This window comes from Microcaecilia unicolor, chromosome 2 (genome assembly GCF_901765095.1).
Source record: "Microcaecilia unicolor chromosome 2, aMicUni1.1, whole genome shotgun sequence".
NCBI classification, from domain to species: domain Eukaryota; kingdom Metazoa; phylum Chordata; class Amphibia; order Gymnophiona; family Siphonopidae; genus Microcaecilia; species Microcaecilia unicolor.
The window spans coordinates 364929990-365506705 of record NC_044032.1 but is presented as its reverse complement, the minus strand read 5'-3'; the positions used below and the strand labels follow the sequence as shown (position 1 = coordinate 365506705).

General features: G+C 44.2%; 2 protein-coding genes and 1 long non-coding RNA gene across 4 annotated transcripts; 2 read left to right on the top strand and 1 right to left on the bottom strand.

Annotated features, from left to right (window-relative positions):
* Nucleotides 1-17780: 17780 nt before the first annotated feature.
* On the top strand, nucleotides 17781-23230 carry LOC115462473. Its single transcript, XR_003940868.1, has 3 exons — nucleotides 17781-17860; nucleotides 22611-22637; nucleotides 23055-23230. It is a non-coding gene; the product is annotated as an uncharacterized LOC115462473 (long non-coding RNA).
* A 105040-nt stretch (nucleotides 23231-128270) lies between these two features.
* LOC115463769 (low-density lipoprotein receptor-related protein 1-like) lies at nucleotides 128271-410694 on the top strand. Of its 2 annotated transcripts, XM_030194532.1 has the most exons (34): nucleotides 128271-128377; nucleotides 145398-145508; nucleotides 156033-156152; nucleotides 165841-166068; nucleotides 178332-178442; nucleotides 181087-181206; nucleotides 195918-196040; nucleotides 198450-198659; nucleotides 237722-237887; nucleotides 253638-253806; nucleotides 266648-266870; nucleotides 271675-271797; nucleotides 289304-289522; nucleotides 294911-295219; nucleotides 296091-296312; nucleotides 303178-303300; nucleotides 311015-311188; nucleotides 322567-322779; nucleotides 326042-326280; nucleotides 329019-329148; nucleotides 332256-332437; nucleotides 335350-335533; nucleotides 336369-336581; nucleotides 338142-338325; nucleotides 350930-351131; nucleotides 351222-351386; nucleotides 358294-358494; nucleotides 358763-359303; nucleotides 382461-382583; nucleotides 384716-384820; nucleotides 385594-385830; nucleotides 402707-403157; nucleotides 405253-405391; nucleotides 410608-410694. In XM_030194532.1, the coding sequence occupies exons 1-34, from the start codon at nucleotides 128302-128304 to the stop codon at nucleotides 410635-410637; spliced, it is 6366 nt and encodes a 2121-aa protein (XP_030050392.1). In that variant the 5' UTR covers nucleotides 128271-128301; the 3' UTR covers nucleotides 410638-410694. The 2 variants fall into 2 exon arrangements, with proteins under 2 accessions (XP_030050392.1, XP_030050393.1); XM_030194533.1 differs by lacking the exon at nucleotides 289304-289522.
* An 8284-nt stretch (nucleotides 410695-418978) lies between these two features.
* Nucleotides 418979-420387, bottom strand: CLDN23 (claudin 23). Its single transcript, XM_030192468.1, has one exon. The coding sequence runs from the start codon at nucleotides 420156-420158 to the stop codon at nucleotides 419247-419249; it is 912 nt and encodes a 303-aa protein (XP_030048328.1). The 5' UTR covers nucleotides 420159-420387; the 3' UTR covers nucleotides 418979-419246.
* Between the last annotated feature and the right edge of the window lie 156329 nt (nucleotides 420388-576716).

The following is a 576716-nucleotide window of genomic DNA, read 5'->3' as shown; positions in this document are numbered from 1 at the left end:
TCTTGTGTGGAAGTTTGGCAGCTAGCCTCACCCGTAGCTGCCTTGTGATTTGTTACAGCTGAGCTCAGCTGTGCTGAGCTTATTAGCCACCTGGGAACTTGCTGACTTTGCCTTTGCAACGTTTGCTTTAGGTCCAGGTTAGTGTTGGTGCAGTGTGCACTTTTGACCTATGTGTTTAGCTTCCCTGCTTTTTCCTTGTGGCTCCCCTGCTTTCCCTTTTGGTGCTGTTAGAAACACTTCTGTTTTGCTGTTAGAAGTATTTCTGCTTTTGGAGCTGTTAGAATCTCTTCTGTTTTGCTGTTAGAAGTACTTCTGATTTTGGTGCTGTTAGAAGCACTTCTGTTAGTGGAGTGCTTAGGAGCACTCCTGATTAGTTTAGTGCTTAGGAGCACTGTTGTTGGTGGAGTGCTTAGGTGCACCTTTGTTAGTTTAGTGCTGTGGAGCACTGCTGTAGCTTGGTGCTTAGGAGCACCTTTGTTAGTTTGTGTTTAGCTTTCCTACTTTCTCTCCTTGTAGCTCACCTGCTTCTCCTTTGTTAGTTTAGTGCGGTGGAGCGCTGCTGTAGCTTGGTGCTTAGGAGCACCTTGTTAGTTTATGTGTTTATCTTTCCTTCTTTCTCCTTGTGGCTCACCCTCTTCTCCTTTGTTAGTTTAGTGCTGTGGAGCACTGCTGTAGCTTGGTGCTTAGGAGCACCCCTGTTAGTTTAGTGCTTAGGCATTCTTCTGTTAGTGTAGTGCTTAGGAGCACTTCCGTTGGTTTAGTGCTTAGGAGCACTTCCGTTGGTTTAGTGCTTAGGAGCACTTCAGTCTGGTTACGCTATAGGAACACTTCTGTATTGCTGGGTTTCCCTGCTTTCCCCTGTGGGCTTATCTGCCTTTCCCTTTGGTACTTTGGAGCACTTCTGGTACTGTCAAGCTTGTTCTAGTATCCCAGTCCCTGTGTTATCCTGTATCCAGTAAGCCCTGCCGGCCGCTTGAACCCAGGGGCTCAACTCCTGGGGGACAGTGGCTAAGTGCAGGTGAAGCAGTGCGGACCAGTCTGGGGTACTCCAGTCCGGTGTGTTGCTGTCCAGTGCAGACCAGTCCGGTGTGTTGCTTTCCAGTGTGGACCAGTCCAGTGGGTTGCAGTCTAGTGTGTTCCAGTCTGGTGTGTTGCTGTCCAGTGGGTTGCAGTCCAGTGGGTTCCGGTCCAGTGTGTTCCATTCCAGTGAGGACCAGTCCGGTTTACTCCAGTCCGTGTGTTCTGGCTCGCTGGGCGGCTCCTGCAGTCCTTGCCTGTGCCGGTGTGCTAGCCCAGTGTTGGTTTGTGGGTTTTGCCTGCTGCTGTCGCTCCTCGTCAGCAGCCCAAGGGCTCACGTTTGCCCCAGAGCCTGTCCCCACGGGCTCTGAACCTGAGAACCTGACAGTCAGTTATCACTGTCACTGGGTGCGCTGCTCCCTCCAGTAAGTAGCGCCACTCCTCAAAGGCTAGTTTGAGCGCCAGAAGTTCCCGATCCCCCTCCATATAGTTCCGCTCCGTGGGGGTGAACTTCCGGGAGAAGAAGCAGGGATGTTTTTTCCCGGATGCCGACGTCTGGGACAGTACTGCCCCTGCTCCCAGGGATGAGGCGTCCACCTCCACCAGGAAAGGCTGGGTAGGGTCTGGACTGCAGAGTACCGGAGCAGAAATGAAAGCCATCTTCGGGGCGGCGAACGCGGTGAAGGCCTCCGACGTCCAGTTCTTCACGTCGGTGCCCTTCCTCGTGAGGGCCGTCAGGGGAGCCGTGATGAGGGAGTAATTCTGGATGAACTGCCGGTAGTAATTGGCGAACCCCAGGAACCGCTGCAAGGCCCGCGGACCCTGGGGAGCCGGCCAGTCACGGATCGCTGTCGATTTACCGGGATCCATCTGCAACCCGGTGGAGGAAACGATATACCCCAGGAAAGGCAGACTCTGTTGGTGGAACGAACACTTCTCCAACTTGGCGTACAGCCGATGCTCCCGGAGGCGCTGGAGCACTCTGCGGACATGGGTGACATGTTGTTGCAGAGAAGCGGAAAAGATCAAGATGTCATCCAGATAGACGATCACTGAGGTGTAGAGCAGGTCCTGGAATATGAAATTTACAAAGTTCTGAAATACTGCAGGGGCATTGCAGAGGCTGAACGGCATCACCCGGTATTCAAAGTGTCCATGGGTGTTAAATGCCGTCTTCCTCTCATCTCCCTCCCGGATCCGCACCAGGTTGTAGGCCCCGCGTAAGTCCAACTTAGTGAAGATCTTGGCCCCGTGCAGGCGGTCGAACAACTCCGGGATGAGTGGAAGCGGATACTGGTTCTTGACGGTGATTTTATTCAAACCCCGGTAGTCAATGCAAGGGCGAAGCGACCCGTCTTTCTTTGAAACAAAGAAGAATCCGGCCCCTGCAGGGGAAGTAGAAGCTCAGATGAACCCCTTTAGGAGATTCTCCTGGATGTAGACCCTCATGGCCTGGGACAAAGTGTAAAGACGCCCTCTGGGTGGGTTGGTTCCCGGCAGTAGATCAATAGCACAGTCGAAAGACCGATGGGGAGGAAGCGTATCCGCCGCCAGAGCACTGAACACATCCTGGAAATCTTGATAGTCCTTATGCAGCCCGGGCAACCCTTCCTGCGGGTTCTGAACTTGGACTAAGCAGAGAGGTATAGGGGCCTTGACCGGCTGGAGACAGTGCTGAAAACACCAGGAACCCCATTGCCCGATCTCCCTGGTGGACCACTGATAACCGGGGCGTGCAGTCGGAGCCAGGGTAGTCCAAGCATCACCGGGTGAATGACTCGGGGAAGTACCAGGAACTGGATCTCCTCCTGATGCATTGCCCCCACCTGCAGACACAGAGGCGAGGTAATCCGGGTGATAGTCCGGGGAAGACTGTCCCCCTGGATGGAGGTGACCCTGAGAACCGGTTGGCAGGGCACCGTGGAACCACCCAACTGCAACAGGAACTTGGCATCAATGAAGTTGCCGCCGGCCCCAGAGTCCAGCAAGGCCCGCGTCTGGATCTGGACCCCTTCTCCACGGAGCAGGACGGGAACAGAGAGCAGCTTGTCGGGAAGGGATGACAGCCGACCCAGAGCGTTTCCCGATGCCCCAAGCTTATTTGGGCAGGTGCTCGAGAAATGGCCGGCCTGCCCACAGCACAGGCATAACCGATTCCTGAGACGATGGGCCCTCTCCTGCTTGGGCAAGCGATGCCGCCCCACTACCATGGGTTCCTCTTCGGCTCCTTCTGAACCCTCTTTTGAGGAACCTGGGCGTCTCTGGGCGACGGAAGCGGCTCCTGGTTCTCTGCACCGCTGGCTACATAGCCCTCTCCTGGACTCGCTCCTGGAACCGGATATCAACCCTGGTGCAGAGTGCAATGAGGGCGTCCAAGGTGGCGGGAATCTCTCTACCAGCCAATTCGTCCTTTATTTGGCAGTTCAACCCCTGCCAGAAAATGGCCAGGAGGGCTTTCTGGTTCCACCGGAGTTCTGCGGCCAAGGTACGGAACCAGACAGCATACGCCCCGACCTAGAGCCCTGCTGGATCCGCAGTAGCTCCCTGGAGGCAGAAGAAGGCCGGCCAGGCACGTTGAATACCATCCGGAACTGCCGCAGAAACTCATCAAGGTCCACCAGGACCGGACTCTGCTGCTCCCGTAGCGGGGGCGCCCAGGCCAGGGTGGCACCTGAAAGCAGGGAGATGATGTAGGTCACCTTTACTTTATCGGATGGGAAAGCTTCTGGTTGCAGCTCGAACAGGATCTGGCACTGGTTGAGAAAACCCCGGCATGCTGAGGGGGGTGCCACCGAACCGGGGAGGTTCTGGAAGCCGCAACTGTGCGGTGGAAGCCTCCGCCCTAGGGCCCGGAGGAGCCACGGCAACCTGTTGCTGGAGCGCCGGTAACTGGTTGCAGACGTCCTGCAGAACGTTGAACAAGGTTAGCTGAGCCTGCTGCTGATGTAGAACCTGAGCCAGGTTGGACAGCTCGGACTTGTCTGGCGAGCTCATGCCTTCGGCTTACTGTTATGTCTGGGAATGTGAGCTCTTGTGCCCCGACTGAGCACGGCGAAGATGGAGTGACACCGCGCTCGGTCTGGCAGCCAGACAACCCCTAGCTTCACATGGGAAGCGACTGCCGTTCCCCGGGAGTTGAGCCCCCAGGTGCAGGCGGCCACCAGGACTTCCGGAACCGGTGGGGTTGCACGGCCACTGACCCGACAAGCAGGGAGAGCGCACACCGTCCAGGAGCAAAGGAATCAGCAGCGCAGCGAATAGTCAGAGAAACAGTCCGAGGTCTAGGCAGGCAGCAACACAGCGCGTTGTCAGGCAACAATCCAAGGTCTGGTACACAGGAACAAAGATAGCCAGCTATAGAACACAGACGTAGACCACGACCTCTAAGCACTAGAAGCCGAAGCAAGGAAGGACTGGAGGCAGGGCTTTAAATAGTGTAGGAATTAGGTTCAAACATGTGCAGCTGATCCAAGATGGCTGCCTCCATCAGAAGAGATGTCCTACTTCCACATATGGGCTTCGTTCCTGAAGCTGCCCAACTCCAAGATGGCTGCCACAACCTGGGACGCCCATCTCCAAGTTGGCCGTCCTATCCTGGAGATACCACATCCAAGATGGCAACCACAGCCTCGAATGCCCATACCCTGCGCAAGCAGGCTGCACCTCTGGAGGAGTGGAACAGAGTGTAACAGTACTCTCATCAGATGTAACGAACAATAACTCAGTCTTGTCAACATTCAAAGAGCTGATTATCTTTCATCCAAGTAGATACAGTGTCCAAAATAGTCTGCAACCGGAGTACTGCAGTGGAAAAGTCAGCTGTCAGTGGAAGAAAAAACTGGATGTCATCTGCATATACACAGTATGATACCTCAAAAGAACACAATAGGCAATGTAAAGGAAAAGATACAAATTAAACAACAAAGCTGACAGCAATGAACCCTGCAGCAGTCCGGTTCACAGCGATCGGGCCCTCGAGGTTTTAGCCCCCACATGTACCGCCTGGGTACAACCAATTAATAAAGACACAAACCATTTCAGAACGGTTCCTGCAAGGCCATAACTACATAGATGATGCAACAGTATCCCATGATCCAAAGTATGAAATGCAGCAGAAATATCTAGTTATTTTATATAATTACTTTTTAGTGACAACCATTTGATTTTTTTTTTTTTTTTTTGCGTCACTAGGTCCATTCTTCCTTTTGCGTGAAATTGTTTGAGCATGCAGTATAAAATGATAACAAAGATGGCTGGGTCATTGGCATTTAAGAACTCTGTGTCAAATTTTTTTATTTAGTAAGCAAAAAAGTTATTTATGTTAGGTGCAAGTTGTGTCTGGTAGGAGTAATGAAGTGGCGTCAGTGCCAGCAAAGAAACAAAATCTTGTTCAATCAACTGTTGACTTTAACCGTGACAGTGTTGCAGACTCAAGTGGATGACCTCATCATTTAGCGTTGGAGAATAGCCAGCTTTCATTAAGCTCATCACTGGGTTGCAACCAAGGAGATTGGTTAGGAGTTGGAAAACTCTGGGTTGATGTCTTGAGGTTAAATTTGCAAAATGAAAGAAACACCGACAGCTCATTTGAGCAAACTACTACTACTACTACTATTTAACATTTCTAAAGCGCTACAAGGGTTACGCAGCGCTGTACAATTTAACAAAGAAGGACAGTCCCTGCTCAAAGGAGCTTACAATCTAAAGGACAAAAAGTGCAGTCAATCAAATTGGGGGCAGTCTAGATTTCCTGGATAGAGGTACAATGGTTAGGTGCCGAAAGCGACATTGAAGAGGTGGGCTTTGAGCAAGGATTTGAAGATGGGCAGGGAGGGGGCTTGGCATATGGGCTCAGGGAGTTTATTCCAAGCATAGGGAGAGGCGAGGCATAAAGGGCGGAGCCTGGAGTTGGCGGTGGTGGAGAAGGGTACTGAGAGGAGGGATTTGTCCTGTGAGCAGAGGTTACGGGTAGGAGCGTTAAGGGGAGATGAGGGTAGAGAGGTAATGAGGGGCTGCAGATTGAGTGCATTTGTAGGTTAGTAGGAGAAGCTTGAACTGTATGCGGTTCCTGATTGGAAGCCAGTGAAGTGACTTGAGGAGAGGGGTGATATGAGCATATCGATCTAGGCCGAAGATAAGACGGGCAGCAGAGTTCTGAACGGATTGAAGGGGAGATAGATGGTTAAGTGGGACCCCAGTGAGGAGTAGGTTGCAGGAGTCAAGGTGAGAGGTGATGAGAGATGGTGTGCTCGGAGAGGAAGGGGTGAATTTTGCTGATGTTATAGAGAAAGAAGCGACAGGTCTTGGCTGTCTGCTGGATATGAGCAGAGAAGGAGAGGGAGGAGTCGAAGATGACTCTGAGGTTGCGGGCAGATGAGACGGGGAGGATGAGGGTGTTGTCGACTGAAATAGAGAGTGGAGGGAGAGGAGAAGTGGGTTTGGGTGGAAAGACAATGAGCTCGGTCTTGGCCATGTTCAGTGTGGGAGAAAAGATAGCCTCCATGGCACAGGGCCGCGACTGAGGCAGAGTCGTCGGGGGTGAGCCAGGTTTCAGTTACGGCGAGCAGTTGAAGGGAACGGGAGATGAAGAGATCATGGGTGAAGGAAAGTTTGTTGCAGACCGAGCGGGCATTCCACAGGGCACACGAGAAGGGGAGGGAAGAGGGGGGGAGGAGGGGAATAGAGATGAGATTGGAGACATCTCGGAATCGTTTGCATGGATAGGACGAGGACAGGTGTGGGTGACCTGGATTGGGATTGATGTCTCCCGCGGATAGCAGGAGAAGGAGTAAGAGAGTGCGGAGGAGGGTGGGGGAGGTAGGGCGACGAAGGCAACAAAGACGGGATGCGCTTAGGAGGAATGGGGATGGGTTAATGGCAGGAAGGAAGTGATGAAGGTTGAGAGCTAGGAAGGAGGAGGGGGATAGGAGAGGTGTTAAGCAACAGATAGAGCAGGAAAGTAGGACTGGAGGCTTAAAACTGGAACCAGCAGGCAACGCTTGGAATAGAAGGGCTGGCGGGTAGGCAGGTGGTTTGACAGGCAGATTGGCTGGTGGGGAGGTAGGTAGAAGGGCTGGCAGGCAGGTAGGTAGGTTGATGGGTGGGCAAGCAGGCAGGTAGGTTGATGGGTTGGGAGGCAGGCAGATAAGTAAGTTGGTGGGCTGACAAGCCGGCAGGCGGGGAGGCAGATAGGTAGTTGTGCAGGCTTGAAGGCAGGCAGGTGGTTGATGGGCTGACAAGCAGGCAAGCAGGTTGAAGGGTAAGCTGGCAGGCAAGTAAGTTGACGGGCTGGCAAGCCGGCGGGTGGGGAGGCAGGTAGGTAGTTGTGCAGGCTTGAAGGCAGGTAGTTGATGGGCTGACAAGCAGGCAAGTTGATGGGCTGACAAGCAGGCAGGTTGGTTGATGGGCTAGCAGGCAGGTAGGCTGGGGCTGATGCGATGTGACTGGAACAAGCTGAAGCAGAGGAGAGCTGAGCAGTGGAGAGCTCAGCGGCAGGACTGGAACAAGCTGGAATAATTTGGAGCAGAAGAGAGCGGAGCAGCAGGACTGGGACAAGCTGGAACAGACGGATTGGGACAAGCTGGATCAGGCGGACTGGAACAAGCTGGAGCAGAGGAGTGCTGAGCGGCAGGACTGGAACAAGCTGGAGCAGGTGGATTGGAACAGGCTGGAGCAAAGGAGAGTTGAGCAGCAGGACTGGAGCAAGCTGGAACAAGCTGGAGCAGATGGATTGGAACAGGCTAGAGCAGCGGAGAGCTGAGCAGCAGGACTGGAGCAAGCTGGAACAAGCTGGAGCAGATGGACTGGAACAAGCTGGAGCAGAGGAGAGCTGAGCAGCAGGGCTGGAACAAGCTGGATCAGGCGGACTAGAACGAGCTGGAGCAGATGGACTGGAACAAGCTGGAGCAGAGGAGAGTCGAGCAGTAGGACCGGAACAAGCTGGAAATCGGACTGGGACAGGCTGGAGCCGAAGAGAGCAGAGCAGCCAGACTGGAATACGCTGGGCAAGACGGACTGGAACAAGCTGGAGCAGGAGAGAACGGAGCAGCAGGACTGGACACGCTGGAGCAGATGGATTAGAACAGGCAGACGGAGGGGCAGACGGGGCGGTGGCGGAAGGACCGGCAGATGGGCAGGGCGGCAGGGCCACAGGCGAGGACCAGAGCCAGCACCAGCACCTCTCTCCAGGCTCCGACAGCCGGCCTTAACTAGCAGGCCGCGCAGACAACCACTCGTCTGCTGACAAGATAGCGGCGGCGGACCCAAGTGCTCCAACGGCGCTGGACAGGAGCAGCATCCGCAAGCCACAGCGGGTGATGACAGCGGCGCTGTCGCAGCCCCCAAAGGACGCAATTGCCATGCTAGAGCCCGGGGCAAACGGCGCACTCTCGCTGGAGGAGTCGGTCTGCCCCATCGGCCTGGAGATCCCGCTAGAGCCGGCGACCATGTCACGCTGGCACTCGCTATGCCTGTTCATGTACAGCGCCATAAGTCATAATCGCAGTTTCTTCGGTGTGATTGTTCATTGATTGGATGAAACTTCTCTATAGAATCACTCTGCTGCTCCTACATGTCAGTGTATCAAGGGAGGGGGGGTAGCACATGATCTGATAATGTCAACTCTTGATCTGGCAGCTAAGGTGACAATGACCATCACAGACAATGGCTCTAACTTGGTCAAAGCCTTCCATTTGTTTTCGGAAAACTCACCTGATCACGGCTTGTCTCCACAGTCCTCAAGAATCTGAATCAGAAGAGACTGACTTTACTAATATCAGTGAGGTCTTTGCTGATGGTTGTGATACAACAGAAGAGCAGTATGCTTTGCCACCGCACCAACAATGCGCTGTACACCCACCGCTGGGTCTCCCCATAAAAGTGGATCCAAAACATTCCGAGGAGGGGGTACTATCCACCTCCCTCTTGCAAGGACACCCACATAAGACTATAAATTAGTGCTGACTTGTGTATAGATCTGGCATTACCAAGTCCAGATTTCTATAATTCAAATGATTCAGAACTCAGCCGCTACGTTAATATTCCAGAAAACTTGGCTGGACAATTTAAATCCTTTATTAGGAGTACTGCATTGGTTGCCTGTGATGTCTTTGGTCATCTTTAAGGCACTTTGTTAAGTGTTTAAGTTCTTGGATAGTTTCTGCCCTGAAAATGGATCTCAGTTGGTGAATGTGTTGAAATCCAGGATGGCTTCTAGAAGATGTAATTTGGTTATTGCGACCTTGTCCTTCAACTGAAAATATATGGTTTAAGGCCGTTTTTGTTCATGTTTTCACTGGCTATTCGTGATTGTATAATAAGGAATGATTTTTTGTTCATAAAGCTTTGAAAACCTTTTTACTAGATTGGAGGAGGGGGGGGGGTGCTAATTGTCTTGCTGCATGTAATGATTTGGTGTTTATTTTCTGCATTTGTGTTAATTCCTGATATTCTTCTGTCAGTCTCTTATTTATTGCTTGTAACTCACCTTGAATCTAAATTTAGACAGTTGGTGAGAGATAATCCCTAATAACATAACATAAAAAGAAACATTTTGGGACAGATTTGGATTCAATAGAATCAGGTTGCAAGTCAGGGGCAGAACGCAATGGCCTGAAATAGACCTGAAAGGCAAGCAACCATACCATCCCTGACCTACAATAACATCTATGGAGAACACACTTCAATCAATTGCATAAGACCCAAGAGGAACAAACCAACATTAAGTGGAAAAAGGGAGGCAAAATTGTCCAGACCCCACAGGCTGCTAAAAGGAGTACCCTAATGAGCTCCTCTGTTGTACTACTTCATCTGTGCAGCGAGGAGACGTAGCACCCCCAGCATGAACTGTCTGCAGAAATGCCCATGTGTCCTAATAATGTCACCAGGGGTGGGGTTAGTAATTGTCCTGGCAGTTGGAGTCAGCACTACTACTACTACTACTATTTAGCATTTCTATAGTGCTACAAGGCGTACGCAGCGCTGCACAAACATAGAAGAAAGACAGTCCCTGCTCAAAAAGCTTACAATCTAATAGACAAAAAATAAATAAAGTAAGCAAATCAAATCAATTAATGTGTACAGGAAGGAGGAGAGGAGGGTAGGTGGAGACGAGTGGTTACGAGTCAAAAGCAATGTTAAAGAGGGGGGCTTTCAGTCTAGATTTAAAGGTGGCCAAGGATGGGGCAAGACGTAGGGGCTCAGGAAGTTTATTCCAGGCATAGGGTGCAGCGAGACAGAAGGCGTGAAGTCTGGAGTTGGCAGTAGTGGAGAAGGGAACAGATAAGAAGGATTTATCCATGGAGCGGAGTGCACGGGAAGGACGAGTGTGGAGAGATACTGGGGAGCAGCAGAGCGAGTACATTCATAGGTTAGTAGAAGAAGTTTGAACAGGATGCGAAAACGGATAGGGAGCCAGTGAAGCGACTTGAGGAGAGAGGTAGTATGAGTAAAGCGACCCTGGCGGAAGACAAGACGGGCAGCAGAGATTTGAACCGATTGGAGAGGGGAGAGGTGACTAAGTGGGAGGCCAGCAAGAAGCAGATTGCAGTAGTCTAAACGAGAGGTGACAAGGGTGTGGATGAGGGTTTTGGTAGAGTGCTCGGAAAGAAAGGGGCAGATTTTACGGATGTTGTAAAGAAAGAAACGACAGGTCTTGGTGATCTGCTGGATATGAGCAGAGAAGGAGAGAGAAGAGTCAAAGATGACCCCAAAGTTTCGAGCTGAGGAGACAGGGAGAATGAGAGAGTCATCAACAGAAATAGAAAATGGGGGGAGTGGGGAGGTAGGTTTGGGGGGAAAAATGAGAAGCTCGGTTTTGGTCATATTTAATTTCAGGTGGCGTTGAGACATCCAGACAGCAATGTCAGACAAGCACGCTGAAACTTTGCTTTGGATGCAAGGTGAGCTATCAGGGGTAGAAAGGTAGATTTGGGAGTCATCAGCATAGAGATGGTAGGAAATGCCATGGGATGAGATTAATGAACCAAGGGAAGAAGTGTAGATAGAAAAGAGGAGGGAACCAAGAACAGAACCCTGAGGTATGCCGACAGGCAGAGGGATAGAAGTAGAAGAGGATCCACCAGAGTGAACACTAAAGGTGCGGAGGGAGAGGTAGGAAGAGAACCATGAAAGGACAGAGCCCTGGAATCCAAGTGAGGACAGGGTATCGAGAAGTATGCTGTGATCGACAGTGTCAAAAGCAGCGGAAAGATCAAGAAAAATGAGGATAGAATATTGACCTCTGGATTTAGCCAGTAATAGGTCATTGGAGACTTTAGTAAGCGCAGTTTCGGTTGAGTGGAGAGGGCGAAAACCAGATTGTTGTGGGTCAAGAATGGCATGTGAGGAGAGAAAATCAAGGCAGCGGTGGTGAACAGCACGCTCAAGTAATTTGGAGAGAAAAGGGAGGAGGGAGATGGGTCGGTAATTAGAGGGACAAGTAGGGTCAAGTGAAGGCTTCTTAAGGAGAGGTGTGACCACAGCATGTTTAAAGGCAGTAGGGACAGTTGCAGTGGAAAGTGAGAGGTTGAGAATGTGACAGATAAAAGGAATAAGAGTAGGTGAGATGGCATTAAGAAGGTGGGTGGTAATGGGATCAGAGGAACAGGTGGTACATTTTGAGGAAGAAAGGAGAAGTGTAGTTTCCTCTATAGTAACTTCAGGAAAGGAGGAAAAGGAATGAGGGGAAGGAGAAAGAGGGTAACGGACTAGTGGAGGTAGAGAATTCAAGGTTTATCTTTTGAACCTTGTCGTGAAAGAATTCAGCAAGGGTCTGAGGCGATAATGAAGGGGAAGTTGGGGGAGGGGGCACCTTGAGGAGAGAGTTCAATATGGTGAAGAGAAATCGAGGGTTAGAGCCAAGAGAGTTGGTCAGTTGGATATAATAATCCTGTTTGGCGCGTAAAAGAGCAGATTGGAAGGAGGTCAGCATGAACTTAAAGTGTAAGAAATCAGCAAGGGCCCGAGATTTCCGCCAGAGGCGTTCGGCGGAGTGGGTACAGGAACGTAGGTAGCGGATATTAGAAGCCAGCCAAGGTGGGGGTTTTGTACGCCTTATAGGGCGGGTCATCAAAGGTGCAAGAGAGTCTAAGGCAGAGGATAGAGTATTGTTGTAAGAAGAAACAGCCTCGTTGACAGACGTGGATAGTGCCACAGTAGAGAGGAGGTTTGAAACATGGGAGGATAGAGATGAAGGGTCAATATCGTGAAGATTCCTAGATAAATTAGATAAGATAGGACGGGACTGGGAGGGAGGAGATTTAAGTGTGAAAGTTATAAGATGGTGATCAGAGAGGGGAAGATCAGAGGCAAGGAAACTAGAGGGTGAACAGTTGGAGGAGAAGATGAGATCAAGACAGTGACCATTTTCATGAGTGGGGGAGGTGGAGCATAGTTGGAGATTAAAGGAGGATGTTAAAGCGAGTAACTTGGAAATATAAGAGTTGGAAGGATCATTAGCAGGAATATTAAAGTCACCAAGGATGAGAGAAGGGGAGGAAGGATCATGGAAGAAGGCAAGCCAGGCATCAAAGTCACTGAGAAAGGATGAAAGGGACTTACCAGGGGGATGATAAATGACCGCTATTCGAAGAGGCAGAGGAGAGAAAAGGCGGATAGAGTGAACTTCAAAGGAGAAAAAACAGTGAGATTGAGGTGGAAGAAGGGGTTGAAATCTGGAGGAGGGAGAGAGAAGTAGTCCAACACCACCCCCGCGACCAGCAGGGCAAGGAGTATGTGAAAAAAGATAACCGTCATGGCAGAGGGTTGCAACTGAAGCAGAGTCATCAGGGCAGAGCCAGGTTTCTGTTATGGCGAGCAGATGGAGGTGACACGAGATAAAGAGGTCCTGGATATAAGGGAGTTTGTTACAGATAGAGCGGGCATTCCATAGGGCGGGCAGAGAAGAGGAGGGGAGTAGAGGAATAGAGATGGAGTTAGAGAGGTCGCGGTGAGATCTGTAGAGTTGGGATAATAGTTGGTGAGGAGGGCCAGGATTGGGACAAGTAGAGCAATGTCAAGATGTTACAGACAGTGTGCCAGGTGGCCCTGGGAGGTAAAAACAAGTCAGGCAGGCTCACACAAAAACAGGGAACACAACAGACATAATTGTTGTCACTGGGAAAGTTCAGTTTCTCTACTTCTGTCTGCTGGTAGGAAAGGAACACAATTCAATGGTCTGGTCTAGTGGGATGAAAAGGAAATACAATTAGAGTTTATTCTTTAAGGTATAAATGTAACTTTTTTTTTTTAAGGTTACAATACATCCTTCAGAAATGAAGACGAGTTTGTGAACTGGTAAGTTTATTACTTATTATTTAAAAAAAACATTTCCATGTGCAAATAGTGGTATTTATACATGTATATCATGTACATGTGTAAATACTGATTTCAGAAAGCCCTTATTTACAGTGGTTTATGAGTAGGTGTGGCTTGGGTGGGACTAGAATCTACACATGTATCCCTGTTTTACAACAGAAATACAAGTGGTTTTACACCAGTTCATGCATAGGTTTTAAAAATGTGTTCATCTTGGCCCCTTGAGCGATTAAGGGAGTCATTCTTAATCCCATGCAGTTTATTTCCTCCTCCAAAATGAAACCAAATTAAAACTGTGGCCTCATCTTTGTCTCTCTTTTTACCTTTCAGGAATGCGACGATGAAATTAAGGTAAAGTGCAAATAACTAGTTTCTTTATTTCTTTGCATTTGCTATATCACCTTTGCTATTTCGCAGATCAAAGCGTACTACATCAATTTTCCAAAGAGTGGGGACCTGGCTGGAAGTTTAGCTATTGTTAAGAAGTGGTAGTAGTTTGGATAGGAGATCTGTTTCTGGGACCTTTGATGAAGGAAAAGGGTCAAGGGAGCAGACAGTAGTCCTCATGGTTGCAAGAGTTTGAGTAAGAAAAATCAATTTCTCTAATGAGGACCAGGAAGCAAAGCGAGACAGGGAGAAGTGTTTTCAGTTGTGGAGTTGGTAGAATAGCTGAGAGTGCTTTCAGTGTTTGTTGAGGGAATAGGTGAAGACTGGTGAGTAGATGCCAATATAGACAGTAGATGAAATTTTCATGGAAAAGTACAATGAGTGTATCTTCCGAAGGACTCAGTGAAGGTATAGAAGAACATGATTAAAGCTACAGAAACTAGAATTCAAGCTCTTTACTTGGATTTGGGGCATTTAGTATTCTTGTTGACTTTATTGTATTCATTATGTAATATATCTTTTATTGTAAACCGCACTGAAATAGTTTATTGGGTTGTTGCAGTATATTTCAGTATATAAGAGAGGGAGGGAAGGAAGAGTGAGGAGTGATGTTGGAGGTGGAGAGGAGGGATGGAAGATGCTGAACCTGGGGGGAATATAGGAAGATTGAAGGCAGATATTGGATATGGATGGGGGAGGTGAATCAAAGGTGAAGGTCAAATGTAGGGGGGTGTTCTATGGGTACATGAGGAAATAGGGAGGTGGAGGGAAGATGTTGAATGAGGAGAGTAAATGGGGAGAAGTTGGATGTGAGGGGAGATGGGAAGAGTGCAGATGCTGGATATGGGGAGAGATCAGGAGAGTGCAAATGGACATGTGGGAGGTGGATATTGGGAAATGGGAGATTCTGAACATTGGATGATATAGGGAGATGGAAGGAAGATACTGAACATGGGGAGGGGTATATGAAGATGGAGGGGAAATGCTGAAGGCTCTTGGTGCTTTCTTTTTGGTAGTTGGACTTTGTCTTGTGCTTTGTACCTTCTCTCTGTTATGTTGTGACCATCCGCCAGCAGGTGGAGATAGAGCACACTAATGAGTTGCACCTTATAAGGTCCTTTGCACAGCAACTCAGCCAGTATTCTGTACCTCCAGTAGGTGGGATTACAGTTCCTGTGCAGTGTGGTGACTTCTGTGTGGCCTCCTGTCCTGCTAAGCAGGTTCAGTAGAGTTTGGGGTTGAGATGAGAGTTGCTCAGGGACAGAAATCCAACCTGTGCCCACCCGTCCCCACTGGAATCCAACCCATCCCCATTCGTCCCTGTAGGGAATCTAACCCATCCCCGCCCATCCCCACAGTGAATCTAACCCATCCCCGCAAGAATTAACCTGTCCTCACCCAGTCCCGCAAGAATTTAATGGTACATTTAAAAAAATTGCTGTCTGCTCTCTCAGTCTCTCTCTGGGTTTGAGCCGCAGTAGGCAAGGCAAGGAAGGAACGGAAGTTGGAACACTCTGGTGTTCACATGTAAGACTTCTCCGATTCACTGGCACTGTGTGCCAAGAGATTGCCACATGCACACGGCAGTAGGTCAGGTGACATCTGATGTTCGTGCCTATGTCAGGACTAAGGTCTGTGCATCAGCCCGGGAGCAGAGAGGATTAATAGTAACATAGTAAATGACAGCAGATAAAAAACGGATCGGTCCATCCAGTCTGCCCAATAGTCACAATCGTTATCAATTCATGCTTAAATCAACAATGAATGTGATATTATATACTTGATTATGGTCTTTCCGTGGCGTTTCTGGGACATAGACCATAGAAGTTCGCTTGGCCCTATCCCTTATTTTCCAACTGCTGGAGTTGCCCTCGAAGCCCACTCCAGCCTATTCATCTTCTCATTTGCGGGACACAGACTGTAAAAGTCTGTCCAGCACTGGCCTCATGTTCCAGCCACTGAAGTTGCTGTCTAAACCCTTTCTAGCCCATCCTAAACCAGATTACCATATATGAGGCACAGACCGTACAGGTCTCCTGGCATCAGCCCTAGTTTATCACAGCAAGAGTCGCCATCTAAGTATCACTCGACACATCCACGCACATTCAGCCATTTAAGTTTAGTTTTTTTTTATAACTGCCATTTTCTAATTAGAGATCCTCTATGTTTATCCCATGCCTTTTTGAATTTCATCACCATTTGTATCTCTACCACCTCCTTAATGGAGACTTTCCGCATCTGTGCAGGAGGAGCGAGGAGGAGGAGACAGCACTCAAAGAACTTGGTACTCGGTAGGTGAGAGGCTGGCGCAAGTGCAGCATACACTTCCATGAGAACCCCACAGGAACTGCTTCTGTCCACACGGGAACCCCACAGGAACTTCTTCCGTCCCCACGGGAATCCCACAGGAACTGCTTCCATCCCCACGGGATCCCTGCAAAACTGCTTCTGTCCGCGCGGGTTCCGCAGGATTCCCACAAACCCCATTCCCGTTCAGGTCTCTAGTTAAGAATGTCCTGTGCTTCAGGTGTAAACCTAGTGGTCTAGGTCTTTCCCTGCTCCCCCATTGCCACTTTCTGCCTCTCTTTCTGTCTTCCGTTTTTCTCCTGCCTCTATTTAAAAAAAGTCTTGGCTCTCAATTCGCTCAAAGTTCATGTGGCAGTGTTGGAGGGCTATAGAGGTAGAATACAGAATGTCTTATTGGCTGCTCCCCCTGATATTGTGTGGTTCCTTAGAGGAGTCACTTATCTGTGTTCTGTTCTGATATGGATGGTTCCATTTTTTTTTGCCGAAGATTGGATCTCCTTTTCTGTAAACCAGACTGTGTTTCTTCCTGCTTTTTCCAGGGAGTTCTATTCTGCAGAATAAACTTCCCTGTGGCTGTTAGATGTTAAGCAAGTCCTTATGTGCTAGCTTTCTTCTACCAATGATTTCAGGCATTCTGATCAGGTTTTTGTCCTCTTTTTGGGACCCCAGAAAGGTCTTCCAGCCTCCAAAGCAACAGTGGCCCGATGGCTTAAGGAGGCTATTTCTTTTGCTTCCATTCTGATGGGTAAATCTGCTCCCATACATGTTACGGCTCATTCTACCAGGTCTTTTAGCAGAGTCCAAGGCGATTTCGTTGGCAGCGATCTGTAGGTCGGCAACGTGGTCTTCTTATTCATTTGTTAAGCATTACCAACTAGATGTGTTTGCTCGAGCAGGTGCTTCTTTCGGGGCCACTGTTCTGGCTGCAGGGAATATCACGGTCCCTCCCCTCTTAAGGGTTGCTTTTGTACATCCCATTTGTCTGGACTGATCCTTGGGACTTAATAGAAGGAAAAATTAGTTAATTACCTGACAGTTGTCTTTCCTTTAGTCTCAAAGGATCAGTCCAGAGCTTACCCTTCTATGATAGTTTAGATTTGTCAGCATTTTATTAAAATTCATGTGTTTATAGTGTTTCTGGTTCCATTATTTCTAGGCTTTACATTTCATGGTTATTCTTCTTTATAGAGGCTGGAGTTTTTTTCTATAAGTCACTCTCTTTTACCACTTTGTTATCGAATAGTGGCTAAGTTGTTACGCACAGGACCTTATAAGGCACAACTCATGTGTTCTCTATTTTCCATTCTCCTGTCTAGGGAGACCCTCTATAATCAGTCCTCTGTAAGCAACTTCATTGTCACTACAGGTGCTTACATAATTGACCAGGCAAGTTAGATTGCAGTAATACAGTAACACAGTAAGTGATGGCAGATAAATACCCGCACGGTCTATCCAGTCTGCTCAACAAAGGCTTAGCTGCACCCACCAATCTGTGTAGGTTATAGTCATTCATGCTTTAGCTGTCCAGTTAGATATGTGTATGGCACTGCATATTGTTCAAACTCACATAACTTCCAGGTGCCCAGACATGGCCTGGCACAGAATATGTGGGTGTAAATTACCCAGTGGCGGTCAGTGTTTAAAAAAAGCAACTGTACTATAACAACGTAACTCCTCTAAAACTAATAATTGTAAGCCACATTGAACCAAAACCCTGTTTTTGGATAATTGTGGGATATAAGAATGAACAAATAAAATAAATAATGCCTTTTAATTTCTAATCTAATCTCTCTGTTTTTCCATTCAGGAATACCATCACATATGAAAGCGAAAGGTATAAAATCTCTTTTTTTTTTTTAAACATATACCAGATGATATTTAAAACTTTTTAACTGGCCAGGAATGGCACTTCACTGGCTATCTACTACTACTACTTAACATTTCTATAGCGCTACTAGGGTTACGCAGCGCTGTACAGTTTAACAAAGAAGGACAGTCCCTGCTCAAAGGAGCTTACAATCTAATGGACAAAATGTGCAGACAATCAAATTGGGGCAGTCTAGATTGAAGAGGTGGGCTTTGAACAAGGATTTGAAGATGGGCAGGGAGGGGGCTTGGCGTATGGGCTCAGGAAGTTTATTCCACGCATAGGGAGAGGCGAGGCAGAAAGGGCGGAGCCTGGAATTGGCGGTGGTGGAGAAGGGTACAGAGAGGAGGGATTTGTCCTGTGAGCAGAGGTTTCGGGTAGGAGCGTAAGGGGAGATAAAGGTAGAGAGGTAATGAGGGGCTGCAGATTGAGTGCATTTGTAGGTTAGTAGGAGAAGCTTGAACTGTATGCGGTACCTGATCGGATGCCAGTGAAGTGACTTGAGGAGAGGGGTGATATGAGCATATTGGTCCAGGCGGAAGATAAGACGTGCAGCAGAGTTCTGAACGGATTGAAGGGGAGATAGATGGCTAAGTGGGAGGCCAGTGAGGAGTAGGTTGCAGTAGTCAAGGCGAGAGGTAATGAGAGAGTGGACGAGAGTTCGGGTGGAGTGCTCAGAGAGGAAAAGGCAAATTTTGCTGATGTTATAGAGAAAGAAGCGACAGGTCTTGGCTATCTGCTGGATATGCGCAGAGGAGAGGGAGGAGTCGAAGATGACTCCGAGGTTACGGGCAGATAAGACGGGGAGGATGAGGGTGCCATCGACTGAGATAGAGAGTGGAGGGAGAGGAGAAGTGGGTTTGGGTGGAAAGACAATAAGCTCTGTCTTGGCCATGTTCAGTTTCAGGTGGCGGTTGGACATCCAGGCAGCAACGTCAGATAAGCAGGCCGATACTTTGGCCTGGGTTTCTGCCATGATGTCTGGTGTGGAGAGATAAAGCTGGGAGTCGTCAGCATAGAGTTGATATTGGAAACCATGAGATAAGATCAGCGAACCCAGGGAAGAGGTGTAGATTGAAAAAAGAAGGGGGTCCAAGGACAGATCCCTGAGGAACTCCAACAGAGAGCAATGATGGGGATGGAGGAAGATTCATGAGAATGTACTCTGAAGGTATGGTGGGAGAGATAAGAGGAGAACCAGGAGAGGACAGAGCCCTGGAACCAAAATGAGGACAATGCTGCAATAAGTAAATTATGATTGACAGTGTCAAAAGCGGCGGATAGGTCAAGGAGGATGAGGATGGAGTAGTGACCTTTGGATTTGGCAAGGAACAGGTCATTACAGACTTTAGTGAGTGCAGTTTCTGTCGAGTGTAGAGGGCGAAAACCGGATTGAAGCGGATCGAGGATGGCATGAGAGGAGAGAAAAGGCAGCGGCTGTGAACGTTCAAGTATCTTGGAGAGGAAGGGTAGGAGGGAGATGGGGCGGTAGTTGGAGGGACAGGTAGGGTCTAGTGATGGTTTTTTGAGGAGTGGTGTGACTACAGCATGCTTGAAGGTGTCAGGGACAGTTGCAATGGAGAGAGAGAGGTTGAGGATATGACAGATGGAGGGGGTGACAGTAGGAGAGATGGTGTTAAGTAAGTTGGTGGGGATGGGGTCAGAGGAACAGGTGGTGCATTTCGAGGAAGAAAGAAGGTGGGCGGTTTCCTCTTCGGTGATATTAGGAAAGAGGAGAAGGAGGCCTGGGTTGATTGGTTGAGGGAGTGGGTTAAAGGGTGAGGAGGAGGAGGTGGTTTTGTAGTGAATTTGAGGTTGATCTTCTGTACCTTATCGCGGAAGTAGCCAGTGATTGAGGAGTGAGTGAGGGGGGGGGTGGGAGCGGAGGGCACTTTGAGGAGTGAGGTAAGGGTGGCAAAGAGACGACGAGGGTTGGAGCTGAGGGAATTAGTTAATTGGGTTTAATAGTCCTGTTTGGCAAGGAATAGGGAGGGCTGGAAGGAGGATAGCATGAATTTATAATGAATGAAGTCGGTATGGGTGCGAGATTTCCTCCAGAGGCGTTCAGCAGATCGGGCTCAGGAGCGAAGGTATCAGATGCAAGGGGTCAGTCAGGGCTGGGGATTAGTACGCCTTGTGGAACGGGAGATGGATGGTGCAAGGGTGTCCAGGGCAGATGAGAGAGTGGCATTTGTAAGATGAGACAGCCTTGTCGACAGACTCAGAGGACATGATGGAGGGGAGGAGATTAGAGATACTAGAGGATAAGGTGGGAGGGTTGACGGCCTGGAGATTCCTGAAAGTAGTGGTTAGTGTAGGGCGGGACTGAGGGGGAGGGTGATGAAGTGTGAAGGTGATCAGGTGATGATCTGAGAGAGGAAGAGCTGTGGCGCAGAAGTTTGAGGGTGAGCAGGTAGAGGAGAGGACAAGGTCAAGACAATGGCCAGTTTGGTAAGTAGGGGTAGTGGAGCTCAGTGGTCCTAGAGACATTATAAAAAGCCAGGAGCATGCTCCTCTAGAGACACTTCACTTTGCTCTGCTCTTCTTTTCCCCACCCCCACCACTGGCTGCAGTAAGGATCTCTGGACCTGCCTCATGTTCTGTAACAAAGATTTGTAAGTTAATTTATGATTCAACCTGTTATCTTGTTTAAGCAAATTTCTCCTGTACCAAGATCCTTCTGAAAGATACCTCTCACTTGTAACATGATTACATTACCTGTATTGTAAATAAACCCCTTTGAAGCTAAAATATATGGTCTTTTCTGTTCTGAGCACATGCTTTTAAATCTTGCAGTGCAGGTTAATGTAATTCAACAGAGATAATATTTAATTCCCCCATATTCTTGTAATTGTAAATCTTATTACCTTATAGGTAATTGGTGGAGAATAAAATACAGAATCAAAAATATAATTTTCCCATATTTATTAAATACAGCACATGCTGCGACCACATGATTTGAGTAATTTCCCTATTCTTAAATATCATATTAGAACTACTACTACTACTATTAAACATTTCTATAGCGCTACTAGATTTACGCAGCGCTGGTCAAATTAACATGAAAAGACAGTCCCTGCTCAACAGAGCTTACAATCTAAATTGGACAGACGAACAGACAGCTAGGGGTGGGGAAATTGAAGTGGTAGGGGTGATAAGTGCGGGTGTTGAGTAAGAGAGTCATGGTTAGGAGTCGAAAGCAGTAGCGAAGAGGTGGGCTTTAAGCCTAGACTTGAAGACAGACAGAGACTGAGCCTGACATACTGGCTCAGGGAGTCTATTCCAGGCATAGGGAGCAGCGAGATAGAAGGAACGGAGCCGGGAGTTAGCAGTGGGGGAGAAGGGGGACGACAGGAGACATTTACCCAGCGAACGGAGTTCACGGGGAGGAGTGTAGGGAGAGATGAGAGCGGAAAGGTACTGAGGAGCTGCGGAGTGGATGCACTTGTAGGTCAAAAGGAGAAGTTTGAACCGTATGCGGAAGCGGATAGGGAGCCAGTGAAGCGACTTGAGGAGAGGGCTAACGTGAGTATAGCAACTCTGGCTATAATTAAACTTTTAATTAAAAAGTTATAATTAACTTTTAATTAAAATGTTACAGTTAAAAGTTATTTTGTTGAAATATATTTAAGAATAGAGGGAATTGCTCAGAGCATGTGGTCGCAATATATGCTGTATTTATAAGTTTTAAGATATATATATATATATATATATATATATATATATTGAATTTATTCTCCACCAGTTACCTATACGGTAATAAGATTTACAATTGCAAGAATAAAGGGGAATTAAATATTATCTCTGTTGAATTACATTAACCTGCACTGCAAGATTTAAAAGCATGTGCTCAGAACAGAGAAGACCATATATTTTAGCTTCAAAAGGGTTTATTTACAATGCAGGTAATGTAATCATGTTACAAGTGAGAGGTATCTTTTAGAAGGTTCTTGGTACAGGAGAAATTTGCTTAAAAAAGATAACAGGTTGAATCATAAATTAACTTACAAATCTTTGTTGCAGAAGATCACAGGAGTGCAGGAATTCTTACAGCAGCCATTGGTGGAGGAGGGGAAGAGAAGAGCAGAGCGAAGTGTAGTGTCTCTAGAGGATCATGCTCCTGGCTTTTTATAATGTCTCTAGGAGCACTGAGTCCTGAGTGATTTGCAGAGTGATATTCAGAGGGAGATATCGCCAGTTAGTGCTTAGCAGATAGCTGGTTATATGGCACGATATAACCGTCTCTCCACTGATATTCAGCACTTTGCCGGCTAAGTTTGGTAGACAAATTAGGCCATCAAAATAGCGGCCAGTTTCAATTTAACCAGCCAGTGCTGAATATAGGCTTGGCCAGTTAAATTTAAACTGTCAAAAAACACCTGGGTATTCAATTCTGATCACCATAAACAGCTTGACATTGATATCCAGGCTGACCGCTGACCACTGGAGGCAGCCTGGCTACCTCCCCCAGTCTGAATATCGGGCCCTTATGCTAAAGCTGATACTCAGTAGCTCATATCTGGACAAGATGAAGACACAGTCCAGGAACGCATGTTTCCACACCACCCATAGGCATAAAACAGGATGCACAGCATTCAGTGCACACCATGCTTTAGTAAAAGGGCCCCCAAATTATAATAATAAAATGTTTTTTAGTAATATCATTTTTGACAAGCCTCTGTGATTGATTAACCAGTTTTCTCTCTTGTCTATCTAGAAAAGTGGAGCAAAAGAGAGGCAATAGGTATGTGTTTTTTATGTTCTATTTTTAATAAAATGTTCCAAATTATACACCCCAACCCTAGTAGTACTGGGCAGTTTGAACTCTAGATATAATCTTTATTTATGTTTATTTTACAAAAAAACAAAAAGGCACACAACTGCTTACAAAACAGTAGATAAAAAACAACAAAGCAGTGGAATCAAATGCATTTATTGGAACAATAAATTAGCTAATGCATATCAGTTCAGTTGGAAGTAGCAGATAAATGGAACTAGATTTTTGGAACTACTAGTGTGTATGATATATTTACATACACTTTTGATAGTTTATACCCCTGACGCAGCCTGAGGGCGAAACGTGGCCACGTCGGGTATTGTTCCAATAAATGCATTTGATTCCACTGCTTTGTTGTTTTTTATTTATGTTTCTTTTATACAGAATATGGAGAACGATCAAAAAAATTTTCTGCTGCAGATAAAGTTCTGACACCCACAACAGACAAGTCCTCTGGGAAGGCGCAGAGCAGAGGTGAGGTGGACAAGATAGAAGACATCTTATATAATAATTTGCACCTCCGTCTGGATGCCTGGGTTCCTAACACAGTTCCCATTGGTCCACCCTGGGGCTGACATCACGGGTTGGACCAATGGGAAATGAGAGGGAAGGGAGCCCAGCAGCAGCCATCGGGGGTGAGTAAACAATCGCCCCCCCCCCTCTGAGTTCCTTGACCCCCTACCTCCCACTCCTGTCCATCAGAGTTCCAAGGGCCCACTCCAGTCCAACGGCCCCACTCCCTTTACGAGGAGGGAGGAGGAGGTGGGGGGAGGAGGAGGAGGTAGGTGGGGGGAGGAGGAGGAGGGGGGAGGGAAGGAGGAAGGGGAGGAGGAGGAAGGAAGTAGGGGAGGAGGATGAGGAAGGAGGGAGGGAGAGGAGGAGAAGGAGGAGGAAGGAAGGAGGGAGGGGAGGAGGAGGAAGGAGGGGGGAGGAGGAAGGAGGGAGGAGGAGGGGCAGAGGGGCAGAGGAGGAGGTAGGAGGAGGGGCAGGTCCTGGAACTCGAAGGGGAGGGGTGCCTGGAACTAGGAGAAGAGGGAGGGAGGCAGTTAGGGGCATGGAACTCGGAGGGGAGGGGAGGGGGCCTGGAACTCAGAGGACAGACGGAGGGAGGGAGGGAGGGGGCCCTGGAACCTTGTTAGAGATCTGATGCGCTATCCTCCGAGGCAAATTTTGAAGAAGTTATTAAAAAAAAAAAAAAGCTCACGACACTGCAGAATTGCAGCAACGAGACATCTCTTGAAGAACACCAACTGTCTATAGACCTGTTTCCTGCTTCACTGAATCGCAACAGAGATATCTTTTGTAAAAGACCAACTGCCATCACATCTGTTCACTGCTGTTTCCTGCTTCACTGAAACTTGGAAAAGAGACATTTGTAAAATACCAACTGCAATCACATCTGTTCGCTGTTATTTCCTGCTTCATTGAATCGCAACAAAGAAATATCTTTTGTAAAAGACCAACTACCATCACATCTGTTCACTGCTGTTTCCTGCTTCACTTAATCGCAGCAAAGACTCATCTTTTGTAGAAGACCAACTGCCTCCACACCTGTTCACTACTGTTTCCCGCTTCACTGAATCGCAGCAGAGATACCTTTTGCAAAAGACCAACTGCCTCCACACCTGTTCACTACTGTTTCCCGCTTCACTGAATCGCAGCAGAGATACCTTTTGCAAAAGACCAACTGCCATCACATCTGTTCACTGCTGTTTCCTGCTTTACTGAATCTTAGCAAAGAGACATCTTTTGTAAAAGACCAACTGCCATCACATCTGTTTGCTGTTGTTTCCTGCTTCACTGAATCTTAGCAAAGAGACATCTTTTGTAAAAGACCAACTGCCATCACATCTGTTCACTGCGGTTTGCTGCCTCACTGAAGCTCAAGTCATCATCTCTGGGACAGTGGCCAATTTACTATTTCAGAGACTACAATTGTTTAATCTGCTTACCTCAAAGATACATCTTTTGATAGAAAATATTAAAATAAAATAACCTTCACAGAGCTGCTGAATCACATTTTGTATATTATACAGGTAGAAAATTAACAGGCATTTTCTGTAGTCTGTAGAAGGGGGTGAGGGAAAACAGATTAAACATACCGAATTGTTGACACATCAGATGCTGGATTCATATTGGAGGTTCTGAGTACATACAGTGTTCAACCAGTGGTACACTGAATGGTAAGCTCTGGTATAAAAAGGAGGTACTTTGCTGAAGGGATGAGAGGTCAGTTGGGCTGCTCACAGGAACCGGATGCAGCCTTCTGTTTCTTTTGTCTTGGAAGCACATGATGCAAGAGGAGACAACAGTTACTCAGCAGGCAAATAGGCCTCAATCTGAACCAAGAGGAAAGGCCCTTAGTCAGTGGTGGCAGGGAGCATGTGCCCAGAGGGGCCAAGGAGTAGATGTACATAGTGCATTAGACTAAAGCTTAATATGTAAACAAAATAATATGAACGTGTGTAAAATGGGGGCAAAACACAAGCAAAACATAAAATATGTCCCATAACTTGTTAAAATTCAAGACAAAACTGTTCTGCTCTCTCAACAGGGTGATTGGCATGCAGTTTAAACCAGAGTATAGAACATCACTATAAGAAGACTCTGAACTCTTGAAAGAAATCTTTGATAATGCAGTAATCAAATAAAAAAATATATAACTTACAGTTTAGATGTGGTGGACAAGAATTTTTCTGTTGCAAACAGAGAGTCTGTTATCAACCAGCTGTCTCTCCATTGATGACAGCTGGGAAGAATTCAGCTACTAATAGTAATGCTGTTTAAACTTTTACACTACTGAAATCTTGATGGAGTTATAAAGGCTCGTAGAGCTCATGTCATAGATACACATTAGCAGTTAAAACGATCACAGGAAAAGCATGCTGTGGACTAGCACTACAGATCAATGGAAAGGGAAATGTGTGTGTGTGTGTGGGGGGGGGGGGGGGTGCTACTAGCCCAGCATGTTTAGAGAACAAGGCAAGACAATAGAAAGAGTTCCCTAACACATAGGGATCTAGGACATGTACTCTCGAACAGCCTATTACAGAAAACTACAGGATTACAGGGATTTGTAGTCTTATCTATTTTAAAGGTACAGGCACTGTAATCTGTTACAGACAATGCTCAGCATATTCACATAAACAACAAATAGTCTGCCTCCATGCAAATGGGTAGAACACTATTGGGCTCATTTTCAAAAGAGAAAAATGTCCAAAAACTGGCATAAGTCTGTATTTGGATGTTTTTTCTCATAAAAACATCCAAATAGGTATTTTCAAAACAAATTTTTAGACGTTTTTCTATGAAGTCTGTCAGAAGTGCGTTCAAATCACAAGGGGACATGTCAGGGGTGTGTTAAGGATAGGATTTGGGCATTCCTCAACATTGTACGTTGCTTGGACGTTTTTTAGCCATAATGGAACAGAACAAAACTGTCCAAGACTAACACTAAGACGTTTTGAGCTAAACCTGTTTTTGTAACGAATAAGGCACAAAAATGTGCCCTAAATGACCAGTGTGTATTTCCATTCCTTAGCCCCCCAGGGAGGGAAAACACAGATAAGGAAGAGAACTTAGACTCCATTAGGCGCAGCCAGTAAATTACCTTTTATTAGCATCTCACAGAGCCAATAAAAATACAAACAAAAGTCCTCTCCCTGAAGCAGGTTGTCAGTCAGCAAATGCGCATCCTGACAGACAAGGACTGCTCTGGTCACACATGTGACTTTTTGTGTGTGTGTGTGTGTGTGTGTGTGTGTGTGTGTATGTGTCACAGAGTTATTTTGTGTGTGTGAGGGTGCGGTGTGTGTGCAGGTTGTTGATGTGTGTCTTTTTTTGTTTTGTTTTTTGCTTGGGGGTTGTGGGATGTGCTGTGCTGGCAAAGTGGGTTGGATTGGTGTGTGGCTTTGGGGGTGTGTTTCTGTTGTATTGTGTGTGTGTGTGGTTTTGTCTGTTGTGGAGGGGGGTCTTTCTGTTGGTGAAATGTAAATGTGGTTGTCAGCCTTTGCTGAGTGGTGGTTTTTTTTTCCCAGGTTTTTTTTTTTGTGTTGTGCTGAGGCAGCAGTGTTGTTTTAGATGGGCGGAAGGTAGAGGAGCACGTTCTTTGTCTGTTGGTAATTTTTGGCCATTTCAGGGCTGCTGTAGGGGAATGCTGGAAGAGAAATGTGCTGTTGGAAGCAGCGCCATCTTTTTCCATTGGGCTGGGGTTCTGGGCATCCTGGAGGTGGGTGACGGCTTGCCTGAGGACGGGGATGGTTGTTTTAAGTTGGCGGAAGGGAGAAGAGCACGGTCTCGGGCCGTCTGGGGGTGATAGCTTGCCTGAGGCTGGGGATTGGCCGCTTCGGCAAAAGGGGAAGAGGAAGGGGTGGGGAGTTACCTGCAGCTGCCTGAGAAACCATGTATTCTTTGTTTGTTTTGTATTATTAGTTTGCATTTCTGTTGAAGAAAGAGTGGATGCCTTTCGAATGATGGAGGTGGTGCGTCGGTGTGCGGTTGTTTCGTTAGTTTGGCAGCCAGTCTCCAGCGATTCCTAGGCAGGGAAGGAGTACTCCTCCCCCTTCCTTGGTCGCTGTTTGCTGCTGGCTGGGACGCGGGTAATCCTTCCAGCTGGGCCGTAGCTTGTCCTGTTCGCCCACGTCCCAGATGGTGACGGGCACGTTGTTTTCCGGCTCTTCTGACTCCATGTCAAGCGATCCCAAATATAGTCTTTGCTACAGGCCCTCTGGCACTCTTCAGTACTGGCATTAGGCATTTAAAAATTTCTTCCCCCCCCCCGGTCTAGTTTTGCACATACCCACAGAAGGAATATCCTTCTCTCGTTCCAGCAGTGGTTCTGTGCTCTCCGTGCTGCACAGATAATGAGCCATTCTGCTGTGGAATTCTCCTCCCTTATTGTCACGTAGTTTCCTCTGATTGGTCCGTCATGCGAGGGCGGGGCAGAGAGACACTGACGTGTTGTGGCTTCACCACCATGAATCCATGAACCCTTCAGGGAGTGGCTGAGTGACTTCAGAACGTTGTCTTCAGAACGTTGAGGGTGAGCTTTATTATAGTAGATATGGATTGCTTCTGTATTCTATCAGTCTCTCCTGATGTGTTTGCACGTGAACAGTCTGTGGCCATTGGTTAGTCAGTTATCAGTATAGCGTGCAGTTAGTCACAGAGCAAAAAATTACATAGAGAAGGGACACAAGGGTATTGTTCTATCTCCCTTAGCCCTCACACTGTGTCCTCAGCCTGTTAGCAACTGCCAAGGTTACCTTATATGAAAGGCATGATCTCAGCTCCCAGCTCCTGAGAAAAGCACTGTATGTTGCAAAGATAACTTGTTAGGCCATCTTGTGAGAACCAAACTGACAGGCCCCAGTAGTAGGCCTGGCCCTTAGCAAGAGGCGTAATATAGGAAGGAATATACATTTCCCTCTTGAAAGGCTGAATAGTGAGGAGCATGAAGCCTTTCACACACTCGGAGCATACACAGAGGTGGTAAATAGGACTGGGTTCTTTAGAGCCAGTGTCACAGTGAGAAAAAGGTCACAAGGGATGATTGAAGTAAAAAAAAACTAATGTTTAAAACAAAAATAGAATTTAAGGACAAAAATGGGGTACAGGAGAGAATGATATGTATAAGGGGAAACATAAAGCAATGGCATGGTATCATGAGTAAAATTAGGCCAGGAACAATTAAAAGTATGGTGGCATATTTCTTACACAAGGACAGAAACCTGAAAAACAATCAACAGAAAAAAAAACACAGGATGAGCAGATATACACTAAATTATAAATTGCAACATGTAATATCAAAATTTCTAAGGCCACTTAGCATAAGTAGCGGCCTGCAAACTAGGAGTGACAAAGAAATGCAGCAAGATCAGTGTTAGAAAGTAAACAAAATGTCAACAGAAATAGAAAATCAAGCAGGCATAGAAAATCAAGTGGGCAAGCGTTCAGATATCAGAAATAGTCCCAGGAACATATAAGTATATGGAACAGTGCCAGAAAAGATCCATAAAAGGAAAAAAAACAGGACAAATGGAATTAAAACAAATAGTTAACATGCATAGCAGCAGCAGAAACCATATGAAACCAAGCAGACAGATTAAGAAGAGAAACAAAGGGTGGGGAGTGAGCAACAAGAATAGAACAAAGAGTTGGAAGAATAAAAAAAAAAAAACAAAGTCATCATTATGGTAAATACTTCATTATGGTAAAAGTCCTGAATGCAAAGTCCAAAATTAACAAATCCTTCTCAAGTTCCAAACAAACCAGTAGGTGAAGGGTGAAGATCAGATAGATGGTTCCAGGAAGAATCTCCTCCAAGGAAAGATGATGTTGTGGTAAGAGTCCAAATGCAAAAGTGTCCTGTTTAGACAAGAGCAGTGTCATGTGGATTAGACCCTAAATGCTCGCTTGGGTTATTCTTTTCTTCACTGGTTTGAGACGAGGGTTCCTATTGAAGCACCTCCCCTGTGCAGCCGGGCTTACCCTGGCGAGAAGTTGGTCAAATCTGGTTGCTTAATGTCAGCACCTGGGTCTGCTACCTTCTTGTTGTGCGATTTACAGCTGTGGGGGTACTCAGGAGTACTTGGTATGGACCTTGCCAGCGAGGTGAAGCCCAATTTTCCCTCTTGATGACCTTGATAAGGACCTAGCCGAGCTCAATAGGTTCAGGATCTGTGAACACCAGTGACCAACAACAGAAAATGAAAAACAGTTAGGATGGAGGCAGTAAAGGGATGGCCCCCCAGTGGGTTTGTGTAGGGACAATTTCAAACAGCTCAAATCAATCTCCCCATTTGCCTAAAAAAAAAAAAAAACAAGGGCGCGAATCTCTATCTAGTATCTGATATGAGATCAGCCAAAAGTATACTAATTCTCCCATATTAGGTCTAGGTCAAGTTTAAGTACGACAATCCCATAGAGGTCAATAGTTTCTAAAATATCAGTATCATCAGGATCAGGGTCCTAACTCAAAGGAGACATGAGAGAGTTAAAAGGGTAAAGCAGTTCTTGCACAAATGTTGGAGTAATTTTGCAGCTTTACAGCAGTGGCTGACAAGGCCTCAATTTGCTTCCAAGTTATGTCTGTAAACTGATCTGGAATGACATTAGACAGAGAAGTATTGGGAAAACTGGTATGCTGTGAATATTCTTGTTACCATCCCTCTTGTGGAGTGCCTGATCCAGGAAGGGTACTTCTTTATCTATCTCTAAAAGACTGTCTTGTAAAGGGACAGTTAGCGTATCTATTCTGGGCTGCAGACTCAAAAATGGCTAATCTGCCCAGAAGAAAGACAGCAGCCAGTGGGTGAATGATAAGAGGACATATACAGAAAAATAGAAGCAAAAACATGTGGAAACATACGAGTGTACAGCTAGTAAGCAGACAGAAAGCATTATAACTAAAAATGGAACAGAAATTACATAAAAGCAAAAATCCTGCAATCAGAGCAATAGTGTAATCACTGAGGTAGAGTTCAACAGTTCATCCAGTAAATGGAGCAGGTCTTTAATCACACAAATTAGTCCAAAAATTCTCATTCCAGTAATACAGCTGTAGGTGTCGCTGTAGATGTCACTGTTTTCAGACTAGTCTTGCAGCATGCTTCAAAAGGATTGCAAATGTAGTTGAAGTTAATTTGGAATAAAAAAAATACAAGAGTATACCATATACATTTCCGTGTATAAACAGTACAACATATGTCTTGTTTTAATTTAGGGTTCAGAGACCCCTAGGTTTTGTCTGGTACTGGAGCTCAGCTGTCCAGTGACAGAGAGAGCCCCCCCAAGAAGGCTGGAGTGACCTTAAATCTGACTCCATCTCTAAAAAGCACTAGTACTGAGGTAATCAAGAAGTTGTGAAGTTCTAAATGGAATTGCCACTGAGAGAGACGTTAGTCCTCCTCTCAGCACTGGCAAGGGAAAGATACCAGCCTTATGACAAACTGGATTTAGGCTACAGGTTATACAATGCAGCGAGAGAGAGCTTGATAGAGCAGAAGCATCTATACTTACAGCCTTTGATCATTAAGTGAAGTCCACAGAACATCATTTGGGATGAGGAGTTTATTTGCCAAGATACAAGTCAAATCAGTGATTGACAACAGGCACGTACAATCAATTAATTATAGGAATATAATAATCCAGCTGCAAACAGGTGTTAATTAGTTCCTAATCTTTTATCATTTCTTTTACCAATTAAAGGTTTTACAAGGGAAAGCAATTAGGTAATTTGTCAACTCTGCTGGTCACATTGGTTTCCCTTGGAGAGAGAGAGTGGCAACCCTTCTCTCTAGCTTAAACCAGGAAATACTCTGATTTTTATAGGTGCCCTCAGGATATGGATAATATGATAGTAGATATACCTGATTGGATCTATGCTAATGTCATGGTTACAACTGATTGGCTCATGCCAATGAGTAGCTTTTATCTTGCTAACATGGTTTTGTCTTTAGCTCGCTTGACCACAAATCTTAAGCAAGACCATGGCTGACCACAATGTCACTCTATCCTTTGGACCCCCACCTTTGTGTTTCCTGTTGTTCTTTGCAGTGCTCCAACACTGGGAGTTCAAGCAAGAGCCACACAGGCCTGTAAGCTTTTCCCTCATTTTAGAGCCTGAACCAAAGTCTAGGCAGGGGACCAAGGCTCATAGCTGTAGCATTTTTATACATCTCCCCCCTTTGAAGGCCTTTAGGAAAGGGCTTCAACAATATATGGTTTGACAACTTATAGTAGGCCAATTCACTCATTTAGGCCTTATGTTCACACCTCAGAACAATAAGACTAGTACCCTGATCGAAGGCTGTCTTAGGTTGGGATACTTCATCCTCCTTACCCGTCATGGCCAAACGATCTTTCTGAGCACCAGGGAGGTGGACAGTAAGTATAAGAGACATTATTAAGGAGAGTCTTTGTGTTCAAGATCGCCAATGATGTAGCTAAGAATAGGCTAAGGGCAATAGTTAGGGCTTCTATCACAGAGTAACATGGTAGCAACATTTTCTATAGGTATATGAATCTTGAAAGGAAGAAATTGGGATTTGTAATACCTAAGTACTTAACAAGTTTGGAAGCATGCTAGCGCCCTTGGGCAAATTTGAAAGTGGAAAATTTCCATTATTGCTATCATTCCAGAGTAGCTCAATCACTCCTATGGTACCATAGCAAGCATGTTGAATTAAAAAAAATCCAAAAAGAATCTTTTGTATTTACCACATGGGGAACAATGAGAGAAAGGTGTATGCTAACATATAGGATACCTATATTTAGTAGGATAGGTCGCATATATGCATACATGGTATAATTAATCCAGCCAATAGATCATTGTGGATTTAAAGTCAGCTGCAACCTAATTGAGCATTTTAAAATCATCTGGCATCCCCCCTAGGAACTCTAATAGAGTTTCTCCTTGGAGAGGGCTAGAGGTGATGGGAATAACTACTTAGACTAAGGCAAACTGGCCTTGTCAGTATGAAGGCAGGGTTGGATACCACATGTGACAGTACAGACTGTTGTGAGCTTAGAACTAACCTAAAGGTGCATTGGGTAGGTAGGTGTTAAAGTACATGTCAAAGGTTAATTATGCCAAAATGGAAGTACACAGAAAATTAAATCTAAAAACAATACGAGTTGACTTACAAATGTCCTTCTACAATGGAAACTGTGTCACTAGCAACATAAATTAGCCTAAAGGGAGTAATAGGAAAATAAAACAGAACCTTTTTCAATAGACTAAATGCTAGACTAAAAATAAATCAAAATATGAGTCCATAATGTCCATAAATAGCAACTATGAATCTCAAATTAATTATCTCGTGATTGGCTTGGCTGTATTATACAGGAGGTCCTGGTTCTGAGATGTCTCCCGTTGTGATTCTAAAGTCCTGGACTTTACTGAAATCAAGATGTATAATTCTCAGGCTTGGCTGCAGTAGAGGTCACAGCTTCAATTCTATCTGGGTATACTTTCTATGGGCTAAGTCTCTTGCAAAATCATCAGCACCCAGATCTTTGTTTTTATCATATATCCCCCCTTCTGGCTTGTGAAGTCTGATAAACAAGACAGAAATGCAATTACTGATGATTAATGGGTCGAGACCTGTGGGGATAAGAGAGCTTAGGAAAAAGTCATAGCCAAAGCAGAAGACTGATGTGCAGAAACTCATAACTAGTATGCGAAAAGGTCCAGGTGATGAAAGTATCTTCAGAAATCATGGCCGCTGTCTGTTGTAATAGAGAGTTCATATGTGAAGTGCCATGCAGGTTCTGGAAAAAATGAGCCTGCAAAAATATTTAATACAATAGAATATTTAAGAGCATAACCAAGAGGGCCTAAATTATTGACATCATTTGGACGAAAAATTTTCATTGGAGGAGTTGGCGCTGCTTTCTCTCGCCGGAGGGAGGTCGGTTGTAGCAGAGGTACCAGACTGGAATGGAGGTGGTAGATCAGGAATGGGATCAGCAGTTTTCAGTCAAGCTACAGGACTTAATAAATAGAGCTGATATACAAGTAATGCTTGGTAGTCAAATCTTAGCACAGGATCAGTAGAAATAAAAGTCAATGAATGCATTGTTAGTTCCTTGGGGCACCAGTAGATGGAGCTTAGTTTCAATATATAAAATCACAAATTACAAGTAGAAAACAAGATGAAAAAACGATATATTTATATGAGGCCTCCTCACGTGACCTTTACAAGCTTTAAATAGGTCAGATGAGAAAGACAATAACCTATAGTCCTCTGTAATAGTTCAGAGCCAATTTGGAAAATGAAAATTATATTAAATTGTCTGATGCTTGCATAATTCGGGCCCTGAATCATGGGAGCATATCAGGATTCAGAGGGATAGCCAAAAATAAGCTTATATATCCCCAGAAATCTAATTATAATTTGGAGTATATTTTAAATACAGAGGAGGAGCCGCTTTATAAGCAGGAGACAAGCAGGAGCATTTCTTAAAACATTATAGTAAAATTCAAAAATCAAGAATATAATCACAAATCTTATTAAGTCAATAAATGCACACAATTGACCATTAGGATATGTTCATATAGACCAGCATGGTAAATGGAACAGCCTGTAAGCCTACATTGTAAATTGAATTCTAAACAAAGAGTAGCAAGGATAACACAGAATCATAGAAAACCCCATATAGTTATTAAAAATCTGAAGCACGTAATCAATTCCTGTATCATGTAAAGTCTACTGAGTTTAAAGCTTATGTAAAAATGAACTTCAGGGAAAATAAGAACTACAAGGGTTAATCCCTGTCATTCGTTCCTGAGGAAATCACGAAATAACAGTGCTTCCTGTGCTTAATGTGAGTTTACTGCTCACCGCAAGCATTGGACAGTATGGTGACTGAAAATAAGACTATACATCAACTAAAAACTGTAAGTTCAAGTTTTTGTATTAAAACTTAATGCTGGTGTAATTAGTCTTCATAGAATTAATACTTCAGGAGAGAAAAAGAGGAGAAGAAGGTTATTACTTTATCTGTTTCCAGAGGTACGGTTCCCAATAAAGAGGAAGTCGGCAATTGTGCGTAGCTAGTACTGCAGCTTCTGTAATGCAAAAAGTCTCATCTTAACTTTGCTCTGAAATAACAGCAACCTGAATTTCTTTAGTTCTGGTGTATCACTTAGCTATGTTATGAAAGGGTTAATCTCTATTTGCCAGACCGGAGGGCCCTGGTCGCTTTAACTTAACACATTCAAAATCTAAACCCTATTGCAGAAGTAATAAGGCAGGCACTGTAGTATTATGGAATCCGGAAATGAAATTTAACTGCGCCATTTGGGATTGAGAACAAAAAATGTTGGAATTCCATACAATAATATATCTTAAAAACCCCTATAATCAGGAGATTACAGACACAGGCAAGTCAAATATAGTTTAAAACTGAAGGAAGAAAAAAGAAAAATTAAACTCATTTCCTGTTAGCAGAGACTAGTACAAATTTCTATCTTAGATAGCATCTGTTTCCTGTAGATTAATAAAAGGTCTCACTAAGCCACTTAGAAACAAGCAAAGGCGGAGGGATCAGTTCTATAAAGTTATAAGGCACACGCAGTGTTGTATACCATACACAAAAAAACAGTTCCTGTCCAAAGAGCTTACAATCTTAGCTAAAAGTAGCTCACGTCTATTATCTACAGTGGCAAAGTCAGGGAGAGAGAGAGAGAGTTGCAACTTGCAAGGCATGGATGGGCATTTCAAACTCTGACCACATCGGCACAACAATAGGCAGTTCAAAAGCAACAATCTTGTTTGACCTTCAGACAGGGATTAAGTAACGTGTGCAGCAATTTCCAAAACCAAACCAAGAAGTAAACATCAGCTCTAGTTATTTTAAACAACGTCACAAATAAACAGTGTTTTAGATGGCATATAATATAGAACCTTTCAGCTCAATCTACTACACAGACATTTAAGTACTTTCGCAATGCATTGCCTGAAGGAAATGAGACAGTTAGTCCAGAAAAACTGTACAAACCACACACATTGTAAGGGAATGCCTTCGTAGTAAATATCTGGAATGATTATGCAATTTTCAAAGAACACATATACGGACGCAGACCTATAAAATTAAAACTGTAAGTGGATCTCCTTAACTAAGAAGTCTGTCATATGATAGCTGAATAAGAATGACAAGTATGTCCGGTATATCTGTCTCATCCAGATTTAGAATCCGGATGTGAGCACCGGAGTCAACAAAGATAAATTATCGAAAACCTTTAATCTATTTATAGCTACTAGAACTAAAAAGTGCTTGGATTTCTAGTGAAAGCAATTTACCGGAAGTCAAAATCAAGCAGGTATTTAACATTACGTCGCAAATCAAACAAACATTGCTTAAATGAAATAATATACAAACCTGGAAAAAAAAAATAAAATAAACACTCCTTTGAGATTTACTACCACTGCAGTTGATAGGCAATCTCGCGGGGTAACCTTAGAGCACTAATTTAAAACTAAAGAAATGATTCCTTAATAACTGGCTGGTTTAGTTTATGCCATTTACCACAGGACACACAGGAACATATAGACATAAAATTAAAACAGTAACTTAATCCTGATAAGTAGAAAAGTTAGATTTGTGGGTTTAGAAGTGGAAGCAACATATTTCCAAATGTAGTTCAAAACCAATCATTGGAATTGTGCACGGTTAAGGAATTCATTAGGGTTTCAGAATAAAAGACCCCAAAATAAATAATCCAGTAGCCAATAAGTCACAGCACACAGACAGAATAGAAAAGGAAAACCACACTCATACACATACACAGTAATTGTCCCACATACAGAGGTGTCCCTGTGTGTTTGTACAGCGCTGCGTACACTTTGTAGCGCTCTAGAAATGTTAAATAGTAGTAGTAGTAGTAGTATTGAGGACAAAATCTTAATCCTAAATTTGGTAAAATAAAACATTTAAATTAGAGCTCATCTAACAGGCCATGAAAGTATACAACGGCAAGCTCAATAGTATCACATGTAGTAAATAAATATATACTCACGATTCGTGCAATTTAATCTCCAGCGCAGAAAGTCAATTGAGAAAGAGGACTATTTTTTTCTATGTGGCATGGTATGGAGAGTTGCTGAGGAAGGACAAAGCTGGGATTTGGAGAAAGCGAACAGCGATGGTGCTGTGTCTAAGGGAAAGTGCACTCTCTCCTTGCTAATTTGTATGAATGTGAGGGGCATAATGAGAGAAATTTCCCTTGGTGCTGGCTCATTTCAGTTAAAAAAAAATACATACTTCATTGCTTTGATATACTGGCTTTATATTCAGTGATTTAGTCTGTGGTGTGTGTTTTTTGAAGAACAATAATGAATATGTATGCAAATGAATATGCTAATAAGCCAAGCCACATTCTTTGCCTCCCCCCCCCCCCCCCCCCCCCCCCCAAATATGAAATGACTAAACTATGTAGCTGGTAGAAACAGCAATTATGAACTCTGCAGTTTGCGCTCATTTTTCTTCACTGTTCTATACAATACAGATGGTCAGATTTCAGTGAGACTGTATATAAAGGCACCGTTGTGTTGTATCTAGTCGGAGGGCTGAGATGATCAACTGAGTGACTCTTCATCACAGAGGTCTCCCTCTCTCCCTCTCTTAACAAACTGCTGTTGCCTGATTTCTTTACTATTTGTTACCTGACTGATTGCTTTGTTGTTACACTGATTACTTTGTCTGATTACTCTAATTACTTCACCTGATTATTTTGCCTAATTGCTTTATTGCCCTGTTATCTAATATAATAATTTGCTCTTGCAAGGTTCCAATGTCTCTGGCTGTGTTTGTAACCACCAGCTGAGGTCACTCTCCCACATTGGAATGTGGCAAGAGCAAATTAGCCCTCGATCACCACTCACAGCCTGTTTCCGATTCACCCCTCTTTTAATTACCCCCATGTGGAGGGGCATAATCGAACGGAAACGCCTATCTCCATGGGTGTTTATCTCCGAGAACGGGTCCGTGAAGGGGCGGGCCGAACCATATTTTTCGAAAAAATGGACATTTTTGAGCTGGGCGTTTGTTATTTTTAGCGATAATGGAAACTAAAAACGCCCAGCTCAAAAACGTCCTAATCCAAGCCATTTGGTCATGGGAGGGGCCAGGATTGGTAGTACACTGGCCCCCCTGATATGCCAGGACACCAACTGGGCACCCTAGGTCAGTGCGGTGGACTTCAGAAAAAGCTCCCACATGCATAGCTCCCTTACCACGGGTGCTGAGCTCCCAACCCCTCCCCCAAAACCCACTACCCACAAATGTACAACACTACCATAGCTCTTAGGGGTGAAGGGGGCACCTACATGTGGGTACAGTGGGTTTTGGAGGCCTCCCATTTACCAGCACAAGTGTTACAGGTGGGGGGGATGGGCCTGGGTCCACCTGGCTGAAGTGCACTGCGGTACCCACTAAAAGTGCTCCAGGGACCTGCATACACGCAGGCCTCTAGGACTTGTTACTGCTGTATAACATTGGCACACCAGTTTACACCTGAAGACTAATCTCTCCGAAAATGTCCTTTATTGGAATAAGCACGCTTACTCACAGTTAACTGCAGATCAGAGGTTATGCCCCACCACTTGCAACGAGTCTCCCTGGTAGTGAGATTAGCAGGTCAGAGCTGGCAGAATGTTGTACAATGCCCCCTTTCAGCCACATTCAAGGTAAGTTCTCTAACGTGGCTAACACATGGAAGGGATCTAAAACTGGCTTACAAAAATGGCCACTACCTCATGGACTACCGGAAACACAACAGGGCACACTCTGACCCAGTAGGCAGGGGGAAAAGCACCATGGGAGACGATCCTACCAACTACCAACATCGTGAGACTGTAACAGAAGCTAATGAAATCACGGAGCCCAATACCCTACACCCACCACAATGCAAAGCTGATGTGACCCTGTAGTGCACCCGAGAGCCACATCTGACCCAGGGAAAGGCTGTGACAGGATCGAACATATTCTGCTGTCATGGAGGTGGGTACGCCATTTGAGGCTGGCATAGAGGCTAGAAAAAAAGTTTTTAAAGTGGGGTTTTTTTTTGGTGGGAGGGGGTTAGTGACCACTGGGGGAGTCCGGGGAGGTCATCCTCGATTCCCTCCAGTGGTCATCTGGGCAGTTGGGGCTCTTTTTTGGGACTTGTTCGTGAAAAAAAAGGGTCTAAAAAAAGTGACCCAAAATTGCAGTCAAAACGCCTTTTGTTTTTCGATTATCAGCTAAAGACGCCCATCTCTCCTGGGCTGATAACCACGCCCCAGTCCCACCTCCACCACGCCTCCGACACGCCCCCATCAACTTTATTCGTTTCCGCGACGGAGTGCAGTTGGAAACGCCCAAAATTGGCTTTCGATTATACCGATTTGGGCGCCTTTGCAAAAAAAACGCCCATCTCCCGATTTGGGTCGAAATATAGGCGTTTTTCTCTTTCGATTATAAGCTGGATAGTGTTTTTAGTGGCGTCTGTTGGGGCCCCCTCTGATAACCTAGTTTCAGAGAGGGCTGTAATTATGTGGGAATTATTTCTCTGATATTTCTACCTACCCTAAGAAATATACCATTTGGACAGGTGAGGCAACAAGGGTTTCTATCTCCTTACATCCACCCTAAAATATCGTGGACCAACCACCCCCCAGGATCTGGGGTGACAGTGAGGACAGAGACCATGTTCCTTAGAAGGAGAAAGTCTTTATTACTTACCAATTGAGTCTCCACACAAGTGTTTGTAAGGGTACAATGGCAGTGTTTTTGTGAAGTTGTTAAAGTGGAGTTTTTTTTGAAGATGCGTGATTGAAGTGGTTTCCTCACTATATGAAAGGTGTGTCCTTTAAAAATGAGGAGGTTTCGATGTTTCTGAGGTCTTCTTTTTTTCTCCACTTTTTTCATTACCACCAGCCATTGTGACCCACAAACACGTTGATTATAGGGTAGAATTGCATGATAATTTTGGATATATATTCTACTCACTCCGGAAATTTGCAGGGTAATTAAAATCACCCATTATTATTGCGTTGCCTATTTTATTTGCCTCACTAATTTCCTATAACATGACTGCATCCGTCTGCTCATCCTGGTCGGGCGGTCGGTAGTACACCCCTATAACTGTCCTTTTCCCCTTAACACTTGGAATCTCGATCCACAATGATTCGAAGAGATCTTTACTTTCCCGCAGAATTTCCAATCCATTTGACCCAAGGCTCTCGTTAACATACAGTGCTACTCCTCCCCCAATCCGGTCCACCCTATCACTACGAAATAATTTGTACCCCAGTATGACAGTGTCCCACTGGTTATCCTCCTTCCACCAGGTCTCAGATGCCTATTATGTCTAACTAGTAAAAAAGGCCCGTTTCTGACACAAATGAAATGGGCGCTAGCAAGGTTTTCCTCGGAGTGTGTATGTTTGAGAAAGTGTGTGTGAGAGAGAGAGAATGAATGTGCGAGTGTGTCTGTGAGAGAGAGAGTGTATGTGTGAGAATGAGAGTGTGTGCCATGGGCCCCCCTCCCTCCGAGTTCCAGGGTCGTCCGTCCCTCCCTCCCTCCCTCCGTGTTCCAGGGTCATCTGTCCCCTCCCTCGCTCCCTCTGAGTTCCAAGATCCCCCCTCCCTCCCAGTTCCAGGGTTGTGCTCCCTCCCTTCCTCCGAAGTTTAGAAGTCATCTTCACTTACCAAATCGGGGTTACAGCGTCCGTCAGCAGTGGTAAAAGGCGTGCAGGCTCGGCCCTTCTCTCTCAGCTCTGGCTGTTATGATTGGGGTCTGAACCCCTCTCAAACTTACCTCTTTCCTGGGGGTCAGCTTCTTAGCTGGCTTCTGTTTCTTTTCTCTGTCCTTTCTGAGCTGGCTCTGTCTCTCTGTGCTGGCAGCTTCCAGCAGCATGGCTCTAATTGTTTCACTATACTGCACCTGTGTGTGGGTTGCCTGAGTTGCTCTACCTCTCTTTGGGTGTACTGGCTTCAAGTGTTTCACGGTTTTGCATTGGTGTGGGTTGGGCCTCTCTGGGTCAGTGTGCTTTTGCCTAGGTCTAGGGAGGGCCTTGATAAGGAAGTGGTGTTGTTTCCTTCAGGGCCTTTGCAACAGTGGTGTTTGCTTTAGGTAGGGTGGTGCAGTGTGTACTTCTGACGTTGTGTCTAGTTTCCCTGCTTGCTTTTGCTAAGGTCCAGGTTAGTGTTAGTGCAGTGTGCACTGGTGACTGTGTGTTTAGCTTTCCTGCTTTTCCCTTATGGTTCCCCTGCTTTTCCCTCTTGGTTTTGGAAGCATTGCTATGTGTAGGGCTTTGGAAGCTCTGTTGCTGATAGAAGTACTTCAGGGTTTGGTGTTGTTAGGAACACTGCAGAGTTTGCTGTTAGAAGTACTTCTGGTGTTTGTGCTATTGGAAGCATTGCTATGTGTAGGGCTTTGGAAGCTCTGTTGCTGATAGAAGTACTTCAGGGTTTGGTGTTGTTAGGAACACTGCAGAGTTTGCTGTTAGAAGTACTTCTGGTGTTTGTGCTATTGGGAGCATTGCAGTCTTTGCTGTTGGTGTTTGGTGATTTAGAATCACTTTTGCCTTATGTGTTAGCTTCCCTTCTTTTTCCTTGTGGCTCCCCTGTCTTCCAGGGTTGCCAGGTGGAAAATTGTTTTCCAGCCCAATCCAGCCCAAAAAACAGCCCAAAACCCGCCCAAACACAAACCCCGCCCCTGACACCCCCACCCCCGCGTCATCACCCCCGCCGTCATCAACCCCGCCCCCGCCGTCACCGGCCCCGCCTCCCCGTCATCGGCTCCGCCTCCCACGTCACCGGCCCCGCCTCCCCATAATCGGCCCCGCCTCCTCGTCATCGGCCCCGCCTCCTACGTCATCGGCCCCGCCTCCCACGTCACTAACCCCGCCCAAAATGTCACTAACCCCGCCCAGAAACGTCACTAACCCCGCCCCCCCCGCGGCCGAAAAAACCGCCCTGAAGCCCAAAAACAGCCCAAAAAACCGCAACCCGCCGCGGGCAAAAATTTCCCGCGGCGGGTCGCGGAAAACCGCCCAATTGGGCGGTAAAACCGCCCACCTGGCAACACTGCTGTCTTCCCTTTTAGTGCTAGGAGCTCTTCTGGTTGCTTGCCAGAGTAGTGCTTGGGAAGCACCTTGTTAGTTGTATCTAGCTTGCTAGAGCAGTGCTTAGGTAGCTTGTTAGTTTTGTGTTTAGCTTATTAGTGTAGAGCTCTGCTTGTAGCTTGGTGCTTAGTAGCACCTGTGTTAGCTTTGTGTTTAGTTCCCTGCTCTGTTAGTTTAGGGCTTAGGAAGTCCCTTTCTTGAGCAGGGCTTAGGAGCTCCTGTTTAGTATAGGGCTTAGGAAGTCCGTTTTGTCAGTTTACTGTTAGGAACACTCCTGCTGGTTTAGGGCTTGGGAGCACGTAGATCAGTTTAGGGTTAGGAACACTCCTGTTTCCAGTCCTGGTCCCTATGTCATCCGGTATCCAGTAAGTCCTGTCGGCTACTCGAACCCAGGAGCTCAACTCCTGGGGGGCTTAGTAGCTAAGTGCAGGTGAAGCCAGTGTTCCAGTCCTGTGTCCTCCTGTTCAGGGGATTCCAGTCCATGTGTTCCGGCTCGCTGGGCGGTGCCTGCAGTCCCTGCCGGTGCCGGTGTGCTTGCCCAGCGTTGGTTGGTGGGTTTTGCCTGCTGCTGTCGCTCCTCGTCAGCAGCCCAAGGGCTCACGTTTGCTGCAGAGCCCGGCCCCGCGGGCTCTGAACCTGAGAACCTGACACTGGCAAGGGCAGGACAAGAGCTGAGAGAGAAAGAAGGGCCGAGCCTGTACGCCTTTTACCGCCGCTGCTGCTGGCCGCCGTAAACCCGACTTGGTAAGTGAAGATGACTTTTAAATTTTGGAGGGAGGGGGCCTGGAACTGGAAGGGAAGGACGATGACACCCTCATGCGTGTGACGTCGCGTTCCGTTGCCTGGCAACTCTGCAGTGTTCCCTTCCAGTGATTGGTCACTGCTGCTGATGATCAACCAGGAAGCACGCAAACGTCAGGACAGGACATGGATACAGCAGGAGCACAAACCCTTCAAGGCTTCACTGCCACAGAGTCAGCTTCAGAACGTTGGAGATGCTTTTTATTATATAGGATTCTTCATTCAGTGCAATATATTCCAATTCTCCCATCTTATAGTTAGCTGTATAGTTCCTGAGTGATTTTTGTATTACAGGTACTTCACAATATGCTTGGTGCTGGATAGGGTTTATGTTTTCTTTGAGATAACACCAAAATCGGAACTTTTTTTAAATATGGTGAGTTCCTGGGAAAATGCTCTTTTTCTGCTTTGCATCCATTCTTAGGGAAAGGGCTATGGGGGTTTCTGTGGATGCAAAACATATGTTTTATTTTATAAAGGACAAAACATACCAATGAAAGCAATCAGTAACAAAGTACAAACAATAGCTTCAATATCTCACAGTATAAAACATTTTGTTTTACAGAGAAAAGTAAATATGAAAATGTTCCAGAAAGGTGAGATATTGATACATTTATTTATTTAAACAATATCCAAAAATCTACAGCGTACTGAGAGTGGTCTGGGCCCCTTGCCTGGCCACTGCCCTTCTACCGCCGCAGCCGACGCCCTCATCATCCCGGTTCTTTCCTGTCCTCTGCGCTACTGCTAGTCCCTCGCCCGTAGATGCAAATTTCAAAAACTGACATATTTCAATCACTATACTATAGGTTAACAAATACAAGTAAAACAAAAAATGGAAAATATGAAGATACCATTTTATTGGGCAGTAACACAGTAAGTGATGACAGTTAAATACCCGCACGGTCTATCCAGTCTGCCCAACAAAGACATAGCTGCACCCACCAATCTGTGTAGGTTATAGTCATTCATGCTTTAGCTGTCTGGTTAGCTATATGTGTATGGCACTGCATATTGTTCAAACTCACATAACTTCCAGGTGCCCAGACATGGCCTGGCACTGAATATGTGGGTGTAAATTACCCAGTGGCGGTCAGTATTTAAAAAAAGCAACTGTGCTATAAAAACGTAACTCCTCCAAAACTAATAATTGTAAGCCGCATTGAAACAAAACCTTGTTTTTGGATAATTGTGAGATATAAGAATAAACAAATAAATAATGCCTCTTAATTTCTTTTTTTTAAAATTCTTTATTTAAGCTTTTACCAAACATAATATTTATGAGTGATAATACACAAAATGAAATAATAAAACATTCAATACAGAGAAATAATGTACATTATAAAAGTATTCCTTACTATCGACCACAATAATTATAGAAATCAAATAGGTAGCTACATTCCCAGGTGAGTTACTCAAAGCCTGCTATACAGCGTTGCATAAGTGACTAGACTTGTACATTGACCTCTTCTCTGCTTTTAAGGAAATCTTCCAATTGTTTTGGGTCAAAAAACTGGTATTATTTAGACTGCAAAATTAATCTACAAATAATGCCTTTTAATTTCTAATCTAATCTCTCTGTTTTTCCATTCAGGAATACCATCAGTTACGAAAGCGAAAGGTATAAAATCTCTCTTTTTTTTAAACATATACCAGCTGATGTTTAAAACTTTTTAACTGGCCAAGAACGGCACTTCAGATATTCAGAGGGAGATATCGAGGCATATTTTCAAAGCACTTTGGGAGGCTAAGTTCCATAGGTTTCTATGGAACTTTGGGAGGCTAAGTGCTTTGAAAATAAGCCTCATCGTCAGTTAGTGTTTAGCAGATAGCTGGTTATATTGCACGATATAACCGGCTCTCCATTGATATTCAGCACTTCACCGGCTAAGTTTGGTAGCCAAATTAGGCCATCGAAATAACTGGCCTATTTTTGGCCAGTTTCAATTTAACCAGCCAGTGCTGAATATTGGCTTGGCCAGTTAAATTTAAACTGTCAAAAACCACCTGGATATTCAATGCTGATCACCGTAAACAGCTTGACATTGAATATCCAGGCTGACCGTGGGAGGCAGCCCGGCTACCTCCCCCAGTCTGAATATCGGGCCCTTATACTAAAGCTGATATTCAGTAGCTCATATCTGGACAAGATGAAGACACAATCCAGGAACGCATGTTTCTACACCACCCATAGGAATAAAACAGGATGCACAGCATTCAGTGCACACCATGCTTTAGTAAAAGGGCCCCCAAATTATAATAATAAAATGTAGTAATATCATTCTTGACAAGCCTATGTGATTAACCAGTTTCCTCTCTTGTCTATCTAGAAAAGTGGAGCAAAAAAAGACAGGCAACAGGTATGTGTTTTTTATGTTGTATTTTTAATAAAATGTTTCAAATTATACCCCCCACCCCTAGTAGTACTTGGCAGTTTGATCTCTAGCTGTAACCTCTATTTATGTTTATTTTATACAGAATATGGAGACTACTAAGAAGAATTTTCTGCTGCAGATAAAGTCTTGGGAAAGCACAGAGGCGAAGCAGACAAGATACAAGACAACCTACATAATAACTAGCCTTTGAGCCCGTAAAAACGGGCTATTATAGGAAGGGGGGGGGGTTGAAAGGCCCCCCCCCCCGCCGAGTTCGCCGCTGCCCCTCCCCCTCTGAATTCGCCTCTCCCCCCCCCCCCCCCGGAGCCATCGCCACCCACCCACCCTCCACCCGGTCGGGCCCTCGCTCCGCTACTGAAACTGCGAGGGTCCGGGAACGCAGCACTGAGCTCTGCTGAGCAGCCGACGTCGGCCTTCCAAGTTCCTTCTTCTTCTCTGCCTGTCCCGCCCTCGTGTGACGTAACGTCGTCGAGGGCGGGGCACAGGCAGAGAAGAAGAAGGAACTTGGAAGGCCGACATCGACTGCTCAGCAGAGCTCAGTGCTGCGTTCCCGGACCCTCGCTGTTTCAGTAGCGGAGCGAGGGCCCGACCTGGTGGAGGGTGGGTGGCGACGGCGACTCCGGGTGGGGGGAGCGTTAGCAACGGCAGTGTCCCTCCCTCGCAAATTGCAGTACAGACCCTCTCTGTTTCACCCCCGTCATAATGTATTGACGTGGGGGCGGGGCAGAGAAGGTCTCTACTGCGCATTTGCGAGTGAGTACGACACTCGCCTTTTATATATATTGATTTGCACCTCCATCTGGATGCCTGGGTTCGTAGCACAGTTCCCATTGGTCCGCCCTAGGGATGACGTCACAGGGCAGACCAATGGGAAGTGAGAGGGGAACCCAGCAGCAGCCATCGGGGGTGAGTAAACAATTGCCCCCCCCAGAGTTCCATGACCCCGTAGCCTCCCCGGAGGAGGAGCTAAGCTAAGTCATCATCCCACTGGAACATTGATCAGTTTCCTCTTTCATGTACTACAGTACAACTTCCTATTTCACTTACAACAATTGTTAGATATCTGATCTGCTATCCTCCGAGAGCCAAATTTAATGGAAGATATTTAAAAAAAAAAAAGACTTCACACCAGTGCTGCTAACCTCCGAGAGCCAAATTTAATGGAAGATATTAAAAAAAAAAAAACAAAAAAAAAAAAGACTTCACACCACTGCTGAATCACAGCAGCGATATCTTTTCTACAAGACCTAATGCCTTTATATCTGTTCACTCCTGTTTCCTCCTTCACTAAAGATCAGTTATCATCCCACTGGGACATTGATCATGTATTACAGTTGTTAGAGATTTGATCTATCCTCCAAGAGACAAATTTTGATGAATGATATTAAAAAAGAAAAAAGCTCCTCCATGACACTACAGAATTGCAACAAAGAGGCATCTTTTGTAGAAGATCAACTGTCTATAGACCTGTTCACTGCTGTTTCCTCCTTCACTAAAGCTGAGTCATCATCCCAAGGAGACGTTGGTCAATTTCCAATTTCAGATACTACAGTTGTTAGAGATTTGATCTGCTATTCTCAGAGAGAGACATTTTGATAGAAGTTATAATAAAAAAAAAAAGCTCCTCACGACACTGCAGAATTGCAGCAAAGAGGCATCTTTTGTAGAAGACCAACTATCTATAGACCTGTTCACTGCTGTTTCCTCCTTCACTAAAGCACAATCATGCTACTGAGACATTAACTTCCTATTTCATGTACTACAATTGTTAGATATCTGATCTGCTATTCTCCGAGAGCTAAATTTAATGGAAAATATTAAAAAAAAAAAAAAAAAGACTTCACACCAGTACTGAATCACAGCAGAGATATCTTTTCTAGAAGACCTAATGACATCTGTTCGGTCCTCTTTCCTCCTTCACTAAAGATCAGTCATCATCCCACTGGGACATTGATCATGTATTACAGCTGTTAGAGATTTGATCTATCCTCCAAGAGACAAATTTTGATGAACGATATTAAAAAAAAGAAAAGAAAAAAAAGAAGCTCCTGCATGACACTACAGAATTGCTGCAGAGAGACACCTTTGTAGAAGATCAACTGTCTTTACACCTGTTCACTGCTGTTTCCTCCTTCGCTAAAGCTCAGTCATTATCCTACTGAGACAATGGTCAATTTGCAAGTTTAGATACAATATTTGTTAGAGATCTGATCTGCTATCCTCAGAGAGACAAATTTTGATAGAAGTTATTAAAAAAAAAAGCTCCTCACAACACTGCAGAATTGCAGCAGAGACATATTTTGTAGAAGGCTGTCTATAGACCTGTTCACTGCTGTTTCCTCCTTCACTAAAGCTCAGTCATACTCCTACTGAGACATTGATCAATTTCCTAATTCATGTACTACAGTTGTTAGTGTAAAGGGTTGGAAAAAAATAAAAAAGTTAGCTGACTTGAAAGAACAACTAGTGAGTTTGGAAAAGAAGATGGAAGAAAGGGAAATGGGAATAAAAGAAGAACAAGAGCAGGTAAAAGAAAAGTGAAAGGAGGAAGATAGGATACAAGGCTCTTCAGTTGTAGAGGACTCAAGCTCTGGAAAAGTGGAAGAGGACCTTATTGATGAGGAAACTAAAAAAGAGTGTTGTGTACTGGAATTCCCTGAGATGGATGTGGAAAAAGAAGCTTGTCCGGTGGTTGAGCAAATTCTTGATGGCCTTTCTGGTGAACTCATACTACCAGAGGGAAGTGCAAAACTGCCAATAGAGATTCCACCAGTACAAGAAGACACTCCCTTGGCCCTGATCAGCATTGAAGTGGGAAAATTTGCTGCCGAGGTTGAGGAGGAAATAATGGAATGTTTTCCTGAAGGGACAAATAAAGTATATGAAGAACCAACTGCACTCAAGGTGGAAAAAAAAACAAATTATGGAGACTCTGACTGTTAAAGGGAAAAGAAAGGAAAGGAAGAACCAGAGCAAACCACAGGAAAATTTTGTGGTTAAAGAAGCAATGAAAGAAATGCCTATAAAACAAAAGAAATTCTTCAATAGTCAAAGTTCAGTTCTTGAACATTGGAGTGTTCCAGTGAGAAGGCCGTTTAAGCCCATCTGGTTTAGTAGGAGAGTTGGGACTAAGAACGAAACCTCACATGTGTTCAGAATTCTCCAACGGCTGATAATGTTTATTTGCATGAGTGCAGTTCTTCTTATAGAAATGTTCCGAGGAAGACACCCGATTCATTTCCTTTCATATGAATTCTCCGGGAGCGGAGAGAGAAAGAAGAAGGAAAAGTTAAAGATGAAGGACTTTGGAATCACAGAGAGACTGGGAGAGGATCAGACTTTACAGAATTCTAGTCAAAGAATAAAATACGATTATAAGAAGAGGAAAAAACTTGATTGAGAGAAAAAGAAATCCAATTATTTCTGTCAACAAGGACACGGCGGAAAAGTCCAGGAAAGTTAAAAAATGGCTTTGATAGAATATGAATTGTTCCTTTTAAGAGAGAGAGTTATTTTTGAAGAATTGAAGAAGATGAGGAAAAATTAGAAATTAAGTTGATGAAGTACAGGAGTACAAGAGCCAGACTGGGGAGGCTCAGATTTCGGATTGGATTTGATGTTGCCTAGGGATGGCAATGTGGGAAAAGTTGTTGTGAGGCAAGTGAAAATTGGATGTTCAAAACCTGGACCTTAAAAGGAAGACGTATTGTATAACTTGTTATTGCAGATGATGACAAATGTCGGGACGACATTTTATGTCGGGACGGAGATGTGTAAAGGGTTGGAAAAAATAAAAAATAAGAGTATGTCCCCTTTAAAGGGGGTTTTACCTGGGTTTAGAGTGTTGGAGGCTTGTGCTGGTGGCTTGAGCTGGGAAGTGGGTTCTAAACCTTGCAGTTGGGAGGTAGGTGTGAAGCTGACAGGACCTGAGGAAGTGGTCTCTGGTCAGCTGGGAGTAAAATCCTGTGTTAACGAGGCTTATAGAGTGTGGAAGTGCTTAGAGCACATTTGGATGAGTGACTGAGTTAGAGAATTAACTTTAAAGCCTCTCGCGTTGTTTATTGGCTTTTAGAGGGAGACTGGTGCTGGGGCTTTAATGAAGCTTTAACATACAGCAGTTGTAATAGTTCATTCTACAGTAAAGCCCGTTAAGCTGTGTGTGTAACAGGCTCATAGTGTGGTGACAGGTGGGGCTGACAGCTGGATGCCAAAGCTGGAAATTGAGAGCACAGCTCTGGAAGGGAACCCATCTCTGTAAATGGTTTGAGGTGGTGATTAAACTTATACTGTTGCTCAAGCTATGTCTGGATGTTTCCTTTTTTAAAATGGGACTCGAGTAATTCCTTTTGAGCCTCCTCTGTGGGCGGTGTATACGGTTGACCTCATTAATTTCTGTGTTTGAAAATTTTGATGTTGAGAATATAAAATATTCTTAAATATTAAGTTTTCCTGATGAATTATCCTGTGGGAGGGTTAGCATAGGGACCAACAATTATTCATTTTTTTTAATATTTGGGGAGGTTAGTGGTGAAAGTGCTAAGATTAGGGATAAACTAAATTTTAAGAGGGTTGCATTAGGTACAAGGTAGGGTTTTCCTTCTTTTCATTTGTTAAAGCATAGAGTTGTAGGTGTTCAAGTTCCGGGATCCTGCCCTCTGGCAGAATCTAACCGAAGTGCTGAGGCGGCTGATCATCTCAGGAGGAGCAGCATCAGATCTTCAAGTGCACCGTCGTCAAGAAAGACCAAAGGTTTGGCATTCAAGAGAGTTCAACAGGAAAAGCTAAGTACAAGCATCACGGTCTGCAGCATTTCAGGACACCTCATTAATAATTCTAAATAACAATAAAGTTAAGCCGCAGTTATACTTAACTGATTGGGTTTGATGAAGGCTGGGATAAATGGGAATTCGTAGCTGGTAGCACACAAGTTTGTCTGGAATTTAAAAGGGGAAGAAATGCAGTTTACGTCTGTTTATTGTTAAAACATATTTTAAACTGTTTGCATTTAGAATTTGTATTTACGTAGAATATTTATTGCAAGTAATTTATGAAACCGTCTGATGCAATAAATTATGTTAATTTAATCCCCTATTTAGTGTGTATTGTTATCATATTTAAAAAAAAACTGGAACAACAAAGGAAACTCCTCTGTCATCCTGAAATGCACACTACTTAACCTTTATAACATAGAGTTTCCTTATTTTCTCTGTAAAACATCTCAATGGTGAGTGTGGGCGAGGGGAACCCCTGAACCGTGATCAATCACCCCATTTGCACCTCATCATTTGAAGAAGTTCTACATTAGAGATCTGATCTGCTATCCTCCGAGAGAGAAATTTTTATGGAAGATATTTAAAAAAAAATGAAAGGACTTCACATCACTGCTGAATCACAGCAGAGACATCTTTTCTAGAAGACCAAATGTCTTTACATCTGATCACTCCTCTTTCCTCCTTCACTAAAGATCAGTCATTATCCTACTGAGACACTGGTCAATTTCCTATTTCATACACTACAGTTGTTAGAGATTTGATCTATCCTCCGAGAGACAAATTTTGATGGAAGATATAATAAAAAAAGCTCCTGCACGACACTGCAGAATTGCAGCAAAGAGTCATCTCTTGTAGAAGACCAACTGTCTTTAGACCTGTTCACTGCTGTTTTCTCCTTCACTAAAGCTCAGTCATCATCCCACTGAGACATTGGGTCAATTTCCAATTTCAGATATTACAGTTGTTAGAGATTTGATCTGCTATCCTCAGAGACAAATTTTGATGGAAGATTTTTTTTTTTAAATGACTTCACACCACTTCTGAATCACAGCAGAGGCACCTTTTCTAGAAGACCAGCTGCTGCTACACCTGTTCACTGCTGTTTCCTCCTTCACTGAAGCTCTGAGAGACAATGTTGATAGAAGATATATGTTTTATAGAGAGCCTTCACACTGCTGCTGAATCACAGCAGAGACATCTTTTTTAGAAGTCCAATTGCCTTCTCACCTGTTCCCTGCTATTTCTTGCTTCAGTTGAAGCTTAGTCATCATTTCATTGGGAAAGTGGTCAATTTGTTATTTCAGATACTACAGTTGTTAGAGATCTGATCTGCTTGCCTCAAAGAGACAACTTTTGATAGAAGATATTTAAAATATGTATCTTTCACACTACTGCAGGATTGCAGCATACATCTTTTGTAGAATACAAACTGCCTTCACAGCTGATTTGCAGCAAAGAAACATCTTTTATAGAAAACCAACTGCCTTCTCAAATGTTCACTGGTGTTTCAAGCTTCACTGAAGCTCAGTCATCATCCGAGGGAGACACTGGTCAATTTGCTATTTCAGATACTACAGTTGGGCAGCAATGAGAACGGGAAAGTGTCTCTTTAAGTGAGTAAACTAAGGAGCAGATATAAGAGTCAAGGCAGGATGAATACATACAGTTCCCAAAAATTACTTTCATGTAAAGCACATATTTCCTTCAAATAGGCTCTCTCTTTCTTTTAAATTTCACAAGCTTAGTAATAATTCTAGCAATACATATGAAACAATGCTTAATGCTGAAGGGAATAAACTTCTGATGCAAAAATAAGAGTAGGTAGCAAGCTAGGAAAAGTGCTTAGTATAAGAATAAACACACTAAAAAGCATTAACGTTTTTAACACACGTTAATGGTTGATGCACCTTAAACGCTAATGCGCCTATAGGAATGTATTGGCACATCAGCATTTAAGGCGCCTTAACTTTAAAAAGCACGTTAAAAACGCTAATGCACCTTAGTAAACATAACCCTATATATATAGTTTATATATATAGGGTTATGTTATATATATAAATGTAGAACAGCAACACTGACAAAAAAACCCTACTGTACCCTTCATCTCTTACATATATAAAACTTGAAACAAAAGTACAGGTTATCAGGCAAGTTAGAGGTTAAGTCCAACACTATGCCATTCCACATTTTCAGGCAAAAGACTGAATCCCACTCCCCTTTCTCTTCTTCCCACTACAGTTGGAGAGCAAGGGGGGGTGGTGGGAAGGAAAGCCAGGATAGTTATAATACTTATATTAAATTAATTCTGCAACAAACACTATTACAATTGTCTACCCTCAAAATATTCCAGTAACCTTTTTTAGGGTATGACAAAGATCAAAGAACTACCTTAAATCTGCTACTAAAGGCAAGATCGGTCTGTGGGAGACAAATAAAGTAAAACTCACAACACAGACAAAGTAGATTTAAAACCGGGAATAGGTTGACAGTATTGTAACAAATAAAAATGCATAACACGGGTAGTAAAGGCAACTACCTTTCCCAGAAGTATACAGAGCTGAAACAGAAAAAAAAAAAAAAACTTAAATCCCATAGCACATTCCTTTGACAAGCAGATTCAATTAAAAGTACACATAAAATACAAATCACAAGTTAGACAAAAAGATATTACAGCTCTCATAAACCAGATAGCTTTATGGCCTTTCAATGTATTAGAACCAACACTGATTTCTAAATGCAGTTTGTATCTTTAAACATTTTCTTTTTTCCCTCAGTTTGCATAGCTGGATTTATCTGCAAAGCACAGGAACACAGTGGGGACAAAAATCATAGCATCTTACCTCCAGATAAATTCTATGTGGGAGAGAAGTACTTAGGGACAATTTAGAAAATATATTAGCATTAGTATTCATTCTGTTTGCTATAAGAATCGGCTATATAAAGTTCTAAACATTTAAACATGGCACAGACTAGTCAGAAAGATACTGTATATATTAAAACTGACAAAATGGAGTCACAAATATAAAATGGACTCCAGAAGTGCAGCTGGAATAGCTGACACTGAAAATCTGACATTATAATAACCTTTATCAAGAATGTGCTGAGAGTCCTGAGAAAGAAGGGGGTAGAGGAACAGGATGTCTACAGCATGACCATGAGATGAAAGTAAGAACAAAGGTTGGCAAGACATGTGAAACTTGTGTCTGATAGTACTGCATGAGGGAAAAAAAGGGGAGAGAAAGTTAGACGCCAGATGGCTTGAGATAAATTAGTAAAGAGCTAAATAACATGTAAGGGATGTATGATGATGCCAGAATTATGTGTATATAAGAAAGGAGACATTTGTATTAGTAAGCAACTTCATCTCTGTACTGAATGAGATTGTACCTATACTTGCTTCCTATGTAGATGTTCTCTACATAGCTCTGTCATGGCATTGGCAGTTGAATAAAAAGAAAAAATTCTACAATTTTTGTTTCTCTAATTTTTGTTTCTCTGTATATACATTTATTGGGACTTATAACTTTATTGGGATATGTTGAAAGAATTCAACAATTGGTGCCCCGTGTGAGGAGTCAGCGGCAGTTGGGATATGTTGAAAGAATTCAACAATTGGTGCCCCGTGTGAGGAGTCAGCGGCAGGACTGCTGACAAGTTATCTGTTTTTGGTTGATTGATCAACGGTGCATCGGTCTTACGATACTGATCAGCTCGTGAGAGGTGCTCTGCAATCTTCTGATTAGTAGACGGGGACTGCTTGGTTTTTGTGAGTATTAGTTTTTTCTTTTGACGTCATTCTCTCTTCTGTATTATATTTCATTACGCTGCTTGCAATCCTTCTTTTTTATATTTTATTTTTTCTTGCACTTTTTGTTCTTTGCTATTATTTGCAATACTATTGTACTATATGTAAAATGGCTAATATTAATATTGATATTGAGGTTCTTGTCTCTTCTACAGCAGACGGTGCAAGCTTTGTATATGCAACACCAGGATTTCGTTGCTGGGGATAATGTTGTTTATCTTTCTTGAATCTGGTTGTTAAAAAGGGTATGACAATTCATGCTTTTCTTTAAGTCTTATGGGTATAGTATTACGGAGGTTAAATATAAAGCCTCCCTTCAGGAATGCAGCCTTGATTTTCCTCCAGCTGTTTTTGTCACGCTATGTTAACTTTCAACTTTGTGATTTACTGAAAGGTGCATGACGGCATTTTCTGAGGTTTAAAATAAATAAATAAATAAATAGGAATTATTTAGCTGAGTTTTGGATTGTGTAGTTATTACAAATTTTATATACCTTGTATACCAGGATTTTGTGCTATCCCAGTGCCCTTTTAGGCAACTGCCTGGGTTGCCTCACTTTGTTTCTCTTTTATTACATTAGATTTAATATTTGTATTCTTATAGCTCCATGCTGCACTTGGGTTCAAAGCACGGTGCATCTGTTGTAATTTACTGTGAGATTTATGGTATCGTGTTCATTTACTGACCATAGTCCCTAAAGAATGTAAAGAAAACCACAGAAGGTATCCCACACCCCAAAAGCTAAAACATTGGATTTTAAAACTCAGCTGCCTGTAGCCATGATTCATTTGCCTTTTATGCAAACCTTATGAGTCTCGTAGGCAGTGCAAATCACAGCTGCTTAATTGTATTGCACTAAATTTGTTTTCCTCCACTGCAGGGGAGGGATGCAAATTCCTAAGTTATTCATGAGATTTGCAAACTATTTCTTGCCTATTCTCTGTACCTACCTCAGTAGGATTTGTACAATAAATGTCTAGTGAAATATCCCACGTGTATGTATGTTCTGTACGGTAATTGAGATTTCAGAGAGATAAGTTTTAGGTTTCATGTGGATTTTCTTGTTTCAGTGTTCAGTTGTTTACTTATGATGTCACTCTTCTTTCTTTTATTGATGACTTGTTCCCTCTGCTGATCTTTGTGTGTATTACATGCACAAGTTGCTTTGGGAAAGAAAAAAAGAAAGAAAAAAAGAGACAGTCCCTGCCCAAAGGAGCTTGCGGTCTAAACTAGGGCAGACAGACAAGACTCACAATTACAGACTTTTGTTTTAATAATGTGATTTATGCAAGGAACCGTTTGTCTACTAAACTACTTAATGTGTTTAATTCATCATGCTTGTGATACATATATATCTGTGTTACTTTACCTTGGGCAATTGGGACTCCAGAGATATTGCCCCCTCCAGGGTAAAGGAATTTAGCTGAATGCTCAGATTAAGAAGTTGTTAATGTACCTTGAATGAGAATGCTTTGTGCTGCTATAGAACATTTCTAGGCACCTGCCTACTTTGCTGACATCATCCTTGTTCTAACTTTTTTCCATAAATCATATGTCTCATGATTTTAGCTGGACGCTTAAACCTGGTTGTCCAGAGAGGTGAGGTGTACCATGATAAAGATCAAAATGTAAGTTTTAAATCATAGGGAATCACATTGTGAAGAAGATGGAAGCAAGTTCCCATTCATTGAAAGGTTACTGAGATGTTTGAAGCTTGTAAAAGATATACTGCCAATGTGCAAGTTGTGTGAATAGTGTGAATAGCCACATGGCAGGAGTACATGATTATGTGCTACGAAAGTACACTTGTAAGTTAGATAGAAGGGTTGTGGAAGTGGATATATGTGGAAGTGTTTCATTGAGTATAGAATTAAGCTAATGGCATTTTGTTAAGGGTTTGACCAGATATTGAGTGAATTATTATCATTTATGCCCTGAGGCCTACATAGAGGCCCTGTTCTGATTAATTGATTTAAAATGGATGCAGGAAAAACTAAATGGATACACCCGAGTGGAAAGATATGCATTTCTACTTCTGAATTGATAAATAATTTTTATAATTGGCATGTGACATTACATTTACCAGCCTCTGACATGAGTAAAGCTATGGAAGTCTCGTTTTGGCATCCAAATATGTTTTCTTATGCCACACGAATTGTATTAAACTGTTTAGTTTGTTCCAAAAATATAGTACATCGAGGACCAGTTATTTCTTCTGGATCCATTCCTATTCCAACAGGACCTGGAGTAGAATGGCATGTGGATTTCACGGATATGGTAATACCGGTAAAAGGTAAAAGGTATCTCTTAGTGTGGGTCGACGTATTTACAAAATGGGTGGAAGCATTTCCGTGTTCAAAGGAAACTGCTCAGGTAGTAATAGACACTTTTCTGAAGTACATACTACCTGCACATGGGTGCCCACAGAAATTGGTGACAGATAATGGAAGTCATTTTGTTAATTCCTTGGTTAAGGATATGACTGACCTGTGTGGAATACTGCATAGACGGGTGGCAGTCTATCGCCCTACTTCTAATGGCCTAGTGGAACGCTATAATGGCCTATTAAAAACAAGACTTAGAGTCTTACTAGCCTCATTAAATCAAGGCTCAGAAAAGAAATATACCTGGTTGGACTTATTGCCCATGGCTGTGCTACAGTTAAGGTGTCATCCAAGTACAAAATTACAGATCTCACCTTTTCAATTACATACAGGACGAGACCCTAGAGGGGTACCTGTAAAGGAAATTGATACTGGCAATGATGGCATAACGAATTATTGGAAACAAATAAATCCAATAATAAATTTGACCAGAGATATGGCAATTTGTAAATCAAAAGAAGTGCCTAATATGACTTTTTGTTCTCATTTTGAAATAGGTCAGAAAGTACTTCGGAAGAATTTCACACACAAAACCTGGAAAGATCCTGTCTACGTAGGACCATTTGAGATCAAGGAATTAACTCATACAGCAGCAAAATTGTCAGACCATACCACCTGGATACATCTATCTGATTTACGTAAGGCTCATGATCTAGGACTACCCGAAGAAATAGAAACCACTATTGCACCTCCAGAGAGCAGAGAACATTGATTAACAACATTACCAGTGAAAAAAGGATTATGAAGGCTTTTGTAATCTGTTTGTTGGTAGGACTTACTTATGGACTCAATACATATGTTGAGAGAATTCAACATGCCTCAAAGACTCTTAATCTGACTAACTGTATTGTTTGCACTCCACTTGTCACTTCTGTGACTACCATTCCAGCACATGTTCATCCTTATTCTATGATTAAGTTGCAAGGTATTCATGCCTGTTTCAGTAATGGGTCCTGCTATTTGGGCCTGGATCATGAACACAGACAATATTGGACCAATGTTACTACTCAACGTCTACCTTCTTTGTTTGCTCATACTATTCCTGCACTAAACTATTGGTGTCTGATAAACTCTAGTTCACTTCAGGGTAAGATGCCTAATGTTTTATGTAATTATACTTATGACGTACAATCCCAAAATTGGACTGTGTTACAGGGATCCTATGTTATAAATCAGACTGCAACAACTATAGCCTGTGTTAACAAAAGAACTTGTAATCGGACACTGACAACCTCTTATGTGACCTCTGCTAACCTTACTCTTACAAATTTGACTTTCTTCTTTTCATTATGTCAATTTAATGCCTCTTCTATACAAGCCATTGCTGCTATGCCTACTGCGTGTTCTTCACTTAAGGCACTAAACAATCCTATTTTTCCTTTTTCTCAAACCTATGCTTTATATCATAACCTAACTTCTCTACAGTCTTTACGGTTGGGAGATTATTTGTTATGTGATAATATCCTGTACACCTATCTTCCATCATGTTATAAGTTCTGCACTCTTGTTCAACTAAATCTATTTGATTTGATCATTCCATTAGATGGCACATCACATAGTTCTAATAGTCAGAGACAACGAAAAAGACATGTTTCCAGTACCTCCTTTAGTGCTTTAACAGGAGATGATCAAGCTTTACAATTAGCATTAGATTATATTAACAGTACCTATCCTATGACTAAGACACGTTTAGATGCCTTGTCAGCCACTGGATGGCTTCCATTTGCAGGATCTGCCATTGCAGCTGAAATGGGTATGTCAATCAGACGCTTACAATCACTATTACATGTTGTAACACATGAACTAGATATAGCTATAACAGCACTTCAAGAGGAAATTGATGATACAGCGAGATATGCAATGCACACCCGCATAGCGGTTGATTTTATGTTAGCCCAATCTGGAGGAGTGTGCGGCATAGTGAATGATACCTCCTGTTGTTCAGTTATTAGAAATAAATCAATAATTGTAAAAAATGCAATGAAGCGTATTGTTGACTTGGTAAAATTATCAAGTCAAGATTATGAAGGTATACTGGATACCTCATGGTGGGAATCAGTAAAAGGATGGTTTGGAGGACTGGGCCCATGGTTAAAAGGTCTTGTAACATTTGCAATTGTTTTTATAATAGTTTTATTGCTACTGGCTTGTCTGATTCCTTGCTGTATGAAAATATGTGGAAATATGCTGACAAAAGTAACAGCCACAACTATGATCTCTCAAAAACAAAATGTAAATATAACCCAGATCAATCAGGAATTGGAAATACACAATTTGTATGCTAGAGTATCTGCAATGAAAAAACAGCACTTGACAGAAACTGTATGCTAGCTATGACGGCCTCTAGAAAGGGAGTAATGAGAAATACTACATCCCTATAGAGCTCAAACATGCTAGACATACTATAGTGTTTGCCTAAATGTGTGAACACTGTACACAGTGTTCAAGGGAGGATTGTATATATTAAAACTGACAAAATGGAGTCACAAATATAAAATGGACTCCAGAAGTGCAGCTGGAATAGCTGACACTGAAAATCTGACATTATAATAACCTTTATCAAGAATGTGCTGAGAGTCCTGAGAAAGAAGGGGGTAGAGGAACAGGATGTCTACAGCATGACCATGAGATGAAAGTAAGAACAAAGGTTGGCAAGACATGTGAAACTTGTGTCTGATAGTACTGCATGAGGGAAAAAAAGGGGAGAGAAAGTTAGACGCCAGATGGCTTGAGATAAATTAGTAAAGAGCTAAATAACACGTAAGGGATGTATGATGATGCCAGAATTATGTGTATATAAGAAAGGAGACATTTGTATTAGTAAGCAACTTCATCTCTGTACTGAATGAGATTGTACCTATACTTGCTTCCTATGTAGATGTTCTCTACATAGCTCTGTCATGGCATTGGCAGTTGAATAAAAAGAAAAAATTCTACAATTTTTGTTTCTCTAATTTTTGTTTCTCTGTATATACATTTATTGGGACTTATAACTTTATTGGGATATGTTGAAAGAATTCAACAATACACAGGCTGTCCCTCCGCTAAGGAATATTTATGACTTCCTTATATGTCCTGCTCCCATAATTACTTTTAAATCTAGCAGCACATCTACACACCAGAAAATGCTTTAACTGTTTCTTTCTATTAGATCTACTTATGCTCAGGAGAGCTGATGAAAGGCTCTGCTTTATGCCAGAAGTTTTCACTATTTGTTTAGCTATAAAAAAAAAAGAATGCCCTTATTACTAGAGAGCCCTATTATGACTCCCCAGGAAGGGGTATAATGTAGCATTAGCTTGTTCCATTATTCATCTTTAAAATAATCACATGGCGGAGCATTTTCAATATGAAGTCTAAATCTAACTTTGGACGTTTTGCTACAAATATCTAAAAATTCAATTGGGGAATATAGCCATTTTCAAAACAGAAAAATGTCTTTTTTTTTTGAAAATGGCTATTTGTTAGATGTTTTTGTGCTCTGTACATTTATATTTTTGGTCCATTTTTGAAAAAAAAAAAAGTCCAAGTGAAAAACAGACAAAATCAAGCCATTGCAATGCAAGAGCATTCTTATTAGAGTAGCCACATAGACATCCCAGGAGAGCAATGGGGCACTCTAGGGGACACTGCAGTGGATTTCAAGTAAATGCTCCCAGGTACAGATCTTACTGTTGCTCCCTTGTCTGCTGACCCCCCCCCCCCCAAACCCACTACTCCCAACTGTACACCACTACAATAGCCCTTATGAGTGAATGGGGCACCTATATATGGGTACAGTGGGTTTCTGGTGAGTTTTGGAGGGCTCTTAGTTTTCAACACAAGTGTAACAGGTAGGGGGAGGTATGGACTTGGGTCCACCTGTCTGCAGTGCACTGCACCCACCACTAGACTACTCCAGGGACGTGCATACTGCTCTGATGGGCCTGAGTATAACATCTGAGGTTGGCATAGAGGCTGGTAAGTAAAGTTTTTAATCACATTTTGGGAGGGTGGGAGGGTGTTAGTGACCACTGCGGGAGTAAGAGGAGGTCATCCCTGATTCCCTCCAGTGGTCATTTAGGGCTCTTTTTTGTGGCTTATTCATTAATAAAACAGTTCTAGAACAAAACATCCAACGTATAGCCCTGAATGTTTTTGTTTTGTTCCACTATGGCAGAAAACTGTCCAAACGTTAGGACGCCCAGATTCCGCCCTTAACACACGCCCCCTTATGATTTGAATACACTTCTGATGGACTTTATAGAAAAACATCTAAAAATTGGTTTGGAAAATACCAATTTGGATATTTTTGTGATAAACACATCCAAATGTAGATTATGCCACTTTTTGGACATTTTCCTCTTTTGAAAATGAGCCCCACAACATACTAATCTCTAACACGTGGATGACAAAATCCATTTGCAAAGACAGAAAAAAAAGTCCTAATAATGTGGGAGTTTTGTGTTATGAATCTCCCCCCTCCTCCTTTTACCTCAGATGTTGCATACTGACATAAAGAGGAAACACTGAGAAAAAAGCAAGGCATCTGGAAACAGCATGAAATGCCATCAGGATACAGTTGCATCCAGTCTGTCTCCAAGGGAAAATTAGGTTCTTACCTTGGTAATTTTCTTTCCTTTAGTCACAGCAGATGAATCCATTAACTGATGGGTTGTATCTGCCTACCAGCAGGTGGAGATAGAGAACACTGAAAAGCCGTGGAGGGGCATAATCAAAGGCGAACACCTATCTCCATGGGCGTTTATCTCCGAGAACGGGTCTGTGAAGGGGCGGGCCAAACCGTATTTTCGAAAAAATGGACGTTTTTGAGCTGGGCATTTTTAGTTTCCATTATCGCTAAAAAAAACAAATGCCCAGCTCAAAAACGTCCTAATCCGAGCCATTTGGTCATGGGAGGGGCCAGGATTGGTAGTACACTGGCCCTCCTGATATGCCAGGACACTAACTGGGCACCCTAGGTCAGTGCGGTGGACTTCAGAAAAAGCTCCCACATGCATAGCTCCCTTACCACGGGTGCTGAGCTCCCAACCCCCCTCCCCCAAAACCCACTACCCACAAATGTACAACACTACCATAGCTCTTAGGGGTGAAGGGGGCACCTACACGTGGGTACAGTGGGTTTTGGAGGCCTCCCATTTACCAGCACAAGTGTTGCAGGTGGGGGGGGGATGGGCCTGGGTCCACCTGCCTGAAGTGCACTGCGGTACCCACTAAAAGTGATCCAGGGACCTGCATACACGCAGGCCTCTAGGACTTGTTGCTGCTGTATAACATTGGCACACCAGTTGACACCTGAAGACTAATCTCTCCGAAAACGTCCTTTATTGGAATAAGCACGTTTACTCACAGTTAACTGCAGAGGTTGTGCCCCACTGGCAACGAGTCTCCCTGGTACTGAGATTAGCAGTAGGTCAGAGCTGGCAGAATGCTGTACAATGCCCTCTTTCAGCCACATTCAAGGTAAGAACTAAGTTCTCTAACATGGCTAACACAGGAAAGGGAACTAAAACTGGCTTACAAAAATGGCCACTACCACATGGACTACAACAGGAAACACAACAGGGCACACTCTGACCCAGTAGGCAGGGGGAAAAGCACCATGGGAGAAGAGCCTACCAACTACCAACATTGTGAGACTGTAACACAAGCTAATGAAATCACGGAGCCCAATACCCTACACCCACCACAATGCAATGCTGATATGACCCTGTAGTGCACCCGAGAGCCACATCTGACCCAGGGAAAGGCTGTGAAAGGATCGAACACATTCTGCTGTCATGGAGGTGGGTACGGCATTTGAGGCTGGCATACAGGCTGGGAAAAAAGTTTTTAAAGTGGGTTTTTCTTTGGTGGGAGGGGGTTAGTGACCACTGGGGGAGTCCGGGGAGGTCATCCCCGATTCCCTCCAGTGGTCATCTGGGCAGTTGGGGCACTTTTTTGGGACTTGTTCGTGAAAAAAAAGGGTCCAAAAAAGTGACCCAAAATCGCAGTAAAAACGCTTTTTTTTTTTTTTCGATTATCAGCTACAGACGCCCATCTCTCCTCGGCTGATAACCACGCCCTAGACCCACCTCCGACACGCCCCATCAACTTTATTCGTTTCCGTGACGGAGTGCAGTTGGAAACGCCCAATATCGGCTTTCGATTATACCGGTTTGGGCGCCTTTGCAAGAAAAATGCCCATCTCCCAATTTGGGTCAAAATATAGGCGTTTTTCTCTTTCGATTATCAGCTGGATAGTGTCCCTTGGACGGCTAGCTCCACCTGCCTTCAGTATTTGAAACTTCCAAAGCAGAGTGAATCCTCAAAGTAGAATAACATGAACTTTCCTCACAGCGAACGAATGCCCCAGAACAGGAGCAATAACCACACAAAGGAGGGACGATCTCAACCTCCTGTAATAGAACAGTATATAGAAATTCTGAAAACTGGTTTTCAACTCCTCCCGATGAGGCAACATATCTGCATGAGAAAACTGAACAAAAACAGAGTCAGACAGGGAGGGATCATGGATTCATCTGCTGTGACGAAAGGAAAGAAAATTACCAAGGTAAGAACCTAATTTTCCCTTCCTTGTCATCAGCAACAGCTGAATCCATTAACTGATGGGATGTACAAAAGCACTCCCTAGTTAGGGTGGGAACAGGCCACTCCGCGAGCAAGCACTTGTGCTCCAAAATGCGCGTCTCGCTTCGCTGCAACATGCAGCCTGTAATGCCGGACAAAGGAGAGCTGAGAGGCCCAAGTAGCTGTTTCAGCCCACGAGGAGGAAACCGCTCTCGTGGAATGCGCCTTAAACACGTCAGGCGGAAACCACCCTGACAGCAGATATGCAGAAAAAATTACTTCCTTGAGCCAATGGGCTATAGTGGCCTTAGACGCCGGAGACCCTCTTTGAGGGCCTGACAACAACACAAAAAGGTGATTAGAAGTCCTGAAGTCATTTGACATCTGCAGATACTGCAACAGAGCCCTACGAACATCCAACAGATGCAACTGCCCAAAAGATTCCGGAAACTCCTCCCTAGAAAAGGAGGACAGATAAATGGGCTGGTTCAGGTGAAACGCCGAAACCACCTTAGGCAGGAAGGAAGGTACAGTACGCACCGTTACTCCGGACTCTAAGAATTGCAGAAAGGGGTCTCAACAGGACAGCGCCTGGAGCTCAGACACACGTCTAGCAGATGTCATGGCCACCAAAATGACTATCTTTAGAGTCACATCCTTTTCTGAAGCTCGCCTCAGTGGCTCGAAGGGCGAACACTGGAGAGCCTACAACACTAGCCCCAGGTTCCAAGCCGAACATGGCAGCCGCACCAGCGGGCGGAGCCAGAATGCCCCTCTTAGAAATCGGGCAATGTCCGATGAGCGACCAGGGAAAAGCCGGAGACCTTCCCTTCAGGGTCGTGTCTAGGGTCTCTTGTGCCCCCCTGCAGACTATCAGTTGGCACCCCCTGCCCCCCCCCCCCCCCCCCGTGGCACAAGATGCAAAGGAAATAAGAGCTGAAAGATGGAGTGCATCTTTGTGGGATTGCTGAACAAATAGAGGGTTTACAACCACTTAGCTTTTCGTGCTTTCATGTTCACGAAATTAGTAATTAAATCTTTGATATCTAACTGGGCACATATATCATTCTCAACTCTATTTGCGTTGGAATACAGCCACCACCACCATGACCTTGGAGAAGGTATGAGGCGCCGTGGCTAGGCCAAATGGGAGGGCCTGAAACTGGAAATGGTCCCTGAGAACCGCGAAGTGCAAAAACTTGCGGTGCAGAGGCCAAATGGGAATGTGAAGGTAAACCTCCTTGAGATCCAAGGCCACGAGGAACTCTTCTGGCTACATCGCTGTTAGAACGGACCGCAGAGTCTCCGTGTGAAAATGTCACACCTGCAAGAATCGGTTGACCTACTTGAGGTTGAAAACCAGCCGGTAGGCATCCTTCATCTGCCTGGACACCACAAAATAAATGGAGTAACAGCCTAAACGCAGTTCATCCAGGGGCACCGGCACCACAGCCTTCTGCTTCCGCAAATTTTGCAGCATGGAGCTCTGCTAGTGCCACTGGATAGTCTGACCATAGCCTTTGCTACCCACAAGGGAGTGGCGGACATCTCCCACTGCGTCACAGTTATTTCCTGCATGGCCTCATGCATAGGGAAAGCCCAAGGTGGCCACCTAGTGCTTGCCATTTTTGGATTCATGGAGCCCACTGCAGGAAAATCTGGAGTGGAAATATCAAGAGCCTGCAGAGCCTTAGTAATAAATGAAGTGAGCTCTTCCTTGTGAAAAACATGGACCATCTTGGGCTCGTACGCTTCCTCTGGCCAAAGCTCCCCCTTCTCAACATCCAGCTAAGCCTGAGTAGAAAGAGGGCCTAAGAGCCCTGCCCTCAGAGAACTGTGGAGACAGATGCACAATGCTGCCACTTCTACACTGGATCCCCCGAAGACTGCACTAAAGAAAGTGGGGAGAAAGCCCCCTGTGTCCCCAAAATGGATGGACTGGATCCTTGGCCTGATTGTCTCAAGAGATAGGACTTGTGTAGCAGCAAAATAAAGTCGGGAGAGAAGGGCTCCACGGTACGGCCCCCACCAGCTGTTCTAGATGGGTCAGCTAACGACCAGAGCTACATGGGAGGAAAATCCAAAGAGGATGTATCTGCCAGCGCAGTGCCTGACTCGCGCTGCAAGATGGCCGTCGAACTAGAAATATCCTTCAGCTGTGCGGGAAGCTGCGGCCTGATAAACAGCAATAGCGTCCTCCATTCCTGGGCTCCTGAGTCCTGACATAGCCTTCCTGACACAGCACGACGCTGCTGTCCAGTTAGCACAGCAGGAGTAGCGTTTGACCAGCTCTGCAGCCATGCAAGTGCTACTGGTTTGACCCTCAGAAAGGCAGTATATCAAGTCCCATTTCCCTTTCCTCTGCCACTGGGAATCAGCTTCTGATTCCCACAGTGGCAGAGAAAGATGACCAGCTTTATGTGCAGCCACTGTTCTATCCTGGTACAGAGGATCTAACCAGCGTGAGAGCGCAGAAGCACATGAACTGCTGCTGCTTGTACAGAATTCTTTACAGGACAGAAGACTGCACAAATTTTGCATTGTGTAGGCTGAATTCCTCAGAAGTACATTATGCAACCTGTGAGCACATACCAATTTAGTATTTGTACTTACACAACTTGCTGCCATACTGGGAACTTGATTTTTTTCCTTGGCTGCTGCTTTAGAGAAACGCCTAAGGAGGTAGCGAAAGTTTGTGCAAGAGAGAAGGAAGAGAAAGTAGACAGAGGAAGGGAAGTTGCAGATTTAGGGGCCTGGCTCCCAAGCATCCCACATCCGGCAGAGGCTTACTGCTCTCTGGTTGGAAAACTCGGCAGGTCTGCAGCCTCCCGCTTCACTCTGAGCCCTGGTCATGTTACACAGGAGCGTAGCTATGGGGCGGTGCCAGAGTCGAGCGCTGCGCGCGGGAAGGCAGCAGCAGCGCATGCACATAGGCGCCGACATGCCAAGGTTTTATTTTTTTTTTTATTTTTGTGCCGCGGCTGGCGCGGCGCCCTTGAAGGCAGGCGCCCCCCTGCGGTGCTTACCCCGCTTACTGGGTTGGCACAGCCCTGCTTCCCTTGAAAGCATGTCAATGCTGCCACTTGCACACGCAGGGAATTGTAGGCCAGACATTTTTGTAAGCCATCCTGCAAAAAGTCTAGTATCAGCGAGACTGTAGCCTGCGTGGGTGTGATCACCTTTGAAACACACCACGCCTCAAACTGACGCCAGATCCGAGCACAAGCAATGGAAGTGGACCGCTTGCGGGCCTGCAAGAGAGTGGAGATGACTTTGTTAGAATAACCCTTGTCTCTCTTTTTTTTTTTTTTTTGAAAATTTCTTTATTGCAACATGAAGACATATACAAACATCTGCTGCCACCTGCAGCTCAACGTCACTCTGTACATTACAACAAAAACATTGCAGATTATGCACCCACAAACGTATGCTTTGGTCCTCATGTGTTTTTCTCCCCCTTATTAACCCCTTCCCTTATAAATGGAACTCCCTCCCTCCCTCTATCCCCCTACCCCGTTTACCCTCCCTCCTCCTCCCCTATCTGGCTATCCATTACTTTGCAAATCAGGGTCTGGTGCCAAGAGCAGGTCCCGCGCTCTCCCCCATATATCTTTATACTGGCGATTGCTGAGCACTGTTGTAAATTTTAGTGTCATATGCACCCATTGGGCCATTTCCTTCATATAAGCCTTCCACCGATCCAAAGATGGGGGCGAAATATCAACCCAAGCTTGTGAAATGCATTTCTTCACTAATAATGCAGCCAACAGAACAAACTTACATTGAGCTGCACCCAGTCCTTGCTGTCTAAGAGATTCCCCACAGCCCATCAGAATAGCTGAATACTTCCACTCCATTTCACGCTGCAACGTCTTTTCAATTACTTCCAGCGCACCTACCCATAGCTTATGCAGGCTCGGGCACTCCATAAATGAGTGCAAAAAGGCTCCCACACTCTTGCCACATTTATTGCAAGCATCATCCTCCCACATCCCCATGATCTTGCCTCTCTCTTTAGTAATGTGTACCCTATATAAAATCCTATATTGTATGTCCTGTAGGGCTGCATTTGGGGTAATCTTGCCTAATCCCCCAAAGACTGCGCCCAGTCGTTTCACGGATATCTCTTCGCCTGTGTCCCTACTCCAAATCTCTGCTAACTGCTGGATATGTTGCGCATCCTGGGATTCCCGGATTAATTGGCACCATTGTGACAGTCTATTGAGTTTTGGCGGAATTTGCAAAAACGTTTTGTCTAACTGCGTGAAATACACCCGTTCCCGACTCCTGCGTTCCACACTCAGCACATAATCTCTAATTTGAAGGTATGCAAAAAATTGCGAGCCAGGTAGTTGTAATTCATCCCTAATTTTGGCAAACGTTGGGAAAGCCTCCTCTCCCGATTTCCTAAATTGCCCTATGAATCTACAGCCCTTTTCGCGCCATTCACTAAATACTGATACTCCTTGACCCGCCGGGAAGGCCATGTTGCCCGTTAGTGGCAGGAATGGGCTAGCTCCTCGTACTGTACCACCATGCCCTCTCCACCATCTCCAGGCCAACTGCAGCGCTGCCACATATGGGTTGTTCACTATCTTTTTGGCTCCTTTCACTGCCCACAACTCTAATACTGTGAACGGATCATTCTGACCACACCAACTCTCCCAGAAACCCATAGTGGCATAGAAACCCTCTCCCGACTGCAGTTCATGAATCCACCGCAGTAGCGCTGCCACATTATATGTCCTTAAATCTGGTAACTTTAGACCTCCCTGTTTGCGAGTGTGAGTGAGTTTCACAAAGGAGATCCGTACCCATAGAAGAAGCATTTGTAAGGGGTATATTAATTTAGGCAGCATTACCATCTTAACCAAAGCAATCCGGCCCATAAAATTTATAGGCAAGTCTTTCCACTTGCCGCAAAGTAGTTTTACTTCCTCCACTCGATCCGTCACATTCTTCTTATATATCCATCTCTGATCCGCGCTTAAGAACACTCCTAAATATTTAATGCCCTTTTGGGCCCACATCAGAGGGAACGCCACGTGTGTCCTACATGTACAGGGATCGCTGATGGGCAACGCTTCTGATTTCCCAAAATTAATACTAAGCCCTGCAAATTCCCCATATTCCTTAATAATATCCATCACCAGAGGTAGCGTCTGAGACGCCTTATCCAACATCAAAAGCATGTCGTTGGCAAACAAATTTATTCTATGTTCTGCACCCCCTACTCGTAATCCTGTTAATCTAGGTTCTTGCCGTATTCTAGCCACCAGGGGTTCCAGTGTCAGGATAAAAAGTAACGGCGACAACAGGCACCCCTGCCGGGTACCACCCTGTAAGGGGAAAGCATCCGTAAGGGAGTCATTTATGATAATTTGCGCGGTTGGATTGCTATATAAAGCTCTGATCCATTGCAAGAACTCTCCCTGAATACCAAAGCGCCTCAGGACCCAAAATAAATACTCCCACACTACTTTGTCGAATGCTTTCTCAGCATCCAGGCTGGCCAGTATAGCATCTCCTGCTCTCCCCCTACCTTCAAGTAACACTCGACTTACTTTCAAGATATTGGCCGACGCGTATCTTCCCTTAACAAAACCCACCTGGTCGGGGTGAACTAGACAGGGAACCACTTGACTCAGTCGATCCGCCAGCAACTTGAGATCTTGGTTAAGTAGCGAAATGGGTCTATAAGACCCAACCTGCTCCCTATCTTTCCCTGGCTTAGGGATAACGGTGATATGGGCATGGTTCAGTACAGGTCCCATATCGCCCGTTTCCTTCACCTCGTTACACATTTGAATAAGGGGTTCGATAAGCAGATCCTGCAGAATCTTATAAAATTCTGTCCCTAGGCCATCTGGCCCTGGGGCTTTGGCCAGCTGCAAGCGCTTAATTACGCGTTGCATCTCTTTCGCTTGTAGTGGTGCGTCCAGCATCTCTTTCTGACTTTCAGTTAGTGAGGGCAGGTTCACATTCCTAAGGAACTCTGTACACTTTTCCTCTGAAAAAGGGCCCGCTTTATAAAGTGCTGTGTAATAGCGCACAAATTCCCTTTCTGCTGCCATTTGGTCTGTTACCTGTCCCCCCATTCCTCGAATCTTACCTATATATTGCTTCCTTGATCTCTGCCTCACCAAAGCCGCTAGGAGCTTGCCTGTTTTATTCCCCCATTGGTGCAGCTTATACTTGTATAACTTAATATTGTATAACGCTCCTGCATCCAATATATCTTGCATTGCCTTCCTACACTCTGCATATGTCTGTCTATTATGTTCTGTGGGAGAGACGATGAGAGCTCTGCGGGCGTCCTGCAACCTCCCGGACACTTCTGTAATTTGAGAGCTCCGCCGCTTATTCTGCGAGGCAACATAAGAAATCATTTTGCCTCGGAGTACAGCCTTCGCAGCCTCCCAGTAAATTCTCGGGTCTACCGACTGGGCATCATTCTCAGCGACGTAATCCATCCAGCTCTGCCTCAGGTAGGTTTTAAATTCTCTACTCTGGTACAGAGCCGGATTCATGCGCCATCTTGCCGGTCTCTTCCTCTCCCCCCACCACATTTCAGCCCACACTGGGGCGTGGTCAGAAACATCGGGCTCTCCAATTCCAGTCTGTTCTACTATCGAGCTGACTGAGTGGGACACAAGCAGGTAGTCAAGACGCGAGTGGACTCCATGCGGGTGTGAAAAAAAAAGTATAATCATGCTTTTCTAAGTGTTGGAGGCGCCAAATATCCACCATCCCCAGCTCATTCATAAGTAAATTCACCCCTCTTTCTTCATGCCCCCGCCCCACCTTCTTTGGGGGTTTACAGTCTATAGAGGGGTCACTTGTGACGTTAAAGTCCCCTCCTACAATAAGGTGATATTCATCAGAGGCTACCAATTTAGCTATCAAAGCGGTGAAGAACTTATGAGAATAAACATTTGGTGCGTAAACACTACACAGTCCCACTTTGATACCTTGCAAGGATCCTGTCACTATTACAAAGCGCCCTTCCGGGTCTTGATACAACATATGCATACTAAATGCAATTGTTTTCCGTATTAGTATGGCTACTCCCCTTTGCCTACCATTGTATGCTGCAAAAAATAAGTCTCCCACCCAATCTCTCTTCATCTTAAGATGCTCCACTTTACTTAAGTGGGTTTCCTGTATCAGTGCCACATCGGCCTTTTGCCTCTTGAGTGCCTGCAGTACTTTTGCCCTCTTTATTGGTGAGTGCACCCCATCTACATTTAATGACATGACTTTTAAATTAGCCATTCAGCCCACCTGTTGATAATATCTAAACTCACCAATACTCTGTATATCTCTGTCCGGAGGCCCCCCAGCTAGGCCTCCAGTCCAGACTTGTTGTTTAACATCTATTTGTAAAGTTATGGAGCCTCCACCCCTGTCAGTCACGGCCTTCCAGTCCCCTAATATGCTGTTACGTGTGAAATTAATAGCCAGAACCTTCCCCTCTCCCCCATCCCTGTCGCTATCCTCCCCTTTACTCCCTCCCTTCCCACCCTCCCTTCCCTCATCAACCATTGCATTCCAACTTCCCAACACACACACTCCCATCCATACAATCCTTAACCAATACATCCCTTCCCCCTACCACTAACTCCCCCGCACTCACAACCCCCATTTCCCCTAATAGATTGCGCTCTCCCGTTCTTTATACCTATCGCCCCTTCCCTTCAGCCCTAGTCTCCCCTTCCCCTGCAACATCTTAAACCACAAAAACAGGAACAGTAAGGAGTGCCAACATTTTGCTGACACCCACCAACAAATATGCCCCAAAGATAACCTTCAAACCCACTTCAACTTTATACCAAGTCCCACAGGAAAAACTTATCTTCCAGCAACATCTGGCTCTCTCGCTCTGGAACCACTGTATTCAAATTGTCCTCTTCTGCTAGATCTGTTGGTCACTACCAGTGCTTCTTCAACTTGGTATTGGTCTCCTCCTTCCATCTTCCGTGGACTATCACCTCACTGGTGCTCCCATGACCTGGTCAGTTTCCCCAATTATAGGAACAACAACGTAGACACCAACCACTGGTCGTTTATTCCCACTGGTCTGGTTAATCCAACGATTCGGGCCCTCACAATCCTAATGTCACAGTTTGAGCGGTCCTTAATACCCACAATTTCTCATGAATATCTCTGCAATATTCTGGGCCAGTCGTAAGCTTCTTTTCCCACGCACTGTCCTTATAATCCAACAGATCGCATTGTCGCAAGTAAGGTATCATAACTGGTCTATTTTGTAAAAATCTGCTGCAAATTCCTTATATGCGTTCCACATATGCTGCAAGCTCTTTGGGGTCAGTAAAAAACAGTACCTTATTGTCAGCCATGATCCGCACTTTAGCCGGGAAAAGTAGAGCAAATTTCACCCCTTTCTCAAACAGTCGCTTGCAGTGCTGTCCCATTTTCCTCCTCTGTTCTGAAACCACAGCAGAGTAGTCTTGGATCAGCAAGATTTTACTTCCATTATATTCCAGCGCTGCTTTCTTCCTGTATGCCATCAATATTTTCTCTTTATCGGCATAGTTTAAAAGTTTTGCTATAACTGTCCTGGGGCGGCTCTCCCCCTCTCTACGCGCCCCGATACGGTGAACTCTTTCAACCTGCAAGGGCTTCACGGGGCACTGTAATCCCAGCTGTTCTGGGAGCCATTCCTCCATGATCCTCCACAAGTCTTTATCCTGCACCGACTCAGGAAGCCCCACTATTCGGACGTTATTTCTTCGACTCCGATTCTCCAGGTCGTCAATCTGCTGCTCCAGGCGCTCACACTTTCGCTCCAGCCCGTCTAATCTGGGGTCTGCTACCTCCGCTCTGTCCTCTTGCCTGGAAATCCTCTCTTCCGCCTGCTGGAGTCTGGCGCTTTGTCTTTCTACTGCCTCCCGAATTTGCTCCACTGAGGTCTGGAACTTGGAGAGCTTATCTTCTAATATAGCCGTCACCTGGTGTATAAGTTCCTGAAATATTCTGTGGGCTGACTCGCTTCCCCTGCGACTTCTTTAACCGCCGCCATGTTAGCTTTCACGTTGGGCACGCGGGATTTCTTAGGCCTCTGAGACTTCGCGGGCATTCCCCACTCTCTCTGCCGTGTTCTCCTCCTCACAGCCTCGTATACCGGGCGCAGATCGTCCACCGTTCCCCCGCCTAACTTGTAGGTATTGAGACGGGAGTTTAGCTGATTAATTTCAAAGATAAAGGGAATCGGGAGCGGAGCCGGGTTATCGGACGTCCGCTCAGCTCCCTTGCATCACGTGACCAATCAACCCTTGTCTCTCAATTGCGCCCTCTCAAGAGGCATGCCATAAGACCAAAGCTGCAGGGATCCTCCATGGTCACCGGTCCCTGCATCAACAGGTTCGGCAGCAGAGGCAAAGGGAGTGGGGCCTCCATCAGCATCCACCGGAGGTCCGCGTACCACGGACGCCTGGGCCAATCCGGGACAATGAGAATCACCAATCCTATGTGTAGCCGAATTCTCAGGAGGATTCACCCTATCAAGGGTCAAGGAGGGAACACATACAGGAGGCCCGAGGGCCAGGGTTGAGCCAGAGCATCCAACCTCGCCAAGCAAGGATCTCTTCGTCTGCTGAAAAAGCACGGGACTTTGGCGTTTGCGCTTGATGCCATTAGATCCGCCTTGGGCGTTCCCCATTTGGCACAAATCTGAAGAAACACTTTGTCTGCCAGTTCCCACTCCGCAGGGTCGATTTGATGCCTGCTTAGAAAATCGGCTTGCACGTTGCTCTGACCTGCTATATATGATCTGCAGAAAGAAGCCGCAGGTGTAGCTCGGCCCAGTGGCAAATCTGAGCGGCCTCCGCGGCCAGGGCCCTGCACTGAATGCCGCCCTGACGATGTATATAGGCCACTGCTGTCATGTTGTCTGACAGAACTCTGGCAGCCAGCCCCTCCAGAGTCTTGTGAAAGGCCAGAAGAGCCTGGAATATCGCTCTCAGTTCCAAGCGATTGATGGGACCACCCCGTTTCCACGGGTGTCCACAGACCCTGGACATAGCCTCCCTGGCAATGTGCTCCCCAGCCCACCAAGCTGGCATCCGTTATCACCAGGCACCAAGAGGGAAGCGCTAGCGGCATTCCTCGCCACAGCATACTGTCGGAGAGCCACCAATCCATACTGAGCCGGGCCACAGGGAGCCACGTTAGTTTGTGTTGATATTTCTGGGACATCGGAGACCATCATTTAAGCAGGGCAATCTGCAGTGGCCTCATGTGCGCTCTCGCCCATGGCACTACCTCCAAGGTGGCCGTCATCGACCCCAGCAGCTGGACAAAGTCCCAAGCTCGCGGGCGAGGCATCCGCAGGAAAAGACGGACCTGATTCTGAAGCTTGCACCGCCTTTGGTCAGGGAGAAAGACAAACCCCGAGGCCGTGTCGAACCGGACTCCCAAATATTCGAGAGACTGAGAGGGGGTCAGGTAACTTTTGGGTATATTGACCACCCAGCCCAGAGTCTGCAGTACTGTGACCACTCTGGCTGCGGCAAGATGACTTTCGTCTGCTGAATCCGCTCTGATGAGCCAGTCGTCGAGGTACGGGTGAACCCTGACACCCTCTCGCCTGAGAAAGGCAGCTACTACCACCATTACCTTGGAAAAGGTTCGGGGAGCTGTGGTGAGGCCAAAAGGCAAAGGCCCAAAATTGGAAATGTTTTCCCAACACTGCAAACTGGAGAAACCGTTGATGCGGAGGCCAAATAGGAATGTGCAAGTAAGCTTCTTTTAGGTCCAGAGACGTGAGAAACTCTCCTGGCTGTACCGCCGCAGTGACAGAGCGCAGGGTTTCCATGCAAAATGCCGCACTCTTAGTGCCTCATTGACGCTCCTTAAGTCGAGGATCGTTTGGAAGGACCTGCCTTTTCGAGGCACCACAAAATAAATGGAGTAGCGACCGCAGCCGCGTTTGGTGGGAGGCACAGGGATCACCGCTCCAAGGTGCAACAAGACTTGTAAGGTCTCCTCTACCGCCACCCGTTTGACGGCAGTTTCGCATCAGGACTCCAAAAACACGTCTCTCACTGAGGCACCGAATTCCAATTGGTAACCTTCTCTGATCAGGTCCAGGACCCACTGATCTGAGGTAATCTTGGTCCATTCCTCGAGAAAGAGGGAAAGGCGTCCTACTGCAGGAATCGAGGAATGGACCGGCGCCCCATCATTGAGGGGGCCGTCCCTGAACTCCAGGCCTTGAACCGGCTGCTGCGGAATGCTTGTCCGAGCAAAAGGAGTTCCTCTGCTGAAAACGGGCACATTGAGAAAACCCAGCAGAGCGCCCCGGGCGATACCTGCGAGCTTCAAGGAAGCAAGGTCTGGAAGAGGAGGGCCACACAAAACCCTTGGAAGAAGGCCTCGGCCTATCCTCGGGTAACCGCTGGGGCTTAGAGTCTTCCAGGTTTTTAACAATTTTCTCCAGCTCCTCTCCAAATAACAGGAGGCCCCGAAAGGGTAACCTCACCAGCCTGTGCTTAGAGGCCATGTCAGCCGCCCAATGTCGGAGCCAAAGAAGGCGGCGGGCAGCAACCGCCACAGACATCTGTTTAGCCGAAGCTCTGACCAGATCATAGAGGGCGTCAGCCAAAAATGACAGGGCCGACTCTATCCGCGGTGCAACCTCAGCGAGGGACTCCGCACCATTTGCGGGCTGCTCCACTGCCTGCTGCAACCAGGAAAGGCAGGCCCGGGCTGCACAGGAACTGCAAATAGACGCCCTTAAGGTGAGGCCTGATATTTCAAAGGACCATTTCAGAGCGGATTCAAGCCACCGGTCCTGCATGTCTTTCAGGGCGACCCTTCCCTCTACGGGAAGGGTGGTCTTTTTAGTCACCACCGTGACCAATGCGTTCACTTTAGGCATCCCCAAAGCGGCCAAATGCTCCTCACTCAGAGGGTAAAGCTGACCCATAGACCTGGCCACTTTCAAAGGCCCATCGGGGTCAGCCATTGAGCTGAAATAAGCTCTTGGATGGAGTCATGCACAGGAAAGGCTCGAGCGGGGTTTTTAGTACTCGCCATCCTAGGATTACCAGAGGAGGCCCTCACCCTTGGCAGGATCATCAATCGAGAGGGCCTGCAAGGCGTCAGAAATGAGCGCTGGCAGCTCGTCGCGGTGGAAAATCCGAACCGCATTGGGATCATCCAGATCCAGTGGCAAACCGGCACCTTCCTCTGGCTCATCAGACTCCCCACAGCCTGACCACGGGGGGGGGGGGGGGGGGGGGGGGGGGGAGTGCGCCACTCTCTGACGGGGAATTTACCCATCTATGTTTAGCGTCCTTCCAACACTCAGGGGAAGGAATGGCTCCTGTAGCCAACCCCGGGTCATTATCACCAGGGGGGAAACCAGGTAGCAACGCAGTGACAGGCACCTGCGGCAGAGCTCTTTTCAGCATGAAGGCTTTATGCATTAAAAGCACAAACTCAGGAGAGAAAAACTCCTCCTGACCCTCCGTCTCCGAATTAGGAGTAACGGGAACAGGAGCTCCTCTGGTAGTCTCTGACCGAGGCGTCCTCCTGCACTCAGACTCCTCCGCAACAGCGAGGGTCGAGACATGCGGTGCTTCCAAAATGGCGCCCGCTGCCAGCTCCATCGAGCGGGAAGAATCATCACTCGCCATGTTCGTACTAGCTCTAGCGTCTAAAGAGCACATCTTACAGAGCCCCGCTGCTAATCTGCATTTACCACAATGGGAACAGCGTTTAACTCCCTCAGCAGCCATCGCCCAACCGGACGGAATTATATAAGTAAAATGGCGGCTTCGCACCAAAACTTACCCCGCTCGGAACGGCGTCCACGGGACCTCCCCGGAGGAGCTGGGCACCACTCTCACCTCAGAAGACCGAGTCAACAAGCTCCGGTCAAGCTGCACAGAATAAATGCATACTCCTTTTTTTTTTTTTTTTTTAACGCTGTCAGGAAAGTTGAAGGCAGGCAGCAACAGAGGGACTCTGGGAGGTGGGGGGAATGGGTAAGGCAGGGAAAGGGCGAACCTAAATGCCTTCAAAGTGGGTACCACCAGCCACAACACCCCTGCTCAACTGGCAAAGCACAGGAGCCACCCCAGGCAGAAGTTTTTCCAGGAGCTGATCAAGCTACGTCCACACCTGCTGGGAGATAGAGAAATACTGAAGGCAGATGGCGCTAGCCGTCCAAGGGACACTATAGTTTTTCAATGTTCTCTATCTCTACCTGCTGGTAGGCGGATACCACCCATCAGTTAATGGATTCATGTGCTGCTGATGACAAGGAAATCCAATTTCCAATTAGAATGCCTACTCCTGGGAGCTTAGGAGACTTTCTGGAGGGCCAACAATAGAGACAGCAACACTAAAGAATGTGGAATGCAGTATAAATGTTACACTAAGGCAGGCCTTTAGCTGCTCAAACAGAATAAGGAGTTACACTGGCTAATAATTCAAACTCTCATAGCAATACAATTGTCAGCAGGGGTAAAAGCAGAAAAACGTAATACATGAGATATCAAATATAGAAGTCTATCAGGAAGTTGTCTCTGTTCTTTTCCAGGCACATAGCAAATAGCAAATGTTTTTATTATTACTGCGCTTTCCCACTCATGGCAGGCTCAATGAGGCTTACATGGGGCAATGGAGGGTTAAGTGACTTGCCCAGAGTCACAAGGAGCTGCCTGTGCCTGAAGTGGGAATCGAACTCAGTTCTTCAGTTCCCCAGGACCAAAGTCCACCACCCTAACCACTAGGCCACTCCTCCGCTAAGAAGTCCTTTAACTTAACTAAACACTAATTACAATATTTGCAGACTTGAATCAAACATACATGTATGAATCCAGTCTACTCAAAGGTAAAATCATTCCTGTGTCCCTGAAGGCTGAGTAATTAAAACCCATAAATTAATAGAAACACAGTACAAATGGATCTAATTGACTTAGTTACATTCTGTTGTACAGCATACACCAAGGATTTCACTATGAAATTGTCAGTTGCCTTCTTTATGGCAAGAATTCCACTAAACTGAGTCATAAGACCTCATTAATTGTGTATTTGTCCTTTTTGTTCTTACACAGCTAAAGTTTTGCTCAGCTAGTTTTTTTTTTTTTTTGGGGGGGGGGGGGGGTTCTGACACATTCAGTTTGTGATTTTTTTTAAGTACGTGCCAAAGGTCAGCTGACAGTTCATCAAACATATAAACGGCAAGTGACCGACTCACCTGCAAATGCGCACAGTAGAGTCGGAACACAGAGTGTAGAAGTCCAAGCCCCGCCTCCACCAGCAGTACAGCCCAATAGGGAGGAAGGCTTGGACATGGGCGTGGAAATCGGAGGAGGAGGGAGCAGGGAGGGAAGGAGGGGGCGGAGCGGAACTGAGGGAAACAGACGCTGGGGGGAGGGCAGGGGAGAGAGCAGGGTTGGTGGACGGGGGGAGGCCATAGGAAAACAAAAAACTAGCCCGTTGTTACAGGCTTAACGACTAGTCAACAAATATTGTCACAATTCAAGTCATGTACCCTCTAGAAACAGCTTCAGAGAAGTGAAATAAATCTTTTCTCCACTTCTATTTACCCACAGTTCATGCCGTGGAGGTACTTAAAAGCTCCTGTAAGAGATTTTCATGAACTCAGACTGTTCCTTGCTATAGAATTTAGGAAAATTGTCAAATAATATATAGCCAATTCACCTTTCCTAATTACCAAATTAGGAAATTCAAATCATGTTCTAAAAGGGAAAATGCCTCTTCCCTCCTGAGAGAACCTAAGTAGTCCACCTATGTACATATAAAAATATTATCAAAAATAAGCTTCTAGTATACAAGGTTGGTCCCTGGTGTCCTCTAACAATAAACTTTACTTTGGTTCTTTAACAGGTCTTTAAACACAAAATCATTTATACCGTTCAATTACCAATATGCTATCTTTCTGCTTCTTTTATTAATCATAGCTATTTGGTGAGGTCTCTTTAAAAAAAATTCACAATCATCAATCTCAATATTGAACACACTTAACACAAACATTAAACTTTCTGCATAACACCAAATATCTAAATTTGGCTCTTCAATGTATTATTAGAAAAGAACTTTGAATAAAGAAATACCACATACTCAAAATCAAGATTTCCATTATTCGTTGTGCAACCTTTTGTTTGCCCAAAACTTTTCTCACAAATACTTTCAAGCCAAAAGGACCTTTCTAATGGGAAACACATAGTGGAATTATATCTAAGAAAATAACTCTACTCATCCAACTATGTATATAATGCAACACTACAATTAGTGCTTATGTGAACCACGGGCCCTGAAAGTGAGGTAGGAAAAAGCAGTGAACAGGTGTGAAGGCAGTTGGTCTTCTACAAAAGATATCTCTTTGCTGCTGTGAAACTAAGAAAAGTAGAGTTAACATTTATGTCTTAAAAATGTTAGCAATTGTCTTAAGAAATATTAGCTTAGCTGACCTTAGAGTGATGGTAAGTAAATACAAATAGAAATGTTTCCTACAGACCTCTTTATTTGTATTGATGAAGAAAGGCCTTCAGATAAGAAAGGTTAAAGAAGGTCTGAAACTGATCAGTATTTGAAATAGATGTCTGCTTTTAGAAAAATAAAGCATATTCTGTGTTTAACTAAAGAGAACAGGTTATAAATGTTAGTCTATTACTAAATCTAGTTGAGAACTACTGTGTAAAAGGCTTTTCCATTGTAATATACCCTTATACTTTAGACTTTTAGCAAATTTGTTTAGATTAAGTGCAGTATTCTAAAAGTATGTCTTGCAATGCTATGGAATTCTATGTAGATGGATTAATTACCTCATATGTGTTTAAGGGTATAAATGTAAGCATTTGGATTGTCAAACTTCAGGGGAGACTTGGAAGGAGAGAGATTTCTCTCCCAGTCTTCTCTCATCATTGCAATAAGAGATATTATGCAGCTGTAATAAAAGACTAGTTTTACTGATCCTATGTGGGACAATAGATTTTATTTTCTTAAGTTATGTAACTTCTACAAATTTCTGCCCCAGTGTGTGAGGAAAACCTTTTGGCTTGTAGATATTTTTCAAAGAACTAAAATTAATTACCACAGGAAATGGTCAGTTGAATTGTTTTCTAAAATTGTATAATGTAAGGAATTCCAAAGGGATTTTGTGTGTGTGTGTGTTTGATTCAGGTCTGCAAATAATGTGGGGGGTGGGGTGAATAGGGACACAGAAGAGTTATATACTGGACAAGGCAAGAATAGACAGTGGCGTGCCAAGGGGGGGGGCGGTCCACCCCGGGTGCACGCCGCTGGGAGGGGGGGTGCAGCGCACCTGTCTGCTTGGCTCGTTCCGTGCTCCCTCTACCCCGGAACAGGTTACTTTTGGGGGGGGGGGGCTGGGTGCCGTCCGCTGCCCTGGCCACCGAAGAGGTCATTCCTGCCCTCTTCCTGGGCTTTTAACCCCCTTTGGGTGGCCCCTCCTATTCCCAGCGGGGAGCCATGAGCGTCGAGATTCTGCCCCTTCCCCCGCCTCGGAGCGCATGCCCGTCGGGGCACGGCGCCATGTTATTTTTGGCTCCGTGCACCCTGCGGGGCACTGCGCCTTGCTTTAACATAGGCAACCGAGACCCCTCAGGCCCACCATTTATCTCTTTACCATCATAACCCCCAATAAAGACTTCACACACAGTATTTCTTTAAGTGGCACAACTGGGCCGCAGCTTTATTTTAAATATACAAACATATCATAACCCTGGGCATACCCAAGCCGGTTCAGCCTCTGGCTCAATAACCCCCAAGTCAAGTCCGCTGCACTAGCAAGACTGGCTAAGCTTGTACAGAGCCCCCCGCCGCACAGCAAGGGGGCCGTACCGTAATCGCAGCTGCCAGCTGCCTATTTAACACCCTCCGGCTTGGGTACCCCGCCACCAGGCTGGGGTAGCCCGGCTTGCCCTGGCCCACCCCCACAAACAGCTGCGGCCTGTTGTGCCAAAATCACATACTCTAGCACATTCAACATATCATTGTTAAATAAGTCATTTCCTATGTCGGAGAGGTGTGTGCCATCCTTCCAGAAGAGTCCTTTGCACATATCATCTGCCCACTCGTGTGTGATGTGCCATCCACCCCTGCTCATGGAACGAGCGAAGCCGACTGGCGTGCAGCACCCCCCCAGCACAAAAATGCACCCGGGGGGTCCTTTCGCTGGGGGTGGGGGGGTCACGCATCGGCGATCCGCCCCGAGTGTCAGCCACCCTAGGAACGCCACTGAGAATAGAGACACAAAGATGGGAGATGATCAACGTAGCGTGAAGACTGGGGTGATGCTGGGTCAGATAGGAAATAGAGACCTGCACAGGAATGGGGTTTGCGGGGTTCCTGTGGGGATGGAAGCAGTTCCTGCGTCAGCCTCTCATGTACCGAGTACCAAGTTCTTTGAGTGCTGTCTCCTCCACCTCCTCGCTTTCACAGTACAAATGCAGAAAGTCTTCCATTAAGGAGGTGGTAGAGACAGAAATGATGACAGAATTAAAAAAAAACGTGGGATGAACACAGAGGATCTCTAATTAGAAAATGGAAGTTATAAAAAACCTAACCTTAAATGGCTGCATGTGCGGATGTGTCGAGTGATGCTTAGATGGCGACTCTGGCTGTGATGAACTAGGGCCGATACTGGGCAGACTTATATGGTGTGTGTCTCATATATGGCAATCTGGTTTAGGACAGGCTGGACAGGGCTTAGCAACTTCAGTGGCTGGACAGACTTTCACGGTCTGTGTCCCACAAATGAGAACACGAATAGACTGGAGTGGACTTCGACGGCAACTTCAGCAGTTGGAACATAAGGATAGTGCCAGATAGACTTCTATGGTCTATGTCACAGAAACACCAAAGAAAGACCATAATCAAGTATATAATATCACACTCATTGATTTAATCATGAATTGATAATGAGTGTGACTATTGGGCAGACTGGATGGACTGTTCAGGTCTTTATTTGCCGTCAATTACTATGTTACTATTAATCCTTTTTGCTCCCAGGCTGATGTGTAGACATCCGCTCGGACACGGGCATGAGCATCAGATGTCACCTGACCTACTAGCGCGTGAATGTGGCAATCTCTCAGTACACAGTGCCAGTGAATCAGAGACAAATCTTACATGTGCGCACCAGAGTGTTCCAAGTTCCAACATCCATTCCTTCCCTGCCTCCAGTGCTGTGGCTCAAATCCAGAGAGAGGCCAAGAGAGCTGACCGGAATTTTATGTACCAGTAAATTCTTGCGGGAACGGGTGGGGATTTGTAAGATTTCTGTCCTCGTGCAACTCTCTAATAGGAAAGCAGAGAGAAGATGGATGGTGGACACTGTAACCTCGTGGGCGCTGTGCAGGCCAAAACAGAAGAAGAATGGACTAGATAATAGGGCAAAACAATAAAACACAGACTGGGAGTCAGCAGAATGTTTAACAGTGCAGTCTTTTGTAGTGCAGGGAAACGGGGTGAGTCTGCCCTTTCTATGGATGTAGGGAAAATTAACCCTTTGCAACCTTCTTTTCTTTCTAACCTTCCCCAACCCTCCTTTCTTGATCCTGTCTTGAGGTTTCAACGCTTGGGGTTCAGCATTTTTATTTATCTCCCATTTCTTTTTGACTTTTCCTAGACCCCTTCGCCTAATTTCTAGTCCTATTTTCCTGGCTCTACTCTTCCTATTTTGTTCCAGTAGGGTTTGTTTCTCTCCTGCTTCCCACCATATCTATTTCTGTGCAGTGGCGTAGCCACAGGTGGGCCTGGGTGGGCCAGGGCCCACCCACTTAGGGCTCAGGCCCACCCAACAGTAGCACATGTTTAGCGGTAGCTGGTGGAGATCCCAAGTTCTGTCAGCTGAAGACTTTCCCTTGATAGTAACAAAATTCTACTCTCCACAATACTGGCACCTGCACATGCTGTTTTCAGCGCATGCCTGCTGCAGACTGCCAAGGTGGAAAGAAGCATTTTCCTGCCAGCTGAGATATTTTTTTTTGGGGGGGGGGGGGGGGGGGGGAGAACATTTGGTGCTCACCCACTTCTTACCTAGGCCCACCCAAAATCTGTTGTCTGGCTACGCCTCTGTTTCTGTGGTTAAGATATGTGGCTTTAAGTCTACTAATATCCTGCCAGAACTTACTCAAGCTTTTCAACCAAAAGATTGGCTGTTTTCTTTTCCCTTTTGGGGAACTCCTCCCTTTACTGAGGAACCCCTTCCTTAGGGTTTCATGGTTATGGGCTAAATCTTGACCAGCCTTCCTTCCTAGGGCTGCTCTACCACATAGACCTCTCTTTTTCTTATATAGCCAAGCCTACTTCACTTACTTCCACTTGTAGGCTTGGGATTTATACCTAATTATTATAAGATAGCCTTTTCCTGTAATATCCCCCTTTTTATATCTGGGGTCTCCCTATTCCCTTTCTGGTACCCTCCCGGGCTGAGCTAGACCCTTCTTCACAGATCTTTAGGGTCTGCCTGGTCCCAAGTATCTGTCTCAGTTTCCTCTGTCTTACTTGCCCCATGACCCTTGACGCCTTTTGTTTTGGGCATCCAATTCTTATGCTTCACCTATGGCCGTGCTTTTGCCCTTTCTGCCTCTCAGCTGGGTAGGGGCTTCAGTACCTCACCCTTCTCCCATCATCATGTTCTGCTCCGTCAGCTCATGTAGTTGAATTTTAGTCATTTTCAACTCTTCCTTCAGTTGAGCGTCCTCCAAGCCTTGAGACCTGGCTTGCATTAACTGGCAATCCTTTCTAACCTCTTAACCTCTTCCTCTAGGAGTTTATCCTGGAGGACTTGAATAGTGGAGTTAGCTTGTTAAGCTCCTGTAATCTATGTTGCACATCCTGGAAGAGTACGTCAACAGCTAGGGTCAACACCCGGCATTTCTCCTCTAGGGCTAGCTTAACCCCCGTTAAATCTTCCATGTCATCCTACAGCTTAACCAATTTGGCCTTTAATCCCTGCATAGCCTGGGCATGCTCCCCACTCAGCTCTTGAAGCTGAGTCATATGCACCCTCTTGGATTCTTCTAGGGCATCCTTCCAATGAACTACCTCCCGCTCCCAGAGTTCATGCTCCTGCCCTAGTTCCCGTTTTAAATCCTTTATGGCACTGTCATCACCTTTAAATGGAGTTCCTGGTTTCTCCCCTCCTAGGAAAGCTCCCTTACCCTATTATTCAGGGTATTGCCTTGTTCCTCCAAAATTTTATTGGCTTTTTCCAAGCTTTCTGCCTTCGTCTGGGCCTGCTCTAGCTTCTCTTTCAATTGTGCCACTAAGAGAGCATGCTTTCGCTGGCCTTCCTGCAACTGGGTCGCTACCTCTTGCTTCTTTAGCACAAAGTTCGCTTGAAGCTCAGAGCACTGTGCTTCCTTATCAGCTCTCCGCCTTTCTTCCTCAGCTAATTTAGCTTTCATAACCAACAGAAGATTATTGCTCCCTCCTTACCCCTAGTGGCTCTCGTACGCTCTGTGTCTAACTCCTGGACCAGGGCTTTTATAGCTTCCTCACTTTGCTTCTCTCCATTTAACTCTCTAGTGTGTGCCTCCTGAAGTACCTCTCCCATTAGCTTCAAATCCTTATCTGACTGCTCACAGTACCCAGCTGTTATAACTAAGGCCTGAATCCAGGTTTTATTTTCCCCCAATACTGTCAGTAACCTCTACTTCATTGTCTCCTTCTTTGGATTACTCTTCTTTAGGGCTTCTATCTCTAAATCTAAAAGGGTTATTTTTCTCCCTAGCTCAGTCTGGCCAACCCAATCTCCCATACTTAGGCCTTTCCAGGAAGCACTACTCCTCCCCCCCCACTGTCATAGGAGTAGTTCACCTCTTCCTGATTCTCCAGCCAACCCTTCTCATAACCAGCCCCCCCAACATTCAGAACATCCCTCAGCTTTGGGGTCCTCCACCCCCGAACCAGGACAATCTTTTTTTAAAAATTTATTTTCAAATTTTAATAATTACAATATTCAATAAATCTTGAATAAAATACATGAAATATGCAACATTGTCATAGGGAAACAATAATATAAAGAGAAATAGAAAAAAAAACTCTTATCGACCACAATTTAGGAATTGATCCAAGAAAAAGAAATTAAATTATAAGCTAATATAACAAAGCCTATTCTCTAATTGTTAAACCAAAGACTGCACCATGCTCTGTTGACTTAATCCAAACTACTATACAGTAGTTTTCACAATTACACTCTCTTTGCTTAATAAAAAATCCTCTAACTGCTTAGGTTCAAAAAATTGATATTGCTTTGTTTGATACAGTATCCTACAAACACAAGAGTGGACTAACACGGCTACCACATCTCTCTACAAACACAAGGAAATTTCAATTGAAAATTTGCTCCTAAAGCTACTACCCTAGGACGCTGTAAAAGAAATGTTTCTTCTCTTTTGGGTTTCCCTGGATAAATCCGGGAAAACCCTTACTTTTGAACCTAAAAATAAAGAATTCAAATGTCTCAAGGACAGTCTGAGTACAGCATCTCTATCTAATTCTAATGCAAATGTCACTAACAAAGTAGCTCTTTGTGTGACAACCTCCAGAGATGATTCCAGGAACTCAGTCAAGTTCATTACACCTGGAGGGTTTAAATTGTCTGGGGTTTTCCCAGTAATTTGCAAATAGTATGCCCTTGTAATAGGTGGTAAAGAATTTTCAGGTAGTCCCAGGATTTCTACTAAATATTTCTTAACCATTTGTACTGGTGACACAAGTGGAGATTTAGGAAAGTTAATAATTCTTAGGTTAAGTCTCTTTGATTGATTCTCCAAATATTCCAAGCGTTTAGAGGCAAAATTCCTTTCTTTAATCAAAGACTGCTCCACGATTTCCATTTTTTCAAGTTTGCCAGAGAGGGTTTTTACCTCTGCTGCTTGGAGATCATTAATTTGTAATTGTTTCAATGTAGACCCAGCCAAAACCTTGATAGTTTCAGAATTCTTTACTATCATAGTTTGTAAAGCAGAGAGAGTTGTGAAATTTAAATCCCAAAGTGACTCTAATGTCACTACAGCAGGTCTTTCCAACTTCCCCTCAAAAACCAGTGGAGGTGCTTTAACAACTTGTTCCAGGATACTCACAGTCACAGCAGGAGTAGAGCTTTCCTCTGGAATATTCAAGCTTACAGCGTTTGTTCCAGCTTCGAGCAAGTTCCCTCCCTGAATGCTCCTTTCACATGACAGGATTGAAGCAACAGGACTCGCCACAAAGCTCTCTCTTCCTGGTTGGGGTGGTGCTGTATGTGGGACAGGGCTCAAAGAAGCCCCATCGACACTGTCGGTCGGCTCCGAGGGGCGGACTGCAGCAGCAGGAGTAGAGGTCATAACTGAGCCAGATGCAATTCCAAAGTGTTTGAGCGTTGGCTGTTGGAGCGGGGAGGGGGGTTATTGCCTGGGGCAGAGGGAATCTCCCTGACTTTCCCTCGTCTCTTACCCATCTGAAACAGCAGGTAAGAGGCTCTTTCCAGAGTCAGCTTGAGCACTATTCAGAACATGTCTGTCAGTGCAAGTCACACCGTCGCCATCTTGGATCTGTCCCAGGACAATCTTTTAACATTCCATTGGAGCATGGCAACCTCTGGACCTATCTTTCCAGTCTCATGCAGGGGATTTCCAGTTTTATTATCCTCTCTCCCCATTGGACTGTTTCTGTTTTCCAAATTGGGGCTAACCTTAGCTCCTGTGATCCTTCACCCTGTATTGAACTCCCCAAACTCCAGGTCTTTCTTGCCAGTGAGGTTCTTGGTGTTATTCTGGCAGCAGGCAACCCCTGCCTCTCATTGCTACTTGCACCACCCTCCTTTCTGGGCTCCTGACCTCTCCCGAGTTTCCTGTGCCTCCCAGGTAGCAATCCCTCCTGAACTCCCTTGACATTTGGCTCTATTCTTTCCCGCCATTTCCTAAACCGTGCCCCTCCAGACCTGTCATTATCTCTAAAACTCTCATGGGGACATCGGGCCTTTCAACACAAGTTTGCCCTAATACTACTTTACAGGGTGGTTGGACTTGAACCCTAATACTACTTTATAGGGCGGTTGGACTTGAACCCAGACTGGACATTCCTTAGGAACTTTTCCACTCTGCTATACTAGAAACCTTTTTAGCAATAATTTCAGCAAAGGATTCCACCAAAGTGGATCTTACCACAAGTCCAATCAGTCTGTGTTTCCCAAACTGGTTTCGTAGGTCCCTCCTGCACTGTGGCTTGTAGACAAATCCTGCTGTAGATTCCTTCACTGGCTCTGGATACGATTGCAGGGGTTTCCTCGGCCAATGGAAGGTCTCCTGCACCTCCAACGCCTCCCAGGAACTGCTGCAACACAAACAGAAAAAAAATCCCCCAAGTATGGTTCCCTTTTAAAAGGTTTCCCAGATCCCCTTGAACTCTGACACTCAGCCCCCTTCCGCTACCCTGTAACCCTTGTCCAGAATCCTCCATCTGTACCTCAAGGTACCCTTACCTGCTGTACAGATGGGTCTGCGCCTTACAATGGTCCGGTCCAGGTTACTCCTAGGCATCCGCCTGTACACGCTTCACCTCTCCACCGAATCACTGGAGCGACTGTGGGTCGGCTGCCTTGCCCCCTCCAGGGCCTCTGGGTATCATCTTTAGCTTGTGATTCCGTCACTGCAGCAGCAACCAAAGACAGCTGGAGTTCAGAGATGATGCGGTTCTGTCTGGGCGTGTCACTCACAAAGATCCCACCTCTAACACCAATTTTGTAACACTGCGGGCATTGTGCAGGCCAAAACAGAAGAGGAATGGACCAGATAATAGGGCAAAACTCCAATAAAACACAAAATGGGAGTCAGCAAAATGTTTAACAGTGCAGTCTTTTGTAGTGCACACTTTATTTGTTCAGGCCCTCAGAACCCACACAAGATATAAGCAGGCATCTTCAAGTTAACCAGGTGTGCCAAATGAGAAAGTCTTTTCCCTAAAATAGTTCCAGGGGTTCCAGTCTAGGAAGTACTCTACCCACTTTGGCTATCTGGATAATTTCTTCAGCCAAAGCTCCAAAAGGGAATGGGCAGCGCAAGCAGAGCTTTTACAGTAAATGAAGGAAAATAAGTCCAGCACAGCTCTGCAGCTAACATTATAACTTTTCTCAGAATGTAACTCCAAACAAAATACAAGGTTCCATCAATTCATAGCATGTCATTTCAAACTTCAGGCAAATAGTTTGAGATAGTGAAAGTTCCAGCATGCTTCACAGGGTTTAACAAACAACTGTGTGGAACAGGAGCCCCCACACCCCTTTCTTTCTCTCCCACTTTCCTGTAGAAACAGTAATGGAGAAATCTACCCCAAGGGTGTATAAAGCTCCATAAATCCTTCCAAACCCAAGCATTTCCTCCCTCTGGGTTATCCTCCACTCCACAGAAACCCTTTAGCTGGCTTTCTCAGGAGCCATACATTCCTTCCCCTTAAAGTTACCTTCCCCAGTCCACAGGAAGCCTTTTGGCTGGCTGCTTTCTCAGTAGTCAGACATTTATTCCATGTCTGAGTTACCTTCCCAATTCACAGGAAGCCCTTCAGCTGGCTGCCTGTCCATCTGCCCCTCTTTCCCCACTGCTGGCTGGCTGGCTCCTTTCTAGTTCCAAGCTGTGTGGAGGTCAGAGACCTTTGGAAGCTTTGGGGCGGAGCATGTACTGACTGTCATTCCAGAAAAGTGGCTGGGACTTCCCTCCCCTGTGATTCTAAGAGATCCGCCCCAGCTCTTTGGAACAACCCACTTTGAGAATCGAGACTGGACTTCCACTTTCCCCTCTGGTCAGGGTGGGTAACCTTTCTATGCAGCACAGGGAAAAGAGGAGATATCCTTTTTAAAGGTAAATACATGATGCAAGTGGGCGTCTGCCAGGGACAGCTTCCCTCTTCCCACTCGGCTCTTAAGGGCTGACGTGTTCCCCCTCAGGACTGCTGCAGCCTAAGGAAAAATCCCTTCCCAATCCAGGGGCTCCTCGGCTCTAGGTATTCCTCCCCTTCCTTGAGCTCAAAACCCCTCCTGCAGCTCCTGTACGAATCCGGCTGTAAGAAGGGTAATGTAAACACGGGGACAGTGCCTTAATCATCACAACACGGAGAGAAAATAAGAGCCAAATGAATGAGGAGACTATTGCAAGACAGTTAATAGAAGAAAGAGGAAAGCAGAAACCAGAGATTAGGCCCAACATAATAAGAAAAATGAAATGACTAGACAACAGAGGTAGTAAAAAGAATTGTATTTTCTATTTATTGATTGGAATATGCCAGTTTTTGGAATGTGAATCTGCCAGAACTAGTTTTAGGCATGGATGAGGCCCATGAGGAAAACCTCACTCATTGGCCTTCAATCTCCAGCATTGTGGTGGTAAGTCTCCAGCATTGGGATGGGGCACCCTTGGCGTCTCTGCAGGAGGTACTTTGCTGAAGGAAGGAGAGATCAGTTGGGCTGCTTCCAGGGACTGGCCGCAGCCTTCTGCTTCTTTCTTCTGTCTTGGAAGCAAATGATGCAAGAAGAGACAGGAGTTACTCAGCAGGCAAATAGGCCTCATTGCGAGCCAATACGAAAGGTCGTTAAGTCAGTGGAGGCAGGGAACATGTGCCCAGAGGGGCCAATAACAGCAGAACTATAAAACTTCAGGAGTAGATGTCCACAGTGCACTAGAGCTTAATATGCAAACAACACAATATACAATATGCTCACACATAAATGGGGGCACTATATGCTGGCTGTAAAGAGCTTATCATCAAGAAACTTCAGACAGCCCAGAACACCGCAGCTAGATTCATATTTGGAAAGACAAAATACGAAAGTGCTAAACCCCTAAGAGAAAGGCTACACTGGCTTCCAGTTACAGAACGTACTGTGTTCAAGGTTTGCACGCTGGTTCATAAAACCATTCATGGAGATGCACCGGCCTACATGTCAGACCTTACTGACTTGCCACTTAGGAATCTAAAAGATCTGCACGCACTTTCCTGAATCTTCACTTCCCAAGCTGTAAAGGTCTAAAATACAGACTAATACATGCGTCCAGCTTTTCCTATATAAAGCACGCAGCTGTGGAATGCATTGCCACTTAAACTGAAAACTATTCACGACTTAATCAATTTTTGAAAATCATTAAAGACTTATCTTTTCAACAAGGCATACCATAATGATCAATAATAGGAACTCTATCGCATCACAACTTGCCTGTTATTCTAGACTGTTTTCTAATATACTGAATAGCTTAATTCTATTACATTATACTTGCTCTTTATGTAATACCAATTGTTTCTTTACTCTTAAATGGCGACTGCCATGATGGAATATTGTAAGCCACATTGATCCCGCAAATGGGTGGGAAAATGTGGGATACAAATGCAACAAATAAATAAATAAAACAATTAAAATATAAAATGTGTCCTATAAATTGTTAAAATTCAATACAAAACTGTTCTGCTGTCTCACCAGGGTGATTGACATGCATTTTAAACCAGAGTATAAAACATCACTATGAGAAAGCTCAGAACTCTTGAACCAAAATCTTCTTTAATTCAGTAATCAAAGAAAAGTATAACTTACAGATGTACTGGACAGGAGCTTTTGCCTTACAAACTGGGAGTCTGTTATTAACCAGCTCTCTCTCTCCATTCATGAGAGCTGGGAAGAATTTAGCACTGAGCTGATATTAATGCTGTTTATAATTTTATGGTACAATCGTTTTTATTTTTAAATCACCTCATCCTCGCACGCCAGTTTTTTACACAGTGCCCAAGATTCACAAGGACCTCTCCAATCCACCAGGACGCCCTATAGTGTCGTTGTCAGGCACAATTTTGGAGCCTTTATCCAAATTTTTGGACTACTTTCTACAGCCTTATGTAAAAAAATCCAAATCATACATACAAGACACGGCTCATTTTTTCAGATGCCTTATGGATATTGAGAATATAACTACTGAAGTGATTCTTAGAATATAAAGATTCAATGTCCAATGTTACAACATCCCCCAAGAGGTAGCCCTGTCTATTGTGGAACACACTTTGAGTACAAGACCGGAGGGTGAAAGAATCCCTACCACTGTATTGTTATCCTTGGCTCAACTAGTTCTAAAAAACAATTACTTCATGTTTGATCAACAGTTTTACCTTCAGACTAGGGGTGTAGCGATGGGTACTACAGCAGCCCCCAGTGTAGTGAATTTGTACGTTAGCCATTTTGAGGAGTGCCACTTATATAACAACGATTGGTTTAATAAGATCTCACATTGGTATCGCTTTATTGATAATATTTTTTTCATGTGGCACTCCACAGAACAGCAATTGGATTTGTTCTTCAGATGGCTAAACGATATTGATATCAATCTGAAATTTACCATGAACAAAAGCAACACGAGAATCTCTTTTTTGGATACATGGGTGTGCAAGGCACAAGGACAGTTACTAGGTACAGTTTATCATAAGCCTGCAAACCGTAACACATTATTGTCTTTCAGCAGTCACCATTCACACAGATTAAAATGGTCCTTTCCAGTGGGGCAGTTTCTGCGTCTGTGCAGAATATGCACAACAGATGAAGCATTTAAATTCCAGGCAACGTTTTTAACATCTAAATTGAAAGAAAGAGGCTACTCTGAAGTTTGTATATGTCAAGCATTTAGAAGAGTGTGATATGCGCAACACCTTACTTTTATTAGACAAATCTAAAGAAGAAATGGAAAGAATGGTATGTGTTCTTAGCTTCTCTACTTTGGCTCCAAAAATAGCCAGAGCGCTTCATAAACATTGGCAAGTAATGTCTTTTCATCCATTTCTCAACATCCGTGTATAGCATACACTCGGGGCCGTAATCTGAAAGACAAGTTGGTTCATACCACTCTTGATCAGAATGATGGACAAATTATACAGGGTAGACATGAACCATGTGGCAAGTGTCAATTTTGTCCTCAGACGAGGACTATACACCAATGGACACACATTGGCACTCAGCAAACCTTCAATTTGGACCATTTAACAACATGTCAATCTTTGTTTGTTGCTTATATAATCTAACTAGTAATGAAGGCCCGTTTCAGGGAGAAATGAAACGGGCGCTATCAAGGTCCTCCCCCCCCCCAACATAGGCCCCGGCCATCCCCGGTACGTGCACGTTGGCCCCCCCCTGCAAAATCGGCAACCCCCCTCTACTACCCTCCCCTCCTGTTACCGGAGTACCAGCCGTAGAAGTGAAGGGCAAGGTACTTCAGAGATTGTGGTGCCTTAATCCGTTGTGTTCGCTATGAGCTGTGTGCCCTGATTGGCTGGTCCCGCCCTTGTAGCGATGGGTACTACAGCAGCCCCCAGTGTAGCGAATTTGTACGTTAGCCATTTTGAGGAGTGCCACTTATATAACAACGATTGGTTTAATAAGATCTCACATTGGTATTGCTTTATTGACGATATTTTTTTCATGTGGCACTCCACAGAACAGCAATTGGATTTGTTCTTCAGATGGCTAAACGATATTGATATCAATCTGAAATTTACCATGAACAAAAGCAACACGAGTATCTCTTTTTTGGATACATGGGTGTGCAAGGCACAAGGACAGTTACTAGGTACAGTTTATCATAAGCCTGCAGACCGTAACACATTATTGTCTTTCAGATTGGGTGGCAGAGCCAGCCGGTGGTGGGAGGCGAGGATAGTGCTGGGCAGACTTATACGTTCTGTGCCAGAGCCAGTGGTGGGAGGCGGGGCTGGTGGTTGGGAGGCGGGGATAGTGCTGGACAGACTTATACGGTCTGTGCCCTGAAGAGGACAGGTACAAATCAAAGTAGGGTATACACAAAAAGTAGCACATATGAGTTTGTCTTGTTGGGCAGACTGGATGGACCATGCAGGTCTTTTTCTGCCGTCATTTACTATGTTACTATGTAACACAACGGATTAAGGCACCACAATCTCTGAAGTACCTTGCCCTTCAGTGCTGCGGCTGGGACTCCAGTAAGAGGAGGGGAGGGTAGTAGAGGGGGGTTGGCGATTTTGGAGGGGGGGCCGAAGTGCACGTATTGGGGATGGGCGGAGTGTATGTCGGGGAGCGGAGGGGCGTTGGGCGGGTGGAGACATGGGAGTGGTTTGGCATTTTTGGGGGGGGGGCGACGCGTGCCTCGTTTAAACACAGTTGAAGCAATGGGGTTCAGTAGGTTAGTGTGGTTGTGTTCATTATGATCCTCCCCCGATGTCATAACGTTTTGACGTGAGGGCGGGGCAGAGTTAGATGGTTTGTAAAAGTGGTTACAGAGCTTCGAACTTACGAACTCTGAAGCCACAAAGTTTAGAACGTTGAGGTTGCTTTTTATGTGCAGATGGGGCGTGGCTAAGGGCGGGTCTATTAGTGAGGGTGAGTGGTCCACATAGCCTAGCCTACACAGAGTACAGGAGTTCAGTACTTCACTGCCACGGAGTGAGCTTCAGAACGTTTGAGGGGGGATTTTATTTATATAGATGTCCGTGTTCATTGTATTATGTGGGTCGTACTATTAGACAAATGAAGACCCGCTTAGTGGAACACAAGAGTCATTTGAACACAAAACATCTGACAGCACCACTTGTTTCCCACTGCTTACAATTCAATCATGTGTTCACTGAATTACAATGGTTTATTATTGACCAGGTACCAGTGACGTTGGCAAGAGGAGATCGAGTTTCTATTTTGACCCGTCGAGAACAACAATGGATAAACAGGTTACAGACTATTAGCCCTCAAGGACTTAATGAAAATATAGAGTGGAACACTGTTTTGAGATCATGAGACTCACAAGAACGGTTAAAAATAACCCTTGGTCAACATTAATCATCTTTGAAGCTTATCAGGACTGTGTGTGTTTCTCAATCATCATGAGTAGCTTTACAAGTAAATTAGGTCTGTGGTTGTACTATTATTATTACCTTGCAGGTTATTCTAATTAACAAGTTATTCTCAATCTTGCAGTGACGTCTATTGAGTTAACGTGAGCCATGAGCCACGTTAAGGGCACCTTTATAAATTGTGACAGTGCATCCAATAATGAGAGAATGGCTGCAATTCAAGCGTTTCACAGCTTTAACCCGAGTCCCTGAGGAAAGATTCTTCAAACCCGTGGAGTTGGGCGTTTCCAGGGGAAACCATTTATCCAGTCTGAAAAAGAGTGACTGAGTTGAACAACATAAATTTGAAAAACGTTTTAAGATAAGTATACATTTTATTTGATATAGCACAATGTTTTGTTATAGCACTACCGATTGAGGTAATAGCACATATTTATGCACAAGAGTGGCCCAATGAAACAGGTGCTCTGCCACTTTGGCAAAAGAAATGATATTGCCTTAGAATGAGTGGTTGTTTCTGAGGGCACTCTTTCACTATTAAGCATCAACCAAAAATAAATATAATACAATAAAAAGTATTTTTTCAGTATTGCTGTTAGCCTCAGTGTATGTTTACCGATAAGAGTCCTGGTTCTATATAGCATATTTTGTCAATTTTTACCTTGGACTGTGGGATTTGCTTTAGCATTAGCATCTAGTCAGTATGTGCTGCAAAGCCCCGCTGCTGATCTGCTTTTCCCACAGTGGGAGCAGCGCTTAACCCTTTCAGCAGCCATCAAATACAGAAAACAAAATGGCGCCGTCGCACCAAAATTTACCCCACACCGAGCGCTGTCAGCGGGAACCTCCCCGGAGGAGCTGGGCACCACTCTCACCTCAGGAGACCGAGTCAAACGAGCTTCGGTCAAGCTGCACTGTACCAGCAGCTCTGTAGAAAGCCTCAGAAATCGCCACACTGTGAAAGCGAGCCCCTCTCTCTTTTTTTTTTTACTGCAAGTAAAGTTAGAGGCCGGCAGCCACAGAGGAACTCCGAGAGGAGGGGGAATGGGGTAAGGCAGGAACAGGGAAAACCAAGTATGCCTTTAAAGTGGGCACCACCAGCCACAATACCCCCCCGCTCTACTGGCAAAGCACAGGAGCCACCCCAGGCAGAAATCCAGGAGCTGAGAAAGTGACGTCCACACCTGCAATAAGATAGAGATATATTGAAGGCAGAGGGGGCTGGGCGTCCAGGAAGGGGGATGGCATCCAGGAACACCATGTGCTTTCAGTGTTCTCTATCTCCACCTGCTGGTAGGCGGATACAACCCATCAGTTAATGGATTCATCTACTGTTGATGACAATGAACTTAAAGTGTAGGCAGGTTTGTACAAATGAAAGAATGTGTAACAAATACTGATCATTTTAATACATTTATACCTGTGATTTGGATCTGTTATATGTGAGCAAGGGGTTATAATTGTTATATCCTCCAGTTGCGGTGTTTGCACATCGACAGTTAAAATTTAATGCCAAGAAGTGAAGAGTGATGCACTTGGGGTGCAGAAACCCAAAAGAGAGAGATACCAGATAGGAAGGGAGAGATTAGTAAGCTTGACTCAGGAGAGAGACCTTGGATGTTGGTATCTGAGGATCTGAAGGTGAAGAAACAATTTGACAAAGCGATAGCCATGACCAGAAGGATGCTAGGCTGCATAGAGAGGGGTATAACCAGCAGAAGAAACGAGGTGTTGATTCCCCTCTACAAGTCGTTGGTGAGGCCCCACTTAGAGTACTGTGTTCACTTTTGGAGGCAATATCTTCCTAAAGCTGTAAAAAGACTGGAAGCGGTGCAAAGAAAAGATTAAAAAATGGTATGAGATTTGCATTGCAAACTGTACGAGAAGAGACTTGCTGACATGAACATGTATATCTTGGAGGAAAAGACAAACAGGGGTGACATGATACAGACGTTCAAATATTTGAAAGGTATTATTCTGCAAACAAACCTTTTCCGGAGACGGGAAGGCAGTAGAACTAGAGGATATAAATTGAGGTTGAAGGGGGGCAGACTCGGGAGTAATGTCAAGAAGTATTTTTTCACGGAAAGGGTGGTGGGTACGTGGAATGCCCTCCCACGGGAGATGGTGGAGATGAAAACAGTAATGGAATTCAAACATGCACAGGATAAACACAAAGAAATCTTGTTTAGAAGAAATGGATCCATGGAATCTTAGTGGAGATTGGGTAGCAACACCATTAATTAGGAAGCAAAACCAGTGCGGGGTAGACTTCTACGGTCTACGTCTTGATCATGACTGAATAGATATAGATGGGCTGGAGTGTAAATTTTAAGGGGCTTTGATGTTAGCTTCAGAACTTTGGGTACAAGAACAGTGCTGAGCAGACTTCTATGGTCTGTGCCCTGAGAATGACAAGGACAAATCAAACTTGAGTATACATATAAAGTATCACATTACCATGTAAAATGAGTTTATCTTCTTGGGCAGACTGGATGGACCGTACAGGTCTTTATCTGCTGACATTTACTATGTTACTATCAGGCTCATTTTCAAAAGAGAAAAACATCCAAAAAGTGACATAAATCTGCATTTGGATGTATACTTCACAAAGACGTCCAAATCAGTATTTTCGAAACCTATTTTTAGACGTCTTTCTCTGAAGTCCGTCAGAAGGATGTCTAAATCTCAAGAGGGCATGCCAGGGGTGTGTTCAAGGCAGGACTTGGGCTTCTTTCAGCCATCATGGAACAAGCATTTTTGTTTTACTACTACTGCTATAGAAATGATTTATAGTAGTAGCTGTAAAACAAAAATGCTTAGATGTTGTGAGCTAGACCTGTTTTTATAATGAATAGTTACAGTGGGAATTGAACCCACTTCTGCAGGATTAAGGTTTGCTGCACTGGCCAGTGGGTTACTCCTCTACTCCACACAAGAGGTGCCCCAAGTGATCAGATGACCACTGGAGGGAATCTGGGATCACCTCCCCTTACTCCCTCAGTGGTCACTATCCCCCTCCCACCCCAAAAGAATGTGATTAAAAATATTACTTGCCAGTCTCAGATGATATACTCGGGTCCATTAGAATAGCATGCAGGTCTCTAGAGTAGTCTAGTAGTGGTGCAGTGCACTGCAGACAGGTGGACCCAGGCTTCTACCTCCCCCTACTTGTTACACTCGTGGAGGAAACTGTGAGCCCTCCAAAACCCACCCGAAACCCACTGTACCCACAAATTGGTGTTCCCTTCACCTGTAAGGGCTATGGTAGTTGGAGGTAATGGGCTTTGAGGGGCTCAGCAGACAAGGTAAGGGAGCAATGGTGAGATATGTACCTGGGAGCATTTTATAAAGTCCACTGCAGTGCCCCCAAGGATGCCCTATTGCTTTCATGGGATGTCACTTTTCCACTATTCTACCTGATGCCAAGCTTTCTATTTTTTTTTTTAATAACATCTGAGCCTTGTGTCTATTTGTTTATTATTAGATTTGGCTTTGAATTCAGAACTATAGGTGAAAAGGAGGTCTCATTACATATCTAAATACCAGAGTGCTATTTTTCCATACTTCATAGCAAGTGCACATTCCCTGTCCCAATTGAACTGAAGCTTTTACCTGCTCAGTGCATGTAAATGGTTTCATCCCTGTGTGGATTCTCTGATGCCATGTGAGGCTTTCTTTCCAACCCAAGCTTTTACCACACTCAGGACATGTAAATGTTTTCACTCCTGTGTGTATACTCTGGTGCATTGTGAGGTTTACCTTCTGACCAAAGCTTTTACTAGACTCTATACATGCAAATGGTTTCCCTCCTGTGTGGATTTTCTGATGCACCTTAAGATTTACATTATATCCAAAGCTTTTACCACACTTAGAACATGTGAATGGTTTCATTTTATTGTGGATTTTCTTGTGTATTTTGTACATTTTGCATTTGGATGTTTTTGTTTGAAAATGGAACAAAAAATAAAACATCCAAATTACAAAACATTTTTCCAAACAGCATTTTCAAAAGGAAAAGACAGACTTTTTTTTTTTTTTTTAAATGACCTTTCCTGTTCTGATTTTTTGTAAAACGTCCAAATTCAGACTTAGATGTCATATCCAAAAATGCCCATTGTGCATTTGACTTGCCCAAAGTCACAAGGAGCAGCAGTGGGAATTGAACCCATGTTGCCAGGATCAAAGCCCACTGCACTAACCATTAAGCCACTCCTCCTCTGTTTTGGATGTCTTGCATTTGGACATCTTAAATGGACCAAAAAAAAAAAGGACATCCAAATCACAAGACATCCATAGCATTTTTTAACACCTTTCCTGTTCAGAATTTGGATGTTTTTGTAAAACGTCTAAATTCGTTCTATTGAAAATGCCGCTCTATGTTTACTATGTTAATACTGTTGCCAAGGTAACTAAATAAAATTAATAAATAATTGATTTCCCTATTGAAAATCCTGTCTGACTATTTTTTCCTAACTAAAAGAAACACCTATCTTCTGAGAATTTATTGCAGCATGCAAACAGGCATTCACCACAAACCCACTGAGACTAGTACTTTTTCAAACAACAGACTAGTAAGGAACAGCTTTACTTAAGCTCAGTTTGTGGCAAGCTTTCATCCCAATCAGGCACACTGAGAGTAATGAACATTCTCTGTGACAGGCTAACAAAAGGAGCACCTGCTTCTCTGAACAAGTACAGCCTGGTCTCCACAACCACCATCAGACTTTCAAACAGCTTCTCTAGAGCCCAGACAGACTCAACTGTATTCACAGCTTTCATACTCCTCAGAGAAAACTTTTCTTTTAGCTCACTTCCTCACCAGTACTTGAGGCAGTGTATTCAAACTATGCCATGGTTTTCTCTAGCCTTCCAGAAAATTATTTATCACACCAATTTGCTTTCATACACACAGAGCCCCTGCCACACAGGTCTGGCTCTTCCGTATCTTCAGCTCCTCTGTCACATTCAAGCTAAGTTATAACCAAGTTCTCTCACATATTCACATTTTACTTTTCAATTCACACAAGCAGAGCCCCTGCCACACAGCTCTGCTCTTCTCTGTGTCTTCAGCTCCTCTGGCAGTGGCAATCAATCATCAGTGCAAGTCACTGTTGTCAAGGGTGACAGTGACTCAGAGGCACCAGCTGACCCCCCGGTGGCCAATCAGAACCCATTACAACAAACTTCCAAAAGCATGGAACCTAACTGAAAAGTTTATGGTCTCCATCTTGGACCCATAGTAATTAATGGAAAAATACATATTTTTAAATTTTAATAGTTAAACAAGTACCAAAAGTACCCAAATTTTCCATGCCGCTATAGCACATCAACTTCCACAATCTTCTGTTTTCAGATTTTAAAATCACGCATTTTAAAAGACGTCACACAATTTTCTTAAATAAATCATGTTAAAATTACTCAGATTCCACATTTCACCTTTTAAACAAATAAAGCTAAGTCCCAGTTTCCATCTCCATCGAGGACAATACACAGAAATAATTTTTTTAATTTCTAGATGACCCAAACCATTACTCTTAGATTACCCTGTGATCAGTAGCGTAGCTAGGTGGGGTGCAGGGGGAGCAGTCGCTCCCCCAGATAGATTTGTAGAAAAAAATGGCGCCTATGCGCCTCTTGCCAATATTTTTTTCTGCCCTCTCGCAAGCGAGGCTCCAATCTTTTCCTGCCTCTTCTGCCTGCTCTCCCCATCCGAGTGGTCTGGCCACTTTTACTGTCCGAAGCGCCGTTCTCCCTCCAGCAGCATCGGCGATTCCCATAGTCAGCCTTCTGACAGCGACAGCGTGCATCCTCAGGGCCTCTTCTCAGGCGTGACCCGCTTACTCTGCAACTTCTTGTTTTCCGCAGAGGCGGGACACGCCTGAGGAGAGGCCCCGACGACGCATGCTGTCGCTGTCAGAAGGCTGACTATGAGAATCGCCGGTGCTGCTGGAGGGAGAACGGTGCTTTGGTCAGTAAAAGTGACCAGACCACGTGGATGGGGAGAGCAGGCAGAAGAGAGGGAGAAAGATGCAAAACTCGGGAAGGGATGGAGAAGGGAGAAAGCGCTGCCCAACACCACCAGAGTGGAAGTGAACCTATCTAGTCCACTGTACGCAAGGTAAGGAAGCCAATTTGAAATGTTTCCACTTTCCACCCCCCTCCTTCCCCACTCAAAACAAAGCAAGCAAACTTATGAGGTGCTGAATCCACCTTGTCATTCTTTAATATTGTTCCATCTTAAAAGGTGGAGGAGAAAAGAAATAACAATTGACTATCACTAAAACAGCTTCAAAAATTATTGTAGCTGGTAGATACTGCAATTATAAACTCTATAGTTTGTGCTCATTTTTCTCACTGTTCTTATAAATAGATGTGCAGATTTCAGTGAGGCTATCCTGTTTCCTGATGGGTTAATCTTAACTGTAGTTGTAATGTGCCTTCGGAAACCTGGTGTTATAAAGAAGATGATGGAATATACTGAAATTAAATGGAAGTAGAATTTAACTCTCCTTTCATTGGGGCACATGGAATCACATCATCTGTTTTGTAGACGTTTACCTTTTACATACACAAAGGGATTATTCTGTTTTGAACGTGTTTTGGGAGCAAGTAGTTTTATAAATCAAAATAAATATTTTGTTTCATGCAGCTCTCTTTTATTTAAACATAAATGGGCTATAAGCCCCTAATTCAGTCCACTGGTTTTCTTATATTTTGTTCTTGTGATGACTTATATCATGCCAAAACTGAAAACTCTTATGTCTATCTGGTCGATAATAAAAGGAACACTATCCGCCCTAAAAGGTTGTTTTGTGGCTCTACATGAGCAATTGTGATATTGAATAAATAAGTGTATGTTTGTGCCCCTAGTCATGCATCCTACAATTATATCATCCTTTCAAGAAATCCAGTTAACTGTTTAACATTAGTGGAACATAGCTACAGAGGCATGGTATGGTTGTATTTTTAATATGGTAATACTAGGGCCCAGCTAAGAAACAGGTTATTTTGAGTTAGTCTTCACTGGACCAAACTTGCGTTCCTCGTGCCATCACTATCCAGCAGGATAGACAGTGTGTTAAAATGTGGAGGATAAAGGATTTTGTTTTTTTTTTAACAATAAAGAGTGACAAAGTGGATGCTGCAGCTCATAGCTTTGCTTACTTTGTTTTGAGAGTATAGCAATGACAGCTGCGTGGAGAAGGGGAAAGTGAGATTGGCCTAATTGGTTTCAACATTTTGATGTCACTTGGCCTCCTGTCTATTAAACCTCTTTGGAGCTACCAGAGGATGGACCGTGGGAGCAGGCCAGGGAGATATGTGGCCCCAAGGAGGATGGAGAGCGCTGAAAGAGACTGGGAAGAAGGTTAACATGGAGAGAGAGAAGGGTAAATGCTGGACAGGGAGGGAAAAGGACACAGAGTCAATACTGGACAGGGAGAGGAGAGGGACATTGGAACGCAAAGAGGCAGTGCTGGAAAATTAAGAAATGGGGACACAGGGGCACTACTGAAAAGGGGGGGGGAAGATAGGGGCTCTACTGAAAAGGAGGGGGATAGGGACACAGAGGGGCACTACTGAGAAGGGGAGGAGAAGATAGGGACACAGGGGGGCACTACTGGAAGGAGGAATGGAGATATGGGGACAGTGGTGAAAAAGGGGTGAGATGGGGACAAAGAGGTAATGCTGGAAAAGGGAGAAGATGGTAACACAGGGGTAGTGCCGGAAAAAGGGGGAAGATGGGGACACAGGGCAATGCTAGAAAAAGAGAGATGGGGAGAGATGGGGACACCTGGATGGCAGATGTTAGAAAAGGGAGAGATGAGGAGACCAGGTAGGCTTGTGCTGAAAAGGGGGGGGGGATGGGGGACACAGAAATGGCGGATGCTGAACTTGAGGGTAGGATAGGGACAAGGGACACAGAAGGAAGATGCTGGACAGGACAAATAGTGGTGCAGAGGAAAGAAGGTTGGTGCACTTGGAGACAGAAGAAATCAGATGGGCAAAAGACCCTGTAATAGCAGAAGAAACAGAGAAAAACAGAAAAGAGACAGCGGGACCAAAGCAAATGAGAAAATAAATTGTTCAAACAGTAGTGCATTTTCTTAAGTCATTTTGGATGTACTGAAGCACAGATTTTGATGGGTAGAATCAGGGACTGCAAATCCCATATGAATTTGAGATGTGAGTTCACACTAGCACTGGTTGAAAAATCTATCTTCTGAAACTGGATCACGTGGCAGCTCTATTCACAGCTATTTGATAGTGGGGTTGTAAAATGCAAGATCAGTGCCAAACAGATGTAGAGAAGGAAAGGAAGAAGACACGAGGTGAGAGAAGAAATGGAAAGGCCAGCCTGGAAAAGAATTTGTAAGGCTGACTCATGGAATATGGAAAAAAAAGACTTGGACCAGCCAAATTCCCAGACAACAAAGGTAGAAAATTTTATTTAATACTTTGTAAGGACTGAGATGTACCTGCTTTATAAAATGTACAGGAGAAAATGCATTTCTGTCTCTATTTCAATTCTGTTGTTGGTGGGGGGGGGGGGGGGGGGGGGGGGGGTTGTGGCTCCCTAATCTGTATTAGATTGGTAGAATGGAATGTTGTCACAATTTGGGTTTGTGCTAGGTGCTTGTGACCTGGGTTGGCCACTGTTGGAACAGGATACTGGGCTAGATGGACCATTGGTCTGACCCAGTATGGCTAATCTTATGTTTATATAGATGAGGGTCTGTCCATGTTCTGCATGTGTGACTGAGGTGAAGGATTCTGCTAGCATGTAGTGACTGTGTAGGAATGTGTAACAGTGCAGTTTGTTCCAGTTTTCCAATAGTAGGTATATTGCCAGTCACCACACAAACAAAAGCCCATCTGATTTAAACAAGGTGTCTAGCACTGGAAGGAATGTGTGTGCTATTCCTGAATATTTTTACTTTGTAGTTAAGAAGACAGGTTGCCTGCTCTCCCCCTGAGATCAGAAAGCGCTACACCTCTGCGTGGGGCCGTAGCAGCCTTCAGGCATGCACTGTAGGCTCTGCTGGTCCTGTGCCCTGATGACGTCAAACTTCGAGTTCCGGGAGTAGAGGACCAGCAGAACTGACAGCACAATGTCTGAAAACAATTTAGCCCTGTGCTTGCTTTTTTTCTTGTTATTTTGTCGCCACTGCAGCATTGGGAGAAGAAGCAGCAGTGGCGGTGCTAGTGTGAACTCACATCCCAAATTCATATGGGATTTGCAGTCCCTGATTCTACCCATCAAAATCTGTGCTTCAGTATATCCAAAATGACTTAAGAAAATGCACTGTTGTTTCTCATTTGCTTTGGTCCCGCTGTCTCTTTTCTGTTTTTCTCTGTTTCTTCTGCTATTACAGGGTCTTTTGCCCATCTGATTTCTTCTGTCTCCAAGTGCACCAACCTTCTTTCCTCTGCACCACTATTTGTCCTGTCCAGCATCTTCCTTCTGTGTCCCTTGTCACTATCCTACCCTCAAGTTCAGATTCCGCCATTTCTGTGTCCCCCATCTCCCCCCCTTTTCAGCACAAGCCTACCTGGTCTCCTCATCTCTCCCTTTTCTAACATCTGCCATCCAGGTGTCCCCATCTCTCCGTTTTTCTAGCATTGCCCTGTGTCCCCATCTTCCCCCTTTTTCCGGCACTACCCCTGTGTTACCATCTTCTCCCTTTTCCAGCATTACCTCTTTGTCCCCATCTCACCCCTCTTTCACCACTGTCCCCATATCTCCGTTCCTCCTTCCAGTGGTGCCCCCCTGTGTCCTTATCTTCTCCTCCCCTTCTCAGTAGTGCCCCTCTCTGTCCCTATCCCCCTCCTTTTCAGTAGAGCCCCTATCTTCCCCCCCTTTTCAGTAGTGCCCCTGTGTCCCCATTTCTTAATTTTCCAGCACTGCCTCTTTGCGTTCCAATGTCCCTCTCCTCTCCCTGTCCAATATTGTGTTCAGTTTTGGAGGCCGTATCTTGCTAAGGATGTAAAAAGAATCGAAGCGGTGCAAAGAAAAGCTACGAGAATGGTATGGGATTTGCGTAACAAGACGTATGAGGAGAGACTTGCTGACCTGAACATGTATACCCTGGAGGAAAGGAGAAACAGGGGTGATATGATACAGAAGTTCAAATATTTGAAAGGTATTAATCCGCAAACGAACCTTTTCCGGAGATACGAAGGCGGTAGAACGAGAGGACATGAAATGAGATTGAAGGGGGGCAGACTCAAGAAAAATGTCAGGAAGTATTTCTTCACGGAGAGAGTGGTGGATGCTTGGAATGCCCTCCCGCAGGAGGTGGTGGAGATGAAAACGGTAACGGAATTCAAACATGCGTGGGATAAACATAAAGGAATCCTGTTCAGAAGGAATGGATCCTCAGGAGCTTAACCGAGATTGGACAGCAGAGCCGGTAGTGGGAGGCGGGGCTGGAGGTTGGGAGGTGGGGATAGTGCTGGGCAGACTTATACAGTCTGTGCCAGAGCCAGTGGTGGGAGGCGGGACTGGAGGTTGGGAGGCAGGGATAGTGCTGGGCAGACTTATACAGTCTGTGCCAGAACCGGTGGTAGGAGGCGGGGATAGTGCTGGGCAGATTTATACGGTCTGTGCCAGAGCCAGTGGTGGGAGGTGGGGATAGTGCTGGGCAGACTTATATGGTCTGTGCCCTGAAGAGCATAGGTACAAATCAAAGTAGGGTATACACAAAAAGTAGCACACATGAGTTGTCTTGTTGGGCAGACTGGATGGACCGTGCAGGTCTTTTTCTGCCGTCATCTACTATGTTACTGTGACTCTGTGTCCTTTTCCCTCCCTGTCCAGCATTTACCCTTCTCTCTCCCCATGTTAACCTTCTTCCCTGTCTCTTTCAGCGCTCCCCATCCTCCTTGGGGCCACATATCTCCCTGGCCTGCTCCCACGGTCCATCCTCTGGTAGCTCCAAGGAGGTTTAATAGACAGGAGGCCAAGTGACATCAAAATGTTAAAACCAATTAGGCCAATCTCACTTTCCCCTTCTCCACGCAGCTGTCATTGCTGTACTCTCAAAACAAAGTAAGCAAAGCTATGAGATGCAGCATCCACTTTGTCACTCTTTATTGTTTAAAAAAAAAAATCCTTTATCCTCCACATTTTAACACACTGTCTATCCTGCTGGATAGTGATGGCACGAGGAACGCAAGTTTGGTCCAGTGAAGACTAACTCAAAATAACCTGTTTCTTAGCTGGGCCCTAGTATTACCATATTAAAAATACAACCATACCATGCCTCTGTAGCTATGTTCCACTAATGTTAAACAGTTAACTGGATTTCTTGAAAGGATGATATAATTGTAGGATGCATGACTAGGGGCACAAACATACACTTATTTATTTAATATCACAATTGCTCATGTAGAGCCACAAAACAACCTTTTAGGGCGGATAGTGTTCCTTTTATTATCGACCAGATAGACATAAGAGTTTTCAGTTTTGGCACAATATAAGTCATCATCACAAGAACAAAATATAAGAAAACCATTTATGTTTAAACAAAAAAGAGAGCTGCATGAAACAAAATATTTATTTTGATTTTATAAAACTACTTGCTCCCAAAACACATTCAAAACAGAATAATCCCTTTGTGTATGTAAAAGGTAAACGTCTACAAAACAGATGATGTAATTCCATGTGCCCCAATGAAAGGCGAGTTAAATTCTACTTCCATTTAATTTCAGTATATTCCATCATCTTCTTTATAACACCAGGTTTCCGAAGGCAGATTACAACTACAGTTAAGATTAACCCATCAGGAAACAGGATAGCCTCACTGAAATCTGGACATCTATATATAAGAACAGTGAGAAAAATGAGCACAAACTATAGAGTTTATAATTGCAGTTTCTACCAGCTACAATAATTTTTGAAGCTGTTTTAGTGATAGTCAGTTGTTATTTCTTTTCTCCTCCACCTTTTAAGATGGAACAACATTAAAGAATGACAAGGTGGATGCAGCACCTCATAAGTTTGCTTGCTTTGTTTTGAGTGGGGAAGGAGGGGGGTGGAAAGTGGAAACATTTCAAATTAGCTTCCTTACCTTGCGTACAGTGGACTAGATAGTTTCATTTCCACTCTGGTGTTGTTGGGCAGCGCTTTCTCCCTTCTCCATCCCCTCCCGAGTTTTGCATCTTTCTCCCTCTCTTCTGCCCGCTCTCCCCATCCGCGTGGTCTGGTCACTTTTACTGACCGAAGCACCGTTCTCCCTCCAGCAGCACCGGCGATTCTCATAGTCAGCCTTCTGACAGCGACAGCATGCATCGTCGGGGCCTCTCCTCAGGCGTGTCCTGCCTCTGCGGAAAACAAGAAGTTGCAGAGTAAGCGGGACGCACCTGAGAAGAGGCCCCGACGATGCACGCTGTCGCTGTCAGAAGGCTGATCTGTGGGAATCGCCGGTGCTGCTGGAGGGAGAACGGCGCTTCGGACAGTAAAAGTGACCAGACCACTTGGATGGGGAGAGCGGCAGAAGAGGCAGGAAAAGTTTGGAGCCTCGCTTGCGAGAGGGCAGAAAAAAATATTGGCAAGAGGCGCATAGGCGCCATTTTTTTCTACAAATCTGTTTGGGGGAGCGACCGCTCCCTCTGCGCCCCACCTAGCTATGCTACTGATCCCACATTAAACATGAATTGGGTTGAAACCAGGGAACATTTAAAATCTTTTTTTTTTTCTTATGCAAAAGAAAAAGATGACATTAGATAGAATGGGCAGAGCCAAGGTAGAGTGGGCAAGGCAGTGGCGTGTACTAAAATCTCCCTATCAAAAATCGGGACCCCTTTGCAGAGCTGCCAAGTTACCCATTCCAGGAGGGAGACATTTTGGCCAGTCCTGATTTTAAACTTACATCCCAAAGCAGTGTAGCATTTGTAGTCCATGATTCTATCCATTGAAATCAGTGCTGCAGGTTCCATAATGCACCAATATGAAGTTGACAGAAATCCAGGACCGGTTAAAAAGTCTCCCTTCTGGAATGGGTAACTTGGCAGCTCTGCCATAAAATGCATTTTTGTCCCCAAACCACCCCCTTGGTTTTCCAAAAGAGGTTCTCAGAAATCCATAAAAACAAAAAAATGTACACAAAAAGTTAACCCTTTCAATGGCAGATTCCTGTAACCTACGCAGATCAAAATTAAAAAAAAAAACCAAAATTCTTTAAAATAATTTAATACCAGAACCTGGACCCTAAGGACCCATACACCCCTCGACAATAAAAAAAAAAAATTTTTTTTTTTGTTACATTTGTACCCCACGCTTTCCCACTCATGGCAGGCTCTATGTGGCAGGCAATGGGTTAAGCGACTTGCCCAGAGTCACAAGGAGCTGCCTGTGCTGGGAATCGAACTCAGTTCCTCAAGACCAAAGTCCACCACCCTAACCACTAGGCCACTCCTCCACTCACTGTAAAACTATTCTAGAAAGCCTGACATAAAAACCAAGGGCGTAGCCACGGGTGGGCCTGGACGGGCCCAGGCTCACCCATTTTCCCTCCAGGCCCGCCCATCCTTCGTACGCTGTCGCTGCCCTTTTGTCCAGCGGAGGCAGCGTTCAGCGTTTACTTCCTGTACTGTCTTCTCCCCAGGCTCCGCTGCATCGTCCCAGTGGAATCCTTTTCCTTTTCGGCTGTCGCGCTGCGCTGCCATACACACAGGCAGCTTCGCTCCTCCCCTGCCGCGTTCATCCGGTCCTAACAGGAAGTGCATCAGAGAGGGCCAGAATGGATGCGGCAGGGGAGGAGCGAAGCTGCCTGTGTGTATGGCAGCGCAGCGCGACTGCCAAAAAGGAAAAGGATTCCACTTGCAGGGACGATATAGCGGAGCCTGGGGAGAAGACAGGGCAGGAAGGAAACGCTGAACACTGCCTCCGCGGGACAAAAAGGCAACGACAGCGCGGGAAGGATGTGGATTCGCTGGCCTGGGGGGGAAGTGGCTGAGCTGCTGGGACATGGGAGGGAGAGGAAGAAGGGACTGGAGGGCAGGGAGAGAGCGCGTCTGGGACATGGGAGGGAGAGGAAGAAGGGACTGGAGGGCAGGGAGAGAGCGCGTCTGGGACATGGGAGGGAGAGGAAGAAGGGACTGGAGGGCAGGGAGAAGCTGCTGGGACATGGGAGGGAGAGGAAGAAGGGACTGGAGGGCAGGGAGAAGCTGCTGGGACATGGGAGGGAGAGGAAGAAGGGACTGGAGGGAAGGGAGAAGCTGCTGGGACATGAGAGGGAGAGGAAGAAGGGACTGATGGGAAGGGAGAGAGCTACTGGACATGGGAGGGAGAGGAAGAAGGGACTGGAGAGCTGCTGGACAAGGGAGGAAGAAGGGACTAGAGGGAAGGGAGAGAGCTGCTGGACATGGGAGGGAGAGGAGGAAGGGGCTGGAGAGCTGCTGGTCAAGGAAGGAAGAGGAAGAAGGGACTAGAGGGAAGAGAGCTGCTGGACATGGGAGGATAGGGAGAGAAAGAGGGGAGATGGATGAAAGGATGCAGAGAGAAAGGGGAGAAACTAGAAGGATGTGGAGAGAGGGAGGAGACTGAACAGAAAAGGGTAGAGAGATAGACACTGGATAGAAGGAGAGGGGAGATAGAGACACTAGATGGAAGGATCAGGAGAGAGGGTAGATGAGTGGAAGGATAAGGAGAGAAAGAGGGAAGACACTGGATGGAAGGGTAGGGAGAAAAAGGAGACAATGGATGCAAAAGAAAGAGGGGAAACACTGGAAGGATGGGGAGAGAAAGAGGGGAGCTGCTGGATGGAAAGAGGGAGAGGACAGAGTAGGGAAAGACTGCAGAATAAGAGGAAGGGGCATGTGGCGAACAAGGGTGAGGAAAAGATGAAAAGCCATAGGTGATGAGTGGACAGGAAACCCTGGCAAGAGAAAGACGAAGGAAAGCAGAATCTAGAGACTGGGAGCAACACAATGAGAAAAAGTAAATGGCCATACAACAAAGGTAAAGAAAATAATTTTATTTTTAATTTAGGATAAAGTAATATGGTACCTGTGTTAATAAAGTTTCAGAGACCAATACTTCCTTCCTTAGGTCAGGAGAGGATACCGTAACAGCATTATACTGACCTGAGGCAGGAGGTTTTGGCCTCTGAAAGCTCACTGAAAAGTGTGACTAAATTTTGCTGGGGGAGGGGGGTAGAGAGAAAATTTTGTGCCCACCCACTTTGGGTTCAGGCCCACCCAAAATTGGCAGTCTGGCTACGCCACTGATAAAAACACCCAAAAACATCCAAAATAAAATTAAACCAAATCAAGGTCAGAAGACCTGTAACCTTGGTCCCTAATGTCCAAGGTGGTCCAAAATCTTCTTCAGGGTCCTAGTAGACCCCCAGTGCTCCCCCAGATGCCAGCGGCATAAGGTCACAAATGGCCCAGTTCTCCAACTGGGCAGCTCAAAAATTGAGGCCCTGACTTCGTTCCGGCCTACCACAACCTCCGGAGTCATTCTGAGCGTGTGCAAAAGTTTGCACATGCTCAGAAAGCTTCTGACTCCGATGCAGGCCCAGGCAGGGGATTTTCCTGCCAGTCTGCTACCCACCGGAGCTCATTCAGCAGTCCGGCTGCAACATGAACAGGTGCGTTTTGGCGCCACCGGACCTTGAAAAGCCCTGGCCAGAATTTGGCCAATGGCCACCAATGAAGTCTGGAATAGGTCCAAAATGGCCCAAAGAAAATCAGGAACACCCCCAAAAAACCCCGAACCCTAAAAGGGCCCAACTCAATGAAGGCTGACCCCAGGCAACCCAAAAGTGGCCCAAAAATGGCATGAGCCACAAGAGGACCACTGGCAGCAACCACTGCACCCAGGGCTCAAGTAAGCCCTCTTTTTATGTTTCAATAATTTTTTATTGATGAGGTCACATGGTATACAATTCCATCTCAGTCAATATAAATTGCATAACAGCAAAGTCTAGTACATATTACTAAACCTGAAATGTCCATCATCAATGTTTTCCAAACTTTTCTCCCCTATCCCTTCCTTCTTGTCTTCTCCTATATCTATAATGTGTACATGTATAATTACTGTGCAGTTGCATAACTATTAACAATAAACTTTTATATGAACTCCAATATTTATAACTCGTGTTTTACTCAGTGTATTATCCCAACAATATTTACTGGTGGGTCCTCTTAATGTGCTCCTTCAAAGGATTGTTCTCCTATCTAATAATACACATGTCCCTCTATTATGCATTGAACATTACCCTTCCCACTCCTATACCCCCCTCCCCCCCCCCCTTCTACTCGCTTAAAATATTCTCTAAACATCATGGTTAGTTACCTCTACCTCTGCACATGCTATTCCTACCAGAGTGTAAAATATTGGTCTTGCTTCTTTTGGCACTGTGCTGTAAGCCCTCTTTTTAACATAACAAAAACATTTTATTACTTTTATAACCCATTTACAATACAAAAGTTGGACTGAAGAGAAGGAGAAAAACAGAAGACTTGTTGGTGGATAGACCGCTCTGAGAGGTGCGAGAGCAGTGCTTTTTTTTTTGTGCCGGTACAGCGTACTAGCACCTTTTTTCTGTGGTCTGGCTCACCTGCCTGCTCCCTTCTGTTTGTGCACCTATCCCAAAGTCACGGCGAACCAGCAGTGAAAGCAGCAGGCAGGTAGGCTCGCCTTCTCATTGCTTCCCTTCCCTCTCAGCATCCCTCCGTCCTCTGATGTAATTTCCTTTTTGCGAGGGCAGGACATAAATAACCTTACCCGCTTTCGAATAGTGGATTTCAATACTGCACCGATCCAAACTGTTCACATCAGACTTTGGTCTTTATATCTAACGTTCTCATGTACATATCGATCAGTATCTCTCTGTATGGAATCATTGTGTCATTAGCTAGGGTTGAAATTTTGGGGTACACATCATGCTTAATCCGTCTGTAACATTCTCTATAAGACATCCAACAATATTTGAGCTTTTTTAAATTTAAGATTCAAGGACGGAGATCACGTGATGCACGGCTAGAGAGCGGCTGTCGTCTTGCTGAACTCCCGCCTGCCCCGCGCCTTTTTTCGCCCAAATATCTTACCTTTACCGCTTTGGTGAGCGGAAAGCAAATCGTGGGAGACCTGGCAGATTGGCGAATCACTGGGCAAAGTTGCGGAGCCGGGGTCGCGAGCGATGGCAGCTAAATTGGCAAAGAAAGACAGGACCCGAGGTCGCGCTACTGAAGCCAAAATGGCGGACGGAGAGAGCCCGAAATCAGTGAGTTCTGCGTGGCCGGCGGAGGTCTCAGCGGACACCAAGCTGCAAAAGATTGCGGATCAATTAGTGGGCATCGATAAAAAGTTGGAAAGTATCCACTCAGAGCTTTCCCTTTATAAGCAACGGCTTTCAGATGTGGAGGACCAGGTTCAGAAACAAGAGAAAACGCCAACAATCTTTGAAAAGCAAAGTGGAAAGGTTGGAGAGTAAACTGGAGGACCTGGAGAACTGGGCCAGAAGAAGTAACATCAGAATGGTAGGCCTGCCTGAAAAGATTAAAGACAGAGCTGAGGGACTTTCTGGAAAGTTGGCTACCTAAAATATTAAAGCTGCAGTCGATGGCGGGGCCCTTAAGAGAGGAGCACACTCATAGGTTGGGGCCTGGGAACCTGAAAGACCCGCACCCCAGAGTTGTAATTTCAAAGTACTCAACTTTGCTCACAAGCAAGATATTTTTTGAGCCTTTCGGAAGGCTGGGAATTACAAAATGAAAATGCTACAGTGCGTTGTTTCCAGGACTTTTTGGCTGGAGTATCCATGCAGCGGCGGGCATTTAGAGAAGTTTGTCAGCTGTTATTTGCCAAGAAAATACAATTTGCCTTGTTATATCCGGCCCGCTTAAAGATCTGGCACAATGGGAAGCAGAGCATGTTTTCCTTGGCTGCAGAGGCGATGCAATTTGTGAATCGAGACTTGGCTGCTGAGCGACCAGCGTGAGGTGGCGTATGAAGGACAGATGGCGGAGTGCTGATGGTGACAGTTTCTGGATGCTGCAGTACAGACTAGACACCTAGGATGTTCTAGAAAGGGACCTGTACAATTAATTGCTCGGAGAGGTGTAGCTCCCTAAGGAACCGAGGAGTTGGTGGGAGGTTTATAATTTGAATGTTTGCACTGTTTAAATTGTGTTCTGGGGACATGAGCTTCATTTGCCATTGTTTAGGCCTTTGCTATATATTTTTGTACCCAGGTTGCTGGGGCTGGTTTAAAAGGTAAGGGTGGGGATAATAAAAGGAAAGGTTTGTTGCTATAGTTATTCTAGTGGGGCATTACACTATAATTGCTGTTTTAAACATATGAATGGGGCCATAAGTTGGGCATGTTTTATGTTAGATTTGGCTTTAGGAGGGAGTGCACGGTAATTTGAGGAGGGTGGAGATGGGCGGGGGAGGGGGAGCTTGCGTGATCTTAGACCACGGTAACACTGTGGGGAGCTTCTATGAGGAGGAAGGGGGAGGGGTGGGAAGGAGGTGTCTGAAAGGGTTGAGTCTAAGCGGGCAGAATCTTTGGGGATTACGAGGAGGAGACCTAAGGGCTAGGGGGGTGTCCTCTCTTCTTCTTTGAGTACATAAGCTTTATTTTGCTGAGACTTTTGGTGCTCTGGGGCCACTTAAAATTGTTTCTTGGAATATAGGGGGCGTTTCTTCTCCGATAAAACGGACCAAAGTGATCCAGGCTCTGAAGAGACAAAAAGTAGATATTGCTTTGTTACATGAGACATGTCTCTCTTTGGGGGAACACCTTAAGTTCAAGACAGGATGGGTGGGATCTTTGTTAGAGGCCCCAGCGGTAAGGTGGAAGACTGGGGTGCTAATCCTTTTTAGGATGGTTTACAAATTAAGATAGCATCCACAATAGTGAGCCTGGATGGTCGATATATTTTGGCTTCGATGGAGGTCGAAGGTCAGAGTCTGGTGATCTGTAATGTCTATGCCCCAAATGTGTTTGATAAAGGGTTCTTTCAGGGGTTGATTTCTAAATTGGCTGTGTTCAAGGGGAGGAATATTATTTTGGGAGGGGATTTTAATTTGGTGTTTGACCCTCTGCTTGATAGATCTGGCTCCGGTGCAGGGAGTTCGGGGGGGGGGGGGGGGGTCGTAGGGCTCTGTCATTGCTTTGTGAAGCGTTGGACTTAGTAGATGTGTGGTATATACTGCATTCGTTGGAAAGGGACTTTACCCATCTTTCAAGAGCCCATGCGTCCCAGTCTCGTATAGACTACTTGTTTGTTTCGAGCCCTCTTTTTTCTCAGATGGCTCAGGCAGAGATAGGCCCTTATGCAGTCTTGGACCATGCCCTGGTGTGGCTGATGTTGGTAGGTAAAATAAAGGGGGGTAAAACGCGTTTCTGGAGATATCCTCTGGACTTGGTGGGGGATCAGAAATTTCAGGCATTTTTGGAGGAGAGACTGGCAAATTATGAATTTCATAATGGTATTCACAAACAGCAGCCGGTCCTTTTTTGGGAAGCGGAGAAAGTGGTATTACGAGGTGATATTTCCTATTGTGCTCGATCTCGGAAACTTTGAGATAAGGAGATTTTACGTTTGGAATCGCAGATTAGGAGATATAGGAGGCAATATGGACTCAGTGCTACTTCTGAGAACAGGGCAGTGTTATTGGTAGCGCAAAAAGAACTAAATGAGTTGTTGCATCAGTGAGCGGCCAAGACCCAGTTTTATTATAAGTATAAACTATTCCGTTATGGTAATAAGGCTGGACAGCTGTTGGCGAATATGGTGAGGAAAAGAGGAAGATCTTCTAAAGGCTTTGGATGGGAAGATGTTGAGATTGGATCAGGAAATAGCGAATCGTTTTGGTCAGTATTATGAGGCCTTATACGCCAGGCCAGAAGAGGAGGGGTTGAGTACTGACTTGTTTCTAGATTCTGTAGATTTGCCTAGGCTTTCTCATCGACAACTGAAGATGCTAAATAGCCCAATTATAGAAGGGGATCTTATGTTGGCGCTACAGCAAAGTACTTCTCATAAAACGCCAGGTCCGGACGGCTATCATATAGAATTTCATAAATGGTTCTATGAGCATATTAAGGGGCCGCTTCTGTCCTTGTTTAATTCTATGGTGCTGGAGTAGAGACGATGAAGGTAGCTCAGATTGTAGTAATCCCCAAGGCAGGAAAGAACATGGTGGACCCGGGGTTGTATAGGCCCATCTCTGTTCTTAACGTGGATGCCAAGCTGTACACGAAAATTCTGGCAAATAGGTTGGCTAGGGTGATCCCGGACTTGGTAGAAGAGGCTCAAGTAGGGTTTGTGAGGGGGAGGACAGTGGTTCGGAATGTACGTGCTATATTGACATCCTTAGAGACTGTGAAATATAAGCGTTTATCTTCTCTGTTAATTAGTTTTGATGCAGAGAAAGCTTTTGACCTGGTACGATGGCCTTATTTGACACTCTGCAGCAATATGGTTTTCAAGGGTTTTTTCTTGATGCACTTCGGGTGCTGTATTTGGAACCTTTGGCGTATGTTTGGGTAAATGGGTTATGCTCCCATTCATTTAATATCTTTAGAGGCACAAGACAGGGTTGCCCACTTTCTCCTTTATTGTTTGTGTTGTCTCTGGACCCCCTGGTTCGAGCGATACAATCCCATCCAGAGATCAGGGGGGTGCTAATAGGTGTTTCACAGTTTTTGTTGTTGGCCTTTGCGGATGCCCTGTTGGTGCATCTGATGCAACCCTTCCAGTGTCTTCCTGCTTTGTTGGAGCTCTTTCGAGTATTTGGAGATTTCGCGGGGTTTAAGCTTAATTACACTAAATTTTTTAGCACTGGCCTCAGGAGAAGAACAGAGAGGTGAATGGGGAGAGACCTTTCCACTTAGATGGGCACAGGGTTCTTTTCGTTATTTGGGGATTTGGTTGTCCATGAATTTATCCAACATATATCATTTAAATGTTCACAGATTATTGAATGCTACGGAGGCAAGGTTGCGTAGTTGAATGACCTTGCTCCTCACATTCTATGGGCGTATACAGCTGTTTCATATGGTGGAATTTCCCAAATGGCTTTATTGTTTGCGGTTATTACCTGTTCTCATATGTCAACAAGATCTTAAATTATTATATCGTTTAATCAGACATTATTGTTGGGGGGGGGGGGGGGGAAGGCTAAGCTTCCATTACCCTTGTGGGTGGGCCATTGGAAAGGAGGAGGACGGGGATTGCCAGATTTGAAACGCTATAATAGGGCATGTCTGTTGCGGCATTTCGGAGACTGGTTCTTTGATCGAGAAGATTACATACCTAGGAGGTTAGAGGGTCAATTCTTTGCCCCTTGTCATTTTTTATTTTATGATACAGGCACCTAGAGTTAGCATCCTGGAACATCTGCGGAATAGTTTACTGTTATCCTCTTTGCGGACTCTTTGGAGAGATTTGATGGGTATCTGGGGCTTGACACTTGGTACGTCAGATTTGTTACCAATATGTGGGAACTTGTCTTTTAAGCCTGGGATGGATAGTGGGATATTTTGAATATGGTGGCGGATGGGTATTAGTCGGTTGGAACATCTTTTGAGTGAGCAAGGGGTACTGTTAAATCTGGGAGCTTTGGGTATTGGTTATGAGATGAACAATATTTTTGCCTATAATCAGATAGCACACTATGTGAGGTCTTTAGATGTGGAGGCTTTGAGATCTAGGCATTGTCATCGGGTGAGACAATTTTTGGAGTGGGGGAGGGAGAGGATCGGCTTTCGGTCTCAAGACTGTATAAAATGCTGGGGAAGTTGCCACTTATGAAAGATAGAGAATTGATAAAAGAGCGTTGGGCTCGGGATTTAGCCAGACTGGGCCTGTCTTTGGACTTTGTTCTTTTGACTTCTCGGATTCCAGAGGTGACTGGGAATGCAGGTCTTCGGGAATGTCAATTCCGAATTCTACACAGAGCATACCTCACAAAGGCTCAGACCTTTCAGATGGGCGGGGTTGAGAGTCCTCTGTGCGAGAAATGTGGGAAGTTACCGGGGTCTTTGTTTCATTGTTTATGGGAATGTTATCAGGTGCAGCGCTTTTGGACCGCTGTCTTGCACTATTTGTCCTTTTTGTTGGGCTCTAAAATTGTACGCTCCCCGGTTGGGATACTGTTGGATAAATATGAGAGCTTTGTCTTGCAGGGCAAATCAGATAAGCATTTGGTTCGTAAGGCTTGTCTGGTTGGTAAAAGGTTACTTCTCAGTCAGTGGGTGGGCAGCTCTCCCCCGGATTTCTGGCACTGGAGAAATAGACTTCACGAGCTGATGCTCGTTGAGCGAAGGGCGGTACGAGGATCCCCCAAGAGGAGGAGGGCTTTTCTAGACATTTGGGGCCCATATATTCAGTCGCTGCATACAAAGGGTAGAAGTATGGTACTTAATTCCCTTTGATTTGGGGTAGGATAGGTGTAGATTACATGTAGGTAAAGACTCTGGAAGGCACCTCCGTCGGGGATGGGGACTGTGTAATTTAGTAATATCAGATGTGCTTCTACTGATTTGCCACCAATAAAAAATGATGAACCATAAGTAAGGGGGGGAGGGAAGTAGATTAGGACAGCGTAATAGTAAGCAATGTCTAAAGAGTTATCATTTGAATTTAATATTTTATTTGGAAGTTAATTTAACAGCACAGATATAAACATTTTGTTCACAGTAACAAAGGCTTGAGGGGAGGGGGGAATGGGGGAAAAATCTGGATAGCAGAAATTAATGATCTATGCATATAAATATGTTATGTTATTCACACAATTATATATCACAATGTATGTCCATGTGTAACATGCTGAACCATTAATAAAAAATTGCTGAAACATAAATTTAAGATTCAAATGTAATATGACTATTGCCCAAATACATTGAACAACACATTTTTTTTCTGAGACCGCCAACCTCTCCTTCTCCCTTTTCTTACTTATCCCTCTTTATATTATTAGGTAAAACACCCTGATTGCTTGGTTCATTTCAACACTTTGTGATTATATCCATAAGAACACTTTGGTAAAATCAATTTATTTATATATAGTATCTGTCAATACATGAATTACTGTATAATTATTTCATATGGTGGCTTTTTCCTTCTGAATCATATGCTTTTCTCTTAAATATTTTGGTCCTCAATTACCGAAAGATTCTTTTCTATCGCCTATAAAAATGTTTATGCTGTATATAGTTTTAAATAATTTCTTACATGTAATATCTTGTTTTTTACTGATTTATGATTTTTTATGTTTATATGTTTTTAATTTAGACCCCTGAGGTAGGCGCTCTTGCACCAAAACATGGCTCGTGTCCAGTCATTTCTCAAATAAAAGAACTGTATTTATCTCCAACCTGAAACCCCAGTGCTGCTTTTCTTGTTTCTGTTCATGCTTGTATACTGTTTTACCCTCTCTTCTGTTACCTTCTATCATAGGGGTGGAGCCATATGTGGTGACCCCACCCATAATGAGTACCGGCACCCTTTTTTCTACAAAAAAGCACTATTTTCATTTTGGCATTGTCGTTTCATTGGTAGCCAGCCTGGCAGGAATCTAAGGGCCAAATAAGAGGTACTGACATATTCCTTTGAAAATGAGTCCAGAATAATTGCTATTGTGTGATTATCTGATATAGAGGTACCTACAGCACTTGGGCACTTCATTTCAGGTTGCTGTGGAGCTGACTTCTTGCAGTATGAGTTATGACACCAGGCTCTTTTCACAAGAATTTGGCTGCATAGTTTTACTGGCTACCCAGTCACAAGGTGCGGCAGTGAAGACCAGGATCAGGAGACAGCATGGCAGCAGCAATGCTAGAGGTAAACGCACCACCAAATGCCTCAGATATTGTTCCAAAATTAAACCTCTATTGGTTCAGCAGCAGATGGCTCCTATCAGTGGGCGGTCCTGAGCTTTTTGCAAGGCTCACTCAATGGTAGCTATGCCCTTGTGGAAGACCGCATCTTCTCCAGCCAATCCAATTATCAGCACAGAGGTTCAGTACCTACCAGCTGAATCCTATGACAGGCAGTCACATGAGATGTTCCCCCAATTATGTTGAAACTTTTTGACAGTCAATGCCTCTCTTCTCTCAAATCCCATGGCCGATAGTGCTAGCAATAGCTCAGTAGGAAAAAGAAATGAAACAGTGGAGCACCATTTAGAGAGAAGGTGATTGCAAACAGCTGCTTCACAAATCTTTACTGAAGTGCACAAGCTGTAAAAAAAAAAAAATAGAAAAATCATTCAAAGATCAAGATAAGGTTTTGAGAGACAGACAGAGAACACTGTATCTGTCTCAGAGACAAAGAGAAGTGAATGTTTTAAAAACCTCTCAGATTCTCTGGCTCCAGAGCCAAGAGAGATTGCAAAGAGAAAAGAAACCCAAAGAGAATGGAGACAGCTCTGGAGTGGAGAAGCAGACTAGTGGTTGGAGTAGCAGGTTATGAATAAGAGAAGGCAGGGTTCAAATCTTATTGATACTCCTTGTGATTTGGCAAAATTGTTCATCTGCTGTTGTTTCAAGTACAAGAACTTTGACTATAAACCCTCCAAGGCCAAGAAGAAATGCCCACTGTCCTTGAATATAGCTCAATTTCAGTTACCAATGAAAAAAACAATTTAAATTTAACAAGAAAATGTGGATCCAGCTTCTCCTCATGCTTGCTTTTTCTTCTTTGTTTTATCTACAGTTTCATTTCCTGTGGCAGTACAAGTGTAGATTCTGTAGCAAAAGGTAAATGGGATACGGGAGATGACTGGAGAATGGGGAACGAGAGAGAAAAGAGGAAAGTGGAGAAGAGATCTTGGCAAAGGGATTGGAGAGAGGAGATGGAAAGGGAATAAAGGATGGTGGAGGAACAGAGATTGAGGAGGGAGAGAAAAGAAAGAGGAATCCTGGAACACGTGGAGGGGTATTTTTGATTTGACATCTAAATCGAACTTTGGATGTTTTGCACTAAACATCCCAAATCTGAAAAAGAAATGGTAAAATTATGTATAATCATACCTGATAATTTTCTTTCCATTAATCATAGCTGATCAATCCATAGACTGGTGGGTTGTGTCCATCTACCAGCAGGTGGAGATAGAGAGCAAACTTTTGCCTCCCTATATGTGGTCATGTGCTGCCGGAAACTCCTCAGTATGTCGATATCAAAGCTCCATCCGCAGGACTCAGCACTTAGAGAATTACACCCACGAAGGGACACTCTGCCCAGCTCACCACCGCCGAAACGGGGGAGGGGAATTAACCCAGCTCATCCCCACACAAGTGGGGGAGGGGAATCCGTCCAGCTCATCCCCGCGGAGCGGGGGAGGGACACCACACCCGCCGATGCGGGGGGATCTGGCTTATCCTGCAACCGCAACCGCGGGAGGAGCTGACTGACCCTAACACCGCCGAAGCGGGAGGGGTACAAAGCTGCCCTACAGCCGCACGAAGCGGGAGGGAGTGCCGGCAGAATTTATGTCTCAATCCAGCCCCGTAAAACGGAGGGGAGAGGAATGCAGCAGCTCACTGTAACACAAACTCGTCTCAACTCTTGAAGAATCCAAGTGAAAGAAGAACTTGAACACGAAGTCCTCCTGAAGTAACTGAAGGCTAAACTTGAACCTAAAATTCAACCAGAATATAAACAGTACAGATATCTGGGAGGGGCTATGGATTGATCAGCTATGATTAATGGAAAGAAAATTATCAGGTATGATTATACATAATTTTACCTTCCATATCATCAAGCTGATCAATCCATAGACTGGTGGGATGTACCGAAGCAGTACTCACCCAGGGCGGGACATAGAAATCCCTGACCTCAACACTGAAGCTCCAAACCGGGCCTCCGCCCGTGCAGCCACAGTCAAATGGTAATGCTTGGAGAATGTATGAGCCGAAGCCCACGTTGCCGCCTTGCATATCTCTTCCAAGGAGACGGATCCGGCCTCTGCCATCGAGGCCGCCTGAGCTCTCGTGGAGTGAGCCTTCAGCTGGATAGGCGGCACCTTCCCCGCGGCCACATAAGCCGCTGCAATGGCTTCCCTGACCCATCTTGCCACTGTAGGCTTAGCAGCCTGCAGACCCTCACGAGGACCCGCAAACAGGACAAACAGATGATCCGATTTCCGGAAATCATTGGTCACTTCCAAGTATCTGATGATGACTCGTCTCACATCCAGATATTCAAGAGCGGAGTACTCCTCTGGGTAGTCCTCCCTACGAAAGGAAGGGAGACAGAGCTGCTGATTCACATGGAAGCGAGAACCAATCTTGGGCAGGAAGGCAGGCACTGTGCGAATAGTCACTCCTGCCTCAGTGAACTGCAGAAAAGGCTCTCGACATGAGAGCGCCTGGAGCTCGGAAACTCTTCTGGCTGAAGTGATAGCCACCAAAAAGACTGCTCTCAACGTCAGGTCTTTCAGAGATGCCCTCGACAAGGGTTCCAAAGGCGGCTTCTGCAATGCTCTTAGCACCAGGTTGAGATTCCACGCAGGCACCACTGAGTGCAGAGGAGGGCGCAGGTGATTAACTCCCTTGAGAAAGCGCACCACATCTGGCTGCGAAGCCAGGGAAGCACCCTTCAGGCGGCCCCTGAAGCAAGCCAGAGCCGCTACCTGGACTCTAAGGGAACTGAGCGACAGGCCTTTCTCCAGACCTTCTTGCAGGAACGCCAACACTGAAGAAATTGGAGCAGTGAAGGGAGAAAGTGAGCCTGCTTCACACCATGCTGCAAAGATACGCCAAACCCTGGCGTAAGCAGTAGAAGTAGAGCGCCTCCTCGCTCTCAGCACAGTGGCGATGACCTTGTCTGAGAAGCCCTTCTTCCTCAGACGCTGCCGCTCAATAGCCAGGCCGTAAGACCAAAGGGAGAGGGATACTCCATCACCACGGGACCCTGATGTAACAGGCCCTGCTCCACTGACAGCCGCAGAGGATCGTCGACTGAGAGCCTGAACAAGTCCGCATACCAGGGACGTCTGGGCCAATCCGGACCCACCAGGATTACCCTGCCGGGATGCTTTGCCACCCGGTCTAGCACCCTGCCCAACATGGGCCAGGGCGGGAACACATAGAGGAGCTCTTGTGTCGGCCACTGTTGGAGAAGAGCATCTACTCCCAGGGATCGAGGGTCCCGTCCTCTGCTGAAAAAGCGCGGCACTTGGCCATTGGCCGATGACGCCATCAGATCTAGGCTCGGCTGGCCCCAGCGCTTCGTGATGTCCAAGAACGCCTGAGCAGATAGTTGCCACTCTCCGGGCTCCAAGGTATGGCGACTGAGAAAGTCCGCCTTGACATTCATGACTCCGGCAATGTGGGCCGCTGAAAGCTGCTCCAGGTTCGCTTCCGCCCACTGGCAAAGACTCATAGCCTCCTGGCTAGAGGGGCGCTCTTGGTACCTCCCTGGCGGTTGATATAGGCCACAGCCGTGGCATTGTCCGACAGGACCCGTACAGGCTTCAACACCAGTACCGGGATGAACTCCAATAACACCAACCGAATGGCTCTGAGTTCCAGGAGGTTGATAGACCACTTGCCTCTGCAGGAGACTAGAGCCCCTGCGCTGTCCTTCCCAAGCAGTGGGCTCCCCAGCCCATCAAAGAGGCGTCTGTCGTGACGACAATCCACTCCGGGGTCACCAGAGGCAATCCTGCAGACAACTTGTCTGTCTGCGTCCACCAGCTCAGCGCCTTGCGCACTGCTGGGTCCACGGGAAGGCGCACAGCATAATCCTCCGACATCGGAGTCCAGCGCAGCAGCAGAGATAGCTGTAGTGGTCTCATATGAGCCCTGGCCCAGGGCACTACTTCCATCGTGGCCGTCATAGAGCCCAACAGCTGCACGTAGTCCCAAGCCCGAATAGGAGAGGCTACTAGGAACTAGTCCACCTGAGCCTGAAGCTTGACAATCCGATTGTCTGGCAGGAACACTCTGCCCACTTGGGTGTCGAATCGAACTCCCAGATACACCAGGGACTGAGTCGGGCGCAGCTGGCTCTTCTTCCAGTTGATGATCCATCCCAGGGAGCTCAAAAGAGCAACTACCCGGTCCATAGCTTTGCCGCACTCTGCATAAGAGGGGGCTCGGATCAACCAGTCGTCCAGATAAGGATGGACTTGTACTCCTTCCTTTAGCAGGAAGGCCGCTATGACCCCCATTACTTTGGAAAAGGTCCGCGGAGCAGTAGCCAACCCGAAAGGGAGGGCTCTGAACTGGAAGTGTCGTCTCAGGACTGTAAAACGCAGAAAGCGTTGGAGAGGAGGCCAGATGGGAATATGCAGGTACGCTTCCTTGATGTCCAAGGAAGCCAAGAACTCTCCTGCCTTCACTGCCGCTATAACAGAGCGGAGAGTCTCCATGCGAAAGTGCCTCACTTTCCAGGCCCGATTGACCCCTTTGAGGTCGAGGATAGGCCGGACAGAACCTCCTTTCTTTGGAACCACAAAGTAAATGGAGTAACGTCCCTTGCCAAACTGATTTTTTTTGCACCGGAACGACCGCACCCAGGCGGATCAGGTTGTCCAAGGTCTGCTGCACTACCACAGCTTGACCGGAGACTTGCAGGGAGAGAGTACAAACCCGTCTCTTAAGGGTTGGCAGAACTCTAGCTTGTAGCCGTCTCTGATGACTTCCAGCACCCACGCGTCTGAAGTTATAGTGGTCCACTCGCCCAGAAACGAGGACAGCCGTCCTCCAATCTGCACTGGGGCGTGGACCAAGGCCCCGTCATTGGGTACGAGACCCTGGGGGAGGACCGGAGGGAGCACCTCCGGGACGGCGGTCTCTGCGAAAGGAATGCTGCTTGGGGGAGAAATTCCTCTTGAAGGAAGAGGGGGCAGAGGAACCCGACTTGCCCGGGCGGTACCGATGGGCTTCCTGCAACCGTCCTCTGGAGGTATCGGGACGAGTACTAACCCGAGCCCTGACCTCTGGTAATTTCTTGCCCTTAGACGTGCCGAGATCGGACACGATTTTGTCCAGCTCGACCCCAAAGAGCAGCTTGCCTTTAAAAGGCAATCTAGCCAGGCGGGATTTAGAGGCGTGGTCAGCAGACCAATGTTTCAGCCAAAGCCACCGCCGCGCAGAGACTGTCTGAGCCATGCCTTTAGCTGAGGCTCTCCAGACATCATACAGCAAGTCTGCCAAATAGGCTAAGCCCGATTCCAGGGCCGGCCAATCAGCCCTCAAGGAATGATCCGAGGGGGAAGCCCGCTGCACCATAGTCCGGCACGCCCTGGCCACATAGGAGCCGCAAACTGAGGCCTGCAAACTTAAAGCAGCTGCCTCAAAGGACGACCTTAAGGCCGCCTCCAATCTTCTGTCTTGGGCGTCCTTTAGGGCCGTGCCACCTTCCACCGGCAACGCCGTTTTCTTAGTCACCGCAGTGATTAAAGAATCCACGGTAGGCCAAAGATAGGCCTCACGTTCACTCACAGCCAAAGGATAGAGGCGGGACATAGCCCTAGCCACTTTAAGGCTCGTTTCCGGGACATCCCATTGAGCCGCAATTAAGGTGTGCATGGCATCATGCACGTGGAAGGTTCTAGGCGGGCGCTTCGTCCCCAGCATAATGGCAGAGCCAACAGGGGCTGAGGGAGAGACGTCCTCCGGAGAGGAAATCTTCAAAGTGTCCATGGCCTGTAACAACAGGTTGGGCAAATCCTCTGGGCTAAAAAGCCGCGCTGCAGAGGGGTCATCCGCTCCATCCAAGCGGGGATCTATCTCCTCCAAGGAATCCGCAAAGGATCGTTGGGAGACCTCAGACACGCTGCCCTCATCTACATCGGAGGAGACAAAAGTCCTCCAAGGCCTGGAAATCAACCCGAGGGCGTTTACCTCTGGGAACCTCAACCTCTTTATCCGAAGAGGGAGCAGGGGCAGCGTTTTGCATGAGGAAAGCCTGATGCAGCAGCAAAACAAACTCGGGGGAGAAACCCCCCAGACTGTGCACTTCCGCAGCCTGGGCAACAGCCCTAGACGCACTCTCAACCGGCGCTCGCAATAGCGGGGGAGAGACATGCTGCGCATCCAAAATGGCGTCCGGCGCGAAACTCCGTGAAGGAGCCGCGCGGGAAGAACGGCGCTTAACTTTAGCCGCTTTTGTGCCGTCGCCCAAATTAAGGGCGTTCATGGCATTAATGTCTCCAACCTCAAGGGCGGCCACGAAGAAGCCGTCCGAGCCGCGTGGCCGGCCAAGATGGCGGAGGCGAGGAGCGGGGGATGGGCGTTTATGGCGGGAAAAAACCGCCACGCCAGAGGAACGACCGGGACATTCATCGGTCACTAAACTATCACCCATCAAGGGCGAATCAGGTTGTAAAACCCCCGCATCCCCTCTAGAAGCGCTCCAGCGATCCGGGGAGCGACCCTTTGCGCCCTCGCCCTCCGACGCCATTGCCACGAGGAGAAGAATCGGGGAACCCCCTGCCCGCTATAAAAAGGTAAAATTACCTGCTTGCCGCTCCGAGCTGTAACGAACTGGTGTCCCAGTGAGTAGCTGCAATGAACGTTTAAAGAAACGTCGAATTAAACGCCTTTAAAGACGTTTAAAAATTTTTTTTTTTTTTTTTTATAAACGGAGCCAGCGGGAGGGGGGAGAAAGGGAGGGACCTGGCACCACCAGGTTTGCACTTGCTCAAAAGAGCCCTCAACCCCAGGCCTCAACAAAACCTAAGGATTAGGCTTGGAGGCCTAGCCAGAGCTGCTGCTGTGTGTGACCACCACCTGCTGAGATAGAGAACATACTGGGGAGTTTCCGGCAGCACATGACCACATATAGGGAGGCAAAAGTTTGCTCTCTATCTCCACCTGCTGGTAGATGGACACAACCCACCAGTCTATGGATTGATCAGCTTGATGATATGGAAACAGCCATTTTCAAAACAGCAAGGGCCACATGCTAGATGTTTTTATGCTTTGTGCATTTATCTTTTTGGTCCATTTTCGGGAAAAAAAAACATCCAAGTGAAACATGCACAAAATCAAGCCATTGGGATGTAGGAAGAGCCAGCATTCTTAGTAGACTGGCCACACAGACATCCCAGCATAGCAATGGGGCACCATAGGGGGCACTGCTTTGGGCTTCATATAAAAGCTCCTAGGTGAGCCCACCAAAACCCCACCACCCCAACTGTATAGCACTACAATAACCCTCATGGGTGAAGGGGTCACCTATCAGGTGAATTTTCGAAAGAGAAGGGCGCCCATCTTTCAACACAAATCGCAAGATGGGCGTCCTTCTCACAGGGGTGCCCAAATCGGCATAATCGAAAGCCGATTTTGGGCGTCCTCAACTGCTTTCCGTCGTGGGGACGACCAAAGTTCATGAGGGCGTGTCAGCAGTGTAGCGAAGGTGGGACTGGGGCGTGATTAGGATATGGGCGTCCTCGGACGATAATGGAAAAAAGAAGGGCGTCCCTGACAAGCACTTGGACAACTTTACTTGGTCCATGTTTGTTCACGACCAAGCATCAAAAAGGTGCTCGAATTGACCAGATGACCACCGGAGGGAATCGGGGATCACCTCCCCTTACTCCCCCAGTGGTCACTAACCCCCTCCCACCATAAAAAAAAAGAAGTTGAAAAATACTTTTTGCCAGCCTCTATGCCAGCCTCAAATGCCATACTCAGGTCCATCGCAGAACTATACAGGTAACTGGAGCAGTTGTAGTGGGTGCAGTGTATTTCAGGCAGGTGGACCCAGGCCCATCCCCCCCTACCTGTTACACTTGTGGTGGGAAACGTGAGCCCTCCAAAACCCACCACAAACCCACTGTACCCACATCTAGATGCCCTCCTTCATCCCTAAGGGTTATGGTAGTGGTGTGCAGTTGTGGGGAGTGGGTTGGGGGGGTTGGGGGGCTCAGCACACAAGGTAAGGGAGCTATGCACCTGGGAGCAATTTTTGAAGTCCACTGCAGTGCCCCCTAGGGTGCCCGGTTGGTGTCCTGGCATGTGAGGGGGGACCAGTGCACTACGAATGCTGGCTCCTCCCATGACCAAATGGCTTGGATTTGGTCATTTTTGAAATGGGCGTCCTCGGTTTCCATTATCGCTGAAAACCGGGGACGACCATCTCAAAAATGACCTAAGGACAACCATCTCTAAGGTCAACCTAAATTTCATGATTTGGGCGTCCCTGACCATATTATTGAAACGAAAGATGGGACATCCATCTTGTTTCGATAATACAGGTTGCCCCGCCCCTTTATGGGGGCCGTCCTGCGAGTGCACCCTCATGAAAATTTGAGCGCCTCGTTCGATTATGCCCCTCCACATTTGGGTACAGTAGGTTTCTAGTGAGTGTGGGAGGGCTTAATTTTCCACCACAAGTGTAACAGGTAGAGTGGGATATGGGGCTGAGTCCTCCTCTCTACAATGCACTGCACCAACCACTAGACTACTCCAGGGACCAGCATGCTGCTTTACTAGACCTGGCTATAAAATCTGAAGCTGGCATACAGGCTGGTATGTACTGTTTTTATTCACAACTTTGGGGGGGGGGTAGGGGGGGGGTAGGAGGGGGTCAGTGAGCACTGGGGGAGTAAGGGGTGGGGTCATCCCTTATTCCCTCCAGTGGTCATTTAGGACACCTTTTTGTGCCTTATTTGTTCTAAAAACAGGTCCACACCAAAACACTGAAGTTGTAGCCCAAGATATTTTTGTTTTGTTCCACTATGGCTGTAAAACCTTCAAGTGTTAGGAATGCCCTTAGCCTGCCCTTATCCCGCCCTGACACGCACCTTGTGATCTGAACACACTGTAGATCAATTGCATAGATAAATGTCTGCAACATAGGTTTTGAAAATACTGATTTGGATCTTTTGAGAAGAAATTCATCCAAATGCTGCTTTATGACACTTTTTGAACGTTTTTCTATTTCTAAAATGAGCCCCAAAGTGACATTCAGGATCAGGAGAGGAAAGAAGGGTGGATCCACTCTCACACCTCTCCCTACTGTTGATTTATTCTCTCATGCATTCACATACAGCATCCCCCCCTCCAGTTTCCTCATTCAGTCTCACCCTCACACAGGGCCATAGTTAGTTCCGAGTAGCCAGTGTAGCCGCACAGGGTACAAGATAAGCTTATGCCCCATCCATTGGCCTCTCCTGCTGGTGTGATGCAAGTAGGTGAGATGGGAGTGCTTGGGGGTATGCCATATAGGGCGTGTTTCCAGCCTGCAATACTCCTGCTCACATGTTCCCCACCACATGCTCCCTGATCCCCTGACTCACTCATCACACATACTCCCTAAACCTCCTCAAGTTACTTTACTCACCCTGTACACACTCCCCTTACACTTCGTTTAACTTGTTTCTTACTCACACACACCCTGATCTTTCCACATACCCCACATCTCTTCCAATTTCCTGACTCATGTAAATTATAGACACCCCTCTGATTGCCTCACTTATAGGTGCACACCCCTACACTCTCTGATCTCATTAGTCACTCATACATCCCACACCCTCTGTTACTCCACTCAACCCCCTCTTCTATCATTCAGTCCCCACAGCCCCTCAAATCTCCAATTCACTCACTCTTCTCACTCTCACGGATCCCATGCTCTCTCCAGTTCCATCAGTCTCACACTCACCAACACCCCCCTCTGACTTGCTCTACACCCCCCCCCCTATACCCGTCTGATCCTCTCAATCATTTAAATACTCACTCATCCTACATGGATTCTCATAGGGCCCGATATTCAGACCAGCTACCTCACATGGTCTGCACTGAGCCTGGATATTCAATGCCAGGCCGTTTCTCTTGACCAGCATTGAATATCCAGTTTACTTTTGGCCAGTTTCAACTTAACCAGCCATGCTGATATTCAGCGCTGGCCAGTTAAGTTGGAACCAATCAAAAATATTCCACCTACTGACATGGCCAAATATGGCTGCCAAACTTAGCCAGTGATGCGCTGAAAATTGGTGGATAGCCAGTTAGATCACACAATATAACCAGACGCTAGACGCTAACTGGTGAAATTCAGTGGAAGACAGCCAGCTATCTCCCACTGAATATCACTGGATAGCTGGCTAAGTCCCACTTAACCAGCCAGGTGCCATTCCTGGCTGGTTAAATGATTTTGAATATCGGAGGGGGGGGGGATTACTCACCCTCGCCAAACTTTGCACTCACCCCATTCCCTTTCTAATGTCTTCACTCACTTACACATTCATTTGCCACACATTTACAGCCCCATAACTGGTTTTGATCCCCTCACTCACTCACTCCACACAAACATTCCATACCCTCTCCAAACCCCTAACTCACACAATGATCCCACACCCCTCTGGTGCCCTCACTCATGTACACACCCTCACTGCCCCCTCAAACCCCTCACTCACTTATACCAAAATCCATCTGATCTCCTTGTGCACACACCCCACCCTCTCATTTCAAAGGCAATTTTATAAACTAGGCAACCACACATAAATGCCACTTGCACTCGTAAACAAAGAACTAGCACTTATAATCACAAGTGTACAATTATCTGTGAAAATGCCAGCATGGTGCCTAAGTACTATGTGTGCCTAATTTAAAATGCAAGAGGGCATATACATGGGTGAAGCATGGGCAGGACGTTAGGGGGGGGGGGGCTCCCCATAACATGCATAAGTTACAGAATAGTGTAAATAAGGCTGCCAACTGGATCCAAATTCACAGGACAGGGCTAATCTAGTCCTTGGTTTACTCATTGCATGTAGGGACTTGTAGTTCTCATTTCCCTATGGCACTCTTTAAGAAAGGCGAGACTACAAGTGCCAGCATGCACTGGAGTAAACTCAAGACTGGGTCAACCCTGCCCTGCAAATCAGGATCCAGTTGGCAGCCTACACTGTAAGGTACACTTGTTCTGGCTGCATTTAGGTGCCCGCAATCATGCCAGGACCATGGCAGGTGTAAATACCGGTATTAGGTGTACCAATACAAGTTATGCTAGTATTCTATAATTAACGCTGGATACCCAGATGCCATTTATAGAGTAAGTTCCCAGCTCTCATCCTCAGGGCACCTAAATGGAAGTACCCAGTTGTTGAACTGTCCCCATTTTGTTTATGACATCTCAGCCACTTTTACTACTAAGTAGGTTCTTGAAAATATCAGCTTGCATACTCTTTGGGTTTTGTTGTACTGTCAATCTTATCATTATACTCATCAGTTCTTTACACTCCATCATACCATGTTATTGTACTCAAAGCAAAACACAGCTAGAAAAATTACACAATGACAAACACGCCAACCAAAAAAAAAAATCCAAAGTTAAGAAATTCAATAAATGCAAAATTATTCCCAGAGCTCATTTATGTTGTGATATATTTTAATTTTGGTGTGCTATTTTAGAATTAAAGATGTGCATCTCTTATTATTGTGTATATATCTTTTCAGCTGTTCATACACTTTCATGGAATTCTGATGAAGCGCAGCACTGCAGCACCCCTATTTACTTCTATTCAGAAAGGCAACAGAGGAAAACCAGTAAAAACATACAAAAGTTTAAAATATTAACATCTTCAAAGCACTGTAATAAAGATTAGACCAAAAAGGAAAACTCCGTGCTGTTCAATTGCCAGAATGTATCATTCGTTTTCTAATACAACGGCACAACGGTTTCTACAGATTCTCAAGTAATTTGTAAAGAAAGAATCTCTGACCCAATCCAGATGGTGTCCCTTATTAATCAAGAATCACCAGATTACATGGTACTTACGGTTTTGCATAAGGTGCACAACATTCTTGCCGTATTTCAGTAGAAAGCAGCTATATCTCCACAGTTTCCCCTGCTCCCCCCCCCCCCCCTCCGTTCCAAGGCTAATGATTCAAGTAACTGAAAAAGGCACGTGGACATCCCAGGACGTATTCATTTGTGCAAGCATTAGACAGGTGCTCATCAATCAGATCTGCAACGTACTCATTAAGCTGCTGCATTTTTTCCCCAAATCTGAGAAATGTGCTGCATGATAAAGGTTCTTTCTCTTTCACTGATTGAGCTGACAGTTGTGTTGCAAACATTTGCTTGAGTGCGTGAACGTTGATAAATATTAGAAATAAAATGGTATTTAAAGTGACAGGGTGGAGGAAACAGAAAATCATTATCAAATAACTCAGTGCACTGAAAGATTAGATTTCAGATGGATTAAGTACATTGGCAAAAAAAAAAGACGCGGGCATTATGTAAAACTACAAATACATACTGATTTATGCAGTGCACACACCTGTGCAAAATTGTCTGTAATCAAGCAAGCCAATCCGATGGCTGCACTTTCTCCTTCCTGCTTCCCTTGTGCCCCCTGCCTCAATCAGAGGTGAGAAGTGAGCCTCATCCAATGGTAAAACGCCAAATTGGTCCTCCCACTAACGGGTATCCCCAGCATGATTTGCCATGTCTCTATTTAAATCCAGTCTTGAGGAGAGTTAGCTTTTATGTATTTGTTGATTTTTCTCCTCGGACAATGGGGTGGTGGTGTAAAAAATGGATTATTTTAGGTATTTTGTTATACTTAGGAGCTTTGGGCAGAGTTTTAGCAGGTGAGTGGTGCGTTGAGACTCTACTGCTAGTTTATTCAGTGGCTGTAAGTTAACGATGGTGCTGGAAGGCTAGTTAGGTGTGTATGTTAAATCTGGTTTCAGATAGGGGAGCTTGTTTGCTTTTACATAATTAGTATTTCTTTAATATTTTCTGACATACTTTGTTCTTTCAATGCTATTTTCCTGTTGTGAATGTAAATCATTGTCTTGCTTAATTTAAGGTTATTGTATTTTGTAAGTTATGGCAGTATTTTAATTTCTGTTCTGTGTTTCTTTTTGACGAGTTAAAGAATAAAGTCTATAGTCTGTTATTGTGATTAGCAGTGGCTTTCCCCAGAGGGATCAGTAGCATAAATCTTTCTTGCTACTGTTTGGGTTTCTGCCAGGTACTTGTGACCTGGATTAGCCACTGCTGGAAGCAGGATACTGAGCTAGATGGACTATTGGCCTGACCTAGTATGGCTATTGTGTTTTAACTACTCTTAATCTTTTAATTCAAGATAAGAAATACTACCTTATCTAGCTCCCTAGTAGGGGCACTAAATTTAGACATTCATAAAGTCTGTTTTAATCTTTACACAAGTTTATTCCAGGTTTGTAGGTCTTGATAGCTATGGAGCTTTAGACAAGAGAACCTGGGCCTGGAGGCACCCCAGCCAGTCAAGTTTTCAGCATATTCACAATGAATATTCATGTGAGATTTGCATGCATTGCCTCCACTATATTTAAATCTCTCATGAATATACTGAAAACTGGCTGGGGTGCCTCCAGGACCAGGTTTGGGAACCACTGCCTGCTGGGTTCAGACTTACTACTACTACTACTTAACATTTCTAGAGCGCTACTAGGGTTACGCAGCGCTGTACAATTTAACAAAGAGAGACAGTCCCTGCTCAAAGAGCTTACAATCTAATAATTGTTGAGATGAGATCAATGTTAGGTGCCTGCCTTTCTGCACAGAACAAATGACAAACCTGTAACTTGGCAGCCCCTTAGTATGGGCTACTCACTAAAAAATAACTACACCAGGTTAGAGGTAGTAGTTATGGGGTTCGGGACTGGTAATGTAGGAAGATATCTTGCTGTGAATGGACGTTTTGTTCTGATCACTACAAATTTTTGCAAGGAGTTTAGCAAAGCTTATACATGAGAAGTATATGCTTATATTTCTTGTTTATGTAAGAACATCTTTCTGTCATTGTACATAAAGGAAATAAGATAACATATAGTGTGGCCAATATGTAACTATATATGCTTAATACATCATGTTGAGAGTTTTTAATTCTACTGAAATTTATATTGAGGTTTTTACTGTATTATTCCTCAGTTTGGAATTGATAGACATAGTTGACATCTTAGCAATGCGAAGTTGTCCTTAATAGATGTTTTTCTTTCTTACACTTATCTGATCTAGTGTGCTGCATTTAAAAATGAAAGTTAGATTTTCTAAGACTGGGAACATGTATTGGTTTGCACGTTTGAATTACCCAGCTCTAGAGGGAGACTCTTGGTCATTCCGGACTCTAACCTTAAGAGCAATATAGTATCTATAGTCCGATTTCACTTATTGAAATAGTGCTAGGTCTAATGCACAAGGATAAGTCCACTAACAATCTAGAATGTGCCTAAACATCCTTTCTGGAGCTGCCTAACATGAGAAACTCTGGATATAGAGGCTGTTGTAGAAAGGGCTCTTCAAGTAATGGGACGAGCAGAGGAGGCTTATCTGGTACCTGAAAGATGTGCTTGAGTTTTGTGTAGTTTTAAAGAAAGATATATGGGGTTATTAAAACTTAAGTAGGAACTTTCTGGAATCTGTCCCCATATTGTAACTTACGTTTTTCTTTTCAGAGAGTGAGTCCAGGTATCTTAATGTAAAATAAAAATTGAGAACCAGAATAGTAAGCCTAACTTTACAAGTAACTAGAATTTGTTCAAAGGAATGGAAGCTAAATTTATAAATACCCCCCCTCAAAGCTATTCTAAGTTAAGGTTTAGAAAATAATCTTTCTACTTTGCTTTTTTCCCCCCCTACCTTACATATATTTCAGGAAGAAGTCCTAAAACTTTATAAAATAAAACAAAAATCCGCACCTGGTATTTCCTAAACTTTCTCAAAACAAAGCACTCGGATACATGTTCTCCATAAAATATGGGAGGGAAATAGACTTCTATGAACAAACTCCAGTTCTTCACAAATGTGTAGTTTCAGAACTATAAATGTAAAGTAGTTCTATTCAAGGAAATAAGTCAAGACAAAAATCAGCAATGTCTCGGTTATTGATAAGGGAAGTCTATCAGTTAAACTAGTTTAAACAAACGGGAGAAAAGTTTGCAATGCTATTTTTTTGATTAGAGATAACCTTATATTTAGGTTGGGGTCTCTCCAGTGTAGGCTTACACACTAAGTAGGGGCCCTTTTCCTGATCTCTGGTGAGAACTGCTGAAGCTTACATATTCTCCAATTCACTCAAGGCAATTTTCATTACATTTAAGACAAATGTTAAGCCTAATTTTGTTTTTCATGATCACACTGCATCCCTGTATCCACAGCATAAAATGCATGCTCTTGTGTTCATTTTGGGAGGTGAAGGAATAAAGGTGGTATAGTCTGTAACAGTGAGACCTAGCTGGAGTTAACTGCTTCTGGCAAAATCTCCCCCTTCAGCATAATTCACCTGTGGTATAGAGCATTATTTTGGAATGTGGACAAATGTGTAAAATGTCACGAGTAGCTTTTATTACTTGGAAGCAGTTGGAGCCTCTCCTTCTACTAGGAAATGAGGTATAACTTGATAATCCTAATAAAGGCAACTGGCCCCATCTGTTAGCTCATTGCTGCTCACCCCCTCTACCAACTAAGTTTATAAAAAAAAAACACTACCTTCAATGTATGCAAACTCATGGAAGTTGTCACCAAAAGGCCTTCAGGTCACTGTAGTGGAAAGAGGCCATAGCTGAAGCTATAATTTTCCTTGCAGAGTAGACCTAGGAAGTCCAGCTGACTGAGTTTTGGATCCTTTCATTTATTAGGAAATAAAGGCAGCTGGCCCCATCTGTCAGTGCTGCTCACCCCCTCCACCAGTTACGTTTTCAGGATAGCCACAAAAAAGTGTGATATGCACACTCATGAAGTTCTTTTCAAAAGAAGGCCTTGAGGTAATTTGTAGTGGAATGTGGCCATAGCTGAAGCTGTAATTCTCCTTGCGGAGTAGACTTACGAAGTTCCAGCTGGCTGTTTTAGACAAAAGGTTTTTGTGCCCCCTTTAGAGAATGATTGCTATGATTTGCACTTCAATTCCAGATATTGCTGTATTTTGTATTAATGTTGTTTTACTAGACTATTGTACGCCACTTTGCGCCTGCCCATGGGTGGGAATAATGTGGGATATAAATGCCATAAATTTTGTTTGGGGAGATGAGAAAAAAAGGTATAGGATGTCTGATCATGAGTAGATAGGGGACTGAATTGGACCAATCAATGGGGGCTAGGTTTAGAGCAGTATAAGGTTAGAGGTGAAAACACTGGTCAATATGGAAGCTAACTACTTGCAGTGAAGATAAGATTTCCTTCCTCAATCCTAAAACTTCAGGCATTGAGCCTTATCCATATTGCTGCTCACTAATCACCAGCTTTCTAGGTACACATACACAAATAAGGCAGAGGTGGTCTAGTAGTCGCTAAAGCTGGGTTTCACTATCTGCAATCCACCCTTTTCCTTAAGTGTTTGAAGGTACATACAGTAAAATTTCTTGATGCTTATCCCAGGAATAAGCAGTGGGTTTTCCAAATTAAGGGTTTACCTTAATGGCTTCAGGAACTTCTAACTTTTTTTTTGTTTAAACCCTGCTAAGCTAACTGCTCTTACCACATTCTCTGGCAACAAATTTCAAAATTATGTTGCATGAAGAAATACTTTTAGAACCAATTGTAGGAACTTCATTGTCTACCTAGTCATTTTACTTCCAAAAAGAATAAGCAAGTGATTAACTTCAACCTCTATCATGTCTCACCTCAGCCATCTCTTCTCCGAGCTGAAGAGCCCTAGCCTCTTTAGCTTTTCTTTATAGGTGTTATTCCATCCCCATCATTTTTGGTTGTTCTCTCTAATTTTTTTCTAAACTATTTTCATTTTCTTTTTGCGTATGACGTGTAGCCATACCATAGAGCAATATAAAGGCGTAATCCATTTTATTCTTCATTCCTTACCTAAATTCCTAACATTTCTATTTGCTTTCATACAGTCTGTGGAGGTTTTCAACATTGGATCATGACTCCTAATGTGGAACCTTGTATCTTGTAGCTATTGCTTGGGTTCCTCTTATGCGCATACATTTAAAACAATTGTAAAGTAAATCTATTTGGATGGCCTGTCACCCAGTTGAGTTGTTCAAAGGGACATCAGCAAAAGTGTCATTCCTGTTTTTCCAGATTAAATGTTAAAAAACACTAGTTAGTATAGACCTGAATTTTTTTTCTTGTTACCTTCTCCATTGCCAATACAACCTACTCCTTTTATTGATTATGAACAGATTAAACAAGTGTCCTATCATGACTTAATTTCCTCAAGCTTTTTTCATGAGGTGCTTTGTATCTGGACTTTCAGAAGGCATTTGACGATCAACTGGATCACCTTTATCCACCTGTTCCTCAAAATTGAGGCAAGATTTATCTTGGCTAAATACATGTGGGCTTTGTCCCATTAATCAATGCCTCTGTATGTTCAGTAATTCTGCTCTGTAACAAGGTCAGGCTTACTGGTCTATTGGGGGGGGGGGGGGGAGAGGAGAGATGCATGACTTAGATTTTAGTATGGGAACTTCCCTGTTAGGATATGGCTGATAGCTTAGGTGCTTTTGCTCTTGATATGCCACCTGGAGAAAAACTTTGAGGGGCAGTACTTAAAGTGGCTACTTTGGGATGGAAGCTACATAGGTATCTAAAAAGCATCTAACATATGGCTTACCTTTTTGGCAGCTGTGACTTCAGTTTTTTAACTTTGTGTAAAACACTCCTTAACATCCTAGGCCTTCCCCCCCCCCCCCCCCCCCGAGGATAGAATACTCCTGGCTACCAAGTGACACCTAATCATGCCAGTCACCTCAGGACACATGTAGAACTATTCAAGTTTTATTTTCCAATTCACAGGTAGAACATTACTTTGTACTTGTACAAGTCCAGCAGCCACTGCAGCATCTATACAAGTCTTTAGGAGGCAAGCACCTTTTAGATGAAGTGTTGTAGGAAACTCAGTGGAAGACTAAGGGCCCTACGAAGTTGGAGGCGATTTGTCCCCAAACGGTACCTCTTACCGTGATATCACTGCTGCTAGGACATAAGCCCTGCTGCTTAGCTGCTCTTCCCAGGCTTCCTTGAGCAATTTTCCTCTCCACCAATAGTGGCGAAAATGTGCCCAGATAGTCTCTAATATAACTGGATAGTCTGTCCTTCTCCCTTCAACTTTGGTCACAGGAGCACTGATCTGAGGTCTCTACTTCACTCTTCCCTATGGGCATCACCTTTCTTATCAGTTCCAGAGAAGAATTTATTTTACCCTCGCCCCACCCTACACTGGTAACCTTGTCATCTACTGGCAGAAAGAGGTACTTCACCTAATAACACCTATGTTTACTAAGCGGCGCTAGGGGCGCATTAGCATCTTTAACGTGCATAAATGGTTTGTGTTAAATACTAACACGCCCATGAAAGTGCAGAGGCATGTTAGCGTGTAACGTGCCTTAAATTTAGTTGTGTTAAAAATGCTAACAGAACCTTTGTAAACATGCCCTCTTGAACTACAGCTAACTAAAAACCCAGTTACTCTGTTTTCAGTTAACAGCTCAAAGGCTGTTTAAATCTAGATTGATTCTCAATATATGCTTAGGCAAGTTAGTGTTTTGGGCATTAGCTCATACAAGTTGAGGTGACTCTAGCAAAAACACATGCATAGTTATCAGGCTAGTACATTGTCAAGGTCTTCCGTTTCAGTTACATAGTAGATGACGGCAGAAAAAAGACCTGCACGGTCCATCCAGTCTGCCCAGCAAGACAACTCGTGTGCTACTTTTTGTGTATACCTTACTTTGATTTGTACCTGTGCTCTTCAGGGCACAGACCGTATAAGTCTGCCCCGCCTCCCACTACTGGCTCTGCTATCCAATCTCAGTTAAGCTCCTGAGGGTCCATTCCTTCTGAACAGGATTCCTTTGTTTATCCCATGCATGTTTGAATTCTGTTACCGTTTTCATCTCCACCACCTCCCGGGGGGAGGGCAGTTTGAAAAGAGTGCAACTTCTGCAGAACATAGCTATCTTTTTGAATAGGAAAATTAGCTCAACTTGATTAAAGCGCAAAACGTGAGTTAGTGCTGCTGCTCTAATGGTTTCATAAAGAAGCCCTATGGTATTTGGGAGTTAAATACAGTGCCAGTTGCTAGTATATTCTCCAGACACTGGTTAGTCTAATGGCTAAGCAACATAAGTTGCTTTACTTCCTTGCAGATGCTGTTCCCTAAGGCCTAAGCTCCATAAAGTTTACCATCAGCTTTTACTTCTACCTGGAGGATGTTGGGCAATTTCATAATTGCCCATCTACCCAGATAAATAGCTTTAGGAAACTACCCAATTGGGGACAAATTTTACAAGGAACTTGAGGTGTACTAATGCTATTCTACACCTTCCAAGTGCTAAAACTGCCTAGTTAAATGCATAAATATGGTGCCCTGATGTTAAGTACCTGGTTGTCCTCATGCAAGAGGACAACTTGTATAATGCCCTGTATCTATTTTCAGGATTCCTTGAAAGGGATGCTGTTGACTTTAGCAATCCCAGGGGCAAAGGCCTGAAAACTAGGGGGGAGAGGGTATGCAACAGTAAGGGAAAATATATTGTACTAGTAAAAAAGGCCCGTTTCCGACACAAATGAAACGGACGCTAGCAAGGTTTTCCTCAGAGTGTGTGACAGAGTGAGACTGGGTGCGAGTGTGTGTGTGTGCCAGGGTCGTTCCCCCCCCCCCCCCCTTCCAGTTCCAGGCCCCCTCTCTACGAATTTTAAGTCATCTTCCCTTACCTCGTTGGGGTTACGGCGGTCGGCAGCAGTAAAAGGCGTGCAGGCTTGGCCCTTTCTCTCTCAGCTCTGGTCCCACCCTCATTTCCTGTTTCCGCAAGGGCAGGACCAGAGCTGAGAGAGAAGGGCTGAGCCTGCACGCCTTTTACCGCTGCTGCCGGCCGCCGTAACTCCAACGAGGTAAGGGAAGATGACTTAAAATTTGTAGGAGGGGGGGACGACGACCCTGGAACAGGGAGGGAGGGACGCGAGTGTGTGTGTGATTGAGTGTGCGAGAATGTTAAAGGGGGGGGGGGCTGGTGAACTGGGAGGATGTGGCGGGATCTTGCATCAGTGTATGTGTGTGTGACAGGGTTGATGGTTCTGTACTGGGAGGGGCTGTCGGGGTTTGAAGGGGGGTCAGCACCTGTGGTTGGTCCCTTCTCTGACGTCGCGTTTCTTTCCCTGGCAACTATACAGAGTTCCCTTGAGGGTGGGGCAGTGATCCGGAGTGCGATTACGAACACTACACGGCTTCACTGCCACGGAGTCAGTTTCAGTACGTTGGAGGTGCGAATTATTATATTAGATATGGTTGTATCTTTTCTCCTTTGTTACTAATAGTATTTAGTTATGGCTGGCAGCCTTCTTTGTCAGCCCATAAGAGCAGTGCCTTTTTTTTCCCTAGCTGTAGACTTGTCTGCACCCCCACACATATACACACATTGTGCTTCCAGTATCTGCCCAAGGTACTGAGATCTGCTAGGGGGTTAGAGCAGTTTCTGGAAAGGAAGCCTGGAAGCAGGGTATGAGTTGGACTTACTGAACATGTTGCTAGTAGTAATATGCACCCAAAGATTTAAATGGACTTGCTGCCAAACCTGTCCTTGGAACCTCTCACCATTAACAATTGACCATACCTGTTGAGTGAGCCCCATTGCTGCCAATGCCTACAGCTGGTCCCAATGAGAGAATCAGTCTATATGCAACAAGTTAGTGAGCAGTTTGCAAGTAAAAAAAAAAAAGCCATCTTCTTTGGTTACTGTACTAAAGACTTTGGCTCACAAGTTCTGAGTGCTCTTTTATGTTCTATACACTGGCAGGGCTGCCGAGAGGGGGGGCAAGGGAACAAAATGGCCTGGGCCTCCAAGGGCGGCCCACCACCACCACAGTCCCCACTCTCACCCGCCCTCGGCTCTGTCGACCGTCTGCCACCTGGCTGGGCCCCCCCACATTGAAATAATCACAGCGCCTCACCTGTCACCTCCATGACGGAAAGTGAAACAGTGGCAGATTGGATTCACCTCCCTTTGGGCCTTCCCTTCCTGTGTTCCGCCCTCGTGGAAGTTACATCAGACGGCGGGACACAGGGAGGGAAGGCCCGAAGGGAGGTGAATCCGATCTGCGCTTTGTCACGGAGGTGACAGGTGAGGCGCTGTGGTGATTACAATGCAGGGGGCCCAGCCCAGTGGAGGACAGAGGGGGGTGGGTGGGGACTGTGGCGTGGTGGGCTGGGGGTGGGGCCCAGCCCAGTCTCAGCAGCCTTGTACACTGGCTTAAACTGCATGCCAGTTGCCCAGTGAGGACAGAACAGGGGGGCCTACATAGATGAGGCTGAAAAGGTCACATAGGGCAGTGTTTTTCCAAACTGCCACAGCACCCCAGTGTGCCTCGGCAAATGTACAGGGGTGCCACAGGGGAGATGGGAATTCCTTGCCCAGACAGCTCCTTGCTTTCCAATTAGGATCACTTTTAGGCACCAGACAGGCTCTGTGACCAATCACAGCTCAGTAGCTTGCTTTAGCCACATAGAAAACCAAGGAGGTTTAATAAACAGGAGTGGAAGTGGCCTATCTAGTCTATTGTAAACAATGAAGCCACTTAGGACAATCTGACTTTTTCCTTTCCAGCACAGCTGTCATCCACGTTTACATAAAACAAAGCAAGCAAACCTATGAGCTGCTGCATTCACATTGCTGTTTTTGTAAAATGTTAGGTCTATCTGTAACAAGTCTAAAACTGTTTTCAGTTGGATAGGCAGTGACTTAAAAGGTGGACAAGGGTTTTTTGTAACTGATTGGACAGCGTTTTAATTAGAAAGCTTCCCATATGTATATCATGAAATAACAATTGAATATCACTAAAACAGCTTAAATTATTACAGCTGCTAGAAACGGCAATTTTAAACAATATTTTCTGTCAAATAGACCTCTTGTTTGTTGAAACATAACTATGGGTATAAGCCCCTAATACAGTCCATTGGTTTTCATATATTTTTTTTGTTGATATGGTTTATACTGTGCCAAAACTGGAAAGTGAGACAGAATAGAATTCAGTAACATCCAAAACTTGTTTTGCTTTTAATAAAGATTACAACAAAAAAAAATGTTGGTTGATAAGCTTCATACAGAACAAGAAAAAAAAAAAAAAAACCCAGTAAACCATCCAACATGGCACAATAACTTTTACAGAGAACATACCCCAAGAGCCCCTCCCTCCCTTTAAGCCCACCTGTTTCCACCCACCAAAATAACACGATGTACAGATCAGTTGGATTCAAAAGCATTTCATAAAGCCATAAACAGTTTATACCAAATTGTTTAACCACACTTTGGTTTTGCCTTCGGGTTTAATAAGCAATACCATGTGCATATAAGGTCTAGATAAATCTAAACATTCTGTTTAAGGCATATGCCCTAATGTCTATAATTTTTAGCTAATGTGTAAAACCTTGTTGGGCAGACTGGATGGACCATACAGGTCTATCTGCCGTCACTTACTATGTTAGTATGTTCAGGTATGCTGCACTATTTCCCATCCCCCATCTTTCTTTACTATCAGTCTCATGAAGGAATTTCTGGCTGGTCAGACTCTGATGATGCCTCCTGTTGCTAGGGCAACTCAGCTACCTGGTATAACTTGTTACAAATGTAATTTACTGAGAAGAGGTGTGGCAAGGACACCAATTGCAAGCCTCCAGCACATATGAAAAGACCCAATTACAAGTCTTCAGCCCATATGCAGCACCTATGATTGGTCCAGGGTAGAGGAGAGGTGGGTGCTCACCACAGCCTATAAAATCACACTGCAGACAAACTCTGGAAAAACTAGCCTCTCATGGTCTATTTTTTCCCAAAGGGGGTGCCCTCCCCCCTTCCTAGAAACTAATTTTCTATAGCTAAGAGAATTTCATTCATTCTTCCTTTCTTTCTCTCTGTTCTGTGACCTTTGTATGAGGAATAAACTTTTCTTCCTTTATATAATTAGTCTGATTACCAGAGGTACTGATGTTAGATTTTGTAAGTTTGTTACAACTTGCAACTGATATCTGATGCTGTGCTGGTGGGTGAGTACATTTTTTTTGTTTTGTTCCCCCCGTCTAATTCCTGTCCAATAAATATGTAATACTTGGTAGCAATAATTAAACAGTGATGGAATATTCACATAGCAGGCAGCCAACAGATTTATTGTCCACTTGAAATCAACTTTATATAAACTTGGCAACTAATACTGTGCTGCTTGCTATTTTGTATTTGCCTGCATAATCGCACTTGCAAATATTTTTCTGACACGGCTTTAACAAAAGCTACCTTAAGAGACAGACATGGTTGCATAATTAACACAATTTTATTTTGTATTTTGGTAATGACTGAGAAAAATACTATTAAATTATATAACAAAGCATGAAGTTGACATTGGTTAACTTCTGCTGTATATCAACCAGTAATAAATAATAAGTGCATTTTTATAATATACTAATGCATTCTTCAAAATAGGAGCAAGTTCCCACAAACCCTCTAGTCACAGGTTAAAAAAAAAAAAGCTTTCAAATGCTTCCAGTTTTCAACCTAATGCATGTTAAATGTGGGATATAACTTGTCATAAGTAAATAGAAACTCTGAATGTTAAGCACCTGATTATCATAACATGTCTGTTTTAGTGGCCCATTTCCTGGAGAAGAAAAATCTCTGCGCGAATATAACACATGCTAGGGTGTCTCTGTAACCAGCCCCTCCAACTGACCACTGATTAAGATTCATAACTTTTCATAGGTAGAGCAGTAATTTGTTATCCTGTTTTATGTTTTCTCTGTGTAAATCCGTATGCTGCACAAGCTGGCATGTTGAAAATATAAGTGAGATTAAATAATGCTGCCAACAATAAAGAACGACAAGGTGGATGCAGCAGCTCATAGGTTTGCTTTGTTTTTAGTATATGGGGATGATGGCTCCATGGGTAAGGGAAAACTCGGACCTAATTGGTTTCAGCGTTTTGATGTCACTTCATCTCCTGTCAGACCTCCATAGAGAACAGTGGTGGGTGAGCCCAGACGAAAGATGCCTATTACCATAGGAGCCGACTCGGGTGCTTGAGCACCCGCAATATTAAGAAAATCCCTTGTATGTGTCCAGGGAGGGGTTATTTCCAATGGGCTTAGCACCCCCATTAATTTTGAAAAGTTGGCTCCTATGCCTATTACTGGTGCAGCTAGGAAAACAGTGGTCTTCGGAGCAGTTTTGTAGTACAGTTAAATGCACTGTCCAGGCAGCAGGCTACAACAGCAGCGCTGCAGCTTTTAGGCCTGCCCCTGCAGCCTGTGTATAGTGTGAACCCCAGCTCATTACTCGGAGAAGCAACCAGTACCCACCCACCAATAAGCTGCTGGAGCCTAGAGGACTACCTGGCCCCTTTCTAAGACCAGCAGAGCTCTTCTATAGCCTGGCCTAGCCAGGTGAAAACAAGAACCAAATTTTTGAAATTTTTTTGTTGGGTGTTTTTTGTTGGAATATACATTTTAGAATGTGAAAAACAAAAAAAGGTAGTGGGAAGACCAAATGTTTTATATAATTTTTTTTTTTTTTTTTTAAATGCAGACTTGACATAGCTCTGCATTTTGATGCCTACAGTGACTGCTTCAGGCGTCATCAAATATTCTCTGTAGAGAACAAACATAAATATTTTTTTTTACTTGGGGACTACTTAGCTGTTATGTTTGCTTCAGGCATTTTATATAGGTTCTTCATTCAAATATAGGCATTTTATTGATATTTTGTGTATGTTGTACAATTTACCACACTTGGATGCTGTGAATCACAACTTTCATGGCTATATTTAAGTTGCGGTGACATAGGATTTTTTTTTAACTATCTCCTATTTGATTATATAGGGCCTTGGTTTGTTTAATAGACATCCGTGTCACTAGACTGATGTGACAAAATTCAATTGTGGTGATTCTTTACAGTGCTACTTTATCTTTTTTTTTTTTTTTTTAGCGACATAGTTCAACTATGCACACTCCTGCCTTGTCTTCAGTGTTTTTAATACTCTCAACAGTGGTAATGTTCTAGGTTTTTTTTTTTTTGTTTTTTTTACTCGTGCTTATATCTTTTTGTGGGTTATATCAGTAGTTAATATTGTAGTCTAATTTGACCTTGTTCTTACCACTCTGCTTTATGATGCTGTATTCTTATTCATGCATCATTCTATTTTTGATGCTGTACCTTTTTTGACATTTAGCCAATTTGTCATGTTTTTTGCTCATCACCTTTGAACTTTTACTCTTTAATATTGATCTTATAGCTATGTTTAATTTACTGTGACTGCATTTATTGCTGTATATGTTCATAAGATTTATTTTTGTCCATTCTGTAATGGTATGTATTCAGTATTTTTGTCCACATCAGTTAATATATATTCTCTACGGAAATTAATGCCTAGCAGCAGGCATTTAGTTGTTTTTGGTCTTGGGAACATTCCAGCATTGGTGTTGTAGCTAGGTGTTTTTTGCCTTCAGGAAGACCTATGCATGCAACCTTTGCAGGATTTCAGTATTCACTGGAAACAGGCATATGCCTTATTAGTGTGTTTTGAATGTTGGGTATTTACAGAATTGTAGACCTAGGGGGTCTACTGTTTAGAACAGGAGTATTTCTAAACTTGGAACTTGAAGAGGGGATGGTAACACATGGTTCTAAAATAGGCCAGATTGGAATAGTGGGTCAAGAGGGGTCCTTCTCTCCCACCCCTGCCCACCAACAATCTCCCAATTCAGTATTTCCTAACTATAAGAACACTCATCTAATATGGTTAGGAACTGCTTTTAAACTGGCCCTGGCCCTCTTCCCTTCCAATCAGAGGGAGAGGAGCAGCTTAAATTCTATTGGGTATGCTTGATAGTCTTTTCCACAGTACACACTACTTGCAAATGCCTCTTATTCCTGTTGGGTTGGCTCTTGATTCAGATATCTATTTTATAATTTTCTTGCTGTTGAGAGAAAAAAAAATGTTCCCTAGTTTTCATAGTAATCAAGTTGCAAATATACAAAGTCATTTAGTGACTACACTGTAGAGCATCTGTTGCCTTGACAGTGGCATCCTGTAGTTAGTGTAAAGTAAAAATTCATCTTCTGAAGTTGAATGACTTAACAAATCACACATTTTAATTATACAAATCAATGGAATATTGAGCTACAGCTACCCATGCAGACTATGCAGAAACACTTTACATGCAGTCTTCCATCAGTCTTCAGTGTAGCTAGATATCTTTAGGGCACTCCCTGAAACTCAATTTATCTAACAATTCTAGTTGAGGCTATTTACTTTTTATCCCTCTAATGCAAAATTAACATGGCATACCATGTTCCTATTGAACTTCAAACTGCTAGATGAGTAAATTGAAAATATCAAAGCATACTGTTCTCACTGTAAACACAATGCCCATTAATAGGATAGATGTTGAAATATTATTTTTGATTTGTGGTACCTTGGATACATCCATTAATCTGTCAATGGTCCACTTAAAATATGATGCCCTTTTTATGGAAGCTGCAGATTACACAAAGTAACTTGTCATTGTATACAAAAATGTTGTTTAGAGTTGAACACACAAATCTGAGTGAATAGGGGCTCCTTTTCAAAGCACGAGCCCCTAGATGTAATGCTACACCAGGGTTCTGCATAAATCTTTGGTGCTAGTCAATGACGCATAATGCTGAATCCTTAATGCCTTCAAAGAAATATATACTACCTTTCATTTAATGAAAATAGAGAGACTGGATTGTTGGAATCCACTAAAATAATTCAAGAGGATGTGGAGTCAAATCAATCAAAAAATGACCCACTAATTTTAAAAATATGTATAAACGACAAGTATGCATTAAAGGAAAGAGCCTCAAAGAGCTCCAGATCAACCCTATAGAGCTAAAAGACAATCGCAATGATCATTGGCTTAAAAAAATCTTAATGTTTAAAGAATTACTGTGTGAATTAAATCACTGTGTGCATAGCATCACAGTGACACACACTGCTTATATTTGCTAATGTCTGAATCCAACACTGCACAAAATTCAGAAACGTCAGAGTTGGTACTTGGCTAAAAAAACAGGTCTACTCCTGCATTATCCAGACCAATATTGGCAGCGTTTCACTTTGCTCAAATTTGCTCTGCTACTTCAGGCTCTTGAAAGTTGGGGCTGTAAAATTAGTAAATCTACCAGCATATCAATACCATCATGCACAAACCCATCACATTTCTTACTAAAAATAGACGGCATCTTGACGCGTAACTGCTGTCGGACGACTCTCTAGCACATCAACAAATGGCGAACTTATACTGTTTACACTTCAGATGCCAAAGGAAACACAGCCAAAGAAATGCATAGTTAGAAAATGACACCATTCAATCTGGAAATTTAACCCCTCTGGTTCCAGGTATTGTAACAAAAAAAAAAAAAATCCATTTCTGATCCTTTTGCAACAGCAGTCTGAATGTCACCACCCCTAATCAAAGGTTGCACTTGTTGAAGGACCATGCACTGGAGTTCATTAAATGTGTTTAAACAAGGTGCAATGCACTGCTAAAGGCAGGTTAGTTTTCTCCGTCTGAATAGCGCTCCTATGCTCAATTAAACGAACATAGTTCTTGAAGTCTAAGACATAGGTTTTATTGCAGGGACTGTTCTGTCCTTAGTTATAGTAGGTTCCTGAAATGTGTTTAATGTGTTACTGCAGATCTGTCTCTAAGTTAGAGGAGCAATGCATTATGTATATAGTTCACAGCTAGTGCAGACACAATTGTCTGTTTAAAAACTGTTATCCTTGATGTAATGTTGCCTGAACCTTTTCTCAGCCTAGCTTGACTGCCTTGCTACCTGATCCTCCATCTCATTGGTCTTTATGCTCTTATGCTTTGGGCTTGGGAGTCCCCCCTGCTTTTCCCCTTGTTCTAGCTTTGAAACTTTCGCCATCTTGTTTTCTGTTAGTATTTGGGCCTGATAACTCCCTGAAGAGAACTTGGTTTTTTACCTTGTAAAATATTTCTTGTCAATAAGATATAGCATGTTCCGGGCATCTGAGCTGTCTCTGCCTATTCATCTGTTTTCCACCTAAGCAGTAGAATTGTTTTTTCTCAGACTTTGACCTCCAAGCATTGTTTCAGCCCATAATAACTGTCTCTGTGCTATGAAGCACCCCTTCTAACTGTGAGTACATGTGTTTATGCAATAAAGAAAATATCGGGGGAAAAAAGAGGCTTCAGGATATTAAGATTTGTTTTCAAGTCTTAAGAACTGAATAGGGACATCACAAACAATAGATCACCAAACTGGATTTACAAGAGATCGTCTCTTAGGAAATCTCTTCCCAGTCACCGGATTAATAAATCACATGGTTGCTGTTTTACACACTGCAGTTCCCATATTTCATATGTCTGCCACATCTCCACAAATCAGACATGCCCCCCTCCCCATTGGAGGAAGGGCTGAAGGACACTTCTTTTAAAAATGTTTCCCCCTGCTGTAAGGGAATTTTAAATCCTGAAACAAAGGGATAGACTTCACCACTTCCCAATGTTCATACACAGCACGAGCTACTCAAAGAACTCATTTTGATGTATGTCAATCTCATCTCATCAGCTGTGCATACTCTGGGTGCCAGAAGTAGGTCATTGTTGTTAAATCGTGCCCTGCGATAACACTTGCTGCACCACTGGGATAGGATAACTTCTTGTCATTAGTCTTAGAGCTTGAGCTTGACTACAGAATTCATATCAGTGGAACAAACCCTCTGATACCTAAGAAATTGGAGGGAGTAAAGGAGGCTGTTTATCAATGGAGGATGACAACTGTAATACAAAAGTGTTGTGTCCTTACGGAATATAGTGTGGTTTTTTTCACCGAAACATCATCCAAAAATCTTCATAGCATGAAAATGCATCACAAACTGTACTCTAGTATGACAATTACTTAGGTAGGTATCACACAAACTGTTGTGTTAAAAAAAAATCCAGCCCCTTCCCGTAAAAGAAAAAGGTCATCAGTGAAACGGACCCATAGACGTGCATGCTTTAAAGAAACCCACTTTGTACACCTTTTTTTTCAAAGGCACTCTGCCACTAAGGAAGTCGTCATTGCTCCCATAGCTACTCTGGCAATCTGGTTGGTAAATCTTCCCTTCAAACTGAGAACTTTTCATTGCCAAACTTGCCAATTTTATAATAAATGATGTAGACACTCTTGGTGCCATTCTAACTTCAAGACTGGTTCTCAAACCCAGTGATAAAGAACAGATCATTGTGATCGTCGTTTAGCTCTAGATTATCTGGAGCTTTTTGAGGCTTTTTCCTTCCTTTAATGTACACTCTTGTCATTTTGAAATTAGTGGGTCTCTATTTTATATTTTTTGGTTGATTGGCTGTTGGACAGAGGTCTCTTAGGGCAGAGAAAACTGTTCAGCAAATGTGGTCCCCCAGTGTGGGATAATTTGCCACATCACACTTATCTGAACTTCTAACATGAAGTACTTAAGGGGTTTTTTTTTTTGGGGGGGGGAGCAGGGTGACTTTGTAGTCATTTAAAAAAATGTGGTTTAAAAAATATTTTGACTGTCTCAAGGTAACTAGTTGAAAGCTTACAAGCTAGTAAACTTAGTACTAATGCACAATAGATATCTTTAAAAGATGCAAATCCTGTTTTGCAGATGGGTTTTGTAATGCTACTCAACAAGCTGCATGTGGAGAAAAATGCATTCCCTTTGCTTGGCTGTGTAATGGTGAACAAGATTGCCCTGGTGGAATTGATGAACAATGTGGTAAGCTACCAGCAGAATGCTTATGCTCATTCAAGTTGCCGCCATATGGACTTTTTTTTTTGGTGGGGGAGGGGGGCATAGCTGGAACTGTAGGTATAAACTATGCCTAAACTTCCTATCTGCAAGCCTGACACAGATGTCTTAAATACCATCACTAGAATGGAATCTGCATTGTGTACACAGGTGCTGCAAAATAGTACATGTAAAGCATAGCCTGCGTAAGTCTAGGCTTTTCTGTCTTCCATAGTTTCTGTATGTCTACATTTTAGAAAAACTGAGCTAATTAAGACCCAAATTAGGTAATGCAGCTAAACTCAGGCCTCAAACTTATCAAAAGTGCCAATTTGCTGAGTGTCCATGCTAAGGACACTTAATTTAGGAGCCATTGAATACGTCTTTTTAATAGTCTTCTGTAATGTTTCTCAAACTTGAGGTAACATACCACAGTATACATAATTATCAAACATATAAATGGCAAGTGACCAACTCACCTGAAAATGCGCAGTAGAATCACTCAGAACGCTAAGAGTGTAGAAGTCCAAGCCCCGCCTCCACCAGCAGTACAGCCCAATAGGGAGGAGGGCTTGGGCATGGAAATCGGAGGAGGAGGAGGGAGCAGGGAGGGAAGGAGGGGGCGTAACTGAGGGAAACAAGGTGAGGAGAGAGCAGGGTTGGTGGACCCGGGGGGGGGGGGGGCATAGGAAAACAAAAAAAAAAAACAAGCCCATAACAATGGGCTAAACGGCTAGTTCTCTATAGTTGGAGCAAGTGGTGAGAAGCCAAAAGATAGGGGAGGGTAAGGAGGCTAACAGGGGACAGATGGCAACCATAATTCATAAAGAGATGACTTATGTTGTAGGTATGATTTGTGATGGCACTTTCTAAGGTGTCAGTGTATGCAGAATTACTGGGGAAAGGATTGTCTGCCTGATCCACAATCTTTTTCCACCCCTGGGGGTTGGGACTACCACCACCTTTGCTCATACCATCTCTTAAGGGGGGGCACAACACTCTTGGTTCTTCCCCACCTAACCTAACTTCTGGTCAATATCAGACAATGTTGGTTCTCGCTCCTCCTTTACTTGTCTACAGTGAAGGCGAAGTCTGTGGTATCAGTTCATTCCATTGCCTCCTTCAATAGCAACAGAACTACTGACTTGAACATAAAGTACATATCACAGGGAAAGAGGAGCCATGAAATGGCACCTGCTTTTCTGTAGTCTCTATGCTGTTATTTCCTGTGGCTTGAAAAATCAGCTCTGCTTGAATTCTCTTATAGCAGGTGTACTCCTAGGGTTAAGCTGTTTTTTTAAACTTTTTTTTTTGTTTTTGGTTATATACTTTCTGGCTAAACCAGTGGTTCCCAACCTAGTCCTGGAGGCACCCCATCCAGTCAGGTTTTCAGGATACCCACAATGAATATTCAAGAGATTTGCATGCATTGCCACCACTGCATGCAAATCTCATATTAATTGTGGATATACTGAAAATTGGCTGGGGTGCCTCTAGGACCAAGTTTTGGAACCACTGGACTACATAGACAGTGAAGCCTAATCAAACCCTGTTCTGTATCCTATACCCTCTAGGCCTTCTATGCTAGAATCCACTAGGGGCTGTGCATCTTATTGCACTTCACCGTTATGGCATACCCTTCCTTCCAATGTTCAGCTTAAGTAGAGAGGTGTGGTAGCCGTGTTAGTCCACTCTTAAAGGATTCCCCTTGTAGTAACATACAACCCAGAGCTGGAGAAACTGAGGAAAATCATAAGAGACCTACAGCCGCTACTCCAGGAAGATGAATTACTGAAAGATATTCCCATCCCCACTGGTGCTGGCCTTCCGACAGCCACCAAACTTAAAACGCAAGCTGATCAGAAGTAAACTTCCAACACAGACCGAAAAAGAAAAGGGCAAGTTTCCCTGTAACACAGCCAGCTGCAAACTATGCCAAAACATTTCACAAGACCCCACAGTCATTCACAAGGGAAAAATATTAAACATAAAGGACTATTTTACATGCTCATCTTCCAATGTGGTATATATCATTCAGTGTAAAAAATGTAACGAAGGATGCTATATTGGAGAAACAGGCCAGATGCTTAAGACAAGATTCAATCTGCACAGACATCACATGAAAATAGCCGGTGCCAGTCAAGCCCCCACCCCTGTGGGCCAACACTTTACAAGACCAGATCACTGCACCAGTGATTTCACAGTAAGAATACTGAAAGGTAATTTTAAAACAATACAGGAACGTAAGACCTTTGAAATAAGAATGATTGAATATTTTGACACCCAACAAAAGGACTGGATCTGGGTTTTCTAACCCATTATAAACCATAAAGCTGTAGTTCTCTGTTTATTTATGTTACCCTCCTCTCACCTACCAACACCCATCCTGTTAGAATATCAATGAAATGCTTTGTCCCCATGCATACCCCCACCCTCCCACTCTGTCAGACTGTCAAAGTAATGCTTTGATGTTTCTCTTATACTATCTGCTAACACGTTTGCTTATTTCCGATGTGATGAAGGGCAACCTTCGAAAGCTAATCAAGAAATGCATTAAGTTATGGCCAATGAAAAAGGTATCATCTTATATTCTTTTCCATGTTTTATTTTGTTTGATTTCTATTGATGTTCAGCTTGAACTTTTCATATCATAAATTTCAGATTGCCTCTGACACTTTCTGAAAGCATTCAGAGTTGCAGTGGCAAACAGCAACACCATGTTGTGGATTCACAGACGTGATTGAATTAATTTGACTGCATTCTTGTATGTCATGAAAGGTTGATTCATTTTAACTATGGTGTTCTCTTCTTTTGTTTTATAAACTGCCTTCTGATGGACTGAAAGGATAGTATTGACATCTTTTAATAAATCCTTGATGCAGGATGGTACAAATCTCCTTTTTGTCAGTGGAAATTGGTCCCACATGCAGTGGTGTGGGCTTGGGTGGGCCCAGGTCCACCCAGTAGCAGCACACCTATGATGTGGCTGGCAGAGATCACCAAGCCCCACCAATCGAAAACTCCCAACAACTGTCTCTCCTGCATACCTTGTAAATAGCAGATCTTTGCCTGCAGTGAGCAGCAACTGATACATACTGCTCGCATCGGCCCCACAGTCTTCCCTCTGATGCATTCCCACCTATGCGTAAACAGGAAGTTGCATCAGAGGGAAAGCTGTGGGACCAACATGAGCAGTGTGTATTAGTTGCTGCTTGCTGCCAGTGAAAATCTGGTATTTAAGTGGGTATGCGAGAGAGGGGGGATATTTGAGACCATATGGCATGCCAGCAAGAGAGGGAGAGACCAAATCACTTGGACAAGATGGAGGTCTTCTGCCCATCCATCTTGGGCCCAGACCCACCCAAAATTTGGTGTCTGGCTACGCCCCTGCCCACATGGTTGTACACAGAACTCTTCCTCTCGGTATCCAAGGCCTCACTTTTGGTTTTTCTTATGATGTGCCTATGCTTCCACTACTTTCTCTGAATTTCCTGCCACAACCAAAGACCTCCACCTTCCCTTATCAAGTTAGTAACTGAGGGTGAGAAATATATCTATATCTATATTTCTCATCCTCAGATACTAACTTGATATAGATATAACATTCAAAACAAAGCAAGCAAACCTATGAGCTGCTACATCCTTGTTGTCATTCTTTATTGTTGGTAGCATTTTTATTTAATCTCGCGTATTTTCAAACATGCTGGCTTGTGCAGCATATGGATGTACACAGAGGAAGTATTGGTTTCATCAATTAAGAGTACTAATTTGTTCTAGATTTTAAATCCGTGTCACTTGGAGGGGCTGGCTATAGGGACACCCCTTGTATTCATGCAGAGATGTTAGTAAAGGGCCACCAAGTGACCAAAACAGACATCAGATGCAGATGTGATTCCATGTGCCCCAATGGAAAGAGTTTACGTCTACTTCCATTTAATTTCAATATATCCCATCTTTGTAACACTAGGCTTCCCAAAGGCAGATTACAGAAACAAGATGAACAGTTAAGATCAAGAAACAGGATATTCTTACTGAAATTTCTACATCTGTATTGTATAGAATGCAGAAAAATGAGCACAAAATAGAGAACTGCTTGTTTCTACCAGCTTCCCATATCTAGATTTAAGTATCATGAAATAAAAATGGAACATCACTAAAAGCTGTTTTAGTGGTGGTCAATTTTTATTTCATGGTATTTAAATCTAGATATGGGAGGCTTTCAAATACATTAAAAAGCTGTCAATTTTTTTTGTCCTACATCTTTGAAGGCACTGCCTAATGCTTATTCAACTGGCATAGCTGAGCTCACATCAACCTCACACAGCCAAACAGTTGGGCTGCAGCAGTGCAGCCTGCCCTGCATCGACTATACACCGGGTGACTAGATAGGACCATGCACTGAAGAGGACCCTGGCCTGGGCCCCGCATTCCTCCACATTGCTGCCTGCCTGCACTGCTTGAAGCCAGGAGCAGAAGAATGTTGTTGAGACAGCTGACAACAGCCGCTCCAGCTGAGCAGCTCTCTGGACGACTTTCTCCTTCTGGCTTCAAGCACTTCTGCAGGCAGCACAGTGTGGGGACGGGGAGTGTGCAGACACTGGACAGCTCAAGCAGCGCAGGTGACCACAATCCTGTTCCTGCATGCAAGCGGGAAGGTGAGACGCTGGTTTGCATAAGCGCCGTTTAAACAAAATCTATTTAGGGGAGCAACCGCTCCCCCTGCACCACACCTAGCTACGCCACTGGGTGTACACCCCCAGGGTAATGAAAACTCGCATATTGATCTGCTGTTAGTGATAAATCATTGAAATCATCCATAGTACCCTGAAGATTGGAAGGTGGCCATTGTAAATCAAATTATTAAAGGGTTCTAGGGATGACCTGATTGATTGTCTTGTAAAGTGAATAGTTTTCTCTTTTGTGCTGCTTGAAAAGACCAGGGGATACAATGAAATTATATCGCAATTTAAAACAATAGGGTTTTTTCTACTTGGAGAGAAGCTTGGTACCAGAGGATGTAGCAAGAGCAGCTAGTATCTGGCTTTAAAAACCTTTTTGGACAGGTTCCTGGAGGGAGAGTCTACTCTGAGAAGGACATTGGAAAGTTAATGCTTACTCTGGGATTGGTAGCATGGAATGTTGCTACTATTTGGATTTCTGCCAAGTACTTGTGACCTGGATTGGCCACTGTTTGTAAGCAGGACACTGGGCTAGATGGACCACTGGTCTGACCCAAGTGACACCACACGCCAGTAGCAGTTGTGATACAAAAAATCACTCATGCGCCTATAAGCTCCGCTTAGTGACGTGTGTCTTACACTCCCTGGATGCACGTCTGATGCATGACATGCGTACAACAGCCACGGTGATATCGTGTGTTTAGCGAATGACTATTGTGCGCTTGCGGGGATTACACTAGATTAACGATACTTTCATGCATCCGACTTTTGAATACCACGCCGAACATGTGCGACTTGTTTTTTTTTTTAGTGCATCCATCGTTTTCTCTAAAACGGTAAGTTACATGACTTTTACGTCTTCAGTTCTTTTACGTTTTGTTGATGCATCTACCCCCCCCCCCCCAGTATGGCTATTATATTCTTGTTTATAGTTTAGATGTTCACAATTTCTAGCACGTTCATGGCTATTGTTAAAGCTTAGAGGTTCACAAAATTAAACTTCTAGCACGTTCACAGCCCATCACTCCTACCATAGTCAGTAACTGTTGCAATATCTTAACACATTCTGATGGGGGGGGGGGGGTGGAAGCAGTGTTTGTTGCTTCTGGAATGACCTGAATTTCACTTGGTAGCTTATTCAGTCACTCAGATACTGCTCCAGAAAGCTCTTTCCCATTTCACTAACAGCATCACATGTTAGCTAAACCTAGAAAATGACTATTAAAGAGCATGTGGCCTACCCACAGCAACTAATCTTTACTATACTGTCACTTTGTCTTAGATCTCTGCTTTCTTGAACTTCTTCACCATAGAACAGCCTTGGATTCTTCACAAATCTTTATTTAAGATACTGCTGACCACCTATTGAACATGCTAGGTTTAAACCCTATTCTCGTATCAGTAACATCCAAATCTGCCAAAAGGCTGCACTGTTTACGACTAGTTGCAAAGAGCACATCTACATGACAAATCTGTAAAGTAGATTGCAAGAAATGCCAAGTACTATCCCCTGCATAACTGGGAGATTACACTTGTGAGCAAGAGACTGTAACAGTCACAAACAGGTGTGTGGACACCTTGGGAAAATGTTGCCCTACTCTCTCAACTTAACCAAAGATGAAGTCCCTACAGAATGACCCATTTTATCAATCATTGGAATAATTCTGATGAATCCAGCTACCAGAACAAAGGTTTTCTGAGCATTAATGGAACACCTTGCTTGCCTTAAACTGGTCATATTAAGCAGTTATTAAATTTCAGTTCAATTTTCTTCCTCCCCCCCCCCCCCCCCCAAAAAAAAAAAAAAAAATTAGACCTTCTTGGAAGTCCTTGTACTGCAACTTACATCTATTCAGCTAACTACGGGTTCAGCCATGTTTCCTAAGTCTACAGGAGTTTGCCTGTTAGTATAGCTCTGGGTGAGCTAGTTTGAACGCTCAAATTTTATGGTGGCTGTCGCTGACTAACTGTCCACTGATAACTTTTGAACACAATGTCAACATTCCTTGGCATCCCTCTGAACCAGCCCAGAATGTGACTGAAGTTGTGTACTCCTTACAGCAGATGGAGATTGAGAATTCTGACTCTGAGAGCCAATAAGAGCCCTGGTTAGCTAGTGAGGTTCAGTATTCAGTCTCTAGCAGGTGGAAGTAGGTGAGTCCTTCAGTTTTGTTTTGTTTTTCTTTCCCTCTTGGCTTAAAAAAAAGTCCAGCCTGTGCTCCAGTGTTTCTCAAGTTGTAGGCCATTACCCAGTCGGTGGTTGTTTCTCTTACCGATACGGGAACTCGTATAGCATCTTCAGTTTCAGCAGGAAATTTAAAACTGTTGTAGAGAAACAACCAAGGTAGAGGTCAGCTTCTCTTTAGGACTTAAGGGTTTCTTCTCAGCTTTCTCATCAGCAGGAATTTCCTACTTTTTTGCTAATGTACAAAGCTTTTTTTTTTTTTTTTTTTTTACATAAGGCTGCTCCACTTCCTTCTACTTCTGCTACAGAGAGGATTTTAACTTCTCAGGGCTTCCTGGGATCTGGTGGATGATCCAGTGTCTGATACAGATCCTGGAATATGCCCCTTCTAGAAGATACTGGGTTGGATGTCTTGTTTTCCAGAGCACGCTGAATCCATGATTCTAGTTGAGGATGCACTTCTACCTAGAGAAGATTTACAGGAACTTGTATCTTTGGTTTCTTCTGCTTTAAAATTTTGAGGCAGAAGCCACGGTGGTACAGCAGTGCAAGGTTGACCTTTTTAGTTAAGGGCATCAGGAAGACGGGTAAAGTGTTTCCCATGCATCAAGATATCTGATCATTTTAAGCACAGTGGGATGTGCCGTTTACTATCAAGATCCATGATGTATATCTATCCAGAACCCTGAAGAGGATAAATCTCCTTAAGCCTTAAGTGGTAGAAGCAGTTGTTTCCAAGAGGAATACTGTACCTATAGATGGCAGTATGGCTCTTAAGGATGTTCAGGATAGGCGGATGGAGTCAAGTGCAGCTTTGTTGTCTCTTCTCTGGCGGTACAGGCTGCTGTTTGTGGGTCCTTGGTGACCAGGGCTTGTTTTCACTGGTCTGAAAGATAAGGACTTCTGATGGGGTTTTTTTGTCTTTAATAGATGAAGAAACAGCGATGATTGAGATGGGTTCTGCCTTTAGCTGATATCTTTGTATGATTTGCTGAGCTTTTTATGGCAGTGTTGCCACACACTGGTCCCTGTGTCTTCATGGTTGGGTGGTCTGCTGATGCAGCTTCTAAATCTAAGCTTAGTAAGCTTCCTTTTTTTTTAGGGTCTTTCTTTTTGGTGAAGAGCTTGATAAGTTGGTCAAAGTCTAGGAGACGCCTTCCTGAGGATCGTCTGAAGTCAGTTGGTTGCAGTTTCCTTTCTATTTGGGGTTGTGGTAGAGATTTTTGTCCAGATGTGACAGCCCAGAGATCTCGGGGGGGGGGGGGGAAGAGGGGGTTCCCAAAGATGTCTTTTCATGGTCCCCGGCTTATCCTTCCTAATGAAGGTCTCCAGGCCCAGCCTGTAATTCTAGTAGGAGCTTGCTTGGCTCAGATTTATTGGAGGTGAGACCAGATTACCTCCCATCAGGTTGTTCACGAAGGGTACACCTTGGAGTTTGCACGGCAGCTGCCAGATGCCTTCCTAGAGTTTCTCTGTTGGTCACGTCTCAAAGCAGGAGCCGTTAGGGGTACTTTACAGAGGCTTCTCAAACTTTAAGCTGATTGCCCAGTGCCTCCGGCAAAGATCAGTACAAGACACTACAATATTTACTTTGTCATAACAAATAAAAATTGAGCACTCAAGATCTCCACTTTTCATACGGAAACTTTTTCATCAGTCACAGTGCACTCAGGAGTTTCTCTGCTCTGGACTTGAGGCCTATCTACACATTCATCCATTTCATCAGCATTTCTTCGCTTTGCGATCTTGGACAAACATTATCAGTTTGGTGTTGCTACAGCTGCTCAGACATTCATGAAGAATATGGTGGTAGCTGCAGCTCTCAAGAAAGAAGGTATTCTAGTTCACCCTTAACCTGGACTATTGGTTGAGCAGAGTCTGCAAGTTACAACTAGAGTGGTCAAAGTTTCTTCAATCCCTTGGTTGGGTAGTAAACACTCTCAAGAGGAATATAGAGCCCTCTTAGAGCCTTGCTTATCTGGGAGTTGCCTTCAATTCTCTTCAGGGCTGAGTTTATTCTGTAGGACAGGATTGTTGAGCTTCAAGGCCAGTTGCATCATCTCCTGTGCAAACCGCTATCTTCAGATTTTAGGTTCCATGACGATAGAGGTAGTGCCTTTGGCCAGAGCACAAATTAGACATACAGATGTCCCTCTTGTCATGCTGGTCTCTGCAAATGGATCCGCTGACTGTCAAACTGACATCTTTTGAAAGAGGGAGTCTCCGTTGATGGCTTTGGACTCCAAATCTGAGCAAGGGTGTATTCTTTGGATCCACCTTGGTGGACAATGGTAATAACTTGATGCCAGTCTCGGGGGCTGAGGAGCTCACTTTATGGGGCATCTTGCTCAGTGTCTGTGGTCCCCCAACAGAAGCACACTGTTCGCTGTGATCTATTGGAAATGCAGGCAATTCGTTTTGCTCTGCAGTTGTCTACTGGAATTCAAATCTGTGCAGGTGCTCAACACTATGGCAACCTATGTCAAGTCATCAAGGGGGGGGGGACTAAGTCGACCTTTACAACAGGAAGCGGCTCTTCTCATGGATTGTGCAGAACAGCATCTTTCAGAACTGTTGGCATCTCATGTAGCAGGGACAACAAATGGTGAAGCAGATTTTCTCAGTCAGTCTAGACCAGGAGAGTGGTCTCTCAGAGCAGATGAGAATCAAGCAGTTATCCATCATTGGGGTCTCCCTATCATGGCAACAAATCAATTGCAAGTCCAAGTCTCAGGAAGGATCACAAAGCGGAAGGCATAGATGCTCTTCAGAGTTGGCTGTCGGACCTTCTTTATGCATTTTCTCTGCGGTCTCTAGGCAGATTCATTCAAAGGATTGAGATCCACAACGGACTCATCTTGTCAGCACAGAAAACCTGACTGGCTGGGTGTCCTGAGGGCTGGGTTGAGAACACCCTGATCATTCAAGATCTTACACTTAGTTGGCAAGTTTGTGTGGAAGTGAGTTCCAGTCAGGATCTTATTTTTATGAGCTGCATAAGATATGAACTAATAATTGTAAGTCAAGTTGTACTTTAGAATAATGTAAACATTTAAATCTGTATGAATCCCTACTCTAATCCCAAACCCCAATGACTATAGCTGTTTTCAGATTGCTGGCTAATGGTGATATTTTGTAATCTTTCACAAATGGCCCTAACTTTTCAATGCTCCTATATTAATGGGTGTACAGATAGGAATATCCTGCTTACCAAAGCTAACTTTCTGTACTTAAGTCTTGCTCTGTAACCATGCTTCCTTCCCCCCCCCCCCCCCCAAGCTTTTCATATCTTAAATACCATTTCTCCAGTGTAGCAACCGAAAGCTGCTTCAGAAACCAGATCTCAAAGATGAATAGACATCTAAACTTTCTTCAAAACACTCCCCAAATTCTTTTATCAGCTTTTTTTTTTTGGGGGGGGGGGGGGGGGGAAATAGAAATGTGTGCCAGCAGGGTTAGGAACGGTTTATCTTAAGTATCTTTACACTCGTTTCACTAGAATACTTAGGTTTCTTGAGGTCACAATTTTAAGCAAAAGCAATTGTATCAATCTAAGTGACAAAATAGCAGTGCAGTGTTCTTAATTTTGTCTTGTTAGATCAGTTTAAAGTGATTGTTTTAAACCCTTTTTCCTTGTTTTTCCACCAGATGAAATATGTCATGGTGACACAAGTGCTTGGCAGTGTGATAATGGGAATTGCATTTTTGGTAGCTGGAGGTGTGATGGCCTCAGTGACTGCATGGATGGCTCTGATGAGAGGGACTGTGGTATGTACACATGTTATCTCAAACACGTTTAGTATACTTGCAGCCCAATATTCAGTACTAACCAGCCAGGAACAGTTCCTGGCTGGTGAAATAGCACTTCACCGGCTAAGGGCTAATATTCAGCACAGATGGCTGGTTATCTTAGCTGATTATTGGTGCTTAAAATATTAATGTGCTGGCCAGCTAAATTTAGCAGGCAAATCAGACTGAATAACTAGCAGTCCTTTGTCCACTTAAGTTAGCCAGCGCTGAATATTGACAAAGCAGGTTTAAGCTATAGCCAAGCAAAAAAAAAAAAAAAAAAAAAAAATCAGTGAATGCCAGTCACCAGAAATAGCCACTATTGATATCCAGGGTCAGCACCAGCAGAGGCAGCTAAGCACACTTCTGGCTGAATATTGTGGTGGTTTTTTTTGTGTGTGGGGGGGTGACACTCTTCAAAGCTAGGCACCTATGCCAATGGGGTGGGGGGACGTAACACCAAAAAATTCATGAACTATTGGTTAATTTCATTATGATACTAGCCACTTCTCCAATCTACTCCTGAAGCAATGTAACCCCCCCCCCCACCCCTTTCCAAGTTTACACTTGGGAGTATCCATTTGTTCATAATATTTGCATGACACTAAAATTGATTTTACTAACTTGCCTTCCTGAGAGTTTTAAGCTCTCATGCACTCCAATTGAAAAGACCTGCTGCTGTATCAGATGAGCAAGCACTGGAATTTGTTTGCTTTCAGCACTTAACAAATCACAAGACATGATTCTGTTATATAAACAATTAAAATCCATAATCCATAACTTAACATGAAATGGTTCATATTCAGGGGCTTAACAGATGAAATGACAAAACCTAACAACCAAAATGTCAGATTTGGTTGGAGTATTTTCTGCATGCTTTTCAAGCTGTCTAGAAATGTTGGAATACCTATATACTAGAAGTTGCATTCTTTTCCAAAGTCCTTTAAGGATGACCAGTTCTAGGGTCACCTGTTAAGATTGGTCATATCAGAAGATGACATGAGTGCCCAAGTGGATCAATTGGGGGGGGGGGGGAAGAGGTGAATTTTTGGGAGGGAGGGGACAGCAGCCTAAACATGCTTCTTACATAAACATGCACTGTAGTGTGAACACTAGTCCTAGCGTGTGGTGACTACTAGCATTTCTGTAGATTCAGAATGACTACTATAGATGCCATGTAACACTTTTGAAGGCTCCTACTCAGCTTTAGTCAGTGCACTGATCCTGGTCACTCATACATAGTAACATAGTAGATGACGGCAGAAAAAGACCTGCATGGTCCATCTAGTCTGCCCAAGATAAACTCGTGTGTATACCTTACCTTGAATTTGTACCTGTCTTTTTCAGGGCACAGACTGTATGTCTGCCCAGCAGTATTTCCCGCCTCCCCTTACCGGCTCTGGTACAGACCGTATGTCTGCCCTCCCCTATCCTAGCCTCCCAACCACCAACCCCTCTTCCCCCCCCCCCCCCCCCCCCCACCCCACCTGCTCCGCCACCCAATTTCAGCTAAGCTTCTGAGGATCCATTCCTTCTGCACAGGATCCCTTTATGCATATCCCACGCATGTTTGAATTCCGTTACCGTTTTCATCTCCACCACCTCCCGCGGGAGGGCATTCCAAGCGTCCACCACCCTCTCTGTGAAAAAATACTTCCTGACATCTTTCCTGAGTCTGCCCCCCTTTCAATCTCATTTCATGTCCTCTCGTTCTACCGCCTTCCCATCTCCGGAAAAGATTAGTTTGCGGATTAATACCTTTCAAATATTTGAACGTCTGTATCATATCACCCCTGTTCCTCCTTTTCTCCAGGGTATACATGTTCAGGTCACTCCTTTCATGAAGTTCCAGTAAACAAAACTGGAGTATTCATTCTGTATACTTCTCTCTCCTTTCTCTGCAATGCTTTTTAGCCACTGAGTGAAGGGAACCTTTTTTAGTCTAGAGAACCATCTTCAAGAATGGCTTGATCACATGGTGTAGCCTTCCAGCAGCTTGTTCTCTATGCCTCCTGAAAGGCTAAACATATTTACATTTAAGTTGTAATTTATACAGAGCTCACTCAGGGCTTCAGCACATAGATTAAGCAGATTTAGGATAATAGGCTTTCCTTGTCATCTATACCAGACCAGTCCAGACTAATGGGTTGTCCATCTATCAGCAGAAGGAGACAGAGAAAATAGTTCCAAGTAAACCGCCCCTTAAGGGTATCGTGCAGCCTGGAATGTTCAGTATTTTCTCTGTCTCCTAGCGGATGGTAGACAGATCATGCAGCTGCTCTGGATTGCTGGCTGGTAGCTCCTGTCCAGATTCTTCTGGTGACAGTAGAGCCAGGGGTGTGCTGGTAGCCGTGTTGGGGCTAGTTTTAGATGATACTCGGTGGTCCTGAGTTCCTCATCTGCCAGCTAGGGTGCTATCCAGTCACCCTGGTTCCCTTCCTCCCCTGGTTGTCTTTCTAGCAGGGTGATGGTTGGTTGTGGCATGGAGTACCTTGTCTCCCCTGTGGTGGTAGGTATATCTGAATTTCTGCATCTGAGGTAAGCCTTTATTAATTTCTGTTACTAGTGAAGAGGGTTGTTTATGGGGAAAAAAAACTGTTTTCCCCTCCTTTTCTCCCTCTGAGGTAAACCTTTTTTCAATTCCTGTCACTAGTGAGGAAGGTTGTTTAAAAAAAACAACCTGTTTTTCCTTCTTTCTCTTGCCTGTTACATGATTTATTTTCCCGCCTTTGGCTATGTATTCTAGGGGGCCGCTTGCGAAGTTTATTTGAATTTTGCTGGCTGGCATCTGATTCTGATCTTGGACCCTTCTGAGCTGGTACCAGTTGCTTTGCTTTTTTTTTTTTTTTTTGTGGGACACGGCTCATGTCTGGATCACAAAACTTTGGGTTTTTTTTTCCTCTTCACGGTCCTAGCTGGCGGCTGGATCTTGTACCTTTTGTGGTTCGGAGGTCTGTCTGCCATTTCCAAAGTGGGAGAAGTCTCTCACTGGCTTTGTTTGGCTGCAGGCTCGGTCTTTAGTCCGGGGCTATTTTTTCATTCCTGTCAGCCTTACACGGCTGTTGGTCATTTATTTTTCAGACCGTCCGGTCTCTGTTGCTTCTGGCATCTTGCTTAAGACGCCCCTGCTGTTTGATTCTTGTTTTGGCAGCAGTTTTTCTTCCCTTCCTTAGGAAGGTTCTGGTTCTCTCATCCCTGTGGATCCCTCCTATCCGCTCTGGTTTGTCCGCAGGGTACTTTCCTTCTGGTGGGGGTCTGAGTTACCCTTGGTGTGCAACTGCCAGCTCAAATCCCTCTTCTGTGTATCCTCGGGAGCGCCATTCTTGCCAGTCTTTTGCTTGGACTCAGTTCAGTGTCTCTTTTACGGGAATGTGCCTTTTTAGGACTAGTTTGCCACAGCTCTTCCTTCCCTTGCTTTCAGGCAGGAGTTTTAGCCTGGCTCAGGTGGATTTTACCTTTTCTAGTTTCAGGCGCCTCTCTCCTGGCACATTTGGCACTCCTTCCATTTTCTGTAAGGGACGCAGTTCTTTCGTGCTGAGCAGATCTATTGCTCTGCATCTGGATTATCGCCTCCTAGCTTTGTGCTTTTTTTTTTTCTACTTTTCTGCAGGGCAGTGGATCGGTTCTAGGTCTGGAGTTTGAGACTCTTCCTTAGCTGGTTTTTCCTCAGTTTGGTGTTAGTGGCCAGCTTCCTCTTTGTTCCTGGCCTGGCAAGAGTTTTCTTCCTCACTGCCTTACGGCTGCATTTTGCTCCCTATGGCCTGAGGATTCCAGATTTGTGATGCTTACCTCCCTCTTCTCTACATTGACTTCTGCTCCATATTGGTTGCCTAGGAGGGCGGTCATTGTGGCTCAGAGACCACTTGAGGGCCGAGAGTGTCTCTTGGGGCATGGTGCTCTCTTGTAGTTTTAGTCCCCTCTGGGCCAGGGGAGTGCAGCGCCAGGACTGCATTTCAAGTTGTGCTCCTTTCCTGTTGGCGTCCTGGCAGCACCTTCTCTGGCTGTTCACCGGGCTCCATCACTGCGTGTTGAGCGTGGCTCCATCGCTGTATCATGGCATGTTGAGTGAAGATCCTTCGCTGCTTATTCTGCAACCTTTCATCTCTGCATGTTGAACGCAGCTCCATTCTCACATGTTGAGTGTAGTTCTTTCTCTTCAGGTCTCAGCATGGGGCGCAGCTCTGTGTCTGCATGTTTAGCATTACTTCTCTACAAATTGGGTGAAGTGGAGCGCAGCTCTGTGACTGCAGGTACCTCTAACATCCAGCTCTTTCAGTGGGGCACTGCTCATCTCTGTTACTCTGCTTGTTCAGTACATTTCTATCTTTGCCAGAGGTGTGCAACTCTTTCTCTGCCCTTGGTGTGTGACTCAGTTTGTGTGCTTTGAGTGCAAATCCGTTTCTTTTCGTTGAGCACGGATCCTACTCTGCCTGATGAATGCAGCTTTTCTGTCCCTTGAGCACAGTTCAGTCTCTGACTGTGGAGCATATTTTCATCTTTGCCTGTTGAACACTGTTTCACCTTGTTGGTCAACCCTAGCTTTTTTTTTCTGCAGGTTGGATACAGTAACTTCTCAGCTGTGGCATACAGCAGTTTAGACTGCTAGACAAGGCTGTCTTGTCTCCTATTAGCTACCATTCCTGTGGCACCTTTTCTTGCCGTAGCCTCTTGGTGACTGGCGAAGCTTCTCCATTGCTGGAGCTTACTCTGCTCCTTTTGTGACCTCTTGGCACCTTGGGGGTCTCTTCTCCACAGTGTGGCTCTTGACTCTTTTTGTCTCTCTTTGTTCTTTCATCCCTAAGTCCAGAGCAAGCTGGTTGAGTACTTTCTACGGTTGTAGCCTGGTATGCTGCTGCCCTTTTCTTCATGGTTCTGGAGAGACTAGCGCTCCAGTTAGTTGCTTCTCTGGAGTCTCTTCTTGTTCTGTGGAGTTTGGTTCTCACTAGGCGTGGGCCTGGGTGGTTCCTGGGCCTTCCTTCTATGAAGTGTGGTGTACTGTTTGGGGTTGTGTACTCCTAGTACTTAAGGTCTCTTCATCCAACCATCTTGCACTCAAGGCAGACTGGCAGGTTTGGGAGTTAGTCTTTGTCCTACCAGGGTTCGGAGAAGTGGATCCTGGTCTAGGAGAGACGGTTTTTCTCCTTGTTGCTCGGATACGACTGTTGCCTTCCATCCAAGGGGGGTCCTTTGACATGATTCTTTTGCTGCTTCTTTTACTACTCTCGGGACAGGGGTATGTAATTTTTTCTTTTGCCCAGGACATTTGTTTTACATCCTAAGGCTTCAGTTCCTTTTCTAGTGTCTACCTCTGTTCCATTTTGGTAGCCTGGTGGTTCGGATATTCAAATCCTTTGCTGCTGGTCAGTTTTTTCCTGTGTAGCTTTGTTGATTCAATCTTCTGCATTTTTTCTTCCCCCCCCCCCCCCCCTCCTGGGAAACTGCTACATCCCGTTAGGCTGGACTGGTCTGGTATAGATGACAAGGAAGGAAAAGTTCTTACCTGATTTTTCTTTTAATCATACCAGTCCAGATGCCCTCCCTGGCTAAAGTCTGTCAGTGTTTTCCTTTTAGGTATTCCTGGCTGTTCCACAATGCTTCAATACAGTGGGATGTCCTACAGCACTGCCTACTTCAATCTTCTCTATTCAGTCTCCTGCCACTTATTGTTGTGCCAGCTCTGTATGACTCCTTTTACTTGGCATCACGGAGTTCTTTCCCCGGATTCAGGGGTAGATCTCTACGTGCTTGAGCAAGCATTCCCTCCTGCTTAATTTACTGTGAGGGGAGGTTGCAGCTGCCTTTGGCCAAGCAGGAACAGTGAGGTTCTGCATATTGGCTCCAAGAGTTTGCCTGTTTGGTATTAACTGTTTTCTTCTAGACTTCAGAGTACAATTGCTTGGCTATTCAAAATACTGAACGTTCCAGGCTGCACGATACCCTTAAGGGGCGGTTTCAGTGGTGTGCTGGAGCAGGCTCTCAGAGGCTCGCAAGAGCCGGTTGTTAAGTTTTTAAGAATTTTGGAGCCGGTTGTTAAAGTAGAGCCCTCCATGGCTACTTTAACAACTGGCTTCCAAAATGTGGGCTTGGGCTCCCTGCTGAATTCTCTTTTACTTTGCTGGTGGGGGTGCTGAGCCCTTACTGCTGCTCCCCACTCCTTGTTTCCAGCTCTGGGCAGCAGGCTGGGACTTCTCCAGCATGTGTGAGAAGTTTCAGCATGCTGCTCAGAGCAAGACATTGGGAATGGTGGCAGTCCATTTATTGGCTGCCAGCAAAGGTATGCCTAGCGTGCCCGCACGAAGGGAGGGAGGAGAGAGAGGCAAGTGTTGCTCCCCCCCCCCCCCCCCCCCCGGCCACCCCTGGCCCTTCCAACTGCAGAGCTGGCTACGTCTGGAGAAAGAGCCTGTTAAAAATTTACCAGCACACCCCTGGGCGGTTTACTTGGAATTATTTTCTGTCTCCTTCCACTGGTGGATGGACACAACCCATTAGTCTGGACTGGTCTGGTATGATTAAAGGAAAGAACATAATTTTTCCTTCTCCCAGCACTGGGAGGCTCTATATCTGGATGAAAGGTGCTGAAGTTGCAGTTTAAGGTCAGCTGCTGCCAATTTATCAGCTTGTGATAAGTTTCCACTTGTCTAAATCTGTACTGAGCTGGGGGTTTAGGGTCTAATTAAGATGCTAAGTGACTCAAAGCCTTTCTAGAGTTAATATTACTTTGCAATTAAAAACAAGTAAACTTATATGCCATAATAAAGTAGGAGCTGCAATTTTGGAGTTTTACTATTTCACGAGCTCCTTAAATTGCACAAGCTATCTTGTTCTGTAAACACATTTGCTAACCTGTAAAGATTAATTTTTCTTCTAAACACAGGAGGCTAGCCATTTCCCTAGCAAAAAAAAAAAAAAATCTGTACATTGCAAACAAAGATGTTCCGGAGCATCAGCTTAGTAAACTCTATACTTAGATCTACACTCAAAACATGTGACCTGGGCAAAGATATCAAGACAAATATGGACATCTTTATCCCTGTTAATAGGGATAATATTTTGCATTAACCCATTAGTGCCCAGTGTTCCCGTATTTGTTCCCACATATGGGAACATTGGGCTCTAGTGGGTTAGTTGTATACAGAACTTGTTATAGCCGTTACATGTCTAATTGTGTTAAGAGCATAAGACCCTCTTCAACAAATGCAAGTTGGCAAAGCAAGCCTGAGTGCAAATCCCTAGGTTCCACCCTGAGGACCCTCTTCCAATTAAATGTACATCCTGATAGCAGGGTTCATAAGCTTCTTAGAAGCAGAAGAATTCACTGAGATCTTCATTAATGCCTCTGATGCAACCTTAGGGCTGTGTGGTGAGCCTCCATGATATTTGTAAGACATGACAGTGACAGACAAATGTCATCTTGCCAGGATGCCATCACTTTGAAGATGACAGGGGTGGGGATTGCTGCTAGACACTAAGGATGTTTTAGGGGGTAGGGGTGGGGAAAAGGGGTCAGGTTGGGTGAGGTTTTTCAGTAGGATGATGTAGCATGCTTGGAGATGGCTTTTTAAAAATTTTGTCACTCTTAAAATGAGATTGGTAGTAATCTTTGCTTAACTTTATGAAAATGTTAAAAACATCAAAGGAATAATTGCCAGAAAGATAGGAAACGGTCTCAGTTCTCCATTTTGGGAGAACCAATTTTGAAAAGAAACTAATGGTTGTCTAAGAAAGCAAAAGTGGCTGACCTAGGTCTCTAAACCAGGAGACATTTACTAAAAGTGCTTCCAGAACAGGCAGGGTTGGCAGCCTATCTTTTGAGACACAACTCCCTTAGTGAATATATAAAGGTAGATAATTGCTTTAGTATAAAACATTTGAGACAATGATTAACAATACATATACAAGGGAATTTTAAGAAAATAAGGCTCCAATCTGGATAACCATCTTATTTTACATTTTTTTTTATTAACCTGTAAAGTGGACTAACATGGCTACTTCATTCTACATTAAAAATTTTACCTTTATCTGGCATCTAATTTTTCTAATTGTGCAGGTCGAAGTCTCTGGTTACTGCCTTTCTGTCTCTTTCCATATCTCCTGTCCCTTTATCATTTTCTCTCTTCGCATGTCTTCACATCTTCCTATTACATCCATCTCTGACACTGATACTTTCTTTTTTTTTTTTTCTTTCATTTTTCTGCCTCTGACCACTCAGATTTATCCATGCTTCATTTTCTCTGTTTTCAATCTTTTTTTTTTTTTCCCTCACCCAGGGTGTGTGTCTCAACTCCCCCTCAGTCATATCAGATCTTTCTCCCACCCCACCATCCAGGATCTTGTGTGTCTCTCCCTGCCTGCCATAATCTTCTCTGTTTCTCTCCCTGTCATGTAGCATCTCTTCTCTGCCCCAGGCACCCAGGATCTCTCTTCCATGCTGCCAAACCCACTGCCTCTCTGATTCAGTGGCCATTGGTAAACACTGCATGGAGCCATAGAGCTCTGCATGGCAGCACTGACAGCTCTTCTGGTCCCACCCTCTATGATGCAACATCCTGTTCAGGCAGGAACTGGCAATCTGTCGGCGATGTGCAGAGCTCTATGGCCACGCACAGTCTGTTTATTGATGGCCACTGAATTGGGGAGCAGTGTCAGGCAGAAAGGCAGCGGGGAGGGGAAGCTCCAGTTAATACCTTATGCTGCCACCAGATTGGGAAGCGCTCCAAAAGAAGATGCATTTGGGCTGGGGAGGCTTAGCCTCCCCAAGTCTCTTTTATATGGGGGTGCCTATGCCAACTCCTCTCTGTAGGGCTTTCCTGATATCACTTTAGAGCTGTGAACTGATTGGATCCAAACTTCCTGATGTCCCCCTCCAGTAGTGAGTGGGCGGGACATCCCAGGCTGATGCTGTCCAATTGGTTTAGCCCCTCTGTGGAGGGAGACACCAGGAAGTTCAGGAAGTTGTGCTCAATCTTCCCTGCCTTGTTTCTCCCCTTCTCCTACTTGTGATAATGAAGAACCGGCAGGTCCAGACCTCCTGTTAAAATTTCCACGGTAAAGGTAGGGAATGCTTTTGTGCATAGGGTCAGAAACAGTAGTACATTTCATGCACATTATAATAGTAATTAGCTCATTATAATAGAATTGCATTCCATTTTAGTTAGCTGCTACCGTGATAGGAAAATGGCTCAGAGAACCCTTTTGTGCATGTCCTAGTTTACTACTTGTGCACTAAACTGGCTAGAATTAGTTTAAAAACCATGTTGCTGGCTTGTTAAGTTTAGTGCATCTGGCCCTCAGGGTCTGTATGTGGGCAAAAGCCAGAAAGGAAAAAGTGCATGGAGGAAGAGCTGCATGCTTGAAGGACAAATCACTTCTCAATAGACAAGAAAATGCATTTGGAATTGCACACAGCCTTGAGCATATCCTTTCTCCCCCACCCCAGTGGGGATGGATGTCATTCACACACTGGTCAGCAGTGTTGTGGCCCCACATGGGAAGATATTTGGCAGCTCTTTTAGCTCATTAGAATCCAAAGTAGCCCCAGCTTGAGACCAGTCAAGTCTTTATAGCTTGTAGAAAGTCAAATTGCTTTGAGTGGCATTCTTTGAGAGGTGGTTGTTTCTGTCGAACTTTGTTGCTCAAATCTGTTATTCATTTCCTCTGTGTATGACAGAATGTGTAGGTGGGAAGAGACCATGTCCAGGGTACTCCCAGTGCATTGTTCCTTGGGAAATCTGTGATGGCCATAATGATTGTGATGATGGATCAGATGAAGCCAATTGTCCAGAGAAGAGCTGCTTGGAACATCAGTGGCAGTGTAAGAATAGGGTTTGCATTATGAAGACCTGGAAATGCAATAATATCAACAACTGCGGAGATGCTTCAGATGAAGAAACATGTGGTATGTCTTTAATGAATCTCAAAAACAAATACTGTGGAAATTCTGCTGTAAATCTTGGTAGCTTGTAGAACTATTTATGGCATAGTTCCAAGTATATAAAGACCATTTTAAAGGGTTATGTCCACTTATGTAGTACAGAGTACCCACTTAAAGCATATATGGTGTAGTTGACTTTGAAAATGGGAAATACATTTCTATTTCGGATGTAGGAGCCAACTTTTTCAAAATTATTGGGGATGCTAAGTCCAATGGAAATAACCCCTCCCTGGACACATGTATGGAACTTCAATATTGGGGGTGCTTAAGCACCACAAACCCGGCTCCTATGATTTTTGGATAACTCCCCTACTTTAATTTTTCCAATTATTCCAGCTAATGGTACAATCAACAATACTCAATTGGACTACTGCAATGCAGCTTACATAGGGTGTAAGGAAAGCGCAGAATAAAATCCCTACAAACAATCCAAAACACAGCAGCAAGACTGAAAAAAAAAAATCAGTCAAAATATGAAGCAAACTCCACTACTCAAATCACTACACTGACTGCCAATCAAAGCAAGACTAATCTGCAAAGCCAGCACCTCACTTTCAAAATATTATTTGGAATGTCAACTAGGTAAATGCAAGACATGATGGAACTATCACCTAGGAGCGCAAGCCTAGAAACCAGAGGTTACCTACTTCACCTACCCAACTACAGAAAAATAACATACAGAACCACATACACAGCAGGATTGTTACCTGGGATCAAAATGATGGAACTTCACACTTTTAAAAAAAAATTCTATAACTAACCCACAAGCCAGCACACCCTTAAAACATTAATGTAATTTTACTGTAAGTTGTAAACCACTTTGAACCAAAACTTGCTTTTGGATAATAGTGAGCTACAAAAATGCATAAACAGCATCTATAAAGTCGTCCAAAAATGGTGCTTAGCACTGTTCTATTAATTGCGCCTAAATTTTAATCATGGTTTTTATAGAATAATGCATAGGGCAACATGCCTACATTTAGGCCATTTACGCCACTGAAAGCCTGGTGTAAATACCCACACTTTTTTTTATGTAGGCACATTCCAACAAATTCTATAACCACACACAGGGCCGTGCCTAGGGTCTCTGGTGCCCCCCTGCAGACTATCAGTTGGCGTGCCCCCCCCCCCCCCCCCCCCAGTCTAGCAGAGCCTACAAAGAGGCACGTGTAAATTCTGATTGGCTGTCCTACAACATACATGTAACACTTCAAAGCTGCTTTTTTGTGTATTTAATAAAAGCTGTTCTGGACATACTGCACAAGTCATGTATTCAAAAACAATCTTTTTTTTTTTTTTTTTTTTAATACACTAAAACACAAGATAACAAATCACTTAACAAAATGGGTTCAACCCTTGACTCTACCTTACACTATAGAATCGATAATGCAGATTTACTTAGTAAAATATCTTTGACCCCCCCCCCCCCCCCCAAGTACTAGGAGAAACCTGATCCTCCCTACTTAGACCATCCCTTTGACGGTGTCCTTGACCAGACCTGCATTGGGTATTAATTTCTGAATTGAGAACTTTTGAGCTCTATTCACTAAGAATAAGTGGTAATTAAGCATCCTTTGTGCTCCCATTGTTTAACTGTAGTACTTGGGCTCAGCTGTCTCCATACTCTTGCCTGACCACTTCACTCTTACCAGCCATTTCTTGTGGAAGATCCAACAGCTGGTGGAAATGCAATCTACACCTCATGCTGCCTTTCATAGCACCTTGCTTATGGAATGCTTCAATCTACAAGTATGACTTGGTTCAGGGCACCTGCTTTTATATCCCTTCAGGTACAAGAGGCAATCTGGGCAGCTCTGTGATGGTTGCCTTGGTCTTTTGACCACTCTTTTACATCTAGTATATTTTACATCTAATATATTTGAAGCTCCTTTTATTTCAGAAATCTGTGCGTAGCTTAAGAGCAGTAGATCAAATGCAAATCACAAACGAATGGACCAGTTCTTCTGCATTCTAAATCCCTAAACCTATGGTCTCCGTGTATAGGAATAAGTTACCCTGCCTTACTGCTAATAACATGTTAAGTATTTACTTGTGAACACAAGAGGTAAAATCTGTGCTGCAAACATAGCAGACCAACAAATGTAGAAAGCAGTGTCTGACTTGGGGTGCAACACAGCCACATCAGGCATAAGTATGTCTGCATAAAGAGGATTCCTTGGGCAAGACAACAAATTAGTCACACAGTAAGCATACTCATTCACATTCAAATTTAAGATATATATCAGAACCATGCAAATCAGTTAACATAAAAAATCCAAACGAAATGCCAACCAGTTGAGAACACAAAAATCAGAATGAAAGCACTAAAAACAGCAGCATCTAATTTCAAAGAAGCTTTGTTCAGTGACCAGGGTATGACAAGTGGTCAGGATTATTAATTGCACATAAGTGGGCCAGGCTTGTGTTTATAAGGGACTATGCAACCCTAACTTGCTCAGTATTTCTCAGTCTCCCAGTAGAGGTAGATTCTGTGCAACTGTACTCTTACTGGCTGTGCTGGCTCTGGGTCTCCTTTGTGGGTTCCTAAGGAGTTTTGGCTACTAAAAAAAAAAACAATTTAAATAGTTCAGGGGAGTGAACTGCTTTGGGTCTTGGTCTTCGGGGCTCTGGGACCCTACCCACTCTCTCTCCCTACCCTTGTGTGCAGTGTGCCTCAGCCTTCCCTCGGTTTTGGCTGGGAGACGTTCCCAGGGTACTTATGGAACTAAAAAAATGAGCTTGCGGAGCTATGTAATTTATCCTTAAAATCGAGCGTGGTACCAGATGATTGGAGGGTCGCTAATGTAACGCCGCTTTTTAAGAAAAGGTTCCAGGGGAGATCCGGGGAATTATAGACTGGTGAGTGACATCAGTGCCAGGCAAAACCATCATTAAGAAAAAAATAAGAGCACATTCTAAAGTGTGGACTGATGAGACAGTCAGCATGGATTTAGTGAAGGGAAGTCTTGCCTCAATCTACTGCATTTCTTTGAAGGGGTAAACAAACATGTCGACCAAGGTGAGCCAGTGGATATTGTGTATCTGGATTTTCAGAAAGCGTTTGACAGTCCCTCATGAAAGGCTCCAGAGGAAATTAGAGTCATGGGATCAGAGGTAGTGTATTGTTATGGATTAAAAACTAGTTGAAAGATGGGAAACGAGAGTAGGGTTCAATGGTCACTATTCGCAGTGGAGAAGGGTAGTTAGTGGGGTCCCTCAGGGATCTGTGCTGGGACTGTTGCTTTTTAACATAAATGACCTGGAGGTGAGGTTATCAAATTTGCTGATACAAAGTTGTTTAAGGTCGTCAAATCGTGGGAAGATTGTGAAAAGTTGCAAGAAGATACTGCGAGACTGGGCATCTAAATGGTAAGTCATCTGGACTACTGCAACACACTGTACACTGGCTGTAAAGAACAGACTTATCAAAAAAAACTCCAAACGGCCCAGAATACTGCCGCCAGACTCGTATTTGGAAAAACCAAATATGAAAGTGCAAAACCCTTAAACTTCACTGGCTCCCACTTAGGGAACGAATTGCATTCAAGATCTGCATGATTGTACACAAAATCATTCACGCAGATGCCCCAATATACATGCTAAACCTCGTAGACCTACCTCCCAGAGACACCACAAGATCATCCTGCAAATTTCTCAACCTGCACTTCCCCAGTTGAAAAGGACTAAAATACAAGCTAATGCATGCCACTACCTTCTGTTACATGAGCACGCAGTTATGGAATGCACTACCTACAGACCTGAAAACAATCAACGAAATAACCATCTTTCGCAAAGCCCTGAAGACATACCTCTTCAACAAGAACCGATAACATCACTAATCCACCTCACCAACCTACTCAGTTATGAAAACCCACCTTCTATAACTACCCTAATCACTCCCTTCCTCCTCCTACTACTACTACTATTTAGCATTTCTATAGCGCTACAAAGCATACGCTTCTCTTCCCTACTTAATCTCGGTACACTACTAACCGTATCTGATACCCTAGAATGACAATGTTAATAAAACAATGTAAGCCACATTGAGCCTGCAAATAGGTGGGAAAATGTGGGATACAAATGCAATAAATAAAAATAATTGGCAGATGACGTTCAATGTGAGCAACTGCAAAGTGATGCATGTGCAAAAGAGGAACCCAAACTGTAGCTACGTCCTGCAAGGTTCAGTGTTAGGAGTCAAGGAACGAGAAAGGGACCGGGGAGTCATCATTGATACGTTAATCTGCTCAGTGTTTTGCTGTGGCTAAGAAAGCAAATAGAATGTTAAGGTATTAGGAAAGGGATGGAAAACAAAAATGAGGATATAATGCCACTGCATTTAGAGTATTGTGTTCATTTCTGGTTGCTGTACCTCAAAGATATAGTGGAATTAGAAAAAGTGCAGAGAAGGGCAACAAAAATGATTAAGGGAATGGGACAACTTTCCTATGGAGAAAGGCTAAAGCAGCTGGGGCTCTTCAGCTTGGAGAAAAGGCGGCTGAGGGGTGATGTGATAGAGGTATATAAAATGAGTAGAGTGGAAAAGATAAGGAGCATCTGTTTACACTTTTCAAAAATACTAGGACAAGGGGGCATGTGATGAAGCTGGAGTGCAGTAAGTGTAAAACAAGAGTTTTTCTTTACTCAGCGCGTAATTACTCAGCCGGAGAATGTGGTTAAGGCGGTTAGCTTAGCAGAGTTTAAGAAAGGTTTGGATGGCTTCCTGAAGGAAAAGGCCATAGAATGTTGTTAAATGAACATAGGGAAAAATCCATTTCTTGGGACAAGCAGTACAAAATGCTTTGCTCCATGGATCTTTTTGGGTGATTGTGACCTGGATTGGCCACTGTCGGAGACAGGGTGCTGGGCTAGATGGACCTTTTGGTCTGTCCCAGTGTGGCGATGCTTATGTCTTAAAGCAGTACTGCTGGAGGAACAGAGCACCCGGGGGTGGGGGGAAGAGAACAAGAGACGGTGTCGGCATCGCACAGTTAGCCATAGAAAGTGCTGGTTTCAACTGCAGGCCTTGTTTGGCAGCTGAGGGAATGTTAGCAGTGTGAGGCTGGTGGCTGGACACCACAAAGGCAGCGCTCTCTCCATGGCAGTGCAGTTAAAGGCAGGCCATTGTGCAGCCTGTTCCGCATGCTGCATGGTCTCAGTGCACAGCAGCCTCTGCTGTATGTGATGAGGGAGAGCCTGAGCAAGGCATGGAACTGGTATTGGGGTTGCCGCTGGTGGGGGTTGTGTAGCCAAGACTCAGGGGGACTGCTGTTGCTACAGGACTACCCAGGGAGAGCTTTGGAAGGGCCCTTGGGGCCAAGAAGCCTCGTATGGCCATGATGGAAGACCTAGAGGTAGTCCTTTTCCCTTAGGTTGGAGCCTCCCTGTACAAGCCTTCTCAGGTTCCTCTGGGGGAGGACCCTTCAGTGGTGCACAATTTTAGGTGCCAAGAATTACCAACCTTGAGCAGGTTCTGAAGCTGTCGGAGGACCCTCCTCTGGTGACAAGGAATGGGAACCCACTGTTAAAGGGGGTCTGGCGGCTGGCCCAGACCTTTCCTTATGAGAATTTGAAGGAGCTAGTGGAGGCAGAGTAGCAGGCCTCAGATTCTTTTATAGAAATGATTAGTAGTACTAATTGGGTCAGGCCATAGCTCGCTTTTATCAGCGCCCCATGGCAGATCTGGAGTCCTTTTGGGTCCCTAAGGTGGATGTACTGGTAACAAGTTACCAAGAAGACAGCGATCCCTGCTGAGGGTGGGGTGGCCCTTAAGGATCCTCAGGACTGTTGATTGGAGGTGCTTCTTTGAGGTGTCTGCCTTGGCCTTACAGGCAGCCATTTGTGGTGGTTACATTGAGCCTGTTTGGTGAGCTGAGCATTTCCCTGACGCACCAGCTTGGTGTTCCTCACTGCTTCTGATGTTTGGAGATGGGCACTGCCTCAGAGATGCTCTGTATGACTTAGTCTGAGCTTCTGCGAAGAATCTGGCCCTGGTGGTAGCTGAACATAGCTTTTCATGGCTCAGGAATTGGGTCAGCAGATGTGGCTGTCAAGGTTCGTTTGAGTCTGCTCCCATTCCAGGGCAAGTTGCTCTTTGGACATTGGAAAAGCTTGTTAAGAGCTTGAGTGAGAAGGTGCCTTGGCTAACAAAAGAGGTCCCAGGCCAAGGATGCCTGCAGGAGGTGCAGGGTAGAGGACCCAGGACGCTTGGTTCTGGAATAGAGGCCAGTCTTTTAAGTGGGGGAGATCTGGGGGTGCTGGCTGTCGGAGCTTCCCAATGAGGTTTCAGGGGGCCCAGACTCTGCAGCTGTTTTACTGGAGCTGGGTCCTAGATAATGGTTATGCACTGTAATTTCATTTTCTCACGTCTCCTTGAAAGTCCATTCAAGGTGCGAGCTGTGTGTCAAACCTTGGAAAGACTTATGGCTCTGCAAGCGGTGGTTCCCATTCCTCTAGCCAAGAGAGGTTCTAGGAGATATTCTATTTACTTGTGTCCAAAAGGTACAGCCAGGGGGGTTTCTCATTTCCTTGGATATGTTGGAGGAATACCTTACTATATTCTGCAGGATCATCAGAACTTCCCCATTTTAGGTTTGGGAGAGCACTACCAGTTTCAGGTGATGCCCTTTGGCCTGGCTACAGTGCTGCAGACCTTTTTCCAAGGTAATAGTAGAGGCAGCCCAGCTACAACAGTAGGGTGTCTTGGTGCATCCCTACCTGGACAACCAGTTAGTCCAGGCGAGGTTGTTGAAGAGCCACAGATCGTCATCCATCTGCGCCAACGTTTAAGTTGGGTGGTCAATGTGCCCCAAGAATTCACCCCCCCCCCAACAGTACTTGGGAGTATCTGGGGGGGGGGGGGGGGGGCGGGGCACTTAGACATATGGGATGGCATAGTGCATTCTAGCAGTGTGGATCCTGACGGTTTGGTTCCAGGTTAGTAAGCTGCTTGCAGCCAGGAGTCCATCCATATGAGAGGCTTTGCAGGTTCTTGGATCCATGGTAGTGACCATTGAGGTAGTGCTATGTGGGGTAAAGGGCTCATATGAAGCCTCAAGTCTGCCCTCTTAGTGTGCTGGTCTCGGGTGGAAGCACTTTTGCAGGGTTTGGCTGTGGGTGGCTAGTGCACCTTGGCCTGCAGTAGTGGCTGGACAGCATCTGAATCTGGGGCATGCCTCTGGACCCTCAGGCCTGGGTTCTGGTGACAACAGATGCTAGCCTGACCAAGTGGGGCACCCATTGTCGGGGGCTAGTGGCCCAGGGAAGTTGGTCGGTGTAGTCCCATTGGTCAACCAGCTAGACTCAAAACAATCCATTGCGCTCTTTGGCATTCAGCAGTTGCTGCAGGATGTTCACGTCCTTTCCGACAGTGCTGACGGCAGTCTCGTACATCAGTTACATTCTGAGGCATGTGTAGCAGGCACTAGCAATCTGGAGGTGGATTCTGTTGTCATTGTCTGGATCAGGGGGAGTGGAGCTTGTTTTTGGGTTTTTTTTTCTTCCACAGTAAATTATCACATCATTGGTGACTATAACCAGCAAGAATTTAAAAGGCAATGGGCAATACGAGTTAAGTCATAAAGAAGCTACTCGCAACCCTGCAGCAAGTTCTTCAAGGCTTCTCAAGGTCTATATAAGTGGGCAGGTCAAAGGTCACTTCACTTAACACACTTCAAAACAATACAAAATGATCTTCTATATATATAAAAGGCAACCCCAACGTTCTGAAGCCTCCACGGAAGTTGAGGCGCCAGAGATATCCGGTGTGCCCTGGAGTGTCTGCACCGCCCTCGCGTCAAAACGTCATGATGTTGAGGGCGGAGCTATTGACACTCGAAGGCCGAAACGGCCCACAGCGAACAAGGCAAGTAGCTTCGAGGGACGGAGGGAGGGGGCCCCTTGCTAGCGCCCGTTTCATTCCGCTCAAACGGGCATTTTTTCCTACGGGTGCCTCAACTTCCGTGGAAGCTTCAGAACGTTGGGGTTGCCTTTTATATATATAGATAGAATATTTATTATATACAACTTAATACTAATAGCTGATTCTTGATTAAGCCCATGTGGTGTCACTATCGAATCTAAATTTGTTAATTTGTCCAGATTGCCATCTCCGCCAGACATGGTTACGGTTTTTACAGTAAGCCACTAAAGGTTTCTCGGAAATCCTGCCTGCAAGTTGCATTTTGTGCTCAGTCCTGGTTTTGATCTCTTTTTTTTTTTCCAACCTATAGCAGTCCACATGGGCAAATATCCAGTGGCATATTTATTCCAGGTGCATGTGTTGCATACACACCCCCTATTAAGACTGCCCCTTCCTCATGCCTTAAAATCATCTCTCCAGTCTTTACCCAGGCAGTGGCACTCTGCACCCATGCTTTCTCCAAACCCTCCCACCTCTTCTGACACATTTCCTGTCCTGTGAATGGCTAACAGTTCAGAGAGCCCAGCAAGTGAAGTTGACATACTGGGGGGGGGGGGGGGGGCACAGGCACACTCTGTACAACTTCTACTATGCTGTTGCAAATATCAACATAACTTCATATTTACAGTTGGTGAAATGTCCTTAACTTTTCACCAGTTTTGAGATGTATAAACCTTAAGTCTTCAGACTTATTTCTAAATCACATTTATAAGCATTCACTTGTAACTAGTAAGAGGGCAAGAAATATACAGGAAAAGACCAATAAAACATTGAAAGTATTAAACACTTCCTTAGACCCCCAAATGGGGGGGGGGGGGGGGGGGGGGAAGTAGCAGGAATATAAAAGAAATTAAAGACCAATTTGTGTAGCTGAATTTGAAGAGATTGGAGAACTATCATTTCAAGACTCCGTTTCAGTATGGCATCACTATATAGCTTATTTTGATAACTTATTGTCTTTCCATTTATAAATGGTTGAATAGAAGAGACCATATGTTTCAGATGAGCTATGATAGATCACAAATACCCTCTTTAGATAGTAAATTTCTCTAAGTGGCATGAATAAGATATTACATTATACAAGTCATCTGTCATTGGGGAAAAAAAACTTGCCCTTTAGCCAGTTAAAAGGAAACACTTGTTCCAGGAAAGAAGAATACAACTTACATTTACATGTTATGAGGTTTTCAGGAAGATATGAACTGAAATATTTCTCTCGTACATGAGAAACTGGTATGCACCACCTTCTGTGAACAAACGTCATATGAGATTGTTCAGACACTTCATAGGTATTGGCATGTGATCCAAGATTATCACCAATTCAGATAAGAAACAGATGGTTGCATACAAGAGAACTTGAAAGATGCTACACATGCTGCTCACCATACCAACAGAATTACTGAACATTACCCTTGTAATAACTTCTCTGCTTGTTGCAAAACTCTGAAGACTAAGTTGTTCATATCTTAGTTTTGGGATGTGTAGACATATTACAAACTATAAATCTGAAGGAGTTTTATGGTAGGTATGTGCCCTTGTGGACTACTGTGTTGGTAAAACAGATGGCTTAAAATCAGGATTGAGCACAGATTTCTGAGAAGCCTTTGGATCACTGTATAAACCATAACATGTCTCTGATAGTTGAAATTTCTGGTTGTCAGGAAACCTGTTAGAGGTGGGAATCCAGACAAATTACAAGAACAGATTTTATTAACATCTGTATTCTATGATCAAATTAGGGAAGAGGGGGGAAAGGAAATGGGACTTATACCGCCTTTCGGTGGTTTGCAAATAGATTCAGTGATACTTATTTGTACCTGGGTGAATGGAGGGTTAAGTGACTTGCCCAGAGTCGCAAGGAGCTGCAGTGGGAATCAAAGTTCCCCAGGATTGAAATCTACTGCAACAAACCACTAGGCTACTCCATAAAGGGGACTTCCTGCTCACCTATAAACTTTCACTGGGCTTTTACATAATCAATATTTGGTACATGGTTTTTACATTCATTTATTAGTAATTGTATATACCTTAAAAGGCAGCGTGGCATAAATTTGTATTTTAAGTGTGGTGGTTACTGGTTAATCTTAAGCGACTTTGACCTGCCCACATATGTTGGTTTGCTGGAGAAATTTCTGCAGAACTGTGAGTAGCCTCTTATCGCTGCTCTTAATTCTTATTGCCTTTGAAACCTTGTTAGTCACTGACTTGATTTGGTAGGTTTAGAGCTTAGCCTGACTGTTCCTTTTATTTTACCTCTAAAACTGTCAATTTTTGTTTGTACAAGCTGTACACTCGCAGATATAATTTATTCTCCCAAGCTTGTTCACTCTGATTCTGGCCACTCGTCATATCCTGGCAACATACGCATTTTTTTGTTTTAATTGGATGCTGCTTAATGCTTTCATTATATTTTTTAAATGGTTCAAACTACACAGATGCATTATGTGTCATTCTATTTGTATGTGAATAACTGAAATTTATTTTGTTTTGTCCTAAAGTGTTTAGTTGGCACCAAACCTTACATGCTATAATAGAATAAGTTGGTCGGATAATAACGCAGGGTATAAGGTGTTTATACACATCTCTAGCATTAATCATGCAGGACATTTTTGTAACAATATTGGGTATGGTAACAATTTTCCTGTTATGAACAGTCCTAAATTAGGCTTCCTGCCCTTACTACTACTACTACTACTTAGCATTTCTTCTGTCTGTACTGTCAATAGGGTACACTATTGCACTGTTTCCCCTCCCCATCATACAAGGGGAAATTAATTTGGCCTGCCTATTCCTATTACAGGTACTACTAAACATTTCTAGAGCGCTACTAGGGTTACGCAGCGCTGTACAGTTTAACAAAGGACAGTCCCTGCTCGAAGGAGCTTACATTCAATACTTTAAGCTGTAGCTTCAAAACAAGGTACAAAATGCAGGACAGCATAAGTGTTCTGCTATAGTGCATCTATTTTGTTAAATTGGCCAGCTCAAACCAATACCTTTTATCTACTTCCGTTTTCATGAAGCATGGTAAGGTGAATGTAGTGGAGCACCAGATCACTAGCAAATGAAACGTAACACAATTTAAAGCTCGCAAGCCCTACTTGATTCAGTAAGCTGTCATGAATTTTTAACTTAAGGCTCAAAAGCTCCTTTGCGCTTAAACTTTAAGCAAACTCCACTAGTTCACTTCAAGTGAAGAATACGAAACTTGTTCAGCTGATACTTAGCTGCTGCCTTTAGGTGACTGACTTAAGTGCATAGCTGTGGGTGCTGAATAGTGAGTACCCTAAGCTTAAGTGCCATTCTCAGGATAAAGCTAGTTTTTGTGTACATTGTATACATGGCACCAATCCTGTTACTGTAGAATAGCAAAATGGTTCAGGTTTTGGCAGAAATATGCAGTGAGGTATCACTTTAACAACCAATAGTGTTTTATGTACATACTAGTAAAAAAGGCCCGTTTCTGACCCAAATGAAACGGGCGCTAGCAAGGTTTTCCTCATTGAGCAGTTGCCTGTGAGGTGCGATGCCCCCCTCCCGGCACCAATCACCCACGGCGATGCATCCGGCCGCAGCCATCCGACCCACCATGCCCATCGCACCCACCTTCGCGTTGGTTTGGCGGCGGGGGACCCGGAACCCCGCCACCACAAGTCCTGTGTACTGAGTACGGCGTCATCGTCGGCGTTGGTAGCTGTGCAGGGCGGAGTTCTGTGCGTCTGACGTCCTGCATGTGCAGGACGTCAGACGCACAGAAGCCCTGCCTCCACAGGCTAGGAACGCTGAAGATGACGCCGTAGTGAGCAGACAGGGCTTGTGCTGGCAGGGTTTTGGGTCCCCTGCCGGCAAAGCAACGCAAAGGTGGGTGTCTTAGGAGGGGGTTGTTGCCGGGGGGGGGGGGTGCTGGAGGTCATTGTGTTGAACTGCAGCTTTAGGGGGGGGGGGGTCAACCGTTTAGGTGATTTTTTTTTTTCCTGCCCTCGACGTCATGACGTTTGACGCGAGGGCGGGGCACGGGTCTGTGGGGTGGCTTCACCACCATGAATCCACGAACCGTTCTGGGAGACTGACTTCAGTGACGTCAGTGTCTTCAGAACGTTGAGGTTGCTTTTTATTATAGTAGACAATCTTCCCAGTGTTAAGTGCTGCATTGTTGTCAAACAAGAACAGTACATTTCTGCAATGGAAAGCTTAACCTTGCAAACTTCCATATCTGTAATGACACACTTGTGGTCCTCTTACAAGTAATATACAAACGTACATGTCTTGCAGTTCTAAAGCCCCTGTTTCTTCTCCCCCCTTTTAGTCTCTTGTGGTGAAGGCATGCACAGATGTGATGAGAAGTGCATCATGGAGTCATTGCTGTGTGATGGAAAAGTAGACTGCCTTGATAGAACCGATGAACCAAGCACTTGTGGTAACTCAATAGTAACTTCTGTATATCGTTCTGCTTTCCCTGCTTTTTGGAAGGCTTGCCTAGCTCTTGCAGTGTTTCCTAAATCAGGGTTCCCGTAAGGTAAAGTATGCACATACTTTGTTCATCCTACTCACGTCCACCTCGTGTCTTTTTACATGTCTGTTTCAGGTCCTTCATTTTCTCCTCATATCAAGCTTTCATTTTCTTTATTGGTGGACAGAATTCTAATTACTCTTTGTCAAAGGGTAAAGTGACACTTTAGTTGGCAATAGTATTTCTGACAAGCTTTTGTCAAAAGATTGAAGGTAGAAATTGAACAGAATCCCAGGAATGCTCCTTCCTATGGGTAAGTCAAGGGGCGCAGTATGCATAGTTCAGGTGTGCTGCTTTGAAACTACAAACTAAAAAAAAAAAAAAAAAAAGCTAAACTATAGGTGGCTTTCAGGGCTAAGCATATTCACTTTTTACTTTGAATAATTGGTGTTTATACTATGAGTTTGCTTGCAACACTGCAGGCAATAGAGCTATTACCCTGACTATATTGGCTACATATACAAAACCTTGCACAAATGAGCAAAGAGACCACTCAGCACTAGGACTGAATCTTGTTCCAAATATCCCAGAGAGAGGGTTGCTCAGGGATGCAGTTGCTTGACTTCTATTTTCAGGCTGAGGGCTTTAAAAAGTGTTAACTGCTACAGCTTATGGCATCTAATTATATGTAGGAAATCCCTTAGTCTTCCCTAGGATTATCTTGCTTTATGCCAGGAGTGGGTCCCCTCTCCTTAATCTCATTCCTATGCTGGATATCTGCTTTGAGTGACCAGATGGGTAGGTCGCTCCTCTGTCTTTTGCCATAAGAGTAGTATAGATTGAGTCCAGTAGGGACAGAAAGTACCTGCATAGAATATTTGTACCACAAAAGGGCAGTATATCAAGTTGATGACTCTTTACCTTTGATGTAATACATAACTTAATGCATGATCCAACTTTTCTAGTTCAAATCTTAAAAGTTCTTACCCTACTGCTCAAGGGGGGCTGCTTTTGTCTAGCACTTACAAGGTCTTTAGTCTTAATCTTGTGACAGAAAACCCAGAGCTAAGGATCTATCCCTCACTGTAGAGTAATACTGCTCCAGATATTGAAAACAAGAACACACAGCACAGTGGAATACAAGGGCCTGATGGTCATAGGATTTATACTCATAATTGAGCTAAGCTCATAAATTGGGCCTCTTTGAAAATGTTATTAGGGCCAAGTAAATAACTTTAGTGAAACTTGAGTATAAAGTGGGTGACAATACAGGTGGATTTAGGGTAAAGCTGAGTTTTAGTACTGATTTTCAACACTAGGCTCAAAACTAGGTAAATAGCAGGAGGATCCATAATTTTAGGAGCTTAAATATAAGCTAAGCTTGGCAGAGAATAGGGCACAGATTTGAACTTGGTTTTTTAGTATCTGGGCCCGAGAAAATGGTGATCTACAAACTACAAAAATACTACGGAAGCTCAGGATCAATTGAGGTTCCTCGGGGGGGGGGGGGGGGGGGGGGTGTTGGGTCACATGACTCAGCCCACACTACATTAAATCTTTAGGCACCCTATTTCCCTAGTTAACTCCTGATACTCTGGTATTCACAAACTCCAACCTCTTTTGACAAATTATGCAGGTAGTAACTCCCCCCCCACCCCTCCGGCTATACTGGCTTTGCTCCATCAGACACCCTTAATTCCTCACTACACGTGTTCATTTCCCATCTTGATACTGTAATACTCAGATGTACTGTTTCCAAATCCTACAAAACTCAGCAATTAGTAATCTCCATCTCGCATATTGCACAGACTCCCAACAGGCTTGTGCTTATCTCCTGAGCAGGCCTGAGTACTGCCTCCTATCTTTTTACACCCCCCCCCCCCCCCCCCCACGGTCTGTGGAATAGCCTACCTGTGTACATCAGATGGGAACTATCCCCAGTCAACTAAGAAAAGACTGGAAAAGTTTTTCCAGATGGCCTTTCCATCCACTTCTAGCTAAACAGTTCCAGTGGGATGGCATTGTTCTATCCCACTATTCCCTTCTGTCTCCCCCCCCCCCCCCCCCCCCCCCCGTATCTTGTTTGATTAGTTGTGATGGAGGTTTTTATGCTTTTGAAATGTTAACTGCTTTGACCTTGCCTTTAGTAAAGGCAGTATATCAAATTGGAAAATAAACATTCACTTTCTACCTACATGTTTATCCTGTCTTGAACTTCCTTGTTTGTTTCTCTCTCATGCACCTACATTTTTCCGTTGTAAGTTCTGCCACATTGTTTCACTGAACTATATTCCTATTACTTTTTCCATGCAATCTCTCCACAGGTTCTTTTCAGACAGCCATCTTTTTGGGGCTAGAAAGGCTGCTAGGTTAGTGGCGAGTATATTCCATAACTATGTAGGTTTTGGATGAAAACTTGGGGTCTCCAAGAGCGCCTAGTAATAGATTAAAGGCTGAAACCTTAAGTTTGGTTGTTCAATGCATTAGTAACTATAGAATAGTGTTTATTCTAATATAGCATTTGTTCTTTGAAAACTTCACTGCCTGCTATACTAGTGGGCATAGGCTAAGAAAAATCAAGTCTTGTGTACATTTTTTTCCCCCCACTTAGGTCGCAATTGTTCGTTAGGCAATGGAGGCTGCATGCAAGTGTGTGTGAATACAGCTTGGGGTGTAAAGTGTTCCTGCAATGCTGGATGGGAGCTCCAGGCAGATGAACACAACTGCACTGGTATGTTTAGTATGACTTGCTTTGACTTGCTTTAATTTGCTGTACATAGCTATCATTTTTTTAAATATACCTTGATTAACTTACCAGCCATTTATCTGGATATAGTCAACTAGATCATGACAGATTACTGCAGTTTAGTAGCTGGTTTCTAGTGATATGGCAGATAAGGAGAAACATCTAAATTTTTAGTGTAAAGTGGTGACCATGAAGTTTTCAGTTCACATAGTCTTCAAAAGGAGATACAGGTACACAATGCTGAGTTCTGAACCATAAAAAAAAAATCTTGGGAGTCCTTGTGGATAGTACTGAAACTTTTAGCTCGGCAAGCTATGGCTCCAGGCTTTCTTTAAAAAAAAGGAATGGTATTTCCCCTTTTAAACTCCAAGCCAGCTCTTTGCCATCTGTATTCTATGCCTAATCTTTCCCACAGCCCTTTAAGTCAGTTTGAAGCTGGCGCCTTCAGACCATGGGCTATGCTGGAAAATTGGGAAAGGGTAACTCAGCCTAACCCAAGCTAGGTGGACAAAGGAAGAGAACTATCTGGGGCTTTATGGGAAGTGGGGATTAGAGGAAGGTAAAAGCGTTCTCTGGGTATCTGGAGGAAGCATGGGGCTGGTATACTAGTGGTGAAAGGATGGAAAGGGATTGAAAAAGTAGTTGCAGAGCATAAATTGGGGGGGGGGGATTGAGATAAGTAAACATCTTGGATAGATTTCTTGGGGGGGGGGGGAGTTTACCACTTGCCCCATACTCTAGCTGCTAAAGGCTCTGAGGGGCTGAAGACTGGGAGAGTAGTGCGTGCTGGAGTAGTGTTGAGCAGTATCGGAGACATTGAAGGGGAAAGCAGGAAAGATACTATGGGTATAGGAAGACAGCCATTGGAGGGTCAGTGGCATTAGGGTCGCATGTGATAAAAATAATCAGTGTTTACTGCAATTTTAAGTGCTATAGAGGGGCATTTTCAATTACATCTAAGTCCGACTTTGGACGTTTGGCAAAAAACATCCAAAATCTGAATAGGAAAGGTTATTTTCAAAGTCTTTAAAAAAAAACTGTTTTGAACAAAGTTTTGTGATTTGAACGTTTTGTCCATTTTCAAAGAAAAAAAAAAAATCCCAAGTTCAAAATGCACAAAATCAAGCCATTGGGATGTAGGAGGTGCCAGCATTTTTAGTAGACTGGTCCCCAGATATCCCAGGAAAGCAATAGGGCACCCTAGGGTGCACTGCAGCATAAAATGCCCCCACTACCCCCTTACGGAAGAAGGGGGGCACCTATATGTGGGTTCTGGTGTGTTTTGGAGGGCTGTTTCCTCCAAGTGTAACAAGTAGGGAGAGGGCATTTACACCTGTCTACAGTGCACTGCACCCACCACTAGACTATTCCAGAGACCTACATGCCGTTCTAATGGACCTGAGCATAACATCTGAGGTTGGCATAGAGGCTGGCAAGTAATGTTCTTAATCACATGTTTGGGGGTGGGAGGAAGTTAGTGATCTCTGGGGGAGTAAGGGGAAATCCCCCCCCCCCCCCCCCCCCGATTCTCTCCATTTAAGGCACCTTTTTATGCCACCTTCAATATAAAAACAGGTCTAGCGCAAAACAGTGTTTAGTCTTGGACGATTTTGTTCTGTTGCACTGTAGCTGAAAGGAACGCCCAAATCCCACCCTTAACATGCTGATGACACAAAGTTATTCAAAGTCGTTAACTCACAACAGGATTGTGAAAACTACAGAAGGACCTTATGAGACTGTGCGGCTAAATTATTATTATTATTTTTTTATTTGTAACCCGCGCTTTCCCACTCATGGCAGGCTCAATGCGGCTTACATGGGGCAAATGGCAGATGAAGTTTAATGTGAGCAAGTGCAAGGTGATGCATGTGGGGGAAAAAAAGAACCCAAATTATAACTACTTCATGCAAGGTTCCACAGGAGTTACGGACCAAGAAAGGGATCTGGGTGTCGTCGTCAATAATACACTGAAACCTGCTCAGTGTGCTGCTGCAGCTAGGAAAGCAAATAGAATGTTGGGTATTAGGAAAGGTATGGGAAAACAGGTGTGAGGATGTTATAATGCTGTTGTATCGCTCCATGGTGCGACCGCACCTTGAGTATTGTGTTCAATTCTGGTCGCCACATCTCAAAGATATAATAGAATTGGAAAAGGTGCAGCGAAGGGCGACTAAAATGATAGCAGGAATGGGTCGACTTCCCTATGAAGAAAGACTAAGGGCTTTTCAGTTTGGAGAAGACGGCTGAGGGGAGGCTTATAAAATGAGTGGAGTGGAACAGGTGGATGTGAAGCGTCTGTTCACGCTTTCCAAAAATACTAGGACTAGGGGGCATGCAATGAAACTACAGTGTAGTAAATTTAAAACAAATCGGACTTCACCTAACGCGTAATTAAACTCTGGAATTCGTTGATGGAGAACGTGGTGAAGGCTGTTAGCTTGGCAGAGTTTAAAAAGGGGTTAGACGGTTTCCTAAAGGACAAGTCCATAAACCACTACTAAATGAACTTGGGAAAAATCCACAATTCCAGGAATAACATGTATAGAATGTTTGTACATTTGGGAAGCTTGCCAGGTGCCCTTGGCCTGGATTGGCCGCTGTCGTGGACAGGATGCTGGGCTCGATGGACCCTTGGTCTTTTCCCAGTGTGGCATGTACTTCAGACAGACTTCATAGAAAGTCTAAAAATTGGTTTTGAACATACCAATTTGGCCGTTTTTGTGAGAAATGTCCAAATGCAGGTTTATGCCACTTTTTGGACTTTTTACTCTTTTGAAAATGAGCCCTATAGTCTACTCAAAACCATATTTAGGTAATGGTGAAGCCACTAGTGGTTTGGAGATCTTCCAGCAGTGCCATTTTATGGGCTTTCTTGGTGTGGTCCTCTCTAATACTAACATTATAACAATTTACAACAGAGCAAACAAGATAGGGGCCAGGAAAGTTTGCCAAATGGCGCACCCTCAGGTACAGTTTAGCTACACCTTTAGACACCAAACTATCCTTACACTCTGATACAGCACAACACAATTCATATGCAAGTGAACATAAAGCTATGCCAGTGATGGGATTAGTGTGATCAGATATGACTACAGCTCTAGCTGAAGGTGACATTTTATGCCACTTAGAAGGTCCTGCATATTGTAAAAGGTATCAGTTGCTTAATAAACCTGGAAAGTTGTTCTAGTTGGTCCCCAACTGATTATATGCCTAGGGGCTTTTTCCATTTTCTGAAGAGTACAGGACTGAGGTAGTAGTGTACAGGGCTTTGAGCCTTTTGGTGTGTGAGGGTCCCCCCCCCCCCCCTTTTTACTCTAGGACCCAACTGAATATAACCCCAGAATCTGCCCCAAGCAACAGATTGCCTGGGGCCCTTTTTTAATAGGAAGAGTAAACCCTACAGGTTTATTGCTGTTGGCTTAAGGCATATCTTGCTGCCAAATATAGAGCTCTGGCACAGTTGGTCATATCTTAACTGACCCATTTTGTTAGCTCTAAAGCTGTGCCAGTTGTATTTCTACAGTTACAAAACATGTGGTTCTCAGCCAGCCACATGGATACTGGTTATGAATGCCAAAGCCCAGTATTGCCCAGCTAATTGCTATATTCCCCCAAAAGGTGAAACCTTGGTCAACTTGCTATCTATTGGTTATAAACGCCCAAGAACATTCCCCAGGCCAAGCTTGTAGGAGATCTTGTGTAAGGCAGTGCCAAGATGTTCTGGTGGTAGCCTAGGGAGCTAGCAGGATGGAGAGCCTTGGGGCTTGAGCTTCAATACTGAATCAGTTGCAGAGAATGGAGGAACTGATTAGTGGGTGAGACAGAACATACGCATAAAACACACACTACATGACTCAGCATTGGAGAACAAGATGTATTATGACAGGTGGCTGCCACCTGAGAGTACACTGACATTCAGTGCACATGAAACTTCAGCAGTTTCAGAGGATCTTCAATCCTTTCCACAAAACCCATGATTGAAGTCTATAACATGCATAAATTCTTTTAAAGCATCAGAGCAGGAACTGCTGTGCCATATTAAGATACCTTGGTTCAAATCCAGAATACAAGATTGAAAATACTTCCTATTTCAATCGGCACTTAATCTGGCAAATTGAAGGACTTTATCAAAGTTTTTTATATCCAAAAGCTTGGGTAGAAATTTGTGTTCAGTTCCTCGTGGAATGTTCAGGAAGGCCCAATACCTATAAATTGTCAACTTGTAGCCCTGCAAGGAAGATGTATATTCATTGTAGCTCCCCCCCCCCCCCCCCCCAATACCTCTGTTGTGGTTGTGAATAGCAAAGGATTTGACAGAACAAATTAAATAGCATGAGTCACTCATCCCTTTGTTTTTACCTGAAGGAACGCTCCTGTATTAGTTTGTAGGGAGACACCTGCTCATTAGGCCTTATGGCCTTTGGTAAAGGCTGCTCTTGATCCTCCTGTCCCTGAGAGTAGAAACAAGCTAGCATGGCTGGACTGAGCTCTGTTAATTTTCTTAGAATTGGATTCCTCAAATTTCACTCAAGCTGAGCCATTAAAATACAGCTGCTTGTGTCTGCACCTTAATGTATGGTCATCCATGAAGCTCCAATTACTGTTCTGATTGTATTTTGACTTTTGTCTTCCTTCCCCCCCCCCCATGAGGAGTTTTGATATTTATTAGAACTTATTTACTGCCCTTTTGAAGGAATTAAATCTGTGATGTGTTAAATTACAAAGTCAACACAAAGGAATAGATAGCCTAAGGTGTAAATATCTAAATAATGTTAGAGTAACAGGAGTAAGAAAATAGGTATTAATCCTAGGAAAACTGCAAATAAGTCAGAAAGGTGATTGAATATTAGGAGTGGCTAAATATATCCTGCTATAGTATGTGTAGCTGGTGGCATTCCTTGTGTGTGACTTAACAAATTAGTTAACCCTAGAACGCATGACGTTAAAAATATACATATTAACGTCATGGGGGCCTTTTAGGCCCCCATGCACATAATGTACAAAAACACACTTAAATAACTTTCACAAGTTTATTTCAAAATTGCTCAATAAAATATGAATAGTGGACAACATTTTAATTATATTTTTTCACAGAAAACACCAAAAAATCTTTTTTTTCCCAAATTTCACGCAAAGACATGAAAACACACAAAAATGCATAGAAATCTATAGCAAACTAGCTGCAGCTACATTTTTATTCTAACTTTCTTTTCTATTATATTAGTCTTCCAAACAATTCTGACATGTTATTTTTTCAGAAGAGTGTTCTTTGCAAACAGTTTCCTTACAAGTGGAACAATATCGCTCAGTTTTCCTCTCTATGTTTCTTGGACACATGAAACAACGCTTTCGTTTTCTTTCTCCTGGCTCTGGAGTAATCTGAAACTGTACGCCACACCGTTTCATTGCTTCTTTAGTTTTCTTTGGCAAGCATTTCAAGTCGCTTCGCTCTATCATGTGAGGTATTACAAGTTCATGACAAAGGTCCTTCAAGAATAAGCGTCTCCTGTCCTTCCTCTGTGCATGAAATTCAGGATGAGTTTCTGTATAAATAATGAATGAATTTAGGGCTGCTACATCAAGCATATTTGAAAATAGTACTACAGGCCATCGTTTTGTTTGCCTCTTACACGAATATTCTCCCACCATCTCATCCATTTTATCTACACCTCCTTTTGTTGCATTGTAATGCAGGATGATTTCTGGTTTCAATTTTTGGTTATTGCTGTCAACACTGCAATCGTGATGCATGGTACTGAGTAAAATTACAGATTTCTCCTTCTTTGCCTTGTAAGATACCAAAGTCGCTTTGTTATTGAATCCAAAGACACTCTCATAAAGTGCTCGCTGACGATTGTGTTTGAGTGCTGCTGGAATTTCTCGTCTGTTTTGCTTTATAGTACCAACAAGTGTAATAGCTTTTGCAAGCAGAAAATTGCCTAGTTCAACATTGGTGAAATAATTGTCCATGGTGATGTTTCTACCTGAATTGAATATTGGAACAGCAAGAGTTTTGACTATTTCAGACCCCAGATCCTTCTGTACTGGTGCACCAACCTCTTTGCCACAGTAGATTATGCCATTTATGCCATAATAATTTGCAGAATCACACATCCAGAAGATTTTTATACCGTACTTGGCTGGCTTGCTGGGCATGTATTGTATGAATTTGCAGCGTCCTCTGAACGGTACAAGTTGCTCATCTACAGTAACATTAGTACTAGGATTGTAAAGTTTTGTGCAATTTTTGATAAATATGTTCCAGATATAACTGATAGGGGCTAATTTGTCTGTTTCAAACCTCGCTGCACGAGTTCGCTTATCATCAAAGCGAATGATCCTTCTAATTTCCTCATATCTGCCCACTGACATTGTCGCCTTATAGTGTGGATCAGAAAGTGGGTCCAGAAATAATTCTCGTATTGGGACATCATACGATTTTTGACTCCCTGCCAGCAGGAAAAGTCCAATATATGCATAAAGTTCCTCTTTTGAGATATTTTTCCAGGACTTATTTTTTGCTGAAGCGATACGTCTTCCTTCTAGGTTTGAACATAATAGGACCTCTTCTGCAATATTGTCAGAAAAATAAGTACAGAATACATCTTTAGGGGTAAAGTAACTGGGACTTCCCACAGCTCCTTGAGCCTGTCTCACAATATTGTGTATTGGAGTACGTCCGACTAATGTAGGATTACTGTCCCAAAAAACATTCGTTTTGGATGTTCTACTTATCACTTCTTGAGGATCCACTAGATTCACTTCTTCATCATCAGAAGAATCACTGGATGAGGATGTTTGATTAGCTGGTGGCAGATATTCTTCATCAGACAAAGATAGTTCACTTTCATCATCGCTTTGAAACATAATCGCTTCAATCTCTTGGTCAGTCAGACACTTGGAGGAAGACTGTGCCATTGCTGACTAGATGTTAGAAAATGAAACAGATTTCCTCTCAACAGCTTATCTTATCACAGGTCCTTCAGCAATTAGCTCACACTGTATACTGTCCTCAGTGTTCAGAGGACCTGAGGTGATGTCATGGCCTTATCACTCCCTCCAAAAATCACATGACATCCTCACATGTTATTATCCACACCCTGGCCCTTCCACCAGCATTACTGAGTACAAATAAAGTAACTTGAGACACAAACACTTCTGAGAACATGATAAAAACAGCGGGGGCCTAAAAGGCCCCCAATTCGTACAGATGTAGTTTTCACCAAACAAGCATTGTTACACCATAATGCCTATGAAAAAAAATTATATGAACAACTGGATATTATCAACAATGACATACTTGAGGAATACCTTGAGTTTCAAAATTCTAACTAAAGTAATTTTGCAGATAATAGCAAAAATGTAAGCATGGGGGCCTAAAAGGCCCCCAATATGCGTTCTAGGGTTAAAGGCCTGGTTGAAATGCCAAACTTTCATCTTTTCCTGAAGTAGAGGTGGTCCTTTGTTAAGCGAAGTCTTTCAGGGAGTGGGGGCTATTCTGGAGAAGACTCGTGGGTATCACATGTGATTCCCTTTGGAGAAGGTGTGGTTAGGGGTGCTCCTTGGGAATACCTTAGTGACCTTGGAGGGATGTGCAGATCTGTTTTTCAAGTACTCTGGGCCACTTGCTTTAAGGGCCTTAAAAATAAAAGTTTTAAATTTAGCACTGTATTGGTAGCTGTGAAGGTTTTGCAAAATGGTGTGATATGGTCACTTCACTTACCTATGGTCTTGCAGCATTCTGAATCAATTGGAGCTGGTGCATTACAGTAATCAGTCTTGATATGGCATGCACAACTGAAGTCTTGCCTTCACAATGTAAGGTGACGGGTAGCATAGTTGTCAAGTGACACAAGCAACCTTCAAGAGCAGCTTCTATTTGAGGTATCGGAGTAATTGAATCTAGCTGTATTCCAGGGTTCCCGACTTGTGATTTGAGGGGAAGTTCATATTTCCCAAGAGATTTTGATGTGGATATGTGCCAACTTGCATTGGACCCACTGAAGCTGTTTTACTTGGGTTCAGGCAGTTTGTCTTTTAACCTGTTAATTGATTGGTTTATTCAGGTATGGTAGGATATGTCATGTGTGGCTAAACTATATTAGTTGAATGGACATGGATTTATTTGCTGTAGGTTTTGCTTCCAGATATTAACATTCTAGTAAGTCCATAGTGTCCTTAAATTTACCTCAAACAAGTAAAGATGTGGTAGGTATAGGTATGAAATACCTGGCATGCATTGGAAATCTTTAGAATGGAAGCTATGCCCAAAAACAAGCATTCTTCAATTACAATATTGTGAATCAATTGCTTGTTTCAAAAAAAACAAGGACTAGGGGTCGCATGATGCTACTGAGGTGAAGCTGGAGACATTTATTCACTCAATATGTAATTACTCAAATTCATTGCCAGAGAAGTGTAGTAAGTTAGCGTAGGGTTTTAAAAAGGTTAGCAGAAGTTTTAGTTCATAGTTCCATATTAAAATGGACTTGGTATAAGCTGCTTATCCCAGGGAAAGGAGTGGATTTTCCTGTTTACTTTTTTTTTTTGGGGGGGTGGGAATGGAACTTGCTAGATACTCATGATCTGTATCTGCCACTGTTATAAACATGATACTGGGGCTTTACGCACCTCTGCTCTGACCCAGTGTAATAATGCATATGTTAAAGCAATAAGGCCGTTAAAAAGAAAGCAAACGTAAATATTGTACTTCTGAAGTTATTTCTTTATAAGAAACCTGAAACTTCGTAAGTACATAAGTAATGCCACACTGGGAAAAGACCAAGGGTCCATCGAGCCCAGCAGCCAATCCAGGCCAAGGGCACCTGGCAAGCTTCCCAAACGTACAAACATTCTATACATGTTCCTGGAATTGTGGATTTTTCCCAAGTCCATTTAGTAGTGGTTTATTTTTATTACATTTGTACCCCGCGCATTCCCACTCATAGCAGGTTCAATGCGGCTTATATATTATATACAGGTACTTATTTGTACCTGGGGCAATGAAGGGTTAAGTGACTTGCCCAGAGTCACAAGGAGCTGCCCGTGCCTGCAGTGGGAATCAAACCCAGTTCCCCAGGACCAAAGTCCACCACGCTAACCCCTAGGCCACTCCTCCAGGAAACCATTTAACCCCTCTTTAAACTCTGCTAAGCTAACTGCCTTCACCACATTCTCCGGCAACGAATTCGAGTTTAATTATGTGTTGGGTGAAGAGAACTTTTCTCCGATTAGTTTTAAATTTACTAAACTGTCGTTTCATCGCATGCCCCTAGTCCTAGTATTTTTGGAAAGCATGAACAGACGCTTCACATCCACCTGTTCCACTCTACTCATTTTATATACCTCTCATGTCTCCCCTCAGCCGTCTCTTCTCAAAGCTGAAAAGCCCTAGCCTCCTTACTCTTTCTTCATAACCGCTATCATTTTAGTCGCCCTTCGCTGCACCTTTTCCAATTCTGTTATCTTTCTTGAGATGCGGCGACCAGAATTGAACACAATATTCAAGGTGCGGTCGCACTATGGAGCGATATAACGGCATTATAACATCCTCACACCTGTTTGCCATACCTTTCCTAATAATACCCAACATTCCATTTGCTTTCCTAGCCTCAGCAACTCACTGAGCAGAAGGTTTCAGTGTATTATTGACACCCAGATCCCTTTCTTGGTCTGTAACTCCTAACGTGGAACCTTGCATGACGTAGCTATAATTCGGATTCTTTTTCCCACATGCATCACCTTGCACTTGCTCACATAAACGTCATCTGCCATTTAGCCACCCAGTCTCGTAAGGTCCTTAATTTTTCACAATCCTGTTGTGAGTTAACAACTTTGAATAACTGGGTCATCAGCAAATTTAATTACCTCGCTAGTTACTCCCATCTCTAAATCATTTATAAATATATGAAAAAGCAGCGGTCCTAGCACAGACCCCTGAGGAACCCCACTAACTACCCTTCTCCATTGTGAATACTGCCCATTTAACCCCACTCTTTCCTATCCTTCAACCAGTTTTTAATCACAATAGGACATTTCCTCTGTAGCCTTTCGTGAGGTACCTTGTCAATCGCCTTTTGAAGAGCTAGATACACGATATCAACTGACTCCCCTTTGTCCACATGTTTGTTTACTCCTTCAAAGAGTTGAAGTAAATTGGTCAGGCAAGATTTCCCCACACAAAAGCCGTGCTGACTTTGTCTCAGTAATCCATGTCCTTGGATGTGCTCTGTACTTTGATAATAGCCTCTACCATTTTCCCCGGCACCGACGTCAGACTCACCGGTATATAATTTCCCAGATCTCCTCTGGGACCTTTAAAATCGGCATTACATTGGCCACCCTCCAATCTTCCGGTACCACACTCGATTTTAAGGATAAGTTGCATATTGCTAGCAGTAGCTCCGCAAGCTCATTTTTCAGTTCTATCAGTACTCTAGGATGAATACCATCCGGTCCAGGAGGTTTGCTGAACTACCCCATTACGTCCTCCAGGTTTACCATGAAGTCAGTAAGTTTCTCCAACTCGTCCGCTTGAAATACCATTTCCGACACCGGTATCCCACCCAAATCTTCCTTGGTGAAGACCGAAGCAAAGAATTAATTCAATCTCTCTGCTACGTCTTTGTCTTCCTTGATCGCCCCTTTTACCCCTTGGTCATCCAGTGGCCCAACCGATTCTTTTGCCGGCTTCCTACTTTTAATATACCAAAAACTTTTTTTACTGTTTTTTTGCCTCTAATGCAATCTTTTTTTCGTAATCCCTCTTGGCCTTCTTTATCTGCGCCTTGCGTTTGCTTTGATACTCCTTATGCTGCTGCTGCTGCTTGTTTTCAGACTGTTCCATTTTCTGAAGGCGTTTCTTTTAGCCCTAATAGCTTCCTTCATCTCACTTTTCAACCAGGCCAGCTGTCTTTTGGACTTCCTTCTTGTCTAATTCACAGAATGTTTGGCGGCCTCCAGGATGGTATTTTTGAACAGCGTCCATGCCTGTTGTACAGTTTTTACCCTCTCAGTTGCCCCCCTCAGTTTTAACCGTTCTTCTCATTTTATCAGTCTCCTTTTTTAAAGTTAAACACTAACGTATTTTGACTTCCTGTGTATAGTTACTTCAAGGATGATATAAAAACTGATCATATTATGATCACTATTATCAAGCGGCCCCAGTACCATAACGTCCCTCACCAGATCATGCGCTCCACTAAGAACCAAGTCTAGAATTTTTCCTTCTCTCGTCAGCTCCTGCACCAGCTGCTCCATAAAGCTGTCCTTGATTTCATCAAGGAATTGTACCTCTCTAGCATGTCCCGATGTTACATTTACCCAGTCTATATTTGGATAATTGATCACCCATTATTATCACATTGCCCATTTTGTTCGCGTCTCTGATTTTCTTTTATCATTTCTGCATCTACCTGCTCATCCTGGCGAGGCGGACAGTAGTACACTCCTATCACCGTTTTTTTTTCCCTTTTATACATGGAATTTCAACCCACAATGATTCAAAGGTGTGATTTGTGTCCTGTTGAATTTGTAATCTGAGTCAAGGCTCTCGTTAATATACAATGCTACCCCTCCACCAGTCCGGTCCAGCCTATCACTATGATATACTTTGTACCCCTGTATGACACTGTCCCACTGGTTATCCTCCTTCCACCAGGTCTCAGTAATGCCTATTATATCCAATTTTTCATTTAGTGCAATATATTCCAACTCTCCCATCTTATTTCTTAGACTCCTAGCATTTGCATATAGACATTTCAGAGTTTGTTCCTATTTGCATGATGCTTAGTACCTGACACTATTGATTTGCCATCTTGTCTGATCTTTAGTTATATTTAAGGGCCAGCCTGCAAGATCTGATAACACATGTATATTAGCTACAGTAAAGTTCATTCTGTATTTATAGAAGTGTATTGGGGCCCAGTTGACATTCTTAAGGGAACTCGTAGAAGGGATAAACTCTTCCAAGAGATCAGAGCTAAGTGTTCCCTTGCTTATGGTGTATTCCTGTGGTGGTGGTGGTTCCCCAAGTTACCTGATCTATCTGCTAAGTGATCTCCTGTTTTTAATGTGGTTACCATAACAGCCTCTAATTTATTTGCTAGTGAAGATCAGCTGGTTGGGCTTGTGTGATCCAAATCTTCCTTTGCTCTTGGGTCCTGTGAGATCCTGAAGCTGCCCCTCCTTTGCTGAACTTGAGTCCTTTAAACTGGCTGAAAACAGCAGCTCTGTTCTCTGCAGTGGGGAAAAGTCATTCGCTTTCACTCAGTCTGAGGCTTACATCTTGCTGCTTCAAATCCTATTACATTTCATAGTCCAGGCCCTTTCTTTTGTAAGCACAAATTTTGGCTGAATGTTAAATTCAATGTCTTAACTTTTTGAGGCTCTTGCTAGAATACTACCATGGCTGTATTATGTATTAGCCTGTCTGCAGGGTGTCCCAGCTGCTGATACTGCCATTTCTGAGCATGCTTGGTTTCAGTATTGGAACTGAGCATGTGCAGCAGTGTTGCCAGAGGGAAAAAATTTCCACACCAAAACCAGCCCAAAAACTGCACAGTCATTTGCATATGAATAACAATAAATTAATGAGGTAATTTGCATACAAATGACCATTAAGCCCGCCTCCGTGGGGCTTCTATTGGCTGTGGCCGGCGAAAAAGCTGCGGCCGGGCAAAAAAAAGCCACCCAAAATCCTGCAACCCGCATGCAGTGTGAGAAAGCCACAGTGGGTTGTGGAAAGGAGCCCAATTGGGCGGGAAAACCGCCCATCTGGCAACACGTGCAGAAGTGCTCGCATTGGGGGCTGGAGCAGGCTGCCTTTCCACTTCAGAAATATGTGCAAGCCTCCAGCAGTGAAACTCAGCTGGCAAGACTTGGAACATCCCCATTAACAAAGGTATGATCTGGGAGGAGGGGGGAACAGAGGAAATGCATTCCCCTGGTCCACCCCAGAGACTGGCAGAAAATCTAGAGAAAGGGAGCATCCTCTAGTTCCCAGGCCTTAACACTGTCCTATTGGATTTTTTTGTGACTAGTCTTTTAAAAAGCTTGATATATCTTGGTTTAACAATTTTATGCAAAGAATTTTACATAAGTCCCACTTTTTTGTGTGGTCCATATAAATAGCACTTGGGTTAGAGGACTTCTCAACCCAGTCCTTGGGACACACCTAGCCAGTCGGGGTTTTTAGGATAGCCATAATTTTTGCTCACCTTCTTTCAGCAGCAGCTCAAGGTGAGTTGCACTCATACACTGGGCATGTATGAGAAACTTGCATACAATGGAGGTAGGACATGCATATTCATTGCAGATATCCTGAACAGCTAGGTGTATCCCAAGGACTGGGTTGAGAACCCCCAGATTAGCTATTTTTGTGAGGTCCCCCACCCCCCAAAAAAAAACCCAGATAGCTTTTGCTGAAAACATAGCTGTTACCTATCTAATTTTGAAATTTTAGATTAGTTGACACATGTCCAACATTTATTCATATCCCTATGGACTCCAGCTAAACTCGCCAAAATGAATACGACAAAAACCAAAAATAATATGAATGGATGTTGGAAATCTCAAACATATTTATTCTTGTTCATTTGTTCAAGATTATTGGAACTCTGTATGGAACACAATATCTACCTTGAATATTCAAGATGTTTTAACATATAACTGTCTAGTGGTGATTGTATCATTAGGGATCCAAATATATGACTAATATCAAGCACAATTAGACATAATGTTACATCAAGCCTTAAGAACCCTTTTCTTTTGTTGGAAAGACCTTACCAAAGTAATGTATTTAACTTGGTGGAATTCTGTGTGTATATTAGCTAAATATGAATATGCTGCGGCTGAAAAATATAACTCGTTAAATACAATAAAATATGGACTTCTTTACTAGATCAACTACATAACCTCTCGTAGAGTTGAATTTATGTATGATCATGACTTGTTATAGCACTTATTCTTGTATAATCTTAGTCTGAACATGTATGCTGATGCTTTGTTATTGTTAATCTGTTATACTGGTTATTTGCTTTTATTTTAGCCACTTATTGACTACAAAACAATAAAAATATTGGAACAAAAAAAATTAGTTGACACAACCAAGAATAAACAATTGAGATTCATGCTGTCAAACAAAAACCCAAATCTGACTGGGGACACCCAGCTAGTTGGTTTTCAGGCTATGTATGATGGGTCTGACAAATTCCATACATCATAATTGCTAGACTTGTGCAGGTACTCCATTGTGCATAATGAAAACACAATTGGTTTTAGATGTATCCCAAGGAAAATTTTGGGAAGCCATTCTCTTTAATTTAGATTTTTGATCCATCCCTTCCCCTAACTCTAAACGTTATATCAGTAGAAGATGTTTGACTTGCACTCAAATACTATTGAAGGTCAGGCTAGATGCCAAGTTTATGGATCTAATCTTTGGCAGTCTACTCTGTACAGATTCCTGTGGTTATCCATAGCAGAACAGGTAGTAGTGTGGAACATTTCATTTGGGGAGAAGCAAAGCCATAAGGCATCTGATTCAGAAGTCTCATTCAAGCTGAATTTACCTAGGACATGTTAAGCTTGTAGCATTCAGATAATTTTAGCCTGAGTTAAGAGGGCTGGAATAGCTTGCCATAAGCAACCCATGGGCTTGCTGCTTACAATTTTTGTAAAATTTATTTCTACTACAGATGTGGATGAATGCTTCCTGGACTACAGTCCTTGTAATCAGCTGTGTAAGAACACCATAGGATCTTTCACTTGTGACTGTGCAGCAGGTTACAAACTTCACGGAACAGTTTGTGAAGTTATAGGTAAGTAGTAGAACATTAGAATCTAAAGGAAAAGGGTACAAAAAACAACCCCAAAAAAGGGGGTGTGGTGGACCAGTACTTCCAACAAAGGATATTTAAAAAAAAAAAAATGAGATGAAGACATCCTGTGTTTTGGCGGCACAATGTGCCTGCATCAGAAGTGAAAAATTCAATGCAGATTTGAGTCCAAAAAATGCAATGTTTGTTTTAAACAAATACTGCATCAAAAAACAGCGTGGTGCAAGCAAAACAAGCCAAGCCTTAAGTTTTGGAACATTGGCATAACCTTGGGTCCCACCAAAACTTCTAGTTAACATTGAGCAGTAGCAGTGCAGTCATTACCACCTCTAGTTCTCCTGCCACCTTTGCTATTGCCATGGACTAGGTGGGGCTAACTTCCAAAGTGGCGGTGCTATGGCTGATCAGGTCCATCTGTGGCTATAGCTGTTTTTGTAGAAACTGACCTGAACCGGGTTAGTACTGTCCCGTTAAGGTTCATATCAGGACATCTGTAGTTGCAATAGGGCACAGATTGCAATATTGCCCAAATCTTTCATTAAAGGTGCTGCAATAACATGCTCAGAGTTGCATAGATAATTTTGGTAATACAATTGTGTAATTGTAATAGAGAAACTTTCTCCAATATATGCACTTACTAGCCTTGAAAAACAAGACTAAGGTTCCCCTGCTAGATCTGATTCACAATACACGCCACAAATGCAAAAAGCAGCCTGGAAGTTTAGTGAACGATGCTCTAAATTCAGAACATCCCTCCTTTCAGTACCCTTCTCCACCACCGCCAACTCCAGGCTCCGTCCTTTCTGCCTCGCCTCACCCCATGCTTGGAATAAACTCCCTGAGCCCATACTGCCCATCTTCAAATCCTTACTCAAAGCCCATCTCTTCAGTGTCGCCCTTGGCACCTAACCACTAGTCAAGAAACCTAGACTACCCCAACTTGTCATTTCGTCCTCTAGATTGTAAGCTCCTTTGAGCAGGGACTGCCCTCTTATTAAATTGTTTAGCGCTGCGTAACCCTAGTAGCGCTATAGAAATGTCCAAGTAGTAGTAATAGGATAGCACACTACTGTGGATATATAGTGGAATGTCTACATTGGGTACACTCCAAGCTCCTTTTGAGTAACAAACATTTTGCAAATGACTCACCTGGAAAAAAACATGGCTTTTTTTTTTTAATTTTGTTTTTAGATCACTGCTTAAATGAAAAGATGGACAAATATAAAATTGAAAATCATGCCATCAGCCCTTTCATATACCCTTTTGTGTAGGTATCCCCTAATGGATGGGGTGTGAAACTTGTACCATGTATTTGGCAGTTACACTAATCTTCCACTTGATAAAACTGATATTACTAGTATAAAGCTTTGAGTTCTAACCCTTGAGTGGTAAATCCAGACCTCGGTGTCATCTCTGCTACTGGTCTGTGTGCCAGGAGATGGGTTCTGCACTAGTCAATAGTCTGCAATGAGTAAACTGCCAGAGGAAATGACCCTTCAACTTTAGGACAGTCTAAAGCAGAGTTCCTAAGTCCAGTCCTGGAGAACCCCTTGCTAAGTTTCAGGTTGTCTACAATGAGTATGCATGAAAGATTTGCATATAATGGAGGTGTATGTAAATCAAGTTAATTCCTATTCATTGTTGATATCCTGAATACCTGACTGGCAAGGAGTACTTCAGGACTGGACTTGGTGTTCACTGGCCTAAAGGAAGGTGAATGCAGTTCTTACCACCCTTCCCCCCCCCCCCCCGGTTCCTATAATAGACATCCTCCCCCTAATCTTTTGCCTTGACAAAATAGGCCCTTTGTCCTCAGCCCAGTATGTCTTACCCTGGCTGTCATCACAGGATTTCCTTTGCTGTCCCAGGCACAGCCTAGCCTAGTAACTTTTTCATTGGAGGGTCTTGCACACACCAGTAGGGTGGAAAACGATGCACCAACCTCTAAGGGTTATATTGTGATGTTCTAAATATCCAGAACAGGTAACTGAACACAAAGTCCCATGAAAAATAGCAACAAACCCTTTTAGATGTCTCACTGTTTATTCAGTATACAAATCCTGCAGGGGATCAGATGCCAATCTTTAGACATGCCCTTCCCTATGGATAGACTGACTCTCCATTACACAGGGAGAACTGGAGAGGAGGCAAGCCACCTCGGTGGTTTAAGAACTTTCTTGAGGTGGGGATGACAGAGCTGAAAGCTCCCACTGTCTCACACAATTTAATACCTTGAACTGGTCCTGCCGCTTTTTCTTCTGAAAAGCTTCTGCTAGCATAACTATTTGCACAAATGTATTTTAAGTACCATTTTAATGGTAAGGTGTGAAGACTGAATTCACAGCTCATTAAGCTATTAACAGTGAGTAATTACACTTCTGTTCTCTTTAGACGACAACACAAGAATATTACTAGCAGGGACCAAAGAGCTTGGTCTTCTGGATGTGAGGAGTAGCAGGTACCAGACTCTCACCTCTGTGGAAGTGGCACCTGTAGCAATTGCATATGACTTTAAGCGAGAAGCTTACTACTGGGTAGATAAAAAGAAGACACTACAGACTTACATGGTTGGCTCAAAAGAGGTCACTCAGCTTTACCCAGGTAAGCTTTAACTCTATTTTATTCTTCTGCTCTATGTAAAAAGGCATACTGGGTCGGATGGCTGTCCAGATAGTCCTGTTGCTAACAGTGATAGGTTACAAGTACCTAGCAAGCTTCCATGCTGCTTACCTCCAAGGATACCCAGTGGCTTCCCCAAGTGACTTCCAGGAACTTGTCCAGACCTTTTTAAACCCCACACAACTGCTTTTAGCCATAAGCTCAAACCTTCCAGAGGATAATCATACAAGAGGGGAAATTCTCGACTAGATCATAAATACCAAGAAACAGGCACTTGCCCCTCTTTTTTTTTTTTTTTTTTCTCCTGTACAGTACTAGTACCATTAAACACTAACACATGGTACATGCAGCACTCTAGACAAATACCTATTGTACAAGCAGTGTCTCATTTCACAAAGACTTTCTAAATCAGGAAAAGGCTTTACCTCCTGTGACAAAAGGTTTTAATCCTGTAAACTGCATTATTTCTTGGAAGTGTTTCTCTAGTTTGGCCAGAAGGTAGTGCATGTCTGTTACTGAAAAATGACTAATGCATATAAGAGAACCTGCAGTGATGTGGTCAGCTATTTTAAAACTTGTTCTGGGCTCTGATTGAATATGGATCAAGACTGGCCCAGTCACCTGTTTTTGTTAATCTGTTTTTATGGTTCACTGTTCAAATCTTTTTCATGACAGTAATTTTTAGTTCATTGCCTCTGCTTGCCTGGACTGACTAAGAATCCTGGTGGCTTGTGTGTTGTCCTGAGTGCTTTCCAGGAACTGTGGGACCACTGGGAGAGTGGCCCCCAGTAACCTAGAAATCACTGGGGAACACTTTGAGTGGGAACACCTTAAGTGTGGGAGACTCACCCAGAAGCGGTTGGGGCCCAGTTGGTGGGAGGAGGGTGCTAGTGTAGAGCACAAGTGGCAGGTGCAGGCAAATCCTGCAACTCCTGACCTTTTGAAAGATGGCAGTGGAAGAGTAACATTCCAAACAGTTGGTTGGAATTATCTGACCTCATGGGCATTTGACAGTTTCTGGCCTTTAAATGCCAAGATGTCAGACTGCTAGAATTCTTGCCCTTAGAGCCTTCATTGGCCAGCACCATCTTGCAGATATGATGAATAACTTACTTTTGTCCTGGACCCAGAACTAACTCTGCCCTGTCAGGCCAGATACTGCATTGTGAAGGTGATGCTGAAATTCCTCCAGTGCAACTGATTTTAAAAAGTCTGCACCACCCTTCCCCCCCCCCCCCCCCAAAAAAAAAAAAAAAAGTCTGAAACATGGTCAGCTTCCTGTTCTGCTTATTTATTTAAGACCACATACCAGAAACCACTCTTAGCATTAAGGTAGGCAAGAAACGTAATGTATAAACTTGGAAAAATATCATCCAGGTTTGGTATGGTATAGCATTTTCAGGTCTATGTATATTCTGATCGTCTTTGTTGGGACTGGATCTCAGTCCTGCTGGTGATCAGGAACAGTTTCTACATCTTAACCAGTGCTCGATGGACTCTTGGTCTTTTCCCAGTGTGGCATTACTTATGATCTCTAACTCATAACTTCACCTTGACATTTCCTTGATGGCAATAGGCCAATAGAACAAGAGCATCTCGACTGGCTGGATAGCAGGGTCTAAGGGCACTGGTTATGGTAGGCAGCTGAAGAGGTCCTGAAACTGGTCACATACCAGTGCATGTCCCGTTTTTGTTGAGCAGTGCTGAAGGCAAACATGGTGTATCTAGATGTAAGCATTGGTATTCTTTTTAGCTAGGCGCTGATCTGTTCTCCCTGTGCAAACTAAGGAGCTATCAAATGCTGCAGTCATAAATCTTGCTGCAGCCTTGGGAATTCTCCCAACAATGGAAGAGCCTTGCTTCTGGGCACAGGTTATTTAGAGTTTAGTTGCTTTTTATTTTGAAACTCAAAACTTGAAGTGATCAGAAATGCACCAGTTTCAATTACTACAGTTTGTAGCAAGCTGAATCTGTCATCTTCTGTAAAGTCTCTTTGAAGGGGGGGGGGGGGGGGGGGAGAGAGACCTGGTCAGAACTCAAATACATTGACTGAATTTACTGAAACCAGCCCAAAATACAGATTCAGCCATGCTTCAGTTGGACTAAAAATTCTTTTTTTTTTTTTTTTTTTTTTTGCGAGAAGTGTGCTGTCTTTCCACCAAATGTAGGCCCTCCCAGTGTTTACCTTAAACCCTAGTGGCCTAGATGTGGCAGGAGCAATCCCTCAAGCAGCCAATTCAGTTTCAGCTGAAACCAAAAACCTCTTTTGGTTGCCTTCTAGACTTAATGTACTTTGCAGATATCGACTCCCTAGAAAGTATTTTAATCCTAAGGCTTTCTGTGAACCTCCACATAGTTGAAAACCTTTTCTGTTGTCTTGAGCCCCCTACCCATTCCATTACAATGTTTGGTTATAACCCCTTCCAAATAAGCATCCTTAACTTCATTGTACCTTAGAGTAGCAGATGGAGGTTGCTCCTATCCCTGGCTTCTGGTAGGAGAGAGCACACAGTTGGCTTGTCTCGCACAAACTCCGTCAAGCACTTATATTTCAATAGAAGGACTCGCCTAGTGGGGATGGGCTGTAATAACATTCTTCCACTTAACCCCCCTGCTAGAACTTCAGAGCATGGTGGGCCATACACAAATATATGGGAGGGAGAAAGGAAGTAAAATGTCAGATGAGTACAAAACTTAGGACGTGCTTGTAAAAGCTCTAAACTTCCTACATAAGGAGAGAACAAAATAATGCCATGTTGGGACAGCACAAATAAGTGTGGTTAAGACTAATAGTCTGATATGTGGATATTAGCTACTCCTGGACGTTAGAGCATGGGATAAAGCAAAATCAAACCAATTTCTAGCTTATCAGTAGACCATGACCATGTACCATACACTTCTTGATCAGAAACTTTGGATGTACATTTCCACACATCTTATTTAAACACTATACATGTAGAGACTTCCGGTTAGGTCATGGAGCAGTGGCTTACTGCTTTTGAGGCCCCCTCCCCCCCCCCCCCCCCCCCCCCCCATAATTCTGCACTTGATACCTTTTGTTACCCTGTTTCCTTGCTCATTACCTGGAAGACTAAGCATTATGCGCTACTTTATGTATACCTGACCTGCCTATATCTCCTGTTAGGCATCTGTTTTGATGGCATCTAAGCCTGCACAGCAAGATACAGAGGTCAGGCAGCAGCTCCAAAGATAGATAAATGCATGCAGTCTCCTTTGCCCAGCTCAGTGGAATGCCAAAATAACCAGAGTTGTGGGCTGCAGTGGAGCATGCTGTCAGCCACCAGTTGATTCTGGACAAATTGGACTGTATGGAGCAGAGATTCATGACTGCCAAGCTCCATGCAGTACACCATTGTGTCTGAACTTTGGAGTACAGTGTTCAGACACTAGTGACTGGGAGGCCCCTACTGCTAAAAGTCTTAGCTTGAAACAGTGGAGGACATGGAGAACCAAACCAGAAAGAAAATCTGACTAACTGGATTACCAGTCTGCTCCAGATCGTGAGTTAGGGTGCCATGAGGAAATATGGCTTCCTACTGCCCTATCCTTGACATCCGCAGGTTCATTCAGGTGGAGCACAGACACCACCTGAGACCGAGATGCATTGGTATTCCCACTTTTTTTTTTTTGGGGGGGGGGGGGGTCCTGAATGTTCATAAGCTGGAAGGCTTTGTGAGGAGGGGAATTGACTCTTGCTATTTCCATCTTTCCAAAATTACTCCAGTAAGGTCTTCCTAGTTAGAAGGACCTTTCACCTTTGTCACAGGTGTGCTTTTAGCCTTTTTTTTAATCTGCATAACTCGGTTGTGGATGTGACATGCTCAGTATTTGGAGGGTCCCAGAAGCTACTACCTACATGGATAGGATGTTGGGCTTCTAATCAGAGAATCCTTGAGCAGCGCTAATGGCAAGCAATGTTCCCTTTTGTTACCCCTTAGTCTGTGGTGGCTAGAGGAGTCTATGGACAGCAAACTGAGATTGGAGGTGTATGTGGGGCCTTTAATGGTGGGCACTGTTGCTCTACCAACTTTGCAAGTCAGTCCTTGGGTCATAACAGCCTTGCTCCTCTCCCTTGTGTGCTGTTAGGAGTCCTTTATTACTGAGATTTGGAGTGATGGCTCTTACTAGGGATCCAGTCTGTTGGGACATGTTTAGTTTCATATCTGTTTTAACTACTTCTAATCTGTACTGGGCAATTTAGTTTGTTGCTTGGTGGTGTGGTACATGTTTGCTACGAGTGGCATTGACTCTGCATAAGACAATGCTAGGGTTACAGCTTTTTCCCTCTTCTGTTGAGTTATAGTTTTTTTTTTTTTTTTTTTAGGTTAAGGGTGGCCATTGTTTTAGGTACCCTCGGCGTCTCTAAGTGTGCTGAACACTGAGGCACATTTGGTCAGAAGCCATTCCCTTTTGACACACTAGATTGGAGCTTGGGAACCAGTTAGCTATGCCTGACTTTTTTTTTTTTTTTTTTTTTTTCCTTAATTGTTTGGGATATGTTTGCCTTCCTGGAAAAAAAAATTATGGGGTTTTCTCCTTTTCCATTGAGCCTTTTTTTTTTTTGTTTGGCAGCATGCTCTATTTTTGTTTCCTTTTCTATGGGACTATGGTGAATGTACTTGTGTTGGGGGGGGGGGGGGTAAGGGTTGGTGTTTGTGGTGATAGGGATGCTTTAGGGTTCACCTGAGGGCCTGGAAGCATTTTTTTTTTCTTTAACTTTGCAGTGTTCAGGAGGGTGTAGGCTGGGACACTCTCCTGGATATGTTCAGAAATATAAAGGTTTTGGGTTTAGCGGACACATTTTTGGTCTCCCAAGTTCATACCTGGAATCTGGGAGGTATCCATTCCTCCATAAAAGATACAAAATATTGAAGGCTTTGATTTAAAAAAGTATTGAATGCCTTCTTGTAAGAGACCCATTAGTGCCACTGAACATACTAAAAAGCATACCATTGGTGGGCAGGTCACATCTTTGATTTGCCTGCAGTTGGGAAAACCAGGTGTAATTTTAATCCACAGGGGCACTCTTGAAGACTTGGAGAGCAGTTCATCTGCTGTTTACATAGTGTTTTTACCTTTGATCATATTTGTAGCATTTTCTCTGCCATATATAGTTTTGGGGATATCCCCATCTGTTGGGCATGGATTTTAATGAGGTTGCAGATCCTACCCTGGATAGATCTCACCAAACTGGGAGAGCTCTCTAAACTGAGGGAAGTAAACATGTTATGTTTACTGGATATGGTGGATGTATGGAGAACCTTACATCTTCTGGAGATTATATTCCTTTCCAGAGCTCACTCCACCATGTCCATGACGGATACCTACTTCTCTCTAAGGATCTTTCTTGGTGGAAGCTATCCTGATCGGGGTCAATCATATCTGATCATGCATGGGTGGAATTGTGACTGACAATGGAATCTCAGCATGAGGGAGGTGTTATAAACAGCCCCCAGATAACCTGAAAAGTTATACAAAAAAAAACCTCATAAAACCAGATTTGGTGCAACAGATCTTAATTTAATATTTCAAAATACACCCTTGCAAAGGTGGTCTGTCTCTAGAAGCTAGAGGCACACCCCTTAATGTTTACAGGTTGTATACCCTTTTTAGTTTAAGTATCTGCCCCTAAGTTTTTCATTGGATATTAATCATTTACCAACCCCTAATACATCATTAACTATCATATGACAGTCCTCTAAAAATTTTCCATCACCCTAGCAGCTGAACCCCTAACCATTGTTTTGCTTGGTCTGCACTTTTTTTCTTTAAACCTTTGTGAGAGCTTTGCATAGTTCAGCACATGGCATATTCCATCTTCCCCTTATCACTTTGCACACATTACTTTAAGTTTCTTTTGTTAATGATTTTAAAAAGCTATAATATAGTGGTTTGTTAGGAAGGGCCTACAGAAGTAGTCATCCCTAAAGCGTTCCTTACTACCAGGGCATAAGTCATTTTTGTAATTAAATGAAAAAGCAACATCCTATATAATTCTCACCTCCAACGTTCTAATCTTGCTGCCTGTGTCCTTCAGAGTTGCTGAGCTAGGCTCCGAAGTCAGGCTGATGTCACTGTTGCAATTATGCTGTGAACTTCAGAATCCGCAAAAAAAAAAAATTCCATGCCTCACAGCTGATCCATGTCCAGCGATCTGGGGGGGGGGGGGGGGTGTCAGCAGCAGGCAGGACTGGGGATCTTTCCTGCCTGCCCCAAAGAATTCGCTACACAACCTGGGTGGTTGGAGGGGGGGCAGGGGAGAGGAGGGGCGCTGGACATGGGTGGCTGGAGGGGGGGCAGGGGAGAGGGTCCTGAGACCAGAAAGGTGGAGGTGGAAGGGGGTCCTCAGACCATGAGGAGGGGTGGGGGCACACTCACATTCTCTGTCACACACACTCTTGCCTCTCACACACTCTGAGGAAAACATTGCTAGCGCCAGTTTCATTTCTGACAGAAACGGGCCTTTTTTTTTTACTAGTATTTACATATTTCTCACAGTGGGTTCTGGAGATTCCTAAGTTTTTTTTGGCCTTTTTTTTTTGCTGTCCAAATGGAAATTGTAAAGTCAAGACTTTTCCTTTATCTGAAAAATGCTTTAGTAGTTAAGTTTATATAATATTGCCAGTGACATTTTCCTTTCTCATATTTACAAAATTACCTTAGACATGATCACCAGTGTGTTGAAGGAATTGAAGGTTCTGAAACAGGTGGGAAATCAGGAGACGAAAGGCAAATTTTGGTTCCAAACAAGGCAACTTTATTGCTAGCAAGTGAACAGTACCGAGTAGTCTCGGGACACTGTGTGTCGCGAATCACCTGACACTTACAATTATACTTCCCTACTGGGCCTGCGCACTAGGCCCCTTACACATCACATTTGGCATGCGCAGTAAACAATTGTAGTTCTTACAGTACAAAATTGTAGTCCCAGTACGTACACACGTCATAACAGCGAAATGATACTGGCAAGAAAAACGAAACTTAGCAGCTTATTCTTCACACACACACAATGCTCCTTTCTAGCACAGGAGATAAGGTTCGGCTCAGGAATGCAGGGGGTGTCAGCACCCTCCAAGGTCGCGTTGCTACATGCAAGCTGGTCTTGTATAGGCCTTGCAAACTACTGTTACAAGCTATAAGTCTAATAATCCTGCATTCTGTCCTTACATTAGTAAACAGCAAACTTCTTTCGTTAGTAAACAGTAAAACTGGATAAGGCACGAATGTCCAGTGCAGTAATAAAGTATGGCTAAACAGCCAAAAGCAGAGGTAGAGTGCATAAGTATAAGTCCATCAGTAGGCACAAAACATGAGGTTGTTCTGTTGTTCAGTAGTATTCGGGTAGTACTCATAGTATTCGAGTAGTATCCGGCGTTCCACTCCTTCATTCCCCCCTTTTGATACTTGAACATCCATTCTGGTGGAGAGTATCACCTCCATGGACCCTGAAAGGGAAAGAAAGGACAAGAATAGTTAGCGAAGGAGGCATCAAGCGAGCCCTAAGCCCTTGCGCAGCCGTCGGTTGCTTCGCCAGGGTTGAGACGGAGGGTCCCTAGAGGAATCCCCCCCCCCTTTGTAGCCGGTCTTTTGCTGGCACAAGGGTAATGGCCCATTAAGTGACTCAGGGGGTTCAAAGTGCACATCAGCCACAAGGTGCTTCATCGTAAGCTTCATCAGACTGAGGAATGGGGGAGTACATCTGGAGAGTCATAAGTTGGGCAGCAGCCCGGCGGTCGGCGATGCCCTCCATGGTGGAGCGGAGACACCTGAAAACAAAGGGAAGAGATAAAGGAATTAGTAAACAGGACAACAAGAACAGGCCACCCATGACGAGGAGGCCTTGCAGGCTCCCGGAGGTTGGCAACCAGCTGGTTAGGGAGGAAGTCCAGTCCCACGCGCTGTTCCAGGTCTGGACGGGGACGTGGGCTAATTTGACCATCCGGTCAGTTATCTCTTTGATGACATGGCTCTGGTCATCAATCTGTAAGCAGCAATTACTGAGGTTAAACTTGCCACACACCCCGCCCTCCTGGGCTAGGAGGTAGTCAAGAGCCAAGCGATTTTGGTAAACCGCGGTAATGAGCTTAGTGTTTTGTCGGGCTAGGATATTAAGGGCAAAGGCCGAATCGTTAGTAAGGATTTCGAGCACGGCCTGTAGGCGAATAATGCGATTCAGCATATAGATAGGGGTTCGGTACCCATATGTGCCATCTTCAGCCCATGTGGCCGGTCCATAGTAATGAATGATGCGTTCTGGCGGCCACTCGTTGTCTTTCCAGTCTCCAATTTGGACTTTGGGCTTGGTGTTTAGAAAAGACCGTTTACGTCTGGCAGGGTTATCTGGCCCCTTTTCCACGTACAGGGGGATACCCAAAGTTTCGCCGACTCGCAGGGGCAGAAGGAAAAAGCTAGGTCGGACAGTACCCAAGAGACAGGTACCGTACCAGCGGGCCGGGAGCTGTTCGTAGGCCCTGCGCCCACAGATATAGTAGTAGCCCCCCGGGGCTACCCACTTGAGGGAGGCGTTTCCTCCGTATGTCCATGTCGTGTTCAAGGTGGGTTCTGTCCAGATAGGCTCCGGGGCGGGCCGGTTATCCGTTTGCCACCAGGTCGTCCGGCTTCCATTATACTGAAGGACCCCCGTGCAAGCAGAATCTCCCACTGGTACAGAGTACCGCTTCGATGGCGCTCGACTAGCGCAGAGGGTGCCTATGATATTTGTTCTTAAGGCCCATTCGTACGGCTTCGGCCGTTGGGGAAAGGTAATGTTAGTGGTGTTGAGTGCATCCCATGTTTGCTGTCGAATCTCTCTCGCTTCCCAGGGCCATTGTTCACCCATGTCAGTGCCTCCACAGACAAAACAGTTGGCAATTCCCAGGGAGAGGGCAATGTTTTCGGCCAAGTTGAGGAACATATTCCGGGCTTCTGGGGAAATGGGGAATTTAGTCTCGGTCTGCTCAGCACGAGCGATTTCATCGAACACCTCTTGGTAGCCGACGACAGTAGTCTGGTAGTGCGTAGGAGGCTTTGTTTCGAGGCTCTGATATATGGTAATATATGTCAACGGATCCATTCCTCCTCCGTCAATGCCAAGGCCCCACGTCCCTCTCCATGGCATATCGTGTCCTCGAATGGGCCAGTCTAGGGACACATAGTTCCCAGAACCTCGACGAAACTCGCCCAGGCCGGTGCATCCGGCATATCCTCCACCCGTATAAGCACATACTCGGTCCCAGCCCGAGGCTCGAGTGTCACCGGCACATGGGAGCCAAACCCACGGGGAGCAGCATCTCATATCTGGACTGAAGGGGCAGACATACTTGTGGTCGTTCACATATGCCTTACGCCAACTCTGGCTGCCACATTTGCGGGACCACGGGTGTTTGTCCATGGCGACACAGACGTCGAAGGTTAGGGTTGCTACAGTTTGGATGCCACCGACGAGGATGCGAGTGGAGTTTATGTAATACAGAATGCCATCTCCCTCGACTCCCGGAGGCCCGGCCACATACGCAGGGAGTCCTACGCTGAGGGTGACATTGTAGTATCTTGGCTTGGTAGGGCTATGGCAGATAGTGAGATTGCCTTGGAGACATCTGTGGAACTGTTGGAGGCCATTCGGGGTAATGAGGGCACACGTCGGTAGAAGCTTGCAATCGCCTTCTGGGGGTTGCGTCTGGTGGATGAGGGTGGTAACCAGGTGATATCCTCCCTCTATACGATGGCGCACCAGGCGCAAACATTCAGTGCAATTCTTGCTCAGGGTGGTAGGATAGCTCGGGACTGCGCACAGGAGAAGGAAGATGCTCAGCATTATAGATTTGGTGGGAGGTATCCGAGCTTTTGCAGCAAGAAGATAATGAGGCCCACGATGAAGGCTGCGATAAACAGGGAGCCAAAAACGCAGTGGGTCCAGAAGCTGAGTTCCTGTTGCTGGGCAGGCATGAATCTGGTGGGTCACGTCTTTCTGAGAGTCAGCCGTAATGGAGCGTCAGGATGTTGATGCGCAGTCCAACGCTTCGGGGTGCTGCTAGTGGGAGCAGCAGGTTTCAGTCGGGTCCAATGTATCCACACTGGGTTTCCTGCAATTTTAACAGCGGTTGGGGTCGTTAGGAGAACAAGGGAGGGTCCTTTCCATTTGGGTTTCAGACAGTCGGAGTCATCCCACTCTTTTACCCATACCTCATCTCCTACCCTGAACCGATGGGTGGGACTGGTGAGAACCAAGGGAGCTACTCTTTCAGTGTATTGCTGGATGTCTTGCACTACCTCATGTAATGCTTTCATCTGTTTCACTAGGGAACTCTCACCCTGTATCTGCAAGGAGTCGGGAAAAGAAGGTAGTGGTGGTGGCCTAGCATACATCATCTCGTAAGGAGTAAGGCCGGTAGCCTTGGGGGTACACCTAAGATGCAGCAAGGCCAGTGGAAGCAGATCGGGCCATTTAGCTTTTGTTTCTTGGCACAGCTTGGCTAGCTGGTTCTTCAGGGATCGGTTAGCCCTCTCCACTACTCCACTGCTTTGGGGTCTCCAGGCACAATGCAACTTCCAATCGAGGCCCAGTCTGGTACTGAGCTGTTGTGTTACTTCGCTGGCGAAGGCGGGCCCGTTGTCAGAATTTATTTGCTTGGGGAGACCGTATCTGGGTACGATTTGATGAAGTAGTAGGGAGGTGACTTCTTTAGCCATCTCCGTTCTGGTAGGCTGGGCTTCAATCCATCCGGTGTAGGTACATACGACGACAAGGATAGCTTTATAGCCCCGGGCCGGGGGCATGTGTGTGAAGTCAATCTGGCAGACTTGGAAGGGGCTTGTGCCTCGGAGGACATGTCCTGGCATAGGAGCGGGCCCCGTTCGAGGGTTGTTCCGGGCACAAGTTGCGCATCGGCTGGAAGCATTTTTGGTCCACAGGGACAGTTTGTTGATGTAGTAGGTCTTCTCGAGTAGGCGCCCCAGAGCGTCCCTGCCCAGGTGGGTGCGGTCATGAGCCTCCTTGGCCACCGTCCAGGCCAAGGCTTCGGGTATCCATATGCGCCCATCCTGTAGTATCCACCAACCGTTGCGTGATTCTAGGCCCTCTTGTCGGGCCCATTCCGTTTCCTGGGTGTAGATGGGGATCTCTGCAGGGAGGTGAACAACGAGTACAGGGTCAGAAGAATGAGTAGAGTGAGGGAGCTGACTTGCCCTTTTTGCAGCATCATCCGCCCGTTGGTTACCGCGGGCAATGGGATCCGTCCGGCCTGTGTGGGCCCTGCAGTGCATCACAGCCACCTTCTTCGGTTTCCATACTGACTCGAGTAATTGGCAGATCTCAGTGGCATTTGCAAGTCCTTTCCCCTCAGCAGTCAGAAATCCCCTTTCCTTGTACAAGGCTCCGTGCACCTGAAGGGTGAGGAAGGCGTATTTGGAGTCGGTGTAGATGTTAACAACTTTCCCTTCAGCCCACAAGAGGGCTTTTGTGAGGGCAATTAGCTCTGCCTTCTGGGCTGATGTTCCGGGCGGCAGGGCCATAGCCTCGATCACATGGTCTTCAGACACGACAGCATAGCCAGCTCTTCGAATTCCCTCTATCACCTGGCTGCTTCCATCGGTAAAAAGGGTGATGCCCCCTTGCCAGGGTTGGTCCTTCAGGTCAGGTCTGCTCGAATGCACAGTGGCCATTACCTCTTCACAGTCGTGGAGTGGTGGTTCAGGGGCCGGAAGGAGGGTGGCGGGATTAAGGTTAGTTGTGTCCAGGATCCGCACCTCCGGATTTTCGCACAGGAGGGCTTGGTATTTAACCAATCGGGAGTTGGTCATCCATCTAGGTCCGTGGCTCTCGAGTAGGCCGCGGATGGTGTGGGGTGTGGTCACAAAGAGGGTCTGGCCGAAGGTGAGCTTATTGGCCTCGTGTATCAGCAGACAGGCCGCCGCAATGCTTCGGAGGCAGCCCGGCCATCCTCGTGCCACGTTGTCCATGCTCTTGGAGAGGTATGCTACAGTGCGTTGCCAGGTGCCGACCAGTTGGGTAAGGACTCCAAGTGCCAGTCCCTTCTTTTCGTCGACGAACAAGTGGAACGGCTTAGTCACATCTGGCAGTCCGAGTGCCGGTGGGGCCACAAGGGCCTCCTTGAGGTCCTGAAGGGCTTTCAGTTCGGGTTTCTCCCACTGGAGGTTTTGGCCCTCGAGTTCAGGTCCTTTTAGCTTGGCGTACAGATCATGGGTCAGAACAGCGAAGTTGATGATCCATATCCGGCAATATCCAGCGGCTCCGAGGAGTGCTCGCAATTCCTTCTTATTTGCAGGAGTGGGTTGGTTGCGGATAGCTTGGGTTCGGGGGGTACCGAGCCTCCGGGTTCCTTCTCGGAGGCGGAAACCCAGGTATTCGACTTCGATCTCGCATATCTGGGCCTTCTTGCGACTGGCCCGGTACCCCTGGGCTTCCAGGGTTTTCAAGAGGTAAAGGGTAGCTTCTGCACAGTCCGTGTACGTTTCACGGGCCACCAACAGGTCATCCACGTATTGGACGACCGGCCCATACTCGTCCTGATACGTCTTCAGGTCCTGAGCGAGTTGGTCGCCGAAGAGGGTGGGGGAGTTCTTGAATCCCTGGGGGAGTCGTGTCCAGGTAAACTGCTGCTTATTACCAGTCTGTAAGTCTTCCCACGTGAAGGCAAACAACTTCTGGCTGTCGGCAGCAAGGGGGATGGAGAAGAAGGCGTCCTTCAAATCAATGACACTGTACCACTTGGTCTGGGATGGCACTTGGGCTAGGATGGAGTATGGGTTTGGTACGAGGGCAACTATGTCGGCTACCTGGTTGTTGACTTTCCTCAGGTCCTGGACGGGTCTGTACTCGGATGTTCCTGGCTTCTTAACGGGCAACAATGGGGTGTTCCATGCGGATCTGATTGGTTTAAGGACTCCCTGTTGAAGGAGTTTCTGTAGATGTGTGTGCATACTATGCCGGGCTGCATAGGGGATATGGTATTGTCCTTGGTTGACAACTTGAGCATTTGGTTTGAGCTCAATCCAGATGGGGATAGCGTTAACGGCCAGTCCTCCGGGGTTTACTTCTGCCCATACATCGGGCACTTCATCCATTATGGCTCGCCTCTGCTGGGCAAAAGGGGATTTCTGGTCGTAACGGCAGTCGCCAGGCCCTACAGTCGGGGGAGCATGTAGTCTCCACTCTTCTCTCACTGGACAGATAAGTGTTACTGGCCGATCTTCAAAACGAGCTTCCACTTCACCCGTGGTCTTGAACTTCAAGGTGGCCTGGAGCTTACAAAGTAGGTCTCGACCAATCAAGGGGACGGGGCATCCAGGAATGTGTATGAACTGATGAGACACCATCGTCCCTCCGATCTGGACTTGGCGCTCCTTGAGGAGGGGGGCCGCAAGGGATTTCCCGGAGGCTCCCACAATTGGTATAGTCTCTTTCGTGGCTGGGGCTATAGCAGTGGTGATAACAGAACGTTGGGCCCCTGTGTCTAGTAAGGCCTTCATAGACTCTGTCCCCACTCGAATTTCCACCAGAGGGTCAGTGGGGACTCTGCCCTCCCGGTCTCTTCATGCGGTACTGTCTCGGGTAGCCTCCATAGCCATTCCCTCCGGTCATCCCGTCCCCTATCTCTTCGACCCCGGCTCCGGCCTTGTCTGGGGGCCCCTGCACGGTTGTCCGTCTCCTCCTCTCTGGGCCGGTCCCATGGTTCTTCTTCTCTCGGGTGGTCCCGTATCTCCTCTGGGCAGTCAGCCCACCAGTGCCCTTTTCTACAATTCGCACACTGGTTACGTCCTATGGGGGACCGCGTCCCTCTTGTTCTCCTGCCTCTCCCCTTTGGTCTAGACCTCATTCGTTCCTCCAGCACCGTGGCCAACACATCTGCTTTCTCCCGCATCCGCCTGGTTGATTCCTTTCGGGCTTCCGTCTTCTCTTCCTGATCGCGATATCCGAACACGCGATCAGCTATAGCTTTCAGTTGGCTGAGGCTCATCCCTTCGAACCCCTCCGTCCTCTGTAGCTTCCTTCGTATATCCGGTGCTGACTGGCTAACAAAACTCATAACCACGGTTGGGAGGTTCCTGGGGTCTTCGGGGTTTATTGGGCTGTGCCTTCTGAATGCTTCCATAAGTCGTTCAAGAAAGTCCCCTGGACTCTCGTCCTTTTGTTGGACTACACTGTGAATTTTTCCCATATTGGTGACCTTCTGCTTCCCCTTCTTTAAGGCGGCCAGGTACGCCTGCTGGTATCGGCGGATAGAGGTTTGGCCTTCAGCGGTTCGATAGTCCCACACAGGGGCAGCCATGGGCGCCTCCGTCTCTATTAGGTTCTGCAAGTTGGCATGGGTAGGGTTCGCATCCCGGACAGCTTGCTCCATATTTTGTTGCAAAAGGCGGCGTTCTTCGGTGGTCAGGATGTGGGCGCTCAACTGCCTAAGGTCTCCCCAAGTCGGATTATAACTGTATATAATGCCTTCCACCAGCTCCACCAACTGCTCGGGTTTCTGGTCGTAGGACGGCCCATGCAGTTTCCAGTTATACAAGTCGGCACTTGAGAAGGGAACGTGGCTATAAACTGTCGATTCAATGGGCTGGCCCCCCCCTTCCGCCGGGTTAGGGGTATAGGTGGTAGATTGTCGAACTGGGAATAAGTTAGTGGCTCCCTCTTTCCTGCTCGAAGGAAGGGCACTGCGTGGACTCGATTGGGGGAACCGAGTAATGTTCTTCACAACTCGTTTACTCTTCCGTATGGTTGCGGGGCCAGGTGACTCAGGTGATTCAGGTGAGTCCGGACGGGACGTCTCTCCGGCATCCGACTCTGACCCGGAAGCCTCAGCGTTATCCGGGCCCTCCTCCAGGCTCGCGATGTCGGGGTATATCGGGGCATACGGCGGTGGCGCGATGTCGTCTTCGTATGCTTCCGCCGTAGCAAGTATCGGGGCCTTCGGGAGCTTCTTTTCGGGCAAACCCTGAACTTTCCCTAGGGTTTTCTTTGGGGGTTTCATTCTAGGAAGTGTGTTGGTCGTACTGGGCGTGGCTCCTACCTTACCAATGGTAGCAGGGGGCGTGGTCTCAGTGGCTTCAGCGCTAGGGGCGGTGGGCCGTATGGGGGCGGTCCCTGCGGCCTTCTGAACGGCAGCGGTTGCCGAGCTTTGGAGAGCGAAGGCATGGGTCGGCAGGGTTCTGAGCTTAGTTTTCCGGCCCTTCCTCTGCTTTACCAACATGAGGGCGGCCTTTTCTACCTTCCGTTGGGCCCAAGCCGGTGGGTCCCGGACTACATCCAACCACGCTTCTATGTATGGAATGTCCTCGGGACAGCCTGGGTTTCCCTCAACTATAACAATATTCATGACCGCCGCCACTTTCTCATACTCGAATGACCCTTCCGGGGGCCATTCGGCAATTCCTAGCCCTGGCCACATAAATTGACATCTCTGTATCATCCCGGCCCTGCTACATTTATCTAGGTCGAACACTTCGCTAAAGTGTTCCGTCATTAAATCTAACGGTGAAGACCCACCCCCGCCCATCCTAACCTGAGTGCCAAAGGACAGGTGACGGACAAAGAGGGAAAGGGGCGGTGGAGGAGTAAGGGGTCTCGTTCCACCAGACACAAAAGGGTCAACACTCGGCCTGACCAGGACGCGGTCGCCCGGCCTGGAACTGCAAGCCCAGTCACACACTTTCATACGCCACAAGAAACCCTCCCATTCGCCGCTCGGTTTCGTCGTCGAAGCCTAGTGAGTTTCGGGACCTAGTCGTATACCAATAGTCCGTATTAGTCACTGGCTAAAAGAGGGTGATCACGCCTCTTCTTCGGTCCTTACTGGGCCGGTCACTACGTAGAGTATACTCGCCTGTCCGCCGGGGTCGCAGGCCGCGCCGTCGTGCGCTTCTCCCTGAAATAGAAAAGGTGCCTTGTCGGAACCACACAGCCCCCTCTACAGTCAGGCAGAGTTGATCGGCCCTCCTCCGGGAGATGGACGCTGAAATCAGCGGTGGCCACTCACCACCTCCTCGGGTGGGAATCGATGACCCGATCCGACTGCAGTGGGGGAGGGGAAGAATATAATCCGATTCCCCTTTCCACTTCTGTCCCATCTGGGTCGCCAATGAAACAGGTGGGAAATCAGGAGACGAAAGGCAAATTTTGGTTCCAAACAAGGCAACTTTATTGCTAGCAAGTGAACAGTACCGAGTAGTCTCGGGACACTGTGTGTCGCGAATCACCTGACACTTACAATTATACTTCCCTACTGGGCCTGCGCACTAGGCCCCTTACACATCACATTTGGCATGCGCAGTAAACAATTGTAGTTCTTACAGTACAAAATTGTAGTCCCAGTACGTACACACGTCATAACAGCGAAATGATACTGGCAAGAAAAACGAAACTTAGCAGCTTATTCTTCACACACACACAATGCTCCTTTCTAGCACAGGAGATAAGGTTCGGCTCAGGAATGCAGGGGGTGTCAGCACCCTCCAAGGTCGCGTTGCTACATGCAAGCTGGTCTTGTATAGGCCTTGCAAACTACTGTTACAAGCTATAAGTCTAATAATCCTGCATTCTGTCCTTACATTAGTAAACAGCAAACTTCTTTCGTTAGTAAACAGTAAAACTGGATAAGGCACGAATGTCCAGTGCAGTAATAAAGTATGGCTAAACAGCCAAAAGCAGAGGTAGAGTGCATAAGTATAAGTCCATCAGTAGGCACAAAACATGAGGTTGTTCTGTTGTTCAGTAGTATTCGGGTAGTACTCATAGTATTCGAGTAGTATCCGGCGTTCCACTCCTTCAGTTCCACAAACTAAAAGTGTAAATTTTTTTTAAGGGTTCTCCAGTTTCAATAGGAGGTTTAGAAAGTTCACTATAAGTTAACAAAGAATGTGAGAAGTTCCTTTTGTATGGTCTGAAGCTTGCCAGCAAGCTTTTGAGGAATTGAAAGCAAAAATGTCATCTGCACCAGATACCTATACTGAGCTTTGCTAGTTAAATTAAAAGAAAATTCCCTTAAAGTGGGGGAAACAATTTTGTCTGTCTTCACTAAAACATTTTTTTCCTTCCTTCACTTTTAACTACAAGGAGAATTATCTTCAATTTTTTTTTCTTCATAATATCACTCGCTCATTCAAGTATCATTCCCGCTTCTGAAAACATCACTTTTAAAGTGACCATATTTCCTTTAAATTCAGGACACAAGACCCCCTGGTGTGTTCACACCCAAATTAAACTAAAAAGGTCTTTATACTTTCAAAATTAGTTTACAGAATCTTTTTATACAGAGATTCCTTTTATGAGGAAACTTAAAGGCGATTTTAAAGTCTGTTTTTTTACTTTATCTGAAAAAATTCTTGTTTATATAATGCCAGTGACTCTTTGTCACAGATATACAAAATTATCTTACTGATAATTATCAGCTTAAACTGACCAGGTAAAACTCTTCTTTCAATTTTCCCTTTAAATCCTTAGGAAAGTTCTCACTTCCACTCTTACTCAAGACAACATTTTTATTTCTAGTCACAAACTCATTTCCACATACTAAAAGCTCTCTCATACAGCACGTCTGCTCTCTTCAAAGTTGTCAGTTACTCTTCCAACAGCTATTTCTGTTCAGGTTCCCTTAGTGACCAGAACAGCCAATCAGATAGCTCCTGACAAACCTGAAGCTCACCAACATTCCATTTACCTTTTTTTTTTTTTTTTTTTTAATTAGAAATAAAACCTTAAAACCCTTGTTTTTGGATTCTAATAGCCCAATTCATGTCATAACTGTGCCCTAATGCTTACCATGTAAACAAATCTGCATTTAGACCCCCAAATAGAACTTCATAAAAATGGACTAATTTGCATGAAACCATAGCACCTCTACATGCTTCCCACACTTGCTGCCATTAAAACTCTTGTGCATACTTCTAGAATTAATTTTTAATAACTTTTTATATTGTAGGTGTTCGGGTCTCCTTAAACCACACTGAGCATGTGTGCCATTTCAGGGTCATTGGGGGTCATGAAGCAGCCCACAACAGTTCCCCTCTTCCCAGCAACCTCTGGGCTTTCTTTAATGAAAACTGCACCATATATGCATGTGTTCAGGTCATAACTGGTTCTCCTCCCCCCCCCCCCCCCCCCCCATTTACATTGGTGCTTCAGTGGTCCCAAGGGTCCGGTACAACTCCAGAGCCATCTTGCTGTGCGTGCACAACTTGCATCACTGATGTTGGCATGCTGCTCCTCCCTGCTCAGCAATTCTCGAGCCCCGGCAGGCCTCAGGAAGTCCAGAATCCTGCGGCAGACCCACCACCGGCATCAGACTAATCTTCGGAGCTCCCAATGCCGAGTAAATATATGCATTTTATTCTGGTTACGTTATTCACAAAAATGTAATAGGGGGAACGCCTGGAGCAGGAGCAATAGCCATGGATGGGCCTGGGCATAGCCAGCAGTGCTGCACCTTTTAACATCACTGCCCTGGAGGGGAGCTGGCTGGGCTCCTGCGGTCCTGTAGCTCCCTCCCTTGTCACTCTTGCTTGAACAGGTTCCTAAGCAGCAGCAGTTCCCACATGCTGCCAGCTGCTAAGCCGGAAGCCTCAAGCCTCCTTCCTTTGTGCTGCGTCCTGCCCCTCTGCTTCCCGTTTCTCACTAGGCGGGACACAGCATAAAGGAGGCTTCCGGATTGGCGGCAGGCAGCATGTGAATCTTTGCTGCTGCCAGGGACCTGTTCAGCCCTCAAGGAGGGAGATGCAGAACTATGAGCCCACCCTGCTTCATAGCTGCTGCTACCATGGACCCATTTATACAAAAAATTTGAGATGGGGTAGGGAGATGCAGGACTGTGGGAGTCCAGCCTTATTCCCACAAAGCTGCTGCCATGGACCCGTTCATACAAGGAAAGTTTTAAGTGGCATAGGGAAAGAGGTGCTTCATGGGGTGGGAGGGTGTTGATTTTAATTGGTGATAAAGGTAGAATGTTGGACATGGGGAGAAGAGAATTGTTGAACATAAGGGTGGAGGGTAAGGGATGAGAAGGAGAAATGTTGACATAGGGGTGTGGAGGGATGAGAGGAATGTTGGACATGGGGAGGGGTAATTGTTGGCTATAAGGGTGAGAGGGAGAGATGCTGCATGATGGGTGAGAGGGGAAAAGTGTTCAAACAGTGGGATGGAGGGGATGGAGAGATGGTGCACAGGGGAGACAAATGCTAGACAAGCTAGTGGACAGGAAGAAGGGAGAAAATGCTGCATGGGGAAGGGGGAGAAGATGGACATTAGGAGGGAGGGATTTGGGACGTGTTGGGTGGGTAGATAAATAGGATATGTTGGATCTAGGAGCAGGAGGTAGTGATGGAGAGATGCCAGACAGTGGGGGTGAGGGGGGGGGGGAAATGCAGGAGAAATGGGGACGTAAGAGGGAAGAGAAGGGACAGTGAGATGTCTGACAAGAGTGGAGATGGGGAGAAGAGGAAGCAGCTGCTGGGCTAGAAGGGTGGAAGTGGTGATGGCATCGTCTGAGAAGCCAGGAGGGGGTGACAAGGAAATGAATGCATAGTATAAATATGGTAATGGGGGTTATTTTAGAATGGAGGGCTGGACAAGGTTTGAGATGGGTAATGGGAGAGCTAGTGAGTGAGAGGAGATGGAAATTTTTATGAGAGGGCTCAAAAGGAGAAGGGTGATGAGCAGAAAAGATGAGTTCTATCAATGTGAGGGAATAGGAGAAAAGACAAATGGACAGCAGCTATTTGAAGGAGAATTGGCAGACAGGAAAGCAGAGAAAAGAGCAGAACAAGAAAAATACAATGTCTAGACTTGAATGCTTTAAATGGAATGTTAGCTTTTGGGACATGTGCATAGTATGTATTTGTATTGTGTTCAGTAGAAAAGGAAATGCATTGGTGTTTCTCTATAGTGTTGTAGTACATGCTAAGTTCTTGGGGTTGCCAGCTCAATTTTTGTCTAAATTTCTAATTTGTGATCCCTTGTTCTGTATTTGGTGAGGATCTGTCAGTGTTGATCAAGTCTTTGTAGTGCCATAATTTTTCAGATAAGTGAACTGGTTTGCTCTTGTCTTAAAAATGCAGAAACCTTTTTTTTAATGTAAAAGATTATAGGCATTGGATGAAAATGATTTAAGACAAATTGAGAACTTTGGACCTAGAATAGCTGTGCGCTATAGGAAATAGTGTGTGTTTTTTTTAAAGAGCTTTATATGATGCCTTGTCTTAACATTAAATTTGGTTAGTAAGCATTTTTTTATAGTGTGCACTCCTGTATCCTTTGTAATGTGATAGTAATGGCAGGTGGGGAGATTGGGGGGGGGGGGGACTGTCCTCTTTTTCTGACCTGGGCTCTAGCATGGCTAAAACAGGTCCTGACCCTTGCTGTGTAGCTGGTGGGCATCCCCAGCTGGGGAATTTATCCAAAGATTGCCAGAACTTCTCCAAACCTCTGCAGTCAACAGCATCCTTGAGCCACCAATGTGTGTGGGGTGCCAGCATTGGTGGCTTGGGGACTATGCTGCTGCCTGCACCCACTTTGGGCTCAGGCCTACTCAAAAATTGGGCTATCTGGCTACACCACTGACCTGGAGTAACCTATATTGTACTGGGAGATGGCCAAGGTGTGCTCCAGGGTGAAATTGCCTATACTACTTTTTTTGGGGAAAAAGAGCACCATTGATGTGCTGTGCCTAGAATGACAGGTGACCCACCTGCATAGGAGGTATGGAGTCCTGTGCAGCTTAAGACAATTACTAGAGACTCAACACACTGAACTGCTTCACCAGAAAGCAAATATTTTTACAGGTAATAAAAGTAGTAGTTTGCTAAGTTGGTAAGGCATGGTATTGGACTAAGCAGGATTGCTGTGCTGAGGGATTACTGAGGAGTGTGCATACTGACCCTATTAATACTACGTTGTGGAGTCTATGCTGGCTCTTCAGCCCCTGATTTGGACTCTGCTGCGCTTTAATGCGCACATACAGGTTGAGGAAACATTCAGCAGAGCATGTTGGGGAATATGCCGGGGGCCATATGGTTTGCAGAATATATTTTATAAGCTCTTGGAGTTAGTCCCCACTGACCTGAACATGTATACCTTGGAGGAAAGGAGAAACAGGGGTGACATGATAGACGTTCAAATATTTGAAAGGTGTTAATCCGCAAACCTTTTTCAGAGACGGGAAGGCGGTAGAACTAGAGAACACGAATTGAGGTTGAAGGGGGGGCAGACTCAGGAGTAACGTCAGGAAGTATTTTTTTTTCCACAGAGAGGGTGGTGGACATGTAGAATGCTCTCCCGCAGGAGGTGGTGGAGATGAAAACAGTAATGGAATTCAAAACATTTGTGGGATAAACACAAAGGAATCCTGTTTAGAAGGAATGGATCCACGGAATCTTAGCAGAGATTAGGTGGTGACACCAGTAATTGGGAAGCAAAACCGGTGCTGGGCAGACTTCTATGGTCTACACCTTGATCGTGACTGAATAGACAGGGATGGGCTTGAGTGTAAACTTTAAGGGGTTTCAATGTTAGAGAACTTAGTACAAAAACAGTGCTGGGCACACTTCTACGGTCTGTGCCCTGAGAATGGCAAGGACAAATCAAACTCTGGTATAATGTATCACATACCATGTACAATGAGTATCTTGTTGGATAGACCGTACAGGCCTTTATCTGCCATCATTTACTATGTTTTAACCATTATTTTCCAGGGATTTTTACCTCCCATCACTAACTTCTGCATAAACTATGGTCTTACTAAAACCTGGGAAGGCTCCAGACTACCCCGAGTCCTATTGCTCTATTTCTTAAACTGCGAGGCCAAGTTGCAGGCAACAATCTTAGCCAACAGCTGGCAAGGTTCTGCCTATGCTAGTGGCCAAGCCACAGGTGGGCTTTGCCTGTGGCCACATGATTTTCTACAAAGACAGATTCTGGCATCTTTGGAATTGGTACACTTTTTTTTTTTGTGTTGGTTTTTACAGTGGAGTTGGTGATTCCTCTTTGGTGTCCTGAAAGCCTATAGCCTGGATGGTTTCTTTACTAACACAGTAAAGGCATTACATGCTGATTCATGGGCACAGATTAGCACAAATGGGATAATGTTATTGGTAGGAGCACACGTCAAGTGCCTTTGACCTGCTGGTGGTCCTTTCAAAGCCTTGCTATTCTGCCTGTGTTGAGAAGCTTCAGGCTTTAAACTTAATCTGGCCAAATCAGAAGCATTGGCAAGTTCTGAATATCTGACAGGGTTGGGGACCCTTCTTTCTGTTACACTGGGCAGAATGCTCCTTAGGATACCTAGGAGTCCTGGTTTGCTCTATAGATTAAATGTGGATAAGTTGCTTCGCAAGGAAATGGGCCAAATATCATCTGCAAACTCCAAAAACGATGGCATAAACAAAGCAGACCAGATGAAAGTCAACCAAATGGTTAACACTATTTGGTTTGACTTTTCATCTGGTATGCCATTAAATTGCTTCGCAATACACAGGATCAGTTGGATCACGGGAGCAAATTGCCTTTGTCTTGGGTAGAGTTTACCTGTATCATATGGTGCTCTTCCACACTTGTGGTTGTTGCAGTCTTTGCCACTTTTACGATGTAAAGATCTTGAGGCTCTGCAACAGCTTCTGGTGTGGTTTTGTTGGGGGTGGGGGGGAAGAAGCTTAATATGGAGTGGAATTATGATTTGGCTGTTGGGGGGAGTCTGGGAGTCCCTGATGTGAAGATACGATCAAGCCTGTCCGTTACAAAAATGAAGATTTCTCGTAGAGGATGTTCTCCTTACAGAAAGGATACTCTGCTCATTTACTAAAGAATATGGAGGAGGTCCTGTTAATGGGCCAGAGCACTTGATCAGCCAGTTTTATCTTGGTGGCAGCCAATAAAATGTGTGATGTGCTGATGGTGCTAGTGCAAACCCTTTGTAGAATGATCAGTGTAGAGGTGTATTACAGTAATCCAGCCTTGATGCATGAGCTAGTGGCAAAAACATCTCGAATGGTGAAAGTAGGCCACAGGAGGTGGGGAGCCCAAGGAGGTTGGTTTGAGAACAGGAGACGTGTGAAAAATTTATTTATTTTTGTTACACTTGTATCCCACCTTTTCCCAGTTAGTAGGCTCAAAGTGGCTTACATAGACTTCATGTGCCCTAATGAAAGGTAAGTTAATTCCATTTAATTTCAACACAGTCCATCTTTTATAACACCAGTCTTCTAAGGTAGATTACAACAGCTGTTACAATGAACCCATCAGCATTTATTAGCATTTGTGTACTACTACTAAACATTTCTAGAGCGCTACTAGGGTTATGCAGCGCTGTACAATTTAACAGAGAGACAGTCCCTGCTCAAAGAGCTTACAATCTAATAGACAAGTGAACGGTCGGTCAGATAGGGGCAGTCAAATTGGGGCAGTCTGGATTCACTGAACGGTAAGGGTTAGGTGCCGAACGCAGCATTGAAGAGGTGGGTTTTAAGCAAAGACTTGAAGACGGACAGGGAGGGGGCTTGGCATTTGTATAGCGCTACCAGATGCATGCAGCGCTGAACACCTGATACAAAGAGAGAGTCCCTGCTCAAAAGAGCTTACAATCTAAGTAATACAGACAGACAAGACGGTAATGGGTGAGAAGGGAGGAAGGGACAAGGGAAGGGCAATTGTGGTTAGGAGCTAAAAGCAGCAGTGAAAAGGTGGGTTTTCAGCATAGATTTGAAAACAGGTAGAGATGGAGCTAGATGTATAGGTCCAGGAAGTCTATTCCAGGCATAAGGTGCTGCGAGAGAAAAGGAGCGAAGCCTGGAGTTAGCAGTGGAGGAGAAGGACGACGATGAGAGATTTGTCAAGCGAGTGCTGTGCTGTGGAGGACTTGCAGCTCATCTGCATATCCTTACAGCCTTCTCCGGGGTGACACCCAGGTCCACCCCGATCCACTCAGATCTCACCGTGACCTCTCTAACCTCATCTCTATTCCTCTACTCCCCTCCTCTTCTCTGCCCTTCTCTTGCGCCCTATGGAATGCCCGCTCTATCTGCAACAAACTCCCCTATATCCAGGACCTCTTTATCTCTCGTCACCTCCATCTGCTCGCCATAACAGAAACCTGGCTCTGCCCTGATGACTCTGCTTCAGTCGCAGCCCTGTGCCATGGCGGTTATCTATTTTCACATACTCCTCGCCCTGCTGGCCGTGGGGGCGGTGTTGGACTACTTCTCTCTCCCTCCTCCAGATTTCAACCCCTTCTTCCACCTCAATCTCACTGTTTTTCCTCCTTTGAAGTCCACTCTATCCGCCTTTTCTCTCCTCTGCCTCTTCGAATAGCGGTCATTTATCGTCCCCCTGATAAGTCCCTTTCATCCTTTCTCAGTGACTTTGATGCCTGGCTTGCCTTCTTCCATGATCCTTCCTCCCCCTCTCTCATCCTTGGTGACTTTAATATTCCTGCTAATGATCCTTCCAACTCTTACATTTCCAAGTTACTCGCTTTAACGTCGTCCTTTAATCTCCAACTATGCTCCACCTCCCCCACTCATCAAAATGGTCACTGTCTTGATCTCATCTTCTCCTCCTTGCCTCTGATCATCCCTCCTCTGATCACCATCTTATAACTTTCACACTTAAATCTCCTCCCTCCCAGTCCCGTCCTATCCTATCTAATTTATCTAGGAATCTTCACGATATTGACCCTTCATCTCTATCCTCCCATGTTTCAAACTTCCTCTCTACTGTGGCACCATCCACGTCTGTCAATGAGGCTGTTTCTTCTTACAACAATACTCTATCCTCTGCCTTAGACACTCTTGCACCTTTGATGACCCGCCCTGTAAGGCGTACAAATCCCCAACCTTGGCTGACTACCTACGTTCCTGTACCCGCTCCGCCGAACGCCTCTGGCGGAAATCTCGGGCCCTTGCTGATTTCTTACACTTTAAGTTCATGCTGACCTCCTTCCAATCTGCTCTTTTACGTGCCAAACAGGATTATTATATCCAACTGACCAACTCTCTTGGCTCTAATCCTCAACTTCTCTTCACCACATTGAACTCTCTCCTCACGGTGCCCCTCCCCCAACTCCCCCTTCATTATCTCCTCAGACCCTTCCTGAATTCTTTCACAACAAGGTTCAAAAGATAAACCTTGCTTTCTCTACCTCACCACCTCTCCCTCCACTAGTCCGTTCCCCTCTCTCTCCTTCCCCTCATTCCCTTTCCTCCTTTCCTGAAGTTACTATTGAGGAAACTACACTTCTCTTTTCTTCCTCAAAATGTACCACCTGTTCCTCTGATCCCATTCCCACCCACCTTCTTAATGCCATCTCTCCTACTCTTATTCCTTTTATCTGTCACATGCTCAACCTCTCACTTTCCACTGCGACTGTCCCTGCTGCCTTTAAACATGCTGTGGTCACACCTCTCCTTAAGAAGCCTTCACTTGACCCTACTTGTCCCTCTAATTACCGACCCATCTCCCTCCTTCCTTTTCTCTCCAAATTACTTGAGCATGCTGTTCACCGCCGCTGCCTTGATTTTCTCTCCTCACATGCTATTCTTGACCCATTACAATCTGGTTTTCGCCCTCTCCACTCAACCGAAACTGCACTTACTAAAGTCTCCAATGACCTATTACTGGCTAAATCCAGAGGTCAATATTCCATCCTCATTCTTCTTGATCTTTCCGCTGCTTTTGACATTGTCGATCACAGCATACTTCTCGATACCCTGTCCTCACTTGGATTCCAGGGCTCTGTCCTTTCCTGGTTCTCTTCCTACCTCTTCCTCCGCACCTTTAGTGTTCACTCTGGTGGATCCTCTTCTACTTCTATCCCTCTGCCTGTCGGCGTACCTCAGGGTTCTGTTCTTGGTCCCCTCCTCTTTTCTATCTACACTTCTTCCCTTGGTTCATTAATCTCATCCCATGGCTTTTCCTACCATCTCTATGCTGATGACTCCCAAATCTACCTTTCTACCCCTGATATCTCACCTTGCATCCAAACCAAAGTTTCAGCGTGCTTGTCTGACATTGCTGCCTGGATGTCTCAACGCCACCTGAAATTAAATATGACCAAAACCGAGCTTCTCATTTTCCCCCCCCAAACCCACCTCCCCGCTCCCCCTGTTTTCTATTTCTGTTGATGGCTCTCTCTCCCTGTCTCCTCAGCTCGAAACCTTGGGGTCATCTTTGACTCTTCTCTCTCCTTCTCTGCTCATATCCAGCAGACCGCCAAGACCTGTCGTTTTTCTTTACAACATCCGTAAAATATGCCCCTTTCTTTCCGAGCACTCTACCAAAACCCTCATCCACACCCTTGTCACCTCTCGTTTAGACTACTGCAATCTGCTTCTTGCTGGCCTCCCACTTAGTCACCTCTCCCCTCTCCAGTCAGTTCAAAACTCTGCTGCCCGTCTCATCTTCCGCCAGGGTCGCTTTACTCATACTACCCCTCTCCTCAAGACCCTTCACTGGCTCCCTATCCGTTTTCGCATCCTGTTCAAACTTCTTCTACTAACCTATAAATGTATTCACTCTGCTGCTCCCCAGTATCTCTCCACACTCGTCCTTCCCTACACCCCCTCCCGTGCACTCCGCTCCATGGATAAATCCTTCTTATCTGTTCCCTTCTCCACTACTGCCAACTCCAGACTTCGCGCCTTCTGTCTCGCTGCACCCTACGCCTGGAATAAACTTCCTGAGCCCCTACGTCTTGCCCCATCCTTGGCCACCTTTAAATCTAGACTGAAAGCCCACCTCTTTAACATTGCTTTTGACTCATAACCACTTGTAACCACTCCTCCCACCTCCACCTACCCTCCTCTCTTCCTTCCCGTTCACATTAATTGATTTGATTTGCTTACTTTATTTATTTTTTGTCTATTAGATTGTAAGCTCTTTGAGCAGGGACTGTCTTTCTTCTATGTTTGTGCAGCGCTGCGTATGCCTTGTAGCGCTATAGAAATGCTAAATAGTAGTAGTAGAGTGGAGATCACAGGGGAGGAATGTAGGGAGAGATGAGAGTGGAGAGGTAATGGGGGGCTGCAGATAATGAATTTGGCCATCTCTACTGTATAGAACATTGTAGAAAAATGAGCACAAGTTTTAACTTCTGTCTCTACCAGCTACAATATTTTTAAAGCTGTCTTGGACATAAAATATTTATATTGACTATGGGAAGCTTTCAAATGAAAAGCTGTCAGTTAAATTATCCTCCATCTTTGCACTGCCTATCTAATTGGAAGAGCTTTTGACTTTTTACAGATAGCCCACGCATAGGCAGTTCCTCATTTCTGAACTTTTGCTATTATCAATAGCATTTGCTATTGTTTTGGATGAGTGAAAATGGTGGCAAGCTCTACCTTCTGGCTTCAGCCCATAATGGGCTAGATAGGATTCCTATGATAGCCTTGTGCCCATAGCTGCTGAGAGACTGGGCCGCCCCCCTCTGTCCACCTCCAGGGGCCCCCCTGAATTCAAATCATAGCGCCTCACCTCGACCTCGCTCCGTGTGAAAAGCGCAGCAGCGGCAGTCTGCAGATCGCCTCCCTTCGGCCCTTCCCTCCCTGTGTCCCACCCTCGTATGATGTAACTTGTGTGAGGGCGGGACCCAGAGATGGCAGGCCTGAAGGGAGTTGATCTGCAGACTGCTGCGCTTTTTTCACACGGAGCAAGGTCGAGGTGAGGCGCTAGGATTTGAATTCAGGAGGGCCCAGCCCAGTGGTGGAGGGGACTGCGGCGCCAGGCCCCTTGGAGGCCTGGGGAATTTTGTCCCCTCTGCCCCCCCCCCTCTTGGCGGCTCTGCTTGTGCCCAGTGTAATATTTACAGTGCTGCCCTTTTATGCATAATGTTGCTCCTTTGAGTCAGAGGTAGTGCTGTTATGGTACAGTAAAGTTCTCCGAGGACAAGCAGGCTGCTTGTTCTCACGACTGGGTTGACGTCCGCGGCAGCCCCCACCAACCGGAAGAAGCTTCGCGGGACGGTCGGCACGCAGGCCACGCCCACCGCGCATGCGCGGCCGCCTTCCCGCCCGTGCGCGACCGCTCCCGCCAGTTACTTTTTTCCCGCGACTGAGAGTGGTGCGTTTGCCTCTCTCTCTGTTCAGCCGCCGGATTTTCGACCGCGTTTACGCGGATCGTCGCTTGGACCGTTCGGTTCCCTCTGTTTTTTGTTTGTTTTAAAAAGAAAAAAAGAAAAAAAAAAAAAATTTTTTTTTGCGCGTGTGGAGCACGCGCTCCCCTTTTTCCCTCGCTTTCTAGCGGGGACGCCACGTTGCGGCCTAGTGGCCGCTCGGTCGGTTGATTTTTTTCGTGGTGTGATTTTAGCCACCATTGCCGACTTTGACTTCGCCGACGCGATTTTTCCGTCGATGTCCTCGAAGGTCCCAAGTGGATTTAAAAAGTGTGGTCGCTGCGGCCGGCCGATCTCGCAGACCGACACCCACGCTTGGTGCCTCCAGTGCCTCGGGCCGGAGCACAATCTCAAGTCGTGCGCTTTGTGTCTCGGTCTCCGGAAACGGACTCAGGTTGCGAGGCAAGTTCTGCGGGACCGTCTTTTTGGAACTTGCGCCGGCCCCTCGACGTCGACCTCGACGGCATCGGTATCGAAGGCCGGTTCTTCGGTACCGGTATCGATGCCCGAGACATCGGCACCGATGGCAGCGACCCCAGGAGAACAGGTCCCGTTGGCCCGCCGGTCCGCCGGTGAGAGTGGGGTTGAGAGGCCGCGTGGGCAGTCGGCCCCGGTCACTCCCTCAACTCGTGAGCCACGGGACCGAACCCTGTTGGACCCGGTACCTCGAGACCGAGGGGGATCGACCTCCTCCTCCTCCATGCCCTCCGGCACCGGTGACGTGCACCGGAAAAAAGATAAGAAGCGCCGTCACCGGGAGCCCTCGGTGCACCCTGAAGAGGAGTCGACGCCGAAGCGTCATCGCAGAGAGGAGAGATCTCCGTCGGTGGTGGAGGTACCGACGCGTCGGGGTTCCGGCACCTCTGTGCCGTCTCCTGGCCCCCAGCAGCTTCTGGCACCGACACCCTTACCGGCCCCACCGCCTTTCCCGGCAGCGGGCCTGGACGAGTGCCTCAGAGCCATCCTTCCGGGGATCCTGGAAGGGCTGATGCGCCAGGCTGTGCCGGCGTCGGGGGTGCTTGCGCCCCCGGCGCCGATGACTGTGGCGCCGGCGAGCTCTAGCCCGGCGCCGGGGCTGTCGACACCGCCGCCGCTTGCGGTGCCGGTCTCGACCGCCACGCAGGTGGAGTCCCCGTCGACGTCGATGGAGGGAGCTCCGTCCCCGCCGGCGCGGGAGTCCACCGCTCGACGACACCGAGACCTTGGTGCCTCGACGTCGAGCCGGGCCCGGTACCGGACTCAGCTACATGAGCTAATGTCCGATACCGAGGATGAGGACTCGTGGGGGGAAGAGGAGGACCCGAGATATTTCTCCTCAGAGGAGTCTACGGGCCTTCCCTCGGACCCCACGCCGTCACCGGAGAGGAAGCTCTCACCTCCTGAGAGTCTCTCCTTTGCCTCCTTTGTGCGGGATATGTCTATAAGCATTCCCTTTCCCGTGGTCTCTGTGGAAGAGCCGAGGGCCGAGATGCTCGAGGTCCTCGACTATCCATCACCACCTAGAGAGTCCTCCACGGTACCGCTGCACAATGTCCTGAAGGAGACGCTGCTTCGGAACTGGGTGCGACCACTAACTAACCCCACCATTCCCAAGAAAGCAGAGTCCCAGTACAGGATCCACTCTGACCCAGAGCTCATGCGGCCCCAGTTGCCCCATGACTCAGCGGTCGTGGATTCTGCTCTCAAGAGGGCACGGAGTTCGAGGGATACCGCCTCGGCGCCCCCGGGGCGGGAGTCTCGCACTCTGGACTCATTTGGGAGGAAGGCCTACCAATCCTCCATGCTCGTGACCCGCATCCAATCTTACCTGCTCTATATGAGCATCCACATGCGGACCAATGTGCAACAGCTGGCGGACCTGGTCGATAAGCTCCCGCCGGAGCAGTCCAGGCCTTATCAGGAGGTGGTCAGGCAGCTGAAGGCGTGCAGAAAGTTCCTGTCCAGGGGGATTTTTGACACCTGTGACGTGGCATCTCGTGCTGCGGCCCAAGGTATAGTGATGCGCAGGCTCTCATGGCTGCGTGCCTCTGACCTGGACAACCGCACCCAGCAGAGACTGGCTGACGTCCCTTGCCGGGGGGATAATATTTTTGGCGAGAAGGTCGAGCAGATGGTTGACCAACTGCATCAGCGGGAAACCGCTCTCGACAAGCTCTCCCACCGGGCGCCTTCAGCACCCGCCCCCGCGGGCGGGCGTTTTTCCCGGGCTCGGCAGGCTGCACCCTATTCTTTTGCGAAGCGTAGGTACAACCAGCCGGCCCGAAGGCCTCGTCAGGCACAGGGACAGCCCCAGCGCGCTCGTTCCCGTCAACAGCGTGCGCCTAAGCAGCCCCCTGCGCCTCCACAGCAAAAGCCGGGGACGGGCTTTTGACTGGATCCATGGGAACATAGCCGCCCTACAAGTGTCCGTACCGGACGACCTGCCGGTCGGAGGGAGGTTAAAATTCTTTCACCAAAGGTGGCCTCTCATAACCTCCGACCAGTGGGTTCTCCAAATAGTGCGGTACGGATACGCCCTGAATTTGGCCTCCCTGCCTCCAAATTGTCCCCCGGGAGCTCAGTCTTTCAGCTCCCATCACAAGCAGGTACTTGCAGAGGAACTCTCCGCCCTTCTCAGCGCCAATGCGGTCGAGCCCGTACCACCCGGGCAGGAAGGGCAGGGATTCTATTCCAGGTACTTCCTTGTGGAAAAGAAAACAGGGGGGATGCGTCCCATCCTAGACCTGAGAGGCCTGAACAAATTCCTGGTCAAAGAAAAGTTCAGGATGCTTTCCTTGGGCACCCTTCTGCCAATGATTCAGAAAAACGATTGGCTATGTTCCCTGGATTTAAAGGACGCATACACTCACATCCCGATACTGCCAGCTCAGACAGTATCTCAGATTCCGCCTGGGCGCACGGCACTTTCAGTATTGTGTGCTGCCCTTTGGGCTCGCCTCTGCCCCACGAGTGTTTACAAAGTGCCTCGTGGTGGTAGCGGCCTACCTACGCAAGCTGGGAGTGCACGTGTTCCCATATCTCGACGATTGGCTGGTCAAGAACACCTCGGAGGCCGGAGCCCTCCGGTCCATGCAGTGCACTATTCAACTTCTGGAGCTGCTGGGGTTTGTGATAAATTACCCAAAGTCCCATCTCCAGCCAACTCAGTCTCTGGAATTCATAGGAGCGCTGCTGAATTCCCAGACGGCTCAGGCCTACCTTCCCGAAGCGAGGGCCACCAATCTCTTGGCCCTGGCTTCGCAGACCAGAGCGTCTCAGCAGATCACAGCTCGGCAGATGTTGAGACTTCTGGGTCATATGGCCTCCACAGTTCATGTGACTCCCATGGCTCGTCTTCACATGAGATCTGCTCAATGGACCCTAGCTTCCCAGTGGTTCCAAGCCACCGGGAATCTAGAGGATGTCATCCGCCTCTCCACCAGTTGCCGCACTTCACTGCTCTGGTGGACCATACGGACCAATTTGACCCTGGGACGTCCATTCCAAATTCCGCAGCCCACGAAAGTGCTGACGACGGATGCATGTCGCCTGGGGTGGGGAGCCCATGTCGATGGGCTTCACACCCAGGGTCTGTGGTCCCTCCAGGAAAAGGATCTGCAGATCAACCTCCTGGAGCTCCGAGCGATCTGGAACGCACTGAAGGCTTTCAGAGATCGGCTGTCCTGCCAAATTATCCAAATTCGGACAGACAATCAGGTTGCAATGTATTACGTCAACAAGCAGGGGGGCACCGGATCTCGCCCCCTGTGTCAGGAAGCCGTCGGTATGTGGCGTTGGGCGTGTCGGTTCGGCATGCGTCTCCAAGCCACGTACCTGGCAGGCGTAAACAACAGTCTGGCCGACAGACTGAGCAGAGTCATGCAACCGCACGAGTGGTCGCTCCATTCCAGAGTGGTACGCAAGATCTTCCGAGAGTGGGGCACCCCCTCGATGGATCTTTTCGCCTCTCAGACCAACCACAAGCTGCCTCTGTTCTGTTCCAGACTTCAGACACACGGCAGGCTAGCGTCAGATGCCTTTCTCCTTCATTGGGGGACCGGCCTCCTGTATGCTTATCCTCCCATACCTTTGGTGGGGAAGACCTTACTGAAGCTCAAGCAAGACCGCGGCACCATGATTCTGATAGCGCCCTTTTGGCCCCGTCAGATCTGGTTCCCTCTTCTTCTGGAGTTGTCCTCCGAAGAACCGTGGAGATTGGAGTGTTTTCCGACTCTCATTTCGCAGAACGACGGAGCGTTGCTGCACCCCAACCTTCAATCCCTGGCTCTCACGGCCTGGATGTTGAGGGCGTAGACTTCGCTGCGTTGGGTCTGTCTGAGGGTGTCTCCCGGGTCTTGCTTGCCTCTAGGAAGGATTCCACTAAAAAGAGTTACTTTTTCAAGTGGAGGAGGTTTGTCGTTTGGTGTGAGAGCAAGGCCCTAGAACCTCGTTCTTGCCCTGCACAGAACCTGCTTGAATACCTTCTGCACTTGTCAGAGTCTGGCCTCAAGACCAACTCAGTAAGGAATCACCTTAGTGCGATTAGTGCTTACCATTATCGTGTGGAAGGTAAAGCCATCTCTGGAGAGCCTTTAGTCGTTCGATTCATGAGAGGCTTGCTTTTGTCAAAGCCCCCTATCAAGCCTCCTACTGTGTCATGGGATCTCAACGTCGTCCTCACCCAGCTGATGAAACCTCCTTTTGAGCCACTGAATACCTGCCATCTGAAGTACTTGACCTGGAAGGTCATTTTCTTGGTGGCAGTTACTTCAGCTCGTAGGGTCAGTGAGCTTCAAGCCCTAGTAGCTCATGCTCCATATACTAAATTTCATCACAACAGAGTAGTGCTCCGCACTCACCCAAAGTTTCTGCCGAAGGTGGTGTCGGAGTTCCATATTAACCAGTCAATTGTCTTGCCAACATTCTTCCCCAGGCCGCATACCCGCCCTGCTGAACGTCAGTTGCACACATTGGACTGCAAGAGAGCATTGGCCTTCTACTTGGAGCGGACACAGCCCAACAGACAGTCCGCCCAATTGTTTATTTCTTTCGACCCTAACAGGCTAGGGGTCGCTGTCGGGAAACGCACCATCTCCAATTGGCTAGCAGATTGCATTTCCTTCACTTACGCCCAGGCTGGGCTGGCTCTTGAGGGTCATGTCACAGCTCATAGTGTCAGAGCCATGGCAGCGTCGGTGGCCCACTTGAAGTCAGCCACTATTGAAGAGATCTGCAAGGCTGCGACGTGGTCATCTGTCCACACATTCACATCTCATTACTGCCTCCAGCAGGATACCCGACGCGACAGTCGGTTCGGGCAGTCGGTGTTGCAGAATCTGTTTGGGGTGTAAATCCAACTCCACCCTCCAGGACCCGAATTTATTCTGGTCAGGCTGCACTCTGTTAGTTGTTCTTCGTAGGTCAATTTCTGTTGTACCCTCGCCGTTGCGAGGTTTAATTGACCTGGGTTATTGTTTTGAGTGAGCCTGAGAGCTAGGGATACCCCAGTCGTGAGAACAAGCAGCCTGCTTGTCCTCGGAGAAAGGGTATGATACATACCTGTAGCAGTTGTTCTCCGAGGACAGCAGGCTGATTGTTCTCACCTACCCTCCCTCCTCCCCTTTGGAGTTGTGTGTTTCATATTTTATTGCTTGTCATTCAACTGGCGGGAGCGGTCGCGCACGGGCGGGAAGGCGGCTGCGCATGCGCGGTGGGCGTGGCCTGCGTGCCGACCGTCCCGCGAAGCTTCTTCCGGTTGGTGGGGGCTGCCGCGGACGTCAACCCAGTCGTGAGAACAATCAGCCTGCTGTCCTCGGAGAACAACTGCTACAGGTATGTATCATACCCTTTCTGAGTTCAAAAGTTAGAGGGATTGTGTTGACCTTACTGAGGTGACATCAACATCACACTTTAATTTTAGTTTTTCATAACATCTGACATTGTGTTAGAATTTTTTTTTAGAGGATCTGATGTTAATAGCTCCATAGATGAGTTGTGGTTTAGTGCTTGAAATGGAGTTCTGAAATGTGATTTGGAGGGCAGCAATGGACTACACAGTAAATATGCACAAGTGCTCTTTCTAGCAATACAAAATTTGCTCACACAGATGGAATTGATAAAAATTGACTTACTAAACCTAGAAATCACTCTGGAAACTCTAGCAGCTGCTTAAACACCGTTTTTAAATCCAAATTTTACAAAGCTCTTGAAACTGGCACTTCCTGTTGTCACAGCAACCTGAGGGAGCCTTTTCTGCCACGCAATGTGTACAAAACTGGCTGAGATACACAATGGGTAAAGGAAGGCTGATAGTCTGTTTACTGAAAATTTGTTGGCGATATTAACTCTTGAGCAGATCATTGACACCTATGATGTGACGTGTAGTCGCTAGATGTTCACTAATGTGACCATTTCATTTTAGGATTTTCCATGGATGGAAATAGTGTTTAATATTTTTGATTGAATATACATTAACGATGAATGTTCTTTTTGTATGTTCATAATTCAAGGTTTGACAAATCCTGAGCGACAGGTTGCCATGGTGCATGGAAATTGGACCTTGGCACTGGTGCTTTTGTGTCATCCAAAAGTTCTATTCTGTAGAAATGTACTTTCCTTCCAACTATACAGCTCAGCCATTAAGTTTGAGCAACCACTTTATTCTTTGACATATACATATCTAATTTTAATCTACATTTAATAAAAGGTATTACTTGTGACTTTTTTTTTTTTTTGTCAGACAATTATGGGTGTAAGCCCCGAACAGTTGGGCCACAGACTATGATCATAAGTAGCTATTTCGTGAACAATGGGTTGTGAATCCAATGCTGCTTTAAAGGTTTTATAATGTGTAGAGGGGCAACAGTATCAAAATTGTATTAAGTTGAGTATTCAGAAATTTGATCAGGAAGAGTCATGGTGGTGGTGCTCAAAATTGGAATGGGCAAGAAGAGAAGTGATCTCTGAAAAAGCCCTATCAGATTTGTTTTAGGTGATAACAAGCAGTGTGGTGTATATAAGGAGAGTGTAAACCAGACAAGCAAATGGTCTGACCATGGCCCTGGAAGAAAAGAATTAACATAGTGATAGGGAATAGAGAAGATTAAATCCAATGTGTGCCCTCCATGATGAGTAGGGCCCGTTGACATATTGTATCTGTCCAGTGGTGTGCTGGAGCGGGCTCTCACAGGCTCGCAAGAGCCGTTAAGTTTTTAAGAATTTTGGGAGCCGGTTGTTAAAGTAGGCCTCCCCATGGCTACTTTAACAACTGACTCCCAAAATGTGGGCTTGGGCCCCCTCCTGAATTCTCTTTTACTTTGCTGGCAGTGATGCTGGCCCCACCAGCCAAGTAAATAGACTGCTGCTGATCCCTGCTCCTTGTTTCTGACTCTGAGCATCAGGCTGGGACTTTTCATACAAGCGCAAGAAGGTTCCATCATGCTGCTCAGAGCCAGAAACAAGCAGCAGAGAATGGTGGCAGTCCATTTATTGGCTGGTAGGGCTCGGCAAAGGTATGCCTAGCGTGCCCGCACAAGGGAGGGGAGGCATGTATTCCCCCCCCCCCCCCCCCCCCAAAAAAAAAAAAAAATTCAGGGCTGGCTATGCCCGGAGAGAGAGCCCCGTTGTTAAAAATTTACCAGCACACCCCTGTATCTGTCCATGATCTGACATTTATAAAGGATGAGGAGGAGTCCTGGACATGAATCTCCGAATCTCCTAAGATAACTAGGCTTGGAACTAAGACAGTCTATCAGCAGTGATTGAAGGAGGTTGTAGGATAAAGTTGAGGAGCGGGGTGATCTATAGAAGTGCCATAAAGCTGGAATTTTAAGTGAATCCAGAGTGGGAATGTAAGTGTGGAGAAATTAGACTAGGTCAGTTTGGGGGAGAGTAACTTCATCTCAAATCACTGCATGTTAATACATTTAAAAGGTATGATGATCTAAGGCTTTTTTTTTTTTTTTGTACCCTGCGCTTTCCTGCTCAATGCGGCTTAGGTACTTATTTGTACCTGGGGCAATGGAGGGTTAAGTGACTTGCCCAGAGTCACAAGGAGCTGCCTGTGCCTGCAGTGGGAATCGAACCCAGGTCCCCAGGACCAGTCCACCACTCTAACCACTAGGCCACTCCTTTAGATCAGGGCTTGACTTTTAACAGGATTAGATTAAATATGGGCATGTCAGCTGCTAGAACTCGAGCATTGCAGGTTATACAGAATGCGGCAGCTTGGCTACTTGCACACAGATTGGATCATATTACTCCCAACTTTAGAGGCTTCACTGATTGCCTGTTAAATTTGTGTTTGATTTAGAGCCACCAACAGGTCTATGCTACTCTGAAATATTTTTTTTAGATGCTTTAAGAATATACCAGCCAATGTGGGGGGGGGGGGGGGGGGGGTTGCTCTAAAATTACTAAGCAACTGTTGATGCTTTTGTTGCAGGAGTTTCAAAATCTGATTAAAATTTAAGAAACTTAAAAACTTTTTGTGGTTTTGATTACTCTTCTGAGCTAGCAGTTCAATGTTTTGTTTTGTTTTTTTTTCAAAATCTAATGATTTAATGTTGTACTTTGAGGCTATACTAAATTGGAAAGAACTGTCTTCTGTATACATTTTTGGTGGCAGTTTTTTTTTTTCACAAATGACCTCTAAGGCTGGCGCCGTAAAGAGCTGTTCCGAACCATATTATGGAAACAAGATGGCCGGCCATCTTTCGTTTCGATAATACAGTTGGAGCCGGCCAAATGTCTGAGATGGCCGGCATCAGTTTTTGCCAATAATGGAAACCGATGCCGGCCATCTCAAACCTGGCCAAATCCAAGGCATTTGGTCGTGGGAGGGGCCAGCATTCGAAGTGCACTGGTCCCCCTGACATGCCAGGACACCAACTGGGCACCTTAGGGGGGACACTGCAGTGGACTTCATTAATAGCTCCCAGGTACATAGCTCCTTTTCCTTGGGTGCTGACCCCCCCCCCCAACCCACTCCCCACAACTGTACACCACTACCATAGCTCTTATGGGTGAAGGGGGGCACCTACATGTGGGTTTCGGGTGGGTTTTGAAGGGCTTACATTTACCCCCTCAAGTGTAACAAGTGGGGGGGGGGGGGGTGGGCCTGTGTCTGCCTGCCTGAAGTGCACTGCAGTACTCCCTAAAACTGCTCCAGGGACCTGCATACTGCTGTCATGGAGCTGGGTATGACAGAGGCTGCCAAAACATTTTTTTAAGGGTGGGAGGGGGTTGGTGACCACTGGGGGAGTACGGGGAGGTTATCCCCGATTCCCTCCGGTGGTCATCTGGTGAGTTGGGGCAACTTTTTTGAGGTTTGGTTCTAAAAATAAATGGACCAAGTAAAACCGGCCAAATGCTCGTCAGGGCCAGCCTTTTTACCATTATCGGCCAAGGGCGGCCATGTGTTAACTACGCCCCGTCCCGCCTTCATTATGCCTCCAACACGCCCCCTTAAACTTTAGCCGCTCCTGCGAAGGACTGCCGTTGAAGCCGGCCAAAATCGGCTTTCGAATATGCCGATTTTGCCGGACTTGAGAGATGGCCGGCCAACTCCCAATTTGTGTCGGAAGATGGCCGGCCTTCTCTTTCGAAAATAAGGATAGCGTCCAAAACGAAAGTATGGTCTGTGAATACGATAAGTGATGTATCCTTTTTACTATTATCTTCTATTACTCTAGCACCTTCTGATCATTGTTTGATAACTGTATGTATTAACATGGGGCTATACATGCAGTGAGAACGTTTTGTATGTATTCCCTGTACGAGCATCTATTTAATTTGTAAACTGCTGAGTTTTAAAATTGTAAAAAAGTAAACATGGACTTGTTTTTTTTTTTTAATTGGTTTGTTGAAATAAAGTTTAAGACTCTGAGGTTTTCCTTTTTTCCCCTCTTTTTTTTTTTTTTCCACCTGGTTTAACCAACTTTGATGTAAGGTAGAATTATAAATGCAATTAATTTTAAAAAGTACTATAATAGAGGATTTTTTTTTTACCAGGTAGCACTGTAGGTCCACATATATCAGGGTTTTGTTTTTCTTCACCACTGTACTAATGGGTATACTTTGGTTGAGATCCAGTTTATTGAATTGGAGAGATATAGAAAATGTTCTGTATCTTACCACCCTAGTTATCTGGCCTTCCTATACAGCCCATCCTATTCCAATCCTCTGAATTAGTCTTCACACTATCCTGCTAAATATCTTCTCTCTCCTCAGTTCAGTATAGACTGTATTAACTGGCACAGAAACCGAGCAACTCAGGTTTTTTAGAGCCAGATCCTGTCAGGAGTAGTTACACAAGGACAAAATTTTACTCATCCTGCCCATCCCCACTGGAATCTCTTCCATCCCCTGTAGTAAAATAACACAACAGTAGCTTCATGTTCATAACTTCCCCTCGGTGCTTATGGGGATTTCAGTGCTATTAATATCCACCAACTTCCCCCCCTCTCTTTTTTTAGTACTATTATTGCTAAGCTAGTTTAGAAACACAAGGAAAAGACAGGTAGGTTGGGTTGGCCTGGCACTACACTTCTTTGGGAACACCACATGACATGGAGGGGGGAATCTTTGCAGGATTACTGTTAACCCCATTCCCATGTAGCTTTCTAGTCGGGAGCCTGGTTGGGGGGGGGGGGGCGTCAGGTTATTTTTCAATGGCATAGACTCTTCTGGAACCCTGGGCAAGTCACTTAACTCTCTCTTGCTTCAGATTCAAAATGTAGATTTGAGTCCACTAGAGAAGTACCTTTTATATAATATAAACTGGTTGAACCACAAAGGTGATATCTCCATTACCCTAACCAACTCTCCCTGATTAGTTAGAAGTGATCAACTTACAGAACTGGCAACTAATCCCTAAGTATGCAAAAAAGGCACTACTATGGTCATGTCTGACACTTTTTTTTTCCCTGCTTATTCTAGATGTTGGAGTTAACAGTATAGCAGTAGACTGGCTCACTGGTCAGCTGTACTGGTCAAACCACCTCTACAACGCCATATATGCTGGACTGAGTGATGGGAGGGGATATGTCAAGATTCTAGAGAAGAATCTAGTACCACAGCAACTAATAGTGTTTCCAGCAAAAAGGTAGGCAATGAATACCGGAGGTTTTTTTATGGAGGGAGGGTAAAGAATCAGCTCTATACTGGGGCGTGGTAGTAACATTTCTAGCTCTACAGGCTGCATTGATAACTTCCAACTTGAATTTAGTGGCAGTCACGGAGATGATTCAGATTGCCATGACTGGCATATAGTTATACAGGGCTGTAATCTATTCAGGAAGGACAGGTAGGAAAAAAGGATGGAAGATTGGCATACATTAAAAATAAGTGACAGAACTGCAGGACATATGGGGTAAGGAAGAAGCACTGTGAGTTAAACTGGTAACGGGGAAAGGAAAATGTATTTATGTTGGTGTAATGTCATCTTCACAGTCAGAAGAAATAGAGACCTAATTGAACACAGCCACAAAATAGCTAGGAAAGGGGAAGTATTACTAATGCGCAATTAAAAAATTTTTTTTTTTAACATACTATACATTGAATGGGGCTTCCCTGCTGTGTGGTTGTCTAGAAGCCAAGAGATCTGGATTATTTCAGCTGTGGGTAAAAGAACCTACACGGGATGTAGCTATCCGAGACCTGGTGCTCAACAAACGGAGAGAATGTTTGTTGTGGTGGGAGATCATCTGAATCTAGCAATCACTGACTGGTATGATTCAATATTGACGCAGAGGAAAGGGTTTATTCAAGATTGAAGATCCTAGATTTCAAAAGAATTAACTTTTGATATGGGGCAATTTCTCAGGAAAGAGTTGGATGGGAACAGCTGGCGGAATGAGATGGGTGGATTTCTCAGGAAAGAGTTGGGTGGGAATAGCTGACAGAAAGGAGCTATCTTAAATGACAAACCTTTTTGTTATAAAATTGCATAAATAAGAGGGGAAAAAGGCCACTCTGGTTCTGGACAGGCAAAAATACCAGGAGAAGCTGGAAAAGCTGTTGAATGTGAAGAGGCAAATAGAAGAAAAGATAGCTGATATGGTAAAATTGGGGGAAGAAGCCTTTCAGATAAGTGACAGGAGGAAGTGCCATAATAGCATTGTGAGACTTGGGAGCTGAGGGGGAGGTATATGTAGAAGCTTCTAAGGACAAATCAAGTTGAATTTCTTTAACAATTATTTCTGTTGTGTTCACGGATGAAAGGCTAGAGGTAGGACCGCAGGAAACAAATGCAAATGGGAATAGATGTATGGAAGACCCGGACTGATTCTCAAGACTGTGTTTACGAGGAGCTAGATAGACTTTAAAAGTGGATAAGTGATGGGGGCATGATGGGATACATCCGAGGGTGCTAAAGGAACTTGAAGATGTTTTAGCGGCTCTTTTGTGTTGACATCTTCCATGCTTCCTTAGTCTGGAGTGGTTCCAGAGGACTGGAGAAGGGCAGATGTGCTCCCTCTGCACAAGAGCACAAATAAGGAGGTTTAACTATAGACCTGTCAGTCTGACATTAGTGGTGAGCTAACTCATGGAAACGCTTCTAAAGCAGAGGATTGTGACTTGAGGCAGCATGGCTTCACTAGAAGCAGGTCATGTCAGATGAATCTGATTTTTTTTTTCTTTGGGTGATCACAGTTGGACTTGGGGGGCTCACTAGATGTGGTGTACTTGGATTTTAGCAATGCCTTTGACACAGTTCTGCACAGGCGACAGTTAAATAAACTGAGTGCCCTTGTGTGGAACCTAAAGTGACTGGGTTAAAAACTGGTTAAATGGAAGGCGATGGCGGGTAGTGGTAAATGGAGCTTGCTCTGAGGCAATCAGTGGCATACTGCAGGGGTTGGTCCTCGGGCTAGCCTAAACATTTTTTGAGTGACATTGTGGAAGGGCTGTCTGGTATCCACAAAGACAACCCGTACCAAATTATGTAATGACACCCCGGAAGGTGTGGATAGTATGAGGATCTAAAACGATTAACATTTAATGCTAAGAAATGCAGGGTCATGCACTTGGGCAGTGGCATAGCTAGGGTAGTTGACACCCGGGGCCGGTCATTTTTTAACACCCCCCCCCCCCCCCCCCCCCCCCCGAAATCCAGTACTAGGCATACCGAGAATACAAAACACTCAGGACCTATAGAGCAATTGTACCATACCATAAGCAGTAATTTGTACGAGTCACACAAGGAAAAGGAAAGCATCTTAAACACTACAGTGAGCACTAGAACATCAATTCACCTATTGTAAAACGAAGACAGATTAGTACAGATCGTCGATCCTGCACAGTCAATGCCAACCGAAAGCCATGTCTTTTTCACAAATACAGGTACACCCTAATCCACTATAGAATAAGTAATCATAAACTTTCTATTTAGACAAAAATTAAACTGAACCCCCGATGCCAGACTCTGCATACAATGCAACGCCATAGAAACAGAAAATGTCCTCTAGTACTGTGCAAAATATAAAGACAGCAGATGTAAATTTGAAAAAACTAACAAATACCAATCACCACTTTACAAATTAACAAATATCATTTTATTGGACTAATACATTTAGCTTTCAGAGGCCAAAACCACCTTCCTCAGGTCAATTCAGTATAGTACTGTTAGTGTCCTATCCTGACCTGAGGAAGGGGGTTTTGATCTCCGAAAGTAAAATGTATTAAAATTAGTCCAATAAAAAGATTACCTTACAAGGTACCTCATGAAAGGCTACAGAGGAAATTGGAGGGTCATGGGATAGGAGGAAATGTCCTATTGTGGATTAAAAACTGGTTGAAGGATAGGAAACAGAGAGTGGGGTTAAATGGGCAGTATTCACAATGGAGAAGGGTAGTTAGTGGGGTTCCTCAGGGGTCTGTGCTAGGACCGCTGCTTTTTAATATATTTATAAATGATTTAGAGATGGGAGTAACTAGTGAGGTAATTAAATTTGCTGACACAAAGTTATTCAAAGTCGTTAACTCGCGACGGGATTGTGAAAAATTACAAGAGAACCTTACGAGACTGGGAGACTGGGCAGCTAAATGGCAGATGACGTTTAATGTGAGCAAGTGCAAGGTGATGCATGTGGGGAAAAAAGAACCCGAACTATAGCTACGTCATGCAAGGTTCCACGTTAGGAGTTACGGACCAAGAAAGGGATCTGGGTGTCGTCGTCGATAACACACTGAAACCTTCTGCTCAGTGTGCTGCTGCGGCTAGGAAAGCGAATAGAATGTTGGGTATTATTAGGAAAGGTATGGAAAACAGGTGTGAGGATGTTATAATGCCGTTGTATCGCTCCATGGTGCGACCGCACCTTGAGTATTGTGTTCAATTCTGGTCGCCGCATCTCAAGAAAGATATAGTAGAATTGGAAAAGGTGCAGCGAAGGGCGACTAAAATGATAGCGGAGATGGGACGACTTCCCTATGAAGAAAGACTAAGGAGGCTAGGGCTATTCAGCTTGGAGAAGAGACGGCTGAGGGGAGACATGATAGAGGTATATAAAATAATGAGTGGAGTGGAACAGGTGGATGTGAAGCTTCTGTTCACGCTTTCCAAAAATACTAGGACTAGGGGGCATGCGATTAAACTACAGTGTAGTAAATTTAAAACATCGGAGAAATTTTTTCTTCACCCAACGTGTAATTAAACTCTGGAATTCATTGCCAGAAAATGTGGTGAAGGAGGTTAGCTTAGCAGAGTTTAAAAAGGGGTTGGACGGTTTCCTAAAGGACAAGTCCATAAACCGTTACTAAACGGACTTGGAAAAATCCAAAATCCCAGGAATAACATGTATAGAATGTTTGTACATTTGGGAAGCTTGCCAGGTGCCCTTGGCCTGGATTGGCCGCTGTCGTGGACAAGATGCTGGGCTCGATGGACCCTTGGTCTTTTCCCAGTATGGCATTACTTATGTACTTATTATAAACATTTATTAACACAGCTATCCTAAAGCAAAAAAATAAAAATATATATTTACAGTTCGTTTTCTCTGGTTTCTGCTTTCCTCATCTTTTCACTGTCTTCCTTCTATCCAGCATCTGTCTTCGCCCTCTCTCTCTCTGCCCTCTCTCCCTTCCATCCACTTCTGCCCCTTCCATGCACCGTCTGCCATCTCTCTCTCTCCCCTTCCACCCACCATCTGCCCTTTCTCTGTGCCCCCCTTCCATCCAGGATATGTCCCCTTCATCCACCACATGCCTTGCATCCCCCCCTTTCAGCCTCAGACCCATTTTCCCTCCTGCCCCCTTGTCAGACCCCAGTTTCAGCTTCAGACCCCTTCTCCCATCTGAGCACCACCCTCCCTAATCCCCTTTAAGCTCCCCTCTGAATCCCCCGACCCGAGATCCGTTCTCCTACCCTGTCCTGCTTTAAAATTTTTTTTTTTTTTTGAAGCGCTGGAAAGTGGCAGGCAGCGTGCCTCGCATCTGCCCTGCTAGTAAAGAAGATCTCGCTGACGTCGCCCTTCCCACATTGAGTCCCGCCCCCCTCTGAGACAACTTCCTATTACCGCGAGGGCGGGGCGGGACTCAGTGTGGGAAGGACGACGAAGTCAGCGAGATTTTCTTTATTAGCAGGGCAGACGCGAGGCGTGCTGCCTGCCACTCTCTGGCGCTTCGAAAAAAAAAAAATTTTAGTCGGAGCAGCGGGAGCGGAGCACCCCCTCACCCAATGACACCCGGGGCGGACCACCCCCACCGCCCCGCCCTTGCTACGCCACTGCACTTGGGTTATAAGAATCCAGAGGAATGGTAAAATAGAGGGGGTGAAGTGCTGCTGTGATGAAAGAGCAGGACTTGGGAGTGATTGGAGACCTTTAAATTCAGACTCAAACAGGTAGAAAGCAATGGTCAAAGCCAGAAGGATGCTTGGCTGCATATGGAGAGGGATGACCAGGAAAACAGGTGATGGTACCCTTATGTCTTTGGTGAGGCCCCATTTAGAGTACTGTCCAGTTCTGGAGACTGCACCTACGGAAGGATATAAATGGGATGGAGTTGGTCCAGAGCAACTATGAAACTGTTAAGCGGTCTCAGTCATAAAACGGGTTTGGGGATCTGTGTGTATATGCTGGAAGAGAGACGGGGGGGGGGGGGGGGGGTGATATGATAGACATTTAAATACCTCAGTGGCGTTAATGTACAGGTAAGCCTTTTTGCAGATGAAGGAAAACTCTGGCGTGAGGGGGCATACGATGAAGTTGAGGAAATAGGCTTAGTCAGAAAATACTCTTTCATGGAAAGGGTGGTGGATGCATGGAATGGCCTCCCAGTGGAGGTTGTAGTTAAAGCATGGGGACAGGTATGTGGGATCCATTAGGAAAGAGTTGGAGATTACTGAAGATGGGCAGACAGGATGGGCTTTTGGCCTCTTTTTTTTTTTTTTTTTTTTTTTTTTCTGCAGTCATGTTTCTAAAGCACTTCAAACAGTAGGAATAGTCTGAGACCCATGTCAAATCATATATTTAGGAAAACTCCATGTATAGGAGGAAAAATTACTTCTACTAAAGGAGGAAAAAGCCTCAAGAAGCTCCTTTTTCATAAGCTGTGTTAAGGGAACTGAGACTGCTTCATCAGAGGCAAAAAAAAACCCACCTGTTTTTGTGATATGCAGTCTCCTTAAGCTAATATCTAAAGTTCAAGTGAAACAGATTTCAAAAGTTAAAATCACTTAGCTTAGGCTGTTGAATCTGTCTGTTCTTTCTGATTATCACAGATTATTCAATGACCGTAGTCAACTTTGGCCACTGTTTCGCCAATGCTGCGTCAGAACCACCAGTCAAAATGTCAACTCAGCCTGCTCACAACATTCAGATCTATTTAATCAGGGCATACGCTAGGTTTCTTCTCTTCCTCCCCTGTATCACCTGCCCTTGTGGGAAGCTCTACATTGGACAAACCTCCCTTCAGCTGTATGTGAGGCTTGTCAAACACAAGAGTGGGATAAACACAAAAATCACTTTACTACTAGCTAATCAGTGTGCTGAATTTCAGCATGGTTTTGAGACACTAAGATGCCTGGCTTTACAACAAATAGACGCTGGGTTGCGAGGGGTGGACCGTCGGAGAACACTCCTGCGCAAGGAACAATGGATTTTTCGTTTAGGTACTTTAACACATTCAGATTAAATGGTAAAATAGAATGGAGCCATTTTCTGTAAGAGGGTGTATCTGCATGAGACATTTTTGAAGTTAGCTCTGAACAGCAGTAAAAACAATAGTAGTGGAACGGTGAGCCCCTAGATGGGTGCCTATTGGGTTAGCGGTTTGACAGTGTGTGTCATCACTAAAAAATGGCAGCCATTTTCCAGGAAACTTGCCCTTGCGACCGTCAGCACACTGAACAGACTGACATTTTGACATTGTCCTTTGAGGAAACTCAGCCTCCAATTGAAAATTTAGTTCATACTATAAATGTGCCATCCTTATTCCTGGGACCACATAGCCCCTGACTTTGACTGAAACCCTCCTTGGGTGATTCTCCTGCAGCCTACTCTGCAGATAATTGGGAGCCAAATATCTCTAGTCATCACAAACTTGTACTCTAGCCTGTACAAGAGAAGGGTAACAAGATCCATATCCCTTCTCAGTAATCTGGCTACCATATTCTGGACCAATTTAATCAGCAGATAGTCTGGGACAAATCTGTCTAGGCCAGATTTCAGTAATCCATTGGACCCTGGGTAATCACTAAAGCAAACATGCTCAAAACAGCTAGCTCAACCTACTTCAATATTTTTAATGAAAAGTGGCTAACTGCACATCCAGCCAAACATCCAAATCCTTTACCTCATGGGCTCACTGAATGCACAGTCCACACTTGTCTCCCCAAAGAGACAAGCGTTTTGTCCATTGTCATATGCTGCACATCTGATCCAGTTTGTAAATCTCTCTAACCAGTTACAGCTCCGAGAGAGGAATTCAAAACGCTCTTTCCGTGACACAACCGATACTATCACACTGCTTATCAGTGCTGAGAAGTTGGAAATCCGGTACTGTGTGAAGCATACATTCTGTACTTGTACAGATTAAGATCATGTTCATTGTGCATTTAAATAGTAACTTTATTACTAACTAGTAAAAAAGGCCCGTTTATGGAACGAATGAAACGGGCGCCAGCAAGGTTTTCCTGGGAGTGTGTGTTTGAGAGAGCCAGAGTGAATGTGCGGATGTGTGACAGAGTGAGACTGTCTGTGTGACAGGGCCCCCTCCCCTGTTCCTAATGCCACTCACCCCGTTCCCTCCCCTCCTTTTCCTCCTCCTTCCCACACTTTGCGTTCCTTAAGGCTTTCAAAAGTCTATGTACCCCTGTGGCCCTAAAGCCCAGTATCCGGATACCCCACAGCTTTCCTCCTCACCCCTCCCCAAAGATGTAATACTTTCACATCCTTCATTTTTTAAAAAGTGTCCTATCTACCCTGTGTACAAATGCCCGGCATTCAGATTGTGTTCCTCTCCTAAATTTTCATTTTTCATTCATTCAGAACTTGCCCCCCCTGAACACTTTTGGTTCCTTCAGTCTTTTAAAACTGTCCTATGTACCCTGTGTGCTAATGGCCAGCATTGAGATTTGTTTTCCTGTCCCAAATTTGCATGTCTTTCTGTGTCCTAATGGCCAGCATTCAGATTGTTTTCCTTTCCCAAATGTTCGTCTTTCAGAACTCCCCCCTCCCCCCATTTAACACTTTCAGTTCCTTCAGTCTTTTTTTTTTTTTTTTTAATGTTTAAATCTTTTTTATTGGTGAACAGAAACATAGAATCTCTTAACACAACTATTAACTAATTGATATCCAACTGTTAACCGCCTGTTTTTCCTTTTTTGTTTCCCCTTCTCCCCCCCCTTCCCCCCCCCCCCTTTTTCCCTTCCCAAAACCGAAACATTCCCTTAGCTTTGATAGTCAATCTCGGTAGTCTATTATATGCTATTACAAGTTCAAGAGGTAACTTCTTGCTGACAGGGTTAGAGTGCTCCAAAATGGTGCCCACCGCTGCTGAAATTGTATTCCTGTTGGCGAGTTGACATCAGAGACACTCAGTCTTTCCATACGTACTAGCCATAGCATACGTGTCCTCCACTGCTGAAGAGTCGGGCCTCTCATTGATAACCACTCTGTTAGTATAACTTGTTTGCCCACAATAATTGCTCGTTGAACAAATGACGTGAAACCTTTTTCTAGGCGGGGGCCCATTGTTAGTTTACCAAACAGAAAGGTAGGCTTATAAGTCCAACACTGTCTCCAAAGCGAATTTGTATATTTGATGATTTCTTTCCAAAATCTCTCTATTGTGCTGCATTGCCAAAACATGTGTCCCAAACTTGCGCCTTCTGCTCCGCATTTTGGGCACTCCCCCCAGGGGGAGAGTCCCATGTAAAAGGCTCGTCTGGGGGGCACATGTGCCCGCAGCACAAACTTGTATTGTAATTCCCAATGTGTAGATTGGTAAGTGGTTCGCCTTATTGACAGCACGTGGGACTTTATCTGTGCTGCGTCAATTTCAGTATGGAGGTCTGTTGTCCACAGGTGAGCTAGACGCAAGTAATCTGGCTCTTCAACTGTATCTTTTATGTGGCGGTGATGATATGATAAAGGCACTTTCTGCTGTGCTCCAAGTGAGAACGCCGAGGACAATTCTTCCTGTGTGTCCTCTGCCAAAGACTCCCATGGCAGTGAAGCCACGTAGTGTTTCAATTGTTCATAAAAGAATTTTTCATTTTGTTGTATTCCATATTTTGATTGTAATTCCATAAATGGCTTCATACGGCCTTCTCTTGTGATTACTTGCATTAAATATTTTATCCCTCGTCTCTTCCACCTATGGAACACTGCATACATTTGCCCCGGGGGAAAAGCTGCATTATCACAGACTGGTAAGTATGGGGTCACTTTTGAAGAGAAGTGATGAAGTTTACAAATCCACTTCCATACTGCCACTGCACAGGGCATAATCCTTGTCCGTTTCAAAACTCGAGGTATCGGTATCCCAGTAGAGTGTAAATAATTGCTGAAATGAGTCCCCTTTGTGAGCTCGAGCTCCAGTGGAGTATCTGTAAAATTTGTTGTGCCTCGGAACCAGTCATTAATTGTCCTCATGCCACTAGCTATGTTTAGGTGCCTTATATTTGTCAGGCCCAGGCCACCATGCTCCACTGGTACGCAAAGCATGTTAAAGGCAAGACGGGCTTTTTTGCCCCGCCAGAGGAATTTCTGTATCGTAGTCCGCAACTTTCGTTCATGTTTGTTATTGATATACAATGGCAACATTTGCAGTACATACAACCACCTGGGAGCTATAATCATATTAAATAAAGCAATGCGGCCTATTAGCGAAAGAGGGAGTCCAGCCCATGCCTTCAGACTAGTGTCTGTCTCTCTCAGAAGTCTATTGATATTTAGATGATACATGTTGTTAATGTCTGCTGGAACCACCACTCCCAGATACTTTATATGTTCTCTCGTTTGCTGAAAAGGTAACCTATCTCCCCAGTCTTTCCCTTCATCTGCCCCGATTCCCATCGCTATTGACTTAGACACATTTAATTTAAACCCAGAGAGCTTCCCATATTGTGTAATTTTATCTAATAGCTCTTTTACAGACCGCCCTGGATCCGTCAAGGTCAGCAACAGATCATCTGCGTATGCCAGTACTTTGATACACCGGGTTCCTATGAAAACACCTCTGATTTTATCTTCCTCTCTAAGTGCACACAACAGGGGCTCTAAAGATAATACAAAGAGCAGTGGCGAAAGGGGGCAGCCCTGCCTGGTGCCTTTCTCTATTTTGAACTCTTTTTCTTGGAGCCCATTGACTATCACTCTTGCTGTTGGATGTGAGTATAGGGATTTAAGTGCTTGCAAATACCATCCTGAAAATCCCATATGACCCAATACATTAAATAGGTAATCCCATCTGACCTGGTCAAATGCTTTTTCTGCATCTAATGCCACCACCAATGCTGGCCACTTCTCCTCCGAGCATGTTGCCATAGCCAGTAATAGCCTACGTACGTTTTGTGTTGCTTGTCTTTGCCGCACGAATCCTACCTGCTCTGGGCCTACTAAGTTAGGTAAAATGTCTGCCAATCTGTTGGCTAGCATTTTGGCAAGTAATTTTATGTCTACATTTAGCAACGATATTGGTCGGTATGATTCCACTTTGTCCATTTCCTTCCCAGGTTTAGGGATCAACGTGATCAGAGCCTCGTTAGCATACTTAGGGAAATAACCCCGGTTGATCACTTCTTCATAATATTCTAGCAAAGCCAATAATGCCCTGGGGGGGAGCAGTTTGTAATATTCCCCTGTAAACCCGTCCGGGCCGGGTGCCGAACGGAGTTTATGGGATTTGATGGCATGTTGTAATTCAGACATAGTCAGTGGGGCATTGAGTTTTTCGAGTTCTAGGTCTGCTAACTTGGGTAAATTCAGTCCCTCTAGGAATCTTTGTGTTTGTTGTAGTGATGACTGTGTATTAGCTTCATATAGGTTCGAAAAGTATTCAGTGAACATTTGCCCAATACGTTCTCTAGAGCTAGTGATTGTCCCCTGTGTGTCCCGCAAAACTGGTATCGCCCTAGACCCCCCCCAATTCCTGATGAGCCGTGCCAAGAGGGCTCCTGATTTGTTTCCAAATCTGTGCAACCTGTATTTATAATAAAGAGATGACCTTGTTGCTCGTTCATGTAGCAAAGTGTTCAGTGTTGTTTGTATGATTTTTAGTTCATCTAGTGTTGTCTGATTAGGGTTATTTGTGTATCTCCTTTTTGCCCTCTGTAGTTTTTGTTCTAATTGCAAGATACTCGCCAATCTTGTTTTTTTCCTCCTACTGCAATAGGCTATAACTTCCCCTCTTAAGACTGCTTTTGAGGCGGCCCAGAATAAACTGATTTTTTTTGTGTGCATATTCATTATTCTTTTCATAATCTTCCCATTTTTTGCATAGAAATGCCTTAAAGTGTGGGTCATTATATAAAAACGTTGGGAATCTCCAGCCCCCACCTCCCTGCTTGTCTGTGGGTACCTCTAAGTCTATCCAAATTAAAGAATGGTCCGATATCTCCTCCGGACCCACCTCTGCTGCTATAATCATAGGGAAAAGTGATCTCTCTACCATTGTGTGGTCTAATCGTGCCATCGTGTCATGGGCTCTAGATCTATGGGTGTACTCTCGTTCGTCTGGGTGTAATGTCCTCCATGCATCGACTAGGTCCAGCGTTCTTCGAAATATGGAAAACTCTTTATTCCTCTGCCCTGAGTAGTAAGACGTTGACAAACTTGTAGTGTCCTGGTGTGGGTCTGAAACTAGATTGAAGTCTCCCACCACTATTATTTTTGTTATTTTATATTGTAAACACCTGTTAGCCAGCCCACTGAGAAATCCAGGGATATGTTCATTTGGACCATATAAGTTTACTAATATGAATTCCATCCCTTGGAGCCAGATTTTTACAGCTAGATATCTGTCCTGTCTACCTTGTGCTAATGCCTCTACAGTGCATGGTATTCTTTTCCTAATTAGGATAGCTAGGCCCCCCCCCCCTTCCTTGTGCTGCGACTGAATGGCACTCTCCTACCCAGCTTCTACACAGTTTTGAGTGTTCTATGTCGTTCAAACGCGTTTCCTGTAAGCAGGCCACATCTGCCCTATGCCTGTTTAAGGCTTGTAATATTTTTGCTCTTTTTATGGGGTTGCTAATGCCCCCCACATTCCATGATATTATCCGGGCTGGCATGCTGCAATCCTCTCACTTTCACTCAGAGGGTCCAGTATGGTCCGTTTCAAAATGGGTTTCTTTAACTTAATGCTTTCCCCTCGGACCCTCCATACCCCGTTTCTTCCCCTTAAACCATCCATTTTTATTTGCCGCTTAGTCCTCCATAGCATACCTAAATTCAGAACTACAGGGAATTCCCCTTTCCCCCCCCCCAACTTTTTCTCCCTCTCCAAATAACCCATTCCCCCCCCTTGCTATTAAGGGGAAGAATTAGACAATCCCGTTTTGTGCCTGGGGCCCCACCCCACCTGTGTGCTGTAACAGTAACCTTCGCAATCAGTAATTGTACATATAAATCACATCAAACTTTCCAATAGATCACTTACTCTTTGGACCCAGAACCATATTATAAAGGATCCATGATATTATGGTCTACCAAAAACTTTTTAGCTTCAGACTCTGTGTTAAATGTCTGCCATGTGTCTTTTATCATGATTCTGAGTCTCGCTGGGTATTGTACTGCAAAGCGGATCTTTTTTGCTACCAGCGTTGTGCACAACGGATGATATTGTCTCCTCCGCTCCTGTACATCTGCCGAAAAGTCTTGGAAAATTAGAATGTTTCTCCCATTGTGCTTAAGTGAGTCTCTTTTAAGTCTAAATCCTTGCAAGATTTCGATTTTGTGCCTATAGTTTAGGATCTTTGCCACAATAACACGTGGCCTGTTTTGGGTCTCCTGTTTCCGGCCTACACGGTGGGCCCTTTCAATTACCAGCGTGCCCATTGTGTCTGTTAAGGCAAGTTCTTTAGAAAGCCAATTTTCTAGCCATACTTCTAGGTTGCGCTCAGGGAGAGATTCCTCCAATCCCACAATGCGAATGTTATTTCTACGGGCGCGATTTTCGAGATCCTCGATCTTATTCTCCTGCGCAGAGATTTGCCGTTTCATTGCAGTGATATCCGGGGCATAGCCTTGCGAATCATCTTCCAGTGCAGATACCCGGACCTCTGCATCCGCCACCCGAGTTTTTAGCCCGTCAAGCTGTGAGTTAATGCCTTCAAGTTTGCGGTCTAAAGCCGCCCATTTGGGCTCCCAGGCCTTTGCGATGGCTGCAGTTAATTGATCTAATTGTACCTCGGTAAATTCTTTTGCCGCCGCCGCCATGTCGTCGGCCATCTTGGGCTCTTCTCCATTCGATTTTATTTTTTCTTTTTTGGCAGAGCGTTGCGCCATTCCGGCCGGGTTAGTCCTCAAATATCTGTCCATGCGTTATTATATTCCCAGTAGACGAAGAAAAACAGTGTTGATTTCTGGTGTTATCGTTAATGGTGGGGCGGCGGCTCCGGAGCTCGTGCTAGCTGCTGCTGCTTAGCTCATGGCACCACTGGAAGTCCCTCCTTCAGTCTTTTAAAACTCTGTGTCCTAATGGCCAGCACTCAGATTGTTTTGCTTTGCCAAATTGTCTGTCACTGATGTTCCAAGCACATCCTGTTGGAGGTGAGAATTATTATATAGGATGAGAGATACTCGGTAGAACTAAATTTGGCAGAATTAAGATGTTTTTATTTCAGACACCAATAATCTGTAAATTGGTTGAGGTAATGAGATGGTCAGTATTTCACTCCACCTCTCCTGCAAGGAAAACCTTCCCCAAACTAGTTTTTACTTCTGACAGGACTGTGATTTCTCCTATATAACCACACTTTCTGGCACAAACAAACCTTCAATTCACATGCTTCATCCTTCATATCAAATCATAGAAATGTCCCTTTTGTCATCATGAACCATGAATATTAGAATCTTATGGAGATGGGCAAGACAGTATGTGCTTTAGGATACAAATCCTTTTTCACAGATTGGCACATGGGCCTAACAAATGCAGGGAGACACTTCAGAAGTCCCAACCTGAAATTCTTCTACATATGAAATTGCCCATTCACATTCCATCTCGACTCATAACCAACTTCAACATCAGTGTCTGTTACTGTTTACCTACTGACTCAAGCATCTTGTCATATACAACCCTGCCTTCTATATATGGCAACCAACTTTGGGCACACTGCTGGTGTGCACAACTGGGCTAGCAAGCTGTTAACCATCACTTAGGTGCCCAGCATTATAGAACAGCGCACAGCCAGATGTGCATGCAAATTGGGTAGCATCCAAGACCCATAAGATGCATGGTTAGGGTGGTGGACTTTGGTCCTCAGGAACTGAGTTCGATTCCCACTTCAGGCACAGGCAGCTCCTTGTGACTCTGGGCAAGTCACTTAACCCTCCATTGCCCCATGTAAGCCACATTGAGCCTGCCATGAGTGGGAAAGCGCGGGGTACAAATGTGACTAAATAACCCAAAAGGGGTGTGGGCAGGTCAGGGCATTCCAGAAAGTTATACATAGTGTTATAGTTCAGAGCTTATTAAAACTTACCACACCACTGATAAGCAGAGCAGTGTACAGGTTGACAAGGTAGGAAAGGAATTCATTCACACAGAGTAGAGAGAGGTGGATAGAGGAAAGTGGAGAAGAATAGGGGCATAGTGCACCTCGGGGGCAGATGGTGATCTGGGCCCCCAGGCAGAAAGGATTATTGTGCACCTACCCATGCCCACCTATGTTTATAGTACATCCCCTGTACACTACAGCTCCCCCAGCCTACCTTGAAGGTCCCTGGTGATCTAATGGCCTCTTCAGGGGCAGGAAAGTACCCTACTCGTTCCTGCCCATTGTTGATACTCTACCCAGCACTGCCATTTCTTAATGGCTGCTGAGTCTTCCTTTAGTAGCGTCACAGGTCTCAGCTGTTTGGCAGCCACTTTGGAGAGCTCAATGGTGCCACAGAGCAATGGGCAGGAAACAGGGTTCTTTCCTGCCTCTGAAGAGGCCAGTAGAACACCATTGCCCTCCAAAGTAGGCCCAGAGAGAGCACACTGAGGCTCAGGGGGACTGTAGTGTGTGTGTTGGGGGGGGGGGGGATGGAGGGAGGAGACTCGGGGCCTTCAGGCACTGCCTAGTTGCCCATATGATTAGTCCACCCCTGGTGCACCCAAATTGGGCACTGGGATATACACCAGGTTTCAGCAGATACAAGTCTGGCACCCAGAATTGAGCAATGAGAATAAGCACTCAATATCAGAGGGAGTGTGCTGTTTAAAGAATAGCACTTAGCACCCATTGTTGAGCACCATTCATAGAATTGTCCCCTAAGTTAGGCATACAATCGAGGTGCTAAGCTAGCAAATGTGCACCTAATATTTATCAAATTCTAACAAGTCAGTGATGATGATATGCAAAATTATAATTAAACCAACACTGAAGAGAAATGGGGGCAGCTACTGCTTGCCCTGGGATTGGTAGCATGGAATGTTACTACTATTTGGGCTTCTGTCAGGTACTTGTGTCCTGGATTGGCCACTGTTGGAAACAGGATACTGGGCTAGATGGGACTATTGGTCTGATCAGTATTTAAAGGTTCCTTTGCTACCCCTTCCCAGGAAACAATTCTTAGCTGTCTTTGTCCTTGACATTTATTACATTTGTATCCCACATTTTCCTACCTTTTGTAGGTTCAATGTGGCTTGCATGGCACACTTGTTTTGGTGGTGAAATTTGTTACATAATGTAACCAGCTACCTAAAAAATATTTTAAATGGTACCTTGGTGCTCCTGAGGCTTTGGACAAGTTCGGGAGCATTTTGATAAGATGTGAACAGCTTTCCTCAAGTCTAGTAGGTAAAAACAGCTGAGAGAGACCAAAGGTCCTTTTTTGAAGGTGCCTTTTCAGTGATTCACTACTGCTCTACTCCAGCTGTCCACAAGTCTTTAAAGGGACAGATCTGCAGCCTGATGAACCAGACACAGTGCATTAGCTCTCTTCAGCTAGTTGTTGTATGTCAATTAAAATATGTGCATTTATAAGTAGATCTACTCGCTAATGGGGCTTTCATATGTTGAGGTTTTATAGCAGACCTTGTCGATGACTTACCCCCCCCCCCCCCCCCTTCAAATCTATTCTAACTGTACGGGGTTATCTGTATATATTTTGCAATCTATTTTAATGTTCAGTAGAAAACAGGTGGAGTAATTTGGCTGTAACTAAAGTAGCTTAAACTTGGCTGCTTCATGTCTTTGCAGGTATATGTATTGGGTAAATTTTGGTGACAAAGGAAACACTTGCATAGAAGCTGCTGGAATGGATGGCTCTGACAGACATGTGCTTGCTGTTGTCCCTATGGAAGAGCCAGTTGGCCTGATGCTCGATTCTGTAACTGAGAGACTCTACTGGATCAGTGAATATAAGGAGGTATCAAGAAGGCAGTGTTTCTTCATATTTGGCTAAACAAATTTAGCAACTGCCAATCCTTTTTTTTTTTTCACATTTTGGTAACTTGAATTACAAGAGTGAGCTCCTTCGCTGGTACACACATGCTTATGCAGAGCCTGATATGCTGCTTCTGGCAGGAAGACTGGGATGTGGCCCTAAAGCATATTGTAACAGACAGATAAAAGTGGACCATTTGAGCTCTCTGGTAGTCTGCCTACAGCATAAATTTTACAAGACAATGTTGAGAAAAACTACCCTTTTGGATAAACTGGCATTCATTAGCTAATCTAATTTGACTACAATAGGGGTGATGCAGTAGGTGGACTTGTATGCTGTTCTATTGTACAATTGTATTGTCACCTAATGTGAGGTACTCTGCTCGTGTTCACCAGGCCAAGCTTTAGTGATAAGCTCAATGTGTAGACATGTAGTCAACATCTTTGATCCCTTTTTAACACAATATTGTGTTAAAAAGAGACGGCTGAGGGGAGACATGATAGAGGTATATAAAATGAGTGGAGTGGAACGGGTGGATGTGAAGCGTCTGTTCATGCTTTCCAAAAATACTAGGACTAGGGGGGCATGCGATGAAACTACAGTGTAGTAAATTTAAAACAAATCAGAATTTTTCTTCACCCAACACATAAACTCTGGAATTTGTTGCCGGAGAGCGTGGTGAAGGCGGTTAGCTTAGCAGTGTTTTTAAAAAGGGGTTAGACAGTTTCCTAATGAACAAGTCCATAAACCGCTACTAAACGGACTTGGAAAAATCCAAAATCCCAGGAATAACATGTATAGAATGTTTGTATGTTTGGGAAGCTTGCAGGTGCCCTTGGCCTGGATTGGCCGCTGTCGTGGACAGGATGCTGGGCTCGATGGACCCTTGGTCTTTTTCCAGTGTGGCATTACTTATGTATTTTATATAAAGATGTCGAGGGCATTTGCAAATCCATCGCACATGGATCGGCTCATTGATGAATCTGAAGAGCAGTGGCGTAGCAAGGGAGGGGCGGTCCGCCCCGGGTGTCGGCTCGGGGGGGGGGGGTGCTCCCGCACCCTACCTTTAAAAAGAATATCGGAATCAGAAGGGAGGTGCAGCGCCTCACGCCTGCCCTGCACGTAAAAGAAATGTGGACCGTCGGGCCTTCCCTCGCTCTATCTGTCCCGCCCTCCGCTGACGCAACTTCCTATTTTTGCAAGGGCGGGACAGACAGAGCGAGAGAGAGCCCGACTGTCCACATTTCTTTTACGGGCAGGCGCTGCGCCTCGCCTCCTGATATTCTTTTTAAAGGTAGGGTGCGGGAGCTGGGGGGGGGGGGGGGTGCAACGGCGAACCGCCCTGCCCCGGTTGGCAGCCCTCCCTGCTACGCCAGTGCTGAAGAGCTTGTTTATAGATCACGATGGTGATATTGTCCCCCTACACAAATGCTGTGCCAATCTGGAGGATAAACAGGAGGATCTCATTGCTAAATCGAAGATGGAGAGTATAGAGCCAGATGGAATAATTTAAGAGTTCAGGATATACCAGAGGTGTAGGGAGAACAAACTGTAGAAACTCTAATGCACAACATTTTGCCATTGGTTAGCAGCTAACCTTGGGGCTGAACTACCTGTTTTATGACTTTGGAACAAGTTCATAGGGCCTTGGGGCCAAAATCCAGCATATCATCCACAGGACAAGTGGCTTGCTTTCTCTGCCACGTGATTAAAGAGTGCACCTTGCACGCTGTGAGGCAGGTGGGGCATATCACATGGGGAAAATGCTAAGGTGGAAATTTTTGCAGACATTTCAGCTGCTATCGCACAAGCGTACAGACTGTCATAGTAACATAGTAGATGACGGCAGAAAAAGACCTGCATGGTCCATCCAGTCTGCCCAACAAGATAAACCTTGATTTGTACCTGCCTTTTTCAGGGCACAGACCGTACAAGTCTGCCCAGCAGTATTTCCCGCCTCCTATCACTGGCTCTGGCACATACTATATGTCTGCCCTCCACTATCCTCGCCTCCCAACCACCAACCTCTCTTCCCCACCTGCTCCGCCACCCAATTTCGGCTAAGCTTCTGAGGATCCATTCCCTCTGAACAGGATTCCTTTATGTTTATCCCATGCATTTTTGAATTCCGTTACCGTTTTCATCTCCACCACCTCCCGCGGGAGGGCATTCCAAGTATCCACCACTCTCTCCGTGAAAAAATACTTCCTGACATTTTTGTCTGCCCTCCTTCAATCTCATTTCATGTCCTCTAGTTCTACCGCCTTCCCATCTCTGGAAAAGGTTTATTTGCGGATTAATACCTTTCAAATATTTGAACGTCTTTATCATATCACCCCTGTTTCTCCTTTCCTCCAGGGTATACATGTTCAGGTCAGCAAGTCTCTCCTCATACGTCTTGTAATGCAAATCCCATACCATTTTTGAAGCTTTTCTTTGCACCGCTTCAATTTTTTTTACATCCTTAGCAAGATACAGCCTCCAAAACTGAACACAATACTCCAGGTGGGGCCTCACCAATGACTTATACAGGGGCATCAACATATCCTTTCTTCTGCTGGTCACACCTTTCTCTATACAGCCTAGCAACCTTCTGGCTACGGCCACCGCCTTGTCACACTGTTTCGTCACCTTCAGATCCTCCGATATTATTACCCCAAGATCCCTCTCCCCATCTGTACATATCAGACTCTCACCGCCTAACACATACGTCTCCCGTGGATTTCTACTCCCTAAATGCATCACTTTGCATTTCTTTGCATTGAATTTTAATTGCCAAACCTTAGACCATTCTTCTAGTTTCTTCAGATCTTTTCATGTTTTCCACTCCCTCTGAGGTGTCCACTCTGTTACAAATCTTGGTATCCTCAAAAAGGCAAACTTTACCTTCTAACCCTTCGGCAATGTCACTCACAAATATATTGAACAGAATCGGCCCCAGCACCCATCCCTGAGGCACTCCACTACTCACCTTTCCCTCCTCCGAGCGAACTCAATTTACCACCACCCTCTGGCGTCTGTCCGTCAACCAGTTCCTAATCCAGTTCACCACTTCGGGACCTATCTTCAGCCCATCTAGTTTATTTAAGAGCCTCCTGTGGGGAACCGTGTCAAAAACTTTGCTAAAATCTAAGTAGATTACGTCTATAGCACGTCGATGATTCAATTCTCCAGTTACCCAATCAAAGAATTCAATGAGATTCGTTTGGCACGATTTCCCTCTGGTAAAACCATGTTGTCTCGGATCTTGCAACTTATTGGCTTCCAGGAAATTCACTATCCTTTCCTTCAGCATCGCTTCCATTACTTTTCCAATAACTGAAGTGAGGCTTACCGGCTTGTAGTTTCCAGCTTCTTCCCTATCACCACTTTTGTGAAGAGGGACCACCTCCGCCGATCTCCAGTCCCTCGGAACCTCTCCCGTCTCCAAGGATTTATTAAACAAATCTTTGAGGACCCGCCAGAACCTCTGAGCTCCCTCAATATTCTGGGGTGGATCCTGTCCGGTCCCATGGCTTTGTCCACCTTTAGCTTTCCAAGTTGTTGATACACACTCTCTTCCATGAACGGTGCTATATCCATTCCGTTCTCAGGTGTACTTTTGCCAGTCCCTCGCGGTCCTTCTCCAGGATTTTCTTCAGTGAGAACAGAACAAAAGTATCTATTTAGCTGTCAGTGACAAGCTGCCTCATGTTCCATAATATTTACTACAGGTAGCTGTAGCCTCTTATCGTTTGTGATGCAAAACAAACTCCATAAGGTCACTACATCATAGGAGGCCCAGGCACTGTTAACAGTGGGGGTAACTAGTGAGGTAATTGAATAACTAGTCAGCAAATTTAAAGTTGTTAAAATCGTGGGAGGATTGTGAAAAATTCCAAGAGGACCTTATGAGACTGGCAGACTGGGCGTCTAAATGGCAGATGACGTTTAATGTGAGCAAGTGCAAAGTGATGCATGTGGGAAAGAGGAACCCAAATTATAGCTACATCATGCAAGGTTCCACGTTAGAAGTCACCGACCAAGAAAGGGATCTAGGTGTCATTGTTGATACGTTGAAACCTTCTGCTCAGTGTGCTGCGGCGGCGGCTAAGAAAGCAAATAGAATGTTAAGTATTAGGAATGGAAAACAAAAATGAGGATGTTATAATGCCTTTGTATCGTTCCATGGTGTGACTGCACCTCGAATATTGTGTTCCATTCTGGTTGCTGCATCTTAAAGATATAGTGGAATTAGAAAAGGTGCAGAGAAGGGCGATGAAAATGATAAAGGGGGATGGGACAACTTCCCTATGAGGAAAGGCTAAAGCAGCTAGGGCTCTTCAGCTTGGAGAAAAGACAGCCGAGGGAGATATGATAGAGGTCTATAAAATGAGTGGAGGGGAACGGGTAGACATGAGTCTTGTTTACGCTTTCCAAAAATACTAGGACTAGGGGGCATGCAATGAAGCTACAAAGTAGTAAATTTAAAATGAATCAGAATTTTTTTTTTCACTCAATGTGTAATTCAACTCTGAAATTCGTTGCCAGAAAATGTGGTAATAGCAGTTAGCTTAGCAGAGTTTAAAAAGGTTTGTACGACTTCCTAAAGGAAAAGTGTATAGATGTTGTTGGACTTGGGGGAAAATATTTCTGGGATAAGCAGCATAACCTTTTGTGCGTTTTGGCGGGATCTTGCCAGGTATTTGTGACCTGGATTGGCCACTGTTGGAAACCAGGATGCTGGGCTTGGATGTTTGGTCTGTCCCAGTATGGCAGTACTTATTATGGAAAGAGGGAGATGAGCCAGGGGGCACCAAAGCAGGTGACGCCAGGGAGATTCCAGGACTGGATGACTACAGCGATATTCTGCTGGTATATCAGGAGGTCTCTCGAGTGGTTATGAGATTCAGTTGGTGTGGAAGATTCTTTTCATATTGCAGAGATGCTTTTGCTACATAACTTCTTGACTCTTGATGCTGAGATTTAGAAGGGCACTATTTGTTTGTTTGTGGAACTGTTTATGCTTTTAGAGATTTGCCTGTTATCTATGGAAGGGAGGGACCTAGAGGGTTCTCTCCTACAAGGCCTCATTAAGCTGGGCCCTTCTGTTGAAAAGGAGTTGGGGGTTGGGTAGTGGGAAGAGGGGATGGAATGGGTATTGAGGAGGAAGAGGACGGTAGGATGTGTGCACTATATGCTGTTATGGGTACAGGCCCTTTATTCTGGGCTTTGTTCTGGCAGTATAAAACTAGTGTCTGTTAGGGTCAGCTAACCAGCTAGTTCTCATTATTTTGAATGTATGTGGCAATGTAAGTGCTTTTGGGCCAATCCCTATACACTCCGGTTAATTATGTTCTGAATTTGGAGCAGAAGGCTGTTTAGTTTGGAACCATCAGTTTCTCAATTTCTAAACAGAGGCTCAACTACTCATTAGAGATTTTATATTTAAACATTTTTATTGATGAAACAAAATAACTACATCCAATATCTGGCATAAACACAAATGCCACCGTCAAACTTTCAAAATAGAAATACAATGATAAAGTCCATCATCAAAACTTTTTAACAGTTTCTCCCATCCCCCCCTAACCCTTCCTCCTTCCCCTCTGCATAATTTCAAACGTTTTTTATTGACATTGTATCAGCATCAACATTGTCATGCCAGCTCTGTTTCAGTCTATATATACAACAATTGCTAACTAGCATACAGCATTTATAAATTTTTTGCCAACATTATTATCCCATCAATCATACCAGTCCTCCCCCCGCCCTCTCCCATTCCCTCCCTTCCCCCCCCATTTTACCCCAGACCTGGATAACCATTCAGTTCAGCCCGTAGAGTTCACCTTGTATTTAAAAGCAAACTACGGCCTCTAGGGCTTAGACTTTGCAAATAAGGGCCCCAGATAGCCAGAAATGTAACTCTCTTTTTCTGCGAGAGCCTAGATTCCCCCGCCTCCCACGATACCAGCTGATGTAGCTGATTTCTCCAGTGCCAGTAAGCCGGAGGATCTTTGACCGTCCAGTATTGTAAAATACATTTCCTGGCCAAGAGGCTCATCTTACGGAGCATCAATGTTTCAAAACGATTCTGCCCTCTAAAGGACCCCGGGATGTCTAAAATCAGTTGCTCAACTGTCCCCAAAATCCGCTGCCCTAACCGCTCCTCCCAAAATCCTCGAACTCGAGCCCAGAACCTTTTTAAAATTGGGCAGCTCCAAAACATGTGCAGCATTGTGCCAGGATGTCTTCCACATTTAAGACAGTCCGGGCTTCGATTTCCTCCCATATGTGCTAATTGAGCTGTAGTTACATATCCCCTATGTCTCTCAAACGAGCATCCGATACTAACAGGGGTATTCGTGCTATTGATTTAGTGATGTCCCAGGAGGTCACTGCAACTCCCAATTCCTTTTCCCAAGCACTCCTTAGCTGTCTATAGTCCCTGGGGGGCAGCCATCCTGATATTTTTTTATAAAGCGAGGATATTGTGATTCCTCCCTCACCAAAGGAGTGAAAAAATTCTCGTATCCTTTCCCCCAACCGAGTTCTCAAGGGATCTGTCGGTAAAGAAGTGAGGTAATGTCGCACCTGACATATTGCAAATCTATTCCCCCAGGAGTCGCCTACCTTTCCCAGTAGCTCCTCATCGGTAAGAGGCTGCCCATCTTCGCCCACCAGGTGTTCCAATTTAGAAACTCCCCGTCTAGCCCATTCAACAAAATGTCGGCTTGACAATCCTGGTAAAAATGCACTGTTCCCACGTATGGTTATCAAATCTGTTACTGTTGGGTCCCCCCCCAGTTGGCGAGTAAGCACTCCCCACACCTCCCGGAGAGATCGCAACAACACACCTCCACTGAATCCCTCCGGTAAATCTCGTGTTTTGTGGTGTAAAAGCGAAAAAAGATGGTGCGGTTCCCAAAGCGCCGCCTCCAACGCCGTAGGAGTATATTGTTGCGTGTCTAAACACCAATCTCCCAGATATCTCAAATGACATGCTTTATTGTATAATTCTAAATTTGGCATGCCCATTCCTCCTCGACTCCAACTCCCCACTAATCGTGAGAAGCGAACCCGCGGCTTCTTGCCTCTCCAGCAGAACTTTGATGCAAGCTTATAAAAACTTTTTAGGTCTTTCCGTCGGAGCCAAATTGGGATGGTCTGCATCACATAGAGCCATTTGGGGAACAACACCATTTTAATCATGTTTACTCTCCCTAACACTGATAACGGCAAATCCATCCATCCTTGTAGCACCTGCTGGGTCTCCTCTAACAGCCAAGTAATATTCAGATCATACAACCGCGAGAGATCCATAGGCATCAAGATTCCGAGATACCTAAAGGAGTTTTGTGCTTTTCTCAGAGGGAACTCGCCTCTCCACCGCCTCCACACGTCCTCTGAGGAGGCCAAGGCCTCTGATTTTTCTAAGTTCAAACTGAGGCCCGCATAGTCTCCGTATTCGGAGAATATCTCTAATAGAGCGGTCAGAGATTCTTGTGGGTCTGTTAAATGGACCAAGATGTCATCTGCGAAAGCCGCTACCTTAAAGACCTCGCTTCCTATCTTTACCCCTGCCACCGCTTTCTGTTCCTCAATTTCTCTCAATAAGGGGTCCAGTGATAGCACAAACAATAACGGTGACAGAGGGCAACCTTGGCGTGTTCCCCGGCCTATTTCAAAATCTTGTGTCTCAATCCCATTTACCGATATTCTAGCCCTTGGCGCTGAATACAATGCTTTGATCCCTGATAGAAATCGATCCGTGAAGCCATATTTCTGAAGAACAGCATATAGGAAATTCCATTTTACTTTATCAAAAGCTTTTTCAGCGTCAAAGCTGATTAACAAAGAATTTTCCTTCCCTCGACGTCTGGCTTCTAATGAGGCCAGCACCTTACAAACATTCTTAGTGACTTTCCGTCCCCTCACAAACCCCACCTGGGAGTCGTGTATAAGGTTCGGCAAAATTCTCGCTAATCTGTTCGCTAAGATCTTAGCCATCAATTTCACTTCGTAATTTAACAGCGAAATGGGCCTGTATGATTCAACTAGTTCCGGATCCTTCCCTTTCTTGGGGAGTACTATAATACAGGCTATATTTAAATTCGGAGGCATCCTTTCCTGCTCTATTAATATATTAAACATTGCAGCTAAGGGCTCAGTGATCTCTTCTCCCATGATCTTGTAAAACTCCGCCCGGTAGCCGTCTACTCCCGGCGCCTTAAGCAGTACACTTTGATTAATCGCCAGGAACACCTCGTCTGGTGTAATAGGAGTATTCAGTTGTTGTGCCTCCTGGGGGGATAGCGTTGGTAAACCCATCTGATCTAAATAGGAGTCTCCCGTCAGACCATCATCTGGCGGGGCCTCATATAATTTTTTGTAATATTGGTAAAAACCCTCGCTAATTTCCTTGTCTGTGTGGACTCGCTCTCCTTACCTCTTCTTCATAGTCAAAATCCTGGTTTTCCCCTGTTTGGTTGCAATCAGGCGCGCCATCAACCGACCACACTTGTTCCCATGCTTATATAATTGGTATTTATAGTAAATTTGCGATTTAACTGCTTTATGATGAAGTATTTCATTTAATTTAGTCTGCAAGAGCATCAAATGTTGTCTATTCTCAGTGGAGGCCCGTTGCCCATATCTTCTCCGAGCCTGGCATACTAGTTGACTCACCCTCAGTATCTCTCTATTCCGAGCTTTACGTTTGTGAGCCATATAGCTAATGATGTCCCCTCGAAGTACTGCCTTAGCCGCCTCCCAGTACAGAACCGGGTCTTCAACATGCATTGCATTGTGTGTTTTATAATCCCGCCAACTCTGGTGTATGGAGGCCCTGAAATCTTGATCTCGATATAGCTCTGTGGGGAATACCCATCTCTGTGCCCCTCCCCTCTCTTCCCGAGGCGTCCAGCTCATTTCCACCCAAGCATGATCCGATATCACATCTGCTCCTATTGCAGATGCCATCACTGAATTGAACATCGGTTCTGAAATCAACAGATAATCAATTCTAGCCTGTGTGCCGTGCGCCCTCGAGAGATGTGTGTAGTCTCTCCCCTGTGGGTTGAGAGTCCTCCAGACATCCACTAGCCCCACCTGTCGGCAAAGATTAGGCAGCCCCCGCGACTCCTGTCTGAGCTCATTCCTCCTAGCCCCAGTACTGTCAATCGAGGGGTCCATCCTCATTGGAGATTTTAATTTGACCCGATGTTGGATAATTCTGTGAGTGGGATTCAATATGGGCACACAGGTAGGAAGCAGTTGAAGTTATTTGCAAATTGGAATTTGGTAGATCCCTGGAGGCACCTTAATCCTACTGTACATGATTATACTTGCTACTCAGGAGGCCATGACACCCACGTGTATTGATTATTGGGTGATGCCTCTTATTCCTAGACTACAGGAGGCTGTCATAGAACCTCATTTATAGTCAAATCATGTGTTGGTTTGGATCTTGTTAGACTCCTGACTGTTCTGGCCAGTGATTATTGGAGATTTTATCCCTTATGGGATCCTTAGAATGTGACCCATAGACGGCCATAAGAGTATATATTGCATTTAATGCCTGATATCACAACAATATTCTGGGAGGGAATGAAGGTGGTCATACAGGAGCAGGTGATTTCTCAAGGAGCCTATAGACAAAAACGGATCCCAGAGGTGGGCGGAGTTGTCTTTGGGAATTCTTGATCAGCAACATAAGGGTAGAGGGACTAAGACTGTACTGTCTCACTCATGACTTCATCTGAGAATCAGATCTGGAAGATATTTCAGAACGTTTACAAAATCTCCAGCAGGAGCATTTTGAAACAGGTAATTGGGTGGGAAGGCTTTTAGCATACAAATTAAAATGGAGCTAGGTGAGGGATTTTATTCTAGTTACTTAGGATTTAGCAGGTGTATTCCTTAACACATTAACACCTTTACTCAATTTTGTAGTGAACTTTGCACCTCAGGGTTTAGGCTCGAGGAGCAAGAGGGGGATTATTTTTGACACTGGTGGTGATGCCTAGCTCAGAGGGATGCTGGCCATCTTTCAGCACCCATTAGAGGGGGAGACTTAGTGCTATCAAGTCCCTCTCTACTGGGCCCAGGCTTAGATGTTTGTAAATGTTTTCGAGGCTTCCTAGTATGACCATTTATGAGATTGCTTAATAGCCTTCAACATGGAGTGCTTCCCCATTCTTGGAGATTGGCTTGGGATGACATTGATCTTGAAACCTGGTAAGAACCCCTCTGTGTGGTTCTTACTGCCCCCGTTGAATTATTGGGTACAGGCTACAAGATATTTACAGAAATACTAGCCATGTGTCTGGGATTTATACCAGGTTGTCAGACTTCTATTATTAAAAGGGTGCTACATGTGATCTCAATAGCTCGTGAACAGGCAGACCCTGCATTGATATTGGGAATCAATGCTGAAAAAACGTTCAATAGGGTCCCATGGGACTTTCTTTTTTTTAACTTAGTCAAGTGGGGATTATTGGACTTTTTTTACCCATTAAAAAAAAAAAAAACTTTTATACACTAGACCTGTCTCTCTCTTCAGGTTAATGGGGCTTACAGTGACAGCTTTGAAGATGTGCCCACCAGGGTTGTGCAGAGTCTCCTCTACTGTTCATTTTAGCAATGGAACCCTTTGATTTGCACTGGGGTGGATATAATGCGTATTTGGGGCAGAGGCCTACCACTAAGTTATTTGCTGATTTCCTCCTCACTTTCAAAGATCCTAAGACATTTCTAGGACATGTAAGGAGTGATGGACAGACATAAATTAATATGAAACCAGCTTCTGATAACTCCCCCTTCCCTAGCTCTGAGAATGGCAAATGGACCAAATGTTGCCCAGCTGCCTGCTAGCCCTTTTGTTTCTCAGTTAACATACCTTTTGTCCTCTCTGGGCATCTGGGACCAGGGCTCTCTGAGAGCAAAGAAAGCCAGAGAGGCTCCAAAACTAGGGATGTCAAAGGTAAAACCTGTGAAAATGGTCATCTTCCTTGCATCAGGAAATTAAACTGGAGTTTGGCTGGGAAGGAAAAGTTATTTGATCCCTTTCTGTTACTGAGGTATATAAAGGAGAAGCACATGGCTCTGCTGGGCTCTTTTTTTTTTTTTTTTTTTTTTCTTTCTGTGTACACACACATCTTCAGCCACCAGAGCCCCTGGCACTGGCCCCCTTTCTCCTTCAGCTCGACTCCAAAGCTTTCTCTCTGAGCACATGGCTTTGCTTTCTTAGGCTCTGTCTCTGCACACACACACCTTCAACCCTACCGCAAGGCTTCTTTCTCTGCACCCTCCCCCCCATTCTTACCTTTCTCGCATTGATTCCCATCTAAACTCACACACACACAGATACAGCATTGTAATATGTATCTGTACTAAGTGCTGAGAGCCTATATAGTAAATACAATATACTTTGTACATATATCCAAACCTGTGTGGATTGTGTATTCTTTGGGAACTCACTGCCTCTACGAACCCACTGCTTCTGTGAACTGGACCTGGGACCATACCTAGACAACTAATGCTGACAGGGGCGATGTGAGTTCTTGATTATGGGGGAGTTTTAGGGTTCAAAATTTGGCACTTCTCTCTGGGGGGGGGGAAGAGAGGCTATGGCCTGGATACAAGCCCACTACTCTCTTCATTAGGTAGATAAATCCTTGAAATATATTTTGGGGTAGCTTTTATATTTTTTGTTGCACTCGTCTCGCTCTCCCCCCCCCCCCCCCCCCAGAGTGTCCCAAGATCTGTGCTGTTTCAATCTAAGGGGTGTGGAGGGTTGGCAGTACCTAATATTAAAAGCTATTTAGCAGCCCAAATGAAATATTTGGTTGCCTGGCAGAAACACTGAGTTGGTTCAGATGGAACAGCATATGATAGACCTTTTGGCATGGATTCCTTGGCAACCCCTCAGTGACCTGCAGGCATTATGTAAGCAGGTTAACATCATAGATCTACCCATACAGGTCTGGATACACACTAGAAAGCATTTTATTTCCCTGTGAGGTCCTATTTGCTACTCCATCAGGGTAGCTAAGGTGGACTATGTATGCCGAATAAATACAGCACTCCGAAGGAACAGACTACATCCTTTCTTTGAATTTGGAATCCATTTATACAGTAGAGAGCTGGGGTGACAACGTAATAGCCTGGTGTCTGGAATATCCCCTTGTTCCATCTAACTGTCCTCTTAGTGGGGGAGGGAGTTCAGTGAGTTGGGAGGGCCTGGGTCTTGTTTCAAGCTTTGTGTTAACATCATGCCAAAGAATCATGGTATGAAGTTACTGGCAAGATGAATTATATTGTGCTTTTCTTTTTTTGTCTCGTATTTTTGTTTTTTGAATTTCAATAAAAATATTTTTTAAAGATGGTTCCCTCACTGTAAAAGTGGGGATCCAGATGCAAAAGTTCATGCATAGAAACATGGGCTAAAATCAGGAAGAGAAGCCATAAGCTGCTTAACTCGTTTGAGGGGTGCACGAAGGAATATCTACTGCACCACAGTCATGGAGGAGCCTTAGAGACGTTTGTCAAGTTAAGTACCTTCTCTATTTTTCTTGACATTTAAAGAAAGTTCAACAGTGCAGTAGATTTAAACTGTTTTGAAGTTAAAAGTTCCAGGAGGTTTTTTCCAATGATGAAGAAGCCCTAGCCCTTCTACCCATGTGTTTTGTGGGAGAAGGTGCTTGAGGTTTTTCCTCCTGATACATCCATTCTTTTGCTTGCTTGATGATTTGTTTCCAAGTGTTTATATTCATTGGATTTTTCCTTTATTGGAAGCTTGTTCCCTGAGCTATTTTGTAGTGAAATTTGCATATTTTTTCAGTCCATAGATACTATAAAGATTGATGGCAGTGGAAGACATTCTTTCCCAGAGATGCTGATAAAGGACCAAAATCCTTTGGGACTGGCTTTCTTTGAGGGCTGGTTCTATTGGGCTGATGCAAATGGTGTGCTTAGAGCTACTCAAGACTCTGTGAAGGAAGTGCTGATAAACATTACAGGCCTCTCTGCTTTTACCATGATGCATGAACTCCTGCAACCTGAAAGTGAGTTGTAAAATCTCTTGTCTAGAATAGCTAAATTAATGTTTATCCCTATTAAAGCATGTTTAGGATAATTGCATTGTGCTTTCTGTCTTCAGGAATTTGGTCAAGATCCTAATTTACACCTTGGGGGGGGGGGGGGGGGAGGAACTTGCTAACATTTGGCCAACCAGATTGGGTGGAGGGGGGATGGGATATTGCCTCCTTCAGGATAAATGTAGGGGTTGTATTTTTGAGAGAGCGGAGGCAAATTAAGCGAACTAGAAAGGCGCAGAATCTAACTTGCCTGTATTTTTATGAGTGTTGTATTCTAATTTAATAATTCCTTCATTCAAGAGAATTTTGTAATCCGCTTAAAATCTTCTTTGAGTTTAGCAGAATATAACAATCACATAGCATCTTAGTCGTAGGGTTTAGCATCTCGGATGTCTTTGTATTATGCTAGTACAAGAGGAATTTTTATTTTCTCTCCAGTGTTGTGGTACATGACAGTTTTTCCCAACTTGGTTACCAGTTCAACTTTTGTATTCATATTTCTATTTCTAATTTTGTGATCTGTATTTTTAAGGGTCTACCTGTGCATAGGCACCAACACTTCAAAATGATTGGGGGGTGCCAGACACAATGCAAAACTCTCCTTGGACACAATGAAAGATCTTATCAATATTGGTGCTCAGCACCTGCTGGCTCCTATGTGGTTGGTAGCTGTGACAGATGCGGTATTCTTTGTGTAACTCATGTAGAAATCTATAGCTTTCCCACTTGTTCTGTTTGAGTGTTAGGGGGGTGTATTGGTATTCTAGGGTCTAGTGTAATACTTGTTATTCATAGGAGGTTTTTTGCTGTTTGAAAATCATAGGAAGGAATTAGTGTTGTATGATACTTGCTACATGTATGAGTGGGTTTTCAGGTTTCGTATTTGTGTGACTGGTAGTGGGGCAATGTTGCTATTGCTCTAATAACAGGACTCATTTGATTTTTGTATGGTGATTTCCAAGGAGTAATATGCCACCCTTTTGTGTTTGGGGGGGGCGGGGGGTGCAAGATCCAGTTTTTGTGGATGCACAGCATTATAAACATTTTAAGCTATGCTGACTATTTTTCATTTTTAATGTATATAGATAAGACTGGCCAGTATACAATTGTTACATAGCTTTTTACTTTGCACAAATCATTAAATTGGTCATTTACTATAAAAATTACATATTTTTTTTTATTGTATATCACTTTGATTTTCCTCCTGAAAGGCAGTTTAGTTTAGTTTGTCATTTGATAAACTACTGAAATTGCAGAAATAGTGGTTGCCTTTGTAAATCACTGCACTGTATAATAAAATTCTGTACTTTTTTGCCCTGCCACCCAGCTGCCAAAAGTTTCAGGGAAGAATACTGGTATGGTATGTAGTGTTGAAAAACACCATTCATATCTTGGGCTAATGTTTACAATATTTACATGTAATTGGGAAAACTCATATTTAGTACATACCAACGTCCTTTTTTCCAGAAAAGTATTTGTGTAGTTCTGGCCCTTGCACTGCCCTCCAGTCATTTGTCTACAATTTATTCCCTGGGGTTTAGGAGCTGATACCTGCTGACCAAAAAGATATGTGCCTCTTTTTTTTTTGGCTGATTAGCAATTTAAAATTTTAATTGGTAAATCCCTTAACTAGCAAAAGGGATAAACCTTTGTGTATAGTTTTCATACAGCAATTAATATGCCATTCAGGTTTCCATTCTGGTTGTTAGTTTCTGTTTTGAAATGTCCAAAGTTTGCCCTGCTAGAGCGGTTCCCAAACTGTGTGCTGTGGCAAATCCTGATCTCCCTCCCACATACCTCTTTGCTGGCTGCATTGGGTCAACTGGCATGGGAACAGGAGCAAGTGGTGGCTGCCTCTGCCTCCTGAGTTGAGCTCTCCCTGCATGTTGCCTGAAGTGAAGCCTGCTGCAACTTCACCACCACTTATCTTTACATTTTAATGTATTTGTATTGTACTAGCCTATCAACTTTTACAGGTTCTTTCCTATTTTGTTTTAGCATGTACACCACTTGCTCTGCTTTCACTTAAAAAAAAAAACTAACTTTACTAAACTATAAACTATTTAATATTCCTTCCCTCCAACCAGCTGCACTTTTTTTTTTTGTTACATTTGTACCCAGCGCTTTCCCACTCATGGCAGGCTCAATGCGGCTTACATGGGGCAATGGAGGGTTAAGTGACTTACCCAGAGTCACTAGGAGCTGCCTGTGCCTGAAGTGGGAATTGAACTCAGTTCCTCAGGACCAAAGTCCACCACCCTAACCACTAGGCCACTCCTCCACAATCTAGCAATCACTACTTAAACCTCTTCCCTCTACTAGTCTCCTCTAAATTCCTGTCAACATCAGAATCACAAGCTTTGTTCAGATGTTTAAAATGCTACATCATTAGCAGGATGAATGTCTGGTAATTTCCCTTGCTGTCCTACTTGGAGTAAGTACTAGTACCCTGGCTCACCTTCCCCATGCTTGCACAACTGTTCTCTAGTACTGTGTTAAACGTGAGGGGAGGATGGAAGCAAACAGTCTATACCAAGGGCAAAGCTTGGACCACTCCTGTGCATAAGGGGGGGGGGGGGGGGCAGTCTGTGCACACAACTGCCTCAAAAGGGGCTCAGACTAAAGAATGACATGGTGATGGGGACAGATTTTGTTCCTGTGTCACTTTCTGCTTTGAAGCCTGTTAATGAACTGCACTGTTTGATTTAAACAATTTTATTTTTTGGAAAAACGAGCAAACATGCTGGCCACAGCTAGCAAAATTTGCATAGGGGATCCTGTACATCCTGCTAGCAGCACATCTTCTAAGAAAACTTCTATTGCACTTACAAAAGTTTCTAACGACCTGTTTCTTGCCAAATCCAAAGGTCTATTCTATCCTCATCCTTCTCGATCTATCCGCTGCTTTTGACACTGTTGATCACAGCCTACTCCTTGATACACTGTCTTCACTTGGATTCCAGGGCTCTGTTCTTTCCTGGTTCTCCTCCTACCTCTCGCTTCGCACCTTTAATGTACACTCTTGTGGATCCTCTTCCACTTCTATCCCACTACCAATTGGTGTACCTCAAGATTCTGTTCTCGGTCCTCTTGTTCTCCATCTACACTTCTTCCCTTGGCTCACTGATATCATCCCATGACTTTCAATACCATCTCTACGCTGACCCCCCCTGAAATCTCAACCAGCATCCAGACCAATGTTTCAGCCTGCCTATCTGATATTGCTGCCTGGATGTCTCAACGTCATCTGAAACTTAACATGGTGAAAACCGAGCTTCTCATCTTTTCCCCCTAAACCTACCTCTCCTCTCCCCCCTTTTTCTATTTCTGTGGATGGCACTCTCATTCTCCCTGTCTCATCGGCTCGTAACCTTGGGGTCATCTTCGATTCCTCTCCTTCTCTGCTCACATTCAGCAGATTGCCAAAACCTGTCGCTTCTTTATAACTTCAGCAAAATCCGTCCCTTCATCTCTGAGCACTCTACCAGAACCCTTATCCACACTTTCGCCTAGATTACTGCAACCTGCTTCTCACGGCCTCCCACTTAGCCATCTCTCTCTTCAATCAGTCCAAACTCTGCTGCGCGACTCATTATCCGCCTCCGCCAAAGTCGCTATGATCACATTAGCCCTCTCCTCAAGTCACTTCACTGGCTCCCTATCCATTTTTGCATTCAATTCAAACTTCTCTTAATGACCTAGAAGTGCGTTCTCTCTGCCACTCCCCAGTATCTCTCCACTCTTGTCTTTCCCTACACCCCCCTCAGATACTCCGCTCTGTAGATAAATCTCTGTCCCCTTCTCCTCTACTGCTAATTCCAGAGATGATTTTTTAAATTTGTAGATAAGTCAAACAGTGCTTCATAGAGCGCATTTCTCCCCTCTAGGGCATACGGAACGGTTTGTATTTTGTACCCCTGGATGATTTAACAGGATGGATTAGGATTAGTAGTAGAAGTCGGCTATTGTTAAGGTTGGAAGGGTAGAGGGTGGTGGTGGTGGGAAAGTTGTTATAGCTGCTAACATTTTTTTTCTATTTGTAATTTATACACGATAGTTGCACAGTATATTCCTTTTTAATACTTTAATCAAAATTTAAATATTCAAGGCTTTTGCAGATGAGAACAGAGCCCATCAAGGCTTCTGCAAACGAAAACCGAGCCCACAGGGATGGGACGGGGCCAAATTTTATCCCCACGTCATTTTCTAGCACAGACCACAGGCTTTACACAGCTCCAGCACAGGTGTGAGCAAGGTACTGGAAAGTAAACACTACTCTTTTCCTGCCAGGAAGTGTTCAAATGTAAGCTGTTTCCTCAAGTAGCCCTAAAGCTGCTGACTGGGTCTTAGCTGCTTCATTGGCAAATAACTTATTCTCCACACAAACCAGGTTGTACATACCAACAAGCACTGTGGTCTAAATTCTTCCCAAACCTCTTGGACCACCAGCCAGTTGTTTTCAGGATATCCATAATGAATATACATGAGAGATTTGCATATGATAGAGGCAATGGACATGCAAATATCTTGTGCATATTGAGGATATCCCAAAAGCTTGACTGGCTGGTGGTCCCCAGGATAGGGGTTGTAGATCAGTGGTTCTCTAATTCCATTTTTGGAATCTTCACTCCCAATTTGGGAAACTGCTCTTAATGTATTTCGTGTACATTGCAAGTTATACAAAAGACAAACGAGCAGAGCTTGCTGAAGAAAATGCTGTTAATGCTCCCAGGATACATTTGGCTGTGCAATTAAAATTTTTGTCTTGTAGGTGCTTCTCCATGTTCTCCAGGGACATGCAGCCATATCTGTCTTCCATCACCAGTCCATGTGAAAGGTTACAAGTGTGCTTGCCCTGATGGTACTTTCTCTTTAACTTCTGGCAAATGTGGAAGTGAGTACATTTCTTCACCTTAAATAGTCCAAGCTTACTGCATTCTCTGGTCTGCTTCATGATTTTTTATGAACCTCCACAACAACTTTTCTAGTCTATATAGAAGGTAGAGAGAGGGTAGCAGATGTCCCTGCTTCACTCCAGAGGCTTAAAACCTTGTCCAGAAGCCACAGTAAAACTAAGTCAGACATTCGAGCGCCCATATGTTCATCTATATTGTCAATTGAGTATCTGCTCACAAGACAATATAGATGAACACATAGGTGTTCGAATGTGACAGTTTTACTGTGGCTTCTGGACAAGGTTTTAAGCCTCTGGAGTGAAGCAGAGATCTGCTACCCTCATCACCAAGGGGTGCTGTCCTCAGAACTGCCTAACAAGTAACTTCTTTCTACCTACTATATCTTAAAGCACATGTGGATCTGGTCAGAGCTACTGCTCTGAACTTGCCCAATAATTATGGGGTGGTTGTATGATGGGAGAAGGCTGTTTGTGTTCTAACGTACTGGTTTGGGAGGAATATCCAGTGAATAGGCTGTCGTGTAAGAATCATGAATACTCCTATGAAACTGTTGTGTAGTTCTACAAATTTGTGAAACTATATATCATTTCAGGAATGGGAAGCAGTATTCCCTTTGGTTCCAGTAAAATCTCTTACATTGCCACAGGAATTTTTCTGAAAAGCTCTTGATATTTAACTGAACAAGTACACTGCACTTCCCAGTTGCAAACAATACTTGGCATATTCTGCCACAAGGGACTTCAATGTGGATACCAGAGGCAGTGGGGATGTAATGGCTGGCTTAAGGACGCAGGATTTGAACCTAAGCTTTCATAGTTTAGCCCATTGCTGTAACCCAGGCTTGTCCAAATTTGAGTAATCAAGGGCTGCAAGTCAGGGCCGTGCCTAGGGTCTCTGGCGCCCCCCTGCAGAAGAAGGCGGAACACAGCGAAGAGAAGGCTAGACGGGAGTGCCGCCTCCTTCCCTGACGCTGCGCTGCCGGAACCGCCGCCACGGAGGTAAATTTAAAAAGAAAAGAAAAGGGATGTTGCGGGAGGGCGAGCGAGGTGAGCATGGTGCGGCGGCGCCCCCCAGAGGGAAGCGCCCCCCTGCCATGCTTACCTCGCTTACCGTGTTAGCACGGCCCTGCTGCAAGTGCAGGTTTTCAGGCTATCCCTAGTTTGTAGGAGAGATCTGCATTCAGTGGATGTAGTGGGCATACAAATCTCATGCACAATTAGGCCAGGTTTTCAGTATACCCCTGTCTGCAGCCCTCACTGAATTTGAACAAGCCTGTTTCTAACCACTAGGCCTCTTCCCCCTCCACAATGTATTGAGGATGTGGCCATGTGAGAAAAAATTGTAAAATATGGCACTTAAATGACTGTACTGAGCAGATGGAAAGTGGGATGCAAGAGACACAATGGAGCATGATTTATGGTGGGAAGCTTATTTGCATTGGGAGGGGGGGGGACCTGAAGATGAATTTGTAGAACTGTAAATACTAGCCTGTGTTCAATTAAGTAATTGTTGATATATCAATATATGAGAACATCCAAGCCTTAATGGCAGACAAGGTATGTTCTAAATTCTGGACAGAGGCCAGTTCCTTATATAGGGAATTTGGCTTCTTGAACACACAAGATCAAAATACATAAGATTCACTTTTACAGGAGCGTAAGTTAGTTTTCTGATGACTACATCATCTCCATGAGTCTCCTTCACCCATTAACCATCAGATTATCCATAATGTATTAAATTGCTCCCAAGTTGATACAAATGACGATGTTTTTCCATTCCTAAAGGCAGGGGCAGTTGCACGGGGCCCCATATCTCTGGCACATCTGTCCTCCTGTCTCTGAACACCTCCCTGCTCCGTACCTTAATGTGCATCCACATTTCAGTAGAGCATCAGGCAGCAATGCAGCAACGAGGAGGCTCTGGGCTCGGCAGCTGACAGGATATGATAATCTTCTACTGTCTCACTCTACTGAACGTGGTGGATGCACATCAATGTACGGGGTGAGGTGGAGTTCTGAGAGCTCTAAACCTCCTTTGATAAATTATGGCTTATGGGGGGGTGGGCACGGGGCCCCACTGAACTGGTTTGCACAGGGCCACACAATTGCTAAAACCGGCCGTGCCTAAAGGTCTCCGGGTCACCTAACAGCTTACCCTGCTCTTCATAGTTAAGCAGTGAAGTAATACACATTCAGAATGTGGTCATACTCTAACCTACTGTTAAAACATATTTCTAAGGTAGATTATCTTTTCAAGATCCCTAATCTAGCAAACCATTACAGTAAGGGTCATATGTACACCTCTGCCACAGAATTGACCAGTACATTTAGGATGGCCACAGTCTAAATGTTAAGACAGGCTTCTGTGCCGTTTCTTCTCTTGCTTTCTAACCCCCATCTGTGGAAGTATAAGGAGGAGCAAGAGTGAATATTCAGTAAAGTGTCAGGAGTGGGGAATGAGGATTAAAGATGCAGAGAGTTAAGAGTACAAAGGTGTGAAATGGAGAGGGATCAGAGGTGCTTCATTAGAATGAGGTTTGGAGGTGGTAGGCAGGGTATGAGAGGGTCCAAACCCTATCAGCCTTCAGATCTTTTCTAGGCACCAGATGCTAAGCCCTTCACATAAAAAAAAAACCCAAATGAGGACCATAAGTAATGAGGAACAAATTCTTATAAAGCTCCATAAATGCAACAGAACATTGAAGTTGGGGCTGTGGTTCACACCAGTAAGGTTCTAACTGCTGATGCAGGATTAGTGCCAGAAGATACCAAAGCATCTAGTATAAATGAGAGAGTAACGGCAGAGACAGTGAAAGATGAAATTAAAAACATCTTGCAAGCAATAAAATGCTGAAAGACCATTTAACCCTTGTAAGGGAAATAGTGTCATAGCTGAAAAGTTAACTGCTGTACAGCTAGGGCAAAAAGACCCTCATAGCAAACAGAGAAAAATGTCAAAAAGTAATAGTCCTAACTGTGCACTGGGGATATGCCATTAGAATTTACAGTGGTGGAAATAAGTATTTGATCCCTTGCTGATTTTGTAAGTTTGCCCACTGACAAAGACATGAGCAGCCCATAATTGAAGGGTAGGTTATTGGTAACAGTGAGAGATAGCACATCACAAATTAAATCCGGAAAATCACATTGTGGAAAGTATATGAATTTATTTGCATTCTGCAGAGGGAAATAAGTATTTGATCCCCCACCAACCAGTAAGAGATCTGGCCCCTACAGACCAGGTAGATGCTCCAAATCAACTCGTTACCTGCATGACAGACAGCTGTCGGCAATGGTCACCTGTATGAAAGACACCTGTCCACAGACTCAGTGAATCAGTCAGACTCTAACCTCTACAAAATGGCCAAGAGCAAGGAGCTGTCTAAGGATGTCAGGGACAAGATCATACACCTGCACAAGGCTGGAATGGGCTACAAAACCATCAGTAAGACGCTGGGCGAGAAGGAGACAACTGTTGGTGCCATAGTAAGAAAATGGAAGAAGTACAAAATGACTGTCAATCGACAAAGATCTGGGGCTCCACGCAAAATCTCACCTCGTGGGGTATCCTTGATCATGAGGAAGGTTAGAAATCAGCCTACCACTACAAGGGGGGAACTTGTCAATGATCTCAAGGCAGCTGGGACCACTGTCACCACGAAAACCATTGGTAACACATTACGACATAACGGATTGCAATCCTGCAGTGCCCGCAAGGTCCCCCTGCTCCGGAAGGCACATGTGACGGCCCGTCTGAAGTTTGCCAGTGAACACCTGGATGATGCCGAGAGTGATTGGGAGAAGGTGCTGTGGTCAGATGAGACAAAAATTGAGCTCTTTGGCATGAACTCAACTCGCCGTGTTTGGAGGAAGAGAAATGCTGCCTATGACCCAAAGAACACCGTCCCCACTGTCAAGCATGGAGGTGGAAATGTTATGTTTTGGGGGTGTTTCTCTGCTAAGGGCACAGGACTACTTCACCGCATCAATGGGAGAATGGATGGGGCCATGTACCGTACAATTCTGAGTGACAACCTCCTTCCCTCCGCCAGGGCCTTAAAAATGGGTCGTGGCTGGGTCTTCCAGCACGACAATGACCCAAAACATACAGCCAAGGCAACAAAGGAGTGGCTCAGGAAGAAGCACATTAGGGTCATGGAGTGGCCTAGCCAGTCACCAGACCTTAATCCCATTGAAAACTTATGGAGGGAGCTGAAGCTGCGAGTTGCCAAGCGACAGCCCAGAACTCTTAATGATTTAGAGATGATCTGCAAAGAGGAGTGGACCAAAATTCCTCCTGACATGTGTGCAAACCTCATCATCAACTACAGAAGACGTCTGACCGCTGTGCTTGCCAACAAGGGTTTTGCCACCAAGTATTAGGTCTTGTTTGCCAGAGGGATTAAATACTTATTTCCCTCTGCAGAATGCAAATACATTCATATACTTTCCACAATGTGATTTTCCGGATTTAATTTGTGATGTGCTATCTCTCACTGTTACCAATAACCTACCCTTCAATTATGGGCTGCTCATGTCTTTGTCAGTGGGCAAACTTACAAAATCAGCAAGGGATCAAATACTTATTTCCACCACTGTACATAACCCATGTTTTAACCAAAAACATTTGAGAGAAATCTGAAGATTGGCCTTCTCTACTCTGGAAAATAGTGCACACTAGTGCTGTCCAATTAATGATCAATTTCATTTTGGAAAAAAAAATCAGGAGTCCTGATTTGGGATTTCCCTCCCTCCCTCCCACCCTAACTAGCCACAATCCAACATACCTCGCTGCCTTTTCTCTCATGGCTCTGGGTCCAGCCATCTGGGAGCACTACCTGCCTCATTTTCTTCCCTGCCGCTGCCTTGGTCCCTGCAGCTTTCTCTTTTGGGCCGTTGCCGGCAGCGCTGAGATTGTCACAGGCAGCTCCGCTCACCCCTTCTGCGTCCATCCGGCTCTGCATAAACAAGAAGTGCATCAGAGAGCCGGATCTGCGGCAGGGGGAGCAGAGCTGCCTGTGTGAATCTCTTGACGCTGCCAGGGATTACCCAAAAGAAAGCTGCAGGGACCGAATTAGTGGCGGGAAGGAGCAGAATTTGAGGCAGGCAGTGCTCTTGAATGGCTGGACTTAGAGCCACAGGAGAAAAGGCAGCGAGGGATGCCCAAAGCAACTACATGACCTACAGCATAGGCTAGTGGGAGACTAGAACCAGGAAGTGTGCAGGTGAAGTTCAGTTCCCATAAGCCCACACTGAATGACTCTTTATGTTGCAGTGAGCTTGTGATCAAGGTATGTGTTGGTCCCAAAACTTAATCACATTTTTTCATAGCTCATGTCAAGCAGTGGCTTTTTTTTTTTATGGAATTTTTCTCTAGGAGCTCATCCCAGACCTCTTGTGAACCCTACTGTTAGTCATTTTGAAGACCTTCAACATATTCCACAGCTTAATTATATAGTAATATAGTAGATAACGGCAGAAAAAGACCTGCACGGTCCATCAAGTCTGCCCAACAAGATAAACTCATATGTGCCACTTTTTGTGCATACTTTACCTTGATTTGTACATGTCTTTTTCAGGGCACAGACCGTATGTCTGCCAGCACTATCCCTGCCCCACCTCCCATCACCGGTTCTGGCACAGACCGTATAAGTCTGCCCAGCACTAGTCCTGCCTCCCACTACCAGCTCTGCCACCCAATCTCTGCTAAGCTCCTGAGGATCCATTCCTTCTGAACAGGATTCCTTTGTTTATCCCACGCATGTTTGCCGTTTTCATCTCCACCACCCTTCTATAATTTTGTCTTGTCTGCTAATTGGTTTCATTGAGAGTCCTGTTAGTGTTTGAAGAGTTAAACCATTAACTATCACTTCCTTTCTGGAGGAGAGTGATAGGTTACTGCTCTTCTTACTCCTGTGTAGCATACAGGGCCTCCCATTAAAGCACTACCTAAAAGAAAAAAAGAGCATTGGTACCAGGGCCAGCTTAAGAGGTGAGCTTGTGAGGCACTGACTCAGGATGCCCAAGATAAAGGTAAGAGAAGTCTACCTCATTGGTTCCCCCAGATCTGCAATACAGAATCCCATTTTAAATCTTTTAAAATTAGTATATAGGCTCTTCAGAAGTCATTGGAAAAAGAGGGAAAGAAGCTGGATGGGGTAGGGTCAGAGATATATTGTCACTGGGGATGAAAAGAGGAGATGCTGGATAGAAATATATAGGGACACTGGGGATGAAGAGGAGAAGCTGGACAGAAATATATAGGGACATAGAGAAAAGGAGATACTAAACATGGAGGAAGATAGAGGTACAGAGATGGAAGATGGATAGTAGTGGACACGGAGAGAGAGTAGAAATATCAAATGGACATGAGACCTTGGTGAGTGAATTAAGAGAAGACGGAAGGATGTGGAAACCAGAACCTGGGACCAACATGATTTGAAAAATGCAAACAAAAAAAGCAACATTGGGCCTTCAAGACTGGGACACACAGTCTTTATTGATGACCTGACACGGGCCGTGTTTCGGCACTAAAGAATGCCTGCCTCTGTGCTAGAAGGGTCAGTTCAGTGCCCCAGCGTAAAATGCAAAAATGTATCGCCATTCGCCACAGTAGCGAAAATGCAGCTCTATAAGGAGCCTTCTCTTTGTGCTCCTTATAGAGCTGCATTTTCACTACTGTGGCGAATGGCGATATATTTTTGCATTTTACGCTGGGGCACTGAACTGTGACCCTTCTAGACCCCTGAGGCAGGCGTTTAGCGCCGAAACACGGCACGTGTCGGGTCATCAATAAAGAACTTTTGTGTCCCAGTCTTGAAGGCCCAGTGTTGCTTTTTTTGTTTGTATACTTTCTGTGTATGCTGTATTACCCTCTGTGTTATGTTTGAAAAATAAAATGACCAGACAACAAAAGGTAGAAAAAGAATTGCTGCTGTCTTTTTTTTTTTTTTTTTTTTTCACTCTTATATTAGCATGTGGGCTTCATTATTTCAATCAACTTAAAATCAAATTGAATCGGGAAACTAATTTTTTTTGAAAGAATCAAATCGTACCAAATCAAACTTTTTTTGACTGAATCGGACAGCACTAGTGCACACTACTAGAACTCTGGGGTTGGAACTTTTTTTTTCTTCCCCCACTGTTTGCTTAACTGACTGAACACCTGCCAGGCCATTCTTCATACACAGTTATGTGCTTTGTGAAGGTTTTGCCTTTGAAAGTGTGTGAGTTGTAAGGGAATGAATTCAGTACATGCATACTCTCCAGACAGCTCAGAAAGCAGGATTCCAGCATTGGCATGCTTGCATAGCCCAACTGAATCTGCCAGTCAGTGTGTAGGCTTGTAAAGTGATATACAACAATATATAAAAGCAAGCAGCTGGCCCAGCTTTCTGTTGGGGATTTTGGGTAAAAAAGAAAAGCAAGATGCCTGGGGTTATCCCGCTGCCACTTAGAGGGTCCATCCTTAGCACATCTGAAGTCTGCCTGCACCTGCCGCTCATGCTCTACACCAGCACCCTCCTCCCACCAACTGGGTCACAACTGCCTCTGGGTGAGTCTCCTGCTCTCCAGTTATCCCCAGTGATGTCTAGGTTACTGGAGCCACACTCCCAGTGGTCCCATAGTTCCCAGAAAGCACTCGTAGACACCAGGATTCTTTCAGTCCAAACAGCACAATGAGCAAACGTGTGCTTTTGGAACAGTGGACAAAAAAATGTGTATTTAGCAGACAGTAACAAGTAACTGAAAAATGGATCAATTAGAAAACTAACTAGACATTTGCATACTTCCTAGAAAGTACCTGGGGAGATCAGGACAAACACAACCCTTCACCAGTTATCAGATATCTGTTAGGGCTTCAGCAAAGATCTCTTTTCCTGGGCTGAAACTGAAGCAACAGCCAGTAGCTGCTGGGTAATTTTCAAAACTCCAGGCCACTCAGAACCCAGAACAGTTGAGTTCATAGGCAACCCGATGCTAAGCCTCCCCAGCCCAGCTGTGACCTTCCCCCGCCTGCTTTCTCCTTCAATGTGGCCCCGCCGGTACAGCCAAGAACAAATTGTATCTTCCACCTCCGCCCTCAATTCCCTGACAGCCCTCCATTCTGTCCCTGGCGTTTAAACCTGTTGCAGCGGCAGCTCGAGTCCAGTCTTTCCCTTCCCACTGTGTCCTGCCTTCCTCTGATGAGGTATGTCCTGTTTCCGCGAGGGCGGGACATTGAGCAGGAAGAGAAAGACTAGAGGCGAGTCGCAGCTGTGACTTAAAATAACAGGTTTAAACACCAGGGCGGCTGCGGCAGGAACAGAATGGTGGGCTGGTGGGGCTGGGTTACATCTCGAACTGGGGGGCTGAAAAGGGGGGCTGGGGCAAGTCACCGGACATGGATGGGAGGGGAGGACAGGGCAGGGGCAAAGGAGAATCGTTGGACAAGAAGGGAGGGGAGCACAGGGGAGAGGAGATTTGCTAGATATGGATTGATGGAGGGGCCAGGGGAGGGAGTGAGATTTGCTGAATATGGATGGAGGGGAAACTGCTGAATTTAAGGGCTGGATCGGAATGCTTTGAGGGCAGATGCAACTGGAGGAAGGATAGGTACAGGACTACAGATGGTAGGCAGAACGCATAAGGGCACAGGAGGAAGGTGGACATGGTGAGTGAAAAAATATCAAATTGAAAGAAGACACTGGGACCAAAGCAAATAGAAAAACTAAATGCTCAAACAACAAAGGTAGAAAAAGTATTTTATTCAGAATTTATTAATTGGAATAGGTCAGCTTTTGGAAATGTGCATCTGTGATATTTTGCATGCAAGTTTCAATTTCTCTAGTATTGGTGTTTGCCGAGTCTGACGACTTGAGGTAACTTTCCAGTTCAGTATTTTGCCTTCGTATCTTTTGATTTCTAGTGCCTTGTCATATCTGTTGTGTGCTAGCGTGTACTATTTGCAGCCCTTTTGGTTTTGTTTTTTCACTAGGTAGTGTATTGCTGGTTTAGAGCCTGGTGTTAGTACAGTGCTGCCTTTCCACGCATAAGGTTGTAGCTCGTCCTGTCCTTGGAATTAGTGCTGTTATGGTTTGGTAAGGTTCTGAGTGTTTTTTTGCTCGTTTGTGTTTAGTGTTTTTTGCAGTGGAGAGATTGTTGGCCATACTAAGGTGACATCAACACTTTAAATTAATTTTAGTTTGTCATAACATCAGACATGGTTTTATAATATTTTGGAGGATCTGATGTTGAATTGTGACTTTTTTGTTTTCTGTGCTGTCGGGCAATTATGGATGTCGGCCCCCTTTAGCCTCCCCAAACAGTTGGGCCACTGACTGCCTATGTTTGAGTTTTAAATAAAAACTGGTTACATCACTGCAAGGTGCTTCCTATTATGTGCCAACTAAAGAAAAAGAAGTTGGTTCTTTGTAACAGCTTTAAGCATAAACATGCACCATCTGCTGGCCAAACAGGAGAAATACACTTCAGACATATTTAAGACAGGAAAAATCCAATATATTTTACAGGTTTAAAACGTACTGTTCTTTGCACCCCCCCCCCCCTTAAAAGAGACCCCGGACTGCGGCCTCCAGACCATTGATCGGGTCTCAGTAGTCCAGTGTTGGGGTGGTTATGGCTTTTCTCTCCTTGAGGCCATCAGCTTTGCCACATTCATTGCTCTTCTGGTGCTTATAACAGTTTTTGCCACATTCATTGCTCTTCTGGTGCTTATAACAGTTTTTACCACATTCAGTACATGCTAACAGTTTAAATCCTGTTTGGTATCAGCTGACCAAAGCTTTTACCTCACTCAGTACATGTGAATGGTTTTACTCCTGTGTGTATTCTCTCGTGCTTTATTAGCTGTGATTTATGAAGAAAGCTTTTTCTACATACAGTGCATGTAAACTTCCTTCCCTTTAGAGATTCTATGCGGCTTTTATTTCCGGCAGCTGAGACTTTTCTTTCACTCCGTACGTGAAATCGGTCTTTCCTGGGTGAAATTTTACATTTCTTGTGGAGCATTCTTCCTGGTAGAATATGCCCTGGTTATGACAGTAGCTTCAATCGGTGTTTTCTGATATTCTGTAATGTTTGCTTTATTGATACTGCTTTCCCATATTCTATACTTGTATATAATCCAGTTTCTTTATTGTTCAGGTGCTTTCTCACACTTAGAGCATGTAAAATGTGTGTAACTGAAGGTTTTTCCCACAGTCTACATTTAGATGGTCTCTCTTCAGTGTCAGATTCCTTTGATAATGTCTCTGCTATGAGGTCGGGTATGGGTTCAATATCCTGGCACTCTTCTGGTAGGCTGTACACAGCTAGTAACATAGCTGTACAATTTGCATAGGCCTTTAAGATATTTACATGAAAGTCCTGCTGCTTTCTGTCTGAGTCCATAGGTATAAAATAGTTTGTATCATTCAGGTGCCTTTAGGACCTTGTAAGGTCCCGCCCAATTAGCTTGACGTTTATTCTGATGGAACTGAGACTAAAACAAGTACCTGCTGGCTCTCAAAACTCTTGTTTTGGGCCTTACAATCATACCATGTCATTTGCTTGGTTTGGGATGCCTGCAGTTATCTCTGACAAAATTCACAAATTCTTTTAATCTCTCCTACATGTTCAAATACAGGGGTGTCGGAGGTATCAACATTTCCCTTCCAATGTTCTTACACTCACCCTCCAGCCATAAAGCAACTCCAAATGAGAACCCTGTAGATTTCTGAGGTACTCTCTGCATGCAATCAGAAGGTAGGGCAGTATTTCTTCCAGTCATGGTCTCTTGTTTCTACAGGTGTCTTTAACTTGTTCTTTAATGTACCATTAAATCTCTCCACCAACCCATTAGTTTCAGGGTGATGTGTGGTACATACAGACTTCACTCCAGTGTGCCCAGATTCTGGATCAACTCGGACAAACAGTGTCCCTTGGACACAGTTATTCTCGTGGATATCCTACCTGGGAAAATATTTCTAGCGGGGCAATTTTCTTGGATTCTGTGGAAGATAAGGCTACCGCTTACTATAGCTGGTAGCAAAGTCCACCACTGTATCTCCCACTCTGAGAGAAGGGCTGTGGATATAGTGGGGCCTCTAGGTGTCCCTAGCCAAAGGGCTCACTGATAATGGGTAAGGGGAGGTTTCAGGGGAGCTCGGGGGTGATCTTAGGTCTTAGCCACTCTTTTTGGCTTGCATCACAGGTTTGACAACTCTGCTACAGCTTGAGATTTTCCCAGCCAATAGAAGTTCTGGGTCAGTCTAATGCCTGTGCGTGTCATCCCTGATGTACTGCTAGTGGAATGTCGTGTGCAGTCTGTAGAAGTTGTTCTCTGTATGCCCTGGGCATTATAAGCTGCTTACCTGCTATCCAGGGCCTATTAGGATCAGCAGGATCAGTTTCTCTGTACAACAATCTCCTTTCCATAAGATTCAATCTTTACTAGTCTCGCTGGTTTGCTGATCAGTCCTCTGTCTCGGGGCTTCTAGGTCAGGGTCAGAGTGCTGTGCTTCCTGAAAAGCATGTCTCTCTTACAGTAGCCATCTGTAAGGGTCTCTGCTGGTGACTTTGCCAAATCAGGGTCATCAGTCTGATCAATAGGTGTATCAGTTAAATCTGGCTATTCATACTCATGACCCTGGTCACCTCTGGAAGTGATGCTGCCTCCTGTTGCTTGGTCAGCTGGTCCCACCTGGACTGGCTCAGGATCTGGAACTGGAGGTGATCTCCTCTGTTGCTGCTTATTTGGCTGCCCAGGCCTGACTACAGGTCATGTAGCGGAAATGCTGACTCTATCAAGGGTAATGTTCATTGGACGCATGTTGGTCCCACACAGCATTGGTGCTGGCATGTTTTATGCCACACTCCCAGTGGCCCCACAGGTCTGGGAACTAACACACAAACCACCAGGATTCTTTCAGTCCAGACAGGCAGAACGAACAAACTTGTTGCTCTCAGAACTTGAATGGCGGACAAAAATGTGCATTTAGCAGACAGTAACAAGTAACTGAAAAATAGATCGATTAGAAAACTAATGAACGTTTGCATACTTCTGTTCCTGGGGAGATCAGGACATTTTATAGCTGTTCACCAATTATCAAATATAACTTATTTTTTAATTTTAACAGAGCTTCAGCAAAGAGACTTCGGACTGATACTGAAGCAACAGCCAGCATCTGCTGGGTAACTTCAAAACTCCAGGCCAATCAGAGCCCAGAACAGTCCCAAGTTTCAAATTTAAAAACTGGTTACATCAATGTAAGGCACTTATCTGTGTACCAACTAAAAGAAAGAAGTCTGTCCTCTGTAACAGCTTTAAGCTAGACTTGCACGGGAACAGGATTTGTGGGAATCCTGTGGGGATGGAAACAATTCCTGCAGGGTTCATATAGAAGTGTACGCTGCACTTGCACCAACTTCTCACTTACCGAGTACCAAGTTCTTTGCTGCCCTCTTGCTTTATGATTCAACAATTTTATTGATGATACCCAGGATATACATTGCATACAAAAGACTCCAAGCCCCAAAAGGCTGACGTAGTATAAACATAGCTTCATCCGTCATCAAGTTTTTACATTAACTCCCCCCATTCCCTCCCCCCAGACTAAACCATATTGATATCTATAAGAAAGTCAGTAAAATTATAACATCATAGTAAGTGCATATCATTGGTACCACTCCATTCACTGCAACAAAAATCAAGCTCTGTATAATCAGCAGTTATCAAGCAGTTTACAAGTGATAGGTTTAACATACCGTCATAAACATTTAAACTAGACCTTAAGTTCCCATGCTATCCTCTACACCTCCTGGGGTCAGGGCAGAAGAGCCTGTGTTCTGATGGTTCTCCCTCCGACCCCCACAAGGTACTTCTCTTAACAAGTACTAGTATGAGTAATACAAACTGGAATTAACTCCCATCTGCTCTCTTGCTTTAACAGCACAGATGTGGAAAGTCTCCATTAAGGAGGTGGTAGAGACACAAATAGTGATCAAAAAGGCATGGTATGAACAGGATCTCCTAATTAGAAAATGGAAGCTATAAAAAGCTGAACTTAAATGGCTGCATGTGTGTGGATATGGTGGTGACTCTGGCTGTGATGAACTAGGGACAATACTGGGCAGACTTGTATGGTCTGTGTCTCGTATGGCAATCTGGTTTAGGATGGGCTGGAACAGGACAGTACTGGACAGACTTTTATGGTCTCCCACGAATGAGAAGACAGGCTGGAGTGGTCTTTAACTCTAGCAGTGGAACATATGGATAGGGCCGGACAGATTTCAGTGGCCTGTCCCAGAAATGCCAAAGATCATAATCAAGTATGTAATATCACATTCATTGCTTTAATTATGAATTGATGATTGACTATTGGGCAGACTGGACCATTCAGGGTTTTATCTGCTGTCACTATTAATCCTCTCTGCTCCTGGGCTGATGCGCAGACCTCAGCTCTGTCACAGGCACAAGCATTAGATGTCACCTGACCTACTGGCGTGTGCATGTGGTGACCTCACACAGTGCCAGTGAATCATGGAACACTGGTGTGCACATGTAAGAGTTGTCTAAGTTGCAACTTATGTTCCTTCCTTGCATGCAGTGCTGCAGCTTGAACCTAGAGAGCCGGTGGTTGGGAGGCGGGGCTGGTGGTTGGGAGGCGGGGATAGTGCTGGGCAGACTTATACGGTCTGTGCCCTGAAGAGCACAGGTACAAATCAAAGTAGAGCAGGGGCGTAGCCAGACATCCAATTTTGGGTGGGCCTGGGCCCAAGATGGGTGGGCAGAAGAACCCCGCCTCTTCCCACAGATGATGTAGTCTCTCCTTCTCTCACCTGCATGCCACATGGTTTCTCAAATATCCTCCCTCTCCTGCATACCTTTTAAATAGCAGATTTTCACCGGCAACGGGCAGCAACTAATACACACTGCTGATGTTAGCTCCATACCCTTCCCTCTGATGTAATTTCCTGTTACCGCCTAGGCAAGAATACATCAGAGCGAAGGCTGTGGGGCCGGTGCGAGCAGTATGCATCAGTCACTGCTCACTGCAGGCGAAGGTATGCATATTTACAAGGTATGCAGGAGGGAAAGTTGTTGGGAGTTTTCGGCTTGTGGGACTTGGGGATCCCTGCCAACCACATTATAGCTATGCTGGTACTGGGTGGGCCTGGGCCCAAAGTGGGTGGGCCGGGGCCCACCTAAGCCCACCCTTGGCTACACCACTGAAGTAGAGTATACACAAAACGTAGCACATATGAGTTACCTTGTTGGGCAGACTGGATGGACCGTGCAGGTCTTTTTCTGCCATCTACTATGTTACTATATTTGAGACCGGACTGGAATTTTTTTTTATGTATCATTAAATTCGTGTGGGTATGGGTAAAATTTCTGTCCCTGTGCAACTCTAGGCATAAACATGCACCATCTGCTGGCCAAACAGGAGAAATACACTTCAGACATATTTAAGACAGCAAAATATCCAATACATTTTACAGGCTTAAAACAGTTGCCTCACAAGGAGGCAGGTAAATTTATTGCAACGGCTGTGTGCTCAAGACTGGTGTCAGTGCTACTCACAGGGGCAGGTACTCAGCCACAAAGGTGTCTGGTGAAGGAAGACCCTGTGATTCTTGAACATAAGTACATTGATCATTCCTTCTTCAGAGGGAAGAAACATGCAGGTGAGGAAGGGAAGGAAAACTACAGCTGTACTCGGTTTCACTAGCAGTACCTCTAATATTAGTCCCTCATACCAAAAATAAAATATCAGAAGAGTTGGAGGTTCAGCCGGGCAGTACTGGTGAAATATGTTACCCTCTTAAATTCTCACAAATTAAATAGGTTTGAATCTGATATGGAAGAACTAGAAATGGAGAAGTTCTGATGGTGACAGATAACAGCCCAGTGTCTGAAGCAGAGATGTATAAGCTATCCTTATTGTTCAAGTTACTAGTGCATCAGTATCTTGACACTACTAGTGCCCCAAAAAAGGAAAAATCTGTTTAGGGACACTCTCATACTGTGAAAGATGAAACACTTGGCAGTATGTCTGCATACTGCAAAGCATGCGAGTGGAGAGAATAGACATCTTTCCAACTGTGGAGGAGTAGCCTAGTGGTAGGGTGGTGGACTTTGGTCCTGGGAAACTGAGGAACTGAGTTAGATTCCCACTTCAGGCACAGGCAGCAACTTGTGACTCTGGGCAAGTCACTTAACCCTCCATTGCCCCATGTAAGCCGCATTGAGCCTGCCATGAGTGGGAAAGCACAGGGTACAAATGTAACAAAAAAATAAAATAAAATAAAAAATACTTTAGAAATGGAAAATAAGGCTGTTTTCAGGGGAAGCTGGAAGTCCGTCAGAGGAATGAAGAAGTAGTAGTAGTGACAGTTTATCCCACTTTCCCCAGCTCCTGCTAGCAGTTGCAACACAATACCAACATTGGAGGCAGGCTACAGTGGACCAACAGTATGTCAAGAGGCAGGCTGCATCCAACATGGTTACACAAGAAATGATTGCTTTGGATAACCAGCCGCTGCAGGCTGTGGAAGATGTGGGGTTTAAGCAGCTGCTCATCTATTGGCTCCAAATGTGCCCAGAGGAGAACATTTTAGTAAGACAAGTATCCATGCAGTGGACACTGGTGGCACCAGACAGGGCACTGTGGCAGTGCAAAGCTTCACAAATTTCTGCTGCAAATGTACACTAGTTTTGCATGTGCAGTGTGCCCGCCTCTGAATATTGTGCATTCTTGACATGCCCCCTCTCCCCCTAAACAAAAATGAAGACTGACAGTAAAACATAGGTACACAAAATGAGTATTTGAGCTGCCCAACAACTTCATGTGCACCTTCTTGGTACATTACATTCTATGAATGCCAGAAGGAAGCAGTTTATCATAATGCGAAGATGAAACATTAGAAGAAAATGATTCACAGCATAGCCTGCCTTCCAAGTGTAGTTAATGTCCTGGCTTCTGATGTGCAAAATACTTTAGGATAAAACTTGATAATGAAATAGAAAATGCTAGTACTGTGCAAATGGTAGTGATGAGCAGGTTTTCTGGATGTTAGTAGGCAATTAAGGCAGATGCAGAAGCTAAACTAACTTATGCAGCACATGAATGTAAGCATGCATTTCTAAAATAAAAGCGTTCTTTCTTTGCAATTCAGAACTTTGTTTTGAGAGTACCTCGGATCTACAGCCAGAAGGCGGCTGCTGCTGCTTCGTTTAGCAGCCATATTCACATGCAGTAATATGTCCCTAATTCTTTTGCCTTGAAACTAGGCTCTATACCTAGTCTGGTCTTTGCGGAATGCGTACACCTAAAGTCTGCTTGTGCCTTCCATGTATTCCTCAATTTTACTACGTGCTATTCTCTTATATTCTTTCACAACTTCAGTCTAATGCTGAACATTTGTGCCTCTTTCCCTTGATTTGGCTTTAAGTTTTCGTCTGCAGTGCTATAATATACAGTCATAAGTTTGTGGATATCAAAATTGCTTAAAGGGAAACACGAGAGTCTTTAAAACAAGTACATGATTTAACAAACTTAAACTTTTCACACATACTCTGTTGGTGTGAGACATTTTAGCAGAATTTTGTATTAGTGTATCAGGAGCTGATGAACCTGAATCTAAATTGATTCATTGCCTTTAGTTCTCTCCACAGGTATTGAACTAACTTTAGGCCCAATATTCAAGATTTCAATGTCCAGGAGAGGTTTCTGCTAGTTTAAATTGCTTGGTTGGGGCTAACTGGCAATATTCAGCAGCATTTAATAAGACAGTTCTGCTGAATGGCCAACCCTAACAGGCAAGGTTAGGAGTGGGCCGGGGACAGAGTGCACAGAGTATGGCCCCCAGCTAGTTAGTGGTGATATTCAGACCACTAACCAGCTAAGTAAGAACAAAGTTAGGACAGAATGAGCAGTCTGAATATCGGCCAGTGCCTGGTTAATCAAAGTGTCTGATAGGGCCCCCCCCTTCACAATCACACTTCCTACCCCCAAAGAAAACGACTGCAGAGGTTACGGCAGTCATATTGGACTTTTGGCTGGCTCCATGTAGGAGCAAGTGGGTATCAGTCCTGCCCCAAATTTCCTGGTAGACCACCATGGACCTCCCCAGGTAGGCCTGAGGGGAAGGGCACCTGACCTGGGTTTTCTTTACTTTTGCAGGTGTCTGTTGAATATGGCCAGGACATGACATAAGCTCTGGCAGGCAAGATTGCCCTGGACATTCAGTGCTGGGCCCATGGCCTGGCACTGAATATCATGGGCTAACTTTGCTGGCGAGTATTATCAACCAGTTTACCTCTAATGTTCAGATGGGACTGCAAGATAACTTCAGTCTGTAAGTTATACAACTTTTGTACTGAGATGAGGCTAAATGGTATGAGTATACTAACAAGCCTGACTTGTCTTAGGGCATCATAGGTGCTGCTGTTTAGAATGTCTTAAATGAAGATGTTTTGACATTCTTGTTTCTGCTTTAGATCTGAAGCTGATGTATTCCAGTAATAAGAAAATTCACTTGCTTGAGTTGGAATCTAAGGGAGCTGCTGTTAAGACATTAATGCAAGAGTGGTCTAATGTGGACCTGCTAGACTATGACTGGAAAAGAAATCTGGTTTACTGGGCTGATGACATAGGCCAACTAATGCGTTCTGTTGGTTATCAAGGAAGCGCACAGGTTATTACAACTGAAGAAGGAGGTGAACAAACTTGTATTACTCTTCATAGCTGCCCTGCCATTTAGGGATGCACATAGTTTTTTTTGTTCAACATATTATCCAATCCAGTGTAGGCAGATACTTTGAATTAATGCATGTTGTTAGAATATAAAATGAAATCATTCCAAAAAGACCCAAAAGCATGTGCAGTGCATATCTGGTTCCTGAACTGTTAGGAAATTTAAGCTTGCTTTTCTTAAGCACTTGTCACATCTGTGGAAGATAGAAGCAGAAAACAAAAGTATTTCTAAGGCTGACTCTCAAAGGCTTCCCCTGTTCCCACACAAAGTGCTTGGTGAATTGGGCCTTATGCAGACAAGTGCAGGCTTAGATGGAATTTAGGAGAAAAGGTTTGCTAATCTCCATCCTTCATGTGTCCTGAACTCGGGCTCCAGCTTCAATTTTTTTTCTGGTCTAGTAGGCATGGAGCATATGAAGAAAAAGTCCTCACAAGGTCTTCCATAGGAGCATAGTAGCTATACTGGGTCAGACTAGTAGTCCTTGTAGCCCATTATCCTCTTTCCAATAGTGGCCATCCAGGTCACACAAGTCCCTGGCAGAAACCCAAATAGTATTCCATGTTACCAATCCCAGGGCAAGCAATGCCTTCCCCATGCCTGTGTCAACAGCAGTGCATAGCAAGTATGTGGCAATATAATCTCACCCAGTACCTCACCCAAGCAAAATACAATTTTCATAACTAAATTTTCGTTTTTAAATTCATGAACTCAGACTTTTCTCAAACTGAACAGCCATAATATCCAACGGCTATGTATCTGTCAAAAAAAAAAAAAAAAGCCAGGCTTTGACCAGCTGTTAATGTAAATAGCTAGACTACCTTTTTATTCTAACTTGATGAAAGAGAATAAATTCATACAAAAGGAGATGAATGGCACCAAAATAACTCTAAAAATGTAACAAAATGGGAGGAAAAAAACAGTGAAGACAAACTAGAGGAAATGCTCTATACAGCACTGAAAATTAACTGCAGAAAAGATCAGCGCTGATCTATTCTATAAAGAGCCTGACCCTTACAGAATACTGGTACAGACAAATTGTATCCAAAAAGCACAATAGTGAGGATTCTACCAAATGAAGGGTAGGTTGTTCATCCTTAGGTACATTCCTCACTATTGTTTCTGGTAGGCATGGAGGCCAGAGTTTGATAAGAACTGGGTAAATGTGGGCATGTGGCTTTACAGTATTGGCATGGGTAGTGATGAATAAATCTTGAAAGCTTCCTTCCATTGAGGTAGCTCTACTCCAAAGCATGATTTCTCATGGGTCCCCTTCCAGGGCACAGCTATTAGTAGGGTTGCACAGTCTAGCACTCAAAGCTTAGCCTACTTTGGGCATTTTCTCCATGTACCCAGTGTTGGTAAGGAATCCTTTACGTGTTTAGCTGAAATGACTTGTAAGCCACATTGAACTGACTGATTTGGAAAATGTGGGGTATAAATGCAGAAATAGTTTACAGGAAACTCTATCTTTGAAATCAAGTTAAATACTATCAAAACTCTGCTGTTTAGTTATGTGCCAATGACAAAAGTTCAAACTGTTACCAAGCTTCCAAAATTTGGGGCCTATTTAAATGCTTTTGCAAGTCTTGAAGTTCACAATCCACTAATGACTGGAACTAGACCTGTAGGAGGCCTAGAGGGTAAAATATGCTAATGTTCAGTTTCAAATTCCTACTTTGAAAATGAGTTTCGTGGGTCCTCATTAGCACAATGGGTGACGTGAAATAGATGTTAAAATCTATTCAGTGGTCACTGTGTGGTAGTTAGTAATTTGAGGTTTCTAGTTTGAGGTTTCTAGTATAAGTTAATGTGTTTCAAGAATAGGAACTCTTTTTAGCTGGAGGGGCCAGTTTCCAGCTTTGCAACAAATTTTTATATTTTGGCCACTGCACCAATGGCCTACCTATTCCACAGCCTATGGCTTTTGTGAAACATCTACTTTGAATATTTATAGCTTCATGTGCTGAAATATTTTCCTTGGCTTAAATGTCCACCCAGAAATTCACTGCTGACTGCTCCTTTACTTACACCTAACGTTCTAGTTGCTTGCTTAGCTACTACTGCACACTGAGAGGGTTTCAATGTATCATTGATGATGCCTAGATCCCTTTCCTGGTCGGTGACTTGCATTACATAGCTATAGTTCGGGTTCCTCTTTCCCATATGCATCACTTAGCATTTAATGTGAGCAAGTGCAATCTGCCATTTGGATGCCCAGTCTCCAGTCTCATAAGGTCCTTTTTGTAATTTTTTCACAATCCTCTTGTGATTTTACAGCTTTGAATAACTGTCAGCAAATTTAATTACCTCACTAGTTACTCCCATCTCTAGATCATTTATAAATGTTAAAAAGCAGCAGTCCCACCGCAGACCCCTGGGGAACCCTATCTACCCTTCTCCATTGAGAATACTGACTTCTTAACACTGCTAACTAGTTTTTAATCCATACTAGAACACTATCTCATATCCTTTGACTCCCTAATTTCCTCTGGAGTCTTTCATGAGGTACTTGGTCAAATGCCTTTTGAAAATCCAGGTACACAATATCGACAGGCTCACCACATGTTTGTTCACCCCTTCAAAGAAATGTAATAGACTGATGAGGCAAGATTTCCCTTAACTGAATCCATGTTGGCTTTGTCTCAATTCATGCTTTTGAATATACTCTGTAATTTTGTTCTATATAGTCAGTCTGGCTCAGGCTCATCAGTCTAACTTCCCAGATCATCTCTGAAACCTTTTTAAAAATTAGCATTACATTGGCCACTCTCCAATCTGCTGGTACCATGCTAAATAAGATAAATTTATATTACTAACAATAGTTCTGCAAGTAATCAGTACTCTGGAATGAATACCATCTGGTCCAGGCAACTTGCTACTCTTCAATTTGTCAAATTGCGCCATTACATTCTCCAGGTTTATAGAGATTTCGTTCAGTTTCTCAGACTCCTCAGCTTTTGAGTATACTTTTTCTGCCACAGTATCTCTCTACTACTACTACTACTACTACTACTATTTAGCATTTCTATAGCGCTACAAGGCATACGCAGCGCTGTACAAACATAGAAGAAAGACAGTCCCTGCTCAAAGAGCTTACAATCTAATAGACAAAAAATAAATAAAGTAAGCAAATCAAATCAATTAATGTGAATGGAAAGGAAGAGAGGAGGGTAGGTGGAGGCGAGTGGTTACAAGTGGTTACGAGTCAAAAGCAATGTTAGAGGTGGGTTTTCAGTCTAGATTTAAAGGTGGCCAAGGATGGGGCAAGACGTAGAGGCTCAGGAAGTTTATTCCAGGCGTAGGGTGCAGCGAGACAGAAGGCGCGAAGTCTGGAGTTGGCAGTAGTGGAGAAGGGAACAGATAAGAAGGATTTATCCATGGAGCGGAGTGCACGGGAAGGGGTGTAGGGAAGGACGAGTGTGGAGAGATACTGGGGAGCAGCAGAGTGAATACATTTATAGGTTAGTAGAAGAAGTTTGAACAGGATGCGAAAACGGATAGGGAGCCAGTGAAGGGTCTTGAGGAGAGGGGTAGTATGAGTAAAGCGACCCTGGTGGAAGATGAGACGGGCAGCAGAGTTTTGAACCGACTGGAGAGGGGAGAGGTGACTAAGTGGGAGGCCAGCAAGAAGCAGATTGCAGTAGTCTAAACGAGAGGTGACAAGGGTGTGGATGAGGGTTTTGGTAGAGTGCTCGGAAAGAAAGGGGCGGATTTTACGGATGTTGTAAAGAAAGAAACGACAGGTCTTGGCGGTCTGCTGGATATGAGCAGAGAAGGAGAGAGAAGAGTCAAAGATGACCCCAAGGTTTCGAGCTGAGGAGACAGGGAGAATGAGAGAGCCATCAACAGAAATAGAAAACGGGGGGAGCGGGGAGGTGGGTTTGGGGGGGAAAATGAGAAGCTCGGTTTTGGTCATATTTAATTTCAGGTGGCGTTGAGACATCCAGGCAGCAATGTCAGACAAGCACGCTGAAACTTTGGTTTGGATGCAAGGTGAGCTATCAGGGGTAGAAAGGTAGATTTGGGAGTCATCAGCATAGAGATGGTAGGAAAAGCCATGGGATGAGATTAATGAACCAAGGGAAGAAGTGTAGATAGAAAAGAGGAGGGGACCAAGAACAGAACCCTGAGGTACGCCGACAGGCAGAGGGATAGAAGTAGAAGAGGATCCACCAGAGTGAACACTAAAGGTGCGGAGGGAGAGGTAGGAAGAGAACCAGGAAAGGACAGAGCCCTGGAATCCAAGTGAGGACAGGGTATCGAGAAGTATGTTGTGATCGACAGTGTCAAAAGCAGCGGAAAGATCAAGAATGAGGATGGAATATTGACCTCTGGATTTAGCCAGTAATAGGTCATTGGAGACTTTAGTAAGCGCAGTTTTGGTTGAGTGGAGAGGGCGAAATCTCCCAAATCTTCCTTGGTAAAGTCCAAAGCAAAATTCATCTCTCTGCTATGGCTTTCTTCCCTGAGTGCTTATTTACTCCTGTCATCTTGCGGTCCAACTGATTCTTTTGCCGGCTTCTTGCTTTTAACAGTTGTACTATATATATATATATATATATTTTTATTTTTTTTTTTTTGCTGCCAACACGATCCTCTTTCCCACCCCCCCACCCCCAAAGTCACGCATTGCATTTGACTTGCCAGCTGTTTCTTATTTTGCCGGATCTTTCCATTTTCTGGAGCCTATCCCCAGTAGTTAATATATCCAATGGTAAAACTTAATGGAGAACTTTAAAAGAATCTTAAACTATTGTTCCTTAATTCTCAATTTCATTTTTATAACAGTTTATCCCTTAGAGCCACGTTACCCTGTAAGGCTAAAACCTCAAATTCAACGGCTTCATGTTCAGCAGTGTGATATTCCCTACTTTAAGCCATTCAGCAAACCTCTGGGAAACATAATATCCACACCAGGTGACCACAGTTGATTTTGTATTCTAATGCCTTGTAGGGAAATTTGTATTAGAAATGTGAAGACTAAATGGTAGTGATGGTAGTATCGATAAAATAACTGTACCTTAATTAAAATTTCTTTCTATTATAATCTGTGGCTTTTAATTCTATTAACCCTTGCTGCCTTACCAGCTGCTAAATATTTAGTTTTCATTTTCTTGGAAAAATTGCAAATAACATGCAAAATCTATACATTCAATATTGAACATCACTGCAGACTTTGTAAGGTTTCAATAGTAACAGACAATATATGTATTATATTTCTACCCTGTATTTTTCCAAGAAAGCTCAGGTTCAATGTGGCTTACATAACAGCAATGTAGGGGATAAAAGCTTAAATGTTTTGGTTCTAAAATAGTATAGTATGAAATTTTTATTTTTTTTCCTCCCTCAGTCTGCGCAGCAGGTATTGACATTCCATCTGGTAACATATATTGGCTGTCTTGTGATGGCAGAGCTATTATGGTTACTAAATTTTCTGGCATGGGGACAAAGAAACTCTACCAATCCAAGAGTACCATCCACTACTTGTTTCTAGACTGGAAGAGAGGGTCCTTGTATTGGGTTGAAGGTACATGTATTCAACAAATGGACCTCAGTGGTGGTGACCTGCAGAATGTCTGGAAAGGGGCAGAATTGGAGGCAAGCAGCTTTGCCATGGATATTAAATCAAATAGCTTCCTTTGGAGCTCTGAAGATGTAGGTAAGTACCAAAAAATTCAAATTCTGGCCCTGTAAGATTAACAAACTTAGTAATGGTAGGGTTAACTCTTCTCCAGATAGTTTGTATTTTATAACGCAGTTGATACTGGGATCCTCCAGATATCCTATAATTAGGGCTTATCACTGTACAGATTCTACTTTATAGGATTTGAGCAGTGGCTTTCCCAAAATCTAGATTAATGGTAGCAGTGGATGTTTCCTAACCAGGCCAGGTATGCCTTAACCTCCCAAACATACGAGTTGAAAATGCCCTTTTACTAGGTTAATAGGGACCTGTATGGGTCTGGTACTGAAACAGATAGCCCTAATGCTGGTACACATACTGGCAAGCAAGAGTTAAGATGGGCATCAAATGAAATAAATTGAGGAAGACTGGATTGATAACATTTATCAAAAACCAGAATGGTTGGGGAATAGTTCTGTTCTGCAGTTCAGATGGTACTTTATTCTTGTAGAATCAGGTCACGCACAACTCCATTTTAGTGCCAGCTGCTTGATATGCAGGCCGTATTCATATTCTAAAGTTGAAGGCAAAGAGATGAATTGCTATCAGTAATTTTGAACATGCAAAATTCCAACCAGCTACAATTGATGTTCTTAATCTAATTTGTTTACCTTTCAAACACATTCTAATGTAGTCTGATTTTGTATGCCCAGGGTCTGTTCATTGCTTCATGAGGGCTTATCTGACATCATTACATTTGTTATTCAAGTTCTTTAATCAAACAATTTACTCACACTTTTGGCAATTAAACTCCTGGGAGATGGGGCTGATAAGTTCATATTTGTTTCTGTAAGCTATTTTCCATATGATAACATTAGTGCACTCCCCCTCCCCCCCATGTTTCTAGGTCTTCAGGCATTGAGTCTCTTGAAAGCCAAATCCTCTTTCTTAAGTAAAGACTGGAAGACAATGTTGGTAGCTGCATATGAACCATACCTGATAACCATTAATGAAACGACTCTTGAAATATGGGACAAAAGAACGATGGAGGTTTCTGCAACAGTGGAGGTTTCTGCAACGGTGAAAGATGGCTTTATCAGTGTTGTCATAGTATCAGATATGGAAAAAGGCAAGTCGTTCACCTGTTGGTAGCTATTAAAGGCTCAAGTATTAAATGTATGCTCCTGGGTCCGTTTTTAAATTCAATACTTGAACACTAACTGGTTTAGTCAGACATGGTTTTGCCAGCTTGCTGTATTGGATCCTCTTGTAATCCTAAAGACCAATAAGTTATTGTGACCAGACTCCCTCCCCCCCCCCAAAAAAAAAAAAAATGTCTAGAGAAACCAGGTTGAGCTTGTAAATCATTTAATAACAAGCCTCCCCAGATCTCAATATGTAAAACTTGCTTTCTTTGTACCACAGAGAGGCAGTATATCAAATCCATGACCCTTTACCTTACCTCTTCCTTGTAGCTAATTTATCAGGTACTAGCTAATTTATCAATTACTACAGTTCAGTATTCCTGATTCATACTCAAATTAAGTGAAAAAAAATGTGCTCAGTTCTAACTCACTCACCATTACATCCCTATGGGAATATTTGGTGGAATTGGAGGAATCATCTCACATCAAGGCGTTCCAGCAAACCAAACCATAGTATGTACATACTTTTTCCTGCAGCTCAATTAAGACAGAGGTTATACCTATTATTCACCCTCCTGTTTAAGTCCAATAATAAGAGACAACTAAATGCTTATTTTACATACTCCCTAATCTTGGTATGCCAAATGAGCCTGCATGTCACACACTAATCCTCTTGTATAGCTTATACATATATGTATTACTGTGGGTCACTAGTCATGATGTAATATGAAATCTGTGTTCCATGCTTAATCACCAAATTAGTAGAATTTGGTGTGACACAGTAACATAGTAAATGACAGATGAAGACCTGTATGGTCCATCCAGTCTGCCCAACAAGATAAACTCATTTTACATGGTATGCATTACTTTATACCAGAGTTTGATTTGTCCTTGCCTTTCTCAGGGCATAGACCGTAGAAGTCTGCCCAGTACTGTTCTTGTACTAAGTTCTGAAGCAAATGTCAAAGCTCCTTAAAATTTACACTCCAGCCCATCCCTATCTATTCAGTCATGATCAGGGCGTAGACCATAGAAGTCTGCCCAGCTCCCGTTTTGTTTCCCCAGTTACCAGCGTCGCCACCCAGTCTCCGCTAGGATTGGTGTGTGTATAGATATATACAATACTCGATCACCCATAATATTGCATCTGATTATACACGCCAAGATATATGCATGGTTTCCTAACTAGGGTAGCTCAGCATTCTTTGCTCTTTTTCCCTTGTCACACTATGATCACCCTATTAATATAGCAGATTCCACTTCCCCAGTGATGTTTCATACCCTGTCATGTCCCCTGGACTCTGGCCAAGTTTCGCTATGCTTTTTCAAAAGGGGACCTACATACAACAAAATTAATCACTGTAAAAATTGTAGTGTGTATTGCACATACCTTAACTCCTGAAATTGTATGCAATTACTTACAAACTTTTTAAGTCTCTCACCTGACAACCCAACGGGATCACAAAACACCGCCCACTCAGAATGTTCTGTATGGTCGTCACACACTCCTACCAGTTACACAAATCCGTCACATTATTTGTCTTCCAGTTTGTTTATATTTGTTTATAACCACTCTATATCTCGGTTCAACCCATGAGGTTGAACAGTGTCCCAAGAATAAATCAACTGTTCCTTAACACAATCACTGATTAAACCACCCCAATCCATGTGATGCTGTTGACTATTTCTCAGTTCACAAGACTGATGGTGATGCCCCAAAAAATTAAAGTATAGTCCTAATGTAATGTGAATGTAATATTGCTAGCCACTTGATTATATTCCACAAATTGCAAAAATTCATGTTCTGAGACTCGCCAAATTACCAAAATGTCATTTATAATGCGTTCCATATCAACGCATTGCCCATGATTTGACTGTTATATGAACTGATCCTCAAAATTAGACAAGAGGCAGGCCACAGAGGGAGGTCAGTCACCCCCATAGCCACCCCCTTGATTTGCATCTAGTATTTTTTCTAATACAGAATAATTCTTAATCAGTCTACTCATGTCATTCAGTAGTACCAATTTCTTGCCTGAGATAAATATTGATTTGTGGTTGATAAAGCCCCCTGTTGGGGGTATATTTGTGTACATCAAATCCAAGAAGACAGGAGGAGCCTCCATGGAAAGTCAAAGCAAAACAGCAAAAGTAGAGGCTGACAAATGGCGCAGACCAGTTTATTCAGAATATTCATATCAAGGACCCGACACGGTCTGTGTTTCTGCGCCAAAGCGCCTGCCTCAGGCCGAAATACGGACCGTGTCAGGTCCTTGATATGAATAAACTGGTTTTTGATATCTCCCTATTGGTTTGCGCATTTGTCAGCCTCTACTTTTGCTGTTTTGTTTTGTGTATAGCACCGTTACATATCTTCCTGCGTCTATCTGCCAAACGTTGCATCAAATGGGTTGAATGTCTTATATGAGGGTGCCAATTCTACAAAGTGTTTTAAATAGTAGTCTACATACTGTGAGTGGCTCTAACACTGAGCCACATCCTGAGACTATAACCTTTGTCTTAATTGAGCTGCAGGAAAGTATGTACATAGTATGGTCTGGTTTGTTGGAACACCTTGATGTGCGTTGATGGGTTCTTATGATTCCACCAAATATTCCTTTGGGGATGTAATAATGATTTGTTAGAACTGAACACATTTTATTTCACTTGAGTATGACTTAGGAATAATACTGAGCTGTAGTAATAATTTATAGAGGAGCCCAGTTAAGTGGAGAGTTATACTTCCCAGGTTAGTGGAATTAGGTGCTAGCTAATACTAGATAATTAAAAGGCTCCGGGTATCACTTGGTGAGACAATAGTGAATATCGTTGATTTTCATATGAATTTTCAGGGCTCCATGGTTTGAGAGGCAATCATGCTCACCAGAAGACCACTCTTCAGTTCACAATACACAAAGTACCGCAAGGCCATCCACCTACCTAAAGACTTCTAGTGGCAGGCAGATTTAATTCTTCCTAAATCATCCTCAGTCTTTTTTTCATATACTCAACTGTCACCCCAGCATTCACTGTTCACCCTGACTCCACTAGCCTCCCCTTGGACATACTTTCTGCTTTACGGCAGACTAAAACCAAACCACTTCTCTGCACCTTACCCTCGAATCTGTCCCCTTCCTCTCCAGTCTTGCTCCCTTTTCTCCTGCCTCTCATCTCCTTTCCCCCTTGTCCCTCCCTACCTGGTCATCCTTTCATTTCCCCGCTCTGCCTATAGTCTTGGCCTTCCTACTCAACTGATCCTCTGGTCTGCATTTCTGGTCAAGTGTCTCTTTAACTGGTGGTGGTGTCCCTTCATCATAGAAACATGCCCTTGTCTGTCCCCTTCTTACAGAACTTCACCTTGATCTGCCTCTTGTTTCCATTCCTTTCCAAAGCCTTGGAAAAAGTAGTACATCAGCAATTAGTGCAACACATTGAACATACTAATATCCTCCCATCTGTATCAATCTGCTTTTGCTCTAACCATAGGACTGAGACAGTTATTGACCAGTGGTATTGTCCCTTGTCTGTCCTTCTCAAAGAATTTCACCTTAGGCTGGAAGCAAGGGGCAGATCATCTCCCGCACTGGTCAATTGCTCTGTCGTATGGTTAGAGCAAAAGCAGATTGATACAGATGGAGGATATAAGTATATTCAATCAACTTTTCCTCTAACCATAGAACTTAGACAGCAGGGCCGTGCCAAGGGTCTCTGGTGCCCCCCCTGCAGACTATCGGTTGGCTCCATCACAGACAGCTGACCTCCCCTCCCCAGAGGATCCAAGCAGCGGCTCAGCACTCCAACGCGGTCCACAGTTGGGGCCACGGACGGAACGGCAAAACCGGGCGGCGGTCCAAATCAGACTGACATATCACGTACACAGGGCGCGAGCGCTTGGGAAGAGCTGGGTGTGCCAAGGAGCGAGCACTGCGCGCGGGAAGGCTGCAGCAGTGCATGCGCATAGGCGCCGATGCGCCACTTTTTTAAATACAATTGGTCCAGACAGCGCGGTGCCCTTGAAGGCAGGCGCCCCCTGCCGTGCTTACCCCGCTTACCGGGTTTGCACGGCTCTGTTAGACAGTGACCCTTGTTTGCACAAGCACTGTGTTTGTCATTCTGGTCTCTTGATCTCTCCTCTGCTTCTGATCTTGATCATTCACTACTCCCACCTTTTTATTTCTATCATATCAGGCTCTGTTCTGACATGGTTCTCTAGCTACTTCTCCAGTTGCTCCTTCTAGCTCTGCTTCAACCAATTGACTTCCACTTCCCCTTCTCTGTGTACCCCGGGGCTCCATTCTTGCACCAACACTCAAACATTTTTCTTGCATCTCTTCTTACTGTTCAGATCACTCCTGCACATCATTCTGCTATGCAGATGACATGCAACTCTTTTTCAGGATCTCTGATACCGCATCCATTCTTCACCTCAACTACAATTCACATGTGTCCTCTTGGTTTAAGACTAAACCTTTATAATGACACAAAATGTGAGTCCATTCTCTTCTCTTCCTCCTGCTCAGTCACACATCCTGCGCTCTCAATGGACATCCGCTTCTTTTCAAGGACTTTAAATTCTTGGTTACCTTTTAAACATCAGATTGTTCTCCACTGTTCATTTTTTTTTGTACTCCACCACTGCATTCACTTCATGCTGCCCTCCTACGTCCACTTATTCTCAATTTTGTAGTTACTTCTTGACTCCTATACACTGCTGGTATGTATGTCTTTGTATTCCTTCAAGCAGATAGAACTTGTTCAGTCAACTGCTGTGAAACTTGCACAACTCTTACCAATTTGACCATGTCACTCCCTTTCCCTGTCACTGCTCACATAAAATTCAAAATTTCTTCCCCTGCACCCTCTTGTTTGAACAAACTCCTAATTGCTTACGCTCCCTTCTGGTTTGCTGATTAATCTGTCTCTCCCGCCACCCTCTCTGTTCCGTCTCAATATTGCCCATGACTCTTCATTTAGGTGTCTTAGTCCAAACTATCCCTTCATATCAGGAATCAACTGACAATCTACTTCCAAAAGACACTGAAAACACACCTTTTTTTTCTCTTCCCTTAGGTTCACTAGGTAAACCCACCCCCACTGTTTTAAATTAAAATTGTAATGCTTGTAAACAGTTTGCCTATGTGCAGGCTATTGGCAGTATATCAAAACTGCTGAAAAATCTTACATGGTGTAGAAAGTTGTCATGGTATAGTAATAGGCTGAATCAGTTACTAATCCATCTTTCAAGCGTTGGAATACACAGGAATATCTACAGAGACTGATTGCCATCTCTAAACCTTCTGTAAAAGGGATAAAGGGGTAAATCCTCATCTTTCACATATCCTGGCATGTCAATCATTGACACAAAGGGGAAAAAATGATGTGCACTTAATTTTTGTTCTGTGATCAAAGATTCTCAAAAGATATTAGTCAGTTGAGTGTGACTCTGAGCATAATACAGATGGACCAGGAATGCACCTAAAGAATTCTGTAAAGCAGGTACTAACTTTACAAGTTGGTCATCTGAGTACTAGTATGCATGTATATGTTCCAAAACTCTGTCCAAGTGCTATTAAACGATTCGTGTGTGACTTTTGATAGCCCCTAGTTTGCAGGTGGCCATGCACATTGACAGTCTGGGTGGGATGTGGCTAAGACCACCTATTTTTTATAATGTTGTAATTAGTGCACATACTGTAAACACTTAGCAACCATAGGGCTGTTGTATGAAAGGAATTACACTTGTCTTACAGGCTCCTACTAGATGCACTCAAGGTGCCTGCCAATAGGCAACATTTTATAGTTACCTCAGGTCTCCTGCCCTGGCACAGCACAATTGATTTCTAGTCAGCAGCAGTGATAGAATGCTGGGAATACAGCTCTACATCCACTGTGTGCAAATTTTATGTGTATTCATTGTGGGTATCCTAAAAACCTGACTATTGGTGTCCCAAGCCTCCCTGGTTGTAACTTAGCCAGACAAGCCTATTCATAATCGAGTCCTGGGGGCCAGGTTTCATCTGTCCAAGTGTTCTTAACTAATTAGCCCAGGATTCCAATGACTGGTCACTTGAGCTTTGAGGTTTAGGCTTCAGCTATAGTACTTGAATATAGTGACATTCTGTAGCTCAGAAATAAAAAGTACTAATGAAAGTAGGTCAGATTGAGATGTGCCTTGTCTGAGAGGGACTTGTTGACCCCTCCCCCGCCACCTCTGTCTGATAGAAGATAAAATAGCTCATAGTTTTACATAAACTCAAAGCCCTTGATCAGACCAGCATTATAGATCAGTGTGTCGTGCTGAGAAGTGAAGGAAAACCAAGATCCGACCCCCCCCCCCCCCCCCAAATAAAATTCATCATGGTCTGTCATATCTGTTGTCTAGGAAACTTACAGGTTGCTTGAACTTTTTTTTCCCCCAAAGGGAGGCTTGAAATAGAGAAGTAACTTTAATAGTCTAATACTATTATAGTTGTCAGCTAGGCAATTGCAGGGTAGACGGGAGTAATTGGGAGATTGTATGAGACGATTTTTTATTTATGCCTTCACTTAAGTTTTTGGACCACCTTAGTATAATTGGTAAATTTTTTTGCCTTCCTGAACTTTATACCATCGGATTCCTTTATGGTTGACTGAGAATCTATACTTCTGCTTTCCTGTTTACCAGATCCACCTCTCACAATAAGAGCAAAAACACTTTAAAAACAGCACCTTATTGAATTCTATGGCAGCATCAGTAATGTCAAGATTTTTAAACATGATTAGTCTTAAGAGCAGAGTATTTTGAAATGTTAAGTTGATCTACTTAGAATGAAGTAGCATTACGTTTTACATCTTCATTCCTCTCTGCAGTTGGTCATTCTCCATGCACTTTTGAAAATGGTGGCTGTTCTAAATATGAGATCTGTGTGTCTAGACCACCTGGAGATGTGATCACTTGCCTCTGTCCAAATGACCGTGACAGCTGTTCTGAAGGTGAGTATCCTCCAGGAAGGGAATATAAGGCTTGGCCTTTTCTTTTATGGTCTCTCATCACTTACCAATTGGGGGACATCTGTGCAAATGAGATCAGTCTTTAATGAACACTTCACACTTTTTCTATTTGGGTGGTAATTGTTTTTGCAGAAAACCTATGTTTAACTGGAGCAAGACTTGGTGCAGTAATAGGTCTTTCATAGGCTTCATACTCAAGACAGCTGCCTTGATGCTTTCCTATTGGGCTGTGAACAGCCTAGGCAGCCTGTTCCACTTAAAGTTGGGAGCCCCACATAACACCAGCTCATCGTTTCAGGGGTAACTGCACTGCAGGGCTCTCTAGCTGCAGAACCTGACATAGTTGCTCTTTGACATTGTTCCAGATCTGCAGACAAAGGCGGGAGCAATGCTAAAGCTGGCTCTGTATGCAGGGCCGTGCCAAGGGTCTCTGGTGCCCCCCTGCAGACTATCAGTGGGTGCCCCCCCCCTCGCTTCTTCATTAGATGTTTCTCCATTGCTACCTGTCTTTCCTTTATACTGAAATCTACAGGCCCAGCCAGACCTGACAAAAGGGTCTACCACACCCTTAAATGTCAAGCATATAGTAGAAAACTGTAAATTAGCTTACACAGGAAAGCAGTTTAAAAAAATAAACACAATTCCTGCTGTTAACACTGCTCTCCAGAGAAAGCACTGCCGTTATAAAGAGGCTTTTCAGTGGGACTTAGCCTATTAAAAACTATTAGCATAATTAGGAATGGCCAGCCCTTGTAACTGCAGAGACCTAAGCTTTGTTTATGCATGTTCCTGTCTTTGTTACAGTGGGGGGGGGGGGGGGGGGTCTCTTTATCTCATTTACAGTCTGACCTCCCTGGCTCACTGGGAGCCCAGTCTCTTGGAGACTGCTATACATTGCAAAATAAGATAGCAGATGTAAATTCTCAAAGTGGACATATTCCAAACACTAAAATGAAAATAAAACTTTTTTTCTACCTTTGTTGGCTGGTGACTTTCTTTTTCTGATCATGCTGGCCCAGTATCTGATTCTGTTGCTGGTATCTGTCCTCTTAACTCCGTTTCCAGGGCTTCCTTTCCACTGTATGTATCCCTCATTGATAAGTCTCTGACTCTAAAGTTTAGCAATTTCATTAAAGCAAAATGTATTTTCAAATATCACACTCTCCCTATCCAAGCAGAATGCTTTTTTTGTGTGTTTGTTTTTATATAAAACAATCAGATTTTTACTTACCAGCTATTCTACACTATACGTCAGCTAAACTTCCTCTTTGAACCTCAGCCAATTAAATGGATTTTAGCTGTAGCTATGATAATTATGTACACATCATTGCAGTCATGCCCTCCTCTGTGTACATGCTCAAAAAAACAAAAACTTTGAACCACTTACAGATAACAATTACACTATTTACTTCTCCCCAGTCTCACTTGCACACCTGCCTCCAAACCTGTTCTCTTTAATTTGAATGTTGTTCCAGCTCACCCTGAATGAAAGTTGTTCACATACCAAAGCCATAAATAGTTGCTGGTTGTACTCTTTGAAGCAGCTTTAGCAGAGCAGCATGTCTGTCTCAGCACTGCTGGGCTACCTTCACTTCCTGATGCGGGCAGGGGAAAGAGGAGAATCACAAATTCAGGTAAAAGATTTTGCAAGTGAGTGGCGCCCTCTAGAGGTCGGCGCCCCCCTGCGTTGCTTACCTCGCTTACCGTGTCAGCACGGCCCTGTCTGTATGAGATCTAGTACACCCTGTAAGAGTAGAAGAGAACTATTCTAATGGCAGGAAACTTAAATGTCTACCTTAGTCTTGGTGTATAAAGCAAGATAACATCCACTGTAAAATTTAAATTGGGGCAATTCTATAAATTGGCACCTCAGTTTAGGTGCATCATTACTGGTGTCCACCAGTTCTATAATGGCATCTTGAATTCGTGATTCTGCTGAAGAATACTTGCATTGCATTGGCACAACCTTACACCATGTCCATGGTGGGCATAAGTTGGCATGCCTAGGTATACCAAGTGATGCTTATCTGTCTATGTATAGACATATGTAACTGGGAGACATGCCCACATGTGTGTACAGGGCCAGTCCAACCCGGTAAGCAGGGTAAGCACTGCAGGGGGGCGTCTGCCTTCAAGGGCGCCGCTTTGCAAGCAATCAAGCTCTACTGAGGCTTTTGTTTTTCAGTATCTAATCTCTGCTGCTCATCTGTCTGGCTCCAAAGCTGTCAGCTCTCTGGCCCGTCCCCTCCCCCCTTCCAAGCAGAGAAATATTCTCATGTTTGTCAGGGGATGTTACTGCTCCAACTGAATCTGGCTCTGAAATAACTTGTGGGAGCTCAGCTAACCTCTGCCCAGAGAGAGCTCAGACAGCACAGCAGAGCCTGGACCCTTGTTTTGTCAGACTGCTGTTTAGTGCTGCACCTGACCCACCCTTTTCCACCCCCACCCCCAACACAGCAACTCACAGGACAGGAGGGCTAGATGCCTGCTTTCAATTCCTAACCATCACCTATCTCTCATTCCCACTTCAGTAACTCCTGTTAGTCTGTCCAACTCGGATTGTAGAATGTTAGTTTATGCTGATTAAGTCTGTCCTAGCTAAATCCTAAGCTGTGCTCGATGGGAAGGCTATTGTGCTGCATGCAGAGTCTAACTTCTTAGGATTTCAGGCAGTGGTGTGCTGGTAAATTTTTAACAGGCTCGCTCTCCGGTCCACCTCTGTGCCCCCCCAAAATTGCAGAGCTGGCTATAGCTGTGGGGGGGGGGGGGGGGCCAATGCATTACTCTCTCCAGGAAAAAAAATTAAATGATCCCAGGTTCCAATCTAATTCATGTTTAATGTGGGATAAAATGCCATAAGTAAATACATAAATAAGTAAATATAAACTTTTAATGTTGAGCACCTGATTCTCAAAGTGAACATATTCCAAACGCTATAATGAAAATAAAATGATTTTTTTTCTACCTTTGTTGTCTGGTGACTGTTTTTCTGATCATGCTGGCCCAGTATCCGATTCTGCTGCTATCTGTTCTCTTAACTCCATTTCCAGGGCTTCCTTTCCATTTATTTATTTCCTTCTTTCTTCTTCATTTCTGGTCCTCAGCTTCTGCCTATTTTCTTCATCCATGTGCAGTTTTTCTCCTCTCTTCCTTTTCCCTCATCTCATCTCCTTCCTCACTCTTCTCTCCCCTCCATCCATGTCCAGCATTTCTTCTCTCTCCCCTCCTCTCCCCTGCCCTGCATGCACCCAGATGTCCAGCAGTGACCCTTCTTTCCCCTGCATGCACCCAGATGTCCAGCAGTGGACCCCCTCCACCCATGCCCAGTAGCGACTCCCTTTTCCCCCCTGCCACCCCCTCCCAAGTTGTATCGCGAATTCTTCTCCCTCCCTCCCGATCCGGTCCCTCACCACCCGCTTGTTTTTTGAATTCTTCGGGGCAGGCAGTCTTGCCTGCCCGCTTCCAGCGCTGACTGTTCTCCCGTGCCGATTCGCGCTTCAAAATGGCCGCCGAGACTTCAGCCAAAGTCTCGCGAGGCCGCCTCTGGAAGTCTTGGCGGCCATTTTTAAAGTGCGAATCGGCAAGGGAGGACAGTCAGCGCTGGAAGCGGGCAGGCAAGACTGCCCCGAAGAATTCAAAAAAACAAGCTGGCGGTGAGGCGGATCCGGAGGGAGGGAGGAGAGCCAGAGCCGGCTCGCAAGCCGGAAGAAAATTTAACAACCGGCTCTTGCGAGCCGGCTCCAGCACACCACTGATTTCAGGTTAATTTTTTTGAAGACTTTGAAGAGGAGCTATCTGTTCTACATGTGTGACTGCAAGGCCAAGTGTCTGAATAGGGATCTGTTTGTTAGATTCTGAAATTTTGATAACACACTGTTTTTCAGAGTTGGCAAGACTGTTCTCCTAATTCCTGGTCTGTGTGCTAAGTTATTTTTCTTCTATACTGGTGTAATATTTTCAATGATGCCATGGCTTTTAAAGGGGGGTGTGTCTACTGTGGGGGTGGAGCCATAGTGATCCCGCCTCTGGAAGGGTAGGGGCGCCAACTAATAGACTGCAGGAGGGCGCTAGAAACCCTAGGGCCGGCCCTGTGTGTGTACCCCTTGTAGTTAAGTGCTGTGACACATAGGTGTTGTTTTGCAAGTGCCTGGGGCCTATGATTGCCTGTCAAGTACCTATTTGCACATCCAGGCACCAGTTTATAGAATTAACCCAAACAGGTTTAATCACTCTCAGCCCATAACACAACTTCCTGGCATTTTGAAAGACTGCAGTGGAATAGAACACCACTTCTATTCCACTGCAGTCTTTCAAAATGCCAGGAAGTTGTTCAACTGGTCTCTTTACCTTATGACCATTTCATTTAGAGGCCAACAAACAGTAGCCAAAACTTATTAAATTTGTTGTATGTACATAAAACCAATGAGGACCACTGGGGGATTGTCGGTAGTACTCTGCTAAATCCAGATCACTTTCCAGGAACTACAAGCATGGGCTGACAACTGGGAGGGCCATTTTAACAAGGATTAGATGTGGCACGTTTCCAAGTTCCCCAAGTTAAATCAGACGTAGCTAAATGTTCTGAGATGCACACTTTATGAGAATTTGTAAAAAAATAAAATTACGGTTACCAGCATTTTACACTCATTCAAACTGTTAACAAATAGGAAGCGAAAGCATTGATTTCCCATTTTCTATTTAGTTAAAGAACAAGCATGATATAGATTCTTACTAAAATGGGGTAAAGGGGGTCCAGATGCTGGTCTACACTGTGGATATTATACCAGCCTGATGCACAATCTAGAATAAAAAAAAAAAGCACATTGTCACTGAATGCAAGGGCTATATGCTTTGAAAAATAAGAGCTTAAAATACATAAACTACCGCCTACAATTCAGGAAACACCTGAAAGCCCACTTAAAAAAAAAAAAAAAAAACTTTCCTCCCCAATGACTTCACTGAATCAAACAGATAAACTCATTCACAAACTTGAAGTGATCTGAACTTGGAATGACCTGAACCTGTGGACCTTGCTCCACATGGCCTTTCAACTTGTTACCTGTGCTCCCTTAATTGTAAACCACTAGGTTGGAAAATGTGGGGTATAAATGCAGTAAGTTAAAATAAATTTCTCAAATTATTTTCTAATATTTACAATGAAATGAAGTGTGTGTCCCTACTAACCGTATAAGCTGACCAGCACTTGTGCTTGAAAACAATCACTGCAGGTTCCTTTCTCATATAATCTAGCTTCTGCACACCATAAGTTTAAAATGCTGCATCTTTATACCCAACAAAGCCTGGAAATTCTCCAGAATTGCACAACTGGTTGAGCCAGAATATATATAATTTAAAGACCATATTTTACTTCGAAGCAAAATAGTCACCACACATGGACCTTTTAGCTACCTAACTAAAAGCCACAATGCTTTTACAGTGGCCGACTTTGCACCACTTTTGGAGTGACAGCTGATATCATTGCCACAGAGAAGCTAATTCCTAAGGAACAAATTTACAGACTTAAATTTCTGCTAAACTTTATTTTTTTTAAACAATTTCTTTGGAACACTCTACTGTATGATCTTGCATAGTAGTTTATAGCTGCATTACTTGCATTTGCATTACTCAAGAATGCAAAAAGTAGTGCCCCCCCCCCCCCCCCTCCTAATCCCTTAGATTACTTTATAGTCCCTGGTGATCTAGTGCTATATACAGGGCAGGAGGATCCCCAGTATCTTGCCCGTGTCGGCTTTACTCTCAAAACGGCTGCTGTGATCTCTGGCAGCAGTCTCTCGAAAGATTACCAACATGGCTCATGGCAGCCATTTTGAGGGCAGAGCCAGCATGGGCAGGAAAGACTTGGATCACTCCTGTCATAATTATACCCCTAGACTGTCAGGGATTGTAAAATACCAAGGGGGCACTTACAGGTGGGCTGGGGGAAGAAGCAACTCCTGTTAAAAAGGGAAGGAAACAAAAGCACACGTTTTCAGCTTCCACTGGAAACACATGGTCAGCTTCAGTCAAAACAGACTGGCAGAAAATATTTTGGGCAGTTTCGGCACATAACCAAAACCAAAATTTGGTCGGCTTATTGTTTTTCATTATCCAGGAACCACCCACAATTTCAATATTGACATTAAATCTGAAAACTGCTTACTGCCACTAAAAGGCAACATTTTTAGGTTTTTACCACTTGTATTCAGATCTTTTAATGTTAATACTGCTTTCTTGGTACCTTGTGTTAAAATATTAGCATCTGAACTCTACAAGCAGGTGTGAAATGCATGCTTAAGATTCTGATTTATATTTCAGTGCTCCTAAAAGGATACCCAGTGGTCCAGTGGTGCACAAAGTTGTGATCTTTTAGTCAGGGTTGAAGTCAAGTTGAATTTCTTCAAACTACCATGATGCAATTCAGTATGAAATTTTGCCACTGATTTTCAACCCACAGCAGCAGTAGGCAATGTCTGAGCTGCTCACCAGAGGTGTAGCTGGGTGGGTTGCCAGGGGAGCGGCCACTCCCCCAAATGAACTTCAAGAGCACCAGCACTTATTTTTCATATGATCTGTTGCGTTTTTACAATAACGCACTGTTGGCAGTCTGCTATTCACTCCCCCATGCCCTCAACCTGACTACTGCTGCTCAAAGCCACAGGCTAAACTGACCCTGGAGGTTCAGTGTCAGGGCAGTGCAGTTAAACATTGAATATCCAGGTCTCAGTGGTTTTTCAGACTGCATAAAGTTTAGAACAGCCTTTTTACTGTCCTAACTTTGGTTACTTAGCCAGTTAGACTGAATCACCATTGAGAAATAAGTGCTCTGGCCTGCCCCTAACTTGACTAGTTAGACGGCCAGTGGCAGTATTCAGCGGCACTTAATTGGTTAAATGTTGCTGAATATCTTATGCTGGGTTGCTCAGTAGGCTTTAACCAGGCAGGAGCCTGTCTTGGTTAACCCCTTTCAAGTATTGGGCTATTAGTCAATTGATCATGTCAGTCTGGAGGGAGCTCCAGTGTTAAAAGTTGCTATGCCACATGAACATTTTATAAAGTTGCTAAATTTGAATGGGTATCTCCACTATTAAATTGCTCTGGCTTTCAACAAGATATGTGGGGTGGTACCAGGCTACATAATTAATTCGCTAGAGCTTCCACCAAGAAATGCCATACCAGGCACTGGAGACTTTGCTACTAATCCCAGGGAAAAGCAATGGCTTCCCCATATCTATCTCAATAGACTATGGACTTTTTCTCCAGGAACTTGTCCAGACTTTTTTTTTAACCCAGAAACTGCATTACTGCAGCCTATGGCAACAAGTTCTGGAACATAAACACAACCTCCATTTATTTTAAAAGAATTTGTGTAACTTCATTGGGTGGCCCCTAGTCTTTGTACTTTAGAGTGTAAAAATTCTAATCCCTTTCATCCATTCTACACCAGTCAGGATTTTGTAGACCTCAATCGCATCTCCCCTTGGTTGTCTCTTCCAAGATGAAGAGAAGCTGAAGAGCTCTAATTTCATCTAGACTTTTTTTTTCATAACTTGTGATTTTTGTGTACTTAAGCACTCATTCTCAGTCACTCCCACAATTTTTATATAATGTACATTTTAAAAATCATTTATTGCTGAACTTGTGGCACAGAATTAGAAAAACCCAGACTCTAAGAAAAGCTGATTTTGTTTTCTTTTAGCTTCTGAGCCTGTGGCTGTCCCTGCTATATCGCCAACTCCATATTGTCGTTGGGGTTCTATAAAGTGCAGAGATGGTACTGCATGCATCCCCCCAGAATACATATGTGATGGGGAAGCAGACTGCCAGGATGGGTCAGATGAAGATGATTGTACAGCATTCTGTAGCAAGCCAGGTAACTTCAGCCATCCTTGCAGGAATAGTGACCCTGCCAGCATACTACATAGCGAGACGTATCACTGTCAAATACTTTGTGCTCTTTAATCTCAGATTGGATAAGTTTGTCTTTAAACTTTAAAACTGAAAAAGCAACGCATTGATACATCTGAACTGAATTAGCCAATGCAACAATGGTTAATTCATGGGTCTATTTAAGCCATTCTCAGCCACAGGTTGAACTAGCCCTGGATATTGGTGCTGGGCATGCACAGCTTTCAGCACTGAACGTCCAGATATGTACCCAGTTTTCTTCATCAAATAGTTAAGATAGCCACTTTGCTGTCTCTGCTTTATGCTGTTAACTACTTAGTAGTGCAGTTTGTCTTTAGACCGAGTTGTGGCTCTTAAGTTACCAAGTTATTGCTGTGCCGCCTGAGTAGCATACAAAATGCATAAAATAGTAGAGGTCAGATTGAAAATTAAAAGTGTAAGTACTTGAGGGACGAAAAAAGGAATGGAGGGATGAAGTTGAAAGGAACTCTTCCCCCCCCCCCCCCCCCCCCCCCTTAGGACAGTTAAGAGGTAGAAGAAAAGGAAAAGTAGAAATGCCATGCGCTACAGGCCAGCCCCACTTATGTCAAAGGAATACTTAGCATGCAACTAAGGCTGCAGTCAGCAAAAGGCATTACTGAACAGGAAAGATTTGTGCAGCCTTAAATGTTTCTAATTAAATCTCAAGCTGTAGATAAAGAGGCAGGATGATCCATAATCTAGGACCTGTAACAGGAAAATGTGTTGTCATATTTGATCTTTTGCATCAGAGTCTGGGCATCCAAATGGGAGAAAACATTTAATGGGAGCAAGTGATGCATGTGGGAAAACTCAAATTTCCATATCATCAAGCTGATCAATCCATAGACTGGTGGGTTGTGTCCATCTACCAGCAGGTGGAGATAGAGAGCAAACTTTTGCCTCCCTATATGTGGTCATGTGCTGCCGGAAACTCCTCAGTATGTTCTCTATCTCAGCAGGTGGTGGTCACACACAGCAGCAGCTCTGGCTAGGCCTCCAAGCCTAATTTTTAGGTTTTGTTGAGTGCCTGGGGTTGAGGGCTCTTTTGAGCAAGTGCAAACCTGGTGGTGCTAGGTCCCTCCTTTTCTCCCCCCTCCCGCTGGCTCCGTTAAAAAAAAAAAAAAAAAATTTTGAACGTCCTTAAAGGCGTTTATTTCGACGTTTATTTAAGCGTCTATTGCAGCTACTCACTGGGACACCAGGTCGTTACAACTCGGAGCGGACAGCAGGTAATTTTTACCTTTTTATAGCGGGCAGGGGGTTCCCCGATTCTTCTCCTCGTGGCATATGGCGTCGGAGGGCGAGGGCGCAAAGGGTCGCTCCCCGGGTCGCTTGAGCGCTTCTAGAGGGGATGCGGGGGTCTTCAAGCCTGATTCGCCCTTGTTGGGTGACAGTTTCGTGACCGATGAATGTCCCGGTCCTTCCTCCGGCGTGGCGGTTTTTCCCGCCATAAACGCCCATCCCCCGCTCCTCGCCTCCGCCATCTTGGCTGGCCACGCGGCTCGGACGGCTTCTTCTTGGGCCGCCCTTGAGGTTGGAGACATTAATGCCATGAACGCCCTTAATTTGGGCGACGGCACAGAAGCGGCTAAAGTTAAGAGCCGTTCTTCCCGCGCGGCTCCTTCGCGGAGTTTCGCGCCGGACGCCATTTTGGATGCGCAGCATGTCTCTCCCCCGCTATTGCGAGCGCCGGTTGAGGGTGCGTCTAGGGCTGTTGCCCAGACTGCGGAAGTGCACAGTCTGGGGGGTTTCTCCCCCGAGTTTGTTTTGCTGCTGCATCAGGCCTTCCTCATGCACAACGCTGCCCCTGCTCCCTCGTCTGGTAAAGAGGTTGAGGTTCCCAGAGGTAAACGCCCTCGGGTTGATTCCCAGGCCTTGGAGGAATTTGTCTCCTCCGATGTAGATGAGGGCAGCGTGTCTGAGGTCTCCCAACGGTCCTTTGCGGATTCCTTGGAGGAGACGGATCCCCGCTCGGTTGGAGCGGATGACCCCTCTGCAGCGCGGCTTTTTAGCCCAGAGGATTTGCCCAACCTGTTGTTACAGGCCATGGACACTTTGAAGATTTCCTCTCCGGAGGACGTCTCTCCCTCAGCCCCTGTTGGCTCTGCCATTATGCTGGGGACGAAGCGCCCGCCTAGAACCTTCCACGTGCATGATGCCATGCACACCTTAATTTCGGCTCAATGGGATGTCCCAGAAGCGAGCCTTAAAGTGGCTAGGGCTATGTCCCGCCTCTATCCTTTGGCTGTGAGTGAACGTGAGGCCTATCTGTGGCCTACCGTGGATTCTTTCATCACTGCGGTGACTAAGAAAACGGCGTTGCCGGTGGAAGGTGGCACGGCCCTAAAGGACGCCCAAGACAGAAGATTGGAGGCGGCCTTAAGGTCGTCCTTTGAGGCGGCTGCTTTAAGTTTGCAGGCCTCAGTTTGCGGCTCCTATGTGGCCAGGGCGTGCCTGACTATGGTGCAGCGGGCTTCCCCCTCAGATCATTCCTTGAGGGTTGATTGGCCGGCCCTGGAATCGGGCTTAGCCTATTTGGCAGACTTGCTGTATGATGTCTTGAGGGCCTCAGCGAAAGGCATGGCTCAGACAATCTCTGCGCGGCGGTGGCTTTGGCTGAAACATTGGTCTGCTGACCACGCCTCTAAATCCCGCCTGGCTAGGTTGCCTTTTAAAGGCAAGCTGCTCTTTGGGGTCGAGCTGGACAAAATCGTGACCGATCTCGGCACGTCTAAGGGCAAGAAATTACCAGAGGTCAGGGCTCGGGCTAATACTCGTCCCGGTACCTCCAGAGGACGGTTGCAGGAAGCCCGTCGGTACCGCCCGGGCAAGTCGGGTTCCTCTGCCCCCTCTTCCTTCAAGAGGAATTTCTCCCCCAAGCAGCATTCCTTTCGCAGAGACCGCCGTCCCGGAGGTGCTCCCTCCGGTCCTCCCCCAGGGTCTCGTACCCAATGACGGGGTCTTGGTCCACGCCCCAGTGCAGATTGGAGGACGGCTGTCCTCGTTTCTGGGCGAGTGGACCACAATAACTTCAGACGCTTGGGTGCTGGAAGTCATCAGAGACGGCTACAAACTAGAGTTCTGCCGACCCTTAAAAGACGGGTTTGTACTCTCTCCCTGCAAGTCTCCGGTCAAAGCTGTGGCAGTGCAGCAGACCTTGGACAATCTGATCCACCTGGGCGCGATCGTTCCGGTGCCAGAAAGTCAGCTTGGCAAGGGACGTTACTCCATTTACTTTGTGGTACCAAAGAAAGGAGGTTCTGTCCGGCCTATCCTCGACCTCAAAGGGGTCAATCGGGCCTTGAAAGTGCGGCACTTTCGCATGGAGACTCTCCGCTCTGTTATAGCGGCAGTGAAGGCAGGAGAGTTCCTGGCATCCTTGGACATCAAGGAAGCGTACCTGCATATTCCCATCTGGCCTCCTCATCAACGCTTTCTGCGTTTTGCAGTCCTGGGACGACACTTCCAGTTCAGAGCCCTCCCTTTCGGGTTGGCTACTGCTCCGCGGACCTTTTCCAAAGTAATGGTGGTCATCGCGGCCTTCCTACGAAAGGAAGGGGTACAAGTCCATCCTTATCTGGACGACTGGTTGATCCGAGCCCCCTCTTATGCAGAGTGCGGCAAAGCTGTGGACCGGGTAGTTGCTCTTTTGAGCTCCCTGGGATGGATCATCAACTGGGAGAAGAGCCAGCTGCGCCCGACTCAGTCCCTGGAGTACCTGGGAGTTCGATTCGACACCCAAGTGGGCAGAGTGTTCCTGCCAGACAATCGGATTGTCAAACTTCAGGCTCAGGTGGACCAGTTCCTAGTAGCCTCTCCCCTTCGGGCTTGGGACTATGTGCAGCTGTTGGGCTCTATGACGGCCACGATGGAAGTTGTGCCCTGGGCCAGGGCTCATATGAGACCGCTTCAACACTCTTTGCTGCAGCGCTGGACTCCGATGTCGGAGGATTATGCTGTGCGCCTTCCCTTGGACCCAGCAGTGCGCAAGGCGCTGAGCTGGTGGATGCAGACAGACAAGTTGTCTGCGGGAATGCCTCTGGTGACCCCAGAGTGGATTGTCGTCACGACGGACGCCTCGTTGTTGGGCTGGGGAGCCCACTGCTTGGGAAGGACAGCGCAGGGGCTCTGGTCTCCTGCAGAGGCAAAGTGGTCTATCAACCTCCTGGAACTCAGAGCCATTCGGTTGGCGCTTTTGGAGTTCATCCCGGTACTGGTGTTGAAGCCTGTACGGGTCCTGTCGGACAATGCCACGGCTGTGGCCTATGTCAACCGCCAGGGAGGTACCAAGAGCGCCCCTCTAGCCAAGGAGGCTATGAATCTTTGCCAGTGGGCGGAAGTGAACCTGGAGCAGCTTTCAGCGGCCCACATTGCCGGAGTCATGAATGTCAAGGCGGACTTTCTCAGTCGCCATACCTTGGAGCCCGGAGAGTGGCAGCTATCTGCTCAGGCGTTCTTGGACATCACGAAGCGCTGGGGCCAGCCGAGCCTAGATCTGATGGCGTCATCGGCCAATTGCCAAGTGCCGCGCTTTTTCAGCAGAGGACGGGACCCTCGATCCCTGGGAGTAGATGCTCTTCTCCAACAGTGGCCGACACAAGAGCTTCTCTATGTGTTCCCGCCCTGGCCCATGTTGGGCAGGGTGCTAGACCGGGTGGCAAAGCATCCCGGCAGGGTAATCCTGGTGGGTCCGGATTGGCCCAGGCGTCCCTGGTATGCGGACTTGATCAGGCTCTCAGTCGACGATCCTCTGCGGCTGCCAGTGGAGCAGGGCCTGTTACATCAGGGTCCCGTGGTGATGGAGGATCCCTCCCCCTTTGGTCTTACGGCCTGGCTATTGAGCGGCAGCGTCTGAGGAAGAAGGGCTTCTCAGACAAGGTCATCGCCACTATGCTGAGAGCGAGGAAGCGCTCTACTTCTACTGCTTACGCCAGGGTTTGGCGTATCTTTGCAGCGTGGTGTGAAGCAGGCTCACTTTCTCCCTTCACTGCTCCAATTTCTTCAGTGTTGGCGTTCCTGCAAGAAGGTCTGGAAAAAGGCCTGTCGCTCAGTTCCCTTAAAGTCCAGGTAGCGGCTCTGGCTTGCTTCAGGGGCCGCCTGAAGGGTGCTTCCCTGGCTTCGCAGCCAGATGTGGTGCGCTTTCTCAAGGGAGTTAATCACCTGCGCCCTCCTCTGCACTCAGTGGTGCCTGCGTGGAATCTCAATCTGGTACTAAGAGCATTGCAGAAGCCGCCTTTTGAACCCTTGTCGAGGGCATCTCTGAAAGACCTGACGTTGAAAGCAGTCTTTTTGGTGGCTATCACTTCAGCCAGAAGAGTTTCCGAGCGCCAGGCGCTCTCATGTCGAGAGCCTTTTCTGCAGTTCACTGAGGCAGGAGTGACTATTCGCACAGTGCCTTCCTTCCTGCCCAAGATTGTTTCTCGCTTCCATGTGAATCAGCAGCTCTGTCTCCCTTCCTTTCGTAGGGAGGACTACCCAGAGGAGTACTCTGCTCTTAAATATCTGGATGTGAGACGAGTCATCATCAGATACTTGGAAGTGACCAATGATTTCCGGAAATCGGATCATCTGTTTGTCCTGTTTGCAGGTCCTCGTAAGGGTCTGCAGGCTGCTAAGCCTACAGTGGCAAGATGGGTCAAGGAAGCCATTGCAGCGGCTTATGTGGCCGCGGGGAAGATGCCGCCTATCCAGCTGAAGGCTCACTCCACGAGAGCTCAGGCGGCCTCGATGGCAGAGGCCGGATCCGTCTCCTTGGAAGAGATATGCAAGGCGGCAACTTGGGCTTCGGCTCATACATTCTCCAAGCATTACCGTTTGACTGTGGCTGCACGGGCGGAGGCCCGGTTTGGAGCTTCAGTGTTGAGGTCAGGGATTTCAATGTCCCGCCCTGGGTGAGTACTGCTTCGGTACATCCCACCAGTCTATGGATTGATCAGCTTGATGATATGGAAGGTAAAATTATGTATAATCATACCTGATAATTTTCTTTCCATTAATCATAGCTGATCAATCCATAGCCCCTCCCAGATATCTGTACTGTTTTTATTCTGGTTGCATTTCAGGTTCAAGTTTAGTCTTCAGTTTCTTCAGAAAGACTTCGTGTTCAAGTTTTTTCACTTGGATTCTTCAAGAGTTAAGACGAGTTTGTGTTACAGTGAGCTGCTGCATTCCTCTCCCCTCCGTTTTACGGGGCTGGATTGAGACTTAAAATTCTGCCGGCACTCCCTCCCGCTTCGTGCGGCTGTAGGGCAGCTTTGTACCCCTCCCGCTTCGGCGGTGTTAGGGTCAGTCAGCTCCTCCCGCGGTTGCGGTTGCAGGATAAGCCAGATCCCCCCGCATCGGCGGGTGTGGTGTCCCTCCCCCGCTCCGCGGGGATGAGCTGGACGGATTCCCCTCCCCCACTTGTGTGGGGATGAGCTGGGTTAATTCCCCTCCCCCGTTTCGGCGGTGGTGAGCTGGGCAGAGTGTCCCTTCGTGGGTGTAATTCTCTAAGTGCTGAGTCCTGCGGATGGAGCTTTGATATCGACATACTGAGGAGTTTCCGGCAGCACATGACCACATATAGGGAGGCAAAAGTTTGCTCTCTATCTCCACCTGCTGGTAGATGGACACAACCCACCAGTCTATGGATTGATCAGCTATGATTAATGGAAAGAAAATTATCAGGTATGATTATACATAATTTTACCTTATAGCTACATGATGCAAGTTTCCACGTTAGGGGTCGCCGACCAGGAAAAGGATCTAGGTGTCATTGTCGCTTGAAATCCTCTGCTTGGTTGGTGTGCAGCACCAGCTATAAGTAAATAGAATCCTAGGTATTGGAAAAGGAATCGAAACAAAAAAGTGAGAATGTTATGCCTTTGTAGCTCTCCATAGTGTGACCACACCTTGAGTATTGTGGGCAATTCTGGTCATCGCATGTCAGATTAGTGGCATTAAAAAAAAAAAAAAAAGTACAGAGAAGGGCAACATGATAAAGGGTATGGGATGACTTCCCTATGAGGAAAGGTAAAGTGGTTAGGGATTTTCAGCTTGGAGAAGACTGCTGTAGGGAGAAAAGATAAGAGGGCTATAACATGAGTGGATGAATCGCTTGTTTACATACTAGGACTAGGGGGCATGCAGTGAGCTAAGCAGTAAATCTTTTAAAACAAATCTAAGAATTTCTTCACCCAATGTGTAATTAAACTCTGGAATTTGTTGCCAGAGAGTGTGGTAAAAGCAGGGTTTAAAAAGTTTGGATATCTTCCTAAGCCCAAAAAGCTATTAAGATGGACTTGGGGAAAACCCCACTACTTATTTCTAGGATAAACAGCATAAAATGTATTTTACTGTTTTGGGATCTTGCCAGGTACTTGTGACCTGGATTGGCCACTGTTGGAGACAGGATGCAGGGCTTGATGGACCTTCAGTCTATCCCAGTGTGGCAACACATACGTATGTACATAAGTATTGACATACTGGGGACATATGGAAGGTCCAAGCCCAGCATCCCGTTTCCAACACTGGCCAATCCAGGTTGCAAGATCCCCCCAAAAAGTACAATACATTTTATGCTGCTTATCCTAGAAATAAGCAGTTGACCATTTAATAATTGTCTGTGGACTTTCCTTGAGGAAGCCATCCAAACATTTTTAAACCCTGCTAAACTAATTGCTTTTACTTCATTCTCTGGCAGTGAATTTGAGAAGGATTTTCTCTAATTAGTTTTAAATGTACTATTTTGTAGCTTCATTGCATGTCCCCCTAGTCCTAGTATTTTTAGAAAGGGTAAACGTGATTTACATCTACCTGTTCCACTTCACTCATTTTATAGACCTCTATCGTATCGCCCCTCAGCCGTCCTTTCTCCAAGCAGAAGAGCCCTAGCCGCTTCAGCCTTTCCTCATAGAGAAGTCGTCCCACCCCCTTGATCATTTTTGTCACCCTTCTCTGTACCTTTTCTAATTCCACTATATCTTTTTGGAGATGCAGTGACCAGAATTGAACACAATATTTGAGGTGCAGTCGCACCATGGAGCAATACAAAGACATATAAAGTCCCTGCCTAAAGGTAGGGATAACTAAATTATAGTCAGATCTAGGAGCTGACCAAACTCTGCCCCCAGACTGCCCCTAATATGACCAATTAATGGAGATTCAGAGGCATGACCCAGTTTAGTGCTGCTGGATATTGGCAGCTGGCTAGCTTTCTAAGCAGGGTTAACCAGGCTGGAGCCTCTTTTGCCTAGTTAAATCCTGTGAATGTCAGGCCCTTCATATTCCACTTATGTTTTTCCTAGTATGACACAATTCTTGGGTGATGGTAGTGGTTACTAGCATATTGGGTGGCCACTTTAAATTTTTCTGGCTTCTGTTTATCCTGTTTACCTTGCAGGTGGTGGTTTCTAAACACCACAGTACAAAAGGCTTTTCATATTTTCCTCGTCCTTGTTCTCCCCATGCCCTTTCCTCTTATTCTCCACTCTTCCAGTGCTCTAGCCGCTCCTCCTTTCTATCAGCAGCTCCTCTCTTCCTTCTAGTGTCTACAATCTTTCTGCATCCTTCTATCCAGGATCCCCCTTTCTCCCCATCCTTCTCCTCTCCAGCCTTTTTCCATGTCCCCTCTTCCCATCTTTCCACTCATCTCTTTGTACACCTCTTCCATCCAGTGTCTTCACTATATCACTTTCTTCCCCACTCTCCATTCAGCACTTCCTGCTTCCCCTTTCACCCAGTATTCATTTCCTGGCCACTGCTTTTAGGCAGCAACAGTTGACCAAAACAAAACACACAAACCTAGCAAACAAAAAAAAAGGCAAGTGCAGGGCCACAGCAGCCTTCAGGCATGTGCTGTTGGCTCCGCCAGGCCTCTTCCCCTTATGTCAACTTCTTGCCCCGGGGGGGGGGGGGGGGGCAGAGATAAGAGGACCGGCAGAGGCTGCTGCAGCCCCACGCTTTATTTTATCTTTTTTTGTTGCGGCTGCTGCTGCCCAACAGGAGAAGCAGCAGTGGCCAAGAAACAGATACTGGGTGGAAGGGAGAACGGGAGGCAGGAATTTTTGCCACCGCTGCTGGTCAGTGGGTGAAGCAGCAGTGGTGGTGGCAGTGTGGGGGGAAAAAGCAATCACCTGACTTGGTGTCAGCAGAAGACTTTCTTGCTTTGGCAGGATTGTGGGAGATGACCCGCCAAAGCAGGAGTCTCCCACTGAATGGTGGGAGACTTGACAGGTCTGCCTACCTTCATGGTCTTGTATGTGCGTATTTTTTATTGAGGTATTTGAAAACATGACTGGCTAAGTGTGCCCAGAGGACTGGGTTGAGAACCCCTGCCTAATTGAATATGATCTTTCCCATCATTGTGGTCATGGAATCACCATCACTGTTGATAGCCATACAACATCTGTTCTGCAGCTCTGGTTCCACTGTCCTTCAAACTCCTGTGATCTGCCCTTCTGCTGCTGCTTTCGTGGACAGGGTCTCTATTCTTCCAAACTGCAGCTCTGCTTTTTGGCCTGACACAAAGGCTCTGCTACTACTAGACATCAGCCCAATACAGGCCCAACACACAACTCGGAGGACAAAAAATTAAATCCTCAAGTTTAGCTGTTTGCAGTGAAATATTAGTATTGGTTAACACTAAAAGCTCAGTCTGACAGTGGATGAGTAGCCTAATGTTTAGAGCAGGAGACTCAGAACCAGGGAGCCTGGTTCAAATTAAATTGCAGCTGCTTCTGAGCATGGGTAAGTCACTTAACTCTCCGTTGCCTCAAAATTAGAATAGTGAGCCCTCTGCCGACGAACTACTGTACCTGAATATGCACTGCTTTCATAGCTTTCGGGCACTTAATTATGAATCAATATAAATATAACTAGTATACAATCTTCTGCAATAGGAATAAGCACACACATTTGATCTCAAAATAGCAGGAAAACCTTTGACCGGCATCAAATCCATAGAAAGCTGGTTCTGATGTCAAACTTATTCTGCCTCTTTTGATGCATGTTAAGAGCTGTGGGGCAGAACCAACTCTGTTTTGGGATTTAAAGAGCTAGTTTGAGTATTACCTGAAAGCTAAGAAATTAAAATGTTGAAGCAGTGTACATTCAGGTATTTTGTCCCTGGAGGGTTTAGTCTGAGCTTGTACCTAAGTCAGTGGAGGGTTGTGATCTTTAAGACTGCAGGGAGCTGCAGTGAGATTTATTTATTTTATTTTTTGTTACATTTGTACCCCGCGCTTTCTCACTCATGGCAGGCTCAATGCGGTAGGCAATGGAGGGTTAAGTGACTTGCCCAGAGTCACAAGGAGCTGCCTGTGCCGGAAATCAAACTCAGTTCCTCAGTTCCCCAGGACCAAGGTCCACCACCCTAACCACTAGGCCACTCCTCCACTCCAAGTGGAGTTGGATTCCCCTGGTTCACAGCCTGCTGTTCCTACACCCCAGATACTGGAATCTTTCCTGGATATCGAAAGGTTTATACAGTGAAAATGGAAATCCTAAAAAGGCAGGGATAGAACCATAAATGAAATGAGTATGCATAGTTCATATGGTACACTTTTTAACATATGTTCTGATATGCTGTGTTGTAGTGGTTTTTCTATATAAGCACTAGGGTGAATATTGTTGGGTGCATCACACCCCTGAATTATTTCATTTATAGCCCACCTATTAAAAATTAAACACATTTTTGCACAGATAAATTAAACCACATTGTACGCCACATTGAGCCTGCCTATGGGTGGGAATACTGTGGGATATAAATGTCTTAAATAAAAAAATAAACATCCCAATATGCAGAATCAAACATATGCTAAAGCCTACACCAGGGGTCCTTGAATCCAGTTGAGATCCACCACCTAGGCTGTTTTTCAGGATGTCCACAATGAATAGGTTTGATCTATTCGTATACAGTGAATACAGACAGAGCACACACACTTATTGTGGAAATCCTGAAAACCAGGCTAGGTTGTAGACCTTGGACTGGATTTGAGGGCCTCAGACCTATACCAAAGTAAGCTTGCACAAATATGCTTTCAGCTGTTAAAACATCCAACTCCAATGTTGTTGATCACAAAGGTATTCTGTTCGCATTAATGAGGCTATTGCACAAAAGTCTGCCTCTGCAGTAACTTACACAACTTGTAGTGCCTTTAAGTTGTGGCAGTTGGTTTCTGATTGCAATGAATGTTGAGGTACATGACTGCAGCACCCATCTAAAATCAGGTGCCACCCACCTTAAAACAAGGACGAAGAGCTTCTGCTCTTGAAATGTTTATACATTTGATGTTGGTAGACCTCCCAGCCTTCTGTTTTTAGATGTAAATTTTTACGTCTCAGGTATGTTCAGCTGTCTAGATGGAAAGAAATGCATTGAAGATGGGCTTCGCTGTGATGGCTTGGCACAGTGCCTTGATGGCTCAGATGAACAGGACTGTTGGAAGCCATCTGAGGAGTGTGCATTTCGTTGTGACGCGAACCGCTGTGTCCCAAAGAGCTGGCTGTGTGATGGCCACCCTGACTGCATTGATGAAACAGATGAGGAAGACTGTGGTAAGACTTACTGGCTTGATCTTATACAAACTGAAAACAAGTGACATCAAAACCCATTTCATATCTTAACATGTAGGTACATTTCCGTATAATGTTACTTGATTGTTTTAACCAAATGTGGGAATGCTGCCTACAGGATTATATTAGCCTAAAAACCTGACCACTAATTTTCTATCGCTAATATGCATTGAGAGATTTACGTGCCTTAATCCTCTTCTATGCAATTTTATCAAGCAGTCTTGAATGCAAAAATTATAGGGACAGGCTTATGAACCTCAACATGTATACACTGGAAGAGAGGAGGGAGTGAGGACATGATAGAAACGTTTAAATATCTCAAGGGCATTTATGTACAGGAAGAGAGCCTTTTTCAAATGAAGGAAAGCTCTGGAATGGGGGGGCATACGACAAAGTTCAGGGACTAGGCTTAGGAGCAACCTGAGGAAGTATTATTTCACAAAGGGTGGTGGAGGCGTGGAATGGCCTCCCGTTGGAGGTGGTGGAGTCAAGGACTGTTCCAGAATTTAAAAAGGCAGGGCTGGTGGTTGGGAAGTGGGGATAGTGCTGGGCAGACTTATACGGTCTGTGCCCTGAAAAAGACGGGTACAAATCAAGGTAAGGTATACACAAAAAGACACGTGAGTTTATCTTGTTGGGCAGACTGGGTGGACCGTGCAGGTCTTTTTCTGCCGTCATCTACTATGTTACTATGATTGCTTAGGAACAGGAAGAATTTAGGGGTTACAGAGGAAGGGCAGACTGGATGGGTCATATGGCCTTTATCTGCCGTCATGTTTCTATTAAGATAAACTGAACACATGACCTGTTGGTTTTCACTCCCAGTGAGGGCCACCAAGGTACTAGACCATACAAGGAGGAGGGGGGGGGGGGGGGGGGGGGGTGGGTGGTCCAGGTTGCTCTGAACTGTATGCTAGTTTCCAGGTGCCACACTACACTGGCATTTTATAGTACTTTCAAAATAAGCAGGACAGATTACTGAAAGGAAGTTAAGCCATGGCTGAGTCTTTCTCAAATACACTAATATAAAGCAACAAATTGAGGTGCTCAGGCAGATTCAGCATTCATTTTTTTTTTTAAATTTATCTAAAAAGTTAATTTCTACTATGCCAAATACTGTGACAAATGTGCCTAATACTATGACAAACCCTGGTTTTCAAACTGGGGTGGGGGGAGAGAGAAACTGTTAAATTACTAATTTAACTTGTGTGAAATGCTTACAATCTGTGCAGCGCTATAAAATGCTAAATAGTAGTAGTAGTAGTAGTAGTAATGTTTCCTGTTAATTCCTGTGAAGAGAATTTCACAGGGGAGAGATTCCATCATCCATTTCAAAGGAAGCATTGGCATGCTTTCCTATAAACATAAAATTTAGGCCCACATGCACTAAACTTTAACGACCCTTTAACGAAGAAATTTTCAACCATAGCATGCATTAAAGGCCATTTTCCGACGACGCTAGCAGCTAACGAAAACGGAATGCAAACGAGTCAATTGCAATGTGGACAATTCGGGATGCACTAACAATACCGACAATTGCACCGAATCATTTAACGTGAGATCAGAGCTATTGTTAAGGCCTGAGCTGGTCATACAGACACTGCTCCCCGCTTCTCCCTGCAGCATAAAAATCCAAGCTGGCATGTTTGAAAATATAAATAACCCACACAAACACATGGCTCCCCACTTCCCCCTGCATAAAAAAAAAAATCAAACCAAAAAGCAAAAGAGGATCGGGAGGGGTCAAAGGTGCTTGTCAGGAGCGTCCTGTATGGACGGCCTTGCCCCCCCCCCCCTCGCCAGAGGTCACCGCTGCTCCCCGCTTCCCCCTGTATTAAATCAAATTTAGCAGCTTTGCCCCCCTGAGGTCATCGCTGCCGCTCCACCCCCCCCCCCCCCCCCACCTTACCAGGCCCACACAGCGCCTCTCACCTCTGTGTGAAGGCGCATGGGCAAGAAGAACATCTGATCGCTGCGAGTCTTCAGGACGTCTCTCCTTCCCTGAACTGGGCCTGCCCCCGTCTGACATAAGTAACTTTCGATCGCTCCTTCCCTGAACTGGGCCTGTCCCCGTCTGACATAAGTAACCTACGTAGGTTACTTATGTCAGACGGGGACAGGCCCAGTTCAGGGAAGGAGCGACGTCCTGAAGACTCGCAGCGATCAGATGTTCTTGCCCGTGCAGCGCCTTCACACAGAGGTGAGAGGCACTGTGTGGGCCTGGTAAGGCGGAGGGGGGGGGGAGCGGCGGTGACGACCTCAGGTGGGCAGGGCATGGGGCGGAGGATGGCGGGAGGCGGAGCTATGAAAGGAGAAAGAGAGGAGGGGGGGGGGGGCCCGGGCTGCTAAACTTTTGATTTTTTTTTATTTTTTTATTTAATACAGGGGGAAGCAGGGAGCAGCGGCGACCTCGGGCGGGGGCAAGGCCGTCCATACAGGACGCTCCTGACGAGTGCCTTTGCCTCTCTTTATTTTCAACAAGTTTGTGTGTTTGCTTTTTTTTTAGTTTTTTGACGTTTGTGGCATGCGCAAAGCAACCAGCATAACGCTTGGCTGCTCTGCGCATGCTTTAGGGGCCGATAACGACGGGGATTACACCAGTTTGATGCATTGTACTTTACAATACCGCACCGATGTGCGGCTTGTTTTTTTGGTGCATTCTTCGTTTTTTAAAAAAATTTAAGGACTTTTACGTTTTAGATTTTTTTTTTTACGTTTGATGCATCTGGGCCTTAGTCCCTTCCTCCAGGGTTGTTTAGGTAATAGAAACAGAGAACAATACACTTTTGGCATAATTTTGAAGGCAGAACCTTAGGTCAGTTATGAGTAAATGATGATGAAATGTATGTGAAACATGAAAAGCGTTCCAATGAGCCTCAAGGGGAGGAGAGAGGGGAGGGTGGATAGGTAATGAGGTGATAAAGCAGTCTAATTTTATGGCTTATGTGATAGGCTTAAGGATTTGGGTTTCTTTGACGGGTGTCAATTTTATCATGACTTCAAAGGTCCTACATATTCCTGGATTGGTACTATAATCTGAACATGCCTGGGGGTTTGAAAACCAAGCAGCAACCACAGTACTTTACATAGCGTTTGAGACCCAGGTTTAAAAAATAAAAGCAGATATTGCTTATAAGCCCTACATGTAACTGGCTTTGGTTCTTATAGGGATAATGCCTCAAGTTTGAGGTTCCATATCTAACTGACATGATTGACAGCAGCTACTTTTGTGTGGACATTGCAGTTCGTGAAAAATGTGGTGACGGCAGCTTTCAGTGTACCAATGGCAAATGCATCCCAGCATCTATGCGTTGTGATGGGGACAAAGACTGCGGCGATAACTCAGATGAGGAGAATTGCGTAGTCTTAAAACCTATCCAGTGCCATCAAGAGGAACGTAAATGTCGGAGTGGTGGAGAGTGTGTTCTGAAAGAATGGTGGTGTGATGGAGAAACAGACTGCAGAGACAGCAGTGATGAGAAGGTACTTAAAATCTACATGAGCGTTGCCTCCTGGGAATACTCATGCAAGAGAATGATGCACTGGCTAGCGCTAATTGTATTAGGTGGAAGTAAGTGGAGATGAAGTTTGGGATTTAGCTCTGTTTTTCAGGATTAGCTCAAGGTGAGTTAAATTCTGGTACAGCACTTATGTTCCCTAGACCCAGAGAGCTTACGATGGAAATATAACAGAAGCTAAGATAAAAACGTGATTAAACTGTGGCTTCATTGGTTCACAGCATGCTGCTTTATTAGCTCCTGCTCCTCCTCCACTCTGAAGAAAAATAACTAATTATCAAGATTTACTGCCTTTGAAGAAATTCAGCCAAGACTATGTACAACGAAAATAAGTTGAACATAGGCAATAAGACAATTACAGCAGTAAAGTCACAATACCTAGTATGTTACATACAGTACTATTAGGAAACAAATACAGGATTAAAGCAAGCAATGAGTAAAGATCAGCATGTTAGGAAATATAACAAATGGATGTTTAAAGAGGGTATGTCACATTGCTAAAAACGGATGCAAAATGATTGCAGCTTCCCATGTCAAAGCACTCATTTCAGTTTTGCAAGTTTAGATGGACTGGAGTCCTCCAGGCCCACCCATAAAAGCCAGCTCTGGGAGTGTTTTTAAGCACCCCCAATGTTAGTCAAACTCCTTGACTATGTCTAAAAAGGGATAATTTCCATTGGATTTAGCACCCCACCCCCCACCCCCATCATTGTGAAAAGTTGGCTCCTATGGGTGCACCTAGTCACATCGGATTTTGAGGATATCCACAACAAATATGCATATGAGAGAGTTGAATGCACTGCCTCAGTTACATCCAAATCTAACTCATAAATATTCATTGTGGATATCCTGAAAACCTGATTGGACTGGGTCGGGAATGGTAGCGCTAGATTAATTTGAGTTGCCTTGTGAGGAATGTATTTAGCATAATGAGCACCTAAGGAAAAGTACTCTAATTTAAAGGTAAAGTATGACAACATTTTATATGATAGTCAAACGAAGGAAGCTGCAAAAATTTTTAATTGCCAGTTAAAATTTCTATTTGTTTTGTAGCAGTAGGAAAGCATGAGGTAAATTGCTATTTAAAAAAGAAATTAGGGGTGCAACAGGTTACAGAGGGACACCTCTTTACCCAGCCTCACTACTCATGCTCGGTGTCTTCTGCTGTGCCTGTGGTTGGCACGTTTCCTGCACTTGGGTTGTATAGTTCAATGCAGGAAATCTAAACGTTCCATGACTCCCAACTCTTGTATCCAGACTCCTCACCTAAGTCTACATGCTGTGCACCCGATAGTCCTTCGTGCTATTGTTTCTACATATGCACCCTAGCATGCCTCTACTTTTTCTCACTTTACCACCACCACTGCCTTATTCTAGTTTGGTTCTCATTGGTTTCACTTGTATTATAATGCTGCCCTGGGTTTCCACACTCCAAATACAGGTGCAGTGTGGAAATAGCTTTAAATCTTGGCTGCCAAGCATCTTGCAGACCAGGTCACTGGCCATCAGTTTTATTTGGTCAAATGTTGATTCAATACCAAAATCAAGGGCCTGCTGTTCACAAATGAGGATCCTTTGTAGGTTCTAGTGTGTGCAAAGAAACTTTCCAATTTTCTTCCTCTTCATATAGTCCATTGAGCTGGTCCCAGAATGGATCCCTGAAGCCTCCTGACTGTTTTTTCCCCTCTCATAGTGAACTCATTACCTCTTTTCCTAGAACTCCTAAACTGTTCAGCTATTCTGCAGAAAGTTTCCCAGAGCAGTTCATGCCCTTCAAGTTATATGGTTACCCATCGGATGCCATTTTTCCCCCCAATATTTTACTTGCTCTCAAGTCCTTTAGTATGTTGCGTGTCAATTAAGATACCAAAAATCCTGAAACATTCTCATTTTGACTAATCCCTTCACAAAGGGCAGATACTCAAGTATAAAATCCCACCCTAAACAATATGTATGCCCCTTTGATACACTTCTATCTAAAGCAGGCATCTAATTGTCAACCCATGGTATCTGTTAGCATCTATTTAGTCCTTTAGACCACTCCTGCCTCAAAGGTGACAACATCTGGGCTCCCTTAATTTAGCCCAATTGTGTTTGGCAGCTCCCATACCCAAACCTCTCCTGTTCATGGCATATTAATCTTGATATACATACACATAGCAAGGTAACTTACAATAAGTAGAATATATACTCCACTGATGTGGTGAAAATGCAGCAGACTATGATGTACAGGGTGTGGGCTACTAGCAAAGAGATACAGGTCAAGCCAACTCATTGACCTTGAGCAAGAAGCTCTACACAGTCTTGGTTTAGCTAGCTACAACTAATAACCAATTTTCTCTGTGCAAACTTTAAAAACATGGGAGTATTAAAATTAGTAGCTACATGCCACAGCGGAGAGCTGTGCATTCTGAAGTACTGGTAGATTTCTTGTATGAAAGATGCAACCTAAATAACAAACTTGATGTCTAGCAGCTCTTTAGATTGTAGATTACAGTAAATATCCTGACCTGTTTTGACTGTGACTAGACATTTAAATGTTCAAGGTTTTATAAATGAACTAGTTTGTTTGAAAAACAATTTACATAGGGTTGGAGTGGGTGAGAAACATGATCAAATGCAGGTATGACAGAAGGTGCTAGGGGGTAGGTTTGTTTTTTGTTTGAAATTTCCATTAGATCCTCTTTTCCTTCTCCAACCTAGAACTGTAAGCACACTCCCGTTAAATGCGGTGAAGCACAGTGGTCCTGTGAAAGTAGAGATCAATGCATTCCAACCTTCTGGCGCTGTGATGGCAAAAGTGACTGCAGAGATGGCACCGATGAAATTGAATGTAAGACTTTCTTTTTGTGGTACTGCTGCCAGTCCAATTCATTTTAAACACTTCCTCTGTTCTTATGTGATGTTAAAATTCTGTAACCCTTTTCACTGAGCCCTGAAGGCTTCATTGAGGAAGGGGTTTCTGTGTCTGAGTGAATTTGTTCACTGTACTGCAGCAAGTTTCTTTACTCCCCTTGTAAAATATAGCAAGACATTTGCAAAAATCAGAAGCCAAGGAGTGCTGTGGTCTCACTGTGGGGCTGCATAAGTTGGGCCACATGTTGCATAAGTAGTGGTTTTTATAATAGTCGATCCTTGATTTAACAGATTAATTGGGGGAGGAGGTGTCTTAAATTGAATTGTCCATTAAATCAATGTAAAAATGTAAATTTTGAAGTGGAAGTGCAATACAATTGTTTTTCATATTAAAACTACAAATTTAGCTCTATAAAAAATCTTATGCATTTATACTGTACACTTTTTTGAATTGTGCCATGTTCTGGAATCTTAGCCGTTATACACAACTGGCAACTTTTCTGTTAAATTGAGGTCCGATCATGCTTTAGAAACTTCCAAGTTTAATTCTAATCCATATATTTGGAAAGGAATAAGTGTTGGAATAACTTACCATATTGCTATTACCTTTTTCTAGGGAGTAATGGCCATAGATAATTCTAAAAATCAACTCATCCTCACCCCCCCTAAATATTTGAGTACCCACCAGTCCTGAGGGTTTTGTATGTCCCACATAGATTTGTTAGCTATTTAACTTTTGGATTTGTACATCCAAAAGTTAAATAGCCAACAAAATGCAGCTGTTTCCAGCATGTAAATTCTCACACATTCACAGTGGACAGAAGTTTTGAACTGGGCCTTTTTTTTTTTTTTTTTTAATGTAGATCACTGTGCACCAAAAGCGCAGAAAAATAATCCTTCCCAGATAAAGTACAAAGATGTACAACAGTGGAGGAGACCAAACAAAGGGTTCTTGAATAGTGTTCACAGTATTTATTGAAGTCTTCATAAATGGCCTGACACAAATCTTGCTTTGGCTAAATTGGCCTGCTTCAGGGGGCTACAACAATAACAGATGTATAATATATATCGTAACACCTTAACTTGCTAGAATTGGGTTATTCAATACCCAAAATTTGTCAGGTCATGTGTGAGCACTTCAATAAAATACTTTCCTTCACTGTTGTAGATCCAAAATATGATTTGTCAGCTCTTTTATGAAGACTTCAGTAAAATACTCTAATTGAACGCCATTTTTGTAAGAACACTTTGGTCTCCTCTGTTCAGGGTTTTTTTTTTTTTAAAACATATACAGCCTGATCCTAAAAGGGGCTCCTAAACCTGTGCCCAATTTTCAGCTAAGCTTTGCTCTTTTTCAGTTGAAATTTATCTTTAAATGTAGGATGCCAATCATGTATATAGATTTGAGCCAAGTACCATAGCCAACTCTTCAAAATGAAGTCAATTTGCTCAATATTAGGGGTGTTGAAAATCTGTGTTAAGGTCCTAACTTTTCCCCTGCCCTAAGTCTGTCCTGGGGCAATCCACTTTATCCTCCTAAATTTAGGAGTTAATGAAATTGAGCAAAAACTTTTGCTAGGGCCAAGTGCATAACGTATGTCCATAGTAGTAGTGTTCTGGCGGTTTGTTTTTCCAAGGTTTTTTGCTCAACATGTCTAAATTTAGTTCCTCATTCTAATTCTTTTAGCCTTCTACCAGTTCTTGACATTTTACCTGTTCTGCTTCTCTACCCTTTCTCCCATTGTTATTTCCTTCCTCTTTTGAAAGCCAAGATACCCTCTTCCATATTTCCTACAAGGTTCCAGTATGTTTTACTTTCTTTTGACCCACCTCTGGCTGTGTGTCTGCTGTCACGTGTATCTGCACAGAATTTTGTATGAATTGACAGCTAGTAGTATGATTTCTTAACAATATGGTTCCTTGGCCTACCAACAGTGCAGGTCAGCTAACTGGACTTGGCTTAAACCGGCCTGAGCTATTGGATTCCAGGTCTTGGACATCAGAAAAGGGACAGCTAAAGGTGACTTGGCACACCCCACACTCTCTGCGTGATTTTAGTATCTTATTTCCTTCTCTCCCCTTCCCCCCCCCCCTCAAGTGCCAGTACTCCAGGTAGCATAGCACCAAATGTATCATGGCTGGCAGCACAGGGCCTTGAGCATCTGGGCCAGTTGGAGTATTGCCCTTTTATACCAGTAGTGTGGCAGACAAGGACAGAAGCCACAACCACTTGTTCCTGCTTCAGAATGGCTGCCAGGACCTCCTACCCTTTGCTAACCAAACCAGTGGTTCTCAAGTTAGCCCTCAGGTCACAGGAAGCCAGTCAGGTTTTCAAGATTCCTACAACGAATATGCATGGGATAATTTGCATACAGATTTGACCTCCTGCCTATTGTGAATATTCTGAAAACCCAGCTAGCTCGGTGTGTGCCCCAAGGGCTGGGTTGAGAACTGTACTAGACCAGGGATCCAGACTGGTAGGCTTGGTGAGGAGGAGGGTGGGGGGCATTAAGGTCATGGTAGGGGGAGTGGAGTACTTGGAGTACAATCAGCTGTGAGCTGGAAGTTGTGTTGCAAGTGCTGAGTGATTGTGTTGGTATCAAAATAGGTAACTGAAGAGTTAAAAACCAGTTTTGTGCTGTTAGCTATGTGGGTACTGGCATTGAATATTGCTGACGTGTATAACTCCCTGCTCCTGCTCACTTTCAAAATGGCCAATTCTGATATTCAGCCACGCTGCCTGGTTAAGTGCCACTGAATATTGCTGGCTGGCCTGAGTTGGGCCCAACACTTAAGCTCCTAAATCAAGAGAAATTTAAATGTTCAGCTGAAAACTTAAGCACCTGTTTGGTTAAAAATAGGTCACAAACACAGAAGCATAATTTAGGAGCAAAGGTTTGTAGAACTCTGCTTTGAATATTGTGCCTATGCTGCCTTTCAAAGAGGTGCTTTATATACATGTCTCAACCAGAGCTGCTAGTTCTGGAAATCCTATAGTTGTACACATTGTGCCTGTGATTTTTTTTTTTTTAACCATGGCTGTACTAAATCATTTTTTCCAATTCTTACTATTTGTTGGAACAGGTGATCCTAAAAAATGTGAAAGTAATCAGTTTAAATGTAGTAGCTTGGACTGCATTCCGATCAGACTGGTCTGTAATGGAGCAAAAGACTGTCCGGATGGATCAGATGAGGGTGGAAAATGTGGCTCACTCTGCACCGAAGGAAAATGCTCTCAAATCTGTTACTCTTCACCAAATGGAACTGTAAGTAATGTTTCTGTTGAACTTTTGCAAAAGTGTAAATCAGCTTTTCGGTGAAATGGTAGGTTCTTCTGAGGACAATTAAATCTAGTTTCCCTTGCTGCAGACTGACCTGCAAAGATAAAATTTTATAGTATGGTGTGGGTGTGTTGGAAAGGAAGAGAAGCAGTATGTATTAAAATTAGGGCTGCACATATAACACGCAGTGGCGTACCAAGGGGTGGGGGCGGTCCGCCCCGGGTGCCAGTGGGTGGGGGGTGCTCCGCTCCCGCCGCCTCCCGTGGCCGTTCCCGCGGCGCCGCACATTAAAAAAAAAACCGGCGAAGCAGCGTCGCAGGCAGCGCCTCGTGCCCTGCTTGTAAAAAAAAAAAAAATCAAATCTCCTACTTCCTTCTCCTCCTCGTCTTGACGTCGACTCGGGCCTTCCAATCAAATTGATTGGAAGGCCCGAGTCGACGTCAAGACGAGGAGGAGAAGGAAGTAGGAGATTTGATTTTTTTTTTTTTTTTTAACAAGCAGGGCACGAGGCGCTGCCTGCGACGCTGCTTTGCCGGTGGGGAAGGAGAGGGGCGAAAGGGACTCGGGTGGGGGTGTTCAGAGGGGAGAAGGGGACTGGGGTGGGGGTCTGAGACAAGGGAGGGGAGAAGGGGACTGGGGTGGGGGTGTTCAGAGGGGAGAAGGGGACTGGGTGGGGATCTCAGATGGGAGGGGAGAAGGGGACTGGGGTGGGGGTGTTCAGAGGGGAGAAGGGGGCTGGAACTGGGGGCTGAAAAAAGGGGCAGAGAGAGAGGGGACAGATCCTAGGTGGAAGGGGGAGCGAGAGGGAGGGCAGACCCTGGATGGATGGGAGAGGGAGGGCAAATGGTGGATTGAAGGGGCAGAGAGAAAGGGCAGGCAGTGGATGGAAGGGACGGCAGAGAGGGCTGACACTGGATGGCAGAGAGAGAGTGAAGACAGATGCTGGATGGAAGGAAGACGGTGAAAAGAAGATTAGGAAAGCAGAATCCAGAGACAACAAACTGTAAATAAAATATATTTTTATTTTTTTTGCTTTAGGATAAAGTATTGTAGATATGTTAAATGTTTATAATAGAACATGTAAATAAGGTAATCTTTTTATTGGTCTAATTTTAATACATTTTGACTAACTTTCGGAGAACAAAACCCCCTTCCTCAGGTCAGGATAGGATACTGTAACAGCACTATACTGTACTGACCCGAGGACGGAGGTTTTGGCCTCTGAAAGCTAAATGTATTAGTCCAATAAAATGGTGGTATTTTACTTTCTATATTTGTTTTATTTCTATTTGTTAATTTGTAAAGTGGTGATTGGTACTTAGTTTTTTTTCAAATTTACATCTGCTGTCTTTATATTTTGCACAGTACTAGGGGACAGTTTCTGTTTCTGTGGTGTTGCATTGTATGCAGAGTCTGGCATTGGGGGTTCAGTTTAATTTTTGTCTAAATAGAAAGTTTATGATTACTTATTCTATAGTGGGTTAGGGTGTATCTGTGTTAAAAAGACATGGCTTTCAGTTGGCATTGACTGTACAGGATCTACGATCTGTACTATTCTGTCTGGTTTCGTTTTACAATAGGTGAATTGATGTTCTAGTGCTCACTGTAGTGTTTAAGATGCTTTCCTTTTCCTTGTGTGACTCGTAGAAATGACTGCTTATGGTATGGTAGAATTGCTCTATAGGTCCTGAGTGTTTTGTATTCTCGGCATGCCTAGTACTGGATTTGGGGGGGGGGGGGGGGGGGTGTTAAAAAATGACCGGCCCCGGGTGTCAACTACCCTAGGTACGCCACTGATAACACGTTAATACAATGTTTATCGTTTATTCATTTTACTATACCGTCTCAAATTGTGGTTACAAAACAAACGGTTTACATATTAATATAAAAATAGTAATAAAAAACATAAAAGAACTCCAAGTTGATAGGAAAGCAAACTAAAACAGCCATTCATTAAAAGATAAAACATCAATTTTGCTAAACAGCCATTCATAACATGACTGACATATAAATTTTACAGCATAGTCAATGTGTTAAATGTTTAACGTGTGTTTGACAAGCAGGTCTCCCACCCACAACATCAGCTTCCCAAAAATGGGGGCTCACCTGAGCTGCAGGAATGTACACTCAGTCAAATCTAGTGTGCACTAAATTAGATCTGATACCCATTAACATAAGTCAGTTAATGTACAGGAGTCATGTTAACTTTTTCTCTAATGGAATGTGGGAGTCTGAAGGGGGGGGGGGGGGGGGGGGAAATGTAATGCTGATACCTAGGTTTAATACAACTGTTATGTTAACTTGGATTGGCTTTGCTGTTTCTGTCCTATTGCTCTCATCCTCATCCCCTCCACCCCTCTTGCTATCCTGTTAGCTATGTTGGGTAACTGACACCAATATCATTATACCTCTTATCAGAGCATTCATCAGCATGAGTATTTTCATATGTAAAACTCCAAAAACTGCTTTCCTTTATGCTTTGGAACATATTTGTATCTCTTCTCCCAACTGAAACTTAGATGGACTAACTCGGTCTGTATCACCTATGCTGAAAATTGACCTTGACCCCTGTTTAGGGGTGTCTTGTATCTTAAAATCCAGACTCCTGATTCCACAATTTTTTTTTCCTTTTGTAGGGGGGAGAAAACATTGACTGGATGGTCAACATCTCATGCTCTTTTACTTATTTCCTGTTAGATTTTGTTTTCTATACAATATAAGTAGGTTGTGGTATTAATCCACTCATGAATATAATGCATGGGTTGGCACATCTTAGGATTTAGTGGCCTAAAATTCATAGTATGGAAATAGTTCTGCATTTCAGAATCTTGACTTAGAAACAGGGCCAGTGTCCTAATCTAATCTGAATGGCTTCATGAGGTTCTTGCTGGTTTCAGAGGTGTGCCTGTGAAAAGGGATTCCAGTTGAGCAGTGACAAGAGCTTGTGTATTGACATCAATGAGTGCAAGGAGTTTGTCTCGCCATGCAGCCAAACCTGCAATAATAAAAATGGCACATATAGCTGTACCTGTCACCCTGGCTTTCTGCTGGAGCCTGATGGACACATATGCAAAGTGACAGGTAAGAGCTGAATTCTTTCGCTGATCAACAGTTTCTTGATATTCCATTTTAACCTTAAACCCTGCCATTACCATTTCTAAGAAACTAGCAGATTCTGATCAGGTAGAAAGCCATGCTGTCATTCCAAAAAGAGGTCTGGACTTAAAATTCATATTAGCTGACTAGCATAAAAGGTAAAGGTTGACTGTCTTCATGTAGCTTTCAGTAATTCTCATTTATTAAATTCCTCGTAGAATAGAGGCTTACAAATGACCATCAGTTGCTAAAATGCAAGACCGAAATTCATATCAATTCTGGGTTGGCCTCAAGTTGTAGCTACAGTACTGCAAAATATTGTTTGGTCCTGGAGAAAAATGAAGTAGAATATTTGTAAGGGATAAAACAGGAAGATGTAATGATTAGGATCTTTGGGCCTTGAAAGTTTTTAAATATAGCTGACTGCCAGAAGGAAACTTTGTATACCTTGATCTTACAGCACTACAGTAGCTTGTGGTCTCAGTTCACCCTCCCTCCCTCCCCCCCTCCCCCATAGCCACCTTATCCTTTGGAATAGACACGTAACTGCTCAATTCTAGTTGTTAAACCTCAAACTGCTCAGGGATTACTTTCATCCACTATCCCCTCCCCAATAAGCCCAGGCTATGCAGAAAACACGCACGACTAGACTCTAGTATTAAAGGTTTTCTGGATACCCAATGAATATGAATGTGTGTAAACATTTTACACATATATATTTTTTCAGTGAACCTGACTGGGTTGAAGCCTTCATTTGGTAGGCTAACTATGGCTGTGCTTTTTAAGTTGGTTTGATTTGACTAGTACATCTCTACCATAGGCTCGGAGCCAGTGCTGCTGGTAGCAGTTCACAATAACCTGATCACATATGGGTTACGAAGTATGAAAGAAGAAATACTGGTATCGGACAAGAATCTGATTATTTCTGTTGACTATGACTTGGTTGAGCAGAAAGTGTTTTGGATGGATCTTCATGCTGAAAGCATTAAGTGGATAACAACAACTACAAAAAGGAAAGGAACTTTAGTGAAAGGTTGGTTTGATTTTAAAAATCATATGTTGGGTCAAGGCTATAATTGAAACTCAACATCCTGTCTGACACTAGGAACTACCCAGCACAGATCATTCTTTCCAGGTGTGAGTAGGAGTTTAAGGGCAGCTAATTGTACTCTTACAGTAATTTTGTTGCAACCCTTTTAAACCCAGCTATGCTTTGATGCCTTGACCACATCTTCCAACTAATTCTATAGCTTGCATGAAAATATGCTTCAACATAGTGTCTGGGAAAACAAACCTCCTCTTGCCCCCCCCCCCCCCCCCCCAAAAAAAAAAGCCAAAAAGATCCTACTGCACCAGAAACCTCTGCCTGACATTCAAGACACTTCAGAGTACTTTATTTTTCAACAGGATGGAGCTCCAGTGCATCAAGCTAGCAAAACAGTTGAGCTCTTAATGAAACCTCAGAATTCACTGAGCCAACAGCTCAGTGGTAAAGACTCTGTGGATGTATCAAGGTTGAAGGACACTTTGCTTAAACTAAGGAAAAAAAACATACTAAATGTCGGCTGTACTTTGGGTGCTCCATTTTCAAAGCACATAGTGTAACTTTGTAATCTGGCCATGTCTATGCTTTGAAAGTGAGTCTCCATACGTTTAAACAATTGCAAAAGTATTTTGAAACTATACGAGTCCAAATTTATTTTTCCAGACACCATGTATATTCTGAGGGGAGGATGTCCTCACCATTATGCAAAATTTTCAGTTCATACTGTACACCGCCTTGAGTGAATTCCTTGAAAAAGGCGGTAAATCCTAATATGTTCATTTTTTGCCCTCCTTACATGCTGTTGCAGCAATTGGTATTCATTAGTCTCTCACCAGCAATGGCAGGGACTCGGCACGACATGTATCTGTGCCAGGTAGAATGGTCTTACATAAGTACATTAGTGCCATACTGGGAAAGACCAAAGGTCCATCTAGCCCAGCATCCTGTCACCGACAGTGGCCAATCCAGGTCAAGGGCACCTGGCACTCTTACTCGTGTCCTGCTTGGATTGTACACAAGTGTTCTGCCAAACCATTTGAACATGCCTTGCTAGCTGGAATCACTCTTTACCCCCCCCCCCCCCCCCCCAAATTGGCCTTCACGTTCTTTGCTGGCAGAACATCTGGGGGGAGGGGGGGAAGCTGTGGAAAGCACCAGTACTATAGAGCCAAGATCTCTTATGGGATGTATTGTTGCTGAGCGAGAGAAGGAAAGACCACTGGGAGGATGTCAACACAAGGTATAGAAAATATAATGGCGCTAAGGGAGGGAACTGGGATGAGGTGGCAGTAAGATGTGATCACTATAACATGGAAGGGTACAAGGACAAAGGAAAGAAGTGAAAGCCAGTTTAAAGATCCTGTTTTGTTACAGGATGAAAATTGTGAGGATTTTATTGGTTAAACAATTTGTGACAATTTTTCTACCCTTAAGCTGTGGGAAGAGACGGGGTGGCTTTTCTTTTTTTACCAACATCTGTTTTGTAATTTGATTGAAGGACTTGGTATTGGTGCTCTGTATATAAAAATTTAAACCTTTAATTTTCAGGGATAAAAGCTGACAGCATAGCAGTAGACTGGATAGGGAGAAACATCTACTGGACAGATGGGACAGCGGGAAGGATCCTAGCTGCTGGGCTAAACTTGACCTGGAAAGGAATTCCTGAATACACAGTTATGCTGGACACTGATTTAGATCAGCCTCGGTCCCTGGTTCTTCAGCCACTGAGTGGGTAAGATTAAATGGCTACTGTTAAACTCTTGAGGCTGAACAGGGTTGAGCGTTCATATACAAAAATTGCATATGGATTCTTTGCTTGTCCTTAACTGAATTATATAACAAGATTTAACTGTTCCACATATTGCAGTATGTAGAATGGTTACAAAATGCGTCCATGAACCTGACGATCTCAATTTAAAGCAAACAATTTTTTGATTAAGCACTTTCAAATCCTGCTGTTAGGATTTATTTACTGCCTTTTTGAAGGAATTCACTCAAGGCAATGTACAGTAAGAATAAATCCAACATAATAAATTACAGCAGGAAAAATGTTCAAATACAAACTATGGCATAGTATACTCTTACAATGTCAACATATGTAATGTTTTAATAGACATCAATAACAATACCCAGCTCCAAATGAATACTCAGTTCATCTTATAACATTTGTTAGTAGTACTGGATCTGTCGGATGCGCATGTCTCCACTATTCTGGCTCATTGTATCAAGCCAAGCAATGATTTATAGTGAGCTTGTATTAGTCATCCATTTTTTAACATTTTTTTGAAAAAAGTTTAACAATCTTTCAAATATCAAACTTCAATATTCAAGTTTCAAAACAGCATATTTTAAATACTTTATTTTTCCTTTTACTGCTACTCCCTTCTCGGTATTTCCGGTTTACATTAAGGAGACTTCTTAAACTGACATGAGCTCATGTTTCGCACAAACTGCTGTGTCAAGGATTGTCTCCACTATACCAAAAGGCAACATCTTCATACCCCACGGCATATGAAGATGTTGCCTTTCGATATAGTGGAGACAAATCCTTGACACAGCAGTTTGTGCGAAACATGAGTTCGTCAGCTTAAGTCTCCTTAATGTAAACCGGAAATACCGAGAAGGGAGTAGCAGTAACAGGAAAAATAAGCTTTTGAGCTAAGTATTTAAAATATGCTGTTTTGAAACTTGAATATTGAGTTTGATATTAGAAAGATTAAACTTTTTTCAAAAAAATGTTAAAAAAATGGATCAATGACATACATGCCCACTATAAATCATTGCTTGGCTTGATACAATGAGCCAGAATAGTGGAGACATGCACATCCGACAGATCCAGTACTACTAACATAAATGTTATAAGATGAACTGAATATTAATTTGGAGCTGGGTATTGGTGGTGCTGGATATAGTAACCCTCTCCAGTAAGAAAAGTTACAGATACTGCAGTTACTGATGTTTTAATAGACGGCATAGGGTATAAGCAAAGATGGAACATATAGATAAGAGGAGTTAAAAACTAAGAAGACTTAATGCAAAGAAAGTTGCACATGAGGTGACAAGTGTTAATATTCTCAGCTTGGGTAGGAGTGGATAACCTTGTCCTGCAGTATGTGCAGCTTGTCACTCCTTGTATGTGTGAGAGACTAATGGGTTAGATAGTACTTCCAGTCTGTTTTTTATCCTTTTTTTTTTTTTTTCCTCTCCAGAACACTTTGTAAGATCAGGTACCTTAACTTCAAACAGGATAGCTGCAACAATTTCCCCCATCAATGCTAAAACATCTATTCCTGAAAAGGGATGTTAAGTATATTGCAGTAATATATTTGGCAGCAAGACCAGGGCCTTTTAGTTTGAAAACACGTGAGTGGAGGAATAGCCTAATAAAGAGCAGTGGCTGAGAGCTTTGGGAACTGGGTTCATTCCCACTGCAGCTCCTTGGGACTCCGGGGAAGTTGCTTAATCCTCCATTGCCCCAGGTACAAAATACAGATTCTCTACTAGGGACAAGAGCGCCTGTATGTAATGTAAAATGCTTTGGTTGTACCACAGAAAGGCAGTAGATCAAATCCATGACCCCTTCAAGTTTCATTTTCTTTTAAGTTTGACCCTTGATTTGAATCATTTGTCTTGACATGGGTCTAGTGTGAAGGGTGGCCTCAGTACCATAAAGTGGTTATGAGCTGCATGAATCAAATTATCTGAAATTCTTTTAGGTTTTTGACCAGGGATATGTAGTGGCTTAGTGCTAATGTTCTTATGGATCTAATTAAGACATCACATTTTAATGGCTATTTAATATCCACAGTGACCTGCTTTTAAATAAAACACTCAGTCCTGTAGCTGACCTGAACATTTGGGAGTAAAGCAATTTTAAAAGTTGTGCATGCTGCTTCAAAAAAAAACAAAACAACCTCAAACTGCATAAAATTGCAGATAAGTGGGCACCAGCATCTTTTTCTGATGGGTAAAATCGGTCACCTAACTCTTTTATAACAGAGCAAGTTGTATCTAGCATTACTTAACTCCAAAGGAATGCTAACATATAAAAGTCACTTTACACCTTTTTGAAAAAGACAATGCCATTGTACTATAATATAGACAGTAATTTTCAGCTACATAGTGTGCTTCATAAACATCCCTGACTTCCCTGGCCAGGTCATGAATCATTTGTCAGACCTAGAGGGTGTATATAAGCTCAGGGGAAAAATGCAATATCTCTAATCGGACTAACGAGGTTTGAGGGGCTAATTTGCAACAATAACTAAAATATAAAATGACAAAAAAGCAAACTTGGGTTTCTGGCAAAATTTTTTGTAAGTGGATTACAGCACTCTACACAGGGCCTAGAGCGAGGATATAATTGGATGGTGGTTCAAGGAACACAGGGGTGCCCATTATCTCCTTTGTTCTAATGGTGGAGGCATTGGAAGTGAGGGTTTGAGCGGATCCAAATAACAGAGGTGAATTTAAAATATCCTTGCTTGCTGATATTTTCACCATAACTGAGCCTGAGCTTACTCTGCTCCAGATAGTGGACACACTGAATATGGTGGTAATTCAGGTTTCAAAATACACTGTGAAGCCAGAAATTGTGAAATCAGAAATATTAAATGTATCTAGTGCCCAAAGATTATGTATCCATTTCCCTTCTGGGTGCAGGGGAGCATTAAATATTTAGGTGTGCACCTTAGTCCAGTTGGAACTTAGACTTTATAAATTGAAACTATGGATTTGACTAAGTACCTCATGAAAGACTCCTGAGGGTGTTAGTCATGGGATAGGAGGTAATGTCCTATTGTGGATTAAGAACTGGTTGAAAGAAGGCAAAGTAGGGTTAAATGGTGATTATTCTCAATGGAGAACATATACATAGTAACATAGTAGATGACGGCAGAAAGACCTACACGGTCCATCCAGTCTGCCCAACAAGATAACGCGTATGTGCTACTTTGTGCCGAGAAGAGCACAGGTACAAATCAAAGTAGGGTATACACAAAGACTGTATAAGTCTGCCCAGCACTATCACCGCCTCCCAACCACCGGCTCTGGCACAGACCGTATAAGTCTGCCCAGCACTATCCCTGCCTCCCAACCACCAGTCCTGCTTCCCACCACCAGCTCTGGCACAGACCGTATAAGTCTGCCCCGCCTCCCGATCTTGACTAAGCTCCTGAGGATCCATTCCTTCTGCACAGGATTCCTGGTGGGGTTTCCCTGCAGGTCTGTGCTGGGACCGCTGCTTTTTAACATTTGTAAATGATCGAGATGGGGATAACTTGTGAGGTAATTACATTTCCTGATAGTTATGCAAAGTTGTTAAATTGCAAGCGGACCTTAAACTAGAAGACTGGGCATCCAAAATGCAGACTACATTTAATGTGAGCAAGTGCCATTGGGAAATAGGAACCCAAACTATAGCTACATGATGAAGGGTTCCATATTGGGAATCACCGCCTAAGAAAACCCTCTGCTTGGTGTGCAGTGGCAGCTATGAAAGAAAACAGAATGTTAGGAATTATTAGGAAAGGAATGGAAAACAAAAATGAAGTTATGCCTTTGTATCGCTCCATAGTGTGACCACACCTCATGTGTTTAATTCTGATCATAGTGAAATTAGAAAAGAGAAGGGCAATGAATGATAAACGGGATGGGATGACTTCCCTATGAAAGGCTAAAGCAGCTAGAGATGGCTGAACTAAGTGGAGTGGAACAGATAGAAGTGAATTGCTTGTTTACTCTTTCCAAAAATACTAGGACTAGAGAGCATGCAATGAAGCTGCTAAGTTAAAATGGGAGAAAATGTTTCTTCAGTCAACATGTAATTAAACTCTTGAATTCATTGCTAGAGAATGTGGTGTAAAATTTAGCAGGGTTTAAATGGATTTGGGGAAAATCCACTAACCTCTAGGGTAAGTAGCATAAAATCTGTTTTACTCTTCTGGGATCATGCCAGGTACTTGTGTTGTGGATTGGCCACTGTTGGAAAACAGGATACTGGGCTTGATGCACCTTGTTTGTCCCAGTATGTCAATGCTTATGTTAATGTTATGCAACTATTTCAGACTTTATCAAGGCCTTTGCAATGATATAGACAGATGGCATGGATTAACAGTGTTTGGTTGGGTAGGATGGTGATCAAGAGACCTAGATTTTTCAGATGTTCCCACTGTCCATCCCACAGATAGCCCTGGTGTGGCTTCAGAGGACGGTGTTCTTTCTCTTGGCAAGAGACAACCTCACATGGCTTGATGGAAACTGCATGGTGGACTGAGTGTACTAGATTTTAGGCATTATTGCTCTGCTCAACCCAGATTCCTTTTGGTGTGGTGTGCAGAAGTACTAAAGTCTGGGTACAGGATAGTATGGGACCCACTTTTTTGGGGGGAGGGGTAGGGACACCTGAGAAACTAAAGGGGAAGAGGGATCCAGATAACCTCATTGTCAATCACTTTCTTTATGGTGTAAGGTCTGTTTCATCATAATGGGGTCTAAAGAACTGTCCCCACTATGCACCTTTATCTGTCTCTTCAATATGCTTAGTTGGGATAGTAAACTGCTTCAACAATGAGAGCATAGGGGTATCTTTACTGTAGACTATCTTTTTTTTTTTTTTTTTTTTTTTTTTGAACTTTCAATTGAAAGATCACTATGAGGTTCCTAACACTTTCTTAACCTCCAGTTGAGCCATCTTATCCAGAGCTATGCTCTGAATACATGGCCAAATGCATTTTGATATGCTGAGAAGCAGGTGGGTCACACCAATGTAAGTTGATCTTCCCTATATGATTTGCCAGATCGAGAAGTGGGGGAGACCTTTACATGAATTCCCTCCCCCCCCCCCCCCCCCCAATAACATGTAGGGAAAAGTTACATGGCAGGAATGGTCCTGTATATATCAGAACACTTTCTGATTCTCGGCAACTTCAGTGGAAAATGGAATCAAATCTGTATATAGGTGGTACCTGCCTCCTAGGATTGCAAAGTTTGGTGCCTCACAGCAGAGCCAGTGTTGGTGAAGTTGTGATTAGGAGGGCACTTGTTTTCATATATTATGGTCCTGGCCTTGTGTTTTCGAGAAACAATATGCTCAAATATTCATTATTCAATGAGTGGACTAAACTTACCACCTGACTCATTGCCTACATCTACGATTGGAGTTCTGTTAACCATGCCTTGCTGTCATAAGACAAGAGATTGCTTGACTTATCTGGTCTGCCTACTGTCTCTGATACAAAGGGTGCACTGAGCAGGTGGAAACCTGGTTAGGTTTGCTGAACCACCCCTTTCCTCACTTGATATCGGACCTTGGTTTGACCAAATATGTGAATTCCCTGAATGATTGGATGTTTAGCTGATAACAATGACTTTTAAAGATATGTTGGATAGTTACTTGGACAAGACCCTTAATCAGCTGTTTTGTGACTTGTATGCTCTGCACCAATTTAGCTACTGTTGTTGGGGGTGGGGGAGGAGGAAGGAAAGGGATGGTCACTTCGGTAGCGCATTCTATTTTCACCTGCTGAAGATTTTGGTACTTTTTTTTTTAACATACAAACTACTTCAGAACAGAATTCACTTCATAAGAGATGAGGAATTAAGTCTCTTAACATGAAATTGGCAGGCTATGTACTATCAAGATTTTAAAATGTGGCTCAAGTAAAAATGCATTAATCTAATCATTCATACTTGGATGATGCAGTGTCCACATCAAACTTCTGAAATGGAATAGATTCAACAAAAAATCTTTTCTAGTTCTGCTTCAAGGAACTAAACGCAGCACAATATGAAGAAATTTATTGATCTTAGTTATCCATATGGGCACTCTTCCTATTGGCCATGGACACCATAATGTGAGACTACCAGTTAATTACCTTTCATTACTACAGTGGTGGAAATAAGTATTTGATCCCTTGCTGATTTTGTAAGTTTGCCCACTGACAAAGACATGAGCAGCCCATAATTGAAGGGTAGGTTATTGGTAACAGTGAGAGATAGCACATCACAAATTAAATCCGGAAAATCACATTGTGGAAAGTATATGAATTTATTTGCATTCTGCAGAGGGAAATAAGTATTTAATCCCTCTGGCAAACAAGACCTAATACTTGGTGGCAAAACCCTTGTTGGCAAGCACAGCGGTCAGACGTCTTCTGTAGTTGATGATGAGGTTTGCACACATGTCAGGAGGAATTTTGGTCCACTCCTCTTTGCAGATCATCTCTAAATCATTAAGAGTTCTGGGCTGTCGCTTGGCAACTCGCAGCTTCAGCTCCCTCCATAAGTTTTCAATGGGATTAAGGTCTGGTGACTGGCTAGGCCACTCCATGACCCTAATGTGCTTCTTCCTGAGCCACTCCTTTGTTGCCTTGGCTGTATGTTTTGGGTCATTGTCGTGCTGGAAGACCCAGCCACGACCCATTTTTAAGGCCCTGGCGGAGGGAAGGAGGTTGTCACTCAGAATTGTACGGTACATGGCCCCATCCATTCTCCCATTGATGCGGTGAAGTAGTCCTGTGCCCTTAGCAGAGAAACACCCCCAAAACATAACATTTCCACCTCCATGCTTGACAGTGGGGATGGTGTTCTTTGGGTCATAGGCAGCATTTCTCTTCCTCCAAACACGGCGAGTTGAGTTCATGCCAAAGAGCTCAATTTTTGTCTCATCTGACCACAGCACCTTCTCCCAATCCCTCTCGGCATCATCCAGGTGTTCACTGGCAAACTTCAGACGGGCCGTCACATGTGCCTTCCGGAGCAGGGGGACCTTGCGGGCACTGCAGGATTGCAATCCGTTATGTCGTAATGTGTTACCAATGGTTTTCGTGGTGACAGTGGTCCCAGCTGCCTTGAGATCATTGACAAGTTCCCCCCTTGTAGTTGTAGGCTGATTTCTAACCTTCCTCATGATCAAGGATACCCCACGAGGTGAGATTTTGCGTGGAGCCCCAGATCTTTGTCGATTGACAGTCATTTTGTACTTCTTCCATTTTCTTACTATGGCACCAACAGTTGTCTCCTTCTCGCCCAGCGTCTTACTGATGGTTTTGTAGCCCATTCCAGCCTTGTGCAGGTGTATGATCTTGTCCCTGACATCCTTAGAGAGCTCCTTGCTCTTGGCCATTTTGTAGAGGTTAGAGTCTGACTGATTCACTGAGTCTGTGGACAGGTGTCTTTCATACAGGTGACCATTGCCGACAGCTGTCTGTCATGCAGGTAACGAGTTGATTTGGAGCATCTACCTGGTCTGTAGGGGCCAGATCTCTTACTGGTTGGTGGGGGATCAAATACTTATTTCCCTCTGCAGAATGCAAATAAATTCATATACTTTCCACAATGTGATTTTCCGGATTTAATTTGTGATGTGCTATCTCTCACTGTTACCAATAACCTACCCTTCAATTATGGGCTGCTCATGTCTTTGTCAGTGGGCAAACTTACAAAATCAGCAAGGGATCAAATACTTATTTCCACCACTGTATAGGTGGTGTTTATTGCACAAGAATATAGACTTCTACATTGCATCAGCCTAAAATGTGAGGTGCACTTCTAGCACCCACCTGGGGTTAACCCTGCAACCTCCTGGAGGGTCTATTCTCAGCACTGCACAGGTCTGCCTGCACCTGTGCACATGCTCTAGACAAGCACCTTCCTCCCACTGACTGGGGTCCCACTTGCCTCTAGGCAAGTCTCCTACCAACAAGTTATTTCACTGTGATTTCTAAGGACGCTGAGGCTGTGCTCTCAGGGGTCCCGCAGTTCCTAGAAAGCACCCACAGACCCAAAACACAAACCACCAGGGTTCTTAGTTGGTCCAGGATAACAGAGCTAATAAAATAATAATCTAAACACTTACTATCTGGGTAGCACCTGGGGAATTTGAGGAAAACTGCTCACAGGTCTTGAACAGGGCCTTAGGGCAAAGATGCTTACCCTTTGCACTCCCTTCTAAGACTGGGGAAAATCCAGTACGTCCAGGATGGATTTTGAACTCGGAGACCAGAGCAAGAACTTTGTAAGTACCTGGCCAATGGCACTGCAGGTTACTTCCCCCCAGGGCTTAAATGGAAAAGAAAACCACCTTCTGGTCAAAGAAAAATACATTGCATGAAAATATTAACAGTTCACAGGATTGAAAACCTGTTTTGCCACACCTCCCCCTTTAAAGAAACCGAGGACTGCAGTCTGTCAGGTGTTGACAGCCCAGTGTCGGGGCATTCCTGGCTCTTTCTGGAGAGTCCATCAGCATTGCTGTGTTCACTGCCCTTCCTATGCTGTATGGTGAAGTTGTACATTTGCATTGACAGGCTCCACCAGAGTAGCTTCCCATTATCACCTGAGACTTTTATTTTTTTTTTTTAAGCCAGACTAATGGATTGTGATATGTGATAACAGTAAAGTCTTGCCCATTGTATCAAGGCTGCAAATGTCTCGCCGGAAATGGTGGTCGGCTCCAGTCTTCTTCCAACAGTCAACCCACAAAGTCTCAAGACAGCACAGCTTTTAGTACAAAACTGTTTATTCCTTTTTCTCTTTCTCTGAATGTCTCAGGTTCAAAACTTAGTCCCAAACAGGCAACAGTCCCATTCCTTGCCAAAAAAAAAAAAAAATCAAAACCCAAAACTTCCTTTCTTTTCAAACCGTCCCCCCAAAAGTCCATGCCTCCTGGCTTTGTTTTAAAGTCTCTCCTATTAGGTGATTGCAGGTTGTCCCATACTTACGGTCCCAGTCACTGTAGGAACTTCTGCTGAAAGCACTGGAGTGCTGGTTCCACCTGGACTGGCTCAGGATCTGGAACTGGTGAGGTTCTTTGCTGCTTCTGTTGGTTGGGCTGCCTGTGAGTCACCATAGCAGGCAGGGGCGTAGCCAGACAACAGATTTTGGCTGGGCCTAGGTAAGAAGTGGGTGGGCACAAAGTGTTCTCCCCCCCCATGCCCCAAGAAATATCTCAGCTGGTGGGAAAATGCTTCTTTCCACCTTGGTAGTCTGCAGCAGGCATGCACTGAAAACTGAGCATGCGCAGGTGCCAGTATCGTGGAGAGTAGCATTTTCTTTACCATCAGAGGGAAGTCTTCAGCTGGCAGAGCTTGGTATCTCCACCAGCTACCGCTAAATTTTACTTTTGGGTGGGCCTGAGCCCTAAGTGGGTGGGCCCTGGCCCACCCAGGCCCACCTGTGGCTACGCCACTGATAGCAGGTACTCTGACTCTATCAAGGGTAATGTTCGTTGGACCCATGTCAGTTCCACACAGCATTAGTACCAGCATGCTTACATTATTCCTACTTCTCTGTATCCAGGCTTGATACCTCAATCCAGGTATACTCAAGCAATGGGTACAGTCTCTTTGGATCCATTGGCTTACACTACATCTGCAGTGCACCCTGGTAGAATAGCACCATCCAGCACCAGCTCTGGTTGTAATAGTCATGCTAGAGCCATTGTCCACAAGCCTAGCTACCTGGGTCTGGTTCACTGGGGTGCTAGAGTGTGGAGGAAATCAATTTGCTTAATTGCTTGATGACTAGTAACTTTTTGGGCTGCATCTACTGTGTAGGCCTCCTTCATGGGATTGGAGCTACCCATGAAAGCTGCCAGCTTCGGTGCAGGATCTGAAATGTTGGATTGCAGCTACTGTGTAGGCCTCCTTCATGGGACTGGAGCTACCTACAAAAGCTGCCAGCTTTTGTGCAAGAGCTGAAATGTTCAGTACAGGCTTTGGGTTATCTGGGCAATCCAATTTGAAATGTCCTTTACGCCCACACTAGTAACAAGGATGTTAGTGCCTAAAATCTTTAAGTTTTGGGGGAATACTGGAGGGTTTGCCGACACTCGGAGGTCGCAGAAGATACTGTCAACTTCTCTTCACTGACCAGGGACAATTAGTCACAGAGATGTCGGCCAACTTAGCCGCCGCCTTGGGAGTATGGGACTGGTTTTGTCAGTCCTCCAGGGTTTTAACATCGGCTCCATTAAGCCACCACTGGTGCTGGTTTAACTGGATCACAGACTTGCTGTTGAGTATCATCCGCCCCCTTTTTGTAAAGTTTGGAACTTTTAGTCTTTAGGTCTTGGGGCTAATGGCTTAATGCTTTGTGCACATCTCCATGGATAGTCCTTGGAAGGCCTCAAGTGCTCTACCAGTGAGCTTTCCTCCCAAATAGCATACTGTCTTGGGAATTTCATTGAGGTGGCAATAAGGATATCCATCAGTAGTGTTTCAGGAATCGTCAAACTGCACAAATAGGTTGGGCCCGATCTGGGCATATCCTGTCTCCAACCTGGGTGCAGGGGATGGGCTGGAGTGTTGGATATGAGCAAGGTCCAGCTGGAATTCACACTCATCATACCTCAGCTGGATTTCCTCTTGTCGCCGTTCCCATTCCTCTCGCCTTTGCTCTCCCACGTAAATCTGCTGGATTTCAGCTGGCATGGCATCTAGTCCTGCCAACTCACAGGCCTTTGCTCACAAGGAGTTCCTCCCCCTCCCCCAGGAGAACTCTGCACAGGCAGGTCCTTCAGCTCCGCCTCGTTGAGGTTATCCAGTCACTCTTGTTAGGTCAAGTATATCTGGTGTCTTAACAGTCGTATGCTGCTAATCTAACACTACCAAAAAAAAAAAAAACTGGGTTGCTGTTACTGCTGCACTTGTTCACTGTGCTCTGTCTGGAGTTTACAGACCTCTGAACCACTCACTGGATGGTGACCCTTGCTCCACACACTGAGCCTGACAATCCCACCATTTTGCCATCAAAAAAGACAAGGTCTATCACGACTCACCTGGGGTTAACCCTGTGGCCACCTGGAGGGTCTGTCCCCAGCAATGCTCGGGCCCACCTGCACCTGTGCACATACTCTAAACTAGCATCCTCCTCCCACCGACTGGGTCCTGCTTGCCTCTGGATGAGTCTCCCACCCACAAGTTATTCCATGGTGATTTCTAAGGACACTGGGGCCATGCTCTCAGGGGTACCACAGTTCCTAGAAAGCACCCACAGACCCAAAACACAAACCCAGCAGGATTCTTGTCGGTCCAGGACAAGAGTTAATAAACTAATGGGTTTATCAGAAAAAAAAATTAGAACAGTGAAAAAGAAACAAGTATCTAAACACTGTTAACTACCTGGATAGCACCTGGGGAGTTTCAGGAAAATAACTGCTCACAGGGCCTTAGGGCAGAGATGCTTACCTTTTACACACCCTATCTGAGACCGGAGAAAATCCAGTTTATTCTGGCTGGATTTTGAACTCTGAGCTCAGAGCATCTGACCAGTGGCACTGCAGGCAGTGTTGCCAGGTGGGCGGTTTTACCGCCCAATTGGGCGGTTTTCCGCGACCCGCCGCGGGAAATTTTTGCCCGCGGTGGGTTGCGGTTTTTTGGGCTCCTTTTTGGCTTCGGGGCGGTTTTTTCGCCGGCTTTTGCGGGTTTTTCGCCGGCTTTTTTCGGCCGCGGTGGGCGGGGTTAATGACGTTTCTGGGCGGGGTTAGTGACGGGGGAGGCGGGGTTAGTGACGGGGGAGGCGGGGTTAGTGACGAGGCGGGGTTAGTGACGAGGCGGGGTTAGTGACGGGGAGGCGGGGCCGATGACGGCGGGGGTGGGGGTGATGACGCGGGGGCGGGGGTGTCAGGGGCGGGGTTTGAGTTTGGGCGGGTTTTGGGCTGGATTTTGGGCTCCTTTAGGCTGGAAAAAAATTTTCCACCTGGCAACCCTGACTGCAGGTTATCTTCCCACAGGGCTTAAACTGAAAAGTAAACACACCATCTGCTGGCCAAACAAGGAATGCACTGAATGAAATGCTTCACAGACTTGAAAACCCCTGTTTTGCCAAAGCGAGCCTTTCAAAACTTCTGAAAAGTTTTTTTTTTTTTTTTTTTTTTTAATATGGTGATTCTTGAAACATAGTCCAAATAGCCAAAAGAAGCACCAGGAGCTTTCAAAATCAGGACACAGATCTTTAATCATATAACTTGAACATCAGTCTCTCCTTAGTGATCCAACATGGGCTGTCTTTCGGCGCTCAGCGCCTGCATCAGGGGTCAGTTGGGTTATAACAGCTAAGAAGTTTGGTGTACAACAATAGTCCTATGATCACCAGATCAATCTCACAGTAGAAAACATGTTGGGTCACTAAGGAGAGTGATGAAGTTATGACTAAAGGATGTGTCCTGATTTTTGAAGGCTCCTGGTGCTTCTTTTGGCTAATTGGACTTCTGTATTTTGGACCCTCTGTGCTGGTTTGTGGATCCTTGGAACATAATTTGAGATTAACTCGCAGCACATAACAAAAGGAAGTGTTATTAGCAATAATGGAATGGAACAATACTTTGCATTCAACAGGTTAATGTACTGGTCTGAAATTGGAGCTGAGCCTCAAATAGAAAGAGCTGGAATGGATGGTACCAGTAGAAAAGTGCTTATTAAGGAAAAACTAGGCTGGCCAACAGGGTTAGCCCTCGATCTTCTCAGCTGGAAAATCTACTGGTCTGATGACAAACTGCAATGCATTGGTTTTGCCAGCCTGGATGGTCGTCACATAAAGGTATTGCACCTGTAACAGTCCCTTCTGCTTTTTCTTTCTTTTGAAGTTTTTCTTCAAATATGGCTCTCATACTGGACTTTTCTCCTGCAGTTGATACAACTGAAGAAAATTCAAAGACCTTTCTCACTGGCTGTGTTTGAAGATAACGTTTACTGGTCTGACACGAAGGCAAGAACTGTGCAGAAGGTGAACAAAAAGACTGGCAAAAACTGGACTCTGTTTATCAAACGCCATGATCAACCCTACAATCTAAAGGTACGCCTTACTGTGGGTGACTTTCAAAAGCTGGGATAGAAACCAGTCTCTGTAGCTACAGAGGATTCGGTTTGGCATTGAGAAATTGTAAAAGAATGTTGGGTGGTATGACAAAGGGATAAGTGATCACAAATCAGCATCCTACTTAAAGCTGGATATTAGAGGATCTTTAAAACCAAGTATCTAATTGCATTTCAACACTACAGGGCTGAGGCATAACCTCTTAAGTATTAATATGATGTACTTTAGGACGGTCATGTTAATGATCTTTTAGATCTTAAGAATACCGATTAGGATTCATCCTGCTTCCCAACAAATCTAAAACACATTAACGTGTGTTCAAACTTGCCCCTGTACTCCAGAAAACTGAAGCAGCTGATAATTTTAGTTTGGAAGGCATAGCCTTTAGGCTTCTAGACTAAATTTTTCCTGCAGGCAGCACAAATGACACATGTCACTGAATTTAGCTACCACTAAGTGAAATTGAGCTGCTTCTGTAAACTATCCCAACTTTGCTGTGAAGAAAATTCTTACCCTTTAAACAAGAGTTCCTTCCCAAGACTTCATGATTCTTGGAGGAACTGCCCCAAAGTTAAGAACTCCTACAAATTGCAGGATGCATAGAGCTTCCCCTTCATTGAAGGTTAAAAACCTGTTTTGGAATTCAAGAAAGCACAGGTTATAACTTATAGCTTGGGCTCTTGCCATAGGAAAGGAAAAGGGGGCAGCCTCAATGGACCATGTGGTCTATAGCTTATCCTATTTTTTTTCCTTCAGGGAAATAACCCTGTTCTATATCCTGGGAGGAAGTTGGAGAATAAAGCTGAAATCTAGTCTCCACTGATCATGGTGTCCTAACTTTTTTGTCTGAGGAAATATGCCAAATGGGAATAAGGTTGCCAACTGGATCTAGATTCACCTGATAGGGTTCAAGGCCTGGGTTTACTCTTTGTGAGCCAGATTCTATATAGGGTGTCTAATGTTTTGTGCACAACTTAATTGTTTAACAAGCCAATCTAAGCCAATCTGTGCCATTAATTGGCCTTAAGATACACATCCTATTTCACTATCTAAACTTTGGGGGGGGGGGGGGGGCATGGCTTGGGGCATTTCAGGGGTGTTCCAAAACTTTACACACACACAAAATGTGGCAGAGTTGCACCTAATTTAGGTGCCAGCATTTATACCAGCTTTTAGCAGGCGTAATTGCTGGCGCCTAAAGTTGTGGTTTATGCCTTAAGTGCTAGCCTATAAAGGACGCATACTGTAGAATAGCACTCGGCACTCAATTTTTCAGTGCCGATTTTTTTTAGGTGCCATTTGTAGAATTTACCCCTGTATGCACAGACTTGCAGCTTTGCTTTTCTTCCAATTTCCCCATTTCATTCTAAGTCCTGCATGCAGTGGGTTAAACCAAGACCGAATAAACAGGTGAATCTGGATCCAGTCAGCATCCTTAAATGGGAGGTTACACAAGCCCAAGCAAGGCTATAATTAGTTGCAGATTACCATACACATGAAGGGGGAGAAGGTCCCAAACTTTGCCATGGTCTATGCTGCCTCCCTAACCTTTTCCACTCTTAAGCAGCTGAATCCTTCAGCAGCATTTCAACTTAGGAAACCTGTGAAGGGGAGTGGGGGATTCTGCAGTGCCCCATATCTGTACCCCCCCCCCCCCCCCCCCCCCACACACACACACACACACACACATATACATATGTTAGGTAAGAGTTGGCAGGCCCTACTCTGAGTATTCTTACCTGGGCAGCAGTGACAACTGTATCTACACTTAAATGATAAATGCTGCAACAGCAGGCTTAGACTGAGGAATAGACAAGCTCTGGTATAGACTTGAGGGAAGTGGAAAGTGATCCTGTGAAGTAGTGAAACCACACTGTTTTCTCACAAATGCGAGGAACCCATATTTATTCCATTTCCCAGTAGACTTGGGAGACAGGGAGCGGTGGCTTGGTAGGGTCTGCCTAATACTGGGATCACAACTCTTATGAAGGTTCACATTGCATTCATTGTCCCTCTAAATTGTGTGCTGGGGGGAGGGGAGATAGCACATTGAATGCTGGGGAGAAAGATGAGGGGCATGATTCCCAGGGATGTAATAGATATGCTCCTTGTTCCTGCCTTTTTTCACCAGCATCTTCCCCAAGGAGATGGGTAGTGGCAAGGTTGCACTTGGGACACCTTTTCTCTTCCCCTCATCTTCATCTGTTTTCTTACCTCACCTACAACCCCAGACTAGGGAATACCACACAGCTTACTCTGGGGCTGCAAATCCAGGATCAGCCCACAACCCAGTCTATAAAACAGAAGGAACCAATACATTCTTCTGGTCTTGCAACCCTGGAGCAGGAAAACGTCAGTCCTGCTCACCAAGATAAAGGATCATGTTGCCCACCCAAATGGCAAGCCCTTTATGGGTATGAGGTTGGGTTGAACTCCAGTCCAAGGGAACTGGAGGCTATTTGGCAAGTTCAGCCCTGGGTTCCAGTGGCAGGGACTACTCGCATAGCATTCTGATTATCCACAGAGGCAAGGAGGATAATCTAAGCAGTAGGAAAGATCAGGAAAGGACCATTTAGATCAAGACTGGGCTGCAGGTCCAGAACTAGGGCAGGGCAACCAGGGCTTGCCCTAGGCTAATGGTTCCCAAACCTGGTCCTGGAGGCACCCCAGCCAGTCAGGTTTTCAGGATATCCACAGTGAATATTCATGAGATTTGTATGCACTGCCTCCACTGCATAATTGTAATTCTTGCACTGTAGCTTTACTACAGTTTTATGTAAGCCACTTTGAGCCTGCCATCAGTGGGAAAATGTGGGATACAAATGTAATAAACATCCTGAAAACCTGACTGGCTGGGGTGCCTCTAGGACCAGGTTTGGGAACCACCGCCCTAGGCAGCACATTAGGGTGTCAGTAGGTGGTGTTATGCCTGCTTGGTAAAATTGCAGTAGTCTGACACTTGCAATAATGGTGGTCTGGGTGGGGGGGAGGGAGAATTCTGGCAGCATTCAAGTGCAGGCTTAGGGTTAGACACCCCCCCATGCTAGGGCTGAATCCATTTGTCCCTTTGGGCAGGAGGAGGGGTAGCAGCAGTAGTGGGGATTAAAAGCTGCATTTCTGCCACATCGCTACCTCTTAAATGCTGCCACTGTAGGTGAACACCTGTGTGTGTAGTTTAATTGTCAGCTCTGGTCAGAACAAGGTGGTCCAGCCAGTAGCACAGTCATAAGATCCCAGCAGTCATATGGCTTCTTTTTATTCCATTGTTGCATTAGGTGCACTAATGCCTATCTGCTCCACCACCACCACCAATAGGTAGCTGCCAGGATCATGCTGCCTGTTCCCTTGGGATAGTAATGGTAAACTACTGCTCCAACGCTCCATTCCCTGTGGCAATTGAGGCAATTTGCACAACTGAACCTGGGCCTTCTCATGCGCTCTCCCCCCCCCCCAATTATAACAGTAAGGCCTTAAGCTGTTTCCTAAACCATGCCAAAATTCATGTCTACCCATATATTCAGAAGTTTATTCCACAATGTGGGTATCTGGATGGAAGGCTCAGTATATCCCTTCACAATCCAGCTGTACTGTTTAAATTGCTGCTGACATCTTAAACTGGTTGTTCACAAATTACTCATCTTGCCTTATGGCAGTTATTGCCATTCCCTGTCGAATCTTGTCGCACCGTTCTGAAAAACTTGTAACTTTGTGGCAATTGCTAGAAGGCTCACGTGCAGCACATTATCACTTACACAACCATCTGGACCATTATCCAAAGAGTGTCCTCAAAATCAACAAATTGTTGGTTTGTGCAGGTGTCTTAATGTTACATCACAATGTCTTAGCAATGTCCTAACTGGCGACATCAATCTGCACTTAGACAAAGAGATTGACACTAACACCAACCCTACAAACTTCCTAAACCAATGGAACTTAACAGCACAAGGCACCACATCCCATACAAAAGGCCATCTATTGGACTGGCTAGCCCACAGGTTACCAGCAAACAATCACACAATAGAGAATCACAAATGGGAAGAGGTTCCATGGTCATCACGGGAAGCTCACTTTTACACTACAATGGAAAGCAAACAGAAAACCAAGCTCACCACATACACTCTGAACCAGAGGGAAGGTGGACAACCACACACCTGGAAAAGTGTTGACTGAACATAGCAACCTAGAACCAAAAGACATTCATTTTATGAGGAGCTGGGATGAAGCATGTGAAAAACCAGTGGACAAAATAGCACCACTTAAATACAAGTAAAAAGCACCCTGTTTCAACAATGAGTTACTGAACTTGAAGAAAAACTCTGCAGGAGACTAGAAAGTATATGGGGCAAAAATAATGCAGAAATAAACACAAATGGAGAAAATCTATAAGAACGTACGAGCATAATATAAAGAAAGCCAAAGCGGAACACTACAACACATACACAAACCCAGAACAACAACAAAAAAAAATTTCACTCGTGAGCAACCTACTGAAAACACAGGACACAATGGTGTCAACTGACACACCATCTACAGCAAATGAGCTAGCGCAACACTTGGAACAAAAAATAGCAAAGACAAGATCAACAATGTGATACTGCAAACTTCCATCATAGACTACCTACAAAACTGAGAAACCAACACCCACACCAAAGCAGAAAATTTGGTCTGCATTTGAACCACCCAAAATTAGCACAGTAAAAACACTACTAAATATGTACATGCTAAATGTCTACTAGACAAATTCCCCAACCACACGAAAAACCCACCAGATTGATTTCGCCTGGTGATGCATTCGATGAACCAGTCTCGCTCCAGTCCCCAAGAACAGCCAACAAGATCAGCAGTCTCACAAATTACATACCAGTGGCCTCAATACCACTACTGACCAAAATGATGGAGGGATAGGTATTCCATTAGTTGTTACCAATCAAAATTCTCAATCCTACATAAATCCCAATCAGATTTGACTACAGCACAGCACTGAAATGGTCCTACCCACTCTAACAAAGTTCAGAAGCTTAAGCCAAGGTCAGAATAATGCAATTCGACATGTCAAGTGTGTTCGATCTAGTAGACCACACAAACACTGACCCTGCTCGATTACATGGGAGTCAGCAGCACAGTGGTTTCATGGTTCCAATGGCTTCCTAAAAACTAGATCCTACACTGTAAAGATGTCCAACCAGCTATTAACATCCTGGATCTCCAAATGTGTGGGGTACCACAGGGCTCGCCAATATCACCAACACTGTTCAATGTATTGATGCTCCACTTGGGGGGGGGGGGGGGAATCTAGAGAATCATGGGTTTTAACCCATTAATCTATGTAGATGTCACTATTTACATATCTTTCAACATCATCACAGAAATAATGGACAAAAGTTAAAACAAGTCTGGGCCTCATGGAAAATGGGGCAGAAACTTTCAAACTCAGACAAAACGAAATTCCTGGTACTGTGAAGCCTGCATAATCCCATAGCCCACCAAAATTGCACAATTAACCACCAAACATACCAAATTGAAATAAAGTACTGGGAATCATTCTTGCAAACACCTAACACTAGACAGTCAAATATCAGCAATAACAAAATGCTTCAGAACACTATGGAAACTGAGAAGTATCAGACTACTTCCCTAGACAATCATTCCAGATAATAGTACGATCGATGATACTTTACAACTAGACAACTGCAATGCAGTATACATCGGTTGCAATGAAAGTGCACTGATCACTGCAAACCATTCAAAACACGGTGGTAAGGCTAATTTTCAATAAGTCAAAATATGAAAGCCACCCCACTACTCAAAACGCTATACTGGCTGCCAGTCAAGGCAAGACTGCTCTTCAAAGCAAGTAAGATCTACAAAATATTTGGTCTGTCTGCTGAATACATGATTGACTATCCCTAAGAAACACAAGCCCAAAAACCAGAAGCTACCCAACTGTAGAAACCTAACATTGAAATCTATTTACATGACCGGATTTAACTGCCTGGGCTCTAAATGGTGGAACTCAGTTTATTTGTTGCATAATTTAAGAGGTGTGTGTTCAGTTCTTTTCTGAACAGAAAATAGTTCTTGTGATCGTTGGTTGGTACTATCAACAACCATTCTGATCACTAATCACAAACTATCCTTATAAACCCCAACCAAAAGGTAAACTGTAACAGTAAACATCACCATAAGTCTCAACCAAATTGTAAAATGTAAACCAATACTGCAGCTGTAAAACAGAATGTAATTTGTAAGCCACTTTGAACTGAAACTTGTGGGATACAAGAATGCATAAATAAAACCTTAGGTGTATGAATGAGTAACCAAGTTCTTTAAAGGTCCATTTGGGGGTATTATAAACTTGACTGAGCCAAAGGACCAATTTCAGTGTATTCCTGGCTGTCCGTTCCAGTGGTGCTCACAAGCAGTTAGTAGCAATATAAGATGATAGATGTAGCAGATAAAGACCTGTACAGTCCATCCAGTCTGCCCAACAAGATGAAACTTTGTATGTGCAACTTTTTATGTATACCTGACCTTGATTTTGTAATTTTCAGGGTGTCTAGTAAAAGAAAATTACTACACTACAGTTAGTATCATACTGGATATGAGTGTCCACACTACTGCTACAGCAGACATTGCTACTTAATCATGTTCTTCCTTATTCCCAGCCCCCGTATAAGTGTGGTATGTGTCCAATAATGTAACAAGTTAGAGTCCAGTTTGTCATCTTGCCACCTTCATGAAAGGTAGATTTGGCAGTCAGCTTACAGCTAAACGTGTATTGCTAACATTGGAAATGTTTGCTATGCCATAAACTAGAATGTTCTAGTTCTAATGTTATCTCAATTTGAGATCTAACTTTGGCAAACTTACTTTTTTTCCTTTTAAGATTATGCATGAAGTGATGCAACCCAAGGCATCCAATCCTTGTCCCAATCTTGGCTGCTCCCACTTGTGCCTGTTAGGCCCAGGACTAAAGGGAAGCTGTTGTTGCCCAACTGGACTTCATCTCATGGATGACAAAAGGCACTGCATCTCTCTTAAGGATTCTGCGTTTATATATTTGGTGTCATCAACAGTTATTACCCAGGTACTACAATGTAATCAAATGCCGAACTAGTACAGAGGATAAATTTTTGCTGCAAATAGGATTTCTCACTGCTTAAACTGTGGGTCAGTGAAAATGCATAATCCTAACTGGTTATTTAACCACTCACTGAACCTTCCTTTTTAAGCTTGGGTTTAGATTAGGATCTAAGTATAAGCTCTGAAACCCTTAACTTTGTTCTTGGTATTTACATACAGAAAGTACTTGTTTTCTAATGGTTCATTTTGTGTAAATTGTCCTTTTATTCTAGATGTACTTGAAGATGCTACCTTCAGTTCAGAGGACCCTACCAGAACACAGTAACCTGACTTTAACTGATATGACTGAACTTGCAACCATTGACTACATAGTGCAGGATAGGTTGCTCTATTTTTCAGTCGTTGATGGCAGCTACATAGGATTGTCAAAAATCAAAGATACTGATTCTGTGTCCTGGAAAAGATTTTTGACTGTAGAGGATAGTGTGGTAACTTTCTCAGTGGATTGGATGAGTGGAAATATTTATTGGATCATAAAGAGGAAGCCAAGCATTCATGTTGCATCTTCAAATGGTCTTTATAGTACTGTGTTGATCAGTGAGGGACTCTATCATCCATCCTCACTTGCACTCCATCCTCCTACTAGTGTTATGTGCTATGCCGATTTGGGCATCGAGGGCCAAAATGAACCAAAGATAGAATGCGCATCCATGGATGGAAGCAAAAGGAAGGCGCTGCTGCAGAAGAAAGTGAATGTACCAGTTGGATTGGTGGTTACAAATTCAGGCACTCAGCTATACTGGGCTGACCAGAGTAAGTAAACTCAGTGTGTACATAGCTGTCTTAGTATAATTGCAGTACTAGGTCAGACCAGTATCTGTTTATAAAAATGTAGTCAATTTAGATCACAGGTCTCTGACTTTGTCCTCCACTTTACAATGGTTTGTGGTTCTTTTAACCCAGCTTTGCTAATTGTTTACCACATCCTGGGAACAAGTCCCAGATTTCAATTGTTGAGTAAAAATGTTTTTTGTTTACTAATTAACATCATGGTGTCCCCTAGTCTTTAAGAGCAAAGAATTTTTTTTACCTATTTCACTCTGTGGATTTTATAGAACTCAACTGTCTCTGCTGTCCCTTTTCCAAGCTGAAGAGCCCTAAACTCTTTAGGTCACCGCATAGGGCGCAAGAAATACTCTGGGCTTTTACTTTTCCCTTAGGACTGGATAGAGAGTGGAGACAGTGTTCTTATACTGGTAAACTACTTCTCCCATATACCTTATGCTCATCTCTGGACTAGGCAGAAAGGCTTTATGGCCAAGGCTTGGTCTTCTATTCAGGTATCTTGCACTTGCAGCTCCAAACTTTTCCTGATTTTAAAGCAGAAGGGATCATTTTAGAGATCCATCTCCAGGATGAGCAGGGGAAAAGAGCAGCTGCTAGCTCTACAGCTAAGTCCTGGGACAGTGTGCCTCTAATCATAAACGTCTCCACATCTCTGGGAAATAGGCCCTATTTATGGAACTGGAGGGCACTCCCTACATAGTTTCTAGACTGTGGGAAGGAATAAAGGAAGACCCTGAGGAACTCCCTGAACATAGTTCTCTCCCATGTCAAGCATACCTACTGCTGGGCATTCCCAGACTCACCTGTGAGTGGCACTAACACCCCCCCCCCCCCCCCCCGGTGCCCTCAACCTGACTATGCTTCTTTAAAGTAGGGACCCAGAATGTTCCAGTCATGGTATAAAACAGTACATCGTGGCATCCTCTATTGCTGTCACTATTTAATGCTGCTCCCACTCCCAACCTTGTGATCATGCCATGTCCTTCTGTCTGTCATACCCTTATCCTTATTGGTCCTGTCTGTCTGTCCTGATTTAGATTGTAAGCTCTTGAGCAGGGACTGTCTTTTTTCTTCATGTTCAATTTTAAAGCGCTGCGTACAACTGGTAGCGCTATAGAAATGATTATAGTAGTAGTAGTAGTTATCCTTGGCCCACTTTTACTGTGGTATATTTAGGCCACTGTTAATGGCTTAGGTTGCTGATTTTGCTGTTTGCTTGCAAGTTTCATAAAATTTGGATGAAAACCCAGTATTAATGGATCCAAATGAGACAAGCTTCAAGCCAGGAACAAATGAGAGAAGAAAGCATTAACTAGTTTCCATAGTGTACAACCTTTTCCCCATAGTATTAAACTGAAATTTTCTCTAAAGGTAGAAACTTAACAGGCAAAGAACTTTAAAAAGGATAGTAGCAAGGTTCAAATCTTGTTCTAAGAGTTATTGTCTGTTCTTTGGTTGCTGGAGAGGTAGCACTACTACTGCCCTGAACTAGGTGTTAAGGTGTGAGGAAGTAGAATATTTGCAAAGTTAAGGGCAATCTGTTTACTGAGTTAGCTTGAAAGGGTCTGTTTGAAGTAGTCCCCTTAGATTGAAAACTATAAAGAGGAAATGTCCCACTTTTCTTTCTGAAGTTCTGAGAGAAGAGGACAGTTCTCTGGTAAGTGAACATTATTTTGCTTTGGGAACTTAAAGGTTGGGGTTTAAAGGAGGATTTTTAGGTTGCTGATAGGCAGATTAAAAATATAAAAAAAGCAAACTTTATCAACTAATCTCTACACTCTTTCCCCCTAGTTTTAAAACTTGAATTTTGTACTACAGCATTAATAGCCTCTAGCAGGCACAGCAGGACCTAGTTTAGTTTCACTCCCTCCCACCCCTTCATTTATAGTTCTAGGCGAGGAGTGCTCTTACAAAGTTTTAATTTCATTACTGTCTAAAGAAAACACTAAATAATTCACACAATATACCATATAAGCTAAAGACATATTTATATTAGATTAATATCCTTAATACCTTAGCAAGCTTTAAATTATTGAAAAACTCAAATACTCAGATGGAGACAGCAGTCCAGAAGTGAGAGGGGTACTATTCAGTCTTTTGCATTGTGTCACATGTGTGATCTCCCAGTTGGTGAAAAGATGAGTGTGCACCCGATGCAGAGAGTTCCTAGGTATCAGAGCAGGTCCATTCTCTTTAGGCTAGAGTAGCAGACTTGGTGGAGCTAAAGGAGACAGATGCATAGAGGAGACCTACAGTGATGTTGTAGAGAAGTCCCACCTCCAGTCTGGCAGCCCCTGTTGTGCCTTGGAGGAGGGAGGTCTTCTAGAAGGAGAGAATCACCCTGGTGACGTAGGAAGTATTCCTCTAGCCAGGATCTGCCCACCAGGGGATGCACTGAGGATATGTCTCAGAACTTCTGCCCAGGCAGCAAGGGTTAGGACAACTGTTGTAGTTGATTTGATCATTTAGGCATGTAGATAGCTTCTGTCTCGCTGCACCCTACGCCTGGAATAAACTTCCTGAGCCCCTACGTCTTGCCCCATCCTTGGCCACCTTTAAATCTAGACTGAAAGCCCACCTCTTTAACACTGCTTTTGACTCATAACCACTTGTAACCACTCGCCTCCACCTACCCTCCTTTCTTCCTTCCCGTTCACATTAATTGATTTGAGTTGCTTACTTTATTTTTTGTCTATTAGATTGTAAGCTCTTTGAGCAGGGACTGTCTTTCTTCTATGTTTGTGCAGCGCTGCGTATGCCTTGTAGCGCTATAGAAATGCTAAATAGTAGTAGTAGTAGTAGTAGTGAGTGGCTGGTGGACATGAGGATCGCCTGGTCACTTTCCTGCCTGGTGCAAAGGTGGAGGACCTCATATGTCACCTAGACAGGATCTTAGTGGTGGGGAGGAGCCAGCTGGCTTGGTACATGTGGGTACCAATGGCATAGGAAAATGTAGGAGGGAGGTTCTGGAATCCAAATTTAGGCTCTTAGGTAGAAAGCTGAAGTCCATATCCTCCAGGGTAGCATTTTCAGAGATTCTCTCCATTCCGCGCACGGGATCCAAAAGGCAGGCAGAGCTCCCAAATCTCAATGTGTTGTTGAGATGATGGTGCAGGGATGATGGATTTAGATATGTTAGCAACTGCGCGACATTCTGGGAACTGGGGAGATATTCCGATGGTGGAGCCAATCCTTTCGGAACAAAATTTAAGCAGGTTTTAAATTAGAATTTTTTTTTTTTTGGGGGGGGGGGGGAGGAAGCAGACAAGTTGTCCAGGAGCTCATGGTTCGGTGTGGAGTATCCTTGAAGGATACTATTGAAACAGGACATATAGGGAACTTCAGCAGAGGTTTCAAGAATGCTGAAAGTAAACAAGGTGTGCTTGAGAGAGCAGGATAAAGGATTCATATTATCCTCTTCAACTTCTAAGCAGCTTGTAGATCAAAGGAAAAAACGCAATTTGAAGTGCCTGTATACAAATGCTAGAAGTGTAAAAAATAAGATGGGAGAGTTTAAAATATATAGCACTAAATGAGGTAGATATAAGAAGCATCTGAGACTTGGTGAAAAAAGGACAATCAATGGGACATGTAACAGGGTACAAATTGTATCGCAATGATAATGCAACCCCCTCCAATTTGATCCTATGTTAAAGGGAATTGAGTCAAATAAAATAAACATTCCACATGACACAGATAGCAGTGTGGAATCATTATGGATAAAAGTTCCATGTGTGAAGAAGTTTTCTTGTACCATCCGCCAGGACAGAATGAACAGATGAAGAAATGTTTACAGAAATTAGGAAAGCTGGCAAATTGGGCAACGCTATAATGGGTGACTTCAATTACCCCTATATTGACTGGATAAATATCTGTGAGAGCAGGGAGATTTCTAGATGTAATAAAGGACTGCTTTTTGGAGCAACTGGTCCAGGAACCGACAAGAGGGAGCAATTTTGGATCTGATCCTTGGTGGCATGCAGGGCATAGTGTGAGAGGTGGCGGTGTTGGGTCCCCTGGGACCCAATATGATCAAGTTTGAGCTACTATCTGGGATTAACCCGCAAAGGAAATCTACTGTAGCTGCATTTACTTTTCGAAAGGGTGACTAATAAAATGAGGAAAAAGGCTAAAAAGAAACTAAAAGGATCAGCTGCTAAGGTTGGGACACTAAATCATGTGTGGATGTTATTCAAAAATACCATCTTGGAAGCCCAGTTGTGTTTCACATATTTCTAAAGGTGGAAAGAGACAGCCAGCGTGGTTAAAAGGTGAAGAGACCATTACAGCCAAAATATTGTCATTCAAAGAATGGGAAAAGGACCCAAATGAAGAAAAGAAGCAGCATAAGCACTGGCAAGTCAGATACAAAGCACTAATAAAGAAGGCTAAAAGAATGTGAAGAGAAACTTGCTGTAGAGGCTAAAACTCACAGTAACAACTTTTTCAGGTACATCAGAAGCAGCCTGTGAGGGAATCCGTGGGACCATTTGCTCACGAAGGAGCAAAAGGGGCATTTGGGGAGGACAAGGCCATAGTGGAGAAACTGAATGAATACTTTGCTTCTGTCTTAATGGAAGAAGACGTAAGAGATCTGCCTGAAATGGTCTTCAAGGGGGGTGATATGGAGGAGCTGAAAAATCTCTGTGAACCTGGAAGATGTCCTCAGCAAAATTGACAAAGTAGCAAATCACCTGGACTGGATGGCATACATCCAAGGGTGCTCAAAGAACTCAAGCATGAAATTGCTGGTTTGCTGTTAGTAATATGTAACCTGTCATTAAAATCATCAATAGTACCTGAAGATTGGAGGGTGGCCAATGTAACGCTGATTAAAAAAAATTTTTTTTAACGGTTCTAGGGGTGATCCGGGAAACATTGGTGCCAGGCAAATTTGTGGAAACTATTATAAAGAAAAATTACAGAACACATAGGTAAACACAGTTTAATAGGACCGTCGGCATGGGTTCAGCTGAGGGACGTCTTAACTCCAATTTGCTCCATTTCTTTGAAGGTGTGAATAAACATGTGGATAAAGGTGAGCTAGTTGATGTAGTGTAATGCCACACTGGGAAAAGACCAAGGGTCCATCAAGCCCAGCATCCTGTCCACGACAGCGGCCAGTCCAGGCCAAGGGTACCTGGCGAGCTTCCCAAACGTACAAACATTCTATACATGTTCCTGGAATTGTGGATTTTTCCCAAGTCCATTTAGTAGTGGTTTATGGACTTGCTCTTTAGGAAACCGTCTAACCCCTTTTTAAACTCTGCTAAGCTAACCGCCTTCATGTTCTCTGGCAACGAATTCCAGAGTTTAATTATGCGTTGGGTGAAAACTTTTCTCCGATTTGTTTTAAATTTACTACATTGTAGTTTCGCATGCCCCCTAGTTCTAGTATTTTTGGAAAGTGTGAACAGACGCTTCACATCCACCTGTTCCACTTCACTCATTTTATATACCTCTATCATGTATCCCCTCAGCAGTCTCTTCTCCAAGCTGAAAAGCCCTAGCCTCCTTAGTCTTCATAGGGAAGTCGTCCCATCCCCGCTATCATTTGTCGCCCTTCGCTGCACCTTTTCCAATTCTATATCTTGAGATGCAGCGACCAGAATTGAACACAATACTCAAGGTGCGGTCGTACCATGGAGCGATACAACGGCATTATAACATCCTCACACCTGTTTTCCATACCTTTCTTAATACCCAACATTCTATTTGCTTTCCTAGCTGCAGCAGCACACTGAGCAGAAGTTTGTGTGTTATCGGCGACTCCCAGATCCCTTTCTTGGTCTGTAACTCCTAATGTGGAACCTTGCATGACATAGCTATAATTCGGGTTTTTTTCCCCCCACATGCATCACCTTGCACTTGCTCACATTAAACGTCATCTGCCATTTAGCCCCCCAGTCTCGTAAGGTCCTTCTGTAATAACGACTTTGAATAACTTTGTGTCATAAGCAAATTTAATTACCTCGCTAGTTACTCTCATCTCTAAATCATTTATAAATATATTAAAAAGCAGCGGTCCTAGCACAGACCCCTGAGGAACCCCACTAACTACCCTTCTCCATTGTGAATACTGCCCATTTAACCCCACTCTCTTTCCTATCATTCAACCAGTTTTTAATCCACAATAGGACATTCCATATCATCAAGCTGATCAATCCATAGACTGGTGGGTTGTGTCCATCTACCAGCAGGTGGAGATAGAGAGCAAACTTTTGCCTCCCTATATGTGGTCATGTGCTGCCGGAAACTCCTCAGTATGTTCTCTATCTCAGCAGGTGGTGGTCACACACAGCAGCAGCTCTGGCTAGGCCTCCAAGCCTAATTTTTAGGTTTTGTTGAGTGCCTGGGGTTGAGGGCTCTTTTGAGCAAGTGCAAACCTGGTGGTGCCAGGTCCCTCCTTTTCTCCCCCCTCCCGCTGGCTCCGTTAAAAAAAAAAAAAATTTGAACGTCCTTAAAGGCGTTTATTTCGACGTTTATTTAAACGTTCATTGCAGCTACTCACTGGGACACCAGGTCGTTACAGCTCGGAGCGGAAAGCAGGTAATTTTTACCTTTTTATAGCGGGCAGGGGGTTCCCCGATTTATCTCCACGTGGCATATGGCGTCGGAGGGCGAGGGCGTAAAGAGTCGCTCCCCGGATCGCTTGGGCGCTTCTAGAGGGGATGCGGGGGTCTTAAAGCCTGATTCGCCCTTGTTGGGTGACAGTTTCGTGACCGATGAATGTCCCGGTCCTTCCTCCGGCGTGGCGGTTTTTCCCGCCATAAACGCCCATCCCCCGCTCCTCGCCTCCGCCATCTTGGCCGGCCACGCGGCTCGGTCGGCTTCTTCGTGGGCCGCCCTTGAGGTTGGAGACATTAATGCCATGAACGCCCTTAATTTGGGCGACGGCACAAAAGCGGCTAAAGTTAAGCGCCGTTCTTCCCGCGCGGCTCCTTCGCGGAGTGTCGCGCCGGACGCCATTTTGGATGCGCAGCATGTCTCTCCCCCGCTCTTGCAAGCGCCGGTTGAGGGTGCGTCTAGGGCTGTTGCCCAGGCTGCGGAAGTACACAGTCTGCTGCATCAGGCCTTCCTTATGCAAAACGCTGCCCCTGCTCCCTCATCTGGTAAAGAGGTTGAGGTTCCCAGAGGTAAACGCCCTCTGGTTGATTCCCAGGCCTTGGAGGACTTTGTCTCCTCCGATGTAGATGAGGGCAGCGTATCTGAGGTCTCCCAACAGTCCTTTGCGGATTCCTTGGAGGAGACGGATCCCCGCTCGGATGGAGCGGATGACCCCTCTGCAGCGCGGCTTTTTAGCTCAGAGGATTTGCCCAACCTGTTGGTACAGGCCATGGACACTTTGAAGATTTCCTCTCCGGAGGACGTCTCTCCCTCAGCCCCTGTTGGCTCTGCCATTATGCTGGGGACGAAGCGCCCGCCTAGAACCTTCCACGTGCATGATGCCATGCACACCTTAATTTCGGCTCAATGGGATGTCCCGGAAGCGAGCCTTAAAGTGGCTAGGGCTATGTCCCGCCTCTATCCTTTGACTGAAAGTGAACGTGAGGCCTATCTGTGGCCTACCGTGGATTCTTTAATCACTGCGGTGACTAAGAAAACGGCATTGCCGGTGGAAGGTGGCACGGCCCTAAAGGACGCCCAAGACAGAAGATTGGAGGCGGCCTTAAGGTCGTCCTTTGAGGCAGCTGCTTTAAGTTTGCAGGCCTCAATTTGCGGCTCCTATGTGGCCAGGGCGTGCCTGACTATGGTGCAGCGGGCTTCCCCCTCGGATCATTCCTTGAGGGCTGATTGGCCGGCCATGGAATCGGGCTTAGCCTATTTGGCAGACTTGCTGTATGATGTCTTGAGGGCCTCAGCGAAAGGCATGGCTCAGACAATCTCTGCGCGGCGGTGGCTTTGGCTGAAACATTGGTCTGCTGACCACGCCTCTAAATCCCGCCTGGCTAGATTGCCTTTTAAAGGCAAGCTGCTCTTTGGGGTCGAGCTGGACAAAATCGTGACCGATCTCGGCACGTCTAAGGGCAAGAAGTTACCAGAGGTCAGGGCTCGGGCTAGTGCTCGTCCCGGTACCTCCAGAGGACGGTTTCAGGAAGCCCGTCGGTACCGCCCGGGCAGGTCGGGTTCCTCTGCCCCCTCTTCCTTTAAGAGGAATTTCTCCCCACAAGCAGCATTCCTTTCGCAGAGACCGCCGTCCCGGAGGTGCTCCCTCCGGTCCTCCCCCAGGGTCTCGTACCCAATGACGGGGCCTTGGTCCACGCCCCAGTGCAGATTGGAGGACGGCTGTCCTCGTTTCTGGGCGAGTGGACCACAATAACTTCAGACGCTTGGGTGCTGGAAGTCATCAGAGACGGCTACAAACTAGAGTTCTGCCGACCCTTAAGAGACGGGTTTGTACTCTCTCCCTGCAAGTCTCCGGTCAAAGCTGTGGCAGTGCAGCAGACCTTGGACAATCTGATCCGCCTGGGTGCGGTCGTTCCGATGCCAAAAAGTCAGCTTGGCAAGGGGCGTTACTCCATTTACTTTGTGGTACCAAAGAAAGGAGGTTCTGTCCGGCCTATCCTCGACCTCAAAGGGGTCAATCGGGCCTTGAAAGTGCGGCACTTTCGCATGGAGACTCTCCGCTCTGTTATAGCGGCAGTGAAGGCAGGAGAGTTCTTGGCTTCCTTGGACATCAAGGAAGCGTACCTGCATATTCCCATCTGGCCTCCTCTTCAACGCTTTCTGCGTTTTGCAGTCCTGGGACGACACTTCCAGTTCAGAGCCCTCCCGTTCGGGTTGGCTACTGCTCCGCGGACCTTTTCCAAAGTAATGGTGGTCATCGCGGCCTTCCTACGAAAGGAAGGGGTACAAGTCCATCCTTATCTGGACGACTGGTTGATCCGAGTCCCCTCTTATGCAGAGTGCGGCAAAGCTGTGGACCGGGTAGTTGCTCTTTTGAGCTCCCTGGGATGGATCATCAACTGGGAGAAGAGCCAGCTGCGCCCGACTCAGTCCCTGGAGTACCTGGGAGTTCGATTCGACACCCAAGTGGGCAGAGTGTTCCTGCCAGACAATCGGATTGTTAAACTTCAGGCTCAGGTGGACCAGTTCCTAGTAGCCTCTCCTCTTCGGGCTTGGGACTATGTGCAGCTGTTGGGCTCTATGACGGCCACGATGGATGTAGTGCCCTGGGCCAGGGCTCATATGAGACCACTTCAACATTCTTTGCTGCAGCGCTGTACTCCGATGTCGGAGGATTATGCTGTGCGCCTTCCCTTGGACCCAGCAGTGCGCAAGGCGCTGAGCTGGTGGATGCAGACAGACAAGTTGTCTGCGGGAATGCCTCTGGTGACCCCGGAGTGGATTGTTGTCACGACGGACGCCTCTTTGTCGGGCTGGGGAGCCCACTGCTTGAGAATGACAGCGCAGGGGCTCTGGTCTCCTGCAGAGGCAAAGTGGTCTATCAACCTCCTGGAACTCAGAGCCATTCGGTTGGCGCTTTTGGAGTTCATCCCGGTACTGGTGTTGAAGCCTGTACGGGTCCTGTCGGACAATGCCACGGCTGTGGCCTATGTCAACCGCCAGGGAGGTACCAAGAGCGCCCCTCTAGCCAAGGAGGCTATAAATCTCTGCCAGTGGGCGGAAGCGAACCTGGAGCAGCTGTCAGCGGCCCACATTGCTGGAGTCATGAATGTCAAGGCGGACTTTCTCAGTCGCCATACCTTGGAGCCCGGAGAGTGGCAGCTATCTGCTCAGGCGTTCTTGGACATCACGAAGCGCTGGGGCCAGCCGAGCCTAGATCTGATGGCGTCATCGGCCAATTGCCAAGTGCCGCGCTTTTTCAGCAGAGGACGGGACCCTCGATCCCTGGGAGTAGATGCTCTTCTCCAACAGTGGCCGACACAAGAGCTTCTCTGTGTTCCCGCCCTGGCCCATGTTGGGCAGGGTGCTAGACCGGGTGGCAAAGCATCCCGGCAGGGTAATCCTGGTGGGTCCGGATTGGCCCAGACGTCCCTGGTATGCGGACTTGATCAGGCTCTCAGTCGACGATCCTCTGCGGCTGCCAGTGGAGCAGGGCCTGTTACATCAGGGTCCCGTGGTGATGGAGGATCCCTCCCCCTTTGGGCTTACGGCCTGGCTATTGAGCGGCAGCGTCTGAGAAAGAAGGGTTTCTCAGACAAGGTCATCGCCACTATGCTGAGAGCGAGGAAGCGCTCTACTTCTACTGCTTACGCCAGGGTTTGGCGTATCTTTGCAGCGTGGTGTGAAGCAGGCTCACTTTCTCCCTTCACTGCTCCAATTTCTTCAGTGTTGGCGTTCCTGCAAGAAGGTCTGGAGAAAGGCCTGTCGCTCAGTTCCCTTAAAGTCCAGGTAGCGGCTCTGGCTTGCTTCAGGGGCCGCCTGAAGGGTGCTTCCCTGGCTTCGCAGCCAGATGTGGTGCGCTTTCTCAAGGGAGTTAATCACCTGCGCCCTCCTCTGCACTCAGTGGTGCCTGCGTGGAATCTCAACCTGGTGCTAAGAGCTTTGCAGAAGCCGCCTTTTGAACCCTTGTCGAGGGCATCTCTGAAAGACCTGACGTTGAAAGCAGTCTTTTTGGTGGCTATCACTTCAGCCAGAAGAGTTTCCGAGCTCCAGGCGCTCTCATGTCGAGAGCCCTTTCTGCAGTTCACTGAGGCAGGAGTGACTATTCGCACAGTGCCTTCCTTCCTGCCCAAGATTGTTTCTCGCTTCCATGTGAATCAGCAGCTCTGTCTCCCTTCCTTTCGTAGGGAGGACTACCCAGAGGAGTACTCTGCTCTTAAATATCTGGATGTGAGACGAGTCATCATCAGATACTTGGAAGTGACCAATGATTTCCGGAAATCGGATCATCTGTTTGTCCTGTTTGCAGGTCCTCGTAAGGGTCTGCAGGCTGCTAAGCCTACAGTGGCAAGATGGGTCAAGGAGGCCATTGCAGCGGCTTATGTGGCCGCGGGCAAGGTGCCGCCTATCCAGCTGAAGGCTCACTCCACTAGAGCTCAGGCGGCCTCGATGGCAGAGGCCGGATCCGTTTCCTTGGAAGAGATATGCAAGGCGGCAACTTGGGCTTCGGCTCATACATTCTCCAAACATTACCGATTGACTGTGGCTGCACGGGCGGAGGCCCGGTTTGGAGCTTCAGTGTTGAGGTCAGGGATTTCAATGTCCCGCCCTGGGTGAGTACTGCTTCGGTACATCCCACCAGTCTAAGGATTGATCAGCTTGATGATATGGAAGGTAAAATTATGTATCATACCTGATAATTTTCTTTCCATTAATCATAGCTGATCAATCCATAGCCCCTCCCAGATATCTGTACTGTTTTTATTCTGGTTGCATTTCAGGTTCAAGTTTAGTCTTCAGTTACTTCAGAAAGACTTCGTGTTCAAGTTTTTTCACTTGGATTCTTAGAGTTGAGACGAGTTTGTGTTACAGTGAGCTGCTGCATTCCTCTCCCCTCCGTTTTACGGGGCTGGATTGAGACTTAAAATTCTGCCGGCACTCCCTCCCGCTTCGTGCGGCTGTAGGGCAGCTTTGTACCCCTCCCGCTTCGGCGGTGTTAGGGTCAGTCAGCTCCTCCCGCGGTTGCGGTTGCAGGATAAGCCAGATCCCCCCGCATCGGCGGGTGTGGTGTCCCTCCCCCGCTCCACGGGGATGAGCTGGATGGATTCCCCTCCCCCACTTGTGTGGGGATGAGCTGGGTTAATTCCCCTCCCCCGTTTCGGCGGTGGTGAGCTGGGCAGAGTGTCCCTTCGTGGGTGTAATTCTCTAAGTGCTGAGTCCTGCGGATGGAGCTTTGATATCGACATACTGAGGAGTTTCCGGCAGCACATGACCACATATAGGGAGGCAAAAGTTTGCTCTCTATCTCCACCTGCTGGTAGATGGACACAACCCACCAGTCTATGGATTGATCAGCTATGATTAATGGAAAGAAAATTATCAGGTATGATACATAATTTTACCTTTCCTCCTATCCCATGGCCCTCCAATTTCCTCTGTAGCCTTCCATGAGGCTTTTGACACTGATCACCGCCTACTCCTTGATATGCTGTCCTCATTTGGATTTCAGGGCTCTGTTCTTTCATGGTTTTCTTCTCTCCATCGTACTTTGTGTATACTCTAGTGGATCGTCTTCCACTTCTATCCCACTGTCAGTTGGTGTACCTCAGGGATCTGTCCTGGGACCTCTTCTTTTCTCCATCTATACTTCATCCCTTGGTACTCTGATCTCATCCCTTGGTTTTCAATATCACCTTTACACTGAGACTCCCAGATCTACCTCTCCACACCAGAAATTTCAACAGGAATCCAGGCCAAAGTATCAGCTTGTCTGACATTGCTGCCTGATGGTCATGTTTAGTTTCAGATGGCGGTGAGACAAAGACTGAGCTTCTTATCTTCCCCCTAAACCAACCTCCCCTCTTCCCCCATTCTCTAACTTTCCCTTTCTCATCAGCTCGTGACCTTGAGGTCATTTGTCTGTCTCCCCTTCTGTACAAACATTCATCAGACTGTTAAAACCTGTCACTTCTTCCTCTAATATCACCAAAATTTGTCCTTTCCTTTCTGAGCACTACCAAAACTCTTGCTTAGACTATTGCAACTTGTTTCTCACAGGTTTCCCACTAAGCCATTTCTTTCCCCTTCAATCTGTTCAAAAGTTTGCTGCACGACTTGTATTCCACCAGTGTCGCTTTGCTCATATTAGGACTCTCCTTAAGTCACTTCATTGGCTCCCTATCCAGTTCAAACTCCTCTTATTGACTTACAAGTGCATTCACTCTGCAGCTCCTCAGTACCTCTCCATTATCTCTCCCTACACTGCTCCCCGGGAACTCCATTCACTGGATAAATCTTATCTGCACCCCACTAACTCCAGACTCCTTTCCTTTTATCTTGCTGTACTATATGCCTGGAATAGACTTCCTGAGCCAGTACGTCAATCTCCATCTCTGGCTGTCTTCAAATCTAGGCTAAAAGCCCATCCTTTTGATGCTGCTTTTAACTCCTAACCCGCTACTCGTTCAGTACCCATGTCTGTTTTTATCATTCCCTCCCTTAGTAATTCCCTTATTCCTTTTGTCCTGTTTATTCTAATTAGATTGTAAGCTCTGTCGAGCAGGGACTGTCTCCATGTCCATTGTACAGCGCTGCATATGTCTAGTAGTGCTATAAAAATAGTAGGCAAGGTTCTGATGTGAATTAGGAATTGGTTATTGGACAGAAAACACAAAAGGTAGGGTTAAATGATCATTTCTCTCAATGGAGGAGGGTGAACAGTGGAGTGCCTCAGGGATCTACACCAGTGCTATTTAACATATTTATAAATCTATAAATTGGAATGACAAGTGAGGTGATTAAATTTGCAGATACAAAACTATTCAATGTTAACACATGTGGACTGTGAAACATTGCAGGAAGACCTTAGGAAATTGGAAGCCTGGGTATCCAAATGGCAGATGAAATTTAATGTGGACAAATGCAAAGTGATGCACATTGGGAAGAATAATCAGAGACCTAGATACCTGATGCTAGGGTCCAGCTTGGGGGGGGGGGGGGGGGTCAGTGCTCAAGAAAAAGATCTAGGTGTCGTAGATAATACACTGAAATCTTATGCTCATTGTGCAGCAGTGCCAAAAAAGCAAACAATCTCAGGAATTATTAAATAAGAATTATTAGGAAAGGGATGGTGAATAAGACTGAAAATACTTTAATGCCTTTGTATCGCTCCATGGCATATCAGTTTGAGTATTGCGTTCATTTCTGGTTACTGTATCTCAGATATATAGTGGAATTAGAAAAGGCTCAGAGCGACCAAAATACTAAAGGGGATGGCACTCCTCTCGTAAGAGGAAAACCTAGAGCTTAGAGCTCTCAGCTTGGAAAAGAGATGAGGGAGATATGATTTGAGGTCTACAAAATCCTGAATGTTGTAGAAACAGTAGGAAAGAAAAAAAAAATATATATATATATATCAATTTTTTAAACTTTTTTACTCATTCCAAAAGTACTAGGACTATTGTATTTGTATACTGCATTATCCCACCTTTTGGTAAGTTCAATTTGTCTTGTATGGAACAAAAGGGGTGGTTGCAAGGTATCAAGCAGGTTAACAATTCGATAGAAATAGTGAGTCTGTGGGATTGTCTCAGAATAGAGCCATGTTATGTCCATAGATTCTATGGGGATTACATGCCTAATTAAAGTTACAAAAACGAGTCAAATAGGATCATAGCATAGTCTAATAGGGTTGCATCACTTGGTCAGGCAGAGTTCCAGTGAACAGAGGGTACAAAGTATGTAGGGTATTTGGATTGTGAGTCTTGGAAGGGAGTATTAAGTGTGTTTGGTTCGGGTTGGTCATGAAGCTTGTGCCTTTTCAGTTTGACCCGTAGAAATTGTGGGTAGAATAAGATTGGTGTCAGATGGTTAGGTTGGTTCAGTGGGGGTGGGGTCAGGATGGGCCTTTAGGTGTTTTCAGAAGATTAGATGTCTTTCAGTTTTAGGTCCTTTGGGAGTGTGTTCCATGTTTTGGTGTAGATATAGGAAAAGCTAGTAGTGAGAGCTGATTTGTATTTGATGTCTTTAAATGATGGGCAGTGGAGGGTAAGGTAGGATCTTGATGATAGTGTTCCGGATTGGTAAGTCTATTAGATCATGTAGCTTTGTGAGAGGCCTAAGATTATTCTGTCTACCATCAAACAGATCTTGAAGGTTATGTGGTTCTTAATCTGTAGCCAGTGAAGTTTCAGGAAAAGGGGTTTGGTGCTGTCGAATCTTGGTTTTTCTGATTGAGTCTTGGTGCTGTTGTGCTGATTGTAACTTTTTTTTTTTTTTTTTTTTTTTAATTAAGGATTTGCTCTGTTCATCCTGCATAGATTCCATTATAGTATTCCACATGACCTAGGATCATGGTCTGAATCAGGTTGTGGAATATGTCTCATGGAAACTATTTTATGCGTTGTTTCCACATTGAGTGGTACATTTTTCTTTGTGATGGAAGTTACATGGAACTTGTCAACGAATAGTTCTCTGGAACTCTTTGCCGGAGGATGTGGTAATGGCAGTTAGCGTATCTGGGTTTTAAAAAGGTTTGGACAAATTCCTGGGGGAAAAGTCCATAGTCTGCTATTGACAGACATGGCAAACTGCTTGCTCTGCTATTTGTAGTATGGAGTGTTGCCACGATTTAGGTTTCTGCCAGGTACTTGTGACCTGGCTTGGCCACTGTTTGGAAAACAGGGTACTGGGGCTAGATGGACCACTGGCTTGACCCAGTATGGCTACTCTTACTTTATTATGTTATCTAAAAATGAACTGATGCAAACTGTCTACAGTACTACATGCATGCAAAAAAAAAAAAGTTCCTATTGGTGCTTTTAATCAAGACACACTGACAAAACAACAAACGTTACCAAGTCAGTTTCCCTCTTAAGGAATGGAAAACTAATTGTGCAAAGCTGTAAGAGCTGCCTTTAGGGGAGCAGAAAACTATTGGGGTGAGGAACTTGAAAGTGCATTGTGAAGGAGTAGCCTAATGGTTGGTGCAGCTGGCTGAGAACCAGAGAAACTGGGTTCAATTCCCACTGCAGCTCTTTATGACTCTGGGCAACTCGCTTAACCCTCTGTTGCTCAATTGCCCCAGGTACAAAATAGTTACTAGTATAAAATATGTAAGCCGCTTTATTGCCTTTCTATAGTTATCACATCTCTTTCCCTTTCATCTGGGTGAAAAGTGCAAGAACGTTTCTGGGGCCCCGCTAATTGCCAAGTTTCTTTGTGGGTATCAGTTGACCCGAGTACCAAGTGGAGGCGGTCCGCCCCGGGTGCACGCCCCTGGGGGGTGCCGCGGCGCACGCCTGCTGCGTGGGTTCGCTAACTTCTCTCGTTTGCTGCAGCTCCCTCTGCCCCGGAACAGGTTACTTCCTGTTCCGGGGCAGAGGGAGCTGCAGCAAACGAGCAAAGTTAGTAAACTTGCAGCAGGCGCGCACTGCGGCATGCACCCGGGGGGGGGGGGCTCTTTCGCCGGGGGAGGGGGGAACGCCGCCCCGGGTGTCCACCCCCCCCCTAGGAACGCCACTGAGTTGACCTGCAGTCGGTCAAATGCCTCTCCTTGCTAGTAAATATCCATGAGATGGGCACCTGCCAGAATACTTATAAAGACACTGCATCTGCTCTTGTTCAGAATGTTTTTTTTTTTTAAATTACTCAAAATGCAAATTTTCTGGAAGCCTTAAGTATTGAACCCTAAGTTCTCAGAGGACAAGCAGGCTGCTTGTTCTCACGACTGGGTTGACGTCCACGGCAGCCCCCACCAACCGGAAGAAACTTCGCGGGCGGTCCCGCACGCAGGGTATGCCTACCGCGCATGCGCGGCCGTTTTCCCGCCCGTGCGCGACCATTCCTGCTCAGTTTTTTTTCTATTCCGTGCTGGAGAGAGACGTGTTATCGTCTGTCAGCCCCGGAAACCGGATCGCGGCCTAGCCGCGACTTTATTTCTCGTTCGCGTATCTTTTTCATTGTTTAAAAAAAAAAGAGAAAAACGACAGTGTCCTCGTCGTTCTTAGCCGCGAGGGCGCTTCGTTGCGGTCGTTTACTTTTTCGGGTGTGCTTTTCCACTGCCACCATCGACGATTTTGACTTCGCCGACACGATTTTTCCGTCGATGTCCTCGAAGGTCCCGAGCGAATTCAGGAAGTGTGGTCTGTGCGGCCGGCAGATCTCGCAAACCGATACCCACGCTTGGTGCCTCCAGTGCCTCGGGCGGAGCATAATACCAAGACGTGCACCTTGTCTCGGCTTACGGAAGCGGACACAGGTGGCGAGGCAAGTTCTTCGGGACAGTCTTTTCAGAACTTGCGCCGGCCCTTAAAGGTCGACCTCAACGGCATCTGTGTCGACGGCCGGGTCTTCGGTACCGATGTCGACGAAATCGGCGCCAACGGCACCAACCCCAGGAGTACGGGTACCGTTGGCCTGCCGGTGATGGCGGGGGTGAGCGGCCGCGTGGGCAGTCGGCCCCGGCCACTCCCTCTACCCAGGGCCATCGGGACCGAACCCTGTCGGATCCGATTCCTCGAGGCCGGGGGGGGGGTTCTTCCTCCTCTTCATCTCTACCGCCGATGACGGGCACCGAAAGAAAGCTAAGAAGCACAGTCATCGGTCGCACACAGAACTGCCAGCTCGGCACCTCGAGGGAGGACTCGACGCCGAGGAAGCGGCAGTGCCGAGAGGAGCGTTCCCCCTCGGTTGAAGAGGTGTCACTGCGCCAGTCCGCGAGTGCTTCGGTACCGTCTCCTGGACCCGAGCAGCTTCCGGCACCAACACCCACACTGGCCCCACTGCCTTTCCCGACAGCGGGCCTGGACGAGTGCCTCCGAGCCATCCTTCCGGGGATCCTGGAAGGGCTTATGCGCCAGACTGTGCCGGCACTGGGGGTGCTTGTGCCCCCGGCACCGTTGATGGAGGCGCCGGTGTGCTCTAGCCCGATGCCGAGGTCTTCTACGCAGATGCCGCTTGCAGCACCGGTGTCGACCGCCACGCAGGTAGAGTCCCCGTCGACATCGATGGAGGGAGCTTCATCCCCTCCGGCGCGGGAGTCTACCGCTCGACGCCATCACCGAGGACGGGGTTCCTCGCAGTCGAGACGGGCCCGGTTGAGGTCTGAGCTGCAAGAGCTCATGTCTGACACCGAGGAAGAGGCCTCGTGGGGGGAGGAGGAGGACCCCAGATATTTCTCCTCAGAGGAGTCTGTGGGCCTTCCCTTCGACACCACTACTTCACCAGAGAGGAAGTTCTCGCCTCCTGAGAGCCTCTCCTTTGCCTCCTTCGTCAGGGATATGTCTATTTGCATTCCCATTTCTGTGGATGAGCCGAGGGCTGAGAAGCTCGAGGTCCTTGACTATCCATCACCACCTAGAGTCTTCCACGGTACCGTTGCACGATGTCCTCAAAGAGACACTGCTTTGGAACTGGCTGAAGCCATTATCTAACCCCACCATCCCCAAGAAAGCGGAGTCCCAATACAGGATCCACTCTGACCCAGAGTTGATGCGGCCTCAATTGCCTCATGACTCGGCGGTCGTGGACTGTGCTCTCAAAAGAGCACGGAGTTCGAGGGATACTGCCTCGGCGCCCCCTGGGCGGGAGTCTCGCACTCTGGACTCGTTTGGGAGGAAGGCCTACCAATCGTCCATGCTCGTGACCCACATCCAGTCGTACCAGCTCTACACGAGCATCCATGTGCGGAACAATGTGAAGCAACTGGCGGACCTGGTTGACAAGCTCCCCCCAGAGCAGTCAAGGCCTTTTCAGGAGGTGGTCAGGTAGCTGAAGGCGTGCAGAAAGTTCCTGTCCAGGGGTATCTGACACCTGTGATGTGGCATCCCGAGCTGCGGCCCAAGGTATAGTGTTGCGCAGACTCTCATGGCTGCGTGCCTCTGACCTGGATAACCGCACCCAGCAGCGACTGGCGGATGTCCCTTGCAGGGGGGATATCTTCGGCGAGAAGGTCGAGCAGTTAGTTGACCAACTACACCAGCGGGAAACCGCTCTCGACAAGCTCTCCCACCGGGCGTCTTCAGCATCCACCTCTGCGGGTGGACGTTTTTCCCGGCCCCGGCAGGCTGCTCCCTACGCCTACAGCAAGCGTAGGTACACCCAGCCGGCCCGAAGGCCTTCTCAGGCACAGGGACAGTCCCAGCGTGCTCGTTCCCATCAACGGCGTGCGCCTAAGCAGCCCCCTGCGCCTCCACAGCAAAAGCAGGGGATGGGCTTTTCACTGGATCCATGGGAACATAGCCGCCATCAAAGTGTCCGTACCGGATGACCTACCGGTCGGAGGGAGGTTGAAAGTTTTTCACCAAAGGGTGGCCTCTTATAACCTCCGACCAGTGGGTTCTTCAAATAGTGCGGTGCGGATACACCCTGAATTTGGCCTCCACTCCACCAAATTGCCCACTGGGAGTCCAATCCTTCAGCTCCCATCACAGGCGGGTACTTGCAGAGGAACTCTCCGCCCTTCTCAGCGCCAATGCGGTCGAGCCCATGCCACCCGGGTAGGAAGGGCAGGGATTCTTTTCCAGGTACTTCCTTGTGGAAAAAAAGACAGGGGGGATGCGCCTCATCCTAGACCTGAGAGGCCTGAACAAATATCTGGTCAAAGAGAAGTTCAGGATGCTTTCCTTGGGCACCCTTCTACCAATGATTCAGAAAGACGATTGGCTATGTTCCCTGGATTTAAAGGACGCTTGCACTCACATCCCGATACTGCCAGCTCAGACAGTATCTCAGATTCCGTCTGGGGACACGGCACTTTCAGTATTGTGTGCTGCCCTTTGGGCTCGCCTCTGCACCACGGGTGTTCACGAAGTGTCTCGTGGTGGTTGCGGCCTATCTACGCAAGCTGGGAGTGCATGTGTTCCCGTATCTCGACGATTGGCTGGTGAAGAGCACCTCAGAGGCAGGAGCTCTTCGGTCCATGCAGTGTACTATCCACCTTCTGGAGCTGCTGGGGTTTGTGATAAATTACCCGAAGTCCCATCTCCAGCCAGTCCAATCTCTGGAATTCATAAGAGCGCTGCTGAATTCTCAGATGGCTCAGGCCTTCCTTCCCGAAGCAAGGGCGCAGAACCTTCTATCCCTTGCCTCTCAGACCAGAGTGTCTCAGCAGATCACAGCTCGGCAGATGTTGAGACTTCTGGGTCATATGGCCTCCACGGTTCATGTGACTCCCATGGCTCGCCTTCACATGAGACCTGCTCAATGGACCCTAGCTTCCCAGTGGTGCCCAGCCACCGGGAATGTAGAAGATGTCATCCGCCTGTCCGTCAGTTGCTGCAATTCGCTGCACTGGTGGACAATTCGGACCAATTTGACCCTGGGACGTCCATTCCAAATTCCGCAGCCAATGAAGGTGCTGACAGATGCATCTTGCCTGGGATGGGGAGCTCATGTCGATGGGCTCCACACCCAGGAACTGTGGTCCCTCCAGGAACAAGATCTTCAGATCAACCTCCTGGAGCTCCGAGCGGTCTGGAACACACTGAAGGCCTTCAGAGTTCGGCTGTCCTACCAAATCATCCAAATTCGGACAGACAATCAGGTTGCAATGTATTACATCAACAAGCAGGGGGGTCACCAGATCTCGTCCCCTGTGTCAGGAAGCCGTCGGGATGTGGCGTTGGGCTTGCCAGTTCGGCATGCTTCTCCAAGCCACATACCTGGCAGGCGTAAACAGACTGGTCAACAGACTGAGCAGAGTCATGCAAACGCACAAGTGGTCGCTCCATTCCAGAGTGGTACGCAAGATCTTCCGAGAGTGGGGCACCCCCTCGGTGGACCTTTTCGCCTCTCAGACCAATCACAAGCTGCCTCTGTTCTGTTCCAGACTACAGGCACACGGCAGACTAGCGTCGGATGCCTTTCTCCTCCATTGGGGGACCGGCCTGTATGCTTATCCTCCCATACCTTTGGTGGGGAAGACCTTACTGAAGCTCAAGCAAGACCACGGCACCATGATTCTGATAGCGCCCTTTTGGCCCTGTCAGATCTGGTTCCCTCTGCTTCTGGAGTTGTCCTCCAAAGAACCGTGGAGATTGGAGTGTTTTCCAACTCTCTCATTTCGCAGAACGACGGAGCGCTTATGCACCCCCAACCTTCAGTCTCTGGCTCTCACGGCCTGGATGTTGAGGGCGTGGACTTTGCTTCGTTGGGTCTGTCTGAGGGTCTCCCGCGTCTTGCTTGGCTCTAGAAAGGATTCCACTAAAAAGTTACTTTTTTAAGTGGCGGAGGTTTGTTTGGTGAGAGCAAGGCCCTAGAACCTTGCTCTTGTCCTGCACAGAACCTGCTTGAATACCTTCTGCACTTATCAGAGTCTGGCCTCAAGACCAACTCAGTAAGGAACCACCTTAGTGCGATTAGTGCTTACCATCATCATGTAGAGGGTAAAGCCATCTCTGGAGAGCCTTTAGTCGTTCGATTCATGAGGCTTGCTTTTGTCGAGGCCCCCTGTCAAGCCTCCTGCAGTGTCATGGGATCTCAACGTCGTCCTCACCCAGCTGATGAAACCTCCTTTTAAGCCACTGAATTCCTGCCATCTGAAGTACTTGACCTGGAAGGTCATTTTCTTGGTGGCAGTTACTTCAGTGAGCTGCAGGCCCTGGTAGCTCATGCTCCTTATACCAAATTTCATCATAACAGAGTAGTACTCCGCACTCACCCTAAGTTCCTGCCGAAGGTGGTGTCTGAGTTCCATCTTAACCAGTCAATTGTCTTGCCAACATTCTTTCCCAGACCACATACCCGCCCTGCTAAGCATCAGTTGCACACATTGGACTGCAAACGAGCGTTGGCCTTCTATCTGGAGCGGACACAGCCCCACAGACAGTCCGCCCAATTGTTTATTTCTTTTGACCCCCAATAGGAAAGGGGTCGCTGTCGGGAAACGCACCATCTCCAATTGGCTAGCAGATTGCATTTCCTTCACTTACGCCCAGGCTGGGCTGGCTCTTGAGGGTCATGTCACGGCTCAGTGTTAGAGCCATGGCAGCATCAGTGGCCCACTTGAAGTCAGCCACTATTGAAGAGATTTGCAAGGCTGCGACGTGGTCATCTGTCCACACATTCACATCACATTACTGCCTCCAGCAGGATACCCGACGCGACAGTCAGTGCTGCAGAATCTGTTTGGGGTTTGAATCCAACTCCACCCTCCAGGACCCGTTTTTATTCTGTTCAGGCTGCACTCTCAGTTCTTCGTAAGTCAATTTCTGTTATGCCCTCGCTGTTGCGAGGTTCAATTGACCTGGGTTCTTGTTTTGAGTGAGCCTGAGAGCTAGGGATACCCCAGTCGTGAGAACAAGCAGCCTGCTTGTCCTCAGAGAAAGCGAATGATACATACCTGTAGCAGGTGTTCTCCGAGGACAGAAGGCTGATTGTTCTCAGCTACTCTCCCTCCTCCCCTTTGGAGTTGCGTTTTACTCATTCCTTTGCTTGTCATTAAACTGAGCGGGAACGGTGGCGCACGGGCGGGAAGATGGCCGCGCATGCTCAGTGGGCGTACCCTGCTTGCGGGACCGCTCGCAAAGTTTCTTCCGGTTGGTGGGGGCTGCCGTGGACGTCAACCCAGTCGTGAGAACAATCAGCCTGCTGTCCTCGGAGAACACCTGCTACAGGTATGTATCATTCGCTTTAGTTACTATTTGCATGGCTGGCTGGCATGAGATTATGGACCAGTGTCTGGGGACATGGTAAGTAGATAGGAAGGAAAAAAATGTGCTGCTATATCCTGTCGGCATTCTTTTCAGATGTGAATTTTGTGTTGTATGTATTGTACCTCCCCCCCCCCCCCCCCCCCGTAGTTCTTTTCTCCTTTAAAAAAAGAAAAAATTCCAGTGTCTTAAATATAAGATCATAGAAATACTTTCCACTTCCCCCTCCCCCCCCCCAAAAAAAAACCCCCAAAGTGCTGGATATTAGTGTCTTTAAGATTACCGTACTTATATTGCCAACTTAATGCTTGATTCTGAGTTAGAAATTGTTCTTCAGATTTCATTGCTTCTTCAAAATCAAATGGGGCCATTTGAAGTTGGAGTGTATATAAAGTGGGAGTATGACCAAGGAAACCAGAAAATGGAAGATGTTCTTAAATAAAAGACTTTATTTAAAATTTGAAGACTCGACACGTCGTGTTTCGGCCGTCAGGCCTGCATCAGGAGTCTGCTGTGCAGAGTAATGCAGAGCTATGACGATGAGAAGCCTTTGAAGATTTATCAGTAGTCTCTTACACGGAGAGTTACTAAAAAATGATGAGGTTTATTCTTCAGCGTGGTAGTCTTGAGAAAGACTGTTTTGAAAAAAGTTCGTCAGGAGCGCTGCTCACACTGTTGAAATGCAAATGAAAAAAGTTTTGAAGTTGCCCCTACCCATAGACATGTAGAGATCTGTATACCAGTACCTAATTATGCCTCTCCAGATCTGCAAACCTACTGAAGATAAAGTACTCTTCCTCCCCAAAGACACACAAAATGGAAGTATATGTTTGTTTGCACACTCTTGTCTAAGTTTATACTACCTGAATGGTTTTTTTGCTTGCACTAAACATTTTCATGCATACAGTTCGTGGTGTCATTGAAACTATTCAGCTGGATGGATCAAAGTATAAGATGGTTCGAGGAGGATTACGTGGCCTTGGTCTCTTCACCATAGGAGAAGGCGTGATGTTTTGGACAACTTCTGATGGTAAGTTCATTTACATCTTGGTCTTTTGATATAGCATGTCTGAGGTATCTGAATACTTGTAAAAGTGTACCTTAAGGTGTCTTATTTGGCTTTACAGCTATGTATTAAAACCACTATAGAAGAAAAATATTCATCTTGGTAATCAGGTACCCATTAGCACTTCAAGCAAAGTGTAAACAACGATTGAAATAAAATCTTTGGTTTACTTCCTTTAAACCTGGATATAAAAAACATTTCTATGTACTCTGACAGATCCAAACAAAAACAGGGTCTAGACTGGGATTTTACTGGCTACTGCTACTACTACTACTACTTATCATTTCTAGAGCGCTACTAGACGTACACAGCACTGTACACTTGAACATAAAGAGACAGTCCCTGCTCAACAGAGCTTACAATCTAATTAGGACAGACAAACAGGACAAACAAGTGATAAGGGAATATTAAAGTGAGGATGATAAAGTAAGGGTTAGGAGTTAAAAGTAGCATCAAAAAGGTGGGCTTTTAGCTTAGATTTGAAGACTGCCAGAGATGGAGCTTGACGTACCTAATCTGACCAGCAAAAAGTTGGAGGTTGCATAAGGAGGGTAGCTGTAGCCAAGTGCATCTTACCTTGTCTGCAGGCCTTCAGTGAACAGGAGTGATGCCCTATTCTGATGTTGGTGTCTACCCTGATAGTAGATGGTGAGGGACCGGTACTAATGGCAGTTATAAGGATGTATAAATGTAGCTGGTAATTAAGTGGTGGATGGTGAACTATTTTTGGATGGTGTAGGATGGAGCAGGGTAGATAAGGGATTTATATAGGTCTTAGATGATGGAGTGGCTTAGTGTTATAATTTTATTGTAGTAATTTTAATGTAATTACTGTAATTGACTATATATAAAAGAGGAATAATGAGGTGTTAAATTTTCTTATGAGCTATTGCAAGAGGACCTTGGACTAGGAGACTGGGCATCCAAGTGGCACATGACAGTGAGCAATGCCAAGTGATGTACATAGGGAAAGAAACCAAACAATAACTTCATGATGCAAGGTTCTACATTAGGAGTTACCACCCCTACTTAGTTATTCATTTCTGGCCTAGGGTATAAGGAATTTAATTTGATGTACTTAGATGCCAGTCCCACAATGGATCAGTTTTAGCTAGCAGCTTTACCTGAACTGGTATAAATATTTTACATGAAGGTAAGGCTTCAGTTATTGTAAAGAGGATGTTTTCTTTACTGGAAATCTAATTTTTGAAGAGCCTCTGTGAAACCCATAGCTTAGGCAAATGTACTGTGCTGTCGCTGGAGACATAGGAAAATGAGAACTTTCCAGATAATTTATCAGTACAGGAAGGTGCCCTGGTCAGCTTTACATTTACAACGTTGACTAGACTTGCACATTTATTAGGATTTATTTGCCACCTTTTTTTTTTTGAAGGAATTCACTCAAGGCGGTGTACATGTCTTCCTGGTGTGCCCATACTGTGTGTTCCCTTAAACAAATTCTAAGGGGGCCTTTTTTCTTTTTACTAAGTGGCAGTAAGTCCAACGCGGGCGTACTACTCACTAAACAAAGTACCGCCAGGTTACTGCAGTAGCCCGGTGGTAGTTCACAACCCTAGCATGTGCCATTTCAGGCACTACAAAAATTAGGAGTGCCAAGTGCTGCCTGGTTAGGGATAGCCACCTCAATGGGTGGCAGTAAGTGCTTCCCCCCCCCCCCCCCCCCCCCCCCCGAAATGGCCACGCGACAAGTGCTTCACTTGCTGCATGGCCATTTCTTTTACCTGCTGTGGTAAAAGGGGGCCTCAGTGCATGTCAACCACGCAGATTCCAGCACAGGCCCCCTTTTTGCTGCAGCTTAGTGAAAGGACCCCTAAGTGCATAATGTCTGTCTTTGTTAAAAGGTTGGCCTAGCTATGTGCATCATATCAAGCAAATGTTCAAGCAATGAATGTTTTAGCTACGAATTATTGGTGATACTGCGACAATGGAATTTTAATAACAGCCTTGTTCATTTGAAGTGCAAAAATGATCAGTCATTCTCAATGCTAACTTAATTGTGAAGCACTGTGGCATAGATGGAACTGTTGTATCATCTTAACTGGTGATGTCAATGTGTCCAATTTTTTCCTCTTTAGGATTAAGAGTGCATTACAGCAAAGTGGACCAAGAGGAAGATTGGTGGTTTCCTGTAGACCAGAAGATTGTAGACTTAAAAATTTATAGCAAATCTACACATCAAGGTATTGTCTACTACATAACACTTGTATAAATAGCACTGTTTTCTGTTCTAGATGTAGCTTGTAACTAAAAGGGAAGGTCTGTGATCCATCCTTGGTTTTGAATAATTTATTCTAATATTAGTGAACTACTTGCTTATCTGATTGACATTTATGGATAAGCACATGGTGATGGTGGTTTATTTTATTCCTGTTATGTCCACCTCTGAATAAGCAGTATTTTATCTTGGTAACCTTCACAGGAATTAAGTTGAAGTGAGACCAACTGCAAATCATTAATAAACAAGTTTGTCAGTAGGGTTAGAATTCATGCTGTGCACTTGTATGTTCCTTCCATAACAGTTGACAGAAATATCTATTCAGCTACTTAGTACTAAGGTGCCAGACCTTTGGGTGAACTGCCTTGAGCTTTCAGTACTATAGAGGAAATAGTTTAGTACAGAAGACACCACCTAGTAAGCATGAATAGAGCTAAACATTTGCTGTACTGGTACTTTATCATATACGTACTAATGTAAAGGCAAGGGAGGTTGAGATTCTGGCTCTCCCAAATAGATTCCCAATGCAGTGTAGTGGGATCCTTCTGGTGACTCAAAGCTCTCTATAATCCTAGCATGCTTGTGCTGAAAGCACACCTTCCTGGCAGGGGTGGTGAAGATCATGCTATGCCCTAGGTAGGGCAATGGCTTTGAAAACAAGACCTTATTCCTAACCTGGCACCAATAAGGAAAAGGTTGACACCTTGGCATGTTCTGATTTTCGTGTTGTCTTGGCAGGTACCAATTACTGTTCAGGAGCTAATGGGGGATGCAGCCAGGTCTGTTTGCCAAACAATGAAGGAAGAGTATGCAGATGCACTGCAGGCTTTCATCTTATCAGTGATACAGAATGTCGCAAAAATGTCAAGTGCCCTCCAGAGTTCTTGCCATGCAAGGATGGTAGAAAATGCATTCATGGGGAGCAAGTATGTGATGGCCAGATGGACTGCTTAGATGGATCTGATGAGAGAGCATGTAAGTACTGCAGCTATACACGTCATCTCGGAGCGTTCACCATATTTGATGTCCATTTTGCTGACTGAAATCTAAATCTTCTCTGGTAGCATTTTTGAAAAACTTAAATTACATTCCAATTGAGTAGGGAGATTGAGGAATAGCAGCTGACTGCTTTCTTGACATAGTATGGCTTAGTGCTGCTAAAGATTTTCACTGCAGTCTGGTCTTCAACCCGGTGGATAGATGTTGGCCGTGGAAAGGACAGACTAAGCGACGGCAGTCTTAAGTGATTATTATCTGAAATTAAAGAGTATACTAGCTGAGATTAAAAAGAGTATAAAGGAGGTTTTTTGCCTATGATGACAGTAAGAACTCCAGTAACTAACGAGCTGTATAGCCAATAGTAGGAGTCTGTTGAGGCTTTTTCCTCCGTGTTAGCATATAAATACACTGTTTACTGTTGGGATTAAATTTTGATAGTACAGGAGTAAAGAGATTCTAACTGCTCAATTTAAGTTAGTGCTAAAAAAAAGGCCATGAACGTGTGCCATGGTCTGGGTCGCTTCATATTCAGATATTTACAGAATTGATACTTAACATTAAGGAATGTCTGGAGAAACAGTAATATAATCTGCGGGATACAATGTGAGAACTTTCTTCCACAAGACTGATTTGTTCAGTCTGAGTTGGCTTTTCAAAAGGCCTAATCAAGGAGTTGGCCAGCTAAACTTGATCGTAAATTAAGCATTCTAATTTAGGATGTTTGGGTTTCTGGTACTGGCTTTGACTTAACTTTAGAATTAAATTCAGGAAGCCAACTGCCAATGACCATGCTATAACTGCAGCCAAACATTGGGCTACCTATATTTAGGAGAGAATTTTGAGCTGAGCAGTTGAAAATGGGCTCAACATGGCAGGCTGGGGAGCAAATCCCCCCCCCCCCCCCAACCTCCCCTTTCACTAAAGCTATCTTAGCCCTTGGGGTGTGTATATGTATGTATATTTATATATCAATTTTTTTATTTAGCTGTAAATATTTCACTTAAATACTGAGGCCTAAATTTGAAAATGGGCTGAGTGGTAAGTTAAACACCCACAGAAGGTGAGCTCTCCACAGGAAAACCAACGGTAGGTAAAACAAACAGTGGATCCAATAAAAGTCCTCTCTCAGAGTGTCTTCCTGAACAAGGTCTTTATTCACAATAGCACAATTGACCCGACACGTGACGTGTTTCGGCCGTAAGGCCTGCGTCAGGGGTCTGCCTTTCCAGAAAGAATTGTGTGTGTGAATATTCCACAGCTCTACCTGAATGTACCCGAGTGTACTCAGGTACATTCAGGTAGAGCTGTGGAATATTCACACACTAAATTCTTTCTGGAAAGGCAGACCCCTGACGCAGGCCTTACGGCCAAAACACGTCACGTGTCAGGTCAATTGTGCTATTGTGAATAAAGACCTTGTTCAGGAAGACACTCATTGTGAGAGGACTTTTATTGGATCCACTGTTTGTTTTACCCTGAGTGGTAAGTTACCAGGTGTGATCTTGTGCTATTCCTTCCAATGTGGTAAAAGGACTCCTCTTTTCTGTCTAAAAGTTCCAAAAGAACAAGCCTTGATTTACTCTTTCCAATTGGCACTCTTTTAACCTTTCATGAATTGAGGTTGCGTGGTGGTAGACTTAGGAGTAATGTCAGGAAATTCTTTTTCACCAAGAGGTTGGTGGATGTCTGGAATGACTTCCCAAAGGAAGTGGCAAAGAGACAAATGATGACAGAATTCAAAAAGGTGTGTAATAAACAGGAGATCTCTAATTAGAAAATGGATGGTTTAAAAAAAAACCCAAAACAAAACCTTAATGGCTGCATGTGTGTGGATGTGTCAGGTGGTGCTTAGATGGCAACTGGCTGTGAAGAACTAAAGCTGGTGCCATGCAGACTTGTATGGTCTGTGTTCTATATATATATGGCATCTAGTTTAGCATGAGCTAGAGTGGGCTTCTGTGGCAACTCCAGTAGTTGTAGCATAAGGACAGCTGGGCAGATTTCCACAGTTTGTCCCAGAAATGATAGAGACCACAATTAAGTAATTTATATTGCATTCATGGTTGGTTAATCTTGAATTGATAAGGAGTGTGACTGGTGAGACTGGATGGCTAAAATTCAGGTCTTTATCTGCTGTCATTTACTATGTTAGCTGGCAAATTTTTCTTAAATCTAGCTCTGCTTCAAACAGCCCATGCTAGACTTGTTCAATGTTGTATCTCACAAGTTTGCTGTGATGAAAATGCAGGCAAGAATTTTTAAGCCTTTTTTTTTTTTTTTTTTTTTGCTTTAGGATGTCAGCCAGGTTCTTGGCTTGGGACATCTGTTAGGAATGTGCTTTACTTTGAACTAGGATCTTATGTCCTTTGTATTCAATCCTTGCCAATTCTAGCCTCCACCCCTGTTGGGAAACCATGCAATAAAAGTGAAGTATATGGGCTTGCTTGCAGTCAAATGGCCTGTATCTTACCCTATCTGTGGGAGGCAAGCCATAATCTCTAGTCATATCTGCCTTTTCCCAATCATAAATGGTATAAAGGGAAGGGCTTCATTTCATACTTTAACGTGGGGGGGGGGGGGGGGGGGGTGGAGAGGAGCTAAGGTCCCAGACCTCTAATTTTGTGTTCACTTTTTCTCATCTAAAAACATGCAGCACCTTAAAAGCTACAAACATTAGTTACTGGTGATCTCTTCAGGGAGGGGTTAACAAAGGCTCTGAAGGGATTCCTCAGGCCAGTTATTGAATTCTGTGTTGGCTGGGGAAGTTGGTTCATAGAATAATAACTCATGGCTAGGAATGATCTGCTAACAAATCCCAGATTCTACACTTGTTAATGCTCATCGGTTTTTCTATAGAACACATGTGCAAAAGAACAAAGAAACAGGAAAGTGACGTGCAGGGGTATACTGGAGTCTGCTCGCATACATTTTTAAAGCTCTTGCGAGCCGGTTGTTCTGGCAGGCGAGTTGGCTCCTAGGGGCGGCACAACCTTGCGGTAAGTGAGGTAAGCCTGGCAGGAAGAGCGCTACAAGCCATGCTTACCTCACCTCCACCGCTCTGGAAGGTTTAAATCTTTGATTTACCTCCATCGCAGCAGCCGCAGTGAAAGCCCGTCTCTAGTCTTCCCTTCAATACTTGTCAGTGTCCCGCCTTCTGATGTCATTTCCTCTTTCCGCGAGGGCGGGACACTGATAGGAAACTAAGGGAAAGTTAGAGACGGGCTTTCACTGCGGCTGCTGCGACTGAGGTAAATCAGATTTAACCCCCCCCCCCCCCCCCCAGGGCGGCAGGAGCAAAAAGAGGGATGGGGGGAGAAGAGGGCTGGCAGGTGGACATGGGAGTGGGAGGGCTTGGGAGAGAGGAGCATCGAAGCCATCAATGGATATGGATGGGAAGGCAGGGCCCAGGGAGAGAGGAGAAATTGCTGGACATGGAGGGGAGGGGATGGCAGGGGAGAGAGGAGAAGTTGCTGGGTATTGATGGATGGAGGGGGGCAGGGAAGAGAGGAGAATTGCTGGAGATGGATGGATGGAGGGCAGGGGAGAGGACAGTTGCTGGATATATATGGATGGAGGGCAGGGGGGAGAGGAGGGTTGCTGGACATGGGTGGATGGAGGGGAGGGAAGACTGGAAGGAAATGCACATGGATGGAGGGGAGGGAAGAGAGGAAGTGAGATGAACATGGAGGGGAGAAAGGAGAAATGCTGGATGGACATGGATGGAGAAAATAGGAAGAAGCTGGATCCACTAGACAGTCAAGTCTGCGGAGGATCAAAATGAAGAAAGGAGGAAAGAAAAGAGAGAAATGGAAAGGAAGCCCTGGAAACGGAGTAAAGGGAACAGATAGCAGCAGAATGAGATACTGGGCCAGCATGATGAGAAACAGTCACCAGACGATAAAGGTAGAAAACTTTCATTTTAGTGTTTGGAATATGTCCACTTTGAGAATTTACATCTGCTGTCATATTTTGCAGTGTATAGCAACGTGTTTCTTTCTGTTTCTGGTATTGTGCTGCATGCAGAGCCTAACTTCCTAGGATTTCAGGTTAATTTTTGAATAGGGGCTATCTGTTCTGCGTGTATGACTGACTGCAAGGCCAAGTGTCTGAATAGGGGTATGTTAGGTTCTGAGATTTTGATAACATTGTTTTTCAGAGTTGGAAAGACTGTTCTAATTCCTGGTCTGTATGCTAATTTGGTTTGTGTCATTTTGGGTATACTGCAGAGTTTTGTTTTTTTTTTTCTCCTGGTAAAGGACTTCTAAAACAGACATGAGAATCAGGTTCTCAACGTTGTTTTTTTTATATTTACTTATTTATGGCATTTTATCCCACATTAAACATGAATTAGATTGGAACCTGGGAGCTTTTAATTTTTTTTTTTCCTGGAGAGAGTAATGCATTGCCGCCCCCCCCCCCCCCCCCCCCAGGATGTCTCCCTGGCTATAGCCAGCTCTGCAATTTGGGGGGGGGGGGCGCAGAGGTGGACCTGGGGGAGAGCCTGTTAACATTTACCAGCACACCACTGGTGACGTGGGGCTGGGTAGGTAGGAACTTATTCCACACAGGTGCTAATGCAGCCCTCAACATCAGCAATAATACCACAGCTTTGGCAGACTACTCTGCATGATTTCCAGGCTGCTGCAGTGCCTCAACTTGTTTCAACTTTGACCCTGCCGACACAGCTTAGCATAGACAACTGTGATCGGGTTTCTTTGAGCCCATGTGAGAACTCCTTAGTCACCTACCTGAAGGCGGGAACCATAGAAGGGAGATATTGTCCCTAGATCCCAGCCCTGAAGGTCCTCCCCCAGCAGTTTCTACACCTAAGATATTTCCTGCAATTGGCAAGTGAATTAAGCCCTGTTTCAGGGTTACAATGACCCATTATGGAGCTAGGGGCTTTGGTAAGACCACCTGTTAACTATGGACTCCATATGGGATGCAATATAGACCCTTATTCCATTCTTACATTTTTCTTCTGAAATTACCATTAACTGGTTCCTCTGGGACTCAGGCACAAGTTTTGGAGCAACACACTAATAGAATGACTGCTTTAGAAGCAAAGTGTCTACTCTTCAGCTGGCTAACGAATTATTTGTTAAGGAATAAACTACTATCCCTCAAGAAGAAAACACTTGGAAAATTGGTTGAGAAAAAAACCTTGAGGCTTTTGGCTTTCGCTTTGAATAGGCTGTGTCGGCATTACCGCACCGGCAGCCGCTAGCTTGGCTTTGTAGAGGGGGAGGGGTTTAGAGTAAGAATTCTGGGGACAGGAAAATACCTGTTTAATTTCTAAATTACCTAGAGTTACATACTGAAAGGACTAAACTAAATCCAAAAATTATATCCTGTATCCTGATGCATATCTGACAAAAGCTTGTTGCTGTTGCAGGCAGGATGGATTCCTAGAAATGCTTGCTTTTGTCTTTAATATTAATTCAACTATCTTGCTACTCAAAAACCTTGAATAGAAATTCAAGTAGGAATGCAGAATATAAATAAGAATAGAAGTGTTCTAGACCTGGATGTTCAGAGGACTGAGTTTTGAGGAGCTAGCTAAACTTAAGGTAGATAGGGATAGGAACACACACTGGGATTTATATAGTGCGCTTTTAAGTTGCACGTGCAAATCCAGTCATATTCTGGATTTGCGCATGCAACTTAGCAAGCCAATCAGTGCCAATTAAAATTGCCAGTTAACAAGTAACACTTGTGATGTGTGAATTAGGTGCATAGTTGAAAGGGGGCGTGGCCATGGATGTGGCATAGGCAGATCATGGGCGTTTCAAAAATCTACATATGTGGTTAGAATACACGCAATCTGCACATAATTTAAGCATTTGCATTTACACCAAGTTTTATTAGAGGTAACTCCCAGTGACTAAATTTAGTGGCATGGACGGCCGCTCGGCATATTGTATAAACCATGCAGAAATTTAGGCTGATTCTATAAAGTATGTCTAAATTTAGGCATACTTTATAGAATACACCTAGGCATATTTCATTTCAACACTGATTCCATATCATCAAGCTGATCAATCCATAGACTGGTGGGTTGTGTCCATCTACCAGCAGGTGGAGATAGAGAGCAAACTTTTGCCTCCCTATATGTGGTCATGTGCTGCCGGAAACTCCTCAGTATGTTCTCTATCTCAGCAGGTGGTGGTCACACACAGCAGCAGCTCTGGCTAGGCCTCCAAGCCTAATCCTTAGGTTTTGTTGAGGCCTGGGGTTGAGGGCTCTTTTGAGCAAGTGCAAACCTGGTGGTGCCAGGTCCCTCCTTTTCTCCCCCCTCCCGCAGGCTCCGTTTAAAAAAAAAAAAAAAAAAAAAAAAAAATTTTAAACGTCTTTAAAGGCGTTTAATTCGACGTTTCTTTAAACGTTCATTGCAGCTACTCACTGGGACACCAGTTCGTTACAGCTCGGAGCGGCAAGCAGGTAATTTTACCTTTTTATAGCGGGCAGGGGGTTCCCCGATTCTTCTCCTCGTGGAAATGGCGTCGGAGGGCGAGGGCGCAAAGGGTCGCTCCCCGGATCGCTGGAGCGCTTCTAGAGGGGATGCGGGGGTTTTACAACCTGATTCGCCCTTGATGGGTGATAGTTTAGTGACCGATGAATGTCCCGGTCGTTCCTCCGGCGTGGCGGTTTTTTCCCGCCATACACGCCCATCCCCCGCTCCTCGCCTTCGCCATCTTGGCCGGCCACGCGGCTCGGACGGCTTCTTCGGGGCCGCCCTTGAGGTTGGAGACATTAATGCCATGAACGCCCTTAATTTGGGCGACGGCACAAAAGCGGCTAAAGTTAAGCGCCGTTCTTCCCGCGCGGCTCCTTCACGGAGTTTCGCGCCGGACGCCATTTTGGATGCGCAGCATGTCTCTCCCCCGCTATTGCGAGCGCCGGTTGAGAGTGCGTCTCGGGCTGTTGCCCAGGCTGCGGAAGTGCACAGTCTGGGGGGTTTCTCCCCCGAGTTTGTTTTGCTGCTGCATCAGGCTTTCCTCATGCAAAACGCTGCCCCTGCTCCCTCTTCTGATAAAGAGGTTGAGGTTCCCAGAGGTAAACGCCCTCGGGTTGATTTCCAGGCCTTGGAGGACTTTTGTCTCCTCCGATGTAGATGAGGGCAGCGTGTCTGAGGTCTCCCAACGATCCTTTGCGGATTCCTTGGAGGAGATAGATCCCCGCTCGGATGGAGCGGATGACCCCTCTGCAGCGCGGCTTTTTAGCCCAGAGGATTTGCCCAACCTGTTGTTACAGGCCATGGACACTTTGAAGATTTCCTCTCCGGAGGACGTCTCTCCCTCAGCCCCTGTTGGCTCTGCCATTATGCTGGGGACGAAGCGCCCGCCTAGAACCTTCCACGTGCATGATGCCATGCACACCTTAATTGCGGCTCAATGGGATGTCCCGGAAACGAGCCTTAAAGTGGCTAGGGCTATGTCCCGCCTCTATCCTTTGGCTGTGAGTGAACGTGAGGCCTATCTGTGGCCTACCGTGGATTCTTTAATCACTGCGGTGACTAAGAAAACGGCGTTGCCGGTGGAAGGTGGCACGGCCCTAAAGGACGCCCAAGACAGAAGATTGGAGGCGGCCTTAAGGTCGTCCTTTGAGGCAGCTGCTTTAAGTTTGCAGGCCTCAGTTTGCGGCTCCTATGTGGCCAGGGCGTGCCGGACTATGGTGCAGCGGGCTTCCCCCTCGGATCATTCCTTGAGGGCTGATTGGCCGGCCCTGGAATCGGGCTTAGCCTATTTGGCAGACTTGCTGTATGATGTCTGGAGAGCCTCAGCTAAAGGCATGGCTCAGACAGTCTCTGCGCGGCGGTGGCTTTGGCTGAAACATTGGTCTGCTGACCACGCCTCTAAATCCCGCCTGGCTAGATTGCCTTTTAAAGGCAAGCTGCTCTTTGGGGTCGAGCTGGACAAAATCGTGACCGATCTCGGCACGTCTAAGGGCAAGAAATTACCAGAGGTCAGGGCTCGGGTTAGTACTCGTCCCGATACCTCCATACCGCCTGGGCAAGTCGGGTTCCTCTGCCCCCTCTTCCTTCAAGAGGAATTTCTCCCCCAAGCAGCATTCCTTTCGCAGAGACCGCCGTCCCGGAGGTGCTCCCTCCGGTCCTCCTCCAGGGTCTCGTACCCAATGACGGGGCCTTGGTCCACGCCCCAGTGCAGATTGGAGGACGGCTGTCCTCATTTCTGGGCGAGTGGACCACTATAACTTCAGACGCGTGGGTGCTGGAAGTCATCAGAGACGGCTACAAGCTAGAGTTCTGCCAACCCTTAAGAGACGGGTTTGTACTCTCTCCCTGCAAGTCTCCGGTCAAGCTGTGGTAGTGCAGCAGACCTTGGACAACCTGATCCGCCTGGGTGCGGTCGTTCCGGTGCCAAAAAATCAGATTGGCAAGGGACGTTACTCCATTTACTTTGTGGTTCCAAAGAAAGGAGGTTCTGTCCGGCCTATCCTCGACCTCAAAGGGGTCGATCGGGCCTGGAAAGTGAGGCACTTTCGCATGGAGACTCTCCGCTCTGTTATAGCGGCAGTGAAGGCAGGAGAGTTCTTGGCTTCCTTGGACATCAAGGAAGCGTACCTGCATATTCCCATCTGCCTCCTCTCCAACGCTTTCTGCGTTTTACAGTCCTGAGACGACACTTCCAGTTCAGAGCCCTCCCTTTCGGGTTGGCTACTGCTCCGCGGACCTTTTCCAAAGTAATGGGGGTCATAGCGGCCTTCCTGCTAAAGGAAGGAGTACAAGTCCATCCTTATCTGGACGACTGGTTGATCCGAGCCCCCTCTTATGCAGAGTGCGGCAAAGCTATGGACCGGGTAGTTGCTCTTTTGAGCTCCCTGGGATGGATCATCAACTGGAAGAAGAGCCAGCTGCGCCCGACTCAGTCCCTGGTGTATCTGGGAGTTCGATTCGACACCCAAGTGGGCAGAGTGTTCCTGCCAGACAATCGGATTGTCAAGCTTCAGGCTCAGGTGGACTAGTTCCTAGTAGCCTCTCCTATTCGGGCTTGGGACTACGTGCAGCTGTTGGGCTCTATGACGGCCACGATGGAAGTAGTGCCCTGGGCCAGGGCTCATATGAGACCACTACAGCTATCTCTGCTGCTGCGCTGGACTCCGATGTCGGAGGATTATGCTGTGCGCCTTCCCGTGGACCCAGCAGTGCGCAAGGCGCTGAGCTGGTGGACGCAGACAGACAAGTTGTCTGCAGGATTGCCTCTGGTGACCCCGGAGTGGATTGTCGTCACGACAGACGCCTCTTTGATGGGCTGGGGAGCCCACTGCTTGGGAAGGACAGCGCAGGGGCTCTAGTCTCCTGCAGAGGCAAGTGGTCTATCAACCTCCTGGAACTCAGAGCCATTCGCTTGGTGTTGTTGGAGTTCATCCCGGTACTCGTGTTGAAGCCTGTACGGGTCCTGTCGGACAATGCCACGGCTGTGGCCTATATCAACCGCCAGGGAGGTACCAGAGCGCCCCTCTAGCCAAGGAGGCTATGAGTCTTTGCCAGTGGGCGGAAGCGAACCTGGAGCAGCTTTCAGCGGCCCACATTGCTGGAGTCATGAATGTCAAGGCGGACTTTCTCAGTCGCCATACCTTGGAGCCCGGAGAGTGGCAACTATCTGCTCAGGCGTTCTTGGACATCACGAAGCGCTGGGGCCAGCCGAGCCTAGATCTGATGGCGTCATCGGCCAATTGCCAAGTGCCGCGCTTTTTCAGCAGAGGACGGGACCCTCGATCCCTGGGAGTAGATGCTCTTCTCCAACAGTGGCCGACACAAGAGCTCCTCTGTGTTCCCGCCCTGGCCCATGTTGGGCAGGGTGCTAGACCGGGTGGCAAAGCATCCCGGCAGGGTAATCCTGGTGGGTCCGGATTGGCCCAGACGTCCCTGGTATGCGGACTTGTTCAGGCTCTCAGTCGACGATCCTCTGCGGCTGTCAGTGGAGCAGGGCCTGTTACATCAGGGTCCCGTGGTGATGGAGTATCCCTCTCCCTTTGGTCTTACGGCCTGGCTATTGAGCGGCAGCGTCTGAGGAAGAAGGGCTTCTCAGACAAGGTCATCGCCACTATGCTGAGAGCGAGGAAGCGCTCTACTTCTACTGCTTACACCAGGGTTTGGCGTATCTTTGCAGCATGGTGTGAAGCAGGCTCTCTTTCTCCCTTCACTGCTCCAATTTCTTCAGTGTTGGCGTTCCTGCAAGAAGGTCTGGAGAAAGGCCTGTCGCTCAGTTCCCTTAAAGTCCAGGTAGCGGCTCTGGCTTGCTTCAGGGGCCGCCTGAAGGGTGCTTCCCTGGCTTCGCAGCCAGATGTGGTGCGCTTTCTCAAGGGAGTTAATCACCTGCGCCCTCCTCTGCACTCAGTGGTGCCTGCGTGGAATCTCAACCTGGTGCTAAGAGCATTGCAGAAGCCGCCTTTGGAACCCTTGTCGAGGGCATCTCTGAAAGACCTGACGTTGAAAGCAGTCTTTTTGGTGGCTATCACTTCAGACAGAAGTTTCCGAGCTCCAGGCGCTCTCATGTCGAGAGCCTTTTCTGCAGTGCACTGAGGCAGGAGTGACTATTCGCACAGTGCCTTCCTTCCTGCCCAAGATTGGTTCTCGCTTCCATGTGAATCAGCAGCTCTGTCTCCCTTCCTTTCGTAGGGAGGACTACCCAGAGGAGTACTCCGCTCTTGAATATCTGGATGTGAGACGAGTCATCATCAGATACTTGGAAGTGACCAATGATTTCCGGAAATCGGATCATCTGTTTGTCCTGTTTTCAGGTCCTCGTAAGGGTCTGCAGGCTGCTAAGCCTACAGTGGCAAGATGGGTCCAGGAAGCCATTGCAGCGGCTTATGTGGCCGCGGGGAAGGTGCCGCCTATCCAGCTGAAGGCTCACTCCACGAGAGCTCAGGCGGCCTCGATGGCAGAGGCCGGATCCGTCTCCTTGGAAGAGATATGCAAGGCGGCAACGTGGGCTTCGGCTCATACATTCTCCAAGCATTACCGTTTGACTGTGGCTGCACGGGCGGAGGCCCGGTTTGGAGCTTCAGTGTTGAGGTCAGGGATTTCAATGTCCCGCCCTGGGTGAGTACTGCTTCGGTACATCCCACCAGTCTATGGATTGATCAGCTTGATGATATGGAAGGTAAAATTATGTATAATCATACCTGATAATTTTCTTTCCATTAATCATAGCTGATCAATCCATAGCCCCTCCCAGATATCTGTACTGTTTATATTCTGGTTGAATTTTAGGTTCAAGTTTAGCCTTCAGTTACTTCAGGAGGACTTCGTGTTCAAGTTCTTCTTTCACTTGGATTCTTCAAGAGTTGAGACGACTTTGTGTTACAGTGAGCTGCTGCATTCCTCTCCCCTCCGTTTTACGGGGCTGGATTGAGACATAAATTCTGCCGGCACTCCCTCCCGCTTCGTGCGGCTGTAGGGCAGCTTTGTACCCCTCCCGCTTCGGCGGTGTTAGGGTCAGTCAGCTCCTCCCGCGGTTGCGGTTGCAGGATAAGCCAGATCCCCCCGCATCGGCGGGTGTGGTGTCCCTCCCTCGCTCCGCGGGGATGAGCTGGACGGATTCCCCTCCCCCACTTGTGTGGGGATGAGCTGGGTTAATTCCCCTTCCCCGTTTCGGCGGTGGTGAGCTGGGCAGAGTGTCCCTTCGTGGGTGTAATTCTCTAAGTGCTGAGTCCTGCGGATGGAGCTTTGATATCGACATACTGAGGAGTTTCCGGCAGCACATGACCACATATAGGGAGGCAAAAGTTTGCTCTCTATCTCCACCTGCTGGTAGATGGACACAACCCACCAGTCTATGGATTGATCAGCTATGATTAATGGAAAGAAAATTATCAGGTATGATTATACATAATTTTACCATTTTTAGGCGTCATATAGAATCTAGTCCAGATGGCATACATTGAGGGAACTTAGGCTTGTTCTGGCATCTCCGCGGGCTGACCCTTTTAGTGCTTCTGTAGAGTTAGGAGTGGGTCACTAACTTGAGTGGAAGGTGAAAATGGTTGTAAATTAGAGATCACTGAGGAAAGGGATTTATTTATTCCAAATTTATATCCCGCTTTAAACCAAACATACATAAAATACATAAACATTAATTCTCCCTCCATCCTTCAGCTACATACTCACACATCCTTCATGCAGAGCTGTCCAGAGTCAGTCTAAATGTGTCAACATTGTCCAGTTCAGCACACTATTAGCAGCCAAGTTCATACAAAGTTAATTATGTGCAGTGGAAAATAAATCTGTTGGCTCAGGCTGCTTGCTATGTAGTTCAATCACTGTTTATTGCTACCAAGTATTACATATTAAGGGGATTTGTTTTAAATCATTTATCCAGTCCTTATATGCACATGGTTTTGCTTTTTAAACCCAAAGGTTTCCTATGATAGCACTGTGCATATTTGAAGCACTGTGCATATTTGAATTAGTTTTTCTGTACAAGTTTTGCTTGACTTGTCTTTATTTGAAATTTGAAAAAAAAAAAAGTGTAAAACACATCTTGTCGGGGGGGGGGGGGGGGGGGGGGGGGGGGGGGGGGGGGGGGGGGGTGGCAGCCCACCGAACTGGTCTGCACAGGGCACCACAGTTGCTAAGACCGGCCCTGATTGCTTGCAAAGTCAGTGAGGACATTCTCTGATCGTATCTGCATTATCCTTTACCACCCACCAGGGAGGTGGCAATCAACAGAAAATATTTTACTGAATTTGTATGTAACATATGCACAAAATTTGATAATGACCTACTAATAGGGGACATCAGCTTACACACCTACATAGTCAGAATGACAGTAATACAAAAAATTTGCTTGACTTTTTAAACGCAATTCGCACAACCATTCAGCCATACCTCTCACAGTAGCCTATAAATTTGCAAGCAGCAACAATTCTATTGGAGGGAAAATACAAAATCAATGAAAAAGTACTGCAACCTTCTGGTCTAATGTCTTGAACAGTCCTGCTGTTCCTCCAGCAGACAAAAGAAATTTGACTAAATGGGATGACCTATGCCAAAATGTCTTAAATAACATAGCTCCACTCAAATCTACATCCAAACCAGAAAATTACACAAGTTTAATCAATCTAGCCTTCTTTTGAAAAGGAAATGTAGAAAACTGGAAATAAAATGGACAAAAGACAAATCAAACAAAAACAAATTAACTTGGAAAATTGCCATCAAAAATATAAAAATTGCAAAAACAATACAATAACAAAATAATTGGTTCCTTAAAATAGTAAACTTTTCAATCTGATAAAGCCTATAATCCACAAAAGAAATTACCATAACCACTGATTCCCCTGAAGGTATCTTTCCAATTACAATTGATATCTCCCGAAGATTGGTTCTTGGTCCATTTCTCCTAATTTTTGTCAGCAATATTGCATAAAGGTTGCTTGTTACGGCTTGCCTCTACAGAATGCAAAATCTGTAATAGCACAGACACCCCTGATGGTGTGAAACATGAAGAGGGACCAAACGGAGCTTGAACATTCCAGAATTCGGCAGCTAAGATTTAATGTAAACAAAATGCAGGGTTATGCATTTGGGCTATTTATTTCTGCTTGATTATTCTGCTGTATTGTGACTTACAGTACAATAAAAATGAGGGAGCAGTGGCCTGAGAACCATGGGAATTGGGTTTGATTCCCAATGCAGCTTCTTGTGACCCTGGGCAAGGTACTTTTGATCACATACTATCACATCTAAGTCCTCCTATGCGCAAAGTAAGAACAGGTAGAAAATGCTGCAGAAGGAGATATCCCCTGAGGAGGGGAGAGCTAAAGGCTGGATCTGGCATGGGTGGGGAAGTTGATACCAAAGTATAGTTGCCCATGACTTATGATCTTAAAGGTTGTTTTGTGACACGTGGGTTTATACAGTAATTGCTGCCTACAAAGGTAATCATATTTTATTCAACATTGTATAGCCCTCAATCTCATTCTCATCAGGGTACACACAAAACATTAAAAATCACAAACAAACACAATCATTCCTGTGAAGATTGATTGCAATGTAGATTTACTTTTAGATATTACCCACTTTATCACCAGGCTTGTTTTAAACAGCAAAGCCTTCAAGGTCCTTTTTAAGTCTCAAGGTTCTTCACTGATCTTAAGGAAGACAATGTGTTCCAAAGTTTAGGATTTTTGGCCCAGCAATATTAAAAAAAAAAAAAAAAAAAAATTAGTCCTCCAGACAATATGTGAAAGAGAACATTTGTCTTGCTGTTCTCACTTAAAGCAATTTTTTTTTCAGTGGGGCCCAGCAGAAATATTCTGGATCTAGATTTTCTGATCTTTTTTTCAACTACTTTCTTTTCTTCTTACCTTTTGGCATATTCAATTCTTGTATACTATTTTTTCCCTTTCCAAAGTTCAGTGAGGTTTACATTCTAGGCGAGACAAAGCAGATAGTGTTGGAGTGAGGTATGAGAAACATTAGAGACCATTGGTGTAATGCATGAGACTAAAAACATTAAAGGAAAAGATAATGGATGATACTAAGAAGTGGAAGTCATGATGGATTATTATGAAGCAGTCTTCGGGAAGAGAGAGGTTTTTAGCCTATTCCTGAAGTTGAGGTAGCTGTTTTCTGTTCTGATGGGAATAGGTAGAATTCCCTATTTTGACTAAGTATGGGGAATAGAACTGAAAATCTGTTTTGAACTTGATGCTACTAGCATTAGTTTGTCTGACTGGACCAGATATAGTGAAGCAGTCTTAGCAGTTCAGAGGTGAAGCCCTGTAAGATTTGAAAAACTAAACAAGCAGCTTTGAACCAGTGTCTTTCTGTTATGGAAAGCCAGTGCAGTTTGTTTAGATGCATTGAAACACTAGTTTATACTAAAATCTGTATAGCTGTATGTGTGATTTACAGTTTTTTTGTTTTGCTATTGACACTTAATACTGAGAGAGAGAATGTTACAGTAATCCAAGTGAGGTACGACTAACATTTGGACTAGTAGTGCAAAGGCTTTTTGGTCAAAGAATGGTCTGACTAGACTTAGCTGTCTCATTTTGAATAGTGTTTAGCTTTGACCATTGGACAAAGATACTGATGGAACCTCAACTCCCTGTTTCAGAACCACAGGACCTTGGATTTTTGCACATTCAGTTTGTTTATTTATTGCATTTGTATCCCACATTTTCCCACCTCTTTGCAGGCTCACATGACATGTTGAACAGGGTCTCAGGACAGAGATGTTGCTCCTCTGTACCCCAAGCTGAAACTTAAAAAAAAAAAAAAAAAAAAATCCAGTACCTCCTGGCTAGATTTGAGCTCCAAGGCTAATCAGAGCCCAGGGCACCAACCAGGAGCGTATCTGGACTCTGGCAGTAGGGGGGGCCAGGGCCAGAGGGAGGGGGCACATTTAGCCCCCCCCCCCGGTACCAACGACCCCCCCACCATTGCCAGAGGCCCCCCTGCCACCAATGACCCCCCCCCCCCCCGCCATTGCCAGAGCCCCTCCACCGCCACCAATGACTCTCTCCACCTCCTCTCCCGCCGCCAACCCTCCCCCGCTGAAGTTGTTTACCTTTGCTGGCGGGGACCCCAACCCCCGTCAGCTGAGGTCCGCTTCCGCCTGCTTTAAAAAATAATTCTTCAGCTGGCGGGGGACCCCAACCCCCGCCAGCCGCCGAGGTCTTCAAAGTTCTTGTTCGTCGTCCTCCTCCGTGGCCATGCTGTACGCTGCTGATTCGGAGTCTGTCTGACGTCGCACCATGTACGCACATACAACGTGGTGCGACGTCAGACAGACTCCGAATCAACAGGGTACAGCATGGCCACGGAGGAGGACGACGAACAAGAACTTTGAAGACCTCGGCGGCTGGCGGGGGTTGGGGTCCTCCGCCAGCAAAGGTAAACAACATTAGCGGGGGAGGGTTGGCGGCGGGAGGGGGGCCAGGGCGAAATCTGCGGGGGCCCAGGCCCCTGTGGCCCCACGCAGATACGCCCCTGGCACCAACTTTGAAAGTATCTGGCCAATGGTAATGCAAGTTCCCTATTTTTTTTTTTTTTTAATAAACAAGGCTAAATTGAAAGAGTAATCTTCTCTGCAGCAGCTTTAAAACTGAAAATGCCATCTTCTGGCCATTTGGGAGAAATACACTTTATGAAAATTTATAGTTCACATGCTTAGAAACCCACTGTTTCGTCACAAGTTCTAAACTATTAATTCTCATATTCCAGTATTTCAAAAAACTAATCTTATTCACAGAGAAGGCTGTAATGTGGTGTAATAGTGGAAAACTCAAATTAATGAAATTTATTGTGATAAAATATATTCTGGTTTTCCAATGACATTTGAATTTGGGATCCTGGAGGTACCCCAGCCAGTCGGGTTTTTTAAGGATATGCATAATTAATATTCACAAGTTACATGCACTGCCTCCACTGCATGCAAATTATTTCATGGAAATTTATTGTGGATATCCTGAAAACCTAACTGGCTGGGGTGCCTCCAGGATCAGGTTTGGGAACTACTGGCTTAAAGAATCTCTTATATATGTGCTTTTATAAAACTAATAATTTGGGATATGAAGAATCCCTTTCACATGTTTTGTGCTTTATAGTAAGTCTTGAGCTGCTTTTTCTAGCTAAAGATTAGGTATATGAAGGTTTTTGTTTAATACTGGATCCAGAGTCTGTATCTCAGATAACTTGCCTAAAGTTTGGGGTAATGGGTCCTTCCAAGTGTGCTTGCACTTTTTTCTTAAATATTTGACTCCTGCACGAAAGGTAACATTACAGACTAAACTGTTAAGATGTGAGCATATAAAGCAGTATATTGTTAAACTTGAACTTTAGCAAAGGTTGTAATGCCCCCTTTTTTTTTTTAAATAGGTGAACTAAGTAAAGTGAAGAAAACTAGCCCCATGAGGACACAACCCACCACACTGCCATCCTTTGTACCTCCAAAAAGATTTCCGCCTGCTCAGGCTAAACCACCTGGAGCCACGCTGTATTCACTCAGAGAACTGAGTTTCAGAACAGTTCCTGCCAGTTACCAGAGTGCCACAAAACCAGAAAATGCTTCCCCCTTTGATGCCCTAGACAGGAATATTGAGTCCCAACCATGCAACAGTGAGATCTGTAACAGCAGAGGGAACTGCATCTTTGAGAATAACACAGTGACATGCAAGTGTGAATCAGGGTACACTGGTGACTTTTGTGAGCATGACGTGGCAACATCTTTGACTGCACCACTCACTCTGAGTATTCTTGCATTCCTGTTGGCTGTTCTGGGAGCTATAATTACATGTGTTTATTTTAAAAGGAGAAAAGCCTTGGAACGGTGAGTACAGTCTTGCAAATCGCCTTGCTGTATCCTTGAATAGGAAATGTATGCTAGTTGGTTCAGTTCCTATAAGGTTTTTGACCCAGTCCTCAGGACATTATCCAGTCATGGTTCCAGGATATCTGCAATGAATATGCACAAAAGCTACTCAAAATAGAAGCTGTGGTTGCAGATCTCGTATGCAAATTCACTGAGGATATTCAGTAAATGTGGCTGGCTCCATCCCAAGGATCTGGCATAGAATCTCTTCTGTAAATGAATGAATTGAATTCTGATTAAATGCTGGGTGGCAGATACCTTTTGCCGAAAGCTATTCAGTCATTGTTTGGCATGCATGGTTTTAGTTGGTCTGTCCTTTGGTCTAATTTCATAACATTACCCCCCCCCCCCCCCCCCCCCCCCCCCCCATATGCTACTTCACTTTAGTTTTATTTTGTTAGAGATAGATATTTCTGGAAAGCTTTCTTTGAATGAAAAATAGTCTAAATATTGGAAACATAGGTATTCATTTCAGATGGGAAGGCAAGACTAAAAATTTTTTTATTTTAACCACATTTAAAGCATTCTGGTGAATGCTATAAAAAATTTAGTAGAGGGCTAGTTTGTCACATGCTAAAACATATATGAAACCATAGAAATAGCAGCAATGACATGAGGCATAACTTATGTTTCATGATAACCCTGAGTTTGCAACACTTTACCTTGCCTGTCGGAGCACTCTGTCCTCTTAGGTGGCCACTCAAGTCCTTGAGTCTTAAGAAGCCATTTGCTGTGCTGCCCTGTTCTTCTCTCCCCCCCCCCCCCCTCCCATGGTGATCATACCATACATGTTCAGCTTATGTCTTCCAGAACTTGCTAGGCTGTTCACTCTCAAATGATGATGGTCAGCCTTCTCCAGACACTATTGAGTCCAGTTTTGGGAGTCAACCTCGAGCATTTCTTGTTTCACATGCTTTCTCATAGCTCAGTATCTACAGTACCAGTGTGCAATAGACAAGAGCTGAGCAATCTAAGCTACAGCTAGTGCTGTGGCATAGCCATCCAGTAGCTGGTATCGCAGTACCAGTGTCACCTTCATGGAGAGACAGCAACTTGGATATAGAATGTGAGGTGAATGGAAAATTTTGTCATCTGCAAATTGTCCTATAAGACTGAATCTTGGATAACTTTCAGTGGTTGCCATTTCTGAGGAATCCAGCAGCATGGCTCTGCTTATTGAGCTAGAATACTTAAGGCCTATGTTTGACGTGGCTTGGTTTTTAATAGCACTTCGTAAAGCTTCTGGTCTTGGTTTTGACCAATAGCTAGTTTTAACTGCTGCAGTGCTGAAACACAGAATATGGATGTAACTAACCAATATCCCTAGTAGTCTAACACGGGGAATGCCCCTAACCTGCCCATGCACTTCCCATGCCCTGCCCCCAAGTATCCACCACTCTCTCCGTGAAAGTGGAGGATACTTGGAATGTCCTCCCGCGGGAGGTGGTGGAGATGAAAACGGTAATGGAATTCAAACGTGTGGGATAAACATAAAGGAATCCTGTTCGGAAGAAATGGATCCTCAGAAGCTTAGCCGAGATTGGGTGACAGAGCTGATGGGGGAGGCGGGGCTAGTGCTGGGCAAGACTTCTACGGTCTGTGCCCTGAAAATGGCAGATACAAATCAAGGTCAGGTATACACAAAAAGTAGCACATATGAGTTTATCTTGTTGGGCAGACTGGATGGACCGTGCAGGTCTTTCTGCCATCATCTGTTACTTAGGCACATCTTGATCAGCACCCAATTATCAGCACCATATATAGAACCTGACTAAATGTGGCCAATGAGCCAATCTGTGCTAATTGTTCTAATTGGCACCAGTTGAAGACTTGTGCACACATCTTGCTACACGCTGTTCTATAACAATGTGCAGCCCAAACGGGGGGGCATGGTCATGGGAAGTGCATGGGCAGGTTAGGAGTATTCCCAGTGTTACACTGCTGGGGATATGTGCTCAAATTGGGGCATTAGAATAGCATTGAGTGCCCATTACATAATGGACACTCATCTTTTTTACACCATTTACTAAATTTAGCCCAATGTGTATTGCAGGACATCGAGCACAACCTCTTCTGGAACCTTGACCAGACAACCATTGGAAGACACTGAGCCACAGGAGGTAGAAAGTCTTACTTCAAGTGCAACTTTTATCAACCGTGCTTATGATACAGAGGCGTTGGCTGTGGAACAGGTAAGAGCACAGGTATCTGAGTGACTACTTCCTGAAAATCCTATAGAAGCCACGTGAATGTGTAGAATGGGTCTCTTTAAACTGCATTAGCAACTGTTGCCAGTTGGTGAGCTTAAATGGCCTAGTCAATCCTAAGGATAAGGGTTCTAAAATAAGGATTAAACTTAAAACATTTCTAAACTAGAACAAAGGATAGCAAGCTCCCTCATTACATAAGTACATAAGTATTGCCATACTGGGAAAGAGCAAAGGGCCAAGCCCAGCATCCTGTTTCCAACAGTGGCCAATCCAGGTCACAAATACCTGGCAAGATCCCCAAAAAAGTACAAGACATTTTATACTGCTTATCCCAGAAATAGTGGATTTTCCCCAAGTCCATTTAATAAGTCTATGGACTTTTCCTTTAGGAAGCCATCCAAACCATTTTTAAACTCCGCTAAGCTAACCGCCTTTACCACATTCTCTGGCAACAAATTCCAGAGTTTAATTACACGTTGAATGATGAAAAATTTTCTGATTCATTTTAAATGTACTACATTGTAGCTTCATCGCATGCCCCCTAGTCCTACTATTTTTGGAAAGCGTGGACAGACGCTTCACATCTACCCGTTCAACTCCACTCATTATTTTATAGACCTCCATCATATCTCCCCTCAGCCGCCTTTTCTCCAAGCTGAAGAGCCCTAGCCGCTTTAGCCTTTCCTCATAGGGAAGTCGTCTCATCCCCTTTATCATTTTCGTCGCCCTTCTCTGCACCTTTTCTAATTGCACTATCTTTTTTGAGATGCGACGACCAGAATTGAACACACTATTCGAGGTGTGGTCGCACCATGGAGCGATACAAAGGCATTATAATATCCTCATTTTTGTTTTCCATTCCTTTCCTAATACCTAACATTCTATTTGCTTTTTTAGCCACAGCAGTAGCACACTGAGCAGAAGGTTTCAATGTATCATCGACGACACCTAGATCCCTTTCTTGGTCCGTGACTCAACGTGGAACCTGGAACCTTGCATGACGTAGCTATAATTCGGGTTCCTCTTTCCCACATGCATCACTTTGCACTTGCTCACATTAAACGTCGTCTGCCATTTAGTCTCCGTCTCGTAAGGTCCTCTTGTAATTTTTCACAATCCTCCCGCGATTTAACAACTTTGAATAACCCAGGGAGGGTGTAACTTGTATTGGCATCCCATTCGCATTGAAATGTTGATATCTATGGAAAAGGTACTTCCCACTCTCAGCCAATGAATATGCATGATTCTTGAATACTCCACTGTATATTCTTCATAACAGATATTCTGAAAGACATGCCATACAGGTCTCAGACTAGGAGTGTTCTGAAGCATTCTAGTACATAGTTTTATCTAGCCAAGAACATCATGGTGGTATACAAAATCCATCTTAGCAAGAGTAGCTGACACATTAAACATAGGCAAATCCAACATTGTCTTCCTAACAGAAAAGGGAGGGGAAAGAGTAGCACAGCATTGGAAACTTTGACAAAACATCTAAACTGAACATAACCAGGAAGGGGATAAAGGGAAGGAAGCCAAAATGCAGCTATACAAAACAAAGGTAATAATGGAAGAGAGGCAGAGTTCTGTTTTTTTTTTTTTTTAATTTCATTTATTCCAAAATATTTGCTTACACAACAATCCACTTCCCTTTAAGGCAGTGGTTCCCAAACTTGCTCCTGGAGGCACCCCAGCCAGTCAGGTTTTCAGGATCTCCACAGAGGACAGAGAAGCCTCCCATCCTATGCCTCCAGTAAAGACCTGTAAGCTGCTGCAGCTTTGCTCAGTGGTCCCATTTTTGTGTGTTGGCTCCCAGTGCAGATTCAGATCCAGTGGTGATGCCGAGAGGAACTTATTTGGACCCGAATCTGAATCCCCACTATCTGCTTCCCCTGGCTCAGGGTCATGTGACCCATGCACCGGCAAGTACCATTTAAATCTGGTAGCGGCATTTGTGCCGCAGTGGTGCAAGTGCCAAAGGAGCAGGGCTTGCTCCTTGGGGCGAGCAACCGGGGGGGGGGGGGGGGGGAGAGGGGCGGCAGCAGAAGGCTTGCTTGTACTTTGGTGAGTTCGTCTTCTACCATTATGCTGTTCATACTGAAAACTTTTTTAAGCTAGCACTTCTGTTCCTTCTGTGTTTTGATCCCTTTCTCTTATCTTCATTTTTTTCTGGCCTCTGGGAATCAGGTCCTTCTCTTGCAATGGCCCCTGATTCATCCCTGATCCCTGTTTGGTGGGTCTATTGACAACTTGTTACCACTAGCAAATGCTTCGATGGCTAACTCCATGTAGTACTACTTCCTTGGTGACATGCAAACCTGCACAGGAATTTTCTTTTGCGCTCTTAAACTGTCACTCAAAGCAGAAAACTTACTTTTTCAAGACCTAATTCAAAACAACCATCTTCATTTCCTCTACCTTACAAAAAACTTTAGCTTTCTCAAGGGGAAGAAGATTATTCTCTACTCTTTGAATTTTTCTGTACATTATTCAACTCGGTCAGGCAAACGAGGGGGAGGTATGGCAATTTTTCCTTCGTCTTTCCGGGTTAAAGAAATCTCTTATGGCTTGCCCTTTTCCAAACTACTTCTAGTTGAGATGGCAGTTAATCCCCAGTTTTATATTTTTGCTGCTCTGTCGCTAAAATCAGACTGGGACAAGATCTATCAGTCCATAGCAGATGCTACAGTGAAGCTCTTCAGTCTTATACTTGGACTTGGGGAAGATTTAGCCCTGATACAATATGTCAAAGGACAACACATTCTGCACCAAAAACCCTTCCTCCTTTCATGGTCGGCCCATTTTTGTGTTTCAGATTTTCATGCCTCAAGTGTTCTCCCATAGGATATTGGTCTAGGTGTCTGGGCCATATTGATCCACTTTCTTTCTTCTCAGCAGGACTATTTTCCAGATAATTGCTTTGAGTTAAAATTGGTGAACAGGTCTATGACTGGAATTCATCACTAAGAGCAAATGTTGAATAGGGTGGCACTGACTTTTGTTCAGAACCATTCTTTTTTTATATAATATTTTTTATTAATAAGAGACATACAAAAACATTCAAATCTTCTCTGCACCACAATAACATTGGATTACATATATACTAGCACATTAATATACACCAGCCTTGGTTCCATCATGGCCTACAAATTTGTAGACATCAAGTAAAACGGGCAGAATGTTCATGGCATAACAAATCAGACAGTTCACTTCAGCTATGTTGGTGAATTCAATGATAACTATTCCACTCAATTATGACTAGCAAAGAACTTTCTCTGCAAGCAGATTCAAGAGGCAGGGAACTCCCCTAAACTTTGTATTTTTAATACCCTTGCTACTTCAAAATGGGGGGGTGTATTTTCTATGCCCCTTTCCTCAGAGTTAAGGTACACAGCTAGAGTAAGATAGCTCAGGGCTCCTTTTCTCTGTTTCACTGTCAACTATTACTAACACCTGTACCACACAGATAATCCTCTTCAGTGATTCTGCTTCATGGACAGCATTTAATTCTACTTTTACCTCAGTTTTAGTTTTTGAAGACTCAATGTGACACTTGTTCCTCAGATCTGTTTCCATCAGCTTTGGCTTCAGGGAACAGTTCCACCACCACTCATTCACTTATCAAACCCATTAAGAAACCTACATTAGATTCAGTCCAACCAAATAACTATCATTCAGTTTCCAAAAAGTAATGAAATTCAAAACTGTGGGATAAACTCAAAGGAATCCTGTTTGCTATATAAATGCTAAATAGTAGTAAAGGAATGGATCCACAGAAGCTTAGCAGACATTGGGTGGCAACACCAGTCATTGGGAAGCAAAGCCAGTGCTGGACAAACGTCTAAAGTCTGCTCTGAAAATGGCAAGGACAAATCAAGGTCTGGGATACATATAAAGTATCACATACAATGAGTTTATCTTGGGCAGACTGGATGAATCTTACAGGTCTTTATCTACTATGTTACTATGTAAATGAGATTCATATGCAAGCACATGCTTGGAGACACTTCTCACCTTGAATTGCGCTATAGTGTTGCTCCAAGTAGAATAGCTAGCTATTTTGGTGGTATAATTGCATTGCTACACCTTAATACTAGCTGCTGATGTGAGTGCACATGTTCTCATGTCTAGTACAGTTTGAAAATGGAATACTCTTGTCCTTTTTTTTTTTTTCCACTTCATAGAAAGATTCACTAGAGGGCTCCATAGTACAGTATAGAAGCAAAATTAGAAATGCTTTGATCACAGCTTCAGCTCCTTTGGTATGATTCTTTTTGGAGGCAACATTCATGGGCCATGCAGGGAGAGTGGAGTCCATTATATAGTGGTGACTTGCTGTTGTACAGGGAAGGACTGTATCCTGGCTGAGGAGACCCTGATGAGGTCTGGAATTCCAATTTTGTCTGTGCCAGGTGGTACCACCATCATAACCCTGCATGAAACATCTGCCAGCCAGAGGAGTATGCAGACATGGCTTGGTTTGACTTTTATTTTATTACACAGTGCGAATACTGTTCTATCCATGGCAGTTCACAAAAATAACATTCATAATAAAATCAAACTGGGCAAAAAGTATAAAAAAATCTATTAACCAAGTAACCTAATAAAGAACAAAATTAAATCTGCTCCTCTAAAAGGCAAGTAAATGTGTTTTAAGTAGTTTATGGAATTGACGGTAGGTATTCACGTTGCACCAAACCCATCGGAAGACAATTTGTTTTACAAAGCTATACTGAGTTCCCAGAAAGACAGATGGGCTTAATCTGAGCCATACCATAGAAGTAAGGACATAGAACTAGCAGTGCTTTGTTTGTGCCCATTTCATTGAAGCAACAAATTTAATGTATGTGTGCTGAGAAACCATTAACTGAGCAAACTTGGGGTCCTGTTTACTAAGCTGCACTAGAAGCATGTTAGCATTTGTAGCATGTGCTGACCATATAGATGCCTGTAATATTCCTATGGACATCTGTATGGTTAGCATGTGCTAAAAATGCTAGCGCACCTTTAGTAAACAGGACCTCTAATTTCTTGAAATGACTGTTATGAGAAGTGAAATACAGGACCATTAAAAGGTGCAGTAACTATAGAAGCTAACCTTAAGTATTGCTGATGTTCCTGAGGCTGGAGGTTTTATTTAAATATATCTTAGTAAACATAAAGCAGATCAAGACTAATTGTTTTCTCTTTCTCTACAGGAACTGGTTGCCCCTTTACAGTTAGAATGAAATTTGTGATCACTGGAGACTTATATAAATCAATTTGCCTTTTCAATAATAAAAAAAAGCTAGTTAAACAAGTTTCAAGTCTAATTTTGTTACCCCTATTAAATTTTTAGAAACATACGGGAGGGGGGAGGAGGTGAATAATCTTATCCAGTTTTGCAAATGATTTGTTTCAGGGATGTTTTGCCTGTTGCTCTGCGTGGCTGACTGCTGGTGGTACTTTCATTGATTGTCCATCCTCCTGGATGACAGCTGATATGTGCTTAAGTCCCTACTATATGGAGGTTTTTGTGGGCAGAAATCATGCAAATACATAGGCTAGGGCTCCCCAGCATTTCCAGAGACATCACAACTGTCTAGGATTATAACTGCTACTTGGCAGTTCAACTATTCAATGTGTTTTGGCAAACCCCTAGTCAAACAAGGGGAAATAAAAGGCCAAGGTACAGCTAGTTAAACAGTTCAGACTTAAGTCATATGGCCACTGCCTGTTCCAAATATGGTTGGTGGCCAAAAATTGGCCTAGGCATGAGTCCTTTTTTTGGTTCCTCCTCCCCTAAAGTCTCTCCCTCTCCTCTCTACATAACATTCAGCCTCTGCTGCTCCAGGCCACAACTTCATGGTATGATCTATACCTTCAATTACACATCTGTTCCCAAGTTGCCCCTTTCATTTTTAGAGCTGGCAAAGGCCCAACTCTAGTCTATGCATCTGCCTAAGGCAGCATGGGTGGCACTGATAGGCAGATAGCATGTCTATAGAAGACTCATCCCAGCTGCTATAGGGCCTTCAGGATCCATGCATGTTTAAAGCCACCTGGGTCTCTTACCCTCCAAAACAGTAAACAGAGGGGACAGGAACCAGTAGGCCTTAAGCATGCATGGATGCTCAAGGCCCTATACCAGCTGGGATGAGTCTCGTATAGAAATGCTGTCTTAAGGTCTGCTGGGTCCCACCCCTTCAATGTTCTGTTTTTTGGAGGGCTGATATCCAAGAGGCCTCTGAGCAATCCAAGTTCAGTGTTCCATAGACATGCTGCCTGCCACATTGGGGCCACCCCAGAAGGGGGAAGGAGGCTTCTGGGCATGGAGGGAAAGAGCCCTTAAGTCACCTCTTTTGGGGGTGGGGATTGGAAACACACATGGCTGAAGGTTCATGTTGTGTCCTATCTTGGGCCGGCCCTGCAGGGGATAATAGACTGGCAGCTGTTCTTATATGGCTTCCCTGTGAATCCCTGTTGCAGAGGGGGCATGCTGCCATTGTCTGTGGCCTACTGGGATGCCTGATCCTTCTCACCCTACACAATCTTAGGAACTTTGTCCTTGTAAAATCACCCTGTTGATATAAATGGGCCATATGTTTCAAACAGTAGCATGAAAAATTCAACTGAACTTTAAGCATAGAACCTGATGGAATGCACTTTTTGCTAGTAACTCTCATTCTGGGTAATTGGTGTGATCCATGCACAAATAGCAAGCATTTTACCAGGTATTGTCACAGATGGACCTAGTCAGTTTGAATACAGAATGACAAGGGATGGTGACAGAGACAAACTTTGTCCCCATGTCATTTTCTAGTTTGAAGTCTGTTAATGAACTGGACTTAAATTTTGCATGACACACATATTTTGATATATATTTTTTTTGGAGGGGGAGGGGACAAGTATGCTGGCCACAACATGCAAAATTTGCATGGGGGATCCTATACATTCCTATTACAGGATATCTAAGAATCTTCTATTGCAGGAAGGACTGTGGAAGACAAGAGAGCTAGTCTGAATCCTGAGATTGATTTATAACGGTGCTTCATAGAGCATATTTCTCCCACACTAGGGTATGCAGAATGGGTTGTATTTTCTACCTGTAGTCATTAACAGGATGGATTGTTTCCTTGGGGTAGTAGTCAGCTGTTGGGGTTGGAAGGGTGGTGGGGGGTTCTTATAGTTGCTTGTTTTCTATTTGTGATTTATAAACAGTTAACACAGCATATTTGTTTTTATACTTTAATAAAAATGTAAATAGAAAATCATAAGTGTTTGAGGCTTCTGCAGATGGGAATGGGGCAGGGACAGATGGGGACAGACAGTCAACTTGTGGGGATGGAGACAGAACCCAAGGGGACAGGGATAAACTTTGAACCTGTCATTCTCTAAGTATGACTACTTTGTTCTCTGAAGCTTAACAGGATTATAGATAGTCATGCTAGAAACTCTAGCCTCTGATTGTGTCACAATAGATGGCATTAGATCTGTGTGCAGCTTAATTTCCAGGATATAGTCTGTACACGCGCACATCAAGGAGAACATTGGCATTCTTACATCCTCTGGAAACGGTGATCAGAACTTTCTTTGAAAGGAAAAATTTATACCATGGACTGCAGCCATTTAAAATGACTTTAAAAAAATCTATATATGTTGCTTAACTGCTCTGCAGATAAACTTGTACAACTGGAATGGCCAAGGAGTGGCCTTAAATGCTTTGAAGCACAAATGGAAATAAAGGTGAACAAAATCAAGTGACACCTTGGAGTAATGTTTTGCCTAGCTTTTCAAGCACTATAATCTGTCGGTTTGCGCATACTTGTACTGACTTTATGCTAGGTCATATTGAGTTGCTGACTTGGGCACATTTTATGAACTGCACTAATGGTTTCCTTTGATCACTTCTCACTGCAAGCTGAAGGCTACCAACAATGTTTTTTGTAGGTGCTTGGGGGTGGGGGGGGGGGGGGGGTCGGTATAAGTGTGCCACAAGCACTGTTCTAAGCTGAGCAGGAGCCCTCCACCTACAATCCTGCTAGTTGGGGAGTGGTGTACCTTCAAAATGACAGGCATGCTCTGCAGGACTTGGGGCACCTGCCTGTTCCTAGAGATTGAAAACACAATATTGAAGCACCACCTCCTACTGGCAGCAATGCAGTTACTCTGCCTGTATCCCTAGCTCACTCAAGCCCTAGTGGGGGATCTCACTTCAGATGGCTAGAGAAAGGTTTGAGTGACTTCAGTGTCTCAGTGTCTAGAATATTACCAGAGAATGTGCTGACAGCCTATACTCCAGTGTGGGGTTGCAGCATATACTTTACTAAAACTTACAGATTTAACGTGCCTCTACTCTCCCTATGTTCATGGGGCTCTCCTCTGCAGGTTCTCCTAGCCAGTATCAATTCTGCCTGTATTACAGGTTTGCCTTGGATCTATGATGATCGCTCTCCTTCCTCCAAACCTTTCACAGCAACAAGCTGCCTCGGAATACTAGGATGGTGACTTCTTTCCAGTGGGGTAATGAGTGGCCATTCTGCCGCCTCTGTGGCTGATGGGAAGTTGTCTCAGGCTAGAGTCTCAAACTGAGTAACCCACCCTCACAAAAATGAGCTACCTAACACATTTCATATAACATGTATAATTAAGGAGCATTTTTTAAAAATTATATATTTACTAGCCGTTAAGCCCATAAAAATGGGCAAGATTTCCAGCTACCCTCCTTGCCACCGCTCCCTCCCCCCTCCGCGCCGGGCCCCCTGCACTGACCTGACAGCGCCACTCACCTGCAGCGCTTTCACACGGAGGTGAGAGGCGCTGTCAGTTCAGTGCAGGGGGCCTGATGCGGGAGCGGTGGGGATGGGGGGGAGGGTGGAGGTTGGCGCATGCAATGTTCATTTCCAGGCAGCAGCGTCTGCCAGTGACTCCGACTCTTTCCCTCTCTGTTCCGCCCTCTGACGTCATCACGTCTTGAGGTGAGGACGGGACAGAGAGGGAAGTCTACTGCGCATTTGCAGGTGAGTTGGTCACTTGCCGTTTATATGTTTGATAGATATGAAATAGGGTGGGGAAGGAGAGGAAATCTCTGTGTGCCTTTGTAAGGTTTTCAGAAGCTTTCTACACTTGGTTGCAACCAGCAGGAAAACCACCCATATCTGGCCTTAAAATAACAATAGCAGCATTGCAGCTTAACATTCAAAGCAAATTGGTGGCAGGTGCATGCATAATTTTATCTATTAGCTATCCAATTTTGGAAATTGGGGTATATACGATATAGATGTACCCTCCTCCCTCAGTCTGGAACACCTTGACCAGTTAGCTGCTGGGAGATGTCATAGGTTTAATTGGGGCTGTTTAATCTTGGGTGGAGTTAGTAAAAACATACTAATTCCAGCTTCAAAATTAACGTACAACACTAAGTATAAATTTACCACATCTTCGTGGAGCTAAAGTACTGGTAAATATTGTACTCTAGATCAGAACAAAAAAAATGTGAAACCTAATATTGGTAAGATTTGAAGATTAGGTGTACTGCCTACAGCCCTCAGCCCTGTGTATTTAGTGCTCAAATGGTTTGGTGATGCCTGGGGTAAATAAAACAAGGTGTATTATTTACCTCCCAGGAGCACCAGACTTCCTTGAAGCCATCTTGAAGGGGTTGGAATTCCAAAATACCCACAACCTCATAGGCCTCTCTCCAAAGACCCTTAACCATCTTCTAGCCCCCTCCCCTCATGTCCTACTTCTATGAATTCCTGATGGTCTAGTGGTGTCTAGTTTTGGGGCTGGAGCAATCCCCAGTCATTCTGTCCTTGTGGCAGTGGGTTCAAAATGGTATTGGTGACCTGGCAGGTTGGGGGAGAGGGGTGCACCACTCTTATTTTGAAGCTCCTGCTGTTTGAAGATGGTGTCCAGGAGCAATGAGTTCTGTCCTATTTAGAACTGTGGATCTGTATGCTTTTTTTTTTCCTTTTTGGCATCTCGGTAGCCTCTGGTACCTTTAAACAGGCACTATGCTATTTACCTCTTAATGTACGTTAGCAGCTACTCCCTGTTCATAGAAAGGGAGGGATGTAAGGTCCAGCATGGTAGTAAGAAATCAATGGAGGGGAAGGGACCAAGCTCACACCTTAGATCCAGCCCTTCCCATCTGTGAATGACAGCTTCTAGCCACATAATTATAGGCAGGGTGAAGGGAGTTGGCTAGTGCATTATTTCTCACCCCTGTGAAACAGTAGCAGCATTGACCTATGGCTTAACTGTCCACTGTTTCAGGTATCCAATAATTGCCTTCCCCTACCCTCAAACTCTTCCAAGCTGAACAAGTCTGTACATTTGTGATACTTGCCTGGCTGCAATTGCTGGTCTCTTTTACTTCTGTCTCCTTTTAAATCACAACAGCTTTGCCATATTTTGTGTCTATTGCTCAATGTCACTTGTGGACAATTTTATCAAATTCTTAGAATTGTTGGTTGTGCTGATTCAATAAGATAGCTTACGGAGAGGTTGTGAAATCAAACTATAAGTGAAAACAAGGGCTCTTAATTACTTCAAGCAAGCAAGTAAGACTTAAAGAGAAATTCTACTACAGTGTGGAATCCATTTGAATTACTACAGAATATTATAAGCAAAGGTGAATGATTAACACGTCTATGATGAAGCATTCCTGTGCAAATAAATATTGCTCTTTGATTCTAACAGTTAAGTTCTGGCTGCTTTCCAGAGATTTGCTGAAATGTTGTGGCAAATATATGATGCAGCTGATCTGGTCTTTACACGTTTTAAGTTAGATGAGGGAAAACTGGGCTCTAGCCCTGCAACTGCTTCACAGAAAGATTCTATCAATCGCCTTACCTGTAGATGAAAGCTGAATGTGTCTATTCAAGCCTAGCCTTCAAGGAGTTTAGAAACCCATCAGTCTAGGCTACCTTCTCTACTACTACTACTGCCAAACAGAAAAGCATCTCCTTTGGTAAAGAAACTTTTTGGTGGTGGTGGTGGTGGTGGTGGGGGAAGAAACTGTGCTCTAAGGAAAACCAACCCCTAGTCCTTCATTACATAGCACTAAATCTACACAGGCAGGGGGCTCTGGCCTGCACCTTTTTTCTAACTATCTTTCTCTATGAATTTTTCTCTCCTACAAACATTGAACATTACAGCAACATGCCTGATAGTAATCACTGTACATACCACTGCTAGCAGATGAAGTAAGGGGGTGTTGAGAATTAAATAGTGCCTTAACAGCACAGTCCCTGGCAGATTGTGTACAGAATAAATCCACATACAGGACCATAGGAGCCAACTTTTCAAAATTATTGGGGGTGCTAAGCCCAATGGAAATAACCCCTCCTTGGACACACACAAGGAATGTTCTCAATATTGGGGGTGCTCAAGCACCCACAGAGTCGGCTCCTATGTAGAGGACTCAGCTACAGCAACATGGATGAGCTAAAATCTGTGTGAAACTGGTTATGTTCCCCTACCCACCTGTCTGTCTTGGCTTCCTCCCTGAAAGCTTATCTGCTTCTCTGTAGCAGGCCCAGCAAAGCATATGGGTTTTGCTAGGAGGATTCAGGACATAGTCTATGGCCAAAGGAGCTGACACTACACGCTCTAAACCTAGCCCTCTCATATCCGATTTGGAAATAAGTATTCTAGTACCTAGAACTGTGGTTCCCAAACCTGTCCTGTGGGAACTCCCAACCAGTCAGCTTTTGAAGATATGCATGATGAATAGTCATGACACAGATTTGTAAGCATGTTCTCCACTGTGTTCAAATCTGTGTCATGAATATATATTGTGGATATCCTGACAAGCTGCCTGGTTGTGGGTTCCCCAGAACCGCTTTGGAAACCACTGCTCTGGAACATCAAAAGCAGTATCATAGCAGGAGTAGCCTAATGGTTAGTGCAACAGCCTCAGAACCTGGTGGACTGGGTTTGACTCCCACTGTAGCTCCTTCTTACTCTGGGCAAGTCACTTAACCTTCCATTGCCCCAGGTGTAAAAAAAAAAAGTACATGAATATAATTTGTAAATCACTTCGATTGTAATCACAGCAACATGGTAAACCATATCCCATCCCTGTTTCCCTAACCATAAATTTTTGATGGCGCTATAGGGACTCTATCCAATGCTTATCAAAAAAAGAGAATAGACATTTTCAATAATTGCAAACACTCTTCAAACTACTGACAATAACAGTCCCCTTACATATATCCCTGTAGATCAGTACAATATGATCAAAACAAAGGGGGAAGAACCCTATCTGTGAATATATATGTGATCATTCTTGCAGGATCTTATAGGATGGTTCCAATCATTGGCATAAAAAAAACACCCCTTTGCTTCTTAGGATCATTAGATCTGATATATCAATGTTTGCTGATGATACCTTTTTTATAGTGACTAAAAAAACTTTTTTTTAAAAATAGTGCAACAACGTTAGCTTTTTCAGCATGAAGCATTATTCTAAACTTGTGCTGTGTCAAGGTGTCTTGATTTAAATCAGCTATTCATTGCACTGCATTTTCCGAGTGACACTGAAGAAAACACAGTGCAATGAATAATAGCTGCTGAGTTTGTTGAACTATTTTTATAAAAAGTTTTTTAGTCACTATACAAAGGGTAGCGCTGGCAAACATCAATATATCAAATAGGTTTAATGGTCTTAAAAAGTAAAGGGATTTTTTATGCCAATGATTGGTGCTACCCTGTAACGTCCTGCAAAAAAAAAAAAAAAAAAAAAAAAAAGATTAAATGCATTTGCCAGTAGGGTTTTGAGGCTTTTCCCCCCTTGTTTTGATAATAGGATACGGCTATATGAAAGCTTCCAAAAGAGGTATAGGGACTGTGCCACTGAGAAATCCCTCTAATGATTTTGGCACTACCTAGACAGAGCTGGGGCGGCATGAGGCTGTCTAGTTGCATGTACAGTGGAAATATTCAGCTGCTATTCAAGTGTTCAGTTGTTTGTATAGTGGCATAACTGACACTACAAAAATGTTGGCTGCTGCAGCAGAATGTCAGCCTGTATTACATGTTTTAACCCTGACTTTTGATGATGAGGAATACATCTTTTTGCATCTTCATCACAATCTGCACTTGTAAAAGGTTTTTCACTTCAGGGAAATAGAGATGTAAATGTGAGCTTTTTATAAGCCTGTTTTTCATAAAATCAAATATTTTTAGATGGGAATCCTTTCCAATTGTGTGGTAGAGATCTCACTAATTTTTCAAGAAATACAGGCTATGTATGCAAAAAGCTAATTTTTTTTCATACAGGCTCCAGTGGGGATTATTAAGAACACATTTCATTTCATGTACTGCATATAAATGGATATAGTATATGTTTGATGAGGCTCATTTTCAAAGCACAGAGACTTATGTAACTTTGTAAGCCTATGTGCTTTGAAAAAGAGCCCCTAAATCTTTTCCTAAATCTCTATACCAATAAGAGAATATATTTTTTGTGAACATCACAATTTTCATGAAAACAAGATTTCATCTGTTGCTATCAATCCATTTCATGTGCATAGTCATGGCTATATATTATTTGCTAAAATGTACACATTTACACACATCATATACTTATATAAAAATAAATTTACAGAAAACGTGCAACCCTTCAGAGCATAAACACATTCTGTTCACAGGTAAAAAAAAAGATAATAGCACTTATTAACAAACTGTCTATATGTGCTTGCTCAAAATTATTCTCTCCAGGCCCAATCTGTTTAAAGCACTGTAAACCATCAAACTGAATCATTGTACCGCTCTCCCAAGGTAGAAAAATCCTGGAAGAAAGAAAAGTGATTTGCCAGAAACTGGCTCCTTATTGCTCTGCGGGTGATTTCTACAGCAAATCAGAGTCGCAGGGGAGAGAGCTTTGCTGGCTGCGGGGTCTGGCTGGCCTTTCATCCGCAGTGACGTCTGCCGGGTTGTTGTAACAGGATTGAGCTGTCCTGCCAGTGCCCCTGCTGTGGTTTGCATTTCTGCCCCCAGCAGCAGCCTGCCAGTTTGGATTGTGGCTGCTGTGAGCAGTGTTCAGTTGCCCACTGGAGTGATAACGTGGATCCCTCTTGTCCGCGAGAGCCACGCTGTCAATGTGTGGACGACCACCTGTTGCAGTCGGCCAGTGGTGGCCAGAGTTGCCATAACCCAGATCTAGGCTGCCCAAGGATCTGCTGGGTGGGGGGTATTTCTTCCTATTATCCATGTACTTTTGGTAGCTCTCAGCGAAGCTAAGTGCTAGGGAGAAGCCACCGATGATCTCGAAGCAGCTTGCCAGGTAGCCCAACACCAGGCAGTAACCCACTTGGATGTCCGTGCCAGGAGCCTGCAGAGTATAAATGAGATGCGTGTACCAGGAGATGGGGATCAGGCTGAGCACGCCCGAGACGAAGAGCACCAGCCCCCCGGTGCCCGCCAGCCCGTAGCGTGGGACGTCCTGCCAGCAGCGCACCCCCAGCGAGGCCACGACCAGACCCAGAACAGTGACCACCAGTGAGGCCACCATCAGCCCGCGGGCCACTTGGACCACCTGACTTCTGAAGTAGTCGCTCATCTGAATGCCACACTCCCGGACGCGTGTCGACTCCAGCTCCCTGCAGATGTCCCAAATGCCCTGGTGCTGCACAGCATCCGCAGGCGCTCCGGCCATGGCCCGCACCTCCCGCCAGTTCGGGGCCAGCGTGGCAACCAGGTTCAGCAGCAGCCCGCATGGCCCCAGCACCATGCCCACGATCATCACAGCCGGGGTCCGCATCTTTCGGACGCTTTTCCCACTCCCTGTGCTCTTTCACTCCTTGCCAAAACAACGTGTGAGACTAAAAGTCGCCTGACAGCAGCTGCTACTGCTACTACTATTTAGCATTTATATAGCGCTACAAAGCGTACTGGTGTTGCTCTGCCTGAGGAGGAAGGAAGTGGCTGCTCTGGAAACTCTCCCAGGCGAGACAGTAGACGAGGACACCTGTTCCTGCCCCCTCTCAGACCTCTGCTCAGAAACCTGCACTGGAGCAGGGCGGGTGACTGGCAGGTGCAATATTGCTCTGCTTGTTCACTTTCAGCTCCTCCTCTCAATCATTGACCTCCACCCACCCACCCCCCTCTCCTCCAACCTAAGCCAGTTTCGCTCTGCTTTTATTTATTTCTTTAGGTAAACTCCTGCAGGCTCTGAGTTGGAAAGGCCTGTTCTACAAGTTTTTTTCCCCTGCTGGTATTTCTTTCATGTACAGTAGGCCTGAGAAACGCTTTACCTCACCCAGACTTTCCAGTCAAGGCAACAAATGTGTAATGAAAAAAAACAAACTAATATACCACAGCTTCTTCCTGTGTACAGAAACAACAAACTTTATAAGTTTCCCCGAGATTGGGGAATTAAAATTGTTTAAAAAAATATCTACTTTTTTTTTAAATTAAGAATTAATTTACAAATAATTCTAATGATTATTATATAAAATTTGTCAAATATATACATCTTGGGCAAGTCACTTGACCCTCCATTGCCTCAGGTACAAACCTAGATTGTGAGCCTTCCTGGGACAGGTAAATATCCAGTGTACTTGAATGTAACTCACCTTGAGTTACTACTGAAAAACGAATCTAAATTAAAAAATATATATAAAATAAATAAAATTATTGGAATAAATAAGGGGGGCCTTTTACTAAACTGCACTAAAACTTCCAGTTAGCAGGACTTAACATGAGATTTTCCCACACAGTAGCCACAAATATATGGCAACGATTGAGTGCATTTTCAGCATTTGCTGTTACATGTTCCACTTTAAACAGCATGTACCACAGTTAGAGGCGGCCCAAGGCAATCTCCATAAGCCACTCCAGAGTGGAGGAGTTGCCTAGTGGTTAGGGTGGTGGACCTTGGTCCTGTGGAACTGAGTTCAATTCCCACTTCAGGCACAGGCAGCTCCTTGTGACTCTGGGCAAGTCACTTAACCCTCCATTGCTGCATTGAGCCTGCCATGAGTGGGAAAGCACAGGCTCAGAATCTCCCTGAAGACCACTTTATTCAGGACAGCTTACACTGCAGCTCTGCATTGCCTTAATGTTTTCTGACCCATTATGTTATGCGACCATACTACATTCCTTACCTTCCTTCTCACGATTGAAGTGTCCTTTTATACTGCTGTTAGCCTTTTGAACTAATGTAAGCCACATTGAGCCTGCCCATGGGCGGGAAAGTGTGGGATATAAATGCCTAAATAAATAAGTAACAAAAAAAAATCTGCTGCCTGAGGCAGGGATGAGATGCCACCTCTGCCCCTGCTGGCCATGGTCTGGCATCAACCCTCTTCCCCATGTTTACCTTCTTTTTTTCTTTTCCAAAAGGCGGCAGTGGAAGTGACAGCAATTCCCATAGGCTGCCCTGCCGCTGTCACTGGCCTTTTCACTCTACTGCATCCGGCCAGTGTTGCCAGGTGGAAAATTTTTTTCCCACCCAAACCAGCCTAAATCCAGCCCAAAACCCGCCCAAACTCAAACCCCGCCCCCGACACCCCCACCCCCGCCGTCATCAACCCCGCCCCCGCCATCATCGGCTCCGCCTCCCACGTCATCGGCCCCGCCTCCCCATCACCAGCCCCGCCCAGAACGTCATCGGCCCCGCCCAAAACATCACTAACCCCGCCCCTGCGGCCGAAAAAACAGCCAAAAAAACCGCCCAAAAAACAAAAAAGAAGCCCAAAAAACCGCAACCCGCCGCAGGCAAAAATTTCTCGCGGCGGGTCACGGAAAACCGCCCAATTGGGTGGTAAAACCACCCACCTGGCAACACTGCATCCGGCCTCTGATGAAACAGGAAGTTACATCAAGAGGCAGGCCACAGTAGGGAGAAGAGGCCGGTACTGGTGGCAGGGCAGCCTATGGGAATCGTTACAGCTGCAGCTGTCGCCTTTTAGAAAAGAAAAAAAAGAAGGTAAATGCGGGGAAGAGGATTGAGGAGGGAAGGGGGAGATGTCACTTCAAGGAGAATGCCACCTGAGGCCTCTGCCTCAGTTGGCCTAATGATAGGGGCCACCACTGAGCACGGTACTTTGCTGGGAGTTAGTGCAGAAACACTTAGGGCCAGATTCAGTAAATAGCACTCAGATTTGGAAAGCGCAAAACCCCTATGAGGAAAAACTACACTGGCTCCCACTTAAAGAACTCATCACGTTCAAACTTTGTACCCTAGTCCATGAAATCATCCATGGTAATGCCCCAGCCTACATGTCAGACCTTATAGAACTACCACCCAGGAATGCAAAAAAATCTTCTTGCACATTCCTTAATCTTCATCCTCCCAAGTGTAAAGGTCTGAAATACAAATTAATGCACACATCTACCTTTTCCTATATTTTTATTATATTTGTACCCCACACTTTCCCACTCATGGCAGGCTCAATGTGGCTTACATAGGGCAATGGAGGGTTAAGTGACTTGCCCAGAGTCACAAGGAGCTGCCTGTGCCTGAAGTGGGAATTGAACTCAGTTCCTCAGGACCAAAGTCCACCACCCTAACCACTAGGCCACTCCTATATGAGCACACAGCTCTGCAACGTGTTGCCACGTAACCTGAAAATGGTCTATGAATTGACCAATTTCCGTAAACTATTGAAAACCTATCTCTTCGACAAGATATATCACAAAGATCAACACGTGTAACTGTATAATCTTTAAAATATCCAGAAATGTCTTATAATGTCTTTTGCTTTAACACTATCATGTATTTCACCACCATGTAACCCAAAACCTTCTGTAAAACCAAATGTATATTCTCTTCTATTTCCAGTATCCATGATGAATTGTAAGCCACATTGAGCCTGCAAAGAGGTGGGATAATGTGGGATACAAATGCAATAAATAAATAAATGCTGGGAAAAATAATCGCTAAGCACCATTTTATAACGGGCTCTCTAGGCTGAGCGTCTTCTAAAGATTAGCACTTAATGCTCATTTGCACACCCGACTGTGAGAGTGAGGACTGATGCCTGTTGAAACCTGGTAAATCCTGGCACGCAAGTTTGGTGCAAAATCTCAGAATTCGATAACACTGTGCCAAAATCTTTGGAACGCCTCTGACCATGCTCCTTTCTGAGTTGCATTTAAAATAGTTTAATAGCATGCTGGAAGATATATGTGCAAATCCTAATTACTGCCAATTAATGCCAATTTATTGTTATCTGCTCGTTAACTAATTGGTTTGCACGCAGATCTGAGATCTGCACTCAAATTTGGCGACCTTTATAGAATTCGGGGTTAGTGCCTCCTATTTAGGAGGTAGTAAGAGGTCCCACACTAATTGCAAAACTGTCAATTACTGCATGTTATTTACAGCGCACTAACTACAAAATGCCCTCCATGTCCATTCTTTCCCCAGGACACATCCCTTAACACAAAAAGCACTTAAAACACAGTAGATGTGAAAATACTGCAACATCCCTTAACGTAGTGTGGGCCAGTAGTTACTCTTTTGAAAGTTAAATGCTGCTGTAGTAGATTTCCTTAGTGACTACAGTTATTAACTCAGATTTGATCATGATATTCTCTTGACGTCAGACGTCAATACATTTCTAAACCAATCAGATACAAAAACGAGATGTCTGCCTGATATACCATCCCACTCATTTAGACATCTCATAAAATCTGTGGAGTCTCTTACATAAGAGCGCCCTGTCATTACCAGAGGGCACAAAAACCAATCAAAGTACATAGAAAGTGGTTCCAAAAGTGACCCCTGGCTGGATACAATCGGTCACCCCAGTGGGTCAATCAATGTCTTATGTAGTTTGGGACTATTGTATAGTCTGCCCTTGTAAAAAGTTGTGTATCAGACAGACATCTCGTAAATTGAACATTCATTTGCAGAAACACAAGAGCACACTAAAAACTCAGAAGTTGACATATCCCTTAGCACTTCATTGCATAGAGCTTCAGCACAGTTTTGAGTCTCTTAGATGCTTAGCGCTACAATGGGATTGCACCATCATGACAGGTGGGGTGGGTTGGGGTGGGGGGGAGGTGACAAATGGAGGATACTTTTACAAGAGCAGAAGTGGATCTTCCGTCTGAGAACTCATGAACCCCGGGGTTTGAATGCATGCGTTGAGTGGCACCATTTTTACTGATAGATAACTTTTTCAGACCACTTTTTGAGACAGTGAGGAACTGTTTTTCTGAAGTTCCCTGATTGCATAGGCGCCCGGTATAAGAGGCTTGGAGAGGCTAAGCCTCCCCCCTGCTACAGCAGAATGGATCAGCTGTGGAGTCCAGCTGCTCTGAGGGGATTAAATTGTTGATTTACCTCCATCCTCACAGCAGGAGCTGCAGTGAAAGCCCTCTAGCAGTTGTAGAAATTGGTTTATGGTTTGTTTACCTTACTGCTGGGAAAGCAGGGGGGGTTGGCTGGAGGTGTCCTGGGTTGCCAGGAAGATATTTAACGAGGATGACTTCCTGACCTGCACTGAGGACAGATAGCAGCAGAACGGATACTGGGCCAGCATGATCAGAAAAAGTCACCAGACAACAAATGTAGAAAAGATCATTTTATTTTCATTATACTGTTTGGAATATGTCCACTTTGAGAATCAGGTGCTCAACATTAAAAGTTTATATTTATTTACTTATTTATGGCATTTTATCCCACATTAAACATGAATTAGGGTGTTTTGTGGCTGTACATGAGAATTGTGATGATATGATCCCTTTTTTCATATTGTTGATGGTCTGCATTTTCCATAAGGGTGGTATATTGGTATATTAGGTTCTGCCCAGTGTAATATTTATGGTACAGTAAGGTTCTGAGTGTGTTTTTGGACAAAGTTGTGCATAGTGTTTTGCAGTTGAGCGATTGTGGTTAGAATATGCTTTGAGCAACCACTTTATTCTTTGACATATGATACATATTTAATATCTAAATTTAATGAAAGGTATTAATTGTGACTTTTATTTTTATTTATTTATTTTTTCTGTGTGTTATCAGACAATTATGGATTTAAGCTCCACCTCTGGCACCACCCCTGGCACCACCCCTAACCCCACCCCCTTTAGCCTCCCCAAACAGTTGGGCCACCGACTGCCTATGCCTGATTGGTTTAGAAATATATTGGTGTCTGATGTCAAACGTATAAGAGGGGGCCATATTACCAAGTTGCGTATGCCTTTCCTTATTCAGCCAAATTTAGATGAAAACTTTGAGACGTGACTATTGAGATTGCTAATATTTGAAGTCAATAGATAGCCTGTTGATTATCTTTTCCTTTTAGTTTTTTCATCAACGGACCCTGAAGCAGCTAGGCGAAATGCTGGCCACTGTTGGTCATGGGTCTTTTTTCTGAATGAGAAGGATGGCTACACAGCAGAGTAACATGCTATAAGTTAAGTAACTGCTCGCTGAGTTTTTATTTTATTATAAAGACTTTAAAATTTTAATTCAAATGGAAGTAACGTATGTAATAGGAGGGGTTTTTTAATGCCTATGATGAAGAGTATCAGCTCCAAGGGCTAACATGGCTGGTGCTCTTTCAGGCTTTTTCCTCCTATTTTTTGACACTTCTGTTAGATATATCTTTTCAACACTTCTTTAATACCACTTTGAGAACAGTTTGATATATTGTGTTTACTACTGCAGAGCTGCCAAGGGGACCCAATTTTTGAGAGGGAAAGTTTAGGACACACCTGCAACCCTACCCACTCCATCTCCTGGCTCCACTCCTTAATATACCTCAATTCCACAACCTTCTCTTCCTCCAATTCTTCATGGCACCAACAAGCCCCATCTGTTGGCAGCAGGAGACACCTTAGTGAAATTCATCTCTTGCTGCCACAGGAGCAGTCTCACGGTAACAGCTGTGAGATTTTGCAGCTCTTATCACCAGACTGGTCCTTCGGTAGCACTCTATGTCATCTTATTAATGGCTCTCCTGCTGTCGATGGAGGGGGAACACAGATGCCAAGGATGGTCCATCCCAAAGCTGGAGATTTGCCACCACTATGCTGGAGATTTCAGGCTAATAAGTGAGGTTTTTATCACAGGCCCCAGCCATATCTTATTCTAGATCTGGCAGATGTACATTCCAAAAACTGACATATTCTAATCAATGCACAGAAAACAGAATTCTTCTCCCTTTGTTGTCTGTCATTTTATTTTTCTCTTTGTGTTGTCCCAGTCACTGGTTTCTGCTTTTTACTCTCATGCAGTGGCATCTCTAGATTGAAATATTTGTGTGTGTGTGTGGGGGGGGGGGGGGGGGGGGGGGGGGCGGGGCAACAGGGGGGGCAAGCTAAGTATGTGTGTGTGTTGGGGGGGGGGGGACCAAAGTGACATTTCCACACATCATGCCCACCACCATATCACACACTCCTCTCCCCAACTCCCTTTTTAAAATTAGCAATATAAGACACCATAGATTTCTATACATAAAGAAATCCTCCTCCTCCTCCTCCAGCTAATTGCCATTATAACAGATAGCATCATTCAACAAATTCTTCTGTGGGGAGTGAAGTCTGGATTCCCTAAAGGACTGAACAGAATTTCAATAGAAATCCTGCACCTCCAGTTATGTATCACAAACTCCATATTCTCCAACAATGGAGCTATTCCTCTTACATTGTGTCATATAAAAAAAAATATTCAGATTGTGATTATCACCTCAGGATCAGCACATGCTCCTTCCACTGCCAGACTGATTAAATCAGTCAGATTTTTGTTTGTGTGGTGACTACAGAATGTAGAGAGCACTAGTCGAACATTTTTATTTTTGGTGCCAAGGGCCTGCTTTTAAATAGGGCCAGACACTTTGCAAAATAACATAAAACCATGCAAAAAGGATTCAAAACCTATCCAGCAAACTTCCAAACCATAACAGTCCTAATCCACCTATGATAAGACAATGCTATAAATAGTACACTGGGCCCTAGAGCACCAATTGTTATAGATTCCTACACAGGCAATATATGCTAGTAGAATCCTTCACCTCCATCACACATTCAGAACATAGACATATCCTCACCCAGCGGCAGACTAACCACTGGAACAGCTTATTTTAAAATACACAATTTTTCCAACCCATCATATAAGAATTGCAACAGACATTGCCGCAGATTACTATTATCCAGCCCGTTCACCTAAGCACTGAGCGTAATTTCTGTCTCACATGTTTAATGCACATTATATTCACATTTGGATATAAGATTGCTGAATGAGTAATCTTAAAGGACTCAAATGGGTCTAGAAAGTCACTGGAATGCTGTGAGCCTCAGGAATTTTGTCCTCCTATTTGTTTTAAAAGTATTTCTATGTAGCTTCCTTGAGTGCCTCCAAGTCTTTGTACTTTTGGAACGAGTAAACATTTGATTTACTTCTACTCGTTCTATACCACTCAGGATTTTGTAGTCCTCAATCATATCTCTCCTTGCCATCTCTTTTCCAAGCTGAAGAGCCCTAACCTCTTTAGCCATTCCTCATATGAGAGGAGTTCCACCCCCTTTATCATTTTGGTCTCTCTTCTTTGAAACTTTTCTAATTCTGCTATATATTTTTTGAGATACGGCAACCAGAACTGAACGCTGTACTCAAGGTGAGGTTGTACCACAGAGCAATAGAAAGGCATTATAGTATTTTCAGTCTTATTCACCAACCCTTTCCTAATAATTCCTAGCATCCTGTTTGCTTTTTTGGCCAGCGCCACACATTGAGCAGAAGATTTCAGTGTATTGTCTACAACAACACCTAGATCTTTTTCTTGGTTGCTGACCCCCAAAGTGAACCCTAGCACCAGGTAACTATGATTCGGATTATTCTTTCCAATGTGCATCACCTTGCATTTGTCCACATTAAATGTCATCTGCCATTTGGATGCCTACTCATCCAATTTCCTAAGGTTTTCCTGCAACATTTCACAACCCTACCCTCTGTTTTCTGTCCAATAACCAATTCCTGATCCACACCAGAACATTGTCTCCCATCCCATGACTCTTTAATTTTCTTAGGATTCTCTCATAAGGAGCTTTATCAAAAGCTTTGTGAAAATTTAGATACACTACATCAACTGGGTCATCTTTATCCACATATTTATTCTTCAAATAAATGAAGCAATTTGGTGAGGCAAGACTTCCCTTGACTGAACCCATGCTGACTCTATCCCATTAATCCATGTTTGTCTTATGTGTTCCATCATTTTATTCTTTATAACAGCAGTTTGTATTTATCTCTCTATTTATTTATTTATTTATGACATTTAGATCCTGAATTAAACATGAATTAGGTTGAAACCTAGTTTGGGGAGGTGTGTGTGTTTGGGGGGGGGGGGTATTGCACCTCCATATGAACTGCATGTCTGGAAAGGGATGTGTAAAAGATAATGTTGGGGGGGGGGGGTGAGGGGTTTTTTGTGAACTGCCTTGTTGCAGTGGTCGCAAGGCAGCATCTCAAGTTCAATAAACGTAACCCTTTTTTGACTCTAGCTGAATGCACTTGTTTCTGACCAATTTTCAGACAAGTTGGCTTTGAAATAGTCCTTTGACTGCGCTGCAGCTTACCATTGCCTGGCCCTCTCTCCCCTCCCAAAGACATGAGTTTCACTCTCCCCTCCCAAAGACGTGAGTTTCACTTTGTGCACTGTGCTGGGAGATTTCACAGATAAAGACTAAAGGCTCTCAATAGAATTGCATCAAGCAACCTTTGCACTCAATAAAAATATGCTATGACCTAGAATATGTCTTTCCTGTATGTATATCTGTTGCTTGTTTTCAGAGAAACTAACCCCATGTGTATTGCCATGTGGAAGCTTCCTAGTTCAATCCTCAAGTCAGGAGTCAGGTTTTCCAACTGGATGGGAGTGAGGAAGTTATGGAGGGAACATTCACAGCCGGGGGGGGGGGGGGGGGGGGGGGGGGGGAGAAGACATACATGGTAATTGTTTAATGGTGACATCTAGTGGCTGGATCAGAGCTCATTATTTCAGGGATTTCAGGATTCTAGATGGAGCCTGGTGCAGCCAAGGACTATTGCTGCGCTGTCTGGAAAATAACCCTCGATATTCAAAGCTATTTAACCTGCCAGACACGGCCGTTGACCTGTTAAATATCAGATCGGTGCCTAACCGCTAATGTTTAGCAGGAGATAACCAGTTATCTCCGCTGAATATTGCCAGTTATCATCTGGCCCACAACTGGATATATTGCTTGACTTATCCAGTTAGGCGCTGATATTTAGCATCTAACCAGAAAAGTTTAGTGGTCAAATATGACTGCATAAATAACTGTCCTGTCATTAACCACTAAAAAATTAACCTGTTAGAGGGGCATAATTGAACGGCGCCGGCCATCCATATGGGCGGTGCTGCAAACAGCGGTCCAGAACCGTATTATCGAAAAAGATGGCCGCATCTTTTGTTTCAATAATACGGTTGGGGCCGGCCAAATGTCAGAGATGGCCGGGTTTGTGATGGCTGGCATCGGTTTTCGCCAATAATGGAAACCAATGCCGGCCATCTCAAACCCGGCCAAATCCAAGGCATTTGGTTGTGGGAGGAGCCAGCATTTGTAGTGCACTGGGCCCCCTCACGTGCCAGGACACCAACCGGGCACCCTAGGGGGCACTGCAGTGAACTTCAAAAATTGCTCCCAAGTGCATAGCTCCCTTACCTTCTGTGCTGAGCCCCCCAAATCCCCCCCAAAACCCACTTCCCACAACTCTACAACACTACCATAGCCCTAGGGGGTGAAGGGGGTACCTACATGTGGGTACAGTGGGTTTTGGGGGGGGGTTGGAGGGCTCCCATTTACCACAACAAGTGTAACAGGTGGGGAGGGGATGGGCCTGGGTCCACCTGCCTGAAGTGCACTGCACCCACTAAAAACTGCTCCAGGGACTGGGTATGACATTTGAGGCTGGCATAGAGGCTGGCAAAAAAATAAATTTTTTTTTGGGTGGGAGGGGGTTGGTGACCACTGGGGGAGTAAGGGGAGGTCATCCCCGTTTTCCTCCGGTGGTCATCTGGTCAGTTGGAGCACTTTTTTGAGGCTTGGTCCTAAAAATAAATGGACCAAGTGAAGCTGGCGAAATGTTCGTCAGAGTCGGCCTTCTTTTTTGCATTATCGGCCGAAGCCAGCCATCTCATAACCACCCCCCCATCCCGCCTTCCATACCCTGTGGAGACACCCCCTTTAACTTTGGCCGGCTCTGCGACAGAAAGCAGTTGGAGCCGGCCAAAATCGGCTTTCGATTATACCGATTTGGCCGGGTTCAGGTGATGGTCGGCCATCTCCCGATTTGTGTCGGAAGATGGCCGGTGATCTCCTTCGAAAATAAGCTGGATAACTGATTAATTTTTTAGAAGCTAAAACTGCCACAGATATTCAATGCTGGTTGCCAGAAATGGCCTGGCATTGAATATCCAGGTTTAATGCCAGTGGTGGACAGTCAAAGCGCTGCCCACCGCCGGCTGAATATCGGACCCTAAGAAAAAAGTAACTGCAAATGAAGGTTTATAGTGTCCGATCCCAGCCTGGTTCTGAAAGCTAAAGAGTACTAATGAGAAGAAGAAAAGTGATGAGTCAAAAACAAAAGAGAAACTGCCCATTCCTTGATTATTAATAAATTGCTGGTTAATTATAATTGAGATGAGTCTCTTTGTATCACAGATTCAAGATGTTTTCTACTATTTTCTAAAAAAAAACAACCCCTCCCCCTCTGAATTATACAACTGAATATGACTCCATATCTGTTCACTGCTTGCCCTCTCTTTTATGCAGGTAACTGTTTTATCCTTTAGCACATTGCCCAAGGAGGAACTTTTTAATGAACATGAAACAAGCTTTCAACATGTTGATTGTCTGTCCCCTGACTAATGCACAAACAACTTCAGGACGCTCTCCCCAGGACAGCTTTGACTCTGCCCACTCGTGACATAAGCGAGGGATGTTGAGCATAGAAAGAGAGAGGCCCTGCGCCTACCAGCTTGGTGTGTATTGAATTGATCCTGATCTATGCTATGAGCGGATTACATCTTGATTGTCTGTTCTCTGGCTAGTGCGGAAACAACTTCAGGACGCTCTCCCCAGGACAGCTTTGACTCTGCCTACTCATGACATCATCAAGGGGCATCGAGTACAGAAAGAGAGAGGCCTGTACCGGAGGCTTGCAAGCCGGAGGCTAGCACACCGACTCTGTTGAACCAACAAAAGAGCGGAACAAAGGAGCACTCCTTTGTGCGCTCCTTCATGCGGACTTTGGGAGAACTGAGGGGAGTAATTAATGTTTAATCTGATTGATATTTAGTTTGATACATAGTTGTAGATATTAAGTATCAACTTTAAATTGTAAGTTGCAGCAATGTGTTGTCAAGGTATAGAAGCAAAACAAGCACTATGAAGCACTAAATGTGTTCCTCTATAGTAACGGTATATGGGATTATAATACCTGACACTACTCTGACTTCAGAACTGCAGACCTAAGCTTAGTCCATATTTCAATACAGAGCCCATTGTTTTCTGAAGCTGCGACCTTGCATACAGACGAAGACTGCTGACAAGGGTCCTGATATGTTGAAATAACAAGGTTGTTATCAGCATCAATGTCATGGTCAGAATAGCCAAGGTCTCTTGGAATTACTCTTGGAGCTGGAGAGATGCTGTGGCTAGCAAATCGCACATTGTTTATGAAACCCAGTTTCTTGTCAAGGTGACTCCTTCAGTGTGGTGCCAATGAGACCATCAGTTTACCCTTGAAGCACAATAGTCAACTGATTGTCTCATTGGCACAATATTTGGGGTAAACAAATTTACATAAGTACATAAGTATTGCCATACTGGGACAGACTGAAGGTCCATCAAGCCCAGCATCCTGTTTCCAACAGTAGCCAATCCAGGTCACAAGTATCAGGCAAGATCCCAAAACAGTACAAAACATTTTATGCTGGTTATCCTAGAAATTCCAAGAGTCCTTGGCTGTTCTGATGGAACCCACGAGGGAGGGAACGACACTGGATCTGGTACTCATAAATGGGGAAAGTGTGTCAAATGTCCGAGTGGGTGCTCACCTGGGTAGCAGTGACCATCATATAGTTTGGGTTGATATAATAGCTGAAGTGGAGGGCAGGCACTCAAAACAAAGTCTGGATTTCAAGCAAGCTGACTTTAGTAAAATGGGGAATACCTGAGGAAGGATCTGATGGACTGGGAGGACATACAAGAAGTGGAAGGGCAGTGGTCCAGGCTGAAAGAAGCTATAAATATGGCTACAAACCTTTATGTAATGAGAGTAAATGAAAACAAGAGAAAAAAGGAAACCAATATGGTTCTCCAAGCAAGTGGTTGAGAAAATAAAGGCTAAAGAATTGGCATTCATGAAAAACTCAAGAAGAGGAACACATACCGGATGAAATGAAAGAAGCCAAGAGAGAGATACGTCTGGCGAAAGCTCAAGCAGAAGAACAAATAGCTAGAAATGAGGGACGACAACAATTTCTTCAGGTATATTAGTGAAAGGAGGAAGACTAAAAATGGAATTGTGAGACTGAAAGATGTTGCGAACTGCTATGTGGAAAATGATGGAGAAAAGCAAATCTGCTAAATAAACACTTCTGTTTTCATGGAAGAAAACCCTGGAGAAGGACCATGATTGACTGGCAAAAGTATATATGAGAATGGAGCGGATATAGCACCATTCACGGAAGAGAGTGTTTATTATTATTATTAGCATTTGTATAGCGCTACCAGACGCACGCAGCGCTGAACACCTGACACAGAGAGACAGTCCCTGCTCAATAGAGCTTACAATCTAAAATAATACAGACAGACAAGACAATTAAGGGCGAGGGAAGTACTGGGTGAGAAGGAACAAGGGGGGAGGCAAATGAGTAGTGGCTAGGAGCCAAAAGCAGCAGTGAAAAAGTGGGTTTTCAGCATAGATTTGAAAACAGGTAGAGATGGAGCTAGATGTGCAGGCTCAGGAAGTTTATTCCAGGCATAAGGTGCCGCGAGAGAAAAGGAACGAAGCCTGGAGTTAGCAGTGGAAGAGAAGGGGGACTTGAAAATCTAAAGGTGAACAAAGCCATGGGACCGGACGGGATCCATCCCAGGATCTTGAGGTAGCTCAGACAGGTTCTGGCAGGTCATCTTAAAGACTTGTTTAATAAATTCTTGGATACAGGGCAGGTTCCATGGGATTGGAGAAGAGCAGATGTGGTCCTTCTTCTCAAAAATGATGAAAGAGAAGAAGCTGGAAACAAGAGGCCGGTAAGCCTCACTTCGATTATTGGAAAAGTAATGGAAGTGATGCTGAAGAAAAGGATAGTGAATTTCCTGGAATCCAATAAGTTGCAAGATCTGAGACAACATGGTTTTACCAAAGGTAAATCATGCCAAACGAATCTCATTGAATTCTTTGACTGGGTGACCAGAGAATTGAATCAAGGATGTGCAATAGATTTAATCTACTTAGATTTCAGCAAAGCCTTTGACACAGTTCCTCACAGGAGGCTCTTGAACAAATTTGACAGGCTGAAGATAGGACCCAATGTGGTGAACTGGATTAGGAACTGGTTAATGGACTGATGCCAGAGGGTGGTGGTTAATGGAATTCACTCAGAGGAGGGAAAGGTGAGTAGTGGAGTGCCTCAGGGATTGGTGCTGGGACTGATTCTGTTCAATATATTTGTGAGTGACATTGCTGAAGGGTTAGAAGGTAAAGTTTGCCTTCTTGCGGATGATACCAAGATTTTCAGGGCCTTTTTTGAGGGGGTACTTGGGCGGTACTGAGTACCGGCATCTTTTTCATTGTCTGCTAAAATTGACCCATGGTCCCCAAGTTTTAATTAAAGAGCTCAGCCTCTACACACCAATTCTGCCTTGTCATAGATTCTGTGACTAGTTGCAGGGGACCTGGCTATTCTGGGGTGGGTCCCTCAGTGATCACCCAACCCCTGAAGGGTGGCCTGGCATTTGAGTACTGGCACCTTTTTTGCTAGATAAAACACACTGAAGATTTGTAACAGTGTGGACACCCCGGAGGGAGTTGAAAACCTAAAAAAAGGATCTGCAGAAACTAGAAGAATGGCGCAATGTTTGGCAATTAAAATTCAGTGCAAAGTGATGCACTTAGGGAGCAGAAATCCAAGGGAGACATATGTGTTAGGCGGTGAGAGTCTGATATGCACAGACAGGGAGAGGGATCTTGGGTAATAGTACCTGAGGATCTGAAGCGATGAAACAGTGTGACAAGGCGGTGGCCATAGCCAGAAAGATGCTAGGCTGTATAGACAGAAGTGTAACCAGCAGAAGAAATGAGGTGTTGATGCCCCTATAAAAGTCGTTGATGAGGCCCCACCTGTAGTATTGTGTTCAGTTTTGGAGTCCGTATCTTGCTAAGGATATAAAAAGACTTGAAGTGGTGCAAAGAAAAGCTACAAGAATGGTATGGAATTTGCGTTACAAGACGTATGAGGAGAGACTTGCTGACCTGAACATGTATATCCTAGAGGAAAGGAGAAACAGGGGTGATATGATACAGACGACGTTCAAATATTTGAAAGGTATTAATCTGCAAACGAACCTTTTCCGGAAAGGGGAAGGCGGTAGAACTAGAGGACATGAATTGAGGTTGAAGGGGGGCAAACTCAGGAAATATGTCATGAAGTATTTTTTCATGGAGAGAGTAGTGGATACTTGGAATGCCTTCCCGCGGGAGGTGGTGGAGTTGAAAACGGTAACAGAATTTTAAAAATGCATGGGATAAACACAAAGGAATTCTGTTCAGAAGGAATGGATCCATAGAAGCTTAGCAGAGATTGGGTGTCAACAGTGGTAATTAGGAAGCAAAGCTAATGCTGGGCAGACTGCTATGGTTTGTGCCCTGAAAATGGCAAGGACAAATCAAGGTCAGGTATACATATAAAGTAACACAAACAAGTTTATCTTGTTGGGCAGACTGGATGGACCATACAGGTCTTTATCTGCTGTCATCTACTATGTTACTAAATAAGCAGTGGATTTTCCCCCCAAGTGTGTCACCCCCAAAGCCAGAACGCACATCATCAGCACAGCTGCAGCCCATGATTTCTGTATAAAAAGAGGCTCTTATCTGATGCAAGGACTACTGTGTTGACATCCCAGTAAAAGAGACCTGTGTTGGACCCAACTGACCATCTGAGGAACACACTGCCATCTAGAGGTCTGCATCAGGTTATATGCTTGCTGTGCTTTCTATGCATGCTGTGGGTTCAGAGTGACTCTTTTATTCAGGAGTCTAGCTAGGGATTTATAGTCGTTTATGCTGTTTCTAAAGTAAGACTTCCTGTGTCTTTATTCTTGCCTTCTGTGCACATTATCTTTGCTGCTCTTGTAAATAAATGCATACTTTATTTTTACAATACTTGGTTGTGGAGTTAGCTCTTTCTCTTATTTAGGGGGCAGTGAGCTTGGGACTAAGGATTAGAGGATAACATATTTGCTTCTGACACTTCACTCCCTGAGGCTGATATCATCAGAGACCTATTTCTGTTAGTATTTAATCTAGGTGTCAGGTACCCTAATAACACCCCAAATGGGTTGTATCTGTATACGCTCACAACGTTATTACAGGGAATGGAGGTTATGGGGGATTTGACTAGGCAGAGACGTAAGTTTTTAAGAAAGAGATATCTGATAGAGATACCTTGAGCAAATTTGAAAGATGTAATTCATTTATTAATATGAAAGTAGGTTTAGTAAATTCCAGATCTGACAGGAATAAAGTTTTGATAATTTTTGATCTTGTACCGGATGAGTGTTTAGATATTTTATGTATAACGGAATCGCGGCTTCAACATGAGAATGTAGTGTTGATTAATCAGCTTCTTCCACAATCTAAAAGTGATAGGAGAGGAGGTGGAGTAATAGTTATCTATAAAGATTGCTGGAATTTAATTAGGTCAGATTGTGAGCAGTTAGTAGGGACTGAATGTTAGTGTTAACTTCTTGGTCTTTTAATATTATTTTATGATATTCAGCTCCTGGAGTTTTTTATGTTAATTATTCACCTTTTGTGGAATTTTTAGTGGATTTGAATTTGTCTACTGATAGGACTGTAATATTAGGTGATTTTAATGTACAAGCTGATACTTATTTACAAGATGATGTCATTTTTGGATTTCTTTCTGTTATAGATGCAATGGGATGGATACAAATAGTTGATGGTCAGACTGATGCTGGAGGCCATTGTCTGGATTTAATTTTTGAAGGTAAAACAAACTCATCTAACTGTCTTCGTTTAGATGAACTACTGTTAGTATCATGGTTGGATCATTCTTTATTGCTTTGTGCAGTAAGATTAGAAAAACAATTTAAGAGGTAGTTGAGTTTCAATCAGGCTCATTTTCAAAGCACTTAGCCTCCCAAAGTGCTTTGAAAATATGCCTCAATTGTGTTGTTAATCAACGTGATAATTATGAGGTTACTAATTTGAAATCTGCTTTATCCGGCATTCTATTGAATGGGGATATTTTGGCTTCTGAAAGTGCTGAAGAACATTTGAATCATTGGGCTAAGTCTTTGTTAGATGCTTTAAATATTGTTGCTCCTTACAAAGAGAGAAGGATTGTTAGGAATCATAGAGTTCCTTGGTTTAAAGAAGAACTTAGACTACTTAAACACATCCTTTGCAGATCTGAAAGAGAGTGGAGAAAAGTACCTTGTAGAGTTGTTACTCAAGAGGCATATTTTACTAAACTTAATGATTATCGGAGTAAGGTTCAGCAAGTGAAAAGTTAATTTTTTGATAAACAGGTCGAACATGTCCCTTCTAGCTCAAAAGAGTTGTTTAATATTCTGTCAAATTTTTAAGAGACCAGCCAAAAAAGAATAATTCTGAAATTATAATTATAATTTTGCTATTAGGTTTTCAAAGAAAGTATCTGATTTAGTAGAGTTATTTGATCAGAGTTTACCTATCGAATTACCTTGTTGTTGGAAGAGAAAGATTGATTGTCAAATTTTCAGGTAGTAACATCTGACCATGTTAGGAAAACTTTTTCAAGAGTAAACAATAGGTATTGTAAATCTGATCCCTGTTTTCCAACTGTAGTGAAATCGTATAAAGATCTCTCTGTTCCCATTTTTGCTCAAATTGTTAATTGTTTTTCGGATGGTGTTATTCCAAATGAAATGAAGAAAGCAGTAGTAAAACGTTTGCTATACAATGCAACGCTTGCCCATAGTGCAATTGGAAATTGTGGGCCCATACCATCTTTGCATTTTGTAACAAAAGTTATGCAAAAGATTGTGTACAATGAATTAATTGATTTCTTAGATAGATTTGATGTTTTGGATCTGAACTAGGTTTACTGTTCCTTTCTTATATACATCTAAGAGAAGGATATTAGTTTTCCTTCACTTTTCCTTTAAGAAAATCAGCTTCCTCTAGGCTTCGCTTTTACCCTCACTGTAAGAAGGGAACAAGTAATACTCTTTTTGGCTCTTTCATTTCTTTTTATCCACAGGCACAAACAGCTCTTGCACTTGAAATATGATAAGGAAACATGCCCCTAAAGCTGAGACTCTCATTACAGCTTCTGAATCTGTCCAGACTGAATGTTTGGCCCAAGGCAAGATTCTGGTTTCATGTGATAAATGTATGCATATTGAATCTCTCATGAAAGACATACAAGAACTAAGAGAGGAGATGGCAAGACTAAGAAGCATCTGTGACAACCAGAAATTCATCCCAGAGAGGCAAATTGAAACATTGGGGATCTCAAACAAAGGGACAGAAGATTTTGTGTAGAAAGAAGACAGCTGGACACAGGTCACCAGATCCTGCAAAATCAACCCCCAACTCCATCTTCTGTAGAACTGAAGAATCGGTTCACAGAGCTGGAGGTTGAAGAAACAGGTACAGGAACAGGAGGAAACAACAACCAAAAATCTCAAAACTACTGGATTGGTGGCCAATAAGAAGTAAAAGGTAGTGTTGGTTGGTAATTCTCTTCTGCGGGGTACTGAGGCACCCATCTGCAGACCAGACATGATGACAAGGGAGGTGTGCTGTCTGCCTGGTGCCAAGATTCGAGATGTAGCAGAAAGATTGCCTAGACTCATCAAGCCTACTGGCCACTATCCTATGGTGCCCATCCATGTTGGCTCAAATGATACTGCTAGGTATCCTACTGAACATATCAAATGTGACTTCATTGGTCTGGACCAGAAGGTGAAGCACCTAGGTGCTCAGGCGGTGTTCTCATCCATCCTTCCTGTTGAAGGTAAAGGCCGAATGAGGAAAGCTCACATCCTGGAGCTAAATGTGTGGTTATGTGGATGGTGCTGACGCGAGCGCATCGGTTTCCTGGACCACAGGATGATTTTCTAAGAGCTACTGAGTGGTGATGGTGTCCATCATTCAAGGAAAGAATGAAGTGTCTTCAGTACTAGCCTAGAAAATATACTAAAGAGGGCTTTAAACTAAATTTGCTGGAGATGGGTGAGCAAAGCCCCATAATCATTAATAAACCTCAGGAAGGTGAGCCATCAAATACCTTTATAGAAAGTGGGAAAAAAAGCAATATGGAGAGCTTAGTTTGAATGCCAATGCCCATAGTATGGGAAACAAATATCCAGATCTAGAGGCTGAGTGGAGACAAACAAAGCAGATCAGTAATACAAATCAATCTTTATTATAGGGTAAACACCCCAATAAAAAATGTGAAACACAGCCTGTGTTGGGCATTTTTTATTGGGGTATTTACCCTATAATAAAGATTGATTTGTATTACTGATCTGCTTTGTTTGTCTCCACATTGGATTTTGCGGATCATCTGCATTGTTGTTTTTCAGATCTAGAGGCTGCAATAATAGAAGCCAACTTGGATTTAGTGGCGGTCACGGAGACATGGTTCACGGAGAACCATGACTGCGATATCGCTATACCTAGCTATAATCTATTCAGGAAGGACAGGGTAGAAAAAAAGGGTGGAGGAGTGGCATTATATGTTAAGAATAATATTAAAATGACAGAACTGCAAGACATATGGGGTATGGAAGAAGCGCTGTGGGTTAAACTGGCAAAAGGAAAAGGAAAATATATTTACATTGTTGTAATATACAGGTCACCTTCACAGTCAGAAGAATTGGACCGAGACTTAATTGAAGACATATCCACAAGATAACTAGGAAAGCAGAAGTACTACTGATTGGTGATTTTAATATGTTGATTGGGGGCTTCCCAGCTGCAAGGTCATCTAGAAGCAAAGAGATCTTGGATTCTCTACAGGAACAATTGTGGATGACGGAACCAATGTGGGATGGAGCTATTCTAGCCCTGGTGCTTACAAACAGGCACATTGTTTCTGATACTATGGTGGGAGATCATTTGGCATCTAGTGATCACCGAATGGTGTGGTTCAATATTAAGACAAAGGAAGTGAGGGCTTTTTCAAGATTAAAGATCCTAAATTTTAAAAGAACTAACTTTGTCAAGATGGGGGAATTTCTCAAATAAGAGTCAGTTGAATGGGAACAGATGAAGGAAGTAGATCAGCAGTGGGCAAAACTGAAAGGAGCCATTTTAAAGGCGACAAACCTTTATGTTAGAAAATTACATAAAAGTAAAAGAAAAAGAAGACTGCTCTGGTTCACAAATGTAGTTGCTGAAAAGATAAGGGGAAAAAGGATAGCCTTTGTACAATACAAGACAACTCAAAAAGAGAAAGACAGGCAAAAATACCTAGAAAAGCAAAGAGAAGCTGGAAAAGCTGTCAGGCAAGCCAAGAGGCAAATGGAGGAAAAGATAGCTGATATGGTAAAATTTGGGGGCAAGACTTTTTTCAGATATGTAAGTGACAAGAGGAATTGCCATAATAGCATTGTGAGGCTCAAAGCTGAATGGGGGGGGGGGGGGGGGGGGGGGGGGGGGGGGGGGAATATATAGAATCCGATACGGATAAAGCTGAACTGCTTAACAATTATTTCTGTGTTCACGGATGAAACGCCAGGGGTAGGACAGGCAGAAAACAAAAGCTAATAGGGATGGAGGTATGGTAGACCTGGAACGATTCTCAGAAGACTGTGTTCGTGAGGAGCTAGCTAAACTAAGTAGACAAAGCAGTGGGGCCTGATGGGATACATCCAAAGGTACTCAAGGAACTAGGAAATGTCTTGGTGGCTCCGCTGTTTGACCTCTTCAATGCTTCCCTAGAGTCTGGAAGACTAGAGAAAGGTGGGTGAGGTCCCTCTGCATAAGAGCAGAAGTAAGGAGGAGGTTGAGAATTATAGACCTGTCAGTCTGACCTCAGTGGTGAGTAAACTAATGGAACGCTACTAAAGTGTAGGATCGTGAGGTTTCTCAAATCAAATGGCCTGCAGGACCCAAGGCAGCATGGTTTCACCAGAGACAGGTTGCGTCAGACGAATCTGATTGATTTCCTTGAGTGGGTGATCAAACAGTTAGTCATGGGAGGGGCGCTAGATGTGGTGTTCTTGGATTTTAGTAAAGCCTTTGACACAGTTCTACACAGGCGACTGATCAATAAACTGAGTTCCCTCGGTATGGAACCTAAAGTGACTGACTGAGTTAGAAACTGGTTAAATAGGAGGAAATAGAGGGTAGTGGTAAATGGAGTTTGCTCCGAGGATAGGGATGTTATCATTGGTGCACCACAGAGATCGGTCCTCGGGCCTGCTTTTTTTAACATCTTTGAGAGTGATATTATGGAAGGACTGTCTGGTAAGGTTTATCTCTTTGCAGATGATACCAAATTCTGTAATAGGGTGGACATCCCGAGGGTGTAGATGACAAGAGGAAAGATCTGGCAAAACTTGAAGAATGGTCCGATAATTGGCAACTAAAATTTAATGCTAATAAATGCAAGGTCATGCACTTGGGTTATAAGAATCCAAGGGCATGGTACCATATTGGTGGTGAAGTGCTTCTGTGTACGAAAGAAGAGAGGGACTTGGGGGTGATTGTGTCTGATGACCTTAAGGTGACCAAACAGGTAGAAAAGGCAACGGTCAAAGCCAGAAGGATGCTTGGGTGCATAAGAAGAGGGATGACCAGCAGGAATAAAGAGGTGATAGTGCCCCTGTATAAGTCTCGGGTGAGGCCCCATTTAGAGTACTGCATGCAGTTTCTGGAGACCGCACCTATGGAAAGATATAAACAGGATGGAGTCGAGCCAGAGGGTGGCTACAAAACTGGTAAGCAGTCTCCATCATAAAACATATGGGGACAGGCTTATCAACCTCAACATGTATAAGTTGGAAGAGAGGCTTTTTCTTCATGACATCACAGCACCTTTTTTTCATCACATATGATCATTCTTTACAGTTGTTCTCTTTTATTTAATTTCTACTCCTCTTTCATTGCACTTTTCTTTTTATAGACGATTATCCTGATCCTTAAAATTTTACCAGTGATGTCATATTAAGGTTTGTGCTATATATTGAATTTATCCTTTGTTCAGTATTCCATTTTTATGATACTTACCGTATTTTTCGGACTATAAGACGCACTTTTTTCCCCCCAAATTTGGGAGGAAAATGGGGAGTGCGTCTTATAGTCCGAAGGTAGAGATTTCCCTCCCTCCCTCCCTCCCTCCGAGTTCGGGATCGCCTGCCCGCCTGCCCGCCCGCCCTCCCTCCCTCCCTCCGAGTTCGGGATCGCCCTCCCCCCCGGCCCTGTCACCACTTCTCTCTACTCACGCGATCTTCCCTGGTGGTCTAATGACGTCGGGGCAGGAAAGAGCCCCCTCTTTCCTGTCCAGCGCGCTGCTCTCCATCCTCTTGTATGCAGCCTGACGGTCTTGGCGAGATTCAAAATGGCCGCCGAGACTTCAATTCTCGGCGGCCATTTTGAATCTCGCCGAGACCGTCAGGCAGCATACAGGAGGATGGAGAGCAGTGCGCTGGGCAGGAAAGAGGGGGCTCTTTCCTGCCCCGACATCACTAGACCACCAGGGAAGATCGCGTGAGTAGAGAGAAGTGGTGACAGGGCCGGGGGGGAGGGCGATCCCGAACTCGGAGGGAGGGATTCGGACAAGACGCACCAGAGCACCCAGGTTTTAGAGGAGGGAAAAAGGAAACATTTTTTTTCCTATTTCCCTCCTCTAAAACCTAGGTGCGTCTTATGGTCCGGTGCATCTTATAGTCCGAAAAATACGGTAAATAAAACATCTCTTATCTCTCATATGTTATTTTTAAGATGACTTCATCCATGTTAATATGCACTCATTTTAAATATTATGCACTTTATTTTATTTGATTTCTTATACATGTTTATACTATATATTGAATATATTTTTTTTTTGGTCAACATTTTATTTTCATCATCTCTCATCTTTCAAATGTTACTTTAAAGATCACTTCATCTTAGTCAATATGCACTCTGTTATGTCCTTGATATTATGTACTTTATTTAAATTCATATAGAGGTTTGTAATAAATAATGAAAGTTTTTTGTTTAGTATCTTATTTTTATGATACTTCATCCAATCATCTCTCATCTCTCAAAAGTTATGTTTAAGTGTTATGATTGGGGTCTGAACCCCTCTCAAACTTACCTCTTTCCTGGGGGTCAGCTTCTTAGCTGGCTTCTGTTTCTTTGTCTGTCCTTTATGAGCTGGCTCTGTCTCTCTGTGCTGGCAGCTTCCAGCAGCAGGGCTCTAATTGTTTCACTATACTGCACCTGTGTGGGTAGTCTGAGTTGCTCTAACTCTCTTTGGGTGTACTGGCTTCAAGTGTTTCACGGTGTTGCATTGGTGTGGGTTGGGCCTCTATGGTTTTCAGTGTGCTCTCTGGGTTAGTGTGCTGTTGCCTGGGTCTAGGGAGTGTGACATCATCAGGGAGGGCCTTGATAAGGAAGTGGGTTCTTTCCTTCAGGGCCTTCGCAACGTTTGCTTCTGGCTACTTGCTTTAGGTCCAGGTTAGTTTAGTGCAGTCAGTGTGCACTTGTGACTTGTGTGTTTGACTTCCCTGTTTTTCCCTTTTGTTACGGTGTGTAGCACTGCTGTTAGAGCAGTGCTGGAGTTTGGTGCTGGGAGCTCCCTTGTGAGTAAGTGTTTAGGAAGCACCTTTTGTTGTTGGGGTATTTGGCTTTCCTGCTTGTTTCCTTGTGCTTGCCCCGCTTTTCCTCATGACCTGTGGTTAGCTGCTGTAGCTGGGTGCTTTGGAAGCACCAGGGTGAGAACCCATGTTTAGCTGCTGCAGCTTGGTGCTTAGGAAGTACCAGTGTTAAGGTCTGGCATTTGTCTTCCCTTCCTTTTCCCATGTGGTTTCCCTGCACTTCTGTTAGTGTAGGGCGTAGGGACACCCCTGTTAGTTTCTGTTGTGAGCACTGCTGTTAGTGGAGGGCTTAGGAGCTTTTCTGTTGGTGCTGGGCTTAGGAACACTTTTGGTCACTTTAGGAGTTAGGTGCACTTCAGTTACAGCTTGTTCTAGTCCTGGTCCCTGTGTCGTCCAGTAAGTCCTGCTGGCTACTCGAACCCATGAGCTCAACTCCTGGGGGGCTTAGTAGCTAAGTGCAGGTGAAGCTGTGTGGACCAGTCCAGTGTGCTCCAGTCCCGTGTTCCAGTCCTGTGTCCTCCAGTCCGGGGGACCAGTCCAGTGTGCTCCAGTCCAGTGTGTTCTGGTCCTGTGTGTGTTCCAGTCTGGTGTGCTCCAGTCCAGTGTGTTCCGGTCCGGTGTGTGTTCCAGTCCGGGGGATTGCAGTCCAGTGTTCCAGTCCGGTGTCCTCCAGTCCGGGGGATTCCAGTCCATGTGTTCCGGTTCGCTGGGCAGTGCCTGCAGTCCCTGCCGGTGTGCTTACCCAGTGTTGGTTGGTGGGTTTTGCCTGCTGCTGTCGCTCCTCGTCAGCAGCCCAAGGGCTCACGTTTGCTCCAGAGCCCAGCCCCGCGGGCTCTGAACCTGAGAACCTGACATTAAGATCACTTATTATGTGCTATATTTATTTGATATCCATTTTTTTCTGTTATTTATCTTCACCTTTCTATGTATTGACATATAATTTGGATGATATTTTTAGTCCATCTATTTATCCCACCTAATTTTAATATAATCTTTATACATTATTTCAAAATTTTTACATGTATTTACCTTCTATGAATGTAATCTATTTTTAATATGATTTAAACCTGACATGTCTTATATATGTATATATATTTTTTCATATATGTTCTAATTTCTAGACCCCTGATGCAGGCACTTTGCTGAAACACAGTACTGTGTCGGGTTTTTGAAGAATTAACAGTTTTTGAAGAACAAAGACTGATATTTAAATCGTTTGTCTCCTCGTCCTCTGTGGAAGAGTCCTGCTACCTTCACTACTCCTTTCGTTTGGTGATTCAATCTGGGTTTGACAGAGGGCAGCGTTTTCTACTAATCACATTAGATGGATCAGCAGCACTTAATACAATAGGTCATCATATTATTTTGAATCATTTGAAATCTATCAGACTTGATGGTACTGTTTTAAGATGGTTTGCCTCCTTTGTAGATAAGAGGCAGTTTTATGTTAACCAAGGAAAAGATAAGCTTAACTATGTTGACATGAAAACTGGGGTACCACAGGCTCCATTTTGTCTGCTGTGTTATTTAACATCTTCTTGTTGCCCTTATGTCATTTGTTAAATTGTTTGAATGCCCATTTTTGGATATATGCGGGCGACATACAGTTCTTGTTGCCTTTGAAGACTTCAGTTGGCGTTGCTTTTTGTGAACTGAGATTATATATACAATCTATTCAGACGTGGATGAAGGCAAACCATCTTAAATTAAATGTATCTAAAACTCATATTCTTTTATTGTCGAGTTTTGTGAGTGATGATATGCCTTCTGAATTTGCTTTTGGGTCTGTATCAATTCCTGTTTTGGATAAGATTCGAAACCAAGGTGTGATGATAGACTCTGCTTTAACCTTAAAGTTGTATGTGCAAAAAGTGATCAAAGCTGTTTTTTTGAAGTTACGTGTGCTGAGAAGGTTGAAAAACCTTTTTAGTGATAATTTCAGAAAGGTCATTGATTTGATTATTGTAACAGGCTAATGCTTGGAGTGAAAAATTGTGAGCACTATAGGTAGTACAAAATGCTGTATCAAGAATTCCTACTAGTAAACGAGATTTCATCATATTTCTCCTGTGTTGAGACAGCTTCATTAGCTCCCAGTTGCTCATAGAATTAAAGTTAAGATCCTTTGATATTTAAAGTTCATAACAGGCAGGTATTTCTGTTGTTAGCATCAAAATTACACATATATCAACCCAGACGATTGTTGAGATCTGGTAGCCAACGCTTATTTGATGTTCCCTCACATCAGGTGATAAAATTGGAGGAATATAGAAATTCAATTTTTTTCCTGCGATAGAGTGGAATATAAGTTTTTAAATAAATAAATGTGTTGGCATTCAACTTTGGTGGTCTCCTTTTAACTAGTTTAACTGGCAGATAGAGACCCATACCTCTGCTGTCTACCCACGTTTCCCACTACCACCAGGATAACTAACCTCTCCTTCTCCACCTTCCTGTATCTATTACCTTATAAACAAGATAGATGGAATGATTAGAGATGCAGGCCACAACTGTATTTATGTGTGTATAATGAAGTCACAGCATATCCTAGGCATGGACTTGAACTGACCAGTTTGTTTATGATATCCAAAACAATCTGCTTCAGATCCATGAACTCTGACTCATAAGGGCCTGGTGAAGCCAAGCCTAACTTATCAAATCCTACCCCCTCCTCCACACCATGGTCTCCCCTCAACCAGAGTGCCATTTTCCAACCCTGTTACTCCTTTCATTTCGCAAGCACCCCTTTCCTCCTGCCTGGCAATATCTGAGAATAAAATGTAGCCTTAGCTTCATGGAGCCAATGAACATGTTGTGAGCCACTATCAACCATTATTCAGTGGCCTAACCACAGAGAAACATAACTACCTGCTGAGTCCCAAGTCCACCTTACACCACTATCTGATCTCAGCTTGACTCCACCCATCTGACTCTAAAGTTGTGACATTCATATGATGCATCTCCTTCAACCCTTCTGCAGTCCCCCCTCCAACAAAGAGGGTAAAGCATTTTAAATGCTTTTAAATGGCATTTCCAGCTAATTCCACAAGGTACAGTTTATCAATGGAGGGCTTAGTAATTCTTTCCTATTGAGATAGACGTGGGGGACACTTAATGAAGTTAAATGGAAATACCTTTAAAACAAATAGGAGGAAATGTTTTTTTCACTCAACAAATAGTTAAGCTCTGGAACTCGTTGCCAGAGGATGTAGCAATTAGCATATCTGGGTTTAAAAAAAGGTTTGGACAAGTTCCTGGAGGAAAGGTCCATAGTCTGCTATTGAGATAGACATGGGGAAGCCATTGCTTGCCCTGGGATTGGTAGCAGGGAATGTTGCTACTGTTTGAGTTTTTGCCAGATACTTTTGACCTGGATTGGTCACTGTTGGAAAGAAGATACTGGGCTAGATAGACCATTGGTCTGACCCAGTATGGCTATTCTTATGTTGTCTATTATTCCCTGTGATTTTTGCAATTTTGCATGATTGTTAATTGGTTTCTGACTTTTTTGAGATGGTTGATTTTCTGGAGTGTTATGGCAATGAAAGCTCTCAAATTACTATTTACTTTTTGATAACTTTCCTAACAGTTTTAAAATAGGTCTTTAAAAAGAAAAAGCTAATGGTTATTTTTTGACCTGAAACAATCCCCAAATAATTTTTTTAAGCTAGAAAGGTTTTTCATAGTTCTGAAATGTTCTGTGTAGGGCAAAGGCCCACTTTGAGCTTAGTACTGAAACAAGATACTTAGGGCTAGATGTTCTAATGGTTTTCTCCCATTTTAAGGGCAATTCTGTAACTGGACAGTCCACATTTACAGGCTATGTGTGTGTGAATGTACAGAATATCACCACTTTTGCAGGTAAATGCACACCTGCATGTGTAAATGGCAGCAAAGCTATTAAGTGCTATTGTACAAGACCGTGCGCAAGTGGCAAGGCACATAAATGCAAAAGGGGGGGGGGGGGGTTCACATAGGTGGAACATGAGAGGATGCATGGGCAGTGCACCCTTGCCACACTTAAGCACATACAGTTACATCAGGTCTATGGTTGGGGTAGCTGCAGTTGCTTCGATTTTAGGTTCTCCAATGCTGGACTGTACTAGTATTCCATAATGGAATCCAGATACTAAGGTGCCATTATAACATAGGCTATCAGTGCATGGCATCAGTGTGCCTAAAAAGAGGCACCCGCTTAGAGAATTGCCCCCTTTCCCCCTAATTCTATAAAGTCACCAAAAATTGTGCACGCAAATTTGTGCCCGCGCTCAATTTGTGTGCAATTTAATTCAATACTGAGCCAATTAGTGCCGATAATTGGCTTTCTAATAAGCAATTATGATGTTAATTGGAATCAATTAAGATTTATGTGCATAAATTTAGACGTGATCCATTCCTAAATTTTATGTGTCCTCAAAAAGTGGGGGCGCAGAAATTGGAGGGTCATAGGTGGTTTGGGGTGGATTGTAGGTCTGGTTTTGGGTTACACACGCATTTAGAGAATAAGGGGGTTCCGCACATAAATTTAAGCAGGTCATTTGCACCATGCTTTCGTTGGCGTAAATGGACATGAGCGCTATTCTATAAACCATGTCTAACTTTAGGCATGGTTTTTTCATCACAAATGTTTTAGGCGCAATTTATAGAATTCTACTACTACTACTATTTAGCATTTCTATAGCGCTACAAAGCGTACACAGCGCTGCACAAACATAGAAGAAGAAAGACAGTCCCTGCTCACACCCCTTTATGTCTCTGGGGGAAAGTAGTTAGTATTATGAGGAAGGGTACTTGAGAAGAACCTGAGTGGAGTGAGGCCACAGGATCATGACAGGAAGGCAAAAATTGGTCATGTTATGTGAGGGGCAAGGATGCACCTACTGGGTTCAAGGTAAGCCTCTGGCTTGAGCCAGGAGAGTATTTCACATATCTGGGATGAAGGTTATGGGGTCTGGCTGGGACGGAGGCTGGTTAATAAGGATGGTCAGTGAATGTCGCTAAATGTATGCTGGTCTTTTCATGTTTGTTCTAAACACAGTCAACTACATATCTACATCTAACTCAAATTACATTCACCTTGTGATAAGCAAGTATACAGCAGCTGACATAACACATTGCTGCAATCTCAATAATAATAATAATAATATCTCAATTATCATGGAATTAACCACAAGCAGCTCACACAACCACACCAGTTTTGTCTATGTTTGGTTTATCTATGTTTATGTAAGATTAGTGTGATATTTAACTTTACAACGTGCCTAGGCCTTTGTTTTTGCAGGACAAGCTGGATTTTAATACAAATACTGCATCAAAATGAGAGCTGTACAGAGAAGAAAGAAGTAAATGATTTTTAACCTGACATCTGGAAGAAAAAGAGACAGCTTTCTTCAGGCATTAGAATTAGAATATTACCCTTACTTTAACACACACACACACACGCATCAGTAAAATGTGTGGCATAAATACAAATCTTGAACTGGGCAAACTCAAAGAAACTGTCCTTAACATTCTGAAACTGAACTGAGCATTTATAAAAATGAAGCAATATAACTGATAAGTGCGCATACGGTAATTTTACAAAATGAAGACATGCTAATGCTGACATTAGAACATGATCCTGCTTATAATCGAACGAGAAAAACGCCCAAGTTCCGACCTAAATCGGGAGATGGACGTTTATCTCACAAAAACGAATAAAGCGGTATAATCGAAAGCCGATTTTTGGACGTTTTCAACTGCACTCCATCGCGGATGCGGACAAAGTTGATGGGGGCGTGTCAGAGGTGTGGCGAAGGCGGAACTGGGGCGTGGTTATCTGCTGAACAAAGATGGGCGCATTTCACCGATATTGGGAAAAAAGTATGCGTTTTTAGCTAGAATTTAGGACACTTTTCCTGGACCCTGTTTTTTCACGAATAAGGCCCCAAAAAGTGCCCTAAATGACCAGATGACCACTGGAGGGAATCGGGGATGACCTCCCCTGACTCCCCCAGTGGTCACTAACCCCCTCCCACCACAAACAAATGATGTTTCACAACTTTTTATTTTCACCCTCAAATGTCATACCCAGCTCCCTGGCAGCAGTATGCAGGTCACTGGAGGAGTTGTTAGGGGGTGCAGTGGACTTCAGGCAGGTGGACCCAGGCCCATCCCCCCTACCTGTTACAATTGTGCTGCTTAATGCTTATTAGTCGTCCAACCCCCCCAAACCCACTGTACCCACATGTAGGTGCCCCCCTTCACCCCTTAGGGCTATAGTAATGGTGTAGACCTGTGGGCAGTGGGTTTTGAGGGGGATTTGGGGGGCTCAACACACAAGGGAAGGGTGCTATGCACCTGGGAGCTCTTTTACCTGTTTTTTTGGTTTTGTAAAAGTGCCCCCTAGGGTGCCCGGTTGATGTCCTGGCATGTGAGGGGGACCAGTGCACTACGAATCCTGGCCCCTCCCATGAATAAATGTCTTGGATTTATTCGTTTTTGAGCTGGGCGCTTTCATTTTCCATTATCGCTGAAAAACAAAAACACCCAGCTCACACATTGTTGAATAAAACATGGGCGTCTATTTTTTCCCAAAATACGGTTCGGTCCACCCCTTCACGGACCCGTTCTCGGAGATAAACGCCCATGGAGATAGGCGTTTTTGTTCAATTATGCCCCTCGATATAAACTATAATGTAATTGAGGAAGAGAATAAAAAAATCAATAGAAAAACAAAAAAAAGATTTTCAAATACCAACAATATGAGTAGAGGGTTAATTGTAAACTAAAAATCAAAATTAAGGAGGGAAAAGCCTCAAGAAGCTGGGATGATGAACGGAATAGAAGTTTTTTTGACTGTTAGACCCTGATGTAACTTGACGAAATGCTGGCCACCATTGGTCGCGGTCTGCTTTCTTGCAATAGGAAGAGACTCCATAGCTAAGTATTTATAGCTGCTTTACATTTATTCTTTTGAGAAGTTTGATTTAGTTAAGCTATTTTGTTGATGCTGGTGTTTAAGTAGGTTTTTTGCCGATAATGAAGAAGTCCTGCTCTTATAGTTCCTCCACATCATCACCCTTGAAAACTATTTCTTGTGCAGGTAGATCTCCTACATCTTTTTCTGCTTCTGAAGTACCTGAAAAAGTTGTTACTGTGAGTTTTTGCCTCTGCGGCAAATTTTTCTTCATATTTTTTTTTATCCTTCTTTATCAGTGCTTTGCATCTAACTTGTCAGTGCTTATGTTGCTTCTTATTTTCTTCATTTGGGTCCTTTTTCCATTATTTGAAGGACATTCGTTTGGCTCTAATAGCCTCTTTCACTTCACTTTTTAACCATGCTGGCTGTCGTTTTCTTTCCACCTTTATAAATATGTGGAATGCATCTGGTCTGGGCTTCCAAGGTGGTATTTACAATGTCCATGCCTGATTTAATGCCCTAACCCAGTGGTTCCCAAACCTGGTCCTAGAGGCAGCCCAGCCAGTCAGGTTTTTGGGACATGCACAATGAATATTTATGAGAGATTTGCATGCAGTGGAGGCAGTGCATGCAAATATCTCTCATGAATGCATAATGATTCTACGTTGCTATCTGTTTCATGTAGAATGTTTATTTTGTTTGACTCAATTCCCTCTTTAACATATAATGCAACCCCCTTCCAATTTGATCCCCTCTATCTCCCTCTTAATATTTACTACTTTCTAATACCTTGGTCCTCTCTTGGTGCTTTCTCAACCTTGATTCCTCACTTTGCATGATTAGATTCACATTTTGAGACAAAGAAACTACTGTATGTTCAAGGCACACTTAGGGGACCTTTCACAAAGGTGCGTGCGGGCCTATGCACGTGTACTGTGCGCCAAATCAGCATTATCACCTGGCTAGTGCATGCGTCTGGTGGTAATTTTCTGTTTTCTACCGCAGGGGCGTTCCCAGCAGTAATCGGCCTTTGGCATGCGCTGGATAGTTACCACATGGGTAACACGTGAGCCTTTACCGCTAAGTCAATAGGTGGCATTGACGGCTGAGGCCGTACATAGATGCGTGCTGGTTTTAATTTTGCCCCACATCCATTCCCTGGCCCAAACCCCTCCCCTTTTTTCCCGATGTGGTGGAGAAATGGTCCAGAACACATCCAAAATGCGTGCCCACACTAACACAGGACACTTTTTGGTATGCCTTTGTAAAAGGGCCCCTTAGTAACTACAGATTCCAACCTTATCAATGCCATCTAAAAGTCACCTCCTCTGGGAACTGTTCTCTTCAATCCCTTGTTCTGACAACCAGGTCATATCATTCTCCTATTCTAATCTTTTCTTCTCCTATACCTCCTTCATAATCCTCAGAAAGACCGTTTAGGTAAACCAAAGATCTTATTCCAGACCTCCTCTTACAGCACTGTGACTCATTTCCTAGTGGCTTTCCTTCCAAGTCACTTAGGGCCAGATTCAGTAAATGGCTCTGAAATTTCGGCATGGGGAAATATCCGTGCTAAGCTCCCTTTATAGAATAGCACTTAGTGCAGATTCCCACTCCAAGCTTTGGGCACAAGAATGTACACCAGCGTCCTGGCACATAAGTTGGGTGCATAACCCCGGTATTCTGTAACACTGTGCCCAAATTTTGGGAATATCCCTGACCCACCCATGCCCCATCCATGGTCACACTGCCTTTTAAATTATGCATGCAACAATTTAGGCATGCAGTGTTATAGAATAGTGTGCAGGAAGATTTGCATGCAAGTCCCAATTCGTTGCCAATCAACATCAATAATTGCGACTTGTTAGCTATTTAGTTTGCATGTGGATCTGGGCTCTCTGCTCAAATTTGGGTGACCTATATAGAATGTGGAGGCAACTTCATCATGTCTTGAGTTCTGCCTTAGGTAAGATTGCTCCTATGCAAATACTGTCTATACATCCTAAACATTACCACCCATGGTTTTTTCACCACAGACTTCGACTTCTTCCTAGTAATATCAATGCCTTAAACCCATAACAAATTGATTTTCACTCACATTATAGTACCAAACACTCACTCCTAGCTCTAACAGACTTTGTACATGTCAACCTGGATAAAGGACAACAAGTTCTATTATTATGTCTAGATTTATCCTCAGCTTTTTACCATATGATCTTTCTAAGGTGACTAGAGAAATTGGGCACCATGGGTACAGTCTTAGCTTGGTTCAGTTCTTATTTTCAAGATAGAATGTTCCAGGCTGATGGTTTGATACCTCTTCTGATTCTCTCTCACTCTCTCTTGTAGAGTGGCTCAGGGGTCCATTCTTGGATCAGTTCTTTTCAGAACTTGATAAAATTTGCAATATTTACACATGAGAAATTTAATGTAAACTGAACATAATTACTGATTGGCTTGAAACCGAACACTAAAAAAAGTGTGGCTGTACTTTTCCTTTAGTATGATTCATCCACTTGACCATCCGCCTTATAATCGAACGAGAAAAACGCCCAAGTTCCGACCTAAATCGGGAGATGGACGTTTATCTCACAAAAACAAATAACGTGGTATAATCGAAAGCCGAACTTGGATGTTTTCAACTGCACTCCATCGCGGAAGCGTACAAAGTTGACGGGGGCGTGTCGGAGGCATGGTGTAGGCGGGACTGGGGCATGGTTAGCACCCAAACAGAGATGGGCGCCTTTCGCCGATAATGGAAAAACAGTATGCGTTTGTAGCTAGAATTTAGGGCACTTTTCCTGGACCCTGTTTTTTCACGAATAAGGCCCCAAAAAGTGCCCTAAATGACCAGATTACCACCAGAGGGAACCGGGGATGACCTCCCCTGACTCCCCCAGTGGTCACTAACCCCCTCCCACCACAAAAAATGATGTTTCACAACTTTTTATTTTCACCCTCAAATGTCATACCCACCTCCCTGGCAGCAGTATGCAGGTCCCTGGAGCAGTTGTTAGGGGGTGCAGTGGACTTCAGGCAGGTGGACCCAGGCCCATCCCCCCCTACCTGTTACAATTGTGCTGCTTAATGCTTAGTCGTCCAACCCCCCCCCCCCCAAACCCACTGTACCCACATGTAGGTGCCCCCCTTCACCCCTTAGGGCTATAGTAATGGTGTAGACTTGTGGGCAGTGGGTTTTGAGGGGGATTTGGGGGGCTCAATACACAAGGGAAGGGTGCTATGCACCTGGGAGCTCTTTTACCTTTTTTTTTTTTTTTTTGTAAAAGTGCCCCCTAGGGTGCCCGGTTGGTGTCCTGGCATGTGAGGGGGACCAGTGCACTACGAATCCTGGCCCCTCCCACGAACAAATGCCTTGGACAACAAGTTTTATTATTATGTCTAGATTTATCCTCAGCTTTTTACCATATGATCTTGCTAAGGTGACTAGAGAAATTGGGCACCATGGGTACAGTCTTAGCTTGGTTTAGTTCTTTTTTTCAAGATAGAATGTTCCAGGCTGATGGTTTGATACCTCTTCTGATTCTCTCTCACTCTCTCTTGTAGAGTGGCTCAGGGGTCCATTCTTGGATCAGTTCTTTTCAGAACTTGATAAAATTTGCAATATTTACACATGAGAAATTTAATGTAAACTGAACATAATTACTGATTGGCTTGAAACCGAACACTAAAAAAAGTGTGGCTGTACTTTTCCTTTAGTATGATTCATCCACTTGACCATCCGCCTTATAATCGAACGAGAAAAACGCCCAAGTTCCGACCTAAATCGGGAGATGGACGTTTATCTCACAAAAACAAATAACGCGGTATAATCGAAAGCCGAACTTGGATGTTTTCAACTGCACTCCATCGCGGAAGCGTACAAAGTTGACGGGGGCGTGTCGGAGGCGTGGTGTAGGCGGGACTGGGGCATGGTTAGCACCCAAACAGAGATGGGCGCCTTTCGCCGATAATGGAAAAACAGTATGCGTTTGTAGCTAGAATTTAGGGCACTTTTCCTGGACCCTGTTTTTTCACGAATAAGGCCCCAAAAAGTGCCCTAAATGACCAGATTACCACCAGAGGGAACCGGGGATGACCTCCCCTGACTCCCCCAGTGGTCACTAACCCCCTCCCACCACAAAAAATGATGTTTCACAACTTTTTATTTTCACCCTCAAATGTCATACCCACCTCCCTGGCAGCAGTATGCAGGTCCCTGGAGCAGTTGTTAGGGGGTGCAGTGGACTTCAGCCAGGTGGACCCAGGCCCATCCCTCCCCTACCTGTTACAATTGTGCTGCTTAATGCTTAGTCGTCCAACCCCCCCCCCCCAAACCCACTGTACCCACATGTAGGTGCCCCCCTTCACCCCTTAGGGCTATAGTAATGGTGTAGACTTGTGGGCAGTGGGTTTTGAGGGGGATTTGGGGGGCTCAATACACAAGGGAAGGGTGCTATGCACCTGGGAGCTCTTTTACCTTTTTTTTTTTTTTTTTTGTAAAAGTGCCCCCTAGGGTGCCCGGTTGGTGTCCTGGCATGTGAGGGGGACCAGTGCACTACGAATCCTGGCCCCTCCCACGAACAAATGCCTTGGATTTATTCGTTTTTGAGCTGGGCGCTTTCATTTTCCATTATCGCTGAAAAACAAAAACGCCCAGCTCACAAATTGTTGAATAAAACATGGACGTCTATTTTTTGCGAAAATACGGTTCGGTCCGCCCCTTCACGGACCCGTTCTCGGAGATAAACGCCCATGGAGATAGACGTTTTCGTTTGATTATGCCCCTCCACATCTACCAAGTATATATAGAACCCAGATTCCTTTAGTAGATTCAAAGTTCTTAGTGTCTTCTTGGTCAGTAACCTCACTTTCTTCACCCATATTTCTATAATGGTCAAAAGTCTCTTTTCACACTACATCAGATTCGAGTAGCACGTCCTCTACTTGACACTAGTTCCCTTTGCTCATTGATCTACCCTTGTGACATCTCATCTAAATTATTGTAATTTCCTTTGTAAAAGCTTGTTTCAGTATCAGTGTAGGAGATTCCAGGTTATACAAAACACTGCCATAAAGCTGATCCATGGCGCAAAAAAATATACGGCTATTCCTTTCTTAATAGAACATTGACTTCCTATATTCTTTCGTATATCATTCAAAATTTTGATTCTTGTACATCAAATTTTTCATTCGGGTCATCCTTCTTTTCTTTTTTGTTCTCTTATCCCATATATTCTAAATTTTGGCCCCTGCTTCTTGGAATAATCTTCCGTTAGATATCAGTAGTGAACTTTCCCTTCCCAAATGTAAAACTGCAACCAAGAGGCCTGGTGCTCTTTTTCCTTTCCCTTTTTTAAATCTCTTTTCCTCTTTAGTCTCTACTTACCCTATTGGTTTTTTCCCTTGTCTTTTTTTTTTTTTTTTCCCGAACATTGTCTGAGTGTTGTCTACTTTTCCCCTCTGTCCTGTCTTTTATTGGAGTTCTTTTCTCATCCTCTTATAAGTAATATTTTTAATGTAAACCGCTTAGCTCTGTGCATCAGTTTAGATGGTATAGGAAATGCAATACAGAATAATCACATATTTTTCACTCTTTACAATAACATCTACAGGTTATTCCAACATGCTTACAGATGTTTGACTGCCATGAGAGACTCACGTTTCATTGTTGCAGATCCCACCCTCTGGAACATTCTTCCCCTAGAACTCTGTGCAGAGCTTCTTTTAACAACTTTAAAACCCTTCTTAAAACTCATTTTTTCATGTAGGCTTTTCTAGTTTGAAGGTAAAGGGCCACGGATTTGATATCCCGCCTTTGTGTGATGCAACAAAAGCAGTTTACATTTATTATTATGTTTCAATCATTTTTATTAAGTGAACATAATCAGCTGTAACATTTCACATTACATAAGCAAGTTCCATAACAGCAATTGGCATATCTTCACATTTTGTATTTTTATTGATATTAGTATTCCCCCCCCCTAAATTACATTTATTATTATATGCAGGTACTTTCTCTGTCCCTAGAGGGCTCACAATCTAAGACTAAATGAGTCAATTATAACTTTTATATGTTGTGCCACCTTTACTCTATAGCAGAGGTTTGCTACCCAGTCCTTGGGGCACACCCAGCCAGTTGGGGGTTTCAGGATATCCCCACTGGCTGGGTGTGCCCCGAGAACTAGGTTGTAAACTGTATACAAATAAATTTGAAATTGAAATGAAAGAGTTATCATGGGTTGCTTCACCGCTGGGTAAACCGCTCAGAGGGGTCTCTAATGGAGCAGTATATTAAATGCTGATTAAAGTTGGAACCTTAACATCCAGACTTACACCAACCTGCAGATCTGCAAAGAAAGGCAGACCTACCACAGATAAACCATGCCTCAATCTCCATTCCAGCACTGTGTTGCCTCAAGTGGCTAATGGTGCTGTTTGGACCAAGATGGTACTGGCCCTTCGCACACCAAGGTTGTTAGGCATGGTGAAAGATCTGCTCCACAAAGTATCATTGAACTGAATTCACAGAAGACTTCTTATCTTTATCATTTAAGAGTTCTGCAATTTCAGTGACATCTGGTGCAGGTTCTTGGTTGCTGAAACACGGCCCATGTTGGGTCTTTCCAATAAAGAACTCTTTATTGTCCTGTTTCTGGAGGTCAACGTGTGTTTTTGTTTTTTATATTTACCTTTTGGTGTGCTCCTTTACCCTCTCTCCCCTAAACTATAAATATAACCAGGTATATACACATATATGCGTTTAAGCATGAGCACTTACCGTATTTTTCGGACTATAAGACGCACTTTTTTCCCCCCAAATTTGGGAGGAAAATGGGGGGTGCGTCTTATAGTCCGAAGGTAGAGATTTGGCTGGCTGGCTGGCAGGCCGCCCGCCCTCCGAGTTCGGGATCGCCCTCATGGTTACCTCCTCCCCCCCCCCCGGCCCTGTCACTACTTCTCCCCTTACGCGATCTTCCCTGGTGGTCTAGTGACGTCGGGGCAGGAAAGAGCCCCCTGTTTCCTGCCCAGCGCGCTGCTCTCCATCCTCCTGTATGCAGCCTGACTGTCTCGGCGAGATTCAAAATGGCCACCGAGACTTCAATTCTCGGCAGCCATTTTGAATCTCGCCGAGACCGTCAGGCAGCAATGCATACAGGAGGATGGAGAGCAGCGCGCTGGGCAGGAAAGAAGGGGCTCTTTCCTGCCCCAACGTCACTAGACCACCAGGGAAGATCGCGTGAGTAAGGGGAGAGGTGGTGACAGGGCCGGGGAGTGGGGAGGAGGTAACCCTGAGGGTGATCTCGAACTTGGAGGGAGGGATTCGGACAAGACGCACTGGAGCACCTAGGTTTTAGAGGAGGGAAAAAGCAAATTTTTTTTTCCTATTTCCCTCCTTTAAAACCTAGGTGCGTCTTATGGTCCGGTGCGTCTTATAGTCCGAAAAATACGGTACATAAGCCGTGGAGCTGGTATAAGTGTGAGTATCTAAGTGCAGCAGGTACCTGTGTCATTTATAGTATTCTTACATGTGTATGCGGGATCCCTGCCTATGTCCTGCCCATGCTTTCCCCCTGTGTAAGCCCCCCTTGCAAATACATGCTATGAAAGTTTAGCAGGTATTTGCAAAGAGCACTTAGGCAGCATGCTAGCATATACCTACATAAGTATGCACATATGTCTTCGATACTCACATGTAAATGTGAGCATCTAGTTTATAGAATTATCCTTTGAATGCTAGTCACTAACCCTGTTCTGACACAAGGCATGGTAATGAAATCTATCCACAGTACAATTAATACAGCATTACTAAGGAGCACATTGTTTCCCTTTCTTCCTTTCTCACTGACGTTAACTCCTGGTTTTCCTTCTTTCTTGAACCTTCATCTCCTTCCCTCATTTTTGGGGATTTTAACATTCATGCTATTGATCTCTCTGACTCTTATACTTCTCAAATTTCTTGCTTTAATATCCTCTTTCATTCTTCAACGGTGCTCCACTACCCCTACTCACCAGAATGGTCACTGTCTTATCTTCTTCTCCAACTGCTCACTCTCCAGTTTCTACATCTCAGCTCTTCCCCTCTCTGACCATCATCTGATAACTTTCACATTTAAACACTCTCCCCCAGTCCTGTCCAATCTCCACCAATACATTTAGGAATCTTCAGGCTATTGACTCTTCTACTGTGTCCTCCAGTGTTTCAAACCTCTAGTCAACCACTATGTTGTCCAAGTCTGTCAATGAGGCTGTCTCTTCCTATAATAGTAGACTCTCCTCTGCTCTTGATACTCGTGGTCCTCTCATTCCCAAACCCCAGCCTTGGCTGACCTCTAGAATCCGCTACCTAAGTTCCTGTGCCCAATCTGCTGAACTCCTCCAGATGAAATCCCATGCCCATGCTGACTTCATATATTTCAAATTCTTGCTGACCTACTTCCAGTCTGCTCATTCACTTGCCAAACAGGACTACTACATCTAGTTGACAAACTCTCTTGGCTCAAACCCTCGACAACTCTCCTCAAAGTGCCTTCACCTGCAACTCCCCCTTCACTTCCTACCCAGACTCTAGCTGAGTACTTTCATGCTAAGGTTCACAAGACTATCCTTGAATTCTCAACCAAGTCACCTCCACCTCTCCTTCCCTCAGTCCATTCTTTCAACCCTCCTTCAACCTCTGCCTCCTTTTCTGAATTCACTGAAGAGGAAACTGCACATTTTCTTTCCTCCTCCAAACTGACTGTTCCTCTGATCCTATTCCCACCCATCTACTTAGCACTATCTCTCCTACTGTCATCCCTTCTATCTGTCATATCCTCAATCTTTCACTTTCCACTGCAACTGTTCCTGATGCCTTCAAACATGCCATAGGTACACCACTACTCAAAAAACCTTCATTGGACCCAACCTGTCCTTCCAACTATCACCTCATCTCCCTGCTCCCTTTTCTATCCAAGATACTTGAACGTGCTGTTCACCGACATTGTATTGACTTTCTTTCTTCTGAAGCTATTCTTGATCCACTTCAATCTGGCTTTTGCCCTCTTCATTCAACTGAAATAACCCTTGCTAAAGTTTCCCAGGACCTGTTCCCGACCAGATCCAAAGGCTAATCTATCCTCATCCTTCTCGTTCTGTCTGCTGCTTTTGACACTGTTGATCACCGCCTACTCCTTGATATGCTGTCCTCACTTGGATTTCAGGGTTCTGTTCTTTACTGGTTTTCTTCTTATCTCTCCCATCGCATACTCTGGTGGATCCTCCTACCCCACTATCAGTTGGTGTACCTCAGGGCTCTGTCTTGGGACCTCTTTTCTCCATCTATACTTCTTCCCTTGGTGCTCTGATCTCATCCCATGGTTTTCAATATCACCTTTATGCATGATGACTCCAAGATCTACCTCTCTACACCAGAAATTTCAGCAGGAATCTAGGCCCAAGTATCAGCCTGCCTGGATGTCTCACTGCCATCTGAATTAAACATGACCAAGACTGAACTTCTTATCTTTCCCCGTAAACCCACCTCTCCTCTTCCACCATTCTCTATCTCTGTGGATAACACTCTCATCCTTCCTGTCTCAACAGCTCGTAACCTTGGGGTTATCTTGGACTCCTCTCTCTCTCTTTCTCTGCACATATCCAACAGACTGCTGAAATCTGTTGTTTCTTCCTATAACATCACCAAAATTTGTCCTTTCCTTTCTGAGCACACTACCAAAACACTTATCCACACTCTTATCACCTCTCGATTAGACTATCGCAACTTGCTTCTCACAGGTCTCCCACTAATTTATCTCTCTCCCCTTCAATCTGTTCAAAATTCTACTGCATGACTTATATTCTGCCAGTGTTGCTATGCTCATATTAGCCCTCTCCTCAAGTCACTTCATTGGCTTCCTATCCATTTCCGCATACAGTTCTAACTCCTCTTATTGACTTACAAGTGCATTCACTCTACAGCTCCTCAGTACCTCTCCATTCTTATCTCTCCCTACACTCCTCCCCAGGAACTCTGTTCATTAGATAAATCTCTCTTATCTGTACCCTTCTCTTCCACTGCCAACTCCAGACTCCGTTCCTTTTACTTTGCTACACCATATGCCTGGAATAGACTTCCTGAGCTAGTACATCAAGCTCCAGCTCTGGCCATCTTAAATCTAGGCTAAAATCCCACCTTTTTGATGTTGCTTTTCAATCTTAACCACTATTCACTTGTTCAATACCCATGTCTGTTTTATCATTCCCTTATCCCTTATTTGTCCTGTTTGTCTGTCCTGATTAGTTTGTAAGCTCTGTTGAGCAGGGACTGTCTCTTCATGTTCAAGTGTACAGCACTGCATACATCTAGTAGTGCTTTAGAAATGATAAGTAGTAGTAGTAGGAAATGTTTGGGGCCGATATTCCGACCACAGGAGGTAGAATAGGAGTGATGAAACAACTGTGGTAGTAGAAAACCAAATAGAAAATAGAACTAATTAAAGGAACAAGCTTCAGTAATTGGGGAGGTGTGCATGTTATAAGCCTGACTCATCTCAGAAAATTTGTGAGTTTTGAAGAACCACATCTTATGGCACGAGAAGTCATTCACCTGAGCACTGTGGCCACACCAGTGGAAATATTTTATTTTAGGGTTTCTGAACCTCAGTGAGCAGCACGTACAATTTCTATGTTCAGCCAGGGAGGCCAGCGCTACCACTAGACAAAAATGCTTAAGGAATACAACATGTGCTTACTACAAGAAAGAACATTTATTCATTTATTTAAAATTCCTATATACCACCTACTAACCCCCAAAGAGGCTATCAAAGTGGTTTATAACAGTAGAAAACAGAAAAACAACCAAGTAGTTTACAATATAAGAATCATAAAAATGACAAAAATCATCTACCCTCAACCCCACTCCCCTTAAACCAGCGGCAGAGGAAAAAGGTCTCCCTACCCTCATCATCCTCCTAACACTAAATACAGCCAGGTTAAACACTTAAGTATAAATGATAGTCCAATTCCTTATGCGAAGAATCAAGCAATTTATTCCACAATTTAGAGGTCACCACCAAAAACACCTGCAACCTCCACCGTACCAACCGCATAACAGGAAAAGCTCTGGAAGGGATATCCACAATGAATAATCATGAGATAAACCTGCATGCACTACCTCGATTGTATGCAGATCTAACTCATGCATATTCTCTGTGGACATCCTGAAGACCCAACTGGCTGGGTAGGTCCCCAGGACTGAGTTGAGAACCCCTACCTTAAAACTTTCAAGTTCCAAGTTTCCAAGTTCTATTGAGGCTTACTATCCTGCCTTACAGGAAAACCATCTAAGCAGCTTACAATTTTATTTTAAAAAGTGCTACAATAGGACACGACAAGACAGGGGGAACTTTGAGAAGGGAAGAGGGGAAAGAACTCCAGTTTTAGACAGGAAACAGAGGTATAGGGATTTGTACAGTAGGTATATCTAATGTCTTTCAGGGCAAATCCCAGGGAAAACTCCGGCCTAGCTCAAAGCATCATTGAATAAAAATGTTTTGAGGTCAATTTTAAATTGGGCCAGAGATGACTGTAGTCGTAAGTAGGTTGTTAATGAATTCCAAAGTTGTGGGCCTTGGAGAGAAAGACATTCAGGTTTATTTTCGAAAGAGAAGGGTGGCCATATTCCGACCCAAATCGGGAGATAGCCGCCCGCCCTTCTCCCATGGGCGCCCAAATCGGTATAATCGAAAGCCAATTTTGGCCGCCCCCAACTGCAATCCGTCGCGGAGACGAATAAAGTTCCTGAGGGCATGTCGGAAGGGTAGCGAAGGCGGGACAGGGGCATGCCAGGGCGTGCTTAAGAGATGGCCGCCCTCGGCCGATAATCGAAAAAAGAAGGGCGACCGTAGCGAAAATTTGGTCCGCTTTTTTTGGACCCTTTTTTTTTCACAACCAAGTCCCAAAAAAGTGCCCGAACTACCCAGATGACCACCGGAGGGAATCGGGGATGACCTCCCCTGACTCCCCCAGTGGTCACCAACCCTCTCCCACCAAAAAAAAAAACAACTTTAAAAACTTTTTTTGCCAGCCTGTATGCCAACCTCAAATGTCATACCCAGCTCCATCACAGCAGTATGCAGGTCCCTGGAGCAGTTTTTAGTGGGTGCAGTGTACTTCAGGCCCTCAAAACCCACTGTACCCACATCTAGGTGCCCCCTTCAACCATAAGTGCTATGGTAATGGTGTAGAGTTGTGGGGAGTGGGTTTTGGGGAGGATTTGGGGGGGCTCAGCACCCAAGGTAAGGGAGCTATTCACCTGGGAGGTATTTTAATGTTTTGGTTTTATTTTTAAAAGTGCCCCCTAGGGTGCCCGGTTGGTGTCCTGGCATGTGAGGGGGACCAGAGCACTACGAATCCTGGCCCCTCCCATGACCAAATGCCTTGGATGTGTTTGTTTTTGAGATGGCTGCCTTCAGTTTCCATTATCGCCGAAAACCGAGCCCAGCCATCTCAAATCCACCCAAAACCTAGGCATTTGGCCGGCCCCAACCGTATTATCGAAAGAAAAGATGGCCGCCCATCTTTTTCGATAATACGGTTGGGACCGCCCCTTCTCGTAGCCGTTCCTGGAGATGGGCGCCCTAAGAGATGGGCGGCCCCTTTCGATTATGCCCCTCATTGTCTCAAAATGAAAATTAAGACTAACCAAAATAAACAAACAATGCTGTAAACAGAATGGCAAATGACACAAAACAACATTTTTTGGCTTGAGTATCCCTACCAAGGGGCCTGTATACTAAAGTGCAGTAAGATTTAGCACTTACTGTATGTTAGTATCACAACTTAGAGCATAGGGTGATAAATGTCAAAGGCATGGCCAGCATTTGCCGTGCATTTACCACACAGAGCAGACACTTAAAGGGCAATTCCATAACTGAGCGCCTGCATTTGCACACTCTTTGCACACATAAATGTGCAGAATACTAGCATTTAAATGGGTAAATGTATACTTAGAATTCAAAAAATATGGAAAGTAAAACACTGGTATACTAATAAAATAAATAAAGTGTTTACCGCAATCCCATTGGAACTCAGTTGTATTTTTAAAGTAACTATTTAAATAAATCTAGCCTCAATTATCCAGGGTGAGATTACATGATATCAAACACCCTCTTTGAACATCTCATCACAGGTCTGCCATCTGCCCCCAGAAAAACAGCAGTGTAAAAACTCTGGAACCCCCCCCCCCCCCATGAAGAAAATCACTACTTTTGGATGACCAACTTACAAGCAAAGGTCATTATGGAGATCTCAAATGCCCATTACCACTGTCTAAAAATGCAGGTTTAATAACAGCCAAACTAATGTAAGCAAGCAATATGCTCCAACAATCAGGAAACTGTGAAAGTCCCAGAGAAAATCAAGTGGCTGACATAGATGGACAGTCCAGTTTGTTAACAAAATCCTCCACATCATTAAATGACTCAAATGACCATCATTTGCCCTCATGAAATATTTTCAGCACAGTGGAATATAAGAACATTAGAGAGGAGTATTTTCAAAGCTCTTAGACTTACAAAGTTCTTGTCAAATAGCATACAGCAAATAGGAATGAAATGCCAGAGCTTTTTGGTTAGTGCAGCCAAGTAGTCTCGAAATATCTGCACCAGAATACTTCCATAAGTCACTGAGACCTGTGTTTACAAAGGCGTGCTATACTGTAGGTGCATTAGTATTTTTAATGCACATTAATGGTTGACAGGCATCAAATGTTAATGCACCTATAGGAATGTACATAAGTACATAAGTATTGCCATACTGGGACAGACAAAAGGTCCATCAAGCCCAGCATCTTGTTTCCAACAGTGGCCAATCCAGGTCACAAATACCTGGCAAGACCCCGAAAAAATACAAAACATTTTATGCTGCTTATCCCAGAAATATTTTCCCGAAGTCCAATTTAATAATGGTCTATGGACTTTTCCTTTAGGAAGCCATCCAAACCTTTTTTTAAACTCTGCTTAGCTAACCGCCTTTACCACATTTTCTGGCAACGAATTCCTGAGTTGAATTACACGTTGAGTGAAGAAATGTTTTCTCCAATTCGTTTTAAATTTATTACTTTGTAGCTTCATTGCATGCCCCCTAGTCCTAGTATTTTTGAAAAGCGTAAACAGACACTTCATGTCTACCCGTTCCACTCCACTCATTATTTTATAGACCTCTATCATATCTCCCCTCAGCCATCTTTTCTCCAAGCTGAAGAGCCCTAGCTGTTTAGCCATTCCTCATAGGGAAGTCATCCCATCCCCTTTATCATTTTCGTCACCCTTCTCTGCACCTTTTCTAATTCCACCATATCTTTTTTGAGATGTGGCAACCAGAATTGAACACAATATTCGAAGTGCGGTCGCACCATGGATCAATACAAAAGCATTATAATGTCCTCATTTTTGTTTTCCATTCCTTTCCTAACAATACCTAACATTCTATTTGCTTTTCTAGCAGCCACCACACACTGAGCAGAAGGTTTCAGAAGGTATTGGCACGTTAGCGTTTAGCATGCCTTAACTTTAAAGGAGCATTAAAAATGCTAAGCGCCTTAGTAAATATACCCCTGAGTCTCTCTTTAACTTGTATTGCTTTGGCTTTGTGGATGTAATTATGGAATTTCGCTATGATGACTCTTGGTTTCAGGTCACCATCTTTCCTCTGGCTGAGGCGATAAGCCTGCTCCAGATGTGCTGGACCTATTCCCCCGCACAATGGCAGCTCTTTCTCAAGGCATTGCTTTAGAGTGGTGATGGATTGTTCAGACACTGTCTCTGGCAGCACCAAAAAATAAAGAATCCCTCGCCTGGAGTGGTTCTCTAGGTCTTTTGAGTGTATCCACAGGGGCACGTGTTTGGGCCTGGACAGCCTCCAGGTCAGCGCACATGGTGTATGTGTCATCTTAAACTTCAGAGATCCGCTGATCCAGTTCAGCTGCTCAGTGGGTAGTTTCTGATAGCAGGTTTTCTAAATTCGCTATCTGACCTGACAGTTTCTCAAATCAGAGCTCCAGTGCTAGCACCACCATGGCTAACGCTGATTTAGTAAATTACAAAACAGGTCCCATCAGTGCATCCACCATCTTGTCCTCCACAACCTTGACATGCTCCTTGTCATTTATCGCCGTTTTCATTGACATTATTTCACCAGGCTTTGTGGAAAATTTGTCCATATATTGCAGAGAAGGATCCAGTTCAGATTAGTGTGCTTCAGTCTCAGAAGTTAGCTTGATGTGGGTGGATGGAATAGGGGGCCTCAGAATGGGCCAGAAACACGTCCTACCCGACCACCGCATCATGTGACTCCCCTAGAATGTTAGGAATTATTAGGAAAGGAATGGAGAACAAACTGATAATATTATAATGCCTCTGTATTGCTCTCTGGTACAACTGCAACTTGAATATTGTTTGCAATTCTAGTCACTGCATCTAAAAAAAATACATAGCAGAATTAGAAAAGGTACAAAGATGGGTGACTAAAATGATAAAGGGGATGGGATGACTTCTCTATGAGGAAAGGCTATATAGGCTAGGGTTCTTTAACTTAGAGATGAGATGGCTGAGGGAGATATTATAGAAGTCTATAAAGTCCTGAGTGGAGTGGAATGGGTAGGCATGATTCACTTGTTTATTCTTTCCAAAAATACAAGGGCTAGAGGGCACCCAATGAAGCTACTAAGTAGAACATTTATAAACAAATTGGAGAAAATATTTCTTCACTCAATGTATAATTAAGTTCTGGAATTTGTTGCCAGATAATGTGTTAAAAGCAGTTAGCAAAGTAGAGATTAAAAAAAGTCTGGACAAGTTCCTATAAGAAAAGTCCATAAGCTATTATGTAGATGAACTTGCTAAAATCCACTGCCTATTCCTAGGATATAGCGGTGGATCACTCGGCTCGTGCATCGATGAAGAACGCAGCTAGCTGCAAGAATTAGTGTGAATTGCAGAAAAAAAGAGAAATAGTAAAAAAGCAACAATATATTTAGAGAAAACATAGAATAAAGCAGTGGTTGGAGGAAGGGACTCTCGATAATTATAATTGTCGTAAAAACAGGTGTTTACCGAATGAGGTGATATAAACAACCCTGGCGACTGTATGAGACTTTCCCTGTAATATATCAGTAAGACACAAGTCGTACACATTAATTTTCTACTAGTCCTTGTACTGTATATTCCTAGGATAAGCAGCATAAACTTTTTTTTTAATCTTTTGGGATTCTGCCAGGTACTTATGACCTTGATTGGCTGCTGTTGGAAACAGGATACGGGTCTTGATGGACTTTTAGACTATCCCAGTATGGCAAAGCTTATGCACTTATGTACTTGAAATGTCATAGACAAAAGTAGGGAAAAACGATAGGAAAGATGCCTAAGATACTGGCCACTTTGGGGAACAGAGAGGGGAAAAAGAAATGCAGTACACAAGTGAAGGGGGTAGAGCAGGTAAAAAAAGATGCTGACCACCTGGAGGGGGGTGGGTAGAAAGGGGAAGGAGTTTTGGTTGGAACTGAAAGTTACTTGAGGGCATGCTTAAAGCTAAAGATTTGCCTAGGGCACCACATACTCGTGCACTGGTTCTGTATAGGGTGCCCAGCTTGGGACCCTGAAGAATAGAAATAAGGAGAAAAGAAGAGAAAACTTTACCTAAACAGATGTGCATTACCTTTTCATGTATATGGTCTGAAATAAGGAATTTATCTTTGGGACTTTAGTGGATTCTTAACCCTTTTGTTTTTACCATTTGCTATTTTACTTATGTATTAATCCTGTCTACACTTTTTTGGTCCCAGAAAACAGACTGGCAAGCAATCTGCAGTTTCGAAAAGGAACAAAGTCGTCAGAACAGACAAAATGATAAAAACACAGAAAATGTTATTAATAAATATGTTTTTAAAAATATGCCTGGCAGAAACGAGGCTCAATGATGTAGAACATGCAAAATTGAAGAGATCATGGGTGGGGGAATGCTATGCAGTGGCAGCCAAGGGGCGTCGAGGAGGAGTGGTGGTTTTAACCCGAAAAGGATTAGCATGTAAAATAACGGTAGTGGAGAAAGGGGAACACGGGCGTACTCTCCTTTTAAAGGTTTGGATGCTGGGCATGGAATTCCTATTAGTGGGGGTATATGGTCCCAATGAATATGACCCCGGGTTTTTCAGATCATTAGAGAATAGCTGTACTCAACATAAAACAAGTAAACTGTTAGTACTGGGTGATTTTAATTTAGTGTCAAACCCAAGAGAAGATACTTCAAATCCTACTTCACCACACTATTTAGGTCAGAGGGCGAAAGGATTGAAAATGTTCACAAAAGCTCTGAATTTAGTAGATACCTGGAGAGTGATGCATCCTGGGGAAAAAGATTACACACATAGATCCAGGGCACACGGTACTTTAGCGAGACGAGATTATATATTTTTAGAAAGATCTATGTTCTCCCAAGTAAAAACAGCACATATAGGACCGGAAGAAATATCAGACCATGCATCAGTGTGGTTAGATCTTGAGATCACGGGTGGGAATGTTGGAGGAGCAGGATGGAGATATCCAGCATATTTGCATAAAGACCCTCTGTTTCAGAAATATCTGACAAGTAAATGGGAGGACTATGACATTAATAATAGGGAGCATGCACAAACAGATCCATTATTGTTTTGGTCTGCCTCAAAGGCAGTCTTGAGAGGTGATCTCATAGCATACTGTAATATTAAAAGAAAGAGAAGGGTGGCAAACATTCTGCGCTTAGAGAAACAACTAGCGAAAGCAAAAAGAATTTATGCACATAACCATACATTAGCTAGTTTAGAGAACATGAAAGCAATTCAAGTAACTCTGAATACTTTACTGCATGAACATGAGACCAGATCCTCAATTTATTATAAATATAAATTACAACGTTTTGGCAACAAAACAGGAAGGTTATTAACCAGAGTTATCAAAAATTGGAGTGTACCCCGGGTGGTGGCTGCGTTAAAGGAGAATACAGGGAAAATTATAGTCACACAGAATGAAATTGGGCAGGCCTTTACTAAACATTTGCTTCCCTTTACTCAGCCGGTGCTAAACCGGAATCAAACTCGATACAAGAATATTTAGATCAGGCGGGGCTTACAAAATTGACGAGTGAGGAGTCAGCTGTGCTAAACGCACCACTGACTTTAGAAGAATTGCAACAAGCGATTAAAAAACTTAAATTACGCAAAGCACCAGGACCCGATGGATATTCTGGGGAATATTATAAAAGTTTGCCCCTAGAGGCGCAACTGGCGTTACTAGAATACTTTGAAGAGGTAATAGAGAGAAAGGGATTCCCACGCTATGCTAATTCAGCTTTAATTACATTAATACCAAAACCAGGAAGGCCACATAGTAGAGCAGAAGATTTCCGACCAATATCCTTATTGAATGTAGACACAAAATTGTTAGCAGGAATACTGGCGGAAAGAATTGCAAAATACTTACCAAAATTAATTGGAATGGAACAAGTGGGCTTTGTTAGGAACAGGCAGGCCACACATAATGTACGTCGCCTATTATTGGCGATAACATCCAGTCAAGAGGGGGAGATACCATCAGTAATAGTGAGTTTAGATGCAGATAAAGCATTTGACAGGGTAGGGTGGGACTACTTGATACATACCATGGAAACTATGGGAATCACAGGCTGGTTTTTGAGGGCGACACAAGCACTTTACCACAAACCAAGTGCACAAGTATTAGTCAATGGATTAAGAGGGAAGGAATTTGAGATTATGAGGGGTACTAGACAAGGATGCCCTCTTTCACCTTCCCTCTTTGTGATATCATTAGAGCCACTCATACGTACACTTCTGAGACAGAGAAACATTACAGGAATATCTGTGGCAGAGCAGCAGGTGAAGGTATTAGCCTTCGCTGATGACTTGCTGGTGACTATCACTGACCCGCCTAGATCAATGCGAGCCATGTTCACTGAGATAAATAGATATGGGCAAATATCAGGTCTCAAACTAAATATGTCCAAAACATCAGCACTAGAGGTAGTTTAAGGAGACAATCAGAACTGGAAGAATAAATTTCCCCTCATTTGGGAGAAGAGATATATTAAGTATTTAGGAATTCGTATTCCAAACCAATTGTCACAGCTATATGAATTGAACATACAAAAATTACTTACAGACATGAAAACAAGCTTACAAGCATGGAGTGCACTTCCAATATCCCTATTAGGAAGAATAGCATTATTCAATATGATCATAGCACCCCGATGGATTTACTGCTTTCAAACTATACCACTGTATCTGAAAAGAAAAGATGAACATATTTTAAACCAACAGTTGCAGACATTTCTCTGGAAAGGGAAAAAGGCCCGATTATCTGTTAACTCTTTAAGTATACCAGTGGAATATGGGGGGTTAGGACTCTTAAACCTTCGATATCTTAATGTTGCTAGTGGAATGAGGCATATAAACGACTGGTATAGGAATACCAATGATTATACAAATACAACCTTAGAACTAAGCCTTACCCCGAAATTACATTTTAGCAATTATTTACATGCAACAGGTGCACCAATACCATATACTCTAAAATCTTCGGGGATCATGCCAACAGCTAGGGCGGTGTGGAGATGGGTGTGCCGGTTGCATCAATTTGACATAAAGGTGACACCATATTTACAAATTTGTGATAACTTTGCTTTTATACCAGGTCAAATGTATTCTGTTTTTCACAAATGGAAACAAAAAGGGATAGTATATTTGCTGCAGGTGGTGACTAAAGAGGGTCATGTACGAACATTTCTAGACTTACAAAATGAGTATGCACTAGTGGACAGTGATAAATTTTACTACGGACAATTGAGCCACTATATATCTACACTACCATGGACATCGTTGACAGAATATGTCCAGGAAGAGCTCTCCTCGGCCTTTACTCTAGAGTCACAGCAAAGAGTACCGATGTCATATCATCACAGACACATACGGGATACAGCTCCAGAATTGGAATACCGTAGATTGGCACATCTGTGGACTGAGGACTTACAAATAACAATTTTGGAACCACAGCTAAAGTCTCATGTCCGACAGATAAGAAGAATCACAGATTTTGCGACCCACTGGGAATTGCAATATAAAATAGCCTTACGCCTGTACATTTCACCAAAAAGAGCATTCTACATGGGAATATCGCCCTGGGGAGAGTGTGTAAAATGTGATGCACCGGGAGCTACTCTGGGCCATCTATTTTGGACTTGTGTCGGTATACAACAATTTTGGAAACAAATTATAGCATGGGTCACCAAGATATGGAAACAGATATGGCACTATGAACCACTGTTGCTATTTGGACACCCAAATTTGGGGATGTCCTCGAAAAAGAAAGGATATACGGCCTTTGTACAGAGAGCAATAATTGTTGGAAAACAAACGATTCTTACAGAGTGGTTATCCCCTCAATATCCTACATGGCAGCAGTGGCACACTCGTATGGTATCTCTATTACGTTTGGAACGTATGTCTGTAAGAGATATGGAGTCAAAGATTGGAGAAAAGTTCCAGCAACGTTGGAGTCCGTTTTGGGACTCAATGACATCTGCAGCACGTAGTCACATATTGAATTACTGACTAAGCCAATATGACTTATAAAGATCAGGGGAGGGAGGGAAAGGGAAAGGGGGGGAAGGGGGGTGGGGGGGAGAAGGGAGAAAAGCTTTCAAAAAGATAATAGAAAACAAAATTAATACAGAACATTGTATGTATAATTATATGAAGACAGTTTGTTAAAGCTTTATTTTCACAAGTGTATGGAAGAATTGTGTAAATACGAGGTAACATATGGTTGTTCTTTAATAAAAATAGATTTAAACATAAAAAAAATATGCCTGGCACAGATGTGTATTACTCAGCAGGGGCTGCTTCAGGGACTAGACATTCCTGTCAAAACAAATAAAACCACTATATATGAACCGTAAAATCATAATCATAATGACATACATACAAGCAATAAAATCATCAAATTGAAAACAGTACTAGAACCTCACACATATAAAAACTACATAATAAATACATAAATAAATAAATAAATAAATAACACAATAATTTCTTAAGTAATCCAATAAATAATTTAAACTATCATCTCAAAGTACTTCTTTTTATAAGCAGTTTTAATTGTGATTTTTTTTACAGATTTGAAATCCAGATTTCTTTAATCTCATTTTGAATAAAGTGGTGTGGTAGCTGTGTTAGTCCACTTTTCAAGGTAATAAATAGAAATAAATCAAAACAGAGAAAAGAAAATAAGATGACATCCTTTTCTTTGTTGGACTAACTTAATACATCTTTTGATTAGCTTTCAAAGGTAACCCTTCTTCTTCAGATCAGATATAATCTCATTTGAACGCTCACTTACGCCCTTCATGAATATTTAATAGGTATTTTTTAAACGAGCACTTTTAATGAAGTTATTTAAGTTTTTCATGGTGGTGACCACCTTGTTTTTAGAGATTTTATTTGTTCCAGTGTTTTAGTAGAGATGAATGAGCTGCTATTGTTGTTCTAGTTGTTTCAAGCCACTGTGAATCAGAGAGCATTTCATATGACCCACCACAAGTTCAAAAGGAGTAGACTTGTCACACATACCAGATGCTGCAAGTACAGTGACCCCTCCTCCCCCTAGAGGCTGGAGGCCCTGGTAAGGAGGATTTTGCTTGGTTTTAGATTCTTTTATGCCTTCTTATGGATGAGTTTGAGATTCACACATTGTGTTTATTTTTTCCTGCAGTAATGCCTATGGTGAAGTGAATGGTTTACACCATAAGGATATGTTATGAGTTTTGGGCCCCCTACACACATTTTTGTGTTTTATTAGTATAGTATGTCATTTTATCATCCTCACTTTAATATTCCCTTATCTCTTGGTTTGTCCTGTTTGTCTGTCCTAATTAGATTGTAAGCTCTGTCGAGCAGGGACTGTCTCTTCATGTTCAAGTGTACAGCGCTGCGTATGTCTAGTAGTGCTATAGAAATGATAAGTAGTAGTAGTATGTTGCATGTTTCAGTGATGTTGCTTTGAGATGATATTTTAAATTATTTATTGGATTATTTATTTATTAATGCATTTATTATATGTGTGAGGTTCTAGTAGTATTTTCAGTTTGATGATTTTATTGCATGGATTTAAGTTCTTATGATTATATTTTTACTGTTTTCATATAGTGGTTTTATTTGTTTTGACTGTTATGTCTAGCCCCTGAAGCAGTCACTGCTGGGTGAAACACAACTGTGTCAGGCCTATTTTTTAAAATTGAAATATCATTAACGTCTTCTGTGTTCTTATCACTCTGCCTGCTCTGACACTTTCACACTTATTTTGGGGAACCACCATAAATGTGTTTTACTTAAAGGTAGCTCAGTGACAGAAGTACCTGGAGATCCAAGATGGCTGCAAGTACCTGATGTCAGCGGAGTACCTACCTTTTATGGCTCCCAGGACAGAGCACGCACCTCTACGGGCAGCGCATACACCCCCTCAAAGCAAAGGGGTACACGGAGCAGGCACGGCTTTCGGCTTTGCCGGTCCCGTGTCCCCTCTGATATCAGCTTTCTGTTCCAGGGCAGGAGAGCAGCAGAGCCGAAAGCCAGGTGCCTGCTCACAGCCCCCATTGCAACTGGCACTCAGAGCGGACAGCCCCCACTGTCCCGCCCTAGGTATACTAGAACCTGATGTAATGCAGTTCTCTTCTCTTCCTTTACTTTTTTTCTTCTATGCCTAAGTAAAGAAGCAAGGCCTCTACTTCAACCCCTCAGCAAAGAAACAGCCTACGCGTAGCCCAATGGATACTTTTGTAAAGAGAACCAGGATCTTGTAAAAAAATGGTCAGAGGCTGGCCTGCATGAAGGGCTGAGTGGTAAGGGAGAAACCTCGGTGTCTCCAGGGCTTGAAGTCATCTTGAACCCTGACCAGAGAGCTCCTTCTCCTTAGCGGCGTTTGCCGTCTATCTGGAAGTGTGAGAGACACGGCACTGTGAGGGGCTACGGAAGAGCAGGATGAGATAGCAAAGACTCACTTGCTGGAGGCCCTTGTGAATGGCCAGCAGCGGCATTTACCAGCGAAGGAGGAGGTATGGTGACCAAGGAAAAGTCTGGTGAAGTGCTTATTAAACAACAGGTACCAGGGATTGTGTTACCTTCATTCCTACTTAGTAAGCCAGCTGATATTACTCTGGACATTATATGTCAACTGACAGCTGATTTGAGCAAGACTTTATGTCCCCAGGTACAAGTTTGGAGCAAAAGGTACAACAATTAGAGGTTAAAGTAGAAAAAAATACCTGATATAAAATCCTTGTCTAATCATGTATTTATTTATTTATTAGAATTTATTTACTGCCTTTTTGAAGGAATTCACTCAAGGCAGTGTACAGCAAGAATAGATCAAACATGAGCAATACGCAATTACAGTAGTAAAAATATTCAAAAACAATACAAAGTATGGCATGGTATACTAATTACAATGTCAACACAATACGTAGAGCATTATAATTGATAGAGAAAGGTAAAGCGAAGAAGTAATTTTTTCTTACATTTGTACCCTGTGCTTTCCCACTCATGGCAGGCTCAATGCGGCTTACATGGGGCAATGGAGGGTTAAGTGACTTGGCCAGAGTCACAAGGAGCTGCCTGTGCTGGGAATCAAACTCAGTTCCTCAGGACCAAAGTCCACCACCCTAACCACTAGGCCAATATATAAGTAGGTAGGATGAGTTAGAAAGTAAAGACCATTTAGAGAAGAATTTGACAGAGACTCAAGCAGTACAAAATACTAGCATGAAGAATAAGCAATAGTCACTGGAAAATCTCTCTAGAAGATAGCCCAGTGGTGTGGACTAGTATTTTTCCAAGATTTACTTTCATTTGTTTGCCACTACAGCTTAGACCGTGAAGTGTTTGTCTCCCTTTTGTCATATAGACCCATCATTTTCATTGTCATGCTCAGTTTTGCAGCCTAGTTCTCATCTTCTACAAGTTTTCAGTATTTGCCTTCATTAATGTAAGTACCTCCAGGCTGGGACTGTGCTCAGTCCCTGAATGAGAGACAAGGTACATTATGTTCTTATGAAACATGCCAAAAACAAGATACAAGTGTGCCACAAGTAACTCACTGAGAACAATCCTGGAAGACGAATTCTTTCTATAGCCACATACACTGGACTTGTGACATAACGTAGGCTTTTGCAGTGCATGTTCATAAGAAGAAATTTGAAATTATTTCTGAGGGGGAGGAGAAGGACATTTAAATATGTGAGGAATGTGTGTAGCTGTCATTCTCTTGATACTAATGAGGAAGTAAAACACTGTTTATTGATCCCTACTCTGCCAAGTCCCTTTGTGTGCAAACAATAGACAGGGTCACTTTCTGTACAAGAAGAGGGGAAAGGTCATTTCTATTTTCACAGAATATAGTGTGCATTAACAGAGGCACTCGGGAAACCCCAGTCCCGGCCTCCCTCCTCATATTATGATGTAACCATCATTACCAAAACCAACACATAAAGTAAATTCATCTGAGGCAATATCAGGTAGGTGGCAAAACTCTCCACTGTCTTCAATTTGGCTTTTTTGGCACTGCCCCTCCTCTACATGGATCTCATTCTCATCAGTACCAGAACAAAGAGCTGGCCACAAACTCAGTGTGGCTAATTGCCCCTCCTGGGTGGGTCTCAGATTACCACCAACATGTCTCTCCCCCAACCCTTTTTCCAAATCCCTCCACCTTCCTAGAGGAATCCAGGGATGAATAATCTTCCCAGCCTGGTGGCTGTCACACTGTGATTAATAACACATTTTGCCCCACTGACTTGTTTTTTCCACCCACTTGCTCTGACAAAATTACAACTTTCATACCAACCTGAACAAATAAGAAAAAACCATAACTGTTCAGCTCAAAAAGGTTAGATTGAAACGGGAGATGGCATGATGTCAAAAAACTGAAGCCAAGGAGGTTAGTCTCCCCTTTCCTCTCTCCTGTGCAGCCGTAATCCCTGTACACTCAAAACAAAGCAAACAAACCCGTCAGCTGCTGCATCCATGTTGTCGTTCTTTATTGTTGGTAGCATTTATATTTGATCTCACTTATATTTTCAAATATGCTGGTTTGTGCAGAATACGGATGTACACAGAAGAAGTATCGGTTTTATAGGTTAGAGAAGTAATTAGTTTTAAATCGTAATCATTTTCTCATTTGGAGAGGTTGGTTATAGAGGGGTTGGCTATAGGGACTCCCTGTATTCGTGCAGAGATGTTTTCACCTAGTAAATGGCTACCAAAACAGACATATTATGAGAATCAAGTGCTCAGCAATCAGAGTTACTATTTATATGTACAAAGTTTTTTTTTTAACATTAATTAGGTTGAAACTTGAGAGTATTTAACATCTTTTTTTTCCTGTGCATACATCAAAAGATAGTATGTGGGAACTTTCTCCTTTTGTTTTATGGAATGCAGTGGTGTATTATAAAAATGCACTTGCTTTTTTTTACTACTTCTATTTCACAGAGAAGTACTGAATAATGAGGGAAGAGCTTCCTTCATGCAGAAGTCCTGTCTAGAGTCAGTCTAAATGTGCCAACATTGTCCAGTTCAGCACACTATTAGCATCAAATTCGCACAAAGTTAATTATGTTCAGTGGAAAATAAATCTGTTGGCTGTCTGCCATGTGAATATTACATCACTGTTTCATTATTGCTACCAAGTATTACATATTATGGGTATTTGCTTTATTTATTTATTTGTTACATTTGTATCTCACATTTTCCCACCTATTTGCAGGCTCAATGTGGCTTACATAGTACCGGAGAGGCGTTCGCCGACTCCGGTATGAACAAATACAAAGTGATGTTGTGGTAAGATAAGGTTCACGTGCAACAGACACATTAGGGAATCGTAGAGCGGAAGAGTTGTGTTATGTCAGTTACGTGCTTTGGTTTCGTTGTGTTGCAGAGTTCAAGCGTTTAAGTTGGATCGGTAGGGTATGCCTTTTTAAACAGGTTAGTTTTTAGTGATTTCCGGAAGTTTAGGTGGTCATATGTTGTTTTCAAGGCTTTTGGTAATGCGTTCCACAGTTGTGTGCTTATGTAGGAAAAACTGGATGCGTAGCTTGATTTGTATTTAAGTCCTTTGCAGCTTGGGTAGTGGAGATTTAGATATGATCATGTTGATTCGGATGTGTTTCTGGTTGGTAGGTCTATGAGGTCTGTCATGTATCCCGGGGCTTCACCGAAGATAATTTTATGAACCAGGGTGCAGATTTTGAAGCAATACGTTCTTTGATTGGGAGCCAGTGCAGTTTTTCACGAAGGGATTTTGCGCTTTCAAATCGCGTTTTTCCAAATATAAGCCTGGTTGCGGTGTTTTGAGCAGTCTGAAGTTTCTTTAAGGTTTGTTCTTTGCATCCCGCATAACTTCCATTGCAGTAGTCTACATGGCTTAGTACCATTGATTGTATCAAGTTGCAAAATGTTTCCCTCGGGAAGAATGGTTTCACGCGTTTGAGTTTCCACATTGAGTGGAACATTTTTTTTGTTGTGGACTTCACTTGACTCTCTAGTATAAGGTTTCGGTGCATTGTAATGCCGAGGATTTTCAGGCTGTCTGAAATACAGAGGGTGTAATCTGGGGTGTTTATACTTGTGGGGTTGTCTGCACTGTGTTGGGATGAGAGGATGAGACAGTGTGTTTTTTCTTTATTGAGTTTTAGTTGAAATGCATTTGCCCAAAAGTCCATGATGTTCAAGCTGAGCTTGGTTTCGTTGGTGATTTCTGTCAGTTCATGTTTGTAAGGAATGTATATTGTGACATCGTCTGCATAGATGAAAGGGTTAAGGCCTTGGTTGGATAAGGACTTGGCTAGTGGGGTCATCATTAGATTGAAGAGGATCGGTGATAGTGGTGATCCTTGAGGTACTCCACAGTCTGCTTTCCACGGTGATGATATGTTTGAGTTTGATTTCACTTGATATGTTCTAGTGGTTAGGAAACCCTTGATCCAACTAAGTATATTTCCACCAATCCCGAAGTGATCTAGTAGTCTTAGTAGTATATTATGGTTTACCATGTCGAAAGCACTAGACATGTCGAATTGGAGGAGAAGTATGCTTTTACCTGTTGCTATTTCCTGCTTGAATTTGGCTAGTAGGGTAATTAGTACTGTTTAAGTGCTGTGGAGGGGGTGAAATCCAGATTGTGATTCATGTAATATTGAGAATTTGTTTATATAATCGGTAAGTTGTTTGGTTACCATGCTTTCCATCAGTTTGACTGCCAGTGGGATAGATGCTACTGGGCGGTAGTTAGTGATTTCGTTTGGTTTTTTCTTGGTATCTTTTGGTATTGGGGTGAGTAGGATGTTGCCATTTTCCTTAGGGAAGAGGCCTTGCTGAAGCATGTACTTTAGGTGGGATGTGAGGTCTGCTATGAAGCGGTCAGGGGCGGATTTTATTAGGTAGTTGGGACAGGTATCCAGTTTACAGTGGGTGCTGGAGAACCTGTTAATCGCCTGGGTAACTGTTTCGACGGTGAGGAGAGTGAAGTTTGACCAGGTTCAGTCAGCTGGGTATTCTCCAATGGTCGGGTCCAAACCATTGAGGAAGTTTTCGATATCGGTCTTGTCCTGAGGTAGCACGTTGCGTAGGTTTGAAATTTTTTCATTGAAGTATTTAGCAAGTTTGTCTGCAGATGGGGTGGCTGTATTGGTTGTAGTGACCAAGGTGGTGTCTAGTAGTTTGTTCACGAGTTGGTATAGTTTCTTCATGTCTTTGTAATCTAGCTCTATTTTAGTTTTATAGTATGATCTTTTGGTCTGTCTTATTGTGTATTTGTATTTTCTTTGTATTTGCTTCCATGCGTTGAGTATGTGTTCATCTTTTATTTTTTTCCATGCTCGTTCGAGTTTCCTGGATTGTGTTTTTAGCTTTTTCAATTCATCGTTGAACCATGGTATCGAGTTATGCCTACATGAGGTTCTTGTTCGTGAAGGTGCTATTTCATCTAGTATGCTTCTGCATCTTTATCCCATTCTGTGAGGTAGTATATGGAGTCCGTTTATGCTGTCCATTCGTTATTGTATATCTGTTGCCAGAATGTTTTCGAGTCTATTTGACCTCTTGTGCTGTAAGTTGTGTGTTCTTGTATACGGTATGAACCCTTCTTCTGCCATTTTAGGGATAAGTTTAGTTTGTAATGATCGGTCCATGGTGTTTCTGTCTATTTAATATCTGTTATTATTAGGTTCTGGTCTGTTGACAGTTTGTGTGAGATGAGGTCGAGTGTGTGCCCTTTGACGTGAGTTGCTTGCATATGTGGCCATTTGAGATCCCATAAGTGGAGGAATTCCTTACATTCTCGTGCGCTGATAGAGTTCGGGTCTTCTAGGTGAAGGTTAATGTCTCCTAATACTAGTATATTGGATTTGGTTACACAAGTGTTAGAAATGAAGTCCATGAAGTTTGTCTGGCCTTCGTTCCAATTACCTGGTGGTCTATAAAACAAGACACAGTTCAAGTGATCACATAGGGTTTTGTTGTGGATTCTGATTGAGGCAATTTCAAGTTGAGGTGTTATGGACTCAGCAGTGGTTTCGATGGTAAAGTGGGATCAATGGATTAGTGCTATACCTCCGCCTCTCTTTTCCTTTCTGGTCCAGTGTATGATTTTGTATCCTGGAGGGCATAGGTCTAGGATTATAGGGTCCTTTTGATCATGGATCCAGGTTTCATTGATGAAAAGTAGATCAAGGTTTTCTGACATGATCCAGTCTGTTAATATTGTTGTTTTGTTTACAGCGGATCTGGTGTTGATATAACCCACTTGAATTTTTTGGTATGGGTCTACTATGTTTGGTGTTGTGTGGATTTTTGTTAGTTGCCATTTCTTTGTTAGTGTGAGTTTGTTAGGACCTTTCTTTCCCCTTCTGTTTTGGTTGTCCGTCTGTTGGTGTTCTTCCTTTGTTTAGGTTGTTGTCGGTTTGATGAGGTGCGGTGTATCTGATCAGTCTTTGATGGTTATGTAGTATGGGTATGATGTTACTTTCTGCGAGTGGGGTGGTTAGTGTTAGGTGGATCAGTGATAAGGAGTAGATTGCTAGGAGTAGTTTGACAGTATTCATTTTAGTTTCAATTCACTGTGGGCTACTAGGAGTCCGTGTTCGTTAGGATGCGTGAAAGGACTTTGTTCTTTGGAATGGGATCTGGTGTTCAGGTCTTGTGTGTTTTTCAGCTTGCCTTTGAGCTGTTGAGATCAGCAGTGGCTCCAGTTTCAGTGATAATGGAAAATGAAAGCGCCCAGCTCAAAAACGAATAAATCCAAGGCATTTGTTCGTGGGAGGGGCCAGGAGTTGTAGTGCACTGGTCCCCCTCACATGCCAGGACACCAACCGGGCACCCTAGGGGGCACTTTTACAAAAACAAAAAAAAGGTAAAAGAGCTCCCAGGTGCATAGCACCCTTCCCTTGGGTGTTGAGCCCCCCAAATCCCCCTCAAAACCCACCGCCCACAAGTCTACACCATTACTATAGCCCTAAGGGGTGAAGGGGGGCACCTACATGTGGGTACAGTGGGTTTGGGGGGCGGTTTGGAGGGCTCCTACTTACCAGCACAAGTGTAACAGGTGGGGGGGGGGATGGGCCTGGGTTCACCTGCCTGAAGTCCACTGCACCCCCTAATAACTGCTCCAGTGACCTGCATACTGCTGCCAGGGAGGTGGGTATGACATTTGAGGGTGAAAATAAAAAGTTGTGAAACGGCATATTTTGTGGTGGGAGGGGGTTTGTGACCACTGGGGGAGTCAGGGGAGGTCATCCCCAATTCCCTCCAGTGGTCATCTGGTCATTTAGGGCACTTTTTGGGGCCTTATTCGTGGAAAAACAGGGTCCAGGAAAAGTGCCCTAAATTCTAGCTAAAAACGCATATTTTTCTTCCATTATCGGCGAAAGGCGCCCATCTCTGATCGCCTGATAACCACGCCCCAGTTCCACCTTCACCACGCCTTCGACACACCCCCATCAACTTTGTCCGCATCCGCGACGGAGTGCAGTTGAAAACGTCCAAATGAGTGGAGTGGAACGGGTAGACGTGAAAGGCACACGAAAGATCAAATTGAAGCAGAAGTACCTGAGAGAACGAATAGTATTAACCAAGGAACCTACAACTGTCTCAGTACTATACATCGAATGGAATTCAGATTGAGAAAAATGTAAAATATCTTGATCTTCCAAGAATTCCATCAACTGATGAGCAACCAAGCCCTCCATCAGCTTGGCAAGTAGTGGTATAGATGCCACCAGTCTATAATTAGATACCACTGAGTTTAATACCTTCTTTGTTAATAGGTGTAATTATGATCTCTTCTATCTCTACAGTGAAAGTACTCAAATTCAATTGCATATAGATCCAATCAAATAACTTAATAATCTTAAAATTCAAAAGGGCTGATTTCATAATATTTGATGAACAAACATCAAGACAATAGGAACGACTATATTTTTGACATAAACTATTAAATACTTTCCAAGACAGAACAGTAAAGTCAAACCAAATTTTATCTGCTGGACTTCCTTGATGGACTGATAATGTTAACATCGATGATTCCATGACTTCATAGATATTGTTTTCTGAATTATCAAATTGATATCTAATGTTCATGATTTTATTTCTAAAAAATCTCTGTTAATTGAGAAGCCAACAGTACTTTACCAGTTGCATAAGCTTGTATTTTCTGTACATTGGGAGTGATACATTCTATATAATTTTAGAATAATAATCTCTCCCCTTAATTTTTAACAATAATTTATAACCATGAATACGCATAGATTTTTAAAAAGCCCATGCCTCGCCCATGGCCACGCCCCCTTTTCAAATATGTGACTTAGAATTTAGGCTAAGTGTTAATACACTTAGCTAGTTGTGCGCATAAACCTCAATTTATGCCAATTAGTGCTAATTGTTAACATCCAATTAGCAGTGCTGATCCGCTAGTTAACCAATTAAGTTATACACATTGTTATTAGAATATGCTTTGATTTCCGTGCAGATTTTCAGGCGCCATATATAGAATCCAGGGTAAATGTTTGACATTCCAAACAAACTTCAAAGTCAATTGGTCTTCAGTTCAATCAGGCTGTTTATGTTCCCATGGACTCAGCTGAATTCCACCACGGGCTCCTGTTTTATTTATGTATATTCGTATTTCTGCGCTTGTTGATTGCAAAGAAAGAAAGAAACAAATTCAGCTGATTTTGAAGCAGTTCAATTACTAGAAAAGGAGGATCCTGTGACTCATCGACACAAGTAAAACTTGCTACAAAGGAATTACTAGAGTAGATGAGTGGAAATGATACCTTCATTGGACTAGCAGATATATTTTAGGAGTGTGAGGTCCCTTCTGCAGAAGCTTATTGCCAGCTGGGGCTAATTGCACTGTACAGTGAGTACAGGGGAGATGGTAGCAGGTATGCAAATATTAATTGTATTCTGATCCCTGCTGATAAACTCTTTCCTTATGAAAAATTGTGCTTTAATACCTCACTGGTTTGTGACAAAGGATACCAGGGGGAGCAGGATTTCTAGTTAGGTCATTCTGAGTTTTCATTTTACAGTTACAAAGCAAGAGAGCAGAGGTGATCAACCTTCTGCCAATGCAATGTACTGCTTCCATCCTAAACCTTCCCTAATGCTAAAGTATTTCTGTGGGATACTATTCACCTTAAACTAATTTTGCACTGAGTATACCTTTCCAAAGTTAGTCTTTCATTTATCTGTAGCAGCACATCACAATCTTCTCTTCATGGTCAGAATGAAGAAGAGTATGAAGTCATGGGTCTGCTGTAGTAGGCTTGCTTTAGAGCAGTGCACTAACTCTGTTTCCTAATGCAAATACTACTACTTCTACTTAACATTTCTAAAGCACTACTAGGGTTACGCAGCACTGTACAGTTTAATGAAGAAGGACAGTCCCTGCTCAAAGGAGCTTACAATCTAAAGGACGAAATGTCAAGTTGGGGCAGTCTAGATTTCCCGAATAGAGGTATAATGGTTAGGTGCCAAATGCGACATTGAAGAGGTGGGCTTTGAGCAAGGATTTGAAGAGGGGCAAGGAGGGGGCTTGGCTTATGGACTCGGGGAGTTTATTCCAAGCGTAGGGTGAGGCGAGGCAGAAAGGGCGGAGCCTGCAGTTGGCGGTAGAGGAGAAGGGTACTGAGAGGAGGGATTTGTCCTGTGAGCGGAGGTTTCGGGTAGGAACCTAAGGGGAGATGAGGGTAGAGAGGTAACGAGGGGCTGCAGATTGAGTGCATTTGTAGGTTAGTAGGAGAAGCTTGAACTGTATGCGGTACCTGATCGGAAGCCAGTGAAGTGACTTGAGGAGAGGGGTGATATGAGCATATCGGTCCAAACGGAAGATAAGACGTGCAGCAGAGTTCTGAACGGACTGAAGGGGGGATAGGTGGCAAAGTGGGAAGCCAGTGAGGAGTAGGTTGCAGTAGTCAAGGCGAGAGGTAATGAGAGAGTGGATGAGAGTTCAGGTGGTGTGTTCAGAAAGGAAAGGGCAAATTTTGCTGATGTTATAGAGAAAGAAGCGACAGGTAAATAGATATCTACCACTGTGCTAAAACGCATGTGCTGTAAGAAAAAAACAGCACACACTGTGTGGGGAAGAACAGCAAAAGTATACCTGGCAAAATCCCCAAGCTTAGCAATAGAAACAAAAAAGGGGAAGGGGAGCGTAAACCTTCCCTCAAGAGAAAGAGGATCCTGGGAGATGGAGGTATGCCCCTCAGCCCAATAGAGAGGTGGAAGTGAAAGAGAGGAAGTTCAGACAGGAAGGAGAGGATCTTGAGCTGTGAACAAATCCCTTTTAAACCAAAAGAAAGCTCAGTACAGATGGAAGTGGAGGACAGAAACTGCCAGGAGACAGAAGAAGCAGAAGACCTCAATCCCATTGAACTTATGGAGTTAAGTGTGTGAGCATTATCTTACTATTTTGATTTTTTTTTTTTAAAGAAAACCCAGCTTGAAGATTTTAGTTGAAAGGGTCAACCGCAGCTGTGGGTGGATCCACTGTACTTACAGTGGGAGTGAAGAGGACTGCACAGCCTTGACAACAACCTGAAAAGCCGAGGCAAGAAAAAGACATTGAATTTTTGTTTCTGCATTGAAAGACTCCTAGGGAAGCGAAAGGGAGAAGGGGTTGAGGGTGAAAGGTGACACCCTAGTGGTGTAATGACTGAACTGAATACTGCATAAATAAATAGCTGCTGAAGATAAAGCAGTGTTTTGTGGAATTTTGTTTTCCTTTTGCCTCTTTTTTTTGGGGGGAATGAACTGTGTCACTGTGGAAGTTCTGGCAACTACAGTGGTGACCTCCTCAAGGGAGCGGGTGCAAGAGCTGGAAAGGAGTAACCAGAGTGTTGAACTGAAACTTTCAAAGCTGTTATTGCAGATACCCGTGACAACTCCTGTGGTACTACGCAGCCATTTGTTGCATTGAAAACTAAAATGTCTCCCTTCCTGCAGTGTGTGAGCTGGGATTGGTTTACACATTGACAGGAACAGAGATAATAGAAAGAAAAATACCTCTGGAATCCCAGGTCCTCATGCCCTTGAGCAACTCCTCAAAAAATCCCCAGTGGTGTATTGGCCCTATCTGATTCCCTTTGACCTCTCTGATCCATATACCGTCCAATCTCAAAGATGACCCCTGATCTCCCCCCAACAGCCAAACTGAAAATACCCTAGTGGTCTAGTGGAGCCCCTCCCCCATGCACATGAAAGGTGGGATGCATGAGCGATGCCCATTCACTCCTGCTTTCTTGCTATCTCCTTGCAAAATGGTGGCACCTGATCCCATGCAGTGGTGCCTGGTATGGAAAACTATGTTATGAACTTTTTTTATAGGCTAAGAGTTGGTTGGTCTGTCCCCTTTCAACATGGTCATCTAGACAGTCACAAATTTCCGCATTATATGGTCCTGACCTCTGGAACTAGATTTCACCAAGTCCTCTCTTAAAAGCAGTGGGACTAGAGAAGTTTTCTAGGGAAGCTTCCTGCACTATTTGTAGCATGCACCAATGGTAGTATTTTTAGGGCTATAGAAAGATTTGGCAGAGTCTGGGTGGAGTTTGCCAAATAAGGCAAAAATGCCCTTATTTGGCAGACTAGCCCTGTGCATTGCGTTCATAGAATACACCACTGGAGGTCATTCCACCCTCTTACTTGCTACAAAGTTTATCTACGCTGAAGCCCTGGCCTGCCACAGTCTTTTGCAAGCAAGCTCACTTTCTTCTCCCATTAGTTCTGCCTCTTTTACAGTCCAGTTTATCCCAGGGCTATATGCATAAATTATGGAAATATGCCATTGTTTGCCACATTGTTGACCTTGGCCTAAATGGCAAGCTGAGGAAGAGAGGATGATCCTCCTTGGATCTGCACTCAAGGGATGGGAGACAGCCCCCTCAAAGGAAACTAAAAGGGAGGTCCGCACCTTCCACAGAAACGCAAGCACAGCAACCAAGGGTGGAAGCAAGACCAAGTCCAAATGACCAGCCCAAACAAGAGAAGACAAGACCCAATAAGCTTGTTTTGATGCTCTTACTTTCTTGTTTGGTCTGGTCATTTGGACTTGGTCTTGCAGACATCCCTCTCTAGCATTTTGGCTACACCAGACCAGATGTGCACTGCTGAGGGCCACTGGTAGTGACACCATACAGCTGCTATGAACCAGATGTTTTCACACTTTATAAAAACGCAGCCATGAGATGTATTAATGAAGTCTATGAGCTACAAGTAGCATATTGGCTGTACTTTTCACACTGCTGTATGTGAAACTCAAGAAAGCATTGTTCAAATTTACTCAAGATAGTATAATACAAACAAATACAAGCACTAAGACACAGATGGAACAATGTTTATGGTCAATCCAGTTTAGAGTGAATAATCTACTGTAACAGTAATTAATTAGTAATTATCTCTAATTATGATAACCTTAGAATGTTGTTTTATAATTAACATGCAATGTAAGTTTCGTGCTGGGCTGCCAACTAATCCCACATAAGTTTTTTGCTATTTATTTTTTTTTACGCTGATTGGCAAATTGCTTTTATTTTTGAATTTTAATTTTTTATTTGCTATACTTTGTTAAACCTGTTGCAGGCAACTCTGGAACATGCCACAAGGTAACAAGTTACAGACAACTTTTCTGTTGCAGTAACTACAAGTCTGCCCCTATCATTCTTCATAAAGTACAGATCTAGTTGATTTTTGGAAAAGAATCAGATTTTTCTTAATCAAATCATTCTTATGGGCCTATTTATTAAAAGCCTGCTAGAAAGTGCCACGTCCCCTGCCCCGCCCACACCACGACCCTTTTGCATCCTCGCCCCGCCCTTTCTCGCTCTCACCCTGCCCCCTGTCACATATTCCCCTCCCCTCCCCTTACTTACTATCTACTGCCCTGGTGGTCTAGTGATCTCTTCGGGGCAGGAAAGAGCCCCCTCTTTCCTGCCTGGAGCGCTGCCCTTGCCCTGCATCCTGTTGCTGTGATGGTCTCGGGATTCAAAATGGCCACTGAGAGTTAAAGTCTCGCGAGGCCGCTTCAACTGTCGGCTGCCATTTTGAATCCCGAGACCGTCACACAGCAACAGGAGGATGCAGGGTAAGGGCAGCGCTCTGGGCAGGAAAGAGGGGGCTCTTTCCTGCCCCGAAGAGGTCACTAGACCACCAGGGCAGTAGATAGTAAGTAAGGGAAGGGGAGGGGAGGCTAGGATAGGTCCGCCTCCCGCCCACCCGTTTGTCCAGAAATCCGGACAAACGGGCGGACTGGCAAAACCCGCCCAGACATGTCCTCAAAAAGAGGACATGTCCGGGTAAATCCGGATGTATGGTAACCCTATGTTGAGGCATCTGTCTAAGTCCAAAATGTTGTAATGGGCCTGTAGTAATCCCTTTAGGGTGGTGGCAGGCTCTTTGGCGTCTCCCCTTCTGTTCTGCTATACCCGCCCGGGTTTCCAGCAATCCAGCTCCTCCCTCCATCAGGGCTATGGTAGTGGTATACAGTTGTGGGGAGTGGGTTTTGGGGGGAGGGTGGTTGGGGGGCTCAGCACACAAGGTAAGGGAGCTATGTACCTGGGAGCATTTTATGAAGTCTACTGCAGTGCCCCCTAGGGTGCCCGGTTGGTGTCCTGGCATGTCAGGGGGACCAGTGCACTACGAATGCTGGCTCCTCCCATGACCAAAGGGCTTGAATTTGGTCCTTTCTGAGATGGGAGTCCTTGGTATCCATTATCGCCGAAAATCAGAAACGACCAAGTCTAGGGACGACCATCTCTAAGGACGGCCTAAATGTCCCCGACCGTATTATCGAAACGAAAGATGGACGCCCATCTTGTTTCAATAATACGGGTTTCCCTGCTCCTTCGCCGGGACGCTTTGCGAAGACATCCTCAGCAAAACTTGGGCATCCCTTTCGATTATGCCCCTCTTTATGTCCTCTTTTTGGACTTCTTCAGATATGTCCTCCAGGATTTTTAATTTTTAGGGAAATGTCCTCTTTTTCTTTTATGTGCCTAAGACTGTGTTATGAACTTTTTCTACAGGCAGATGGAGCTGTAGCGAATGAGCAAAGAAGTTTAGCGAACTCGGAGCAGGCGCGCGCCGCAGCACCCCCCCCCCAGCGGCGTGCACCCGGGGGGTCATTTCGACGGAGGGGGGAGAAGGTATAATTTAGTGGGGGGGAGGGGGCGCATCGGCTCTCCGCCCCAGGTGCCATCCAGGCAAGGAACGCCACTGATTGTACTGTTTTGGGATTTTGCCAGGCACTTGTGACCTGGATTGGCCACTGTTAGAAACAGGATGCTGGGCTTGATGGACCTTTGGTTTGTCCCAGTATGGCAGTACTTATGTACTTATGAGATTAAGTGCTGTTTACCTGTGTACCTCTTGTAAAATCACTTTGTAAATTAGCAGCTTGGCTCCTTGTGTTCACTGCAACAGTGCAATCAGTTGAAATACACTTCAAATTTTTAATTTGTTTTTTCTTTCTCTTTTCATTCCATTTTTGATTTATTTCTTTATGTTTATTTGAAATTAAATAAATTACAAAACAAATGGGGTGGGGAGGAAACCTACAGAAAAAATGGCATTCGGTCTGTGAGTCCTGTCTACCCAATCTGTGACACCATGTCCCCTCCATTCTGTTTCCCCTCCACACCCTCCTCCATTTTCTTACTTGAAGTCCAAAGAGATAGGAGTGATTTCCAGTCACTCAGCCACGCTGGCTCCCTACATGAAAATGGCAGCAGCTGTTAGAGTTAGAATGCACTATAACTAGGCCTTCTGGTTTTAAGTGATTTTTCTTTAGCAACACAAGGAGTTGCAGGGGAAATTTGAGCTTCAGGCACTATTGACTTCCTGCAGCTGCCAATACTTGTGGTTTCACATAAGAGTCTATGATTGTTGATACAAATAGCATTTGAAAGAAATTGATGCTGCCTGCAGCTCCTTTGGAAATCCATGAGTAGTCAAATGAAAGTATCTGAAAAACAGACCTAACCATATACAGTAGGTCATTCTTCCTCTACACTTTCTTTCTTTTCTTTCTCCTTCTTCATCTACAAATTTTGTCTACCCCCTCAGCTAGCTTATCCCCTTGAGCATCTTTTCCCCTCCTCCTCCTTAAACTTAATCCCTCCAACACACTTTCATAAGTCAGCGAGCTTTCTCCTTTCCTCAACATTTTCTTCCTTCTCCCCCAGCTCATGTCCAGCTGCACTTTTTCCTCCTAAGCTTCCCTCCCATCCCCTTAATTCAACTTCCTTTGGCTCAATCCCCCTTCCCTTCCCCACACTATGGATTAAATTCTATAAATGGTACCCAGTTATAAATATTAGCGCTGTGTGCTATTCTATAAACTGTGCTGAGAGTTGGGCACCGTTTATAGAATAGAGTTTGATCCTGGGATCTGCATCCAGTTTTGAAACCTGGTGTAAATTCTTATGCCAATCTCCTTTATTCTATAACATTGCATGCAAATTCCAGAAACACCCCCTGATCCACCCATTCTCCTTCCTTGGCTGCACCTCCTTTTCTGATCCATGCGTTAAATTTACGTGCTGATCCTGGTGTGTAAAGATGCGTATATAAAATTAATGCCAATTAGTGCTGATAATTGATCATTAGCACCCAATTATTGATGTTAATGACTCGTTTGTCAATTAAATTTGCACCATATATAGAATTTGTCCCTTTCTCTTTCATTATTACTTTCTCTCCCAGCTGTCATCCTCCACATTCCCCCTGTTCTTTTTCTCCTGCTCATCAAAACAGAAAATCTGTCTTCCTAAACTGAGTATCTCAGCTAGGTTGGCCAATTGCCCAATTTTGAACTGGACAGTTCATTTTTCCAGTTGATAATACAGTTGGTTCTCAGCCAACACCTAATGACTATGTATGAAATAAATAGATTTGCATGATTATTACCTCCTTTCTATGCAAATCTGTCTCGTGCACATTTATTAGAATAGCCTGAAAACCTGACCTGGTTGTGGCCCTCAAGGACTAGAAATGAATACTAGGAATGGGCTGTCATTTGCATTAATGTAGGAAATGTCCACAACATATTCCCATATTGCAGCATTTCGTTAGTGAACGAAAATGAGCAGAAAAAAACAGAATTCATGTTTTTGTGGTTTGTCATAAATAGTGTTCACTCTTCTCAATAATGCACCCATTCAAACCATTGTGCTTGCCCAAACCACTGCATATTTATTTATTTATTGATTGATAATAACATTTATACCCCACAATATTCCAACTCACATTGGTTCATTGTGGCTTACATTAGTAATGGGGATGTTAACAGACCATATAAAGTATATGCAGGATGGGGTGCTGAATGATACTATGGGTAGCATATAAACAAATAGGACTAAATTCTATAAATGGCGTCTAAAAAAACTGGCAGCGAAAACAGGCGTTTAGCGATATTCTATAAACCTCATCTAAAGTTAGGTGCAGTTTATAGAATACACATAGCGCCCATCCTCATGACTAAATTTTAGTTGTGGAGTAGTGTAATCATCAGGGCTCTCCCGTGAAGAAAAACAGAAGGACATAGTAACATAATAAATGACGGCAGATAAAGACCTGTACGGCCCATCCAGTCTGCCCAACAAGATAAACTCATTTACATGGTATGTGATACTTTATTTGTATATCTGAGTTTGATTTGTCCCTGCCTTTCTCAGGGCACAGACCGTAGAAGTCTGCCCAGCACTCCTCTTGTACTAAGTTCTGAAGCTAACATCGAAACCCCTTAAAATTTACACTCCAGCCCATCCCTATCTATTTAGTCATAATCAGGGCATAGTCTGCCCAGCTCCCATTTTGTTTCCCAATTACCGGCGTCGCCACCCAATCTCCGCTAAGATTCCGCGGAGCCATTCCTTCTAAACAGGATTCCTTTGTGTTTATCCCATGCATGTTTGAATTCTATTTCCATTTTCATCTCCACCACCTCCCGCGGGAGGGCATTCCACATATCCACCACCCTCTCCATGAAAAAGTACTTCCTGACATTAGTCCTGAGTCTGCCCCCTTCAACCTCAATTCATGTCGAGGACGAGGAATATAATAAATAAAACCTTTATTTCTTCAGGACCCTGAAGAAATAAAGGGGTCCTTTTGCTAAGGTGCGCTGAAAAATGGCCTGTGGTAGTGTAGGTGTGATTTGGCCTCGCATAGAATCATTTTTCAGAGCACCTGTAAAAAGTGCCTTTTGGGGGGGGGGGCTGAAAATGGACATGCAGCAAAATGAAAATTGGCGTGCATCCATTTTGGGTCTAAGACCTTACCGCCAGCTATTGACTTAGTGGTAAGGTCTCACGCGTTAACTGGGCGGTAATGGTCAATGCGTGTTCAAATGCCAATTACCGCCTGTGCGCCAGAAACTTAAAATATTTTCTGACACGCATAGAGGATGCGTGTTAAAAATGAAATTACTGCCTGGGCCACGTGGTAGCTGGGTGGTAACTCGGAATTGACATGCGTTGGGTGCGCATAAGCGCTTACGCGGCTTAGAAAAAGGACCCCAATGGTTTTATTTATTATATTCCTCGACCTTCTGTTTTTTTTCACGGGAGAGCCCTACTGATTACACTACTCCTTTTGCTGGCATCTGCTGACGTAGTGGAATATGGTCTTCCGCTTCTCCGGTGTCCCTAAATTTTAGTCGTGGCTATTTGCGCTAACTAAAACCTGGTATAAATGCCCACACCTAGCTTAGGCATGGATCGGGCATATTCCCTAGTAAATACCACTGCAATAGAAGGTGAAGCGACTTGCCTAAGGTCACAAGCAGCATCACTGGAAGATGTGGGATCTGAATCCTGGCTTCCCTAGTTCTGGATTACTTTTCTGCTCCGATTGTTCATTTATGGCATCGGATGTGTGGAATTTACACTCTTGATGCAGGAATACCTGGCATTTGCAGTGGTTTACTCCCATTTCAGGTACTTTAGTGCCCTAGCAAATATTTTTCTTCACAAGAGACAAAACAGACCAGCACCAAAGAATTGTCCTTGTTATTATCCTCTCTTTACCCTGCCATTTAACATTATTTGTAATTATTATTGTACCTTTGTTCCCTTTTCAATTACTTTGGCAACACATATAAAATGGCTATGCCATTAAAGTTAATGAATATGAATCTATAGCATAGGAGGGAGCGAGGAAGAGGGTTGCACAGTTTTGTGTACCTGACTCATTGCTGCCACAAGAGGGCACTGTGTACCTATAACAATAGCTGAAAGACTGACCCCCCCAGAGACTGCTAGAGCTTTTCAGCTGAATGAGTAGAAAGTTTAATAGGGAATGTAGAAATCAAGCAATGGAATTATCTTTATCCTCGGCCCTCTTTTATATACATGCACATACAATAAATATTGAAGAGGAAATATTTTCTTTACTTTTTTTTCTGTAGGTACACTAAATCATTTTATTTTTTTTGCTTTATATCATGTTACCCGTCCCTAATACATATCATTTACATTTTCTATGTTGATTCTAGTGGCTACCCATCCATAGTTGATGTACAGAGTACCAGCTGGCCTGATTGCATTGATTGCTGAAAGTTAAACACCGTAATCTGCTAACGGCAGGGATGGTTGTAATCCTTTGTGATATCCAGTGCGTTTTTTCTAGCAAAAAAGGTGCCGGTACTCAAATGCTAGGCCACTCTTCAGGGGTGGGGTGATCATTGAAGGACCCACCCCACAATAGCCAGGCCCCCTGCAACCAGTCACAGAATCTATTACAAGGCAAAATTGGTGTGTAGAGCATAAGCTTTTTCATTAAAACTTGGAGTCCACAGGCCAATTTTAGCAGACAATGGAAAAGGTGCAGGTACTCAGTACCCCCAAGTACCCCCTCAAAAAAAGCACTGGTGATATCTGAGGTGTTTTTCTCCTGCCTATATAGTATGTGATACAGTCTGTCTGTTACATATTGGTTCACTTTAGGTGCAGACTGCCACAGAGCTGATGTAAAAGCTCAGCATGGATTGACTTTAAAAATGTGCGTAAATTAGACTATTCTATAATTTAGGTGTGCAACTTTGTGCTTCACTCAGATTCTGCCCATGTGTGCACCCACCTTCAAACTATATGCCACCGCATTTAGGACCCTTTTACTAAGCTGCATAAGCATCTACGCATGTCCAACGTGTGCCAAAATGAACTTACTGCCTGACTACCGCGTGGCTTTTGCGGTAATTTCATTTCTGCCGCGCGTCTGAAAAATATTTTTTATTTTCTGCCGCGCATAGCAGACGCATGCATCTGATGTGCGTAGGTCGTTACTGCGCAGATTTCTTACCGCTAGGTCTATGGCTGGCGGTATGGTCAGACACCCAAAATGGATGTGCGGCAATTTTGATTTTGTCGCACATCCATTTTTGGGGTGGGGGAAAAAGGCATTTTTGGTACGTGCGCTGAAAAATATTTCAGCGTGCGCCCAAAACCCACGCCTACACTATCGCAAGCCACTTTTTACTGCGGCTTAATAAAAGGACCCCTTAGGCACCATGTTATTGAATAGCACTTGGATGGAACATTGGCATGTATGGCCATATGTGCAAAGATACATGTGTATATGCTGGTATTGTGGTCATTTATGCATGCTCTTGACACTTAAATGTTGGCCCCCTCCTTATAGAATTACCCCCTTGGAATGCTTTAAAAAGTTCTAATATGTTAAAACATTTTTATTAAAAAAAGGTATGAGATAACTTAAAAAGTCCACAAATCAAGAAAAAGACCAAGAGGCTCATTTTCAAAACAGAAGAAAAACACATTCAAAAAGCAACACAAAGTGACAGATGAACGCTTTTTTCTCAAAATGACCAAACCATTATTTTTGAAATCCACTTTAAGACAGTTTTCTCTGCAATTTGTATGCAGTGCATTCATATCACAAGGGTGTGTTTGGGGGGCGAGATTTGGGCATGCCCAAAACGTGGACGTTTTTCTGCCATAATGGAACAAAACAAAACTGTCACGGGCTAAAAGTTAGACGTTTTGGTCTAGACCTGTTTCCTCCCCCACATTGCTGACCGCTGGCCTAAACAAGACTCCATAGTGGAGTCTCTCCTCTCCCTGCTTACCGCCATTGACTTTATGGCTATTTGTATCCTCCTGTTTGGGTTGCTTCTGTCTCCCCTTTACTATGATTTTTGTAGTTCCTTTTCTTTTCTACTATAACACATGTTTTTTGGATATTGTAAACCGCTTAGATGGAATGTGCCCCCAGTTGGTATATCAAGTATTAATAAACTTGGAATCTTGGAAGAATGCTGGCCTCATAAAAATCCCATTGCCTTGTTTTTGTGCATTTTCCCCTTGGATGTTTTTTTCCAAAAATGGTTCAAAAAGATAGATGCACCGAACATAAAAACATCTAGCAAATGGCCATTCTCAAAACAAAAAATTGGATGTTTTTCTCTTTTGAAAATAGCCATGTTCGCCACTGGATTTTTGAATGTTTTCCACAGTACATCCAAAATCGGATTTAGACATTATATCAAAAATGCCCTTCCATATACAGTGGGGGAAATAAGTATTTGATCCCTTGCTGATTTTGTAAGTTTGCCCACTGACAAAGACATGAGCAGCCCATAATTGAAGGGTAGGTTATTGGTAACAGTGAGAGATAGCACATCACAAATTAAATCCGGAAAATCACATTGTGGAAAGTATATGAATTTATTTGCATTCTGCAGAGGGAAATAAGTATTTGATCCCCCACCAACCAGTAAGAGATCTGGCCCCTACAGACCAGGTAGATGCTCCAAATCAACTCGTTACCTGCATGACAGACAGCTGTCGGCAATGGTCACCTGTATGAAAGACACCTGTCCACAGACTCAGTGAATCAGTCAGACTCTAACCTCTACAAAATGGCCAAGAGCAAGGAGCTGTCTAAGGATGTCAAGGACAAGATCATACACCTGCACAAGGCTGGAATGGGCTACAAAACCATCAGTAAGACGCTGGGCGAGAAGGAGACAACTGTTGGTGCCATAGTAAGAAAATGGAAGAAGTACAAAATGACTGTCAATCGACAAAGATCTGGGGCTCCACGCAAAATCTCACCTCGTGGGGTATCCTTGATCATGAGGAAGGTTAGAAATCAGCCTACAACTACAAGGGGGGAACTTGTCAATGATCTCAAGGCAGCTGGGACCACTGTCACCACGAAAACCATTGGTAACACATTACGACATAACGGATTGCAATCCTGCAGTGCCCGCAAGGTCCCCCTGCTCCGGAAGGCACATGTGACGGCCCGTCTGAAGTTTGCCAGTGAACACCTGGATGATGCCGAGAGTGATTGGGAGAAGGTGCTGTGGTCAGATGAGACAAAAATTGAGCTCTTTGGCATGAACTCAACTCGCCGTGTTTGGAGGAAGAGAAATGCTGCCTATGACCCAAAGAACACCGTCCCCACTGTCAAGCATGGAGGTGGAAATGTTATGTTTTGGGGGTGTTTCTCTGCTAAGGGCACAGGACTACTTCACCGCATCAATGGGAGAATGGATGGGGCCATGTACCGTACAATTCTGAGTGACAACCTCCTTCCCTCCGCCAGGGCCTTAAAAATGGGTCGTGGCTGGGTCTTCCAGCACGACAATGACCCAAAACATACAGCCAAGGCAACAAAGGAGTGGCTCAGGAAGAAGCACATTAGGGTCATGGAGTGGCCTAGCCAGTCACCAGACCTTAATCCCATTGAAAACTTATGGAGGGAGCTGAAGCTGCGAGTTGCCAAGCGACAGCCCAGAACTCTTAATGATTTAGAGATGATCTGCAAAGAGGAGTGGACCAAAATTCCTCCTGACATGTGTGCAAACCTCATCATCAACTACAGAAGACGTCTGACCGCTGTGCTTGCCAACAAGGGTTTTGCCACCAAGTATTAGGTCTTGTTTGCCAGAGGGATTAAATACTTATTTCCCTCTGCAGAATGCAAATAAATTCATATACTTTCCACAATGTGATTTTCCGGATTTAATTTGTGATGTGCTATCTCTCACTGTTACCAATAACCTACCCTTCAATTATGGGCTGCTCATGTCTTTGTCAGTGGGCAAACTTACAAAATCAGCAAGGGATCAAATACTTATTTCCCCCACTGTATACCAAAAACGAGCTGACTGTTTTTGCCCTGTGCACATCCTTAGAGATGACTATTCTCTGCACCAAGAAGCAAGAAAGCCAGTGTTATAAGCGTTGAGGTTCTGTGCAACAGAAGTGCAGGGTGGTGGCACTTATTTCCCAGGGATGTGGTCTATACAATGTTCAGGATTTATTTTATGTTTATTAAAACTTAGGGATCTAGAAAGGGATAACAAGAACCCTAGGGGGTGTCTCTGTGTGTTGGGGGTGGTGTTTAGGGGGAGAAGGGGGGGACTATCTGAAAACACTTATGGTCTTCTTGTGAATCCATTGCTGCACTGGTGTATTCTTCTGATATTCTGTTGTGATATTCTTTCCTGTTTCTGATGTTGATTTAATAAAGGTATTTAAACATAAAAGAATAAAAGGTTGTTATCAACCCCCCCCCCTAAAATAAAACAAACTTAGGGGTCCTTTAACTAAAGTACGTTATCAGATTCAGCATGTGCTAAATGATAAGAGGCCCATTATCCCCGGGATTCTATGTATAGTGCGTGTAGGTCACATATAGATTAGTGCAAGCACCTAATCTACACACATGACTCAATTGGTTAGCATGCCACTTAGTCTTGATAATTAACTGATAATGACCAATTATCAACACTAATTGGCCATAATTGGAGTTTACACATGCACTTTGCTAGGCATATTCTGTAAAGCAGCGTGGTCATTGGTGGAATGTGGGCGTACCAGGCCTATCAATTACATCTACATACATTGTTCCAGAATTTGGGCTTGTGTGCATAGATGGAGGCACACACATTTACACCAGCTTTTCATTGGCATAAATGGATTTGCCTAAATTTAGGTGCATCCACTCGGCCAAGGCGTAATCTATATACTGCATTTGAATTTAGGCATGTCTTAAAGAATATGCTTAGGCTTCTCTGTCGGATGCACCTAGATTCTAGGCGTCATATATAGAATTGGGTCCTATATACCTACTGGCATCTTATCATTTAGTGTGCGCTAATCATTAACGTGTGCTAAATCGGTTAGTTACCTTAGTAAAAGGACCCCTTAATTTACCACTTAATTTATACAGATCAAAGTGGTGTACAGTATATGTAAAAAACAAGTCATGCATAATGCAAACAAGGGAAAGGGGACTTGATAAACTGCCTTTCTGTGGTTTTTGCAACTACATTGAAAATGGTTTACATGATAGTATATAGGGTACTTATTTGTACCTGGGGCAATGTAGGATTAAGTGACTTGTTCAAAGTCACAAGGGCCTGCAATGGGAATCAAACCCAGTTCCCCAAGATCAAAGTCCACTGCACTAACCACTAGGCTACTCCTCCACTTAAAAGTAGTAAAAGGAACTCCATTATTTTGCTAGGAAGACCTAAAACACTCTCACAAGAGTTATTCAAATCCATCCCATTCAATCACAAATTGTGTTGTGCAGAGAAACTAGTGCATACCATTGCCATCTAATTCAATATTTATTTATCACATTTATACCCCACATTTTCCCACATGTTTGCAGGCTCAATGTGGCTTACAATAGACTGAAAAGGCTATCACCAGTCCAGTAGTTATACAAATACAATAGATTGTGGTAGTCAGAGTGGATAGAAAGAACAGGGTATAAAGGAATAAGGGTAAAGGTAAGAGAGCCCAAAATAGTCCAATTATATGCTGTGTGAAGGACTTTGGGTTTTATGTTGGAGCCTGGGGTAGGCCTTCTGGAATAGACTGGTCTTGAGTAATTTCCTAAAGTTGAGATGGTTTTGAGTAGTTTTGACAGCTTTTGGCAGTGCATTCCATAATTGGGTGCTGATAAAGGAAAAGGATGAAGCGTAAGTGTATTTATATTTGAGGCTGTTACAGGTAGGATAATGGAGATATGAAAGACTTCCTTAAAAAAGAGTCATCAGCAAGATTGCATGGAGATAATTTAGGAGATGATTCCATGAAAAAGATTCTAGGTAAAAGAATGCTTTGGATTGGGTCGATTCCCACCTAGCTTTTTAAAAATATAATATTACTAATGTATAATCCTGTATCAATCTCAAAACCCTAGTATGTTTATGTATATTCATCACTTGTAGGAATATAAGGGATAGTTAATGAATATAGGTAACTTGGTAGTTGAGTGTAATATGCCTCATGGGTCAAAGTTAGTAATTTAAATTTGATCCTAGAAAATACTGGCAACCAATGATATTTTAGAAAAAAAGAGGTCATTTGATCATATTTTTTACCCTGACCTAATAATCTAAGTGCTGCATTCTGAAACATTTGCAAGTGTTTCAAATTTGAGTTTGCAGCGTAGACTATATTACAATAGTTCATCCCATAAACATTGAATGAAGTAAAGTGTAGAGGGTTTTCTCATTAAAATAATATCTAACTGATCGCTGTAATCTTAAAGTGTAGAAACCTTTCTTAACAACTTTGGAAATGTGATCATTGAAAGTTAGTCAAGAGTCAACTGTGATCCCTAGATATCTAAATGTATCTACTGAGGGAACAGACTTTCCTAATAAAGTTGGTTTTACATTAGGTTGACTCCCATGTCCAATAATCCAACATGTGACAGTTTTATCAGTATTTAGAACAGGACAATGTTCCTTTATCCATTGTGATGTTGCTAATAAGCAATCTTGTACAAATGTCAGGTCTAAATTTAGAGGATCAATTTTTGCTATAATCAAAACATCACCTGCATAGCAGAAAACAAATACAAATCAATATATGCATCTAGTTTCTCCTACATCTGTACACAACTATGGAATGCACTACCAGATGCCATAAAAACAACGCATGATTTGACACCCTTCCGGAAACTACTAAACTGTTCAAAAAGACTTATCAAAAGGATCCTTCACAAATGACCTGACATCTAAACTCAATCAGAACAAGTTACAGTGAACTCTTCTATTTGATTACTTTAATTTCTTTTTCTTTACTGAACGTTATACATTACCTTTGATTTCAAATTCCTGAAATGTATTATATATCCATTTACTTCTAATGTACCTCATATTTTTGTACTTATTGTTAATTAATAATAAAATGTATTTCTCACTCCGGAAATGGCTACCGCCATTTTGGCACAATGTAAGCCACATTGAGCCTGCAAAGAGGTGGGAAAATGTGGGATACAAGTGCAGCAAATAAATAAATAAAACATTTACACCAAATACTTGAATAATGGTTAATAGTGGAGAAATACAAATTTTAAAAAGAACCAGTGAGAGAGAAGAACCTTGAGGTACTCTACTAGTCAAGTGATAATCTTTGGAAAAAGAGGAACCTATTGATACAGAATATGTTTTATTTTTAAAAAATGAATTGAACCACGCCAGAGCACTTGACGAAATTCCAGTAGAGTTTAATCTTTGTAATAATAGATCATGATCGACAAGATAGAATGCTGAGGCTAGATCAAGCAAAACTGCTAATGCAACATATCCATTATCCAGTTATTTCGCTCAGAAAGCAACTTATAGTTGTTTCTGTGCTATGTCCAGCCTAGAAATCTGATTGTCTGGGATGTAGAACATTGGTACCCTCTATAAATGTTAATAGCTGTTTAAGTACCAACTGCTCTAGAACCTTTGAAGGAAAATACAGATTAGAATTTAGACTATAATTATGTGTTGCCAAAGGATCAGCTTTGGAAGATTTCAAGATGGGAGTAATATAAGAATGTTTCTAAGTGGTGGGAATTAATCCTAGCATAAGACTTTGATTAATCAGAAGCAATAACAATGGAAACAATCCATATCTAGGTATTTTCATCCAATTTAAGGGAACTGGGTCATGTAAGCGAACATGGTTAGTGAACATGGTTCAAGGGAATTCATTTTTGATATGGGTAAGATCTCTACACTTGTCTCCAAGAAGTGTGTTAACAATTGAGAAAAGTTTTTTAGAATTATTGTCAATTAGTTTGTTACAATAACCTTTCTTTGCTAATTTTATTTGGGAATTGTAATATTTCTTTTGATTGGTAATTTGTTGATGTAATTCATTTTTATATGATGTTTGCGCCATAATCATTCAGTATGCTGAAGCTGGCATTTTAAGAGTTTTAAGCCATCATGATACTATCCATTCAGACTTTTATTCCTTTGATTTACAGCAGAGAAAAGCACAATTTTATTCATTTCCCTATCTAATGTTTAAGACCATGTTTTGGCCTGATTTTCTAATAAATTTAAGAAGTTTGGAGAAAAAGTGGTAAACAAAGGTTTTACCTCCTCTGGGTTAATATTCCTTGTCTTTCTAATAAATGCATGTGCTTCATGGTGTAGTTTGACACATCAAGGAAGCAAATCAATTAGGTGATATTAGTAGTCTTCTAGGTTCAAATGATCAAATATATTAGAAGAAGGAGGTGGACATAAATACAAACATCAAAGAGACTTCCGTTTGATTTATAGTCAGAAAGTACTGACCTGGGACAAGTTGGAATTTACAGTAGAACATGACCATAGACAACAGTAGACACCAGTCACCTTGGCAGTGGCGTTCCTAGGGGGGGGGCGGTGGGGGCGGTCCGCCCCGGGTGCATGCCGCCGGGGGGGGTGCCACGCGCGCCTGCCCTCTGTTGTTCTATGCTTCTTCTCTGCCCCGGAACAGGTTACTTACTGTTCCGGGGCAGAGAAGAAGCATGGAACAACGGAGGAGAGGCGCGCACGGCACCCCCCCCCGGCGGCGTGCACCCGGTGGGGGGGGTTCCTTCGCGGGGGTGTCCTTTCGTCGGGGGGGGGGGGGGGGTCCACGCTGCAACTGGGGGGGCGGGGCGGGTGCCAGCCCCCCTAGGAACGCCACTGCGCCTTGGCAATGCTATGGCCAGAATTATGCTGTCAAATAAGAGTTTACAGCATTTGAGTTTCAGATATACTTAGACAAAAGTCATATGTATTTGAGTGAATCAGTATTTATAGCATTAGGTTTTTCTTGGATCATCTATGCAAGTGACTCCTCCTCCTGAATACTCAATAATTTTAGTTAGGTATGGGTTAGGTCTCGGGAAACCTCTTTGGTGTGAATTAGGGCCTAAGATAGGCACATTCATCAAGGTAATCCAGCAGGCAGATCTGACCTGGGTGCATGGAAAGATGCAGACCTATTTTCTCTTCGAATAGATCTTTTGCTACTTCAACATGATTACAGCTAGAAAGGTCACTATTGGGCTCATTTTCGAAAGAGAAGGATGTCCATCTTTCGACATTAAAACGGAAGATGGACGTCCTTCTCCCAGGGATGTCCAAATCGGTATAATAGAAACCCGATTTTGGACGTCTCTAGCGGATGTCCATCACATGGATGTCCAAAGTTCAAGGGGACGTGTTGGAAGCATAGCAAAGGCGGGATTTGGGCGTGCCTAACACTTGGATGTCTTTGACCCATAATAGAAAAAAACAACGACGTCCCTGACGAACACTTGGACGTTTTCACCCGGACCTGTTTTTGTTACAAATAAGGCACAAAAAGGTGCCCAAAATGACCAGATGACCATCGGAGAAAATCGGGGATGACCTTCCGTTACTCCCCCAGTGGTCACTAACCTCCTCCCACCCTCAAAAAACATCTTTAAAAATATGTTGTGTCAGCCTCTATGCCAGCCTCAGATGTCATATTCAGGTCCATGACAGCAGTATGCAGGTCCCAGGAGCAGTTTTAGTGGGTACTGCAGTGCACTTCAGACAGGCGGACCCAGGCCCATACCCCCCTACCTGAGGCCTATACCCCCCTACCTGTTACATTTGTGGAGGAAACAGCGAGCTCTCCAAAACCCACCACAAACCCATTGTACCCATATATAGGTGCCCCCCTTCACCCGTAAGGGCTATGGTAGTGGTGTACAGTTGTGGGGAGTGGGTTTTGGGGGGGCTCAGTACACAAGGTAAGGGAGCTATGTTCCTGTTCCAGTCAAGCCAAGCCGTCTGTTCCAGAATCCTGTTCCAGCCAAGCCTGTTCCAGAATCCTTTTCCAGCCAAGCCAAGTCAAGCCTGTTCCAGAATCCTGATCCAGCCAAGCCAAGTCAGTTTCCTGAATCCTCTTCCTGCCTTGTTTATTGTCTTGCTTCTGTTATTCTTGTTGCCTTGATCCTACCCTGTCTTGCCTATCTAGTTATGCTTTGTCTTGTCTCATTCAGTCTAGTCCTGTCTGGATCCAGTCCTTGTCTTGCCATTTTCTGGACCCAGTTTTAATTTAGTTCCGTGTCTTGCCTTGCCTTATATTGCCTGGGTCCCAGTCCCAGTTTTAATCCAGTTCCGAGTCTTGCTTTGCCCTGTCTGGGTTCCAGTTCTTGCCCCTTTGCCTTGTTTTCCTTGCCTTCTCTGGGTCTGGTCCTTATTTTGTTCATTGTGTGTAGTTACCTCTGTCCTGCCTTGTTGAGTCATAGTTTATCCTAGTCCAGTCTGTTCTGACTCCTGCCTGTGCCAGCCCAGGTGATTTGTCTGCCAAAGCTCCAGCGTTGGCCCAAGGGCTCACTATTCCTGACAGTTGTGACAATCAGTGACCTTTGACCTGGGTGTGAGTTTTGGAACTGTGATAGGTAACAGTGTGTCATATTGACTGTTTATTTGCATGTCTACCTCGTAAGAGAGACAATTTTACTCAGGTCATGACCATATGGTTCAGGATGATGATGTGTTAGTCAATATAGAGATTATTATAATAAATATTTGCACATTTCATCTGTGTGTGGCTGCTTGTAAAGTCTACCATTAGAACAATGTTAAATTTGATTTAAGCATTTCTTGATGTGCTTTTTTAGTAGAGATCAATTATCTGGTGTCATCAAGTGAACAAAATAGGACTTAACCTGTATTATCAGTTCACCTGTTGTTGACACCTTTATTATTGGCCCACGTGTGGCAAATCATCGTGTGTCAATGTTTTATAAGAGATTACAAACCTTTACTAAGACATCATGTAAAAGTACTCAACATGTTTGGGAGACAGATCTTGAAAACTCTATTTCGGATGCACAATGCTCTGTACTCTGGTCCACTGGGCTGAAAGCTTTGTCGTCAGGAGCTATCACAGAGCTCTTTGGACTCCGAGAAAATGTAAAGCCACTGATTCATCCAACTCAGACGTCTGTTCATCTTGCAAATCTCATACAGGAACTCTGCTGCATCTTCTCTATGAAAGGTTAGGACATTGTAATTTTTTTGGTCTGACATTTGGGACAAACTGCAAGATATATTTAAATTTCAGACACCACTCTGTCCCAAATACATTATATGGAAATCGATATCCATTCCTTTTCATCTTTTGGAAGAGGACAATTTACTGTTTGAGTTTCTCATTACCATTGTCTTAAAGTTGATAATTTCACACTGGAAAGACAATACATACATCAACATATACATATGGTGGAATTGGATTTTACTCTATAAAAAATACGAGCAAGCTCTAACTTTTCACTTGTCTGGTATACCAGCCAGACTTGGGAAACATTGGATTCTTTTGTTTTACCAAAGAACTTTCTTTAATACTTTTCTGTTGGCTCAGCAATTTAGTCTTTCAATCTCTTCAATATGCTAATTTTTGTTGGTTATTGTATCTTTCAATGTTGTAAATGGTTGAAACCTAAGAAAAACCATTTAAAAAAAGAAAGAAAGTTGCAGGCCTATTGCTTGACTTAGGCCAGGTGGAGATGCTGGTGGGACAGTTTAACAGGTCAAATGCAACACATAGGTTCAAGCACTCACATCAGCCATAGACCTAGAGTAAATGCTCATGCCAAGATTGCTACAGGATACAAGTGGGTTACAGTGTTTAATAGTTTGCACATGTAAATGTGTGCCCATGTCATGCTTCTAACGGAACTTCTAGGTTAGTGAGCCCTTGGGCCACTGCCAATGAGCGGCAGCAACAAGAAAATCACCCAAACACAGGACAGGCAGAACAGACTTCCTGGTACCCCGGGCTGGAACTCTCAGACAAAGGCTGCCGCCGAGGCAGCTCAGGCTGGCACCAACAGGACCGGAAATAGCCCAAACTTCACCTGCACTTAACCACCGTTCCTCAGGGGTTGAGCCACAGAGTGCAGGCGGTCAGCAGGACTTACCGGACAGGGCAGGAAAGCAGAACTGCAGGGATCAGCAGGATAAAGGAACCAGGAACCCAGCTGGAGCGGGGCAGGCAGCCGGCAGCAGAGTAAACCAGGAGACAAGTCGATCTGGGCAGGCAGCAGACGGCAGAGTAAGCCAGGAACCAAGCCGGGTCTGGGCAGGCAGCAGACAGTAGAGTAAGACAGTAAACAAGCAGGGTCAAAACCTAAATCAGGAAAAACTCAGCAGCACTACAAATGACTTCCACCAAAGGAAACTCCTCTGAGGACCTCTGTTGCAAGGCAACTAGGGACCTTTCCAGGTGGTTAATAAAGGCAGCCCACAAGGGAGTTCACCAGGTACGGGTACTGCTTAGTTCCAAAAACCTCCCAAAACAATCTGGAGGGCTGGAAGATCCGGACCGGACCGGACCAGCATATCTTTTGGAACATGGGAAACGATAAACCATCAATCCGCAGCATTCCCCGGGTCTAACCCCTGGGGACCGAGGTGACTGTGAGCCAGGAACCTGGACACAACCGTGACAGCCCAGTCCACGTGTATGCCCATTTGCAAAGTAAGTACAATCAAATATTGGCATGACCTTATAAAATGGTGTATAGCCAGAAAGTAGTCTTTTAGGGGTGTATTTATCAATGCTGACTACCACTAAGATGTGTTATTTTACTACGGGTTCTTTTTTATAAACTGAGATCTAGTTACTAATAACTGGGGTTAAGAGTAGCCCATGTTGGTGACTACACCCCTTACTCACTTATGTGTTCGCATATGCATGTACGCATGTACATGACTAGAAGACTGCAACACAAGAAGCAGATCAGCAATGGTGAATAGAAGTGTGGTTTACTAAACAGTAACCCAACTTTGCCACGTTTCACCCAAAGGCTTCATCAGGGGTAAAGCTGCAGGGGAATGCTAATAATTCTTCCCCTAAACAACACAGCACCTTCTCCTCAGGGTGATAGCATCTCAGGCCGTGCCTTATATAATTAATACCTGAATGAGTTAACAGGTGGGTCACGGTACTCTTCATGAACCTTAGATTCTCCAAATAGTTTGCCTAGCTTCCTGCCCAGGGATTGCTTCTTTTAAATCCATTAGCCCTAACTATTATTTTTTGGGTGGGGTCTGTGACAAATGTCTTTTTATTGCCAAATATTTCCTACAACAATTAGTGTTCAGGAGGAATTTTTGGAAGTATGTGTCCTCCAAAGGTCAAATTTATTTTGAGTTAATTGAACTCTTACTGAATGTTTCCATTCTCAAGTCAAAAATATTCACAGGGGACCCTATATTCTCAAGGACCTTCTCCCATACATTCCCTCCTCACCTTCAGTGCAATGTCTGTTCATCAGCACACCATTGTTCTAATGAGCAGATGAATTTGCCATTCCAAGGTTGTCAAACATTCTGGCAAGCTCAGCCCCAATTAAATGTAAAGGTCAGCTGTAATGGCTCCAGCTTTTATACTTATTGTTTATGAAACAAGGCATGTTTTGATCATCTTTGGCATGGTGCCATGATTCTTTTTTTAATAAAACAGTAGTCAGACTAATAATGATTTTTCATTATTGTTCAGATGTGCGTGCTGACTAGGCATGTTAAATCACCAGCAGTTCAGAGAAACAGGAGCAGGAGAACCAGTTGGAATTTATATTATGAGGAAACTCTGGACTTGCAGCCAATCATTCCAGCACGTGTGATTGAACCTTTCAGTACCATCCTTCCGATTCCATGTAAAATATATGCTTTTGCTATCTGTATGTTTATTCCGGACTTGATAAACCGCCTTTACAAAGTATGGACAAAGCGGTGCACGTAATATCAACAAAACAAGAAAGGAACTACAATAAGACAGGAAAGAACTCGCTCAACCAGAGGGAGTTGACTTTTACACTAAAAGTTTTTTAAAAAGACAAGGAAAAATGCAATAAAAGTTAATATGCAGTTGCTCTGCGGTAAAAGGGTCCTCAGCGTAAGGTAAAAAGCACATGCTGCTGCTAGCGCAGGGCCCCTTTTACCGCAGCTTGGTAAAAGGGTCCCTGCTAATAATTGGATGTGAAGCGTCTGTTCACGCTTTCCAAAAATACCAGGACTAGGGGACATGCGATGAAACTACAGTGTAGTAAATTTAAAACAAATCGCAGGAAATATTTCTTCACCCAACGCGTAATTAAACTCTGGAATTTGTTGCCGGAGAACGTGGTGAAGGCGGTTAGCTTAGCAGAGTTTAAAAAGGGGTTAGACGGTTTCGTAAAGGACAAGTCCATAAACCACTACTAAATGGACTTGGGAAAAATCCACAATTTCAGGAATAACATGTATAGAATGTTTGCACGTTTGGGAAGCTTGCCAGGTGCCCTTGGCCTGGATTGGCCGCTGTTGTGGACAGGATGCTGGGCTCGATGGACCCTTGGTCTTTTCCCAGTGTGGCATTATTTATGTACTTATGATTTTCAAAATACCGTTCGGAATGTCTCCCGAATTCATGTAAGACTTGATTGAGTTATCTACAAGAAATGTGAGTCAAGGCACAAGAGGATATTTACAACTTCATCTATCCAATTGTAGAGACGTAATTTATAAGTCTATTTACGCTGCTGGATTCAGCTATTTGGGTTCTAAATGGTGGAATTCAATTCCCAAGGAAACAAAAAGTATTACAAATTACCTTCATTTTAGAAAAGAACTAAAATCCTTTTCAAGATATTTTATGGTTAAAGAATCTATGTTAACTGCTGTTCGATATTGTTATGCAACTGTACAACACAATTGTAACTTTTAATAAGTGTTAAGTGAAAGCCACATTGAACCGAAACTTGTTATGGATAACTGTGGGATATAAGAATGAATGAATGAATAAATAAATAAATAAATAAATAAATAAATAAATATTGTAGAGAGAGTGTACAAATGGGACATGAGATTTCCAGGTCAGGACATTTCAAATTCTGCTAGTATTTTAGAACAGGATCTGCATACATGGAGAATATTGTAAAATACATGGAGAAATGGACATTTATGCACTGGTTGCATGCAGCATGAACATCCATTTTACAAAAATAAACATCTAAATATCAATTGATCAAAACAGACACATAAACATTCATGTTGCAGAATAATAGAAAAAACCTTTATTTGACTGAACATATACCTTTAGGTCAGTCATTTCAGAAACATAAACATTTATTTTTCCTGAAGCTGTCACAGTGCTGGCCAGTTTGGCTTCAGGGAGCATCAAGCACTGGGGGTCTCAGGGGGTGACCTACCCTAATCCATGTAGTGGAGTGCTGCATTATTCTGAAACCTAGACATCTCGGATAGCAGGTATAAATCCCCATGTCAATCTTGTTAGGACATAGATGCTCATTCCCCTTCCAAAATGGGGGACAAACATTTATTTTTCAACCTGGCCCTAGTCCTGCCCAGGCCACGCCCCCTTGCCATTTGCACATTCTTCAGTTTTAGTCATGTACATCCCAGCTTTGTAAAATTGGGACTTAAGACGCTTATGCGATATGAACATGGCAATATGAATAGGAATGTCTAAGAGCTGGTTTATGCATGTCTAAAACATGAATAGTGATTCTAAAGTAAGCAACATAATGTATATATAATGTATATATTTATATATATTCACATAAGGTGAATGTGAGCATCTGTTAAGTGAAAGAGGAAGCCAGGTCTATGTCTTCCTTGCCAGTACATTTGACAAAGCTTCTAATAGGGAACTCTGCAAGAAATTAAAAAGTCACAGGACAGGGGGGATGCTGGTGAGCACTCATTCAAGATGGATGCATGAGCTTTTCAGTCCTTTGAGATAAGAATATCGATCCCCTTTTCTTCACTTTTACAACTGCTACCTGAGTTCTTCTGATATTTGAATTTGCAATATCTCTTAAGGCATCCACAAAGCAAAATAAATCCAGACCCTGCTAATCTTCTTCCTTCAGGAACGAAGTGCGCCAAGCATGATCCTCCAACGCCAAAGAAAATGGCTCTGGCCAAGCATCCTGCCCTGACTCTGGAAATCCTTATGGAAGAAATAAAAGCTCTATGAGATCTCACCTCAAAACATTCCAAAACTACTTGTGACCTTAAAACCCATCTTTCATCTCTGCCTCACTGTCAGCCTTTCAAATCTGAGTTTAAAATTTGGAAAATAAAATGGACTGGGCCAAGCTTAAGATAACGCAACATAAAGATCAAATGCACAAACACCTTAAAAAGCTTGAACAGGAGATTGAGGACTTATCAAATCAAAATAGATGCAATAGAATTTGGATTCTTTTTATTGGACAGAAACCAGAAGGTAGGGTTAAACGGTCATTTCTCTCAATGGAGGAGGGTGAATAGTGGAGTGCCGCAGGGATCAGTATTGGGACTGGAGCTATTTAATGTATTTATAAATGACATGGAAATCAGAATGACGAGTGAGGTGATTAAATTTGTAGATGATACAAAACTATTCAAGATTGTTAAAACATATGTGGACTGTGAAGTATTGCAGGAAGACCTTAGGAAATTGGAAGACTGGGCTTCCAAATGGCAGATGAAATTTAATGTGCACAAATGCAAAGTGATGTTCATTGGAAAGAATAATCCAAATCATAGATACCTGACGCTAGGGTCCACCTTGGGGGTCAGCAACCAAGAAAAAGATCTAGGTGTCATTGTAGATAATATGCTGAAATCTTCTACTCAATGTGTGGCAGCAGCTAAAAAGCAAACGATGCTAGGAATGATTTGGAAAGGGATGGTGAATAGCCTCTGTATCGGTCCATGGTGTAACCGCACCTTTATTGCATTCAGTTCTGGTTGCCATATCTCAAAAAAGATATAGCTGAATTAGAAAAGGTTCAAAGAAGAGTGACCAAAATGATAAAGGGGATGGAGCTCCTCTTGTATGAGGAAAGGCTAAAGAGTTTAGGGATCTTCAGCTTGGAAAAGACATGGATGACGAGAGATATGACTGAAGTCTACAAAATCTTGAATGGTGTAGAAGTGAATCGATTTTTTACTTGTTCCAAAAGTACAAAGACTAGGGGACACTCAAGGAAGTTACATGGAAATACTTTTAAAACAAATAGGAGGAAATACTTTTTTCACTCTACGAATAGTTAAGCTCTGGAACTCTTTGCCGGAGGATGTAGTAACAACAGTTAGTGTATCTGGGTTTAAAAAATGTTTGGACAAGTTCCTGGAGGAAAAGTCCATAGTCTGCTATTGAGACAGATATGGGGAAGCAACTGCCTTCCTGGGAATTATAGCATAAAATGTTGCTACAATTTGGGTTTCTGCCAGGTACTTGTGACCTGGCTTGGCCACAGCTGGAAAACAGGATACTGGGCTAGAAGACCAATGGTGTGACCCAGAATGGCTACTCTTATATACTTATGAGAAAGCACAGGCAACTGAAATTGCAAGGACACAGGATTTATTATTGCCTGAATTTAGTCTAGAACTGGTCCGGAAGCATATGAAGTTTAGAGAAATCAAGCATCGGCTGAATAAGTATGGAATACAAATATCTATGATGTATCCAGCAAGATTGAGCATTCAGTGGAAAAGGGAGAAAATCTTTTTTGCTGACCTGGCAGAGGCAGAGACATTTCTGCAATTGCATTTTCCTAATTACTCACCGCTTCAGTGCCCCTTTCAAGGCGTCAAAATACAGGGAGATTTTAATCAATTTACCCAAATTAGACTGAAACGGCAGAATAAAATAATGGTTCGGAAAGTGACACATTTGCGAAAGCAGAATGGTACTGTTGTAGCTGCCATTCTACTTTCTTTATCTTCCTGTTAGGCTGTTAGGCCCAATACTGAATCGGTTAAGCTCTGCTATTTTTATGATCTAAAATATAGGACGGGTTCTACTCCCTTTTTTTCCCCTTCTTCTTTGGATCATTATTATTATCAGCTGCCTGAGGAGGTGGACTCCTAAGTATGATGTGATCCAAATTTTGCTTTAAAAAAAAAAAAATTCTTTACAGTTTATTCCGGTGGGAATTAGCAGCTGGGGGCCGCTTCTTTCATTAGGAGATCCAAGAGTCAAAAACTTCAGCAGGTCGGAAGGCTAAGTTTGTCACTTTCCTCAGGCTGTGAGGGTTCCCACAATAAACAGATGGCTCTCCTCACAGACTCCCCATACCTTTGTACTATGTTATTTCATTTCTTGAATTGTTTAGTGTTGTGAACATTTTTAAGGTTAATTAACTTGTGCATGTGGGTGGCTCACCTCTTTAGAGCTATGTACCTTACAGAAAATTTGTTGGTCAAACTGTTATGCATTGTCACAGTTGTACACACTCTATATCCATCATTGAGTCATGTCTACTTCTAGTATTACTTTGACATCTTACAATGTAAGGGGCATGCAAGGGGTTGATAAACGTAAGAAAATTCTGAAAATGCAAACTGATATTTTCGTATTACAGGAGACGCATCTGGTGGCACGAGATAAAATTCAATGAAAAGTCCACTGGATATGGAGATGTTTTACTCCTTTAGTACTTTCAATAGTACAGGGGTGTTAATTATACTCCACAGACATTTTCTGGGCAAGGTCTTTTGATGTTGTAGGGATGGTGAAGAGAGGGGTGTGTCGATATAAATAGCACTGGGGTCTTCTCAATGCTGCTTGGTGTGCCTCTGTGCACCGAATACTGGACAGGTGGACTTCTTAGATAAAATTCTGGGGAGGTTACCTGCATGGACTACCCTACCTTTGATTACAAGGGGCAACCTGAATTTGTTATGTCAGAAGAATGGGACAGGTGGGCTAGATCCTGCAACATAAGTAGAGGGGCTTATGACATCAATGATAAATTCTGGAAGCTGTTGCAGGACTATGCGTTGCTGCTGGATGTGTGGAGGACACCCAAATGCAAAAAATTACACTTGCTATGCAGTAGGGGTAAACTCCTACTCCAGAATAGACTATTTCCTCATGCCTCCTCAGCTGTTTCACCAGCTTTCTGAGTGCATTAGATCCCCCATTACTAGCTCAGACCATGCACCATTGCATCTCACTATACAATTGGCAAAAAATAAGGCGCCGGGTTCTGCGCTTTGGGGAATGAACACAGGGATACTGGGTCATGAACAATTTGTCCAGATGATTAATGAGACAATACAGAAATACTTACAGTTTAATGACACTGGAGGGACTGATATTTTTATTTGTTTATTGACATTTATATCCTACACTATCCCAAGCAGGCTTGAGTTCAATGTCGCTTACAATTCAATGAATAGAAACGTTTACATGTAAGAAGCCTAAGAGAAACTGCATTATAACAATCTTGGAGAGTAATTTACATAGTTAGGAGGATTAGACTTAGAACAAATGGTTAGTGTAGCAGGTTGCGACCTGGGGAACTAGGTTTAATTCCCACTGGTGCCTGATGGTCAGCAGTGGGTTGAGATCCTGTGGAACCAGGTTCAATTCCTTCTGCAGCTCTGTGTGACCCTGGGAAAGTCACTTAACTCTCCATTGCCCCAGGTAGAACAGTAGTACAATGTACTACTTAAACTGTGAGCCCACTAGGGACAGACCCAGTACCTGTAAAATTAAACTGTATACCGCTTAGGTCCATTAGTAGATATTTTCTGAAAAGGAAAGTTTTAAGTAATTTACAGAAATGCAAGTACAGCATGATGCCAATTATATGAACGCTGATCAACTGGATGTCCAATTATCTGGCCCAGCGGTCTTTGTGTGTCTGTTTACATTAGAGTTCTTGCTGGTAAGTCAGCTGGTGCAGTGAGGGCTTCAGTGCCGCTGCAGAGAATGGGTCCTTGAACGTCGGGAGGTGGACAGGTCGGTCTGGTAGTGTGGAGTGTGGGGATTTGTAGGAGAGAGCGCAGCACCGCGAGTCTTTGTACTTGCGGTTTTTTTACAAGGCTAATTAATTTATTCCTTTTCGAGTTTTCGCTGCATCAGGTATAGGTTTTCCAATCACCTGGATATATGATTATCCGGATCACACCCTGCCAAGGATGGTCCGGATAATCGTAATCGCACTGTAGTTGTTCTTCCTTCTGATTTGTTTTGGTAGGGAATTCCATAGCTTGGTGCCCTGATCGATGAACCCTACTGTAAGAACTGATTTATAGATTATTTTCTTGCAGCCGGGATTGAGTTTCCTAGAGGAAGCTCCACTAAAATCTGCATGTACTGCAGTGCATAGTTTATAGTTTTATAGTTTGGGATGCATTGAAAGCGGTAGTTAGAGGCAAATTCATACAGTATAGATCCTATGTGAAAAAACAAAATGCCCAAACCCATAAACATATGCATAATTTGAGGAAGGCAGAGGAGAAACATGAATGCTTTCAGACAGCGTCTACCACCTCGGAGATTTTAAACTGCAGAAGAAGACAGTACAATGAATATATAGATGGAGATCTAGAAAAAACATACAAGAAAGCCACTCAAACGTATTATGTTAAGAGCGGTAAAATAGATAAAGTACTTGCTGTGCATTTGTGCCAGTGGGTGGCTTAAACCTCCATCACACAAATAAGGGTTAAAAATGGAGTGATATTTACTAACACGAGGGAAATTGAACAGCAGTTTGTTGATTTTTACCATGCCCTATATTCTTCAGAGCGAGTAGTAACTGATTATCAGATACAATCATATCTACAAAATACTATTCATAATACATTTACAGATGAACAAAAGAACCATCTGGATGCTGTAACTACAGAAACAGAGGTCAAACTATACTTCAAGCTCTTCCATCGGGTAAAGCAGCAGGGCTTTAACACTTAATAATTCCAGTTCTAACAATCAGGCCCTTACCACAGTAAAATGCCTAATTCCTTTTCACGGGTGGTGAAATCTCCCTAAGCCAGGGAAGGACACCACTCTGTTTGGGTCATATAGACCATTCTCTCTCATTAACACTGATATAAAAATTCTGCCAAAAATATTTGCTACCCGATTGAACCCCATCTTTTCCAGAGATTATTCATAAGGACTAAACAGAGTTTATGGGGGGGGGGGGGGGGGGGGGTGCGGTGACTGTACATAGCATCCACAGGGTTTTAAATGTGTTACAATTCCTGAATGCTAACCCACACATTCAGGCAGCCTTTCTCACACTGGATGTGGAAAAGGCTTTTGAAAGGGTGGACTGGCATTTCTTGAAATTAGTCTTAGAACGTCTGAACTGTGGTCCTGATTTCTTAAGAGTTATTTAAGCCTTATACAGTGAACCTAAGGCTGGCAATGAAATGATACTAGATGGTAAATTTGCTTTGTTTTGCTGTTTTTGTTTATTTTACTGCTTTTCAGAAGATGTATTTATTTAGATTTAAAAGAGTAGATCACAGATTTTATTTCTTGCTTTTGTGCCTGTGTTACTGGCCCATACGAAATACAACAATGATTTAATTCTAGACTTACTACTAAGGGATTAAAGTTATTGCATTATTTTACAGTATTTGCCTTAATAATTGTGATTTAGATTTTTAAGTCACTTTCCCTCTGAACAGTTTATTACTGTGCTGTATAGTTTAGTTGTTTTGAAATGGTAACTTCTGGGCTGGAACGTTTGAATACTAATGTTAATACCTGGTCTGTCTGATAGCAGCAGCTGTGAAAGGGGAAAAGGAAGAGAGAACAATGGATTCTATTCTTCAAAATTCCTGAGCCACGTAAATGGACAGATTCCTGGAGATATTCATTCCGCAACCTTTTCTCATATTGCAAGAAAGACATTCAGACTAATTTGGGGGATATTTATCTCTGTCCCATGCAGATTTGCTGCTTAGCTTGATTTTTTGCAAACCTTAAATTTTATGAAGAAGAAGCCTGAGCTGTTTTCCTTTCTATCAAATTGCCATTAAACTAAAGCTTAGGAAGACCCTGAATTTAGGGGTCCTCCTGACTCTTATTGTTTTACTTACCAGACACCCTCACCTCTTCCTGTGATACAATTTTTTTAAACAAACATCTTTTGTATGTTTTCACAAATTATCCATCAGTGTTGCCAGAAAATACATCTGCAAGAATCAAATATTAAGTGCTTGATATTCAAAATGATTTAACCAGGCAGGAGAAGTTCCTGCCTAGTTAAATCACTTGTGTGGGGCTATCCACTGATATTCAGCGGCACATCACTGGTTAATACTGCTGAATATCAGAACTAACTGCTAAAATCATAGTCGATGATTTTGTGAGCAGTCTGTGGGCAGAGTCAGCAATTAACTGCCCAAGTTAACCAAACTCAGTCTGATATCACTTAGTAACATAGTACATGACAGCAGATAAAGACCTGTATGGTTCTTCCAGTCTGCTCAACAAGATAAACTCATAGTATAAGGCCTAATCTTGATTTGTCCTTGCCATTTTCAGGGCATGGACCATAGAAGTCTGCCAGCACTGGCTTTGCTTCGCAGTTGCTGGTGTTGGCATCTACTCTCTGCCAAGCTTCTTTGAATCCATGTCTACTATACAGGATTTCTTTGTGTTTATCCCATGCATTTTTTAATTCCATTATCGTTTTCTTCTCCACTACCTCCCGCAGAAGTGAAAAAGTACTTCCTGACATTATTCCTGAGTCGCCCCCCCCCCCCTTCTGCCTCAATTCGCACCCTCTAGTTCTACCACCTTCCCATCTCTGGAAAAGGTTTGTTTGTGAATTGATACCTTTCAAATACAAGGATGTCTGTATCATATCACCCCTGTCTCTCCTTTCCTCCAGGGTATAGATGTTCTAGTAAGTGACAGCAGGTAAAGGTCTGAATGGTCCATCCAGTCTGCCCAACAGTCACACTCATTATCAATTCAAGATTAAATCAACAATGAATGTGATATTATATTCTTTAACATAAGTCTTTCTTTGGCATTTCTGGGACATAGACCATAGAAGTCCACCCAGTTCTGTCCTTATGTTCCACCTACCGGAGTTGTCGTCAAAGCTCACTCCAGCCTATCCAAATCCATCTTGTCATTTGTGGGGCCCAGACCATAAAAGTCTGCCTAGTACTGTCCTCGGTTCCAGCTACTGAAGTTGCCACTGAAGCCCTTTCCAGCCTATCCTAAACTGGATTGCCATACACAGACACAGACCTACAAAGTCTGCCTGGCACCGGCCTTAGTTCTTCACAGCTGGAGTAGCTCACTCACACATCCACCCCCTGCAGCCATTTAAGGTTTTTTTTTAATTTATTTTTGTTTTCTACCATCTATTTTTTAAATAGAGTTCCTCTGTGTTCATTCCACGCCTTTATGAATTCTGTCATAGTTTTTCTCTCTACTACCTCCCATGCATCAACCACCCTCTCGTGAAAAAGAATTTTCTCTGAGCTGCTTTTCTCTGAACTGCTACAAGTCGTTTTATGGCCTTAGCAAGATACATCCTCCAAAACTGAACACTGTACTCCAAGTGGGGCCTCACCTTAGGGAGTTATGTGCTGAATATTGCACTTAACCGCGTAAAGGAAAGCCAGTCACACGTAACTGAATACTCAATGCCAGTGCCTGGATATGGTCTGGCATTTAATATCTGGGTGTAATGCCGCTGGCACCCAAAAACCACTGACTGCCTCCAGCTGGATATTTACCCCCAAATTCTTAATACATAATCATGACAGAAGGGAATAAACATCTTTAGAAAGAAAGTTCTCAATAAAAAAGAAGGGGGTCATAAACGACATAATAAAAGAAAGAAAATCAAAGGAGAAGTAACAGCCACAGGCACAATATTCAAGCTATACTGATGTCTAGTCCAAATTAGACTATTGCAACATTGTGTACTTGGGCCTACTAGCTTCTTGTTTGCAATTGTTGCAGGATGTACCAAATTCAGCAGTGAGACTGCTATTTGAGATATCCAAATTTGTGCATGTGAAGCCTTATGTTGTATCTTTATGTTGGCTACCCATTGAGTATCGTATTACGTTTAAGTTACTTTTGATGGTTCATTTGAATTTGCACAGTACAGTCTCGATTATGACCATCCATTGTCAGATAAGTGAAAAGTCAGATAATATGGAAAACCATTGGTAACCCCTTAAAAAAATGAATGGAAAACATTTTTATGCATATAGAAGAGGCATAAGGTATCTTTAATTTAAAAATAATGTTTATAAACAGGCAACTAATAAAAATTAACACATCTACGGCCCGGATCGAACCGTACCATCCAATCCAACTGGGATACGCAAATGCCAGGTCAGTAGTAAACAAAACAGAGATTATAACAGACTGGATCACCACAGACAATCTAGACCTCCTATTCATCACTGAAACCTGGATCCACGACCTTAAAGATCCCATAATCCTAGATCTATGCCCTCCAGGATACAAAATTACCCACTGGACAAGAAACGGGAAAAGAGGAGGTGGTATAGCCATAATATACAAATCCGAGTTCACCATCACAACCACAGCTGAATCCATCCTACCTCAACTTGAAATTGCATCGGTAAGAATCAATCACCCAAACCTGCAGGAACACCTCAACGCAATCCTACTCTACAGGCCGCCAGGTAACTAGCAGGACACTCAAACACACCTCATGGACTTCATCTCAAACACATGTATTTCTACTTCAAACCTTATCATAATAGGCAATATTAACCTGCACTTGGAAGATCTTACCTTAACAAGCACCCAAGAATGCAAAGAATTCCTACAATTATGGGATCTTCATGTACCAAATGCACAACCAACACATACCAAAGGACACACACTAGACATTATCACATATAAATTCGATCCAGACTTAAACCTTATACTAGCAGATACAAAATGGACATCCACACCGTGGTCAGACCACTATAGAGCATACATCTCCCTCCAATGGCGAACGAAAACCACAATCAAAAAACAAGAACGAAAAACCTACACCACGAGAGGAAAAATAGACCCGGTAATATTCTGGCAACAGATCTACTACAACGGATGGACAACAAAGGCAGACACAACCAAATTCCTCCTAGATTGGGATGATGGATGCAGAACAATATTAGACAATATAGCCCCGATTCAAACTAGAACCTCGCATAGAAAGAACTCAATACCGTGGTTCAATGAAGAATTGAAAAAGCTCAAAACACAAGTTAGGAAACTAGAATGTGCATGGAATAAAAAGAAAGACAATCCCACACTTAATGCCTGGAAACAACTCCGAAGAAAATATAAACACATCATAAGACAAACCAAAAGACTATACTACAAAACTGAAATTGGACCAAATTACAAGGACACACACAAACTCTTCCAACTCGTGAATAAACTACTAGACACCACACCAGTCACGGACAACAGCAAAGACACACCAGGAGCCGATAACCTCGCGAAGTACTTCAAAGAGAAAATAATACAACTGCGACTTAAAATACCTGTCAGCCCCATCGATTATGCTGCACTCCTAGACTGTCTAGACCCAGACACTGCAGTATACCCAGCAGATAGGATTTGGACCGAATTCAAGATACTATCGGAAGATCTCATCTCCCAAATGCTTAAAAGATTCGCCAAATCTCATTGCAAACTAGACATATGCCCAAATAACCTCATGAAATCGGCCCCCCAACAATTTATAACAGATCTAACGAAACACGTGAATTTCATGCTACAAAATGGACTGTTCCCAAAAGAGAAAGGAAACATTCTACTTACCCCCATACCCAAAGATTCAAAGAAAAATGCAAGTGAATTAACCAACTACAGACCAGTAGCATCCATTCCCTTAATAACCAAAATAACAGAAGGGATGGTAACCAAACAACTCACAGACTATCTAAACAAGTTCTCAATTCTACACGACTCCCAGTCAGGATTTCGTTCCAATCACAGTACTGAAACAGTACTAGTCAAGCTCATGACTAAATTCAAACAAACGATTGCAACCGGTAAAAATATATTACTTCTACTATTCGACATGTCAAGCGCCTTCGACATAGTTGATCATGGAATCCTACTACACATCCTTGAATACTTCGGTATCGGAGGCAACATTCTAAATTGGTTTAAAGGATTCCTAACCACACGCTCATATCAAGTGACATCAAATTCGATTACATCAGCCACATGGACACCTGAATATGGAGTTCCAGAGGGATCTCCCCTCTCACCGACTATATTCAACCTAATGATGACACCCTTGGCCAAACTACTATCAAACCAAAACCTCAACCCATACATTTACGCTGATGATGTAACGATCTACATCCCATTCAAACAAGACCTCAAAGAAATTTCCAATGACATCAACCAAAGTCTACATATCATGCACTCCTGCACAGATGCCTTTCAGTTAAAACTCAATGCAGAAAAAACCCAATGCCTAATACTTACCTCTCAACACAACACGAGCAAATTCACCACCATCAACACACCGAAGCTAAATCTACCAATTTCGGAAACCCTGAAAATTCTTGGAGTTACCATTGATCGGCACCTTACACTTGAGAATCACGCGAAAAACACAACCAAAAAATGTTCCATTCAATGTGGAAATTAAAAAGAGTAAGACCACTCTTCCCAAGGACAGTCTTCCGTAATCTGGTACAATCATTAGTACTTAGTCATCTAGACTACTGCAACTCCCTCTATGCTGGCTGCAAAGAGCAAATACTCAAAAAACTCCAAACAGCCCAGAACACGGCAGCCAGACTCATATTTGGAAAATCAAAATACGAAAGTGCAAAACCCGTCTGCGGCAGGAGCCTGCGAGCCAGCAGCCAATGCCTCAGCAGCCAATGCCTCAAGGCTGCCGAGACAGTGCCTGCCGGTGCCGCGCTTTTTTTTTTTTTAAACATTTCTCGTCCTTAGCGCCGTTAGCGCTTCTTCTTTTTTTGTAGCGCCGGCCCTGCTGCTCAACAGGAAAAGCAGCAGTGGCCGGCAATGGGGGCTGGCGCTGGCATGCAGGGCGGGCCTCATCGAAGAAAAGAGGGAAAACATGGAAGGATGGGGAGAAAAAGAGGGAAAACAGATGGAAGGATGGGGAGAAAGAGGGAAAACATGGAAGGATGGGGAGAAAAGAGGGAAAACAGATGGAAGGATGGCAGAGAATGAGGGAAATCCACCTAAGTGGATGAACACTAACTCCCACGTAAAAATAACAGCACAGAAAAAGAGTGGGAAATGGACCAATGACTCCAGGAGAACGGGAGATAAAATTCCAAAGAACCACTTTATTCAATGACTCGACACAAAAAAAACTGTGTTTCGGCCAGAAGGCCTGCCTCAGGAGTCTTGGTGATCCTTGTATTCTCAAATAAAAAACTTGAGGTCGGATAGTCTGAGGCGACCGGAGCGAAGTCGCTCTGAGCCTCTGACCTGACGTTAGCGGCGACTAGAAAAGAGAGAAGAGAAACAGAGCCAGCGGCGACTAGAAAAGAGAGAAGAGAAACAGAGCCAGAAAAGAGAGAAGAGTCGAGTCATTGAATAAAGTGGTTCTTTGGAATTTTATCTCCCGTTCTCCTGGAGTCATTGGTCCATTTCCCACTCTTTTTCTGTGCAGAGAATGAGGGAAAACATGGAAGGATGGGGAGAAAGAGGGAAACATGGAAGGATGGGGAGAATGAGGAAAACATGGAAGGATGGGGAGAAAGAGAAAAAACTTGGAAGGATGGGGAGAAAAGAGGGAAAACAGATGGAAGGATGGCAGAGAATGAGGGAAAACATGGAAGGTTGGGGAGAAAGAGGGAAAACTTGGAAGGATGGGGAGAAAAGAGGGAAAACAGATGGAAGGATGGCAGAGAATGAGGGGAAACAGATGGAAGGATGGCAGAGAATGAGGGAAAACATGGAAGGATGGGGAGAAAGAGGGAAAACATGGAAGGATGGGGAGAAAAGAGGGAAAACAGATGGAAGGATGGCAGAGAATGAGGGAAAACATGGAAGGTTGGGGAGAAAGAGGGAAAACATGGAAGGATGGGGAGAAAAGATAGAAAACAGATGGAAGGATGGGGAGAGAAAGAGGGAAAACGGATGGATGGGGAGAGAGACTCTGGATGGAAGGATGGGGAGAGAAAGGGGAGAGACTGGAAGGATGCAGAGAAAGGTGAGAGACTGGAAGGATGTGGAGAGAAAGAAGAGAGCTGCTGGATGGAAAAGGAGAGTAGTGAAAGACTGGAGAATAAGAGGAAGGGGCATGGGGAGAACAAGGGTGAAAAAAAGATGAAAAGCCATAAGTAGATGAAGGAAATTAAAGAATGGAAGAATCTAGAGACTGGGAGCGACACAATGAGAAAAAGTAAATGGCCATACAAGAAAGGTAAAGAAAATCATTTTATTTTTAATTTAGGATAAAGTAATATGGTACCTGTGTTAATGAAGTTTCAGAGACCAATACTTCCTTCCTTAGGTCAGGCGAGGATACCGTAACAGCATTATACTGACCTGAGGCAGGAGGTTTTGGCCTCTGAAAGCTCATTGAAAAGGGTGTTAGGCTATTAAATAAATTTTCTGAAATCTGATGCACTGAAAAGCAGCACTTTACCCTGTGTGACAAATGCATCTGATTAGCGTGACTAAATTTTGCTGGGGGAGGGGGGTAGAGAGAAAATTTTGTGCCCACCCACTTTGGGTTCAGGCCCATCCAAAATTGGCAGTCTGGCTACGCCACTGATGTATACCATTACCATTCAACCCAAAATCCTTCTGTAACACCAAATGTCTATTCTCTTATCATTACCACTATCCATGATGTATTGTAAGCCACATTGAGCCTGCAAAGATGTGGGAAATGTGGGATACAAATGCAATAAATAATAATAAATAAAATAAATAATCAGCGATGAAAAAATGAAAAACATTGTGCTGCAGGTAATTTGAGCACAAATACAGTACAGAACAGTATATAGTACAGTAATTGTACTGCAGGCAATGTGAACAGAAATACGGAACCAAACAAGAGAACCAAATTTATCTACTGCATGTTCAGTTTCACTAGCGTTGTCTTCTACAGCAGGCAATGTGAACCGAGCAGAGCTCACTGGTTTGTGTTCTGCAGTCAATAACAGTTTGAAGCAGAAATCAATATAGCAGAAATGAAACTGGAAACCCTCCGGATCTAAGAATGAGAGAATAAAGAAAGTTCTGTAAATGTAAATAAGCAAACAGGGATAAGTGTATATACAGTACTGTATTGCATAAAACTCATTGTGCACAAGAATCTTACCATGGTTCACTTGCTGTAAAAGCACAGTCTCAGATCAAAAGTGGTTCCCTGGCAGGAAAAGCAGACTCTTGGGTCACATAGTGCAGCGTGTCAGCTCCAAAAATTTCTACAAAAGCATGGTCTCAGATCAAAAATGGTTCCCTGGCACAAAAAGCAGGAAATGCAAGGCCTCAGCTCAAAACATCTTTAATGTTCACTTTCTTTAGCATTTCCTTCCTGTAAAACTTTTCTTTAACACTTCCTTTCTGGAATGGAGGAGTGGTTAGTGCAGTGGACTTTAATCCTGGGGAACTGAGTTTGATTCCCACTGCAGCTCCTTGTGACTCTGGGCAAGTCATTTAACCCTCCATTGCCCCTGGTACAAAATAAGTACCTGAATATATGTAAACAGCAAAAACCTCAGAAAGGCAGTATATCAAGTCCCATTTCCCTTTCCCTTTAACACTTCCTTTCTGTAAAAGTTTCAGCTCTATAGACAAAACAACTTTTTTTCCTCTTCTGACTGGCCAAAATTTGCTGCCGTGCTGTAAAAGCAAGGCCTCAGCTTAAAACTTCAATGATTCCTTCACTGCAAAAGTGGGATTCCAGGTCCAAAAGTGCTGCCATGCTCTACTGTTATGGGAGTTAATTATCATATTTATGTGGACGATTTACAATTCCTCTTTGCGGTTCCTCCTAAGCTGGCTGATGTTGTTGAATTGGCGAAGGCTTCTTTTCAGAGGGTACAATCTTGGATATGTGAGAATGGGTTTTCTTTAAATGTGGTTGTCACAATTGGGGGAGCCTTATCCGGTTACTGGATTTAATTTGGATTCTGTTTTTGTACCAGTGGTTACCTCGCTTTGTAGTTTGGGAGTGCATTTACGAGGTTGTCTTTTAGACAACAGGTGGCTGCAATGGTCAAGGTTGTGTTTTTCAAATTGCAGATGATATATTGGCTTCAGAATGTTTTTTTTTCTGCAGCAAATTTTCATACCGTACTGAGTTAACTCCTTTAAAAATAATCTTTTGATTATTATAATGTTTTGGTGTGCGGTCTTCCACGTTCAATGTTACGGGCTTTGAAGGTTGCACAGAACTCTGCAGCATGAGTTCTTTTGGGTTTAAGCTGGTAAGTGAATATTATACCTCCGTTGAAAATGTTGCTTTAGCTACCTGTGGTGCAGTGTATTGAGTTTAAACTTTTGTTATTCATGTTTCGGGCGTGTCAGGGTGTTGCTCCTTTGGCTTTAGTGCACTTTTTGCAGTCCTAATGTCCTCCTAGGGTGCTGCAGTCTGAAGACCTGAATTTGTTGGTTGTTCCGTCATTTCATTAGGTGCATTTGGAAGAGATTTGTAGCTGGGCTTTTGTTGTTGCTGGCCCTCGATTGTGGAATTCTTTACCTTTGGCCATGCGCCAACTTGCATCTATATACCAATTCCAGAAGGCTGGTCAGTAACATTTTCCTGGTGAGGACTGGACACCAGTTCTTTCTCCTAGCCACAGGCTAGGACTACTCAGAGACAGTCTCTGCACCCTTCACATGGCTGACCCTGACCCCCTCTGTCTCTTCAGGCAGGTCAGTACCTGTCTCACAACAGCATTTTCCCCGGTGAGGACCAGACACCAGTTCTTTCCCCTTCTCTCACTAACTAGGCACTGCATTAACTTTAGGGTCCTCTTGCCCTGGGTTAGGAAGGCTGTATACTCCCTGCAGCCAGTTCTCTGTGAGGAGGGTTTCACCTGCCCTCAGGCAGGTTGCTCTCCTTCTCCTCCTTATCTCTCTTCACAGCAGGATTTTTACCTCTGCGTCTTCCGTGAGAGAAATGGTCCCACCCATACTGCTTACTGAGTCAGGAGCAAAGGTAGGATCTAAGTCCTGTCATGTCCCTGACTCCTTTCCCTATGGGAAAGCACTACAGGTGTGGAGCACCTCCATTCCTGAGGCCATGCTAGGTTTTCTCCATTCCAGGGTTCTCTGTCTGTCCTAAGAAAGATATCACTAAGTACTACTAGAAGTGTTTAGAACCTGGAGAATCTGCCCCCTTGGTAATTATGCTTGCTCCTCTTCTGCTGCAACCCTTCCAGGGATGCACAACCCGCTATCTAGGTAAAATTCCTCTCCCTTCTTATAGTATTTGAAGGGCAATAAGATATGAAGAGACAACCGGGAGACCAGGTGTCTAATGCATCACACAAGGAAAAGCTCCTTTTCATATGTTGAACTTTAGGAATAGAACAAGTTACCCCCAGATATTAAACAGCAATGAGACCTGTGCTTCTTTAAGAAATCACTCAAGTATTATTTATTTTGACGGACATATGCTTCTCTTTGAACTGCTATTATTATGGATTGATTTGTGATCATTGTGTTTGTGTATATTGTTTGTGTTGATGATCTCAGTAATATGCACGTTATTTTTGCTCTCTGCCTTGTTTAAAGGCGGAATATAAATAATAAACTATAAAGTAAACTATAAAATATAATCAACCAATCCCCCAACCATGGTTTTGACGTGTTAAGCCAGATACCCCTTTGACTCTACCAACTTTTTCAGCTGCTCTGGGTCCACAAAGGAAAAAGTATTTTCACCTAAGTGAATAATACCTTTAGCAGAGAATATAATACTGAAAGTCACCCCCAAATGAAGCACACGTTGCCATAAACCTAGAAAAGCTCCTCTCTTCTACTGGCTGGCCCTGGACAAATTCAGAAACACCCTAACCCATCATGGAATAGGGAATCCTCAAAGAAGCATCTAAACATAGAAAATGACAGCATGCGGCCTATCTAGTCCGCACATCCATATAATCTATTATCCCTTCCTGTCTCTTAGAAACCTTATGGGCTCTCCCTATTGGTCTCCAATGTAAATGACACCACAAGTGTAGCTCTTGTAATAATTTCTGTTGAGGTTTCTAATAGTGTGGTCAGTTCAAAACAGTTCATCATCAGATCAGCATCCTGAATGCCTCTGGCAGCCATTCAGCTCCATGCTGGAACATAGTATAGACTGGAAATTGGTGGAAAAGTTAAAGCAGAGTATTGCAACACCTTAGATAATTTCTTGAGCATATCCAAAGGCAAAACATAAGGAGATTTAGGACAATTAATAAATTTCTAAGTCTTCTTCCTTGCCAAATTCTCCAATACAGCAAAGATACTTACCTGTAGCAGGTATTCTCTGAGGACAGCAGTCCATTAATTCTCACATGTGAGTGATGTCATCCATGGTGCCCGGTGCAGAATGCTATTTATTGTATTCTCTAAGAGCTTGCGGCAGAGCTACAGTAGAGAGAAGGGGCTGGGACCAGCAGCAGGGCAGCCTCTGGGAATTGATACTGCCTTCTTTGGAAAAACGAGAAAGAAAAGGTAAATTGGTGGAAGGGGGCTGGAAAGGAAGGGGGGAGATTGTCTTGGGCCGCCCCTGGGTAGATCTGCTACTAGGGTCTGAAGCTCACTGACCTTGTGAGCTGAAATAACAGCAACCAAAAACAAGACCTTCCAGCTCAAGTACTTCAGTGAACAGGAATCGAGGGGCTCAAAAGGAGTTTTCTTCAGCTGGATGAGGATGACATTGAGGTCCCATGACACAGGCAGAGGTCTGACAGGGGGCTTTGTCAAAAGCAAACCTCTAATGAAGCAAACAACTAAGCAAACAGCTAGAGGCTGTCCAGAGATGGGCTTACGTCTACATGGTGATGGTAAGCACTAATTGCACTGAGGCAGGGCTGCTGAGAGGGGGAGCAGGGGCGACAAAATTCTCCGGGCCCGGGCCTCCAAGGGGGGGCCCCAGGGACGGCTTTGCCCCGGGCCTGGCTCAGTCTCTTGGCAGCCCTGCACTGAGGTCAACCCTTATAGAGTTGGTCTTATGACCAGACTCAGAGAGGTATTGAAGGTATTCAAGCAGGTTCTGTGTAGGGAAAGAAAGAGGATCTAGGGCATTGCCCTCACACCAGATGGCAAACCTCCTCCATTTGAAAGAATAATGCCCCTTAGTGGAATTTTTCCTGAAGCCAGCGGGACCCTGGAGACACCCTCAGGAAAATGCAAAGAAGTAAATTCTAAGCTCTCAACATCCAGGCTGTGAGGGCCAGAGACTGGAGGTTGGAATGTAGACAAGATCTCTCGTTCTACGTTATGAAGGTTAGAAAACACTCCAGTCTCCAAGGTGTTTTGTAGGATAATTCCAGAAGAAGAGGGAACCAAATTTGTGTGGACCAATTTGGGGCTATCAGAATCATGGTTTCAGTAAAGTCTTCCCCATGAGAGGGATGGGAGGATTCACATACAGAAGGCCGTTTCCCTAGTCTGTCATGTGCTCTGAGACTCGAACAGTACTGAGGGATTTTCTGATTGTAAGGAGTGGCAAAGAGATCCACACTTGGAAAATCATGCAGACAATGTCCATGCTGAGGGACCACTTGTGCAGCTGCAAGACCCTGCTCAGTCTGTCGGCCAGACTGTTGGATTTGCCCTCCAGGTATGTGGCTCTAAGAACTATCTTGTTCTGGACAGCCCATTGCCACATCCAGATGGTCTCCTGGCACAAAGGGTATGATCCAGTACCCCCCTACCTCTTGGTGCAATACATTGCAACCTGATTGTCCATTTGAATGAGTACAATTTGGTTGAACAGCCAATCTCCAAAAATACTAGGACTAGGGGGCACGCAATGAAGCTACAAAGTAGTAAATTTAAAATGAATCTCAGAAATTTTTCTTCACTCAATGTGTAATTAAACTCTGGAATTCATTGCCAGAGAATGTAGTAAAAGCAGTTAGCTTAGCGGGGTTTAAAAAAGGTTTGGGTGGCTTACTAAAGGAAAACTCCATAGACCATTATTAAAATGGACTTGGGAAAAATCCACTGCTTATTTCTGGGATAAGCAGCATAAAATGTATTGTACTTTTTTGGGATGTTTCCAGGTACTTGTGGATTGGCCATTATTGGAAACAGGATGCTGGGCTTGATGGACCTTCGGTCTGTCCCAGTATGGCAATACTTATGTACTCTAACTTTAGTAACATAGTAAATGACGGCAGATAAAGACCTGTAAGGTCCATCCAGTCTGCCCAACAAGATAAACTCATTTACATGGTATGTGATGCTTTATATGTATACCCGAGTTTGATTTGTCCTTGCCTTTCTCAGGGAACAGACCATATAAGTCTACCCAGCATTGTTCTTGTACTAAGTTCTGGAGCTAATGTCTAAGCCCCTTAAAATTTACACTCCAGACCATCTATTCAGTCACAATCAGGGCATAGACCATAGAAGTCTGCCCAGCTCCCATTTTGTTCCCCAATTACCGGCGTCGCCACCCAATCTCCGCTAAGATTCCGTGGAACCATTCCTTCTAAACAGGATTCCTTTGTGTTTATCGCATGCATGTTTGAATTCCATTACTGTTTTCATCTCCACCACGTCCCGTGGGAGGGCATTCCACATATCCACCACCCTCTCCATGAAAAAATACTTCCTGACATTAGTCCTGAGTCTGCCCGCCTTCAACCTCAATTCATGTCCTCTAGTTCTACCACCTTCCCGTCTCCGAAAAAGGTTCATTTGCGGATTAATACCTTTCAGATATTTGAACGTCTGTATCATGTCACCCCTGTTTCTCCTTTCCTCTAAGGTATACATGTTCAGGTCAGCAAGTCTCTCCTTGTACGTTTTGCAACACAAATCTCATACTATTTTTGTAGCTTTTCTTTGCACCACTTCCAGTCTTTTACATCTTTAGCAAGATACGGCCTCCAAAACTGAACATAATACTCCAAGTGGGGCCTCACCAATGACTTGTAGAGGGGCATCAACACCTCCTTTCTTCTGCTGCTTATGCTCCTCTCTATGGAGCCTAGCATCCTTCTGGCCACGGCCGTCGCTTTGTCGCATTGTTTCTTCACCTTTAGATCCTCAGACACCAACACCCCAAGGTCTCTCTCCTGAGTCTAGCTTACTAATCTCTCCCCTCCTATTCGGTATCTCTCTTTCGGGTTTCTGCACCCCAAGTGCATCACTCTACACTGAAACCCTTTAGAGCATTCCAGATTTCCCTTAGCTCCACATGGTTGATGTGAAGATTTGTCTCCTGAGCTGACTAAGCACCTTAAGTGACTAAGCACCCTAAGCCCAGTGGAGGAGTGGCCTAGTGGTTAGAGCACTGGTCTTGACATCCAGAGGTGGCTGGTTCAAATCCCACTGCTGCTCCTTGTGATCTTGGGCAAGTCACTTAACTCTCCATTGCCTCAGGTACAAGCTTAGATTGTGAGCCCTCCTGGGACAGAGAAATATCCAGTGTACCTGAATGTAACTCACCTTGAGCTACTACAGAAAAAGGTGTGAGCAAAATCCAAATAAATACATGAGCTCCCCACCCCAGGTGGAATGCATCCTTTGTCAGCACCTTCTGCCTTCTGAGGCTGAAGAATTTTGAATGGCCAGTCCCATGGTTAAACTGGATCAAACTGTCTACCAGAGGAGGGATGGAACCAACTCCAGTGACACCCAGGTGATATCCACTAGGTTCCTGGAGGTTTGACACCGCTGGGAAGCTAGGGTCATGTGGAGATGTGCCAAGGGAGTGACATGCACTGTAGAGATCATTTGGCTTAGCAACCTCAACATCAGCCAAACTGTGACCTGCTGGCTGGCTTGAACCTGAGTGGTGAGTGCAACTAGAGCATCTGCCCTCAGCACAGGGAAAAAGGCTCACACCTGCTGCATGTCTAACAGGGCTCCAGTGAATTCCAATTGCTGAATTGGGAGCAGATGGGGTTTATCCTAGTAGCTCTAGCACCCGAATAGTACTGCGCATGACCTCCTGAGCACTGTCCTATGACATGCTCTTCACCAGCCAATCATCCAGGTAGGGAAGCACATGAATTCCCAGCCTGCAAAGCGAAGCTGCGACTACTGCTAGACATTTGGAGAAAACCCTGGGAGCTGATATGAGGCTACTGAAAGTGATGTTTTCCCAACCGAAATCTGATATACCTCCTGTGACCTGGAAGTATCAAGATTTGCATGTAGGCATCCTTTAAGTCTAGAGAGCATAGCCAATCTTGTGCTTGAATCATTGAGAGAAGGGCAAAAAAATACCTGCAGGGAATGCACAAAAGCTCAAAAAGAAAAAGAAACGCACTCAGATGCTGTGAGCAGTGGCGTTCCTGGCCTGGATGGCACCCGGGGCGGAGCGCCGATGCGCCCCCCCCCCCCCCGGGGGCGGCGCCCCCCCCCCCCGCTAGATGACACCTCCCCCCCCTCTGGTGAAATGACACCCCCCCCGGGTGCACACTGCTGGGGGGGGGGGTGCCGCGGCGCGCGCCTGGTCCTCCGAGTTCGCTAAACTTTGTTTGTTCGCTGCAGCTTCCTCTGCCCCGGAACAGGAAGTAACCTGTTCCGGGGCAGAGGGAGCTGCAGCGAAGAGCGAAGTTTAGCAAACTCGGAGGAGCAGGCGTGCGCCATGGCACCCCCCCAGCGGCATGCACCCGGGGCGGACCGCCCCCCCCCTTGGTACGCCACTAGCTGTGAGGAGTCACAACCAAAATGTTCTCTCTTCACCGCAGATTTCAGGCTTTGTTTTTTCTTGGTTTTCATCTTATCTCTCCCATCGCACTTTTAGTGTGTGCTCTGGTGGATCTTCCTCCACTTCTATCCTACTATCAGTTGGTATATCTCAGGGCTCTGTCTTGGGACCTCCTTCTTTTCTCCATCTATACTTATTCCCTTGGTGCTCTGATATCCTGTTATGGATTTCAGTATCACCTTTATGCTGATGATTCCGAGATCTACCTCTCCACACCAGAATTTCAGCAGGAATCCAGGCCCAAGTCTCAGCCTGCCTGTCTGACATTGCTGCCTGGATGTCTCACTGCCATCTGAAACTAAACATGGCCAAGCTGAGCTTTTATCTTTCTCCCTAAACCTACCTCTCCTCTTTCCCCATTCTCTATCTCCGTGGATAACACACTCAGCCTCCCTGTCTCATCAGCTTGTAACCTTGGGGTCATCTTTGACTCCTCTCTTTCTTTCTTTCTTTCTTTCTTTCTTTCTTTCTTTCTTTCTTTCTTTCTTTCTTTCTTTCTTTCTTTCTCTGGGTAACCTGAGTCTCAGTCGGGTTAGCTCTGGACCCAGGCCACAGAGGAACACTCTCATACTGCTTCAGTTCCACAGCTTCTGCTTACTCTCAGGCTATGCGTACCCCACACTTTCTCCCATTCTTCTTTTCAGTCAAGCTGGGATGAGTAATGGTCCGGAATAACAACTGGGATCTTTGGTAGACACTTATCTAATTCCAGGTTCCATTCAACTCTTCAGACCAGAACCACGCAACACTCCAGGAGGCTTAATGATATCTTGAACTTTTATTTGCAACTTCAGCGACTGGCAAACTCTTGGTTCAATGATCCTCAACACAGTCAAATAGATACTCCTATAACTCATGGTCAGACTTCAGTCCCCATGGGGAAATATCTTCCCTTACACCTTTCAGGAGCAGTTCCTTCCCAGGGCTATACACATAGACACAGCCTCTCTACGCCTATCCTGAAGCCAGATGTAACCCCAGGGCTGATTTCTCCTCCTAATCCACTCTGTTACCACCAGATCTAGACCCTTTATAGTTGTCTTTTTTTCGTTGGTATCACCTCACAGACAACACCCCAACCATGAGCAAACCTTGTCTCCACTGAACCCTGCTTATGGGCTGGACTCACCAATCCACCTGAATCTCTGGCTCCTTCACCAGCTATTGTGAATTTGACAGCAATTGTCCCTTAAATTTAGCCCAAACTGGAGATGGCACTTCAGGACTCTTCCCCTTCCCTCCATGGGTCACTTGGCAGGGGGCTTGTAGGCAACCAAGGATACTTTCCCACTCTAATTCTACTCTTTTATTTCCTCCCAAGTTGTAACTCTACATATCAGGGGCACTATTCTTCTGCATTTTATTCCATACACCCTCCCATAGGCTGAGGCTTTCTCCTACCCAGGGACCTCCCAGTTACTCCCCCCAATGACTCTCCACCATGCTCACTCTTCTCAATAATTCACAAGCTAACCAGGGGTTACATCTGCACATATTCAACAGAATGCTAAAACCTGTCGTTTATTTCTCTATAACATCACTAAAATTTGTCCCTTCCTTTCTGAGCACACTACCAAAACCCTTATCCACACTCTTATCACCTCTCACTTAGACTACTGCAACTTGTTTCTCACAGGTCTCCCACTAAGCCATCTCCCTCCCCTTCAATCTGTTCAAAACTCTGCTGCACGACTTATATTCTACCGTGTCTCTGCCCTCAAATTAGCTATTTCCTCAAGTCGCTTCATTGGCTCCCTATCCATTTCCACATACAATTCATACTCCTCTTATTGACTTACAAGTGCATTCACTCTGCAGCTCCACAGTACCTCTCTACTCTTATCTCTCCCTACACTCCTCCCCAGGAACTCCTTTCATTGGGTAAATCTCTCTTATCTGTACTCTTCTCCTCCACTGCAAACTCCAGATTCATTTCCTTTTACTTTGCTGCACCATACGCCTTGAATAGACTTCCTGAGCCAGTATGTCAAGCTCCAGCTCTGGCTGTCTTCAAATCTAGCTTCCTTTTTGAGGCTGCTTTTAACTCCTAACTCCTATTCACTTGTTTAGTACCCACGTCTGTCTTATCATTCCCACCTTAGTAATCCCCTTATTCCTTATTTGTCTTGTTTGTCTGTCTTGATTAGATTGTTAGCTCTGTCAAGCAGAGACGGTCTCTTACATGTTCAGTGTACAGTGCTGTGTACGTCTAGTAGCGCTACAGAAATGATAAAAAGCAGTAGTAGTAGTAGTAGCTCTTGAAAGATAGTAGGCAAAATAGCATTATGTTATGTGACGTTATCCACATGTGAGAATGAACTGGCCTTCTTGTCCTTGGACAATTCAATCTTATTCTGTCATATTTATTTATTTGTTACATTTGTATCCCATATTTTCTCACCTATTTGTAGGTTAGTGGTTAGTGCAGTGGACTTTGATCCTGGGGAACTGAGTTTGATTCCCACTGCAGCTCCTTGTCACTCTGGGCAAGTCACTTAACCCTCCATTGCCCCTGGTACAAAATAAGTACCTGAATATATGTAAACTGCTTTCAATGTACTTGCAAAAACCTCAGAAAGGCGGTATATCAAGTCCCATTTCCCTTTCCCCCTTTCCCTTACATAGTACAAGAGCTGCGTTTGTAGACTCCGGTGAAAACAAATACAAGGTGATGTTGTGGTAAGATAAAGTTCATGTGGCACAGCCACATTTGGGAATCGTACAACGGAAGAGTTGAGTCATGTCCTTTATGTACTTTAGTTTTGGTGCGTTGCAGAGATTGTCGTTTATGTTGTTTGGTAGGGTATTCCTTGTTAAACATCTCATTATCCTTTAATGCTTCAGTGAGAGACAGTAAGGATTCAACACTGGTCTCATAACCATGCAACTGCTCACCCTGCTGCTGAATCAGAGCATCCTGTGAATACAACTTCATAGAAGTCCCCTTAGTACATTCACACAGCCAGTCAAAGCACTATCCATGTGGAACTCTAAGGACCAGATTTGGCCCAAAGTCACACCAGCACCAGTGATAAGAGAGTGAGTTAGCTCAATCAGTGCCCTCTGTTCCTCTAGTGTTTGACTCACTGTAACAGGCTAGGCTTGGTCTTCCCAGATCCAGCAACAGCTGTCTGCCACTTCCACTAAGAGGTCACCACCAGAGAGGAAAGCTTTTGGGCTGAAGTCAAACTTTCACTTCCAGCAGTGCAACCGGTGTGGGAAGCTTCATCTTACACAGACCCAGAGGAATCTGTGCCAATTTGACGATCGAGGCTGCCAATTCAGCGAGTTAAATAAACTCAAGGTTATCAGTATCTGAAACTTTTTCCATGCATCCAGAATTAGCCTATGCTTCCTTTTATATAAGCAAATTTTCAATACCTCCCCACTGACAAAAGGGTAGATAAGAAATGTAAAATAAAATGTCAAGGTCACTGTTCGGAGATGGAGTCTTTTAAAGTTGTACATATTTTTAGCTGCACTATCCCCTTAAACGCTAGCACTGAAATTTCCTCTATAGCTTTAAACTTGCTATTTACCCATCACAACTTGGACATATAGGTTATACATTCAGTGGTTGAATTTTGCTTCAGAATTTGTAACTTTTTAGACCACTTTTGGCCCATCCACAAACACTCCACCTATTAAAACAACCAAAGTTATACAGGCTTAAGCGATCAGCACTGGAGGCAGGGATAGTGCTGGGCAGACTTATACGGTCTGTGCCGGGGCTGGTGGTTGGGAGGCGGGACTAGTGCTGGGCAGACTTATACGGTCTGTGCCAGAGCCGGTGGTGGGAGGCAGGGATAGTGCTGGGCAGACTTATACGGTCTGTGCCAGAGCCGGTGGTGGGAAGCGGGGCTGGTGGTTGGGAGGCGGGGATAGTGCTGGGCAGACTTATACGGTCTGTGCCAGAGCCGGTGGTTGGAAGGCGGGGATAGTGCTGGGCAGACTTATACGGTCTGTGCCCTGAAGAGCACAGGTACAAATCAAAGTAGGGTATACACAAAAAGTAGCACACATGAGTTGTCTTGTTGAGCAGACTGGATGGACCATGCAGGTCTTTTTCTGCCGTCATGTACTATGTTACTATTATTATTTATTATTATTATTTATTGCATTTGTATCCCACATTATCCCACCTTTTTGCAGGCTCAATGTGGCTTACAGAGTGTTGTTATGATGCAGTCATACTATGCTACTATGCTTAACTGCTTTTCAATATCTACTTGGGCACACCTGAAGTTACCAACAGACTCAGAGTGATCAAAGTCCTGGTTTTGCCCTTTCCATCCATGGACTTGTAATGCTACATGTTGCTAGAGAAATTAGGCCTTCAAGCATATGGAGGCAGTTAGGTAAAACTAGGCCTGACTCATCTTTTCAAGTTTCACTCAAGTCACCCCTGAAATTTCTACATGACCCAATATAATAAATTATCACTAGCTCTACGAATACTTATCCTCATCTGTGGCAGTGCAACTTCTTCAAAATCCCAAATATAAACACACAGGGTAATTGTTATGTCTTAGAGGTAGTATAATCTAGTGCACATATAATTTTCCTGTAAATGCAACTTTAGGAAAGTTAATTAGTGGACAAGGTCTGCACTGGGCTACTCTTCTCATATCCAGGACCCAAAATACTTTCTGAATACTGTAGATCGAAGGCCTTGTAATTACAATTCAGCTGCATAGTATTTTGTCTGTCCTTTTGCCCCAACTATTGTGCCTTAAATGTTACCTTTCACCCCTTTAGTTTTGCAAAATATAGGCTGACTTGCCAAGAGCAATAAAGGCAAGGGAAAAAGGGAAACCAAGGCGACTGAGCTAGTACACTGAGACAAATGTTATTCCACATTGTGCATCCAAATCTGAAAAATGCTGCGGTGGACATTACCAGTAAACCAGAGCACCACAACATCTTGGCAGGCAGAGTCTGGTTCTATACCCAAACAGCTCTCCCCAGAATCTTTAGGCATTGTAATTATTGCAATAGCCAATGAAAAATAGGAACTGCAAGACAAATGAATGGGATCGGGTCAATATTTGAAGTAAAGTTACGTTCTAAATTAAGATCTGGACTAGTGTCCTTTTTTAGGCTGAGAGCTGATATCAAAGCTAGGATTAAATCCTCATGCCAGGCCCTCAAGGGCTACAGGTTGCATTTGGTGCTGAAAACTTAGGTGAGGCAACGAGATGATCAGACACAGAATTATGAAGAAGAAGCAAAGAGAGAAGTTCTATGAGGAATGTATAAATAACATTAGAGTATAATGCCTTAGAAATATAAAAACACTATGGGGCTAGGGTTGCCAAATTTTTGAAAGAAAAAATCCCAATACCTGCCATGCTCCATGCCCCTCCCTTGTCCCACCCTATGCCCTGCCCCAAGTCCCTTGCCTTACCTACTGTTTCACCTTATCCCATGCTCCCCCCCCCCTCTATACCCAACTGTCTGCACTAGGGTTTCAGTACCCTTCTCCACCACCGCCAACTCCAGGCTCTGCCCTTTCTGCCTCGCCTCACCCCATGCGTGGAACAAACTCCCTGAGCCCATACGCCAGGCCCCCTCCCTGCCCATCTTCAAATCATTGCTCAAAACCCACCTCTTCAATGTCGCCTTCGGCACCTAACCACTACATCTCTACTCAGGAAATCTAGACTGCCCCAACTTGACATTTCATCCTTTAGATTGTAAGCTCCTTTGAGCAGGGACCGTCCTTCCTTGTTAATTTGTACAGCGCTGCGTAACCCTAGTAGCGCTCTAGAAATGTTAAGTAGTAGTAGTAGGGTTGTCATATCAGAAGAAAAAATGGCACATTCATATATGCTCTGATTATTTTGCAAACTCTTGTCTGCTATTATGATAAACTAAAATTTATATTAAAGTTTTGATGTCCCCTCAGTAAAGCAAACACACAATTGCTCCACTGAAAAACACTATGTAGAAACAACTTACCATACCATAATAGCACTAACCTCTAGGATTCAAAAAGCAACAACTTTATCCGTGAAAAGGCTGCACTATAAATATTACACCGGGCCCTAAAATACCAATACAGCTATTAGTGAAAAAGCAGAACAAACAGGAGTGCTACAGATCTCTACATAGAAACTAGATGCTAGCAGAATACCACACCATAATCACACAAAACATAGGTAGACCCTCAGCAAATATGAAACAAGGGACTACGCATTAGTAATAGAGATATGAAGGCAAAAAAAACTGTAAACCTCAAGAAATCAGACCTGCATATACAGTAATACTAGAGACACAGAAACTGAAGTGGAAGGTATTAGAGGTGCACATTTCGCTAAAGTGACACATTTCAATTAACACATATAAAATAATTTTTTTTGTTACATTTGTACCCCACACTTTCCTACTCATGGCAGGCTCAATGCGGCTTACATGGGGCAATGGAGGGTTAAGTGACTTGTGCAGAGTCACAAGGAGCTGCCTGTGCCTAAAGTGGGAATTGAACTCAGTTCCTCAGGACCAAAGTCCACCACCCTAACCATTAGGCCACTCCTCTCCACTACCTATGTAGTCTGAGCATTTTATTTTTCCATTTGAGTTGGTCCAAGTGTCTCTTGTGCTTTTCTCTGTTTTTCCTGTCCTCTTGACATTTCTTCTCTCTCCTGTCCACCATCCATCTTCTCTCTGCATCCTTATTTGTCCTCTCCAGCATCGCTCTTGTGTCCCTGTTCCTATCCTCCCCAGATGCTTAGCATCTGTCCTCTTAGTGTCCCTATCCTCCCCTTATATTTAGCTGTCCCCTCTGTGTCCCTCTCTATGATAATGTAACCCAGTCTTTCTCTCCCCCCTCTTCCCAATGGGTCCAGCACATCTTCATCTCTCCTCCCATCCTAGGTCATGCATATCTTCATCTCCTCTCCCCCCACCCCACACACACACACACACAAAATGTGGTCCAGCATATCTCCATCTCTATCTCCCCAAACTGGGTCCAGCATATCTCTATTCCCCCCTCCCAATCCCAGTTCCAGCTTATCTCCAATCCCTCCCCCTTTCCCAGGTCCAACATTTCTCCATTCCATACCCCTTCCCATTCCAGGTCCAGCATATATCCAGTCCACCCCCCCCCCCCCATCCCAGGTCTAGCATATCTTCGTCTCCCCCTCCCATCCATCCCAGGATCGACATATCCATCTCCCCCACATCCCAGGTCCAGTATATCTCTATCTCCTTTTCTCCCCCCCCAAACTGGATTCAGTACATCATCTTCCAAGTTCCAACCCTCCTCCCCCTCCATCCAACATAGCTGCCTCTCCCTCTTCACCCTTCCTACCCAAGTCAGCACACCTCCAACTCGCTTCTTCCCTCTCCCCCCAGTGTGGATCCTGTATTTCTCCCACAATCCCCATCTGGGTCCTCCAAACTTGATGCATGAGCAGCCGACAGCGATTAAAGCACTCTACTGCCGGCTGGGCTCAGGCGTGTTCCTGTTTCTCTCCAATGTCCTGCCTCTTCGATACAATTTCCTGTTTCCGCGATGGCAGGACATTGGAGAGAAACAGGAATGCTCCTGAGCCCAAAACAAAAAAAAACAAAAAGGCACACAACTGCTTACAAAACAGTAGATAAAAAACAACAAAGCAGTGGAATCAAATGCATTTATTGTATAACCATACATATTAACAATGTCATAAGCATGATTCAACTAATAAAAGGCAATTATTTAAAAAAAGATTCAACATACATAAAACAATCCTTTAAAAGTTCTAAAAAACATGTATAGACATACATGATATCATCTGTAAAACAAAGTGCTTGCAGTGCTTCCTCTGTTGTTATATTTTTGTGAGAACTGTTTCCTGCCTCTAGCAGTAATGTGGACTGGTTATTTATTTCTAAGGAGTTTTTTTTGGTTTTGTGTTAAGAATATCAGTGGAGAAACTAGAATGTCTAGAGTCTTTTAAAAGTTTTGTGTACATTTAGATATGCATCTTGTCTGATGACACTTTTATTTTTTGTTTTTATATCTGTGTAGAACTAGATTTTTGGAACTACTAGTGTGTATGATATATTTACATACACTTTTGATAGGCATGTATAAAGAAATTTCTTCTCCTCTTCATTGAATTGTTTTGATTCTAATTGTATGATCTTAACATTTTTTATTGAGAGTTATAAATGTGATATGAGTAATTGTAGATGTTCTGATAAAAAATTTTATGTGATGTATGATTTAATGATAATTATAAATATTTGTTTTACAGATGATATCATGTATGTCTATACATGTTTTTTAGAACTTTTAAAGGATTGTTTTATATATGTTGAATCTTTTTTTAAATAATTGCCTTTTATTAGTTGAATCATGCTTATGACATTGTTAATATGTATGGTTATACATGTTTTTATACTTGTGTTTTGTTTTTATAGTTTGTACCCCTGACGCAGCCTGAGGGCGAAACGTGGCCACGTCGGGTATTGTTCCAATAAATGCATTTGATTCCACTGCTTTGATGCTCCTGAGCCCAGCCAGAGGCAGAGTGCTTTAATCATTGCAGCTGCTACCTGCAGCTCTTGACTTCTAGTGGTGACCGTGATGGTCCTGTTCCTTCTCAGCCAGCGCTGCGGCCGCTGCATGCTGACTGCATGTTTATTACATCCCATGCGGCCATGCCGCGGCTGTGCGCGCTCAGACTCTTTCTCGGCTCATCATGCTAAAAAATAGTTGCGGACACTGGGATCATGCGGCACTGCCTGCTCCTCCCCCTGGGCCTGGACCGCAGTGCCTCGTTCTTGGCTCATCGTGCTGCTGCTGCGGTGCCGTCTGGATGTGTAGTGGGCGCGGCTTCTTTACATTGTGCCTGCCTAGTGCCTGGTGTCCTCACTGCTGCCCTGCTGCCTGCATGTTTATTCCACTGCCGACTGCTGTGCTGAGTCTGCCTCTGCCAAAAGGTAGGTGGGACTGGGAGGTCAGCTGAGTGGGCCACCACCGTGATGACGGTAGAAAATGAAAGGCTTCAGTGTAGCTGCTGCTTTGCTGTGCGCTTTTCAACTGCACTTAAAACTGGTTGGGCGGGGCTGAGCCGAGATGTAGCTACACCCCTGCTAACGATATTCAGTGCTATCCAAATATCTCTAACTTAAACAGTGTAGTTGAACATCAACCTCATTATGGGGTACTTTTACAAAGGCGCACTACTGTTTTTAGCACACGCTAAACGTACAGTCGCCCATATGCTTCTATGGGCATTGGGTGGCCACGTGATGCACTGAGCAGGGCAGTTGTGTGTCGCTGAAGCTCCGGGATTCCCAGCCTTCAACTAAACTAATTTAGCAACCTTTTAAGCAGAGATGCCCGCATTTGGCAGCCTCTTCCATTAAGTTTCTTATGGACAAGTATCTGGATAAGAGTCCGGCACTAATGGCTCAAAAATCGCTGGAAAAGAGAAGACTAAAACTGGTAATGGCAAAGCCAAGATGGCGGAGACGCTTGATGCTACAGTTGCGGTGTTTACGGAAACACCTGTTCTCGCAATTAACTATGGCAATTACAAAAGCATTAGAACCTCACTGGTTAAACTTACCAAAAACTGGAGGCAGTTCACACATCATTGGATGGTTTAGCGATCCGCACCGGGGATCTGGAGGCCTGGGTCTCGGTGCTGGAAGACGACGCACACGAACAGGGGGATTCAGGGTGTTGGAGTTGGAGTGGTTGTTTGTTTTGGAAATGTGTGTTTGAGTGGGGTGAGTGCTGGGTCTGGGAAAGTGGTGCAGTGCAAAATAATATGGGAACCAATCGCAGACAAGTGGGTAGGAAATCAACCTTCAGTTTTGGTGTGGTTAATGGACTTGGCGAAAGCAATCCCGGGTGGGGCTGGGCACCAGGGACGTTATTATCAGATCAGAATGGTTTCTTTACATTTTAGTTTTCCCCGGTAGCCCTATGCCCACCAGAATAGCCTCATGGAATGTGGGAGGTATTACTTCCCCAATTAAGTGCTCAAAACTTCTGACGGCCTTGAAATGTCACAAAGTAGACATTGCCTGCTTGCAGGAGACACGGCTTTCATCCGAAGAACATGCAAAATTACAGCAACATTCGGTGGGAGAGGTGTTTTCAACTTCTTCTCAGAGTAGACGGGGAGGGGTAGCAGTTTTGTTTAGAAAAGGGCTGCCCTACAAATCTTCCCTGTTGCTTAAAGGCATGGATAGAAACTATTTACTATTACATATTTGGCTTCAAGGCACAGAGTTCTCGTTGTTAGTCTTGTATGGTCCAAATCAACAGAACCCCAACTTTTTTCACTCTCTGCTGCAGCAATGCTTACAGCATAGTTCATTACAATTGATGGTCTCGGGTGATAATATGGTCTCAGACCCTACTTTAGATTGTTCTAGTCTGACCTTGTTGCATTACAAAGGGCTGCGAACAAAAACTTTTGCCAATTTTATGCAGACATTTAATTTAATAGACACATGGCGTACATTACACCCTGATGAATGTGATTATACGCACAGATCTTGAGCACACGGAACATTAGCACGGTTGGACTACATTCTGGTAGAACAAAGGTTATTTCCAATGATAACGGCTGCAGTGATTGGCCCAGAAGAGATTTCGAACCATGCTTTACTGTGGGTATATATGGATACAGCTGCAGATGTAAGGGGAGGTACAGGATGGCGTTATCCATCCTATTTGCACAAAGATATTGTTTTCCAAAAATACATCCAAGACAAGTGGATTGAATGTACTACCAATAATGCAATACATGTGAACCAACCCTCTCTTTACTGGTCGGCCTCGAAAGCAGTAATTCAGGGAGACATAATAGTAATATTTGCCAGGATCAGTCTGATTTGGATCATGGACATTCGCTAACTTGCATTTAATGCATGATAGCTCTGTTTGTTGTCTTGAGCCGTGTCGGATTTGTTTTAAAAAGGAACTGTCAGAAAGATATCTCAGTTGTTCTTCCAGTACACTGAACTCTTTCCAACTGTAACTGGATGCCAAAAATAGTTTTCACTAACAAACTATGCCAATAATTCCAGAATGGTCTAGAAGAAACAAAATTATTTTTTTTTTATCAATGGGAAGCTAGTTTAACTGAACCCAACTGCAGAATTTCCTGAGTCTGAGAACGTAATTAACAAGTTAAGACTGTTCAGTTTGATTTTATCTTGGTAAAAGACTTTGGCTGAGAGTACATTTTACAGTTTTAAAATAGAAGAACTTTACCAAACAATGCTTGAGTCTAAACATTATCTACTGCTTTTGCCTTGATAAGCGTCAGAAGACTGGGACCCAACAAAAACAGGATGCAAAACTCATTGTCCACAGGTATCGCAATAGAGTCTATGAGATTAGCCTGCTTACTTCCTTCCTTGACACACAGTCCCCTTTGTGTACCCTTTTCAATGGGATATACAGAGACAGACCCATGAGAGGAGTGATTTAATGGCTCCCTTGCAGTTGCTTCTGCTGGAAAGGAACAGGCAGGCCAGTGTGTGCTTCCAATGAGATGTCTGCTTAAAGGGTCAAGCTGGGTAGTCAAATGCCCTGAGCAATGCCACAGAGCTGACCTAAATGCTATTAAATAGATTTATAAGCCTTTACAAGCTCCATGCCCCCATCATTTTCACTTTAATTCTTGAAATAAAGAAAAGGCCTTGGCGGCCCCAAGACTCCTTCATTCCAAGCTACTTTGGCTGTGTATCTCTTTTTTTAAGACGGAGGTTCATCGCAGACTCAGACCAAAGACTTCAGGCCCTCTCTGCATCATTTAAACCCATTATGTCATTTAGAAAGTTCACAGATTTACAGTTTTGTCCCACTTAATGCATATTTCTATGGGTAGGGATCATACCACTTGATGAAAGAAAGCATGTCCAGGTGTTGTAGAGCAGTATAAAACCACAGTAGTTCCTGCCTGGTTTTATGGCTGAGGTGCTTTTTCAATTAAAAATCATAAACATTTGGGCAAGCCTCTTGACTTGGCCATAGGGTTTTATGCTTCAGAGGCAGAAGAATTCCAAGTTCAGATGCCTTATCTGTTGCAGATAGTTTCAGGTGCCTATAGAAGATGACATTGTCAGACTCCAGCAGCTGCCATTCTAGGCATGACTCCTGCTAGCAGAAGAATACCATTGAGTTTCCGGAAGAGATGACTTCCCCACCAGACCTCATACAGTGAGGAAGCATGAATCACCCATGGGGCAAGCAGTGGGGGAGGGGGACAGGGTTTGGAATGGATGGCAATTCAAAGAAACAGGTATACAAGAAATACAAGGAACTACCATTGGTATGCAAAGCGGTGCTCTTGAAATGGTGATGCCATTAATGTTTTATTAAGGGTCTCTTATGAAATATGCTTCTTTTAGTGATACTCCCCGGTTTTGCATGAATATTTTTTCTAGATGTCCCAGCTTTTGGGGGATTATTCTCGATTTTGAACTAGCATGGCCCACACTCACAATCTGTGCTATGAAAAACCCCAGCATTATGGCAACAACAAAAGAAATCTCAGTACAAACTTGCCTTACCTTTGTCTTGGATTATGATCTGTTCCCCTCCTTTTCAAACCAGAGGGACAAGCATTAACATATGTATTTATGTAGGTTATTGGGTTAGACTCAGCATTACTTCTTGTTTTATGAGGTTGGATTTTGTTAGAATATGGCACCATCTCTCTAGGGAAAGGATAATGCTGGCATTCTGGTCATTTCAGAAAAGACTGCGGTTTCAATTAAAGCATACTTCTGGTCAATATTCAAAACTAGGCTTCTATATGTGTTTTTCCTAGTTTGCTTTTTCTCTATTTACTTTGCATGTAAATCACTTAGATAACTGCTTTTATTTGCGGCATATTACATAAAGTTGAAATGTGATTTTACCAACAAGAAACATTCCTTAACCAAATTTTGTCTTTTTCTTTATTTGTAATTAATGTTCATATCCATATACAGCAAAAAAAGGTATTACTAGCCACAAGATTGCTGGTGACCTCCAACTGGAAGCGTCAAAAAGCGCCTTCAATGTTTTGTTGGTGGGATAATTTTGTCTTTTAAGAAAAGCTCTACTACTATTATTAGGCTTATGCAGCTCTTTACAGATAGTAAAGTGCTGCATAATCCCCCACCCTCAATGTGTGTGCAATGCATTGTGTGTAATGTAGTTCCAGTATAGAACTACATCATGCATTGTGTGTGTTGTAGATCACCATGTAACTGCAGTTACTTCCTGCTTACTGTGTAATCTGTGATCAGGCAGGGAGCGTGGATTGGGAATCCGGGGGAGCAGGAAGAGGAAAGTCCCTTTGTACCCTAAAACCCCACGGGAGTACAGAGCCAGAAGGTCCAGAACCAAAAGATCCAGGCCAGTCCGGGAGAGCAGCTTGTCTCCTTCCCCATTGAGGTCATTGGGATCAAAAGACTACAAGTCCAAGCAGTCCTTGAGGGAGGCACCTGTAGGACCAGGAAGTGCTACCAATACTACGAGTCCCAGAATCCTAGGGGTAAGGAGGAGGATCTGAGGGGGCTTGATCAGAATGATAGGAGACAGCTGGGAGGAGGTGATCAGGAGGATGGGAGACAGCTGGGAGGTGGTGCTGTAGAGGAGCCCATGGACTGGCAGGCAGGGGAAGGTGGAGGATGGTTAGAGAGAGAGGAGATCCCAGAGGGAGAGCCCATGGACATTTCTCTAGCTCGAGTTAAAGATGGGCAGTTGAAAGGGCTCATGGCATCATGGTTCTTTGACTTAATGAAAGGAGGGAATAAATGGCTCCAGCAGCACTCTAACAGTAGGTAAAAGTTTCAACTGGGGGTCGTGTGGGAGGTTGTCAGGTGTTGGAGCTGACAAGGAGGGTGGGATCCTTTCATTTCCCAGGCTGTAAGAGGTGGAAGTGAAGACAGGGGTGAAACTGAACCAGTTGCATGGTGTATACTAATGACTGTGTTTTTGGAATAGGAAAGAAAGGAAAAGAACTGTTAACCTGAGTTTGTGAAAAGGGTGACCTTCAATAATATAAGAGGTAACAGAACCTGAAGAGTGGGGAAGGGATACAAGTGCCTCCCTTCCCCAAAAGGGGAAGGGGAAGGAAGGAAGTCTGAAGGGAGGGGGGTTGCCCTTCAGACTGAGACTGACTATTGTCCTGGAATTAAGGGTGGACTTGGAAGAGTACTGAGAGACCCAAGCAGCAGGAGGAGCTGCAGTGGCGAGCAGTGGTCAGAAGCTAAAAAGGGGCGGATAGAGGAGCCCCGTAGAATTCAGCCTTTTAGCTGCAGCCTAGGCAGCCGCCTAGGTCAGAGCTAGGTGTATCCATTCGGAGTTGAAACCGGACACGGGGGGCCAGAAGGGAGAGAAAGCAGAAGTGACTGACCAGGTTTCTCCCTGTGAGAGGATTGGCAAGCTGGGAGATCCAGGAAATTGAGGTATCCTGTGGATTACAAACCTGGCAGTGTCTCGTGGATTACAAATCTTTACTCCTAGCAGTCATTCTTTGCATGTGACCGCCTCTCCCTCCCCTCCCCCACATCAAAGCCTAGATCTTTCATATCTCCACTATCATTTTCAGATTGTCCTAACAATCTATGCTCTGATTGTTCAGCACCTGAATGTGATTCTCTCTTTTTCTAGTTACTGAAGTCCTGGCAGACGCATCCGACTCTCTCTCTCTCTCTGATCAAGTACTGCCTTCAGTGACCTCCTAGTCTCAGTTACTGACCCTATTGGTCTCCCCTTCCTTAATAGAATAAATTAACATAACATATATAAATGAAAGTACATAACAATTCTGATGAAAATGTCCTTAAAAGTGCATATAGCAAACTAACGACCATGAAGCCAAAAAATATTGGGGGGTACTAGTCAGCCACAGCAGTCAGTATTTTTAAAAATGCTGGTCACTGCAAGTCAGGCCATATCCAGATACCTGTGCTAAATATCCAGGAAGCAATGATATTTGGACCAATGCCTAATTCCTGGGGTGGAGGAGTAGTCTAGTGGTTCCAGCACTGGCGTTTACATCAAAAGGTGTCCAGTTTAAATCTGATTGCGGCTACTTCTGATCAGGGGCAAGTCAGTAAATCCTCCATTGTCTCAGGTACAAACAGTTAGATTGTGAGACCAACAGGGAAATATGTGAATGTAACCCACATTAAGCTACTACTGAAAAAAAGTGTGAGCAAATCCAAAAACTACCCAGATAAAATTAGGGCAGCTTTTTTGCTCTCCTAATTCTATATGAATAGCTACTTAGGGGTCCTTTAACTAAGGTGTGCCAACAGATTTACTGCATGCTAGGGATTAGCATGTGCGAAATGCTATAACTGCAAGGGGGTGTGGATGTGGGAGGGGCATAGGCTCTGCCCCTGAACAGACCTGGCGCTATAGTACCAAGGTTGCCATTATCCAGATAACTGTGCTTGCCCACTCATGGCAGGCTCAATGTGGCTTACATGGGGCAATGGAGGGTTAAGTGACTTGCCCAGAGTCACAAGGAGCTGCCTGTGCCTGAAGTGGGAATTGAACTCAGTTCCTCAGGACCAAAGTCCACCACCCTAACCACTAGGCCACTCCTCTGCAATCTAAGTAGAAGCACCCTACTACCGGGATAAATATTCTTTCCTTACTGGTGTAAGAATGATTTGGATTCTACATCCTTGTCTCTGCACATTTGAATGCTATGATTTGAAGACAGGCTCCCCTGATGCAGCCATCATTGATGAATTGTAGTGTCAGTGCACTTCTTGCCTTGAGACTTTTGGATCAATATGTTTGTACAAGGAAGAATTTTGAGCACTCTACCAAAGGTCTGAAGTCCTTTCGCTCTATATACTAGCATAAAAATGCCTATGTGATGAAGATTTACTAAGAGACGTGTTAAAAGATTTATGGATTGTGTTTTGAATGTTTTTTTTTAAATGCTTTTCCTCTTCAAGAGTTTTAGCATAATTATGTTTGACTGGTAAAAAGAACTTTGTTAATCTGGTTATGAGAATTTGGGAGGGGATTTGTGCCTCTGATTGAAATGTTATGGGGCAAATTTAGGATGAGTTTTCTACACAGAAAGCACATTTTATATGTGGTAAATGGCTCATAAAATTCTGCAACCAATTACGCATATGCAAGTATGTAGGGCGAAGAGGGGAGGACATGGGCATGTCACAGAAGATGCGCACAATGCTACAGAATAGCGGGGATCTGTGCCCAATTTGCACACCAGTATTTACACCAGGTTTCAGCTGCCATAAGCAGTGGCCTAGCCACAGGTGGGCCTGGGTGGGCTGGGGCCCACCCACTTAGGGCTCAGGCCCACCCAACAGTAGCATACATTTAGCGGTAGCTGGTGAGGATCCCAAGCTCCACCAGCTGAAGACTTCCCCCTCATGGTAATGAAAATGCTACTCCCCGCGATACCAGCACCTGCGCATGCTCCGTTTTCAGTGCATGCCTGCTGCAAACTGCCAAGGTAGAAAGAAGCTTTTTCCCACAAGCTGAGATATTTTATTTTGGGGGGGGGGGGGGGGAGGAGAACACTGGGTGCCCAGCCACTTCTTACCCTGACCCACCCAAAATCTGTTGTCTGGCTACGCCCCTGGCCATAAGTCCTCATATCTCACACTCAATGGTATTCTATAGATCAGTGGTTCCCAAACCTGGTCCTGGAGGCACCCCATCCAGTCAGGTTTTCAGAATATCCACAATGAATATTCATGAGATAGATTTGCATGAGGTGGAGGCAGTGCATGCTAATCTCTCTCATGAATATTCAATGTGAATATTCTGAAAACCTGACTGGATGGGGTGCCTCCAGGACTAGGTTTGGGAACCACTGAGTGCTCATCCCGAAACACCAGTCAGAGGCGTAGCTAGGTGGGACGCCAGGGGAGCAATCGCTCTGCCAAATGGACTTCCGGCGGTGCCGGTGCCTATTTTTCAGGTAGTCTGTCGCACCAATGCAGTGCACTCATGCCTCTCCACTCCCCCTGACGTCACAACCTGGCAACGCTTCCGATTCCAATCCCTGTTCCTACCATTTACACTGTCTGGTGACTGCAGCTCAAGACCTCCAGCCCTGGCCCTACTACAGTTCCAATGCAGTATTTACCATCTGAGAGATCCAGGTCCAGGCCTGTCTACCCAAGTGACATTTCTTACTCCTGTTCTGCTCCAGCTCCTACTGCCTGCAAGCTTCAGAGTTGGGCCTCTGTTTATCTGGTGCAGCTGCTAATTCCTGTGTATTTGCCAGCCTCTGCCTGATACAGCCTGACCACCACGTCCAAGACTGAGCCCCATTCGGAGCCCTGAATTATCTCAAGGGTGATAAATGACCATGGCCAAAAGCCAGGCATGCTTCAGAGACAACTCCTGGCTCCTGGGAGAAAGGGAACATTATTGTAGCTCCTGTAGTGAGCCTGCCTGCTGAAGGAGAAGCACAGAGGACAAAGTTTGGAGAAGATTGCCACGCTGACCTCCTGGGGGTAAATATTCAGCAGTCAGCGATTTTTCACAAATGCTGGCTTTATGCCCAGGTATTCAGTGCTGGACCATGTTCAGGCACCGATATTGAATATTCTCACGGATGATCATAATTAATTTAACCCCCTAATTGTACAATTATTCAATTTCTCAGTTCCATTCTAATTGTTATTATACATGGATGACTATAAATTGTTACCTTTTTGTGTCTAGCATTTGTTTCCATATTACATATAATACTCAATCCTCATTTATTTTGTTATTACTACTTAATGTATACTATCCCATATCACTCTTTGTACCGTTAATCACAATAAGTGGATAGCTACATTGAACCTGATCAATTGGGATAATGTGGGATCTAAATGAAATTAATAAATAAATATTCTAGTACATGCAGATGGCTGACACTTAACCGGTTAAGTGCCAACTCTGTCCCCAATTCATCCACTGAATAGCTGATTTCGGTGGTCTGGCAGTTAGTGCCCTACATAGGTGATTTAACTGGGCACCTAGTTAAATTGCTGCCTAGTTAAATTGCTTTGAATATTGATCCCATGGTGTTCAGTAAGAGGGAAAAATGCAGGAAAAAAAAGCATACAAAGAAGTAACCAAAATGTGGTTATTATAAAAGTTATTTGTTTTTCCTCAAGGGTTAAATAGTTCTCTATTTGAGTGTTATATGCTCAGAAATAGGAAGAAAAATTATGTTCTTTTGAATGGAAATTGTCATATAGGTGGGTTTTTTCTTTTTTTTATGTGCTATATTGTACTGTGTTATTATTTTATGTTATACATATATGTGTGGTTTATTGTAACTTGATTAGTAGTTGGAAGATAGGTGAGACATAATTTAATTTGATTGAAGCTTTATCATAATCACTCTTACAATTGAATGCAAAACAATTTCATTAATTAAAATAATTGTAGACCATCTTCTCAGATTAGATTGACCTAAGTGTTTAACTTACCGCACGGCCATTTCCTTCTTTAAAAGACAAAAAGCCTTTTACTGGTGATGGTAAAAAGGGGCCTCAGCACGCAGCAAACCTGTGCACTGATGCCACCACAGGGCCCCTTTTACCGCTGTTTGTTAAAAGGGGCCCTTTCTGATTCATTTTGGAGCCCATGCGCCACACTTCCCTTTTGTGAATATGATAACAATGAAACAGAGGGGGTTTATGTTGTCAGTACCCACATTGTTCACCAGGCAGAACAATGTGTGCTTGGGATTCACTTGCTCTGAGCAAGGTTTGCCTGTAAATAATGCAGGAAAAGTTCTTTAAAAAGCTGAGATTTCGCTGCATGGATTGTTTTCTACTTAAAAGAAAACCTCCGGTTTGCTGTTCATTAGTCTGAAGGAATACACAGAAGGGAATCACATGTAGCGTTTTACTAGAGGATCACATTAAAAGAACTGGGCAAAAGAATGGGGAGAAAAGAGGAAAAAGCATGCAAACTGGATTATTTGCTAATGTAGTGTTTGAGTAGACACACTGATCCTGGAAAAAACTGGAGGCTTGGGAAAGGACCGACCAAAAAAACCCCCCAATGTTGTAGTCTCTGAGATTTCAATATCTAAGGAATGCAATCAAAAGGGAAGTTTTACAATAGAGGTCACATTTCTGAAATAGCTTATCTTTAGCCCCTGGCTCCTGAGTTTAATATCCTGCAACTTCAGGAACTAAAACTAAAAAAAAAAGCTAAGTGCAAGTGAAACCTGTCAGCAGCTTTGCAGAACCTCTATCTGAAAGCACTAACTTTAACAAACTGGAATACATTTCTATGACACATTTGATGACTATTCTCTTCTGCTGATGTGGCCTGAAAGCTCAGCATCTTGACTTATGCTTATCTTAGACTAATAAGAGGTATCATAACTCTGCAAATATTTCCAAAATAACAGGAAATGCCTACAAATAATGGAGTCCTTTTACCAAGCGGCGTTAAGCATTAACACGTGCCTCCCACATGCCAAAATGCACTTCCATGGGGCACTCTCAAATGCCCGGCAGTAGTTCGGGCATCTTTGTATTTTTTAGTGGCAGGGTGTGTTTGGGGGCAGAGGGTAGGCATGCTGAGCGTTAACCGCCAGATTCTATATAGCGCACCTAGCATTCCGTGCTGAAATCTAAGCGTATTCTATAACAATGCGCACAACTTAAATGGCTTGACAAGCTAATCAGCGTTGATAACAGCACCTAACAAGCAATAATGAGCACTAATTGGCAATAATTAGAATTTACACGCACAACTCGCTAACCCCCAGATTCCATATAGCGCATCTACAGATAAGCGCTGAAATCCAAGTGTATTCCATAACAACATGCATAACTTAATCAGCTTAAGCTAATCAGTGTTGATAACAGCACTTAACAAGCAATAATAAGTGCTAATTGGCAATAATTAGAATTTATGCGCATAACTCGCGAACCCTCAGATTCTGTATAGCACACCTGGAGATCCATGCTGAAATCCAAGCATATTCTGCAACAATGCAGAATAACTTAATTGGCTTAACAAGCTAATCAGCATTGATTAGCACTTAACAAGCAATAATGGGCACTAATAGGCAATAATTAGAATTTACACACACATCTCACTAAGTGTATTCTGTAATGCAGTGCACCACACTTCTAATGCGTGCAGCCAAAAAGGGGTGTGGTTATGGGCAGGGAAATGGGCACTTTGTGGGTGTTCCGAAATTTGTGCACGTAGTTATAGAATATGTCCCAGTGCGCGTAAATCAACGCACTGGGATTTACACCATGGATGTGCGTAGTTTCAGGTGCTGGGATATCGGCTAAGCGTAATTCTATATACCATGCCTAAATCTAGGTGCCACTTATAGAATACGTTTAGGCAAAAATGTTTTTTTTGCATGGATTTTTTAGGCGCCATATATAGACTCCCCCCTAAGTGTATTCTGTAGTGAACTGTGCCTAAATTCTAAAGCATGTTGTTCAAAATGGGCATGGTCATGGGCAGGGGAAATGGGCATTTCATGGGCATTCCAAAATTTATAGAATATGATGCAGTGCACATAAATCTATGTACAGGGATTTATGCCACATTTTCATTGGTGTAAATGGAGGTGCGTAGTTTTATTTATTTATTTATTTGTTGCATTTGTATCTCACATTTTCCCACCTATTTGAAGGCTCAATGTGGCTTACAATTTTCCGTCATGACTTATGCCATTTCAGAGTACAGATACAATTGGTAATATATATAGAAACATGGATGATATAATGAACAATCAAGTAAAAAAGGGGAAAACATGCAATTGATATCATATATTGAACATGGATTACATAATAAATTAGACAGTACCATAAAGGGAGAAAATAATCCGATTGTTAAGTAGATGATGGATAATTACGGTTACAATTATGAGTCATTATGGTATGCTATGTTAAAGAGATGTGTCTTCAGTGCTTTACGGAAGTTAATTAGGTTGTGAATTATTTTCAGGTCAAGTGGTAAAGCATTCCACATTTGCGAACTCAAGTATGAAAAGCTGGATGCATGTATTACTCTATATTTTAGACCTTTACAGCTAGGAAAATGAAGATTTAGGAATGTGCGAGCTGATCTTATAGCATTCCTGGGTGGTAAGTCAATGAGGTCTAACATGTAGGTTGGGGAAATGTAGGCGCTGGGAAATCAATTAAGCGCATTCTATATACCATGCCTAAATCTTATAGAATACACTTAGGCAGAAATGTTTTCCACACGGATTTTTTAAAGCACCATATATACGATCTGGCCCTAATTGTTTAGCGCAGCTACAATGACACATACCAACCAATTAGCACGTGTTTAGCACCTGAGCCCTTTGCATGTTGGTAAGGGCTGTCGCATTAATGGCCACAGGCTTGGAAATTAGTGCTTGGCCATTAATGGGAAATATGGAAATATGGCCATTTTACAGCTGCATTAAAAGTGGCCTCAGCGCATGGGGAAACCCATGCACTAATCATAGCGCATGGCCCCTTTTAGAGCAGCTTAGTAAAAGGACCCCAATGTCATTTTCTCCATGACCATGACAGCTATTGAATTTTGTTTTGTGACTCTCCTATTCAACAGTATTAGAATTATGAAAGTGGTGAATTTGTTTTTAAACCATGGGTCCACAATCAAAGAAACATCAGAAAGCACATTAACATTTCTAGACTACTTAAACATTTCATTAAGTTCTCATGCAGCACCGTCTGTTATAAGAGCTATTGTGTGCAATATCAACATGTATAGCCAAATATGCTCACGCCTCGATTTCCTTGTGGAATAAAGTACACTTTAATTTAGGTGTACATTATAGAATACGCTAAGTGCTGCTCTGCACAACTCAATTTAGTAGCAGTCTATTACGCCAATTAAATCCTGATGCGTAAATTAGGCGCGGAGTGGGTGTATTCTATAACAATGCACATAGATTTTAGAAATGCCCGTGAGCCGCCCATTCCTCTCATGGTTGGTCACTTGGACTTGTTTTTTTTCCACCCTGTGGTTGGTCCGTCCATTCCTCTCCCATAACTACATCCACTTTTCAACTATCCGACTTAGAATTTACACGCACCATGTTACAGAATACGTTTAGCAAGTTGTGAATATAAATCTTAATTAATGCCAATTAGTGCATTGCTTGTTAACATCCAGTTAACAGCGTTGATTAGCTAGGTAACCAATTAAGTTACCTGCATTGTTATAGAATACGCTTCGATTTCATATATAGAGACCCGTGGTTATTGTACACCACCTTCGGTAAATCTTTTCATAAAGATAACTCTTAAATCAATCAATCAATCCATCAATAAATGAAAGTGTATAGCTGCAAAAGTTCTTCCTTAAAAAAAATGTCTTTTTCTGTTATTTCCTTGAACTACTTCTTCATACTAGGACTCATACCCATTGAATATGTAAACACATTTGTCTTTTATCTTTTTTGTTGAAGTACATCATACCAATGTATGAAATGGCAAAATGGCCCCAATGCTTAGAGCCAATACATGTGATTTTGGAGGCCTTGATTCAGCTTCTGTGTTATTTATTTGTTACATTTGTACCCCACATTTTCCCACCTATTTGCAGGCTCAATGTGGCTTACATGATACCGGAGAGGTGTTAATAGACTCCGGAGTAAAGCAAATACAGATATAGAACAAATGCCTTTTTATACAGATGTCAATAAAGTAAAAGATTTCTTTCTTTTTTTTTTTCAGCTTACGCTTTTTCTTTCCTTTATGGAATATTAAGGTGCTTATTTTAGACGCACTACTAGGGTTTTAGATGTGCATAAACCAGCATTTAAATATTTACATTGCATAAACATATAAATCCTGATTTTACAAAGCTGGGATATACATATATCTGGGCATGTTTTGGGTGAGTGGGCCTAAAAAATAAATGTGTATTCCCCATTTCAGGAAGGAAATGCACTTTGATGCCTACTATTCTATTCTGTTCTATTCATTAGTCTTTTATACCACTTCTTCCCTTACAAAAGGTCCTGAAGTGGTTTATAAGGATTAAAATAAAAGACACATTAACACAAAAGAAGCTAAGGAATAAGGAAAACAAGATGGCTTCTATTATCAGAAAAATTATGTCTGTAAGGTGTTTTTTTTACGAAGCCACGGTAGCGTTTTTAACTCACGGTAGAAATCAGCTGGCAGTAAACACCAAGGCACCCATTATATTCCTGTGGGCATCTCAGCGTTTACCGCCAGCTGATTTCTACCATGAGCTAAAAATGCTACCACAGTTTAGTAAAAGACCCCCTAAGTGTTTTCTAAATGTGAAATATGAATCTGCAAATCTAATAACCTCAGGAAGAGCGTTTCAAATTGAAATGGCCTTGTAAGAGAAAGATTGCTCAAGCACCTTTTTTAAGCAAACACCTATTATGGAGAGACACAAGCTAGAAAGCAAATAGAATGTTGGGTATTATTAGGAAAGGTATGGATAACAGGTGTGAGGATGTTATAATGCCGTTGTATCGCTCCATGGTGCGACCGCACCTTGAGTATTGTGTTCAATTCTGGTTGCCGCATCTCAAGAAAGATATAGTGGAATTGGAAAAGGTGCAGCGAAGGGCAACTAAAATGATAGCAGGGATAGGACGGCTTCCCTATGAAGAAAGACTAAGGAGGCTGGGGCTTTTCAGCATGGAGAAGAGACGGCTGAGGGGAGACATGATAGAGGTATATAAAATAATGAGTAGAGTGGAACAGGTGGATGTGAAGTGTCTGTTCACGTTTTCCAAAAATACTAGGACTAGGGGGCATGCGATGAAACTACAGTGTAGTAAATTTAAAACAAATCAGAGAAAATGTTTCTTCACCCAACGCATAATTAAACTCTGGAATTCGTTGCCGGAGAACGTGGTGAAGGCGGTTAGCTTAGCAGAGTTTAAAAAGGGGTTAGACGGTTTCCTAAAGAACAAGTCCATAAAACACTACTAAATGGACTTGGGAAAAATCCACAATTCCAGGAATAACATGTATAGAATGTTTGTATGTTTGGGAAGCTTGCCAGGTGCCCTTGGCCTGGATGGGCCGCTGTCGTGGACAGGATGCTGGGCTTGATGGACCCTTGGTCTTTTCCCAGTGTGGCATTACTTATGTACTTATGTAAAAATCCTAGAGTGTCTACCAGGAAGCTTACCCATAGGAAAAGGTACCATAGTCCTCTTGATAAATTTTAAACACAAAGCAAGAGACTTTAAAGCCTATTCTCCTATTCAGTGGGAGCCAATGTAATTCTCTCAAAACGGGCAACAAGATCAGATCTAGATTCTTAAAGATCATACTGCAGCCGTATTCTGGACTGGCTGCAATCTTCTTTGCAAGTCCATTGAAATTCCAACAAACAGTGAGTTACAGTAATCCAAGTATGAAAATATTATGTATGGAGTCAAAATTGCAAAAGGATATTGCTTTAACTTAAAATATATATTTTTGTACTATATTGTTCACTTGGAGTTGAAAAGTAAGGAGAGAATCCAGGATTACAACTAAAACTTTCGAGGTATCTTCAAAAGGAAGAGAAATATTTCCCTCAAGTAGCACAGAAGATGGGAAGGATGGAATTTGTGTTGCAAACCATAAAAGCCTGATTTTAGAAGAATTAAGCTTCAGCTGAAATCTGTCGGCCCATGATTGAAACTTAAAAATTCAAGATGCATTATTAGAAAGGCTAACACTTATATCTGGGCTCATTTCCTGTATAATAAAAATGGCATCCACATAAGTGAACAAATATTTACCGTTGTCCAATACCACTCAGCTCAGAGTACTCATGAAAATATTAAAAATCAGCAGAGACACAGATGACCCCCGAGGGACACCACGATTAGGAAACCAAAATTGTGAAAAAATACCATGTACCTTCACTGCATATGAACAATCTTGAAGAAAGTTTTGAAACCATTTTAGCACAGTTCCATCTATCCCTAGCCCTGTTAATAAGCTCAATAATATGTCATGGTCTACCATGTCAAAGGCCACAGACAGATCAAACTGCAAAAGCACGGTCCTAGTCCACAAAGATCAATGTCAGGATTTACACCTGCTACCTGGGACATTTAGGTTTCAGAAAAGTGTTCCTACTGAGCAGTGCTCCACTGTAAGGATTAGGGGAAGTCATTCACTTACTCACCCAGTGGCTGATATCCCCTCCCCCTCTCCCCAAATACAAAGCTGGAAAGGCAGAACAGACTGTGTCAGTTTAGGAAAAAATAAATGTTTTTGTTTCTAAAATAGCTGACATAGGCCCTTATTTTAGAAGCTCTGTTTTGTGTTGGATGTCTGAACATCAGCATGTAGACATCCATATTGAATGGACATCCAAATCCTGATTTTATAAAGCTGGGCTACAGGCATCTAAAACTGTGATACATCTTTATGGCAAGGGAGCATGGTTTGGGAGTATTTTGGGTGGAACTAGGGAGGGACCAAAATATGGATGTCCAACCAGGGGCATAGCCAGACACCCATTTTTGGGTGGGCCTGGGCCCAAGATGGGTGGGTAGAAGAACCCTGCCCCATCCCACAGGTGATTTGGTCTCGCCTTCTCTCACCTGCATGCCATAAAGAGGGGCATTTTCGAAAGAAACGTCCAAGTTGGGATTTGGACGTCTTTGCAAAACGTCCAAATCCAGGGGTGGGGAAAACTGTATTTTCAAAAAAAGATGGATGTCCATCTTTCATTTTGAAAATACCGTCAGAGACGTCCAAATCTTTAATTTGGACGTCCCTAGACATGGACGTTCCTGACTTTCAGCGATTTTCGAAACCAAAGACGTCCATGTCAAAAATGTCCTAATGCAAGTCATTTGGACGTGGGAGGAGCCAGCATTTGTAGTGCACTAGTCCCCCTGACATGCCAGGACACCAACCGGGCACCCTTGGGGGCACTGCAGTGGACTTCATAAAATGCTCCCAGGAACATAGCTCCCTTACCTTGTGTGCTGAGCCCCCCAAAACCCACTACTGTCAGGGACGTCCTTGTTTTATTTCAATTATGGGTCAAAGATGTCCAAGTGTTAGGCACGCCCATGTCCCGCCTTCGCTATGCCTCCAACACGCCCCCTTAAAATTTTGACATCCTTGCGACGGACTGCAGTTGGAGAGTCCAAAATTGGGTTTTGATTATACCGATTTGGACGTCTTTGGGAGAAGGACGTCCATCTTCCGATTTATGTCGAAAGATGGACGTTCTCTTTTGAAAATGAGCCCAATGGTCTCTCAAACATTCCCCCTCTCGCGCATACCTTTTAAATAGCAGATTTTCATCAGCAGCAAGCAGCAACTAATACACACTGCTCTGATCTCACAGCCTTCCCACTGATGCAACTTCCTGTTTCTGCTTAGGCAGGAATACATCAGAGGGAAGGCTGTGGAGCTGGTGCGAGCAGTATGTATCAGTCGCTTCTTGCTGCAGGCAAAGATCTGCTATTTACAAGGTATGCAGGAGGGACAGGTGTTGGGAGTTTTTAGCTGACGGGGCTTGGGAATCCCTGCCAGCCACATCATAGGTGTGCTGCTTCTAGATGGGCCTGAACCCAAAGTGGGTGGGCCTGGGCTCACTCAGGCCCACCACTGGCTATGCCACAGTGTCCAAGTCTGATTTAAGAAATGGAAGAGACGTTTAAATCCAAAAAGATGGATGTTGGCATTTAGATCTGGTACCCAGTACAGCCAAGTTACAGAGAAGTGCTCCAATTGAGCAACTGGCCACTGGAGGGATTAAGGGAAGTCATCCACTTAATCCCCCTATGGTTGCTGCTCCTCCCTATCCCCAATATGAAACTGGCAAGGGATACCAGCAGGACAGGCTCAAGGTTGTTAATCTGATCATGAGCCCTTGTGCCTAGGGCCACAAAGCCCTGCACACTCAGGACAATCAACAAGCACCACCAGAAAAGGGAGATAGACCACTCAGGCGGGCCGCAAGGCCAATACGGAACCCACTTGTACAGAGTCCAAGCGTACGGGCCGCAAGGCCGAACTGGAACCGAATCATACACTAGGGAAGGAAAAAGTACAATGAGAGGTTTCTGAAGGGACTGGAGCTCAAGCAGCACACAGAGCACCAGCCAGTGACACAAAGGGAAGGGTGACAGACAAAACTGGCGGACACACACTAAGACCAGAGGGAAATAATACAAACAAAGGCTACACAGTAACTCAGGTAGCGGAGGCAAAGCCCACAGGGAAAAAGGGAAAGCTGGGGTCAGAATGGAACACTATAGACACAGAACCTACAGGAGCAAAGCTGCACAGGAATGGCTGAACGGGGAAAAACAGACTGAAGGAAAAGACTGCTTTCAAATATAAGGACAGGAAAGAAGCAGGGACACAAGCGTACAGAAAAGGATAAAGCAGACACCAAAGAAAGGCTGCATGAAAGAGGCAGGGCTCGCAGAAGGCAAATACCAAGCTGTGTACATCAAGGGTTAACACAGAGTAAAGGGAAACTAAACAAACAAAGCAGGACTGAGCTTACCATGGACAGAAAGGCTGCCTAACAGAGGCAGGGAGAAACGAGGCAGAGGACAAACCCAGCTGCACTGCAATCAAGGACATGCTGGCTACAACCAACACACACACACACACACACACACACACGAAAAACTCCTCAAAATACATATTGTGCCATGAGCATAGACAGAGTAAAAGAACCAGAGCTCAGCTGACAGGAATTAACGCTAGAGCGTCCGCTGTAGGAAGAGGTAAGTTTAAATAGGTCTGACGTCTGCTGCTTGACGTCAGCTCAATCCCTGACAGGCCAATTAGAAGTGAGTCCCAGTCATTCCCCTGCCTGTCTCAGTAGAATCATAACAAAGGGACTGTGGCACTAAGGTTGCCAACTTTTTAACAAAGAAAAACCCGACACCTGCATTGCTCCATGCCCCACCCTGCCACATCTCTTGCCACGCCTATTGTTGTACCCTTCTCCTGCCCTGCCCCTCTACAGCCAACTGTCTGCACTAGGGTTGCCATCTCAGAAAAAAAAATTACCACATGTGTGTACATTCTATGATTATTTTCCTAACCACATAACAGAAACAGAACTTCAGTAACCAAACTCTTCAAAAATAAAATAAAATAAGCACATTCCAGACTGATATCAAAAACCTGTCATAATAAACTAGCACTAATGTCCAGGACGGGACAAAGGAGTAGCCTGTACTTTTAAAACAAATAGGAGAAAATATTTTTTCATTCAACGAATAGCTAAGCTCTGGAACTCTTTGCCAGAGGAGGCGGTAACAGTGGTTAGCGTATCTGGGTATAAAAAAGGGTTGGACAAATTCCTGGAGGAAAAGTCCATAGTCTGCCATTGAGACAGACATGGGACGCAACTGCTTGCCCTGGGATTTGTAACATGGAGTGTTGCCACAATTTGGGTTTCTGTCAGGTACTTGTGACCTGGCTTGGTCACTGTTTGGAAAACGGGATACTGGGGTAGATGGACCGTTGGCCTGACCCAGTATGGCTACTCTTATGTTCTAATAGAACAGCAGGCTGGGAATTGCAGGGCCAAAGTTCAAATGCTATAGCAGTGCCTTATGGCCTTAGACAAGCCACTTAACCCTCCATTGGTTTGGAATGGCCAGGGATAGCACTGGCAACCTCACCCCATTTAGGGCCTGCCATCAACACTATCACACTTTCAGCAGCTCCATAAGCCATACTAGTCCCTACTGCTTGTGGGCAGCAGGGACTAAAAAGAAAATGCCCAGGACTCTAGATTGTAAGCTCTTTGAGCAGGGACTGTCTTTTTGTGTATGGTGTACAGCGCTGCGTATGCCTTGTAGCGCTATAGAAATGATAAGTAGTAGTAGTAGACTCAAATAGAAACAACTCTATTTCTAAAAAGGCAGAACACTAGTATACTTCTTGATGGAAAAACAGAGCAAGTCAGAATACTATAGATCCCTACATAGAAATTAAGCACTAGCAGAATACCACATCTTGCACACACAAAAGACACAGAGAAACCCTTAATAAATATGAAACAAGGAACCCCACATCAGTAAGAGAGATATGAAGGCAAAACCTGAACTGGAAACCTCAAGTTTCTATTCCTCTAACTGTAATGTTAGAGGAATAGAAACTGAAATGCAAAATATCAAAGATGCACATTTCCAAAAGCTGACATATTCTAATAAATTCAAATATTTTTCTACTTTTGTTGTCTGAACATTTTATGTTAGCATTTCCATTTCTGCTTTTCTCTTTTTTCTTTCTAATTCTCTTGCCAGGATCTCCTGTCCATTTAACGCTTGTACATGTCCACCATTCATCTTCCCTGTTTTTTAAAATCTGTCCTGTTCAGCATCTCCCCTTTATATCCCTATCTCTATCCTGTCCCCATGTTCAGCATCTGCCCTCTCAGTGTTCCTATCACTCCCCCTGTGTCTAGCATTGCCTCTCTGTGGCCTGATCCCTATGCTCCCTCCATCTTTTTCTGTGTCTCTGTCTCATCCCTTGTCCAGGCTCTCCTCTTTCTTTCCCTTATACGGTCTGTGCCAGAGCCGTGGTGGGCAGCGGGACTGGTGGTTGGGAGGCGAGGATAGTGCTGGACAGACTTGTACGGTCTGTGCCAGAGCCGGTGGTTGGGAGGCAGGGCTGGTGGTTGGGAGGTGAGGATAGTGCTGGGCAGACTTATACGGTCTGTGCCAGAGCTGGTGGTTGGGAGGAGGGGCTGGTGGTTGGGAGGCGGGGATAGTGCTGGGCAGACTTATACGGTCTGTGCCCTGAAGAGCATAGGTACAAATCAAAGTAGTGTATACACAAAAAGCAGCAAATATGAGTTATCTTGTTGGGCAGACTGGATGGACCGTGCAGGTCTTTTTCTGCCGTCATCTACTATGTTACTATGTTACTCCTCCCAATCCCCCAAACCCAGGACCAGCATTCTTTCCCCCATCCAACATTATCCCTCTGTGTCTTTCTATTTCCCCCTGTCCTGCAGCATCTCTTCTCTCCCCCTCCCCCAGCCATCCAGGATCTTTTCTTTTCTTTTCTCTCTCTCTCCCCATCCAATGCTGTCCCTGTCTTTCCCCCCACCTTCCAGCATTGACCCTCCTTCTCTCCTCACTCTACCATCCTCCCACCATTCAGTACTGCCCATTTCTCCTTTCCTCAAAGCCAAAGCAAGTAAATGATAGGCAGGCATTATGGGGCCTTTTTACTAAGCAGTAGTAAGCTCACCGCGGGCTTACCATGCTCCAATCCGGAACTAACGCCATTTCTGGTGCTACAAAAATAAGTCCCTATTTTTGTGGTGCCGGAACTTAATTGGTGGTAATCAGGCAGTTCCGTGCACTGCCTGGTTAGCGCCGGGTTAGCACAGAAGCTCTTATCGCCATCTCAATGGGTGGCAGAAATGGGCTTCCCACCGAAATGGCCCTGCGGTGGCCATTTCTTTTTCCCCCAAAATTGACAGCCTTTACCTGCCAAAAAACACATGCTGATGTTAGTGCAGGCCCCCTTTTACTGCAGCTTAGTAAAAGTAGGGTTAGCATACTTCCAGATTTACCCGGACATGTCCTCTTTTTGAGGACACAGCCGGGCAACCGGGTGGGTTTTGCCAGCCTGCCCGTTTGTCTGGATTTGTGGATGAATGGGCAGGCTGGCTGGTGGATGGGCAGGCAGGCGTCCTATCCTCCTCTCCCCTCCTTTACCTTACTGTGGAGCCCTGGTAGTCTAGTGACCTCTTCGGGGAAGGAAAGAGTCCCCTCTTTCCTGCCCGGTGTGTCTGCAGACTGGCTTCCTCCCGGCACCGATTCAAAATGGCTGCGAATAGGTCAAGCGGCAGGAAAATGTAGAAATAGCAGTTAGCGCATTTGGGTTTAAAGAAGGTTTGGACAAGTTCTTGGAGGAAAATTCCATAGTCTGCTATTGAGAACAGACATGAGGAAGCCATTGCTTGCCCTGGGATTGGTAGCATGGAATGTTGCTAATTTGGGTTTCTACCAGGTACCTGTGACCTCAATTGGCCACTGTTGGAAGCAGGATACTAGGCTAGATGGACCATTGGTCTGACTCAGTATGGCTATTCTTACGGTCTTATGGTCTTATTCTGAGTTGGACATCCTTTCTAAAATACTGTTCATAAATGTATATGTTGCTATTTCAAAGCATGCGCATTTAGTTGCCAGCTCATAAATGTTTATGTGTCAATGTTGACCACTGGTATTTTATGATTCTAAAATGGATGTCCAGAGCTGCCAAGAGGTCCCGATTCTTGAGAGCTTGATTTTAGTACATGGCCCAGCCCTGCTCTACTCTGTCTTGGCTCCGCCCACTCTTTCTCATGGCTCTACCCCCTGGCACATCTCAATCCCACAGCCATTCCAGAAAATATTTTATTTACACCAGTGATAGCAGAGATGGGTAAGAGGGAGTGTTTCAGTTCACTCTATTACATCCCCCATTGCAGCATCTATTCCCCACCAGGACATAACTGCAGGGGGGGCCTCAACCCCCCCCCCCCCACACACACACACACACACACTTTGAGCTTAAGCCCACTTCAAAATTGTGGCACTGGTTGAATTGCTGGTGGAACTGCCCAAGTCCCACTAGTTTTAGAGGTCTACTCCATGAGCCCCCTACTGTCCTGTCTGAGTAGTGCAGCAATCGGTAGCGTATTTCAGCCGCCGATGCCGGATTTCCCGCATATGCTCAGTTCAGACACTTGAAAATGCGTGTCTATTTAAAGCAACAAAAACATGGTGTAAATCCCTGTGCGTAGATTTGTGCACACTGGCCCATATTCTTTTACTTATGTAAATTTGGGAATGCTTATTTCTCTGCCCATAGCCGTGCCCTTTTTGAGCATGCATTAGAATTTAGGAGCAGTTCATGACAGAATACACTTAGCGAGTTGTACGCAGAAATTCTAATTATTGCCAATTAGTGCTCATTATTGCTTGTTAAGTGCTGTTATCAATGCTGATTAACTTATTAGGCCAATTACGTTGTGCGCTTTGTTATTGAATATGCCTGGATTTCGGCACAGATCTCTATGCGCACTATATAGAATCTGAAAGTAAATGCACTTTAAGCTAGTATTTTGTAAAGGTCGTTCTACACAGAGCACCCTTTACAGAATACTAGCTTAGAACAGATCACCCCAGTACCTAACTTTCAATGCTATTTATTGAATCTACCTGTAAGTGACTTGCCCAAGGCCACAAGGAGCTGTAAGTTGGATTTGAAGAAGATTCCCCTAATTCTTAGCCTACTGCTCTAAGCACTAGGCTCCAGCTCTATCAAGACACCAAAGCCTTCAAAGTTCTGTTCTGTGAAATTGCCTTATCAGTTAAATCAAGTTCTATGAGTCTTGATTCCTTATGGGATGCCTTGGTGGCACCTGAGGCTGCTCTTATTAAAAGGATGGATGGCATCCTAGGTCCTGTTGCACCACTGCAGAAGCAGATCAGCAAGCTGGATGCGACAGTACACAGAACTTAAAGTTAATATGGGTTCCTAAACTCAGAAAATGGCGGATTTGATTCTTTTTCAATTAAAGTTCTATCCTGAGTCCACAAAAGGCAGGAGGGATTTGAGACCTCTGCCAAAATACTGAGGTTTGTCAATTTTCTGAAGTCCCCTTTGGCTTTGGCTCTGGATATGTTGCTGCAGTACCATCAAGAAATCTAAGTACCAGTGGAGTGTATACTGCCTATTACAAAGGTTTTCTATATACAACCCCCCCCCCCCCCCCCCCCCCCCACACACACACACAAATTATGTCAGTTGTGCTGGAATTTGGAGATGCAGGCATCCAGAGAGGGAGCTGATCACTGAGAATGACAGAAAGTTTCAAGGGCTCAAAAGGAAGAGGCTGACTGCATGTGAAAGTGGAGATTACCTGACTGACCATAGTTGTTTTAAGAGACAAAAACCTATGCTGGTGTTAAACCTTTCCTTATGCTTCATGTCTGCTTTTTTGTCCCTTCCTTCTCTGTGCTTACTGTTCCTAAATGTAACTCAGGTTGAGCTTCACTTGAAAAAGGCATGAGCAAAATCCAAAATCACTTCTTTTCCCTTCCTTCTGCTCATTTCATATCACTCTCTTCTCTCCCATCATCCTTGATCTTTCCCAACCTCTTGTTGCTCTCCCACTCTTCTTCTCTCCTCTCTCAGTCTACTTCACCTCAGCATCTTTACTTTCTCTCCTCTTCATGATGGCTGCTTCTTCGTTGCCTTTCTCTATTGCTCCTCCTTGTTGGCACTTCAATTCACTGCTGGGGTTTTCTTCTAATACTCTTCTAGGCCTCACCTCTACTCCTTCCTCCATCTTTCGTTCCTTTTCCTTTCTCTTCTTCTCCGGCTTCACTCTAGAAATTCAGTCTCACTCTTTTTTGCTCTCCCTCCTCTCATTCCATCATATTTTTTTTTAGTTTATCCCCTCCTCTTCTCCCCTGGGCATTTACTGAATCCCCTACTGTGAATCACTACAAATCACTGATCAGGAATGATGAACATTGTGTTCACTTACAAACAGTAGATTCAATGGCCCATGGGGTATTGAGACAAAGTGAATGATAACTTCATGCACTGAATTTCAAACAGTTTAAGTGTGGATTCCTGACCATGAAACAATAGCATTTCATCTCTGGAAGAGCCCTGCGATCTCAGTCTGGGTAACTCAGTAGACATTAACAAAGGCAATGTATCATCACCTTTCACTGCAGAAGGACAGTAAATAATGCTTATAAAGGCCAACAAACCAAAGTGTGTGGTAGCCATGGGTGTTCCTTCTAGGGAAAAGAGGGATGGGAATACTGTGCTTTAACAAACCTCCAGTGTCCAGCGATTTAAGTGTTTTGAGAAACTACCTTTCATGAGCTTTGTTAAGCCTCAGTTGTCTCGTATCATCTCTTTATCCCACCATCTGTTCCCCCTCTATCGGCAGTATAGACAACAAAGGGAGGTATTATTCCTACAGAAGATTTCTTGATCTTTCTTTTTTTTTTTTTTTGGTTGTTATTGTTGTTATTAGAGAACACATTAGGCTCTGCAGTTCACTCCTAGAGTTTATTGAGTCTTTCAATATCCACCAAAGCTTTTAACTAAGACTCCAGTGCTTGAGTCTACACTGTATTATTAAAATACAGAATTCTGGAAAGAACAAAAATTAATAAGGCAAGGTTAACACATTTGTCTCACCTAGAATGTGGACCGCACTGAACCCTGGAAAGGGGATATTAGCAGTATACAAGAATTGATTTGATTTGATTCAGCATATACATACCTATTACATTATAATTCTTTTACAATAATGAAACACAAAAACACAGAATAGTTTTTTTTAATTCATAACTTTATTAATTTCAACTTAAGCACAAATCAACACAGAAATTTCAATACAACATTGCCCCACCCCAACCCACCCCATACTCCTCCTACAACCAAAGCAAATGTCCACCCAGATTAATCCAGTAACCCCATATGATCCCGAAGAGGAGCAGTAGAGAAAGCGTCAAAGTGACCTGCTCATTCTGCTGGTATCACCTCATACTTGTATATCAAACATACAGAGTTCCACCAGAAGGTAACATTCAGTACTGTCACATTCTTCCAATCCCTCAAAATTTCTTGAAAAGCGACTGCTGCCATAAGCCTATAAAGTTTGCCACTGTGTGGAAAGTTACTCATGTAAGTCTCCTGGAGGCCCGAATAAAAGGTCCTCATTTGTCAATGGAGTTGTAAACTAGAAAACTTCATAAATTCACAGCCACACCTGCTCCTAAAATGCTTGCACCATCAGGCAGGAAAAAAAGCAGATGCTCCAATGTCCCAACTGACGACGCACACTTCCAACACTGATTAGAAATATTAGGACCCGCACGCAAAAGACAAACTGACATCTACAGAGCCCTATGTGACAAGAAAAACATGGACTGTGTCAAAGAAGCTGAGGCAATACATCGAACCATTTTTGTCCAGAACTCTTTCCACTGGGTATATGCCATACTTCCACCAGCCTCTTCCCAAATCTGCCGCAGGGACACAGTTCTTGGACAATGCCCAGAATGATGAAGTACCTTGTACAGACTGGATGCTAAAGTCTGGAAATCCTCCACGTTATCACATATGAATAGTTCTAGGATCACAGTGAATGGCATCTACAGAAGTAAAATCTTATTACTTAATCAGTATTCCATTTTAAAACAATATCGCTCAACCTGGTCAACAAAATATCATGGTCGACCAGGTTGAAAGCACATGACAGATCAAACTGAATCACTACTGCCCTTCACCCTTGGCTCAATAAAGCCTTACAATGGGCAACTATAGAAGCAACCACAGTCTCTGTACTATAATTCTTCCGAAACCCGGACTGGGATGAATGTAGTATATTATTGTCTAACAAATAACTATCCAAGTGTTTTGAAACGTAACCCTCCATGATCTTTGTAAACAGAGGGGATCGATGCTACTGGGCAATAGTTGCTAGGCAGTGATAGATTCCCATTAGGATTTTTTGGAACAAGCAACTATTTCTCCTCCATCTCTGGGAACCCACCATCAGAGAGGCAACCATTTAACCAAGGACTTAAAGTAGACAGAAAAACATCTGTCATATCATTCATTAAATATGCTGGACATGGATCTAAACTGCAGTTAGACTTTGTGAATTTATTTAATAATAATTTCACTTCTATGGAAGTCATGGGTAGAAATTCACACCATAGTCTCTCTGCAGGAATGCCATGTGTCAAATTGAATGTTACTGGCACTTCTAAAGTATCAATGATCAGCTGTCTGTGAATTATTGCCACTTTTTCCTCAAAAGAAGCCAAAGCCATGGCAGAAGGAAAGACTATCGGTAATAGATGTTAAATTGGAAATACTGAAAAGATTATCAATCAATTGAACAGTTTATGTACAACCAGCATATCTATATAAATAAAATCCCCCCTCAGACGTTCTGAAGCTCACTCCATCTGTGGTGGTGAAGCCCTGAACTCCTGTCCTCCTGGTAGGCTAGGCTATTCGGACTACTCACCCTCAGTCATAGACCCGCACTCAGCCACGCCCATCTGCACATAAAAAGCACCCTCAACATTCTAAAGCACATTCTGAGGCTTCAACAGTTCGTATGTTCGAAGCTCTGTAACCATTTTTAAGCACACTACATCTCTGCCGCGCCCTAACCTATCAGAGAAGGGAGGAGCGTCACACCGAATGAGGGACCTATCAGAGGGAAGTCAAATAGAAGAAGGGAGGAGCGTCAGAGGCGAAGGGGTCAGGGGCGTATCTACAGGTGGGCCTGGGTGGTCCCAAGCCCACCCATTTTCGTCCCAGGCCCGCCCACCCAAGTGCACACACTGCAGCAGCCTACCTTGCCCTAGCGACACCACCCTCTGTCCCCGCTCACTCCCGGTCGCCACTGGACCCACTGCTCTTCTCTCCCTCCCCCTCCCGAGTCACCGCTCGCCCCCCTCCCCCTCACCCACCCTCCTCCATAAAATGGCCAATGGACCGCTCTCTCCACTCCCTCCCACTCGCCCCTGCACCCGCTATTCTCTCCCTCCCCCCTCCAGAGTCGCTGATCCACCCCCGTGATGACGTTGAGGGCGCTCATAGGTTTCCTTGCTTTGTTTTCCCTCTGTCCCCGCTCCCTCCTGCTCGCCACTGGACCCGCTCCTCTTCTCTCCCTCCCCCCTCCCGAGTCACCGCTCGCCCCCTCCCCCTCACCCACCCTCCTCCACGAAATGCCCAATGGACTGCTCTCTCCACTCCCTCCCATTCGCCCCTGCACCCGCTACTCTCTCCCTCCCCCCTCCAGTCGCCGCTCCACCCCGTCATGACGTCCACTTGCCTTCGTCCTTGCAGCATCTCATACGTTTCCTTGCTTTCTTTTCAGTGTATTGCAGCTGCAGCCACTTAGGTAAGTCAAGCAAGCCTGTCAGCTACTGAATACAGAAAGGAAAAGATAGCATGTGGGAACTTGCTCCATTTTGTTCTCTGGATTGCAGTGATTATTATACAAATGGTCTTGCTTTCATTATTTTGGTAGGGGCTGCCTTCATGACTGTCCACAGTCAGTCTACATGTGCCAGCATTGTCCACTTCAACACACTATTAGCAACCAAGTTCATACAAAGTTAATTATGTACAATATGGAGAGGGGGGCCTTCAGACCGCTGAGTGGGGTCCCTAAGACCACTTAGAGGGGGGGAAGGGGGGCCTCAGACCACAGGGGAGGGAATCCTGACACCTGACAGGGGGGACAGGGGAGGACACTCACTGTCTCACATACGCACTCGCACACACTCATTCTCACATACGCACACGCTCTCTCACAGACACACTCACACCCACTCTCTGTCACATACACACACTTGCACATTCTCACTCTCACAGACACTCTCTCAAACATACACACTCCGCGCAAAACCTTGCTAGCACCCGTTTCATTTCAGCCAGAAACAGGCCTTTTTTACTAGTTATCAAATAAAGTATGACCTATTTTACTTGGCAGCTCTTTTAAATGCTCAACTCACACGCATAGCATTTTTTCACTGCTGTGAGAGAGATAAACAAGTCGTCTAATGCTCTGTCACCTCAATAAACAGCCCTGGCAGTGTTTTTTTTTTTTTTCTCAATTGAGAGAATTGGCTACATTGCTCTTACCTATATTTGTGGTGGCATTGTCCGCTGATATTGAAAGAACAGAGGATATTATCCAGACTGTATTATTGACGCTGACGACCCCCGACACAAGTGTTCCGCTGAAACACCGCCCGTGTCAGATCCTTCACTGAAGTCTGACTGTCAATCCACTTTTGGAGGCCCATCGTGCTCTTTTTGCTCAGCTTCATTTACCGTGGTTTGGATTTCCTCTCTCCTGTTGCTATGGCCTATTTTACCACAAATACACTGTGTGCTCAGCAGGGGCATAGTTAGGTGGGGCCACGGGGGCATGGGCCCCCACAGATTTAGTCCTGCCCCCCTCCACTTTCGACCCCCCCCCGCATGATACTTTTGCTGGCGGGGGTCCCCAACCATTCGCTCACTTCGCTGATCTGTGCTGTGAGTCCTGATGTCCTGCACGGAATGTGAAGGACGTCAGGACTCACAGCACAGAACAGAGAAGTGAGCGAATGCGCCGGAGACTGGCGCTGAAGAAGGCTAAGGCTGGCGGGGGTTGGGGACCCCCGCCAGCAAAGGTACCTTGTGGCAGCAGGGGGTGGGGTCAAAAGTGGCGGGGGGGGGGGGGGTCGGCGACTGGTGGAGGCAGGCTAAAATGTGCCCCCTCACCTTGGGCTCTGGACCCCCCTCCTGCTGAGGTCTAGCTACGCCCCGGTGCTCAGCAAGTATATTAATTACTCTCACAGAAATATATGAGCACCTTACATCCTGCAAGCCCTATGTAGTCTGAAAGATCCTTGTATATTTCTATGAGATGAAGTCACTCCATTTTGAGCTTTCTATAAAATCTAATATTTCATATGACTATCATTTTCTTTGGAGTCTAATGTTCCCTATAGTTATTATTTTCACCAGTACCTGTCACATACATTGCATACAGAATTTCAACATTCCTGAAAATAATCTCAGCTAAGCAATGAACATTTAATACATTTTCACCAGAGTTACAGCTCTAGCCATAGAGGTTAAAGTGGCAGCACACTATCCTATTTCCAGCAAGATGTGACTCCTTTTGAATTGAAGCTGAAATTTACTGATCATAGATTGGTTTTTGCCATTTAATGAGCAGCTTTGATGTTCTTTCAATCCTTTTCATGCTTTGACAGCAGAAGCAGCATATACAGACTCTTTTTGTTGCTTGGTCAGTGTCTAACCACCCTGTGGTATTAAAGGCTCAAAATGTAACTTTTGAATGCAGAATAAGCGCTATTGGCTGTTTGGAATTCCAGAGCCACTATTTTCATGTTTATGGATTAAACATAAGTTTAGATTTCTGTACTCAGGGCTCCTCCCTTCAGTGGCTGTGGCTGTACAGGGGTGAAACCTCAGAGCACTTATGGTTAGAGGTTGCGGCTGCAGGTTTTAAGCAGGAGCTGCCAGGGGCAGAAGTGAGCAGGGTGAACCAGTACAAGTAATTTTATTGTAAAAAAAAAAAAAGATAAGTAGAATCCACTTGGGCTGAAAATTGTAAATGTGTACCACAAGAATGTAGCCAAACTATAGAAGGCTCAGATCTCTCTCATGCCCCTGCCCACACCATAAAAATGTCATCAATGTAACTTTTTAAAAAAATTTTATTTTCTGACTTTGTAGATTTCAAAGTTTTGAAGTATATATGAGTAATAACACATTTTTTTTTATTTTGCAGCATTTAAGAATTTTGAGACTATATTTTCTATAAGAGACTATTATTATTTTGTGTTCCTTGTGAAAGCGGCATCCCATGTCGGGATCCTGTTTTGCTGGGATTAAGGAACATTGGAGCTCTACTTCAGATAAGTACTTTAATTAATGAACTGTAGATACACTCTGGTTGTGTGAAATTTTTAAGCGCTTTGAACCATCTTGGAATTTACATTTTCAAATAGTTTGAATATCATTTTAATCATCTGTTGAGTGCTATGATTATATTTAGTTGAGCTCTGATGGAGTTGATCTTTGAAGGCCAATGAAAAAAGGTTTTGAAGGACATATCCCCAGGAGTCCAAACTTTTTGTTGGAATAAAAGTATATAGCATTTCCTCTCAAACTAAAGCTTAAGGGGACAATATTTAAAGTGACTTAACTGGGCAGGAGAAGTTCCAGGCAGGTTAAATTGTCCATGTGGGGCTATCTGCTGGTACTGAGAGGCAATCCAGAGGCATAACATAAGTGTTGTCATACTAGGACACACCGAAGGTCCATCAAGCCCAGCATCCTGCTTCCAACAGTGGCCAATCCAGGTCACAAGTACCTGGCAAGATCCCAAAACAGTAAAATACATTTTATGCTGCTTATCCTAGAAATAAGAAGTAGATTTTCCCAAGTCCATTTTAATAATGGCTTATGAACTTTTCTTTTTGGAAGATATTCAGACTTTTTAAAAATCTCGTTAAGCTAACTTCTTTTACTACATTGTCTGGCAATTAATTCCAGAGTTTAATTACAAGTTGCGTGAAGAAACATTTTCTCCGATTTGTTTTAAATTTACTACTTTGTGGCTTCATTGCGTGCCCCCTAGTCCTAGTATTTTTGGAAAGAGTAAACAAGCGATTTACATCTACCCATTCCACTCCTCTTATTATTTTATAGACCTCTATCATATCTCCCCTCAGCCGCCTTTTCTCCAAGCTGAAGAGCCCAAGCCACTTTAGCCTTTCCTCATAGGGAAACTGTCCCATCCCCTTTATCATTTTCGTCACCCTTCTCTCTACCTTTTCTAATTCCACTATATCTTTTTTGAGATGCAGTGACCAGAATTAAACACAATATTCAAGGTGCGGTCGCATTATAACGTCCTCATTTTTGTTTTCCATTCCTTTCCTAATGATACCTAACATTCTATTTGCTTTCTTAGCTGCCACGGTACACTGAGCAGAGGGTTTCAACGTATCATCAACAAAGACACCCAGATCCCTTTCCCAGTCGGTGACTCCTAATGTAGAACCTTTCATTATGTAGCTATAATTCAGTTTCCTCCTTCCCACATGCATCACTTTGCACTTGCTCACGTTAAATGTCATCTGCCATTTGGATGCCCAGTCTCCCAGTCTCGTAAGGTCCTCTTGTAATTTTTCACAATCCTCTTGCGATTTAACAACTTTGAATAACTTTGTGTCATCAGCAAATTCAATTACCTCACTAGTTACTCCCATCTCTAGATCATTTATAAATGTTAAAAAGCAGCGGTCCCAGCACTGACCCCTGGGGAACCCCACTATCTATCCTTCTCCATTCAGAATACTGACCATTTAACCCTACTCTCTGTTTTCTATCTTTTAACCAGTTTTTAATCCACAATAGTACTCTCTAATTTCCTCTGGAGTCTTTCATGAGGTACTTTGTCAAACACCTTTTGAAAAACCAGATACACAATATCTGCGAGCTCACCTTTATCCACATGTTTGTTCACCCCTTCAAAGAAATGAAGTAGATTGGTGAGACAAGATTTCCCTTCACTAAATCCATGTTGGCTTTGTCTCATTAATCCATGCTTTTGAATATGCTCTGTAACGTTGTTCTTTATAATAGTCTCTATCATTTTGTCTGACACCAACATCAGGCTCACTGTTCTATAATTTCCTGGGTCACCTCTGGAGCCTTTTTAAAAATCAGCATTACATTGGCCACCCTCCATTCTTCCAGTACCATGCCTGATTTTAAAGATAAATGACATATTACTAACAATAGTTCTGCAAGTTCATTTTTCAATTCTATCAGTACTGTGGGATTAATACCATCCAGTGCAGGAGATTTGCTACTCTTCAATTTTTTCAAATTGCGCCATTACATCTTCCAGTTTTATAGAGAATTCATTCAGTTTCTCCGACTCGTCAGCTTCAAATACCATTTCTGGCACCAGTATCTCTCCCAAATCTTCCTCGGCGAAGACCAAAACAAAGAATTAATTTAATTTCTCTGCTATGGCTTTGTCTTCCCTGAGTGCCCCTTTTACCCCTCGGTCATCTAGTGGTCCAGCTGATTCTTTTGCCAGCTTCTTGCTTTTAATATACCTAAAAAATGTTTTTGCCTCCAACATAATCTTTTTTTCAAAATCCTTCTTTGCCTTCCTTATCAGCGCTTTACAATTGACTTGCCATTCTTTATGCTGTTTCTTATTATTTTCGGTCGGATCCTACTTCCATTTTCTGAAGGATTTTTTTTAAGCTCTAACAGCTTCCTTCACCTCACTTTTTAACCATGCCAGCTGTTGCTTGGCCTTCCTTCCTCCTTTTTTCATACACGGAATATAACTGGCCTGGGTTTCCAGGATGGTATTTTTGAATAGCATCCACGCCTGCTGTAAATTTTTTTATCTTTGCAGCTGCTCCTCTAAGTTTTTTTTCACCGTTCTTCTCATTTTATCATATTCTCCTTTTTGAAATTTAAATGCTAACATATCGGATTTCATGTGTGTACTTACTCCAAAGCCGATATCAAATCTTATCATATTATGATCACTGTTATCAAGCGGCCCCAGCACCATTACCTCCTGCATCAGATCATGCGATCCACTAAGGACTAGGTCAAGAATTTTTCCTTCTCTTTTTGACTCCTGTATGAGCTGCTCCTTAAAGCAGTCCTTGATTTCATCAAGGAATTTTACCTCCCTAGCATGCCCTGATGTTATATTTGCCCAGTCAAAATCCAGGAAATTGAAATCACCCTACATTATTGTATTCCCCAGTTTGTTAACTGCCTAATTTCTATAACATTTCTACATCTGTCAGTTCATCCTGGCCAGGCAGACGGTAGTATACTCCTATTACTATCCTTTTTCTCTTTACACATGGAATTTCAATCTATAGGGATTCCAAGATGTGTTTTGTTTTCTTCAGAATTTTCAATCTATTTGATTCAAGGCCCTCCTTAACATACAATGCTACTCCTCCATCAATTCAATCCACCCTATCACTATGATATAATTTGTACCCTAGTATCAGGGCCGGTCTTAGGCAGAGGCGACCAAGGCGGCCGCATAGGGCCCCGCGCCTAAGGGGCCCCGCTCTGCCTCCGCTCCAACCTCCGCTCGCCTCGGACGACCGTCCGCATCATTCATGATGATCCCGTGGCTCGGCCACTCCACTTCTGGGGAGGGGAGGTTTCATGATAGCATTGTGCTTATTATTTCAATCAGTTTTTTTGTACAAGTTTAGCTTCATTTGTCTTTATTTGAAATTTCATAAATAAAAAAAATTTCTAAAAATGGAATAATCTTATCAATGGGGTGGAGCTAGGGTGGGGGCGGAGATAGGGCGGGGCTAGGATGGGGCCCCACCAAATTGGTCTGCACAGGGCCCCGCACTTGCTAAGACCGGCCCTGCCTAGTATGACAGTGTCCCACTGGTTATCCTCCTTCTACCAGGTCTCAGAGATGCCTATTATATCTAATTTTTCATTTAGTGCAATATATTCTAACTCTCCCATCTTACTTCTATATGTGAATGCTTCTGGCATTCACATATAGACATTTCAAACTATGTTTGTTGTTCCTCTTTACATCTTTTGTATCATCTTCACCAGCTTCCAGTTGAAGCCAGAATAAAATTTAAATTCTTACTTTGACTTTTAAAGCTTTACATTTATTGACCCCTCAATACTTAGCGAATGTCATTCTGCCCTATACACCTATACGAACACTTCAATCATTAAATGATAATAGGTTAATAATTCCATCACCAAAAAAGGCTAGATGGGAATCTACTAGACATTCAGCTTTTTCCTATGTAGCTCCTGCTCTCTGGAACTGCCTTCCAAAAATGATCAGATTAGAAGAGTCGTATGTTAAGTTTCGTAAACTTCTAAAAACATATCTATTCCAAAATATGTTTGAAAGTAATCTGGGATGAAAAAAAAAGGGAAACAGGAGCAGAATGTGTATGCAGAAAATAAACATATGTTTGTTCATATAAATCTGTTATGAGTGGATTGTTTTATTGTTGTTTTTATTCTTAGAATGGATGTTTTTGGTTTGCCATGCTTTCCTGTCAAAGAAATGGAGTTCCTGTAGGTTATTTTAAAGTTTTGTGTATTTTTAAAGAATGTATGCAATTAAGTAATGGTATAGAAAAATAAATAAACGATAAACGATCTTGCTCAGCAGTTGACAGTAATAATTTGCAATTTTTTGTCTGCTTTTTATTTAAAGACACCTGGGGGGTTGTTATCTACAGCAGGGCCCATAGGAATAAAATGGGCTCTGCTATAGATAACTTGAGCTAAGCTTTAGTAAACAATCCCCCTGGTCTACTATGGTCTCTGTTGCAATTTCACTATCATGATACCCTATCTTCTCTATTTTGGTGATATCTTTGAAAGATACCTTTTCCGAACCATGCACTTTTGAACAACTGTCGGCCTTCCCCCAGTTTCTAGTTTAAAAGCTGCTCTATCTCCTTTTTAAATGCTGATGCCAGCAGCCTGGTCCCACCCTGGTTAAGGTGGAGCTCATCATTCCAGAATAGGCTACCCCTTCCCCAGAATGTTGCCCAGTTCCTTACAAATCTAAAATCCTCCTCCCTGCACCATCGCCTCATTCACATATTGGGAATCTGGAGCTCTGCCTTTCTCTTGGGCCCTGCACGTGGAACGGGGAGCACTTCTGAAAATGCTACCCTTGAGGGTCTGGATCTGAGCTTTCTACCTAAGAGTCTAAATTTGGTTTCCCTCCCACATTTTCCTATGTCATTGGTACCCACATGTACCAAGATAGCTGGCTCCTCCCCAGCACTATCTAGACAATTTGAGCAATGGTGAATAGCATAACTGAGAACCACTGGTGATTTTCTATCAAGCCAAATAGGTTACTGACTCTGAACATACTTGAACGTCCTTCCTTTTTCCCATTATTTTGATGACACTAGAATCTGGCACCCTAGGCACTGCCTATGTCTAATTCTATCTCTGTGTGTTTTCAGAGGAAATCCTAAATTTGAGTTTATGGAGGTAGATGAGACAACAGCCAAATCTATGTAGAGAGTTTTTATTTGAACCAGATTTTGTATTAGAACCACACTGGAAATGGAGCCAGTTAGCTGGCAAAGTGAGACTCTCTTAAAAAAAAATCAAACACATTAAATTGACTTTCCTGGAAGCATTAAGCATAATAAACCTGGAAGTGGCAAACCTCTATTGCTCCCAGTCTGTGCAACAATCACCAGATGGGCTCAGTAAGTAGAGGGTAATTATGGAACTAATCCCTCTGTAATCATGCTTACATGGTAAGAAAGGGAAATCCAAAAATCCAGTGGGCTTGGCCAGCTGTGACTGCTTACTATAGTTAAGGCAATTTTAAAAAGCATTTCTATGCATAAAGCAACGTTTTATGCTTAGAAATAGTGTTGAATAAAATTGCACATCTGATATGGATGTAAAATCACATGTATCTTTGCCCAAATTGAGCAGAGAATGGCATTTTGGGGCATAATTTTGAGAAGATGTACATATGCACATAAAATAACAGTAAATTAGTACATGCCATACAGCAGCTATAAATGCAAACACATACATTTTCTGGGATAATTTTCAAAATAGAAGTGTACACGTACTTTTGTTTGAAAATTCACCAGAACCTGCACAAGGGCAAGCATTTGAGTGCTATTTATTTGTGCACTCGGTTATAAAATGACCCCGAATCTAAATGGGTTAGACACCAGTGTCAGATGTATAGTGTTTATGATGTAGAGACAGAGACAACTGCCCTTCCCCCCCCCCAACTATAACAAATATAACCTCTGAGAAAGAAAAACATGATAAATAATGGCTTGAGAAGATTTAAATAGAGGATGAGGAAGAGCTCCTTAAAAATGGAGAAGAATGTTGTCAGTATACGCCCACAAAAGAAAGGCAAGGTCCATTCACTCTCAATAAGTGCCCCTTTCCAAAAATTCTCCAAATGCTGTGGCTGAATGAAAATAAAATACACTTCTGTTCATGTAGTACCCCATGATGTAGGTATATTACTAGAGCCTACAGTGATGGGCTTTTCCAGAGACCCTGGGGAGAGGGAGGTTCCTGCCAGTGGGCTGGACATTGAATTTGGAGGTCTGCCTGGGGAGGGGTTGGCAGAGAAATTGCGGAGATAGTGTTTCTGTGTAGTGAATGACAGCAGGGGTGGAGCTGAAAAATAACAAAAGGGATTGCAAGGAGGGACACCCCCCCCCCCCCCCCCGCCAGGACCCTTGGGAGTATTAGGAGATCCTGGAGTGAAAGAAATAAATATAGGCTGATTACAGGAATAGTTGCTGCTCCTCTAAGTGGCAACTGAGAACAAGATACAGCTTCAGGTAGATAAGGGGAAATCCAGTCTGGAAGTGAGGACCCAGAGCAGGGAAAGTCTGTTCAAAGCCGGAGTGTAGTCCTGTGAGGTCTTGGATGTGTAATGTTTATGTGCATAAGGAGTTCTGAGGAATTTAACTGCTGGCTGCTGAAGTTCCAGTAAAGTTATTGTGCATTCTACAAACTCCTGGAGTGCAGATTGATTTTTGGTGAGAGAGTGAGTGCGTTTGCGGTGGACTGAGAGAGGTGCCAAATTGAGTCTCTCCATGCCTTCCCAAACCCCGGATCTCTATTCTGGACCATTGACCCACTCCGAAGCTTGTAGAACGGAGGTAAATTTAAAAGGATAAAAAAAGGGAAAGGGATGTTGGGGGGGGGAGAAGAGGGCGGGCAGTTGGGACATGGGAGCGGGCATGTTGGGAGCGCCACCTCCTTCACTGACGCTGCGCTGCCGGACGGAGGTAAATTTAAAAAGATTTAAAAAAGGAAAGGGATGTTGGGGGAGAGAAGAGGGCGGGCAGTTGGGCAATGGGAGCGGGAGGGCGAGGTAAGCATGGTGCGGCAGCGCCCCCCAGAGGACGGCGCCCCCCTGCTGTGCTTACCCCGCTTACTGTGTTGGTACGGCCCTGGCCGTGGCTCACTCAGTTGCTGTCTACTCTCTCCTTCCCCATGACCTGGAGTACAGCCGCAAATCGCAGTCTGCAGCACTTCTGGGTTTGTAGGGGGTTGTTGAGTTTTTTTCGGATTCTTCACTACGGCACCGGAGGGAGTGGCTCACCTTGCTGCACTGCCTGCTGACTCTGGGGTCCTCCCCAGGCTTCCCTGAGGCTTCAAAGTGCACTCTCCCCTCCCACTGACCCAGGGTGAAGAGGGGGAGGACAAGGTAATGTAGCTTCCTAGAAGGCCTTGCAAGCTCTACTATTACCCGTGGCCAAATACCTCAAGCTTGCCAGTTCACCTCTGAGCTCAGAGACAATTAAACTAACCTCGTCTCCAACTAGGGAGAGGAAAGAAAACTAAAAGGATTTTAAGACCCAGTAACCAGAAAGATGGTAAGTACAAGTTACTAGTTGTTTATTTAAACCCAATTTGCCTATGTGCGTCAAATTGCCACTACCACCCGGCTACCGCATGCTCCGTAATTCCATTTTTGGTGCACACCCAAACATGTGGTAGCCCATATTAGCCCTCTCCTCAAGTCCCTTCACTGGCTCCCTATCCGTTTCCGCATACAGTTCAACCTCCTCTTATTGACCTTTAAGTGCATTCACTCTGCAGCTCCTCAGTACTTCTCCACTCTCATCTCTCCCTACATTCCTCCCCAGGAACTCCGTTCACTGGGCAAATCTCTCTTATCTGCACCCTTCTCCTCCACCGCTAACTCCAGACTCCGTTTCTTTTATCTTGCTGCACCATATGCCTGGAATATAGTAGAATTGGAAAAGGTGCAGCGAAGGGCGACTAAAATGATAGCGGGGATGGGTCGACTTCCCTATGAAGAAAGACTAAGGAGGCTAGGGCTATTCAGCTTGGAGAAGAGACGGCTGAGGGGAGACATGATAGAGGTATATAAAATAATGAGTGGAGTGGAACAGGTGGATGCGTCTGTTCACACTTTCCAAAAATACTAGGACTAGGGGGCATGCGATTAAACTACAGTGTAGTAAATTTAAAACAAATCGGAGAAAATTTTTCTTCACCCAACGTGTAATTAAACTCTGGAATTCATTGCCAGAAATTGTGATGAAGGCGGTTAGCTTAGCAGAGTTTAAAAAGGGGTTTCCTAAAGGACAAGTCCATAAACTGCTACTAAACGGACTTGGAAAAAATCCAAAATTCCAGGAATAACATGTATAGAATGTTTGTACGTTTGGGAAGCTTGCCAGGTGCCCTTGGCCTGGATTGGCCGCTGTCATGGACAAGATGCTGGGCTCGATGGACCCTTGGTCTTTTCCCAGTATGGCATTACTTATGTACTTATGTATGTCTGGCTGTCTTCAAATCTAAGCGAAAAGCCCACCTTTGTGATGCTGCTTTTAACTTCTAACCCTTACTCACTTGTTCAGTACCCTTATTTTATCATCCTCACCTTAGTAATTCCCTTATCTCTTATTTGTCCTGTTTGTCTGTCCTAATTAGATTGTAAGCTGTGTTGAGCAGGGACTGTCTCTTCATGTTCAAGTGTACAGCGCTGCGTAGGTCTAGTAGCGCTATAGAAATGATAAGTAGTAGTAGTAGGTTCTTTTGTTGCATAAACATGCATTTAAACATTAACAACAGATATTTCTCTAACAGGTGCAGTAGTATAACTTAAGAACAACAGTGAAACCATCAGATAAATAATAACCGAAGTATCTTATTTGTTCTCTCTTACTCTATAGTTATAACTTTCCTTTATAGTGTATGTCTCAAGGATTCATTCTTTTTTAACTAGTTTATGTCTTTCAGGTGCAAACACCCAGATCCAGTCTCTAGAACAAGTAAGTCAGATTAAACTCAGTGAACTTTCAGTGTCCTTTCTTTAGATGTGCATGGGAATGCAAACTTATCTTTGGTCTTTCTTGGAGCTTCTTTCTACTCCTTGCTTGTACGTCGGAGCTCAGGTTCTTCTCTTCCAGTTCAGGAACCTACTGCCTAACACTTTAAAGAAAATCAAGAAAAAAAACTTCCTTCCTAACACCAGGAACAGACCTAGCAGGGATTCAGGGATAACTGTGGCTTTCTAACTAACAAAATAAATAATAATTTTGTAACCTTCAATAGTTTTTCTATTCTTTTACTGAGTACCCTAACTAAGGAAGGGCACTCTTCATTGGATCCTGTAGTCACACTGTGCACGGCAACTTGGTCTCTCCAAAATCATGTAATCTTCCACATTAGTACACCAACAGATCATGCAGAACACATGCTGCAAGCCCAACCTTAAGCCTTGG

Coding starts and splice junctions, on each gene's coding strand:
- CLDN23 (XM_030192468.1), bottom strand. CDS start 420,158: ATGCGGACCCCGGCTGTGATGATCGTGGGCATGGTGCTGGGGCCATGC.
- LOC115463769 (XM_030194532.1), top strand. CDS start 128,302: ATGGGGTGGTGGTGTAAAAAATGGATTATTTTAGGTATTTTGTTATAC. Junction 289,523..294,910: donor TATTACAACTGAAGAAGGAG/GTGAACAAACTT, acceptor TTCCTCCCTCAG/TCTGCGCAGCAGGTATTGAC. Junction 403,158..405,252: donor AGGAGAAAAGCCTTGGAACG/GTGAGTACAGTC, acceptor TGTGTATTGCAG/GACATCGAGCACAACCTCTT.